Here is a 465,076-nt window from a genome sequence, read left to right on the forward strand (position 1 = left end):
TGCAGAACTTCAGGGGTGCAATTTGCTTTATCAGAGCTAAGAACAAAGAGCTCTTTTGAAGCAAAACCACACAGACACAAAAAAACCTATGCCCCACCTCTGTTTGTTATAGAGAGCACACTGTTGTTGCCTTTTAATCAGTACAGTAATAGGGCTTCCAGGTAGATGCAGTGCAAGTGAAGTGGGTAGCTTAGGTCTAAGTCAGAACAGGTTGTTGCTAATTTAAATAGCAGTCCAGCAGGTTAGCCTTTGTTGTGGGGCAGATGTTAAATTGCAACAGGTCTGCCATTCAAGGTAGACCAGACTAGGAAACCAAAGTCATGTAGGCCACGTTTTTTGTAAAGGGATAGTAACAGAATCTTGCAAGTTTGAATGTGCCTTCCCCCACCCCGTCTCTCTCCCTTTATCCTTGTGTGAGCTAGGGAGGGGCTTGTCTGAAACTTTACCTGTATTAGACTTCTGCCTTGGACTCAGGATTCTTTTATCTGACCTTTGTCTTGGCAGCAACTCCTCCTTCTGTCCCTCAAGGCCATTCTCTCTTCCCTCTACTGACACCCCAAAGTGTTTTCCAACTTCATTTGCATTTCAGCTTGATGGTTGTACATGAGCTGTATGGCTTCTTACCATTTAAAGATAGGAGACACATAAACATTGTACTGAAATAACTTTAATGTTTGGACATGGAGCAGTAGAGAGATAAACCATTCCAGTGGCTGCTAATTTGAATATTTTAAAGCTGTACATGAGTTGGTTTTTGGTCTTCCTTTTCTCATTGAGGAGTTTGCTTTCTCTGTAGCTGCCTCAGTTCTGAGAAATATACTTTGGATTAGATTAACAGAGTTGGAAGGGACCTTGTAGCTCATCTAGTCCAACCCCCCATCCAAGCAGGAGACACAACACCATTTCTGACAAACGGCAGTCCAATCTCTTCTTGAAAGCCTCCAGTGATGAAGCTCCGAAGGCAAGCTGTTCCATTGGTTGATTGCTCTCATTGTCAGAAAATTTCTCCTTATTTCTAGATTGAATCTCTCCTTGACCAATTTTCATCCATTATTCTGTGTCTGGCCTTCAGCTGTCTTCGAAAATAGCTTGACCCCTTCCTCTTTGAGGCAGCCCCTCAAATATTAGAACACTGCTATCATGTCTCCCCTGGTCCTTCTCTTCACTAGACTAGCCATGCCCAATTACTGTAACTATTCTTCATATGTTTTAGTCTCCAGTCCCCTAATCATCTTGGTTGCTCTTCTCTGCACTTTTTCTAGAGGCTCAACATCTTTTTTATAGTGTGGTGACCAAAACTGGATAAAGTATTTTAGGTGTGGTCTTACTAAGACTTTATAGAGTGGTATTAGTATCTCACTTGATCTTGTATCTTCATGCATCTAACCTCTTTGATAGCTCTTAGAAATGCTTTTGAAACACAACTTTTCAAACTAAATACTAAGTGTTGATTTTAATTATTTTAAATTCTTGCTGATTTTAATTTTGACCTTATGTCTAACTGTAAATTGCTGAAAGATCTTTCCAGTCAGTTATAAAATCAATTGAATAAACAAATAATTGAATAATAAAACACAAAAGCCCATAAAAAAAATTCCTTGTTCTTGCATCTGCCTGGACATGGGATTGACAGTGCTGATTGACGGGAAGTTCTACAGATAGATGATTCTTTATTCAAGGCCTGGATAGTTTTTTCTTCTCCTCTCTTTCCTTTTTTATGGTAAGCAATATAAGCTAAAAGAAATTTCCCAACTTGGTGCATCAGACTACAACTACCATAATTTCTACCTATCCTGATTCATAAGAGAAGAAGGAAATTGTAAGCTGATGTTGGAGGGCACCAAGCTGGGAAAGGCTGCAATAACAGTTCTTATGCTTTTTTTGCAAAATTTTTTTTTTGAAGCATTACATATTCTGTCACAAATACTCAAAGTAGCCTGAAATTATATACTATGAGGGGGGGGGGGGAACAGTTTTCTTTGCCTGCTTGGCAATATGCCAGAGAAGACACCTTGAAGTGATTCATTTCATACCTGAAGTATTTTATGATGTGAAGAATCTTCTGGGTTCTGAAAGAGATTAAAAAGTTTATTTCCCTTTAGGTGTTATACTGCATGCCTGGGAAGTGTGATTTAGATGGATGGACAGGATAAACAGTTAACAGTTAAAACTACCACCGAAAAACAGGTGGTAGTTTTAATGCATTTAATAATACAGAGGATTATATTGTCCCCATATATTCTAGTGGCAGCTGGGGAAAACTTTCTGACATTTGTAAAACAACATAGTGCTTATCAAGTTGCAATATTGCCATGTAGCAGTATTCTCATTGTATATCATCACCATCACCTGCAATTATTTCTAATTGCCTGGTGTCCCTGCCTCTTTGGATGCCAGCTACACCCCTTACATTCACTTTCTCCCTGCTAATATGGCCTTCTGATTACCCTCATTATCAGGTAAGCAAAATATTATGTAAGCGAATGTTTAGCTCCGCATGACAATTTACAAGGGGGAAAAAGTGATGTCTCCTGTGTGTGTGTAACTGTCCGTTTGGTACAATTTCCCCATCACTGGTGGTTCATTTCCATAAGGTTTGAGCTGACATCCTTAGGCTTATGACTGACATCAAAAGTAATAACTAAAAATAAGTATCGTTTCAGGATTGAGATACTTCAAATCTCTGCCCAAATCTTTGCTAGGCAACGTTCTCAATTTCAGAGAGGGAAGGAAGGAAAACCTATTATTGGATCATCCAAGTGGGCTGTCGGTTCAGATTTGATTTTTTCCTTCTTCATCATGTAAAATAAGAATACTGAGCCAATCTCAAAGGGATATCATCTGGTTGAATAAACTGGTATTCATGAGACATGCAAATCATGACCAATATCAACACTCTGCTCAACGTTTGCAGCCTTTTGATTACTAATGGAAAGAAGAAACAATGTCAGGGTTGGTAACCTGTGATCCTTAAGCTACTTGCAGCCTTTGGCCTAATTTCAAAATCCCGTTGCAAGACCTGTCTCGCTTCCCTTCAGCTTCAGAGAAGAAAGTATCAGAAAGAGAATTATTTAGGTATTTGTTTTTATATACTGTATATCACATTTAGAAACCACTCATCTCCCTCACAGAGCAACTCTCAGTTGCTTGAGAAAGAGAGGAAAAAAGATTTCAAAGTGGAGAAGCTACCACATCCAACTTTGGCTATGAACAAACATAGCCAAAAATATGTTTGATATAGATAACATATCAAAAGTTATGATATTTATGTAATTACTTACCAAGCACATCCAAATTATATTAAAGCAATCAAAATATCTTTACAATATCCCAGGCATGTCACAACCTTTGAGCACCCCTAATGTTTGGAAATTGGAAGTTGAAAAATTTGGTATTCCCTACCACTGTTGAAATATAAATAACATCAGTATGTTCAATCTAGTAAGTTTAACACATCAATTTTATTTTTTTAATGACCATCTCCCATTATTAAAAACAGACCAAAGATTTCTGGTCTCCCCTCTTCTAGATAAGCCCCATTGCAGTTGCAGTTCTCAGCAACTGAAATAATAGATTAAAGAAACCCGTCCTCCAGCCTTAAGAATGTGTGTCTATTAGATTACAAGAAATCTAAACTGCTAATGTCATTCAACTGGCTCTATGTCAGTTTATGAGGTCAATTTTGGTTACAAGGCTCAGATTTCTAAAATAATGTTGTATAAAAGAAGAGATCCAAAATAAAAGAGGTGTTTTTCCATCCGTCTGTTGACCTTGGCTACATTATTGTGTAATTTTCAAGAACTAGATAAACAGAATCCCAGACAAGCCCAGATAGGAAGTTGACTGTTAGTTGACACATTTGTCACCAACTCCCATGGGTTTATTTTAAAAAAGAACTAGCCGCCATGGCAGCCCCAGTTTAGAATGGGATTATGCAGTGCCAGAAAGTGCCTTGAACTCTGACAGATGTATGATATGCTGTCATTGAAAAGTGATTGTCTCCACACATATAGAGCTGCTCTTTGTCTGCAAAGCTGTCATTTGTTCTTGTTGAACTTATTGTTTATGTACAAAGAATTTTGGGTGGGGAAAAATTGATGGTGGGGAAGAGCCCTTTCTCCTTCAAATGGCATCTAGAGCAGGTTTCCTGTGTTTGCCTTAAAAACAAAAAAAATAAACCTGAGATTGATGATCACATAACAAATTGATTGCCCATTTCTGGTGTCGCTCAATAATAGATTACCAATTTCCAACACTAAACTCAGAATTTTCTTTGCAAGGTTGCATCTGTTGAGCATAGCTGAATTTTATACAATTAGACTAGGAATGTTTGTTATTTCCTTTTATAAAAGAATGTTCTCATTCTGTTGGTATTACATTACAATATTTCAGCCAGTAATCCTTTGAAAGCTGACTGTTTTGCTCTTGCTTGAGGTTTAATTCCCCCCCCCTTTTTTATTTATATTTTAGTACTTTTGAAAGTACTAAAAACATGTGGACAGAAATGTTAGATGTTACTACTTCGACTTTCAAAAAGCTTTTGATAAAATTCTTCCTCTCAATAAACAGTCTAAGCAAACTATCCAATCGCTGGATAAGAAGTGAGATTGATAACAGAAGCTTCCCTGATCAATTTTTTCATGCATTATTCCTTTTGGAAGCAGCACCAATGCTTTGAAGATGACAGTTAGTGGTTTTAGTTGAAATAGCCCTGGAGCAAGAGTTCTGCTTTTGCCAGCCTTATTCGTGTAAGGATAGTGTGTGGTGTGATGACCTAGTGGTGAAGATGCTTGCCTCCCATTTGGAAGGTCGAGAGTTCAATCCTAGGTAGTGGCAGATGTTCTCATTCCAGGTGCAAAGAGAAAATATTTGCTGTGAACTCCACACGGTGTCAGGAAGGGCATCTGGCCAGTAAACACTCAGCTCTGTCCAATCGTCCCCATTCTTCTCTGAATTAAGGCATTACAGGGTCATAAAAAGAGAGGTGTTTTTTTTTTTTAATTCATGTAAGGATAGTATTCACTTTTGTGAATATAAGATTCCTCCTAGTTTTAAACAAAAAATTATTGTAACCAAGGACTCATTATATGATACGTTCATTACATGGTTTCAGATTTATGAGGTTCTAATCATATATGTGAAGCATTGACATAGTATAATAAATATGTGATCTTTCAAAATGGCATACAACTATAGCAGGGTTCTGGTTTGCTCAGTATATAATATTCTGATGCAATCAAATCACAATAATATCATAACAGTGTTCTTTTTCATATTTCTTGCCTTTTAGAAGCCCTTTCCCTAATGACCTGACTATGAAGTGATTTCCCACACATGTTATAGAATTTCTGGGCCCTGGAGAAGTCCCTGGTCCTAGCAACACAACACTTTAGAGACAGTGTTGTTTAGTCTATTGACTCTCGTCTATCTTCCTGATGAATGTAGCATGTGCCTAGAATATATCCATTATAAACAGCTACTTTATAAACTCAGACATATTGCCAAGTCTTCCTACAAGGGATGTCCAGTCTCTACCCAAGGTACTTCACATTGATGCTAAAGGCTAATCTTGGAAATTGTGTGTACCTTACTGCTGAACTAAGTCTCTGACATTATTGGCATAGCTGGATATTCTTTGGGGTGAGGGAAGACAGTTTTATTTCTTCTTATTGAGCTTTGATAAATTTCCAAGTTTTTTTTTTAAACTTGTAGATAGTTCTGGTTCAACATCTAGCTAGATTTGGCTTTAGAATGATTGGTTAAATTCTTTTTTTTAAAAAAATAGGAGAAACATAAAATAAGAAAGTACAATGCCATTACATGTACAATTGTAATTTGGGTAATAATCATTATAAAGTATTCAATGAAATAATAATAAATAGAAATTTAATTAATTTAATTGAAATGCAATCCATCACACTATAGTGGGAAAAGTGAGGTGCCCTGATGGTTGGAAGCTGCCAAGGCTGAAAGCAAAGAACCTGGGTTAGACATGAACATTATCTAAACATGGTGCAGATGCCCTCACATCCAAGGCCAAGGAACAAGTGACCAAAGAAAGAAAAATACATGAGATTTAAGGCTGTTATATAGACTGGACTTAGGGACACAGTGGCTCAGTGGCTAAGACACTGAACTTGTTGATCAAAAGGTCGGCGGTTCAGCAGTTTGAATCCCTAGTGCCATGTAACAGAGGGAGCTCCTGTTACTTGTCCCAGCTTCTGCCAACCTAGCAGTTCGAAAGCACGTAAAAAATGCAAGTAGAAAAATAGGGACCACCTTTGGTGGGAAGGTAACAGTGTTCCGTTCACCTTTGGCATTTAGTCATGCCAGCCACATGACCACATGGAGACATCTTTGAACAGCACTGGCTCTTCGGCTTTGAAACGGAGAGGAGCACCGCCCCCTAGAGTCAGGAACGACTAGCACATATGTGCGAGGGGAACCTTTACCTTTATCTTTTATAAACTGGACTGGATTGCTGGAGTCTGTTGCAGTGACTCTTCTTCAAGGCTAGGGTTTGTGGTATCTGTCTGTTTTAGCCTCATCCCTGATTCTTTCACTGATAGCTTTGGAACGCTGGCTGAATTTCTAGAGAGAGATTTATTACCATGCTGTGGGTGACAGTACTGCTTATGGTCAATTCTAGTATCTCCTACTCTCAAATTTGGCCCCGACAGTCCTTCAAGTAATTAAAAAAAATTGTCTCCAGAATCCTCTCCTTTTAAGTGCACACAGTCTGCCCTTATGGATAAAGGGCTATCGAAACTACAGCTCACATCCTACTATAACTGTACCTTCTATAAGAACTGATGGACCCATCTCACAACACCTCACCCGATAAAATACCCAGGAAACATCAATCTTTTTTTATGTACAGTTGCAGTTATCAGATCAGTATGATGTAGTTCATTGGAATATAGTATAACCTTTGTTATACTGTCTGCAAAATTAGATAGATTTTGACTGCCCACTGACAATCCACCACTAATTGTAATATATTATCTTGTCTTTTTTAAAAAAAAACAACCAATTTTTTTTATTTATAATGCTGTTCTGTGAATGTAATAAACATTATTATTATTATTGTTGTTGTTGTTGTCAGTGGTGAAATCCAAATTTTTTTATTACTGGTTCTGTTGGCATGGCTTGGTGGGTGTGGTGTGGCTTGGTGGGCGTGGCTTGGTGGCCATGGCAGGGGAAGGATACTGCAAAATCTCCATTCTCACCCCACTCTGGGGCCAGCCAAAGGTGGTATTTACCAGTTTTCCGAACTACTCAAAATGTCCTCTACCAGTTCTCTGAACTGCTCAAAATTTCCACTACCAGTTTTCCAGAACCTGTTAGAACCTGCTGGATTTCACCCCTGATAAGAGTACATGGTGCACTGTGAAAGAGGACATAACATCACTGAACTGCATACCATATACCCAAGCAGTACCATACTGGTTTTGGAAAAATAATACTGAATTATTAAGGATTAGTTGATGAAGAACTCTAAGTGAAGCATGACCTCACAACTTTCAGGACAAGCAGGGGTATTTTCAGTCTATTTGGCCAACTCCCTTGTTTTTACCCTAGGGAAGGACAAACCCAGCATAATACAGTAGTAGAATAAAATGCCCCTCAGGATAGGGCAAATAGCAAACAGAAATCCATTGAGATTAATCTACTCCTGTCTCCCTGGACAGTCTTTGGTTGTTTTAAGTAACATACTGACAACATAATCCTCATGAAAGTCTCTGCCTGTCTAGGTTTGTATCTGACACTGAAAGCCAATGAATGCATAATTGTATTTCACTCTTTACAAGCAGGAAAATGAAACAAAGGACATGGGGTAAGAAGAAGAAAGACATTAAAATTGCTTCCTTAAACATACATTTCACTCTAAAAAACTGACAGCACAATGAGTTGCACTTGATTATAGTTAAATGTAGGCCTATCAGAATTGATTTGGAACTAGCATTGTTTACACTGAATTCCTGCTGATTCCAATGATGTTTTTAAATATCAGTAGACCTGTATCCACCCCAATGCCATATTTAAAGTTACATTCCAGTTAAATTGAGAAGAGCCTCGGGCCCTTGGAAATAGAACTCAAAATGCACATCCTGGACTGATAATGAAAAGAAATGTGATCCAAAGGCCAAAGTGATTTTCCTCCATCCCTGAAATTGCTGGATTTTTTTTTTTGCCATTAACAATAATGGGATTTTTGTGTGTATGTGAGCCAAGAAAAAAAAAAGAGTCCAAGAACATCTTAAGACTCAAGGAAACTGACATAACAAATACATGACATTGAGGGGAAAAAGATGTTAACAACACTTTAGTCATATAATATTGACTGTAACATTTTGAAAATGCCAGGAGATGTTCTTTTTACATTTTCTGATATAAATCAGGAATGCATACCTGCTCCAAAACTCTTCACAGTTTGGCACTACAGCTCCAGAATTTATAAAGTTATATGCGTCCTTCCTTCCTTCCTTTCTTCCTTCCTTCCTTCCTTCCTTCCTTCCTTCCTTCCTTCCTTCCTTCCTTCCTTCCTTCCTTCCTTCCTTCCTTCCTTTCTTTCTTTCTTTCTTTCTTTCTTTCTTTCTTTCTTTCTTTCTTTCTTTCTTTCTTTCTTTCTTTCTAACAGCCATGAGAGAGGGAGATGGGGAGCAATCAGAGCTGAGGCCACAGCCCATAAAGGTTGTATGGAAGATGTTAAGATTTTCCTATGTGTTGTAGTTCCCCTGCTATTTCAGTTAGCAGGGCACAGTAGAAAACATGGATTTAGAATTAAATGTTCCTTAACGATAATAATGGAGATTGGATTGGACAGATGTGCTACCCACACCATCAATAGGGAAACAGTAGTGAAAATTGAAGGAATCAAGATGCCATATGGAAATAACATCAAGAGTTCGGATGAAAAAGATCACTACAAATATGCATTCTTCAAGCTGACAAAATCAAGCACACTGAAGTCAAGAAGAAGGTTAAAAGTGAATACAGCATGAGATTGAAGATCTTACAGTCCAAACTCAGTAGAGGAAATACAATCAAGGCAATTAACAACTGAGCAATTTCATTCATTAGATACACAGCTGGAATAGTGAACTGGATTCACATGGTACTAAAAGCCCAAATAGGAAGACCAGAAAAATAATTACAATGAATCCTGCCCTCCATCCACACAGTGATGTTGACAAACCAAGAAGCATAGGAGACCCTGGAATATTATAAATACATCAGATGGCTGAAGAAGAAAAAAGAGCATTGGGAAGAATACCTGAAGGACAATGAAGAAGATATACTGTAGCTAATAAACCATGAAGGCTCACTGAATACCAGAGAGACCAAATTGTCCTACAAGAAAGGCCAAATGAAGAATAGAAAAGAGACATGGCAAGGCAAAGTATTACATGGCCGATAGATTAAAAAACTAGCAGGCAAAGCAGATAACAAGATCTGGCAATGACCAAGAACAGGAAAATTGAAAGAGACAGAGGGGCTAATTCTGGTTGTACAAGAGAAAGTGTTAAGAACAAATGCATATAAATCCAGAATTGAGAATTTCAATTGGCTATTTATATTACCGTGTGAAGCAAGAAGGAACATTGATCTGCAATTGCATTTGAAATACTTGATACTGAACTGTACTACTTCGGACTGCAGACACAAGAATAGAATAGAATAGAATAGAATAGAATAGAATAGAATAGAATAGAATAGAATAGAATAGAATAGAATAGAATAGAATAGAATAGAATTCTTTATTGGCCAAGTGTGATTGGACACACAAGGAATTTGTCTTTGGTGCATATGCTCTCAGTGTACATAAAAAGACAAGATACATTCGTCAAGAATCATAAGGTACAATACTTATTGATAGTCATAGGGTACAAACAAGCAATCAAATCATACTAGGAAACAATCAATATAAATCGTAAGGATACAAGCAACAGAGTTACACTCATGCATTCATAAGTGGGAGGAGATGGGTGATAGGAACGATGAGAAGATTAATAGTAATAGTAATGCAGATTTAGTGAATAGTTTGACACTGTTGAGGGAATTATTTGTTTAGCAGAGTGATGGTGTTTGGGGGAAAACTGTCCTTGTGTCTAGTTGTTTTGGTGTGCAGTGCTCTATAGCTTTGTTTTGAGGGTAGGAATTGAAACAATTTATGTCCAGGATGCGAGGGATCTATAAATATTTTCACAACCCTCTTTTTGACTTGTGCAGTATACAGGTCCTCAATGGAAGGCAGGTTGGTAGTATATGTGAATTAGTACTAAAGGCAAAACTATTAACAGACTCAAGTGCTGAGGTGCCTTGAATGCACTCTAGGATTTTGGATGGAGCAAAGATGATTGTATTATGTCAAAATAAATCTCAACATTCAAAATGTGTGTATAAAAAAAAATGGAACTTTGATTGCCTCGCCACACCTGCCATTTCCACAATAATGTCTCCCTGTATGGCTTCCTCTGGGCTCTAGAATAGCTGAAATAATGAATCACCTAAATGCTTTGCTTCTTAAAAATTAATATTTCACTATAGGTGTTTTTCTTAAATTATTCAATAAACTGAGCAGAGGAATAAGAATATCAAAACAAAAGTATTAAAAAGTCAGAGATGGGTAATTTAAAAAAAATCAAAATGAAAGGTAAGACAAGTAAATAAAAGGAAAAAATAGCAAGGAGAACATAATTTAGAATCTAGAAGATGCTACTGCTTGTGTGGCTGCTAAGCAGAGTAAATATTTATGACCAAGTTTTGTATAAATGGAGGAGGGAAAATATATTTTTTGAGAATGTAGCTAAGGAATGTTGCTTTCCATATAGAAATATTCATACTAGCTGCATTTACAAATTTTTGTAAGGTACACATAAAGTAATGTTTTTTCTCCCGCTTCAGCTATTTTGCACTAGACTTTGAATGAAACTACATATTACGTTTGATGTACAGCTCTTGCCAAAATCCATGGCCCTGTATCATATTTTCCTTCATCTCTGTCTTAACTTTTGGAAATAACAATTTAAGAGATAACAGTGGCCTGACTCATTGATAATACTAAGTATTAGGTGCTGCCTTTGTGATATTGAAACCATCCTAACACTTAGTATTCTCCCTAATAAGAACTTAAGCCATTGTGATTTGTTGAATCAACTACCTTTCAAAAAAGAAATCCTCATTTACCTTTCAAAGGTAAATTCAATTCATTTACCGCAACTACCATTCAAAAAAGAAATCTGTATTTATTTGTATAACAAAAGTTATACAAATAAATATAACAGGTGTCCTGTCTTTTCCTCATTCATGGCAGTTAATAGTCAAAATGGAGAGAAATGCAGCATTATTATAGCATGAATAAATATGCATATGTATTTATGGATTGGGCATGGGTTGGAATTACAAAGTTTGCACATGAACATGCTTAGATTGTCCTGAATGACCATTACTCACATCTTGGTTTCCTATTGAGTGTAAACTTTAAACTAGCAAAAGCAGTATGTCATTTGGTATAATTTAAATGAATTTCTGATTCATAATGCATTAGAAACATCAGAAAAGTTACTGACATAGACGTTGAATAAAAAGTGTTATCCACTGTTAAAACAAAAATTAAAATAGAATTAACAGAAAGCAAATCTCTGAGGAACTTAAAAATAGGGCTACAATATTTATGTTGCAAAAATCCAGTTGACCATTGGATAGGAGCAAAGAATTAGAATGTTCTCGATATAATAAATTTGTAGCTGTGATATGGTAGCCATATTAAAATGATAATTACATCCATGCATACCCAACATCCATTTTGAGTCAAGCAATGCTCTATAAAGCACAAGAAGGCGTAAAAAATAAAGGGGTGTTTGGGCTACATTTGAAGGTATTCCTTTCAAATAGATTTAATATTCAATAGGGATGTGTCAATCACTCCATATCCAATACCAAAACTTGAAATTTAAAGGTTGGACCCGAGATTCAGGATTTGATGGCAACAAGATTTGAACACATACAAAATTCAGTTTATAAAAAGTTGATATAGGCTATATTGAGGAATCATTGAAGGTGGATTGGATCAATAGGATCCATACTCTAGATCAGACTAATATAGTGAGTTTAGGAAGGTTTTGGGAATGGATGATGTGAAGAAAGAGAAGATCACACAACATGAACCAGACTAGAGCCTGTAGTACAGTGGACTAAAGCACTGTTATTAACATCTGCTGCTTGCAATTACTGCAAGTTCAAATCTCACCAGGCTCAAGGTTGACCCAGCCTTCCATCCTTTCTAAGGTAGGTAAATTGAGGACCCAGATTGTGGGGGCAATAAGCTGACTTTGTATAAATATACAAAAGTATGAAGGCTATTGCTTAACGCATTGTAAGCCGCCCTGAGTCTCCGGAGAAGGGCGGCATATAAATTAAAGCAAAAAACAAAACAAAACAAAACAATCCTAGATTAAGAAAGAGTAATGGAATAAAGCTGTATCCTTTTCTCTCCTCCTCCAAATAAATGTGACTTTTCCATTGTTTTATTAAGAAAAATAGTAAATAGGTAAGAAATCAGCTTCTTTGTAATTATTAAAATATAAAATAACTAGTTGCATTACTTTTTGCTACAAAATGAGATGGTGGGTTTTTTTTTTCTGTACTCAGCCTAACTCTGAGGGGTGTACTTTCAAGTCAGGGCACAATGACTCAGTGGTTAAAGACTCTGAGCTTGCCAGCTAGAAAGCCCAGGTTTGAGACCCAAGCAGCGCACAACAGGGTGAGTTCCTGTTCTTGCCCATCTAGCAGTTTGAAAGCATGCAAATGTGAGTAGATTAATATGTATCACTTCATTGGGAAGGTAATAGCACGTGTCTTTGGCGTATAGCCATGGTGGCCACATGACTACAGAAAATGCCTTTGGACAACGTGGCTCCCTTGGCCAAGAAAGTGAGATGAGCACCATGTCCTAGGATCAGACACAACTGGACAGGGAGACCTTTACCTTTACCTATTTTCAAGGCAGTGTTGACTCCTGATGACTTCCTGGACAAGTCTTTGCAGTTTTATTTAATTGTTATTCTTAGTTCCCTCTAATTCCCTCTAGTGTCCAATTTTTCAAATCTTATCTTGTTATATTTTTATTAATCCAAAACAAAAGCATTTTCCCTTGGGAAGTATTCTTTATAATTAATTTCAAGATCTTATTTCAAATGTATTAATTTCTAAAAGTTTTAATCATCCTTTTGTTGTTTATTCCACTCCACCCCCAATTTTTTTAAATTGTTAAACTTGTGGGATTCTTTTGTTAAGGATTTAACAAAATCTTTGACATCTGGTGCTGTCAAACCTGTCTATCCAAAGATTTCTGATAGCTGAAAAAAAATCACCCATTTCCAAAAGAGATTAGAAAAAGAAGTATGTGAACTTAGTATCCTTTCAAAGGAGCTGCCCACAGTTTCAGAAGATGGCTATTCCCTGGTTCTCTAAAGCTCTAAACCTGACGGAGACTGATATTTTAAGGGCTCCTCAAAGAGAGCAGCTGTCTGGAATACCTGTGGGTGATCTCAAGTCCTCTCCTCATCTGGAGATGAATTATCCAAGAACCCATCTACTTATTGGCTCCTCATTCTACCTTATTGTGGTTTCTGCTTTTTGCAGAACCTGGTTTGTGAGAAGAGCTATCCCTTCTTCTAGTCCATGTATGGGAACTTCTCAGGTGCATTTGTTTGGCCAATGTGTGACAGGGGATCATGCTTTTGGCATGATCCAGCAAGTTTCTGCTTCTGTTGCTATGTTCAGAAAGCTTATAAAGATAGAATTTAAAAAAGCTAAAGAGATAATAAAGGACATTTAGAAAAATAGGATCAGCTAGATGAATTTTTTTTAAAAAAAATTGACTTATATGCCACCCTTCTCCGGAGACTCAGGGCGGCTTACAATGCGCTAAGCAATAGCCTTCATACTTTCGTATATTTATACAAAGTCATCTTATTGCCCCCACAACTGGGTCCTCAATTTACCTACCTTAGAAAGGATGGAAGGCTGAGTCAACCTTGAGCCTGGTGAGATTCGAACCTGCAGTAATTGCAGGCAGTTGTAATTAACACATTTAATAAATTAAATGGTGCCTAATAATTTTGGCAACTTCCCCTCCCAAAAAATTTATAGCAACAGTTTTTTTAAAGAAATCAATAGCCTATCAGCATTCTTCTTCCACCATCATTAATATGTCAGTAGGTCAGTGTGCTAAACAGAAGTGTTAGTGATCCACTTGAGTGTTAAGACCCAGTAGAATAGATATAGCTATATTAATTTAAGCTGAGTAATTACTGATGGCAACTGCCAACATTCAGCACATGATGCAGCTGCTCATTTTGATGTCAACACGCAACCAAGCAAAACAGAAAGGAAGCACTCTGCTTGCTTTCAATCCCTGGGGACATTTGTCCTGACAATGTGACATCTGTAATGACCTTTTACAAACCAGCTTGAGGATAGGGAACTGTCACTTAAGAGAGTTCAAAGCTTGGGAGCAAAGGGCTGAAATGAAGTCTTGCTTGGATATACGACACCATTGCATAGCCATCTTCTATTGGAAAGAGGCCAGACAATTACTGTACTGCAAATAAATTAGGGAAGTCTTTGGACTTAAAATTCAACATGTCTCAAATGACTCATGGTCCCATGAGATTTTTCAGTATGAAAATCAGTGCTTTATCGGCAAAATTGATCCAGGACCTTCTTTTTTTATCAATCTATTGGGACAACAAAGGCAATAGGCCAGATTACAATAGCATGATGATAGATCCTGCAGAAAGTTGACTTGGAAGCAGTCACAATCTATTTGAAGTGGGATGGAGGTAGAGTTGGCTGAAGCGGGGTTTTGGTGGTTTTTTCCCTTCTCCTTTTTCCTTCACAAAAACTCTGAGGTAAATTATGCTGTGAATTCTCAGTGGTTTGCTATCAAAATTCAGTGACCAAATTTCTGGCACTTCAGAATAAGGAAAGAATCTAACCTATGTATCCCACTGACTGATTATTTGGCAACAACTGATCTTAATCATCGAGAGTCATAAAATAAAGTGCAAACTTGTTTAATTTTTGACTTATTGTAGTATTTTTTAGGAAGGCCAGGGGAGGAGAGGAGAGGATCTCTTCTACTAGAGAATAATTGCTGAAGTATAAGTAATCTTATACTCCCTCCAATAAAAACAGGACTAATGAGGTGAGTTCACTAGAGGATATGCTGGATGGATTGTCATGGGATTGTCCGCTTAACTGTTCTGCCCATTTCAGGTTATTAAATCTGGGAAGGAAGAACACGGCTTAGATTATTTATTTATTTTTAAAGTAAATATTTAAAATTTATTCCTGTGTGAATAGGAAGTATGATCAGTTTGTTTCCTAAAGGGAAATTTGTGCATGCAGAAATATGACAGTATATAACTGTCAGTGTGTCTTTAACACCTCAAAGAGTGTGGAAAGTGTTAATTAGGAATGCTTATGGAGTTTTTCTCCAAATTTCAAGTGTCTACTTCAGTGATATTCTTAATGAAGCTGAATTTAAAGATAATGAATTCCTGATTCTCCCTGAGGTACATTTTTGGAAGTTTACAGTATATGGATATGATATGGCATAAGATGAGTTTGAGATGCTATAAATTATCCTTTTCCATGCTAAAAGAAAGTGCACCATCTCCCAAATAACAGTAGAACTAACATTTGTTTTAAAAAGTTTTTAATTAGGATGTTCTATGCAGATTGTGCCATAAGAGGCTAAATAACAGAACCACTTCTCACAAACTGTGGAGCGCTATAGATCTGCTATCTGTGATTGTTACTAGATCTAAACTCATAATAGTCTAGAACAGTGGTTCCCAATATGGAGCCCATGGCCCACAGGGAGGCAATTTGATTTTTAATGGGGGCAATTTGAACCTTGTTTAAACCAAATTAATGGCCTTTTAGGCTTCCTCCGAATGAGTAGAGTTCACTTTTTGAGTAAAGTAAGAATTATATGTGGGGGGGGGGGGGCATCAGGATTTTAGAGATGCTTAGGTGGGGCATGGCCAAAAAAAGGTTGGGAACCACTGGTCTAGAATTAACAAGTCATTGTCTGCATCCTCTGAACCCCTTTTCTGCCAAATAATCCAATTAAATAATACAGTAGAATTTTTCATAATTTTTAGCAAGTATTTAATAAAATTCAATTTTTAAAAATGCTCCAATGATAAAAAAAAATAGAATGATTCCAGTCCCCTAGTCCTGTGGACATCATTGCATTGTCATCTCAACTTCTGTGGTCTCTGCACCACTTTTGTAAAAAAAAATATTTTTAAAATACGCGTGTATATATACACATAAAATATGTAAAATATATATATATATATGTGTTGGCCAAACAAGCCAAAGACAAGTTGGCTCAAAGAAGGTTGTTCATTTCCTTGTTAGAGCATTTGTCTTTCTCAGTCCATCTGGATAAGTGCAGTGCAATCACTTCAGTACTGTAACTATTTGTTTCTGAAAATAAGGTTTAATTTATGCTGCCTTGGGACAAAGGTCCATCCACTAGACAGCAATAACAATGATAACAAAATCCCTGTTTGGATAGCAAAACAACTCTCTTTTCAGGAAGATTTTGTCAAGGTGATAGAAATAAATGGTCAGGCTCAGAACAGCCATTCTCTGAAGTGCTATAAACACAATGACAGCTCAGAAGAGTTCAAGCACTTTAATATATGCTTTCTTCCTAAATAAATAAATAAGTCTAAGTTACCCTTGGGCTATCTTCTCAAGTTCAGGGAATGATTCACATAAGATATAAAGTGACATAGGTTTAGCAGTTGAAAGAGGAATCAAGAGTTTCTGCTTTTTTTTTTTTCCTTCCCTGGAATGACTTGATCAAAAATGTAGTCCCAATGTAGAATGTAGTCCCAATAGAGAAGCTTTCAATGCAGTGCCTTAAAGGGTTTAGCATCTTTATAGTGCCTACTCACATCAACTTTGATATAGTCATATTACAATAGGCATTTAAGAAAGTGTGAATATTGTATAGTATATCTTCTTAACTATGGTTTTTAAGAATCAGACCATTTATTATGTTCATAATATTTACATTGTCCCTAAGAACAAATTTGCTTTTCTTTATGTTTTAGGATAAAATAACACAACAGGATCCCCATTTTACATGAGAATCTTATTGTGTGTAGTGAAGGTGGTGGAAGAGGGAGGCCAATAGTTTTAATTCTTTATACTTTGATTAAAAAAAACCAATTTGATTTAGTTCTGGTCTCCAATGCCTGAATCTGTATTTTAAAAAGGGGAGTTCATTTTTATTTTCTTCACTTATCAAATTTTAAAACTGACCATCTCCTTCACAGGGGGACTCTGGGAAGTGTACAAATAAAATATTAAAAAAAAACCCATACACAAAATTTAAAAGAGACAAGCAATGTTAAAAACTAATTAAATGGCAGGGGAGGCTAACCAGCCCCATGGTTCTCTGCACCTCAAGGAAGGCCTTTCTGGTAGGCCAGGAAAGTGGGGGCCTGCCTCACCTCTGGGGAAAGTATGTTCCACAGGATGGGGGAACTGCAGAGAAAGTAAACTTCCTGGACCCCACCAATCAGAATTCTTTGGCTGATGGGCTCCTCAACATATCTTCCCTGCCTGGCTGGGTGGGATGGACTGAAGTAATGGGACAAAGATGGTTCCATAGGTAACCTGGCCTCATGCCATGTAGGTCTTTAAAGGTCTGAACCAATATCTTGAATTGAACCCAGAGGCAAACTGGCATGCAATGTAGGTGTTACATGCACCATTCTTTGAGTGTCTGAAATTGTCCATAAAGCTGCATTCTGTACCAGCTGAAGGTTCTGGATACTTTTCTAGAATAATCCCATGTAGAGTGCATTGCAATAATCCAAATGGGAGATGACCAGGGCATGAGTGCCTATCCAAGAAAGGACATAACTGGCCCACAATATGAATCTGAGCAAAGGCCCTCCTAACCACAGCTGCCACCTACTCTTTGAGCAGGAGCCATGAATCCAGGTGGATGCCCAGATTACACATAGTATATAGTGCAACCCCATCAAAGACCAAAAATGATAAACTCCTGGATACAGATGGGCCCATCCATAGCCACTCTGTCTTATCAAGATTCAGCTGAAGTCTGCTCCCCATCCAGGTTCCCACAGTCTCCAGACAGTGCAAAAGAATGTCCCCAGCATCACTTACCTCACCCAGTATGGAGATATATAACTAGGTATAATCAGCATACTTGTGATACCTCATCCCATGGTGACATTTTAGATTAGCAAAGCAAGACAAGGGCTTCTGTTCATATCCAAAATAAAGTAGATTAGCAATATTTTCTGGTGAAATCAATGCAGGACAAATCGGCATTACTCAACAAACAAGGCCTGCCCTAATTTTTTCCCTTTTTTCCTTTTTAAAATGCAAATTTTAATCTGTTCTTAATTATTGGGGTGTTTTAAATCTGTCTTTGGTCAAATTGTTTAATTCGGTTTTATTCTGCTTTTAAATTTTGTATTTATGTGTTTTATCTTGTGGCTGTTCACCCCCCTGAGTCCTTCGGGAGTAGGGCGGTATATAAATCAAATAAAACTAAAACTAAACTAAAACTAAAAGAAGATTAAATTTTCCCACTTTTTGCTTTCTTCTCTGACCGCCATAGGATTAGTCTGTACTTTCAGTTCTGTGAGATGGTAGGCTGTTGCATAAGATTCTTATTATACTGAAGAATTACAATTTCCATAAATTGTGGATTGATTAAGTAGCTTGAATTTCACTTCATGTTAATCGATTTTTGAACCTTGTGCAGAATTAGTAGACTTCCGGCACCAGATTGTAGTGATGGTTGAGTTGATGAAAATATTTAAGCAATTTATTTGTATGATTTCTAATGCATCTAAATCCAAATTTAAAAATGACTTTTAAAGGTCAGAAAATATTTGGCATATCTCCATTGAAATAATTATTTGCATATGAAATTGGTGAACTAGGCAGTTACGCTAAGTATAAATGTCATTTGTTTTAACTTTCCCCAAATGTGATTCTCATTAACAATACTTACTTTCAAGTGGATTCAGTGGTTTGCTGAATTGGAATGAAGCTAAAATTTGGAGCTATTTAACTTTGAATGTCTTTGAGAAATTATTATTCCCTCCTAAAAAATAAACACCATATGTTTTGTATCACTTTCACATTTCTGAAGTGCGAGTCACCAGGAATCACTGCAGAAGAGAAAAATAGTATAACTGAAAGTTAGAAATCTATAAGTTAAAAAAGTGTCTATTTTAGTTTTTGTTCCTATCAAATTCAGAGATAAGTATGCATTTGAGAGTGCTCTATAATGAAAGGTATGAAATATACAAATATTGTAATAATTAAATTGACTTAGTAAAATATCATGTGGTTTAAAGTTCATATGTTTACAATTTACAGCTTCTGAACTAATAATTGTAATCTTGGTATATGCTATCCTTCTGATGACTCCAACTGTGTGTTCATCAAATCAATCTGATAAAAACAGCTATCAATGCAAAAAGCTAGACTTAGCTGGAAATGGGCACAGTTACCCCTATTTTATTACAATTTTTGGGACATATTATAATTTCTATCAAATTTGGGTGAAAATTTCTGGTGAACATCCTTCATTGAATTGCTGAAATTCAGAGCAACAGTGATTAAGTGATTAAGGTATTCTTTCTCCATTAAAGCTAGGACAGTCACTACTGTTAACAGCCATAATGCAAATTGAGAATTTTACTGAAGTTAAACTATTGCCAGTATCCCAAATATTTTCAAAGGGATTTATCAGATTGATTTGATGAGCACACAGTTGGAGCCTACTTGCAGGAGAAAATCTAATGCTTGTGTGAGTCATGTCTCTCTTTCATTAGAGAACATGAGGTCCAATTATGGCTTCAGATACCTTCCTATGCCTATACTGCATATTCGGTATATTCTGTATAATCCTACAGAATACTTTATCCAATTCTGGTAACTATGATACAAAAACGATATTGAGACCCTAAAACGAGTTCGGAGAAGAGGACAAAGATGAAAAAGGATCTGGAGGCTACACCATACGATGAATGATTGTTTGGTATGTCTAGATTAATGAAGACAAGGACTAGGGGTGATATGATATGTTTCCTGATTGCTTATTTGTACCCTATGACTATCATTAAGTGTTGTACCTTATGATTCTTGATGAATGTATCTTTTCTTTTATGTACACTGAGACCGTATGCACCAAGACAAATTCCTTGTGTGTCCAATCATACTTTGCCAATAAAAAATTCTATTCTGTTCTGTTCTGTTCTGTTCTATAGCGGTTTTCTATTACTTGAAGACTTATCAAAAGAAGGGCCTGACCTATTCTCCAAAGTATCTGATGACAGTACAAGAAGTACGGTAACTAGTAGAAGATCATTGAAGAGAGATCAAACCTAGAACTACGGAGAAATTTCCTCACTGTGAAAACAATTGATTAATGGAGCAACCTACCTCTGGAAGTTGTGGGAGCTCCATTACCACAGGTTTTCAAGAACAGACTGGACAGCCATTTGCCTGAAATAGTATAAGGTCTCCTGCTTGAGCAGGGGTTAGGACTAGAAGTCCTCTATGGTACTCTTCTAACCCTATTATTCTCTGTTCTGTCACTAAGTAGGAACAGTGGGGCAAACACAGCGCACTGCATATCCAATGTGAACATTGCCCACCATGAATGGTAGCATAATTAGACATGCACAGCCTGATGCATCCATTTTTCCGTTATCTTGACATTTTTTTTCTCTAACCTTTGGATTTTAGATGGCAAGTCGGCTACAGTGGAACTATTGATAAAATGAAAGCAAGAAAAATTAAATGAGACATGCACATGCAAATCCAATTTTATTTATTTCTTTGATCCAATCTCATTGTTGGTTTTGATGCCACAAAGCAGACCCAGAGCATTGTTTTTATTCTAAGTTTAGTATGCTTCAAATATTTAAATTCTTTAGAAGAAATTGTTGAAAGAAGCCTGAGGTTACATTCAAACTCAGTGGGGCAAATTAACTCCACTAGAGTTCTAAATCACAAGCCCTTACCACATCAAACAATTGTTGACAACAGAAGATAAATCAAGAAAGGTCAGAGACTGTACCACTGGCACAACTAGCAGAGAGAGTTTTATTGCTTTGAAATTCAATGCTTATAAATTTTAGTTCCAAAACTTGTGTCTTTAAAAGATTTTTATATAGGTATTTTTTAACAACACCACATACTCCTCTACACACAAAGCAAATAAAAATGTACAAAAAATCAAAGTGCACAATGTGTTCCTAAATGAAATGTTCTGTACGGCTTTGCTGGAAAATAAAAACTTATGAAATCAATCAAAAGAACAAGCATTTGTTGAACAGGCTGGGGTTGAGTTTGGGCCCTGAGCACCATAGAGGTCAGATTAATGTCAGGGTTTGCTGCTTTTGCTTTTTTCCAATTTCTGTTCAATTTCTAAACATGTAAAAATCCAGCCTATATGTCATATCTATACATACCGTTCAACATTCTATCAGTAACCCTGCTGGATTGGGGTTATGTTATTTATCTTGATACTTTTTGTATTTTCTTCTTTTCTTGGATTGACTTGTCCCTGTTTGTCACAATCCAGTCTATATCCAATTATAGCAAGAACACCCTTGTCCTCAATCTCAAGAAGAGATTGGACAGAATGGTATAGGATCTTCTTTTCAAGCAGGGGGTTGGATTAGAAGTCCAAGATTTCTTCAGAATAACAGAAAAACAGAATTGGAAGGGACCTTGGAGGTCTTCTAGACTTACCCCCTACTCAAGCAGGAAACCCTATACCATTTCAGACAAAAGGTTGTCCAATCTTTTCTTTTAAAAAAAATCCTCCAGTGCTGGAGCACCCACAACTTCTGGAGGCAAGTCATCCCACTGATTAATTGTTCTAACTGTCAGGAAATTTGACCTTAGTTCCAGGTTGGTTCTCTCCTTAATTGTTCCCATCCATCACTTCTTGTCCTGCCTTCAGACATTTTGGAGAATAGGTCGACACCAGTGGTGGGTTTCAATTTTTTTTACTACCGGTTCTGTGGGTGAGGCTTGGTGGGCATGGCATGGCTTGGTGGGCATGGCAGGGGAAGGATACTGTAAAATCTCCATTTCCTCATGATCAGCTGGGACTTGGGAGGTAGAAAATAGAAGGGGGTGGGACCAGTCAGAATTTTTACTACTGGTTCTCTGAACTACTCAAAATTTCTGCTACTGGTTCTCCAGAACTGGTCAGAACTTGTTGAAACCCACCTCTAATTGATACCCCCTCCCTCTTCTTTGTGGCAGCCCTTCCAGCTCTGTTATTCTGTTATTCTGATTGTGAATATTCTCAGTGTACTGTTTGCCATATGAAGATGCTCTTGTTAATATAACAGTTGTTATATTATACTGTAGATAACAGATAAGTAGGTTTGGAAAGGCAATAGGTGGAAATGAAAGGAGGTGAAATCAAGTGTTTCTGGGCAAAGCTGGGTTCTGATACAATTTAAGACTTCAGGGCCAATCTATAAATGAGTACAAAGATTCTATTGGCTACATCTCTGACCTGCAAAGACAAGAAAGAGTTCTAGATCAAATGTGACTTGCCTGGGTAATACCATCTAATGACCCACGGGATGCATGGAACAATATTGATACCATACCAAATTGATTCACCGGATGCTATTCTATATACCATCTTTTTATTAATTAATTTAAATTAAGATGCTGCTATGGTATTAAAAAGAAGGTTACTAGAAGACCAAAATGTATTTGCTACATTTGCTAGAAGACCAAAATGTATTTCCAGAACCAAATGAGGTGTATAAAGTCCTGTGTGTAAAGCAAAGGAGAGCTGAAATAAGACCAACCTAGAGATTAGAATGCAGTACTGCAGGCTACTTCTGCTGACTGCCGGCTGCCTGCAATTTGGCAGTTCAAATCTCACCAGGTTCATGGTTGACTCAGCCTTCCATTCTTCTGAGGTCGATAAAACGAGGAATCCAGATTGTTGGGGGCAATATGCTGACTCTGTAAACCGCTTAGAGAGGGCTGTAAAGCACAACAAAGTGGTATATAAATCTAAGGGCTATTGCTATAAGCACAGTTATGATTTTATTTAGCAACCATTTTACATAATGACCAAGTTGCAGGTCCCAGCTGCTAAACAAGGACTTCATATTCTGATTGCAATGATTACATTTCTCTGTTTTCAATCAGCTGTTTGGGAGAATACATGAATACATAACAGCCACCATGATGGATTAGATGGTTGATGGATCAGATCAGTCAAGCTATTTCTACAAATCAGTCCATAAGGATATTCCTACAGTGGCTGATCAAAGACAGCTTGAATCAAAACCTCATTATGACCCTTCTGTATTATAACTCAGCAAGCTATATTGAGAGACCTGTGATTTCAGTTATGGGAAATAGACTTCAGATTAATTCTGGCAACACTGAATGGTTGTAGCATTGACCGTGTGTGTGTGTGTGTGTGTGTGTGTGTGTGTGTGTGTGTGTGTGTGTGTGTATTTTGCACAGATTCAGCCTGTGTATGAATTACACACATTCTTGGACTGGGAGGCATTGCTCAGTGATTCTTGCCTTAATTACTTCCTATTTGTAGCATTGTAATCCACTCTGCATGGGGCTGCCTTGAAGAGAATTTAGAACCTGCAGCTGGTCCAGAATGCATGAAAATGGGCAATTTTGATGTGTTCTTTATGCCCGTAAAACATTCCCACTCTGTGAATTGCCTTGCCTCTCAGTAGGCTTCCAGGTACAATTCAAGGTGCTGGTTATCACCGATAAAGACAGCATAGGACTAGGCTATTTGTAGGACTACCTTTCTCCAGTGGTGAAATCCTCCCCAGTTTAAATCACGCGGCACAACTGATCATCGGAAATACCAGTTCGGACGAACCGGTGCGAACCGGTAGCATTTCACCCCTGCCTTTCTCCCATTCTCTCTGCTCACCCTACCATATCGGGGTGGGTGGGGGTGGAATCATGTTTTGGGTCCCTTCCATTAAACAATGTTATCATGATGGACCCTGGAGTCATGCCTTCTCAGTGGCAGCACCTGGCATTTTCTGGAGATCCAGATGGTTCCAATCTTGTTATCTTTTTGCAAGTTGCTGAAGACCTGGCTGAACAATGTATTTATGTTTAGCCACACATGTATTTATGTAAAATATTTCCCAGTATCAAACTTCTATTAGATGACAGTTGTATGTGTATGCATACACATGCATGTACATAGAGCCTTATGTCTAATAATATGTATGTCTACAGTATATGGGTGTACACATATACACATCTAGTATTGCTAGGTTTCAATTGCCATATAGCTAAAAGTTGCACTTTCAAAGAGCACGGTTACATACAATAGGTTTTTGGTGCTGCTTCTGTATTGGTGCCACCCTCTTCTAATCTCATGTTGCGGTGAATGCTGGGCAACTGAGCTAATTTATTTCCATCTCACTGGAAGTGATTTATTCCATTTTCCTGTGGGTCAATGGAGTTTTGTAAAGCTTGGGAGTGGGGCAGTTTCTCATTATTGGAAGACCTACCTTCTGGTTCCTGAGCTTTGCTTCCTCCCTTTAAGCTTGTGTTACTAATCTTTCCATTTCACAACAATTTTTTCTTTTAATAGAAAATAGAGTACCTTGTCAATTCTTTTTTCACAGGAAGCAGTGACTTTAAAACCAAATACGTTAGTTGGAGGTCAGTGGGAATGAAGCATTGCTTCTTGTGCACTCGCCAATGGTATCAATCTCAAACTGTTAAGATGATTTTGCATTTTTAGCATTTCAAGGTTGGCTGCAGTGAGAACATTCATCAGTTGGTAGGGCTCAAAGAGTGAAAATAATGCTGCTTGAGAAGTGCTTTTTTTAGTGTCTATCTACTTTTCTTGTAAATTACTCTGGGCTTTTTTATACAGAGGAGCAGCTGTTGATTCAATTTCTGTAATCTCTTTCTAAAGCCATTCAACATAGGAGTTATCAGAAAATGTTCACTATACATAGAGAAGTACCTCCTTGTATTCTTGCTATCAATGGCTCGGGATACTAGTAGCGGGAGAGGGAGAAACTCCCTTCCAGTCCAAACATTTCTTTTTATATATTTCTCACCTTCTCTCATTTTTATCCCTAACAGAGATGAAGAACTTTCAGGGGAACAAGGCCTCTGAGTGTGAGGGAAGAAATCCAAAACTTAACTTCAACTTTAGCTTGATTAAAGCTAAATGAATGAAATACAGTTAGTATAGGAAAACTCCTAAATATTTAACCATTTCAGTTCTGACATCTATTTTTGTTTTGATTTCAGATTTTGTACACATTTGTTTTGGGCCAGTGGTGGAATTCAATTTTTTTTACTACTGGTTCTGTGGGCGTGGCTTGATGGGTGTGGCTTCGTGGGCATGTCAGGGGAAGGATACTTCACAATCTCCATTCCCACCCCACTCCAGGGGAAGGATACTGCAAAATCCCCATTCCCTCCCCACTCCTGGGGGGAGGATATTGCAAAATCTCCATTCCCACCCCACTCTGGGGCCAGCCAGAGGTGGTATTTGCCAGTTCTCTGAACTATTCAAAATTTTCGTTATCAGTTCTCCAGAACCTGTCAGAACCTGCTGAATAGCACCCCTGCTTTGGGCCATATAGAATCCCAGGAATGCAGGTTGTACATTTCTACATTGGACCAGAATTAGGAAATGTTGAGGATCGGAATGTTTGCTTGCTTGCTTTAAGAAATTCCTGAAAACGGAATGAATTCTCTGCCCAGTTTTATGCTCTTTTTTAATGTCTAAACACATGGATTTGAAAGTAAGTCTGACTCCCTATGGAACAAATTCAAATAATTGTTGGCTCAGAACCAGTGGTTGGTTTCTACTGGTTCGCCCCGGTTCAGGCAAGCTGGTAGTGGCGATGGTGAGCTGAGAGCGAACCAGTTCGCTCCGACTGTCAGCTGGGCCCTCCCATCCGCCCCTGCGCTATACCTACCTATATTCGTTCATTTTTAGCCCAGCTGATAGGCACGGCAAAATGGATTGCCGCACCTCAGCTGTTCTGAAGTGCAATGCGCTTGCGCAGAGCAAACCGATTGTAACACTGGTCGAAACCTACCACTGCTCAGAACCTGCAGTTCCCTTACTAAGTGCTGCACACATTCTTACTCAGCAAAAACACAGATTCCATGAAACTTAACTTTCTGCTAGATATGTTTAGAGCTGTAGGCATCAGAGCTGGAATTACTGCATTACAGAATGCACACAACACTGGAGCCTATGAAATACAAAATGAAGTGACACATCTCTTGCTGGAAAATTTTATAAAGATTAGTGGTGTCTAAGTCAACCAATCAGGATTCTAATAAATACATTTGTGACTCACCAAAAACAATTCCTTCACCCAGAGTGGAATTTTAGAAACAATCCTTCTGAAGGAATTCTACCCCACTTCATACTCAACAATTATACTGAGGATGTTATGGTTATATTTCTTGGCCTTAAAACTTGACCCAGACTTCATAATTGGTAAAGCTTTCAGGCAAGCTCCTCCCGTTAATTACTACTACTACTACTACTACTACTATTACTTTCTTCTTCTTCTTCTTCTTCTTCTTCTTCTTCTTCTTCTTCTTCTTCTTCTTCTTCTTCTTCTTCTTCTTCTTCTTCTTCTTCTTCTTCTTCTTCTTCTTCTTCTTCTCCTCCTCCTCCTCCTCCTCCTCCTCCTCCTCCTCCTCCTCCTCCTCCTCCTCCTTTTTGCCATATTAATTCTCATTCCCATAGGTAATCCTTCACTTTCAACAGAAGAGAATCAGTAATGCAGACCTTATGTATAAATCCATAATCAAATTGACAGGTTTCATGCATGTTTCCAAAGGAAAGTCATGTCTCTTAATTCCTCAAGGGAATATGGGTAACAGACTTAAAAGCCAGCCTCTCCGGTTTTAAAGAGATTCTGAAAAAGAGTCTATTTGTTTTCAAAATATTGGCTAATTTTCTTGAATGTCTGCCTTATGTTGGCCCAATCATTGTAATCCCCAATACTGACACAATAAGAGATATAAACCCCAGGACTCTAAATTCCCCCCCTCCCTTCTCTTGTCCCTTCTCCTTTCTTTACAACAACCATCTATTTCATGTGTGTCAAACTCACGATGTCACAGCAGTCCCACGTGATGTATTGGGACTTTTTCCCCCTTTGCTAAACTGGGCATGGGCATGGCCATTGCATGACTCATCCGGCCCATGGGCTGGGAGTTTGACACCCTTAATCTATTTTAATTAACCTAGAAATAGATTGACACAACCAGCAAACATTTGGAAAGATAGAAAGCGGCAAACATTTGGAAAGATAGATTGTTCCGCCAGGCTGGGCTATCAAGGTAAAGATTTTAATTGGTTTTTAAAAATGGGATTTTAAATTTGGGGTTTTAAATTGAGCCTATCATTTAATAATTTTAATTATTTTTAAATTTTGTCTGTCTTTGTGCTTTTAATCAGGCTGTACACCGCCGTGAGTCCTTCGGAGAAGGGCGGTATAGAAATAAAATTAATAAATAAATAATAATAATTAATAAATAATAAATAGAAGGTTATTTTCTAAAAAAATATTTACCTTTATTTATTGATACAAAGCTTGGGTAGACCAGTTGTCAAAATTACTCAAGGTGAAATACATATCACATTGGGCATTGATTCATTGATCAATTTGATAAATAAAAATAAAATATCTTGAAAAATTGGCCAGCCCTGTTTCAAACTAGAGGAGACCACAAGTAAGAGCAGTAAATGGGTCACTATATTCTCATTAAAATCCCCCCTGCTCCAAAAATAGTTTAATATATAATTTTACAAAGAGTTACAGCAGAGTTTTTCAAGCAACTTTAAGATATGTGGACGTCAACTCCCATGCATTCTGGCTAGGGAATTCTGGGAGTTGAACTCTACACATCTTAACGTTGTCAAATTCAAAGACAGTGATTTAGAGGCTCACAGGAATTTAGAAAGAAAGTTATGATCTAGAGCACATGTGGCGATGATATATGACTACTTCAAAAGCTAGGCGTTATACAGTAACAGTTTCAAAAGAATAGATTCTTCCCAGAGATTTGTATTCCTGCTCCACCTTTTCAACTTGCAGTCCAATCAAACTGTGACCTGAGGTGAGTATTGGAGGCATGTATTAAAGATGTGAGTGAATGTAGAACTGGAAAGAACGCTTGTAATATTTGCATCCTCAGTAAGAGAGGAGAGAGGGCTTAAAAGAGCTAGGCGCGGCCTGGGAGTATGGTCACATGCAAGAGAGTTATCCCAATTAATTCATCTTTATAGATTGTGGGATATATTTCTCCTTATGGGCAGTGTATTTTTAATGTTAGACTTCAGGTTTCCTCTTGTTTAGTTTTTCTGGAATGGACTGCTAATTTATTTATATAATGTATTTCGTATTATATAGCTTGTTGCTGTGATTATTGGCCAAGCTCATCTGAAATGATAGAAGTTGCTTTCTACCCCATGTGGGGACCAATGTGTTCCTGAAAGATTTATTTATTTATTTATTGTTTATTTATTGGTTCGATTTATATGCTGCCCTTCTCCGGAGACTGAGGGCGGTTTACAATGCATTAAGCAATAGCCTTCATATTTTTGTATATACCTGCTTAGTAGGGCTTTCGGGCCCCCCCTAAGTAGTGTTCTTTTTATACAAAGTCAGCTTATTGCCCCCACAACCCAGGTCCTCATTTTACCTACCTCGGAAGGATGGAAGTTTGAGTCAACCTTGAGCCTGGTGAGATTTGAACTTGTAGTAATTGCAGACAACTGGCAGCTAAGTGCTACAGCCATTTAGTCTGCTGCGCCACCAAGGCTCTTGATAACGTTAATTAGATATGCATTAAGTTCTAAAATAGTCATAGCTTTCCATCCATCTCTGAGCATGGATCAGGCTCCTTTCAAGCACATGACTCATTTTTTGGGATGTGTTGGAGCATGATAATTCCTCATCTGTACTATGTTACCTGATCTGCTCAGGAGTTGGCTCACATCTGTGGGAAGTTAGTTTCACTGTTTCAAGGCACAAAGCTTCACTTTTCCAGTATTGAGGACCTCAACTCATGTACATTCTTATACTGGTAGATTTATGACTCATCTTTCTTCAATACACTTAGTAATATATGAATAAACAAATAGTAAAGGAGTGCTCAATGGGCTTTAAAACAAGCTGGCCAAGACTAGGTTCTTGTCTTTCAAACCTTTGGGGAAACATCTAACCGATACTGGCTTTCAGTGAATTTGTTGCTGCTCTTATATTGCTGTATGGTATCATCCAGAATCTGTTTTTAGTGCAGTGTTTTATTGTTTTATGGTTTCTGTTTTGTATTTTTATTGCTCACTGCTTTGAGTATTCTTGAATAGAAAAGTGATTTATTAGACAAAGAAAAAACAGATGTGGAGAGAGAATGTATTGCCTTGTTTTTCTGAATCCATGAGTTCAAAATTTATCCAAACTATGAACTGCAAACTGGCCTCAAGGCAAAGTCCAAGAAATAGCATTATTACCTTATCATATCACAGTAAATGCAGAAACATTTCTATTCCTTCTTTTCTTACTAAGACACATAAAATAATTTTATGCTGGTCTTTGACCATAATAATGTCTGATTCATAAGAGAGCTATGTTTAATGTTTATGTTTACTCTATAAAGCCTTAGTAAGACCACACCTAAAATACTGCATCCAGTTTTGGTCACCACACTGTAAAAAAGATGTTGAGGCTCTAGAAAAAGTGCAGAGAAGAGCAACCAAGATGATTAGGAGACTGGAGACTAAAACATATGAAGAACGGTTACAGGAACTGGGCATGGCTAGTCTAGTGAAGAGAAGGACCAGGGGAGACATGATAGCAGTGTTCCAATATTTGAGGGGCTGCCTCAAAGAGGAAGGGGTCAAGCTATTTTCAAAGGCAGCTGAAGGCCAGACACGGAATAATGGATGGAAACTGGTCAAGGAGAGATTCAATCTAGAAATAAGGATAAATTTTCTGACAATGAGAACAATCAACCAATGGAACAGCTTGCCTTTGGAAGTTGTGGGAGCTTCATCACTGGAGGCTTTCAAGAAGAGATTGGACTGCCATTTGTCAGAAATGGTGTAGGGTGTCCTGCTTGGGCAGGGGAGGGGGGTTGGACTAGATGACCTACAAGGTATCTTCCAACTCTGTTAATCTGTAATCTGTTTGATTAGTGCAGAGGTCCAACATCTAATCCATAATAGCTGCCTTAGCTGCTTCTAGTTTTGGCTAAGTATGTTGAATATAAGTGATTTTAATATAAGAGAAAGTGGAGGTGAGAGGACAATCGAGGTGTGGCTAGAAGTTTAAGAAAATATGGTTTTACTCTTACATGTTTGTGGTTTCCATTTTGAAGGTATGTTTTATTGTAAACTGCAGAGATAACTGGATAGTCAGTGCTATAAATAAATCTGCTGAGTGAATACCATACTCCAGGAGAAACTCCCTTGGTTCCTAATCTATTTTGACACAGGAGTTATATGTTTGATATTAAGGAAGTACAAAAGATGGAAACCGGTGGATCTCACTGAGTAAATGTATATGTTTGTCCTTTGTTCAAGGCTGGCTCATGATATGCTCTCAAAATACATGTTTTAAAATTAGGTTTTAATTACGGGTATGCAAAATATACCATTCTGGAGAATGGAGAATTCTAATGTTCTCCAGAATTTTCCATCCACAGATCAGTATGTTTTGCACATCTCAACTCTTAACTGATTTTAATTATAGAGTTTAATTGCTTTTAATATCTCAGTTTTTAATTTTGATTTTATTTCACCATAAACCCAAGTGACCTCACTAACCTAAAGGAAATACATAAATAAATAAGTAAATAAATATTTAGGGAAAGGATATCTTCCTTCCCTATATCCCAAATAACAGCCCAGTTTAAACAAGCTCAGAGGATGCAAAATGGTGTTTGTGCTGGGGAAGGAGAAACAAGCTTGAGATGGGATGAGTGAGAGATGGAGAATGGAATGGAATATAATGAAATGGGACTAATTGGGTGGCTGGCTGCCATCTTAATGTTCCACACTGCAACATGTTATTACCAGTCCTGATTATAATTAATAGATCTAAAGTGATATTTTCTTTACCTCAGGAGTACAGTTGGCAGATATTTTGTGCTTAAGCTAGAACATTCTGGAACATTCTAAGTGCAGCAGATGACAATGCACTGGAACAATGTGGCACAAAAGCCATAGTTTTTTGATCCAGAGCTTGTGGTTTTGGCCTTGTTTGTTGTTTTAGGTTAATAGATCATAAATAATACACTGGGAAAATATATTAAGAAATAGTAGCATGTTCATAGATCATGCTATGTAGTCATGCTGTCTATGAATAAATTAAAAAGGGAGAGATTGGAACATGAATACATTTTACAGAAAAAATAAGGACTTCTGAGAAAAGGAAGCAGACATCAATTCCAATTTTGGACTTAAGTGATATATTTAAACAATCTTTGTTCTATGTATCATTTCATATAATCATATATCACAGGGCTGGAAGGCACCTTGAAGGTCCTCTAGTCCAACCCCCTGTTCAAGGCAGGAGACCTTAATCCAGTGTTTCTCAACCTTGGAAGCTTGAAGATGGGTGGATTTCAACTCCCAGAATCCCCCAGCCAGCGCTGCTGGCTGGGGGATTCTAGGAGTTGAAGTCCATCCATCTTCAAGCTTCCAAGGTTGAGAAACACTGCCTTAATCTATTCCAGACAAATGGTTGTCCAGATTATTCTTGAAAACCTCCAACGATAGAGCACCCACAACTCCAGGAGCTGTTCCACTGATTCATTGTTCTTGGCCGAAGAGGTTGCAGAAAAAAATGCTTTTAGAAGCCTCTGATGATCCCAGCTGAGCCGCGTGATCATCAGAGGCTTTTTTTTTTTACTTTAAAACATTTTTTCGGCTTTTAAAAGGAAAAAAAACTCTGATGAGGTGGGCGGGATAAGCAAGCAGCGACCGGGCCAGGTACCGGTTTGGGGCATGGCCAGCCAATATTATTACCGGTTCTCTGAACTACTACAAATTTTTACTACCAGTTCTTGCGAACTGGTGCGAACTGGGAGCAACCCACCACTGGCATGGAGGTGGCGATGGGCTGTGGCGATCCACGCAGCCTGGAACAGCTGATTGGTGGTATTCTGGGAGGCCAATCCAACTGCCAATCAGCTCCTCATGCTGAATCTGGCTGCAATAACATGCTGAAACAGATCAGGCTGTTTGCTGTTTGCTGCAAGGACACTAGCCAGATGAATACCGATGGATGCTGGTAGGCAGAGGCAGATTTTTTTTTTCTTGTTTTCCTCCCCAAAAATTAATGTGCATCTTATACTCCGAAAAATATGGTATGTCTTAGGATCTAACTATATAAAAGGCCTGCTCCTCAGGAGTGGTTCTTTAAAAATTCATTTGCTTGAGATTTGACAATCCAGTTCTCAGGAGACAGCTTATTTGGTACTGTTCCAATTCTACTAAAATTTGTGTTAAGCTCTTTTCCTGTAGAAGAGTGGCCAAGATGTATCTTCTTTTAATTATTAATTGATGTTTGCATAGTTTTTAATGTACTGTATGTCTTTGAATTTTTGAGGAGAGTTATTTGCACTTTGTATTTTATTGACTACTTGCTGCCTTCAGCGCTCAAATTGAATGGAAGTATGGGACAGAATCACATAAAATAGCAATTTTTGGACTAAGGCAGCTTTGTATATCCCCGGCCACTTATAAAAAAAAACCGGATTGAAGCAATATAAGGCAAAGATTGCCCTCAATTACACAATTTCCTTTAAACCATTTGATTGTACTGTCTCCCAGTTGCCCCACAAATGACCACAGCAATGAACATGGGTATATTGCAGCATTAAATATGCAGACATGCAAATTTGCAGAGGCAGCATTTCAGCTAACAGTTTAATGTCTAAAATGCTGCATTGCTGGCAGGAGCCATAACTTAAGCCTGTGTTATAACATCCTGGTCAAGCATGACTCTTTCAATTGGAAATGAATTCCGTTGTTTGTTTATATGGGACAGAAATGAAATAATTTCAAAAAAAGCTTCTTTCAGTTTTTCTTTTTGTTGTTGTTAGTTGTGAAGTCATGTCCGACCCATTGCGACCTCATGGACAACTTTCCTTCAGGCCTTCCTGTCCTCTACCATCCCCCCAAGACCATTTAAGCTCACGCCGACTGCTTCAATGACCCCATCCAGCCACCTCAATCTCTGTCATCCTGTTCTTCTTTTACCCTCAATCATTCCCAGCATTAGGTTCTTCTCCAGTGAGTCCTTCCTTCTCATTAGGTGGCCAAAGTATTTGAGTTTCATCTTCAGGATCTGGCCTTCTAAAGAGCAGTCAGGGTTTATCTCCTCTAGGACTGATTGGTTTGATCGCCTTGCAGTCCAAGGGACTCGCAGGAGTCTTTTCTAGCACCATAGTTCAAAGGCCTCAATTCTTTTGCACTCAGCCTTTCTTATGGTCCAACTTTCACAGCCATACATTGCAACTGGGACATCATAGCCTTGACTATACGCACTTTTGTTGGCAGGGTGATGTCTCTGCTTTCTTTCAGTTCTAAAAGCATTTTAACTCTTTTGTATTTCTAAAGCGTTTTTTTTTTTAGCGAGAGAAAATACACTTTTTTTTTTAGTACACAGTCTTTCAATCTTTGAGGTTTACTTATTGGTCACCTAAATTATATAAGATCGAAAAACAATGTGATATTTTTGGAATCAATAATATGCAGCAAAGTGATTTGATCTTGGCCTAACCCTAACCCTAACCCTAACCCTAATCCTTTTATTCAAATTTTGCTTAACCAAATCTGAAAATATGGTGGTGAAGGAACCAACACGCCCCCACCTTCCAGGAAAAAGAATAAAAAATAAAGTTTGCTCAATTCTGCATTGTACAGTATCATTGGGTTGATTTTTTTTATCTTTAACTAAATGCTTTTCATATTTTCCAGTGTGATAAATATCTGTTATGTATACATGAATTCTAGTTTACATGGTGATGTCATCTCATAGCCCAATCTAATTGACCATACAATGCTGTAGTATTACACACCTCACTGCATGATTGACTGTAATGTGAATAAATCAACAGCAGTTAAGGGAAAAGAACTGGTGCTAAAGTAATAGTAGCAACATGAAAACAATGGAACCAATTTAGATAGGAGAAAAGGTATTATCTTCAAATTCAATTACCTGAACAAAAGCTTGCACCACATGAAAATTGCTACATTATGTTTGAAAATAAATGCAAAAGATATTCAGTGAAGCTCTAACTCCATAATCTTAGGTCTTTCATCTTGTTTCTGTTATTTAGTTTGGAATTCTAGTTAATTCAAAAAAAGTGTAACCGGAGTTCTGGGTAATAATGACCTCAGACTGACTGATACTCTACCCTAATTTTGGCAGTGATAATTCAGTTCAGTTCAGAATAGAGATGGAAGGGGCCTTAGAGGTCTTCTATCTAGTCCAACCTCCTGCTCAAGCAGGAGACCCAATACCATTTCAGACAAGTGGCTGTTCAGAAGACTACAGATTACTGAGAAAACTGAAATGGGCAGATTCTCCCATTGTCAGGTCAAGACTAAGTTGCAGGAAATGGATATAGGTATGTAAAAAAAATCACAGGAGTAACACAATATGAGAAACCAAGCCAGGAGATCAAAAAGATTTTAAAAACGTCATTACTATCATTTAATTGATTTTACGTTCAAAAATGAGGCATATCTCAAACTGAAACAGAATATCTGCCCTATTCAACCTCATGGAACATCTGAACATGGTGATTTTGCCTGTCTATTGGCCATCACACTAACAAGAGCAAATAAGATTGTAATTAACTTCACTTACTTGATTCTCTTATACATTTCTACCACAGCTACTAATGTTCTAATAAGCAAAGCATAGTGTAATTGGTGGTGCAAAGCTAACTTTACTGATTTCTGTTATTCCAAGGGCTTTATGGACATTGACCTGTATGCCTAAATCCAGACAACAGACTTGTCAGACAACATCTGCTTCCTAAGGCCTTTGCTTCTCTGAAGGTTCCTAGTTAAGAAGGCAGTAACAATGTTTGAAGACTACTTAAGAAACCTTAGATAGGAGAAGGCCATTTAAGAGTCAGCAATCAGCCTATAAGCCTCTAAATCAGTGTTTCTCAACCTTGGCAACAAGCTGGGGAATTCAAGGAGCTGAAGTCCACAAATCTTGAAATTGTCAAGGTTGAGAAAGACTGCTCTAGATCTATAATAGGTTCTTTGTCAAACATGTGGATTAAATGCACTTGTTTAATTAAATTTAAGGTTTAATCTGCCAAATACTTCCAGACTCTCAGTGCTTTACAATGCCTTACAATGCTTTATACAATAGAAATATCCTCAATAAATACATTTTTAAAACGATAACCTCCCCATTTAACATAATGCAAAAACTAAGTGGATGTTAAATAATTATTATTTATAGCTATAATTATTTGTTCCTTCTCTAGAATTGATTCTAGAGTTAATCCCCCCCTTTTTTTAAAAGGTCAGTACAATATTTACAAACCTGGTTCTTCCTCATTTGTCCAGGATTTCTCAGAGACCATCACTTTATAAGTTCACTCTCTTAGGATGCAATTTATCTCCCCCTCCCCCCCAGATACAAATTTGTTCCAAGTAAAAATCACTAGTTCCTTATTATTTTTCTATCCTTCTCAAGCATCAGTTCTTCCCATTTTTTCTGCTACTCATAATTTCCTGGTGGAATATAGACTTTCTTCTTGGACAAGATTCAACCAACAAGTTCAACTATTTACTTTTTTCTTTGTTGGCCTTTTGAATGTATTTAAATAATCTTTTTGTTACTCAAGCATCCTTCACCAATGTTAGTTCATTCTGAATTGTATTATGAGTAGTGACAGATTACCTCACATCTACAAGTATTTAGATCCAAGTATTAATGATCCCAATGCCATATACTGAGTTCTCCACAGATTGACTACCCATCCCAAATGCAAATAATTCCTCATGCACTTATATATAAAAAGGTTAAAGTTTTTTCCCTGTCCAGTTGTGATCAACTCAAAGGGACAGTGCTCATCTCCAATGTTCAGCGTAGGGAGCTTGTATTATTGTCTGAGATGTTTTCATCATCATGTGGCCAGCATAAAAGTATGGAACATAGTAACCTTTTGTGCCAAAGCGGTACTTATTTATTTACTTGCATTGGCATGCTTTCAAATTGTTGGGTTGGCAGGAGCTAGGGTGAAAACCAAAGCTCACCCCATTGTTCTTCAGCTGACAAGCCCAGCATCTTTACCAATGATCCATCGTGCCACTCCTGCACTTATATATACAAAATACAATTATCCACTTTATTCACATCATTAACAGGTCCCAAATGTATTTAGCACAGTATTGAATACCCATGGAACACTTTCAGTCAATCAATATTAAATCTAAACTAGATAATAAATAAACTCTGAGAACACCAGGCAATTCTCTGCTTTAATATTACCAATTACAACTTTAATGCAGAACATTGGGAGTAAGCTAAACCCTAGTTCCTAGCTAACTACATATTTTCAAATAATAGTCAGTAAAGCAAGTGTTCTTGAAAAAACAAAGGTGAGAAGGGAACATTGTGTGACTAGTAAAGTCATAGACAAAGAGAAGGGAGAATAAGAGATAAAGAGAACGCAGGAGAAATTCCTAATTATATCTCACTATCTAGGAAGTCAGAACATTTTGAAATATGGATACTTAATGCAACTGAAGTTAAATTTCCAATACCTATTCTCATTGGCTCACACACTGATTCACAATTCCCACCATCTCTTAAATTGTTCGGTTTTGATCTCTGGGCAAAGGCTTGCTTATGATGGGCAACATTTATGTTTAATTAGTCCTTTTTCTTGAGTATTGCAGAAATATCTTCTGTGTATGTGCTTCTCCATTCAGGAAAGCTGAATACATCCCTGATTGTACTTAAATATAAGTGTTGATTTGGGGTTATCTATCCTGAAGTCCATTAACAGTTTATATTGACACACAGATTGTTGGCATGTTTTCGATGCCGATACTTAATCTGCTTCCTTGACTGATAGGGCAACACTTTCTGATTGCTAATTGTTCAACTCATTACTCCATTCCCATAGAAGAAAAGCTGCCCACTTTACGAACTTGTAATCTTGTCTGTCTTCTGCCCAGTCATTATTTATTTAACTTATCAGTTAGGAATTGGCACTGGCTGTAAGCCTGAATGTTAGGTGTGTTCTGGTTTAGAAATGCCTGTCCAGCTTTAACTGTAAATCAGACCCTCTGTTTGGTGCACTGAACTTTCTAGAAAAGACGCAGATGTCTGCAAGTCTTGTCACTCTAGCTATCTATACTAGATTTCCAAGTTCAATCATGTAATAAGGGCTTGTTGTTTTCTGTTTGATCATAAGTTTCCACTAGCATACTGGCCTCAGTAATTTCAGTCTGCCTCAAGCACTGAACAGTCAGGTGAGATCAGAGGAAATACTTTTCTAAAAAAGAAAAAAGAAAAGAAAGGGGAGAGAGACATCAATTAAGAAGAGATATCAGGCCCAAAGCCAAGAATGACACATAATAATTCTTCCATGCTGAACTTTAATGTTTCACACCTATAGACAAAATCTTACCACACTGAGCAGTCTGCTATCTGCATCTACTCCTTGTTTTCAACCAACAACCCTCCAGGCATCTTCTCTGTTGCTTTGTCTCTCCTTGGTGGCGCAGTGGACTAAAGTGCTGTTAAAGTAGCACTTAGCTGCCAGCTGCCTGCAATTACTGTGAGTTCAAATCTCACCAGGCTCAAGGTTGACTCAGCCTTCCATCCTTCCGAGGTAGGTAAAATGAGGACCCGGATTGTGGGGGCAATAAGCTGACTTTGTATAAAAAAGAACACCGCTTAGGAGGGGTCAAAAGCCCTACTAAGCAGGTATATACAAAAGTATGAATCTATTACTTAACGCATTGTAAGCTGCCCTGAGTCTCCAGAGAAGAGCAGCATATAAATCGAACCACTAAATAAATAAATAAATAAATAAATAAATAAATAAATAAATAAATAAATAAATAAATAAATAACGCTGTTTTGGAAACCAAAGAATTTCTCTGAATCAGCATAGATAGAGAGGTCATGAGCGATAAAATCCTGTTCAAAGTTGAAGCCATAATTAAATCCCCAGCAAGACTACATAACATGACTTGAGAAAAATTCCAAGACCCTCTGGAAATTACAAGGACTATCAAGTGCCTGAGTTGACTTATCTAGTACAGCTACCTTCCTAATGGATCTTGGTAATAATGGTCAGCTCCATGGCAATCAGGCAGATATTTGACCATTTGATCATGTTATTTCTCCTTCAAGATAGAAAACAGATCTAAAGTATTCCCTCCTACAAGAATTGGACCCCTGATGATCCCAGGCAAGCCCTTGTTTGTTAAGAGGACCATGAACTCACAACTCCCCATTTCCCATTTCTGCCCTAGAGGAGGCAAGTTAAAATTCCCAGTACCAGTGAGCTAGGGAAATCTGTTGTAAATCCCGAAACAGTTCTAGCAACTCATATAGCAGGTTGTTGGTAGAAGTTTCAACTTGTCTCTATAACTCAAATTCACAAACAAGGGTCACATCTATTTAATTGTGGAGCAGTGCCTCTGATTGCTTGTGAATATGGGAATAATCATTCTATATCCCCTACCCTAGTTTTTCCCTGTGCTGCATTAATGAGTGAGAAATGCCCTCCTCTTCATCTATGCTGGTCTTGGTAACACAGGCCAGGTCAGCCTCTAATCCATGTTAAGGTTAACTACCTTAACATAGTGTCAGCATTCCAGAAAACCCCAACTCCAAGTAAAGACGCAGAAGCAAGCATTTTCCAAAGTTCTCTTTACTAGAATAGATAAACTGACACATCTGGGAAAACCCGAATCTGAAAGGTCCGGGTTTTTCCTCAGTAAATCAAAAAACCCCAAACCATCCCCTCACTCCTCAGTCAATCACATGCTCCAATCAACGTCCATCCCATCTCGACTCAGCACTCCGACCACTTCTTCTCCAGATGCCGGATCACCCTGACCTTGACCAACAGGAAGAATGCTATTATGTCTACCAACAACCCCTCTACTAAATCTCCCCTCCTACTTTCCCACACATGAGAAGGTGGCAGCATGGAAGCTTCCGGCCTAATATGGCTTCCAAAGCTGACACATGGATTAGAGGCCCTAACCAGAGGCAGCCTAATTTCAGAGACTTTGAGAATTTGGCAATCTAGCTTCTGGGTTTTGATATCTAACTTCACAGTTTAGAGACTTCAAAGCACATAGCCAGTTTTTGGTCTCCGCTTATTATAAGTGGGATTGTATGCCCAAACCTGCAGATAATAGAAGAGCTTCTAAAACCACTTTTCTCCATAGCACGATTGAAGCAAATACTCTCTTTTCTCTGTACAAAAAAATAAAAAAAAAATAGGAGTGAGGCGGGGAGGCAGTACAAGATTGCAGGAAAGCTTTAGGAAGCAAAATCACATACCAATCCCCTTTAGTGCAACAATTTGAAACTGGTATGAAAAAGCAGTGGGAGATCAATTGAAAACACGATGGAAAATTACTACTAGATGATAGAAAGATGTTCTAAATGACAGCCTTCCCTTTGTGTGAGAGTCCTTCATTCTCACTCTGATTAGGAATAGCACCAGAACAGAAAGGTGAACTTCAAACTGAGCTCCCCAGCTTTTTTTTGGAGTATGCAGGAAACTTAAAAAGATAAGCTAGTATAAAGTATACATAAATGGCAAAGCATTCCAATTTATTCTTGCCATAGTTCCTAAATTTAAGGTAGGATAAAGGACAAATGGACAAATAACATGCAGACGAAATTCCAGCCAATTGTCTGAACAAAATATCTCAAACACAGACTTGATGCCAGGGTAAAATAGAACTAGTGTTCAGGGTAAATAATTGATTAAGACAAAGAACAGATTAAATTTAGGTCTAGGCACACCTCGGGGCTGTTCTAGCAGTACACTTGAGTTTGCAATCCATTGTACACTCAGTAAACAGCCGTAACAGGTCTTAGCTTTGTACTCTCCAAGTGTTCTAAGTTGTCATACATATTTCTAAAAAATGAAAAAAAATTCTTTTGTACAACATAAATGAACACTAAGTTTGAATGCAATGGTCTGAATCCAATCCTACATTTACATGGATGGCTTGAAGTAAGAGAAAATCTTTACTTCCATCCTCTCTAATATGCTATACAAACAATCTGGTTATGCTTGATTTATAGCAATTCCTGCCTCTCACAACAGCTGACCATCCCACATTGCCACCTGTTCAACAGACTTTCATCATTGCAAAGCCTTATTAATACCTTAGAATGGTTTACTGTAGTGTAGAAGTTGACTCAGATTATGACTCCAGTGTTTGATACGCCCCAGTCATTTGTATAACTAGAATATATCATCTATCTAATCCAAGCTAGATCACATAGGCAATCATAAATATAGTTCAAGGCTGAGATTCTTTTCACAGTAGTCAATCTTCAGAAGTGATTCATCTCTATCAATGAACATCAGAAATTGCTTGTTAATTCAGATGATCCTATTCCAAACATTTGTCTTGACAAGCCTTTTCAGTGGGATACAGCTTGAACACTATAAGGTATATTTTATCAGGTAGTTACAAGCATTTGGATCTGCTTGTGTTCAACAGAAACACAAGCACAAATCCAAATCAAAACAAAAATGTCAGTAACAATTTTGCTCGTTTTTCAGCTTGATGCTAACACATGCATGGTTCTTTGTTTATCTTTCCAAAGTCATGTTCTCTACAAAAACAAATAATAACCCATAGCACATATATAACATCTCAAGAGAGTTGAGCAAGATTATAGCTTCATTCACATAAGAAGCTAAAATTAAAAGTGACTGTTTTGGCTTTAATTTTGGGCAGTGTATAAATTTAGCCAATGGTGAATTATTCAATAAATCTCAGTTAATCATGACATTTTACGTATTATATGTAAAACTGGTGTTCCTTTCCATAATTCATGGATTAATGTAGCTTTTGTGATACTTTTATTTGGCTTTTGACCTAATTTAAGAAATCCCTCTGCAGATAATCAGATCAGATCTCCGGTAATAGTTATTGTCCCCATAGCCTGTTGTAAGAAATAGGATACAGGTCAGTAATGAGGACCAAATAATGAAGCAGGACTGAAAATTAATTCAGTCCGGAGCAAGTTAGAACAAGGAAGCAGCCTCAAAAAGCTATTGGGGCAGCATATTTGGAAAATGGTCAACAAAATACAAAATCTGGCAAAGTGACAGAGAAAATATGCAAAACGACTTAGAACTTCACTATCTGCAACACTATCTCTCCCAGTAAGAATTTATTTGGTTGCTTAGAGGAGAAGGAGAAGTCCTGCTGAAGATACCCTCACTTGTCAGAAGTTCCATTGTCTTCCTATATAAGGAAGGCACTTCAGTTGTGTGGCTCCCAGGCTGTAAAGGCACTCTTCATAAAATGTCCTTAGCCCCCAACTCTCCCACTGCTTTGGAAGTTAGTCAAAACATAATATTTATGTCAAGATTTCCATTAACAATTTATTTATTGTAAGGTGTAAAAGGAAAGTGGCTTTTAATGATACTAATGTATTCATTTATTGTTGTAAGATGCTTTGATTGTCAGAAAGCTACAGAAGAACATAAATAAGTAAGAAATTGGTAGGGGAGAAATTATTTAGACATTCACATTTTAGGGAACATTAGTGATACAATGCTGATTAGAGAACCTAAAAATGTTTATGTGATAGGAAGCTGGATACAAAAAAAGAAAAGAAAGAAACGTTCACGTTGGTGTTTTGTTTTTTCTTAATGAAGTTGACATGGAGATTGGATGGTAGAGACATCTGAGTGAATTTGTGAAACCCTGACATGGTCCAGATAAATACCAATTCATTTGGCCCTACAATTAAGTTTGCACAAAATAGCTTCACTCAAAAGACACACAGATGACAAATCTCTAAAGAATGCTGTCTGGTTTCATTGTAAAAAAGAAAAGAAAAGAAAAGAAAACCAGCAATATTTCCACCATCATTCTCACCCTCTTTTGGAAGAGAGGAAATCCAAATGTGAAATACTGCCTTTGCTTTGGGTCTCCATGGAGACAGTATAAACACATCTGCTTTCTTGTGAAGGTTGAAAGCACCCTGCACAGAATTTATAATTGAAAAGAATGAAAGACATTATTATTTCATGCTAAAACATTTCAGTGACAGGATAGAGAGAATTCAGCTGAATGTTGTAGGAGTTGGTCGGGGTGCAGTGTTTTGGGGCTATCCTTTCCAACAATCAAGGCTCCAAGCTACAGGTTCCAAAGCATTGCCACATCGAAAGTTGGAACGTCTGGGCACAATGCATCCAACATTAAACTGATATCATGAAAAGAAAACAGGATGCAATGTCCTTATTCTTACCGTTGAAAGTCAAAAATGGCTTCACAACAGTATTCCCTTCTTCAAGCATAATTGGCCCATCGTCTCCCTATTGAGCAGGCTATTGATGCAAACCATATTACATTAGTAGATGAATCAAACCATCCTTTCTCCCCATCATCATCATCACCACCACCACCATTATATTTTGCCAATCTAACCATATGCTTCCTTTCCTGTCCTTGAGGTGTGATTAGTGTTGCAAAACTATAATAATGTATTTTCTCATTGTTTTTAAAAGTATAGCATAAATCTCACTTTAAATTTTAAATAAATATCTATAACATTAGCAATGTTCAAAAAAGAGAAGCTGTTTAACCACATGCTCAGATATGTGTTTAAATCCAGAACCGTGCATATCATTGTTTAATCTTTTCCGTATTTTAAAGTTTCAGCCTTCTGTCCTCCTCCACTAGCAGACCTTCTAAGAACAATTGTTACTTAGTTGTATATTTATACACATCACTGCACATTCATATTTATTACAGAAATATCTTCTTTAGTAAGTAGAAATACCAAAAAGTCAGACAGATTATGGAACTAATACATCATTCAACTGTGAAGCATGATTCCTGCTTTCCTGGAACTAGCTTCCTAGGCTGTATCATCTAATTAATCTTCTTGTCCAACAAAACCAAGATAGTGATAAACAATATTGAGGCAATGGCTCTAGACAGCAATAATAGGCAGCTGAAGTAGATAGTAGTAATAAACTGCTTCTGTAGATAACTTCGACCCTGAAAAACAATGGGTGGAAAGAGCGATCACCTCAAGCTGCATTTCCATAAATTTTGAGTGATGGTCCCTCACTTTATGCCCATCAGGGAAGATAAAGTTTATACTGAGCATTGGGTAAAATAACAACTTTGGAGTTGGAAGGGGTGAATGTATATGTGATCTGAAATCAGGCCAGATTTTAAGACACAACAGTTTTATGAGGCTGTTTAAAAGAGAATTGATAATAGAGAATGGAATTTGTATCTGGGCATAAAACTTTAATCAAGGCTAGGTTAGGTGTAGATCAGTGGTGGGTTTCAAAATTTTTTACTACCGGTTCTGTGCATGTGGCTTTATGGGCGTGGCATGGCTTTGTGGGCATGGCAGGGGAAGGATTCTGTAAAGTCTCCATTCCCTCCCCAATGCAGGAAAAGGTTACTGCAAAATCCCCATTTCCTCCCGATCAGCTGGGACTCGGAAGGCAGAAAATAGATTGTGGTGGGGGCCAGTCAGAGGGGGTAGTTCGGTTCTCCGAACTACTCAAAATTTCTGCTACCGGTTCTCCAGAACTGGTCAGAACCTGCTGAAACCCACCTCTGGTATGGATAGGAAAATTAACTGGGGGATTTGAAGGGAAAAGAATAGTGGTGCACATTTCAAAACTTCTGAAAGCAACCATTGGCTATATCTTTTTGTACAATAGATATTGTAGAATAAGGCTTCTTAAACTGTGTTCCATGGAGCACACCTTTCCCCCAATCCTCTAGAAGATGTTCTGTGAGCTCCTTTAAAGGCATTGACACCTTAGTATCTATTCCTTCAACAAATCTTTATGAAAAATGACTTTTCATTAAACTAAAATCAAATATCAAAATAGACTAAATACTGTAGCAATTCTAAAATATTGTTCGAGAACTCCAGACATTGAAGAAATCATATGTATGTTCATAATCATTAATATTTGTAAAAGAAAGGCTATTGTTAGACATGTTCTATTTCAAGGATACATTTATCTTTTTTAAAAAAAATAAACAGGTGTGCATATTCCTCATTAAAAAGGTTTAGTCTTTCACGATCTTAACATAATTAACAAACAGTATTATTATAATGGGTGTACTTCTTCAATTGATTGGATTGAGCAACTTGCCTGAGGTACTTTAGTACTGAAAAATGTAATGAGAAGTTAATGGGAACGGGATGTTTAATAGTACAGATTTCATCTCTACTTATTAGTCTGGATGAAAAACAATTATTTTCAGAGATGCTAAAGAAGCTGCTTCTGCTACATTCTTCTGAGATTGATTTAAGCCCTTTTTTTATCTACAACTTGGAAACACTACATCAGAGAAGGACTTGAGACTGGGCAATAAACTGGACAAGAGGCAGCTGTATGACACATATGGTAGAAGGACTCAAGCAGCTCTGGGCTACATCAGAAGAAGCACCATATCAAAGAATCAGAAAGTGTTATTCCTTTCTATTCTGGACTAGTGAGACCACAAGTACAATATTCTGTATGATTCTGACTGCCACATTTCCAAACAGATTAGAATAGATTCAGAGAAAAAGGGGAAGATTATACAGAGACCTTAAAACAGGCTTTGTGGGGAAAGAATGAAGAAATGTTTCAAGACTTGGTGGGGAGAGACACAATACATGTGTTCAGGTAATAAGGAGAAACGACAGGGAAGACAGTTGTAAACTATTTTCCATGACCACAGGAACTAATGCCAAAAATAATGGTGGATGTTTAGAATAATGTAATTCAATTAATGTAATTTGCTCTAATCTTGATTGTAGGAAATATGACTTCTGCAATAGTGTAGTAAATGTCTGGAACACTCTACCTGATCCTATTGTTAGTCTCGCTAATCCCCATACCTTTTACCTTAAACTGTCTACCGTGGACCTTTCATGTTTCTTAAGAGGTCCCTAAGGGGGCGTGCATAAGTGCACCAGCGTGCCTACCGTCCCTGTCCTACTGTCCCCATTTATATTTATATGTAATCATTCTATGTGTTTATGGGTATGTTTTGCCTATTTATATCCTTTTATTTGTGCCAATTATTTTCATGTGTCCATGTCTATGTCTATACTATTACTTGTTTCCTTGTACTTGTTGACAAATATATATATATATATATACAGTATATGTAGGTCTTTGGTTATTTGGGTTTTCTCCCGCGTAAAATTGGAAGTATCTTGGCGACGTTTCGACGAAGTCTCATTCGTCATCTTCAGGCTGGTGTTTTCGGCTTCGTGCACGAAGCCGAAAACACCAGCCTGAAGATGACGAATGAGACTTCGTCGAAACGTCGCCAAGACACTTCCAATTTTACGCGGGAGAAAACCCAAATAACCAAAGACCTACATACAAATACCCGCAAAAACCTCAGAATATATATATTATTATATATATATATAATACTTTGGAGAAAGAAAACTTATGTCTTTATATCCCCAATTTATTACTTCCTTATTTCCAAAAACATTTTTATTAACCTTTCATTATAAGAAAGATCTCCAAATTGTTAGGGGCAATATGCTGACTCTATAAACTGCTTAGAGAAGGCTGTAAAGCACTGTGAAGCAGTATATAAGTCTAAGCGCTATTGCTAAGTACTATTATCACTATTCAGGTAAATACCAGCAAATGTCAGATTTCTATAATTAAACTATAACTTTTTTATTAATTATAAAATAACATATTAAAAACGAAGAGCTCCCTGATCCAAAAATGCACATTTCACTGATTATTATTTTTTTTTACTGAAAACAGCCAGCCATCTCTGTAACCCAAATGTTAACCATAAAAACTTGTATCCACAAGCACAGTAATGAAATAGCCTAATTATAGCATCTGTGCTTTTAATTTCTACCTTGCTAAAACAGTAGTTCACTCTACAAAAATCACAAGTAAACTCCGATCATCAGTTAGAAGTCCATTTATTTTGGGTTATTTTGGTTGCTGTTGAAGAAATGAATCTATTTCCTGATCCTACATTATGCTCCACATTTTTTTCCTAAAGTTCATTTAATTATATGCAATTGATTTCTTTCAAATAAACTGATATTAACTATGGATGTGTCGTGTTGGGCAACCGAAGCTTGTTCTAGCCAAAAAGAAAAAAAAAGACCTTGTTAATGAAGGTTAAATCTCAGTTATTGGGAAAGCAACAGCTGTGGCTGTAGATTTTCCCTTCCGCCCACAAAGGAAAGCAGGATGGCTGAGGCAGCCCTTTGTAGTTCGTGCAGCAAAATGCTCCAGAGGGCTCTACCATCTGGGATGGTATTTTATTGTTTTAATCATTTTTAATTATCTCAGTAATTTGGTAAACTACCCAGAGAACTTTGGTTATTAGCCAGATTAGAAATAAGCCAATCAATCAGCCAACTGAACATACAATGCTGGGTACCAACAGCTAAAACTCTACTTTAGGAGATGCAGTGGCCAAATCTAGAATTATAATGTTAACGGCAGAAGTTCTGAAAACAATGTTTCAGCCCTGTGTCTCAGGGGTGAAAAATTCACCCATTATTATATGGATAGTTGTTTTTATTGGGGCAGGGAGGCACAATTTGAAGCCCCAGGACTGCATTTGGCCCTGAAAGCTTTGGGTGATCCCTCTTGAGCTCCTTCAACTAAATTGCAATATTTAATATGAGGGTACGACAATATTCCATAGATGGGAAGTGTGGTTGTGAATTTTAGTAAAAGTTTATTAGAATTTAAATTAAATTGTCAACATTGTAATACTTTGAGATTTCAGTTTACATAAAATGGGTGTAGAGAACTTTTAAATAAATAGATGTAAGGAAAAGGATAGCTGCTTAACTATATGGGAACCACACTTGAGTTGCAGGTAGAAATTAGAGCTGAAACTATTTTTTTTAAAGGGGAAACTAATCATACACTCAAATCCCACTTTGAGTGTGTACAGAGCGCTTCCATCTCTGTTCCTGCTTTAGCTGGGTTGAACATAAAAGCCTATCTAAGGTCTCTCAATCAAGACCTTAAGGCAGTGTTTCTCAACTCCAACAACCTGAAGATGTGCGGATTTCAACTCCAAGCTGCCAGTGCTGAGAAACACTGCTTTAAGACAATCATACAAGAAACAATAAGGACGAATATAACATGAGTATTCCAATGTCCCTTACTGTTTTGTATTTGGCTATAACTAAGTATAATCATTTATAATAAAACTATAATAAAACTAGGTTCAAATCCCTAGTGCTGCGTAATGGGGTGAGCTCCAGTTATTTGTCCCAGCTTTTGCCAACCTAGCAGTTCAAAAGCACATAAAAAATGCAAGTAGAAAAATAGGGAGCACCTTTGGTGGGAAGGTAACAGCATTCCGTGCGCCTTTGGCGTTTAGTCATGCTAGCCACATGACCACGGAGATGTCTTCGGACAGCACTGGCTCTTCGGCTTTGAAACGGAGATGAGCACCGCCCCCTAGAGTTGGGAATGACTAGCACATATGTGCGAGGGGAACCTTTTCCTTTACCCCAGTGCATTGTGGTCATCATGAACAACCATGTGGGTGACCATAAGCATCTGGTTCATAGCATCATGATGTAAAAACAGCTATATGCATGTCACAATGTCTGATACAAATAAGTAAGCCAGATCACACAAGTTAGCAATAAGAGTTGTATTGATTGATTAGTTTTCCAATTGCAAATTGCAAGCTGGGAACAAGAATCAAATCTGGATTAGGACCCAGGACAGGTATGGTAAGCAGAGCATGGGAGGGTTTAAAATTTTGTTTTCCATTATATTATTCACATGCATGCAATTTGCCTTAGTTAAAAAAAATACCTTATTGGTACTAACAGGAAGAGTAGCATAGTAATCTCATTTTTAGATTAAATGTCTTCTACCTGCTCTTCCCTCCAGTACACAAAGTTTGAATTCAGATCAATGAGCTCTTCAGATACTTTGTTGTTATTGTTTAAAAGGTTATTACATGATTGGCATCTTATTTAGTTCACCTATCAAGGATGTGGAGCTGCAGGAAACAAGTGCCATAGAATCTCCTTTCTAGAGGGAGAATAGATGATAGATCGATAGATCGATAGATCGATAGATCGATAGATCGATAGATAGATAGATAGATAGATAGATAGATAGATAGAATCTATTCTGCTACAATTACACATCTATGTAGTTTGCAGATCAAACCATTAAAAATGTTTAAAAATATAGACATTGCAACAACTCAAAAAACGAATCAGTAAAATTTAAAATAGCCCACTGCTGAACAGATTGGAAGCACAGCAAACATGCTGCCTCCAAAACTATTTGGAAACTATGTTGTCCAAGACAGAGGAAAAGCTATATCTCAGCAGGAAGCTGAGCTACTCCAGAGGGTTGAGGCATCAATAGAACAGTATTGCTTCCTGGCAGCACTTTCATCTCCCAAATTGAAAGCACCCAGAACATGCCCTCTTGAGAGGAATGGTCAGACCTACCAGACTCCTGTAGTTGCCCTAACCTCATCCTGAAGGGCTTTATAAGTTAAAAATAGCAGTTTGAATTATACTTGGAAACCTCCTGGAAGCTAGTGCAGAATCCATAAAATAAGAGTTATGATGCTGAATTGCTTGTCCTCATAAGCAAGATTACATTTCAGTTGTACAAATGTATTTATTCCGATTTCAAAACAAACAAAAAAATCCCTCATTTTGCAAAAGTGTTTTTGCTTTTGTCTCAAATGTAAGACGCTTCAGTTGTCTGAGCAAACGAGAGCTGGGAGGAAAGAAGATAAAACCTTCTAGCACAATTTTAGAAGACTTGAGTTGCATCCAGATAGAGCCATGCATGGTTTGGTCCCAATAAAATCACATTCCGTTTGATTTCCTTTGGTCTTTTATGCACGTGCAGATCCTTAGGGGAGGAAAATCAGCCTAGTGCATTTTATGACATTTAGTTAGTATTGAGATCAGGAGGCTGAGTTTTGAAAGCTATACATTCATGTCTAGTTCTGTGATTAATGTTATGGATATTTGATCCACATTTGTTCTGTTGCAGTGCACAACCCTGTCAGTTTGGTCTAGAGGTTAAAGCACCAAGCTAGAACCAGGAGACAGTGAATTCCAGTTCTGTCTTAAGCATGAAGCGAGTTGGATGAAATGTCTCTCAGCCCAACTTATCTCACAGAGTTGTTGTGAGGAAAATAGGAGGAGGGAGGTATGTTTGCTGCCTTGAATTATTTATAACAAGAATAAAGGCAGTATACAAATAAATAAATGAAATAAAAAGAAATCCTCTCTATCTTGGGTCTGATGACACATCCTGAAATATTAGCTATCCTCATTCTACTTTGAAAAACTGTTTTGTTAGCAAATTATTGTTTCCTTTTTATTCTTCCCATCAGGACTTTCTTCCCCCACAAAATATATTAGACAAGTATAGTTAGTTACTTATAATCCTTCACTGAATGTCTTAAAAAAAGATTCTTTGAAGTACTTTGATTATGGGACTGCAACCTATTTTATTTTTGTGAGAACAAGGAAAAAAGTCCAATATTACCGCTCACACTCTTGGAGCTGATTAATATTTATGGATTTTTAAATCTAGACTTAGAAAGTAAACTGAAACCAATGCAACTGCTTCCAACTCCCTAATATGTTAGAAAACAAAAAGAAATTGTTGACTAGTTCTGATTTTAAAATGAAAATACTTTGTCTATCTTGCTATTAGCCTCACCTCACTTAAATATTATTTTTAAAAATAGAAAATACACTTAATAACCAGGGCCAGTTATAGTTCCCAGTGTCTAGTATTTATTACTTTTGGGACATATACAGTAATTCTGGGTTTTAGAGTCAAGCTAGATCAATTAAAAATTTTATATAGTTGTTGGTGAAAAACTTGTTCAGTAGAAAGCAATAATAGTCAGGCTAATGACACACATTGAAAAACCTTTTTTAGGACAAACCAAAATGACACAAAACCGTGTTCAAGTCCTCTAGATGTCATCCTCAGCACAATGCTATAACAGTTATGAAATGGGGAAAAAACAGAAATGTTCAAAAGAATTATGGCAGATTTTACAGCCATACAGCCTACAGTTCAAAGTCATTCTAATGTGAAATCTGTAGACTGACTGCATTTGTTATTGGAAGATGTGATGCTGTCTGAAAACACAAAAGCCTTCCATCTCCAATTTATCTCTTGCCTTGAGCGACATATTCAGGCTCCTTGGTCTGGAATAAAGCACATTTCTAGAATCATTATGGTCTTTGTCTGAGTAAAGCTAGAAAAATAATGATAGAAGGCTTCAGTCATCAATCAATCAATCAGATCTCTATTTTTCTCATAGGCCAGCAAAAAATACATTCAGGGAGGAAAATTACCTTATACCTAATACCGAAACTTGTAAGATTTTAATAAAAGGCAACTAAAAGCTAAGATTGCTAAAACCACACTACAATATTAAAAGAAGGCTAACATCTCTTAAGAGAGATGGAGGAAGATGTGATTGAGGGAATACTTTCAATAGCACAACGTAAGAAAATAGCACTGTTTCAGCCCCTGCAAATTCTATTAAAAAGATCAGATACAAGGTAATGAGAAATAAATTCTGTCCTTGGTCCTGGAAGCTACTGACCTTGAAATAGATTGCACTACTAATATTGGCTGATCAGATGTAAGAATATTTCTTAGATTCTAAATCAGTGTTTAGAATAGAATATAATAGAATTTTTATTGTCCAAGTGTGATTGGACACACAAGGAATTTGTCTTGGTGCATACGCTCTCAGTGTACATAAAATAAAAGATAGGTTCATCAAGAATCGTAAGGTACAACACTTAATTTACATACATACACACATACATAGGTAATTTTTATTAAAAAGTTTAAACAAGAAGAAATTAATAGAAACTAATAGAAAGAAAGAAAGAAAGAAAAAAGGAAAGAAGGAAATAAAATATGAGGAACATAAATGTTATTAGTTTGTCAACAATCTACTAAGCTGGCCATATGCACACTGCTGCTGGCAAAGGAAATATTGAATTTGATTTAAAACAAAATCAGCCTCCTAATATACTTTAAATTGGACCTTCAGATGTTGTTGAAGTACATCTCCCAGCATCCAACATGATTGGTTGTAGCTCATCCTTAAGTCCAGTTGTTAAGTCCCCTTCTTTGCCTGTTTTAAATTGATAAAATGCTCCCAGTTACTAGCTCAGGGTTTATGCCACAAGTTGGCTGCATAAATGATCCATTTCAGTCATTTTCACAGTTATGCACACATGGGAATAATTCCGAAAGCCATTACACTGTTGTAAAATGCACTATTACAACAGGTGCCAGAAATCCAGGATTTAAACATGGTCTTCTTTTGCTTTGTTCTTTTTATTTCATTTAAGCTTTTTTTTTTTTGGTGAAAATGAAGGCAGAGACTGGGGAGGGGATTTCTATATCTTTTAAAAATGTGAGCCAAGAGTGCAGATAATGAGATCCTTCTGTGTATCTTGTGTATTCTGAGACAGCCAGACAATAAGATACTCAAAAGTTTAGATATGGACAGGCAGCAAGACGTGAAGGCAGTACAGGAAAGAACTAATGAGGAGGGCCCTTCACTAAAGATAAGAAAGCCATCAAATTTGCTATTTGCCTGTTCTCAGGCATTCAGGCAGCTCTTGAAAAGAAGCCATGGGCTGAATTCTTAAGGGGAAAAAAATCTTTTTTTGAGCCATAGGCATTATCAAAAACCGACAATGATTTTTTTCACATGGCTGGGTATAGGATTTAATGTTTTTTTATCACCATGAGATAAAAAGAAAATCTTCCCTCGTCTCTTTTTTTAAATGAAATACATTTATTTTCCAAGGTCCCAAAATGAGACTTACAATGAATATATAATAGGCTTGTGTTGAACACTCATATTGTGAAAAAAAACGTTATCTACAGATATTGCTTTATTGTATTTCATTTCATTTGTAATGAGGTTGCTTCTCTGATTGGGAGGAAGCTTGGAGAAACTTTTCCCAATTTGATGGTGTTCTTCTCTTCAAGCGAAATTATTAGGGACCATAGTGAGTGGCACCAGAGAAAGCTTTGGAGAGAAATAGCCTCTTCTCTTGAACCTGAGGACAGGTTCACCCTACTTTCTGATGTTTCTGTCCCCTACATACTGAGCTGGGAGAGTTGAAGGAGAAGTGTTCTTATTTCCATTTGAATAAAGGGAAGCTTCCCTATGCATTATTAAACCTTGTAGAATTTTATTCCCATATTCAAAAGATAAGAGTGGAATTCCTTTTTTAAAAAAAAGATATCTGGGTTGATTTTAGGAGGGGAGAGGGAACAGATGAGTTTCTATCACAGCAATAACTGCTACCCACTTTCTAGTCCTCAGACATTCAGATAAATTCCTTTTTCTAACATATTTTTTAAAACAATTGAACATTTTAAGAAAGAAATATACACATGTATACATATACCTGTATATGGATTTCAGCAAGTTCTGACCAGTTCTGGAGAACCGATAGCGGAAATTTTGAGTAATTCAGAAAACCGGTAGTAAAAATTCTGACTGGCCCCACCCCCATCTATTCTCAGCCTTCCAAGTCCTGGAATTGGGGAGGGAATGGAGTTTTTATAGTATCCTTCCCCTGCGACACCCACCAAGCCACACTCACCGGTAGTAAAAATTTTTGAAACCCACCACTGACATATACATACATACACACCAGAGGTGAGATTCACTTACTGTTACTACTAGTTCGCTCAGCACCAGAAATGTGTGCATGCGCGCACACATGCTTGCTTCTCTCGCACACGCCATCCGCACATTCGTGCAACATCAAAAAGACAGCAATATAGAATGAGATTGCGCCCAGGTGGGTGGGCAGGGCAGGCCCACCCGCAAGTCGCCACTACCGATTCGCCTAAACCGGTCCAAACCAGCTGAATACCACCTCTGATACTCACACAAAAGAAAACAAAAAACAAAAAAGGAGTAAATTGGAAAACTAACAAAGAACTTACAAATGTGATAAAGTTATGATTTTTTTATCTTTGTAATGAATTAAAAGTACCTGAATATCTTCAGTCCCAAAAATCACTGTTAAAATCTATGCAGAATATGAATATCAAGAGATGCAAGTGATGCAATATGGAGAATATAATAAAATTGTGTAATTACAAATTGTGATAAATTATTTGAAAGGAAAGTTTTTTTCCTTTAAAATATTGATATTTGGAAAAAAGGGGGAAGGAAAGAGAGCGGAAAAATAAAATATAACAAAGTAAAAAAAATCTAAACAGTATTAAAAACAACTTGCTTGCCAATTATATTCTTCCCTTCCATCTGTTAATTTCAACTAATGTATTATGAAATGTCTCTAATGTCTAATTGATTCTTTTATTTTGAATTTTGCCTAGATGAAAAGATTCAGGAAGATGGAGTCTTTCTCTCTGCTATCTATTCTCCTTGTATCCTTCTCTGTATTCTTACCTTCTTCCCAATCTTGGAGTAATGCACTTGTAGAGCATCATAGAACAGCCTTCATAGTTAAACAACAGGTATTTGTAGAAATGTCAAGAATCCAAGTAAACTCTGAATTCTGGAGGGCAAAAGATATTGCCTAGAAAGTGGTTAAACAAGAGTGGGGGAACCCCTCAGAGGTTTAACAGTCACAGGAAAAAACTTAGGAAGGACCCACCCTAATTAATTGATTGGATAAAAGTGGTGGCAGTACATTTGTATCTTCAGATTTGAAGGAATCTGCTAGCGTTGCCTTACAATAAAGTAGAATATCTAGTCCTGTTTCCTGTCTGATTTACCTAGGTGCTACTATGTTCCCGATAATTTTGTCAGTACACAAGCTGTTTCTTCTTTTTTTTAAAAAATTCCCTTGTTCCTCCTTCTCATTTTTGCAGCAATTCATCTGCAATATTGCTCCAGGGCTATGGCTAGAAGGACTCTTCCCACAGTGTTGTCTTCGATCTCCAAAGAAGATCGAAGTATTGTTTCCTAAAGAAAAGCTTTCTATTTTTAACAGATTCTCCATGGAACGTCTGTTGTTTATTACATCATCTCGTCTAAACATTGTGCACTTCCTTTAAATCTTGTCATTAAAAAGAATCAGCAGAATCCATATCTATCTTAATGAGTCACTAAAGAAAGTTCTACGGGCGAACATTTTAAACATATTGCAATCCTAAATAGCTAAAGTGGGTTTGATGTTCTCTTTGATGTATGACCAAGTTGCCTCTAAAAGGGCACTTCCTCAGAGACAGAGTAGCTGATAAAAGCCAAAGTTATTAGTAATTTCACAGCTTGTTTGGTCAGTTTGTGTGGTATTTGATGACTTTCAGAGAATTTTACTGAGGAATTTCATGACAAGCAAATATGTTACATGGAAAAAGCACCATAATTAGTTTGTGTCATGGAAAGCATTCTATTTCATAACGTTAGCTTCTTTTTAAAGTATTTTAAAGTGTCAGATAATTCTTTAATTAAAAAAAAAGGCTATGATGACAATTAAACCTCTAGTCATGGGGACTATCTGAAGAATGAGAATGTGGGAGTTTATTTTCAAATTATTTTTTAGCATATAACAAATGTGGCAATTGTTAGAAAGGGAGAGAGGGAGGGAAAACCCACATTCTTTTGTTTCATAAAGTCAGCAAGAAAGAAATGCTAACTGTGGTGGAAATAAAGTTAAAAGGAAATACTTTAAATTGAGTGAATTGATTGTTGCAATTAATCAGAGCTTCCATACCATACCATTATAAGAATCAGAAAAGTATAGAGTTTGACTGAGACAGGGAACTGGAAAGCTACCAACAAACTAAGCTGCTTGCTTCAACTTCACCTTACGCTTGATGTAGCAGGCAGGTAAATAGAAAACTGTAATTTTTGTAACTGTAATTATTGTCTATTGGAAGGTTTTTCACATTTCCTGTCAGATTTCATGTTGGATTATTTACAACAGATAACTTAATGGAAGTTTGTTCTTCTGAATTGTTGAGTCTTCTTTCAACTTGCTAGGCAAGAAGCTGTAAGAGGAGACTTCCAAAGATGTGAAAACACCGATAAGATTTATTGCAGAAAAGTTGATAAAGTTGATGTGGAAAGAATTCTGTTGACTGTAGTGTACTAAATGTAAAGCCTATTCATAGCAAATGCAAGATTCAAATTTTTGCACTTCTTTGTTCTGCCCACACAATGTAACCAACGAGAAGCCACTCGCTTTGGTCGGAGGGACAGTTTTTAACTTCTCTTTTGTTTTAATCTTTTGTTTTAATCATTTAGTGACCACTTGTGAACCGGTTCTCATATAAATGTTTTCTGGCTTCATTTTAAACAAAATGGAGCAAACAGCTTAAAGTAAGGGTTATTTTCTGAGTGTGAAAAATCTGCTGATATGCTGCTTAGACTGGACATAGCAGAAAGCTCTTTGGGATTTGTGTTGTCCATTGGGAGACTTTCCTGCTTCACTGCCTTTGAGACATCAGTACATAAGTCATTGTTGTCTAGTCAGTGGTGGGTTGCCCCCAGTTTGGACCGGTTTGCAAGAACCGATAATAAAATCGGCAGGAGGCTCCGCCCACTGACCCGGACATCATCAGGAAGTCATCCGCAGAAGCTTGCACAGTCCCGTTGCAAACCGGTAGTAAAGGTAAGTAGAACCCACCCCTGTGTCTAATGTCATATGGATCTACTCTCTCACCAACTTCCTTAACCTGAAGAGGGAGAACTTGCCCTTTTCTGGTATCTTTGACTTTGGTCCAGCTTCTGTGAACCTCCTTAACTCTGTTATCTGTGTCTGTTTGTGGACTCTTGGTCACATGCAGATATATAGGACAATAATCACTGAAATATTGGTAAGACATTATTCTACTCCAGGGGTCTCCAACCTTGGCCACTTTAAGACTTGTGGACTTCAAGTCCCAGAATTCCTCAGCCAGCTTTGCTTTGAATTCTGGGAGTTGAAGTCCACAAGTCTTAAAGTGGCCAAGGTTGGAGACCCCTGTTCTAGTCTATTCCCTGCCATGATTCTTTTCTGAAAATTATCCATAGTCCATGAGAAATTCCCACTTTGCTCTGGCAATAGAGAATAAATCTCTTTCAGATGATTTTGGTCTATGAATAGATAGAACAGATAGAACTTTTAGCTATTCCTCCCCCCCCCCCCAGAAAAATCAACAATTTAAAAATTGCACAAGAATAGTCATATTGAGCAATATTAATGCTCTTTCTCAATAAATGACAAGTTTCTGAGTAAACTGGTAAGGTATGCTTATTGTATCAAATCTTACAAGATGAACACAATAAATATCAGAGTTTCAATAGCATCTGTCACACAGAAAATGAATTTTGCAAAATAAAAAAACCTTATGTTTTTATTGGGTAAAGTTTATCTAGCAGAAGCTTTTTATTTAATTTTTTTGGCAGGCTTCTAGGTTCCATATGTTTAACCAGCGTATTAAAAGTTAATTATTCAGCAATTTTCATCAACTTTTGAAAATTTCTATCCAATTCTTAATTTAAAAATGTTGAGTAAAAAATTATTTACATGAAATATTATTTAATACCTATTTTTGTACTTTGAAAATGAAAAACAGAACAGAATTATGTATGGAATATGTTAAAGTGATATGGAATAGAAATAGAATAAATCATTTGAAAATGCAAAGTAAATTAAATGTAACTAAACCGTATCTGTCCCATAAAGCAGGGGTCAGGTGGCTAATAGAAAATGATGAAGCACCAATTTTTATACAAATACTAGCGCTGTTCAAGCTAGTACAAGGATGTACAAGCATAAATAGCCAGAGAAAATCCCCTGCCAAACCAGATGATGCAGCTACTTTAATGCTTCAAGGGAAAATGTTTCCCTCATAATGGTTTGGAAAGCATCTTATACAAATGCTTTTCATATACCTAGTAAATAAATCTGGCCAGAAATATGGGCTGCCCAATACAAAGGAGCAGATTGAATGGCAATTTAATATTATGTTAAGTCTCACAACAGGAATAGACTTCACGCTTGAGGGAAGCAGCCTAGTCTAGAGAGCATAGGGCAAGCCATGTAGTAGTTCAATGAGCTTTGTAAGATTTGGCTTCCAGAATGATAGAAATTTGAAAGACCATTATATAAACAACTAGCAGCAAACTTTTTCATATCAAGCCTGTTTACCAGTTCATTGGAAGACTGTGAGGAAAAGAATCAGAAAGACTCTGCCCAAATATATAGGGATATATATTTTCTAAATTGAGACTAGTTCAGTGGCTGGAAGCCCATCCCATTCATCTCAATAAATCTTGCTAAAGAGAACTCTGTGAAAATCAGACTTGGGTGGGAAAAATACACTTTCAGTTTAAGGCAGCTGCCCAAGAGCCTGACAATGGCTAACATCCATCACCTGGCTGCCAATCTCTATTTCTCAGCCGCTGTAGTCTACAATGGCTGTTTAATAGCATCTAATAGCCAGCCAGTCCTTAGAACAATGGATATTTACTAGATCACCCATAGATACTGACACTGATACAGGAAATGCTTCTGCAGAGAAAACAATTTTGCCTTTGTCCTTCTTCAGAGATGATTTCACAGCAAGTTTCCAGATGCTGCCTGCACAAATCCTCTCCAATGCAGATTTTGAACAAGTGTGATCCATCTGGCAGGTGGCACTATAGTATGATAATTCCTTTCTTGTTAAGAGCAGAAATATAGACCTTCAGAGTAGTAACAATTTCAAAGCAACAGAGCTTTAAACATGTGTTTCACATTTAAAAGCCCAAGGATTCACCTGCTTGATGGAATTGTCAGTAGTGACAAATCTGCCATACCACAATCCATAAAGGCTCACAAGTACTTCAGAAACTAATGCAGTGAGTATCCTATTTGTTTTTGGAGGCCCACAGCCAGAGAGGGCAGGAGAACCAAACGATGTTGCTTTCCAGTGTCAGGTAATTACTCATTTTATCATTTAAAACTGTTTTTGTATGATATGTCCTTAGTGAGAATGGCCAAACAGAATTATAATTAGTAATAATTTATGCACATATTATTTCTTCATTAATAATGATCTTTCATATGTATATATTTATAATTCTTTATTTAAGCACATAAATGGAGTGGTGTGGTGACCTAGAGATGGAGCTCTCGCCTCACAATCAGGAGGCTGTGAGTTTGATCCTAGGTAGAGGCAGATATTTCTCTCTCTGGGCACACTGAGGATATATCTGCTGAACAAAAACTCCGCGTTGGCAACAGGAAAGGCATCCAGCCATTAAAACTCTCTGCTAGCTCCGTTCAGTTGCCCAGATTCCACCCCACAAGGGATTATGGGGTTGTTAAATGAAGATGATTTAAGCACATAAATATAGCTCATACTATTAACAAAGATGTATTCAACAGTCTGAAAAGAATATATATAGAAACACCAGATTTGGTTCCATTAGATCTATCAGAAAGCAATTAATAGCTGGTATAATGAACACAAAATGTGCCGTTGCAAATTGGGGATTAATGTTGCTTAAGAGGGTTATAATTCTGCTTTGAACACCTGCTTTTTTCTGTAAATTCGATTTGATGAAAAAGAACTTGCTTTTGGAAATTCTTTCAAAGGAGAAACAAATTTCGATGAGATTTGTTTGGGTAGGCAATAGCATTCTTGTGCTTGTTTAGTGATGAAGTGCTTGCTTGTCCCATCTTTCATTGTGCAGTCATCTCTCCAGCAATTTGTAGCTTCCATGGCTCTACATCTCTCCATTATATGTGATGGGAGGACATCACAACATGATGGAACAACTCCTCCAATAGAGCTTTGTCCAATTGAATAATGGAAAAGCAATTTAACCTATCTCCAGAAACATAATGAGCTGTAAAAAGACATGAAGAAATTCTAAAAAGTCCTGAGAATAAGGCAAAATGAAGATTGCATTGAGACATTGTAAAATAGATATTAGCAACATATTGTGCACACTAATTTTTTGACTGATGGATAAATGCAGAGCCAAGGGCCACATTCCAAAAAGTAATAGCTGGGACCAAAACAGTTTTAAATTTGATTTGATGAACTTTGTATTGAGTCATTTCTCTGTGACATTAAAATCCAACTTTTGTAATGCTTAAAAGGATTCATCTTTTGGGATATTGATATTACAGTGTCAGAGCATTATACCTCTGCTTTTACAGGAAGGAAAAAGCATTTGAGGCACTCGAGAGCGCTAGAAGAAAGCTGTTGATGAAACATGAATGTTTGTCATAAAGCAGTTGAAGTTTGAATTTTATAGCTTATGAAACTAGAAAAGACAATATTTTAGGTGCTAGAAGCTTCAACAGGCATTTTATGGGTAAGCAGGGCTACTGTGGCAAACACATGCAAAACATGTGTTTGTGGAGTGGGCTATGGTTTTTTTTTATTTTCTTGATTATGTGAAAAGCTGCTGCATTAAGCATATTCTCTGTGTGCATTTCCTGCTTTCAATGGAAATATTTTACTGCCTGTTTTTACTTAATCATGAGACCAATATTCAGTCTATAAGTGGAATGAGGTCCAGAGTCATAAAAAAAAAACAAAAAACTTTAAAGGCCATATCAGCTCTGTGTTTATAGGATAACTATTTCTATCCCAATTTTTCCTCTATAAATCTATAAATTTCATATCTGCATTCAGATTTGACAAGCAGCAAGTGGGTGGTGTCTAAAGAGAGCAGTAGCTTCTTATTACCCAAAAATAATATTGCACATTGCTTGGAGACTCCTTTTGGAGACAGAATATTAGACTACTTCTTGAGTTTTTTAATTTAGTAGATCTTTCCTCATCCCTCTAGTGTTCTTGTATTCTGAATATCTGTAACTCTGCAAACATGACAGATAGTATATTCAATTCTTCGATGCTTACATATTGACATAGCAAGCTTCCAAATTAGGTCATTATTATGATTTTATATGTTTCTTTTACAATTGCAGTAAAAAGAGGCTTCTTAAAATATTTGTGAAGTAACTGTTCAATAGTGTGCTATTAAGCATCATTATTTCTTGCCATGCTCTGTTGAGAATGGATTGAACCTACTCAATATTAACTAAAGAACCGAATAATAAAAGATAATTACAGAAGTTGTGATTATATACAGTAACAGTGGCCTATGGCATGAAGGGATACTCTTTGGTAAAGAAAAGCTTCTACAATTCATTTAATGGATCTTAGTTAAATTACGCTTACTCAGTAAATTGGACTTACATGTAAAAAGTGAGTGTACAGAAAAATAATGAGGGCTCAAACTCTCCTTTCAATTAAAACTGACACATGCATCATCCCACGTGGGAGGAAAACAAAGGGGGGGAAAAACTGAGAAAGAAGTTTATCGCATAGCTACATGCAATATGATAGAACAATGGATATGTAGAACATGCATGTCATGTCATCCTTTGATGATGTGATATTTAAATCAATTCATAAAGAAGTCAGCCTGGAACTAATTTATGGTGAGCCATCATGAATTCTTCAGCAGGGTAATTTGCATTTTCACCAAGAATATCTGAAGTACTGATTGGACTGATGTTTTAGAGGCAAGAAGAAAAGCCAAGGTTTTCTGAGAACAGCTCAATCTATACTAAATTACTGCTCAGGCTAGGAACCAGTCTTAATGGCTTAATAGGGTCACCTACAGCCCAAATGGCCCTTAAGCCATTTGAGTTGAGCTGAGTTAGTAGCTGCAGTACCATCTAGGTCTATTAAGAATGATGCTACTGTGGGATAATAGACAGCAAGAAAACAAGATCCATCTGGTAATTTATCAGACTAATCCAGGGTTCAAGACAGCCCTGTCATTCCCTTAAGAAAATTGGTGATTTAAAGTAATTTTTATGATTGATGTCTATCATGTTGACGGTGCTGAAATCCCTGTGACTTATTAAAGGGAGTCTACTGTATTAAAATATATCCCATCTTAAGATCCTCCATTCCTTGAAAGAGGTATGCAAAAAATAAATAATCATTAATATCATTGTCATTACCTTGCTTTCTCGTGCATATTCATACTTACCGTTCAGCTGAGTTGAAAGACAGAAATGTAACATACCTTTGCTGAACATCCAACAGGGCCAACATTGTGAAAGAGAGTTGCATTAGTTAATGGAAGCTAAAAATCAGAAGGAACCTAGTAGCCCCTTTACAGTGTAAACAGATGCATCTGATGAACTATACTGTAGTTCATGAAAACTTTTGTCTATTAATAATGTTTGTGCAACTGAAAAGATGCCATTAAACTCCTGATTTTTCAGTTGGGATCATTTTCCCCAAATGAAGGAATTTGTTTCTATTCCTACTGTGGCATAAGGATACAGACATAATTATCTCTTATTGTCCAATTTAAAGAGGAAAGATAATTCCTCTTCCATTATTCTTCCTTCCTTCTCTTCTAATGCCTTTCTTTCCCCAGTTCTGAAAAAGAATAAACCTTGGACTCAACCTATTACATGTATCATTGGAATCAACCCAATGATAGTATTTTTAACCCCACTATTTATCTTACAAAGTTCTTTCATCTTAGTTTAGTGTTTCTTAACCTGGCTGGCTGGCTGGGGGATTCTAAGAATTGAAGTTCACACGTCTTAAAAGTTGCCAGGGTTGAGAAATGCTCTCTTAGCCTGAAACCAAGGAAGGAAGAATAATGGAAGAGGAATTATCTTTCCTCTTTAAATTGGACAATAAGAGATAATTATCTCTGTATCCTTATGCCACACTAGGAATAGAAACAAATTCCTTCATTTGGGGAAAATTTCTATGTTTTTACAGAATATTATCTTCTCTCATTAGATTTTCAAAGTGTCTTCTTTGGACTTTATGGTCACTGGTGCTCCCCTTTATTTTTTTTTCCAGGGGCTTTCAAGGAGGTATTTTAAAAAGTCCATATAGCTGTCAGGATAGTTCAGTCCTTTTTTACATGTCCAGCCCCTGGTTTATGCAACATAGGTTTTAAGCTGCTAGAATGTTTCCTGTGGCTGCAATAATTTAGGTGTTGGAGGACTTGGTCCAAATGCACCATTTTATGTATTGCAATTCTTTGGTTAATTTATTCATAAACCCATTATTTTGATAGTGTGCCATCGAGTCATTGTCAGCTCTTAGCAACCACGTAGATATATTTTCTCCATGATGATCCATTCCTAACAGAGGTGGGTTTCAGAAGGTTCTGACCAGTTCTGGAGAACCGGTAGCGGAAATTTTGTGTAGTTTGGAGAACTAGTAAATACCACCTCTGAGTGGCCCTGCCCCCATCTGTTCTCTGCCTCCCAAATCCCAGCTGATTGGGAGGAAATGGGGATTTTGCAGTAACCTTCCCCTGGATTGGGGAGGGAATGGAGATTTTACAGTATCCTTCCCCTGCCCGGCCCACCAAGCCATGCACACCAAGCCATGCCATGCCCACCAAGCTACACCCACAGAACTGGTAGTAAAAAAATTTTGAAACCCACCACTGATCCCTAATCTGATCTTTCAGGTCTTCCAACAGTGCACCCATTGCTACAGTAACTGACTCCATACATCCTGCTGCTGGTCATCCTCTTCTTCTCTTTCCTTCCACCATTCCCAGCATCGGAGCTTTCTCTAAAAAGATGGGTTTTTGCATAATGTGTCTGAAATAGGATAGCCTCAGCCTAATCAGTTGTCCTTTAGTGAGAATTCTGGGTTGATTTGTTTGATGATCCATTGGTTTGTTTTCGTGACTGTCCATGTTATTCTCAGGAGTTTTCTCCAACACCAAATTTCACATGCATTAATACTGTTCCTGTTATGTTTCCTCAAAGTCCAACTTTCATTTCCATAGAGTATCAGGGAAATACCATGGCTTGCATGATTCTGATCTTTGTAGGTAGAAACACATCACAGCATTTGAATATCTTTTCCAAGATCATCTTGGATCATCTCCAAGTCCTCCAAAGGCCCCTCTTGTCCTAATCCCCCCCCCCCAAGTTATCATGAAAGCATGCATAATTTGCAAGGAATCCTTTGGATGCCAAAATTCACCTCAGAGCTGGTCCCAACTTTCCCAGTGTCCTCTTGCCAAACATTCTTAAAATAAATAAATAAAGAACCTTCATTTGCCAACTACAGTTTCCATAGCAACAATAAATCCCCTCATTGAATTTATGCTGAAAGATATATACTTACAGGTACAAAATTAACACATTTTAAATTAACCCAAGCTGAAAGTAGAGATAAATAACTGTTTTGATATGAGTGTCCCAACATTTGCACATTAAATAATATGGAAAGAATTTGAGTTTTTTTTAAAATGAAATGTGGACCAGAAGTATTGGAATAATAATGAGTATTGAAATAATAATGTTGAAAAGGGCCAGTTCCTTCTCCATAAAAATTAAAACACTCCTGTCAAATGGATACCACACCCTTTCTGAATAATTAGTTTCACTGTTGAACTATTAGGAAATATTTTTTAACATTCAGCTGGAATCTGCCATCCTGTGACTTAAATCCATTATTCCATGTTTTGCCAGTTGAGATAATAGAGAACAGATTTTGAACCTTTTCTGTGAAACATTATTTTGGTTATTTAAAAGTTGTTGTTATATCCTCCCTCAGTGTAGTCTTCTCAGGCTTATACAACCCCAGTTCCTTAAAATGTTTTTCTAGGACTGGATAGAGTACTTGAAATAGATTTTGACAATGCAGAATAAGTAGATGGATTGTTTTCTGTGTTTTAGAAACCACTTTTGTTTATGTACAATAAAATTGCATTTACCTATTTAGTGATCATAGCACATCATACAGCTGAATCATACTTGATTTTGTAATCAACTACTACTAGTTTTACAAGTATTGTTACCAATCCAGATCTGATTTTTGATGACTATGTATAATTGCATTTAATTCTGTGATTTTCAACCTCTTACTCTATTTTATCATTTTGGAACATTTTGGCTTCTAGTTCTTTTTTCTAGAACATTGTTATCCATGCAATACTAAGTTTTCTTTCAAATCATTAATAAAAGTTTTAAAAATGGTAAGATCAGAACAGGACTTTTGGTATCCTATTATGTGCCTTCCTCCACTTGACTGGGAACTCTTGATAAACACTTTTTGTATATGTTTTTCACAGAAATTTCACAGGATTCATATATTATTCCAAATTAACATATATTATTTATCATGTGGATTTCAGAGAACTACTGTTAGATTCACCATCTCTGTGTATTTATCATCCTTTAAATTCACTTCAGCTTGTCAATGATCGCTATAGTCTATGGGACCCAGAAGTATATGCAGTAGGAGTTATTGAAGCAAATATTTCCTCAATTTCTGTTACTTTGTTTTTCCGTCTCCAGATACAGAATTTTATATTCTCATTAAAGAATTAAATTCATTTTGGTCACTTTCCAAATCCATCTAGATCTGTTTGAATGTTTAGTTTCTCTTCTAAGTATCGGCCACTCCTCCTATTGTTATCTGCAAATTCGATAGTCATTCTTCAATTGCTTCATTCAAGTTGCAAATAAAAGTATTGAACATCAGAGGGCCCAGGACAGAATTTTGTATTCAATATTGCTCTCCACTCTGATGTGAGGTGTGGGAAGATTTTTCCACTATGGGGGCATCTATGGATATTTTCTGGCTACAGTCATTCAATTATGCATCCATCTGTTGTTTCCCATATTTTAACATTTCATTAATGAAGGTGTCATGTGAGATTTTGTGAGATGCTTTGCTGAGGTCAAAATACGCTAGTTTAAAAGGTTTTCCCAAGTTGGAAACTGTGAGAAGGGAGGAAAACTTAATCTGGTATTATTGTCTGTGATGAACCCATGTCGACTCTTGTTAATTACTGCATTTCTATGCAAGTACACACAAAATGCTATTTAATAATCTATTTGAGAACCTTGCCCAATATAAATGTCAAGCTTTCAGATCTGAAATTTCCTTGGTCTGCCTTTTCCCTTTTTTGAAGATGTAACATTTGCTCTCCTTCAGTTCTCTGAGACCTTAGCATTCTCCAGGGGTTCTCTAACATTAGTTAGCAGTTCTATAATCACCTCCATTAATTCTTTCAGTACCCTACAATGTAGTTCATTTCACCCTGAATTAATTTAAGTTTGCTAAGTGTTTGTTTGCCTTCTCTTTGCTTATATTATACTATAGTTCCCTCCTCCCATAACTGGTAGAATATCTAAGACTTTGCTTGCCTTCTGGGAGAAGACAGATATAAAATGTAAATTAAAACACTTTGCCGTCTCTGTCACCTGTTACCAATTCACCTCTTTTTTCTTGCAACAGAGTACAACTCATTTGCCTTTTTAAAAACATAACTTGATAACTCCATTTTGTTGTTGTTTTGTCATTTCTCCTGAAATTTGGCTCATTCTGCACTTCAGTCTTTCTAAGACAGTCTCTGGCAAGTCTTCTTCATCTTTCTTTAATTGTACAGTACAACCCCCCTTCTATTATCTAGATGTGTCTTTTTTCAATATTTTAGGAAGCTTTGTGCTTCAACCATTGTCATTCTAAATAATGCATTTTACTGGGTTTTCAGTCCTTTCTAAATATTTTTCTCCTACAGGATTTGAAATCATTAGATTGATCTACCATCCAAGTTCACCAAAATCCATTCTTTCAAAATCCAGTACACAAGTCTGCTTTTTCTCTGTTCCTACTGTCCTTGGTATCATGAAATCAAGGATAATATGGTCACTTTCTCCTAAGGCTCCAGTCATAGCTGCTTCTTCAGTCAGTTCCTTTCAATTGGTAAGAAGCAAGATAAAAGACCCTCCCCACTTATTCCTCCCTCTACCTTGATAATGAAGCTATCAGCAAAAGTTGGATCTCCAGTAGACATCAAGGTAGTTGAAATATTAGTATACTTCATCAGCTTCAGCCTTATTTTTAGCTTTCCTGACCACAAAGTTTATAATTCCATTCTATATGTATTCTTTCTCAATGACTCTTTCCATCTCCAACTGTGCAATTTTTTTTGTCTTCAGGTTTTCTTGTGCAATCATGTTGACTTCTTCAGCTTCTATCTCTGGAATTGGTTACAATTCTGTTTTTAAGAATTCCCACTGACCTTGAGCTTCTTGTCTCTGTCATACAAAATATTTATAATTAACTTGACTTTATTAAAAGCTGTTTTCTTGAGATTCCAGATGTGCCTCTGCCCATAATCAGCTTTAGTTCCCCTTAAAATCAAGAATTCCAGTACTGCTTGGTTGTATTATACAATGTTCCACTTCCTATGGTTTGGTTTGGTTTGGTTTGGTTTGGTTTGGTTTGGCTTGGCTTGGCTTGGCTTGGCTTGGCTTGGCTTGGCTTGGCTTGGCTTGGCTTGGCTTGGCTTGGCTTGGCTAGGCTAGGCTAGGCTAGGTTAGGTTAGGTTAGGTTAGGTTTCTCCTGTTGATCCATATCTAGTCAAGAATAACTGAGCTCCTGATCCCTTTGTCAGTCTCTGAAGGAGAAGGGTCCACAAAATAAGTGAAATTTTCAGAGTGAGTTTATATTCTGGTGCTATTTCTTCATACCTATTTGAAAAATCTGCAGTTTGATTCTGGAAAGCAGAACCCATATCTTTTCTTTATTGGACAAGAGACAATAGCTATCAGCAATTGTATTTTGGTGTATTTTAACACAGATATTCTCTACACTACTACCAAGTTAATTCATTTAGCGTTCCATGTGTCCATTTGTACCATGCAATACAGATTTTCCTTCCCTTTCTACTGCTTTGTCCCATTCAAGCAAACTGTATCCTTCATTTTTCACCAGTTCTCATTTATCTCTATTAAGTCATATTTTCCTTTCAGTACTGACAGTTCAAGTTAATCTTGTTTATTTCCCATACTGTATTAGTATGAACATTAGTACATAGAGAATGAAGGCCATGAACACTGAGCCAAGTTCCTTTCTTGCTGTTATTGAATGATTTACTACAGCTGCATTGCAATAATATTCTCACTTCTCAAAATCCTGAGAACATATCCCTGTATGTTGTAGATGTATTAAAAATGGAAATACTGGTAACTTTTTTCCAACTTTTTCCCTTATTTGCATCATACACAGTTTGGGGTTGTCTCATGCAAGAAATAGATATACCATATTTTTCCGTGTATAAGACGCTACTTTTTCTTTAAAATATTTACTTGAAAATGGAGGGGCGTCTTATACACAGGAGGCCAAGAGGAGAAGGCCACACATGCCGGATGAGCCTCTATCTTTATATGCAGCTATATCATTCCTCTCTATTGTACTTGTTTCCTGTATCAGATTGTCACTCTAGGTTTCATCTGTATTGTTCCTGTGATGCATTTCCTATTCTGTTGTATTACTGTTCTGTTGTATTATTCTGTTGTATTACTCAGGATGGCTTCTTCACAGCAATGGCACAGCAATGGCTTATAGTGTTCTTACTACAAGAAACTACATGAAACACGGGGGCGTCTTATACATGGGGGCGTCTTATAGACAGAAAAATATGGTAGGTATTGTATTTGGCCAACACAACTGGTTTATATGACAACCATGAGCTGGATGACTGAGAATCTCCATAGACATTCAAATGGTTAATATGTATCTTTTTATTTTCTTATAACTTGCCCAGACTCACAAATTTATTCATTCATGTACAATAACAGAAAGAATTTCAGATTTTAAAAATTCCAATGTTAGCAGAATCTGGCATTTTTGCTTTTTGTAGCTCTAACACAACTTTTCTCAAGGAAGCCTTTCTGAAGCACAAGGTCAAGGTTGCACATAAGGATCATCTATGTGTGGCTTGGATGTGTCAAAAAAAAAATCAAGATAGCAACTATGATCATGCAGTTACATATGCCATCTTGACTTTTTTTAAAAAATTCTCACCCCCACAGATGCCCCTGTTACTCACACTGAGACTAAACAGCTCATATGTAACCTCATGTTTTGGATGCTACCCCATCAAGCTCCCCTAAAAGTTGCCATCACATTTGTAATTTTAATGAGATAGATAATAGAAGAATATCAACTACATTTTGCTTAGTTCATGTAATTTGGTTTTCATTATTACAAATTAGCTAATCTGATTTGAGTCTACTTCAGGTCCTCATGCTTATGTGACATGTGCATGTATTTTTCTTGGAAGGCATACCAAGGTGGTTTTTGATCGTCGTCTTCTGGGATGTTATTTAGATTTCTTATCTCAACCTACAATATTAAACTTTCTTTGTGTCTCCCATTCAAGTACTAATCATAGTCAGCCCTATTTAGCTTTTGGGGGGTGGGTTCAACCAAAGGTGCCTTTATGCTGTTGCGTTCCATGGGATACAGTTCCTAGTCTTAGCCACATTCTTTTCCTAGCTCACCTTCTTTTCACACACCAAAATATGATCATCAGCTAAAAAAAATGCATTCCCATATGATATCATCACAGAAACTTCAGAAAACATTCATATTCATTTTTTAAAAAAACATTTGCAGGATTCAGGGAACTGTTTGAAGGCTTATTGTGAAAAAGTATTTGCATTTGTTGGAAATGGTGAGGGGGAAAAAAATCAAAAGAACATTTAGGAATTCAGGCTTTAACCTTAAATTATATGATTTCTACAGTTGTAAATTCTTCACACAGAAGACCTATAAAGCTGGTTGGCGGGGGAGAGAAAACCTTTGGGAAACAGATGGAATGGTATATAAATTAAATACAGCTTCCAAAGGGAACCAGCTGAATTACATGGAGTGCAAGCAGCATCTCCTTGACATGCTATGAAGGTTGACTCAAATTGGACATACTAAATTGGACAAATAAGAGGTTCCTTTCCAGCTGTCTTGTACTTAGATACTAAATTAATCACAATCAGTGCATAACTTTATTATAGCAGTACATTGGGATAAATTTGAACAAGGAAAAGCATGAATAGGGATCATTGAATTATGAATGGCTATAGAAGTGGAAGATTTGAATGTGGGGAAATCAAAGAAAAGCCAAGAGGACAGGTGGAGGCAGTCAGCATATTCCTAATAATGGATACCTGACTATCTCACATGCCTGTAATTAAGTTTAAATGATGCCAGTGGAAAGTATGTACTAACATATATACAAACTGATATTAGCAAAAGAGAAGAAAAGAATAGAAAAAGAGTACAACATGCAAAAAAGCAAAAAGAGTCAGAAAAAGGATATTTAAATATTCATTTCTGATATTCTGATCTTTCTGATATTCCTTGCAAAAATATGGGTAAATTAATAATTCCACATACACCCCCATGAAATCACATATGTGATTCATTTCGTTCTATAACCCATCATTTATTCACAAATCAATTTTTTTTTTGCCATTTCTGTCCAAATGTTGGCAAAATGTTGGCATTTCTGTCCATAAAGGGTTTCCAGAATTTTATAAAAGTATTTCTTATTTTAGCCCTGATCAAACAAGCCAAGTTTATATACCTCTTACGGTTCATCACACAGTGACAAATAGACATTTTTATCTACCTATCAAATCCCAAAAAAATAGGGCAAGACATAAATTACACGTACTGGCCCTGGACCAGTACCAGGTCCCAGGTCCCAGTACCAGGACCTGGGATAGGCAGATGTGGTTGTTTGATGGGATAAATAACTTTCCTTCCAGTAGTTCTGCAGCTGCTGGCCCTGGTTGCTCAGCCAATCTGAGCCCTGCAGCTCATTTTTCTCTAGATGTCTAGAAACTCTAAAACCTAGCACTGTCCATGTTGACTTGGGTGACGATGAAGCCAGTACGTGTAATTTATGTCTTGCCCTATTTTTTTTATGGAAGAGACACTCTTTGTTGGCTCCTCTTTTGAGACCTGTCCAGTATGGTTGAATCTCTGACATAGCTCTCATCTTCTTCAGAGCACATAAGCCCCACAATCACGTGAAGGTAGTGCCTCACTGATACTTATTATAATTGCATTTAAGAACTTAATCTTTAATTCATCAAGTTGCTTTTAGATTCATGCAATTGAACCTTCCATCTCAAAGATTTCTTCAACCTTAGAAACACTCTTTTGTAAATCCAAAAATATTGCCCAGGTCCTTCCGCATCTCTGGATTTGTCATTTTTATTTCTATTCTGGAAACAATCTCACTGATAAGGTTACGGAAATATAACTACTGGACTTGCTCAGTTTTAACATTTTGTTTCATTGGGTTTATTCAGCCTTTAAGTTCCTAAAATGGCTTAACATTCTGCCTTTCCCTCATATGCTCACTGAGGAATTACTATTCCTACAAAAATTTAGCTGTGCTATTTAAGATAAGTGTTAATACTTTTTTTACAGATTCCAGAACCTGACACTGAATTTAATGGGAACAGAAAAAACATCATTTAGAGTTATCAGCATGACCCGTGAACCATGGCTTAAGGCCAATATGTGACTTGAAAGAAAAAGATATCATTTTTGAGACCCCAGACCCCAATCAAGATCATAAAATTGTCACAGATCATTCAGCACTACTTACTGAAAAATGTCTGTCTTTGTAGCAAAAAATATCAGCCCCCATTTTTTGCATAAAATATCTGTATTAGCTACCCCATAGTGACTGTTCTTATAGGTTCAGATAAGCTATGCATTCATACTGAGATAGCTTTAGGGAAGAGGTAGGTTTCAGCAGGTTCTGACCAGTTCTGGAGAACCGGTAAGCGGAAATTTTGAGTAGTTTGGAGAATTGGTAAATACCACCTCTGATTGGCCCCGCCCCCATCTATTCTCTGCCTCTCGAGTCCCAGCTGATCAGGAGGAAATGGGGATTTTGCAGTAACCTTGCCCTGGAGCGGGGTAGGAATGGAGATTTTACCATATCTTTCCCCTGCCACGCCCACCAAGCCACTCCCACAGAACCAGTAGTAAAAATTTTTGAAACCCACCACTGATTTAGGGGATTAATGCACCAACTTTGTCTGCAGAGAGCCCCCATTTTAATACTTGCCATTTCTTAGTTTGGTTCAGAATATTGTCTATTTAGAATTCTAAAGAACTGCATCTAGTCTGTACAAACAAATGCTATGTTATATAGATCTGTAACCTGAGAGATGTTAAAATTACAATGTCTGGTCTCCCAATGCTCACTTTGATGTATTTGTTGGCTTTAATTGCTAGATAATTTTATTCACCAACAAAAGCAATGAAACATTGAGGGGAGGCATATTTGAAGTCCTCTTCAGATCATGTCTGAGATCCTCATACTTGGGGTGTAATATGTTCTTTGTCTCCAGATCTGGATGGCCCGAATGCTCACAGCCATACCATCTTGATAAGATTGATTCAGAGGTGGTTTCTCCCCATCCAATTTATTTCAGAGAATGTGAGAGGAATCAGGAGCATTGATCAGGAAGCTATTGCAGTAATTTGAAAGTGAAGCAGCTAAAGCATGCAGCTGTAAAGTTATAATCTCTCCTGCCAGAAAACTGGATCCTATGAATGATGAAAATTAGCAATCCACTGAAGCCACCATCCAAGGTATCTCCAAAAGACTCTAGTCTCATTGCAGAATTATCTAGCTTGGAGAAGAATGACTGAGTGGACCAAATTAAGGTAAATATTTAATGGGAGAGGAAAGGAAAAAGAAGGAAGGCCCCAAAGACCATATATTATTTGTAATTTGAAATGGCAAAATACACAAATCAACAAACATAATTTGTATGTACAAACTTCTACTTATAGATGCACATTGAGAAATATGGATTTAAATACGAGTTCACCACTTGAGGAAAGATTATGAAGAGATAATCTACATGACCATTGAATCGGTTGTTACCATATTAATTGCTTCTGGACAACATCAAGACTTCTTCTGTTCTCCTTTTATTGTTCAAGCATGTCTGGAACAGGGCATATTCAAATAGAGAAGTACCTTTAAAAGTAGGATACATGCCCACCTCTAGTAATATAGCAGAAGATGGTAAGAAGACTGGCAAACTAGAAAAAATCTTTGCCATTTCAGTTTCAGAGGGACTGCACCAAAGAGAACTGGATACAAAGAGATTTATTTCAGAATAATTACCTATTTCTGGCACTCTGCAGACTGTAAATTCAGCCATCTATTAGGAAATGTTTGACTCATTGCAAAACTTGATGACAAACTGGGAGAAATAAAAGCTTTCTCTGTTTTTCAAATGCAGATTGAGGAGAAGATTTCAACATTCATAGAGAGATACATTTCCTAATCCATTCAAGGCACAATGTTGTAGCAAGTAGATAATTTTATTCCCTTTGGGGTCTATTTGGTTTTATATCGATAAAAATAAGAGATTGTGCCACCACTGCTGTTACCTTTCAGACTGATCAGCAACATTTGTCCCCAGTGATTTTAAACAGTAATCAATTATAAAGAAAAGGTAATTCAAGTATGAATTATCGATGTGCCTTGTTCATTCACAGTACACTGTGGTATCATTTTGAAGTTGCTCAGGCTGCACTGAAGAGTCAGAGAAATAATACTGGAGTTCATCTGGTTAATGGTTTGGCTAGCCGAACCAAAGAGAACCCACGTTTTGAATAGAATGTAATCTCTTTTCTGCCTTGTTTAGCAAATGACCTTTTCTAGGGATCATGATCTTAATTAACTGTATAATGAATTAATTAGTTTAATTAATTGTATAAGGAATAATCAGTCTAATGAAGTAAATAGAGTAGAGTCCATCTGAATGCACAGTTGCATGGAAATGTAACAGCATGCAGGGTAGACTAAAGCAATGAGGATTAGGAAAATTCAGAGAATGATTTTATTCACTCAGAGAATGAATAAAAGCACCAACATGAATTCAGGTGCCACTAGACATCCTTTGGTAACTATCTAATATCTATCTCTCTGCCTACATTAGTTAAGAAAATTGTTGATTAATAATGTGTATCTCTAATTAGCTGTGTTGGAATGGAGAAATTTATTAAAAACGACAACTATTCAAATTTTGATTCAAGTTTTGATTCTATACAATTGTATTATATTGTTCTGCCCCAGCTACGGACCCCAAAGAACGCAGCACACACAAAGTCCGTTCAAACCTTAAATCAGTCTTTTTCAAATAAAGGCTGTTAATTAAGTTTCTTAGCCTAAAAGAATCCAATGAATAAATAATCGTAATCTTACTATGGTTGGCAAAAAGCCCAGAAGAAATTTGCAGGAACCTGATAAGAGAACTAAGATCAGGACGCGAAGGAGAGTGAATGAAGTTGTTCCCTGCAAATTGCCTCAGTCATCGTCCTTCCTTAAATAGGCTAAGGGAGTGGCTTAATTAGCCCCAAGCCTTACTCTCGAGGAGACCTCCTCCTCAGGAACCACTCCTGCCTTTTGACGGCTCTGCACACCCGTGCATCGAGAAGAGGCTCCTCCTCTTCTTCCTCTTCACTTATGGGAGCTTCTGGAGGTTCTGAAGGCCCTGGCTGAATCCCCGCCTCTGGCACCACATTTTCTCCAGCCTCTTCATTGTCTGACTCGAGTGCCAGCTGCACAGGCTGCTGGCGCAGAACCACACCAGCCTCCTTGCTGTCAGAATCAGCTACTAGCTGCACAGGCCACTGACGGGCCACAACATATATACTGTTGACTTCTATAATGATTGTACCCAACAGGGACAAAGATCTTGAGAGGTGATGAAGCAAGTTTTCTATACATTCCTGCTCCCAAGAATATAGGATGGGTGAATAAGAAAATTATATCAAAGTTCATAGTTTGTTGGCATGCTAAGTAGCCCATCTCTTTTTCTGAACATAATTAATTGATGGATTTCATTACATCAAGTTGTTGTTGGCTCTTAGCAATCACATAGATATGGTAGATTTTCTCCTTGGTGATCTGTCCATAACAATGGTCCCACCATCCGTTCTTCCAATGGTGCACTAATCACCCTGTAACTGATTCTACCATGTTTCCCCCAAAACAAGACCCTGTCTTATATTTTTTTGAACCCTGAAATAAGTGTTTGGTCTTATTGCCATGTGCTCAAAAGCCTGATTGGGCTTATTATCAGGGGATATCTTATTTTGGGGAAAACAGGGTATCCAGTGTTTGTGACTGGTTCTCCTTTTCTTTTTTTCTTTCAACTTTAGCCATATCCTTCTTTTCCAAAGAAACCAGATTAAGAATCTTTTACATGTTTTCTTCTTGTGTGAGGATCAGAGTTTGAAGTGATTCTCAGCATGGCAGGAAGAATTGTTTTCTTGCTTTGCTATTACAAAAAGAAAAGGTAGGAATCGTAACAGATTTCTAGTGCAAGAGGAAATACAAGAAAGAATCTCATCCCAGATTTGATATCAGCCATGATTTTGCTTGTGTCACTTGCCTGAGTTTCAGAGCACAAGCTTGTTCATTTATTTAGCATAATGCTATACTCAAATCAAGTAAATTACCCAAATGATTGTGCTTAATTACCTATTTGCACATTCAGTTAACCAATTTGAACACCAAGGTGTAGTAATTCTATGCAACTAAATGAGGTGGGCATTTATGATTGCAATCAGTATACAATTCTTTGTATCTAGCTAAATGAACAGATTACAGATTTATAAGGTGAGTAAAGGGAATAACATGCTTTTTGTCAGCAAACAGTGATCCTGATGTAGAACTAAGCTTTTCATAAGAAGGGCACCATGAAATTACAGATTAAGCCATGGTATCCACTTGTCTTCTGTTTTCCTTGTCTAAAATGTTCTGCTTGTCTAAACTGTTAGGAGAAGGAGGTGCAGTTTACTGCATCCATGGAATTTCATCTGTTGTAGCAAGCAACAGGCATCTCATGTGAACAAAGAAGGGTCTTGTTTAAAGGTTGAAGTGACAATTGACCAGTTCAGACTCTGGCATCTCCTGCTGTTGAATGTCAAGAAGTAGGACTTAGAGATGGCTTCATCTGAGATACTGTAGAGTTATTGCCAGTTTAAGGCAATATGCTAGAGTGGTTTGTCTTCCTAGCTATATTTGTACAATGTGCTTAGTTCAGTTCATCTGTTTTCTGGATTCACACAGTGCATTGAATCATAAACCAACTGAAAGGGTTGAGTTTACATTTTAGATTTGGAAAAGATCAAAATCTTACATTTACAATGTGGTAGAGGATTCACCTAAGCTAGAGATTTACATCTGTAGTTTTCCCAGACAGAAGACTGCTTCTGTTTCTTCAAGCAATGTACACACCCAGTAGTATTTCTTCACTTCTTTATTTGGATTGTCCTTTTTGGAAGAAACTTGCATGCTCATATATGCTTTTGGAACATCACAGATTACTAATAGTACCATTTGAAAACTGGTCAGAATGGACTTGTTGGGTTGTTAATCACTCCAATTCTTTTATTGGAGCATATCCAGTATTTGTTACATCAGTAGTTCCTTGTGTCATGCCTGGAAGCCATATTACCTGTGTGCCTTGAGGATCCAGGCCTGCCACAATCATACCGTGAGAAGTTGAAGGCGGGGATTGCATGAGTGAAGTAGAGATAACAAACTTCTCTAAGAGAAGTTCAAGGCCAAGGCAGCTGTGGAAAAAAAATTGGAGGATGTCTTCTATTTGGGAAAGAACTGATTGGAGCTGTGTGGACATGTGGGAGATGTGGGCAAGGTCTTGAACTTTCTTGTGGGTGAGGAAAACCCGGAAGCTTTCAGATTTGGGTTTTCCCGGATGTGCCAATATGACATCCCTAATAAAAGTTAGCTTTGAGGAACTTCAAGCCTCGGAGTTTGATTTCGTTGGGGGGTGTTACTTGGAACCCTGACACCTTGGCCAGTTTACAGTTGTAAATGATAGAGCTCTATAGAAATTCTAGATTAGTTTGTCCCAAATTGCTGTCCTTTCTATGGACTGTAACTCCCATCAGTCTCAGCTAGCAACAGGAGAATATTAGATCCGGAAACCTCTTCTTGTTTGTTTTAGTAGGATTTTTAAAGCATGGGTCGATTAAGTGCAGTCGGCTCTTCTTGTTTTATCATTTGTGTGGTTTTGTTTGTTTTATCTGCCTTTCATCTGTTATCTTTAGTTTAACTTTTTTTATTTTTATTTTATTTGTCAAGAACATATTAGGTAATAAGTATAAACATAGATTGGATACATAAAATGAATACAAATAAAGGGAACATTAGGACAGGGATGGTAGGCACTCTGGTGCTCTTATGCATGCCCCTTACAGACCTCTTAGGAATGGGGTGAGGTCAACAGTAGACAGTCTTAAGTTAAAATTTTGGGGGTTTGGGGATGAAACCACAGAGTCAGATAGTACATTCCAGGCATTGACCACTCTGTTGCTGAAGTCATATTTTCTGCAATCGAGTTTGGAGCGGTTCACTTTAAGTTCGTATCTCTTGTATGCTTGTATATTGTTGTGGTTGAAGCTGAAGTAGTCATTGACAGGTAGGACATTGTAGCAGATAATTTTATGAGCTTCGCTCATACCAAAGACAGCATAGTTCTAAGTTTTCTAAGACCAGAATTTCAAGTCTGGTGGCATAAGGTATTTTGTTGCGAGCGGAGGAGTGGAGGACTCTTCTTGTGAAATATTTCTGGATGCTATGATTCATTCAGAATCTGCAACTGGTCCAGAAGGTAGTGCTCCATTGATATTCCTTGATGATACCTCTTATTGTGACCTAGGCTTACTGAGTCATTACAAGACACAATTAGTCCCAAACAAACCTATTTTATTGTAACAGCTGAGAATTACTTTCATTCCCAGCTGAGTCCCAATTAGTAGCAAAACAAGTCCTTTGGAAGAAGTCCTTCGGGATAATCACCAACCTTTATCTTCTTTGACACCCTGCCAAAAGCCTTACTTGGCAAAGCCCCACAAAGTTCAGAAACAAACAACAGACGCCAACTGGAAACAGAGTTAGAAATGTTGCTTTCCTACAAAAGGCCCCAAGTGCCTTTGTTTCTCTTTTAAGCCTTATGAGAGGGGCTAATTATCTCCTGGCCTTACTCCCAAGTCGTACCTTTTGCTTTAGCTGCTCTTGCCTTCTGGCAGCTCTGTGCATGTGTGCACTAGGAACAGGCTCCTCCTGTTCCTCTGCCTCTCTGCTGTCCGACTCTGGGAACTCCAGAGTCCGCGCATCACTCCCAGATGGCCCTGGCCCCATCTCTGCCTCCAATGCAGAGCCCTCGTTCGGGCCTTCTTCAGACTCAAGGGCTGGCCCATATTCCTCCCCATCCTCCTCACTGTCCGACTCTGCTGCCATGTCCAAAGGCTGCTGGCGGACCACAACAGCTCTGCTCTATGATTTTCCCTGGCTCCCATTAAGCTTCTCCCAGTTGACTTCTGAGTGCAATTTAAGATGCTGTTTGCAGCATCTTAAATTTGCTGTTTAAGGTTGTTTGCAGGACTGTCTCTACTTGTTTCCATTAACCATACACATTCTGCAAAACCTAGGAATCATGCCTTTCTCTGCCTCAACAGCTGCACAATGCAACAATGCCCCCCCCCTCCAAGATTTGGATGATCCTGATCCTCCAGGCAAATTGGACAGCAAATGGGTGGCTTATAAATTTAAATACATAAGTAAATAAATTGGTATGCCACCCAAGGAAAATATGACCACTAATTCACTAATTCAACTAATTCAAAAGAGGAAGTCTTTTAATACAGTACTGAAAACTTGGGTGTTCCTTTAGCTGCCAGGACACTAAATCAGTCTGGAAGACCAATGTGCTTCTGACTTTACTGCTTGAAAATGAGATAATTTTCAGACCGTGGGCATATGAAATGATGATAATGGTGATGACAACAATGAGGACTGTTGCTTGTGATGTTTTGTTTTAGATTGATGGGGTGTTTTTGTTTTAATCCACTGTGCACTCTTGTGAGATGAGTGTCTATATAAAATGCTTAAATCAAATCAAATATTTATTACGGTCATAGACCAGCCTAGTATGCATACATGCATAAATAAATGAATGAATAAACAAAATATTCTTTTACAGGCAGACATTCACATAGAAGGGAGCATGCCAGCCAAGACATAAATGATAATGTCATTTCCTGTGTTACAGAAATAAAAGCACAAATATAAACAAGGCTTGTATAGAGATAACAGCACCTTTCTCATCTGGAATCTGTAGTGAGAAATATGATTTTGGTCAATGGTAACATATCTAAGCGATTAAAATAGCACCGGTATAATGGCTTAGTTCCTACCATGCAAAGCATGGTGCTAATTGTTAATTATACCAGTCTGGTTAGCAACAGAATATCAATATTAAGATACATTCAGTTTATCAGGTACCAGTAATGAGATACAGCATGCAGATGTTAAGAAAGGACTTGGTGCAAGTGACTTAAGCTTGAATTAAAGGAGAGACTTCTATTGCCGAATACCAGCGGGAATATTCACCCTTGAATTCCAATAAAATATGCTCACAACTTGGGAAAACTCCATCAAGCTTGAAATTTAAATTGTTAAATGTTTTTTTCTGCCATCCCAAAGTGATGACAATCTCCGCAGCTTAAACATGGAAATGAAGGTGTTTAGCTCCACATAATGGAGCAGTGGATGTCTTCCTCACTATAAATGGGCCATTACAGGACTGGATCTTTTTCTGGTAAATAATGAGTTTTTCAGCATTAATGATAGTTGCCAATGCTTTGAATCAACTCTCTTACCTGGCCATCAATTGTGGGGAAATGCTTTGTACCACTATTATTTAATTGATAGAAAAGCCTTAGCATAATGCAGATGAATGAATCCACTCCAAAAATTCATCACGCAAACCAGCTCATTCTCTCTCCGGGGCCAGCCAGCAGCCTTGATGCTTAGCAATTAGAGCCGAATTCATGTCAGCAACTCCAAGCCTTTTAAAACAAGAAGACAATAAATATATTTACAGTATAAATATTGCATGCAAATAAAGCCTAGGATGATTTTTTCTTTATAACCAAAGCCATTCTTACAGTAGAAATCTCGAGCTGCCACTCGTCCTCATTATTCTTCTGTTATTTTCCATTGTTTTGAGGCAGCAGGAGAAGCAAAATAAAACCCTTCAAATGTCAAAACTAGCAGGTCGTAAATAAACAGCTCCCCGCTTCTTCCCCTTACTCAGTGCCAAACACATTTATTCCATCCTCTGGTGTGTGTTTTTTTTAAGTTAAAAAAAAAAACATTACTCAGCGTAACATGAAGCCTAATTAAAATTTTACACAGTATGTCTTTTAATTAGATATGGCTGGAGTGGTGAAAGCTATCAATAAGTAGCAGGATAATTGTAGAAAATGGCTTTTCAAAAATGAACAGCAGGCATGAATCTACATGGCCACAGGGTGCTGGTTGAAAGTTGCAGCCTTGACAGGGGTTCAGGGCTGAGAAAAATCCAGATGATCCCTCAGGGATAGCCAAGAGATAGAGAAAGTTGTTAGCTATTTTGCTGCTCCTAGTATTATCTAGATTTTTTTTTTTTTTGCAGCAATTCTTACTTGGTAAGCTTAAATTGGGTAGGAGCATGCCCAGGACCTATGCATTATAATTCACAGTACAACACATCATATTTTATGCACTGTCAGTTCAGCTGTGACAAAGTTTTAGCTCTGGTTTGACTCTGGCCATCACATTCAAGCAACAGTAAACAATAACAATAAAATATGATGCTTGAACAATGGGAACATATGTGGACGAAAGGTTGAAAATTCACACTAAACTATCGTTTAAAAGAAAATGTTTATAAGATGATGTATCGCTGGTATTTAACATCAGATAGGTTATCTAGAATGTAGAAAGATATTTCAAATGAATGTTGGAAATGTAAAAGTAAAGAAGGGATTTTTTATCATTTATGGTGGAAATATGATAAAGTAAAGAAATTTTGGTGTAAGATTCATATTTTAACACAGAAAATTATTAAAATGAAGATAAAGATGAAACCAGAAACTTTTCATTTGGGTTTAATAGAAAAAGGCTTGGGGGAGAAATTGGAACTTTGATCTTATTTAGTTTAATGAAAAGAAGGACTAGGGGAGACTTGATAGCAGTGTTCCAATATCTCAGGAGCTATCACAAAGAAGAGGGAGTCAAGCTATTCTCCAAAGCACCTGAGGGCAGGACAAGAAGCAATGGATGGAAATTAATCAAGGAGAGAAGCAACCTAGAACTAAGGAGAAATTCCCTGACAGTTAGAACAATTAATCATTGGAACAACTTGCCTCCAGAAGTTGTGAATGCGACAACACTGGATGTTTTTAAGAAGATGTTGAATAACCATTTGTCTGAAGTGGTGTAGGGTTTCCTGCCTAAGCAGGGGGTTGGACTAGAAGACCTCCAAAATCTCTTCCAACTCTGTTATTCTGTTATATATGTTGATGGCAGCAAGACACAAAAATGGAAGGACATTTTGATTCCCCCCATGGAAGAATGGCTACAGAAGCTGATGGAGTTGGCAGAGATAACTACATTGACTGTTCTGATCAAAGAAAAGAACATAAGTACTATTGTTGCCACATGGAGACCGTTTCTGGACTTTGTGCTTGAGGTGGGGGGAATAATAATAATAATAATAATAATAATAATAATAATAATAATAATAATAATAATAATAATAATAATAATAATAATTCTATACCGCCCTTCTCCCGAAGGACTCAGGGCGGTGTACAGCCTGATTAAAAGCACAAAGACAAACAAAATTTAAAAATAATTAAAATTATTACATAATTAGCTCAATTTTAAAACCCCCAAATTTAAAATCCCACATTTAAAACCAATTAAAATCTTTATATTGATAGCCCGGCCTGGCGGAACAACAAGGTTTTGAGGGCACAACGAAATACACGGAGGTTGGAGATCTTATGCATTTCTGGGGGCAGTTCATTCCAAAGGGCAGGGGCTCCCACAGAGAAGGCCCTCCCCCTGGGTGTCGCCAGCCTACATAGTTTGGCCGATGGCACCCTGAGGAGACCCTCTCTGTGGGAGTGGACTGGCCGGTGGGAGGCTACTGGTGGCAGAAGACGGTCTCGAAGGTACCCAGGTCCAATGCCATGGAGCGCTTTCAAGGTGGTAACCAACACCTTGAATCGCACCCGGAAGACCACTGGGAGCCAGTGCAGCTCGCCTAGGAGGGGTGTCACGTGGGCACAACGAGTTGCGCTCATAACCACCCGCGCGGCCACATTCTGGACCAGTTGGAGCCTCTGGGTGCTTTTCAAGGGGAGCCCCATGTAGAGAGCATTACAGTAGTCCAGTCGAGAGGTGACAAGGGCGTGAGTGACCGTGCGCAAATGAACCTTGATTTTGGGTTTTGGGTTTGATTAAATTGATTTGTTGTTATAGAAATGGCTAGTTTATATTATTATGGAAATAATATAAATATATTATTATGGAAAAGTAAAAAGTTGAGGTTCGATATTAGTGCTTTATTCTACTGCAACAGAGGGAGCTGGAAATCCCTTTTCCCCCTCCCCTCCTCACTTGTCTTTCCACTTCTCCTCCCCCCTGTGTCCTATCATTTGCTTTTGTATTTTTATATTTTATTCTATAATCTAATGAAATGTTTTTTAAAAACTGAAAACAAACAAACAACAGCAAACAATAACAGAGTCCGTTTGGTGTAGTGGTTGAAGTGCTAGCCTAGAAACCAGAAGACTGTGAGTTCTAGTTCCGCCTTAGGCATGAAACCCAGCTGGGTGATTTGGGGACAGTCAGTCTCTCTCAGTCTAATTCACCTCATGGGGTTGTTGTTGTGGGGAAAATAGGAAGAGAAAGGAGTATTAGGTATATAGTATTCGCTGCCTTGAGTTACTTATAAAGTAATAAAGGGATAAAAATCAAAGAGGCTGCAATTTTATCTTTAAAATGTGAGGACAGTCGTAAGTTCGAGGACTGGTCAAAAGTGTGAGGATCAGTCAAAAATAACTTTTTCAGCCCTCTGAGTAGTCCATATGCACAAAAGGACTACCCAGAGGGCTGAAAAAAGTGATTTCTGACAGGTCCTCGCACTTTTGACCGGTCTTCGCACTTATGACTGGTCATCATTTATGCCCATTGTAACATTCTTAACAACCATGTCACTCATTTCACAACTGCTTCTCTTCACCATGGTGACAAGATAGGGCAAAAACGTAAAATGTGAGGACAGTCGTAAGTTCGAGGACTGGTCAAAAGTGCGAGGACCAGTCAGAAATAACTTTTTCAGCCCTCTGAGTAGTCCATATGCATAAAAGGATACAGCAATAGAGAGGGATGAAGGTAGGGAAGGGAAATTAGAGTAGGAGGGAGGGTAAGAGAGGGAGGAAGAGAGGAGGAGAATGAGAAAGGAAGAGGAAGTAGGGAGGAGAAGAAGAGGGGGAAGGAAGAGAAAGTAAGAAGGAAAGAAAAGAGAGAGGTGGTAGGTTTGAGGAGAAAGATTGCTGTACAATAAAAAAGATGAAAGGGAAGAAAACCAACCCCAAACAAATATAAAGATATTAAGATAAAAGAATGAATTGTTAAACTTTAAAGAATAAAAGAGAACAAATATGAATAAATAACAATAATTAGAAACACACATACAAACATACAATGTATTTTCTTTGAACAGAGTATTTGGCCGGTTCACAAATTTAAACAGTGTTTAGTCATTTCAATTAAATTTACAATTTCTATATTTCCTTTTTGCCATATTTATTCCTCATCTATTTTTGTAAAAAACCAATATTACCCTTCATCCTCATCTCTAATCTTAATCAAATTCAATTTTTCCCTTCTATTCTATATTATACCCCTTCCCATTGTCATCTATTTTTCTATCCATCCTCACATTGGTTAATTATGTAATATTAGTTGTTTAATATAAATTCAACATTTTAATATAAATCAATTAGTTATATAACTACCTTTTTTGTATATTAATCAAGATGAACATGAATATTCCAATTATTTCCATGCAATCCAATTTCTTACAAATCAATTAATTATATTTACCAATAATAATAAACCAAATCATTTCCCCCATATATTCCTCCAAACCACAACTTAACCATTTCTGCTTTCAGAAATATACAATTAATAGTATCTCAATTATTACAATTCCCTAGTTAAATAGAGCTTTTTTTCTTTTGTGTTTTAAAATCTTGAACTCTCCTCTTTTTCCCTAAATTTCCCATTGTTTGCACCTACCTTTTTTGGTGAGGAAAGAGAAAAGAAATCTGCCTGCCTAATTATCCAACCTTGCAGGAACAGCAAAGCAGTTTCAGTTTCGTTTTTCAGGATAGCTAGGGGAAAAAAAAATTGCTCCAGCAAGCAGCAGAGCCCTGAGCAAAACAGCTGAGACAAATCAGCTGAGACTCGGGAGCCGATCTAAGCAAGGGCTAATTAGCTTATGCTGAAGCTCCGCAGGCCAATAAAATTACAAAAAAACATCGAACCCTTTGTTAAATTGCTGGCTCCCCCGCCCCTCGCCCACCACTATTTATTGGCAATAAATAGTGGTGTGGAGGGGCGGGGCAAGCCAGCAATTTAACAAACGGTTCGGCTCCTTGAACTGGCAGAATCCCACCACTGGCTATAAGGCGGCCCTTTGAAGCCCCGCGGCAAGAATTTGAACAGTTTTTTTTCCTCTAGCCATCAGCTGGGACTCTGGAGGCAGCAATAGATTGGGAGTGGGCGGGGTAAGCAAACGGCCGGCGATCCAACAGAGCAGAGAGTGAGGGTGAGTGAAGGGATGGAAGCTACTTTCTCCATCCTGCTCTCTTGCGTCCGGAGCCGGTGGGGAACCATGTGGCAGCCCACGTGGATCCCAGGCAATGGAACTCAGGCTAGGGAAGGGGTGGGCAATTGTGGCTCTTTTACAACCTGTGGCCTTCAACTCCCAGAATTCCTGAGACAGCCAAGCTGTCTCAGGAATTCTGGAAGTTGAAGTCCACAGGTTGTAAAAGAGCCACAATTGCCTACCTCTGGCTACGGTAGGCTGGCACCGCGCGGGTGGGGGGCGAGGGGCAGGCGAGCCAGCAATTTAACAAACGGTTCGGTGTGCTGCGGGCCAATAAATTACAAAAAAACACCGAACCATTTGTTAAATTGCTGGTTCGCTCGCCCCATTTATTGGCAATAAATAGTAGTGCGGAGGGGGGGGCAAGGGGCGGGGTGAGCCAGCAATTTAACAAAGGGTTCGGCCAAACCCCCTAGAACCCCCAGAATCCCACCACGGCCTTTATTTCAAATGTTCACAATAAATACCTATTCTCTACAAATCCTTGTTATCTTGCTTGCTTCTTTCTTTCTTGAGAGAGAGTGAAAGAATAAGTTAAAACATTTTTTTAAAAAATCCTGTGTGTGTGTGTGTGTGTGTGTGTGTATAGGTCTTTGGTTATTCAGGTTTTCTCCCGCGTAAAATTGGAAGTGTCTTGGCGATGTTTCGACGAAGTCTCACCTGAAGATGACGAATGAGACTTCGTCGAAACGTCGCCAAGACACTTCCAATTTTACGCGGGAGAAAACCCGAATAACCAAAGACCTACATACAAACACCCGCAAAAACCTCAGAAAACATTTATATATATTTCTCTTTAGCCAGGTTCTACCTATGTAAACCAAGATTGGTTTACGTAGGTAGAATCTGGCTAAAGAGAAATACACATAAAACCTGGCTAAAGAGAAATACACATAAAACCTACGAAAAAGAAATATATATATATATATCTCGTTGATGAATGCAGTAAACATTAAACAAAAGATTTAGGTATGGTTGGACTGTCACAGGTACAGCACAATAGTAAGAATCTTTATGTCATCTCAAATCACTGCAAGCATCATTCTTGTCAGTGGCATCGGTTGACACATTTTGATACCACCAGTTGTCAAAGCCTGGTTCACACATGTACATTGGCCATTTGACGACTAGATACTACATCATGACACATATGTATAAAAATCTGACAGCAGAGCAGTGACTAAAATATTCTCCATGACCTTGGGCACAGAATACTTTCAATGAATCCTCTTCACACATTCAATTGCGTCTCTTTAGATACATATATCAACTGTCTCTCTGTGTTTTGTATATATAAAGCACCCTCGGAGTACAATGAATCAACTGTAGAGAACTTAACACATAGATACTTTGAACCGTTCTTCAGCTGCAAAAGGCTATCTAGTCATTAAATTAATAGTGTTTGCATATGCCAGATTTGGTCCATAAATTACACATGGTGTGCAAACAAGATGTACGTGATGTAAAAGCAGAAGGCTTTTAAGAAAAGGGCCGAGTTTGCTTTTCATAGTTCTCAATGAACTATGCAGGTTACCCAATATTATTCTGACTAAACTGCATCTTACTTTTTTAACCAGTATGATTCAGTAATTTCTTATGTCTGCTCAAATGGCATAAAATCCCTCCCCAAATATTCATAGTGATCTAAGCATCCAGGACAGACCAGAAGCTTGTATCAACAAAGAAAATGAATTGACTGTGTATCCTAGTGTTATTTCTTTCCGGAGATATTGATTAGCTTCTCCAAATACATCTGTTCCTTTTATTCCTTTTAAAAATATTTTCTTTTCCTCCTCAAGGAAATGTTTTAAATGACCCTTTGGTCACAGGAAAGGGCCAGAGTATCTAAGAAACATGTTTTTGTTCTAAAAATTGAGAAATACTTTTGAGAGTTTTAAGAAATGCCATTGGTGAAGAGAGGAAGACGCTGGGGAGATTAGTAGATCTGAAGTGAGTTGATCTTTTGAAAGGATCCTTGTGCACCCTCCCCCACTAACCTGGAAGAAGCCACTTATCTGCCTGCCGGCCTGGAATTTGCAACTTCTTCCTGGCCATAGTTTTTTTTTTTTTATATGGGAAGCCAGCAGGAAGTTGTCCTGCCTAACAACTATGGGATTCAGGTAACAATGATAACTGGGATTGCAGGGATTGCTGCCAGGAAGCGATGTGATTGCATTTTATGATTATATACACCATGATGGAAATTCCAGTCTCACTTGCCATTGTAAGTTGAGGACCACCATTCAGAACTTATTCATTTATTTATTCATTCATTCATTCACTGATACACTAAGAATTGATTCACATATCTACTGAAATGCAAGATGCAGAATGATAACAAAAACTTAAAAGTGGACTAATGTACTAAGTAAATGCATTTAAATAATTCTGTTTTCAATTGAGATATAAATATGATGGTTATTACTACTATTATTATTTTATATCCCCCACCAGGGGTGCTATTCAGCAGGTTCTGACAGGTTCTGGAGAACCGGTAGCAGAAATTATGAGTAATTTGGAGAACTGGTAAATACCACCTCCGGCTGGCCCCAGAGTTGGGTGGGAATGGAGATTTTGCAATATCCTTCCCCCAGGAGTGGGGAGGGCATGGGAATTTTGCAGTATCCTTCCCCTGGAGTGGGGAGGGAATGGAGATTTTGCAGTATCCTTCCCCCAGAAGTGGGGAGGGAATAGAGATTTTGCAGTATCCTTCCCCTGCCACGCCCACCAAGCCACACCCACAGAACTGGTAGTAAAAAATATTAAATTCCACCACTGTTCCCCACCATTTATTTATTTGATTAAATTTATATATCATCCAACTTCCAATATTGCTCGGTGGTTCACAAGTAAAATATTTTTTAAAAAAAACAAGAAAGAAATTAAATTAAAAAAATAGAACAAAGGAATAAAGAGAGCAAAGATGACAAAAAGCAGACAGAAACTAAAAAAGAAACAGACTCATACATCCCAACAGGTGCTTCAATCACCCTTGTCAAGGCCTCAGTGAAAAGCTACATCATCAAGGTCTTTTGAAACACTACCAGGGTGGAGTCCGCCCTGATCTTGGGGACAGCCTCATATCAAAAGGCAAGTACTACAACAGAGAAGGTGCGTTTCCATAGCCCCAAAGAATAACATTATTTAATAGAAGGAAACCAGAAAGTGCCAAGCTACAAGAATGATTTGTGAAGCAGATACTATGGGAAATAGATGGTCCCTCAAGTAACCAGGTCCTATGCTGTGTAAAGCTTTATGGATGACAACCAGCACCTTGAACAACCCTAGAAGCAAATTGACAACCAGTGCAGCTCACAAAGCAGAGGTGCCACATGGGTTTAATGAACCATGCCCCTCATTGACCATGCCATTGCACTCTGGACCAGTTGAAACTTCTGATGATCTTCAAGAGCAACCCCATGTGGAACACATTGCGGTAACCATGCCATGAGTAGACTGGGGTTTGAGTGACAGTCTCCCCAGTCTAGGAAAAGACATAAATTTTCTTTAGAAGCTCCAGGCATCTGACATGGCAATCACCCTATATTTTATGCCCAGAATCATCCCATGGCTGAGAATGGATTTTAATTTTGGTTTCCATAGTTGTAGTCCAATATCATATTATGCACTGCACCACATTAACTCTTGTTATAGAAGGAGGATTAATGATTGGATACAATCTTGAGTGCAAAACTTCTTTGGAGAATTATTTATTCAATTAAATGTTCAAAGAATTTTAAAAATTCAGTTGAGGAAAGCAATTCAGGGTTAACCGAACAGGAGCAGGAGGCCACAAGGAGCCAATGGATGACAACTAGCCCATTCTGTTCTGAAGCTTAAATCTGCTGTACTGGCAGGAGAACAAGGGCAACCTCATGGCATAACTCAGAGTGTGACAAGGTGTATCTTTAAAATTGGCATGTAGACTTACGTGTGTGTTTGCAGGGTTTACAAGTTCATCCAATCAGCCAACTCTAAGCAGGGTATAATACCTCTAATGCATAATTTCAGATTAAGAAACAAATCACCATATTTAAAAACAGGATGTATATTGTAGTCACAGCTAAAAAGCACAAATCACATTCAATATGATTTTTTTAAAAAAAAATAACAATCAGATTGATCATCTGGAGAAAGTTATAAAGAACTCACTCACCATGGCTTGTTGACGTAACCAGATTCTCTCTAATGTTCTAAAAATCAAAAGAGTTTGTGTTGTCTGGGGAAAGCGGTTCCAGAGGAGGGGTCAGCAGTGAATGAAAAGGCATCTATCCATGGCCCCTGAAAAGGACACTCGCTTTTTGAGGGGACAGTGTGACAGGTCAGAAAGTCATAGGGTGTTTCCAAGTAGATCTCACATCCAGGCACTAAAACTAGAATAGAATTGAGGAGAGGAGAGGAGAGGAGAGGAGAGGAGAGGAGAGGAGAGGAGAGAAGAGAAGAGAAGAGAAGAGAAGAGAAGAGAAGAGAAGAGAAGAGAAGAGAAGAGAAGAGAAGAGAAGAGAAGAGAAGAGAAGAGAAGAGTTGGAAGGGACCTTGGAGGTCTTCTAGTCCAACCATCTGCTCAGTCAGGAAACCCTATACCATTTCAGACAAATGGTTGTCCAATCTCTTCCTAAAAACTTCCAGTGTTGAAGAATTTACAACTTCTGGAGACAAGTGATTAATTGTTCCAGTGATTAATTGTTCTGACTGTCATGAAATTTCTCCTTAGTTCTAGGTTCCTTCCCTCCTTGATTAGTTTCCACCCATTGCTTCTTGTCCTGCCCTCAGGTGCTTTGGAAAATAGCTTGACTCCCTCTTCTTTGCGGCAACCCTTGAGATACTGGAACTTTCTTGACTTCCACAAAGTGTCTGAATTACCTGCCTTTATCCCATGTCCTAAGCCTCAAACTGCCTTTCAAGACTTTGGGGAAGGCAGCAAAGGAGGTGACTGACAGCTTTTCAGATCTAGCATTTTTCCCCTCACTTTTTAAAATCAATTTGTTGCTGCTGGCAATTTGCTTGGTAATAATGAATTAACCTGAAAATGTCTAAACCAGTGTTTCTCAACCTTGATAACTTTAAGATATGTAGACTTCTGAGAGTTGAAGTTTGATTCTAGCTATTTAATCTTCCTTCACTCAACAATATGATTATGTCACTTGATCTGTGCATGTGTTCTATGGGACCGGCTTACAACTGAGTTTGCTACAGATGCTTTCAGTGTTTTATTCACATCTTATTGTTCTCATTAGAATTAACCTGAGTGATAGCTGTTTGCATCAGCTTATTACAGATTCCAAATGACACACCTTCAAGTCTAACAAAGTTTCTGGTTTCTTAAAAAAAAACCTGTTGAGGTAGAAAGAAAATCTTTATGGGATGAGGCATACTAATAATAATGATCAAGCTATGTAGCTGCATCATTCATCAGGTATTAATCTTATTGTTAATAAAATTAAGTAGCAGAGAGAACAAACAAGCTTTTTCCCAGGTAGCACTTCACCCCTAAAGTAAACAGATGTGTTGTTATATTGAGTGAGCCTGTAAAAGTTATTGAAAATTAAAGAAATTATAAAACATAAATGATAGGTCTATGGAAAACATAAACTGCAAGTGGAAATATTAAAACAGAAAAACTGCCATAAAACCCAAAATTGCCCAAACCATTTCAGAGTTAGTAGTTTTCCAAAGTTGCTACTTAGATTCACAGTAGTATATGTACTGTACAGTGAAGTCTGTGGTGCTCTCTAAGGTTGGTTGTTTGCCTGCATATATTTTATTACCAAACTAGGGAACAACATCAGTGCTAATGAGTGTGGGGTTTGCTCCTTGTTTGTCTACAGTAGCCTGTCCGCCATGTTACTGTAAATGTTGAGCATTGAGTTAGATTAAGGGTATGTGGGATTGGATATGGAACATGAAAAGAGGGGAAGAAACTAATGTGAAAGTACTATTAAGCTAGTACAGAGGCCCGAATGCAGGCGGACTTGTAACTGGGTAACAGATCCCATTCTAAAAATCTGGTTGCCGTATAGAGTTACAGTATATGTTTTGCACTATTACTTCTTGGACAATTGGCAAAACATTAAGACTACTATTCACTATATGTGAATTATTACATTACCAACCATCTGAACTGCAGTATTTCCTGCCATGGCCTAAAACACCGACCCTTTTATTAAAATTCGTCTGAAAGAAGAGATATTTCATGAATATTTATGGCATACTTTAAGTCACTGGGTTGGAGAACACAAAGTAGGAAAGGAAGGATGAATCTTTTTCCTTTCTTTTATGCATAAAATCCAGAAATGGCTGAGCAAGTAGGCAGTGGCCTGTGAAAAGATGACTCTGGGCTAGACATGAAAGAATAAATAAGAAATATTAGAAAGCTAAATGCATTCACAGGAAATGCATCTGGAGTATGTATAAGGGAATTTGAGAAGATTGTGATAAAGACAGCATTATAAACCACAGAAAACCCGTGGGGAGTTTTAACTAGAGAAAAATAAGAATCTGATAATGAATAAACCCAGTGGCTATATTATTGCCCTTATCATAGTTCCTTGTGGTTATTGTTGTTGTTTGTTAAAAGAGGATCCTTAAGCTTCTTTTAAAAGATCTGTTAGGGAAAGGATGCCCTTGAAATAAGGATATGACTGGAAATTTTACAAAGACAGATTCATAAAGCAATATTCAACTTTTTCAGTAATGGTAATGGTAATATGGTAAACGTTAGTCAACACTTAGATGTCCAAAGGGACAAAATTTACCTGAATATAGAGTGTAAAACAGAGGATTCTTTCTGAATACAGTTTAATCAGTTATCATGATGCACTGTCTAGAACAGGAGTGTCAAACTCGCGTCGTCACATTGTCATCACATGACATATTGCAACTTTTCCCTCTTTGCTAAAATGGGTGGGCATGGCCAGTGTGTGACGCATCTGGCCCACGAGTTTGACACCCCGATCTAGAAAGTTTGACTACTTAATTTCCCTTTTAACACTTTGAAGTCTATCCATGATTTTCCTGAATTGACACCTTCCAATTCAGCTGCATTGAGATTACACTCCCCAAAATATCTGTTACTTTTGGAATCACATAGTTGGGGGGAAATCAGTGTTAATTAGCAATAGCATTATAAAACTTTTTCAAGAACCCCTACCCCTTCTATCTTCATTATCATCTTTAGCATCTAGTATTATTACATATAGTATGTAATAATTTAGGACTGCAAATCATATGTTCAACTATTGCTATGGATTCTATAAAATGTATACCAGAAGCAATGTGAAAACCTACTCCTGAAAGTAACACTGATGTAGTGATTAAGGCACCAGGCTAGAAACCAGGAGACTGAATTCTAGGCCAGCTTTAGACACCAACCCAACCTATGTTCTTAGGCCAAGAAAACTGCAGGAATTTCTCAAAACTGACTCAACAGGACACAGACCCAAACAATACTTTTTACTATATTTCCTTTTTCTTATCTCATGCTTTTATTTTTATTGCTATTTCTTATTCCTTGCCTGAATTTTTCATATTGTTTGTGCCAAAAGGGGATAGGCATATATATGTGCCTTGAATAGGTTGTGCCCACCCAATGTAGGAAACATTACATAAGCCTTAAAACTGATTAGTGTCTGAAGATAACATTGTCTTGCATTCCGAGCATTCTCAGTTAATTATCTGCTATATTACAGCACTTCTAACTTTTTTTTAAAATGTCCAGATGAAGTTTTCTGTTTAACAAGATAATTAGCCATCAGTACTGAAGGCTGAAGAACAGAACACATTTTGGCTTCCCATTATTAATAAAAATTTAGGCTGACATTCCCTTGCCGAGACATGCATATAAGTTAAAAACAATACTTCTGCAGTAATTATTCTCTTTATTTTAATTTATATGGCTGCCATCTTAAAAACACGTGGCTGCTGCAAATTAGACAATGCAGCACATCAACAATGTGTGTGAATCTTCAAAAGGGTGCTTCATTTCAGTGAAGGATTGAAAAAGCATCTTTTTCAAATACTTGAAGAGCTGTGATACTCCATTCATCACTAAGAAAGCAAAATTCATTTCCACTGAAATACCTTAGTGGATTGAGGCAACTAACTTCCACCTTAATGCCTTGTAGATTGAAGCAACTCACCTCTTTGAGTTGGTTTATGGTATCAAAGCAAATTGAGACCTGTCTCATTGAGCATAGAATATAGAGTCATAGGACTGGAAGGGACCTTGAAGGTCTTCTAGTCCACCCCCTGCTCAAGGCAGGAGACCTTACACCATCCCAGTCAAATGATTGTCCAGTCTATTTTTGAAAACCTCCAATGATGTAGTACCCACAATTCCAGAAGGCAAGCTATTCCATTAATTGTTCTCACTGTCAGAAAAAAAAAATCCTAAATTCCTAGGTTGAGTCTCTCTTTAACAAGCTTGCACCCATTATTTCTTGGTCTGCCCTTCTATGCTAGTACCTCACTCTCTTGGTCTGCAAATGGATGTTTTTGAACTATGGATAATTACTGGTTTTTCCACATTTAGACAGCATGGAACTAAAGAATTGCCAGGATCACAACATGATTACAAAAAACTCTTGAAGGAATCAATCCAGGGGTGGGCTACTGGGGGTTCGTAGGGGTTCAGGAGAACCTCTAGCTAAGATTCTGTGCACTTCAGAGAACCCCAAAATCCCACTCTTGGCTGGCCCCTCCCACCCTACTCCATCCCTCCCAGGAGTCCCCACATGGCCCATTTTGGATGCAGGTAAGTGCAGGGCGCGCACGGAGGCTCAGGGAGGGTGAAAAAAGGGCCTACCGGAAATTCGGGAAGGCCAAAAATGGCCTCCAGAGGGTCTCTGGAGCCTGGGGAGGCCGTTTCCTCCCTCCTGGAGGCTTCCGGGAAGCCTCCGGAGCCCCAGGAGGGCAAAAATGCCCCCTCCCACCATGGTGCTGGAGGTCGACTAGGCCACACCCTCCATGTCCATGCCCACCCACCAACCGGGCAGAGAACCCCTTGCTAAAATTTTTGAAGCCCACGCCTGAATCAATCCTGTTACACCTGAGGGGAGTAATTGTGGCCTGATTAATATTCAGCTCTCACAGCCATATGGTGATTGAACTGAAAACCAAAACATATGTAAAGCACCAGATTGGAGAGGATGTGGCTTTAAATTGCATTCACCCAACGTGCTTAACTTTGATATTGAATTAACCATTCTCTGGGTTAACACACTGTAGCAATAGTTGCGTGATATGTAAACGAGCTGGTGGAATGTGTTGTATGAACAGAGCCTTAAGTATACAGAGTACCTGTTTTCATGAGCCTCTGTACTCATGAAAAAACAAACCAACAGGCTAGTCTGAAACCAACTAAACTTTCAATGTCATCGATCGGAATCTCAACAACTCGGAGCCCTTCAAGGCTAATGACAAGAGACAGGAAGCCAGGGAGATGGGACCATTCTTTCATCAATGAGTTATCCTTTTGCCAATTTTCTTCAACAAGTGCAGGCTTGTTTTGAAATCTATGTGCCAGGAGAGACATTCAGTGTGCCTGCTATATAAAGTAGCAGGTGTTGATTCAATTGCTCCTTCCTTGTCCATACGGTGACTCAGCTGACAGTAAGTGAGATTTGCAGATGCTTATTGAATTGCGACTTACTCAACTCTGTTGGTATTCTGCTCAAATTAATTTAGCAATGTTCTCCCACCTCCTGCTCGCCTCTTTCCTGGATATTTAAACTACTGCCTTGGAGCGTTTTGTTTTTCCTATTTATTTTAGGCTCACTGAAATCTCTGTTGCAGGAACAAATCTTGTACACAAATTATCTTTGTTTCTCTTTATGAGCAATTAGCTGCTGAGACCTACATTCCAGTAGATTTAATTGTTTACTTCACGTTGCACTTTCTGACTCTCTGCCTTTCATCCTTAGATACTAAATGGTGAAGGTTGTAAGCAATCCAGTTGGGCAGCCACCCAATCTTTTTTGACTCACTAATGAATTTTGACAATATGTGAAAGCCAATGCATATTATGTGCAGTTTGCGGGGGCCCTGGAAAGCTTTTTCATTAAAGTTCCACATAATCCAGTATCTGTTTTACAAGGTTCTTAATTATTATTCTAGCCTTCAACACTCATGAAAAATTGTGCCGGCACACTTAGACTGGGCAATTTTCATGCATTCCATTATTTATATTTCTCCATTCTAAGGTTAGAATTATTTCAACAAAATTAGCAGAGATAAGTGCAGAATTCTTCTCAAAGTAGAAAAAATATTTATTAAAACGTCAAGACTTAAGTGCATACTTAAGCTGACATGCCTATATTAACCTAGGGTTACTAAATGTAGGCTGCAAAAATCTAGATGACCGCTAGATGGCAGGAAAAGAGATAGAGAAAACTCTTTTCTATGTTTAATTATCATCTTGATTTTTTGCAGCCCAACAAGATTTGGTAGTCCTATATTAACCTGATTGTGTTTATTAGATTTCTATCCTCCAATCCTGGGGTTACCAGATGTCAAGAGAAAGCAGAACATCTATTCCTTTTTGTCCTCATGTCCTCCATCTGGCAGGCAACTGTATGTTTTTTAAAGGTTTTTTTAGAACAATATCTCTCCTTGGGCTGCTTTTCTCTACTCTGCAGCATTTCCCTAATAGGTACCAACTGCTAGTTAACCAGTTCATATCTGTGATCTTAACACTGATTAGTATCCCTCCAGCAGGCTTGCATTGCTGTCTAAAGTTGACAAGACCTTAATCCAGAGGTGGGTTTCAGCAGGTTCTGACCAGTTCTGGAGAACTGGTAGCGGAAATTTTGAGTAGTTCGGAGAACTGGTAGTAAAAATTCTGACTGGCCCCACCCCCATCTATTCTCTGCCTCCCAAGTTCCAGCTGATCGGGAGGAAATGGGGATTTTGCAGGAACCTTCCCCTGGATTGGGGATGGAATGGAGATTTTACAATATCCTTCCCCTGCCATGCTCACCAAGCCATGCCACGCCCACTAAGCCCCACCCACAGAACCAGTAGTGAAAAATGTTGAAACCCACCACTGCCTTAATCAGTTATACTCTGAAGAATTTTGCCTCCTAACTAGCTCCAGCATATGCCTGAGATTGAAAAAAAAAAAACTCTTTTTAATGCTTTTTAAAAACTCTTTAATGCATACAGCTAAAACTATGAAAGATAATATAAATCACTAGTCATCAAGATGGTTATGTTTTAGCAGTAGATTGGAGATACCAGGCCTTTCAATACAAGTTGTGGGATCTATGAATAGAGCCGCTCTACGAGGGAGACGGCTTATGAAATTTGATATATAAATAAATAAATATTCTACAGGTAGTCCTCGACTTATAACAGTTCATTTAATGGCCATTCGAAGTTACAACAGCACTGGAAAAAGTGACTTATGATCATTTTTCACACTAACAACCATTGCAGCAATGTTGTTGTAATGTCGCGTGATCAAAATCACGTAATGTCATGTAATCAAAATTGAGACGCTTGGGAATTGACTCACATTTATGACAGTTGTGGTGTCCCGAGGTCATGTGATCATCTTTTGTGACCTTCTGACAATCAAAGTCAATGGGAAAGCCAGATTCACTTAACAACCGTGTTACTAATTTAACTGCAGTGATTCACTTAACAACTGTGGAAAGGAAGGCCCTAAAATGGGGCTAACAAATGTCTACAATTAGCAATCAAAATTTTGGGCTCAATTGTAGCCATAAGTCGAAGACCTCCTGTACATTCCTGTTTGGCTCCCAACTGTCTCACTGGCAAACAGAAGGCAGGATTCGAAAGCAAACTAGATTGTTCTAATCTAGTTTTGCTCATGTTAGCCTCCTATATTGCTACTTTTAACTATCACTAGGATAGTTATGACCCACGGTAGTGCAGTGGTTAGAGTGCAGTACTGCAGGCTACTTCTGCTGACTGCCAGCTGACTGCAATTTGGCAGTTCAAATCTCACCAGGCTCAAGGTTGACTCAGCCTTCCATCCTTCCATCCTTTGGGTAAAATGAGGACCCAAAGTTGTTGGGGGAAATATGCTGACTCTGTAAACTGCTTAGAGAGGGCTGTAAAGCACTGTAAAGCGGTATATACTGTAAGTCTAAGTGCTATTGCTATACAGCTAGCATTACTGGGCAGATGGGATATGACCATAAACTCTAAACTCAAATAAGATTATTCGGAGCCCTGCTATCCTCTTTCTCATCAGGATAAATTGAATAAAAACTTCACATCATTATACAGAGTCCAAGACATTCTGACTTTTATTTCCTCATAACGGAGCTTGTATATTTTATTAGCCAGTATTTTCTTCCATCACAAACTAACAAACTGTCTGCTAGTAAAATTACAGCACCCTGTCCTCTTTAACAGCTTGCTTTTTTAAAAAAATATGCTGATTGCAACAGCTTTGCTCTTGCCAAAACAAGTAAACTAAGTGCCTGGTAAAGGTAAACAGAGACATAAAAAACGGGTGGGGTTTTTTCCAAGTTTCCATTTAGAATTCATTTGTATGCACATTTAGGCATCTGTGAGGCACTGTAGGCCGCCAGACTTTACAAATAATCACACTGAATAGCCTGGTGGCAAATACATTAGTAAATACCCTAACACATATGCACTTATAAAATGAGACCCTTATGCTATGATTCCAAGCGCCCTCAGATTAATCTAGATTAAGTTCAAAGGAACAAAGCAACAAACTGGTTGATTTCTCTGCCAGGTTCCAGAAAGACCACATTTTTAAAAATTCTACCCTACATTGTGGAAGAAGTCTTTTCAGTTCTCATCTGAACCTATATATCAACACATTTTTTAAATGTGTAGTTCTCAGAATTTTGTAACACAGCTCACCACCAATAGAAAAGCATATTAGATGATCCAACATCTAACAAAATGAAATTCGGTGTTGAAAAAAGTAAGGTTCTACATGCAGGCAAGAAAAACAAAATGCACAGGTATGTGGTACCTCGCTCAATAGTAGTAACTGTGAGAGGGATCTTGGAGTCCTAGTGGACAACCATTTAAATATGAGCCAGCAGTGTGCTCCAGCTGCCAAAAAAGCCAACATAGTTCTACGCTGCATAAACAGAGGGATAGAATCAAGATCACGTGAAGTGTTAATACCACTTTATAATGCCTTGGTAAGCCCACATTTGGAATACTGCATCCAGTTTTGGTCGGCACGATGTGAAAAAGATGTGTAGACTCTAGAAAGAGTGCAGAGAAGAACAACAAAGGGGATTGGAAGCTGAAACATATAAAGAACGGTTGCTGAAACTGGGCATGTCTAGTTTAATGAAAAGAAGGACCAGGGGTGACATGATAGCAGTGTTCCAATATCTCAGGGACTGCCACAAAGAAGAGGGAGTCAAGCTATTCTCCAAAGCACCTGAGGGTAGGACAAGAAGTAATGGGTGGAAACTAATCAAGGATAGAAGCAACTTAAAATGAAGGATAAATTTCCTGACAGTTAGAACAATTAATCAGTGGAACAATTTGCCTCCAGAAGTTGTAAATGATCCAACACTGGAAGTTTTTAAGAAGATATTGGATAACCATTTGTTTGAAAGGTATAGGGTTTCCTGCCTAAGCAGGGGGTTGGACTAGAAGATCTCCAAGGTCCCTTCCAACTCTGTTATTCTAATGAACAGTATAGAGGCAACTGGATGTTCTTATTTTTCTTGGAAGATGTTTCGCTTCTCATCCAAGAAGATTCTTCAGCTCTGACTGGATGGTGGAGAATGGAAGGATTTATATTCCTTGCAGACAGCTGGTCATTTGCATTCTTTCAGAGAGTTATTTATTTATTTATTTATTTATTTATTTATTTATTTATTTATTTATTTATCATATTTCTATGCCACCCACTCTCCAAGGACTCTGAGCAGCTTACAACAATCGACAGTATACTAAATAGCATATTGCCCCCAACAATCTGGGTCCTCATTTTACCCACCTCGGAAGGATGGAAGGCTGAGTCAACCTTGAGCCGGTGAGATTTGATCCGCTGATCTGCTGAATTAGCAGTCAGCTGAAGTAGCTGCAGTACAGCACTCTAACCACTGGCTCCTTGTTGAGGGCACTTGGAGGTTTATCTGTGTCCTAAGGGTCACCTGAGTAGTGCAAATGGGTGTGGAGCCTCCTTGGAACTGCTGAAAGGACTGTGTTGTAGACTGGAGATAGATGCTGTCATATCCCTCCCCCTCTGTTGAGAGAGGACTGTTCAATTTTGACATAGATGGCCTCTTTGACCCTCTCTTTCAAACCAGTGGTTCTCTCTGTCCAAATTGAGGACTTTGCTAGCTTCAAAAGAGTGGCCTTTGTCTTTTAAATGCAGATGGACTGCTGAATCTTGTCCTAATGGGTTTGTTCTTCTATGTTGTGCCATGCATTTATGAAGTGGTTGTTTTGTTTCCCCAATGTCACAGGGGCCCCACAAAGACTTGAAGAAATATTATGATTTAAATCTTAAGTTAAGTCTTGGTAGTCCATAGCCATGGTCTATGGCCAGAAAAGGTATTTAAAGGGGATTCATGATGAAGAAAAGGTTGAGAACCACTGCAACAGAATGTAACCTTGATATTAATCTGGTATTAATATTACAAGGTCTTCTAGTAGGGATATTTCCTTTTTTTTTTTTTGCTAAAATAATTCTGATTACTGAATATCATTTGGATTGAATTTGGGATTTTAGGCATGCAAAGCCAGTGCTCCAAAACTGAGCTAATGGTCATCACAGAATAACTAGTATCATCAGCAGACCTTCAATAGCTATTAGAATTCCCAGTATAAATCAGAAATGTCTACCATTACCCTGAAGACAGAATGGTTGTGAAGTCTGACAGAGGTCAGACCTTCTGTGTGTGAAAAAAAAAAAAGTCCCATTTGCCTTATATTGGTTTTATACATTGTCACATCCTATGGATAATCTTGTGCTCTGGAAATAACATTGAAAATTTTTGGTATAAGGAAAGTTATTTACATGCTGGGTTTCTTTTTTCTTTGTGTATATGTGTGTGTATATGTACGTATTTGTATGTGTTTTCTAGGAAAGGAAATTCTATGCCAGGGACTGATTTTAAGCATATTTGATAGTTTTGGATTATAAATGGAATTAGTAAATGTGGTAAGTCCAAACTTTAAATGGGTTGAGGATTTCAATAAATGATTTTAGAACTGAGCTGGGATAGCCAGCTGATGTGCATTTCCACAATGGTTTATATAGCCTCAAACTCTTGAGGAATCTAGAATGCAGCTATTGACCCCATCTAGAAAAAAAAATATTTCTTCCAAGCCCACCTATAAATTCTTTTGTTGGAGTTTCAGATTCTTAAAAGTGTTCTCCTAAACATTTCTACTGCTTGTTCTAAGGACATTAGTGCTAAGACATATTGCTCCTACTGTCTTAAAGAACAAATATTTCCAATGTGTTATCTAAAAATGTGCTGGGATTGCAACTGGACTGCTTAAAAGGTTATCCATCCTATATGCTGATATTTGACTTTTAGAATGATCATCTAAGTAGAGCCCATTTTCTACCTGTTCTATTCCAAAATAGAAAGAACACAGAAACTCAGTCCAGAGATGAAAAAAGTGCTTGACTGAAATGCAGTTCCACAAGTTATAAAATTGAAAATGCTTCTCCCATTATCCCAAATTAACTGTTGTTGATCTCTAACTGCAGTTTCACCTGTGCGAAATAGGAATACAAAGCATTTCTTCTTGATTAAGATTTGATTTATACTGTTGTTACTATTCCTGTAATAATTGAAAGATAAAATGGCACTAATTGTATCAGAGTTGCTTTAAGCCTCTAAAGTTGTCTGCATCAGAATCAACATTAATTTCTAACTGTGAGATAAAGAGTTGAAAATGTGGGGGTTTTCTAGTGTATACTGTTTTAAAGAGCTTTGCCAAAATAAAACGGAAATCATAAGGTTGTAAGGCCCCTCCTCAAGAGGACTTCCCTGGATCCAGCAGAATTAAAGAACTTTCGTCCAGTCTCCAACCTATCCTTTGTGGGAAAGGTTGTAGAGAAAGTGGTGGCACTTCAGCTCCTGCGGTCATTGGAGGAAACGGATTATCTAGACCCTTTTCAGTCTGGCTTCAGGCCTGGCTACAGCATGGAAACTGCTTTGGTCATGCTGATGGATGGTCTCTGGCGAGCCCGAGATGGGGGTCATTCCTCCATCTTGGTGCTACTTCACCTCTCAGCGGGTTTCGATACCATTGACCATGGTATCCTTCTGGGACGACTAAGGGAGCTGGGAGTGGGAGGCACTGTGTTACAGTGGTTCTCCTTCTATCTCTCTGGTCAATCACAGTCGGTGTTGGTAGGAGGACAGAGGTCAACCCCAAGGCCCCTCATTTGTGGGATACCTCAGGGCTTGGTCTCCCTACCTATTTAACATCTACATGAAGCCGCTGGGTGAGATCATCCGACGATACAGGGTGAGGTATCAGCAATACGCTGATGATACCCAGCTGTATATCTCTACCCCGGTTCAATTCAGTGATGCGGTGGATGTGATGTGCCGGTGCCTGGAGGCTGTGAGAGTCTGGATGGGAGTCAACAGGCTCAGACTTAACCCAGAGCGAGTGGCTGTGGGTATTGCCTCCTAATGACTATGTTGATTGTCCATCCTTGGTTCTGGGGGGGGGGAGAAATTGTCCCCCTCAGAACGGGTTCACAATTTGGTCCTCCTAGACTCACAGCTAAGATTAGAGCAACATCTGACAGCTGTGGCTAGGGAGACCTTTGCACAGGTTCGCCTGGTGCACCAATTGCGACCCTACTTGGATTGGGAGGCTCTCCTCAGGGTCACTCATGCCCTTGTCACCTCACGGTTAGATTATTGCAACGCGCTCTACCCTTGAAAAGTGTTCAGAGACTACAGTTGGTCCAGAACGCAGCCGCACGAGCTGTCAAGGGTGCACCTAGGTACACCCACATTACACCAATTCTCCGTGAGCTGCACTGGCTCCCTATTGGTCTCCGGTCACAATTCAAGGTGTTGGTTATTACCTTTAAAGCCCTACATGGCTCAGGGCCAGGGTATCTTCGAGACCGCCTTCTACCACATAACTCCCAACGACCGGTAAGTTCCCACAGAGTTGGTCTCCTCTGGGTTCCGTCAGCTAAACAATGCCGGCTGGCGGGCCCACGGAGGGGGGCCTTCTCTGTGGCTGCCCCAGCTCTCTGGAACCAGTTACCTCCTGAGGTCTGGACCATCCCCACCCTATTGGCCTTCCAAAAAGCGGTGAAGACCTGGCTTTTCCGGCAGGCCTGGAGCTGTTGATCTCACTCTTGCAATCCGGCGAGATCCGGCCATGAATGGTGTGAGTTTTAATGTTTTTCATGTTTTTCATTTTTAAATGTTTTTTATAATGATTTTAAATGCATTGTGAGCCGCCCTGAGTCTTTGGAGAGGGGCGGCATACAAATTGAATTAATAAATAATAAATAAATAAATAAAGTAACAGACAAACATTAATAGATATGTTGGCTGTCAGTATCTATCGTTCCCAATCAAATAGGTCAGAATTATGAGAGTTGAAATCTACTAAACATAAAAGACATTATGTTGGGGAAAGGCTGAATTGAAACTATAAAATTTTCCAGCTGTTGGACACATCATGTCTATCCAGCAAATTGTTTCTTTCATAATGCAGAATAGAGGAGGGATTATCTGGTGTCCTACTTTTCATCTCTATTCAGCTGCTGCTTTGGACATAAAAAAAAATAATAACCTGGAATACATGTTAATGTTGCCCAAGTTGAGAAATATTGATGTACTGATAATGTAAAATATTAATATTATTTAAAATCCTCCGCTGATTTATCTCTTCTCTGTTGTTCATGGCTTTCTTTTACCTCTTTTACCTGCCTTTTCCCCCCATTTTTCCAGGGAAGAAATGTTTATGTTTTCTGATGCTTAAACATCAAGCTTTTTTATTTTTATTTTATTTTTATTTTACTTTATTTTTGCTAGTTGCCCTGAGAGACATGTTTGCTTGCTCTGAGCTAGATTTAAAGACTGACTAGGAGTGTCTGAGTAGCTATGGAATTGTCTAATAACAAATAGGAGAGAACCTTGCAATTTTCAGTGCTCTCTCTCTCTAAAGATAAGTCAATGAACATCCTCATCTTGTGATTTCTAACATTTTAGTACTGTCCTACTTCTAACATCACAACAACTATGTTTTGAAATGTACAGAATCGACACATAAAGTGTTACTTCCTTTGGAACTTACACTTGACACAGAAGTTCACAGTTAAATCACCAAATTCATTCTTTGTTTTTTTAACATCTTCACTTTATCTCTCTATACGAATATAGAGATAACTAAATTGAGGCAGTGTGTAAAATACTGTTTTATTCGCAGTTGGAATAATACCCAATTCTCCCTTTCTGTCACTTGTATGAGTTACTAATTTGTAAAGCAATTATTTCTGTGTTTGGGATCCTCTAGGACAGGGATGTCAAATTCATGTCGTCATGATGGCGTCACATGACATATCAGGACTTTCCCCCCCCTTCACTAAACCAGGTGTGGGCATGGCCAGTACATGATGCAGCCAGCCTGCAGACCGGGAGTTTGACAGCCTTGCTCTAGTTGTAAAAAGAAGTTTAAGTAGACCCTGCCTTAGCACAGGAATAACCCTAGAAAGAAGAAGAAGATGGAGTCCATTAGTATCCTCTAGTCCTCTAGGAGACCAGGCTGAGTGGCATAGTAGCCTAGTGGTGAAGATGCTCACCTCCCATTAGGAAGGTTGAGAGTTCAATCCTAGGTAGTGGCAGATACTTCTCTCTTAGGCACAAAGAAAAAAAATATCTGCTGCCAACTCCATATGGTGTCAACAAGAGCATCTGGCCAGTAAATGTTCAACTCCATCTAGTCAGCCCGACTCTACCCCAAATTAAGAGATTGGAGAGTTGTAAAAAGAAGTTTAAGTTTAAGTAGACCCTGCCTTAGCACAGGAATAACCCTAGAAAGAAGAAGAAGATGGAGTCCATTAGTATCATCTAGTCCTCTAGGAGACAACCAGGCTTGAGCCCAAGGGAGGGGTCAAATGCATCATCAGTCTCAAGTCCTTCATGCCAATGAGAGGTTTAAGTCCATCCCACTTTGAATTGTGTTGGCTCTTTTCTACCACCTATTTGCTTTGACTGTTAGTAGTTCAGATTTATGTAGAGAACTTTAGCATACAATAAACTTATATTCTTTTGAACTATCTGAATTCCTGATTACCTGTACTTGACATATCCCTTCTAGTGTTTGTCCATGCTTAAACTATCTTTGAACAACATTCTATGTAAGGCCCATGTCATCTTGGGGAGCTTTCTCCTGAATCTTCTGGGTGCAGTAGCCCAGTAACTCAATGTTACTAGCTTTGTTATCAGCTAGCTTTAGAAAATAGAATGATCATTATACAAATGAAGTTATCTTTGTATGCTAAATTTCAGCTTCATGTGGGTATAGAACAGGGATGTTAAACTCAATTTCATTGAGGACTACATCAGGGCTGTGGTTGATCTCATGGGCTGGGTGGGTGTGGACGACTGGCCAGGTATGGTCAACTGGGAGGGTGTGGCCAACTGGGTGGATATAGCCATCTTGATGCCACTCCCCAAACTGCTGGCATGTTTCCTCTTTGCATTGGGTAGACGGGGCCGAAGCTACGCTGGCCTGATCTTCCTTCTTTGTACTGGGTAGACCTGGATGGCCCCGCGAGCTGGATCTGATCATATCACGGGCCGGATCCAGCTGTGGGCCTTTAGTTTGACACCCCTGGTGTAGAATGACTGTTGGGCAATTGTCAGAAATTTTAGAATACAAGTCCCATCATTCTTATCCTTCAGTTACACACAGTATGACTGGAAGCTACTAGATTGTCTGTCTTTTATGTAGAGGCATGCTTTGTGTATCTAGCTTTGCATCCAGTAGCAGTTTATTTCCCTTGAATTAGATAAGTAGGATCACACACGGATAAATATGCACAACATTTGCACTACAGGTCATAGTTTAAGAGCCATAATAGCTGATATTATGGATTAATGTAATGCACAAAGCCAAGCCTACATGTGCTCCCAGCACATACATGAGTAAAGCTAGCATTTTTGCTTGCTTTCCAAAGATGGATTTCGCTGAATCTATCTTTCACACAAGGAAAGTCTTCATAAAATGGGCTAAATCTGGAGGGGTTTCTTTCTAATGACCTAACTGTTCAAAACTAGAGATCGTCTACTGCAGTACATCTATCATATACATTTAAACTCTATTTTTAACATCAAACATTTTCTACTATTATAGCCTTGGGTGTTCTCTCACTATGTGTAGGCTGCCAATGTATAGTAGTATGATGTCTTTAAATCTTGGTTGACAGCATAGCCTTGGTAGATAAAAAAGCAAGATATTATTCTCTTTTAAGGGGTGATTGGTTTGAGCAATGCTAATAGGTGTTTTTGGTCTCTGGCTTAACATAGTCAGCTCATAACCCACTGTGTCAGTTTGTTGTATTTCTGTCCCTTGGCAAAATAAACCACCAGGATCATCAACTCTTGGGCAACAAAACAACAGGCAACTTCACTGTTCGCTTTTTTCAAAGGCCTAGGCGTATATAGCGTATATAACAAATATCAGGATCAAATCCTTTGCAATTTTCTGCATTCTATTTTGAAAGACTACAAAATCACAGTCAAGTGCACGGACCTTTGTTGACTTCATAATATGTCCTCTCCAACTGATCCTTAGACTTCTAGTTGCTCAAATGCAATACCCATTACCCAAAATGTAAATACACTGAAATATGGATGGATGTGTTGCAATTCTCCTGTTCTTTACCACAATTACCATAAATAAGTAGAGGGAAGCTGTCTTGAATGATATTAGGAATTGGCAATTCATTTAGCAACCTTTTTATCAATATGGACTAGAGCAGTGATGGTGAACCTTTTTGCTGTTGTGTGCCAAAAGTGGGGGGAGTGCGAGGGGCTCGTGTGCGTGCGTGCCCACACCCATAATTCAATGCGCCCCACCCCCGTGCATTCGTGCATGATGCCCCCATGCTCCCCCTGCTTTTGGCACGTGATGGCCTGGTGGGCCCAGTAGGCCTGTTTTTGCCCTCCCCAGGCTCCATAGCCTTTCTAAGAACCTGGGGAGGGCAAAAATGGCCTCCCCCCTCCCCGGGGGGCCTCTGGAGGCCAGAAACAGCCTGTCTCCTGACTTCTGGTGGACCCTTTCTCTGGTGGGAACACTTTCTAAGGAAGACGATAAGAAAAAGCACCATCCAGAGATAGATCATGGGAAGAGGAAGAGTTTTAGGATAGCCACTCCCTAGAATGTCCCAGGATTTATCCAGTAGGTTAGGGTAGCATAAATTCAGTCTGGCAAGATTCTGTCTATACTATCTATGCAAATAAAGAACTGAACTTTGGTTGCATTTTTTTACATCATTCTGGGATGAAGCCTGAAATATGAGAGCATCCCACTATGCGTTAACACTTAGGACATTCAATGTTTATACTGTATTTTTAATTCATTATAAAAGAACAGTTGTGCTTTGCGTGCCTTGATACTATAACAATCCACAATTTCATTTGGCCCAATCGATCTTTTCATCAGATGCACTTCATGTAATTAAAGATAATAATCAAGAGCTATAGACATTGTGCTGAAAGATCCCACCGCTATATTGTCAGAATCAATCAGGAACTAGATAAGACTTTGTCAGTTGAAAATTACATTCAGGGTATAAAAAGCTGAAGAAAAGCTAATGGACTTTTTTTAAAAAAAAAATTGTCATGCTTATTCTGTAGACCACTGCTTCTCAAACTTGACAACTTGAAGAGATGTGGACTTCAACTCCCAGAAGTCCTAGAAGCAAAGCTGGCTGGAAAAATCTGAGAATTGAAGTCCACACTTCTGGGAATTGAAGTCCACACCCCTTCAAGTTGCCAAGGTTGAGAAATGACCACATCACTTAGCGATAGAAATTCCTGACCCAAGTGGTCATAAGGTGAGGACTATATGTAAAATGCTTTTGTGTTACTAAAAAACTTTTCTGCATTGGTAACAGAAAGTGAATATAAGTTTCATGTAAGTTAAGTAAGTAAATGTAACTAATTTAAGAATGGAGAGGTGGGGGAGATATTAACCTTATTCCATTGTCACAACAACATAATATATTGACATTATTAGCATCTGATCAGATTTATTGTTTCTATAAATCTTACTTCCTATTCCTTTTTGATACTAGAATCATCTGCATACAAGTTAATTTTAGCAAAATCTATTGACACACATGACAGTTATTATGGGACAAATGGGATGAAGTTGACCAGAAATTTAACATAACATCTAAATTATATGGGGGGGGGTTTCATTGCCAATGCCATGCTATTGATGAACTGTCAGTCTACCAAGTGGAGTTTTTATAACCTAAAATCCTTTCTCAAATGAAAACATTTAAGGGGCATTTTGAATAGAATAACTGCTTTTGCACATGTCAAAAACTGGCCTAAGTAAAAAAGAACAATGCACTCTTATCTAAAAATAAGCATGCTCTCCTAAAGCTATCCCTATTTTCTCCCCCTGCCCCCTGTCTTTTCTTTCTGGGATTTATTTTGGAGACTCTTCATACTTTGTTATTAAAAGTTGTTGCTGTGTTTCTTGAGGCAATATTTTGTGTGTTGTTCTGAAGTTTTGCTCAGTGTTTAAATAAGCTATTGATTTTATTTTCAATGTAATTTAGGGTGGTAATACAGTTCTTATTTGATAACTACCCTCTAATGGGCTCCGTGTAAACAAAAGCTATACCTCCAATTTGTTATTTTTGTCATCAAAATCGACCAAGTAGCTACTAGCATTGATGGGCGTGGATTCAAGAACTAAATGTTGTGCAAAGCAATAAGGAACATTAATAATGCAGGAAAGTGCTGGAGAAGGCTAAGTAATGGTCTGAGATAGGGCGTAGTATGCTATTGTGATAGACCTTCATAGTAACCTCTATTATACAGGTAGTCCTCAACTTACGACCATAACTGAGCCCAACATTTCTGTTGTTAAGTGAGACATTTGTTAAGTGAGTTTTGCCCAATTTTTACAACCTTTCTGGCCACAACTGTTAAGTGAATCACTGCAGTTGATAAATTAGTAACCTGGTTGTTAAGTGAATCTGGCTTCCTCATTGACTTTGCTTGTCAGAAAGTCACCAAAAGTGATACATGACCTTGGGACACTGCAGCTGTCATAAATATGAGCCACTTGCCAAGCATCTGAATTTTGATCACATGATCATGAGATGCTAGAAAGGTCGTAACTTTGAAAAACGGTCATAAATCACTTTTTTCAGTGCCGTTGTAAACTTGAATGGTCACTAAATAAACTGTTGTGAGTCGAGGACTACCTCCATCCTATTCTCAGAAGAGGAATGACATCTCTGTCCTGTTCCTTTTCTCCATTGCAGAATTCTGGGAGTTGAAGTCCACAAGTCTTAAAGTTGTCAAGGTTGGAAACCCCTGCCCTAAAGGTACATATGCTTGTTTCTGTGTTCAGTGACCAGAATTTGGGGAGTTCACATTTTTTAAAAATTCCCTGTGATTTTCAGATTTAACGTATGTCCTCGCATAAATGTTCTTTCTATTTATGGGTAGAATGGAAGCACTGGTAGGAAATCTAAGAATGGCATCAGATTAAAACTGGATCTTCACCCCCATGAGGCCTTCAGGCACATGTGATTCACTTCCTTGCTCTCCTGAATTTAAGTTTTGCTAATAGTAATAGGGTCCTGTGTGGGAAGCCAGCTTTTAATTTACCTTTCCCAAAATATTCTGAAGTAGTGGTATGTCAGACACAATCTGTTGCACTCCAGATGTTGTATACTTCAATTCCTAATAGACCCAGATAAGGTAACCAATAATCACAGGATTGTGGAAATTATTGTTCAAAGCATGTGACAGATTTCAGATTGACTATTCCTGCACTATAACATCCAGCTAGGAGAGCCATGGAATAGCACCAAAGAGACTTTCTAGAAGGTTCCGTAACAGAGCAGCTGCTACTGCCAGCCCCGTTCAAAACATAGTGAATGCAGTATATTCTACAGTTCAAAATCCTTGAGGTCAACTTCCAAGCAAGCCCAAATGCAATTTCTTTGCCCTAAATGAGTTTTTTCTTAAGGTTTTTTTTATCATAGAAACATATCCATAATAGATATGCAACTCCTTTACTTCTTTAATGAAATTTCTATATTGTAATGTGTGACCTTTCTGTTAGCATCGCTTCTACATTAAACTTTATTTTACAGTAACAGTCTCGGTAATGAAAAAAATGATGTCTAGGGTATATTTTCATTGCAAAGGCTGACAATTCCAGGAAATCCTTTCTACTTTTACAAAGCAAAGCTATCACGCTCTGTGATTAGATTCAATATGTTCTCAGGCATGCATTCTCTCAGTACATACACTTTAACAAAATACAATTCCTTCCCGGCTATAAAGGAAGCTCAGGTATGCATTGTCTGTTGACTTTTGCATGAAAATTGTAACAAGACAAATGAATGGAGATGAAAGACCTAAAATATGAGGTTTGTGGATGTTAATAAATTTCCTTTCTTTTGTTGGCAGAGTATCAAACTAATCGGTCCTGGAAGGAACTTTCCAGTAAACCTAAAAACAGTTTATCCTTAGGAGTTGTACCTCATGAGGCTCAGAGAAAGGATATAAAGCTCCTGGTTAAATTTGCTTTAACCAGGAGATTAATCAATTCACGAAGTGCCCATCCCCAGAATATCCTGTCAGAAAAGTGATTAAAAACATATTCTACAGTTGGTCTTATCCAAAAAGCCAAGAAGCATTGGGAAACCATTATTCATCTTTTGTTTTTTTAAATTTCAACAGCATAATTTTGGAGAATGAAAGCAGTGGTGGAATTTAAAAAAAATTACTATCGGTTCTGTGGGCATGGGTTGGTGGGCATGGCAGGGGAAGGATATTCCCCACTCCAGGGGAAGGATACTAGAAAATCCCCATTCCCTCCCCACTCCTGGGAGAAGGATATTGCAAAATCTCCATTCCCACCCCACTCTGGGGCCAGCCAGAGGTGGTATTTGCTGTTCTCTGAACTACTCGAAATTTCCGCTACCGGTTCTCCAGAACCTGCTGAATAGCACTCCTGATGAAAGGTCATGAAAACGAGTCATGGAGATTATAAATAGTCTGTGGACCTGGGTTGCCCAGATTCCACTCTGAACTGAAAAAAAAATGGCCTCAGTACCAGAATACCCATTTTCAGTGATACACTTCATTCTCATGTCCTATTACCACTGCTCATAAGCTTGATAACCAGGTAGGGGCAAAAGGCAAAACCAATTCCCTGTTTCCCCCAAAATAAGACATCCCCTGATAATAAGCCCAATTGGGCTTTTGAGCACATGGCAATAAGGCCAACCGCTTATTTTAGGGTTCAAAAAAATATAAGACAGGGTCTTATTTTCGGGAAAATACAGTATCAATCACTTCTCTTTTTTCTTTCTTCAAGCATAGGTAAAGAACAAGGAACTAAAGCAAGTAGAAAGAAGAAGTTAGCAATGAGCCCCCTTTGCTGGAGTGAGTATCTCTGCAAGTGCTCAATAATAAGATTTCTTGATGTGACACTGAAATTGAGCAATTTCTGCCAACTGGCCATCTTGAAGAAAGAGATTTTAATCAGTGTCCTCATCTTTATGCAAATACTATCCTACTTGGAATTCATTCTCTTCTTGATGGATTTTCTGTCATGGTAGAAACAGTCTCACCCTAAAAACTGTTATGCTTCCCAATAATTTAGCATTTATATGATGTACATTGCTTACTTCGACAGGATGGTCATGAGCTGGTGTCATATGCCCCAGCGTTAGCCATTGGAATATCTGAGTGTTTTTTTTTTTAAAGAAAAATGTTTTGTCCTAATTTGTCTGCATTTGAATTGCACTGCATACACAGTATTGCTCTGTTTGTGTCTGGGTGTTTTTTACTTATTAATAGAGTTGGAAGGGACATTGTAGGTCATCTAGTCCAACCCCCTGCCCAAGCAGGAGACCCTACACCATTTCTGACAACTGGCAGTCCAGTCTCTTCTTGAAAGCTTCCAATGATGAAGTTCCCACAACTTCTGAAGGCAAGCTGTTCCATTGGTTGATTGTTCTCACTAAGAGTGCTAATGACTGGCTGCAAAGAGTATATATAAATCCTTTCCATTCCCCACTAGTTAGTTAGAACTGAAGTAGCTTCTTGGATGAGAAATGAAATATCTTCATGAAAAATCAAGAAAGCCCAGTTGCCTTTTTCAAAAACCTTCGGTTGACCTTTGGGACAACCATGACCTGAATGACTGAGAACCTTCATAGATACTCTGTCCACACAACAACTGCAGTAGCACCCTAATCATTTTTAAATGCTTCAACCTTCACCTGTCTCTACCTCTTGTCGTTTCTTAGGAATTTCTTCACAATTTAAAATTAAACTTGCAGTAAAAGGAAGATTGCCTGAGTTTCAAGGCTACTCTTCATCACTTTTGGAGTTCAGTCCTAAGAGACAAGTATCTGAATAATTCAAATTATGCTGGACAGCAACCAGCTGAAAGTACTTTAATTTGGATTTCTGCACTGAACAAAACATTGAACTCAGTGGTCTATAGGGCCTCTTCCAGCTCTATGTTTATCTGTAGAAATATGTACTGTAAGTATCCAAAGAGAGGAGCCAAATGACAAAATCAGCATCATGCTCTTATGATGCAGACACCATCCCATTTGTACATGCATTGTGACACAATTTGCATGTACAAAAGGGTGGAATTTGCAGCAAAACAGTACAATGCTTTTTTCTTCATTTAGATAAAGGGTGGGGAACCTTTATGACCTGTGGACTTCAACTCCCAGAATTCCTGAGCCGGCATGTCCACTGGTCATAAAGGAGCCATAGTTCCCCACCCCCAATTTAGATGAAAGTGTTGGATTCTGTGGACACCTCTAAATAGACATATACCCATCTATGGGGAATAGATTTCAATTCTTTCCCGCTTCTATCTAAGGGATAAATGAGTACTTTACAATGACAGATAGGATTTTTGGAATAAGCTGGTACAAGGACAACAGCAATAAAATACCACTTTGTTTGTAACTAGCAGTTACAGAACATTCCCCTTGAAATATTTCATAAAACACATCCAAAAGCTGACATAAAATTATTTGCTTATGTGTACATTTATCCTTTTATCCTCATATCCACACCTGACACTTGCCAAGGACAATACAGGAATTTATGTGCTTGAAGACTAGGTAAATCTGTAATGCTTGAATGTTTTTTTTTCCAGGAAATAGATTTCAATCTGTTACATATTTTTTTTGTGTGTGTACTTTAGGAAGAGTGATGGTGATAAAAGTTATTTTTTTACTGATGCTGGAACAACTAAAATGCAACAATTGTTTCATTTTGTTTTTAAGAATCAACCCTTCTTTTAACTGAGAATGTAGTGAAAATTATATAAGTGTGTCTATAGATGATAGCAAGAGGCCCCTTGTCTGGTGTTAAGGGAAAGAAAACAAACAGCAAGATGGATCCTTGGTAAGCATTTCTGAAAGTGCATAAATAACTTGAAATTATCCCACTGGATGGTGGGGAATGGAAGGATGTATACAGTCAGAGCTGAAGAAGCTTCTTGGATGAGAAGTGAAACGTCTTCAAAGAAAAAACAGAAAGTCCAGTTGCCACTTGAAAAAGCACCTTTGGGACAACCATGACCTGGATGACTGAGAATCTCCATAGACAAATTGAAATTATATAATCATGACCATAATTCAAATTTTCTATCCTAGACTTCTCACCATTTAGTAATGGATATAGGCAACCCAAAATGTTTTCTTCATTGGCCCCCGTGATATGATCTCATGAAGAAAGATATTAGTTGGGTGCAGGGATATTCAAAAATGTATGATTCTGTTCAAAAGATAGACTGAAAGGAGTTATCAACCATTTCCCAAATCCCAAGGTTGAAATTTAATTATCGGAAGAGACGCCAGCTAAAATTTATTATTGGGAGGTTGATTGATTGCTTGATTATGTGTCATCAAATTGTTTATGATTCCTAGCAACCACATAGTTCACGGTGAAATCCAGCAGGTTCTGATAGGTTCTGGAGAACCAGTAGTGGAAATTTTGAGCAGTTCGGAGAACCAGCAAATACCACCTCTGGCTGGCCCCAGAGTGGGGTGGGAATGGAGATTTTGCAATATCCTTCCTCCAGGAGTGGGGAGGGAATGGGGATTTTGCAGTATCTTTCCCCTGGAGTGAGGTGGGAATGGAGATTTTGCAGTATCCTTCCCCTGCCATGCCCACCAAGCCACACCCACCAAGCCACATCACACCCACCAAGCCACGCCCACAGAACCGGTAGTAAAAAAAAAAAATTTTTTACCACTGACATAGTTTGTTTTCCTTCATGATTTATCCCTAATCTGGTCTTTCCTATCTCCCAATGGTATACCACAGGGTTGTTGTTGAAGAGAAAGGAGGAGGAGGATCAAGTATAATTGTATATTCGTCACTCTGTCTTACTCATAAAATAAAAAGGTGGAATTAAGGAAGGAAGGATGGATGGATGGATGGATGGAAGGAAGGAAGGAAGGAAGGAAGGAAGGAAGGAAGGAAGGAAGGAAGGAAGGAAGGAAGAGTCCAAAGGCAAGTTGATAGGTGATAGAAAACCTTTGGGAATGATTACATTACTGGCAGTCAGTACAAATAATCTTGATATATTTGTTATTTATTAAAAAAATATAAATCTGGCAATAAAAAAATTCAGGATCCCACTGATGCCACAAATGTACTGCAATATATACTATAGATGCATTAAAAGAATATTAGGTTGAATACATATTAATATACCATTTAAAATATTAGTGGATGGAAATGTATTTGTGCATGTACAGCTCAGGTTGATTTATTAAGAGAGCCAGAACAAATTCTGTGATTCCATTCTGCTAGATTGCAACATGGAATTACACTATCCTTCCCAGCTTGATGATTTCCAGGGAATGCAGTTATGTACTAATAATGCTCTGAAGTTCTTGTTTCAAAATTATTGCAGAACAAAGAAAGCTCTGCAATTTAGTCTCGAATGACTGCATAGAAAAGTATTAACTCAAAATTGAAAGCAAAGTCCCAATAATGACTTTGGTACAATTCAAAAAAAGCTAAGTTTGTACTCTTAACTGTCTCACTGAGCATATGTACCAAAACTCCCACCATTCATTGATAAGCAAGGTAAGTTCTGATCAGTGAATGACAGAATATAAATCTTTGAAATAAATGCATAAATGCCTGAGTTATACTGTATGTAGGCAATTAACATGCATTTCTTATAATATCAATAATTGCCGCAAAGACTCCCCAAATGATTTGGAACACATTACAGGGTCCAAGAAGGAATATCTCACTGGCACCAATTTGGCAAATGGATGGCCCTATGTTCTCTCCAGGGGTGGGCTGCTTTGGGGTTGCAGGGGTTTGGGAGAACCTCTAGCTAAGATTCTATGCAGTTCGGAGAACCCCCAAATCCCACTCCTGGCTGGCCCCACCCACCACGCCCCTCCCCTCCCAGGAGTCCCCATGCGGCCCATTTTGTATACAGGTATGTGCCGGGCACGTGAGGAGGCTTGAGGAGGGCAAAAAATGGGTCTACCAGAAGTTCGGGAAGGCCAGAAACAGGCCCGTTTCTGGCATCCAGAGGGGCCTCCAGAGCCTGGGGGTTTCCTTTCACCCTCCCAGAGACTCAAGGGAAACCTCCAGAGCCCAGGGAGGGCAAAAATGCCCCCCCGACCATGGTGCAGGAGGCCAACTAGGCCACACCTATCATGGCCATGCCCACCCACCAACCAGGCAGAGAACCCCTTGCTAAAATTTTTGAAGCCCACCCGTGGTTCTCTTTAATATTCAAACCGTAGTCAGAGAACAGGACAAAAGGTAGCTAGTTTTATAAGTCTCTTAATTTCAACAGGAAATTTTTAATGGGCATTTATTGGGAAAGAACACTGGAAAGAATATTGGACCTGAATATGTGCGTCCAGAACTTTTAATAGCTGCTCAGCTCCACTATTATTTACTTTTATTCTTCCTCAAACCATAAAATAGAAAATACATTCTAATTTCCTGCTACAAATGCAAGACAGGTTGAGTTTTAAAACACTTTCTACATTAAACAAGCTGTTTAAAGCATTCAAATTAATTGCTTGCAAGCCTATAATTTTTTTGTTTCTATGTTGTGCATTAAACTAACTCCAGAGCTAATTTGTAAACATCTTGAAAAAACAGAGCCAACAACCAGCTGCTCTTCTCTTGTATAATTCCCTTAGGGTATTCCCAAATCCATTTTCAATTTTGGTAGGAAATCAGACAGCATTTACCAAAGATAAGGCTGTATTTTTTTACTATAGGCAATATTTTCATCCCAATAATCATTAGTCCATGGAGTTGACAAAGGAGGCGGAGCGCATGTTCATTAATATCATTAAAGTTGGTGAAATACTGCTTGCTGAAGGCTAGCCCAGCAGGTCTAAATGTTGTCTTAATATATATCTGCAGCCACATTAATTAGCCAGTTTTAAATCAAGCTTTCATGATTTTTGTTTATCATCTTCTTATCTAGGCACTAATCAAAAGTCATTCATATGGGAACAGACATTTGCTCCTGAGGATGGGTGTCAATATTGAATATATAGTCCTCTTGATACTTAATTTATCTGCCTGCATCACACATTATTTAAGCACCATTGGTAATTTCTGATGCATGCAAATGCATTAAGCCTTTATTTCTCACAGGCAAGTTTAGGTTATAAATAACCAGGTCAAGCTCACAAGGGGAAAATGGAATTAATTGCTTGAAGACCTGGTGAAACATCTCTTCCAAACATAACTCTGCTAATGGATTCTTGAAGTGTATTATTTTGGATTGCATGGAATCACTGCACACTGCCTCCGAAGTTTGGCTCATGTACTTGAAGGAACAGATCTCACAAAGTCAAAACCAGAAAGCCTGAAATTAGACTAGAAGTATTGCCAAAACAAGAGGCAGGTGGAAACCATCTCTCCTGTCCAAAAGAATATCTTCAATCTTCATTACATCATAGGGATAGGGGGAAAGGATGCAAGAATTAAGTACTTAGTTTCTCTATAAATAGGACTTGCATTTCATATACAGCAACCATTGGAAATATTTCATAATAGCTTCATTATATTTTATATAATAAATATTTATGAGAGCTCTGTGTCTTTGCATGCTTGTTTCCAGTATCTTGTTGCCTTATAGAGTTGCTACTAAGGCTATCAGATTTGGACTGCAAAAATCCAGAGGACAGTTAGATGGCAGCAAAGCGATCGTTTCTTTGCATATTTTTGCTGCCATCTAATGGACATGCCATCTAATGGACATAATGGACCATAAGAAAGGCTGAGCATCAAAGAATTGAGGCCTTTGAACTATGGTGCTGGACAGAGGTGGGTTTCAGCAGGTTCTGACCAGTTCTGGAGAATCGATAGTGGAAATTTTGAGTAATTCGGAGAAGTGGTAGTAAACATTCTGACTGGCCCCACACCCATCTATTCTCTGCCTCCCAAGTCCCAGCTGACTGGGAGGAAATGGGGATTTTGCAGCAACCTTCCCCTGGAGTGGGATGGGAATGGAGATTTTACAGTATCCTTCCCCTTCCACGTTCACCAAGCCATGCCCACCAAGCCATGCCATGCCCACCAAGTCACACCCACAGAACCAGCAGTAAAAAAAATTGAAACCCACCACTGGTGCTGGAGAAGACTCCTGCGAGTCTTTTAGACTGCAAGGCGATCAAACCAGTCAGTCCTAGAGGAGACAACCCTGACTGCTCTTTAGAAGGCCAGATCCTGAAGACGAAACTCAAATACTTTGGTCACTTAATGAGAAGGAAGGACTCACTGGAGAAGAGCCTAATGGGAACAATTGAGGGCAAAAGAAGAAGAGGATGGCAGAGAATGCGGTGGCTGGATGGAGTCACTGAAGCAGTTGGCATGAGTTTAAATGGTCTCTGGGGGATGGTAGAGGACAGGAAGGCCTGGAGGCAAGTTGTCCATGGGGTCGTGATGGATCGGACATGACTTCGCAACTAACAACAACAATGGACATGCAGAAATTTTAAGGCAACCCACCGCAAGCGGGCAAATCAATTAATGTACCAACCATTCTGTGCACAAAATAGCTAGTTTTCAGGGTCTCTTACCTGAAGTGTAACAAGCACATTGGGTATACATAGAGATATAGATTTGTCACTGCGTTTTTTGTATTTACCAGATGAGCTCTTATTTTTGAACTTTCAGACTTACCGTAGCTTGCCAAGTTCTTATCTCTAAGCTAACTGCGCATGTCCACATTCCTTCACTTTCTTCTATCTTTTCTTTGTTCTCCGGCCAAGAGAGGTAGCCGGGAAAGCTTTGCCAAGATGTAACTAATTAGATCAGTAAGATGTTTTATTTTCTTTATAACAAATAAATGAGTTTTTTCTTAGAAAATATATCTTCGGGTTTATTTTCTTAAAGTATATTTCAAGGGAAGGTCACGATCCATTCTCTAATCAAGGTGCAATTACCCAAAAGCAGAATGGGATTAATTGCCACCCTGACAAGATTAAAGTGTGGTTGTTCTAAGGAAAAGTCTGGAATGTCACATATTTCTCAGTGACCTTCTGATCTATACAACCTTTACCTGGAATAAATCCTCAGGGTGCTTTCCAAATACAGCTGCTTTCCATTTCTTGTACCTTTCCAATCAGAATTCTGCCAAATATCTCCCTAGGCATGCCAAACAAATGAAATCCCATGTAGATGTGTCATTCTTGCTATCTTTTCTTTGCATAAGGGAACAATAAAAAGTGTTCTTTCAAAGGTTAATCACAGATGGAATCCTCACATCTGTTAAACAAATTGCAGATACATTCCATAAATAAGCAACTTTATATTTTAAGATACTGTATCTCTGGCAATCTTATCTATACCTGCAATCTTACCATTTTTCAACATTTTCATAAGATGTACATTTTATGCATTCATCTTATGGCAATCAAAATGAACACACGAATGTGTCGTCTTAAAGAGCATTGCTGAGCAAGAAGCAGAGTAACTGCTCTTTAGGTAGATATTTAATGGAAATTTATAGTACTATCCAGGATCAATTTTTTCCCCTTCTGGATAATTGAATTGAGTTTACATTCATGAATAAGGTACTCCCACCCCTTGAATTGGTCAAGTTTATATGGAGATTAAAGTGATTAAATTGCCATATAAAACTGTTGGTTATTTTATCCATAAAGTCATCTTGACACAACAGTTTTGATTATAAAATAAACCCGACACTAAATGAACTAGAAGTTGCAATTCCTTAAAAAGCATATAGGCTTTTCTGCTTCTTTCTGAACGGAAGAATTTAATGATTGCCTACCAATAATTTGATTTGAAAAAGAAATCTGTCCTGCTAGAATTCTATAGGCAATTTTCTTGCATTTGGTGGTCACAGTGAGAATGGAGGGAGGAAACCGAAATCATTTGGCCAATAATATTGTAATAATCAAAGGTAGACAGGACCAACATTTTCAGTGTCCTTGGGATGTTGGTGGTCAAGAACAAAATTGCCTTATGCCAGCCAATGAAAATATAAATCCAGGAAAATATGAATTTGAAGATTTTCTAGACAGGTCATAAACTTCCGTAGAGTATTTGAGAATCATGGCTCTTGAGGATGGGGGTGGCAGGAAGGTATGCAGCCAAAGAGTAATTAAGTTTTGTCCTTGAGTTCAACCATCAGCAATCTGCTAACAGAAGAAAGACCAAGGAAGAAATATAAGCATTGTCAGAATCAGGGTTCTAGAGCTAGACCCAGCCTAAATATCAGGACCTGAATGCAGGGCAAGGAGCAACAGAAATACAAATGCAGAATCAGACGGTAGCATCCAAGAGTGGGTCAAGGGCTTGGAATTTGCTTTCCTGTAGCTCCAGGTACTAGATTGCACGACAGCTCCCGCAGTACCTGGATGAAACCATCTATCTAGATCCGTTCCAGTCAGGCTTCAGGCCCGGGTACAGCACAGAAACGGCATTGGTCGCGTTGGTAGATGATTTCTGGAGGGCTCAGGACAGGGGTTGCTCCTCTGTTCGGGTCCTATTAGACCTCTCAGCGGCTTTTGATACCATCGACCATGGTATCATGCTGCGCCGGTTGGAAGGGTTGGGTGTGGGAGGCACTGTCTTATGGTGGTTCTCCTCCTATCTTTCCAACCGGTCGCAGTCCGTGATGGCTGGGGGGCAGAGGTCGACCTCAAGGCAGCTGGTTTGTGGGGTGCCACAAGGGTCGGTCCTCTCGCCTCTCCTGTTCAACATTTATGTGAAGCTGCTGGGCGAGATCATCCGTGGTTTTGGGGTGCAGTGCCATCTGTATGCTGATGACACCCAGCTGTACATCTCCACCCCAGACCACCCCAACAATGCCCTTGAAGTGATGTCCCGGTGCCTGGAGGCCGTGCGGGTCTGGATGGGGAGGAACAGGCTCCGACTCAAACCCTCCAAGACAGAGTGGCTGTGGCTGCCAGCATCCCGATATAGTCAGCTGGTGCCATCGCTGACTATTGGGGGGCGAGACATTGGCCCCCATGGAGAGGGCGCGTAACTTGGGTGTCCTCCTGGATGCACGGCTGTCTTTAGAAGAGCATATGACGGCCGTGGCCAGGGGTGCTTTCTATCAGGTTCGCCTGATACGCCAGTTGCGCCCCTTTCTGGATCGGGACTCCTTATGCACAGTCACTCATGCCCTCGTCACTTCCCGCCTGGACTACTGCAACAGTCTCTACATGGGGCTCCCCTTGAGGAGCACTTGGAGGCTCCAACTGGTGCAGAATGCGGCTGCGCGGGTACTTATGGGGGCGACATGGTGCTCCCACGTGACACCTCTCCTGCACAAGCTGCATTGGCTTCCAGTGGTCTTCCGGTGCGCTTCAAGGTATTGGTTCTCATCTTCAAAGCACTCCATGGCTTAGGGTCCGGTTATTTACGAGACCACCTTCTGCCTCCGATAACCTCCCACCGGCCAATACGCTCCCACAGAGAGGGCCTCCTCAGGGTGCCGTTAGTCAGGCAATGTCGGCTGGCGACCACCCGGGGAAGAGCCTTCTCTGTGGGGGCACCCGCCCTCTGGAATGAGCTACCCCCAGGGATACGACTGATCCCAGACCTCCGTACATTCCCCCGGGCCCTGAAGACTTTATTTCAGCAAGCCGGGCTGGGTTAAAAATCCTTTAATTGGGGAAGCCAAAGATAAATGTAATTTCATTTTAAAGTATTTTAATGTTTGTATTGTGTGTTTTTAATTTTGGCTGTTCACTGCCCCGAGTCCTTTTGGGAGAGGGGGCAGTATAAAAATTTTAAAAATAAATAAATAAATAAATAAATAGATTGGCTCAATTTAGAGCATTGTTACCTTCTCCTCCTAGAAGATACAATTCAGAGTATTGTCCATTTCAAGCACTCCTCCTAGAACAGTGGTTCTCAACCTTCCTAATGCCATGACTCTTTAATACAGTCTCTCATGTTGTGGTGACCCCCAACCATAAAATTATTCCTAAAACCATTGAAAATATGTGTTTTCCGATGGTCTTAGGCGACCCCTGTGAAAGGGTCATTCGACCCCCAAAGGGGTTGCGACCCACAGGTTGAGAACCACTGTCCTAGAAGATACAATTCATTTTTTCCACTTCAAGCATAAAGTCCGGAAGTGGTTTCCAAGTAGAAACAAAAGTAATTGTGTTATTTTTCTTTTATCAAAGCAGTCAATTTAGCCATCTCTGCTAACTCCATCAACTTTTGCAACCATTTGTCCATTGTGGGGATCAACGTGTCCTGCCATTTTTGTGCATAAAGTAATCTTGCCAATATATATAACATCAAATAGATGTCAAAATACACTGCTCAAAAAAATAAAGGGAACACAAGCAGAAGACATCCGAGATCTGAATGAATGAAATAGCCTTATTAAATACTTTGTTCGTTACATACAGTAGTTTTGTGTTCCCTTTAGTTGTTTGAGCAGTGTATATAACATCAAAGTTCCAATTTTTCCCCCATAAGTCTTTTTCCATTAAACCCAAAAGAAAAGTTTCTGGTTTATCTTTATATTCACTTGTAGAATCTTCTGTATTAGAATATGAATCCTACTCCAATATTTCTTTGCTTTATCACATGTCCACCATAAATGTTAGAAAGTCCCTTGTTTGTCTTTGCATTTCAAAAAATCATTTGAAATATCTTTGTACATTCTTGATATCTGATATATTCTTGATAACTTATCTAAATACCAATAATACATCATCTTATAAAAAGTTTCTTTTAAATTGTAATTTAATGTACATTTTAAATCTTTCGTCCACATATTATCCCATTCTTCAAGCTTTACACTATAGCCAAAGTTCCTTACTTAATAAATCATATAATGCTTTACATATTCACTTTCCAAATTCAAATTCAATAACGTTTTATAGTCTTTAGCAATAATATGTTCATCACTACCACACAGTAGGATTTCCAATTCATTTTTCACAAAGTCAAACCCATAATTCTTTTTGTCTAATTTAAATCTTTATTTCAATTGTAAGTATGTAAACAAATGGCAGACGTGTCCTTTTGATAGACAGTGGCTTCCAAGGTCAAGGGCTTTGAAGTTGCTTTTCTGTAGCTCCAGCTACTACCGGTAGCATGGCTTAATTCAGGGCATTTTATACCTTCTCCCCTAGAAGATACAGTTTATTGGCTTTGCTCTGCATTTCATACTTCCAGTGTGTTCTTGGACTAGGTGTCCTGATAGAGTTTCCGCTGTCATTGTCTGAATCAGCCTCCACCTGCTCAGAGTCAGTGTGTCTTGAAGCTTTCTCAAGGTAGCCAGCTCCCCAGGTTGATTGTCCAGCTTGTCTGCTTTTTTGTCTCTCTGATTCAGGAGATTCAAAGGAGACAATAGCAACAACAGCAATAACAATGAAAACTGAATCTGTTTTTTTAGTTATTCGGAGGGGGATTGATCTATCATAACCATAACCAGTCTTTTAAAGCCCCTTAACATCTTCCAAAAACTGAAAAAAACTAAACTTTTGACTCTGTTTTCTTGAGGAAGGCTTTGGGGGGCACAAAAAAGATGCTGTAGCCCATGTGCTACAGACAAGTTGTCTACATCTGAACCAAATCTTCTGCTCAGGATTTACTGTATTGCAAGATTCATTTAACAGCAGAAAAATCAAACCTACACAAAACTGCACTTAACAAGGTGTTTGCAAAACACAAAACCACGCCCAGTGTATAATACAAAATAGGGAGAAGCAGAGGAATTTTTTCTTCATCTTCAGGTCTTCCAAAATTCTCTTTGCATTGGCACTGGCATTATTTCTTCCAAGTTCCCGACTGCGTAGTCCACAAATGGTTGCCATATCCTCCAAAATATATTTTCTTTCAATAGTCCTTTTTTGAATTTTATATCACACGTTAAATTGCACTTTGGTCAATAAATGGTTAAAGAAGAGCTTGTGTAGCCTTGTGGTAGCTGTTTAATGTGATTTGGAGAATGGCTAAATGCTCTAACATGTGCAGCTGGCATATTTTGAACAGTCTGTTTGGTCCCTGAGGATTGTAATTTATGAAAAACAGCTCATCTCAGGAGTTATTTCCTGAATACTGAAGTTTTGCATAAAACTTTAGCTAATCCAATTTAGTTCCCCTAGTGACACTCAAGATGGAAAGGTAATCTAAGGCCTGGAGAATAACACCTTAGGAAACAAAAGGAATATCTAAAATATGGATTTCCACTGCAGGCATACTCAGTACTAAATTAGAATTGTATATAATGACACATTGTTTATGGGCTACATTTAACCGAATCTATCACTTAGCCATTGTGTATATCCCCACAATGGCATAGGATTAATGAGTTTATATCAAGAACTCTCAGGAAATACAAAGGACTCATTCTCATGTCATTGTCTCTGTGACATGAAGATGCCCTGCTAACCATTTTTAAAGAACATATCCATGGGATATTTAGTTTATGTCTCATCTCCAGCCGACAGTGGATGCAACTTGGTTGTTTTCCATCTTCTCCTGACATAAGTCTTGCCTATATATGAATTAGGATACTTCAGCAATTATGAGGTTCATGATTAGGTCAAAAGTTAGGATCTATTTACCATGTTTCCCCAAAAATAAGACCCTGTCTTATATTTTTTTAACCCCGAAATAAGTGCTCGGCCTTATTTTCGGGGAGGTCTTATTATTTTGGGGCATGTGGAACAAGATGGGGATCCTCTTGCCATCTTATCTGATTTCCAGCTATGCATTTAAATATTTTTGGGTAGGGCTTATTTTCAGGGGCAGGCTTATTTTAGCGCATGCGCTCAAAATCCTGATTGGGCTTATTATCAAGGGATGTCTTATTTTCGGGGAAAGAGGGTAGTTTATATTTTGGACATACCACCTGATTTCTGCAGAGATATTTGCCCATATAATACGACTTTCCAAAAATACTGATTAGATCCTACACAAGCTTTTTTTTTAATGCAATATATATGGATTTAGCATTCCTGTCACACAGGTTGCGTTTGAAATGGAAAAGAACCAGGTTCAATTAATTGTAGGTTGGGAGTTCTGTCATCAACTAGTATGTTAATTTTCCCTCCTATCAACATCATGGCCACACTTTTTACTGATGTTATTGCTGTAGGGTGCCATTTGATCCACTCATCTTTCAAGATCCTGAAGTGCCAGGGAACTAATAGATGACTGGAAAAGAGCTGACATAGTTCCTATCTTCAGAAAAGGGGGAAGAATGGAACCAGGAAACTACAGACATATCAGTCTGACATCAATACCTAGAAAGATTCTGGAAAAGATAATCAAACAATGAATCTGTGAACACTTAGAGGCAAACAAAGTCATAACCAGAAACCAACATGGGTCTGTCCAAAACAGGTCATGCCAGACAAATCTTATTGCATTTTTTGACAAAGTGACAAGATTAATGGACCAGCAAAATGCTGTAGATATAATTTACTTGGATTTCAGTAAGGCATTTGATAAAGTAGACCATAACCTAGTATTTGATAAGATAGAAAAATGTGGGTTAGACAGCATCACCACGAGATGGATTTGTAAGTGGCTGACCAATCGCACTCAACATGTAGTCCTTAATGGAACTACATTTACATGAAGAAAAGTATGCAGTGGGGTATCCCAAGGCTCTGTCTTAGGCCCAGTTCTCTTCAATATCTTCATCAATGATTTAGATGAGTGGATAGAAATGGGAACTCATAAAATTTGCAGACAACATCAAGCTGGCAGGAATAGCTAAAACTCCAGAAGATAGCCTCAAGATACAGAAGGATCTTTGCAGACTGAAACACTGGGCCCTAATTAACAAAACAAAATGAAATTACATTTATGCAAGAAAACCAAATGCACAGAAGAGCAGGAGGGAAGTATACTTGAAGTGACACAGAAACAGAAGAGCTTCTACCTGCTTTACTACCGCCCCTTTTCCATTCCCGTGACCTATTAAGTTAGTTTTGGACTTAACACTTTTTCAAAATAGCACTGTGCCATGCTCAGAAATTGTCTAACAGGTCATGGGTCCATCTTCACAACTTTAGCCTCTTAGCAACTTGACAGGTGGCTAAACCTTCTATTCAAAGTACGCTCCTACATTTACCTCTTTGCATCCCACTACACATCAGGACAGCAATTAGTGATTGTTTCCCATCTGGTAGTGATACATTGTGGGAAGCTGTAAGAATTAACCATTGGGGCAGGACAATTTGGGGCACCGCTCTTTTCTACCAACTCAAAAACTGGAGGCTAGCATGTTAATATGGTCATGAAAAAAAGTCTAAAACTCCCAAGCTGAGCAGCACTTTGTATCAAAATACTATTGCTGGAACAAAAACTGTTTTAAACTGCTATTGCCTTACATTGCAATATTTATATTGCAATCCAATATGGCCATACATAAACTGGGATTATGCAAGATATTTAACTGGGTCATTTAACGACTGAGTGTGTGGTGCAAGTTCAAAAACCAGGATTACTTCACAAGTAAGTAAGTTAACCATATGGGTTGCAAACATCCAGAAAAACACTGGGTGGCAGCTAAGATACACAGAAACCCAGCTCTTTGCTGCCACTTCATGGTCATATGAATATTTGCAGTTGAAATGTAACATGCCTAGAAGTAATCAAAAAAAAATAATCCTGAGTTTGTTTTTAATTATTGAATTGTAGTTACCTTTTTAGTTTCATTCTGAGAGGTTGTTAGAACTCTTGTGGTTTTTGTTTTATTCCACCATCCTGAATAATTTCTGCAAATTTAACAACTTAATTCCTCACAGGTAACACCAGGTCATTAACCAAATTATTTAAAAATGTTGATTACAACTGTAATTCTTGAAGAACACTGAATTCCTCTCCATTGTGGAAGTAGTTTAATTGTTGCTTATTTACTGCTCCATGTCCTCAGTCCATGAAAAGATCTGTTTCCTTACTGTAAGTTTTTCTCAAGAACTTTCATGAACAACCAGAATACTTTTAAAGTTCATATATACAAAATAGTTAGATTATCTTTTCTACAAAAGTTCAGAAGATTGGAGGGACAAGGGGGGATATTGATTATTTTTCAGCAAGACTTGTTTGTCTATGACCTTGATAATTTTTGTTAAATACTAATTTCTATTCATGTATCTGAAAAAGAAAAAAAATCAGCAATACAGCTTTACTAACATGGACAATAAAGTGAACAAGCTTATTAGTGATTAGTGATTGTATAATAACTAGCCGTTTGAAATCTTTGTATTTAAAATCGCATCCAGATCAGTGATTATGCTTTCATTCTTAGATTACAAACAATAAACAAAACCTCAGGAAAGATGCTTAGTAAATTGTAAATGGCTTTTATGCTATTGAGCGGAACCATTTTCCCTCACACTGGTGTACTTAAACTTTGAATCTGGTCTATTACTGCTAAATTTCCCTCAACAAATCATTCATGACTGAAAACAGCAGCCTCTCTGTTTTGCAACCTTAAAAAACCTTGATCTTGCCACAAAGTATTTTGAATTATACCCTGCCAGAGTCCATATGGATTTGAATGGCTTATAAATATTGCTAAATAAATACATAGATAAATCCACTCAATTCTAGATGGATACAAACCTGCATTCTCTAAGTTTATGAAGGTTAAAAAGTATGATGAAAATAAGAACATAGATGTAAGTATCACTCCCACCATACTTTTAAGCCTCACATATGCTGAATTCTATTAAAAGTATGCAAAAGTTCTATCTGGAAAATGTGCAGGAAGTTAATCTGTTTAACTGAATTATTCTATATCTTAGTAGATAAGTCTGCAGAAGAATGATAAAGGTGTTCCTTGTGATGAGCCTCAAAGATAGGTTCTCTGCAAATTTTTGAGAACCAGTCATCTCCTGCCAATTTTTTTTTTAATAAAGTGCTTCATCATAGTCTTCCTTAGAAACCTTATATTTCTTGTTATCCCAGAGGAAAATGAAGCAAATACATTGTGTATCACCTGACAGCCCATATATCAAACTTCATAACTGATAGCAGAGGATGCTTACTACACAATAGGAAGAGATGGGCTTTCATCAAAACTACACAATAGGAAAAGATGGGTTTTCCATATACGTTACCCAGTAATGACCAAATGTAAATGAATTTCCTGATAAAAATATGGAAAAATCACAATATATTTATTCACACAATATAAGAGGACTTATACTTTAGCCTTTCTCATTGAGTTACCCTTCGCAAAGCCCAGTCCTTACTGGAACAAGAGAAAGAGCCACCAGAATAATGAGACCTGTCCTCACTATCTTATATACCATATTTTATTGCTGCTGGATATTTTTGCAATAGGGAAAACAGAGGGCTAAGCCTGTATAAATCATTTTCTAGGAATAAAGCAAAGTCAACATCATAGGGAAGGGTAAAATTGGGATTGCAAGACCATTCTGATGGATGCTGTAAATAATTTACAATGAAAGACTCTTTGTTAGCTAATTTCTAAAGAAGTGTGGAACTGGGCTTATGTTCATAAATCTGTAATTAACATGTGTGGTTATGAGGCATAGTTATTCATGGTTAATTAAAGGCACATTATTCATATTGCATAGTATCTGTGATGTCAGTGGTGATAACTGATTTACCCTCCATGCCTGCAGCATTTTATTTATGGTCATTATATGGAATGCCCCTTTCCATTTTCAATTTTGAAACTTAGCGTTTCCTTTTCTTTTTGAAAAGTGTATTTCTCACTTTTAATATCACAGTCATACATTTTTAAAATGCTGCCCTTTAGGAATGAAAGAGGACAGTCCAAAAGCAGGCATAATAGACTAGACTTCCTCAACCTGGCGCCCTCCAGCTTTGGTGATGCTGCAGGGATTTCTGGTAGGTCAAATACATCTAGAGACTAGAAGGTTGGAGAAGAAACAGAAAAAATATAGGCAAATTATTTTCCTTCATCTTTCCTTTTCCATAAGTATGGTCCATCATATCTGCATCATTTTTAAGTTACTACAGTAATGCTGAATCGGAGTAATTGGCATAATAATTTGGGAGGGGGAGATAAGCCCTATTATTTTTAGTAAGGAATGAGACTGTACACTTGGAATATACACAGCCAGACAGAGAGAAAATATTATTTTCTTAAACATTATGAATGGAAGTATATAAGATAAAAACTGTTCAAAGACACAGGGGAAATAGCGAAAGAGCTGATATGGACGTACTCTAAACGGGTGAGAAATGATAGTGATGTTTAAATTGACATAATTTCTGTGAACTACATTCATTCAGATTCAGTACATCTACAACAGCATGAAAATGGCATGGAGTATATTTCTATGTGTCTGGAAATGTATGTCAACACTAGAATCATAGATCCTAATCTCTACCCGCCCCCCCCCCACCATTCCACCTCACCCCACCCCACCACTGCTATCATTAGTCTCCCTTCCCTTCAGACAGTCAAGAATTTGGTGGCAAGCTTACCCTACTTGTTATTTAGCCCTGTCAGTTCCTTCAACACTGTTGCTGAAAATATTAATTCAGGCATAAATACACCTGCCTATGATGTAGAATGTAGGCCATATACTGTATCTCCTGCAGTGAATAGACAGGCAAAGAAGTTATTCGGCTTCACTTACATCTCTTTATTGTCTCTTGGTCCTTTTCATTTGCTTGTCAGCCAAAGATTCAACTGCATCCCTAACTGGTTTCCTGCTTTTGTTGTCCACACTCTCAGATTTGAAACCTCCTCTGGTGGCCTTTCCCTGACTAATTAAGACATTCTTGTTTAATAAGACAGTCATTTCTCCGGCAGTGTAAATTTTATTTGTAGTATGCAGCTGCAACTGTCTGCATTGGTTAGATAGACTTTTTGTATTTTTGTACTTTTCTTTTAACGGATAATTTTTATTAGTTTTAACTTTTGTTCGCCTATCTACTGTACATTAAAGAGATGAGATATAAATTTGTATCTTAAATCAATAGATATCCAATTATTAGCAATATATTCTACTCTCCCCTTTCCCCTTTTGCATCATATTAGCTATCCAAGTAGTCCTCGACTTACAACCATTCATTTAGCAATCATTCAAAGTTACAACAGCATTGAAAAAAAGGGACTTCTGGTCCTTGCAATTACAATTGTCGCAGCGTCCCTACAGTCATGTGATCAAAATTCAGGAACTTGGAAACCAGCATAATTTATGATGGCTGCAACATTCCAGGGGTCATGTGATCACTTTTGTGACCTTCCCTGCCAATTTCTGGCAAGCAAAGTCAGTGGGGCAAGTTGGATTTGTTTCCATCTGCATAATTCACTTAATAACAACTTAGCAACCATGGCATAAAAGGTCATAAAATCAGACTTGTCTCACTTAACAACTGCCCTGTTTAGCAATAGAAATCCTGGTCCCAATGTGGTTATAAGTCAAAGAAGTATTTATTTATATTATATTATTTACATTATTATACCAGTAATCAGTACTCAGATCAGCATAGATTAACTCCACAGTTAACATCAGACCAACAATCAAGTAAGTAATACCCCAATCAAGAAATGCCCAAAGAGCCATCAGAAACAGCCCAACCAAAGAATCTCTAAGACTGCCCCCATCCACACAGACAAGCAAGACACCGGAATATAAACTGACAGCAAACAACACTCCTTACTAGCACTGATGATGTTACCTAGGTAGGGTAATGAAATGTCTGCAAGAAAACAAGAAGCTCACCAAGGACCCCTCAGGTATTTATTTGAAGCAAATTTGGATTTTTTTGAATTGTCTGCATTGGGACAAGACTTCTGTTTTTGAAGGAACTTTTCTTTCCTCAGGTAGAATTCTTGATATTGCTTGTTAGATAAGCTGGGAAGCTATTGGATTTGATTATATTTTCTTTAACTTACACTGTATGTTCTAGCTGAGTTTCTGTTATTGTGGTTTTGAATAGTTTCCAAGTGTTCTGGTAATCATTAGTCATCTTGACTTTCCTTTTCAATCTCCTTTTTGTTCTGGGGTTGTTTAATCCTCTTGACTTCCCTTTTCAACTTTCATTTTATCAAATCATAACTCAGATATCTATTCTTTCAAAGTTAAATAATTTTTGGTAAGTTTCAATTTCTGGAGAATATACACATTTGTCATGATCAAGTTATGTGTTTAGCCAGACAAAGAGGCTAAGTGAAGTCACTGTCTCCTGTAATCTTTTTTCTTTTACTTGATTCCTTAATTTCCTTTCCCATCACAAGATCAGCCCAGTTAGCATTTTTTGCTAACCCATTTTTTGCTAACCCACAGAAATTTGCTCACCCATTCTGAGTTTTCAGGTTTGTTTTATTACATGGCCTTTTTTGATGTGCAGGATGAACTTCCTATAGTATGCCCGGCCTTATTTTTCCAATCTGAATTTGGTTAGAATTCTACTGGAATTCTATTATATCCACCATATATGAGTTCTTTAACACCCAGCACTCCAATTCTCCACTGTAGCTTGGAGGCTTCCAACCTAAGCACAAAGAGAGAGGAGAACAAGAAGGGTGGAAAAAGAGAAACAGCATCCCTCTTCCAATGACCTTATGGTTATCGTGACCTGTTGCAGGAATTTGCATCTTCCATCAGCCTAAGAGCCATGTTGGGCTTTGCCTAGTGGTTATATTTCAATATACCAGGCTACAAAAGGGATCCTGGTAGGCAATGTGTGGCCCCCAAATTGCACAGTTTGCACCTTTGATTGGTATTCAAAAGTACCTTCATTCTTTATAAATAAGATTTTCCTCAAGGATAAACTTACAGTAAAATAGAGTTGGACTCCAGTTCTTATTAGCTCCAGCCAACATGGCCACTGACTGGAGCACGGGTGTCAAACTCGCAACATCATGTTGCCATCACATGATGTATCGTGAGGTTTTTTCCCTTCGCAGAGCTGGGGTGGGCGTGGACTGCACATGATGCATCTGCAGCCCCTGGGATGCCGGGTCCTTGGGGCTGTCATTTGGATAGGGACCAGGAGCCACCAGCTGGGAAGCCCAGGGGCTGCCAGTTTGACACCCCTGGACTAGAGAAATTCAGAAAAATGGAATTGGTCTAAGATGGTATAATGAAACTAATTTGTTTTCAAATACATTTGTGCCCTTTTAATAGAGAAAGAAAAGATAAAAGTTGATTCTCCTCTGGGCTTGAACAAGCATGTAGCTTCTTCAAAACAATGAAAGAGAGTTGAATAGAACATTGATTCCTGGGGGGGGGGGAACTCTGCAGTTTAATCTGTCCTACAGGTAGTCCTTGGCTTACAATCACAATTGGGACTGGAATTTCCATCACTGAGGTGATCATTAAGTGAACAGTGCCCAATTTCATAATTTTTTTTGCCACAGACATTAAGTAAATCACATTGTTGGTAAGTGAATCTGACTTCCCTCATTGGCTTTGCTTTTCAGAAACTAAACGGGAAGTCACAAACCTGGGATGTTACAACTGTTGTAAATATATAAACACATACATATTGATCATGTGACCATGGGGACTCTCTGATGGTCATAAATGTGAGGACCATTTGTCAGTCACTTTTTTCAGCACTGTTGTAACTTTGAATAGTCGCTAAATGAATGGTCATAAGTCAAAGACTACCTGTACTTAGGTAGGCTTCTTTAAAATGTCAAAACAAGGTTGTGTATTTGTGACTATGGGGACAATATGCTGACTTGGCTCTATCCAGTTTATTGTCAGAATGGAATGGAGTGGAGTAAAACAAGATATAAATCATTCTCATCATATCATCATCATCCCTGTATGGTCAAATGCAAATTCACATGGAATTGACAGCAGCAAATCAGTGGCTTTTAACTCTTAGGAATGTTCCATTTCAAGTAGCACAAAATTAAACATGAAAAGTAGGATCACAAAGTGATATGAAAGTTGCAAGTTTAAAATGGGAAAATATTGGGAAATAAATATTTCCCAATATTTTGATGAAAATGAGGGAATCTACAAAAACCAGCGCTGTCACACATCAGTTTATTTTGAGGCAAGAAGAAAAGGCTGCATTCTCTCCTCATTTTGTTAATTACTTTTGAGTCTTAAAAGATTCTTCTAATAAAGCAAAGCATTGAAAAGAGGCCAGTGGGATTTTCCTGTCACTTTTTCAAACAAAAATAAAGTGTCCATTATAAGCAAAGCTTCCTCTGACTGCATAGTCAGATTGTTAATCCACTTTCATTTTACTTCCCACATCTGACTCAGATCAAATTAAATTCAAGCAGAGTAGACTGACTCTTGTGTTCATACTTCTTCTGTGGCATAAATAACAATTCTCAGACAACCGAAAGTATCAAATATCCCCTTGTAACATATATTTAAAATATTTATTTCACTCTGTATGTTGCAGCTGAAATCTAAGAGTTAGTTCTTGACCTGTGCATCTCAAGCTTTTCACCTCTGGCTTTAATTGAGAGGAATATTGCTGGGAACATTATTTAACATTGACTAGTAGGGATTCTGGTTCAACATTTTTGATCATTTAACAGTTTCAATAACATTTGGAGTGCCCATAAGGTCCTACAATTGGTCTAATCTACATAAAGGTGGCCAAGTGTGAGAGATGCTGGAGATCTGAACTGCAACTCCCACCATTCCCAGTGGTAAAGAATGCTGCCAGCTTGTATTAATATTGAAAGAACTTTTCAAGGAATATACAAGGAGATAAAAAATATTTCCAGCTAAATTGCTTATTTGGGTATTCTGTATATTTATTACATTTTTGTATTAATGCTGATGAATCAGTTCTTTTGTGTGTAGTTTTGTGTATATTTCTTTTGTACATAGTATTTCAAGTTATTTGTTATAATTGGGATATTTTTAAATGTATATAATTTAAGCCGAGTTTTGTGCATTTTTTCAAACTGTTATAAGATAGTAATTTTGCTTTTTTTTTACAAAACAATTTCTCAAGAGATTTTGTTTTGTTTTGCAGTTTAATTTTCCTTGAGAAGGGGAAACATCTTTTTGAAACAAATGTTTGAGGGAAAGAGGTTGAGGCACCCATTTTTAATTGTTCCAGTGGTTTTACTTTTGTGACTTTTTATATAAATAGTGAAGATATATATGGAAGAACTTGACAAACCTTGTCTGGGATTCAGAAGCAAAGTTGGTTTGGTTCTGGTTAGGACTTGGGTGGGATTGCATTAGGTAATTCCAGGATGGCAACTTAAACTGAAAAGTCAAAAACCATTCCAGAAGAAGCAAATAAAAACCACTCTGACATTACCAAGAAAACTGCATAGTTTCATTCATATAGTAAGAACATTTTGCCCCTTGCTTGAAGGCTGTTTACTTTAATGGACATTCAAGAGATACACAATGGTTTTACTCAGAGGTGGGTTTCAGCAGGTTCTGACCAGTTCTGGAGAACCAGTAGTGGAAATTTTGAGTAGTTCAGAGAACCAGTAAATACCACCTCTGACTGGCCCCACTCCCATCTATTCTCTGTCTCCCGAATCCCAGCTGATTGGGAGGAAATGGGGATTTTGCAATAATCTTCCCCTGGAGTGGGGAGGGAATGGGGATTTTACAGTATCCTTCTCCTGGAGTGGGTTGGGAATGGAGATTTTACAGTATCCTTCCCCTGTCATACCTACCAAACCACACCCACCAAGCCATACCACACCCACCAAGCCACACACACAGAACTGGTAGTAAAAAATTTTGAAATCATCACTGGTTTTACTTTCAGCATCCATGTTATTCACATGAAAAGAATGGCCAAATAAAATTATTTCACCCAAACAAATGTGTAATTCTCATAGGAACTGATTCTCTATGGAAGTGGTGACCTTACCTTCACTGTAACTAAGGTTCAGCCAAACTGCTCACCAGATTATCGGGGTGGGGGGTGTGGAATCACAAACTCCTTTTAGAAGCCCTCAAGATCCATAATTCCCTTGGGATGGACCAATCTACCATAATAAACTATATCTCCCCATGGGGACGAGTGACTCCAGCAAGTTAAAAAGCAATCAGAGAATGCTGCATAGCCAATGACAGAAGTTCTGCCTAGAAATGTCAAGTTGCCTTTATAAAGTACCTGACAGTTGTGAAGTTTATTTTTTTCTGGAACAGAGATATTTTATTGTTATAGTAAAATGAAAGGCAAAGGGCAAGAGCAGTTAATGAAAATTTATCCCAGAAAAGAAAGGGAGGGAGAAGATGACATAGCAACAAGTCAAGAAGAGCTCCAGTGATTTTGCTGACAAGATGGGGAGGGATGGGGGGGCGGCGGCAGAGAGAGATAGAATAATAATTTAGAGAATCAGCAGAGATAGAACAGGTCCTCCTCAAACAGCTGGAAGCTTCTAGTCACATAAAAAAAGATTTTAACACACTTAACACTATGAACGTAATTATAATCTTATTTCCTGGAGGGTAAGCTGTACAACATTGTTATTTCTGAATAAACATGCATATTGCAGAGAATATTTATGGATCTATAAACAGCTTATTTTGACCATCTGATCCGCTCCAGGCATGCCAAGCTACCAAAAACATCTGGCATGCTCTTTTTAGGCTCCAATAGTTTTATTCTACCTAGGTCATTCAAAGCATTCCAATCATCTGTTTGATGCCACCTACTCACTTTATTTATCCTCTTTCCCTTGTTTTACCTCCTTCCAAGCATTAGCTCACATCAAATCTCCAAAGTATCTAAAGTTCTACTTGCTGAGCTATGCGTCAGTTTTATTTGGTCCAGGATTGACTGATTCTTGCAGCTGATGAAACACTTAGAGACCATCTACAAATAATTTGATATCTTACATTTTCTAAAAGTTCTGCTGTAACACTGACTCATTACCACTGGCAAAATCACTGTTTTGTTATGATACAAATAGCTTCACCTTCTGCTTCACGATGTTAGAGAACAACAAAAGTGTGATGTAGGCACAAAGCAAGATAATACAATTTGGTTGCCTTATGGTAGGTGGAAATGGTGAACACATTCGGTTATAGGAGTTGACCTGACTAGATAGCGCCTAATGAAGTAACCTAGACACTTAAATAGTTTTCACTATTTCAAATCAAGATGGTTTGAAATATAAGAGTTAGATTATCAACTGATTGCAATTGTTGATTTAGAAACGGTTCCACGCTGCCTTTCTTATATTGTTTTCAAGTTTTAAAAAATTATCAGGTAATCCATTTGTGGATTAGCTACTTCACAACTTCAATCCTTTGAATGTCATTCCCTCTATGTTTTCTTGTTTTAAATTGTTACAAAGCACTAATCAGAACTGGTAGGGACTCTGGCAAAAACATTGTTTTACCACCAAATATTGAATTAGTTTGCCCCAAGAAATTATTCCAAAACAAGTTATTGTTATTTTAAGGGGGAAAAAATCCTATGTAGTCTTTTCTACTTGCCTTAGAGAAAATCTCTTCTTGCATAGAGAGGCGCAGGACATTAAAATATTTACAAGAAGGAACTAGCATATGGACATGAAATGTTGGCATGTCAGTTTACAAAATTCATGCTTTGGAAAAAAAAGATGAAGAGTTAAGAATTTCTCGCCACAGAATTATGATCTGTAACTGAAAATACAGCTTATTATATTTGATAAAGGCCTGCTGTTCTTAGTACTTGTTGAGGAGATATGATTCATACTTCAAATGGACAAAAGAGATTTGTGAGACGAAAGGAATTGAATTAAGCTGAAGCCTAGCTTTTAGAAAGCAAACATCTCCATATTTATTCCACTGAATTCAGTGAGGCTTGCTTCACAAGAAACTTGAATAGGATGTCAAAAGAGCCAAGTCAAAAGAACTGGGCAGGGCACAGTTCTAAATACATTTGCTTTGGAATCAGTTCTATTAACTGCAATTAATCTCCCTCTTGTAAACTCCTCTGGATTTCAGCCATAATTTTCTGATGCATAAAACTCAAGGCCCTTTTATTAGCCATATTGACACTTAACTTTATACAGTAAGACTATATTATTCCAGTTGGGGAATGTAGATTTATTCTAATGCCAGACAAACTCCTCACCTTACAGCTACTCTCACTGAGGCAGGACAGATTTATATCATCCCAGTAAAGTTGACCCTCAAACTAGCATAGTGTTATTAGCACAATGATCAAGAGCACTTGCACAGTTAACATCAGAAGTTTTGATTAAATGTCAAGGTACCTTTACAAAGTACCTGACAGTTGTGAGGTCTGTTTTGTTTGTTTGTCTAGAAAAGAGATGTTTTATTGTTATCATAAAATAAAAAGCAAATGGCAAGGCCAATTAATGAAAATTTGTCCCAGAAAAAGGGTCAGGAGATGTTGTAGCAACAAGCCCGGAGAAGCTCTACAATAATTTGGGGAATGTGTGCAAAGTCATGATAAGTATAGAAAAGGAGCATGTTCTGCACCGGGAGGGTACAGTGTTACTTTCATCATTCTGATTTCCTCTCCCCTTTGTCTGGGTATGATGCAGGGGTGAAATCGAGCAGGTTCTGACAGGTTCTGGAGAACCGGTAGCGGAAATTTTGAGTAGTTCGGAGAACTGGCAAATACCACCTCTGACTGGCCCCAGAATGGGATGGGAATGGAGATTTTGCAATATCCTTTCCCCAGGAGTGGGGAGGGAATGAGGATTTTGCAATATCCTTCCCCTGCTATGCCCACCAAACCATACCATGCCCACCAAGCCATGCCCATAGAACCGGAGTAAAAAAAAATAGATTTCCCCACTGGTATGATGCTACTGGTTGAACTGATGCTAGACTGGAGTTCTTCCATCAAATTGTTTGCTTTTTCAGCCAGTGAGGATAAAATAATTCAGTGAATAATGCGTAAAGTGTCTCCCATGCAATTAGCTTGCCAGAGAATTGGGCAGAAAACATGGTATAAAGAGAATCCAAGAGTCAACCAAAGTTCCTTTCCAAAACTCTTTCTTTCCTAGATCTTTCTAGAGAATTGTATTGTTGAACAATAAATTTGAGATCTTGTGCATGCAAGATATGTGGCATGGTATTTTCTTACTAAGTTGTTATGTAGTAGCAAAAACATAGACCTACATGGAGATCTTAGTCATGTTGAGAGTTCTGGGGGCTTTAAATCTAGCATATTTGTAGGCTACCAGGCTAAAGAAGATGCTATATAAGGGCAAGGAGTTGTCTGCAAAGATGTTAAGCATTTCAAGCTCAGCAGTGAAACACTAAATTGTTGGGTTTTTACATAAGATCAGAACTTTGTAATATCTGCACATCTAGAGCTACTTTAAAAATTCAATCTCCTCCTCCTCCTCTACCAGTTTCTTTCATTTTCTTTCTTCCTCAATATTTATACTGTTATTTTAAAACAAAACCAGAAATACTGTTTGGAAGACAGTGGAAGATCGGATCACTTGTCTTTCCCGATTCCTAAAAAAAGTCATATCTGTGATAGCAATTCCTTTGAACATAACCATTTCCTTGTTCTTTGTATCTAATATCTTTTCAGTTACATTATTTTTCTCTAGGGTACCACTCAAGTGTCATTTCATAATTCAAACTCAATGTCAGTAGGTATTGATAGGTTGCCCAGTATAATGAAATAGAAGTGGATCTTTTAATATAAATTCTAAGAGAGTTTACTGCTGCATGACATTGCGCATGATTTTTTTTTATCCAGACATTTAAGTGCCCAACCAATATAATTTATATCCAAACCTGTCTTTTATATTGCAAAATATGCTTAATGCTTATCGTTGCACTGGTATGAGCTATCTATTTTGCATTTTGCAATTATTTTCAGAGCCCTAAAGTTTGAACTGCTGAGTCACTGGAAAAGAAATAGTAGCAGTTCCATTAAGATTTTAGTATTAAGTCTTGAAATTGGTATTTTTAAAAATACGTTTCTTGAAGCTATTTCAAAAAACCTCATCCATTTAAGAAATATGAATTCCACTTTTGCACCAAATCCATTAAATGTTTGTCTATGTGTGTATGTGTATATCTCTGTATTTTATTTATATGTTATTAACTGAGTTATATCCTTTGGTATATACTGTAGATATATCAAAATATTTACAGAGGTTTCTTCAAATATTGATAGATGGGAGTCACTAAACCTTGTCCTTTGGGAAAATGTGAATACTCTCAATATTATTCCCAGATTAATTTACAGTAATAAAGGAAGAAATTTCAGCTTATAAATCTAGAAAATATTTTCATTAAATAAAATCCTTGTTTGAAATATTTCCATTGTGTTCTAGCAGTATCTTTAAAGAAAATGCAATTACCAATTATGAAGGACGATTCAGTTTTCCAAATCTGGAAATATATATATGAGATTTACATATTCTCAAATATTAATACAGGATACAAATACAAATAAATAGAGGAAGCCAACAATTAGTGTTAATTTTTCAAATTGGGTAACCTTGGAATATACACATATAGATTTTTGGTAGGGTGGAAAGTATTAGCATTTAAATAAACTAAAAATTTGGTATCTTTGGAAACTGTTATATCAATAAGAAAGTTATAGGGAGGAGGAGGAGAAGGAGGAGGAGGAGGAGAAGGAGAAGGAAAAGGAAAAGGAAAAGGAAAAGGAGAAGATTTGGCCTGTTTTCCAATGTCAAATTGTTGTTATGGGGAAATCCAACATTAAAATTGTGATATGGAAATGTTGAATGGGCAGGGGTATTAAGTTTGGACCAGCTGAAAGATGATGAAGATGAATTTTTGGTATACTCTGTCTTAAGAGATAAATATTATATATCAGATATAACCCAATGGCAATATTTACAATTACAATATTTGTTAATAATGATATTTGGCCCAGCAGCATTTTCAGCTCTTTTATGTGTATATTTATGATGTTTTATCAATAGGAATAAAATATAAAACAGAAAAAACATACATCCAACAATAACAACAACAAAATGTTTACATAAAAGAAAAAAAAAGAAAAAATATGACCCAAACATCCAACATTAAACATATAAAAAATATCCACCTTGGCTGGATGCCTTACATAATGAGTCTTACGTAACTACATAAATATAAACTTTCTCATCTTTATTTAACAAGAAAAATATAGTAAATAAACAAATATTTCAGATGAAGTCTCTATCTAATAATCGAATCAGCCCAACATCTCATATACATTAAAAATTTTTTAAAAAAAAACAGTCAACAGGTTAGCCCAAATATTGCCCTAGTATTCAAATCCCTCAGTTAACCATCTTTTATTGTATATAACATGCAGAAAGTCCACAAATGGCATTTTCAGCTTTTGAGACACTCAAGATACTAAAACCAGTTGTTAATTCGTTAAAAAAAATCCTATTAGTTTTTATAGATATTTGCTATCAATAAATCAATTTGATATACAGATATTAAGAAATGAGTAGAATAAAGAGTTAGAAGTTCTAGAAAGGGGAGAGTGTCTCAACTTCTACAGGAGGAGTGTCAATGGACTTCAAATTACGATTTATACAACAAAAAAAATATTTAAAATTTATTGGACTTGATTACATTTGTACAGAAAAGGACTGTCAAAAACAGCATTTTGTTGGAGATGTGTTAAGGATCATGATATATATATATATATATATATATATATATATATATATATATATATATAAAGAATTGTCCTAAAGATGCGAGTTCCAGGTATAGTTGTAGAAGCGATAGACATCACGATCTCCAGAACGTTTAAAAGTTTAAAAAAAATTTATTTGAAAACTTGTGCTAAGCTTTCGTTGGCCCCTACCGGGTGCCGGTAACAGGGTGTGGGCCTGTTACACGCGCAATGACTAAATTGATCAGCATTACATAAAAGCAAGCAGCTCTTCAATGGTGATTTTATACTCTGGCGAAGTCGGTAGGGGCCGACGAAAGCTTAGCACAAGTTTTAAAATAATTTTTTTTTAAACTTTTAAACGTTCCAGAGATCGTGATGTCTATCGCTTCTTATATATATATATATATATATATAATGTGTGTGTGTGTGTGTGTTTTTCTTCTAGCCAGGTTTATATATATATATATATATAAATAAATAAAAAATTATACTATGCATTATATTATGTTCCTACTATGTTCTAATCAAATTTTGGGACAAAGTATTTGTTTATATAAATACGATTTCGCAACAAAAGCTAAAATTCTTTGAGGATAATATTCTTTTGAACTACATACCTAGTACTTGGAATTTGACAACCAAACAACATAAATGGATTCTCCATGCCCTTACTGTGGCCCAAAGATTAAATGTATTGCTCTATTCACTCAATGGATTGAGAACATAATTGTATTTGCTATCTATGAATGGATGCCCACTTTGTATTGTTTCATTATTTCAAATTGTTTCAAAGCATTATTGCCGGTGCACAACATATGTACAATGAGATTGGTTGAACTCCCTCAGTGCACCCCCCCCCAACACAATACAACTCACAGTGAAGACAGAAAATCCCTAACCCAATAAATCATATTAACAACCCCCAGTCCTATTGCACCAGCGTGAACATGTTACATGTTGTGCCGGCCTTGCAAGTCCATCGTTCTACGTAGTTATAATGTTATTTCGCATTCAGGAGTCTTGACAGCCCACAGATAAAATATGGACAAATGTAATGAAATGTGGCATTCATTTTCACAAAACACAGTAGGTTAAAAAAAAAAAAGCCCATGGTAGATATATAAATGTATTAGAAACATATATGTACGTGAATAATAATTGCATTTGATAAAAGGGCAAACCTTGGTTGATTTCACTATTCACATCCAGCACTAAAAGGAAAATAAAAATGCATTCCCAATGCTGGTCTTTGGAAGTGAATTGGTTAGAAAGGCCTTTTCTATGGTAAGGATGCCATCTCTGATTTATGGTTCTTTTATAGAATCATCAATTGATTTTGAACTTATTTGAAGTAGTGATTAAAGGCACCAGGCAGTTTCTAGTCCTTTATTAGGCATAAAGCTAACTGAGTGATGTTAGATGGATCTCTCTCTGTCAATCCCAGGAAGAATAGAATAGAATAGAATAGAATAGAATAGAATAGAATAGAATAGAATAGAATAGAATAGAATAGAATAGAATAGAATAGAATAGAATAGAAGTGGAAGAGACCTTGGAGGTCTTCTATTCCAGCCCCCTGCTCAAGCAGGAGATCCTATATCATAGTTACTCCACTTATTTCTTCAACAAGTGGCAGCCATGGCTAGTCTAGAAAGCTAATCAGGATCAGTCCAGTTAGGATATAAGGTTTAAATCTATAGATTAATCTGGAAAAAGGCAGTGGTAAACTATTCCTGTATTATGCCAATAAAACTGTGGGGATGTGTCCGTGATGTTCCCACTATTACTGTTCTACTACTATAGTGAATTGATCTTACTACCATAAAATTAGCAAGAGCAATGCAGAAATCAATTCTTGTCCATAGAAGTACAATCCAGGGGTGAAATTAAAAAATTTCCCCTACCAGTTCTTTGGCTGTGGCTTGTTGAGGGGAGGTCATGTGACTGGGTGGGTGTGGCCAACTCAACATCACTCACATTGAGGGGCTCCTCACCAGCCCCTCCCCTCCCAACCACTCCTTGTTGCGAATGGCAGGAAAATGGGGAGGGGAATATTCCTGCCTACCATCCTTCCCTCAGTCTGTGCTGAGATTTAGGAATGGATGACAGGCAAATCCCCTTCCCCATTTTCCTGCCTTTCACAAAAATGGCTCCATTCCAGCTGCTCCCCCCCGTCCCCCTCCCTCCTGGGGACTACCTTAAAAGGGACAGGCTGCAGCAGCTCTGTTCTAAATGGAGGGAGAAAAACACTCTCTCTGCTGCATTTAACATTGAATTCTGTGGAATATCGAGTGGCTGGAAGAGGTGAGTGGTGACCGGCCGGCATGGGTGGGGCCAAGGAGGGGTAATTACTACTAGTTTGGCGAACTGATGCCCAAAATCCCTAGCGGTTCGCCCGAACTGGTCCGAACTGATAGGATTTCACCCCTGGTACAATCCAGTAATCACAGATAAAGATAACTCAGATAGAGGTGAAAAGCAATTTCTATAATCCCCATTTCCCCATTTCTATAGGAATTCTGGGAATATAGCCTAATGATTATTCTTTTTTATCATCACCTATCTATTCCTAACATAAAAGCATACTGCCATTTTTATTCAAATATGTCATCGTTGTGATTTTTGTGGATCCCTTATTAAAAGTAGCTCAAAATATCAGATAAATTGGAAATGATCTGTGGAGTTAATTTGCACAGTCTGACTGCATATTTCCTTGGCATCATATAAAGAAGTGAATAACAGAATGCAAATGATGTCTAAACATTCATATATTCCTTCTGCCTGGGCAGATTATGCTATTATTTGTATGATGGTCCAACTTTGCTTTTTATTTTGAAGCATTATTTCAGTTGGAAAATAAATTTGCATTTGCAGATATGTGTGCCCTGCAATATGGGTACAAAGATATCACCATACCAGACACATATTAACTCTCTTGTTTATGCATTGCTATGGTTTATAGCATTTATGAATTTTAATTTTTCTTGTCCTTCAATAACATAACCACAACAGTTAAATTGTTAAAGGTAATAAAATATGAAGTAAATACAGTATAATATTATATTCAACTTATTTTAATAGATTTTTGTTAGTATCACTTTCAGTAAATCAAATATGAACATTAATAATTAAGATTCCATATGAAGAAACAATGCCTAGTGTTTCTTTCCATCCTATTTTATGCTGCAATCCTATGTACCTGGAAGGTATTCCTTTTGTTGCTTTTCAAATTTGCAGATAACGTGAACATAGGAAGGATGACCAATGGCAGAAAAGAACAATTCAGCATTCAAAACATTCTGATGCAGATTCAGTAGAGATAAATTTATAATCTTAAATTAAAGTACAAATGCACATATATTTACATAAATCTATATTAAAATAAATATAAAAATGAGGCAATTGGAAAAAAGTATTTGGAAAAGTATGTTGAAAAAGAATACAGCATCTTCATATTCCAACAAATGGAATATGGAGTAAAAGAATGGTACAATTTCTAAAAGGTGAAGAACATAGTGTCCATGTTACACAAAGTAATAATACAATTACCATACAGAATCATTAAATTGGAAGGAAAGAAGTTTCCTGAACGTGGCTGCAAAACTGGTAGACAATTGGATACCCAATGTCTTTGTTGAATTATATAGCTGGAAGAGACTGTAGAAGTCAACTAATGCAACCTCTTGTTCAGCATCTATAAGCATCTCTAACAGATGACCATTAACCCTCTATTCAAAGACCTTCAACCAAATTCATGTCACAACCTGTACCATTGGCTGGCAGTTTGCGCACTCAAAAAATTCTTCCAACATTTGATCAGAACTTCCTTCCCTGTTATTTTAACCCATTGCTTCTACTTGTGCCCTCTGGGGGAATAGAGAATAAATCCACTCAATCTTCTGTGACACAATCCTTCAGGTCTCTGAAGACTGCTTTTATATGTCTGAGTCATCTTTTTTATAAGTCAAACATACCCAGATCTTTAACTGCTTCTCATAGGGCTTTCCAGTCTCTTTCATCATCTTGGTAGCTTTTCTTCTGATCTTGTTCCAGTTTCTCACTGTCCTTTTTTAATCGTGATGCCTAGAAATGGGGTCTGACCAAGGAAGAGGTGAATTAATTCTGTTCATTTCACTATATCCTACCCAACTGAACAGCTGGTTGATGCTGTAGCATTGCAAATCTAGCTCTGAGCTGAATGTGAGTCCAGTTCAGTGATGGCTAACATTTTTGCCATTGCATGCCAAAAGTGGGGGGGACTGCGGAGGGGTGTCACATGCGTGCGTGCCCACACCCATAATTCAATGCGCCCCACCCTGTGCATGTGTGCACAACCCCTCTGCGCTCCCTCTGCTTTTGGCACATGATGGCACGGTGGTAGACTTGTTTTTTTGCCCTCCCCAGGCTCCCCAGGCTTTCTTGGAGCTTGGGGAGGGCGAAAACAGCCTTCCCCACCCCCGTGGAGGCCCTCCAGAGGTCAGAAGCAGCCTATAGGTTCGCCATCACGGGTCTAGTTGATCTCTATGGTACCTTCAAATTCTATGTATGTGTTATATGTTTAATATAAACATATAGTACATGGAAATATAAGATAGATATTAATTTAGAATTTTAATAGTTTTCTTTTTCCATTTGTCAGTAAACAGTTCTGCAAAAGCAATATAAAATGCTTCCAGCTGGGTAATTGTAAAGAATAATACTCTCTATATAAAGACCTGACAATGACAAAATGTGCCATATAGTTTTCTCTCTAGGATTACTTGACTTTGAAGTAGTTTAATCAAAAAGATGGTTATTTGGTTTAAATTAGAGTAATAAAATTTTTAATAGATTGGGACATTTTTAGCAAGTGCCTCATATCTACAGATACGTTTTTAACTCGGAAGACAGTTCAAAGGAGGGTGGGGGAGTAAAATACTGCAAAGAAAGAAATAATTGCAAATTGAGGAAGATATCATCTAGTTTTGCTAATGCTTTATTTCATGATTCCAGCAGTTCTCGATTGTTTTATTAAAATCTGATTTTCTATGCAACTGAAAATAACGTACAAATACATTTCTTAAGAATTTGATTCCAGGCAAGGACTATTCAAGATAATGAAGAAAATATACAGTTTAGAGACAGCACTTAAATTCTTCTGCCATAACCTGTATCCTTCCACTCTATCCTTCCACCTCTTCCTTCACATTGAAGCTCTGTTCTGAATGCTAATATGACAAGAATGGCAGGGTGTGTGGGGGGGGGGGGTCTTTTTTTTTTTCCAGTCCCAAGGTTCAACTAGAATTTTTTTTTAAAGATTCTAGACAATAAGTATTCCCTAGCGTGGTCTAAAGTGGGATAACAAGAACATTGATACTTAGGAAGTGCCTTGCTGGATCAAAACAAAACCCTTCTAATTAGGTATTTTATTTCCAGAGTGCACAACCATATACCAAGGGAAAGCTCAGCAATAAAGCATATTTTCTAGGAACTGATACCTAAAAGCCTCTTTCAGATTGAGTTCTTATGTTGCACTCAGCCATATATTGCATCCAGTCATATAGTAGCTTTTATGATGTTTTTCATGACCTAGATGAGAACGCATGCACTCCTAGTTCTGGGGACTCTGCAGCAGTGGTGAAATCCAAATTTTTTAACTACCGGTTCTGTGGGCATGGCTTGGTGGGCATGGTGTGGCTTTGTGGGCATGGCATTCCCACCCCACTCTGGGACCAGCCAGAGGTGATATTTGCCGATTTTCCGAACTACTCAAAATTTCTGCTACCGGTTCTCCAGAACTTGTCAGAATCTGCTGGATTTCACCCCTGTTTGCAGCCTTGAGTACCAATGACTAAGGCATTCTTCTGTATTACCTGCCCATGGGGTGGAGGCTCTTTTACATTAAACAAATGTTTTGGTGCCCTGCAAACTTCATCTTGAGGGGCTTCAATGTGCCATGGCATATACAGGTGCCATTCTTGGTTTATAGAATGGTCCCCAAAATACTTGGCCGAATTACTTGTGAATCAGATAACTTAAGGAGACAAAAGGAAGGCAAGAGGTGAAGCATTCCAGTTAATGACAGATTGCTCATAAGAAGAGATGAGAAGGCACAGAGGGTTTTTCCTGTAGGCATATGTCGTGCTAGCCTGCCTGGTTACAAGGAAGATGCGTTGGCTGCCAGACAGATGCTGGTGAGAGGGAGGATTGCACCAAAGAGAACAAGAGGTACCCACTGCATGACAGCTATTTGAGCCAGCGAAGAAAATGTGTGAGGGGGAATTAAACAAAACCACTGTCAGTGATAGTGAAAACTTTTCCAAGGTTCCAAGATTTTGCAAGGCAATTCTGACCAAACAGAAAGCAGGAGAATTCAACTTTGTGAATATGTCTGCGCTTGTTTCTCCTTTCAAAAGCCTTTTCTGAGTTCAATACAGCAGCCACTATTGTTTAAAGTTAATGTTGTACGTATTGTCTTTAGATCTAGTATTGCTTATATGCAAATGGTAAAATAGTTGTTCTTAACCTTAGTTCCGAATGAAGTAGCAAAGCAAACCTGTTTGTTTATAATTATAAGAGTATCTTGGGTCTCTTACTGGATTTGTGAAAGAGGAAACTCCTTAAAACCCTTTGATGGTTGGAAACTTGGCAGCATTTGATATACCTATACAACAACTTGATAGGGGCCATACTTTGGAAGATTCCCGTGGGGACAATTTCTGAAATGTAGGAATACCTATTATGTGAAAAATAGTTTCTCAAAGAGCTATAATACTGGGGGGTGGGGGGGGGAAACAAGTTATAAAAAAGATATGCAATGTAATACACATAGCACAACATAACACTCTGAAATTATCTACCTATACTGAACTTGAAGCTTCTGGTAAAATAACTTCTACAGAAACCTAAAGAATTGATAATTAGGTTTAAATCTTTATATCAGATTTAAAAAGCTTAAGATTGGTTGTATAAAGAAATATAGCACTGTAACTCAGTGATTCTCTTTTGAATTCATAATATTTCCACTGCCGGCTTTGAATGAGGTTTTCCTCTATGCCAGTGATGGCTAACCTTTTTGCCATTGTGTGCCAGAAGCGGGGGAGGAGGGGGGAATGTCACATGCATGCGTGCCCACACCCATAATTCTATGCACCCTGCCCCCGCGCATGTGCACATGACCCCCCCCCCCGCTCCTGGCACATGATGGCACTGTGGGCCCAGTAGGCCCTTTTTTTGCTCTTCCCCAGGCTCCAAAGCCTTTCTAGGAGCTTGGGGAGGGCAAAAACAGCCTTCCCCACACCCCTGGAGGCCCTCTGGAGGCCCTCTGGAGGCCGTAAACAGCCAATTTGCCGACTTCCAGTCCCACTGGAAGTTGGCAAATGGGCTGTTTCCAGCCTCCAGAGGGCCTCCAGTGGGGTGGGGAAGGCCATTTTCACCCTCCCCAAGCTCCTAGAAAGGCTCTGGAGATTGGGGAGAGAGAAAAATGGGCCTTCCCCACCCTCCCAAGACCCTCTGGAGGGAGGAAACAGCCTGTTTCCCTACTTCCAGTGGGCCCAGAAGGCCTGAAAATTAGCTGGCGGAGCTGAGCTCACGTGCCCAACCATATGGCTACGCGTACCACCTGTGGCACGTGTGCCATAGGCTCGCCATCATGGCTCTATGCCGTTGTAACTTTATCTCTAAAATTAAATTCAGAATTTTACAGTTGGAAGAAATCATGAAGGTCAACTAATCCAACCTTTATTCAACACAAGAATCATGTAATTACATTATCATGACTGTACTGTATACCCAGCATCTGCTTAAATATAAACTTTTGATCTCTGATGATCTGTTTTTCATGGAGTATGAAACTTAATTCATTGCCAGCTTCTTGCACTCTGTATGGGGCATGTGATCATTTCACTGATTTGGACAAAGCATTTCATGACTCCTGTGACTTTAAATGCAACACTTCTTTGCTGATTTACATTTTATTGCTTCTGATTGTGGGTTTAAGATGAATAGACTATTAATTTCTCAACTCTCAAATTGCCTCTCTGATAGGTTCCAGAGTCAGTTTCGGTTCTGTGGAAGGAAGTGCAGTGAACAGTACAGTACTTAAAGTATTTATCTTATTTTCTTTTCTATAATTTAAACTGAAGAAGGCTTCAGTAATTAAATTCTGCTTCTCTCTTCTCAGTAGGAAAAAAAGTCAACAATAAGGCAGTGAAATGCTGGAACAAGAAACTATTAAAAATGTATATTTAACGATTACTAGAAACCTGGGAGACAAATCAGCCTGCACCTACAAACTATACAATTTTAATTGCAGTTGCAGACATTTTATGCTAAATATGACCTTTCCACACAGTCTATATAAACATTAGGTAAGAATCTTAGTGATGGAAAAGGGCACTATATAGGACCTCCATTATAATTCTCCTTGAGGCTTGTTGGAGAAAATCAATCTCTCAACAGCATTAAAAGGCTTTGTGCAGGAACAACTCAAGTTTCATACATTGGTTTCAGTTTTCATTCAGAAAAGAAAGTGAGTGAATTTCTACAAAATATTTGAGTTTCAAACTATGTGCGGTTCTAGAGCATACCAAGATTTTCTCAAAGCAAAAAGAATCTTGCTGGTGTAAAGTGCAGAAAATTGACCTCAGTTGCAGGGTGGGCATTTATAGGGCATAGATGCTAATGTATGAATGTTAGACATAACGGAACATAGCTGGCTCATATTTGTTCATGGATAATACAACAGTCCACGCACCTGTGAAAGTATGGCAAAGTGCTCAATATAATTGGGGCAAATGATGGTATGTTGTTAACACTGGTAACATTTAGCATTAAAATATTTAATTAGTTGATGGAATGAAGTAAATTGATTAATATACTCATATGGAATTGGCAGGTACCTGTATTAGTACTTTATGTCGTCTAACAGTAGTCAGTGCATGTACTTGGAATAAAGAAGGGAACTTTTTCCCATGTTTGCTTTCCCATATTTTGCACAGAAGGCCAAAAAGGTTTTCTCAATGAACAGAAATGCAAATTGGAATTTATTTATTTATTTATTTATTTCCAAAAATTTATATGCCACCCTTCTCCCTAAGGACTCAGGGCAGCGAATTCAGGTTAAAACATATAATAATAAAAGGTAACGTAATTAAAACCCAGTTAAAACAACGACAATAAAATAATAAAACCCAAGGATCAAGGTCAACCCATTTGTTGAAACAGCCAAGTCTTTAAGTCCCGATGGAAGGAGAGGAGATCAGGCACCGTCCGAAGCTTGGTCGGTAACTCATTCCAGAGGACAGGAGCGCCTATAGAGAATGCTCTACCCCTGGACGTCGCCAGCCGACATTGTCTGGCTGACGATACCGAGGAGGGCAGGGAATTTCCTGAAATATGTCTCCTTTCTTTTCTTTATCCAGGCTCTCTTTTTCATTCCCTTACCAGAAGTCTCCAAAGCAAAAAATTGACCCCTTCTTTTAAGAATGTTTTAGCTCAAAGTTTCCTGTATGAGCAGATCTTGGTCTCCATCAGCAGTGGGCAACTTATAGCTTCAGATTTGCATAAGCTCCAGACTCTCTCCTATCAATATGACTTCTGAAAATTTAAAAGTGTCATTTTATTGCCATTATAAGTTGGAAAAGACATGAAAATAAAAACGTGTGCCTATTTTAGAGCTTAGTCTGCATTTTTTAAAAATGCAAAGAATCCAACCCCTCTACATGTATGAAATGTGATCTCATTTACTTTCAGCTATTCAAGGTTTCTTAAAGCTTTATAATTCTATGACATTCATCACAAGTTACCTGTTGTTTTCTTGCAAGTTAAACATTTCTGAGAACACTGCTAGGTGGGGATGTACACTTTGTTGAAGTATTCATTCATTCATCAGGGCAGTACTAGGCTATTTTATTTTATTTTTTCAAAAATGCACTTTGGAACATGAATGTAATATTTGCATGCAATTTTCTTTTAAAGCCATGTATCTTTTCCTAGGATCATGTACGAATGGCAGACAGCAGCCCTGCAATTTTAGGGAAAAATAAAGTTACCTAAAAAGCTGCAGAAAGAGGCTGTATTTGTTCTTCCGTAAACTGCAAAGCACCTTTCTAATTTCTTAATTTTATTTGTTTGTTTGTTTATATTTCACCTTTATTATTTTTTTACAAACAACTCAAGGGGGCGAATACTTATTATTTAAGCAGATGACAGCAGTACAGCACCTATCAAATCTTAACTGAACTTCAAAAAAAGCTAAACACGATTAGATTTGTTACTGCCGTGGTGGCGCAGTGGTTAGAATGCAGTATTGCAGGCTAATTTTGCTGACTGCCAGCAGTTCAATTCTGATCAGGTCAAGGTTGACTCAGCCTTCCATCTTTCTGAGGCTGGTAAACTAAGGACCCAGATTGCTGGGGGCAATATGCTGACTCTGTAAACTGCTTAGAGAAGGCTATAAAGCACTGTGAAGCAGTATGTAAGTCTAAGAGCTATTGCTACTTGGGCAAGATCTCTAGAAGAGCCCAGGGTTGTAGGCAAAGTTGGGAAACCTAAGCAACCTTTGGAAAAACAAACATCATATAGTACGGTGAACAAGAAAACTACATTATTATGTCATCAGGAGTTAGAACTAACTCAAAGGATACAAACTCATTTTTGTATCATGAGTGAAGCAAGGTAGAACTGTGCTGAGATTCTTAATAATTCTAATTGGAGACCAATCGTTATGCCTCATTTTCCTCTTCCTCCCACAGTGTGAACTGGGAAAATAAACAATTTTTGAGAGGCTAATACAGCCTCCACTTCTACAAATTTTACCCAGAGAGAAAACTCTATTAACTTTTCATTATCCAGAATAAGAATAATAGATTTCAGTGAATATTTTAAGAAAATATTCCTTAAAACAAGAAGTACTCACTTAATATTGTATATCTGTGCTCAAAACTGGCACTGAAGTCTATGCACGTGTCAATTTACAAAATCAGAGACCTAATATTACTGAATTATAGGAATTTGAGTTTTATTTCCCCTTTTAAAAGAACTTTAAAAATAAATAACCTACCTTGGACACTAATCTAATGGAAAATTGGGATACAAATCTTGATCACTGATTTATTTACTTACTTAAACCTCTTGCAAATTATAGGGTATTAGGCTACAAGGCACTGAGAATGCAATCCTAAGCATCTTATTTTCCAGACTAAGTCCCACTGTGCTCAATGGGGCTTATTCTATCCTTGCAAAGTGTTTTTAGGATTATACTGCTTTAATAGACTTTATTAAGGGGCTTGTATTACATTTTGGTTTAGACTTTTAATGCATTTTTTCTCCCTCATCTTTAATTAAAACAATGCATTGAAACTGAGCAAGCTGTTGACTGATTAGTCAATTAACTATTCTGTTTATTAGCTGATTGATTAATCAGTTAATTAGCTAAAGCAAAGACTGGCTGCCACTTTGCTTGCCATGCAGGAAAGTTAGGATAGCTGTTTCCTAATCTATTTACTGTCCTCTTTTCTGTATTCTACTGCTCTTCAGTACGACTGGGGCTATTTCTTCAAAATGTACGTAAAGTTTCGAAGGTACAAGAAAAGGTAAAAGGAGGAGAAAAATACAAAGAAACTTATGATTAAAAAGGTAAAGCTTCCCTCAAACTGACTGGGTTGGATTTGATGGAATACCAAGACCAAGGTCATTCTATATTCTTGTGTTTACTTTACAGGTAAACCCTTACGTACAACTTGTCATTTAACAACAGTTCAAAGTTACAACTCACTTATCTAGGAGGACTTGTGACCTGGTTCTAAAGTTCTGAGGGCTGCCCCTAGTAACATGACCACATTTTGAGCCCTTGGCAACCAGGCTGCATTTATGGCCATTCGCAGTGTCCTTCAGTCATTGAGCATATTTTATGGTAATTTTGCTGAAAAATAGCATTTCCTTTCTGTTTTCAGCAAAAACAGCCCATAATGAACCATCGTTTTGCTTAATGACTGTGATGTTCGCTTAACGACCACTGCAAAAAATGTCATAAAATCAGGTCAATCACATGGGTGACCTGATTTATAACCATCACAACTTACAACTACGTTGGGCAAGTTCTATTGCAGTTGTAAGTCAAGGATTATCGGTACCTGAATTTCCTGCTTTTCATGCCAAAGAAAGAATAGTTAGGCTACTGCTGCTTTCTGCCTATGTGTGGTAGGAAAATAACTTAATCACTCCATGAATTGTGTCCCATTCCCTACTAGCAATTAACATTGATGAGTTAAAGATTTATTTAATCATGATTTACTAAACAAACCATTGTTGAGTTCAATTTATGCATTAAGCCAGAAATCATGATTTATAAATCACAAGGGCTGGATTCAGATAACACACTCTGCTAAAAGCAGGTCATGTAACTACTTTTTATCCAATTTCAGATTCCCTGCAGTAGACAAATAATTCAGCAAATAATCACACAAATTGAAAACGTGGTGTGTCACACATATGCATGTACTGCAGCAATATTCTCTGGCAGGAAGAGTGAAACAGCAAAGGATTCTTGTGCTAATCCCCTAACATATCTGGGACAAGGTGTAAGTATATCTGCTGTCTGGCAGCATCTGTCATCTAGAAGCAACAATAGATTCATCATTTCAGAAGTAGCTCAGTTTCAAGGCAAAGTTTATACTTCTGCTGAGATCATGAATGTTCAGATTCTGATATCTGTGTCCTATAATATAACAATTCCCAGGGGTGACATCCATTGGCCATAGGATTGTGCTGCAAATCTATTTCAGCTCTTATTTTTACCATTTAATTTTATGCAACACATACACACGCATACATACAGACACACAGGTGTATTATTTTGTTTTAATGCTTGTAAACTTTAAAAACTTGGGGATTCGAGGTCAGCAAATGTGGCACAATGTGAGGTTATTTTTTTTAAAGAGAAACTTTAAAGCAAAGCCTATTTTTGTACCTATTAAGGAGCCATCAACTTACAATCACAATTGGGACTTTTCTTGTTACCGTTCTTAAGCACACCATCCCAGTCGTTAAGTGAATCACACAGGCATTGAGCAAATCTAGCTTTCTCCATTTGACTTTGCTTGTCAGAAGTTGGCTGAGAAGGTTGCAAATGGCAATCACATGACCCAGGGGCGCTGCAACCATTGTAAATACTCACTGGTTGCCAAGCACCCGTATTCTGATCCAATGACTGTGGGGATATTGTGATGGTTGGAAGTGTGAGGCCCAGTTGTAAGTAATTTTTTTTCAGTACCATTGTACTGTAACTTCAGTGACTAAACAAATGGTTGTAAATCAAGGACTATCTGTATTTGATACAAACAGCAATAGAAGTCCATCTAGACATTTTCTTTTGAGCAATCACCTTTCACTCACATATTTTTATCAGAGGACCAGGAAATATCATGCTATACACACATGCACATTCAGATGCTTGCTTTCAGTGTAAGCATGTCATGTGGACCTCTGAAAAGAGGCAAGAAATAATAAGCATAAGAAATTAAAGGCATGAGGGGGAAAGGAAGAAAATATAGCTAATCTTTTTTTTCCCTCTCACTCTTCTACTACTGTTAGCACTGACGATGTTACCTAGTTTTGGTAATGAAATGTCTTCAAGAAAACAGTCAAGCTCAGAGAACACCAAGGACCCCTCATTTCAACTGCAAATATTCTCCTTTATTGGATTCACTCTTCTCTGTATATTTGTTTTGCAATTCAATCTTCATTCTCTCTTCTCAAACCACCTCAGTGCTATAGTGGTCAGTCAATTTTTGTAGTCAGTACTCATGCATTCATCACTCATAGATTATTCCTGTTTGCTAAGAAAGGGACAATGTATTGGGCCATGCAAATACAAGGTTGTTTGTGGCATGCAAATACAATGCAATTGTGGCATGCTATACAAATAGCTTTCCAATTTTTTATGACTAGCTCCTTTGCAATTTAAAAGGTAACAACAGGGGGTGGGGAAAGTTTTGCTAATGAAAAATATAAGAGAAATGAACCAATTCAATGCATAATTTAATCTCTCTGCAGACAAAATAACATTACTTCTAAAATAATATATGTATACTTCAATATATGAACACTTTAAAAAACATAAACATTGCCAGGTTGCCAATAGCAATGTAATTATCTACCTACCTACGTACCTATCATCTATCTCTATCTATCTGTCTGTGTCTGTCTATCTATCCATCCATCCATCTACCCATCATCCATCTATCTATCTATCTATCTATCTATCTATCTATCTATCTATCTATCATCTATCTATCTATCTATCTATCTATGTAGGTCTTTGGTTATTCGGGTCTTCTCCCATGTAAAATTGGAAGTGTCTTGGCGACGTTTCGACGAAGTCTCATTCGTCATCTTCAGGCTGGTGTTCTCGGCTTCGTGCTTCCAGGAGCAATTTATCTATCTATCTATCTATCTATCTATCTATCTATCTATCTATCTATCTATCTATCTATCTATCTATCTATGTTCTAGCTATCATCTATCATAATCATCAATATTGTAAAATGTGTGTACAGTATGTGTGTGTGTGTAGTGTACATTTACATGAGAGCAAATCCTATTGAACTTGTTGAGACTTATATCAAGTAACATGCACAAGATCAAGCTGTCGAGTTTTGTCAGTTTACAATATGGCTGCCAATGAGAGCATAAAACCTGTTCACTGAAAAGCAAATTAATGAGGATGTTTCACCATAGAAACTTTCTTTTTTTTTTCCTGTGAGGGGGACACACTTCCAGTAAAGCACAAGACTACATCTATCCCAGTTTTACTTTATACTGTAAATATGCCTAAAATACCAGCGTTTGTTAAATTTATATCCATATTTTTTCCAGGAATTCAAGGTAGCTCACATAGGGGTTTCTCCTTGTTTAATTTCCACTACAAGATTCCTGTGACGAAGACTGCATTGAGAGACACTGATTGAACCAAAATCACCCGGTGAGCTTTGATGGCTGAGGGGGAACCCATGTCTTACCAAATCTAACCCGATAGCTAACCCAACAGCTTAGCTTTTATACCATGCTGAACAGTAATGGGTTCCACTTACCTTTGCTACAGGTTTGGAACTGTGAGCACACATTTGCACGCGCTCGCTTTGCTCATGGCACTTCTGCATATGCGCAGAGCGTCTGTGATGATGTCCGGGTGAGTGGGCAGAGCCTCCTGCCACTGCCACTACCGGTTCGCCCAAACTGGGGCGAACCAGTAGAAACCCACCGACGCTGAATCAATATGGATCCAAGAGACATTCCATAAAAAAAGGCTGATATAAAAAGTTGATGTTTTAGTTTGAAGGATACCAGTTTCCAATTCATTTTCATTAACATGATCTTTTAAAGATTACAAAGTGCAGATGAGTAGGGAGCCTCGCAGCATATTATCTGCAAAGCACATTAAGGGCCTCTATAATTTTTTTTAATCAAGTGATGTAATGTATTGCCATAACTTTGAAGACTATGATTAGATCTGAATATCCTACATTCAGTTCTCATGACTACCATTATAATTTTAGACCAAATGACATGTTTCTGATTGATTCTGATTCTGATGCATTGGAAGCAAATTAGTGGGAGCTTTCCTATAATTGGCACATTGTGTTCAGTATTAAAATGAACACATGTAACGATACATAGCAATCAAATTAGATCGAGGTCTGAAATATGCAATGAACACATATGCTGGAGAATTTAGCTAACAGAAGACCATCTAACCTTATAGTCTATGCATGGCTAAACTTTTATAACTTCTTACTAACACCTAGCATAAGATAGATTGTAGCATTTCACTGTATTAAAATGCTGCTTTTGCAATTTTTATTTGAAGGCTGAATTTTGCTTTGATAAAATGCAAATAGAAAAAAAACCAGTATTTGGGCTAAACATTCTATCTAATTCTTTCTTTCTTTTTCTTTCTTTCCTTCCTTCCTTCCTTCTTTCTTTCTTTCCTTCTTTCTTCTTAATTGCATTTTAGCTTTCAAAAACTAATTTTGGAAAAATGAAATTGTCTATTCCATGTATGTGCAACAGTGCAGAGATTTGTTATTCCACTCGAGATGTTTACAACCTATTTTATATTATTTTCAATCAGATTTGTTTTATTCTCTCTACTAATCCTGCATATGAGAGTCTTGTGAATTTTTCCTGGTGATGCTCATTTCAATGATAATTAGGAAGTCTGTCATTTTTATGTAATACTTGTATAAAGTGAATATGGTACTTAAAAAAGAAATTATTCATGTGGCTGCTAGAAATCCTTCATGACTCTGGTGAAATTGCAAGGTATTAGTTGAGATAACAGAGATGAAGGAATGCTGGTAGGTTTTATACAAATCTTCTGAGGGTCATTTGTGCTGTAATTGTCCTTCTATTGGAAAGATTGCAGGAATTCATTGGACAGTAATGTAGAGAGTATTGAGGCCTGCCTTTTCTCCTACTTTTCTCTTACTGACTGAAATGCCAGGCGGTGAGTTTCTCTTCCTCTTTTTGGCTGGCAGCCAATATTTTCCCACTAAATAACACTATACTATAGATTAAGGCTGAACACCAAAATAAGCAAAGGAAGCAGCAAAAGATTTGGAACATACTGAAATCCTTGCTTACAATATTCTTCCCCATAGAAGTTCTGATGAAAACATGAAAACAAAAGCATGAAAACAAAAAGTCCATCACAATTTTTTTTTTAGTAACAATGCTTATTAGAATCAGAAGCCAAATACCAACAATATGCACACTTTTGTTATCACTGCTATAATACAGTGCAATATTTGTACTATACAGAATAACAGAGTTGGAAGGGACCTAGTCCAGGGGTGTCAAACATACAGCCCCCAGGCAGAATGTGTCACATGCTTCCCCCGCCCGGTTCAGCGAAGGGGGAAAATGTCCTGATAACTCATGTGACGCCACCTTGACGCCACGAGTTTGAAACCCCTGTTCTAGTCCAACCCTCTGCTCAGGCAAGAAACCCTATCTTACAATGAATTCTTCCCAATTTCTTTACTAGAAACTTTAGTAGTAGAAGGCATTTTTATTTTCTTCTGCTAACAAACTAATGTGATATGTGCGTGTTTATGCTATTTTTTTTTAATATTCTGTAAGTGTGTATGCGTACACTGGGAAGCAGTCCAGGCTGCCTAAGATCTATTCTGAGTCACGTGACCAGAAGGGAGACAAGAGAGGGACTTAAAATGGAGCAGGCAGAGGCATTTTGAATACCACCCAACTGCTTACAGAGGGTTTCATGAAGAGGCGGGGAAAAACAATTTTTGCAGATTTGATACATTTTTCAATTGTGTGGAGGTTTTTTGGTTGTTTTGGGGGTTTTCCCCCAGCTCCTCATTCTAAGTTTAGATTCATTTTATTTTCTGAAAATTATTTTGCTGACAGGCAGATGGAGAGAATGAGACCAAGACTTTTTATATAATTTCTAACATTTCATTGAGTTGGAAAGCAAAAAGAAATATGAAATGAACTAAGAAATCTAAATATCTGTTGGTGAGCCAAAACCAAATCGGGGAGATATTTTTTTCACATTTTTTTTTATTAGTGACTTTAGTAACAGGAAACATTTTTATAGATTTTTTTTAACAAATGGAAAGAATAGAATGGAAGATAATAAAATGGACGCAGATTCCCATTGTCTTCCATCGATACATTTTATGTACCATATTTCCAATCTAGCCTACAGTCCTGAGATTTCCTGTTGCCCCTCATCAGTTACTCACCAGGCCTAACCTACTTTCCTTTTCAAGATTATCCAACTAATCTAATTAATCATCTAATGCTGCCATCTAGCTGGTGTTAAACACCTGCTTCTCTTTCTTCCTCACGAAAAGTGACAGGAAATCTAGCGGTTAGTAAACTACAGATATCAAAAAAGCCCTTGAAGGCCACATATAGCTGAAGTGTGAGCAATTTATTAAGATTGAAAATTCACATTACCTAAAAGGTGATATTGGAAATGAATATGATTTTAAATAATAAAATGAAGGAGTCTTATTAATGGTTTGTCCCATTAGAATGACTTTTTTGCATACTATTTTATCAGTGAATTCTTGTGAATGGAACTAAAGGTCTGAGTTTGAGAATATTTTATGCATATTCTTCTTCCTCCTCCTCCTCCTCCTTTAGTTTCCACATATCCAAAGAATGGAACATGTTTAAAAGAAAGTTATAGTGCTAGCAATAGAGCTAATTTTTCTTGGGGTGTGTGGATGGGAACTAAGCATTTATTTGGCTTTTCTGTTTTAAAAAAACTTTCTAATAGAAGATCTTATAAAAATTCGCAAAAAAAATACACGATATGAGAAAATTAAATTGAATTGCCCTCCTCCATCTCGCTTGCCAATATAATTATAATTACCCAGTTAAATTGATTGGCAGTTCTTTAGAGACAAAGGACCTACCTGTTCACATCATGGGTTTTTAATTTAAAACTTTAAAAAAATTGGATGGTTTCAAAGTACTGTCAGGTACATTCAAGGGAGATCAATCTTTCAATGGCTATTATCTGTGACAGCTCAATCAAAAATCTAGGTGAAGCGGTAGCATGTATAATGTTCTGGACTAGTAAATGGAGAGAAAAACAATGACCAATAAAGTCAAGTATTATTATTATTATTATTTTTGAATTTGATTTATATGCCGCCCTTCTCCAGAGACTCAGGGTGGCTTACAATGCGTTAAGCAATAGCTTATTCATTGCAGGAATACATCTGATGGCCCAAATGATAAAAAGTATACTAGGACTTTCTGTTTTCCCTGATATCCAGATATTTTAAACAATTCCAAACAATCTCATGTGGCATGGCCACTATTATGGAGTTTTAGTTCAAAATAACAGGGCATACCCATGCTGGGAAAATCAGGTAGATACATTTTTGTTCTATCTGGCAGAGCTCATTTTGTCCCAAAGTCTAATTTTTGTTTGCACATGATCTGTATGTTTGGATTGCAATCCCTGATGCACAGTGCTTTCAGAGTACTTTGTAGTAAAGAAACATAATTTCTGGTGATCATTATGTTGTAGGCAGTAATCTTATACTCACTCATGCAAGTATATCCTATTGAACACAATGGATTTATTTCAATGCAATTTATAGGACAGTTTGGTTTGTCGATACCTATGAGGTTAAAATCATATATTTGCAAAAGGATGTTGCAGTCACAGAGATAATTACTAACTAATATTTATTGCACTTGTCTATGTAAATTTATCTTTGGCAAGCAAACAGTACCATGGTCTAAAAAGACATTTAATTTCAAAAGCAATCTGCATGAAATAATTAATCCCAGATCTGAATATATCAAATTCCTTCTTTTATGCCAGTAGGCTCTGCACGTAAATTGTGTGATATAACTTTTTCTTCCATAACCATGTATTTAGTGTTGTGGCAGTTGGAATGGAGTCAGTGTCGTATCTCGTTTTATAAATCAGCATGCTGAAAAATTCAAAGTTGCCTTTAGATTTAGAATTCAGGGCCCCTCGAAGCTAATGTCTAATTTCATTTAATGTTATAGATGCCTCGGGAAACGGTAAGTAGAAACTAGAGTACAATGAGATCAATTGATTTAAGGAAAATGGGACATTCTGTGATGACATGACCTTTACAAAACCCTGAATTATCATGCCTGATGGATATAATTAACTTTTTAAATATCTGCAAAAAAAAAAAAAAGTCATGAGCAGGCTATTTTTTAAAATGATTTATGTTGAATCCTTAACAGAATTTTTGGAATACCTCTCCCAACATTTGATTTTGCTTCATTAAAGCTCAAACTATGGATACACAATGTAGTTTATCCACTTGTATTGCATGGAGGATGCCTACATTGCCTTACGTGGATACAGGACAAAAACTGAAGTTAATTGAGTAATATTCAATAATATTCCTGTGGAACATTGTAATTGGAAAGTTGTAAGCTGCCCAGTTACCCTGCAGTAAGATGGTTGGGCAATAAATTTGATAAACAAGCAAACAAACAAACATCTTGCCCTCCCAAGGTCAGATCCATAACCATCTTTTTGCCTTTAGGCAAAAAGGCCTGGGGCCCCAATGGCTGATGGAATAGAGAACAGCCCACCTCCTCTCTGTGTGCACTTTGCTCTCCACCCTGCTTAGTTTTATTTTATTTGAATTTTTAAATTTAAGATCTTTATTATTGTTTTGATGTTTTATACTGCATTTTATTCAGTATCTGTAAACTGCCTAAAGTTGCCTTTGGCAAGATAGGTGGCATACAAGTTTGATAAATAAATAAATAAATTCTGTTAAAGAATGACTTGTTCATTCTCCATTAAATGTTTATATAATTCTGGATATTGAATGTTTTTTCCTGTATCATGTTCTACCGCTTACATATTTCTGTATTAAAGGTAAGCTTAGTCTGTGACAATATTTTGTCATGTTGACTTTGCATGCTGCTCTTTCAAGGCAAGATTGGCTCATGGAAATTATCTCTATCTTACTTTCTTGGCAACAATATGGAAGGGATTTGCTATTGTTGTTTTAACAGAATGTAAATCAATCACTTGATTAATAATACAGCTGTCCACTTTATCTTTCTATTGTAAGGTCCGGCTATACGCTTAAGCTCTCAGTGAACCAAAAAGAAAGACTTAAACGGAGGCTTGAATAAGAATCAACATTTAATCTTTGATCAAAGACAAAAGGCTGGGTAAAACCATTCCAAACACATACAAAGAGATATGTATATGGGAGGGTTCACATCTTCAGAGAAGATGTAACCACGTTTTATACCTTTAAAGCATCAGTTAGATCCCCAATTCTGGCCCCTTAATTTATGTTTGTGTATTCTTTGTTGCCCTGCAAAGGAATCTAAACTTCCAATTAGTCTTATCTTTGTTTACTTAATTGGCCACTTAGCGCCTGGCTCCTGAAGACCAAATCTTACCCAGATCAGACATAAATTAGGATTGAGTTGTAAATTACCCCTTTGTTGATGGCTGGAGTTCCAACAGATACATACCATGTTTTTAGGTGGCACAGAAAGAGATTGATATGAGCAGGTCAAATGGCAGGGACATACATTTGACAAATACCAGATACATTTCAGAGGCCTAATGACAATATGTTTGTAACAGGAGATACAAATAGAAAGGAATAATATATGTGATACAAAAGCACAATATATATGTTACAGGAACCTAATGATTACAGAATAACAAGCTTTTACTAAATCTAGTATATCAGTATTTTATATTCTATATTATTGTTTCCCTACATTTCACTCTTTTTATTTAAACGATGGAATGCTTTCCATCATGCTGTAAAAGAGGTACATATTTAGTAGGGATGGTTTTAAGGATCATGTGAGGTTCAGTTGGGGAAGAGTTTGGCTGCGGGTATAAAAGTCCCGAGGATCAAAAACATTGAGACAAGTTGTGGAACCAAAATAAAGATCAGAGCCATTGTCACCTTTTCCAAAGAATGTGCGGGGAAACCAGCAGCAACAGAGCAGAAAAACAGCAAAGACAACAAAAACAGCAAATCAAATATATTCAATGGGTGTCCAGTCTATCCAGTTCATCAGTGAACAGGTCAGCAGGCGATGCTGGGGAGCGGTGAAGTTTCAGCTTGAGTCCTTCCAGCTGTTGGACTTGCCACTGCTCAGGGGGCTCGGGGACATGCTTGACTCGTGATGCGTGGACCCATGCTTTGACGCCGTCCACTTTCACAGCCGTGGGGGTGCTCAGAAGAACCTGACGGGGTGTAGACCACTTGGGCTGAGTGCAGGTGGGAGAGTTCTTTGATCCTTACCCACTGGCCCGGTTCAGCCAATGGTGGCACGTCAGCAGCTGGAGGTAAAGCGGATTGGACCTGTTTAGAGATAGAGGACAAAACCTGCGCCAGATTATGCAAATATGAGGTGATATTTCTTTCCCCTTCACTAGAATCTGGCAGGGCAGAAGCAACAAAGGGTCTCCCATACATCATTTCAAAGGGTGACAATCCTAATTTCCCTGAAGGCAGGGCTCTAATTCTTGCTAAGACTAATGGTAGTACCTTAGGCCAGGGGAGTTGGGTTTCTTGGCATAATTTGGACAAGTGTGTTTTCAGGGTTCTGTTCAAACGTTCCACTTTCGATGAAGCCTGTGGTCTGTAAACAGAGTGGAGGTGCCAAGGGATGCCTAAAAACTTACTGACATCCTGAGTAACCTGTGAGGTGAAATGCCTGCCATTGTCAGACTCAAGACCCTTAGGGACCCCAAATCTTGGGATAATGTGATCAACTAAGGCATTCACCACCTCTCTGGCTTTTTGGGTGGAGGTAGGGATGGCTTCTGGCCATCCAGTGAATAAATCCACAAATACAAGAAGGTTAGATTTTGCTCCCCTTTTTGGGAGTTCAGTAAAGTCTACTTGCCAAGCCTCCCCTGGGTATTGGGCAGTTTGAAGACGACCGAGAGGAAGCGGACTGCCCCCTCGGGGGTTGTTCCTTTGGCAGATGTCACATTGAGAAACAACAGTCTTGCAAAGGCCACGCAAGTTTGGATTGCAATAGCGGGATGTGAGCCACTTCTGGAGTGGGCGAGGACTGCTGTGAGACATGCGATGAGCTCGTTGAACAAGTTTCCACACCATTTGTTGAGGGAGCTGGATTCTGTTCTGAACGACCCACCACCCATCACACAACTTGCCATCAGGGTGTAGCTGGTCCTAGTATCATATAGGGCAGGAAGGTGTTGCGTGGGGTCACAGGGAAGCAAAGCTGAGAGATTCCTGGGATTGACAGCAGGGCCTGATTCAGCAGCTTGGTGGGCCCAATAGTCAGCAGCCCGGTTCCCACGAGAGATTTCACTGTGGTCTGTCTGGTGTCCTCGACAATGAATGATAGCTAGCTGGGATGGCTGTCTGACAGCTGTGACAAGTTTTTCTAGCAAGGGCTTCATCTTTAGGCTTTTCCCATCTGCACCAGTAAAGCCACGAGCCTTCCATAGAGCGGCATGAGTGTGGGCAGCCAAAAATGCATAACGACTGTCAGTATAGATATTAGTGCGCAGTCCAGCTGACAGATGGCATGCCTCGATCAGGGCTAAAAGCTCGGCTGCTTGAGCGGACTAGTGAGAGGGGAGTTGTCGTAGGAGGAGGGGGCCATCTCTGCAAACTACAGCCAGTCCTGTGTATCTTTTCCCATTTTTTACAAAAGAAGAGCCATCAGTCCAGAGTTGGGACTCAGGATTGTCAAAAGGTTCAGTCCTAAGATCTGCACGAATACCTACCACAGATTCCAAGACGGCTAAACAGTCATGCTGTGGACCATCCTCGGGGGGGCAAGGCAAAAGGGTAGCTGGATTCAGCCTTTCACATCTATGAAGCTGAACAGAGTCTGATTCTAAAATCTGGCTTGCATACTTAGAAATCCGGCATGAGGTGGCCCATGCTGGGAGTTTTTGTTCGAGGAGAGCTTGAACTGAATGAGGCGTATAAACGTTAAGGGGAGCCCAGTTTTCAGAAAAAGTTCAATCTGTGCTTTAATGCCAAGCCGGGCTTCCCGTTTGATAGGGTATTGGCGAATAGAGATAGGTTGGGCACCTGGGAGGAGCTGAGCCATGTGGGGTGTAGCAAATTTTGCAAACCCAGGGATTCTTTGATACCAAACTTGGGGATTTATTTTATTTGAATCAGGTCCTCTAAGGATTGTTTCTTTCTCTAGGAAGCAAAGATAAGCTCTTTCTGGGGGAATTTCAAGGGAAACTCCCTGCTGGGAGCATTGTATAACTGCCCCCAATTTTCCTAGCAGATCCCTCCCCAAAAGATTGATAGGACATTGTGGCAATATTAGAAAGGAATGCTGGAGTGATGGTCCCTTGGTTGGTTCAACCTCCATTGGGTGACTGATCAGGGCATTCTCTTCTATCCCGGTTGCTCCAACAATGGGGGTGGTTTTAGAAGAGAGGCAAGGGATGGATTTATCCTTCAGGACACTAAAGGTAGCTCCTGTATCAATCAAAAAGGAATAAGATTTGTTCCCCACTTTGAGCTCCATCAGAGGGTCTGGGGAAGCAATTGGCCCTCCAGAGCCCCTTCAGTAGGTTTCTGGATAAAACTCAGGAGCCTGAGCTGACATGAGGGGGGCTTGCGGGGGATCAGGTCTGTATCCTCCCCTTCCCCTCATTTGTCCACGTCCCCTATTGGGCCGTTGTGGTTCGTTGGGGCATTCTCTCCACCAATGGCCAGTTTGATGACACCGTGCACATTGATTTTTCGGGAGGGGTCTCCCCCTGCCTTTACTTTGGGGGCTCAAAGCCGCTGCTAAAAAAGCAGCTTGCTTTCTCATTTTCCTATCTTCTTTCTTTTCTTCCTCTTCCTCCCTTTGGGAATAGACAGTGAAAGCTGTCTGAATGAGGGCCTCTAAGTCCTTAGCAGTAGGGGTCTCTAGTTTTTGCAATTTCCTTCTTATATTGGGAACACTTTGTCCCACAAAGGTCATTTTCAGCAAAACATCATTAGCTGGGCTATCAGGGTCGAGGTCAGTAAACCTCCAAAATCCATCTTTCAAACGGTTCAAAAAATCAGTGGGGGATTCCTTTGGATTTTGAAGGATCTGATGAACTCGGTGAAAGTTCACCGTTTTTGGAACACCGAGCCTCAGTCCTTGAAGGATAGCATCCCTGGCTCTCTGGAGGATGAGGGCACCCTGATCTGTGTTGGGATCAACCTCATAGCTGGGGCTAAAAAGAACCAGGGGTTCAGGCCATAAAGCTGGGGCATCGTTATTAGTTTGAATGCCATGTTCTCTAGCAGCTTTGTAGTGTGCTGTGGTGGCTTTAAGAACTTGTTGTTTTTCCTCAGTAGACAGGAGTGCTGATAAGAGAGTAAAAATATCAGGCACATTAGGTCTATGAGTGGCCATCACACGTTGAACGAGTTCAACATAACTTTGGGGGGATTCCCTGTAAGAGGGAAGTCCTGCTTTCCAATTGAAAAGATCATTGGTAGTAAAAGGTGTGTGAACAAACACCAATTCATCTTTCATAGGAACTTGTCGAAGGGGGGCTAGGACTGAGGGACCCGGTTGATCAGCAGGTGCGTAAGTCTGTCCCGTCCTAGTGTGAGGAGGACTTAAAGCCGTCAGATCTGGATACAAGCTTGGGCTGCTTGGGATGTTGAACTTTGTGGATTAGCCTGGGATGGCTGTGATGTTGTTGGGAGCACCTGAGCTTGTGGATTAATCTGAGGGGCAGTTGGACGCACCTGATCCTGCACAGCGGATTGTGCTGTTGCCTGAGGTGCCTGAGCCATTAAAGGCACAGCATTTACATCAGGGGAAGGGGGAGCAACATAATATGGTGGGGGAAACTCCTCTTCTTCTTCAGTCACTTTGGATTGCTTTTTCTTTTTTTCAAAAGTGACAATGGGGCAAATTTTAGAAGAGGGTGTTGGAGTGAGCCCACATGCTTTCTGGATGTCTGGGCGACAAAGGAGATTGGAGAAGAAGCTAATGTAAAGCTCCTCTTCAGTTCGTCCTATGGCAGCCAGAAATTCAGCAAATTTGTTGACAAAATCTAAATCAAGGCTGCCTTCTGGAGGCCAGGTTCCTATGTTAGGACCAATTAAGTAGGTTGGCCAGATGGATGTGCAGAGGGCTTTCAGCTTATTCTTTTTTAGAACAATCTTTTTTTCTGCAATAGGTTTTACTGTGTCCCAATGGGCTAACACGCAGTCCAAAGGGGAACACGGCTCTGTTTTTCTTACAAAGTTACTCATTCCGAATGGACTACCACATGGTTGCCCATTTTCCAGGGGATTCCTTTCTGTCAGCTCAAAGCCTGACTAGACTTTCTCTGTCTCCTGAGGAGATTTCCCACACCTTTCCGTCGGTGCGAAGCCTAACCAAACCCTCTCTTTTTCCCTAAGAGATTTCCCAGACCTCCCCTGTGGGTCCGAAGTTTGGTCAGAGCCCTCTCCTGCACTACAGATTCTTATTCCAACAATCACACTCCTTTCAAAGCGATCGTCTCTGGCTGATCTCCTCTCGGATAATCAGAAACGCAGATTGGATCTCCGCACGTCGCTTCGAGGGCAAACCTCTGAGGAATTTCCCTCATCTCATTCACACACTCACAAAGCAACACTCCCCTCCCCACCCAAAAGAAAAAGTCTCTACTCACCTAGCAGAGGACAATCTTCCCCAATACCCAATTCAAGCCTCAATTAGGGCGTTCAGGTCCGGCTGGAAACAGAATCTGCCGACGGCCGACCAGGTCGAAGTCACCGGTTTAAACTTGCCGGGAGCGCTCTTGACGTCATCTCTGGTCCTCGCCGGTTTCTTCCGTACGCCGTTGGTGAAGGCCGCCAAACCACAAGGGGGTTGGCTGTATGGGGGGGGCCAAATGTGGCAACCTTGAAGGAAAACTTTGCCTTCAAGCCCCACGTTCGTTGGGCGCCAGAAATGTAAGGTCCGGCTATACGCTTAAGCTCTCAGTGAACCAAAAAGAAAGACTTAAACGGAGGCTTGAATAAGAATCAACATTTAATCTTTGATCAAAGACAAAAGGCTGGGTAAAACCATTCCAAACACATACAAAGAGATATGTATATGGGAGGGTTCACATCTTCAGAGAAGTTGTAACCACGTTTTATACCTTTAAAGCATCAGTTAGATCCCCAATTCTGGCCCCTTAATTTATGTTTGTGTATTCTTTGTTGCCCTGCAAAGGAATCTAAACTTCCAATTAGTCTTATCTTTGTTTACTTAATTGGCCACTTAGCGCCTGGCTCCTGAAGACCAGATCTTACCCAGATCAGACATAAATTAGGATTGAGTTGTAAATTACCCCTTTGTTGATGGCTGGAGTTCCAACAGATACATACCATGTTTTTAGGTGGCACAGAAAGAGATTGATATGAGCAGGTCAAATGGCAGGGACATACGTTTGACAAATACCAGATACATTTCAGAGGCCTAATGACAATATGTTTGTAACAGGAGATACAAATAGAAAGGAATAATATATGTGATACAAAAGCACAATATATATGTTACAGGAACCTAATGATTACAGAATAACAAGCTTTTACTAAATCTAGTATATCAGTATTTTATATTCTATATTATTGTTTCCCTACACTATCCTAAATGTTTCCATTTAGACATGCCTTTCAGTTCTGAGAATTTAAAGTTATTTTTTCTATTTATTTTAGACACACAGCATATCTAAAGAAAATGTAGAGATCTTGGCATTTGCTGAGCTTGGTATAATCATATGCATGTTTACTTAGAAATATGTCACAGTATATTTTATGGAGTTTCCTCCCGTGCAGCATGCATACAACTGCAGCATTAAGTACCCTTAAACAAATAGTGTGTCAAGAATCTACTGCTTAGCATGAACCGAGAAATAATATAGTAATTACTACCTTTAGCTGTGATTAGTGCCAGAGAAGAGGGGTTTTAGTATATATACTATATGACTTTAAACAAATTATCTCCAGTCCTGTCACCTGTCATTTAAGCATAACTTGTCTAATTTTCTTAGATAGATATATTTAAAGGAGTCAAAATAAATGAGATCTTGAATAAGTATTTTCTTTACATAATGTATGCTTTCTGAATCTGTGTGTTGTGCTTGGGTCAGCAGAGTAACCAAGGTGATGTTTTTATTCTGTTATTAAATTTGTAGTCAACTCCCTCCAGAAGACTCACAGCAGATTACCACATATTGTTTGGGGGGGGGGTGCTCAAGTACAAATGGAAGCAATATCAAAGAATATGTAGTATCTGGAGTAGCTGTTCCATTGAAACATGAGGTTGGATGAATTGTTCTTATTAAGGTATGAATTTAACTGTTCATGTTGTGATGATAGTCATACATGACTTTAAAAAACGATTAGGTAATATCTTAAAAGTTCTATGGCCCAATCACCATGTTTATAGTTTAATTAATCCAAAACTTGCTTGTCTATTTTCCAAGGGCCTTATCAATTTTAAGGACTCATCAATTTTAATGATGGCAACATTTTGTTGGATGGTCTAAACATAATCCCAGGCATGGGAGGGAATGAATAAATCTGTCTGTTATGTTCTCTATTTTATTTAATATTTTAAACATTTCAAATTCTTTGGATACAGAAACATTTCTGTGTGTCAGAAACAATAAATTATGTGAGAAATGTTATCTCTGGGCATAAGACCCGTTTAGTAGTGGCATCCTAGTTATTACAGAGATTAATGGACCCTGTACAAAACTGGCTGAATTTCCAGTGAGGTCTCTTTTTTCCTACAACAGTGTTTTTCAAACCTACAGTAACAACTTTTAAGATGTGTGAACTCCAAGAATTAGTTCTGGGAGTTAAAGTCCACACATCTTAAAGTTGTCAAGATCGAAAAACACTGCCCTACATGCTTATTTTATAAATCTACTGACAAAATTGACAGATTTTTTTTCTGAGACCAGAGAGTTGGACATCCTCTTTTAAATATATGGCAATGGGTTTTGTACCTTAAAAAAATCTGCATGGTTAGCTTTCTACAGATCAAATATAGGCCACTGAGCATTTCTTGAGAGCAAAACATCACAATGTTGTCCCCTACGAGCACCCAGCCCACTGGAAAGGCAACCTCCACCCATTTTTTCTGCCAGGCATCAAAAGTACTTATTGTACATTTGGGCCAGCTTAAGCAGTGTTGTTTTATTCTATACTGCACTATTTCATTGTAGTTAAATATATTCACTCCAATTGGCTTTTATTCAGTGGCAGGAACACCCACCTCTGCCTCCAGTCACTGCCATTCCAAGATCTTTTCAAGTTCATAAGATACAATGAACTTGAAATAAAGGAAGGAACAGGGATCTGTCCAGGGGTGAAATCCAGCAGGTTCTGGAGAACTAGTAGCGGAAATTTTGAGTAGTTTGGAGAACCGGCAAATACCACCTCTGGCTGGCCCCAGGAGTGGGGAGGGAATGGAGATTTTGCAGTATCCTTCCCTTGCCACACCTACCAAGCCACACCCACAGAACCGGTAGTAAAAAAAAATTGGATTTCACCCCTGGATCTGTCTTTTTTTATGTGAAATTGACAGGATTTTTGTTATTTTCCCTTTATAGAAAAAATGGTAAAACTGGTGCTTTCTCTCACACATGACCATTCTGTTAATGAAAAATGTCATATTGCTAGGAACGAGCGGGACATTTTCAGAAGTTGGAAGAAGGTGGCCACTTTCTACATTAAAATAAATAATCCATTCTTTTCTTTCTACCAAATATTATTTATGGGGGAAAGGCTTCATGTCTCCGGCCAGTGCCCTAGTCATGCACCTAGAATGGACTAAATTTGCTCACAACAGAATCCATAGTAGAATTAATGAAACATGGACAATAAGCTGGTGGTGACAATATGGAATTACACCTACTATCTGAAGAAAAATCCACTGTAACCCTTCATACTATAGGAATAAACATACAGCAGGAAGGAAGGGATGCTAGAATACCTTTTAAAATTTGTTTTATATTTTTGTTATTAGAAACCACTATGATAAGAAGCAGGTGGCTGAAAAATGGTTAGTTAAGATTGTTGTTTCAGCCACAAGTTATAGGGATGGATGGAGTTATTTTACTGACAACTATACATAATCTTTTTCCAATGGTTTATCTTGCAACATACAGGTAGTCCTCGAATTATGACACCAATTGAGCCCAACATTTCTGTTGTTAAGTGAGACATTTCTTAAATGAGCTTTGCCCATTTTACAATATTTCTTGCCACAGTTGTTAAGTAAATCACTTCAATTGTTAGGTTAGTAACATGGCTGTTAAGAGAATCTGGCTGTCCCATTGATTTTGCTTGTCAGGAGGTTGCAAAAGGGGATTACATGACCCCAGGGCACTGCAACTGTCATAAATATGAAGTAAATTTTGATCACATGACCATGGGGATGCTGCAAAGGTTGTAACTGTGAAAAGTGGTCATAAGTTACTTTTTTTCAGTGCTGTTGTAACTTTGAACGGTCATTAAATGAGCTGTTGTAAGTCAATGACTACCTGTATAGTATTTGTCTTCCGTTACGAAATGTCTCTTGTGTTGAGCTAAGGGCAGGGGTGGGTTCTACTTACCTTTACTACCGGTTTGTAACAAGAGCGCGCGCATACGCAGAAGCTTCTGCACATGCGCATATCATCCATGATGACATCCGGGCGGGTGGGCAGAGCCTCCTGATGCTTTTACTACCGATTCACAAGAACCGGACTAAACTGGGAGCAACCCACCACTGGCTAAGGGAATGTTTCTCAAAACCTGGGTGCTTTTTCCTTCTGGGAGCTAAAATCCACATTTCTTGAAGTTGCCAAGTTTGATGAATAGTGAGCTAACAGAAAAAGTTGATTGCTAACAACTTCATGATGGTGCCCATGTAGTTTTCTTGGCAACAGTCTGGAAGCAGTTTGCCATTACTTCCTCCAAGATGATTTTCCCCCCTGAATTTCTAGTGTAGCCTACCAGCTATGGGATTTCCTGACCTTCAACCCAAGAAGTATTTCAGGATCCTGCTTAGCTTTCAGCCAAAGTTAATAACTTGTACCAATCTAAAAAAAGAAAAAGAAAAATCAGGAATGGATAATTTTGAAAGTGCAACCAATGAAAACTACTTAATAGGAGCTAAATAGGTCAGTAAATTGAGGACCCAGATTGTTGGGGGTAATATGCTGACTCTGTAAACCACTTAGGAGAGGGCTGTAAAGCAGTATATAAGTTTAAGTGCTATTGCTATATTGGATCAGGCATTAAAGGAATGGCAGCTTCAGTGACAGAGCCGTTTCTTTACATGCAAAAGTTCCAACTTTTGATGCCAGTGTCTCCAACCATAGAGTGCCACTTAAAATTGAGCTAGCTCAGTATTGTGCATGCTAATTGTCTGATTTGGCTGGATTCTAACGCCATGCTAAGCCTAAACTTTCAACTGCCTACATTCACCAACCACACCTAAGACAAAGACACAATGGCAGAGGGCAAACAACAGGTTGAGCCAAAGTAGTTGCTGCTGCTGCTGCACGGACAGAAGAAGTGCGGGCCTTTTCCAACCTCTTCAAACAATCAAGGTATTTCTCTTGGCGAGTAACCAGGAACGAGCAGGTGGACGCAGAAAGTTAGGAAGAGGGCGAGGGACGTCCAAGACAAGAGGATGGCGAGAGCGAAGGGCGACTTGATTGTGCCTCCAGCTGGGCCTTCCGGCAGATAACCTTCCCGTCCTGCATCTCCCCTTCCCCAACCAACCACACACACACACACACACACAAAACACATACAGAAACGAGGCTGAGGTAGAGAAAAACGCGCTGCCTCTTCCACAACCCCCAAGCCAAAGCGGGCGCTTTGCAACAGATGGTTCGAGGCATCTCTCCCCACCACCCACCACCACCCCCGCCTTCCTCCTCCTCTCGGCTCGGTCCTGCCCTTGCTCGCCGGCTGTTCCGTCGGGAGCCCCTCGCGCGGCGCACCGAGGGAGGGCGGGACCCAGGCCAAGCAGCGGCTGTGTGGTCTTTTGCAGGGCGCGCGCGCGCCGCTTTTCCTTTCCATTGCACGGGCTTGGCTGGCGGACCTGCCGCGGCTACAGCCGCCGCCGCCGCTGCTTTCGGGGGGTCGCAACTCGCTCCCTGTTGCCCTGCTCCGCCTCCGCCGCCCCCTGCGGGGGGTCCGGTAAATTCGGCGAGCCGAGAGCGGTGCCGCCTCGGTCCTTGAGCGCGCGCGCGCGCGCGCTGGAAAGAAGCGCGTTTGCCTTACAGCCGAAAGGCTGCCTGGGGTAAGTTCTATTGGCCGGGGGCGCGAGAGGAGAGGGGCAAGCAACCCCCTCCCCCCCCGCTTCTCTCCCACCGACCCACCTCCCTTTTTCCCGTTGCAGCTTTGGAATCTTGACCTTGTTTCTTGCATCTGAGGCACCCGCGGCAAGACGGAGTCGCTGGGGGTGCCCCTTTAGAAGTACGGGGATGGGAAAAGGCGGACCCCGCTGCTTGCTGCTGCCGCTGCTTGGCAGACCCCGGCGGCGCTGTGTTTGTTTTCTAGCGGGGGGGGGGGTTGAGAGAGAGAGAGAGAGAGAGAGAGAGGGAGAGAAATCTGCCCTTTAACTTTGCGTGCGGTCTTGTGGGTATCTTTTCTCCAGAAGTCCCGTAAGAGCCATTTGCTTTCAGGGGGACAACAAGGGAGGGGAGAGTAGGCTGAGTCTGTCTCCAGGGACTTTCAGCTGACGCTTGGAACAGTTTTCAGGGCATTTTGAACGCTGGGGAGACCAGGTGAAGCAGAGAGGTTTGGGGGGGGGTGGGAACGACGTCTGGAGTGAGTGCAGAATAATTAGTGCTTCTTTAACGTTGAGCCTCCAGTCCTGCGCCACCCTTGTTAAAACTTGAAGCAGCTGCATGAAACGTGCTTTTTTTTTTAAAGGTAGATCCGCTGAAACATTTTGACTGGCGATGCTTTCCCTACCATGTAGAAAAGTCAACTGAACTGACAGGGCTGATGGGCTGCTGCTGAGCTCCACCATATCTTGACCACAAGGTAGTACAAGGCAGGCCACGTGACACAACAGCTCTGCCTCTTTAACACCACGCTTCTCCAGGCGCCTTATTTTTTAGACAATGATAGGGCTCTGCCCCGTTCACACTTCCTTTGTTTTGGTAGATTGGAATGCCGTTCTTTGGTGTGAGCTTGCATGTGGACTGCATGCTTCTGGGTAGTAACAGGTGTGGACAATCAATCACATTCCAGTTGACGTTAGTTACTGAGTGTTTGGCTGAAGTAAATCTGAGAGAGAGAGAGTGAAGTGACATTCAGTCAGAAGAAACTGATTAATTTTGATCCAGGAATTTGATTTCATAATCCCCCAAGGTTTCCTTAATGGATCTGTCCCTATAATATGGTCTTTTCAACCTGCAGCGATTAAGGATTCTTTCATAGATCTACTTGAAAGCAACTACTGCTAATGATAAACTTAAAAGAGTTGCAGCTGGAATGAGTTCATTAAGCTAAAACTGTCCTGTTATTTCATTATGTCATTTGGGCTAAATGCAGAGTTCCCCAACTCAGTGCCTTCCACATGCATTGTCGTCAAATCTCCTAATTTGTAGTCAGTGTGGCCAAGGGAGATGAACTTAAAAATACACAATTGGCACCTAAACTGGAACAAATCAAGGTTCTTGCTGTCTTGCTTTTTGTACTTGCTATATTCATGTTGCTTCCAAAGGATTCATCTAAATGATTCATTCAGCCTGTTCTAACATTCATGTTGGTTTACACATAATATCATTGGTTGTCTGGTTGCTTACTTTATTAAGATTAATGAAGCAGGAAGAAGCCATACCAATAAAATGCTGAAGAAGAAGTTTTCCTCGTCACTCTTTAAATGAAATTTCTTTTGAATTGATTCATTTCAGTTAACAATTATTGCTTATAACCAAAAACACAAATAATGGTTATAATGTTTTATTATACTGTATAGATTATTGTATAATGGAGAATTAATAGCAACTATTGTGATATTGATAAGTAAAAGTATGAAAGAAAATCATAAGAACCAAAAACTACACAAAGATCTTGGTTTCACCTTGATAGTATAAATCCCGTAGAAGTAAAAATCTCTGTTTTGAACACTTGAAAATCTTATTAAAGTATATTTGTGAACATGCAGTCATCCTAAAATACCGGTAATTGTTTGCAATGCAATCAGTTTGAGAGAGGGTGAATTAAGGTTTACTTCAGGATTCATGCCATACGGTTAATATTTTTAAAAACGTAGCATTCAATCATTACAAAAAACTGAACAACTCTTCAATTTTGCTTGGGTGTACTCTTCAGGCAATTCTTGATGAAATACTACCAAGGGCAAAGAAGTATGAATTATACTGGCATTGGATCGCTTCTGCAATTTTTTTCAGCTTCTTAGAATTAACTATTATATAAGGGATATGCCACTATAGGATCTAAGTATAATCCATGGTAAGAATTGGAAACTTCATTTTAATGCTTCTGATATTTGTAAGGAAAGCAAACTTGGAATTTGAAACAAAAGTACAATAGGTTAGATCTCAGTCACAACTCAGACAGGTATTGCATTTCAAGGTAATTAAAATTGATACCACAAATGATCAAGAGTTTTAGCAAACGTAGCCCAAGAATGTGTATAAATGTACTGCATCCCTTCACACTCTGATGACTTTTAGATATTTTGAGCTATACATTTCAACTTGGTTTGCATTTTAGCAGTGCTGGAGGTGCTTATGGGAAAGGTGGTTCAAAACATTCTAATGGAGCTATGGTAAGACTACAACTTGATAAAAGCAGTGTATAAATAAGCCCATGAAATAGGTACCAGCGATTCAAATATTGGGATATTGAACACATTGTGAATGTTTGATTTTTTAAAAAAATACAAATTATAAAAAATATAAAATTAATAATTCCATTTGCTTTTAAAAGTGTAGTGAAGTAGATATATACTTACAGATTTTTTTTTAATAGTAAAAAGAATGGAAGCAATGCAGAAGCCTGAAAATCAGCTCTAAGTCTTAAATATGCAAATAGTAGCGGAATACTTATAAACCAGTAAGCAATTAGCAATCAATGCAGAATTTCATTACAACATAATGTAATTCCAGTACCTTACACCTATTAATAGTGTAGCTATAGTTTATACCAATTACAGGTTCAAGATACTTTTCCAAGAAATCAACCTCTATAAACCATGTTGCAATAGTATAATAGATGTCCCTGGCAATGATCACATTATTTCTACCTGGCACTGCTCTTTTAAACACTAGTTCAAAGAAATGAAGACAACCTAGGACTAGGACTGCAGAGTCAAATCCATAGTCCTTGTGAAAACACTGTGTTCCTTGGATGTTAGGAGTTTTATGTCATCTCTTTACATGTACAATGAAGCACAAGCAAATTGGCAAGCAAGTTGAATTGTCAATCCTAATCCTCAATCTCTCTGAGCAGGCGGTTTCCACTTTCTCAGTTCACTAATACCTGCAGGTAATGCCATGTTCCAGAATACAGTAGCTCTTTGTACAGTTGTTGGAATTAAACCCCGGTAAATGGGGATGTGTGAAATTTAAATTGCAGGAGGTGAGTGGATAAAGATTAATGTCTACTGAAATTCTGTTCTTAACTCAAGAAGAAATACTACATTTTGTTCCACATTGTTTTGAATCTTCCAGTATCTAGGAATTACCTTTTTATTTTTAAAGAATCTCTAAAAGCCATCTGATTGGCTTTTCTTGTTGCAATCCCCGTGATTCTGCTTACTTTCCTCCCTGTTTTTAACAGAATGAAAGGGGAAAACAGATGAAATAAGTGTGGCAGTGGCTAAAGCTTTAGGTATCTACATTACTCCTAAAACACTGACATTTTCTTTTATGAGTGGGATTGTTGTTTAGTCTCTACAGAACAGGGAACCCCACAAACAGAGAACGAAATAATCCAGATATTTCAGCCATGCCTCCTCTGCTGATTGATCATAGATAATTCTAGCTCCAAAGTGTAGTCTAGATCTTTGATAAGAATGTTAGTAGTATATTGATAGCCACCTCTGCTCTAGAAATGGCACAGGATGAAACCCACCATAGATATTGTCTTCTGGTTTTCAGTTGAAGATAAAACAAAATAAGCATATCCTAGACACTTCATATTTAATTTCTGATTTTGTACAGGTAGTCCTCGACTTACTTCAAGTTTGCCCCATTTTATAACCATTCTTGCCATATTTGTTAAGTGAACTTGGTAACACAGTTATTAAGCGAATCTGGCTTCCCCATTGACTTGACTTGTCAGAAGGTCGCCAAAGGTCACATGACCCGGGGACACTGTAGCCGTCATAAATATGAGTCAGTTGCCAAGCATTTGAATTTTGATCAGGTGACCATGGGGATGCTGCAAGGATCATGTGTAAAACAGCCATAAGTCACTTTTTTCAGGGCTGTTGTAACTTTGAATAGTCACTAAATGAACTGTTGTAAGTCGAGAACTACCTATATAAAGCAATCTTCAATGTTTTTGAGTGTCTGAGATGAAAATCAGTGGTTGCTATTCCTTCAGAACTAAAGTAATGTTGGCTTACAAAGTGGGAGATCATGAGTATTATAGTTTTTATAATGTAATATGTTTACTTTCTAACTCTAACAATCCAGCCTCCTGTTTCGAAGTTTGAAATATTTATGCCTGGTCTTCTCAATGCACCAGCCCTGCAGTTCAGTTCCCAGTACTAATCGGTTCAATCCCCGAATTTTTGTACTGTATTGGCCATTATTTTTTTCTAACATTTCACTTTCAGTACAATAATTTTTATTGTGGTTTCATTATTTTTATTGTAAATCTCTTCGGGATTACTTTTCATGGGAAGCAGTATAGAGATTTGTTTTTAAAATAATTGCTCCCTGTTGAAATACAAATAGTAAAGAATAGAACAAATGTGTGAGCCAAATCTGCAGCAAAGACCTTGAGTTGAGTCTATAATAAGAGGTTCTTTATTGGTAGTCCTTTCAGGGACAAATGAGATATTGACCAAAATGTTTTTCAGGTAGCAAACGGTAACGCACGCAGGTACATGCTTGTTTCTAATCATTGTTCTGTTCTGGTACAGCATGGAATTGATGGTGTCTTGGATGCATGCCTAAAAAACCTTTCTGGGAATAAGCAACAAGGTTTGTGATTGGTTTCAAGAGGGTACTTGTACAATTAGAATTGAAACAGGAACTCAAGTTCCAGGAGCAGCTTAAAGATAGGATTCTTTTGACACAAAAAGAGTGTCCTTTAATCAGCATCTTTACAGAAATTGCCTTTTTTATGTGCACAAAAGCCTTGCTGTAATATTTTAAAATGTGTGACGGCGGAGGTAGAATGAATCCCTTGGCCTTTGCCCATCCAGTTAACATCCTTCAGTTTGGTGCTGATAATGTACATCCACTATGATTGGTTCTGCCTGTGTGATTGTAGTCTTTTAAATCCTGTAACAATGCCCTGGTATTAGTAAATGGTAATTTACAATGGTAAAGCTGCTCTCATTCTATTGCTATCTTATCTACAGATCACTCAGAGTGTGAGCTAAATTGAAGCGTACCTGGTGTAAAGCTTATTTACTAACTAAGCCTCTTTATTCCATGAAGAACAAAATTTTTAGGAAACAACTTTTTGGTTTGGAGCATTGTATGGCAAAACTACTGTAGCCTTGTGCTCCTGCTTGAGGCCTTTCTCATGTCACCAGTTCAGGTGATCCTTGACTTACAACCGTTCATTTAGTGACCATTTGAAGTTACAATGGCACTGAAAAAAGTGACTTATGGCCGTTTTTCACACCTACAACTATTGCAACATCCGTATGGTCATGTGATCAAAACTCAAGGTGTTTGCCACCTGGCTCATATTTATGACAGTTGCAGCATCCTGGGTCATGTGATCACCTCTTGTAACTTTCTGACAAGCAGAGTCAATAGGAAAGCCATATTCACTTCACAGCTGTTTTACTAATTTAACAACTACATTGATTCACTTAACAACTATGCCAAGAAAAGTTGTAAAATAGGGCAAATTCACTTATCTCCCTTAGCAATGAAAATTTTGGGCTCAATTGTAGTCATAATTCAATGATTACTTCTATGAGTCCTGAAGAGTCCTTCATTCTGATGCTTATGAGCCATGGTGGCACAGTGGTTAGAGTGCAGTACTGCAGGCTACTTCTGCTGACTGCTGGCTGCCTGTAATTTGGCAGTTCAAATCTCACCAGGCTCAAGGTTGACTTAGCCTTCCATCCTTCCGAGGTGAGTAAAATGAAGACCCAAATTGTTGGGGTCAATATGCTGACTCTGTAAACCGCTTAGAGAGGGCTGTAAAGCACTATAAAGTGGTATATAAGTCTAAGTGCTATTGCTATTCATTAGGGTGGTTAGAGACTGTCCAGTTGTTGGGAGTCACTGGTCCTTCAGCTTAGGTCTGTCACTAAATCTGTTCAACTTTTAACTGGATTTTAGCAGTTTATGCTTTCATGATACTTTCTGAGCTTGCACCTACATTGTTCCCAAGTCAAAATTCAGTGTGGCAGTAGTTGAAAAGGTAGCATCATGCCAGTTCCAGGAATCACTAGGAATACATGGTACTGATTTAATATCCTTCATACGTTTATATCAATCCTCGAAACCATAGGATGTCTTTAAGATTTCCTTGAATTTAATATTTAATATAAATAATGTTTTCAAAATACGTGACGAAGAATGTTCATAGATGACTTAAAAACTTTAAACATCACATGGGAACATGCTGAAGTACTCGCCCAAAATTGAAAATACTGGAGATCCCTTGCTGCATGACATGGGAGAATCTAATGTTAATTTTACTTAATAATGTTTAAGCACTTTAATCATTTTACAGGAAATTATTGATCCCCCATCTTATTTAATACTATTTACTATAGTCTATTAAGTATAGACATCAATGCTACACTAAAAGAGCATACATATGACTTCTGTGTCCAGTGGGTTTGATGCTGTCTTGTATAGAAGTTTTTTTAAAAAGGAAACAGATCAGGACTTGCAATGAATAGTTAGGAGGTGGAGAAAAGGGTCAAATTTCATCTTAGCAATACAAATTAATCCAAGGTGGTATGGTAAAGATTTTGTTAAATCACTTAGTCCAAAGTGGAAAAAGGAGAAGCTTCATTGGAAAAGATGCTGAAGAGGAGATGCATAAGCACAGACTGTTCTTTGTTGCTTTTTTTGCAGAAGTTCCTTGTCCTGCTTGCAGTTTTTGGGGTTCTGCCTTATAAATTGAGAACTTCAGTAGTTCTCAAGAAGAACTAATGTCCTCCTTGTAATTAGGAGCAAAAAATGAAGATTTTTAAGGTTACAACTTTAAAACTTGGAATCTAGATTAAATAATTATAGCTCACACATTTTAAACTTTTGGTAATCATTTCAAAGCCTGACATGCATATAGAAACATATGCTGATATTACAATTACATAGATGAATATTATGCATTACAGTACTATGATATTTCAGCCTTTTGACCCAAGTAAACTTGTATGAGGAAAATACTTAAGTTTCACAATACTGTAGTTTAAGTTTTGCAATGATAATGTATACCTTTTCTTCAAGCATGGATACCCAAATAATTGTATGCTTTGAATGACACCTCATAATGTTTAGTAATTAGCATTGGACATGGAATAATTTAAAATTTGAATAAGTAGACAAAGAAAAATTAAGTTCACATACTCTGTGTTTTTAAATGAATAGCTTCTGAAAATAAGGAATTCATTACATCAATTCATTTAGAAAATGTATTGACAGTTGAGTCCAAAAATTATTATGCTAAGTGAGACCTTTGTTAAGTGAGTTTTGCTCCATTTTACGACCTTGTCACAATTGTTAAGTGAACCTAATTTACCCATTGACTTTTCTGATCAGAAGGTCACAAATGGGGATCACACGACCCCAGGACATTGCAGCTGTCCTACATATGAACCCATTGTTAAGTATCTGTTGATCACATGACCGTGGGGACGCTGCAATCGTCGTAAGTGTGAAAAACGGCCATAAGTCACTTTTTTCAGTGAGGTTGTAACTATGAAGAGTCACTAAATGAACTGTTGTAACTCGAGGACTACCTGTAATAGGTCTGACTCAGCACAACTAGCTCCTAGGCAGACTTTAGGAAGAGTGCCAAATCCTAAATCACACCACCAGTTAAAGAGGCTCCTTAGGGAAATGGGCATTAACTCTAATTAAGTGCAGTCAGCTACTGTGGCTATTTAAAACTAGGCTCCAGATCTTCTTCTCTTGTTGCACCCATTCTTATTTGCAGACCTGTCTTCCTTTAATGCTCTGCTCTAGATACTTTTTGCTTCTTGCCTTGCAATCACATTTTCAACTTTCGTATCAGCTTTCAGAAAATTTTCTGGTGCCTCAGCCTAGGGGTTGCCTTGAACAATTATCTCAGTATTCTTGCCTCTGAACTCTCCTAGTTTGCTGCAGTAGATGTAATTACAAGGCAAGCAACTTCTCCTGCTTCATTCTCACTGACTAAATAGCCAGCCCTTCTCCCTGCCTCAAGATTTACAACTTGTCCAATAAAAGCTCTCCAACTTGAAATTGCTCTGCTTGCTGTTTCTATCAGCATAAGGCTTGCATTGAACATTGCTTATTTTAGTTGCTGTTTGGTTTAGAGCAGTGATGGTGAACGTGTCAAAAATTTGCTGGTGTGTTACACGCATTCTCCCCCCGCCCCAACAAGACAAACAAATCTTTATCTACAGGTAGTCCTTGACTTACAGCAGTTCATTTATTGACCTTCTGAAGTTACAGTGGCACTGAAAAAAAGTGATTTATCACTGTTTTTCACATGGCTTTTGCAGCATCCCCATGGTCACATGATCAAAATTCAGATGCTTCGCAATTGACTTATATTTATGACTGTTGCAATATCATGGGGTCATGTGGATCACTTTTTGTGACCTTCTGACAAGCTAAAGTCAATGGGTAGCCAGAGTCACTTAACAACCGTGTTACTAACTTAACAACTTCAGTGATTGAACAACTGTGGCAAGATACGTAAAATGAACCAAAAATCAAATTTTGGGCTCAATTGTGGTTGTAAATTGAGACTACCTGTATTCATTTGTTTTTTAAAAAATACAGACAAATTGAGACAGCTTCAGGTCACCTGAGACCTTTGTTCTTGAAGCATTTTCAGAGAATACTTTTCCACAGTCTCTGCACTCTCCAAAACCATGTGAAAGTCCACCCCGTTTTTGCATGATTTGCAGAAGCTCTGGAAGCTGCCTGAAAGGACTGTCCTGTCGCACGACTTCCAGTGTGTTCAGAAGCTGCATAAGAACATATCCCATCCTTCTTGTGTGGCCTCCATAGACTCTGAAAATCTCAAGGCACGCTTTTGGGAATAGTTGTGCCAGCTGTTGGTGAACATTGATGTGTCATCCAAAATGTCATGGCGCATCACATTTGACATGCATGTCATAGGTTCGCCATCACTAGTTTTGAATGTCCAACCCCACCAAGTTGGAAATGCCTCTTCATATTAATGGGAAGCGTTGCACTATTTGCTAGGTAATATGGATTCAGCTTATTGAGCTGTTCAGTAACTTCGAAACAATGCACATTTTCTAGCCTTGTTTCCTCCTCCAGCATTCCTCTTTATTTTGCCCTAGGATTATTTTTTTCTTTTAACCAGGGAATAAAGATTTTGATGTCTTCTCTCTTCCCTTCCCCTTTTTGTTTTTCCTCTTTGCCTTGCCCTAGCTGCTGAGAAGCTAGCTAGCCTGTAAGAAATACCTATACTTACTTTACATGTGCCAGAATATAGGTTAGTGTTTCTGTCCTGCATGCCTTTTCAAAGTATGCTAGTTACTTTGCTATACTCTGTCACAGTCACATCCAATTTAGTATGAATATGAATTATTTTATCTGCAAATAATCTACATGTGTGATTGTAACCTATTGAAGAATAATTTCTCACATTGTTCACAAAAGATACAGGTAACCCTGAACAGGTTTCCTGGTCAAGAATCTGTAGATTCAGTAACAGCAGAGAAGTATTCATGTTTTACTGCTCTTGTTGATAATGATATATTGCCAAATGTCATCATGCAACCATGTTCAGTCATATTTATGCTTCATTTTCCACCACTGTCATTTGTGTTACTTCATTTCCTGGACTTCCAGAAGTTCATCAGAAGCAATCTCATCCTTGTTGCCTACACATTCCAGACATTACCAGTAATTGTTTCTATGCCGCTTATCCAATTTAGGCATTGTAGTTGCTAAAGCATATAAAATCCAGGAGGGCAAATCTTGGACAGCACTACATTCTTTTCCTCATCCAACCGTTTTCTATATTGTATGCTTGGTCTATATGCTTGTCTATCACAAAATATTGGAAAGATATTGACTTGTACATGATTCTGGCATTGATCAATAGCAGAATGAATCCAAGGTGACTTGTGATCTGGCCACCCAGTTCCTGGGAAGAAGGTGATCAGCTAGAACTGAGGACTGACATTATTGTTGGTTCATCCCAATCTCACAAGGCCTTCCCATCCCATATGATTTGTCTGTATTAGAAACTTGATATTGCAATTAAAATGGAGATTACCTCATCATGATGGTTTACATTGCTTTGTAGCCTTGGTTGGCAATTCCTTGTGTGTATTTTGCATATGGAAACAGTCTTCTACATGGGAAGAACATTCTTTGTGTGTGTGTTTTTGTTTGTAGCTAGGCTAAATGAAAACCATAATAAACTTGATGTAGAAACCTAGCTTTCTTCTTTTTCTTCACTAATAATTATGCAGATTTTAGGAATAGATAATGTTTTGATGGTAGAAATCCTAAATTTTGGACGGTGGAGATAGGAGTTTGGCATTTTTTATTTTGAATTCTATTAAGGCATTTTAGGGTTTACAGTACAGATATTTCCTTCAAATGGCTTCTGTTTGTTTCCATTTGAAGTTCAAAGATACTTTTGGCAATGTAAATATTTGGAAGCTGGAGCTTGCTTATCCTATTTATTTTTATATTTTACACTGATTGTTTTTTATATTTATTTTTATATATTATTACATTACATTATACAATATAACTTTCAGTCTATACAAACATTTTTTCTGTTTGCATTTATTCCATAATAAATAACTAAAATAGGAATACTACAGTATAATACTAAATCTTGCAAAAATAAAATATGGAATATGTTTTTTTAAAGAGAAATTTAAAGGGACATCATCATCATTGCCATTGTCTATCCACTGCAGGATGAAGGCCTCAAAGTCTAGAAATTATGAAGCCCATGGAATGCTTACAATTTTTAAAAGAGCTTTTACTACTCATTATGGCTCAAGAGTAGAGAGGATTCTAAATTTATATAGTAATAGAAATTAGAGACAGTTCACTTTATATATAGTTTGCTTAATCATGGCTAATTGAATATGTCACAGTTGGCAAGAAGCAAACAAATATTAATTAAGAAATTAGTACTAATGATGGTACCTAGTTTGGGTAATGAAACGTCTTAAAGAAAACAAGCAGAGAACACCCAGGACCCCTCATACAGATATTGAGTTATGAAACAATTTATGTACACAATGGCTGGTTTTCTGAAATACATTAAGCTAAAACAAAAGAATCAATTTGAAATTGAATGTTTTGCATAAACTCAGTTGTACCTTTTTATTCATTCTGATATTCTTATTAGGGCAGTGTATCAATCAATAATTTATTTTAAAATTTGTTCTAGTGCTGAACAAATAGCAGCTTTCTTCAGTTTCCAGATATATTGAATAGAATTCTAAGCCAACATAGTAATTGGAGTTATAGAAATTGAAGTGTCATTATATTGAGACGGCACAAAGCAAGCAACGTTTGATTTACAAAGTAAACGCTTCTTTCTGTAATTTTAAGACACTCAAAATGCAGATATGTAATTTCTGCACTATGTAAATAAGCAGGTTATGGCATCTCTATGTCACACTGTGCTAGGTATGCAGCATTTGATTTTGAAGTTCATATTCTTTAATTGATTCAAGAACCTTATTACAATGAAGAAAAAGTAAAACACTCTTTTCTGCAAGCTAAGTGGGTATCCAGTGGAGTTGTTGTGGCTAGACTGTCAGTGTTTGTTGTTTCAAAAACCTATTCAAGATGATTTCTTGAAAGCTTGTTAGTTGGTTAGATTATAGATCTGTCCAAGAAATCTCCTTTCTGGGCCTATATGCAGTAGCAAAGTACAATCCAGCTGCCAAAAATCATATCTCCATTATTTGAGGTTGAATATAGCTTTGTATATAGCTCAAACTCAACACTTAATTCCATATAACTTGTTTTGGGGAAGTAAAAATATGGCAAGAATGAATAGGGAATTTGTTCAGCAGAAATCTGGAGTAATTGCGTTCTACATATTACAAGAATAGCAAAGTATGTTTGTTTGGGTCCATCTTTGAGTGAGTTGGGTGGGAGGGGCCTCCTTCTCAATCCATTGCTAGACTGGTGCTATACAACTTTAATCCAGCCTTGAAACTTTCCTTTTTACGGAAGGTTCTTGAGAAGACAGTTGGATTGCAGCTTCAGAGGACCTTGCTGGAAGCTGTGGACCCTTCTCCATTAGATTTCAGGCCAAGACATAGCACAGAGACAGCATTGATCAAGTTGACTGATGACCTGTGGCAGAGGATAATACCTCTGGATAGTGGTATTTCTCCTGTGGATTCTTGATGCCCTTCAAAACCATTGATCATGGTATTCTTGAGTATGTGTATAATGTGTGTATTGGTATGTAGGAATGATTTTGGGAGATGGATGTTATCTCAGTCCACAAATAGAGGGGACATGGAAAGAATTTCAGAAAGGACCTTTACCTAGTTTTCTGGAGAGTAAAAGGAAAGGAGGGGATATTCTGATAATGTAATTTTACAGTGAAGATAAATAAACATAACATTGTTATGTTTCTTGTCTGGACTGTCTCGAAGGGCTAACATCAATTTTATAAATCTGAAAGTATTTCTCCGTCCTTTCTTTTTACTTCTTTTACTCAAGGTACACCTCTCTGCCAGCCCCTCTGGTTACCAAGTACAATTCAGGGTATTAGTTGTAACCTTCATTGTATAGGATCTGGCAGTTTCTATCCATTCAGTAAGATCTGACAGATTGGGCATTTTCCAATTCCTGTCTTTAAAACAATATTATCTATGCCCTCTGGAATAGTATATCCCAAAAAGTTGGTTTGATTTATGAATCAATATGTTTATTTGTGCTCACTGTCACGCTGAATAATTTCAACCATTTTGTCAGTCTGTATAAAACAAGTGTAGTCATTTGTCAAAATTCTAAAGAATGTGATCAGCTTCAGTTTGTACCTCATCTTTATTATGTTCCTGGTCCTGAATATGTGCATGTGTTAATTTATATTGCCTTTCTGGTCAGAATTCATTCATGCATAATTTCTTTCTCTTTGTTCTGCCATCTGTCAAATATAAGATATTGACTGCTTCTGTGCATCTCTAACCACTGTTTATGCTCCCAAAAATGTTTTGGAATGGAAGCCACTTAAATGGCTGTTGAAGTCATTTGCACATCCCAAGACATCTTGCAAATGCTTTCTGTGGTTCATTTAGCTTGTTTAAATGGAACTGGCAGAGGATTGTGTACTAGTACACTTGTTCATTCATGGGAAGCCAGAATTCTCAATGATGTGCAAGTGTTCTTAATGGGTTTTGTTTCTGGGGAGGATTGAAAAAAGCTAACCCACTTGGGAGCAGCCATCATTTCAAGGTACCTGGAGCTTTTCTTGAAAAAAACAATTTCCCCTTCCCTGTTGCAAATATAAAATTGGTTTGAGTTTATATCATCAATCACAGATGAGTGGATTAACCCTGGTTGCTTAGCCTTGGTCCACCATTGCTGGTAGAGAATGACTCTAGAAGCGATCATGCCACAAAATAATTGCCTCTCCTAATACATATGTGTATTAAAAATTAGTTTTGACTCCCAGCAGCTGCCTGGACAAATAATGCAATTTTCTTGGCAGTATTTTTGGAAATGTCTTGCCATCATCTTAATCCTAGGGCTGAGGGGCAGAGGCTGTCCCACAATCACTCTGCTGTTTTCTGGGACTAAGGTAAGACTAGAACTTTCCCAGTTTCTTACATGATGCCTTTAATCACTGCACCAAATTGGTTCTCTCAATATATAAAATTACTCTGTTGTATTCACGAAAGCTTTCAGTTGCTTGCAATTTAGGAGCTTGTTTCTGAAAAGGACCAGGAAGAAAAATGTGATTCTCAAACATCACCTCTTCTGTTCAGAGGCAAAATAGTACAAGACTCTGGGGATTTTAGGGAGACAGATATGATGAGAACAATAGGAAAAGTATACATCTGGTGAGTTTGATACAAGCTTAATTCATGCATTGCAAAACCATTTTTCATTTTTGTGTGAGTGTTGAAGATGACAAGAATATTGCTGAAGGTGACTCTGTAAAGTGTTCTTGTTACCATTTAGCTTTCTCTCAGATTTGAACAAAGCTGTTAAAATATTCTGTGAAGAATAAATGCATACTCTCAAACTACATCCAGTCAGTTTTCTTTTAGGTGAAGAATGGCAAAATCCTTTTGTCTTCTCTACTCTTAGTAAAATCCCCAGATTATTTGATCGCAAGAGATTTGATAGTAGAAATGTAAAGCAGTGGTAGGGAAGGTAAAGACACATACTTACTGTGGCCAATTGTGTGTCCTACCTCTTTCTCCTTAGTTAAAATGACTTGCAATATTGTATACAGGATATCTGAGACTTACACAAACTAAAACAACAATGCATTTTTGACTATTGGCTGCTGTTGTAGACTTGTGCCACTTGTACAAAATTCAGGTTAACAAACAATATCAAGATATAATTCAAATGATTGGATAGTTAACAAAAAGATTGTTCAACAAATAGAGTAAGTTCTGTTATGTCCTTATAAGGATATCCGTCGGGGATTGGCTAATCCACCAGCGGGAAAAAATGAACTGCTGTCACTGGGCGGCTCAGCCTGCCGGAGCGCTATAAGAGAGAGCTCCGGCAGCACAGCCGGCAGTCTAGTCCTGAGCTGAAATAAAGTGCTGAATGGACCATCGCTGGTCGCGTCTTCTTTACCTGTGCCTGATCTTATACTGGCGACGAAGGACACAAAGAACCACAGCGACGAACCTCGTGGCACATCGCCAGCCAACCAACAGAGCTAGTCACAGGATCCGAAGCCACCGGAATCATGGCAACTCCGCAGGCCCCGCTAGTCTCACTAGCCAAAAAAATGGAGATCGTACATGATCCGATTTCGCCAGTTCCTTAGGGGCAACAACTTCCAAGACTTAAACGATGACCGAAAAAGAGCCCTGTTCCTGGCCCACTGCGGTTCCGAAGTCCTAGAAATGGCCATTGACCTCATGGTCCCGAGGGACATCGAAGAAATGTCATGGGACGACCTCCAAGAAGTGCTACAAGAACACTATGCCCCAACGGGAACTCCGATCGCTAACCGTTTCACCTTCCAGCAGAGGAATCAGCTGGAAGGAGAGTCGATCAAGGACTTCGTGGCAGCCCTGCGCCAAATCACAGCCAACTGCGAATTTGACAACATGGACAATGCCCTCAGAGACCGCATTGTCTTTGGCATGAGGGATATGATGCTCCAAAAGAAATTCTTGAGCAGAAAGAAGATAGCACTCAAGGAAGTTGTCGAAGAAGCCACGGCCGCGGAAACTTCGGAGAAAGCAGCGGCTGCAATGTTGAAAGCCAAAGCGGTTCACCAGATCCAAAGGGCCCCCCAACTTTCCACCGACAAATCCACCGCTGGATCTGAGTCAGAGGAGGAAATGGCCATCCACAAGGTCTCCAGACCCCCAAGGCGGGAAACGGCTCAAAATGGCGATCGGGGGGAACGCTGCAGCAGCTGCAGAGGGGACCACACAGGGGCCAAATGCCGGTGGAAAGATGCGACCTGCAGACATTGTCTGAAGAGGGGTCACATTGCAGAAGCCTGCAGAGCAGAGGATCCAGCCTCAGAACCGTCCAAGCACCGGTTTCGCGAAAATCTCAATGACAACCAGAGATCATCTAGACGGTCCTCCTACCAACCAAGACGGGGGGAGGACGAATTCACCAGGAGCGGAGCAGTCCATCAGACCACCATCGCCCATACCGACGACAACAGCGCCACCAAGTTCCACGTGACAGTGCACATGGAAGGGATACCATGCTCCATGGAAGTAGATTCGGGCTCGATCTACTCCATTATGGACTGGCATCAGCTGAAGCGTTTACCGTGCTGTAGTAAGAAGGATCTGAAACCCCTACGGTCAAGGCTGGTCGATTTTGGAGGTAATCCCATTGGAGTCCTGGGAAGAACCTCACTCCAGGTGACCTACCACAACTTCCATGGCGACCTCCCCATCACCATCGTCGAGCACAGCCGCCCGAACCTCTTGGGAGTGGAGTGGTTCAAGCCTTTAGGGCTCTCAATTGGAGGGCCTCCACCACCTCGGCAGGAGAGGTCTGCACCGATGGATGTGCAGAAGGCAGAGGAGAGGAGAGCATTGGAAATCTGTGGGCTGATCTTGGAATGGAAGAGCCACCATTGCTAGTGAAGCCCACCCTTGCTCTGGGGATAAAAGGCAGGGGGAGGATATGAATACTTGTGGCAGACAACTATTCATCTCCCTGCCAGACAGACTTGTTAGACTGTGATGAGAGAGAAACTTTTTTCCAGGGCTGCTGGCGCTGCTAATAAAGGAATCATTGATTTAAATACAGAGCGTTTGTTGTGTTTGGGGAGCTGGATCAGAACATTGACTAGCTACATTTGATTTGAAAGTACAGAGCAATAGAATACTCTTGCAATACTGTTAAGGACAAATCCAGGCTGAGCAAATTCTTTGCATTAGCCTTGATCTGCAGTTGGATCCTTTGACCAAGAGAATCAGTAAATCAAACCAAATTCAATATAACAAAGTTTATTCTCTCTGGCACAAAAGAAAATGTTGTTTCATAAAATAGGAAGATAGAAAAATACGAGCAATATATAATGCATTAACCAAAAGTAAAGAAAGTTTAAGACATCATATTTATTTATTTGTATCCACTACTTAATTATTTTTACAAATAATTCAAGGTAGCAAACACCTTCTTCCTCCAAGCTATCAACCCTATGAGGTGCGTTAGGCTGAGAGAGAACGACTGGCCCAAAGTCACCCAAGCTGGCTTTCATGGCTAAAGTGGGAATTGAACTCACAGTCTCCCACTTTCAAGCCTGGTGCCTTTAACCACTAGACCAAACTGGCTAACACTAACTAATGCTAAATAATGTGCTGTATTTGGTCAAAAGGTTATATCTGCTAACATAATCTTATCTTTTTTATCATGTTCTTAGCTTCATCTAAACTATAAATTTACTGACTAAGTGTAATGTTTTTTCATAGGGGAAATCTTCCTTTTGAACATTTTATTTGCTGTATAGTACTCTTTTGGAGTTTACTATAATTGTACATTATATTCTAGATGTTCTCAGATTTAAAGTTTAATAAAAACATGATATAGTTTCCTAATAATCCGAAGCATACATTCAAACTTTTAAATGTATATATTTGAGACAAATCATTCTGCAATTGCTAATTTTTAATCTTTTGGCAACTGTACAAAGAGTTTTTCATCACAGATTCAAGATCCTTATTCTGACCAGTTATTATCATCTTGTATCCCAAATTGTATGTGAAATTAGGACTTTTTGCAGTAAAATATATTGTAATACTTGCTTATATTTAAGTGGATTGGTCATATTAAATCCTATTCCTAACTTTGGACAATCCTTTTATTTTTACATCTTAAAAAGTGGGTCAGGAGCAGACTTGGCCATTCTTAATTTCAAATCTTTCTTCAGCAAGTCTTTAAGTTACTATTAGGAAAGCACCTCATTTCAGAAACACAGTGTGATATTAAATAGATTTAATGTAACAGCATCATCAATATTAACTAATTTCTTCATTTGCATTTAAGACATTTGTTTGGTAAAAGGATCATTAAGCATATGCCAGCACTGCATACACTACATGTTCTTGAGATCCTAACAAATGATGAATGGAAAAAATAGGAGTTGCAGCAAAATATATTCTGTATTCTTTGTGAACTTGTATTCTGAAAAGAATAAAATATTCTTGCTTTAGGCAATAGAGAGCCACAAAACATTCATTATAGTTTTTTCACATCAGTAAGAAATGCCTGAAACTATTTTACCTACTTGATTTGTCCCCTTTACTTTTTCTCCCGAGCATTCTTGTTGACTTGAGATTTGTCTTGGTTTTGTTATCCACCTGTTCTGAACAGAAAAAAATACCACAATTCCAATTAATTCCTGTACCCTGGAACTGCCTCCTGTATGTATTTATGTACGTATATATGTATCTTTGAATTAACAGCCGTGAATCACTTTCCAAATGTTTGATTAAATAACTACATTACAGAATGAGACTTTGTCTTACCTTTTAAATAAAAGATGATTTTTCAAATCTAACCTTGGAATTCTGGGGTGGTTAAACAATCCATAAATTCCTGTTCCTGTTCCAGTTCATGTCAGATGCACCGCTTAAGGTACTTCTGAGTTGAAAGGATTAGCTGGTGACATCACTGTTGCCCAGGGGACGCCCGTGAGGGCTCCTTTCATGTCTCCGTTAAGGAGCTGGAGCGAATGACAGGAGCTCACCCTGCTATGCAGCAGCACTCAGGTCTTGCACATAGGCTCCCTCCAACCCTCCCTCCTAACCACATGAGTTACCATGCCCCTATCTAGTTAAATCTTAGTTCCAAAGGAAAACAGCAGATTTTTTTTTAAATTGTGCTGGCTACAGATAATAAGAACTGTCAGTCAATTATCCTTTGTTACCTGATTAAACTATGTTGCATAATTTACGGTCAGTCAATTACTGCATGCTATGTCCTCATGTTCCAGAGCCAATCAACTAATGTATACTGCTTGCAGGGGTTTTCAGGGAAGGGGGGATCTTCAAATTTTAGAAGTAAGTAACTAATACTGATAAAGCACTTATCAGTGCTTTATCAGTATATTATTTTTGTATATTATTTTTGTATATTATGTGTGTAATCAAAAAAAAACCAATGGGTAGATATGAGGACATGTCGGTACTATACCAACATTTGTAACAGATTTTAAACATTTTTTTACCAAAGTCATCTCCATGGTTTTCTAAAGGAAATATTTTTTGATCTTATATTATAGTTGTGCAATTACATAGAATCATTTCAAAAAAATCTATCCATTCATTGAATGGGCAGTATTGATCAAATGGATTTTTCTTTCCCCCCATGCAGCCTCCTGGGTTCTCCAAGATGCTTCAATAGCTGTTTAGAAGGAGAAGGAGGAGGCTTCAGAAGAAAGGAAGAAGTTTATTTGTGTGCAATTATATTTAGCCTTGTGGATAGTTTTATCTGCATAAGCTGAACATTAAATATTCTGATTTAAGATTGACTTCAGCTTTTTCTCTAGTCACATAGGCTGTTAAATCTGATTGCTATTATTCCTAGTTCTGCTGCTTAGGAGTTGACAACTGTTGGCTCTTTAGTTTGGAAATCTTTATTCTGTCCCTTATGAGCAATCATTTTCCAGTTAATGAACTGAACTCATCAGCTCAGTACTATATTGCAGGCACATAAGAATGACTAATTTATTGCATATAAGTTCCCTTTTAAGAACTATTCTAAGATACGTAAGTGAATTCAAGCAACAAGTGAAAACCTAATTACTAAAAACTTACATAGAAACATTGGAGCCTGCAAGAAATATATCATATTTACTCCAGTAATGAAATAACTTGCTAAATTACCAAACTGTTGAACAATATCAATACATTTTGGCATAGAACACATATAATTATTTTTTAAAAATGTAATGTAGCATCACCACAGAGCTGTGGTGATACAGTGGTTAGAATGCAGTATTGCAGACTAATTCTGCTGACTGCCAGTGGTTTGATCCTCACAGGCTCAAGGTTGACTTGGCCTTCCATTCTTCTGAAGTTAGTAAAATGAGGACCCAAATTGTTGGGGGCAATAAGCTGATTCTGTAAACTGCTTAGAGAGGGCTGTAAAGCACTATGAAACGATATATAATAAGTGCTATTGCTATTTAGTAATCATTTATGTTCAGCTCCAGGCACTGTTATACCTTAAAAGTCTTTCATTTGTCTAATAAGACAACCCAGTGGTTAACATAAAATTAAAAGGGCATAAAGGAATGTTTATGTAATGGCTTGATAGATGAAAAAAAAGAAAATTTAAAGCAAAAGTATAAATGAAAACTTTAACAAAATGATTCGTATTTCTGAAATCAGAGTATAGGAACTCCTATATTTGACTGTGCCAGGTCACTTTAAATCCCTTGAACAAATAGAATTTGTGATAACGGTGAATATCTGTAGCTTGGGTGTAGGATGAGGGTGGAGATTCATTCCCTGAGCTTATGGATTGGTTTCAGAATGTTTTGTTGCCAGGCTAGGTAAAATTTTTAATGGAACTTAGGCAGTGGTGGGATTCAAATAATTCAACAACCAGTTCTCTGCTCTAATGGGTGGTGTGGCCATGGTGGGCATGGCCAATGGTGTGACAGGCAGCACTCTGCCTCCTACACCCCTCTGGGAGCAAAAACGGGTCGTGGGGGGAATGCGCCATCCCCCTGTGCCCTGTTTTGCACCTAGTAGGCCTCCCTGCAGCCTCCTGGGAGCAAAAACGGGCTGCAGGAGGGGGACCTGCCCCCTTGTGGCCCATTTTGGGCCTAGGCCTCCCTGAAGCTTTCTGGGAGTAAAAATGGGCCGTAGGGGGGATGTGCTGCCCCCCCGTCCCCGTTTTGGGTCTAAGAGGACTGCCTGCACTTACCTGGGGGCCAAAATGGGGTGCGTGGGGACTCCTGGAAGGGGCAGGGCAAGAAGGGGCAGAGCCAGCCAGCAATTTAATTATCGGTTCACTGGAACCGGCCTGAACCACCTGAATCCCACCACTGAACTTAGAGGAATCTAAGTTCTGCTGAAGATGTTATCTAGCCTGGTAATGAAACATTTGGAAACGAACCCACAAGCTCGGAGAAGGAACCTCCATCTTCAAATAGAATTTAAAAGGCTACAATTCTTTTAAGTCAGTAGTAACACATGTTTCTTCAAAGCAGCTAGGTACTAAAACTTTCTCTCCAGTATCCAGAGTTAAACAAAAAAAATTATGAAAGTAGAAAAAATGATTTGATCCCTTTTTGTTTAGCTACTCTTTACTGAATAGCTTTTGCTTTTCACCTGTCTATGGAAGAAATGTAGAAAATCTAACCTTTCCTTTCATGAATTTCCACTTGCCATAACAAATTCAGAATATGGTTTTCTACTGTAGATCTCAGGAATAAAAAATGAAGACTACATTTTTGAGCTAAATAGAAACTGAAACTCACATGATATGCAGCTTCAGAGACAAGCTTTAATTTTGCTGTACTGTTAAAATTTCAAGTATAATTTTTTTTCCATGAAAGTTGCTCTGGGCTGATCTTGCTCAGTGGCATAGGGAATGTTTAGAATATCATTGTTTATTTTCAAAGCATTTACCATCTCTGTTGCAAGTTATCAGAATTTTAAGTTTGAGTACTATAATTGTTGTCCGTAAATAATTTCAGTTCTATCGATTTCATCTAAAGTAGCAAATCTCTAAATTATTAAATTTCTGAATTGGATGGCTCACTCAGGTTTTTATCTGCATAAATGCAGTCCTCCTAGAAAACCGTATATCATGGGAAGAAGCTTTTAAAGCACTGAAAAGCTCAGTTTGGTTTTCTTTTCCCTTTTGCACCTCAGGAAAATTAAATTGAAGCTATCAGGTGGTCTGCTGTCAGCTCTGCAGACTGTTTTCTGTAGGGCTGGAGGGGTTGAGGAAGATCTTGTTTTCTGTATCTTCTTAATTCCAGACCTATAATAAATCAAATGCATACCACCACTGGCCAGTACTTTAGACAGGAGAGGTTTTCAGTTTATCCATTAAGCAATAAAGCACTCAAAGGGTAAAGGAGCTTGCTACATAACTCGGGAATGAATTGAAGTCATAAGTCAGCGCACTGGTATATCATATTGAAAGTCACATATACTGCCTCAAATCTCACATACTGTCATATCAGCAAATATGTTTCATAAGAACTGCTCACAAAAATGTATGCGTATATGTGTGCCTTCTTTCGGATGTCTTTTAAATTATTACCCTGAAAGCAGGAGTAATATTTCTCAGCTGTTATGGAAACTTTCTGTTCAGAAGAGTGAGGCAAAAATTCTAATAATAATTTGCTTCCAAAACCTATCCCTACGCTTCATTTTCTGTCTCAAATATCATTCTGAATGTAAGGGAAAGATGGAGAACAAATATAAAATACTAATTAGTTAGAGCAGTACCTTTGGATTGTTTTAATAATGGTCTTTATTATATCATACTGATTACCTTTGAGTCCCAAAGGTGCTTTTTCAAAAGGCAACTGGACTTCTTGCTTTTGTTGAAGACATTTTGCTTCCCATCCATGAAGCTTTTTCAGTTCTGAATGAATGGTGGAGAATGGAAGGATTTATATTCCTTGCAGTCATCTGGTGGTTAGCACTCTTCAAGCAAAAACAAGAAGTCCAGTTGCCTTTTTAAAAAGCACCTTTGGGACAACCATGACCTGGATGACTGAGAATCTCTATAGATTTTTCAGATTTTTGTTATGAGTAGTCTTTAAGTGTTGAGGCTATAAATAGGCTACTTTGATTCCGCATCCTCAAATAACTAATTTTAAACTATTTTACAATTATAAGGAGAAACTGGATTAACAATACCCTCTTCTATTTATACTGTATTTTAGAAAACATTTTGGATTGTGCTTTGACTAAACTTGTATAGACTCAGAAGCTAAGCAAGGTTGATCTTGGTTAATATTTGGTGAAAAATTGCACGGTGTATAGGCTAGACTAGGAACTTAAAAACAATTTTGGAATAAGTTGTTGACAAATGACTTTTGTCAAGAAAACTATGCAGATATATCATCAAAGAGACCGGCGATTTGAGTTAAATTACTTGTCTTCGCTTTGACAAGTATTTAGTTCTTCAAAACTATCATAAAGCAACTTGCCTTATCCCTTTGTCTGCTTCATATAGTTTCTCCAATAGTTCCAATAGTTAAAACAGGATTCTGCACATGTGCAGTCTTTTTTTTTCCCCTGAAGGATATTTTCCTATCCAGATAGCGTGTTATAGACAACTTAGAGGAGAATTATGAGTTCCTAGTATAGTTACCAGAGTGAATGATAATCACAAAATATAAGTGACAGATGGGTCAAATTGCTGTCTTCTATCCCTTAGAGTTCTATCTCATCTTCTGTTTCATCTTTTTCTTTTTTTCCAAACAAAAAAGGGAGGAGATTCAAATAACCCATTGCCCTTATATTTTAAAGACTGCCTATGGAAGCTTTGTGTGATCTAGAGACATTCTTGCAAGTAAATATGATATTAGAGGTTGGAGTTTTGCCTTCTAAAATACCATCTCATTATTTGTGAATGTAAAAGATTGAAGTAAATTGAGGCAGAGAACGGAAATTCTATTTCTTGTAGTTCCATTTCACTTATGCAATATCTAAAAAGATTCTAAGGCTGTATCCAGTGGTGGAATTCAAGTAATTTAACAACCGGTTCTCTGCCTTAATGATTTCTTCCAACAACCAGTTTGCCAAACTGCTCAGAAAGTTAACAACTGGTTCTCCCGAAATGGTGTGAACTGGCTGAATCCCACCACTGGCTGTATCTCTTAAGCATGTTACGTAAAAAATTTGGTTTACTGCAGCCTAGCATTCTTCATATTCCTGATGAATTCTTATTTTGTGTCATATCTGTATATTCATTTTAAAGAATAAATCTCTTAAACCAATACCAGCAAAAGAAGAGAAAAGAGTAAAGTCAAGTTCTCTTTGAGATGAGCCTTACTTCTGGTGATACATCCAAATTGATTACTTGATAACAAAATGGAAGTAGTTTGCAATTGATATATTCTAGAATGTTTTTCAAATTTTCCAGTCTACCTGACTATCCTATAATTTTGTGATGATCTTTCATCCAAATATTAACCAAAACCAACCCTGCTTTGCTTTCCAAAATCAGATAAATTTAGTTAACTGCTACCACAGGAAACCAGTCTCAAAAAGTGGAAAAAAATAATACCAGAATTAAATAAGTAATAATAGAAATTAGTGTTAATAAAATTATTATCAGTATCATTAGAAGATAGAGATATATGTTAAATATTTTTTGTCTTTTTATTTTAAGGTCCTTATGTATCATATAACAGTTCTGGAAATAACAAAGGAATGATATGGCTTTTTCCTTAAAGTAAGTTATTCTTTCTTTCAGCAACCAATTTCATAAAAATATGCTGTTTTAAATTCTATGTTTAAAGTAATAACACATTTAGTTTCACTATTGGCTTTGCTTTCATTAACTGTAGACTTAGTAAAACAATGTATATTACATAATCTTTTAAAATATATTAAAACTAGTTGAGGTATAATGGAATGAGACAGCATCTTGAATAGTTTAAATTAGAATAAATTAAATTAATAAAAAATCCTTATATTGGCCTATCCTGGCGTGTGTCAGAATACTGTATGTACCTTAGAGTAGCATGAACATACTATGCTGAAAGGCAAATAGAAATTAAAAATATTTCTGGCAGGTTTTAAACCAGCAACCTTCTATATACTTGGCAAAGATTATAGCCACTCTAATTCTACTCATAGTATACTAATACATAGCCACTCTAATCATAGCCCTTAGTCACTTTGAAAGTGGATGGCAAATAAATCTAATAAATAAATGGATAAAAACATATGATTTTGATGCTTTATCCTGTTAATTAGTTGGGTAAATTTGGAAAATGATTTATGTTTGCTAAAAGGCACATGGACCAAATATAACCAACATATTATAGAGAAATGTGCTTGTTGTATGTTTGTTGAGTAGATAGGCTTCAACTAATGTTCACTTGAATATGGTCATGTATCTGCATGGGAGTAATGGGAGAGCAAATGATGGAATGCAGATGACAACATGAGCGTAGAAATGCCTTAAATATTTGTGTCAGACATCAGGATGCATGTACACGATGGCAGTATTTGTGTGATAATGAATAAAAATAAATAAATAATTTCTTATTATGATAAGAGTGTTGGCAGGGGAATTTTATTATACTTGTTATTTTGTATTACGACAACTCCATATTATTAGTTGAGAAGTCAAATAATTTAAAATGAAGATTAGATAGATTGTATAATGCAATGAAGTGTATGAATCTAAAAATTCATCAGTTAAAGACCAAGATATTTGAGTTTGTTATAAATGACCTGAAATACCATTTGTGATTATGGGAAGGTAGACAACAATTTGCACCATTGGAAGAGCAATCATTCTAAGAAAGTGAGAAACAGGAAAATGTCTAGGTTATCTAGAAATAACACCACATTCCATCAGAAAAGGGAATATGCACTTAAAGGCAAACTGTTTAACAGTAAATTCTTCTAGAGAAGAGAAGATTTACTTAGGGGCCATGTTCATGAAACTGTGCATGCTATAAAAGAAGGATGGAGTCATGAAAGTCAGACTTCTGACCCAGGTTGCTGATTTGTTGCCAAAAGTCTAACCAGTACCTGATCAGCCTGGTAGTGGGATAGTACCTAAAGGTGAATGAATGGGAATTGATCGTTGAAACTATTTAAAACATTTTTAATTATTTAAATTTTGACCCTTATGAATGAATTAGGGACAAAATTTAAGTAAACAATGAAAACATCATCAAAGCCATCAATACCTTGACCATACCTGTTGTCAGCGTTCCAGAAAAACCCCAACTCCAAGTAAAGACGGGGAAGCAAGCATATAATACACTGCTGGAATTATCGATTGGACACAAGCTGAACTGAATAGTTTGGATCAAAAAACAAAAAAATCGATGACTGTATACGTTATATCCCCATAGTAATATTGATAGATTATACCTGTCCTGCAGAAATTGTTTACTTCAAGTCAAACAAATTGTTGAAGAAGAAGAGTGCATTGGCTGATTATGTAAAAGGCAGCACTTGGAAAATTTACGCGTTGACAATATTTCTGTCAATTGCAAAAGACCACAACTTGGATTTGCGAACAGACTATGTGGATACATTACAATATCATGGGTTCTTGGGAAAAACTCAATGTGTATGAGGCCAACACAGGCTAAAGAACTCACAGCTGTAACTTCACATTGTTGTGAATAGGTAATAATAATAATATCTTACTATATTGCATTCTGATGTTCAAGCAGAAAACAAATAAAATTAACGACTTTAAATTCATTACTAGCCAACTGTGGCATCTGTTCAAATTTTCTTTGGATTCTTGCCTAGGAGCATGTCTATAATGTGTGATATATTGCTCTCCTGTGGTATAAAATCCAAACAGACCACAGAAGAAGTGAATTATTTCTCTTTTTCCAAATTTGGAGACTTCCATAAAACTCTGTATGTATATGCATGGATAGACACCTACGTACTAATAAAAATTTTTAAATTTCTTAGCTAGGGACACATCTGGCCTGAAATACATTTTTATAAAAGTTGCTTAGATATATATGACCTGTATACATAGTCCATCAAATACATTGCAGTTGGGTTCAGTGCATTACATACATTAATACATAATAGCTTTTTTAAAAAAAATCTGAAGTAAAAATATGTAATAGTAATTATTACAAGGAACATGCTTTAAATGAAACTCTTGTAAAGTTGTTGCACCTACATCTGAAACCCATTTCTCTTGACTGGCCTTTTTCAGGCCCAATCCTGAAAGTGACTTCCCTGATTTACAAATGAAGAACTCTAGCTTGGATGCTAGAGATTCATTTTCATCTCAAGCTCATTTTTGGTTGATGCATTTGTTGGCTGGGATTGTGAGTAAAAGGGGAAGAAAAGACACCACCGTTAGGGATGAATCCATTCCCTAGAGTTCTACATAAGTATTTGATCAGATTCTCTCAACAAAGGTCCCTTCAAACTGTTTCAAACCAGCATCACTCAGATAAATGGATTTCCTGTATCATCTGGTCAGAGGAGGAAGAACATAAGGGTGTTTATTGCAATTTCTCCTGTGTCACCTAGTTTGGGAACCCTTCCCTTCCTTGTCATTTGTGGTTGCAAGGAGTGTTATTAGTAGCTCATCCAGAGACACTGAGATACCTTCTTAATATAGCTGTCTGTTCTATCTATATAAGACTGTTTATTAGACAGCTAAGCTATTTGACTAAAGTCTGTTGAGGTGGAACAATACTGAAAACAGCAGTAGAAATGGCATATCAATCTTTCCAATATCTGCATAGCGTGCACAGTGATTTTGAATGTCTAATCTGAAGAACCATAATATTCCCCAAGTATTTGTAGGCCTCTACAGGTTTGAGGCTAAATATCAGATCTCTTTGAATGAAGAAGATTTGGATTTGATTGGATAGGATTTGATTTGTCAACTTTTCATTATGTGAGAAGCTGCACATAATTGAAATTTAGACCCAACCAGTTGATGGCAGCTGAACATTGTTTAGCATGTAATGCAGAGCCTTGATTTCTCAGCAACAAAGTCATTTGTATTCACAAGGATTTTCACTCTTCTTTCATGAAAATGGAAATTTTTATTCCATTAGTGGTATACTGTAGAAGGAATTCAGTTGCTAGGTTAGAGATAATGGTGCAACCTTGCCATATACTCCATGGAGTATAAGGATTCAGCAGCCTCATAAATTTAATGATAAAAGTCTGTGCAGTCTGGTAAAAAACTCTGTAACTCATACCAACTGCAAAACTAAAGATAAAAATTTAGCTCTATATAGAAATCCTTCACTGTTTTCAGAAAGATGATCAGTATTAGAAATTCATAACACCTGTTTCAAGGTCAAATATTTTCTATGTAGTCTCTGAAAGTTAGTACTTTTGTCAATAATTGAAGTCATTCAGAACCATTTTGGTTCTGCCAGACCAGATAGATTTAACCCTATGTATATTTCGCTAATTGGAATTCGTTCTCATATCTTCTCTTGAAAACCTTCTTTAAAAGACCCAGTTTGTCCTTTTAGCATTAAAATGGTTTTATTTGTGATGCCAGGATTCTGAGTAAGCATCCTATCTATTTATATCTTTCTGAAGATTATTAACATGTCCAGATGGATGAAATGCCTTGTTGTGTGTTTCCAGAATTACATCTAATATTTTAAGCAACTTGCATAATGAGGATGCATTGTTTTTTCTGAGTCTGATTCAGAATCAGATCACTGAAAACAGTGATCAGTTGAAAGTTTGTGTTTCATGCTAATGTTAGCTGCTCTTTAGAAGATATTGTCAGCTTGGATTCTGCAGTGTTACTCGGAACTAGTATTTATGAGCGTGTTTTAATCAGTATTGCCGCAAAAAATTCTTTGAAAATATCTGAATCCTCTCTTTTCTACTTTGTGGTTTGGAATTACTTCCCCTTCAGTTATTAACTAAATCACAGCACTGTAAGTTAATAGGCTAATATGTGACTGGGACTTGCCATTTTATTTTATTTTATTTTATTTTTTTAATTTGATTTATATGCCGCCCTTCTCCGGAGACTCAGTGCGGCTTACAGTGCATTAAGCAATAGCCTTCATACTTTTGTACGTTTATACAAAGTCAGCTTTTTGCCCCACAAACTGGGTCCTCAATTTACCTACCTTAGAAAGGATGGAAGGCTGAGTCAACCTTGAGCCTGGTGAGATTCGATCTTACTTTAATTGCAGACAGCTGGTGTTAAATTACAGAGCTCTGTAATTTTTGTATTCTCCAATAATTCTGCTTGTTGGAAGCCAGTTGTAAAGCGCAGGAATGGTGTTCACATGACCGCAGAATGTTGAAACAGTCATAAATGTGTAGACTGGTTTCAAACAAGACAGTAACCAACTATCTGTAGTATACTGCATATGGTGTTACTCATTCCTACTATGTAACTATTATAAATGATCTATTTCCATTTTTGCATCCTCTCATAATTAGTATAATTGGAGGGAATCACACTTTTCCCAGAATTACTTCTATTTCAGAATGGGAATTGGGCTTCTAGGTGAAGAGCTTTGATATTGAGGATGATATCATAGTTGAATGTATGTGCTGAAGGTGGATAAATTTGTCTTTCTCATTGCTGCAAATCTGTGAATCCTAGTTTGTGTCAATTCAATAAAATATTCAGTATCATTTTTAAATGCTATTAAATTTTGTATATATTCTTGTGCCACATTTCTTATACTTGACCATCTTTACTACAAGTTTGCAAGTTTTATTAAACAAATTTTAATAAAATTTGTACCATGCATTATTTTCAATAAGAAGCAAGATTTCGCTTATTAATAATTGTACAAAGCATGCACTGCAAAATTGATACAAATGTTTATTTTGAAGATTAGTGAATTTCAATTTGTATATTGATTAAAAATATGAAATAGGTTCACATCAAAATATCACTCTAAATTCATCTGAAACATTAACATTTGGTATTGATTTGTGCCATAATCTCTTCACTATGCTTTTACCTTTTGTAGCATTTTTTCCTTTTGTTTCCATTTTCCTTACAACTGTAGCAAAAATAAAAACCGGGAGAAGAAGTGTAGATAAGCAATCAACTTGCAGAATACAGGACGTCATAGCTGACATTTTACCTGTCAAAAATTGATTGTGAGAAAGCAGGTGGTACCACATTCCTTCCTTACATGTATTTGCATAGCTACAAGGGATGGAAAATTGGTAGATTTTGTTTGCAAAATTACTTACTAAAGATGAGTAGAATTATAGATACACACACACACACACACACACACACACACACACACACACACACCTTGTACTAACCTTTATTTTACCATTGTAGAAATAAGGGAACAGTTTGTAGGGTTTTTTAAAAATTTATTTAGGTCACATCACAAATATAATTAATATTACGTAGATTGATTTAATTGGCACCAGACATTCAGCAGAATATGCAGCTTGTGAACATATCAAACAGATGGAGTTTGACACTAAGGGTACAAATAACAACCTCTACACTTTATCATGTCAGCTTTTAATAAACCCTAAAGACCCATTTATTTAGGGTTCCAGCTGGAAGGTAGAGATTAGAGTTTGAGAAAGGTCTTTTGGAATGGGTTGTTTTATTAATGTCCTGTTCCTTTCACTATATGCATAACACCTTGGGGAGATTTTTGCCCTTAAATAATATTTATAACAGTTGAAATGCCTACAGATAATGATTTTGAAAATATGTTTTTATGTGGTAAAAAGTAAACAAGCTGATACTAGATCAGGCAAATATTGGGTATGTTTGCTGCCTTGAGTCATTTCTCAAAATATAGGCAGGATATAAATAAATACAATAAAATAATTAAAATAAATACGTAAATAAAGATATTTATACCGCATCTACTGCACAAAAGAGAATTTCTTTTATCCCTTCTTGTAAATTGGGTAGAAGAAAGAAGCTCAAAAAACTGAATAGTGATTGTATTGTAAGGCTTGTTTGTTTGTTTGTTTGTTTGTTTGTTTGTTTAATTGATTGATTGATTATGTTTATTTTATTATGTTTATAATGAAAATAGGCAGCAAACATAATACTCCAGTCATCATTTTCTCCTGAAAGCTCCCAGAAGTGGCCAAGGATGGGTCGATTCGTCTGTTTCCTGCTGAGACCGAGCTGTCAATTTCTTTTGGGCCACACCTCCATCTTCCTCCTCTTTGCCCCAGTTTTGGCTCAGTCTTAACCTGAAGAGACATTTCAAGTGATTCCTGGCCATTCCTAGGCATTTCAGACAGCGAGATAGTGAGTTTTTTGAAGGGCGGCTTGCTTTTAGCAGCTGCTTGTCGGCCCGTGGGAGCTCTGATTGCCAATTTCATCAGTGGGAGCGATCTAGGGCTCCTCAAATTGAGCAGCGGAGCCAAGGAAAGTGTGCACGGCCCCACCTTGCCTTGCTGGAGTGAGGAGTCCCTGCCTATGAAGTGAGTTGGGCTGAGGGAGTAGGATTGGCCCAAAATAATCCAACTAGCATTCAGGCCTAAGGCAGGACTAGAATTTGCAGCCTCCTGGTTTCGAGTCTGGTGCTCAACTAAACTGGCTGTCATACATAGCAGTCACTGGAACTTTTTCATAATGACTTCTTTATTTCTATTGTATGGAAGGCAAGTTTTATTTCACTGCTTCTAGACCAAGACCTTGCAACACTAGTGGCTTCTGATATGGTCAGGAATGCTGTGCTTAAATAATTCAGTTTCAGAAGCAGGTCATTGCCCAGACTGACCTCTTGACTCCAACTGTGAACCAACTAACACAAGACATAGAACAAATCTATGCAACAAGTCTAGCAATTGTCTGGAATTTTTGTGACTATATTGCTTTGATCCCTGGATTTACTCTCTGGGTAAATATCCAGAGAGAAATAAGATCTCAGTCATTTACCCTGAGCCAGCAGCCCCATCATATGTGGAATTTTCCAGAGCAGGTGTTCCCAAACCTTAGGCCACAGACTGTTAGGAACCGGGCTGTGCAAGCAGTTGGCAAGTGAGTGAAGCTTCATCTGTACATGCATGGGATCTAGGTTACATATGAAACCACCACCGCACCCCAGTCCGTGGAAGACAAATTTCCTTCTGAAACCAGTCTCTGGTGCCAGAAAGATTGGGAACCACTGTCGCACAGAGTAGGATTTAGATTTAAACTCTTGACTGGAGCTGGGAAGTCCACAGTATGGGCTCTCTAATGTTAACTTTATGACCAGGCTGAAAACTTCTTTTGATAATCCATCTAATCAGACAACAGAAGACTCCAAACAACTGAGGCATGCTATGGAAAGACAAAAATACTTTTTCTCATTTTTTCTTTGTCTACTCCGCAGAATCTTCAGAAAAAGATAGGCGCCAACAATATCCCATAAAAACAGTAAAGATATCCCCTGCCCAGTTGTGTCCCACTCTAGGAAGCAAGGCGTTTCCTAGCTGAGAGAGCCAGTATTGTCTGATGATGCTTCTGTGGTCATGTAACTGGCATGACTATATGCCAAGGTGCACAGGATGTTGTTTCCTTCCCACTGAAATGGTACCTATTTATCTACTGGCATTTGCATGCTTTTGAACAGCTAGATTGGCAAGAGCTGGAGTAAGAATGGGAGATCACGTGTAACATAGTATTTGGGTCTTGAACAGCCAATCTTCTGGTTGACAAGCTCAACTTCTTAACCACTAGGCCACTTTGTCCCTTCAACAATATACCATAGATAACTGCAAAAAATAATGCCATTGCTCAAAAGGTCTTCATTTGTACTTTAGGCCATTTTGTGTGAGGGTGTCTTGCTAAATGTCCTTGCTCTGAATCAACTGTGATATGCTGTATATGTAGATTGGGAAGGCGTTTTGCAAACCTACTTGTCAGGAAAAGATTCAATCCCTTCCTGGAGCTCTGAAAGGGAGGCATCCAGAACTTAAGGTTGGCTGTATAATATACTTTAAGAGCTGATGGATTTTGGAGCTACTGACAATGTTATTGTCAAGCCCTACACCATTGAGGAAATGAAAGGAAGCACAAGCTATGCAAATGTTAGTAAACTGCTCTTAATCTAGCCTGAGATAAATACAACATCTTAGAAACTGTAAAAAAAAATTCCCACCCCAATTTGCAGTAACTTAATTAAGTTCATTAACTATTTGAAAGACTTGAAATGCTTCCTCTCAGGTTTCTTGCCACCTGGGCTAAATTGCCATTTATCATATAAACTGCCAACTTTATCTCTTGGTTGTTTATGTCTATTTTCTCATTTCTTTCCCAGCTTCCCCACAATGTCTTATACTTACAGACTGTCCCCCCCCTCCCCACATTACATAGAAATAAGCCTTACTAATTCAGAAATAGATTCATGAATGATAAATCTATTGAGGGCAATTTCTTGCATTTTGGGCAATTTTTTAATGTACAGCCCTTCTTTATTTCACCTTGTTTCAGCATCAAGAAAACTGGTATCTTAGCTTTTCTTTTATGAATTCTCATAGTACAGTAGATAAATTGGCTTCAGATTGAAATTCACATATTCTTTGGGACCAAGAAAACATCTAATTTCCCTCTGAGTTACTGATTAAAGGGCCTAATGCCTTCGCTTCCCCTAGTCAGTAGAAAAATCTTCATTCTTAAATCCATTGCCCTCCTTAGGTTGGAATGGGGATGCCAACAATTGGGATTGGGCCATGGGGATTAATGCTAAATTATTGGTTAAACCCAATGGTGGGATTCAAATTTTTTTTACTACCGGTTCTGTGGGCGTGGCTTGGTTGGCATGGCAGAGGAAGGATACTGTAAAATCTCCATTCCCTCCCCACTCCAGGGGAAGGATACTGTAAAATCTCCATTCCCTCCCCACTCTAGGGGAAGGATACTGTAAAATCTTCATTCCCTCCCCACTCCAGGGGAAGATTACTGCAAAATCCCTATTTCCTCCCGATCAGATGGTACTCGGGAGTCAGAGAATAGATGGGGGCAGGCCCAGTCAGAGGTGGTATTTACTGGTTCTCCGAACTACTCAAAATTTCCGCTACCGGTTCTCCAGAACTGGTCAGAACCTGCTGAATACCACCTCTGGTTAAACCTCCATTAGTGGGACTCCTTCTAGTTATAATAGCTGATGCTTACCTCTAAATTGAAATAATCTCACTGTATAAAAATTGAAGACAATGTGGTTACCAGCAAAATACATTGGATCCTTGTGGTATGAAAGTGCCAACGATATAATCCTATAGAGACTAAATGATATTGACATTCAGATGGAGATAAATAGCTAGCCACAGAAAAATAGGACCTGGTTGACAAAAGGTACCTGAGGAGTGGCTAATTAGCTCTCTCTACTGACATTTCCAAACTAAGGAAGCTTTCTTCTGTGTTAAATATAATATACTTCCTTAAACATTATTGTACTACAGGGAAGATACTCTTAAGAACCCGTTGGAGAAATGTGTCTTTCCTTGAACAGGAGATATTGAGACAGCCCATGCTGTGGCTTTTGCAGAGGTATCTGAAAGATGTATATAGTGTTTTACTTCAGGAATAGCCTGGGCAAACTAATAATTTCTATATGACTATTATTTTGGGGATGTTAAACCTTCCTTAATTTAGATAGTAGCAAAATAACCAGCAGCAGTGAAAATGAGTTATTAATTACTGCCACAATTATAATCTAGATTATGTATTAATCACTGTAATGTTTTTATGTAATTTTGTATGATCTTGTTATTATTTGTAATTTTGGGTTACATTTTATATTTCTGGCCTTTTGCTATAACAAAAACAATTATTTTGCATTCTGTTCTGCCCCAGCTACGGACCCCAAAGAACGCAGCACACACAAAGTCCGTACAAACCTTAGTTTACTAATTAAGGACTACTATTGAGTTTTCTTAGTAGTTGTTCGAACACAAGTACAGTTTTAATCAGTCTTTTATGAACAAGGTCTGTTAATTTAACTTCATTAACAGCCGACAAGAATCCAAAGAATAATAACTCAATTCTGAAGCACAGTATTTCCAATAACCGTAATCTTACTGTGGTTGGCAGAATGCTCAGAAGCAATTTGCAGGAAAACTGACAAGAAAGGAGCAAGAGCCGATCAGATGTTTCTGGAATCAAGACGCAAAGGAATATGAACGAAGTTGTTTCCTGCAAATTGCCTCAGTCGTCATCCTTCCTTAAATAGGCTAGGGAAGTGGCCAATTAGCCCCAAGCCTTACTCTCAAGGAGACCTCCTCCTGAGGAGCCACTCCTGCCTTTTAACAGCTCTGCGCACTCGTGCATCAAGAAGAGGCTCCTCCTCTTTTTCCTCTTCACTTATGGGAGCTTCTGGAGGTTCCGAAGGCTCTGGCTGAATCCCCGCCTCTGGCACCACATCTTCTCCAGCCTCCTCATTGTCTGACTCGATGCCAGCTGCACAGGCTGCTGGTGCATCACCACACCAGCCTCTTCACTCTCGGAATCAGTTACTAGCTGCACAGGCCGCTGACAGGCCACAACACATTCTGGAACACATTTTATTTTGGTAACTAACATATGTTTTTTCATTGGAATCTTTGATACATAATAAATGAATTGTTTATTGCTACAAATAAAACAATAACTACAAAATAATTTTCCTCAGCTTAGCCTGTAATTAATCAATGTATCTCTGAAAACATAATTAAAGACAATGGGAAAACCCTAAAATTGCTCAAAGAATGTTCAGTGAAGGACATTTATTTATTTCTCGATTTATTGTATATAGCTGCCCGCTTTATTTTTACATGATGCTAGGCAACTTACAATAAAACGAATAAAAATGCAAATTACATAACATAAAACAAAAATAAAAATACATAGTAGCCAGGTTTGATTTAACCTATCATCCATGCAACCAGAAGATGGGCTCTAACTCATTGCCAGAGCCCCAGACTCGAGCACAAAGCCAGGTTTTCAACACCTTATGGACAGCTAACAAGGACAGAGCCCATCTATTTCAGGGGGAATCATGTTCCGAAGTGTGGGTGGCACAGCAGAAAAGACTCTCCTTCTGGGTCTACCAGGTGAACTCCCTAGCTGGCGGTACCTGGAGCATGCCCTTCCTGCCAGATCAGATAAGACAGAAATAACTGGGTAGAGATGCTTCTGTGTCACAAAGGGCTTTAAAGATGACAGCAAGCATCTTGAATTGCATCCAGAAGCACACTGGAAGCCAGTACATCTTGGGCAGCTGTAGTATTGTATGTGCCGAGTAACTGGCACCAGTAACTGTGCCACAATATTTTGTGCCAGTTGAATGTTCAAATATTCTTCAGCCCCACTTAAAGCATATTGCAGTAGATCAATCTCACAGCAACGCATGGAGTGAGCTCCCTGGTTAAGGACCAGTTGTACCTGACTCACTGTCCTAAGCTGGGCAAAGACTCTCCTAACTACAGCTGTTCAAACTATGGGAAGGACCCCCAAATTGTGCCCCCAGATCAATCTGGGGCAATGCCAGAATCAAAGATGGAAGATCCCCAGAACCAGGAAACTCCTTGGTCTTGCTTAGTTTGAACCAAAACCTGTTGATCCTCATCCAGGCACTGAGAAAGAATTCCCAAAGCATCATCAGGCAGCCTGGAGTATACTGCCAATATTTTACTTCAAACCATCAGATAGCCTTAACCAGTGGCTTTATATAGATGTTAAATAGGAGATGTTCTCAGTTATTATAGATTAGCATCTATAATGGCAAATATTATTTGCCTTCAGTAAAGTTCTTTTTTAAAATTATCAGTGCTTTAGAAATTTATTGATCTCATGTCCATAATAATTTCTAATTATATTTAACCAATCTGAAACAACACTATAAATATTTTGTTTTTTAAGACTATTGCCCTGACATTTGCCAATGAGATGTACAAATGATCCACCAATCATATAGGTTTTGGTCAAATGCACATAGAGTACTGAATTTAGAAGAAACAAATTCTTTTATGTTTCTAGCAAAGGTTCATTATACATGGGATTGATTAGTTGATCTCTACAGCATCTTCCATGCCCAAAGGAGCAATTCAACTTTTAAAAGGCACTTTTTGTAAATGATCCATAAACACAATTTATTAGATAAATTGAAAATGCAGTTGAAACGACACTAAGCAGACATCCTGAAATATTGGGGGAGGGGGGGAGGCAGAAAGAGAGAGCACACATGAGAGACTGAAATCAATCATGAATAATTGCATCAAGACTCCCTTTGAATGCAGTAATTCTGAAGCATGTTTTCAGTAACACTATAGAAACTCTTGAAAAATTCAGTTGAATCAGTTTATATTTTTAGCACTAGAACCATTTAAAGTATTTTAATTGTTGCATTGTTTTATTGATATTCTGTACACATCAACAAAAATATAGAATTGAAAATAGACATATATATAGATATATTTGAGACACTTGAAGTAGAGAAATATTGGGACCATATACAGGTAATCTGTGCAATACTAAGTTAATTATATAATGTTATTCCCAACAATTTTTGTTTACTAAAGAATGAGCATCCATTGCAGTTGACGTAATTTCTCTGTATGACTTCTAGATCAATTAATATACACTGTGGGGGAATCAAATAATTGGCCTGATTCGCTCTGAATCTATCTGTAAGATTTAAAAACATAGTTAGCACCACCACAGTATGCAAGAGAATCAACAGGGAAGAAGTGCTAGAGAGAGAAAAAGAATGAAAAAAAGAGAATGGTGGGAGTGGAAGGAAAGAAAGACTGTAAACTTGATGCAGGTAAGGCCATAGATGAAATAGAGACAGAGGTTGGAAGAGAGAGCAGAGAATTAATGGGAGTGAGTGGGAAAAAGAGTGAGTATCTGTGACAGGGGTGCTTAGAGAAAGGATGTGATATAGGAAAGATACAAAGTGCTGGAGATACAGTGGAGAAAACTATAGGAAATATAGGTGAGCCTATTTTTTTGGTCATGGTTACATTAAATGATTGTTCTTAGCTGCTGTGTTATTTTATATTATTTTAGGTGGTTTTATTGTTGGTTGTTTAGTATGTTTTCATTCTGATTTTAACTGTTAGCTGCCCAGAGGCATGCATATGATATTGACAGCCATACATTAAATAAATATAGCAATGGGGGAAAGGAGGAAATTGAGTTTTTATTGATATAATTCCCAGAGTATACAGTTTTCAGTGCACTGAACACTAGAAACCCCACTTACCAGGATTATGAAAAACAAAAAGTTGTTTACCTCACAAGACTACCCTTCTCCTGTCCTTTGCTTTGGCTGTTATCAGATGTACCTCCCTTTCCTGAAGGAGACTCTAGCAACATGTATCGCCTCACTGGAAGCAATTTCCTATTCCCGCTGGAGGTTTACATTTCTTTTGGTTAGCCAGACCTTCATTCTACCAAGGGCAACATTATTATTTTACAATTAGATTCCAATTTGTTTTCATAACAGCTATGTTGGGAAGAAAAAGCAACATTATGTCTGCATCTTGCCTGCCAACATCTATGTGTCTTTGCTATTAATTTGTATTACAAAACAAGGAAAGTAGAAGAAAAGCTGCAAAAAGAAATACCCTCCACTAACAAATGGTTTCCTTCCTCCCCAGGAGATAGATCAATAGCCAAGAAAAAAAAGGACAATTTAAAAAAAAATTAAAGGAAGAAGCTTAAGTCATGTAAATTAGGATGGAGGAGAATAGACAGAAAGCTTCTCATTGGCATTCAACAACTTCTTCAGAGCCCCCATGGTTCATTAGCTAATTTCTATTAAAACATAGAGCTTCAGAATAATAAAAAAAAAAGGCAGTGGTTCTTTTCTAAAGGTTTGTCACCACCGAAATAAACATCTCCCTGTTCCCAGGACACCAGAAAACAAAAAATTAACCAGAGGTTAACTGGGTCATTAGCTAAAGCACAATATAGGTCACCACAGTTTTAATTTAGTTTGCCTTCACCCAAAGAATTAAATGCAGCAACCAGTTCTCACAGCAGGGCAGCAAGTAACTTATCAGCATGTTAATGTCTCTTGGATACCGTGCATCAGATCTGTCAGGATGATACATGCCTCCTATTTTACAATTGTTTGATGCCATATCTGGAATGCACAGTAAGAAAAAAAAAGTCCTGCATGACAATTGCACAATATCGTGTTCTTCATATTTGATGTATTTTATAAATGGTAAGCCTCCTTAGTGAATTTCAGAAAATATGTTTGGCCTTTTCCCCTAAATGTAGGAAATATAGCTTTTTTAAAATGTTCAGCCTGTAAATCTGTTTCATCACATGTGGGAAGCTATGGTTATTGGACTGCAACTACCAAAGATTCAAAATCATGGAACAAGATCTTGACTTATTCTGAATTTGATAACTTAATTTCATTTGAATGAAACTGAAAGCCATGGCCGGATTGCTTGTGCTACAAAGGACAAAATAAAGGCTCCTTGGGCATGATTTCTCCTCCCCCAACTCAAAGCAGGGATTCTTTTGGACCTTGTAATGGGATTAGGTATAAAACTCCTTGCTGTACTTGTTGCTTGTAGATTATAACATTTTTTGATGAAATACATCAAAATTAGCTAGGAACATTTTTTCTTATTGATATACAACTCCACTCATCTGAAGGTCCCTAGGTTGTAGAAAGATGATTTAGGAAGTAGCTATATATAAATTCTGTCTCTGCATAATGTTTATAAATTAAAAATTACAGTGCACTGCAATCTACACATGGTTTATTAATTGCAGCCTTATATTGCATCTGTGAGATTAAAATCTCCAAGCTAAAAATAATGTTGTAATGTTTAACTCTCTTTTAATTTCCCCAGTTATCATTGTTAGAGATAGTAAACAGCCAAATCCAAGCTAATTTTACATTTTTTTAAAAAGAAAAATTATGAGTTGCAGCAGATTTTAAAATGGGAGTTCCTGGCAGTTTGTAGTCTGCAAAATCCCATTGCCTGCAGTGCAGCTAATTCTTTCCCAGCTCCTACCCCTGTTCCAGTTTATGAGCTTATTCTGTCAGGGTCTGTTAGTTTTGGTATTGTTAGAGGTTTAACAGGATTTCATACTTGATAGTGGCCCTCTTGGGTCTCCTTTCCTCTTTTCACCTCCAAATGTGTATGGAGAGGTAGGGAGTCTAACTAAGAAAACTGCAATTACAGATTGTAATTCCTTTATACATGTTTCTGGTGCTGGTTTTAGTGATGGAGAAATTGCAAATATTCAGTCCTTCTTTAGACTCATACAGAACAACCACCCTTTAGCTTTTAAAGTATATTACAACTAGTTGGTTGAATTGAAGGAGATACCTTCTTCCTACCACACATAATTTTAATGCAAAATTTGTAAAATCTTGCAAATTTTGTTTTCTTTCAAACAGAATAAGTGGTAGGATTTTACAATCTGAAGTGAGGTGTGGAGTGTTGAGCCATTATTTATTTAACCATTGTCATCATACGGATGTCTAGAAGAAATAGAAGGGTTCTATGAGGGAACAGTGAATTTAAAATTACATTATTCCCTGTTTCATGGCCAATTGAAGACAGGAATATCACTAATGGGCCTTCTGTTTGTATAAATAGGAGTTAAAATGGGATACCTTAGAGGGATTTGCACATCACACTAATCCTTTGGAAAGATCTGGTTGAGATGGAGAATATAGCCTTATTCTGTTGCATAATAGAGTAGAGGGTGTGTTTTTTTAACCAAGCTTTGTGGCAGACCTAATAAAAGAACAGGGGAGATAAATTTCAACTTAGACAATGCCCATGAAACATCAAAATTGCAATATTGTGCTTTCATAGAATGCCCATGAAACATCAAAATTGTAATATTGTGCTTTTGAATATAAATGTTGGGTTGTGTACTGTACATTGCCAGTTCTAGTGGGATCAAGACCAGAATGCCAATAAAATTATGGCAAGTTTTAGTAGGAGGAGAAGTAGTTCCTATGGAATAAATGTTGCCTTCCTGATACACTATGTAGATTTCCAGAGAAGTAATCATGTTAAATATTTGCATAAAAAGATAGAATTTTTGTGGTATATATTAGTCTTTAAAGTAGCCCAAAACTATTTTGTCTATTTGTATAAATGTATGTTGCCTGCAAAATTAGTGACTACCATGACTACAAATCTCTTAAAATACTCCAAGTGCCAAAATATAGTCACATCAACATTATCTGGGTTAAACATTCCAGTCATAGAGTCAATTCATTAGAAGTTGGATTTTTGCTTAATCAGATTGCTGCCCCGGCAAATGCAAAGTTTGTATTTTGGAAAAACACACAGTTGGCAATTTTACTAATGAAGCAGCAAAGGTGAGTCACAACTAACATTGCAGTGTGCATACCTAGTAATTTTTTTCCTCTTTGTAGGGGAGGATTGTCATATTATTTGAAGCGATATTATATTTATGCAGAAGGCAGATATAATTATATACGTGACTGCTAAGAAAAATACCTCATCCTTAAAAGAAATCCAGTTTAATCCAGCCTCTGTTTTATTGTACTTTTTATGCTTGCTTTCTTCTTGGGTATAGTAAGAGGAAAGCTATAATGTTCTCAATATGTGTCATAAAACATTTTTTTTTTGTATTTGTTAGATTTTGTAGTCATTACAGATTTCATAGTCCTATATCTGCCTATAAGAGGGCCTGGTGGCTCAGCAAACTAAAAGCATTGTGATTAACACCAGCTGTCTGCAATTACTGTAAGTTCGAATCTCACCGGCTCAAGGTTGACTCAGCCTTCCATCCTTTCTAAAGTAGGCAAAATGAGGACCCAGTTTGTGGGGGCAATAAGCTGACTTTGTATAAATATACAAAAGTATGAAGATTATTGCTTAACGCATTGTAAGCCGCCCTGAGTCTCCGGAGAAGGGCGGCATATAAATCAAATAATTAAAAAAAATCTATTAGCTAATTTAGCAGTATTTTAATATTTGGATACTTCCATAAATATATCATTTACATTCCAATATCTTTCTTACATGCTCATGCCAAGGTTGACGTACGCAAACATTATCTTGGGATACAGAACAGCATAATGAATAAATATTGTGCAGTTATGGCACAGTTGCTTCCTGTGTTTGTGTATAATTTGTACAACAGAAGTATTTTCCTTTTCTTGAAGCAAAGATTTGGGTTTTTTTGAAACTGCAGTGATACCAGAAGATGTTACTGGTAATAGCAAATATTTTTCATGAGCACTTATTTCAGATATGATCTGGCCTTACCTAATATATTAGACTAGGGAATGAAAAGATATATATATTCAGTATATTTTTATCTGTTTTCTTGTATGAATAACTCTAATACTCAAAGATAACAGATATTTGGCACAGGGATGAAAACTGCAAATCCTTTTGCAGCAACGCGGCACTCAGATTAAGTTCCTGTGAAATCTTTTCTCAGTTGCTAATTTCACACTTGATGGATGGAACTGTGAGCTGTTTACAGCACATAAATTTCATTTTGATAACTACCGGTACTTCCTTGGGCTCTGAACAGCTTTAGTATTTTCTGCCCTTTGCTTCCTTGTTTTAAAGAAAATTTCCAAAGAAGAAAGTTTTTAATTTTTAAAACAGGCAAGTACCTGCACTTCAATGCTCTTTTATTGTTCTGGATGCACATCTGAAGAACAATAAAAGGACAGGGCATAACATTTAATTCAAACATCTTTTTTTACTGTATGTTGCAATTGAGTGGGATTGGGGGAGCAACAGTTAATTGTCTGTTTCCTCAGGGAAGCTCCTTCAAGTTTCAGATAAGAAGCATTCGAGTGTCTGTTTCTAGGGGATTTTATTACAAAATACTTTGTGAAAAGTAAAGATTTTGCTGCAAAAATACGTTTTTGTAGATATCTTATTTTTTTACATATATAACTTTGTAACCTATCTTTTAAGTGCTATTTATTTTATCCCTATTATTTCATTCCTTTAATTTCTGAACCCTTATGCCTCATATTCTACCTCCCATCTTATTCTTTTCTGTTATTTGCATATCTTGTAGAAACATTATGGTTTTTATAGTTTTATTTTAAGTTAAGCTATTCTACCTTACTCTCCTAGCTCATAATCATAATAATAAGTTTTATTTGTCAAGCATATATAAGATAACAGGTAAAAGTATAAACATAATTTGAATACATGAAAAGAGTAAGTAAAAAGGAATATTAGGACAGGGACGGCAGGCACGCTGGTGCACTTATGCTCGCCCCTTATTTTATCTCTTTGTTCATATTTCTTACATTTATAAACTGTATTACTATATTGTACCATATACCTATATTCTCTTTCTATATTCTTATTTTATTTATTTGTCCAACTTGTATGCCGCCTTTCTCCGAAGACTCAAGGCAGCTATTATTTTACCCTTCTGTATTGTGCACACAGTTGTTTACCCAAAAATGCTTGCTGTAAGTTTTGTGGCTCAAACTATATTGCCAGAACTGTGCTGCTGTTCTTTATTGCTTCTTTTTTATTGCCTGCTGCTGTCCTGGTCTGGTGCCATGCTTTGGCCTGCTGTTGGTTGGAAAGAGTGATGATTGGAAGATTTAGCAGTCCCTCCTGCCAGCTAGTCTGCTGTACTAGCCTGGTATTGAGTGCTTAGATCACTTTGTTTCTCTGTCTCAGTATGCTGGGCCATCCTATTGTCGATGTCTGGGCTTCCCTAGTCTTGGCTGTCTTGGAAAGAGGGTCTAGCTTCCCCATATCTTTTCTAGGCTTTTAACCACACTGGCCCACTAATGCTGCTACCTTTGGCTCAGTGCTGCATTATGTGTTGTTGCCAAGTTCTACAGAGTTTGCCAAGTCTTTCTCAAGAGTTTGTCATCATTCCTTGGCATCTTTATCCCTTGTTATTTTGTTACTGCTGTTTCTTCTTCTTCTTCTTCTTCTTCTTCTTCTTCTTCTTCTTCTTCTTCTTCTTCTTCTTCTTCTTCTTCTTCTTCTTCTTCTTCTTCTTCTTCTTCTTCTTCTTCTTCTTCTTCTTCTTCTTCTCCTCCTCCTCCTCCTCCTCCTCCTCCTCCTCCTCCTCCTCCTCCTCCTCCTCCTCCTCCTCCATCACTCAAAGCTCATTTTAAAGAGCCAGCGTCCTACAATTTTACAGGAATTGCCCTACAAAAAAAACAAAAAAAACAAGTTGGACAGAGAGGAGTGGGCATTTTCTTGTATTGCATAATATTTATTTCATTGCCTTCTGAATTGTTCAGTTTCTGCACCAGATGTAGGATGTATTGTCCATACATTTAATTATCACAGTAATGACAGTGAGCCTCAGCACAAAATTATACTTTTGTGGAAAATAAAGTTTGTGTGCCTATAGTGAAAACTATAAATATACCATTTGCTGCAGCTTTGGACCTCAGCTTTTGACTGGCATCAATGAAGTTACAGCCATTTTGCAAATATTGGCACTTATAACAGAATAACAGAGTTGGAAGGGACCGTGGAGTATTCTAATCCAACCCCTGCACAAGCAGGAGACTCTATATCATTCTGGACAAATGGCTGTCCAATCTTTTCTTAAAAACCTCAGTAATGGAGCATTCACAGTTTTGAAGATAAGGCGTTCCAGTGGTTAATTGTTCCCACTCAGGAAATTTATCCTTAGTTTTAGGTTCGTTTTCTCCTATGTTCATTCATTCATTCATTCATTCATTCATTCATTCATTCATTCATTCATTCATTCATTCTACTTACTGTCTCTCCACTGCAGGATGAAGGCCTCTTCTGCATTTTTCCAACCATTTTTCCAGTCTTGAGCTTTCTTTTGCTAATTGGGCCCGCAATACTTGCTGATGTTATCACTCCATCTTGTCTTAGGTCTCTTTTGTGAACACTTTTTATCAAATGGAATCAATTCTATAACTGCCTTAGTCCACCTGCCATCAATTCTTCTTGCTATATGACCAGCCCATTTCCATTTCAGTTCTTTTACTCCTTTGATGTTATCAGAAGTCACATATTACTCACAATAATTATGAACATAAATCATACATGATTCTAAATGTATATCCTGAGCCTTTTTCTGTCTTGTCTTACATAAATACGCATCTTAATGAATGGGGATGGGGACATACATTAGAAATTGCATTCAGGTGTACTGACACCAAAGTGTTATGGGTAGCCTGTATCTATTTATAAGTGAATTTTGCTGGATATTTGGCACTTGGGATTCTTTGAACAGAAGAGTCTTAAGGCAAAGGAGTCCCTGTGGACTCCTTTACTCTGCTAGTCGAAAACCCCAACTATAGAGGGAAGTGCTCACCACTCTTTTAAATAAGAGTGGTATAAACATTTATATCTTGTTGGTCGATTGTTGAATGCTTTTTATTTGTGAAGCTGCATTCCCCATTGCAGCTTAAAGGCCTGACATTCACCCCTCCACCTGCATTTTGGTCAAAGATAATATACTTCACAAATTGATATTTAAATTATGTTCAGATGAGGCCAATTAAAGAGTTCATCTCTTCACATGTGAAGTAGTAAAATAAAGCATAGTGAATATGCACCTAAAATTAATCCCTCTCTGACCCAGTTCTTCTCACTCGCCGCTTTTAAAAAAGGAAGCTGCCCTGCCTAACATCTATCTCCAAGAGGAAAGAGATTACATTTATTGTTTCTTATTACTAGGTTTCAGTGATAGATTCATGCATGTGTGATAGATTCTACATCCCTTTCCATGTCTTTATGGGGAAGGTCTTTTTTCCCCAAAATAAGAATTTCTTGAATATAAAAAATATTCTTCCTTTCAGGAGAAAGTCACAATCTGCTCTTTTTCAGTTTGGTGTGCAGGAAATCCATCATAGGCTATGTCTTCCAAATAATACAATACAATTCTTTATTGGCCAAGTGTGATTGGACACACAAGGAATTTGTCTTTGGTGCATTTGCTCTCAGTGTACATAAAAAGAAAAAATACATTCGTTAAGAATCATAAGGTACAATGATAGTCATAGGGTACAAATAAGCAATCAAATTATACTAGGAAACAATATAAATCGTAAGGATATAGCAACAAGTTATAGTCATAAGTGGGAGGAGATGGGTGATAGGAATGATGAGAAAATTAATAGTAGTGAAGACTTAGTTAATAGTTTGACAGCGTTGAGGGAATTATTTGTATAGAAGAGTGATGGCATTTGGGAAAAAACTGTTCTTGTGTCTAGTTGTTCTGGTGTGCAGTGCTCTATAGCGTCATTTTGAGGGTAGGAGTTGAAACAATTTATGTCCAAGATGCGAGTGGTCTGTAAATATTTTCACAGCCCTCTTTTTGACTTGTGCAGTATACAGGTCCTCAATGGAAGGCAGGTTGGTAGTAATTGTTTTAAAATGATTTTGAGAGAGTACAAGACATTTTATGATAGAGTAGTATAGTCAAACATTTTTGGTTTACTAATTGCTCAATATGTTCAAAACAGAACTACAATCACTGAATGTTTATAAATTCACACATGGATGGGGGTTGTTGAATGTTTAGAAGGCACAAGAAAAGCATTCAATTTATTTGTAAAAGACTTACTGGCTTTATTCTGAGAATAATCAGGTGATGTCTTTCCCTTTATTTTCCTTGCAGTCTTCAGCATTTCAATCCGTTGCATTCAGGACAGTAACTGAAGAGATAAATTTTTCCCAGCCATGGTATATATAAGGGGAAGAGATGCTTCTTTCCAATTTCAGTTCTCAATGTCAAAACTATTTCCCTTTGTTAATTTTTTTTCTTTAATTCCTTCTTAGTCCTTGCTCAATCAGTTCTTCAAGTGAAACTCAAGTTGTTACCAAAATAAATTATTTATGAATTAATGTTAGCTAATTTTTTTTATTATAAAAGCCTTATAAGGGCTTTTTTTTACAAAAGATTTCTTAAAAATAAAATATAAAATGAACTGTTGGAGAAAAAAACCACAGATACAGATAGTAATTGCATCCAAGCGTGAAATAGAAATCCAAAAAGAAAAGAAATAAATCTTTACTTGATGGCAGAACTGAAGTTGTTCTATAGTTGGTGGAATTATGTTAGAATTATGTCCTAAGTAGGACTTTCCTTCAGCCATTCAGAACTTTTTATTTTTATAATAAAAGGCACTTACGAGCAGATCAGTTTTAGCTTATTTCAGGGAATAGGATCAGGAAATACGAGAGAATATAAGAAGCTGTGAACAGACAATAGTTCTTATATTTCTTTCTTCCCCCTTTAGTTATAACTAAAAGCCGTGTTTCTTAACAAGAGAAGCACTTAATGCCTATATTCACTTTTTATTGTAATGGACAAGACTGGTTTCAGGCTTTTTGCTTCTGATTTCCTGCTCTAGCCTTTATAGAAAGTAACCTACAAATTAGACTGCATAGCAGAATTCATAAAGCCATAAATCTCTGTTTTACACCTATTACCGTAAGATTTCTTCTTATGAATAATTCCTGCTCCAACTTTTGATATATTTAGTTTCCTGGGAAAATAGACCAACAAGATCTTTTCCACTAACTGGAGATCCCAAGAATTATACTAAGGCACTTCTGCAGGGAAAGCATGTAGTCTACAATTGAGTGATGGTCCCTCTTTATGAGAGATTCTCAATGCGTCATTGAGTTGGTTGGTAGCCCTCTGCCGTGGAATACATATACAACATGTTTCTGCAATAAAATGCAAATGTAGTCAACCGTGTTGTTTATTTGCTTATATAATAGTAATTTGTGAAGGATGTTAATGCTGGGATACTTCCTGGCATTGTTACTCCATGAATGAATCCCTAGTGTTGCGTAACGGGGTGAGCTTCCGTTACTTGTCCCAGCTTCTGCCAACTTAGCAGTTTGAAAGCACATAAAAAAGTGCAAATAGAAAAATAAGGATCACCTTTGGTAGGAAGCTAACAGCATTCCGTATGCCTTTGGCATTTAGTCATGCAGGCCACATGACCACGGAGACCTCTTCAGACAGCACTGGCTCTTCGGCTTTGAAACAGAATTGAGCACCGACCCCTAGAGTCGGGAAGGACTAGCTCATATGTGCGAAGGGAACCGTTACCTTTTTATCATGTAACAGATATGTATATTAATTGCAGCATTTATTGCTAGGCAGAGTATTTTATGGAATAAAAACAATAATTAAAATTAATCAAATGACATTCTCTTGATATCAGAAAAGCATCAAGCATTTAAGGCAGTCATTTAAAAAAATGTTCTGTAAGTCCCAAGATTTCTTTATGAGCCTACCTGCAAAGAACTTAATTTTGTTTCTGCAAGTAAATACAAATCCTGCCAAACATTTTTTCTTTTCAATTTTTCTTAAAGGTAATGCTAACATATATGGTTCAGGGATCACAGAATCATAGAAAAACATAGAAAATAACATTTAGACCAAGATCAATTCTCGGCTAATGTTTAAAATGTTTTATCTTGCATAAAGCTCTACAGAGTGTTACATACTTTAAATAAATGTATTGCAAGAATAACTTTTATATAAGTATCTTTATAGCAAAGAAAAATTAGATGTTTAACACATTTAATACATTACACAATTATGTACGAAAGTGCCTTGTTTTGTCTTGTTTTGTTTTAATCTTGTGTGCAGCTTTCTTTTTGGCCAGCATTAACATACAGTTATAAAATAGGACATCTTGCTTGAAGAGCCGTAGTGCTGCAATGGTTAGAATGCAGTATTGCAGGTTAACTCTGCCCATAGCCTGGGATTCGATCCTGACAGGGCTCAAGGTTGACTCAGCCTTCCATCCTTTCGAGGTTGGTAAAAGAAGGACCCAGATTGTTGGGGACAATGTGCTGACATTGTAAACCACTCAGACAGTGGTGTAAAGATCTATGGAGTAATATACAGATAGTCCTTGACTTACAACAGTTCATTTAGTCACCAAAGTTACTATGGTACATTGGTACGAAAAAGTGACTTATGGCCATTTTTCACACTTATGACCATTGCAGCATCCCTATGGTCACGTGACCAAAATTCATACATTTGGGAACTGATTCATATTTATGACAGTTGCAGTGTTCCAGGGTCAAGTGATCCTCTTTTTGACCTTCTGACAAACAAAGTCAGTGGGAAAGCCATATTCACTTATCAACCATTTTACTAACTGTTACAACTGCAGCGATTTGCCTAATAACTGTGACAAGAAAAATCATAAAATGGAGGAAAACTCACTTAACTGTCTTGCTCATCAACAGAGATTTTGGGTTCAATTGTGATTGTAAGTCACAATTACCTGTATAAGTTTGCTGTTGCTATAAAAATATATATACACATCCATTATCATATCTAATTGGCCAACTATTAGCAAGTGATGCTGTACTGTTGTGAACTGAAATGACGGGAAATTCTGCTGAAACGTATTTGGGTACATTCAAGTAGTATATGATTTTGTTAGTAGATTTTGCTTGAATTTACAACTTTAATAAAAAATATTTATTTCAAAGATAAAACTTACAAAACTAGCCTCTTATTTTCCTGATATATTTCCCTAGCTAAATAGAACAGATAATGACTACCAATTAGTTCCACTGTAGTTTATTTCTGGTTAGGGACCCCGTTGCTAGAATGTAACTACTAAAAAGGCTGTTTGTTTGAAGTCAGCTCCATAATGATGAAGTTATGTTGTTAAAACACACTATTGCGGTTCCTAAGTTTGTAGGAAACTACTGTTTCAGGGAAGGAAAATGACCCATTAGCACAAATTTCAGAACAACAAGTTCTCTTTGTGCAGTCCATTAATTTTTGACATAGAAGTCACTTACAATTTAACAAAGATCTATGGAGATTCTCAGTCATCCAGGTCATGGTTGTCCCAAAGGTGCTTTTTCAAGAGGCAACTGGACTTTCTGATTTTTCTTTGAAGACATTTTGCGTCTCACCCAAGAAGCTTCTTCAGTTCAATTTAACAAAGGCATTTTTCTTATGAAATCTAAGGATGAGTTGTTCATTGCTCTAAAAAGTTAAGGGCAAGTCACTTTCTTTTGGTATAACTACTCAAGAGCTACCTGTAGACAGGTATATAAAACCCAGGCCTTCGCAGATGATATGGTCTTTATTTTAGAAGAGCCTATAGAATCTTGTTTATATTTATTAGAGACAATTGAGGAATTTGGGGCCATAGCAGGTTTATTAATCAATAAAAAGAAAACAAATATATTAACTAAGAACATGTTAGAGGAAGCTAAGAAAGGCCTACAGGAAGTGACGGGATTAAAGGTAGTTAATAAAGTCAAACATTTGGGAATTTGGCTAACTAGTAGATGCCCGAGCATACAAGAAGATAACTAAAATAAACTACTAATTCAAATAAGAAAAGACTTAGACAAATGGGGAAAAATACAACTCTCACTTCTAGGATGAGTAATAACAGTAAAATCCTACGTGCTACCAAAATTTAACTTTTTGTTTCAAACTGCCCCAGTGAATCTATCTAAAAAATTTTTTTCATGGACTTAAACCAAATAATAATTAAATTTATCTTGCAGGGGGAAAAACCACGGATTAAAAAAAAAGGATGATGCAAGAGATAAAAGAAAGAGGAGGCCTGGGATTACCATGTTGGGAGAATTACTATGTAGCCGCTTTGTTAACCTGGGTAAAAGAATGGATTACTTTAGGTAGTAGCCATCTCCTTAAAATAGGTTTCGACCTACATCAGGGCTGGCATATGGCACTTTGGCGAGATAATACCCCACAAAGCAAATGGTTCACCCGACATTATATAAGGAATATTTTAATTCGGAATTGGGAAAAAGTTAGTAAAAAAATATTATATTAAAACACCATGCTGGATATCACCCTTAGAAGCACTGATATACCCCAAACTTTATAACTTCACGGAAAAATTACCATATAAAGATTTGCTGAATGTACAAGGAAAATTAAAATCTAAACAGGAATTGAACTCCCAAGGGTTACAAGTGGACTGGTGGACCTATCTACAGATTCAATCTAAATACAAAAAAGATACTCTCTCTCTCTCTCTCTCTTTTCTTTCTCTCACTCCTTCCTTCCTCCTTGGGTGCCCCCGAAAATGCTTGGCAGGCAAAGTATGGGATGACACCCCCTCATAACCAAGGCAGTGTTCACTGAATCCTTGCAAAAGGGCATTGTGGCTCTGCATTGTAATGGGCTCCAGGAAGAGAAGGGGACCCAGTCTCCTCCATTGTGAAGCATGCTTTCACTGTACTGCTCAAGGCACTGCGAGAGCAGGCAGACCATGGAAGGGGTATTGGGTCTTCCCCCCGCATCATGGTAAAAGGAAAGCCAGCCGGGCTTCTCCTAGAATCCCCCTACCCTCCCCCTGCTCCCTTCCCCTTCCCCTCTACTTAATCCCACTTCGGGACAGAGGAGTGCGTGCTCGAAACATGTGTTGGGGCAATGTTGGAGCACGCCTTCTGACCCTCTAGTGCTCGGCCCGCAACTCTCCGTGCTCCTCCAGGCCCGGCTTGAGGAGCGGGGGGAGCAGCCCTGATGCCTCCTCTGCCCCCCTCCATGGCCCCAGCCATGGCTGCCCGGATTCCTCAAAGGCATGGTGCATTTCAAAGACAGCAGCTCGCATTGGAGGTGCTGAACAGTGTTCCGCTGCAGGAGCTGGGCCAGGCTTCTACACCATCTGACTCACCAATGGGGGCACTTCTGGGGGCACTTCTGCTGAGCCAGCCCCCCCCCCCCGGGCTTTTGTGCTCAACGTTCGGCTGGGGGAGAGGAGTGCTTCCCCGTGCCACCCCCTTCTTTCTCTTCCCCCCACCGATGAGGGAGGAGGAAGGCCAGGCTTGGGGGATAGCCCAAGATCCACCCCACTTCTCTCCCAGCCCTCTTTGCTGGTAGGAACAGCAAATGTACCAGGCAGAATCCTGTTGCTGTGTAAAGGCAAGTACAGGGGCACTTCACTCCTGCATTAAGGCTCTGCCCATTGCCACCGCCGCAAAAGGGGCGACAGCTCTTTTATCCCTCTACTGTGACAGGTCCACAGGGAGCCTCAGCAGAGGGATGAAAGAGCCATATGCGGCTCTGGGGCGGCGGGTTGCAGTCTAGGGCAACTCATTCTGGCTGAATTGCCCAGCCATCTTGCCCCAGTCAACTCGCCCTGGCCAACTTGCCATAGCTAGCTTGCCAAGGGACAACTCATGGGATGACTCAAGAGAGGGACAAGTGAATTGCAGTGGGTCTTGTCTTACTTTAGGTCTGAAACTTCTTAAGTTAGAAATCCTCGAGGCGGGGATGAGCTGCAATTCTACTTGTCACTCTCTTGAGTTATCCAGTGGTCAATTATCTCATGGTGAGTTGGCCATGTGAAGTTGGCCATGGCAAGTTGCCCCATTTGGGCCTGAGCTAGAGATGTATAAGTAGGCATCATCAGCATATTGATGATACAAAATTCCAACAAAAATAATATTTTTTGGCTGTGTCTTAGATTTCTAATAGGAAGGTATGCAGATTCCAGGGACATTTAAATTAGATATAAACTTTTGGCATCAATGCATAGATCTAAAATTTCTGATAAAATTTCTGATTAGATTTTATTTAACTTGAATGTACCGCATGTACAAAATGGGCACTTTGGCTTGAGGGAATAGGATAATATTAGTAATCTTTTCAAACTTCTAAATACAATTCCAAAACAAAATTTGGTCTTGTGCTACACATTATATAATATATTAATGTAAAAATAAATATTCGGAACATCTTTATCAGTCAAGTGTACTTCCTAACCTATATTAAATTTAATTAAGCCTCTGCTTGTGTTTATTTCAACTGCAAGAAAATTAATGGCAGTGCTTCAGCTCTTCAAGGAAATTAATGATCTCTGTTGATCCTGTATTCTTATAATCTCCTCATTACCTTCCCTCCTAAATCCTATTATGGATGGAATGCCAGTAGTTCCATAAGTAGAATGTTTCAGTGCTTAGGGCAGGGTGTCTGTATTTTGAACATGAACCAGCTGTTTGACTTAAGCATCTCATTCCTTTTGAACGATTTATTCAGATGATGACTTTCTGAATTGCCAAAATTTTTGCAATCACTAACCATGTGAAGCAATGATTTATCAGCTGGAGACAGAGAGGAGCCATTTGTTAGATACAGGAAAGGGTAACTGGTTCATTTGCAGGACTTGACATTTTGGATCTACAGCATCATTAAAAGTAAATGCTTGGCCTCATAATCCCAGTTGGAGACAAAAAAAAGGAAGTGTAAATATTTGATCTTTTAAAGCAGTGCTGGACAGACCTTGCAGGATATTACTGATCAGTTAAGTCATTCTTAGCAAATGATACATTTCATTGGCAAAGAATTAATATTATATATATTACATATATACTACATAATATTATATATACTATATATATATATAGTAAAATATGCTACCGGTTCGGGTGAATCGGTAGTAAAAAAATGCTACTGGTTTGGGCAAACCGATATTTCTGACGATCAGCTGTGCTGTGCAAAAGCAGGAAATCTTGCTTTCTAGTGAATCTAAATCACGTGGCACAGCTGTTCCCCTCCCCTTGGTATTCTAGTTACCTTTGCAGACTCAGAAAAGGCTTCTTAATCCTACTTTTTTAGCACTGTGCGGTAGCGCCTATGGCACACATGCACGCAAAACGCATGTTTGACGCACACCGCACATGCACGTGCAAAGCGAACCAGTAGTGAAGTGAACCGGTAGCAGACTTCAGAGCATTTCATCCCTGATTTAGACACACACACACACATCAGTGTACAGTTAGTACAGAATTTGTACAAATAGACACTGTTGTTCATGTCTGTAATTCAAATCGATGTCAGAATTGCCTGATCCTTGTAAGTAATCAGTTTAGTTTATTTATTCATTGTTATTTGAAGCATCATCTGAATCGATCCATGCTTGCTGAGGAATTAACCAAGAATTTATCTACTACTGTATTCAAGGAAATGCATAAAAGGATTTAATATTAATGCCACTACTTGAACAAGAAATGCAAATATCTCTCTACATACATTGGGGATTTCCAAATGTCTTGCAATTCAAAACTGTAAGAGAAGTTAGCAAGGCGCGAAATGCACCTGACTTTTTAAAAATTAGGTTGTTTTATAATCATTGATAACAATGTGACTAATTTATAACAAATCTCATGCTTCACAGCATAAGGTGTTCATTTGCAGAGCTTGCAAGAGCTGAGAAAAGAAAGAGCCTCCTGATATAATTACTTTTTCAGTTGACTACATTCATTGTCAGAGAAGGAGTAACTTGGCCTCTGGGAAAAACAAGATAGACTGATGGTCAGGAACACTAATGCTATGGCAGCTACTTAAAAATGGTTGTTATAAGACAAACATTCATATTTTTCATCTTTAGGAACATGGGTTTTGACAGTACTTCGAGCTTATACATTAGATTACATTGCAAAATTCAGCCATATTACTGTGGTTGAATTGGCTATATTTCTAGGTACATTTCAAGGTGCTACTTATTACCTACAAAGTCCTAAATAGCTTAGGCCCAACATACCTGAGAGACCATCTTCTCTGAAGGGAAGCTATCCATTCCGTTCAATCAGCTCAGAGAGGATACTCTCGGTTCCTTCTCTTCAAAAGACTAAGCAAAGGGGACCCAGGTTTTTTTTTCCATTTTTTAATATAACAGATATGAAAAGTACCGTAATGGTAAAGCAATAAAAAATTAAAAAACTTAAAAATTAAAGAACCAATAAAGAACACAACTTCTTGAATGTACTCTTTAACATTAGTAGCATACATTTCTTCCCATCCATTCAAAAATCCCAAGTTTGATAAATCCATAAAATATCAAATTCCAAAAGAGTAAATATATATCAACTTCCCATTTTTGTTTTTACTATTGTTTCCACAGGATTATACTGGTATTAACATATGTAATGATCTCAAGATCAGTGGTTGAGATTAACTCCAGCTCCTCCTCCTACAAGTTTATTCTCACAGCCCATCACATAGCCACCATGGATCTGACCCAAATCATCTGCTATTATCCCATCCATAGAATAGCCATCCAGTAGCACTTTTTAAATGACCTGTTCTTTTAAGGCCCCAAGGAGCCTTAAAGAATATTCAAGGTATCTGGTGGATAAAGTTGCTCAGATATGCTCAGAATTGAACTCTTACTGGTCTGGTGTGATTGAACTGATATAGGCATGACAGCATAGTCATGGAATGTTCTTCATCTCTTTGAGTGAGTGAATAGTTCCACCAGCCTTGAAGGATGTTGCATGTCCCTTCTCAGGAGACCATGATTGGATCTAACCATTCTGGATCATTTTTATCGAATTCTAACTTTGCTTTTTGCCAAAGGTTGCTGAGAAGCTGATTGTAATTACGGAGGGTCTTGGAAGAAGCTGATTATCCAGACATTTTCCAGTTGAGATTCAGATTTGGTCATAGTATTAAGAAAGCATTGATTGCACTTGTTCTGTGCTGGAGTCTGGACTTACCTTTCAGCAGCTTCTAATCCCATCAATAAGGTGGCTCAGTGGCTAAGACACTGAGCTTGTCTATCAAAAGGTCGGCAGTTCAGCGGTTCGAATCCCTAGTGCCACGTAACGGGGTGAGCTTTTTTTTTTTTTTTTAATTTGATTTATATGCCGCCCTTCTCCGGAGACTCAGGGCGGCTTACAGTGCGCTAAGCAATAGCCTTCATACTTTTGTATATTTTATACAAAGTCAGCTTATTGCCCCACAAACTGGGTCCTCATTTAACCTACCTTAGAAAGGATGGAAGGCTGAGTCAACCTTGAGCCTTGGAGAGATTCGAACCAGCAGTAAATTGCAGGCAGCTGTGTTAATAACAGGGTGCTTTAAACCACTGTAGTACCAAGGCTCTGTTACTTGTCCCAGCTTCTGCCAACCTAGCAGTTCGAAAGCATGTAAAACATGCAAGTAGAAAAATAGGGACCACCTTTGGTGGGAAGGTAACAGCGTTCTGTGTGCCTTTGGCATTTAGTCATGCCGGCCACATGACCATGGAGATGTCTTCGGACAGCACTGGCTCTTCGGCTTTGAAACAGAGATGAGCACTGCCCCTAGAGTTGGGAACGACTAGCTCATATGTGCGAGGGGAACCTTTATCTTTACTTTTAATCCCATCAATCACACTATACTTCCAGATCAGTTGCAGCAACTTTGAATGGGAGATGTGGTATTATAGTGGTTATATTTGCACAGCGTACCCTTAAACTATATATAGATTTCATAACATGAGTTTTAAACAGTAGCATTCTCTCCTTTTAAAAATTTAGAATGCCTTTCTGCAGCACAGAAGGTATTGCATCGGAATTGGCCATAGAGGCAAAATCCTGCTAGATTCTGTCTTTAAAACATTTTTGCCACGTAATCATATGTAAACATAAACCATATCCCATATTGTGAAGACTTTGTCCAAATATGGCTTATAATGTCTTCTCTTTCATGTCCTGGATCAGATTATGATTGACTTTAGGGCAAGATGTTTTCAGAGGATTGTTTTTCTCATGCTGTTACAGCTCTCCATTTGTTTATAGTGGAAAGGGATAAGTGGATTTTGTTTTCTTCTATTGCTGCTTGGTTTCATGAGGCATGTGAAGAATAGACAACAAAAAATAGTAACAGAAAAGGTGGGGTTCTGGACTCCTACTGAAGCATACTGATGTCATGTCAACCTCTGATACCTTATATTGCAGGAAAAACTCTAAAAACTTTGAAAAAAGCATATATTCTCCTCCCCCAAATGAAATATGGGTTGCACATGATAGCTATTAATAGTGGATATGATTATTTTTCTCCTTTGGGCTATAATTGTCAACATCTTTTTTATAAGCAATAATCAGAGCGGTTGTGAAGAACAAAATATGAGAACCACCAATTCATGTTTAAAACTACATTTTGAAGAGAGAAAAGGGGACAGAAGTACTACACATTAATTGAAAACTGTCAAGAGGGAAACTTTTTGTTCCGAGTGTAGGTCAGAGTTATTAAGCAATTTTTCCATGCCTCACAGGGGAAATCAGTCATCATCTTTTACTGTGCTGTTCCTAATGGTAAACCACTATCAATAATAGCCTGAGGATAATAAAGTGGGTATTGTTTTAAGAATAAAACTTTCAGCGCATACTTTACTACATGGTATGAATGCTGAGTCATTGAAAGGACTATATGTAAATAGCTGCTCCTTAGAGGTGAAACAAATGACTGCAAGATGCCTCAGGTTCTGAATTGATTTTTAGGTTAAATTATTATAGTGCATAGGTGAGAATCAAATAGAAAGGCCCCTCCCTGAACTAAAAAAAAGTACACTCCTATTAATACAAAAGGGCTGGTTTTCCATGGGCATTCTTAATTAAACTAATTAAGGGCCTAACATCTGCATTCATTATAATGTGTAAATCCAAAGAATAGGTGACTTTGGTAACCAAATTAGTTGCATGAAATCAGATAAACACTGGAGTGAAGATTAGGGTAACATCTTTTTCTGTCAGTCAAATTAATGTATCATAATTTGCATACAATCATAATATTTTTGTTATTCATGTTGTTTCTAGCTCACATTAGAATATTTTTCCATTTAGCTTTTATTTTGCTTGATGCATCTCAGTAATTATCCACAATTTGGTGGATCAAATTTAGTCAGTTGTGTTTTTTAAGAGAAACAAATGTAAAAGTTCCACAAACAAAAAAGCCCTTTAGGACCCTAATTAATGGTTTTTCTTTTCTTTTCAGCTTGTAACAGAAAGATATATTGGCTAATATTACATTCCTTGCAGACATATGCTAATTAAAAGGCATAGTATATACAATTGGTCTCCATCAAAGTGATTGAAAGCATACAAAGATGCTTTCTTTTGCCTGTGGGGAGCATATGGAAGACACTATCAGTCACCATGATGTGTCTTGGGAATACTTGCTCCTTTTTTGGATACTATTTTAATGTAGAAAAAAGAATTGGAAAGTATTTCATCTTCTAATTTTATATGCCACTTTCCCAACTCATTGCCCTCCAGATGCTTGGGATTCAACTCAATTCCCAATCAACATGATGGCTGAAAGAAGAAACTTCTGAATCTGTAATTCTATAGTTTTATAGGGTAACATGAGTTTAGATTCAGTTGATATTATAATTATATTCCCACATGTAGCCTGAAATGTACCAAAGAGGGCAGATATTTCATTGCCCTTGCTTAAATTCAACATATCTGATTCTGTTGAGTTCCTGGATCTATTTATTTGGAAGCACTATATTTGGCCCTTAAATATTCTATACATAGAAAAGTGACATACAGCATTAATAACAGAATAAGTCTAAATGGCTTTTGCATTTTCTTTTATATGAATTTATATTGAAGAATGCCATAAAATGTTTATCATCACAAATATATACACAAATATATTTATAACAAATACATAAACCATATTATGGCTCAAAACAATTATTTATAACTTTTACAAACATAATGCAAAACTTACAATTTATGTAAAATATTTTATCCCAGTTTTAATTAATTTCAAGATAGTTCACTAAGCTATAATGACGTTAACATGTCAACAATGCTTTAAGTAAAGTCAGTGCATTCAACAGAATAAATTCAGTTCAGCAAATCAAAAGACTGCCAAAAATTATTGATCTTAGAGTTCCATGATTTTTTCTGTGTTGCTATCAACTGCAACTCTTTATTGACTTATTAAAAGAAAAAATATCTGCTTGGTGCAAGTTTGTATCTCTTCTGGGAAAGACTGATTAAATTAAACATGACAATTTCTCTATGAAACTCCTGGTTCTTTTGTCAATTTTGCATGAACTAACTTGAGAATTTAATGGATTGGTTAATTAATAGTTAAACTCTTATGTGTTTGAAATGTGAGGTTTTGCCTCTTAGGACATTTAATTTAACACATCTGGTATTTAAGTGCTATGGCATGCTTTGTCAGCTAATTGCTATACATAATGTTTGACTATACACACTAATTTTAAAGATAAACATGTTACTAAATTATAGGTTACTTTTATGTGCCTCTACTTTGCATGTATTCAGCTGAGGCAAAATGAATAAGTTATTATTTTTTTTTCCTTTTGGTTATCTGTTGTAAAATATCAGAGAAGTAGTGGCTGCATCATGGGAGATTTGTAGTTTAAACTTTACAGATTATTTTTTTAGAATGCTTTGTGTGAATTTGTTTATATACTGCATTCATCTATCTATATAGGTATATTGATTTACATATTTATTCTTGAATGATCTAGTATGTGCTTTTTATGGTTATGTATGGTTAACAATTTAAATTCTGAAAAGTGGCATATTCATTTAATAATGTTTGTTCTCAGGATTATTCCACAGAGCAGACAGTACTGAACAAAAAAAATTAATGCATACTATGTTTCTAGTAATCTTAGAGTAAATCATATGACCCTTGCTCTTCATTTGTCTCACATGGTTGGAGGATCCACTTATTTTTTGCCCTGTACTCATCTAGTTGTTGTAGGGAAGCATTCCGTGGAAGATTAAATGGACCACACTCACCAAGCCACACCACGCCCACCAAACCATGCCCACAGAACTGGTAGTAAAAAAACTTGAATTCCACTTATGGGCAAAACTCATTTAAATGTTTCACTTAATAACATATATTTTGGGCTCAATTGTGGTCATAACTCGAGGACTATCTGTCAATTAACAGGTACCACTTTGGTGGTAAGATAGCAGCATTCCGTACACTTCATAGTTATGCTGGCCACAGGACCATGGAAAAATCAGACAATGCTGGCTCCCTTGGCTAAGAAACAGAGATGAGCACCTCCCCCTAAGAGTCAGAAATGAGTGGAGCGGGGAAACTTTTACCTTTATACAGTAGGGCAAAAAAGTATTTAGTCAGCCACCAATTGTGCAAGTTCTCCCATTTAAAAAGATGAGAGAGGCCTGTAATTGACATCATAGGTAGACCTCAACTATGAGAGACAAATGAGAAAACAAATCCAGGCAATCACATTGTCTGATTTGGAAAGAATTTATTTGCAAATTATGGTGGAAAATAAGTATTTGGTCACCTACAAACAAGCAAGATTTCTGGCTCTCACAGACCTGTAACTTTTTCTTTAAGAGGCTTCTCTGTCCTCCACTCATTACCTGTATTAATGGCACCTGTTTGAACTTGTTATCAGTATAAAAGACACCTGTCCACAACATCAAACAGTCACACTCCAAACTCCACTATGGTGAAGACCAAAGAGCTGTCGAAGGACACCAGACCTGCACCAGGCTGGGAAGACTGAATCTGCAAAAGGCAAGCAGCTTGGTGTGAAGAAATCAACTGTGGGAGCAATAATTAGAAAATGGAAGACATACAAGACCACTGATAATCTCCCTCGATCTGGGGCTCCATGCAAGATCTCACCTCGTGGGGTCAAAATGATCACAAGAACGGTGAACAAAAATCCCAGAACCACACGGGGGGACCTACTGAATGACCTGCAGAGAGCTGGGACCAACGTAACAAAGGCTACCATCAGTAACACACTACGCTGCCAGGGACTCAGATCCTGCAGTGCCAGACGTGTCCCCCTGCTTAAGCCAGTACATGTTCGGGCCCATCTGAAGTTTGCTAGAGAGCATTTGGATGATCCAGAAGAGGATTGGGAGAATGTCATATGGTCAGATGAAACCAAAGTAGAACTGTTTGGTAGAAACACAACTCGTCGTGTTTGGAGGAGAGAGAATGCTGAGTTGCATCCAAAAAACACCATACCTACTGTGAAGCAACATCATGCTTTGGGGCTGTTTCTCTGCAAAGGACCAGGACGACTGATCCATGTACAGGAAAGAATGAATGGTGCCATGTATCGTGAGTTGTTGAGTGCAAACCTCCTTTCATCAGCAAGGGCATTGAAGATGAAACGTGGCTGGGTCTTTCAGCATGACAATCAGGGGTGGGTTCTAAATTTTTTTACTATCGTTCTGTGGGCGTGGCTTATTTTGTGGGTGTGGCTTGGAGGTCATGTGACTAGGTGGGCATGGCTAGCTGGTCAAAGTCATTTCTGGAAGGTCCTCGCACTTACGACCAGTCCTCACACTTACGACCAGTCCTCGCACTTACAACCCGACTCATTTGTTTGCTTTTAACACTGATCAGCTGTAGGACGGCCCTTTGAAGCCCCCCGGCAAGAGTTTAAACAGTTTTTTTCCCTCTAGTCATCAGCTGGGACTCAGGAGGCAGCAATAGATTGGGGGTGGGACCAAATAAAAGGTAAGAATAACGTGGGGGGGTGGGAGGGCGGGGGGTGGGAGAACCGGTTCGGTGACATCATATCATCACCGCTACCGGCTCGGCCGAACCGGGAGGAACCCACCACTGATGACAATGATCCCAAACACACCGCCCAGGCAACAAAGGAGTGGCTTCGTAAGAAGCATTTCAAGGTCCTGGAGTGGCCTAGCCAGTCTCCAGATCTCAACCCCATAGAAAACCTTTGGAGGGAGTTGAAAGTCCGTGTTGCCCAGCGACAGCCCCAAAACATCATTGCTCTAGAGGAGATCTGCATGAAGGAATGGGCCAACATACCAGCAACAGTGTGTGCCAACCTTGTGAAGACTTACAGAAAATGTTTGACCTTTGTCATTGCCAACAAAGGATATATAACAAAGTATTGAGATGAACTTTTGATATTGACCAAATACTTATTTTCCACCATAATTTGCAAATAAATTCTTTCCAAATCAGACAATGTGATTGTCTGGATTTGTTTTCTCATTTTGTCTCTCATAGTTGAGGTCTACCTATGATGTCAATTACAGGTATTTAGTCAGCCACCAATTGTGCAAGTTCTCTCACTTAAAAAGATGAGAGAACTTGCACAATTGGTGGCTGACTAAATACTTTTTTGCCCCACTGTATATTCCACAAGAACAGCTCCATGATAGAGAACTGTTGACAGCAGGTTCCAATAAAAACACAACATTGATGTTAAAGTTAGAAGTATCAAACTCTTGTCTGAAAATAAGTATGTTTAAGAGGCTTTTTTTTAATTCACAGAGGTCAGTTCGATTTAGCACGAAGTTTGTTCCAAAATCTCATTGATTACAGAAAATCTTTCTTCCATATGGCAGCTGCAAGCAAACCTTCTCAGATTACTTCAGTGAGGAGGATTAGGGAGAAAAAATTGCTCTTTGAGATAATATGGAACAAGTTGTATATGTAACATGGTCTCTTTGAATTTTTCAGAAATCAACAGCTGTTGAGGTCTCTACTAATTTAATACAGTATTAGGATTAGACACAAAGGCATAGTGCCTTAGTGTCAAATTCAGTTTAAAATGAAATCACCAAAACTTGTAGCCCTAGTTAAAATTATTTCATCATCTTTTACAGTCACAAACCAGCTCATAGTAATCATAAGGGATATAAAATCATACATCTAGAGGCCAAATCAGTAAGTTTAAAAGAAATAAGGTTCATACAACATTAGGAATAAAAAACACTATGACTAATTAAGCAAAATAAAGAATAAATTTAAAATTAAAACTAAAAAAATGGCATAGGTACCCCTGGATGAAACAGTAAAACCACCTATAAAGAATTTAAATCTCTCACAAAGTCAGCGATGATTATAATACGATACATTCCACATAAAATTTTATGGGGGGAAAATCAATCTTTGACTTAATACTGAGAATAAATCATATCTGGCCAACCAAGCTCGATCAGATTTAGGTCCTGTTAGTTACTATACATCTTATTTTATATGCAACCACACAGAACCTGATTACATTGCATTTTAGATTATTTACCATCTAGAGATAGTGAGGTGAAAACAAAAAGCTAAACCCTGAAATAATATAATCCAATCATGGAGCCTGTTAATCATTATCCATTTGTTAGTGTTTGGATTCAGTTGAAATAGGCTTTCATTTCAATTGCTACAAAGATATCCATCTTGAAACCTAATCAAAACTCCTTTGTACTTTTTTACAAAATGTATTGGGCTGATAACAGTTTTAAAAGGTTATTGCCTTAGATACTTAAGAACCCATGGTATGTAACCTAAGAAAAAATTTCTGCTCTCAAGATTGAAATGAACCAGTTCTTAACAGAAGAACATTAGCAACACTTTGGTGACATTGCCTCAAATTACTATAAATCATATTCAGAAAAAAACTTGGTAATATAAATTTGGATAAAAAGTTAATTCTACTGAGTGTTCATTTATTCAAATCAGTAAAGTTTAAGTTACTCGAAAGAACTGTATGTCTTGTTAATACTTGTGAATCTATTACGTATAGATCAAATTCATAATTTGACTGGTTACCTCTAGCACTTGGATACTTGTAATAATATCTTTTCATTGCCCCATTTTTATTGCTTTCATTTTCCCATTTTTAAAATTCTACATTTAATTTTAAAAATATACATCATTCACTAAATATACTCTATTTTATATATTTTATTATCAAACACTGGGATGAAGGACAATAGGAAGATTAGGTTACAGATAGTAGAGGAGGTGATTATAAAATTTAAAGAGCCAAAGAATCTGAGGCCCATTCTTCCTCATAATCTGCTAGTTTTATTGGGCAGATATTTCTCTAGGATTTGGAGTACCTATATAAACTTCTTTTTCAAATAAAGACTCATACAATAATTTTGTTTGCTGATAATTCAAGCTACAGCTTGTGAGGGAATGGGCTAATTGTACTACGTGATTACCTAGCTGACAGCTAGTGTACAATTATTAGTCAAAGTTACAGAAGTTATATAAATAGTGAGAGAAATGTTACTATGCCTATTAAATAGGCGGAGTCGGAAGCTAGTGCTTCTTTCTGAATAATTCTTCTGACAGGTTTCTACAATGCTGAAACCTGTGCAAAGTCATCATTGCCCCTAGCAACCATTGTCTGCCCTGACTAAATTACTGATATTGTTCCAAAGCAGTAAAGATTAGGGCAACCTATTATTTTCTTTGAAAATTTTATCCAGTAGCATTATATAGTACCCTTGGTTTTTAAGGAACCCCTTTAGAAAGAGGACATACTCTTATTTCAATCTTTGTATGCTACTATAATCCTTTTGTTGTGCTTGCAATAATTAAATCCTTCAACTTGCTATAAATTCAGATTAGTTTACAAATTTATAAAAGTTCTAAAACAGCATAGAACAGCTAGAGATTCACAAATGTCATATCAAATTTTAACCTTGTTTATTTTGAACAATTTCAAAATAAGCAATTATCTCTTGTCTCTTATATTTAAACCAAGAGTTCAATTCATTTTAAAATATAAGAGACACTCTCACTTCCTTGTAAGCCAAGCTTCCCAGCTTGATACCCTTCACTTATGTTGTGACCGCTCCTGTAAGAATTCTTAGTCATAGGGCGTAATCCCTATGTATCAAAAAGATAGCAGTTTGGGAATGCCACCTTGGTCCAAAAAATGAATAGGATCCATAGACTCTGAATAGAGAGAGTGTTGGCATGATATTAATCTCATTTATTTAATTTATACTGTTGGAGGATTCTTACATTTAGATACTATTTCCTCCACCCCCAGCAACTTTAAAACTGACAACACCAATATATGAGGTGCTAAGAATAAAATGTCTGATAGTAGGGGTTTTTGTAAAAAAATAAAATAAAATAACTCTAGTAGGTGTGATTTCTTTACAAAAAAAAATATCTCATATGGAAATCCTCAGAGTTGCCCTGGCTAGACAGAGGTGAAGATTCTATTTTAAGAACTCTGATAATTTCAGAAGCATTTTTGTAACTTCATTTGGACAAAGAGTGTGCTGTGCACTCATTTGAGACTTTCTTGATTTAAATGATCTCTAAGAAATTATTTCATCTCACATTGAATGCATGGATGTTTTGCTGACAGTGACCAAAATGCAAAAAAATAAGTTCTAGTTCTAGTAGCCTAGAAAACAATTTTCTGTGAATTTGTGGATACTTCAGAGTAAGTCCTTTGGATATAAACATCCTCTTGACACTTTTGTGGGAGATTATCTGAGTGGCATTTTAATGATGGGCCCTAAAAGAGGGAAATAAATGATCAGATTCCTCTTGGAATGGGGAAGGGATGTAGAGAAGGAAGTGTGGGGCATCATTGTTAAGAGAGAAAAAAGAATGGTTCTCAATTTGTTGCTGATTTTCTTAACTCTGGAGTCTGGGATATTATATTAATTTGGGGAGACCTTTCATCTGTGATAAACCTTATTTGTTTATAAGTTGATGCTAAATGAAAGGATCTATCTGGCTTTTGTGTTCTCTCTGGTTTCAATACCAAAGTAAGGGAGGTAGGGTGCTGATGATCTTTAGAGATAACTTGCTGTGACTAAGAGTTCTGTTCCTAAATTGATGGGATGATAACGCTGGTATATAAAGTAAATTTATTTATTTATTGAATTTATATGCCACCCATCTCATAGTTCGAGGCAACTCTGGGCAGCATAGTAAAGCCCTAGAGACATGTTGAGACATGTGCACTCCAGTGGTAGGTTGCCCCCGGTTCGGACCGATTCGCAAGAACTGGTATTAAAATCGGTAGGAGGCTCCGCCCACTGACTCAGACGTCATCATAGGTAATCTGCGCATGCGCAGAATGCACGGGCACGATGCGAACCGGTAGTAAAGGTAAGTAGAACCCACTCCTGGGGCACTCTCTATCATGCTGGTTAGCAATATTTCTTCCTGAATTTTTGAACTTGTCACTGAAATAGTATTGGAATTCTCCTAGGGAACCATTTTCATGCTTTGGGGCAAGACTCAGGATTCCATTGTCTTCATGGGAACCATGGACTTGTCCCAAGCGGTCACAGCTTGAACTCACAGGTGGATATATTACAGACCTCATTTTTGCTTCAGAGCAATTGCTGGGAGATCTGAGATGAAGGATGTTGCTACAACGTTCTCATTATTGCTGAAGAAACCTGTCTCCATGCCACTTCATAGGAAGTTTTGAGAAAGAGAATTCTCAAAGATAATCATATCTCCTTCCTAATACAGAGAGATACATTGGTAAAAACTGTAAATAGTTCACTTGCTGAAATTCTTGAATGTCCACCCTTTTCATCTCAATAAATCTTACTTAAAGAGAAATCTTGGAAGATTCATAATTGAAAAAAAATCACTTTCAGGCAGGCTGAAAGAGCTTGAAATGCCTGATATCCCTGCTGGCAAGAAAAAACAAAAATACCTATTTGACTTCTTTGACATGATTGCATGATATTTTGTTAATAAAATCACTTGAATTCATTAGAATGTTGGGTTTTCATGGACGTAATCTGAAGTTGTTGCTGTACTGTTATACATCTTTTACTGTAATTTCATATTCATTTCAGCTTGTGCGTCTTAATGAATTGGAATGGGTTTCCCTGGTGGGAAAGGGTGGCCTCAGTCTCTGCTTTGGGTAAGCAGGTATGTATGAGTAGCTGGATTCAAGTAATATTAGCTCTTTAGTTGTCTCCAGGAAGAGCACTGGTGCCCCTTTAGTGGTTTTCTAGATCTGGCTATATCTGCTTCCAACCTCTTTTTTGAGAAACAACTATAATTCCACATACACAGGACCCTGAAAGAAGCTGGTTTTTCTAGCTCTCTCTCAGCCAGGATCCTTGTCAGAGGAATGAAATGAAATTGGTTGCTTTGGTAGATGATCTTATCTGAATATAAACTGGGAGAGTGCATCTCTTCTGATCCTACTTAATCTGTCAGCATAATTTTATATCATCAACAGCTCTGGTCTACTTCTGAGTCACTTGCAAGAGTTAGGGTTAACAAGCATTGTACTATCTAAACGATTATTCCAATTGGAAGGGATGCGGTGGCTCAGTGGCTAAGATGCTGAGCTTGTCGATCAAAAGGTCGGCAGTTCAGCAGTTTGAATCCCTAGTGCCGCTTAACAGGGTGAGCTCCCGTTACTTGTCCCAGCTTCTGCCAACCTAGCAGTTCGAAAGCACGTAAAAAATGCAAGTAAAAAAATAGGGATCACCTTTGGTTGGAAGGTAACAAGTTCCGTGTACCTTTGGCGTTTAGTCATGCCGGCCACATGACCACAAAGACATCTTCGGACAGTGCTGGCTCTTCGGCTTTGAAATGGAGATGAGCACCGCCCCCTAGAGTCGGGAACAACTAGCACATGTATGTGAGGGGAACCTTTACCTTTATTCCAATTGATTCTACAGGGTCCCATGGATATTATTTTCTAATATCCATGCTAGTTTTTGGCAAGGTGTCTCCTGGGTTGAGCTGGGAACATCTTAGAAGTCTTAATTTAGTGTTAAACTACTGGTTTAAGAACTACTGTTTGTTCAAATGTCATCAACTGTAACTGCAGATTTGTAACTTAATTATGCTCCAGTATACATAGCTACTCCTGGACGTTTAGATGGAGGCAGTGGCCAAGAGATCCATTACCCAACTTCAGCTGGTGATCCAGTTGTTGACCTTTGGAGCAGGACATCTTTGCAATTGTAACTTCTCTTCTTGGTATTCTAAGGAGCTAATCTACTGCAATGTGCTCTCCTTGGGGCTATCTTTGAAAGTAACTTGTAAACTGCAATTGGTCCACAATTGTAGCTGTCTTTGTGGTGATGGAAAGAGCTGATATAGCCATGTGACACCTATATATCAAGAGAAATTGTTTTCCAATAGGTTACAAGGCATAATTCAAAGTGTTGACTTTAACCTTTTAAGCCTTACAACGCTTGGCTCCAAGGTGACTGCAGGACTGCCACTTTGAGGTAGAACAACCCATCCAGTGTGCTCATCCCATTTGGAAATGTTGGTGTTCCCTATTCCCATAATAGTGGGGTCTGACAGCTATGTTCCTGTGGGGACTTCTGCTTTGTAATATAGCCTCTCTCTGGAGGTTGAATTGACACCACCAATTTCCCATAAAGCAGTCAAAATAGAGTTGTTCCGTAGGGCTTTTGCACGTTAATGTTGCAAAAGTGGATTGACACCATTATATGCTTTTAAGGGTCACTAGTAATAGTAACTAGTCTTAGTTACTTTTTTTGTTTACTTGTACTTTGTTTTTACTATTTTATTATTGGTAATTACCCTGAGATGCAAGATTCAGCATCACATTGTATCAGGTGCGACTTAGTTTGTGTATGATATATGTGTGACTTAATTTGTGTATGAAACACTTGTACATGTATTGATAGTAGAAATACAATCATTGTAAACATTTTTATTCAATATTTCTATCTAGAATTACATTTATTCATCCAAGGGTAATATATTAGGAAAAACATTTCAATTGCCAATACATAATTAAGAGATTTGATTAATTTCATTCTTTAAACAATAAAGAGTTTCCTTTCAAAAAAAAATTTTTTTTTAACCAAAGCAATTTGCCATATTTGTACAATAACCAACAGCAGAACCTATCATTAAATAGTTTTGGGGTTGCTTCTTTATAAAAATAAATGCACACACACACACATCTTAACAATATATGCTAGAAAAGGGACGTTGGTCTTACCGTGATACGTTCCTTCTCGTAGTGTAAAATGGGAGGTGCCAGTCTGGGTATTCCTTGCTCTAGCTCTATGTCCTGAGCTGAAAAGTTCTGAAGATCCGCCTCCCTGGTGACGTCTCTTCAGTTTTGCCAGCGAAGCGAAAGCGAATGGTACGCAGTCCAGGCCAATGTACGCAGACTGAAAGATAGAAACAACATGCTCCACCAGGGGAGCTGGTCCAGGCAGCCACAAGCAGGGTGGGGCTGGCACCTCCCATTTTACACTACGAGAAGGAACATATCACGGTAAGACCAACGTCCCTTCTCCATAGTGTAGAAATGGGAGGTGCCAGTCTGGGATATACCAAAGACTGACCAGCCCTAAGGGAGGGAGCTGTCCTGGGCCGACCCTGGATCTTCATGAACCCGCTGCAGTACCCTTCTCCCAAAGGCCGCCTCCGCCGAAGCGAAGGAGTCAAGTCTATAGTGACGGATGAAGGGAGTGGGAGAAGTCCATGTGGCCGCCCTACAAATGTCTTCCACTGACACCTGAGTAGACCAGGCCGCAGTCGTGGCAGCAGTCGTGGTGGAGTGGGCCATTATCCCTGAAGGCACCGGGAGAGCCTGAAGCTCATATGCAGATGCACGTCCTAAACCAGCGTCCCACCGTGGAAGAGGTCACCCTGTGGCCAAGAGTCGACGGCTGAAAAGAGACAAAGAGAGCCTCCGTCTTTCGGAAAGAAGAGGTTCTAAAAATGTAAATACGGAGGGCCCTCTTCACATCCAAAGTGTGCCAGCTCTGCTCCAAAGCGTGCTGAGGCCGAGGACAGAAGTCTGGCAGGATCAACTCCTGTGCTCGGTGGAACAAGAAGTTGACCTTAGGAAGGAAGGCAGGGTCCAGCCACAGAACCACCCTGTTGGGATGAAAAATACAGAGGTCTTTCCGCACCGATAAAGCTGCCAACTCTGAGATCTGTCGGGCGGACGTGACGGCCACAAGGAAAGCTACCTTACACGATAGGAGACGGAGACTAGTCTCCCTCAACGGTTCGAAAGGTGCCTTAGTCAAAGCCTGAAGAACCTTAGCGAGATCCCAAGTGGGATAACGGTGAAGAGGCGGCGGTCTTAAATTAGTTGCCCCACGCAGAAAGATCTTCACCCTCGGATGGTTAGCAAGGGAGCCCCACCTCCCAAATGTCAAGACAGTGCCTAGCGCAGCCACCTGTCGCCATAGAGTGGAAAGTCCCATGTCCAACCCATCCTGCAGGAACTCCAGCACCTCCACCACCGATGCTGAAGTCGGGCTCAACTGTCTGGAGGCACACCACCCGGCAAACCTGTTCCACGTTGCCTCATATATTCGCATGGTGGAGGGCCGCCTGGCCGCCTGCATAGTCCTGATGACCCTGGTCGGAAAGTTCTCCCGCCTCAAGAGGCCCCGCTCAACCTCCAAGCGGCTAACTGCAGTCTCTGCGGGTCCGGATGCTGAACCGGGCCCTGGCTGAGCGTGACTCTGTCCGGGGGAATCCGCCAGGGAGTGGCGACCGACAGGTCGACCAGGTTGGCGAACCAAAGGCGTCTGGGCCAATAAGGAGCCACTAAAACCAGTTCCGCCCCCTCCAGTATCAACTTCCGAATGACGGCCGGGATTAGGGGTAGGGGAGGGAATGCGTAAAGGAGGCCCCTGGGCCACAGGGTCCGCAGAGCGTCCACCCCCGCCGCTCCTGGGGCAGGAAACCGGGAGAAGAAAAGGTGGAGTTGTGCGTTCGCTGGGGAGGCGAAGAGGTCCACTACCGGGCGGCTGAACCGGTCGACTATCTCTGCCAAGAAGTTGGGATGGAGCCTCCACTCCGAGGGATCCACAATGGCTCGGCTCAGCCAGTCGGCTTCTACGTTGTCCGTCCCTGCTATGTAGTCCGCTGTCAGAGACAAAAGGTGAGTCTCTGCCCAAAGACAGAGGGTCTCCGCCTCTCGCATTAGAGGCCCGGAATGAGTTCCCCCTTGCCTGTTGATATGGGCTTTTGTCGTCGTATTGTCTGTGAGAAGGAGCACATGCTGCCCCCTCACCTGCGGTAGAAAGGTCTGAAGAGACAGACGGGCAGCCCGGAGCTCCAACCAATTGATCTGATGGAATAGATCCTGGCAGGACCAGCGGCCCTGGGCCACCTGAGACCCGCAATGGCCCCCCCAGCCCGTCAGACTGGCATCCGACGTTACTATCACCCTGCGGGATTCCCTGAAGAAGCACCCCTTCTGGATGGCCCCCGACGTCCACCAGGTCAGGGATCGTAGGACCCGTGGGGGAACCTGAACCCTCATCTTGGATGAGCTCGTTCCTGCCTTCTGAAAGGGGAGCAAGAACCACTGTAGTGGTCTCGCATGGAACCTGGCCCAGGGAACTATGTTCATACAAGAAATCATTTTCCCCAACAATTGGGATAGCTGGGCTACCTGAACTGACTGGGATCCCTGAATGGACTGAATCAGCGCCCTGATACTGTCCTGTCTGTCCGGGGACAAGAAGACCTGCCCCGCTATCGTGTCTATCAGGGCCCCCAGGTGAACTAACCTTGTAGAAGGTACGAGATGACTGCCAGATTCACCGAGAACCCGTGGTCCCTCAATACCTGTATTGTCGTGGCCAAGTCCTGTTCCGCTCGCCGCTGGGAGGACCCCTGTATGAGCAGATCGTCGAGGTAACACTGAATTCTGATGGGAAGAGACCTGAGATACGCCGCCAAGGCAGAGAGAATCTTGGTAAACGTCCGGGGGGCAGAGGCCAACCCGAACGGCAGGGCAAGATATTGAAAATGACGGCCTGAATAGCAAAACCTCAGGTATTGACGATGCTCCGGCCGAATTGGGATGTGGAGGTAGGCTTCGGTCAAATCTATGGAGGCTAGGAAGTCTCCCTCCCTGATTCCGGCTAAAATGGAATGCAGGGAGTGCATTTTGAACCTTCTGTAAACGATAAACTCGTTGAGGCCTTTCAAATTTAGAATTGCCCTCCACCCTCCCGAGTCCTTTGGGATGACAAAGAGGATGGAATACAACCCGCACCCCCACTGCCCCCGTGGAACCGGCTGAATGGCCCGGATATCCAGCAAATGCTGGATAGCTGATTCCATGAGTTCCCGCCTGAGCGGGTCTCCAGAAACGGGGCAGCGGAGGAAATGCCTTGGAGGGGGTGAAAGGAATTCGAGGGAGAGCCCTGCTCTTACTGTCTCCCTCACCCAATTGTCTGTAGTAAGGTCGTCCCAGCGGTCTGCAAACAGGCCGAGCCTGTCCCCAAGAGGATCCAGTGATGGATAGTCACTTAGATCTCCTGGCCCCTCTGCCACCGGAGCCCCTAAAGGGCTTGTTGGACGACTGTTGGCGACCCCGGGAAAAGACTGATCTATCTGCCTGATAATTAGGTCTGAAGGAGTGAAAGGGCCGTTGCTGACGGGGAAAACTTGGCCCGGCTCCCTCCTGGCAGAAGGAGGGCCGCCTATAGTAAGGGGATGAACGGAAATCCGTTCGCCTGCTCTGGGACGGGAGGACCTTCCTTTTATCCCTTGTCTCGATAAGTAGGGGATCTAAGGCTTGTCCAAAAAGAAACCCCCCTTCAAAGGGAGCGGAAGCCAACTTCCACTTGTTCTTCCCGTCCATTCGCCAATGACGTAGCCATAGCATATGTCTAGTGATGACAGACGAAGCCATGGCCCTGGCAGAGAACCTGGCAGCTACTAAGGTAGCGTCCGCCATGTATTCAGCTGCAGCCAAAATTTTAGAAAGGTCTTGGTGGGCCCGAACATCATCTGGTGCCAAATGGCCTTGAAGCTGGCGAAGCCATCTGACCGACGCTCTGGTGAGAAAGGATGCTGCCGAAGAAGCTCTTACAGCCCAGGCATCCGCCTGGTGCGCACGACGAAGTGCAGTCTCCTCTCGCCTATCTTCTGCCTTTAAGGCGTCCTCTGCATCAGGTGGTAAAACAGAAAAAGAGGTGAGAGCCGCCACCGGAGCGTCCACCTTTGGAACCTCCAGCAAGTTAAGCATGTCCGCATCCACCGTAAACAACTGGTTGTCCAGCCCTGAGGCCCTGGAGGGAAGAGCTGGGGCCGCCCACTGTCTACGGATCATGTCCAGAAATATTCCCAGGATAAGAATAGTATCTGCCTCCACCACCTGTTCTGTGAAAAGATAATCATCCTGCTCTCCAGCACCCGAGGTACCAGAGAGTGCTGGGTCAGGACCCAATCGAGCAGTGGCCCTGGCCTTAATCAGAAGTGGCTTCAAAAGGGCTGGATTAAATAAACCCTTGAAAGCGGGCCTGGGTGGTTGGATCTGATCCCCATCCGAAATCTCCCCCTCCTCCAGATAGTCTTCTGTAAAGTCAACTAGTTCAGAAGGGGAAGGAGAGATCTGTCCAAGGTAATCCTCAGAAGGGGCAGGATATCCCTGGGACTCCACCTCAGGTCTAAGGGCATACATTTGGGCAAACATCTGCGACTGAAGCTGCATCCCTTCTGCAATGCCCTGCCTAATAGCCTGCTCCACCCAAGACTTCATGGAATTCTGAACATCCCGCTCCCCTTCATCCTGGCGAAGGCCAGCCGCTGTGGGGGTAAAGGTGGCTTCAGGGCGTTTGTTGGTCCCAGAAGGCCCTGGACATTGCTGGGGCTCGGCCTGCAATTCTGGAGACCATGCCCTGGATGGCCCAGCCAAGGTAGGAGAATGGACAGTCTGAGAGACAGAATCTTCCACAGTCTGAACTGATGTCTGAAGCCCAGGCACAGTGGCTTGAGGGGGGTCAGCAGCCTTATTAATGGCAGCGGCCTTTGCAAATTCTCTGTCCAAAGCCCGGTGCCTAACTTGAGCTGTCTTTTCCTTAGCCTTGGAACGCCCGGGGCGAGCTCTAGCCTTGGCCTTAATTTTATTGGCTGCAGCAAGGCTGGCAGTTTGTGGCCTAGAGGCCCTACCCCTGTCAGGCAGAGGTGACCAGGAGCCCTCAGCAGAGAAAGATGGTTGCCTGTCAGTATCCCCCATGATGTTAAGTCAGATGGCAGTCACAGGAAACCAAATTCCAAATACTCTGCAAAAAAAAAAGAAAAAATTATTTACACTGGCTCAAAGCTCAGGAGCTAAAATCTTGCAACCATGAGCTGTGCTGAGCTGAAAAAAACTGAAGAGACGTCACCAGGGAGGCGGATCTTCAGAACTTTTCAGCTCAGGACATAGAGCTAGAGCAAGGAATACTCAGACTGGCACCTCCCATTTCTACACTATGGAGAAATGGAAATTAATACAGGTAGTCCTTGACTTACAACCATTTGTTTAGTGAATGTTAAAAGTTACAATAGTACTGAAAAAGTGACTTATGACTGTTTTTCACACTTATAACCATTGCAGCATTTCCATAGTCACGGATTAAAATTCAGATGGTTGGCTTGTATTTATGGTGGTTGTAGTGCCCAGCTCATGTGATGTCCTTTTGTGATCTTTGAAAAACACAGTCAATAAGGAAGCTAGATCACTTAACTATGTTATTTATTTAGCAACTGTAGTGCAGTGGTGGGTTTCAAATTTTTTTACTATCGGTTCTGTGGGCATGGCTTGGTGGGCATGGCGTGGCTTGGTGGGCTTGGCAGGGGAGGGTTACTGCAAAATCCCCATTTCCTCCAGATCAGCTGGGACTTGGGAGGCAGAGAGTAGATGGGGGCGGGGCCAGTCAGAATTTTTACTACTGGTTCTCCGAACTACTCAAAATTTCCGCTACTGGTTCTCCAGAACTGGTCAGAACCTGCTGAAACCCACCTCTGCTGTAGTGATACGCTTAACATATGTGCCAAGAAAGGTTATAAAATGGGGTAAAACTTGCTTCTTAGCAACGGAAAATTTAGACTCAATTGTCATTTAAGTTGAGGACTATCTCAAAACTACTAAACTTAGTTTTAGTAGAATATAATATTTCTAGGGCTAGCAGATTTTGGACTGCCAAAATCTAGAAGGTATCTTTTTTTCTAGTGGCTCTCTTGATTTTTGCAGTGCAAATGTACTAGGCATAAATATATGGTCTACATTTTTATGATCAAAGTTTCTGATAGTTTGCTGAAGTAGATTTAAAAGCATCTTCAGTACATATTACTAATTTACAGATACACTGCAGGTATTGATTGATTATGTGGCATCAAGTTGGTATTTATTCTTGGTGAATGCGTAGATAGGATCTTGTCCAGAATGATCTATCATCCACATGGCCCTTCAGATCTCCCAACAGTATACCCATTACCATAGTAATTGTGTTCATTCATCTTGCTGCTGGTTGTCTTCTTCTCTTTCTTTTCACCCTTACCAGCTTTGTGGACCTCTCAAAGGAATCGAGTATTCACTTGCATCTTAAATAGTATCAAAGTTCAAAAGCATCAATATTCTTCCTGTTTTGCTTCTTCAAAGTCTAACTTTATATAGAGTGGTCATAGCTATTACAATTGCTTGCATGATTGTAATATTTGTAAGTATAAACATCTGAAGATAGATAGACAGACAAATATTATTTTCAAAGTAAATAGTTAAAATACAAAATTAAAACTGAAAGAGGAAAAGAGGACAACAGGAAAAATTAAATATTTTTTTTCCAAAGCCTTCATGGCTGTTCTACTGACTGCTAGTCTACAATATATTGCTTGTTCCTTCAAAAATTGCCCTTCATTTTGTCCTCATTGTCAGTTCTAAGGCTGGTTGTTCTCAGTTTGATTTTCTTTATATTTAATTTCAGTTCCTTTTTTTGGCACTATAGGTTACCTGCCTAGTGTCATCAACATAATACAAATAATTGATGTTTCTTCCTCCAATTTTAAAATTATGTTCCTCTTCTTCCAATCCAGTTACCCTTAATTCATCTTACAGATTGAATAAATAAGAGACTATATAGTCTTGTCTCACTTCTTTGCCAACCTGGAACCAGTCTGTTTCTTCATGTTCTGTCCATACTGTGGCTTCCTGACCTATATATAGTTTTCTCATGAGGATTAGAGATGTTCTGCAATTCAATCAAGCACTCAATTTGAAATCCTAAAGCTGTACTGTCCATCAGAAAATACAGGACTGGGATTAATGAATCACTGATTTGAATTACTTTAATGATATTCCATATGGTTTGGATATTGCATAGTAATACTATTCATTTAAGTCAGGAGTGAAATCCAGCAAGTTCTGACAGGTTCTGGAGAACAGGTAACAGAAATTTTGAGTAGTTCAAAATACCACCTTTGGATGACCCCAGAGTAGGGTGGGAATGGAGATTTTGCAGTATCCTTCCCCTGGAGTGGGGTGGGAATGGAAATTTTGCAGTATCTTCCCCCTGCCACACCCACCAAGCCACACCACACCACGCCCACCAAGCCACGCCACAGAACCAGTAGTAAAAAAAATTTGGATTTCACCACTGATTTAAGTTGATAAAAGATTGTAAACTACCCAGAGTTGCTGTATTATGAGATGGGCGGCATAGAAATGTAATGATTTTTGTTTAAATTTTCTGAAAATTGCATCAAATACCAGACCTTGAATTTGCTTGTTTGTTCCAGAAGACAAATCAAAGAGATTACATCAATATCTTGCCCCGGTATCTGGAAGCTGGGATAAACTCTGCATGAGACAACACAGGGTGACATTGGTTCTCAGCAAGATGGAGGTCCTATTAGTTGACTTCTTTAGACTTTAGACTTCTTTATTTTGAGTACAGCATCTGAGTTGTATAGGTGTCAGTTGCAGGTAGAAATACTGATCTTCCTGCTGTTAAGTTTGATGTTTTAGTGATGACTTTCATCTTTTAAAAAACTAAAACTTGTCTAAATTACTCAGCGCTCATTTTATAATGACCTAATATAATCACTCTTATCATAATTTGGAATTGGAAGGAATGATTGAAACTGTTGCTAAAGAATTTTAGACTTGTGAAGTTGATTAAAAACTGAAGGTAATTTATTTTTAAATAAATGAACTAAACTAATGAACAGGAGCATCTTCCATAGGACAATGGCTTTTCTATTTTATTTTTTAAAAAACATCTAAAGGAAAATGTGACAAACATTTATAAAAAGGATAGACTATCTTGATAAGAATGTACTACATTTTAGTTAAAGTACTGAAGTTAATACTTTTTGTAGATTTTTCATTAAAAATAAAAATAAAAAAATAAAATAAAAATCTATCTATTTTTATTAAAAGGTGAACTGAGCTAAAGGAGGAACAATGCTGTTCAAAAGATATTATCTTTTTGTAGCCTTTAACATAGATGCACATTAAAAAAAGCTTTATCCATGGTGATTAGATCATTTCATGTCACTGTTTTGTTGCAGAAAAATATTGCCTTTAAGCATAGAGTCTAGCTATGGAGCCACTCCTTAAAATACTCCGTTGCATCTGAGCAATTTGGAGAAAGGATGAGAAATTAGATGGGCCTGTAGCCATTCCAGCACTGCCGTATATTTGTATGATCTATCTTATGCAACTTTTTTAACGTTTTGCACTTTCTATCTAGCTTGCAAATTTGTTCCGACATCTTGGAAAAATCAATTTGCTTTTTATGCTTTTCTATCCAGTATGGATCAATTTTTCCCTCAGGAATAAATTGAAGATATAGTAGAAGTTTAAATGACTTACTTGTGCTTAGTGCAGAATGGCAAGGATTGTGAATGAGGGAACGCTTGTATAAATAAGCTTTTGCCTTTTTACCAGCTAAATATTTTTTTTTTTACAAAAAGAGAGAAAAACAAAACAGCAGCCAACCAAGCAGTGCCAACAAATTTAAAATTAAAGATTTTATCTGATAAAATATTCTGTTTTCTATTTAATCGTACTTTGTTAAATATCCTAAGACATATGCTGAATTTTAAGTTTGTTTTTCAATCTATCATGCATGAAGTTATTGCAAGCTTAAAAAGCTAACTTTGATCACCCTGAGGAAATGAGCTGTTAAACAAGCCTAATTTGACTCCAGATGCATGAGCTATGTGACCTAATTTGCTCTGTGACTCAGCATTGATCCAACTGTTTCACGTTTCCCTCTGACTATTGGCTTTAAATCAAGAATGGGTGATTGTCAATTTCCACTCAGATTTTCATTTCCCTAAGTTTGTTCTGGCCTGGTTTTGCATCAGGTGGCAAATTGATTCTGTTTTTTAAAAGATGCAAATAATTTAACGTTCTGTAATATAATTTTCGCACACCATATGATGTATTACAATGCAACATAAGAGTTCTTAAAAGCGTTCTGTTTGGGGAGCTACAAATTAAATAAATGAATACAAAAATTTAGATCAACCGGTTTCTCCATCAACTCAATTAGTAACATATCTTCAGTGGCAGAGCTGAACCATTGTCTCTAATAAAAGCCATAATTAAGTTTATTTCAGCTCATAAAGACAGCTATTCCTAGCAGATTTACAAATAATTCAGGTTGTGCCTGAGGCTAACATTTACACAAAGTAGGTTATTCTAAGTGCCTCTAATATTTAGAATTTTAATACCATATTTTATATAGTCTTGCGGTATGGACGCAATCAGTTACAGAATATTTAGTTATCCATTTTTCTAGGTCCTCCTAATATTGTTTACCATTGTCCTTTCACAGGGCATACAACACACATCTAGATTACTAGCAATCATTTCTTTAAAAAAATAATCTACATACAGGGGCCATTATGGAGCCCAAAAGAATTTATTGGAAATAAAAATAATGCTGAAATGTGATACAATATGCCAACTTCCCATTTTTCAAAATTAACCTAAACATAATTGAGCACCCCAATGTAACACTTCAGAGCTGTTTGTTATTTTTTTCAGGGCATATTTTTGTTGACTGTAGTTTTCAATAGATGGTACTAGGAGATACATACACAGTATTGAAATACCATTTTACATTCATTCTCAGTCTAGCTTGAAGTTCTTCTTACCTAAATTATTCTTTATTATTGAATAAGCCTAGCAGTTTGAATAGGGCAGTGTTCTCCACTTAACTTGAAGAATAGCTTAGAAGGTTTTCAGGTAGTGTACACAATTATACCCTCCGTTACCTAAAATTTCATTTTGTATAAATGCGTGGACAACTTTGTGGGAAAGTGGAAGAAGGGAAATGAGGGAAATATTAATAAGTGTATTCCACACAGCCAAGATTAAATGATTATTGGCTTAAAATGATTGTCCTGCTAAATGAAAATAATTGTGGATTAAATAATATTCCAAATAGAAGTAGTTACACTGGTATATCTCTTTATGATCTTCCAGTTGACCAACATATGGGCTTTTTTTATTAGAACTGCAAATAATAAAGCAATTGCAGGACAGATAAACTGTCTAGAAAGGTGTTGGCACTGGTGAAACTTATTTAAAGAATCCAGTGGTATTATTTAAAAGTCCAGTGGTATTCCTAAAAGCAGTTTGATGAATTAGCCCTTGATGTTATGTATAGTTGTAGGTTTTCATTCTTGTGCCATCTGCCCACCAGAAACAAAGACAAGGAAAGAATAAAAAAGTACAAAAGATGGAAGGATTAATTTAATTTAAATTAATTAATTTAAATTAATTTATCTCCAGTTTAAAAGAATATTAAGCTTACATCTGGAAAGAACTTTTTATTCTGGTTGGATTAAATAGGACTAGGCTTGTTAGATCAATATTCTTTCAGCAAATTTCACCTGTTGTTCAAGGGGCTAAATTTGCACACTGTTTTTGGTTTGAATGAAATATATAAATGTCTGAATTAATCACAGAAGAAACTTAATAGAACAGATGAAAAAGTAGGTAGTTGATAAAGCTGCCTGTTGATAAAAGAGAAGAAGCTGCAACTTTTGTCTTGATTAAGCTGTCAAGAAAACAGTTTTGTAACCCAGTTATGTTTATGGGTTGTTATTACATAAGAAGTAGGAACATGTTTGAGGGGAGTCTGAGAAAGGTGCTTTACAGCCTGAGTTCTTTCTTTTTGGCCTCCCTGTAAGATTGCCATGATGATAAGACGGGCAGTAGTCAGTAATGAAGGATGAAAGGCAGTGCAGAACACAATATTCTAAAGAAAGTACTAGATAAAGTAGCAGAAGCAGCTACCTTCTAGTGTCCCCTGCATAGTTTGGGAACCTGTATACATTTGAATTCAGAAGTACAGTATTTTGTATTTCTAAATAGTCTAAATATTGTTCAAATTAATCTTAACTATTGGTTCTTGTAGTTAAATTCTAACCAATTATTCTACTATAGTTTGGATTGATCATATCATATCTTGAGTAGTGACATTCTGACTTTTTAGTAATAGCAATAGCACTTGGACTTACATACTGCCTTACATAGTGCTTTACAGCACTCTCTGGGCCAGGGGTTACCAACCTTTCAGACCTCAAGGACCACTAAATTCATAATTTTAAATCCTGCAGACCATTAATATGAATTTTTTAAAAAGATAAATAGTATTTAATGCAATATAAAAATGCAAATAATTTTTCTGCGGACCACCAAAATTTTCTCACGGACCACCAGTGGTCCACGGACCACCAGTTGGTGACCGCTGCTCTGGGCAGTTTACAATGTCAGCAGATTGTCCCCAACAATCTGAGTCCTCATTTTACAGATCTCAGAAGGATAAAAAGCTGAGTCAACTTTGAGCCCCATAAGGATCAAACTCCAGGCTTTGGGCAGTTTGCCTACAACACTGCATTCTATCCACTGTGCCCCCCGGCTCCTTTTAAGAAAGTTTCAGAGAAATTGAGATAAATCCAGTGAAAGACAACAAAAATGATCAGGAGGATTAGTAACTAAGTCATATAAGGAAAAAGAACGTAGGCACATTTAGCCTTGAGTAGAAACAACTTGGTAAGGATGTGGTAGCATTCTTCAAATATCTGATGACTTCACATACTATCTTTATCATCCTAGGGAACAAGACAAAGAATACTATATTTAATAGTTACACAAAGACACTTCCCAAATAATATCAGAAAAAAACCTTCCTAATAATAGGACTAGTTTAACACTGGAACTAGCTGAGGAAAAAAGAAGTTATTCCTGGTTCACAGATACAATTTCTAAAATGTTTATAGGGGATGACCGAGTATTGCTTTGCAACTTGCATGTAGACTTTGCTTCACATGTATTTAGCGGTTTATTTATAAATGTCAAGTTAATTATAAATGTCCAATACATTATTACCACAAAATAGTTGACCTTGTGAAAGTCTGCCTATCTGAAACTTCATACCGCTTTCAGTAAGTGGTGAGTGCAAAACAAAAGTGATTGACTCAGCACTGCCTCTGAAGTTTTATTAATAGAGTTGTACAGATAATCTTTACCTGAAATGATAAAAGAATGGAAACCAGAATAATCTTCAAACAGTATTGCAGTGGATTTATAATGAATAAATGTCTCACAAGGCAAGAGCAATTGGAATGAGTGTCAAATCACATAAAGTGTTTGCACAGCAGCATGTAGGCAGAAAAATAACCATTCTACACAACAGAATATGACTTTGGTTTTAGAAATTAGAGAGTTCAGAATTCATTGTATGAAAACAAAGAACTTTAAACCAGAGAGAGGCAGTGCAAAGATAAAAATGGTAATTTACTCAGGCAACCCTCCTTCACTGAACATTGTGGAATATTAAAGGAAAAGAATGGTTATTCAGAAGACTTAATTTGTTTTTCCAGAAGGTATTTAACATGTATCTTTCTGTGTCATCTCTTAAAGGCTATTACAATAGTAGCCGCTAGATTTTATAAAAAGACAACGATATAAATATATTGGCCTTAACATTCTTCTAGATTTGATTGCTGATTTGAATTGACTTGACACTTTGAATGAGTGTAATGATTCAAATTAAAGCAGAACAGCTCTACATAAATTGACCCTCTTTCAGAAGAGATCAACATTTTAATCCAGTAATTACCATTTTCAACTCCTTTACCCTGCATTTTAGGATACTGGTTAATTCTAAAATGATTTACAGATAGTAGAGATGGAATGTCATTATGCCTGTCAGGACTGTTTCATTGCCCTCTGATAAGATGTAGGTTATCCCTGTTGGAAGTAAAACCTGTGGATTTCAGTGGAATATCAGCAGGGATGGGCTTCAAAAATTTTAGCAAGGGGTTCTCTGCCCAGTTGCTGGATGGACGTGGCGTAATCAGCCTCCTGGAATACAGCAGGGGGGGGTTGCCCTCCCCGGACTTCGGAGGCTTTCCTTGAGCCTCCAAGAGGGCGAAAACAGCCTCCTCAGGCTGCGGAGGCCCTCTGGAGGCTGGAAACAGGCCCATTTCCAGCCTTCCCAAACTTCTGGTAGGCCTGTTTTTTCCCTCCCCAAGCTTCCAGGCACGCCCTGCACTTACCTGCATCCAAAACAGGCCATGTGGGGACTCCTGGGAGGGGCAGGGCGGGCGGCGCCAGCCAGGAGTGGGATTTGGGGGGTTCTCCGAACTGCACAGAAGCTTAGCTAGAGGTTCTCTCGAACCCCTGCGAACCCCCAGCAGCCCACCCCTGACTATCAGTGGTATACTATTTTTCTTTGGTTGATTTCCAATATATTGATCCTGTTCTTGAATTCAGCTAGCTTAGGGAAATTCTACTCTACTACTCAATGTCTTACTTGCTAAAAGCATTAACAAAAAAGATCCAAAACAGTTTCCCTTCTGAATAAAAAAATATTTTTGTTATCTTTTTAAAAAGAGTGTGTGCATGCCTAGTGGCACATTAAGGTCAACTCACTGCTTATCTCACAGGACCTTGTAACAAATGAAGAAAGATGGAACATTAATTAATTACACCAATTACATTAATGATGCAGTCTGAGTGTTACTACTAAATTGTCTTTCAGATTGTACTTCATCTCCTTTGATGATGTATGAAGTATGATCTCCTGTACTTCATCTCCTTTGATGAAGTATGATCTATAAAATTAGCACTCTACTCTTACTAACAAATAACCTTGTTCATTTTAGAAATCAGAAAACATTTTTAATGGAATATATTAAAGTAGGAAATACAGGTGTTACGTTATTTTTCTCTTGTTTATCCATACTATGAATAATATGGATTTGTGGTGCTTGTTTCTACTTGGTAAAGCATACTTTCATTTTCCCTCTTTGGCAGAATGATTTAGCTGACACAGAGGAGACAGTGTTAAATGCATGTTTATTTCTATTTATTTAAACTTTGTCCTTTCATGCAGCAAACTATTAATCTTCTAAGACAATGGTCCTTTTTTCTTGTCTTAAAATAACTGCAGGTCTTATAGATAAGCCAACAACGTACAAAAATCATTCCTCCATTTTTGCTTATTTGTGGTTCTATATTCATAAACATAAGAACATGCAGTGCTCTCTGAAAACAGTTTTAAGGCTATGACTTATTTCTTTTTACATCCCTCCCTTTGAATTATTGAGGAAACTATAAATTATAAATTTATATTTTCTTCTTCCAGCATTTTTAATATATATATATATATATATATATATATATATATATATATATATATATATATATATATATATATATATACATACTGTATATGCAGTGTTCCTTCTTTTCAATAATAACCAAGACTTTTCTGAAATTTGCTAATATGCCTTTATTAAAGCTTTAAGTGAACTGATGTTGGGATATTTGTTATAACAGAAAATTGCATAACATTCTGTCATTGTAATACAAAGAATTCTAATATTGATAGAATCAGGGTAATTTGCCCCAACTCTATGAAATATTTGCCATATAAGCAGGCACATTTATGGAATAAATAATTAAGGCAACGTTGCTTCAACTGTCTATTTTCCCTTCAGTGATTTCATAAATAACACTTCATTTACCATTCACATTTTTTAAAAAAGTTAACAAAATATTAAGAAAATCCTAGTCATTTTACTCTTAAGAAAATCCATTCTATGTTTAAAAATTGAAAAATTCATAATAAGGTTTTATGTAATAACTTGGTAAACAGCATGCCATGTTACATTCTATTTAATATTCCTGGACAGAGCATTTCTGTCTGAAAAAAATAAGGGGACCTATACTAACAGAGGAGAGTATGAACAGTGTGTATGTGTGTGTGAGAGAGAATGTGAATAAGGCAGAAGGTTTGTGTCTTCATAAGTCAGTAGAATTCTTGTAAAATCAAGACCTCAAGTAACCTTGTTCAGGGGTGGTAATGATTAAGACTCTGTATGGTTTAGAATCAGAATCTTTCATAAATAGTTTATGCCTTCCTGCTCAAGATTAAAAAAGACTAGGTTTCAATGGTCTTTGATTTAAGAGAAGAATTAAGGGACTTAAATATTCTCTTAAGAGAAGATTTAAAGTGCGTATGCAATCACTCATATGCCAGAAAGCATTAAAATTATAGGTTAGGTTCCTGACTTTCAGAGCCACATAAACAATACATATATTTACTATTTACTAAAACTGGCATTTTAAATTGAGAAATGTTTATTATGGAAATCTATTATTAATCTCGCATCTGGGAGATCCTAGTCTATCTTTAGTTATGGAAACTCACTCCATGCGTTTAGACTAATTGCTTTCTTTCTCTTTCTCATAGGCTGCTTATTGTGAGGAAAACAGGGATAGTGCCACTTAAGCTGCTTTCCAAATGGTAGGTCAGATATACAGTATATCTAGTAAATAAATGGATAAATACATGTATCTCTGTATAGCATTATTTTTACAATAAATTGGTTAGATATTATATGCTGGTTTGATGTTGAAAAAAAATCACATAATATTGGGAGTCCTGGCTTAATAATGGTGACTGGGATTGGCAACTCCATTACTAAACAATGAGGTCATCAAGTGGCATGTCACATGACCAGAATTGCAGCAGTTCTGGTTGCTATTCTTAAGTGAATCCTGCAGAGTCATTAAGTATGATGTCACATGATTATCCTTTGGGATCTCCAGCTGGCTTCCCCATTGACTTTTCTTGTCAGAAGCTAACACTGAAGGTTGCAAAGGGTGATCACAGGACACTGCAACTGTTTGTGAGCCATTTGCTAAGCACCTAAATCACAATCATGTGTCCATAAGACCCTACAATAGCTGTAACTATGAGGACTGGTCATAAGTCTACTTGCTCAATGCTGATGTCACTTCAGATGGTTGCTGAACAAGGAGTTGTTAAGCAAGGACTACCTGTACTGTATCATCATTTATATTTTATTCTTATACAGTGTGCATAGTTTTGGGTTTCTTTCTCAAAAAGAAATTTAAAAATAATCTCTTCCCTCCCTGTTTTTTTAATAACTAAAAATCATTCAGTAAAATTGACTGGATACAGCTCCAGATATTCACACAGTCTAATTACATTATGGATCTCACTGCATCAAGATGTACTGTAAGTTGCCAGTTGAAACTCTTAAAAGAGGAAGAGATTGGTATCAGTGGCTATTAATTACTACAGATATAGATTATGTTAGGTGTGGAATATCAGTTCTTGCCAAGAAAAATGCAATTGTTGTTTTCCTATCTTGATTGTAGGCTTCCCAAGAGGCATTTGATTAGCTATGTGACTTTGCCCATGCAAGTAGAGAATGGGAATTCATTAGTATCTTATATTTTATATCACTAAACTAAGGATGTTATATCCTGCAACACTCGAATCAAGGGAATCTGTTGACCCACATTACTCTTAAACTTACATTGAAAATGCTAAATTAGTTAGTCCATAGCTGGTCTATAATTTTTATTTTAATAAGAGAGCTGTGACAAGCAATACAATGATGCCTTTCTTCAAGGTTTGGTCATAATCTTGAAGAGGTGCTTACATTCAGTTATATTCTCAAGCTTTTCCCACTAGGGTAATAATTTTCACAAAAGTGATTTCTTTTGTTTATTTTTGTTATTATTTCTTGTCTATTTTGAGAAATATTACAGTATGGCTTATAGTGAAACCAGACAAGCTATATTTCATTGCATGCACATTTATATTTCTTTATAAAATAAAATAACACTTGATGTCCCTCCCATTTTTTCTGACAATATTTTACTGACATTCATTTCAATACAATCCAGGGCATCTGCTTTTCAAGAACTATAAAAATAATCCAACTAATGTAGCCATTCTGTTCTAATTTAGCCAATTTAGCAAGAAACTAAATGTTTCTTACTAAATTGTAACTTATTTCCTGTATTAGATTGGTAATCCTTACTGGAAAGAGAAAATACGTTTAACATTCATTTCTGGTACCCATTACCTTTTAAAAGGTTATTCTGTTAATTTTTCAGGACCAGAAAAATATAAGACTGTAAATTGGCCTGATGTGGGAAACTGAATGTATGGATATTAAAAAATCCAGAAAAAATAACCATTGCTGGACCTAGTATCCATCTAATATTTTGAAATGACATATTTGCAATATGTTGCCATTAGCTAATTTAATTACATATACCTACCATAATTATTACTTCAAAATGCTTTTGTATTTTTATGTTAATAGATTATACATTCAGACGTTAATTTCATTGTTGTCTAGTAGTACATTTATTACTAGTAGTTATGCAAGCTGTACTTTGGGGGGAACTGAACTAACAAGTCAAACTTTCTGTCGTTTTGGTACAATGGAATTTATTCTGGCCTTCCCCAGCTTATTGGCTTCTCATATGTTGATTAGTAGTTTTGATCAGTAACTCAATACATTTGGAGGATACCAGGTTGAAAGTATTGTCTATCTCTGCTATTGGCATTCCAATGTCAGTATATTGTGTCTTGCCCAATGTTTTAATACAGCACTTCTAAATGTCATTTAAGTGGCATTATTTGTTATTAGTAAATTAAAGGATCTGGAATATATATTTTACATATTTTACATTTTACATAGTTAGAAGTAATATAACATTGAATAAATAAATATTTCCAGATCTACAAGTCATGCTTCCCATCATATTTTAGGTAATGCTACTACCAACCTATGATTTTCTTAGTTTTGAAATGAAGTCTCAAAACTATAAATTAATTAATTAGTGAATGCTAATTGTTAATGAAGTCTTCAAATGTTACTTCATTTTATTTTTGACCAAAGCTGTCATACATTTCATTGAAAATTATGTTTCAATAAAATGGAATAACCAGACCTGAAGCTGGCTTCTTACTGGCCTAGAATGTTATCTAGAAGAGCAGAGATTAAAATCTGTGTTTAGAACTCCACAAAGTAATGTGTCCCTTGCTTATCTCAAAAATTGAGATCCAAAATCCATAAAGCCTGAAAAAGTATAGATATTCAAGCAGATCTAGAGATGTAGCTTGTGATAGTACATTAATAAGGACTAAATCAGAAGGGAAACTTTCTCCAAATGATTGGAGTCTGGGATAAAATTCCAGAGCTCTGGTTTTATAAACCTTAGTTGCCAATAGCCAGTGATTGAATAGCTTGAACCTATCTTTCTAATCTTTCTTGTTTTCTTTAAAATATTGAGACCATCTTTTTACCCTTGGACTAGTTTCCAATTTTGCATAAATGTTGATTTAGATTCAGATTCTGGTTTCCTTGTCTTTAGCTCCTGATTTAAATAGAAGATAATTCTGTCTTGGTACAATGATACTTATACCATTGATACATACTTACACACATGATGACATATGAGGAAAATACTTGGCAAGATCTGTGTTCAAATCAATTTGCCTTTTTCGTATTTAAAATAAGAATAAATGGTAAAAATTAGATAGCAACTCAAAATTAACAATTCTTTGAACCTTTCATTTGTTTTGCCTTTCCCATTTAAGTACACATGAGTACTGCAAACACTTTGATCAGTTTCTGCAATAGTATTATTCTTTTAAATATTGATTTTTTCATTCAACAAGACTACTGAAGAATGAAATTCCAGACTCCCCCCAGAAATTCGTAAAATCTCTGATCTCCGTGTATTTCGTGTGCCCTCAAAACCATGTTGTTCCGCCAGGCTGGGCTATCAATATAAAGATTTTAATTGGTTTTAAATGGGATTTTAAATTCGGGTTTTATAAATTGGGCCTATTATTTAATAATTTTAATTATTTTTAAATATTGTCTGTTTTTGTGTTTTTAATTAGGCTGTACACCACTCTGAGTCCTTCGGGAGAAGGGCGGTATAGAAATAAAATAAATAAATAAATAAATAAATAAATAAATAAATAAATAAATAAATAAATAAATAAATAAATAAATAATAAACTTGCTCTCTGTATTTACATAAGGACGCGGTGGCTCAGTGGCTAAGACACTGAACTTATCGATCGAAAGGTCGACAGTTCAGCGGTTCAAATCCCTAGTGCCGCATAACGGGATGAGTTCCAGTTACTTGTCCCAGCTTCTGCCAACCTAGCAGTTCAAAAGCATGTAAAAAATGCAAGCAGAAAAATAGGGACCACCTAACAACGTTCCATGCCCCTTTGGCATTTAGTCATGCCGGCCATATGACCATGGAGATGTCTTCGGACAGCGCTGGCTCTTTGGCTTTGAAACAGAGATGAGCACCGCCCCCTAGAGTCGGAACGACTAGCACATATGTGCGAGGGGAACCTTTAGCTTTACTTACCTAGAAATATCTAAAATCTATATTGAGAACCCTTTTTTTTTAATTAGGCCAATAATTTATAAGCTTTGTAACCCTTGTGCAGAGTTAGACCTGAATGCCAGCTTCATCCTCTCTTCCTTTTTCCTTTGGATTTGTAACCATTTTACCTGACAAAGTATTTTTGGAAACTTGAAAATATCAATCAACCCAAAATTGTTCAGAAACTTACAGTGCACAGATCATCCTTGATTCAGCCAAAATGACACAACCCCAATTCAGGCAAGACTAATTCTATACATAATGAGCACAGAAGGTAAGAGATCAGGAACAATTGTTCCAGCTCTGCACAGCTTTTGCCCTCCATGTATTACCATCTGCAGCAGGGGGCCTTCGTGTCAGCATAAATTCCCAGCATGATTTAGAACAATTCAGAGAAGAAAAGAGAAACTTTCAGGCAAAATGACTGTGGTTAATTTTGATATTCCGGGGCTTTTATTCAAATGAGTAGAAGAATATAGGCTTGCCAATACTCCAACTAGAGAGAGGACTGTAGGAATGGGTATTCTTGTTTCTTGCAGGCAGAATCTGAAAAAAAATGGCTAAATTCCCTTCTAAATTCTTTGAACATTTGCTAGATTTTAATTAAAAATCATTAAGGATGCCTTCTTTTCAAGCTTCATGTATGTAAGCGCTGTCAAGGAATTTAAACATTTAGACTGAAAATTTAATCTGGAATCGTAAGTGCTGTGAGCATTTGAATAATTTTAAAGGATAGTTTAAAAAAAAAGAATTAACTGCCTTAACTTTTAAAACATTTTTATATTACTTTTATATCCTAAAATTTTAAAGTAATTTACAAAAAGGAAAGATAAAAAAAACAGACTTGTGTGAGTGAGGAGACAAGTAGTTATTACCATATAGTTGTCATATACATTGCTATAAGTATATTATGCCATTTTAAAATATATTCTAAATATATGAGTCCTACTGGAAGTTAGAAGGGCCATGGAGTTCTACCTGGGTCATTGTCTCCAGTGAGGTTTGATTGATGTTCTAGCTTCACAGCAATTTGTATTTTGGATGAAAGGTGATAAGCGATGGTGACTGGATCCCTATGGAATGAGAAAACACAGGGAGTGTCAAGTGCAGGAAATCAGGAGTCCAGGCAGTTCAAATGAATATAAGTTTATTGTATGCTAATGCTCTCTACAAGAATCTGAACTACTAATGGCCAAAGCAAATTGGTAGACAAGACTCAGTGGAATTCAAGTTGGGCTGGACTTGTGGGTACAAAGGGACTTGAGACTGATGATGCGTTTGATCCCTCCCTCCCTCAGGCTCAGTCTGGTCATCTCCTACTGGGGTATTATTACATGAGCCCAGGGAGAATGGACTTTGGCTGGTATGGAATCACTTTCTGATTTACTGGATTCATAGGTTGGTAGTGATCAAGGATAAGGATGTGAAATAGGTTGATAATAAAATTTCACTCTTTCACAACCTAGGCCAATGATCGCTAACCTTTTTGCCATCACATGCCAAAAGTGGGGGGAGCGCAGGGGGTCGTGTGTGTGTGTGCCCACACCCATAATTCTATGTGCCCTGCCCTCCCGTGCTCCCCCTGCTTTTGCATGCGATGGCACAGTGGGCCCAGTAGGCCAGTTTTTTGCCCTCCCCAGGCTCCAGACGCTTTCTAGAAGCCTGGGGAGGGCGAAAACGGCCTTCCCCACCCCACCCCTCGGAGGCCCTCTGGAGGCTGGAAACAGCCTGTTTCCCGTCTTCTGGTGGGCCCAGACGGCCCAAAAATCAGCTGGCCAGCATGCGCATGCGCACCGGAGGTGAGCTCACATGCCCACCGATATGGCTCTGTGTGCCACCTGTGGCACGTGTGCCATAGGTTCGCCATCACGGACCTAGGGCATGGATGAGCAAGCAAAAACAACAACTTCCGGGTGTGATTCAAGGTGCTGGTTACCACCTTTAAAGCGTTCCATGGCTTAGGACCTGGGTATGTACGAGATCGCCTTCTGCCACCAGTAGCCTCCCACTGGCCCATACGCTCCCACAGAGAGGGACTCCTAGGTGCCGTCGGCCAAATAATGCCGACTGGCAACACCCAGGGGGAAAGCCTTCTCTGTAGGGGCACCTGTCCTCTGGAATGACCTGCCCCCGGAAGTTGTATGATCCCCAACCTTTGTACCTTTCGCCATGCCCTTAAGACCCTGTTGTTTCAACAGGCTGGGCTGGCTTAGAATATGAATTTTAAATTGGGTTGTTTGTCAATTTTTAACTTTGTGGGCCAAATTTAATATATTCATTTTAAATTGTTTTTAAATTTTGTGAGTTTATGTGTGTTTTAACATGGCTGTACACCGCCCTGAGTCCTTGGGGAGAAGGGCGGTATAGAAATGTAATAAACTAAACTAAACTAACTAACTAAACTCATAGTCCTATCTGAGATTTGCCTTCTGGAGTGTCTTCAATTTATTGTTCAATCTGTTGCTCAATCATTTTCATTCCTTTGCTCCTCAACCTTGTTGCTAGGCTGTTGTTTATATTCCATCAGCTGAGGATTTCAGTCACCATATCCTGGGGGAGGGGTGCAATTTGGTAATGCTGAGGAATTCAGGACCTCACTAGCAAGCATGAGCTTTCCTAAGAAATTCTATCCCAGTTCATAGAGACAACTATATATTACATCTCATTTTTACTTGGCACATTTTTACAAAGGATATTAGTAATAGATGGATCTCTAAATGGCTGGATCTCCTCCTGGTCCAGATGAACCTCATCACTAACTATGGTTTCTGCAGACCCTAAAGAATCTTATGGATCTGGATGGGTGTTCAGGGATTTCACGATCTGGCAAGCAATTCTGCTGAGATCCAGGTCAAAGTTAGAAATTCATGGGTGATGAAAGCACTGACGTTTATTGCTGCTTAGTGGCCTCTCAGTTTGACAATCCTAGGGAGCGTTTTAGTTTAACGAGGAACTCTGCAGACGGAATTTAAGAGATGCCTGGAGAACAATTACACTGAACATGACCAAACACAGATAGGAGCTTCTGTTTGCCAATTAGGTTATCAAGACATCAGTACCTATCTTTATTAAATTGGGTGGGCCATTGCTCAGTGGCACTGTTTATGTTGATCTGTTTCCTGTTGAGGAAGAGTATTCATGATAAAGGGTTGTTCGTGCAACCCTTTATCACTAAAATTGTAATACTCTACGTGTTATGAATCAATAGATAAAAAAGAACAGCAGTGGCACTAGAGAATTTCTGTATGACCCTCTGTTGTGAACCATCTGGCAGGCAACAGAACATGGCAGATGGGATTCATTTAACTTTATAGGTTACCAAGTATGTAGGTCTTGCTTAGTACAAAATAAATTCTCATGTGGATTCACTCTAGTGCTGAATTGTTGGCACAAAGTCAACTAAAAATCAGACTTAGTCTGTAGTTTATAATTTATTCAGGTCACATCCTGACACTGCTTCACCTGATCATGCTATTCCTTGCTAGAATATGCCCAAAGTGCTTTTAATAATCCCCATTAAGGAGCTCATTCTCCTACAACTCTATATTGTTGTTTGTCACATCCTTCCTTAGAAAGTAAAATGAATTAAAGTGAAAATAGGATGTTGAAACCTTTTCCTAGGCTTTTGGATGTGGTTCACTTTGTTACTGGAACTTTTGGAATGGGACAATTCAAATATATTTATTTGAATCTGTTGCTGGATATGTACAAAAGAAACCTTGTGTAAGCATTTACAGTTATGTTTATTTACATAAGAGACAACATGATAAAAAGTTATAAGGAAACTGATTCATTAATTTATCATCTGCCTTAACTTGTTCTTATCCAGAAACACAGTAAAAGAAAACAAGGGAAGATCTAATCTAGTCCCAGTACTTCCTGCTTTATCATGTCAGTACACCCTCAATGAACAATATCTCTCTTGAGGAACACGGATTGCAAGTTACAGCTTCATTCTAGGTATAAAATTATATTTAATTATGTTAAAATTCTTGTTCAGCTTTACAAGTTTAGTATAAAGAGTTAAGCATAATGCACAGAAGCTAATAGTAAACATTAATGTATCAGCTTGTTAAAGTTTACCATCATTTCCTGATGCAATGTTAACAGTTTTTAAAAAACAAAAAAAGCTGCTATTGAACACTGAAAAGTTGAACTGATATGGAGAGAAGCACAAGCTAAAGAAAAGTATAAACAGTTTTACCTTAAATAGTTTCTTCAAACCGTAGTGCCATAATGTCTAAAACAATTTTAACTTTTTATGATATGCAACCAAATAATAATATGTTTTGTCAGAGTCACTTCCTAAATAATTTTTGCAAATGCATATGCACAATTATATATTGAAACATATAAAAAAGAAATGTGGGGAAATGTGCTAAACTCATCCTTTTTGAAAATACAATCCACAAACTGACTGGAGTGTGACATTTAAACTCAAGTACTGTGTTTCCCCGAAAATAAAACTCTGTCTTATATTTTTTGAACCCCGAAATAAGCGCTTGGCCTTATTTTTGGGGAGGTCTTATACTTTGGGGCGCGTGAAGCAAGATGGGGCTCCTCTTGCCGACTTACCTGATTTCCAGTTCTGCGTTTAAATATTTTCGGGGAGGACTTATTTTCAGGGGGAGGCTTATTTTAGCGTATGCACGCAAAAGCCCAATTGGGCTTATTAACAGGGGATGGCTTATTTTCAGGGAAACAGGGTAGTAAGAGTAGAAATGTGGCTATGTATATTTTCTCTTTACAATCCTGTCATTAGGAGTCACTGACACAAATGAACCAGGTGAATTATTACAGCAACACTTAAAGCTCAACTCATATCTAGATCAACATATTGAAGATAAATTGTATCCTGATAGGCACACATTTCTGAACTAATTATCCTAGAGACAGCAGTCCATGAGTCAGACTGGAACCAGGTCCTCCTTTACATTGAATGTCTGCTAGTCATGAAATGAGAGATATGGCCATTGTGAATTAATCTAATGTTAATTTCAAGAGCAAAGAACTATTTTAAAGCATTTTTTTTTCTTTGGACTAAGCTGAGTTGGGTAAGTAAGGTAAGTGGGAAAAGTAGGCTGGTCTCGGTTGAGCTTCAGAATTCTTTGGAGTTACGTGTTCAGAGCTGTCTAGTCCTTCAATTCCAGCTAAGCTCAATTAACTTGATGCCAAGAATTCACTCAAACCTTGACATTTCAAATCAGGGTGCTAATATTATAAACCTTTAACGCTATGAACATCTTGTAAATGGGTTGCCTTAAGGCTCATTTTTTTCATGATATATTTCCAATAAGTTTGACCATAATTTGGGAGGGGGGGAGAGGAGGGGGAGGGAGAGAAGTCTCTTCATTGAAGGTCCCAGTGTGGTTGGTAGACACACATATTTTTTTTTCGGATTGACATAAGAAAACATTTCCTTCTTCTGTCAGTCAAAAATACACCTTAATTACAGTTATCCCCACATTAAAACTGAGTAAGAATTTCTTTATGCATTTCTTTCTGAAATATTTTAAGATGCATTATAAATTTATTATTCCATACAGAAATGCCATGTTATAGTCAGGATGACAAAATATGATTTACTCAGGAAGCATATTGGTGCGTTTCCTCCTCCTCCTTGTGTGATACTTCTGTTGACTTTAGCCCCTTGTGAATTAAACTATTTAAAAGACGAAATGGAAAAAAACCTTCCTAATCTTTCTTTTGAATGAGCCGTGAAATAGGATCTATGAACTGCCTGAAGTGTGAAGAGGATAGCATGGCTGACTTCCAAGTTCTTTCTGTGAGATGTTAGGAGATTTATTCTCAGCTGAAAAGCTAAGAAGGAAATGGTCATTATTTTTTATTAAATCATATTGTGCCTCCAAAGATATTGCACATGTTTGGAAACTGAAAGCTCTTACGCAAAACATTGCAAGTTTGCAAATGCATTATGTAAATAGTTTATATATTTAATTATAAATTACCTTTATCAGACAGAAACAAATAGCAGCTCAATTCAGTGAGTATAGTTCAAGAATTTGACTGCCTATTGTTTTTCTTTCTGCAACAAATGGTCTCTCAGTCCTAATGTGCATGTTTACGGATTCTGTATTTAGTTTTATTGAAACAAGGAAGTTTATAATTTGTTTATGTGTTTTTCCCTGACTGAAAAATTTAATCTGGTCTGCCAGTGATGATCACAAATCAACATATGTTCATAAAGAAATGAAGTTCCTTCAGTTGTCCTTGTGCTAAATTATGTAAGCCTTTTTAGGTAAGAAACAATAATTAAATTGTGTGGAAACAATATAGAAGATTGTCACTACTTGAAAACATAATATACTTACCATCTTAAAGACACAAGAATAGAATGGAATGGAATGGAATGGAATAATAGAGTTGGAAGGGACTTTGGAGGTCTTCTAGTCCAATCCTCTGCTTAGGCAGGAAACCCTACACCATTTCAGTCAAATGGTTATCCAATCTCTTCTTAAAAACTTCCAATGTTGGAGCATTTACAACTTCTAGAGGCAAGTATTTCCACTGATTAATTGTTCTAACTGTCATTTCTAGGTTCCTTCTCTCCTTGATTAGTTTCCACCCATTGCTTCTTGTCCTGCCCTCAGGTGCTTTGGAGAATAGCTTGACTCCCTCTTCTGAGACATTGGAACACTGCTATCATGTCACCCCTAGTCCTTCTTTTCATTAAATTAGATATACCCAATTCCAGCAATCATTCTTTATATGTTTTGGCCTCCAGTCCCCTAATCATCTTTGTTTGTCATCTCTGCACTGTTTCTAGAGTCTCAACATTTTTTTTTTACATTGTGGTGACCAAAACCGGATGTAGTATTCCAAATGGGGCCTTACCAAGGCATCATAAAGTGGTATTAACACTTCACGTGATCTAGATAAAAAGAAAGAGGAAAACAAGGCTACAATTTATAATCTACATAATATTTTAATGTCCCATTAAACAAGTATCTTTCCTAAATAAGGAGCTCCTCCAACACTGGTCCAGATTACAAAAATTACCTGGTGGATATTGTAAGTGTTTTTTTTAACTTATATATAATAATACCTGCAGCCTAGGTATGCTAACTCTTTTCAAACTGATTTGGTGACTATTCCCTCAAAGATGTAAACATTTCTTATAATAATAATAGTAGTGAATTTATTAGTAATAAGCAACAACCAATAGAAAGTGATGGGACTATTGATGTTAATGAACAACAGCAAGGAGAACAAGTTGAAGTTGTTAAAGCATTATCAGTTAATCAGGAACCAGTTGGGAAAATCAAGGACTGAATGAGAGCTGAAATAACACGTTTGCCAACACTGAATCAAATTAACAAGAAAACTCTGGCTAAAACAGTGAACAATATTCATGAAGCTGTTAAACTGATTCCAACTGAAATATTGGCCCAAATGAGCTAGTAGATATATGCTGCCACTTGTAACCACTGCAGAATTGGGGCTTAAAATATGAAGGAGGTTATTAAGAAAGTAAAACCTTAATGGAAAATGCAATTAGAATTGAAGATAAAGAAAATTTGCATAGATTTGAGCAATTTGAAGAATTTGAAGCAAGGAAACTTGAAAAATAAGAAAATCAAGAGTAATCTGCATGGGAAGTACAACCTAGAGAATAAAAGAATTGCAGAGGCAGTAGAATAATTGAAACAAACAGTTGTGGCTGTTGCAAGAGAAGTTCAAGCGATATGATAAACAAATAATTCAATTCTAGCAAAATTTGTACAAAACCCTTGAAAATAGGATTACAAATAATGAAAATGCTATAAAAAAAGACACCCTAAAGGTTTGTGGGAAAACCATAGAAGACAAAATATGAATGCAGAATGGATTTTCAGGCAAGTTGAAAATGTAGTGAAAGTAGTCAAATGAGCTATGGTGGCACAGTGGTTAGAATAGAGTATAGCAGACTAACTCTGCCTACAACCAGGAGTTCAATCCTGACTGGCTCAAGGTTGACTCAAGGTAGACTCAACCTTACATCTTTTGAGGTCAGTAAAATAAAGACCCAGATTGTTGGGGGCAATATGCTGACATTTGTAAACTACTCAGAGAATGCTGTAAAGAACTATGGAGTGGTATATAAGACTGTGCTATTGCTATTGCTATATGGAAGACCTTAGGGCCATTATGGCGAACCTATGGCATGCGTGCCACAGGTGGCATGCAGAGCCATATCGGTGGGCATGCAAGCATTGCCTTAGTTCAGCTCCAGCGCGCATGTGTGTGCCGGCAAGCTGATTTCCAGACCTTCCAGGCCCATTGGAAGAAGAGAAACAGGCTGTTTCCGGCCTCCAGAGGGCCTCCGGGGGGGGGAAAGGCCCATTTTTTGCTCTCCCCAGGCTCCAGAGCCTTTCTAGGAGCCTGGGGAGGGCAAAAATGGCCTTTCCCATCTCCCCCAGAGGCCCTCCTGAGGCCAGAAATGGACCTGACTTCCGGTGGAACCGGAAGGCCCGCTTTTCACTCTCCCCAGGCTCCAGAACCTTTCTAGGCGAAAACAGCCTTCCCCAATCCCCTGGAGGCCTTCCGGAGGCCAGAAACTGACCGTTTCCCGGCTTCCGGAAGTCAGCAAATGGGCCGTTTCCGGCCTCCGGAGGGCGTGCCATTGTGTGCCAAAAGCGGAGGGAGCGCGGAGGGGTTGCACGTGCATACAAGGGGGGTGGGGCACATTGAATTGTGGGTGTATGCACACACGCGACCCCCCTGCGCTCCCCCTCACTTTTGGCATGCAACAGCAAAAAGGGTTGCCATCAGTGCCTTAGGGTAATGGAGGAAATAGTATGAAAGCAATCAGATTAGATCAAAAACTGGACTGCTCCTAACAATTATTTTATGGTTAGGATCAATCTTAGGAAGGTGTTTGATTCTGTTTCACATAGCTGGATTGAGAAATGTTTTGAATATTTGGAAATATTCAAAAATATTTGGCAATTTATGAGTACATCAATGAAGTTTTGGTGAAAAAAGTTGATGACTATTAGGAAACAGATAGGAGAAGTCAAAATCAAATGTCGAATGTTCCTAGGCAGCTCATTATCACCTTTACTCTTTATATTATCAATGGCCACTGATAATAGTTTTGAACCAGTTAAACTGTGGATATGAATTGGTCAAAAAAGGAGTAAAATTATGTATTTACTTTACATGAATGGTTTAAAATTATTTGAAAAACAAAATCTGAACGAAATCCCTTATTAAAAAGCACAAAAAAATCCAATAAAGGCATTGGAATACTTTTACTAAATTTATCAAGCAATTTCAGAACATTCTGAAACGAAAACTAAATGGTGGAAATGTCATTAAAGCAATTAACACCTGGGGAGTACCTGATTTTGCTTGTCGGAAGCTGAATGGGAAGGCCATAAATAGCAATCGCATGACCCCAGGACATTGTAGTGATCATAAATATATGCTAGTTGCCAAACACATGAATTTTGATCATGTGGTTGTGGGAATGCTGCAGTGGTTATAAGTGCAAAGATTGGTTCTAAGTCACTTTTTCCAGTGCCATTGTAACTTTGAATAGTCACTACACAAATGGTTATAAGTCAAGGACTACCAGTACAAAGGAATGCTGTCACATTTTTGCCAATAAACAGGGTTAATTGCAATCTTGTTTTACTCCAGGCAGCCTAACTAATTGGAAATCTATTTATTTTAATTTAAAATCAAGGTGCAGAAGAAGTAGCATTTTCAGGCTGCAAAGCTAAGTACATTTATTTGGAAGGCAATATTACTGAATATACCGTGTAAAAAAGGCAGAGTGATACACTATCAAAAAACCTTATAAGTAATGAAATAAGATAAATCATAACACCATCCTTTTACTGTATCTTATGTATTACGATAGGAAATAGAAAATTAAATATCAGGTCCCATTCCAACTTGGTGCATGACTGAAGGCAGGGCCAAAATGAAAAATGTTTATAAATAAGATTTTGCTTAAAATCTTAATCCTCATTTCAAGGTTATCATGATTTCAGCAACAACTATAGTATCTTATATATTAATGGTGTTTTATGTCTTTTTTTGAAAGATTACAAAACATTATTTGCGACTGACATAATATTATTTTACAATGTGCAAAAATCAATTAATGCCACTGACTGTAACTGGTGTTTCATGTGTGATGAATAGGAAATATAGATAGAGTTTTGATTTATACTGCTGTCCTAATGACTTTTAAATATTTTAGGATGAATTAGTTAACAGAACCAATTCTTCATTACTTCACCAGCATTTCTGGTGAAGTCTGGTCAGATTAGGTTGAAATTCATCATAGGTTAATGTTTTAACCAGTTTAATTCTGAATGTTGCAAGAAGTTTTGATTTTTAGAAGCTATGTAAGATTATTTCTAGAATATTAAAAATATTTTTTGCATATAGTGACATTGTGCCTTGCTTGAATCTATGAAAAATGTCATTTGCTGTTTCACAAACATTCATTTTGATGAATATGCCTTTCCTACTACCGGTATTAGTACATTAAAACATTAAAAGTTGCATAATAATTTAATACATCCATTCTTCACTATAAAAGTGGCTTCCATTTAAAAATTGCAATTGCAATATGATACAATTTGAGAAGAATTAGTTGCATAGCAGTTTCAATTCTGAACTATCAATGTAGGCATTGTAATAAATAATGGTTTCCTGCCATTACCTAGCCTACTAAAATAACTTCCAAATATATGTAAATGATTATTTCTGAATATAATGAAACAGGAATAAAATCTTATCTTCTACCATAATGTTGTATGCAAAAGGATTAAGAATTCTAGTACAACAGATTTCAGGTTTTGTAGGATCTCTAGAGAATAAGATTTCCATAGACAGAATAGTAAAATAATAAAAATAACTTCCAAAAGTCTTGTTTTATCCATTCAGAAACATCACAATGGGCACAGGCATATCTAAGATAAGTATTCGTTACCAATAATATTTTCACATTTAAAAAAAAAAAAAAGCTATAGTTCCATAATGAATCCCTATGTTTTGATTACAGAAATTACTGGGTTCAATTCCTGGCATTTCTATGTAGAGTTAAAAAACATTTTCCTGAAATCCTGAAAAGTTGCTACTATTCAATATGGACAGTCCTGAGCTGACTGGATTTAAGTATTAAGTAGTTTCCTATTATCCCTCTGACTGTAGTTTCTATAAATCAACATTATTATGATACATACTTATAAGAGATGTTTCAGTTACTTTAAAATAATGCTAAATCATATTACTACTTAGCTGCAATAATTGGAACAACTATTTACTCTTGGCTGTCATTTAGTGCAGGGGTGTCAAAGTTGATTTCATTGAGAGCCACGTCAGGGTTGTGTTTGACCTTGGGAGGCCGGGGTGGGCATGGCCAGGGTGGGCATTGCCAGCTTGACATCACTTGTATTGGGGGCACCTGTGGAGGCCCGAGCATTCTGCCAGTGAAAACAGACTTCCAAGGTCCATTTTCAGCTGTGATAGCCTCCTGCAACCCTCTGCCAGTGAAAACGAAGCTTGGGAGGGCCTCATGCAGCTCTCTCGAGCTCCATTTTCACTGACACAGGCACTGCGGGCCGGTCCTGGGCTGTTTTCAGGGCAGCCCAATGGGCCAGATCTAAGTACTCCTCAGGCCGGATCCGGCCCCTGGGCCTTGAATTTGACACCCCTGATCTAGTTCAACACCAAAACAATAACCCTGAAATTATTGCTCCATCAGCAGACGTTTGGGTTATTCATATGCTTGATATGTCATTTGTATTCTGTGAAAGTTCCATCTTTATTTCTGATATCTTTGAATGTAGGTATATTTTCAACTTGTCCAGTGTTTTCTACTCCCTTTTGGTAGGTTCCAAAAGACTTATAAAGCAATAAAAACATAAAACAATTTCCCAATATTAGTGTCACTCATTAGATCAGGGATGTCAGACTCAAGGCCTGGGGGCCGGATTCAGCCCATGGGGTACTTAGATCCATCCTGCGGGGCCACCTTGGAAACAGTGAAGGACCGGCCCGCTGTGATTCTGCCAGCAAAAATGGGCTCCCGAGCTCCATTTTCAGCTGCCATGGCCTCCTGCAACTCTCTGCTGGTGAAAACAGAGCTCTGGAGAGCCGTATGCGTTTTCATTGGCAGAAGGTTGCAGGAGGCTGTGGCAGCCGAAAACGGAGCTTGGGAGCCTGTTTTCACTAGCAGAGCTCTCGGGCCACCACAGGCACCTCCGACAGGAGTGATGTCATGCTGGCCACGCCCACCCTGGCCCCCTGAAGTGAAACACAACCCTGATGTGGTCCTCAATGAAATTGAGTTTGACACCACTGCATTAGATGAATTTAAACTAAGAGTCTAATTATATAATTTACCAATAGAAGTGGTGTGGTTGCCTAGCATTTTTCTAATATATATTTTAAAGGTGGCCGGTGTAATAGAAGGCCATAATAGCTATCCTACTTTGATAGGCCTGTAGGGTGTTATAAATAGTAGGATTAACAGCTGTTATAACAGATGTTAAGCTTGCCACTAATTTTAAGAGTTAACTAAAAATATTTCCTTTCACATGATTAAATATATAAGCCTCATACCTCCTGGAAAGCAAAGAGTCTCCAGGGCATTTCTATTGAATTAAGTTTTCTACGTCCGCTACAGGTAGTCCCCGACTTACAATAGTTCATTTAATGACCGTTCAAAGTTACAATGGCACTGAAAAAGGTGACTTATGACCGTTTTTCATACTTACGACTGCTGCAGCATGCCCATGGTCATGTGATCAAAATTTGGATGCTTGGCAGCTGGTTCATATTTATGACGGTTGCTGTGTCCCTGGGTCATGTGATCACTTTTTGCAATATTTTGACAAAGAAAGTCAATTGGGGAAGCCAGATTCACTTAGCAACCGGGTTACTAACTTAACAACTGCAATGATTCACTTAACAACCAAAAAAGTCATAAAACGTGGCAAAACTCGCTTAACAAATGTCAGCAACAGAAATTTTGAGCCCAATCGTGGTCATAAGTCGAGGACTATCTGTGTTTTCCTTTCCCATGATCAAACGAACACCAGAGTATCTTCTCCTTTTGTTTTCAAATCCTTCCCTTTTTCTTTGGCTATTTCTCAGATCTTTTAACAAGCACATAGGTTTTGTTTTTTCAATTAATCTATATAGAAATGCAGTTAATTCTTAGTACCTAACAGTGTTAGATAGGAGAGAAAACAAGATGAACTATATTTCTTAAAAGCACCAGAAGTTTTCTTGAGAAAGTAGAAGTGTGGGGCAGCTACCCAACACTTAGAAGCATCTTCGCAAAAGAAGTCAAAGGTGAAACAGTTGAGAGCAAGGATGCCAAGTATCTTGTCAGTGCTTCGTATCTTCTATAGAAACTCCATAAACCCCAGCAAGCCTTGGTCATTTTATGAGAGAACCCATCACATGTATTTCAGGTTCCAAGGGTTTCCACTATTCCAAATTGGGTGGGATTTCTTTATTTAATGTGATAGGCAAGATCTATCTAGAATGAAACACAGTTCTTTCTTAGTTCCAGTTGATGAGATTGGGACTAAAGCTTGCAAATTGCTTTGCCCACTTCTAGCTCTTCACTTTCCCCAAATTTTAGGTGATTGATATTTAGTTGCATTGATTTATTAAGGCATATGCAGTCATAAACTAAAAGAATTATATTCAATTATTTGTTCAGCAGGAAACAGTTTATGTTGCACTTCTTGAAGCTTTCAGATTAGAACTGAAACATGGACATTTTTGCATGTCTTGCTACAAGAGAGCATATCAGCCAGAGCCAGTGGGCCCATCGGAATATTCACAGTGAAGATATGTGGTGGGCCATTCAATGTGACAGAGGTAAGCCACCTTTGTAACCCATCTAGGTCTTGTGTGATTAATGCTAAAAGAAATTAGGTTCCATCTAATTCCATCTCCATGGAAGATGGCTTTGTAAAATCTGTACTACTGCTACTAAAGGTTGAGTTTCACATAGAAAGGTAATGGTGGGCAATCTGACGATACCATGAAGCTCTCAAGATTTTTGTTTTATGGATCTGCAAACCCTGTTCAGGGACAGGAACCAAAAATTGGCAGCAATCCCTGCCATTTTAATAAAAATGACCTAAGCCCTAAAATAGGCTTAAAATAGCTTAAAAGGCATAGCAAAACAAATCCATATTCAAAAGAGAAATTAAATATCTGGCCTCCACTTATGCATCAGTGAAACAGATCTTGTGCACTTTGTATAATTTGCCCATCCATTGTGCCTCAACCTTCCTAAAACTCATAAATGCATTCCCCAGCCACCAAAAGCTGCTCCGTGAGGCTTCAGATAGCTCAAACCTACTCTCTATATAGGTTTTCCTCAGAAATTCAGAATAGCTCAGTTTTACCAATAAAGATTTTTGGGTGTGTGTGACATACTACCACTATAACAAAAACTCTTCTGGGATATCTAAACTGTGATTTATATCTTCTTTCCCACAACCATAGTTAAATTACAAGCTCTTTATGTACAATGCACATTTGTAAAAGAAAATGATACAGGAGTCTGTTGCCTCTGCCACTTAACATAGGATACTGCCAGCCAAATCACAGTCCTAGCATAAACAAATCCTGACAGCAACAAGGAAGTCTTTCCAAGCAAGGATAAGCTTGTCTTCTAATTTGACAAACTAGTGGTCAAATACAAAATTTCACAAAGACCACCAGTGTGCCTTTAGTATCCCACCAAACCCACTGATATAAGCTTTCCTAGGAGGAGCCAAGCTTGCCAACCATCTGTGCCAAATCTCCCACCACCCTGAAGACAAAATGATCAGAGAATCCACCAGAAGGGCAAGTGAGTGGACATTTCACATTATGGCTGTAGACATTGTTTTTAAAAATGATGCATGCCTCCAATTTTCAACTCCAAACTGAATCAGGGCAGATTTGCACAGACCTAGTTACTAACAACAACTAACAACAAGTAGACATAATAGTATGTTTACACACTGATACAGTATTTTGATCATTTTAAACTTCAGTGAGTTGTCTTTGATTTTTGCCCACCATGCTGCATGAACCCACCCATTCTGGCTTATAAAATATGATTTAGGGATTAGCATATTGGGCTAACTCAAAGTTGTGTTTACCTTATAAACTCTTCAGAAATTTGTCACGGTTTACACAGGCTGTGTGAAAACAGCTTGCTCACTATTACTGTTTTTATTCTGATTGTCATCCTGCATATTTCACTGCTTCTAATGTTCTCCTAAATCAGATAAGAAGATACTTGATAGGAAATATATAACAACTGTTTTCATCTCACTATAGTAAAGTGTGATATTGGGCTTGTTAATAGATTTTTTGGTTATAACAGTTTAAACATTTCAGAGAGACATTTGAAGAATATATCCAATAATACAATTTTCAAATAGAAGAATTTTGCATCTATTTTGTTTCTTAAATACCCAATTCTAGAAGATACAAATGGAAAGAGTAATGAAGCATTTTGAATAGGAAGAAGTTAAAAGCTGTTTTCCCATTATTGCAAAACTTTATCCTCCCAATTGTTCCTCCGTAGTTGTTAGAAAAGCAGTTCAAGAAGAATGGCCAGTAACCATTCCACTGAGTTTATTCATAATCAGTCACCTGGCAAATTGCAAATCACCACAAAGCTTGGTGACTGAAATGAAATTATTTACAGCACCAGCTGCTGCTTGTCAAAACATTGTGAATTCCTTTTTTTTAGTTCAATGACTGGACTGTTGGACAGGTACGATTTAGATCTCCTACTGTTACAGGTAGCCTTCATGCAGTGCCCAGACTAATATTTTCTTCTGTTTTTCTTTAAAAAAATTAAAATTAAAAATAAAGCCATTGTTTTCTAGATGTGTTTTCTAAACAGCATGCTAATGGGTAGTTTAATTTTTAGTTTGTTTTGAAGCATAGTTTTACAGTTTTGATATCTGCTACTGATGTCCTGATCCTTCCTGGACATCATCCTTATGCAGCACCCCCCCCTCCTTATTTGGGACCTCCTTTGATTAACAACCCACAATTCTCCCTTAATATGGCAACCAGGAGGCCAGGATTATAATCCCTAAATAATACAATCATGTGACATCTTGCTTTGCAACTCTTTGGTTTAGCAGTGGAAATTCTGTTCCAGTTGTGGCCATAAGTTGAAGACTATCTAAACTCAGTTGTTTATTATGCATAATTCTGCTTTTTCCCTCCCCAGTTAAATTACTGGATTTTTCAGTGTTAGGAAGGTGTTCTTTCTGTAAAACTTTTTACAGTTAACTGTCAGAGCTCCAATAAATGCATCTTTTTTTTTAATTTGATTTATATGCCGCCCTTCTCCGGAGACTCAGGGCGGCTTACAATGCATTAAGCAATAGCCTTCATACTTTTGTATATTTATACAAAGTCAGCTTATTGCCCCCACAAACTGGGTCCTCATTTTATCTACCTTAGAAAGGATGGAAGGCTGAGTCAACCTTGAGCCTGGTGAGATTCGAACTTACAGTAATTGAAGACAGCTGGTATTAATCACAATGCTTTTAGTCTGCTGAGCCACCTTATCTTGCTCTGCTTCCATTTCTAGCAGTGGGTTACCTTCAATACCATGACTTCTTTGCCATGGACAATAATTGATATCAATTACAGATGATGTCTATAAACTTAGAATTGGTTTGTTTACTTTCTGGGGCCTTGAGTGTATGATCCTCTGGATCTGAGCAACATGGATTACATGTGTAGTCTGAGTATTTTCAAGGGACATAACTTACAGCAATTAAAGTGAGCCAGAGGGGAGGGGAAAGGGAAAAAATGCATTATTAATTCGCCTAGTCATTAATGGCTGCAAACAGCCTACAAGAGATATAATGTCAATATCCAAGCACCCAAAGTGATGGAGTGTGTGGGATAACCTTTAATGGCATTAACAGTCTCAAATCATTAAAGATACAGGCAATGACACACAACACCGTGACTCTGCAGGTGGCGTTAAACTTGCTCCCACATAGTAACAATGTGTTCAATTGGAATTTATTTTAAAGGAACAATTATTTTTAAATGACTAATTCCAGGGAATGGGACAGCGTAATTGATGACCTATTCAGAATGTTCAGGATTAAAATATGGAACAGCACAGGTACTGCAATGGACTATGAGAATAACTTTGGGAGACAGGAGTAGGTTTTGCAAGTTAGACAATAGTCCGTCAAGAGATAGTTCAGCCCAGAGAAGGAATGGGAGTGGAAAAAGCATCTCACAAAGGACCCTCCCTAGTTTTCTGGAAAATAAAAGTAAGGGAAGAGAGAAGTGCTTTCAAACTTGTAAGAGTCTATTACTGTAACATTACGGTATAAGTAGTGTTAGTACTCATGCTTTTGGTTTTTTGGGCTACCTTGAAGGGCTGATAGATGCTTATGAAAATAACCAACCAATTGCTCTGCCAAATGCAAAGAGGAAAGGAATATTTGTCTCCACCATCTCTACAGTGGCTTAAAACACCACAGAGTTTTAATATTCCCCACAGATTGCAGAATCAATGTCATTTTTCCTATAAGGAGAAAATCTCAGTCCACCAGCTATCCAGTTTAAGTGCTTGTGCCAAATAAATTGTATATAATGATGTGCCCAGTTTTTTCTATATGAATTTCAGACCGGTAAAAATTAATACAGTATAATATGTGTCTTGCAAACGTGGGCGTAGGAGATTTGTGGGACCTGAAACTTTATGGATATTGTTCAGAAGGTAGTGGGGCGGTCAAATTGCCATAAGAGTTTTGTGAGTCTTGTTTTTGATTTCAAAGTACATTTTATCACAGAGTCCTAACTTTTCTTTTGAAACTTAACAAGAAACATGAGTAAGCTCCATTTGTACAGCAATCTTTCCTTCACATGGAAAAATGGCCAGAGATCTTGCTTTCTGTACTAAATCTCTGTGCATACCAAATTTCAAGAGTTCTTTTGTAGACTATCCTCCCTTTTTCCTCCCTTCCATAAATAACCTTCTTCAATGTATTTTGGAGATCAGAAGAGCTCTGTCAATTCAGAAATCCAATAGTATTTCTATATAGCTATTCCAGAGCTAAAATCAGGCATACGGTCTCTGTCCAGAATTCTTATTATCATTACATACTTTAATAGTGTCCCAATCTGTAACTATTTAATTGTATCCTATTACACAGTTGCAATGCAGAACAAGAAACAGCTGGTCATATTCACACATCTTCACTTTCTAAAGTATCTTATGAATGTTTTTATTCAAGATTTACAAAGCAAGATAATTTATTTCTGGCTGAAGCTAAGACCTTAGGAACAGCTTATTTAAGTCTATATTTCAGTATTGATAGTTAACCTTCTGTACTGAATTATTAAACCTTCTTTACTGAATAATTATTAAATTATTATGAAACATACTCCATGATTGCTATTTAAATGATCTCCAATTTCTGTAGCTGTTCTAAAGTTAAAAGAAGTAGTTGCAATTCACAATCTCATATAAAGAATCCTTTGGTGTTTCTGTAACTCATGGTAGCAAAACATGCTTAGAATTGTATTAGGGAAAAAATAAACCATGAAAATTGAAAACTCTGAACAAAAAAAATCTTCCTTTTTGTTAGTTGCTTCTCAAGTTCTTCTATGATATCCATTGCATCAATATATTTATTGTTAAGGAATAGCAATAGCACTTAGACTTACATACTGCTTCACAGTGCTTTCCAACCCTCTCAGTTTACAGAGTCAGCATATTGCCCCCAACAATCTGGGTCCACAACCGCGGAAGGATGAGTCAACTTTAAGCCAGTGAGACCCGAACTGCCAAACTGCTGGCAGCCAGCGATCAGCAGAAGTAGCCTGCAGTCCTGCATTCTAACCACTGCGCAACCGCAGCTCTTCTAGAATTCTCCTTCTAGCTTCCTGGTATTTCAGCCTACCAATGGAAAGTAAAACAAACAAAATGAGTGTTAACTGTCAGTTATATTTTGATAAGAATAGGTTTGAGAATATGATGCATAAAGAGTGAATTCTGAGAGTTGGAATTATGAAGATTTTCTGCAGTCTTCTGGCATTTGATATAGTGCCACTTTTGCCTGTGGTGCAATATCCCACTAGGCTTTATCGACAGAAAGAATAAATAAAATGCAGAACAATAAGACAAAAAGACTAATCTACCTAGCACCTGTAATTCAGTTCTATTTGAATAGGGATCCCTATAACCTATGTGAAATTTTTGATCTTCTAGGTTATTGCCAGATTTCTTTGCAGCACAGCAATAAATCTCGACTCTCTAGACACTTTATTTTGTTTTTAGGAACTTCTGTACAGCACAAGCTCAGAGATACAACATGGCTAGATAAATTGTTTGATAACAAAATGTATACTATAAACAGATTTTAGTTTTCCTTTCATTAGGAGAAATACTATGAAAGAACAGAAAATATAGGCATCTAGAAGAAGCCAGGATTATGTCATTTGCCAAAATTATGTACTTGCAACAGTTGTGGCATGATACCAATTACAAGCATTATTTGTACTATTTGTCCAATGATATAATTTGCCTCATTGTCCCTTGGCTCTCCTGAGGACATGCATAATGGAAAATGTTAAGAAAATGCAATCTTCAAACAAAAGAATCTACTGTAAAATGGAAAACTGATAATCAAGAATAGATACAGATGTTAAGAGTGTGCAAACGGTGTCCAATTTAAAACCACAAATCGATTCAGAAAATCAATTATTTTTATCCAGTTCAGTCCATATGATCAAACTGATTTGGATCAAAACTCTGAATCTGTCATTATTTGGTTAGATTTTAAGTATTGAAATGCACATATGCAGAGAGCACTTGAAACAGAATATTTCAACATGCCTAATATTTGATGACATATAAAGCTTGAGTCATAGCTGTAACTTAAAAATGAGAAATTCTTCCTGTTGATTACAAAATGCATAGCTAATTCTGTTTCTGGGAAGTCATGTTTCCAGTATCTCTTCTGCCTCCAGATTTTCCAGAGTTCCTGGTATTTGTTGTTTCTGTCAAGAATTCAGCTCTAGTAGCAAAGATCCTTTCCAGTTTTCCCTCTATTCCATCCTACTTCCCCCTTAAGTATAGTTATGTGGATGTGGGACAAATTAATTTCATATCATTAATCCTAGCTCATTAATTAATTATTATGTGTAACTTAGTTATTTGTAACACCAACTAGTCAAACAAGCCAATTTTATAAACTGTAGCTTTGTATTAATTTGTTTTCTCTAAACTTTGTTAAGATTAAGCACAATTTATGCAAGATGAATTAACAGAGAAAATATATGGATATACATTCTGTTCTCTTGAACAGTAGCAAAGAAATTCCAAAGTTCCTTATACTGTAGCTATAACAAAAAGTAGGTAATTCCTTATGCATATTTTCCAATGATACATTGGAATTCTTTTATATTTTAAAAAATATTGCTTTAAAAACTTTTTAATTTTTTTTAAACAGAAGAAATAGACAAGTAGAACAATAGAAAATAATACAAAAAGCAAATACAAGATTGATCAGAAAGTAAATAAATGTTGGCTAGTGATCCTATGTCAGATTAGGTCTCTTTACACAGCTGCAGGGTTGTTAATTCCAGAATAGTCCAAAGTCTATGAAGGGGAGAACTTTTCAACCTGAAATAACAGCTGGGCCCATCTTTAGGGGAAATTTACCCAACACATATGGCGATTAACGGGTCAGAGTGGTGGAAGATGAAAGGTTTTAACAGCCAGAGCAAAAATGCAGCTGCTAGCCTGACTGACAGAGAGAGAAAAGAAATGCCCCCATCTTTGTAAGGCCTTCCTTCATTCTAAAATTAGGAAGAAGTAGGGCTAGAAGTAGAGTACCACAAATATAATTAGGGGCATGCATGTATGTACGTGTGTGTGTGTGTGTGTGTGTGTGTGTGTGTGTATACAAACACACACACACAGAGTACATATATATACATACATACATGCATGCTTAGATGTCTTAGACTGCTTTATCTTGTATTAGGAAGAGGGAGAAACATACCTCGCCTTTCAGTTTAAGTATATATAAAGTTAAGCTTGGGAGGAATAATTTGCAGTGGAATTCAGTTCAATTTATAGTTCTCATTTAATAAGCTTTGATGTACTTCTAAGTAGAACAATTTTGTAAAACCCAAAAGAGCTCTTTGTACTGAGACTCTCATCAAATCCCATGAACCCATAGACCACCTCTGTTCCCAATAGTATTCACTTATGTGACCTTGATTTCTTTTTCGAGCACCCTATTTACAATCCTATGAATATTAAACCAAAATGGTATCACCATGGAATAGGTCCAAAACATATAAGACAAAATGTCTTTTGATGTATTATACCTTAATACACAGAGGTTGAAAATCTACATCTTCTGGGGTATCCAGTGTACTTGAAAAATAATTTCATTTTAAGATAACAGAATACTAATTTAACATTTTTTAAGGTTCCAACCCATTGATTTATTAAAACAAGACATTATGGCTCATTATTCTAAATTACCTGCAAATTAACCATTATCTATCTTAATACAACTTTTCAACTGCAAATAAAAATTAACTGTAGATTTAAAACTTCAAAGACTTAAAAATATGAATAATTTCACAGGCAGCTAATGAATCAACTCAACTATACATTCAGGAAATGTAATTGATTAAGAATGGGATGATTTAAAGTATAATTGTCCTTTTGCCCATTAACTAAAAAAATGTTTGCCATTATATTGATCCTCAAATGTTGCAGCTGAAAGTAATGGATCTGTCATGTCAAAGAGTACATTTTAGTCTGTTTTGAATCTGCTACCAAATTATTAATTTTGTTTACCTGATATAGGATTTGGGTAAAAATGTTCTTTTCTCCCATTTTTATTACAACTTAGTATTTTTATCCTAGTTAATCTTTTAGCCAACTACTAAATCATAATTTAAAATCTTCATATTAACTTCATATTAAATCAAAGTGTGTGTTTGAAAGATACTATAGTCTGCTACCACTGATTAGGTTGGTTCACTCACGCCTACTCATGTGTCATGTACTAAACAGTTTTTAAATTTCCAGATTTAAATTTATGACATCTGGAGTACTACCCTTCTAGGTAAGGACAGTTTTTCCACTGACCACATTGAAATTGGTAAATTTGATATTCCTGATAGGCTGGTAGCTGTTAGGTTCCATCTAAATTTGAAAGTATGACATTCCTAGCAGAGTGATACATGTATGTACTGTTATGTAAATATGTATGATGTACTCATGTAATATGTTTATGGCAGAGTTTGAGTCTCAGGGATTCAGGGCTTATTGCATTACAAACATCAGAAAAAACTACAATTCAAAATGATAAAAAACATAAGACAATTATAATAAAACATAAAAGTTAGATAAAATCAAAATTGTAAAAATAACAAGGATTATTATGATCATGCTTAATAAAATTATTAAGAATCCAAACTTGCAAATAAGTTTTGTAGTCCAGTTCGAAATAAGAAGACTGGTGAAAGTAGTAAACTAGGAGTGGAGAGCTCCAGGTCCTCGTCTCCTGTCTTCCTCCATTAGATTCGGAAGCCAGCTTATTTACTTTTGATTTCTCTCAGCCTAACTTGCTTCAGGCTCTGCAACACACTGGGTGAAAAACAAAAGCATTTGTTGCTTCATGCTTTGACAGTTTCACTGTGAAAACCAGGCAAATTCTGTGCAAAAAAAAAAAATGGATTATCTAATGAAGCAGCAGAAATGCTAAGAACAACTGCACTAAGAGATAAGTGCATACAAAACAATGCTGCTGTACTATAGAATATAGCATATACTTACTACATTATAGTTGTATATAGTATACCACTATAAGTTTTAAGATAACACTTTGCTTTTGGTTAAAATAGAGGATATACTTTAATTAGTATCAGGTTATTAATATTATTATTTGGTTGAGAAATGGCATTGAAGGAAATATTTCAAAGCCATTACACAAGGGGAGGGGTGGATTTCTTGAGCCCTGGAAAAGGAGATTGGGTGTGGGGGGGGAGACTAGCTGGATCCTCTTGACTTCCTGGGGTATAAGAGGGAGAAGGAGGAAAAATTTGCAAGGTTCTGTTACCATTTCAATAAAATTTAGTTCTAGTCTTCTTGTTGAGTATGTTTTCCGATTTGGATATCCTTGAAATCTTAAAAATTACATAATAAGAAAAAAAAAGAAGGGGTTTTTGTAATCATAAGATTACAAAATAAGAGTTAGATATAATTTTGTAAACATACTTAACATTTGCTGCAAAGGACATCAAAAGCTTCTTTCTATTTACCTTTTCTTTCAGTACTTTTTGTCTCTCTCTTTCTCTTTGTTTTCTTTATTCTGTATTAGTTTGTGTTTTAATGTTCTCTTTGAAATTTTTAATAAAATTTATTTAAAAATAGACATTTCTAAATTTGCAAAGTTGAAATATAATTTCACAAAATGTGCAGAGTGGTAGTACCTTCAGTTAATTCCTTTTAACTGTAGCCCTAAGTCCAAAATTATTGTTGTGAATCAGTTGGACATCTGTGTATCTATTTAGGAATATAATGGTGACTTAGCTTAGAATCATTGAATCTAAAAGGTAAGGGGCCTTTTAAGCACAGTGCAGTAATCCAAATCAAAGTATTCCAAACAGATAGTATCAAGTATTTAATAGTAACCAAAAGTGATTATTTTCCAAACTCTAATAGAGTTCTCTTTATCAAGATTTATTAAGCTGAAATGAATAACGGTATAAAAATTCTAGCAAGCGAACTATTTTCAGTTTAGATCTAATATTTGGTATACAAGGCAGACTCTTGCTGACCCTTTTCTCACAGCCTTTTTTGTTGTAAACCACTCAAGTAACTTAGGTGACACGGGCAGTGTAGAAATGTGATGAATGAATGTATGAGAAAAGACTGAGTTCATTACATAATGATTGACTGAAAAACAACTTTCTCTTCAGCCTCAGACCCTATATTTTTTTCTTTACCCCTTTTGGGAAAACCTCTTGTTGAACATAAATCTCCCATTCCCATAGAACAGATTTTGAATTGTATCCAAAATCTATTGATGACTAATGTGGAATCTGCAACAGAGATGATAATTTGTCGAAGTTTCTCTCATTTATCAGTAGGCAGGCTGCCAGTTTTGACACCAATTATAGTATTTAAGTAGTTTTCAGAGGCAGCTGCATCTATAGCACATGGCAGTATTTCAAGTGTGAATTGATAAAGGCATGCAGAAAATACGACTTCAGCAACAGAATGGTCAACGCCTGCAATGCTCTACCCAACTCTGTTGTTACATTCTTAAACCCTCACAGCTTCAACCTTAAACTGTCTACCGTAGACCTCACCCCATTCCTAAGAGGTCCGTAAAGGGGGCGTGCATAAGCGCACCCGCGTGCCTACCATCCTTGTCCTACTGTCCCCATTTATTTGTATTCATTTCCTTCGTTCGTGTCCAGGTTCATATTTATACCTGCTATCTTGTACATGTTTGACAAACCAATAAATAAAAGAGTGACTTCAGCCAAGGAATCCTACCTTATCTGACACACCCAGCTACAGCTGAACAAAGGCTGTCCTGGTTATGACCTCTACCTGCTGCCAAGCAGAAGTTGAAAATACAGAAGAAACCTCAGATCATGCAAGTGCTCCTTCAGAGGACATGACACCTTGCCTGGGCTAGTTAGAGTTAACATGGAGCATGGTAGTTTCTGGCTAAACTACCACTTCATCTTGCGGGATTCAGCTTGACCACACTTTGGTTCTTAGTTCTAACAACTGGTATCAGGTGCAACATCCATAGTTTCTTCGCTTCAGCCTGGACAAATACTTGTGTCTTGATATCATCAACCTGTTGCTACTTCACTGTTCTTTTGGCATGCTTTGGGATCCCATTCAGGAGCAGTGAGCTGTTTGACCTCTCCTCACCCATTTACTGATTGGTACTGCCACTACTCGAGTTTCCAAAATCTTCTTAAAATATGGGACACAGAATATGACAAAGCATTTGAAGTACAGTCTGACTAAAATAGATAAAACAAAAGTTGCATTACTAGAAATCTGTAAATCACATTTGTCTTAATGTCAGTCTTATATTTTAATTGTAGTTTGCAGTCATTTCACATTACTGATTTCATACTCGGGTTGCAATCAACTATTATACAAGTACTTTTTCACAAATAAGACTAAAGTTAGGTATCCCCGATATAACTGAGTGCTTGGTTTTTGTTTCCTAAATGAAGAATAACAAAATAAAGTTTGAAGGGACCTTGGAGGTCTTCTAGTCCAACCCCCTGCTTAGACAGGAAACCCTATACCATTTCAGACAAATGGTTGCCCAATTTCTTCTTATAAACCTCCAGTGTTGGAGCACCCACATCTTCTGGAGGCAAGTCATTCCACTGATTAATTGTTTTAACTGTCAGGAAATTTCTCCTTAGTTCTAGGTTGGTTGTCTCCTTGACTTTTAAAATTTTGTCCTTGTTTCTCTTAAGTATAATTCTGTTACTTTCAACTGATTTATTTTATCAAGAACATTTTTAATTTCATATCTGTATTTTAGATAATCAGATATCCCACCAAATTTTGTGTCATCTGGAATTTGATCTGCATTCTCTCTACTTCTACAAGTTATTATTAAAAAATAGTGACGAATAGAAGAATCAGAATTGAACTGTGTAGAGCTCCAGCCAGTACACTCTCCATATGTTGGAGATACGTTCAAAATGCAATTTTGGTTACTGTCATATGATAATGTTCTATTGTCTCTTTTTTTATAAAAAATGTAGAAATTAATTTTTAATTAATTAATCTATAATGAATATGAATTGCATATGAATATGTAACACTAATTTAGTCTTTGAAGTAGTCTCTTTTGCATTTAAAAATAAATTTTAAATCAATTTATCATTAACTAGCCTTGCCCTTAGTACTTTTTTTTTTTTTGGTTTGATTTATGTGCCACGCTTCTCCAGAGACTCAGGGCGGCTTACAATGCGTTAAGCAATAGCCTTCATACTTTTGTATATTTATACAAAGTCAGCTTATTGCCCCCACAATCCGGGTCCTCATTTTACCTACCTTAGAAAGGATGGAAGGCTGAGTCAACCTTGAGCCTGGTGAGATTTGAACTTGCAGTAATTGCAGGCAGCTGATATTAATAACAGTGCTTTAGTCTGCTGTGCCACCAGGTTCTTACTTATTAGCTATGTGAGAGAATATATCCCCATTAGGAGCACAGAATTTTACTGTGCAAGAAAAAATGTTAGCCCATTAGTCCTAAATGAATTGGCACAGAAGAATTCTATTCTTTTAACTTGTATTCTTCACTAGTGGATGGAATTCGGAAGCACAGCATTATGGTGCCTTTCTTGTGAAATTGGTGGACATTAACACATCTCCCCAATTCTATTAACTATCATTATTGGTGGCTTAATATGAAGAATCATGACATTTCTCTTTTCTATCTGTTACTTCTAAGACTGATGTGGAAATTCTGAACATGTGTACAAAGTCAATGTTAGAATAGGGATGGGCAACCAGTGGATAAGAGCTCCTCATTATTTGCTGGATAACTGAACCTATGAAAATTCAGTTCAGGCATAGTTTTGAGTACATTTTCAATTCTGATATTTCATGTTCCGAACCAGGACCAGGGTCCAATCTTAACAACTTTAATAATTGTGTAATTCAATTCCCAGAATTTCCCAGCCAGCGTGGGAGTAAGTCCACAAGCCTTAAAGTTGCTAAGGTTGGACACCCCTATTCTAAACTGTTTAAAATCAGGTTTTGTGAACTAATACATGCAAACAAGGTTAAGACCTCAGGACACCTCTTGCTGCCCAGAAACAAGGGCCATCAGAATAGTGGGCACAACACAGAGTCATTTTTAATAGTAACTCTGCTTCTGGTTTCTTCTGAAAAGTAAAACATGGTCAAGAGATGCCTTTAAATAGAATCATTAAAGCTTTTGTGTCTTGGTTTTTGCTTTGTTGGGGTGTTATTTGCTGGGCTTTATAAACTGTTGTTGTTGTCAGTTTGGAGTTTTAATTCAGTTTGTGTTTTATCGGTAATGTTTCTATGTATGAAATTTCATTTTTCTAAAGTGCTGCAAGAAGACTTTGGAGTCTCTGATGTTTGTAAGATTAAGAAAAGTGTTTTTAAAAGATGCCTTTCAATTTCAGCCTGAAATGGCATTGCCCATCTGTCCTGGGGATTTTGTCATTTCCATCAGGTGGCTGTATCATATCTAAGTCATATTATTGTTGCAGATTTGTAATACATTAGCAGAAATGCTTTCTGTATAAATATGAATTGACATGTTGAGTGTTTATTATCTTGTTGCTCAGTAACCTAAAAAATCTTCTGAACAGCATTATTTCCTAAGCACTTTTATCTTATTATAGAGCCAAATTTTCACTCTCACAGAGGCTGACATACCTTCTTCTACTTACTTTGCTCTTGAATATGGGAATCGTGTCAAAAATATTTTCTTCTGCTATATAATTTGCAGGTGGATTCTGCCAAAATGTCTGACTTTAATCTCTAGAAGGAGACATCAGGGTAGGCCAGGGCAAATAACATGAATTTCCTCCTTTAGACTAGTTCTGGCATAAACAACCATTTGACAGGTGATTACTTTGGGCTATGAGCACCTGATTGTTAACAGCATCAGTGAAGGCTTATTACCTCAATCCTTTTTTCACTTTGCTCTATCTGGTGTAATTTTTCTACTGCGGCTTTTTTTTTGTTTGTTTTTTTTTTTGTCTTTTTTGCCAGTGTACTTTAAGCTTAAAAGATCTGTAGAAGATCGGGTGAAATTTCTGCCTGTAAAATTAAAGCTTGTCTAAAGGATTTTACAATATAACTATAGGAATTGCAATAGTGCATATATGTATTATTAGCTAAAATATATTTATTTATTTATCTATCGGGTATATTTATATGGCCACCTGTCTTTTTTTCTGAAAATGGAGTTTATATTCAGGATGCTCAGATTTTCAGGGGAAAAAATCACAATCAATAATATCAAATGAAAAATAACTTTCTATAACATCTTACAACAGTTCATTTAGTGACCGTTCAAAGTTACAACGGCACTGAAAAAAAGTGACCATTTTTCACAGTTACAACATTTGTAGCATCCCTATGATCATGTGACCAAAATGCAGATGCTTGGCAACTGGTTCATACTTACGACTGTTGCTGTGTCCCAAGGCCATGTGGTCACCTTTTGCAACCTTTTGACAAGCAAAGTGAATGGGGAAGCCAGATTCACTTCAACAACTGTGTTACTAACTTATCAACTGCAATGATTCACTTAACTGGGTCAAGAAAGGTTGTAAAATTGGGCAACAGAACTTAACAACAGAAATACTAGAAAGTTAAGTGTGTGTGTGTGTGTGTGTGTATGCCTGTACATGCACACACATAACATTGTTCTTCTGTAACTGAATCATGGTTATTCCACAAATCTTTGAAGTATTATGACTTGCTCTCAAAAATGGATTCTGTATCTTTTAAAATAATGCAAGTCAGTAATCAATACCACAATTTTGTAGTATCAAATATTATAGGATTCACAGATTTTGTGAAGAAATTCTTCCTTGTACGTGTTCTGGATTTCTTTCCAATTTGTTCCTTGAGTTTTGAGAAGGTGCATTTATTCAGTTGAACTTAATTATTAGATGATTCCAATTTTGGCCTGTTTATTTTTCTTTTAGCTGAAGATAGTAATTTACAGTATATTTTTCCTTATTCCCAGAAATATTTTTCAACTGGGCAAATCTCTTCATGTCTCATGGATGGTATCTATTTTAATTTGTAGTTTTCTATAATCATCTCTGTAGGCTCTTAATTCCATTCCATCATAACAAACTCTGTTCTTTAGCTTTCATTTTTTTCAAGGTTTGCAACATTCTTTTCTCATCCCCTTACTTCACCCATAGGATGTCACTTTTGATTAAGCAGTCATAAAGCCAGTTTTCCCAGCTTCTAAAGGGTAAAAGTCAAAAATCAATAATCTGCTGGTCCTCCCTGAGCGCAGTAGCAGTCAAAGGTAAATGAATGATTAAACATGATGAATAACGGTGTAATGGAAGACGCAAAGTAGGGAAAGTGCTCACTTTAGCCTAAACTCTGAGATTTATTGCTGAGTCCTACAAATAATGGAATCATCAATCTTCCAAGGACTAAAAAAGGCATCCACTGTAGTAACTTTTAAAAGCATTGAAAGAAATCTTACCATCTTAGCCTTGATAGTTGTCATTATCTATTGAAAAGGTATTAATTTGCTGTGAAAAGAGGATGTTCATATACAAACATGGGTTTCAGCAGGTTCTGACCAGGTCTGGAGAACCGGTAGCGGAAATTTTGAGTAGTTCAGAGAACCGGTAAATACCACCTCTGACTGACCCTGCCCCCACCTACTCTCTGCCTCCCGAGTCCCAGCTGATCAGGAGGAAATGGGGATTTTGCAGTAACCTTCCCCTACCGCGCCCACCAAGCCACGCCCACCAAGCCATGCCATGCCCACCAAGCCACACCCACAGAACCGGTAGTAAAAAATTTTGAAACCCACCACTGTATACTAACAATATTTTTCATAAATAACAGATAGCTTTAGTTAAAGTCACCACTGTTCTGAGTGCTTGTGTCTTACGACACATAAGACAAAAGTTTGATTTCTGAAAAGTGGGATTGGTTTCAGAATTGGCAGCCCTTTCCATCAGGGCGTGTTTTTCATTCCAACCGAGTGGTCCTCAGGTTGAACCCCACGTTCCTCCCTAAGCTTAATTCACCATACCACCGGGCTCAGGAACTGGTCCTTCCCAATTTCTGCCCGAATCCTACCCATCCCTTAGAGCAGGCTTGGCACACCCTGGACGTGAGGAGATCCCTTAGGATCTACCTCTGTCGGACCTCTGACTTTAGACGGACAGAGTCCCTCCTTGTATCCTTCCAGCAGTCCATGATGGGCCAGAAGGTGTCCTCAGTCACGGTGGGGCACTATAGCCACGGCATATGAGTCCCAGGCCCTACCTATTCCTCCTTGAATAACGGTTCACTCCACCCGCATTCCGGCCACATCGGCAGCCTGGGCTACCCAGGCTTCCTTGGAGGAGATTTGTCGGGCAGCAGCTTGGCCTCTCAGCCACCCCCCACCCTATGGAATGTCAGCAACAGGGAACACGGGATCGCCCAGCAGCAGGGAGGGAGAAACAGAAGGAAGCGGGTGGCTGCTAGTAGAGAGGGGAGAGTGTGAGGTTGGTGCTTCTGGGACGAGGGGAGACAGGAAGCGTCTGGGTCTGGTTCACCCGGCCTCTCTTCCTCTCGCAGCCGCATGTCCTCCAACCAGCATGGACAGCAACTATGGCCTTACTATGTGTTGTCAGTGCTTCTGCTAGTACGCTGAGGACATTGGGCATGAGAACCGGTTGTTAAATTATTTGAATCCCACCACTGGTGCACACATATAACATAAATTCTGCAGGTCTTGCACTGGTTACTGTTTGGTTTCCATGTATTATTTAAGACGCCGATATTGACCTATAAAACCTTTTATGGCTTGACATCTGGGTAACTACAAGGCCATCTGTTCCAACTACTATTGATCAGAAGTATTAGAAAGAAAGAAATTACTTATCCTACTTTTTCAAGAGTTTCAGATGCTAAGGCTAAAATATTCTCCCCCTATGCCAGTGTTCTATGAAATTCCTCTTGAATTCCATAAAATTTCTGTATGAATTCCTCTTGAAATAGACACCATAGAATGTTTGACTGTCCGGTTTATACTCCCTTAACAGGATGGGATGCTATGATTTTAGAGTATAACATAGAAAAATACATATACTGTATCTGTCTTTAAATCAGATTTAATAGTCTTTTTTGTTTTATTTTTTTAACACATCATGAATATAAGATATGGAAGACTGGTGAGAGGGAGAAGTACATTTAAATTAGCAGTTTTTTCACAACTATAGCAGTGCCACATGGCTCTCCATATCTCCCATCTCTACAGAATAATATGTCCAGTATCTAAAATTACCTAGTTGCAACACTGAGTAAATATATGTGAACAGTCTGTTCCACACCTGTTGGAAGACAAGATTGTATTTTTTTTTTGTTCTACTGAAGATACATAAGGCAAAGACTATTAAAATAAATATTAGCCTAACATCTGATAAATGAAAAATTCACTTAATGATAGAAATTTTGCTTATTGGTACTACATTTTTAATTCTTTGGCTGATCACTTATGAAGGAATCTAAAAACTCAGAATTAATTAAAAGGGGGAGGTTGCCATTTAAAGGACAGTGTCAAGAAGTAAAGAAGACATGAAACTATGTTGTAATTCTCTGTGTGTATGCGTGTGTGCATATATGTAGAGATAGAAAGCGCAATGAAGGTCTCAATTTCTTCTGATCTTAAGTAATAAAAACCATTTGTTTGTTCATTCATTCACTCATTCACTCATTCATTGTATGCTTGTCATGATCAAAGAAGCTCTTGGTGGCTTATAATACAGTAAATCTATAAACAGTATAATAAAATTCCCACAATATACTAAACAAAAATCATAGATAAAAATCATAAATAAAAATCAAAGCAGTGTTATAAAATACCGATAATGCACAGATAAAAATGAATGAATTACAAGTAGTCAGTCATTAACTTATAAATAATTACAGAAAAATTATAAAGTTAATGGCAATATGTCATATCAAAAGCACTCTGAAATAATTCCATTTATAAATGCCAACAATATGGAAATTGGTAAATTTCCATGAGGGAAGGAGGGAGGGAGGAAGACGAATGATAGGAATTTTCAAAAAATGGTTATCAAGAAGATTTTCTTGGTCATTGGCCTCTTGGCAAGCCAGGAGGTGATCAGAGCTTTCTGGATTTTAGATCCTATAATGGCTGCAATGTTGAGGTCAGGGAAGGGAAGTGGCAATGATCTTGAGAGTCATCTTAGTTGTGTTGGCTGTACTATAGTGCTAATGCCAGTGGGTGAAATTGGCTCTATGGACATGCGAATACCAATACTTAGAATCCCTTTCTATATTCTTAGGCTTTCTTGCTGGGCTGGTGATAGGAATGTCTCTTTCCCTCTGCTGTTGGTGCTAGGGAATTTCAGTCTTCCTGTCCTGGATTTGTGGTCTGGAACAGTTTGGGAATTCCTGTCTGTGATAACTGTGGACCAGTCACAAGTAATCTTGGGCTGAACCTATACAGATGGACTTGTGTTAGGTCTTGTCTTTGTCTCAGAGCAGTTGTCATGTAATGTGATAATTAAAGACCTTGTTCTGCCATAATCAGGTCATTGTTCTGCCATAATCAGGTCCTTTGCCATAATCAGGTCATTTTCTGGTCCGCATGATTTTTTTCACCACCAAGACCACTGCAGGATGGGTAAACTGATTAAGTTGATTGTTCCAGGACAACAGCTGTGTTGAACAATTTGGCAAGCCAGGAGGTGATCAGAGCACTTGACAAGTTTGCTCCTGTGTAACCATCTCTCTTGGCCAATCTTGACATGCTCCTTAGGTTACTGAACAAAAAATGAAGCAACAAAACTAAGACCTGGAATACTGGTGGATAAAGGTGAAAAGTAAACTTGACTAATTATTAGGTAAGAGAAGGAATATGTTTGAGCCTGTCAATAAGGACAGCAAACTTTCAGTATTTCTCCATTTATGAGGGAGTTATCTTCCAGCATTCTTCTTTAAGATAACCCATTCTTTTGTGGGAGGAATGAACAGAAAAATGCCAGCAGAATGCTATGATACATCATACGTTTTGCTGATAAAGTCAAATTGATTAGAGTCTTACCTCTTCACAGGTCAGATTTGAAGTGGTTACTGTTTTGTACTGTGGAATGGATTTATTTCAGCTTGTGAACTCTCATAAAGTGGGCAAGGCCAGGGCCGGATTTTCCTATAGGCTAACTAGGCTTCAGCCTAGGGCCTCAAGATCAAGAGGGGCCTACATTCAAATTGTTAGCAAAATTAAAATTACACTTTCACTATAGGTGAAAGGGCCTCATAAGTGGAATAGCCTAGGGCCTCTTTTCATCTAAATCTGGCCCTGGGCAAGGCACTATCTAATGTGACATTCATTATTAATTACTTAGATCCATGCCAACAGATGGATCCAGAAAAGTGGTCAGTGATTTTTTTGGAAGAGGGGAGTTATACCAGAAGTCTTTGATGAAGGAGCAGTATATCTTATTAAGAAGACTTTTTGGGTCTACCTTATAATGAAGCTTTACTACTTTATCTTATATCTTCCTTTTTGGGGAAGGCTTTTAAGAAGGTCATGGAATTTCAGTTCCAGAGTGCCATAGTGGATTATCTGGATCCCTTTCAGTTAGAGTTTAGGCCTGGGCCTCAGGTGAAAATGACATTTTTGCTTTGAGGGATGGCCTTTGTTGAGACTTCTCAATGGAAGTCATCTTTGACTTCTCAGTGGTATTGACCATGAGGAGCATTTACTCGGGTGTTGCTCTTTCTTGTGAGACCAATACGTATATCATTAAAATTGTGGGATGAGGTACTCAGTAATCACCAGCAAGTAAACATTCATTGATTGACAATTGTCTATTGAAAGGGTAAAACCTCATTGGCTGATGTTTCTCTGAGGCTTCTATAGCCTTGGAAATATGTAAGTGTTTCTATGTTCATAGTATCCTGATGCCCAATTGGTCTGAAAATAGGCGTAGCCATCTGACTATATCTCAGTTGTTTTAAACTGAATTCAGAAGGGCTGGAATGACTAATCATATCATCATATTAAATCCCTGTAATGTAGTTACTTCATTGACAAGTAGTACTGCTGGAAGAAAAAATGAACAAATTAGTTTCTTACAGTAATGTTCCTATAAATGCATTGTGACACAATACTAAAGAACAATAATATTGATGCTGTCACAGACTGTGCTATGGAAATGCATGCCTTTTAGCTGAAATCTTCTGGCTCGATTTTGTCTACGAACCATCTGTTGTTACTAGCTAGTTTCCATGCTGTTCCGACATTTTCTTTTTTAAAAAAAATGCATTAAGACCACGTATATTTAATTTTTTACATACCTCATAGTTAAAAATGGAAAATTTCACATGCATATTTTATAACAAAATGCTTTGTCACAAAAAATTACTCTTAATTCTTTTTAATCTTACCATTCTTTATTTTCCTAACAACTGAAACTACTTAGAGCTCTCTCCTTCATTTCTAAGATGATAAGAGTGAATGCTTCTTCCAGAGTCTAGAAAAAAGTCCATTATTTATTTGCATGTATTTATTTAAGTTATGCACATTTGAATAGCCCACTGAGAAGCATTAACACTTGAGCTAAAGAAAACTGGTTAGTCAGGTGGTAATATAGCATAACTACAGCGTGTATTTTTAAAAAGCATTAAGAAGTAAGTGCTTTCCTTCTCCCTGAAGCCAGAATGTACAAGAATTTTGAGAACATGCCAAACTGTGTTTTCATATTCTTGTTATGCATCATTTACTGAACCACTTGTGAAGCTGCTTCCTCAAATAATCCCAGCTTCCAGGAATTATCTTTTACAGTTGATACTCTTTTTCCTTTCTTCCCTTTTCTTAAAAAAATCTGCTGTGTGAGAAAAGGGAGAAAAAAAAGTGCCCAATTAACTCTCACGCTAACTTCTTCTCTTTTCTTTATCATTGTACTAGAGCCGTGATGGCGAACCTATGGCATGTGTGCCAGAGGTGGCATGCAGCGCCCTCTCTGACGGCACGCGAGCCGTCGCCCCAGTTCAGTTCCGCTGCACATTCATGCTCACCTCCCGCTAGCTAGCTGGTCTTCAAGTCTCTGCCGTACATGCACAGTGGAGTGGAAGTGTGGGGGGGGCATGCATGCATGCGGGGGAGCATACGGGGTGCACACGCATGCGCAGATGGCGGGAGTGTGCGTGTATGTGTGGGGCAGGGGGCATGCAGGGGGTGGGGCGCGCATTGCATTTTGGGATTTTGTGTGCATTCATGCATGCGCGTATGCTTTGGGCACTTGGTCCGGAAAAGGTTAGCCATCCCTGTACTAGAGGAAGAATTGGGATCTTGAGGCAACACATTAAGAAAGACTTCTATATCATGTAAACTTACAAAAGACATGCAACCTCTTTATTACAAAATACTGTGGCAGTTCTTAAGAACCTCTCATTAGATTTTGTAATAAACCTATGAATTTTGAATTTTAACTTTGGCATGGATTGCGGGGGGGAGTCCTTATGTAAACAGCATGATAGAGGCTTGGGTTCAACCAGGCACCACCTCTGTGTGTAATAAGATCAATTTGCATGTCGGTAGTCTGCACCTTGATTCTAACTACAATCATAACGCATGTACAGCTTGAGCACTGGTTATGTTGAAAAATATTCAGAGATGTAGTACTTTATATAGAAAGAAAAGATAGATGCTTAGGTAGCTGTAAGTGTTGATAAATGCAATATTATCTTGGCTTCTTTTCACATTTTTCTTGAAGGGATTATGGTAATAATAATGATTAGCTCGAATTCTGAGCCAGTGAATATTTCACGCTTTAATTCATCCTGTATATCACTTTTTAAAAAACTTCTAAAGGCTTAAATAATTAAAGAAAAAATCATTTTAAAGCATGGCATTTGACTGTCCTGCTAAACTACCAGATGTCATGAAATAAATAAATCATTAAAGCTCTCTGATACTTCATAGCAAAGCACATGTTTTGATGGACAGGCCATGCATGAGTCAGTTCAATTAGGATAGCTGCAAGCTATCTTTGGCTTGACAGTGTTGTATAAAAATTCAACCTTGATACGGAATGAAATTGGCAGAAATGAACAACTGGGGTTTTTTTCAAAGGCTGTTTGATGTGGGCAGTCCCCTTGCTCACACAACAGGTACCTATGCTGAGAGGGTATTGAGAGGGAGATCTGCATATGACTGAATATTTTAATCCCGTTGATTATTATTTTTATTGAAAAGTAATATAAGTGAAAGGGCAGTGCTTTCAACACCTGAGACACAGCCAAATATAAACATATTAATCTACTTCAGTGTGTGCACATGTATGGATGTATGTTATATCCACGACAGAGGGAGGGAGGAAGAGAGAGAAAGAGACTGAGACTCTGATCCAACCTAACTTAGTGAGTCTCTGTGTCTGAGGGACGTCTAACAGCTGGGTCTCCTCTGTGCACATACACATAAATCAATGATTCAACACATAAATCAATGATAATTAGAATCAATGCAGTATATTATGGTGTAACATATTTGTGTTTTGTTATATTTATCAGATATAGCCTGACAGCATCTGAAACTTCATTCTTAATTCTCTGTACAGCAAGTATCTCACTCTCACTCTGTCCTAATTCTAATTTATTTCTCTGATTGACAAGCCCAAATACATAAAATTACAGACTATGTTGCTTTTACAATTAGCTTTGTACAAAATCTCAGCAAATTCAGTTCTGCTCAAAAGAGAGAGAGAGAGGGAGGGAGGAGGGAGGGAGGGGGAGAGAGAGAGAGAGAGAGAGAGAGAGAGAGATTCAATTGTTCAATTTAACAATTAAGTGCAGTGGTGCACTTAACACACTGTGAAAGGGTTGTAAAATGGGGCAAAATTCACTTAAAACTGTCTCACTTAGCAACAGAAAGTTTGAATTGTGGTCATAAATCGAGGACTACCTGTATTGGAAAACTAACTACAGTAACGGCCCAAATTGTGGAAACCTTTTGGGAAAAGTGTATTTTTGAGGTTTGATGGCTAATAACACCACTTTTTTTCTGAAGTTTCAGGATAGCCATATTCCACTGCTGTAATGGCCTGGGAATAGCCCAGACCTTAACCCAATTGAAAATCTATGGAGCTGACTCAAGAAACTTGTTAGTCAGAAGCGACCCAGCAATAAAACCCAGTTAATAGAAGCAATCATTCAATCTTGGTTTTACATTATAACAGCTGCAGAACTAAAAGACTTGGTTCACTCCATGGGAAGACGTAAGGCCGTAATTCATGCTAAAGATTACCCAACTAAGTATTAACTGACATGGTGATGATTTTTGTATATCTCGTTTTTTCTATGGTGATAATTTTAGCGTATCTCATTTTTTCTACGTGTTTCACGTTTCTTCTTTATACTGTAACTACTATTCTAACAGCAAATCCTTCATAAAAGTTATTGCATTACATTCTTGATTAAATTATCTTTCCATTGATATATAATTTTATGGTACTACTACAAAAAAAAAGTAGTGATATTAGCTAGTTTTAGAAAATACACTTTTCCCAAAAGGTTTCCATAATTTTTCGCCACTACTGTATAATTGGCTTCTGAAAAAAAAAATAAGTAATGTGACTGCAGCTTTTTAACTCCATTAAGAAAGTGTTGTAGAAATTCATAACTACTAGTATTAGGAGTGAAATCGAGCTTTTGGGCAAGTTTTAGAAAATACACTTTTCCTAAAAGGTTTTCACAATTTTGGCCACTACTGTATAAATTGGCTTCTGAAAAAAAATAAGTAATGTGACTGAAGCTTTTTAACTCCATTAAGAAAGTGTTGTAGAAATTCATAACTACTAGTATTAGGAGTGAAATCGAGCTTGTCCAAAAACATGCAGTAAGATGATTTTGTACATGGATTTGACTGCCACAGCACATGTACAAAAGGCTCTCAATTTATATGTAAGGCCTTTTGCTCCTCCCTTGCCCTCTCCATCACTGAATGTGGGAAATGTTAAGATTTAGAGAATACGTTATGGGATAAGAAACTACTGGAGATGGAGAATCTCAGAGTCTGCATCAGAACTTTCAACCTTCTACATCCAATGAATGTGAGGAAGCTTCATTCCAAGTGAATAATGCCCCTTTCGCAGTTATGTGGCAGCTTTGTGACTTGAGTGGCAAAGTAGGGCAAAATTGTTAGGTTGATCTCCAATAGGATAATATGCTTCCTATGATCAGCACCAGGGAAAATTGGTATAAATACAGACAATCCTCATTTAGGAACTGCCTCAGACAGGAACCATCTGCAGCTATAATGGTGATAAAAAAGTAACTTGGTGGCTAGGCTTCATATTTACAACCTTTGAAGGTCTATAAAGCAAAGGAGAGCTGAATAAGATTGTCATCACAGTCATAGTTTCACTTAGTGACCACTTCAGTTGCTGGTTATAATTATGGTCATTAAACAAGGACTGCCTGTAGATAATTTGATTCACCAGACAATTAATTGGAATTAGTACTTTAAGCCACCTAGCTAGTCATCCAATGCCTAAAAGTTCCAAATTACTTTAAATCTCTAGATTTCTGTGACCCACCGGGTTACCATGTTTCTTGATATTTGTCCTACAAACCTGGAACATACTATAGTATAAGCTACAACTCTTGGATCAGTTATTCTCTTGCTTAACTCAGTTCTAAATTCAGTCATCAAAAGATGGAAGAAGAAGTATTGAACTGGATCATATAAAACCTCCCCCATTTCTAATCAAGGTTTGTACTTTGCAAGCTTTCGGGAAGTATTTTCCTTTCACAAATCAATATACTACCCGTGAAATACAGCAGACTTGAAAGCATGTGCATGTGATTGATCTCCATATGAAGTTTTCCAAGGTTAATTTTTTTAAAAAAAACCCTGTAAAGCCATGATAATCTATCTCTTATCTATCAATGAGGTAAATATAAAACAGATCGTGATTGCTCTAAAATCAGTGGCAAGCATGTACTGTATATGGATAAGCTAGAATGAATATGAAGCTTTGAAAATATTTCAAAGTGAAAACTCATTTGGTGCTATTCATAATTCAAATGGTTCTTTTCATTACGGTGGTTAAATAAATAATAAGAGTTTAGCAGCTATTATAAGTAACTTAACCATACACATCCTTGATGGTTATACTTTTTGTGCTAATATTGGTAATTTGCATTCCTGGATGATTCCATTGTAGCTGACTTTGTTTGCTTTTGGGAAGCATAAGTTTTATACGGCATCGGACCACTCACACACGTGCACAAACTTTTTAACATATTTATTAAGCTTGGTACAACATATTTCTTTTGAAATTCAAAATGGGCCTGTAGATGCTATATTTCATTCTGACAGTGCAGAATAGGGTGACATTTGTTTACAAAAAACTGTGGCGCAGTGCAAATGTCAGATAACTTTCTAAAGCCTACCCTTCTCCTCCCTCCAATGAGCCCTGATATTTGCCATATGTGTTGTAATGCAAATTTGCTTTAAAATAAATAAGTTACTTAATATTCCAGGTAGGTTGCTTTATTAGTCTTTTGCAGCAATCACACCAAGGAATCTTGTAATCTATTAAATAGATCACAAGGTTGATTATATCAACCTTGATTATATATCAAGGGTCTACAGACTGGTATCCATTTCATCCTCTGACACTTTTAATTTTATAGATATAAGATCATAATTTGTGAAAAGAATAACTGATCCTTTGAAAAAATAAGATTAATTGGACTGAGACCTGAGTAGAAGCTGCATCAGTCGTATCCTACTGTGAACCACTGCAGTTATTAAGTTAGTGACACAGTTGTTAAGTGAATATGGCTTCCCTATTGACTTTGCATGTCAGAAGTCACAAAAAGATGATTACATAACCCCGGGACACTGCAACTGTCATAAATATGAGTCAGTTGTCGAGCATCTGAATTTTGATTATCTGATCATGAGGTAATGCAGTGGTTGTAAGTGAAAAATGTTCATAAATCACTTTTTTCAGTGCCATTGTAACTTTGAACAGTATTAAATGAACTGTTGTAAGTTGAGGACTACCTGTATAGGCTGTTGGTGAACAGCACAGGTAACAATACTTAACTGCTTTTGGTTAACCCCAAAGGAATTTGAATAGGACCTTGTAAAGACTTGGATATGAACAATTCCAAGAATGTGGTCTAAACTAGGAAAATAGAAAAGATAGCCTGAAAAAAGGCAGTAGCAAGCCACTTCTGTATTGTTAAGAAAAGTACATGATTGTCCAGATAAACACCAGCAGTCAAAGGTGTCTGTTTTTAAAAGTAATCCTTGACTTTTGACTGCAATTGAGCCTGCAATTTTGATCATAAGTTGTTACAGTTGTAACCACAGTCAATTTTATGACATTTTCTGTGGCGGTCATTAAATACCATAAAGTAGTAAAGTAACCTAAGTAAATGCTGGTTTGCAGCAAAAAACATAAATTGTGGTCATGTGATTGTGGGATACTGCAAATGGCCATAAATATGGGCCAATTGCCAAGTGTCAAAAATCCAGTCACATGACCATGGGTGGTGCAGACATTGGAACTTCATAAGTAGCTTTTGGTAGTCCATCATAACTGTCATGCTGGAACATCGACGGTAACTAAAGAAAGGGAAGTAAAGGCATTGGTATGAATGGGTTGGGTAAATTGATGGGGTATATTGCACTTGGATATTAGCAGCAGACGTAGAGAAAAAGAAGATTGGAGAATAGAGGGATTGGTATGAAGTTACTACACTGACAAAGAGATTGGTGTTGGATTCCTATTTTGAAGTCTTGGTATGTTTTATACCCAACATATGAATGCAGAAAAACAATCTGCTTTATGTTGCTTATAACTTAAAAGAAGCAAGTCATTTTTAAATGTAGATTCCAACTTCCCCTCCATCTATTACACAGATAGAGATGCTGATTTTAGTTACTAGACTGTTAGATGGAGTCTACTAAAGTCCATTATACTAAGATTAGAACTATTAGTAGTGTTTACATTAGAATTGCAACATGAATAATAGCAATCACAGTAACAATCATTATATTGATGAGAGTCTGGTTTCTTTCCCTACCTTTATGGCTCTTCAGTGGTTGCGTGAAATATCCTAGTTCAGATCAACAGATTGATAATTTATGATGATATTTTAGTACTTAAAAATAAAATACTAATTATAGCCATAGAACACACAATATAGAGCACAATATGCTTTGTGCTAAAATGTTTTGTCTTGCTTTATATTCTTCCTAAAGATAGGCATTTCATTTATATATACACACTTTTTTCTACTTGTGGAAACAATAGAAAAAGATTCAGGGAAATAATGATTATGAATTAGGGAAAGTGGCTGGTATTTGAATAACTGACAAAAACTATTTTGTGTTGTAGAAAGAGCTGTTTCATAAAACGAAGGAATGGTTGCAAGCAGTAATTTTAAATTCTGAAAATGCACATTCCCATGGCAACCTAATATTTGTATAAGCAAAACAATTAAAAAGTTAGCTTTTCTAAACTTAAACTATTATTTTATATTTTACTAATTCAATCCTAACTACAAATTAGTAGAATATAAAATAATAGTTTAAGTTTAGAGAAGCTAACTTTTTCATCGTTTTGCTTATATAGATATTATATTGTATTGTCAGAGTTTGTTGCAGCACACACAATCAGACAATTCAGCAGGATTCAAAACTTCTTTATATACATAATAACACATAAGGCAAATATACAATACCCTTGTAGGTTTTTCCACGTTGTAGAGAAGAGAAATAGTAAGTACAATCACAGCACAAAATGGAGGCCAGCAAAAGGAGGCAAGCAAATGGAGGAGGCAAAATGGAAGAGGGAGAAGCTAGTGCCCTCAAGCTTATATACAGAACAGTTAAGCCATGCCGAGACTCCAAACTGTCTTTTATGGCCCCATACAACAAATACTATGTTTCAGTTACCAAACAGTCCCCCATTGGCTGACCTGTTGTTATGCCTATTCCAGTTCATGAATATATTTACATTGACAGTACTATATGATGAGGCACTTCAATTTAAGCAAGTTGTCCAACAAATTATTTTTTTAGTGGTGCCATCTACTTTGTTCATCTCTCTATTAGTTATTTAGATTTCCTAATTGGGTTTGCCCCTCTCCATTCAGTTAGTGCAGCAACTATTTGGGTTAATTGGCAGCAGATACAAAAAAAACAGGGGATTCAAGCTATAGTAGTGAAATTAATCTTATTAGTTAATGAATGGAAGAGAAGGAAGGAAGATCTGAAAAAATAAAAGAAGGAGGTAGAAGAATCCTTTCTCTACTACTGAGGTAACTACAGCATGTTAAGGAAGTGTTAGGGTTTGCAGGTGAATTGCATTGTTAGAGAAAGGATGCTTCAGTGTTTTTGTGGTACCCTGTCTTGGCAGGGGAGTCCAATTCGGAAGCATGGCAGGCACGGCTGTGAATTTGAATGTGTGACATCACAGAACATCCTAAAGAGGTGGAGCTTGCATTGCAACTCTCCGTCTGGCAATTTTGACATGTATCTGGATGCCATGGGTAATGTAGTAGTTCTGTTGTTGCTGTTTCTGCATTTATCTTCTTTTTTTCCTTTGAAAGCTTAAGGCAAGTTTAAGTAGGATTTGAACATCAATCTTCCTGGTCTACTTAGTTCAAAGCCACTACATTGCACTGCTTTTGTTATCTAATTTTCTTGCCTTAGTCACATAATTTTATCAAGAGTCCAGACATCAGTAATCCTATCTAAGAATCCCATTTTGTTGCAGCCATTTCATTTTTCTTTCCATAATGAATCAGTTAAGAAGGAAAAACTAAAATAATTGCACATGACCTTGTGGTTGGTTGTATCCAGATTCCCTGTTCTGTAGCAGAACATAAATAAGTGTGTGTGTGTGTGTGAGAGAGAGAGAGAGAGAGAGATCTGGGGAGGGGGAATATGCCTGCTGGATAAAAAGCATTTCATGGGGGATAATTTGTTGGCAAAAAACCTGATTGTTAATAAGAATATTGTGTGGAAGCAGAAAATCTGTGTGTATAGAAGTAGTTTTGCCTTTTAGGGTTTCTCTCATATTTTTGGAATTCTTACAAAATTGGAAGCTTTTGTAGCTATGGAATATTTCTGCAAATCTGAACATTGCTTTGATGTCTGAAATACATATACATTTCAACTAATTGGATGCATTTTACAGGTAGTCATCGATTAACAAACTATTCGTTCAGTGACCATTCAAAGTTACATTGGTACTGAACAAGCGATGGTTGCGATTGGTCCTTGAAGTACCAGCCATCCCAACTCACACTTACAATAGTTGCAGCATCCCATGGTTGCAATTTGTCGCCTTCCTGCCAACTTTCGGCAAGTAAAGTTGAGAGAAAGCCAGCAGGGAAAGTCACAAATTGCTCAGGTAAGTCTTGCCCATTCATGCACCCAGCCGCTCTGGGCTCACATTGTGCCTCACCAGCCAACTGTACACATGCACTGAGACTTGCTGTGCTTGGACTGCATCTCCTTAGTCACTTGCATATCCTCCTCAGCCACTCATGCACTTTCCCCCACCTGACAGCAACTACCCCAAACCAATAATAATAGGCATAAGTTGCAGCTACCCAGATTTTATTTAAATATATGGGAAAATGCCCTACTGCTAAAATCTATACAAGTAGAACAGTCTAAACTTGGATGTTTTTAATGGACATGTTAAATGTTTTTTCAGCACATTGCAGAGGATTAGATTAGACTTTATCTTCATAAACTTGAAAATTTACAGGACTGATGAGTAAAGCCATGAAATAAGCAACATCTGCTAACCAGGAGATAGGCTGTGAGGGATTTAAACAAAATATTTATGTTCAAAGAGAAATTACATTGACAACAAAAGTATATATTGTCAAGAACATAGTTTTCCCATCTGTGAAAACTGAAACATTAGAAAAGCTGAAGGAAGAAGAAATGTGGTGTTGAAAAACTTTCCTGAGAATACATTGCCCTACTGCAGAGAACAAGGAAAATAACTTGGACAGAGATAGAGCAAATTAGTTCCCAAAGTGACACGAGGAAAACTTGGTTTTAAGTTCAAAAGAAGAAGAATGCATATGCAAGCAATTCAAGCACTTCCCTAATTCACATGGATATAACCAGTGGGGTAGGGAGTGTGGGGGTAAGGGACAGTGAGGAGTAAAGTACAGTCAGGTTTGCAAAATTCTTATCACTATTTTATACTACATATATAAGTAATTTTGTCTTCTGTGGAGTTCATCTCTTAGTTTGGGGCTGTGAGGCTGAAAATCATTTGATGTCAGCCTTGTGAGGTAGTCCAGAGAAGCACATCCAGATGTATTAATGGATGTATTACAATACACCCAGTTCTAACTTTATTGTAAAATATTTCATTAACAATATCTTGCAAGTCTGAAAGTATATTTCTCGCTCCTCACCTTTATAGTGTAAGAAACTAGGGAGGGTCCCTTCTGGGATGTTTGCCACATTCCTTCCGTGTACTCAGACTGAAGCTCTTCCATCAGTTTTCCAAGGTCATTATTGCAAACCATTATAGATTATTTCCTTGTAATTGGAATACAAACTTGAAACTGAAACTGCTTATCATGTGGGTTTTTACATTTGCTTCATTCAAAAACCTTCTTCCAGCGTTGTGAGATTTATGGCATCAGAGTCTAGAAGTATATTCTGTGTTTATCAAGGCAAGTGGCATTTCTTGAATAGAAAGCAAAATAGCTAATATAATTTTTCCACATCTGCCTCCACAGGCAGTCCACTGAAGCAGTCACTTTTTAGTAAAGTAAACAGGCAGCTAAGAGAAAGGGATTAAATTCTCATCTATTTTTTCCCATGACCACCACTGGGTCAGGTAGGTTGACCTGAGAGACCAGGAGCGGGTTCTACTTACCTTTATTACCGGTTCGCAATGGGGCCGCGCACTCTTCTGCTCATGCACAGAAGCATTCTGATGACATGGGGTCGGTGGGCGGAGCTTCTCACTGGTTTTACTATCGGTTCTATAGAACCGATGCAAACCGGGAGCAACCCACCACTGTGAGAGACAGCAGCTACCCCAAAGTCATTCAGTGGGTGGTAAGAATTTGGGATTTCTCACTCCTGGTCCAACAATTTAATGCTATACCACATTGCTTCTCTATAAATAAAAATTATATTTATATTTTCCTTCTATGGACCTGATACAGAATATCGTTGTGTCAAATAAAATAAATGTTGAGAAGTATCTCAGTACTCATCCTTAATTGGTTCCGGGAGTCACGATGAGTACCAGAAATGAGTACCAAACAAATTTTTCCCATAAAGAATAATGTAGTGAGTCAACAAGGCAGCTGACACCAACTAGTTCTAACTTGTGCATTGAGTACCAAACAAATGATGAATACAGGGACAAAATTTCATGTCAAAATGTATTGAGTGAGTTTCAAAGCAGTTAAGTACCATGGTACCACTGTAAGGGAAAAGACCTGGTAAACTACTACACCTTGATTGAAATAGTTAATACAAAGCATTATTTCTACTCTCGAAGATGCTGGGAGTAAAATATGTATTTTTTATAATTTAATAAGTTATTTTTATTGATATCCTTCATGATATAAATTAATTAAATCAGCTGTAAATTAGGAAGAAATTATTTTTATATGATAAAGCTCTTCCCGTGATTATTGAAACTGTCATTCTAATGGCACCTTTGTCTCTTCAAAAAATAATAAGACGCTATTAAAATTATGAAAGCAGAAGAAGCTCCTGGTCTTGATTGCTATCCAAATTAAGGGTATAAAATAGATTGTAGTCTAGGTTTACCTTAGTGAAGTTTGTAGTGACCCTTGTTGAGGTTTATATTAGATTTTGAAAACTAATAAAGATTCTGCTGACTGCAAGCCACTATCTCATTTCCTTGTTCAATATTCATGTTTAAAAAATTGACAACTCTGTCATGTAGATTACAAATTATACTGCCAATGATTATCCATCCCACATAATCTGATTTTATAAAAGGTCAACAAACATTTTTATTAGATTATTAACTGATTTGTTTTGCTACCCATTCAGAAATGATAAATTCTTTGGGTGCAGAAAAGACCCTCAATATAGCATAGACTTGTCTTATTTTAAAAATTGATTTGGTTAAAATGTGGTACGCAAATCCTTTTGCTAGCTTTGTTACAAATGGAATTACTTATTTATTGAGGTGTCTTGTGAAACTCATCACAAGATGTCCTATTTTATCATGTATCTAGAAGCTATTTTGGATTAACATTAGCTGTGTTTGAATACAAATTATGATTTTTAGACAAGTGATATAATATTTCTTAGTGATAACCATGAACACATATTATTGATATTCTGATTATCTAAAATAATTACTGGTAAAAACCAATGTGCGGTTAATTTATACACATGAAATAAACACAGGCATTCAATATTTGGATCCTTGAACATTAGCATTAAGGATTTCAATTGAAGGATCAGGGAATTTAATTGTTAAAAAGACAAACTATTGGCTGAATCTTTGCTGGGTAATATGTTCTACTGAGCTTAATGGGAACTTTCCTATATAAATACATACACATACATACCAGTAGTGGGTTTTAATTTAGTTTGCTACTGGTTTGCTTGTGTGCGCGCTCGCGCTCGCACGCATGATGCTTCTACGCATGCGCAGAAGCGTCCAGGCGAGTGGGCAGAGGCTCCCACCGCCACCACTACCGATTTGCCCGATTCGGGCGAACTGGTAGCAACCCACCACTGATACATACACATATTACACATATTAATATTTCTATATAAACACACACAGTTGTATACAAGCTTCATCTTTTAGGGCATTGCTTTACTTTAGAAAAAAATACTTAGCTTTCTATGTGGATGATTTATTATTGCTGTTATCCATTGAACAAGACCATCCACTGGCAACAGAGTCATTCCATTTATAGCATTAGATGAGGATAGAGGTTGCTCATTATCATTACTTCTACCTTCATCTTGCACCCATCCTCTGCACCTGAGACTGATCATCATACAGGAGGGTAAATGTTTAGAAATAGTTTGTCTAAGGGGACATAGGTGTTGAAGAAGGGCTGTGCTTCAGCTTTCCCATTTCACCCCATGCTTGCCCCATGCTACCTGTTAGGCAGCTTGACAGGTGGGCATTCTAAGTATTCAGCTCATTCAATATGGCCCCACTCCCTATTAGAAAAACATTTTCTTTAATTTGACTTGCAACAGGTGCTTATTGACTATTACAGTCTTATAGCTATGGAATAGGAATCAGTGATGGGGATGTATATTTTTTATACCAATTCAAGAGCCGATAAATAGAACAAATAGTCCTCAACATATGACCAAAATTGGGACCAGAATTGACCAATTTTATAACCTTTTTTGTCATGGTGATTAAGTGAATCACTATAATTGTTAAATTAATCTGGCTTTCCCTATTGACCTTGTTTTATGGAAGCCATCTGGCAAGATTGAAAATTACATCCCGGGATGCTGCAGTCATTGAAAATACTTGCCAATTGCCAAGCCATCAAATTGTGATCACATGACCATGTGGACATTGCAATGGTTGCAAGTGCAAGGAACTTATAAGTCATCTGTTTCACCACTGTCGTAACTTCAAACAGTTGTTAAATGTGTGGTCTTAACCCAAGCACTACCTGTACTTTAACATGGAAGAGTTCTAAGTCAAGTCAATGTATTTGTGTGGAGTGGGTGGGTGGGGGGTGCGTGTGTGTGTGTGTGTGTGTGTGAATATTTTTACAGATGTATGAACTGATGCTTAAATAATACAAATCACACAAAATTATCACATTTTATTAGCCTTCAGATTATTTGATGAAGATAATAATTCACAGATTCAAGCAGTATCATCCAGCATTTAGCAAACATACCTTCTTTTTCCTCTTTGGTTCTTCTAGTTCTCATTTACAGTACATATAGTTTAAACTCATTACTGGGGATGCTGCTTGTAATCCCATAAAATTCTGAGAAATTGCTTTAAATACATTGATTAAACAAATCCTTGGAAATGTTTCAACCCAAAATAACATCTTCGAACAAACCTCATCCAGCTTTTCCTGAATAGATGTTAACTACATACTTGACCTTTCATCTCTTGATAAGAACATTCCCTTGTGTACAATTAAGCTGAAGGCGATAAAACGAAACATTAATAAGGCTGCAGATATCAAAGGTGTTACGCAAGCTTTTAAAGATGCTTTACAATAGATTTATTAAGTCGTTAAGGAGGCAGCACTTTGCACTACATGCACAGAGCAGTCCTTGGAGGAGGAGAATAACGGATGTTCATCCTTATGATACATACATTTTGCTTTTGAAACATGCCATTTAACAATAGAAGCAGAGAAGGCATAAGGCAGGGGTGTCAAACTCGCATTGTTACAGCGTCATCATGTGATGTATTGTGACTTTTTTCCCCTTGACTAAACCAGGCGTGGCCAGTGTATGAGGCATCCGGCCCGTGGGTTGCAAGCTTGACACCCCTGGCCAGCATAAAGTAATACAAAAGAGAGCACTCCTGAGGCATTACTAGTTTTATTCTGAATGGATCTGGTAGGAGCCATTTTGGTCTAGTGATTAAGGTGTCAGGCTAGAAAGCAGGAGGCCATGAGATAAAGTCCCACCTGAGCCATTGAAAGCCAGCTGGGTGACCTTGAGCCAGTCAATGTCTCTCAGCCCAACTCACCTCACATAGTGGTTGTGCTGGGAAAATTGGAGGAAGGAGATTTATTGGATATGTTTGCCATCTCGAATTATTTATAAAAATAATAAAGGCAGGATACAAATAGATAAATGAATAAATAAAATGATGCACTATCAGCTGCATTCTGCAAGTGAGCTTTTTGTTGTTCATTTGTTTCACTGTTTTACAACAATAGTTGTAACTTGAGTAATTATGAGTGCATCTCAGTTTGCCCATATCAGCCTTTTAGCTGCACTGGCTAAAAATACTGTTGGTTAAAGCCCTTCAGGACTTAACTATTTGTGGGACTCACTATTCACAGTAGGAATTATGCGTAGTGTTCCATTACTTATTTTCAATGGAACAGCATCTACTCAGAAATCTGAGTGGTTCCTACCATAGGGGTTTTCTGAAAAGTCATTAAGACCTGGCTATTTCCACAGACTTTAGGGCTTGTATCGTAATACTTTACTCCTTATCACTGGATTTTGTCTTTTAGTATATTAAGTGATGCTCTCGGTCTTCATTTATGTTGTCAAGTAGATATGTGTTGATATATTTTGGGTTTTATTTGTTACATTTATCTGTTTAATATGATTTGCTCATTTGCACAGTTACAGATTTACACATTGCTTAGAATTAGTAATTGGAGTGATCTATAAACCCAGTAAATAAATAAATTGACTAGAATATGTAGCAGTAGTGTTCTACATGAAACTTTAAAACTTTTCTGAAAACTGGGACGTGGCCCTTAAATATCTTTAAAGATTTTACTAAATCTTAATTGTAAGCAGAGGTTATTTAGAGAGTACTAGCTAAATTTAATTTTAATTAAATATAAATGCAATTACTTTTTTTAAATACAACCTCTGGCTCAGAAGACATTGAGTACAGCAACCTTCTTATTTAAATTAACAGGTGCAATCAGGGCCACGACTTTGCAGAAGTTTCAGTTGATCTTTGGCATCCAGTGGATCACAAACAATGATCTTTTTACTATTTTACTTGTGAACCTTTCTCCATCTCCAAACTTTTAGATAATTATCTGAGCCATTTACTATTTGTTTTTACAGCAGAAACCCAGCAAAATGATTGCTGGTATCTCCACTATTACAACAAAACAGCATAATGGTTCATCATATCTACTCACCATCAGTTTCCTATGCAGCTAATGTTATGCTCCTAGAAATAGCTGCCCAAGTCATAATCCGTACACTTTATGATAATGTCTGGGGGTAAGTGCCAAATATTTCAGCGGTTATAGTACAGAAGTAACCAATGTCTTGCAAGCACAGATGTAGTGGAGTGACCCATTTTAAAGCAGCAATACATTTCAAGTTGTAAAAACTACTGAGCCTAGTTATTCTTATCTTAACTTTTATTACATCTCTAAACATAACCCAGGGTTTCATGAGCACAACTGCAGAGGCATGTATGTGGAATTTATGCAGCATTCTGTGTGATATTGTAACTTTGTTAGGGGGGAGGAACAGCAAAGTTCCTATGTCTGAGGAATGTTAAATAAAGGTACTGCTACAGAAGTCAGTGTTCATGATATTCAGAAAATGAAAATTGGGGATATTTTATATGCATGAATAGAAACATTTGTAGTGAAAAATGCAATTTTTATTTAGTGTAATTAAGTCTGCCACAGCTGCCTTATAGGCAGTGTTTCTCCACTGTAACTTCAGTTTAAGAAACCCCAGGAAACTCACTTTCTTAATTCACCTTAATTTATCTCAACTGGGATCTTCCTCTTGGGAATTAAATAGATCATAAGTTTATACTGGAAGATACCATAGGGTTTAATTAACCACTTCAGCGAGTTTGTGGAATTAATTCAGAGCACAATACCCTGTCCAGAAGACTGATCTCCAACTGTGTGTTTCTGTGTTTTAAATAATCTTAGCAGAAGGAGAGATGAAGTAGAGAATGAAAATCTTTCTGCTAGCATTATCCCTGTTAGCAGAATGACTACTTCACTACAGGAGAGAATGGAACAAAGTCTGCTCTGTTTAGATACTTTAGCTTTATATTTCTTGCCTTAGTTGACTTGAATCTTTTCAGATTGTAAAGGCAGGATATTAGAGAATGCAATTAATAAATTAATTTTGACTTGCTAAACATTGTAAGTGAACATCTTGGTTAAAAAAAAACCTATGCTATATTCCCTACAGTATTCCACATCACTACATTTCTATTTGATTTCAGATTGTTTGATTATTATATTAACAAATTAAAATATTCAGAATGGGTTCAGTGCAGAGCAAGAATTAAGAATCGTGCCCCTTAAAGTATTACTTAAAAATAGATTTTAAAAAAATGTATTTCTATCAAGCTACTATATATTTGATAAGGTTTTCTCAGTGAGCTGATCTGATCCTATAATTTACACAGTGCTTGATTTTAGTTTGTGTCAGTTCTATTACCAGCTCCCTGTTGCAAATATAGGTAGTCGTAAAAAAGGAAGTTGTTATTTACATGTGTCCTATCCTCCAAAGCTCAAGGTGACATTTCTTCCACAGCAACATGTACTTTTTGTGCCCAAGCAATTCCCTGAGATCAGTTAATCTAATATAGAAGTGCTGCAGCTATAATAAACTGTGGCTTATTGTGATTCCTATCAAGCCACAGCAAGCTTCGAATAGGCATAGTAGTTTCAACCACATCGTCTAGTATGTCTCAGAAAGGAAGCTTGAATGCTTTTACCCATTTTTAACTAAAGTCAGTTTACCATTTTTTTTAAAATATAAACCTAGGTTCCCCTTAATCTTCACTAGGTTTATTGTAAAAACAAAACTCACAAATCATGGTTTGTAATTGGCTCTATTTTTTATAGATGAAATTTATGTGCTGCCTTTGTTTCCACTTCGGGGAGGGGGAGGGAATGTTATTGGGATTTTTGAGAACTGTAGTCCCAACATCCCTGGACGATGCAGTTTGTACAATAAGAATACAAGACCATGTAAGAGTTTGAATCATAACAAACCAATTTGCCATGTTATTATCTTGGATTCTGATCAATAGTGTATGGAAAAATCTCCCATCTTTTTTCTACCCTTCTAATTCAATTTCATGGAAGAGATTTTGATCTTCAAATGTCTTTCAAAGAAAAATGTTAGTGAAAAGGTTATAGGTTATATTCTTCGACCTTGGGTAAGACGTACCCAAGATTTATGTGTATGTAATTATTGTGTCTTTCATTGTACAATCACTTGTCCAGCAATTTGCAGCCTCTCACTATTTTAGTAAAACTTAGTGGGAGACATAAAAAAGAAACTTCCTATTGGGAAGGGTGGATAACCAAGTAAATTTTAGAAGGCCTGTCAGCCACAATAATAAAGTGAGCTCAAAAACATAGCCAATGATAAATTGAAAGGATGTCTCAAGCGATTTAAGGATAAAATAGAATCCCCTACTTCAGCCTTATTTCAGATATTTATTCATTCATTCCTTGATTCATTCATTCATTCAGTTTATATCCTCTTTTGCTGCAAAAGCTCATATGGTTTTCACTGTTTATGTGTTTGAAGATATGTATGTGTTCGCTTTAATGTAAATTTTCCCTATGCATCAAAAATATAAATTCATTTTTAAAAATATTTTTCCATTTCATCCTGCATTAAAAACTTTCACACTTCATAGAAGTGCTGAAATGGTTTTAATATTTATGTCTGAAACATTCTCATAAGCATATGGATTCACTACAGGGGAGAATTAAATCATAGATACAAGGAATATGAAAGAGAAACGTAACTGGGCAAATACCCCCCAAACTGCAGAATCAGTGACATGGAAATTTTGCTTGCATATTCCCTTTACATGAGATATATTAGCAATTTTAGGAAAGCTGCTTAAAGTTTTGGATATGAGGGAATCTCTCTTTAAGGGAGAAACCCCAGTATTTGTCTACAGAGAGATGATTTAATTATAAAAATAAAATTAATTCTTGATTAAACTGACATTTTGAAAGACCTTAGGGGTCACAGTAAAGTGTAGATTTTACTTCATAATTTAGCACATTTCTAACTTGATAGCAGAATTTTACTACCATCCGTTTTCATTTGTGGGCGTAGTATTAACCAAAATAAGCTTTCATTTTTTTAGATACAACCTGCCAAAGGATATAGTTATGTACTACAGAAGTAGAATTTATGACAGACCCTGGTATCTGTTACAGATTATGGCATAGGGAGTGTAATTCTTCATAGCATTCCAAAGTTACCAATTTATCTTTTTATCTAGTTTTCCTTCTTTTGATCTTTGCCTTTGAAGTGGTTCCTGGATGGTAAAACATGAATAATGTTGGCACATCATTCATTTAAATGTAGAAGTTAATTTGTAGTTTCTACCTATCCATCCCAGAATCCATAGGGAGATTTTGTGATTGCACATTGAGATCTGAAGAATTTTGTTGAATCATCCAGTATTTGAATCTTAACAATCCTAGACGTTTAGTTCCAGACTGTCTGGAGGATTAACAATTTGTTATAAATGTAATAAGTGCAGTTCCAAAATATCATTGCTACATCATTTTAATCTGGTGGTTGGATGCAAAACAGGGCTAATGCTAAACTGACATCACTATCTTAGATGAGTTAACAGTCCTCCAGTAAGAGCCTTGCATTAAATTACTCTTAAAGGCATTTTGCTTTTAATGTACCTGGCATTAGTCATGAAAGAATTCAAGCAGCTACATGTATAGTTGTGTCAACTCTTATAAAATTCTCTTTGCATAATCTGCATATTTAATGACACAATACACACATTCACACATGCATAAGGATAACATTCTGAATGTAAAACCCACTGTTTTGTAATAACATGCATATCAATAATCATAAACTTCGGTCCCTTAATGTAGGGTTCCCCAAAATAGCACCTGGGCCCCTACAAAAATCAACATAGGCCTTTGTAGGCTCCCCACCCAGCTGACTTAATTATTATGGTTTTAATTAATAAATAAATGGAAAGCTGGCATGCTATAAAGCAAGGTGGCAAACCTCCAGCATCATATTTATTTCCAAGAATGCTTCCAGGTTCCAAATGAGTTCTATGAGTGTTTGCAACCTATTACAATGTGGCCACTTGCCCAGAAGTAAGGAAGGGGTAAGTAGAAGTAGTAGGAAGAGTTCAGAGTTAGGTAAGCAGAAAGATTATAAATAAACAGTCTGCAAAAATCAATCTTTGGTGTCTTCCTCTCAATGGTATAGTTTGAAAGAGCAAACCTTCTTTGCATCCATTTTACGTGAGTGCCTATAATACTTTGTCAAAATTCCAAATATACCTACCAAGCCAAGACAATTAAGGTTACTTGGCATAATATATATGATAAAGTCTAATACAAACTTTTCTTCACCATGGATCTCCTTTAAATACCTTTTGTGGCCACAGAGCCCCAAGACTTAAATCATAACATTTCTTCAAGCCTTCTTCAAGCCTTCAAGCCACAGAACCCCCTGTGATGACATCGTGGATCCTCAGGTTGAGAACCACTGATCTAATAGAGGCAGAGAATGTATGTCATTGTATCCTAGCGAATTATTTTTTGATATAGAGCTATTCTTTGCATAGTACCTTGTTAACAGTTTATTAACAAACCTACAGTATAGTATGGTACAATATTTCATCATCATACAGATAATAAAATTATGCCATTTTTGTACACTTTGTGAAATAATGCCTTTTAGAGTGAGTTTAATTTTCACATTCAAGCTTCATTATTTCCTCTGAAAATCAAATTAACAGGAGATTAAGCTACACATTCTAAGCATGGGTCTATAATTGCCCATAGTATCTGGTTCCAGAAAATAGGACGAAAGAATAAATCTGGAGATTACTTAGTTCTTCAGGTATGATAATAAATTCTCACCCGGATTCAGCCCGCAGGGTGCTTAGATCTGGCCCACGGCACGGCCCTGGAAACAGCGAAGGACCAGCCCGTTATGCCTCTGCCAACAAAAATGAAACTTGGGAGGGCCACAGGCGTCCCTTCTGAGCTCCATTTTTGCTGGCAGACGGTTGCAGGAGGCTGTTGTAGCCAAAAACGGAGCTTGGGAGCCCTTTTTCGCTGGAAGAGCGTTCGGGCCACCACAGGCACCCCAACATGAGTGATGTTGAGCTGGTCATACCCACCCTGGCCAGGCCCACCCCGGCCCCCTGAAGTCAAACACAACCCTGATGCACCCCTCAATAAAATCGGGTTTGACACCCCTGAGATAGAGATATAGTTGTGGGGGGGGGAGATATGGATATATTCCAGGGTGTGTATGTATGCGTTGTGTGTGTGTGTAAATACATATACATATACATATACATATACATATACATATACATATACATATACACATACACATACACATACACACACACACACACACACATATATATATATATATATATATATATATATATAGAGAGAGAGAGAGAGAGAGAGAGAGAGAGAGAATATATAAATATATAGAGAGAGAATATATAGAGAAAATAAAATAAAATAGTAAGCTGACATGCTGCAAAGCAAAGATAGGTTTGAGCAGCATCTTTGTTAAAGAATATCTCAATGTCCCAAATGGGACTGCAAGAAAAATGTTAAAAGTAGATAGATACTTGTATTTCAGTGTTCTGTTTAGCAACATGAGCATCTCCTCAGGGAAACAAAATGGCAATAGGCAATATCAAGCTAGTACTTCAAATATCATCATAGAACTGGAAGAGCCATTTAGCCCATCAAGTCTAATGAATACATGCAGTGAAAGAAAGCTTTACCAGCTTTGGGGGCATTTGGTTCCACTGTTGAATTACTCTAATATTTGGGGATTTTCTTCTAATTTTCAATTGCAATCTGCCTTCTTCTAACATAAATCCATCAATCTGGGTTCCACTTTCTTGCTAGAGAACAGATTATGAGATTGTGTAATTAGACGGGCTAGAAGAGAAGGCAGATAACAGTTGCTAAATTTGTGTTTTATGGCCGATTTTGTCCTCTGTGATAGCCATTCTGTGATTGGCCTAATCCTTCACTATCAGCCATTTTGTAAGAATACCACAACATGTACTCCAAATACCAACAGTATCCAGCAGCCGCAAAATGTTGGGGATCCTTATCTATTAATTCTACAGTAGAAGATTAAAAGAGATGGAAGTGAAATACAGGTTTAGCTTATTATGGTTCCTTGTATTTCTTTTTATACCTTGGGCTCCCAGTAAAGCTTGTGTACAAACATGTGGCAAGAAGGGGAAAGGGAAGGGGAAGGGAATCATTTGCTGGATCAGTAGGTGAAGCACTTCAGAGATTGTCATCATGTTTTTTTTTCATTCTGAAATCTTTTAATTGGATTTTCATTGGATTAGGTAGGTATACTGTTACACCCATCAATTCATGTCTCAGTCAGCACAAACTGCAGAGGTATGAGGTTACCTAAGACTGTGTTTTCCTTGGAATAAGGCCTCTTAGGGCTTTGACATTTTTGGCTCATTTTAAAAGTGTAAATTGGTCAGAGATAGGAATTCAGAGCTTTAACACTCCCATAAAAACGCTCTTTTCCTTCATTTCTGGAATATCCTTTGAACCAGCGGTAAAATCCGGCTGGATCTATCCAGCTTGCGTGAACCGGTAGTGCTGGTGGTGGGAGTCATTACATCCAGTTTTTGAACCTCTGCACATGCACAGAAGGCTTTGTGCATGTGCAGAAGAGGCATGCGCGTGCTATGCACGCATGCGCTCCCACACACTCTTGTTCCCGAACTGGTAGTGAAGATAAGTGGATTTCACCGCTGCTTTGAACCATAATGCTTGTAGATAGCATCCTCATTAACCTTTTGTCTTGTGATCATTGAACTAGAATGAATGTATGAATGGAAAATTTAAATGTGCAATAACATTAAAAGTTCCAATCAGTCTTAATCTGTTTTTACTTAATATAGTTGCTCAGTCTCATTAATTCTTTTTTAAATGGTAAATAAAAAGGACTGGCGAAGCATAAGAAAGTGTTACTCTACCTTGTCAAATGAGGAGAGAAATTAAAACATCTAATAATTCTATGGCTATGTTGAATAATGAAAAGGACTCAGCTGGGAGTCTATAGTGCAGTTCACATTAATAAAATCAAGTAAAATCAAAATTAGCCAAATGGGTAATATTGCAAGCATTTGAATCTAAAATAATTAATTATTTCAATAGCCCCCCCCCAATACTAGTGAAGTCAGATTACAAAATAATTTTCTCTAACTGCTATCAAACATGAAAGAGTTGTAAAGAAAAAAAAACATAAATGCCAGCACGTACATAAAGTGGTTGAAAGCTTACTCTGTTTTGAATCTATTTGAACTGTAAATACTTGATCGTAACACAGTAAAGGCAAAAAAAAAATATTGGGAGAGAGCATTATTCTGAATTCTACTTGTGATGCAGGAGCCATAGAAACTACGACCTTTGTCCTTCTTTTCTTCCCATTCTACAGAACATCTCATCACCCCTTTCTTATCCACATCTCCATGGCATGGTACTATGTTTTATTTACCCTACATGCTAGATAACAAAGATAATTTTATTTTGCTAATAATGTACAGTTTGATTGTATTTAATTTCTGAAAAAGTTTGTGAACAAACTGAGAATGGAAATATTAAAAGTGTTTTCTTGAGGAATGTAAAAAAATTCCAATATGGCTTGTGCTTTAATCTGAAGGCTGATTTAACAGGAGTATTAAGAATGGAAGTTAGAAAATCCTGAATTCAAATCCTAACTTAGTCCTGAATTCAAAAGGTGATTTTGAAAAAGGTGTGGCAGATCCTTATGATACTCATTCTCTACCATATAAAGAGGGAGTTAATGTGAGGATTTCTTTCTTTCTTTAATCTGACATTTTATTATTATTATTTATTGAATTTATATGCCGCCCTCTCTCCAAAGGACTCAGGGCGGCTCACATCAAACGAAACAATCCCAATAAATACAAATTAAAACAGACTAAAACAGACTAAAAACCAATTTTAAACAGTAGACCCCATCAGTCCTGGCTAGGACGTTTAAATAGCCAGGTCTTAAGCTCACAGCAGAAGGTACGAAGGTCGGGGTCAGCCGAAGACCCACGGGAAGTTGATTCCAAAGGGTGGGCGCAGCCACAGAGAAGGCTCTACCCCTGGGGGTCGCCAGCCAACATTGTCTAGCTGACGGCACCCTGAGTAGGCCCTCTCTGTGGGAACGCACCAGGCGATGGGAAGTCGATGCTGGTTACAGGTGGTCCGACAGATATCCTGGGCCTAAGCCATGAAGGGCTTTATAGGTTAACACCAGCACCTTGAATCTCACCCGGAGGGCAACCGGCAACCAATGCAAGTCGCGCAGGAGAGGTGTAACATGGGAATATTGGGATCCTCCCATCATAACCCACGCAGTTGCATTCTGCACCAGCTGAAGCCTCTGAGTGGTCTTCAAGGGCAGCCCCAGGTAGAGAGCATTGCAGTAGTCAATCCGGGAGGTGACTAACGCATGAGTGGCTGTGCATAGAGCATCACGGTCCAAATATGAGCGCAACTGGTGCACCACGCGAACCTGGGCAAACGCCCCCCTGGTCACGGCTGTTATATGCTCCTCCAAACCCAGCCGTGAATCCAGAAGGACACCCAAGTTGCACGCCCTGTCTACAGGGGGCAACACCTCACCCCCTATAGTCAGAGATGGAACCTCTCGTTCAGTCCGCGATGCCGGTATCCACAGCCAATCGATCTTGGTCGGGTTGAGCCAAAGCCTATTCCTCCCCATCCAGACCCGTACTGCTTCCAGGCACCGGGCCATCACGTCGAGGGCATCACTGGGCTGGTTTGGGGTGGATATAAAAAGTTGGGTATCATCAGTGTACTTATGATACCCCACCCCAAAACCACAGATGATCTCTCCTAGCGGCTTCATGTAAATGATGAACAGAAGAGGCGAGAGGACCGACCCCTGAGACACCCCACAAGTGAGAGGCCTCAAGGCCGACCTCTGCCCTCCCTCCAACACCACTTGCATACGACCCGAGAGGTAGGAGGTGAACCACTGTAAAACAGTACCTCCCCCTCCTAACCCCTCGAGGCGTCGAAGCAAGATACCATGGTTGATGGTATCAAAGGCCGCCAAAAGATCTAATAGGACCAGAACAGAGAAATAACCTCTGTCCCGAGCCCTCCAGAGATCATCCACCAGTGCAACCAATGCCGTCTCTGTGCTGTATCCGGGCCTGAAACCCGATTGGTACGGATCTAGATAATCCGCTTCATCCAGGGCCACTGTGAGCTGACGTGCCACCACGCTCTCAACAATCTTCGCCACAAAGCGGAGGTTGGAGACTGGACGAAAGTTGCCTAAAATGGTCGGATCCAAGGCTGATAGGGATCCTGTATTTAGACTTCATATATGAAATTCCCCTTTGAAGAAGTCATGATACATTCATTACAAAGGACTAAAATGTTTAGTTGTGCAGATTTAAATCCCTTCTACTTGGTAGCATACAGTTTCTATTTCGGGGCAGTGATGAAATCCAATTTTTTTTACTACCGGTTCTGTGGGCATGGTGTGGCTTGGTGGGCGTGGTGTGGCTTGGTGGGCGTGGCTTGGTGGGCATGGCAAGGGAAGGATACTGCAAAATCTCCATTCCCACCCCACTCCAGGGGAAGGATACTGCAAAATCCCCATTCCCTCCCCACTCCTGGGGGAAGGATATTGCAAAATATCCATTCCCACCCCACTCTGGGGCCAGCCAGAGGTGGTATTTGCCAGTTCTCTGAACTACTCAAAATTTCCACTGCCGGTTTTCCGAACTGCTCAAAATTTCCGCTATCGGTTCTCCAGAACCTGTTAGAACCTGCTGGATTTCACCCCTGCTTCGCGGTAAGAATTAACCTGAATCCACTGCTCAGTTAATACGTACAAAAGCTATGATTATATGGACCTCCCAGTGCCGAAAAAGTACAGACTACCCACCTTTGCTATTAAAACTTTATTTCCTGCTAAATATTTGAGGTCCAGGAGACGATTTTAACTGGTTTTTAGTGGATTTTTGCAGTGGCTACTTCAGGGAATCAGATATAGATTTATCATTACAGTTATTATAATTAACCTATTATGCTAATTATTATCTTTTTATTGTATGTTATTTGTGGTTTATGGGTTTGTTAAGGAGAGCATTAGAGGATATGGAAATTAATTTATAGGAATATATAAATATGTATTTTTGTTCCTGAAGTAACTTTTAAGCCTATTAAGAACATTCCCTTCCCCTTGCAGTAATTTATGATGAGAAGTGTATGAAGAAGAAATGCATAAGAAAGAGGTGGAAAGATTGTGCAGTTTTTTGTATAGTGGTCCTGAAGTAAAAGAACTTTCTAAGTTTTGGAAAGCAACCATCCCAGTTGGGAGGAGGGGGGTAAAGTGAGGAATCAGCATGAACTAGACTGGTGAAAAAATAAATGCTTAATTCTAGTGTAGTCTAGCAGCTAAGATGTTGGGGCAAGATTTACATACACACTCACATCTTCACTGAGCCATGAAAACTCACTGTTGATTTTGGGTCTGTCACTGTATGCATGAGCTCAAGCCTATTTCACTTCAAACCTACCTTGTGAGTCTAAAGCTACCTCAACAAGTTGCTGTTGGGCAGATAAAATGGAAGGAGATTGCCATGTAAGCAGCCTTGAGCTCTTGGATACAAATAAATAAATTAATAGAAATATTGCCAATGTAGAATATATGCTGTAATAATATAAGTACTTCGTCATTAAAAGCAAAATGAATGAAATACTTCAAGAATGTAGCAATCTATAAAACTGATTGAACCCTTGCTGCCGCTCCCAGAATGAATGAAAAATAATCTCAGGACTAATGTAGACAGAACTGGTCTTTTCTGAAAGGTTGCTAGTACAGATTTGGCAGCAGCATAGCTATTATTGTACAGGATACTTAATAAAAACTAATGAGAAAGAAATGAATTGGTTATATAAGGTAATAAAAAACAGCCTGATTTTAAATAGCTTTTTGAGTACTTTTCAAGTGGACAGTAAAATAAATGTAAAAAAGATTAAAAGTACAATGTTTGAGATTAAAAGCAAAAAAGAATCTTTAAATATTAATAAACTTTTTGCAGCATAGGTTTTCCAGTTGGGTGCAATATAGTAAAGCATCTTAAGCCCAAATAGTTGAAGTAAATATTTATCCTTACCTTGTTTGCCTAGTATTCATTTTTTTCTCCTTTTCTTTATTATCTCCACTGTCAGATTTAATACTGTAATCGTCTTTTCCAGCTTGATGCCCTCCAGATGTTTTAGGATTGCAAATCTCAGGAATCAGCTAGAGTTAAGTTAATCACACTAAGATTTCAGCACCCATTTTTTTTAACAGTATGTACCAGTCATAAACTCTATCATATGTGTGCCCATTGTCTTAATTTAACAGAAAAATACAGAACATGCTTTCATTAGGGTATGAAAATAAGAATTGGATAGAATAGAGTAGGACAGAAAAGAATAGTATAGTTCAGGGGTGAAATTCAAAATTTTTCCCTACCGGTTCTGTGGGCATGGCTTGGTGAGTGTGGCGGGGAAGGATATTGCAAAATCTCCATTCCCACCCCACTCTGGGGCCAGCCAGAGGTGGTATTTGCCGGTTCTCCGAACTATTCAAAATTTCCACTACTGGTTCTCCAAACAGCTCAAAATTTCCACTACTGGTTCTCCAGAACCTGTCAGAACCTGCTGGATTTCCTACCCCTGGTATAGTTTATTTGGCCAAGTGTGATTAGACACAAGGAATTTGTGTCTTGTGCATAAACTCTCAGTGTACATACGAAACAACAGAATAATAATACATAATAATGATACCAATAAGAGAAGGTAGTAGAAAAAATGAGAAGAATAATAGTAATATCAAATTCGATTGAAATTGAAATTCAAATCTTTATTGTCAGTGCACAACATATGTACAATTAGATTGGTTGCGCTCCCTCAGTGCACACACACACCCAACACAATACAACTCACAATGAAGATAAAAAATCCCTAACTCAATAAATCAGGGGTCTCCAACCTTGGCAACTTTAAGCAAGCTGGCTGGGGAATTCTGGGAGTTGAAGTCCGCTAGGCTTAAAGTTGCCAAGATTGGAGACCCCTGCAATAAATCATATTAACTATAGCTATACTACATGGGTAAATATACTTAGACATAAGACAGTGCTGTGGGAATTAGGATAGAGAAAGTATACGATATTAATGGAATTCTATTGGGGCAGCAGATTGAAGAATGTCAAATAACTCTGATTTATTTATTTATTTTATTTAAAACGTTTATATATATATATGCCCATCTTGTACCAAAGTCTGGGCAACTCTAAGTAACCAAGAGTTACTTAGTTACTTTAGTTACTTATAGTACACTAAAGCTATATTTAATTATGTGCACTGTTGCCACAAAAATCCTGGGAAGGGCTTTTGATTGCTCTGACTAACTACAATACATGATGTGTACAACAGATTGTCAAAATTGCTAAGGCAAGTGGTGGAACTAGGAATAATTATCTAATTATCATGATTGTGGATACAGTTTGGGTAAAAATACATAGTAACATAATATTTATTTAGCTATTCATACTTGTGGTTTTAAATGCTGTTGTTTTCCTGACTTTTCCCCCTTAGGATGATTAACAAGATAAGTATTAAAATGAACATGAAGGAGTTTGTTTTGTGATCATACAATCCAAAACTTTGAACGGGCTAAGTAGGCCCCATGCAAGAAGCTATGGTAGAAGTTATCCGTCCTGTCTTTCAGGACCCACCATCTACTTGGAAATCTAGTTGTAAAAAGTTAAGGTGAGTTAGGGTTAGAGTTCTTTACTATGTTTTCAAAGGACTTACTTTCCAGTCTCCTGAATACCTCTTGATCCGCATCAAGAATTGAACTCAAATTGAATTCAAGGTATAGTCCAATTAGTGCAGCATAAAATGACCTATTAGTCCCCAAGATTTAGAAACAGTATAGACAACCAATTTGGTTTAGTGGTTAAAGCATCAGGCTAGAAACCGGGAGGCCATGAGTTCTAGTCCTGCATTTGGTATGAAGCCAGTTGGATGACCTTGGACCAATCACTCCCTCTCGGCTCTAGGAAGGAAGCAGTGGCAAACCATTTTGAAATCTTGCCAGAGAAACTTCAAGGACTTTTTCAGACAGCCACTGCAAGCCAAAACTGGGTGAAAGACACCTGTGCATCCAGAAACTATACCTTGGATATGTATCAATATGGCACATTCACCTCCAAGCTGGTAGTATTCAGACAGCAGAATATTAGCTGGCAAGGTAATCTCCTGGCAAGGTAATTTCTCGGCTACCTCTCCATTCACAGAACTCATAAAATAAAAGATCATATTTAGGGATAAAATTAAGTTTGGCCTGTATTTGTGATAATGTCCTTACCATTAACACAGAATGCTGCATGTGAGAGAGATATTAGTTAAGTCAGTAGCCTGCTCTATACCATCTCTAGTTTACGTAAAGGTGTGGTTAAGATGTTGTCCTAGAAATAGAATAGAATAACAGAGTTGGAAGGGACCTTGGAGGTCTTCTAGTCCAACCCCCTGCTTAGGCAAGAAACCTTACACCACTTCAGACACATAAATGGGAGACTCAGATTCAGACTAACCATATCCACAAAAGTTCACTGGATAATCTTTGACCAGTCAATCTCTGTCATCCTAAGCTATCTCACAGGATTGCTTTTGTGAGGAAAAGTAGGCCTTACATTATAGCTATCAGTGTATATCAAATAAATATACTGCACTATACTATTACTATACGTGAAAGTATAGAAAAAAATGACAGGACCATCTTGAGAGCCAATAATGAACGAGAACAGTGACAGATGAGCATCTGCTTAGGAAAGGTCTTTTGCAAATAAGGGGTTTAATTACATTTACTGGTGTGTGTGTGTGTGTGTGTGTGTGTGTTTGTGTGTGTGTGTGTGTGTGTGTAGGTCTTTGGTTATTCGGGTTTTCTCCCACGTTAAATTGGAAGTGTCTTGGCGATGTTTCGATGAAGTCTCATTCGTCATCTTCAGGCTGGTGTTTTCAGCTTCATGCTTCTAGGAGCAATGTGTGATTGCAGCTGTTTCTTCCTTTTAACTGCCAGTGGGGGTGTGAACTGATTGGGTGGGAGCTTGGCTGTGTTCTGATTGGGTGGAGGCGTGTTCTGATTGGTTGGGGGTTTGGCTGTGCTCTGATTGGATGGGGGGGGTTGGCTGTGCTCTGATTGGATGGGGGTGTGTTCTGTTTAGGTGGGGGCTTGGTTGTGCTCGGGTTAGTCTGAGCTGCAGGGGGATTTGGGCTGGTGAGCTGCATTGCTGTTGTTTGGCTTCGCGTTCGTGGTCGTGCCACATCTTCATGGTGGGTGTCAGTTTGCTTCATGTATGGATTGGAGGGGTTTAAAATGGCTAATGATGCAGCTGTGGCCTGGCTTCTGGTTTGTGGTCATGCCTCATCGGTGTGGGTTTGCTTTTTGCGTGGATGTGTGGTGGTGACATCCTGTCTGGTTTTCGTGAGTGTAGGTCTGGTGTCATTCTTTGTGCTAGGGACTCGTTTGTCAATGAGGGCGGGTTTCCAAATGGCTGGTAGGCGGGAGGTATCATCTCGTTTATTCATGCTGTGTGGGTGTTTTTCTATCTCGATGGCTTCTCTGATTATTCTGTTGTTAAAGTTTTCAGTTTTGGCGATAGTTCTGGTCTTTTTAAAGTCAATATCATGTCCTGTGGCTTTAAGGTGTTGGACCAGGGAAGAAGTTGGTTCCTCTTTTCTGACTGAGTTCTTGTGTTCTTCAATGCGTGCACTTATTCTTCTGTTGGTTTGTCCGATGTATGTGGTGGGGCAGGCGGTGCATGGGATTTCATATACTCCTTGATTTTCTAACTCAATTTTGCCTTTGGGGTTTTTTAGGATGGTGGATATTTTTCAGTTTGTGCAGAATGCTGTATTGATGTTGTGTTTGTGGAGGATCTTGCTGATTCTGTCTGTGGTGCCTTTTATGTATGGGAGGAGGGCTTTGCTGTTTTCTTGTTCTCTGTCTTGGATTTTAGTGGGGGTTTCTTTTTGGATTAGGTTGGTAATCTTATTTCTTTGGAATCCATTGGATGTTAGTACGTTAGTGAGAGTGTGTAGTTCGGTTTTTAGGTGTTGTTCGTCAGCTAAGCGTTTTGTTCTGGAGATGAGTGTCTTGGCTACAGAGTTGATCTGTGCTGGGTGGTGGTGTGAGAGTGCGTGCAGATAGCGGTTTGTGTGTGTTTTCTTCTGGTAGATGGTGTGTCCTGGGGAGCCATTGGATTTCTTGTAGACTAAGACATCCAGGAAGGGAAGTTGGTTGTTAGCTTCTGTTTCCCTGGTGAACTGTATTTTGGGGTGTAGGCTGTTGAGGTGTGTGAGGAAGTTTTTCTTTCCCGTGTGGCCAGATTATGAAGGTGTTGTCTACGTACCTGAGCCAGAGTTTGGGTTTGTGATCAGATTTTTCTAGAGCTTGGGTTTCAAAGAGTCCTATTTTGGAGAAGGGCGGTATAGAAATTTAAATAATAAATAAAATAAATAAAAGTGTTCCATGTAGAGGTTTGCAATGACAGATGAGAGGGGTGATCCCATGGGTGCTCCTTCTTTTTGTTTGTATTTTTGTCCATTATAGATGAAGTATGTGTTGCATAGGCAGTGGTTGGTCAGATCTGCTTGGGGGGGTTATATTTGTTTTGGATAGCTGTCAATGCTTCTTTGATTGGCACTTGGGTGAAGAGGGATATGACATCGAAGCTCACGAGTAGGTCGCTGGGCTGTAAGTTTTGTTTTTTTATCATCTCTATGAACTGGAATGAGTTTTTTACGTGTGAGCTGATGGATTCTGCATAGGGCTGTAGTTGTTTGGCAAGAAATTTGGCTAGGTTTTGTGGAGGTGAGCCTATGGAGCTGACTATGGGTCTAAGTGGGGTTCCTTCTTTGTGTATCTTGGGGAGACCATAAAGCTTAGGGCATCTGGATGATTTCTCTCTGGGAATGATTCTTTGCTGGATCTCTTCGCTGATGGGGGAGGCTTTTATTTTGGATCTAGTGGTTTTTTCCAGGTAGGTGGTGGGGTCTGTGTTTAGGGGTTTGTATGTGGAGTCTTGGAGTAGGTTGGTTTTATTTATTTATTTATTTATTTATTAGATTTCTATACCGCCCTACTCCCGAAGGACTCAGGGCGGTGCACAGCCAAACAATAAAAACACATACAATACAAAATTTAAAAAATAGAATAAAATCAAATTAAATAATTTTGGCCCCGACAAATTTAAAACCCCAAACTTTTAAAACCAATTTAAAATTGAATATATAAATACTAAAAAATATTTAAAATTTTAAAAATCTTTTATAAAAGAGGGGGAAAATTAGGCCAGGCCGGCCTGGTGAAATAGTAAGGTCTTTAAGGCGCGGCGGAAGGTGCGCAGATCCGGGATCCTCCGTATCTCTGGGGGGAGCTCGTTCCAGATAGTAGGTGCCCCCACAGAGAAGGCTCTCCCCCTGGGGGCCGCCAGTCGGCATTGTTTGGCTGACGGCACCCGGAGGAGCCCCTCTCTATGGGAGCGTACCGGCCGGTGGGAGGCTATTGGTGGTAGTAGGCGGTCCCGCAAGTACCCGGGTCCTAAGCCATGGAGCGCTTTAAAGGTGGTAACCAAAACCTTGAAGCGCACCCGGAAGACCACCGGGAGCCAGTGCAGCTCGCGCAGGAGAGGTGTTACATGGGAACGCCATGTCGCTCCCATTACCACCCGCGCGGCCGCACTCTGCGCCAGTTGGAGCCTCCGGGTGCTCCTCAAGGGGAGCCCCATGTAGAGAGCGTTGCAATAGTTAATTTGGTTTGGTAGTCAGATGTGTTCATAACCACCATGGTGTTGCCCTTGTCTGCTGGTAGGATTATTATGCTGGTGTCTTCTTTCAGGTTAAGTAGTGCTGTCTGTTCTTCTTTGGGTAAGTTGCTTTTGGGTGGCTTGCTGGTGCAGAGGATGTTGGTGATTTTGAGTCTGATTCTGTTAGCGTTGTCGGGGTTGATTTTGGTCAGGCTGGTTTCAACTCCGCATATAATGGTTTCAGTGGGGATGTGTTTGGGAGCGACTGCAAAGTTGAATCCTTTGGAAAGAACATTGGTTTCGGCTTTGGTGAGGATCCTGAGAAACCTCAGAAAAGAAGTGTGTGTGTGTGTGTGTGTGTGTGTGTAAGGAATTATGAAAAGTATGATTAATATGGCTGTTTATAATGGATGATTAAGAGTAGTAGTGAAGGTTACAAAAGCAATGAGATATTCTGAATATGGGACAGACTATTATTTGGCAGTGTTAATATGACACTTGGATGAAAAATGGTAGTGGAAAATAGAAATCAAAGAGAATACAAGTAGAATGACTGAAGGAAGAAAAAGAACTTGTCCTAAATGAAAACACAGGCGAAGATAGATTACTTCCTCAACAGAATGACTGAAAATTGGTAAAGGAAAGAAGATATGGAAGCTGCTTGGAACAGAGTGAAAAGAATTATATTCCAAGGCGCCACAGAAGTGCAGAGAATGTGAAAAGAGGATGCTTGGTGGAATGAAGAAATGAAACAGGTGGTGGGTGAAAAAAGATATAATGTGTAGAGTGAGAAAAGGATAATTGCAGAGAATATTGTCAAACAGAGCAAGAAACAATTAAAACAGGGAGAGAAATTACAAAGCAGTTTTGATGGAAATAAAAAATTGTTTTGGAAACGGATGAAAACTGCTAAACAAGGTTCCTCCCAAGAGTGAATGGAGTTAAAAATAAGAAGGATGGAATAGTTTGGGATGAAATTTTAATGAGGGAGTGCTGGAAGGAGTATTTTATGATGATAATGGGAATATTAAGATGAAGGGTGGTAGGGAAGCAAATGTTATAAATGTTAATGTCTGAGAAAGAAAGTGATGACAAGTAAACCATAAATTCTGTAAGAATGTTCAAAATGGTAAGGCGGGTAGTGTAACTGGAGAAATGTTAAAATAGGATTATGGTTTCCTCATGGACTCTCTGTGCAAGTTCTTTAATGTATACGTGAAGAAAGCTTCTCTCCTGGTGATTGTAAGAAGGAAAATGGAAGAGTTCTCCAATACTCAGTAAAATACTAAGGACCTGCTGAGGCTCTATAGAATCAAACCCTTGAAATTATGGATAAATAGTATCAGTTATGCTTGTGTGGAGACTGAGAGAATCTGGGGGAATTGAAGAGCCTGATAGATTACCAGTATTTTTTATTTTGCTAACTTGACATTTTGTTATCCAGAATCTGTGACCCCCCCCCCCCCATTTGCCTTCATAATGCTTTGTCCTTCTGTGTTTTTGTGACCTGGATTAGAACAATTTGAGAATGAATTTGAATTGAATTACTTTATATTTAAAGAACAGATTTGGTTTCCAGCATGGCTGATTTATCACATGTCAGGTTTAGCAGGTCAGGAACAGGTATCAATGATCACTTCTAAAAATCACCTTGTAGTTTTTTGGGTACTTAGAGATCAACTGATAGTGGTAGACTGATTGACCTGTACTTTCTATAGGATCTTCCTTTCCCCTCAATTTGAAGATGAGGATAACATTTGCCTTCCATCAGTCCCTTGGTACTTTAACTATTCTTCATGATTTCTCACACAAAGCATACAGGTTAGGCCAGATTATCATCAAGTCCTTTCATTGCCCTCAAATGAAATTCATTTGACCCTTAAGATTTAAACTCATTTAAAATAGTAAGTATTCCCTGTGACCACGTTTTTTAAAATTTCAAGCTTCTCCCTCATCCTATTCTTCACAGTTTCCTGGTTTGTAGAGTAAACTGAATCAGCCTTTTGGGAAATCATGAAGCAAAGGTATAAAATAGGTGTACCAAGGCATGCCCATAATTGTTTATGCTACTATATTCTGGACCAGTTGCAGCTTCTTTCTTTACATTCTTTACAATGTATAAAGATTTTGCCATCCTCATTGGACATCTGCATTTTTCCTTTTCCTTATATGCTGTATGTATCTGAATAAGATTTTGTTGCTGTTGTCGTTGTTGTCCTTAGCATCTTTAATAAACCTCAGCCCATTCTGACCTAGGTCAGAACACAGGTAGTTCTTTTTTTTTTTTATTGCAAAAGTTTTACAATTACATTTTCACCCCTTTCCCCCCCCCCGCCTCCCCCCCAGACTTCCCAACCTCCCTAACCCTCCCTAACCCTCCCCTCCCCCCAGACTTCCCTATAATATACTCATACTCATAAAAAACCCTTAATATAACACTTATATATAAACTTGAACCCCTCCCTCCCCTGTATAATTTTTCTCTTTACCTCATTACATTAAAATATTTCCAATACATTATTTTCAAATAAAAGCTATTTGATACTTTCTAGTTTGATATTTGTTCTGAACATATTCTATCCACCTTTTCCATTCCCATTCATAAGTCTCTTGTGAACAATCTTTTAAATATGCTGAAATCTTCGCCATCTCTGCAAAACTGGCCATCTTCAAAGTCCATTCCTCGATAGTGGGCAAAGCTTCATTCTTCCAGTATTTACCTATCAACAATCTTGCTGCTGTTATCATATACAATATCAATTTTGTTTCACCCAATGTAAAACCCTTAACTATACCCAATAAAAACAATTGTGGAGAAAATTGAATTTTTTTCTTCAAAACATTCTGCATGACCCACCAAATTTTTATCCAAAAAGCCTTAACTTTCCTACAGGTCCACCAAACATGATAATACGTAGCATCCAAACATTCACATCTCCAACATTTTGGCTGAACATTAGGGTACATACATGACAACTTTTTGGGATCTAAATGCCATCTATAAAACATTTTATAGAAATTTTCCCTCAGGTTCTGCGACTGTGTAAATTTAACATTCTGAACCCAAATTTTTTCCCATGTTTCCAACATCACTGGTTCTTCAAAATTTTGTGCCCACTTAATCATACAATCTTTAACTAATTCAGTTTCTGAGTCCCTTTCTAGCAAAACATTATAAAGCCTTTTGATATGCATTGGACCTTTCTCTCTTATATGTCTAACCAATTCTTCCTCATGCAACATAATACCAGTTTTTTGGTCCTCTTTCCATCTCAATTGTAATTGATTATATTGTAACCAAGTTAAATTAATCCCTTCGTCCAACAGTGTCTGCAATGTCTTCAGCTGCCATCTGCCCGCATCTGTAAAAAGAACCTCTTTGTATAAAAACCCCCCGAGTGACATTATATTTGTATTCCACAAAGTATGACCAAGATCCAGCCATAGCGGTATTTTATAATCCCATTTGAGTCGATGCTTCTTCCAAACTCTCATCAAAGAGTCTCTAAGTATATGACTTTTAAATACTTTATCAACTTTGTCATCATAAAATAAGTAAGCATGCCATCCAAATTCAAGATCAAAACTTTCTGCATTCAATATTCCAGCCTTTTTACTTCCAAACCAATCACTTGTTAAAGTTAAAGCTGCTGCATCATAATATAGCTGTAGGTTTGGAAGTTTAAGACCTCCTCTTTCTGGAACATCTTGCATAATTTTCAATTTCACTCTCGGCTTCTTCTCGTTCCAGACGAACTTATTCACTCCAGATTGCCAAACTTTCAATTGTTTATCACTTTTAAGCACCGGAATCATTTGAAACAAAAAAAGAAATCTTGGCAAAATATTCATCTTAACTGCTGCTATTCTTCCAAGTAGAGACAGCTGCAGTTTTTTCCAAGTCTCCATATCTTTCTGCACCTCTCGCCACAACACCTCATAGTTATTTTGAAACAATTTCATATTTGATTCTGCAACCTGAACTCCTAGATATTTTACCTTAGGTACAGTCTCAAAACCTGCCCTCCTTTCAAGCTCATGTTTACGATCTTGTGTCATGTTTTTAACTATCATTTTAGTCTTTTTTGGATTCAATCTAAAACCTGAAACTTTACCATAGTCTTGTATAATGTCCTTCATCAAGATTATTGATTCCATTGGTTGTGATAGGGTAACAACCAGATCATCTGCAAATGCCTTTATTCTGTAATCCTCTTGCCTAATCTTTATACCTTTCAAGATATTAGAGTCCCGTATTGTATTTAGCAAGACTTCTAGTGTTAAAATAAATAAAAGTGGGGACAACGGACATCCCTGTCTTGTTCCTTTTTCAATTTTAAACTCTGTTGTCAGACTTCCATTAATGATGATCTGTGCCTTTTGCTCTTGATAAATTGCCGAAATCGCCTGTATAAATTGATCCCCAAAGTCCATCTTTTTCAAAGTCTTTAATAGAAAATTCCAATCCACTCTATCAAAGGCCTTCTCTGCATCCAAAAAGACCAGCACTGCAGGGATCTGTTTATTCTTCTCAAGATATTCCAATAAATCTATTACTTGCCTTACATTGTCCTTCATATATCTGCCCTCGATAAATCCCGCTTGATCATCATGAATCACCTTTTGAATTACTGGCATCAACCTGTTGGCTAGTACTTTCGCAAAAATTTTATAATCTGTATTCAAAAGAGATATTGGTCTATAGTTCTCTGGTTTTTTAGGACCGATTTGTTCTTTTGGTATCAAAGATATGTAAGCTGTTGTCCATGATGGGGGTATTTTACCCCCTTGCTGAATATTGCAAAATAAATCTCTAAGTTGTTCCACCATTTCAGCTTGCAAAGTTTTGTAATACACTGCAGTCAAGCCATCCGTGCCAGGAGCTTTGGCTGTTTTTAACTGTTTAATTGCTACTATTATCTCCTCCTCTGTTATAGGATAATTCATTCTTTCCTTTTGTTGATCAGTAATTTTTGTAACTCTTTTATCGTTTAAATATTTTTCTATAAGTCCATTCTGCACCTCCTCTTTAGCATATAATTTAGTATAATAGTCCACAAAAGCTTCTTTAATTAATTTTTGTTGAAAGATTTCTTTCCCTCCAATATCAATACTATCAATAGTCCGTATACTTTGTTTTTTCCTCAATGTGTAAGCCAACCATCTGCCCGGTTTATTAGCGTTACAAAATGTATTATGCTTTGCATATTGTAAATTTGTTGCAACTTGTTCCGCCATAAGCATTTGAAATTGGTCTTTCAAAAGTTTTATAGCACTACGTATTCTTTCATCTGTTGGATTTTTAATAAATAACTGTTCTTTATTCTTTATTTCTATTTCCAGTTCAGATCTTTTCTTTTGTCGGAACAGTCTATGTTTAGAGTTCATGTAGATAAGTACCCCTCTCATATAAGCTTTACTTGCATCCCACACAATTTCAATTGGGGTACCTTTATTCAAATTTATTTCAAAAAATTCTTTCAAATGCTTTTTAAGTTCTGTTGTATTTTTTTCATATCTAAACAAATTCTCATTTAATCTCCAAGAACGTCTCTCAACCTTGTCCATCTCAATTTCTATCCATACTGGGCTATGGTCAGTCAAAGTTCTTGGAAAAATCTTTGTTCTTTTTGTCTTAACAAGTAAATCATCTGTCAACAAAATAAAGTCAATCCTAGAGAAGGATCTGTGTCTGTCAGAAAAAAAAGTATAGTCCAATTCTTTTGGATTATGTATTCTCCAAACATCTTTTAGTTCCATATCTTCTTTCATGTCAAAAAAGGTCTGTGGTAATCTGATTCTAGACTTTGCCAAACTCTTTTTATCTAATCTAGAGTCGATTACTCCATTCCAGTCTCCCATAATTAAAATAGATCTGTAATCCCATTACAATATTTTAGTATGTAACATCTTATAGAAATAGTCCTGTTGTTGATTGGGAGCATAAATCCCAATCAGAAGAATTTGGCCATTTGCTGTAGACAATTCAATTGCTACAAACCTACCATCTTCATCTGTTTCTATAACTTTAGCTGTTAACTTTTTATTTACATAAATTACCACACCATTCTTTTTTTGCGAAGTTGAAGATATAAAATGTGTTCCTAGTTTGGAGTTTATCAAATATTTTTGATCTTGAGTTGTAATATGCGTTTCTTGTAAACAAATTATATCATTATTAAATTGTTTCAAATATGTAAATAATTTCTTCCTTTTCTGTGCTGAATTCAACCCATTAACATTCCAGGATAAACACTTAAACATCATCAGCCTCTTTCTGGAGCAAAGAGCAAAATAATTGAAGATCATCCGAAAGCTTCGATCTCGCTCCTCCCATAGCTCCAGTCTCTTGTGCAGTACTCTTATCTGCCTCCTTGTCTTGTCTTTCCTGTTGTTGTTGTTGCTTTTGTTTAAGTAACTTAGCTTGAGCTCAAGTTATACGTTGATCCTTAACTTCAATCATCCGAACCGGGTCCAAGATTGGAGAAGATTCCAGCAAGGGCTCATCCAGAAAACCTCCTTCTGCACCTTGCACTTCTTCTAATTCCTGCTTAGACTGTTCTTGCAGTTCTCGTTGAGGTTGCTTCTCTTCACTCTCTTTAATCTCCAAAACTGTAGATGTACGTGGAGATGGTGTTCTTTCCTTAAGAATAGTAGTATAGAAGTGCTGTGCCTTCTCCACGGTATTCAAACGGTATCTTTCTCCCTTGTATCTGAAAATTATGCCAACTGGTGCGTCCCACCGGAAAGGTATCTGTAAATTTTGCAATTCCTTAACAAGAAAGCCAAATTCTTTTCTAGCTTTCAGCATTTTAGGAGGCAATTCTTTATAAATTCCAATTCGTGAGCCCCCCACTTGTACAGAAGTGTAAAAGGATTTTTGCAGGATATCGTTTCTTATTTCTCTATCTGTAAAATATATGACCACATCTCTAGGTAATTGTCTTTGTCTGGCCACCCAAGAGTTCACTCTGTAAATTTTGTCTATTTTGTGAAAAACCACATCTGGATTAACTTGTAAAATCTTAGCCAGGGCCTCAGAACAAACTTGTCTCAAATCCTGTCTTTCCTCCTCTCGAATTCCTCGAAGCCGTATAGCAAACTCCATTGCCCTGAATTGTATCATGACAATCTCGTTTTCAACTCTTTGCATTTTATTGTCCACATCAGCAATTTTATAATCATTGTCTTTCATCTTAACATTAACTTCTGATTTAAATTCTTCAACTTTAAAATCAACTAAAATCTTTAAAATCAATAAATTCTGCCAGGCCAGATGCCACTTCTGATATATTTTTGGTCACCTTGTTTTGATTCTGTTTCACCATATCTTTAACTTCATTAATTTCCTGCATAAACTCCTGTTGAGATTTTTGAAATTTGTCATCCAAAGTTCTAGAAATAAATTCTTTTAAATCTCCCACATCAATTTCTTTTTTCTGAGTCTGTAGCTGTTGAGCAGGGGGAAGCTGCGTTTCATGTTTGTGTGTGGGGGATCCCCCCCCCCCTGTTGCCTTCCCTTCCTGCTTCTTTGAAGCCATCCTGCCACGTGATCTAGTTTTTCTAAAGAGGGAAGTTCCTTTTCCTTTCCCTCCTGCACAAAGACTTCTAAAAAAGTCCCCCAGATTTGATCAAATAAAGATTGAAGTAAAGCAAAGTCAAGTATTAAAAAGGGAGAAATTTTCCACTTGTTTCTCTTATTACAAGCAAGGCAACTTTGTAGCAACTTGGAAACTTTGTAACAAAACAAGATAACTTCACCAATCCACACTCGCTGGCTCGTTAACTCTAGGGCTGAGCGCCATGTTTTTTCAAAGCACTTTCACTCATTCGCATTTTTCTCAGTTTAAAAAGTCAACAAAGCGCTAATACTTGCGTTTCCAAGTTTCAGGATTCAGGTAATTTCGCTGTTTATTAAAGCTGGTTCTTTTCGCTTTGAGTTTCCTGCAGCCGGCTTGTTCTGCGAAAGCAGAATCGTCCCACGTCGCCCGAAGTTTCAGCAGGTTGGGAGGGAGCCACGCCTGTTCTCTCCCCCAGAAACTTCCCTGGGGGGTTGCAGGGGCTCGACCTGTGCCCTGCGATCTCTTCTTCCTCAATCCTACGGATTTGGAAGTTTTCGAGCCGCTTCTTCGTCTCGAAGCGGCTCTACGGGCGGCGGGGCTGGCGGAGCTTCAAAAGGCGCCGCCGTCGCCGAAGACAGGGAAACCGGAAGTCCTGAACACAGGTAGTTCTTGATGTATGACCATTCATTCAATGACCATTCAAAGTTATTGTGGCACTGAATGAAGGGACTTGCAACATGTCCCCAAAGTTACCATCCTTGCAGCATTCTCATGTACATAAAATTTAGGTGATTGGCAGCCTGTCCATACATAAGATCACAGGGGCACTTCAATTCTCACCTATCTTCTTCCTATCTCTGCCCTTTTGGATGTCCTGCACGCCACCACATATCTCCGTGCCTTCTGCTACTATCCCCAGTTAACCTATGCCATCTTCCCACTATTGGCAACCAGGCACTGAGAAAGAATACATCCCTGGGAGGTATGTGAAGAGCATGGCAGAGCAACAGAACCTCATCTGCCAAAGGGACCTTGCTAGACTCGCCTGGGTAGGAAAGCATGGGATGGATGAGATGTGTCATTCTACAATGCCAGGCAAGGCGAGAGAGCCAGCAAAGTGCCCCAGGCAAAGGTGGAGGGTGTGTAGGAAGTGCTGTTTGGGGTAGCAGCAGAACTGGAGAAAATGGAAGGATGCAGGCTCCCTGGAGGTACAGTGAGCACTCTGCAGCTCTGTTGGAAGTGCTTCTAAAAATCTGTGGGCTTTAGCAACGGATGGAGACAAGCCCAGCATTGACAGAACCTACCCACATGCCCTCTGCTCAGTCTTAACCTATCCTTCCTCCTGCAAAGCCTCACAAACGTCCAGCAGCTTCCAGTGTGAGCAGAAGAGCACGCACTGGGAGTGAGTGCCCTGGAGAACCATTCTGCAGGCTTCAGCACATTAGAAGCTGTTCAGTCTGTCTTGGCTACAGCATCATCTCTGCTCCTTTAGATATGTCCATTTTGACTGCATTTTATTGTTCAGAATAAAGTAGAAAACAATACTTTAATCAAGGAACCACCAAGGAGGAAATTATACATCCCTACCAAATTGTCAGGGCAAGCTACTGCATGTAAATAAGCAGCAAAACCCACTCTTACTTGCACTGATGATGTTACCAAGTTGGGTATTAAAACATCTGCAATCAAATCAGCCAAGCTCAGAGAGTACCAGGAACTCCATAGTTCAACCCTGGGCTACATAACATTCTCTTCTATTGGATTTACCTTTCACTAAGAATTCAAGCTTATACAGACAATGAAGGGTAATCAATTTTCTAATTTTTATTCAGTTGCTTAATCATTCTCAGTAAGGTAGCACTTCAGTCCCACAATGCACAAACTTTTATACATGATCCATACCGCAGATTTTTTTTTTTTTTTGGTCTTGAATCTCCCACAGGCTTCAGGTGAAAGCCCATCTAATCAAATTCAGTCAAACAATGTCTTTGAACTACAATACATTTAACCAGTGTTTCATTATCCCAATAACTCAGAACACAGTCCAAGAAACCAAATCTCTGTTGCTGCCAGCTGCCAACCAGGGTTTTTTTTTCTTTCAATCCATTCCCATGAACTGGAAAGCTAAATGAAACACCACAGAAAGGGCTACCTATAGTCAACATGTGTTTGAACAAAAAGGGATAATCATCAGTGAGGTTGATATACTTGGGAAGTTGTTCTGAAACATCCTTAATCTGTACTCCTGACAGATGGCATACTTCCTGGGCCATTGGATTCAGTTTATGCACATTTGTTTTGCTTCCCCATTGTAGACACAACTATCTTATTTTTGTTGCCTTGCAGCGTGTAGCTGCAATTTCTCTGCTCAAACACTCTCCTGTCCTCTCTTCCCTCTATTTAATACAAGCTCTTTTTCTTCCTTAGGGACTGTTTCTTCTGAAAGGACCTCAGATTTTTCTGAATCCCAGCACTGTAGAATATATTCTACATTCCTTGTTTCTAGTTGCCACTGTTGTGCACTGTACTTGTTTCTTTATTTGATTCTGTTCCTTATGGAAAGCTAATTTCTCTCTTGGTTGCAGGGCTTTTTTTGTTTGCTCTGATAAATCATTTCCCATTTTTTAAAGAAGCTGAAGCGTGGCCACTTACTGCTTTAATCCTTTGACTTTTTCTTCAAGGACTACTACAAGCTTACACATGCTGCATATATTTGCCAAATTGTTTTTATGCTGGAACATGCCATAAACATTGCAAAGGAGAACTGTCAGGTCTCTTCTTTAAGGCACTATCCCTGGTGGGACTTTTTATTTATTGTACTTCCCTTCCTTAAGGGCTGCCAGATTATCTGAATGCCCATAACAGCCTAGAGGGGAAATTAGAAAGGGACTTCCATACAGAGTCATGGTCTTTCTTTTCTAAGCAATAGGCACCAAACTTGCTTGTTTTGACAAAATTTAGGTTTCATAAGAGTAGCCAGTATAACATCTTGAAGGCTAACATATTTGTGTTATATAAAACTGTATATCAGTCTTCCTCAACCCACAGTTCCCTAAACTAGAACTTCTGGGAGTTATAGACCAATATGTCTAGACAACACCAGACTAAGGGATTGGTGGGGGGGGGTGATTCACTGGAGAAAACTGAAAAGGAGATTAATATGTGGACTGGAAAAACACATCTCAGGGAAATGTATGAAAAATGGAGTAAATGTAAATATTCTGGAAAACCTATGCTGGAAAATAAGAGGTTGTCAGAAAATAATAAATGCATCTTAGGTGCTACTTGTGTGACATGCTTTAATTTTCTCAGTGGAATTGTAGCAAACAAAAGAAAAATTAACTTAATCTGAGCAAAAGCTTACCACATTTGTTTTCTGAAACACAATTGAATTGTCAGAGAGCCATACTGGAAGATATACACTTACGAGGACAATGCAGGGAGTGCTTTTTTCTATGCATTGGGTAAGCCAAATCAAGGTGCAGAGATTTTTTTAAAATTACATCTTTTTTTCAGTCTAAACTTGTGCAAGATCTGCTGTGTTGGTCTAACCCACCACCATCCATCCCCAATATGTGTTTCTTCAGAAATTTGGTATTGGATAGGAACTGGAAATAATGCTTGTATGGCAACTATAGGCTAACAACAAAACCTAATATGAAAGCACCATCATAAGAGATAATGGCTGCATTTTAAAGTATTTGACTATGTACAATTCAGAAAACAACTTCCACTGGCAGTTTTCCTGATTCTTCCCAAAATGTCTATTTAGCTGTTAGAATACAGTTTTGAATTTTTTCCCCAGGTATATCTTTGGAAACTACAACAAAACAAAGTGCTGTTGTACAAGATATTAATAAGATGAATGATAATGTAATCAAATAATTTTAAAAATCACAAAAAGTATTTTATACACATACAGAGACACATTCACCTAGGCATATATGTATGTACATATATAGAAGCATGCATACATACATACATATATATATATATATATATCTTTATCAGTGAAATATAAATTTGATATAAAATGGTTTGTCATGAATGCGACTGTTTGAGGGCTCCTGGATTGGAGCTGAAAGGCAAAAGGGATGCAGTAGGCTCCCTCCCACATGCTGGGGTAGACCAGGTGTTTCAATAGAAAAACACTTAATCTCTCCCCTGGCTCAAATTGATGAAGGGAGGAGAACTTGTGGCTCAGAGGTTAATACAACTGCCTAACATGCAGGCAGCCCAAGTTTGAATCCAAATAAGGGTATGGCTAGCTGATGAGAGCTAAATAGCTTGAAATAGTCTCCCTTTATTTCTTTATCAGCTAAATGTAAATATAAATGTGTACACACACACATACATATATATGTATATGTATATAAGCATATATATTCAATATTATATATACTAAAATAAACTAATCTCCATGCTTCTTATCTGATTCTGTTGGTCCTACAGAAAATATTGTCTTGTGCCATCTAGTGACTAAATAAAATATTGCAAATGAATTGTTTTGCTGCTTTTTGTAGTCATTAAGATCTTAATCTAAGGCTACAGCAGCAATCTTCCTTCCGTGTTCCTTCCATCTTCTCTTAGTTTCAATATATACCTGCTCTGTTTTGTATTCTATCCTGTCCAAAATAAGTCCTGTCCAAAATACCTCTACACAAAATAAATACATCGCAAACCAAGGGAGATGACAAGCTAAGGTCCTTGGTAGTTTCTAGCTGATCTGGTTAAAAAATGTATAGCCTGCCTCCCAGAAAACATATATTTCAGCCAATTTCACTCATTTGAGAGGACTCAGTAGAACAAATAGGTCAGACTACAGTTTTTCATTTGAATGCTTGAAATTCCTCAATGTAAGACTATTCAGCCAATTATTCTTAAAACTCTTGGCCTGCAATTTTCAAGTAACAAGCCTTGGATGAGGACAATGTCCTTTCTTAATGTCTGCCCAGACAAAACAATAAATTTGGGAAAGAAACAAACATCTCTTCAGTGAACGTGGCAGTTTATTAAGAGCAAATTATTCCTGATCGGATTAAGAAGTGAAGCCTGTATTGGTGCTTCCTAATAGAACTTGTTCAACAGAAATCTTCAAGAGGAACTTGTATCTGCATGAAATTCAACATTGCTTGCTAAATACTGACAATACAGTCTTTGGGAAGAAGAGTCAGTCCTATTATTGCTAGATACTACTGGGAAGAAATGCAGACACTACCTGCTTTTTCTGAAATTCATCCTTGGAATTCGTTGTTTTTTTTTAAAAAAAACTCATTTTTAGCTTTTTTAAAAAATATGTCTTAAATGCATGGTGAAGAATACACAAGGAAAAATGAATTTTTAAATGAATTTTTGTTTATTTTTCTCTTTATTAGTACTGGTATTGTTTTATCAGTTGTTTTCATAGATTACTATAAAGGAGCCAGATGATCTGTAGTGTAATTTCCATATCATTTTATCTATATTTTTGATATGTTGAAGATAAATAAAATGTAAGACAAAGCTTGGAATCTCTGTTTTAGAAGCTTTAAAATTAGTTGTACAGAAACAATATAATTGGTATTAGGACTTTTTCAATACAACAGCAATTCCCATTCTCCAAACTTTTCTAATAATCTTCAAATAGATGATGTCCATCTTCTCTCTCAGCTCCTCAAAATGCCACTAGCATTCTCTCCAATGGACTAATGAGGGGACCCAAAAACTAGCATTCAGCCAGGGGTGAAATCCAACCGGTTCAGACCGGTTCGGGTGAACCGCTAGGGATTATTGGCATTGGTTCACCAAACCGGTAGTAATCACCCCTCGTTGGCCCCACCCACCCACACCCGGTCGGTCGCCACTCACCTCTTCCGGCTGCTTGATATTCCACAGAATTCAATGTTAAATGAGAGAAAGAGAGAAATGCATTCAGAACGGAGCTGCTGCAGCCAGTCCCTTTAAGATAGTCCCCAGGAAGAAAGGGGCCGGGAGGGACCTATAAAGGGAGCAGCAGCTCCATTCTGAATGGAGAAAGAAAAGTTAGCATTCTCTCTGCCACAGAATTCAATGTTAATTGCAGCAGAGAGAATGCTAACTTTTCTCCCTCCATTCAGAACGGAGCTGCTGCAGCCTGTCCCTTTAAGGTAGTCCACAGGAAGGAGGGGGACGGGGGGAGCACCTGGAATGGAGCTGTTTTCATGAAAGGCAGGAAAACGGGGAAGGGGATTTCCTGCCTGTCATCCATTCCTCAGCACAGACCGAGCACAATCTCAGCACAGATGTAGGGAAGGATGGTAGGCAGGAATATTCCCCTCCCCATTTTCCTGCCATTCGCGACAAGGAGTGGCTGGGAGGGGAGAGGCCAATGAGGAGCCCCTCAATGTGAGTGATGTCAAGTTGGCCACACCCACCTAGTCATATGACCTCCCCCCCCCAACAAGCCACACGCACAGAACCGGTAGGGGAAATTTTTTAATTTCACCACTGCATTCAACCTGTAGTAGGGGGCAGTATGATACCTTGAAACCTTAACCTATATGACAAGGGATTGGGATGTAGGATGAGATAGGAGTTGCTGACAACGGGATGTGGCCTTCCAGTGGCATCAGCATTTCTGCTGCAAAGCTGTACTTTTATGACTAACACAGGCAACGAAAATTAATTTCCTAACGTTTGTGTTCATTTTCACTCAAGGCTGTTTGTGAAATGCTGTTTGAAAAGTTAGAATTAAAGTTTTGATCCTTTGCAAACAACATGATCCTCTCATTCAAAAAGCAAATATATAACCAGCATATTTATATGAAAAATGAAAAGGTTAATTTATGTGTATAGATGCCACTTAGAAAGAACTACTGTATAGAGAGACAATGTAATATATCATGGAGTGTTACTATGAGATAACCTTTATGCACGCTCAGTCTGCTGTCCAAGAACCAACTGATTAATGGACGAATAGATGATTTAAAGTCCTTCCTGCCCTCCCATCCCACAAACTGCATAGACTTCCAAAAAAAAAAAAGGATTCTCTCTGTCTCATCATATTGGCAAACCATTTGGCAAAAAAATCCAATTTTAATTCAATGGTATTTCCAAGTAAAGATACACTGTGTCCACTTTTAATTTGCTTTGTTGTTGGAATTATAATTTCTCTATTTAAGGTACAGTATGTGTAAAGGTACCTTCTGATAAATATAAAAGTAAAGGAATAAGAACTACCTTAGAAATTCCTTCTTTGGATACATTCTTCTTTGTCCATTTTTGCATTTTCTACATTGATTTTCATTTGTTCCTTCTGAGCCGTATGAATTATTTTCATATTTAATTGTGTTTCTTAATTCAGTTTGTGTACTTTCATTTCATTGCAGTAATGATGTATTTATATGTTGATATTGGCAGGAGGAGCTGACTGGACATTATAGGAGCACAGATTTAATACCCAGTTTTGCTATAATCCAAATTCATCATCTTCAGTATTTAATTACTGCAAGTCCATCATGCATGCTTAAAGAAAATATGCACATTACACTAAATTATTATTGACAAATGTATAAAATCAGACTTCTCCTACTGTGGAACCTAATGCATAGAATCATAGGTCTGGAAAGGACCTCAGCGATCTTCTAGTCCAACCACCTGCTCAAAAACAAGAGCCTTACACCATCCTAGTCAAATGGTTGTCCAGTCTATATTTGAAAACTTCCAATGATGGATCACACACAACTCCAGGAGGCAAACTATTCCATTGATCAACTGCTCTTACTGCCAGAAAATTTCTCCTTATTTGTCTCTGCTTGACAAGCTTCCATTACTACTTGTTCTGCTCTCTAGTGACCTAGAGAATAAGTCAATCCCATCTTCTTTGTGACAGCCCCTCAAGTAGTTGAAGGTAGCTATCATGTCCCTTGATTCTTCTCTTTGATAGGCTCCTCAACCGTTCGTCATACAATTTAGCATCCAGATCCTTTATCATCATTGTTGTTCTCCTTTGCACACTTTTCAACTTCTTTTTTGTATTGTGATGTCCAGAACTATATGCAGTGTGGTCTCAACAGCACAGTGTAAAGCGGTACTGTCATTCCTGTTGTCTTGCTATCCTTCTGTTGATGCATCCTAGGACTACATTGGTCTTTTTGGCAGTTGCAGCACATTGCTGGATCATACTTAAGGGATAGTCTACTAGGATACCTAGATCCCTCTTATAGTTACTACTGTTGAACCAACTATTCTATACCTATACATTTGGTTTTTTTCTACCTAAATGTAGGACCTTACATTTCTCACCACTGAACTGCATCTTGTTGGATTGGGCCCAATGCTTGAGTCTGTCAAGCATTTTATGCAGTTCTAAAGAAATGTTGAAACTGGTATATTCTATAAAGGTAAAGTAAATGTAAAGGTTCCCCTCATAAATATGTGTTAGTCATTCCCGACTCTAGGGGGCAGTGCTCATCTCCCTTTCAAAGCCGAAGAGCCAGCGCTGTCCAAAGACATCTCCGTGGTTATGTGGCTGGCATGATTAAACATCAAAGGTGTACAAAACGCTGTTACCTTCCCATTAAAGGTGGTCCCTATTTTTCTACTTGCATTTTTTACGTGCTTTTGAACTGCTAGGTTGGCAGAAGCTGGGACACGTAACAGGAGCTCACCCCGTTATGCGGCACTAGGGATTTGAACCGCTGAACTGCCAACCTTTCGATTGACAAGCTCAGCGTCTTATCAACTGAGCCACTGCGTCCCTATATATTCTATAGATAAGTATAAATGAATAGGATTGCACCTATGGTGTTAGCAGATGGTTAAATGCTATTACTTCATGTATATGCGCTTAAGCAAATATTTTGCTGTACATTTTATTCTATTGTCTCATCTTTACATTTATGACAAATGCATTAGTGTGTGTGCATGGCAACTTCTTTTAATTATAGGTCATATTTTATTTGTTTATTATTTTGTTTTTGATGGTGAAAATATTGTGTATAAATCTAATAGATTAACAAATGTCACCTTATAGTTTTTATTTTATATTGTGTTATATATTATACAGCAATGTCTTTGAATATTAGTAGCTCGAGTTGGCAGTTATATTGTTGGTTTGAGCTCTGAGCTTGGTGATTTGGTTGCAGACGTTTCGTCGCCATTTGAGGAGACATCTGCAGTGCGCTTTGGATTGGTCTGATTTTGGGTTATGTGATTGGCTGGCTATAGTTGCTGAGTCATAGTCCTTGGTTTTAAGTCAGATCAGGACTCAGAAAGGTATTTAAAGGCCAGTGCTCCCCCAGATAAGCAGAATCCAAAGCGCACTGAAGATGTCTCCTTGAATGGGGACGAAACGTTTGCAACCAAATACCAAGCTCGGAGCTCAAACCAACAACACTATATTAATCTATATTGTGATTTTGCTCATTTTCTAGTCTTCAATCTAAATCTTTAGTCTATCTGAACTTCTTCACCACCTGTGTAAAATGAGAACTTCAGCAGTAGCACAACATGTAGGTCTAATCTTGACTTATTAAGATGATAATGTGGATTTAATGGAGGTATTCTGTCTTTCTTTTTACTAGGGCTCCCTCCCAAACTACAGACTGAGTAGTAGGTTTTTTTTTTATTTAGAATATAATGATATTACATTTTGTAATATTTTGACCACAACATTCATAACTCAGTCTGTATATGCTGTCACAAATGCCTACTCATTTTACAATTTGAGACTTTCGTTTTGTTAAAACCTGGAATTGGATCTGAAGTGCTCAGCAGTGAAATAAAGAAAGGTGGGGCTCTAAAGAGAAATAGATTACATGCTTGAAAGAGAAACAGGCTACAGGTGGTCCTCGATTTACAACCATTTGTTTAACAACTGTTTGAAGTTACAGTAGCACTGAAAAAGGTGACTTACAAGTACAAGTACAATTTATTTTTACAGTCTTAGACCAGAACAAATAAAAGCACTCAGTATATATACACTTAAGAATTCTAGTATAAAATAATAAATAACAACTAAAATCTATAATAAAATCCAGTGTCAATTATACATGGTCTAACTATACGATAGTCGCAGTCTATCTGCAGAGATTCTGTGCAGCAGCACTGGGGATTCGTCGCAAATATGTGTCTTCTCTACCATAGCAATGTATATAATAATTGTGGCTAACCCTTTGCACTGCTTAGTCATTTCCCTTTTAGCATAGAACCCACAACAGGCCACACAGTTTAGGGACTTACAACCAGTCTTCATACTTGCAGCTGTTGCAGCATCTCCACGGTTACATGATCCAAATCTGGGCATGTATTTAGGATAATGCAGAATCCCAGGATCATATGATCGCTATTTGTAACCTTCCCAATTGGCTCCAGCAAACAAAGGCAGTGGAGAAAACCAGATTCACTTAACATCCGGATGGCTCACTTAACAACTCGGTGATTTGTTTAGGAACCATGGCAAAAAGGGTCATAAAATTGAGTTGACTCACTTAACAATCATCTTGCTTAGCAATGGAAATTATGGTCCCTGTTGCAGTCATAGGTCAAAGACTTCTTGTATTGGCAAAATTAGTAGAAATAGTACAAATTACAAGAAAGGTTACAGAAGGGTGGTCATACATCCAATTTACAGAAGACATTTCTTTCATAGGGGGGCATATTCCGTTAGAAGGATTGCCCAATTAAATCTAGTTTAAAGAGAAAAATAACTTGAATTCTGAAAAAGGAGGAGAGATCCTGACAAATATTATAAGCTATGACCATATTGGCTAGAAGAAAATAGGAGTTGTAGTTTAATACCTAAGTAATAGCTAAAGCTGGGCTCTTTTATGACTGGAATATAAATTGCTAACGGTTTCTAGCAATCACTAGGAGTGCATACTTTGCATATGAATTTTGATATTCAGAAGTAATATGACGTATTAACTTACATTTTCTTTCTATATATTTCATAAGACATTTGTTTTCTCTAAACCCATTTCCAATTCACTAGAGAAGCAAACTAACTTCATTGCTTTTTTGACACAATGCCAACCAGCCTATTTACTTTGCAAGCTTGTTACCAACCAGAGGATATGTTATTCTTTCCATGCACTTTTATAATTTTCACCAACCTTGGCTGGAATTTTTATGTATGTGCTCATACAATGTAAACATTGTGTGAAATGGAACTTCCCTTGTGACAAATTTTTAATGACATTATTGGTTGATTGATTATGTTCCATCAGATTGTTGTTGACTCTTAGCAGCTTCATAGATTTGCCTCATGAAGGTCATCTACCTTGTTTCTTGTAGTCTTCGTCTTCTTTTTGTTCTATCTTTTCGACCACTAGAACCTTCTCCAGAAAGCTGGGTCTTTGTATAATGTGATCATTTGAGCTTGGTCATTTGTGTCTCAAGTGAGAACTTTGGGTTGAAGTATATTTGGGAGGAGTAAACAATTAAAAAATATAATCCCATTGAAAAGCATGAGCACTTCTACACACCTTTCAGTACATCTTTTCCTCCTTTTAGAAATATATTTTGAAGGTACTTGTATAATACAGATAGTCTTTGGTTAGTGACTTTTCAGAGCAATGATACTGATGAAAAGCAACTTTCCTTGCATTTATGATCTTCACAAATCTGTAAAGCAAAGGAAAGCTGATACAAAATCATAAGCACAGTCTCCGTTTCACTTAGTGACCACTTAAAACTTAGAATAACGGAGTGGGAAGAGATCTGGAGGTCTTCTAGTCCAATCTTCTGCTCGAACAGGAGACCTATGCCATTCTGGACAGATGAATGTCCCATCTCTTCTTAAAAACCTCTTGTGATATAGCACCCACAACATCTGGAGCTTCACTTAACCAAGTTGCCAGTCCCAATTGTGGTCACTAAACAAGGACTATATCTAGATAAAGTACAACATAGATTTTCTATCTTCAGATTATTATGATTTAAAATCTATTTGTTGGAGTATTCTTTTAAACATTAAAAAAAGTATTTCACTATCCCTTTGTGGGCCATTTTTTTAAAAAAGCTTATTGTACAAGTAATTTGATTATAAAATCCTATATCATCAAGAATGTATCCAATTTAAAATTTTATTGCTTCATTTTGTCCTGCTCCAATAGCATATGGAACAGTCACTTCAATTCACTGATTTCATTTCTTCTTTCTATATATTCACAACTGAAACGAGACCTTTATGAGGTATTAATTAAAAAGGTTTCCATTTATCCATGAACTATTCAATAAGGGTTGCGAGGAGGAGGAGAAATAGGATAATAAGTATATAATTGCTTTATTCAAAAGTATTGATGAAATAAATGTTATACATATAACAGTTCCTGAAATAATACCTTACCTTTAAAATAATTTTAGGAGAATTTATATTAGTATTATCTAACCATTGCAAGTAACACCTATCATCCAACATGGACATTCCAATTAAATACAGATAATTCTTAGCTTAAGACAGCAATTGGGACTGGAATTGCCATTGCTAAGTGAAGTGATCATAAATGACCACATTGCTTAGTGTTGGCAATCCTGGCTAGTCCCAGTTGATGTAACCTACGTGTAGTGCGATGTGGATTAGGGTTGCCCACAGGGGAATGCTGGGAAGGGCTGGCACAGATTACGCAGGACTTAAGAGCTGGCACAGTTACGCAGGGAGGGCTAGCTCATGCTGTGTGCAAATCATGGGAGGCTGGGGAGAGGACCAACACAAGCCATGCATGAGTCACTTACCAAAGTAACTTCCCTGCCAGCTTCCCCACTGACTTTGTTTATGGGAAGGTGGCTGGGAAAGTTACAAATGGTTATCACATGACCACAACTCCCTGCAATACTGTAATAGTGAGCTGGGCACTTAAACACCCAGATTGTAGTCACATGTTTTTCAATACTACCAGAATAACACTAATATAACATAATAACAATAATAACATAATAACATAGAACGACTGTGGCAAAAAAGTAAAGATAGTATCAGTAGTAATAGGCACCTTGGGAGTACACAACTGGAGTACCACTTGAACATCATAGGTATTGCTGAAATCACCATCGGTCAATTGCAAAAGTCAGCTTTTATTCGGAACAGCTTACATCCTGCAACAATATCTTTAACATCAACAAACAACATCTCCTATCCCAGATCCTTGGGAAGCACTCGACAGGTGGATAAAAATGCCAAGTCCAGTCTGAACATCTGGTGGATTGTTAGCCAGATGTTCAGTCTGCATAATAATAATAATGCAGCCATTTTTACAATCTGTGATGGAAAATATTTGATTTGACCATGTAATAAAAAAGTATTGGCTAGATCCTGCCCCTGACATATTTGCTGATGATTTGAAAAAGATACTGTGTGCCATTTAGATTTTCAGCTTCATATCCCATGTTTTATGTTCTGGATCCAATCTGATGCTTTGCTATATATTTATTTTACAAAGATCCAGAAGTTCCTGTCAAAATCAGGCACAATCTTGCATTTGTGTGTTGTTATCACATATTATTTACAGTTTCCTAAAGAAACTGATTTTTTTTTCTCAACAACTCTCCTTAAACATAGATTTTCTTCTGTAACCACTGCAACCACCAATATGAAATACCCAATATATTTGTTCAAAGTTGTCTACGAAGGGTGCTTTCCACAGGGAAGCCTTGAAGAAGATCAATCAGTGTAGGGGAAAAAAAATTCAGGGGGAAAAAAAGTAGGTCCCTCATCTCTTGCCTTGGGTTCAGATGCTCTTTCTCTTTTGATATATTCTCAGGGGAGATTTACTCCTTAGTTAACCATAATGGACTGAATTAGCTTCCTCGGCTTGTAAAACACCCTACATCATAAAGCAAGCACAGCGCCCCAGTTTACACCATCCACTTGACTCAGTGAGGCTGGTTAGTTTTGGGGTTCATAGACACAAAGAAAAATTTGACTTTTCTGGCAATGGGAGAAATTGGTGTGGTGTGTTGTGGGGAGGAGGAGGAGGAAGAGACGGGGCAGAAAGAAATGTCGTCTTTGGCTAAAGTTTGAGGGCCGGAGTGTTTTTTGTTTTTGCATGCGGGGTGAAGTTTACCCGCCCAGCCATGCCTGAGGTAAGAGGGAAAGGGGCTGATCGCGACAGATTTCCTCGGCCTTTGGACAAATGCCGCCGGCGAGGGAACAGGTTTCCACCCCCTCTGAGCCGCCTGGGGATTGCGTCAAGATTGGAGAGGAGGATCCTCCTAGAAATAAATTAACCAAAAAAAAAAGCCGTCCCACACTCTCCCCGCTCCTCCCTCCCGCTCTGTTTTGAAATGGGATCTGGCCGCTGCCTTTGATCGGGACATAATCGTCTCCTCCCGTGCTTGGATCCGCACCGGCGGGAGCAATAGGAGAAGCGCGTCGCTCCTCGCCCGGGCGCGGATGAGCCTGGCTGGCATTTTGCGTTTCAATCGCGCCGCGTGAGACAACCGGCAGAGCCCCAGGAGGGTTTTTTTTTGGGGGGGGGGGACTAAAGCCGAAAGGGAAGAACGGACCGGGGCTGAAGGACTCGAGCAAGCCAAGAGAGCCGTGGCGGGGAGGGAGCAAGCAAGGGGGCGAAAGTAGCAGGAGAGGAGAGATGCGATCCCGGGGCGTCCTCCAGGGCTCGGCGACGGCTGCAGCCACGGCAGCGGCGCGAAAGGCGAAGCGCTGCTGAAAGGCAGGGCGGAGGGCCATGGAGTCGTTCCCAGGTGAGTGGGAGGACCGGGGGTGGGGAACAGCTGGACTCCGTCCGGGAGCCTCTTCTCCCCGCGGCGGCTGAACCCGAAGGCTTGGCGGGCCCGGCTGACCCCCGCGCGTGGGGCGATGTGAGTGGCCCACCCGGGCGAGGAGAGGAAGGTTTCCATTTGGTCGAGAGAGGCGGCTCGCCGGAGAATTTCAAAGTCCAACTTCGCGGGTGGGTGTTTTTTTTGGGGGGGGGGCGGGGAGCAAGACACCGAAGCTGGGTGGGTGGGTGAAGCCGGCGGGGAGCCGGTGCCTCGGCGCTGCCCTCCGCAGGCTCAGCGAGTCGGCCATGTGCGCCCCCCTCCCAGAACAACCCGCTGCTTCATTTGCCTTTCTGGCTTTTCTACTTCTGGCAGCACTTTTTGTCCGATGGACACGTGTATGTCTGCTTTTTTTTTTTTTTTAATTACTTGAGGACTGGCGGCTTGGTGAGAGGTAATGAATCGTGGATTGAATATACTTCGATATAATATGTATGGATTGGCGTCTCGGTGCTAATAGGCTCATTCACAGATGTAGGTTCCCCGACAGCTACTCAAGAAGTATCCCTCCTCCCCCATCCACCCCACCCCCAAGACAAGTGTTGAGTCTCCATCTAGGGCGCTTCGCTAGCCTCAAAGCAAGTGGTTTCATGTATTTTCTTTTGCAAATAGCATTTCTTTGACGTAGGACCGTTCTTGGGGAATGAATGGTCCTACAAAATGAAACAACTAACGTGCAATTGTGTTCACTATCCCTAAAGACCGTTAATTCATTGGCATCATAGGAACAGTCTGTTCTCCCCCCCCACCCCCAAATCTCCAATCTTACAACTTCAGCTTTGGTGAGTAACCCCCATTTTCTAAGAAGCGAAAGAAACTGAATAGACGTCTCTTTATATATAAGAATACTGTGTAGCCTTTTGTTAGACTAGCTTGAACACAAGAGTGGAAAATTGTGTTTTTTAGGCTGAACAAAAATACTTAAGATGCACCCTTAAGATGCAGTAAGAATTACCCAAATGTCTTTTTAAAAGTTTGATATTTATGTTTGAAATAGCATCCTGTCTTAAGGGACTAGATAGTCCTGTCAATTTAGGACTATCTAGTCCCTTAAGATACAGTGATCCTATAGGCACAGCTGTTAGGCATCCTGGATTATCTTGGAAGCTTCAAATCTGTTAATTGTTTGGGGGCTTATTCTTAGCAGGAAAATTACTTGGTGTAACTTCTGAAAGCTCTATTGAAAAAAACTTCTTGTTTGTTACTTCTGAAGTCTTTGGACTAAGAATCAGAAAAAGGGTGAAGCTGTCTAGAAGGACTAGCTTTTCCTGCTCTATAATAATGTAGTTTACTTGTAAAGTCAATTGTAGTCATTCCATACAGGTACTTGGAAGCATCTCCCATTTGTTTTAGTGAAAAGTTTGTTATCAAATTTTTATAGTCACCCATCTCATCAAAAGCAGTTACTTTAAGATAGAGATACATAAGATTTCAATGTTCCTTATCTGTTACTTTAATTCAATGTAAGTAGAGAACATGCTTGAGTAAATGCTAAATGATGTATGTAGGAGAATATTTATAAGGAAAGTGTATGTTTTTGTGTATAAGAGCAATTGTAGGAAGTCTGACTATGTTGCCATTGTTTGTAGGCTTCAGTGGGAGAAATCATTTGAAACCACTTGTTACATAATTTTTTGTTTAAAAAAGTGCCTGGAAGGGTTTCTTATTTTTTGATGAAAAGTTAGACATGTGAACAAAAGGTATAATTTTCCAAATAGCTCAACTATGTAAATTAGTTCTATTAGAGGAACTTCTAGCTGTCATAGTCATGATTTCAGCTTTAATTCTCTTTCATAATTTAGTATTAGACTTTTCTAGAAGGGCAAAAAAAAAAAACTTTTGTAGTCTCTCTCTCTCTCTCTCTCTCCCTCCCTCCCTCCCTCTGTGTGTGTGTGTGTTTGTATGTGTGTAAACTGTAGAAATATTATTTATAATACATATATTATGTTCCAACAGGAATATTGTATGAAACAGGTAATGAATGACATTTTACATTAGTGAGATAGAAAGGAAGCAGTCTTGGTAGGAAATGTTGACCTCAGTGACAATCTAGTACCCCCTAAAATTACAATTGGTTTTATGGAGTTTTAGTATACTCTGAAAATCTCAAATTCAAAATGGTCTATACCAGAGCAAAATTATGAAAATGAAGAGAATGGAAAGAGAAATACTTGTGCACAAATAATATATACATCTCAAATAAAAGGGAGGATTGATGATATAATTATCGTACCTGTTTTATTGGGTAATTCCTAAAGAGTGAAATCATGAGGATTTTTTTAATGATAGGAAATATAAAATGCATTATGCAATTTCATCCACTTAAAAACTCATTGGCATAATTTATCAATTATATTGTATCACTGGCAGGTGCAAGCTACTGCTAGTACTATGTATTTCCAAATTTACTATTGCCGTCAGTGTTACTTGCCATTTTATTTCTGTATTTCAGCTACTGATTTAATTAACATTTCTCTTCCATTCCAATTATAAATACATTTACTTGAAATCAGCCCTCTAGAATTACACAACACTTGCTTTCAGTTAAGTTCATAGAATTGCAGATCCTGGTGTTTTGCTATTTTTTAGCTTTGTATATTATTATAATTTTTGCAATTGATTTTTAAAATAAAAGGGGAATTCAAGGGAGAACTTAAGTTTTATGTTCTTTTCTAATGAAAAAAACCCACTAAGCATCCACATGGTATTTCATGGATATGATATTTCTTAATGTTTGAATTTGTATTTATATAACTACTCTGATTAATGGATGAATGTTCCATAATGTTCTATTATATTCCTTTTTTACTTTGTGGCTCTGAAAAAAAAAACTATTTCAGTAGATCTTTCAGCCCAGTCTTTATTTTGCTATAATTCACTTTTTGACAGTAGCCCAAATAATGATTTATTTTACTCATACATTCAACTTACCTACCTAGGCTTTATTCCTGCTATCCAGTTCACTTTGCCAAATGATCAGTATCAGTCTTAAATTACAAGACTATGTCACATCATCTACTTTCTCAAGAGATGAACATAAACCTCCTAAAATAAAGGCTCTTAGGAAATGTCTACATGTTGCAGCAGTTCAGAAACTGTTCCAAATTTTTATGTACTCACAAAATCAGTTGGTTTAGAGAGTAGGTTGACTTATGTCAGTTTGGAAGAAATCTGGATCTTACCCTTTGTAGTATTGAACCTTTATCTTGCTTGTAAAATGGTAATTTCCCAATTTACTGGAGCTCTTGCCTCACTAAAGATTCTGGTTACTGGGCTTAGGACAATAATTACTTTCATTTTTCCCCTTCCAATTTCTAATGTCTGTCTCTCAATGTTGTTAGGATGTATTTTCCCATATCAAGTCATTGCAGCATTGTGCAACCCTTATTAGAGCTAATAGGAAAAAAGCATGCTTACAAAAAATGCAAGCATGCTATGATTTCACAATTATAGTTTACCAGAGACTTTTAAACGCAAGAAGAATGTTAACTCTCCAGCTTCCCATAACAATTGCCCAGATATATTTTGCAAAGGATCAGAAAAATATACACAATATAGGGTGCTAAGTATTTGTGATCATAAAATTCTGGACTTGAAAGGAGGCTATTGAAATCCTGACACCCAATCCACTGTTCTTTCTAAGAATCCAAATTTAAACATGTACCACATATGGTTGCTTATCTTCTGCTTGAAAATGTTCAGTAAAGGGGAGCCCATCATCATCTTGGGAGAATGGTTCCACTATCAAACTGCTCTTATTGTTAACAAGATTCTTTTATTCTGTAACTTAAATTTACACTTAAATTTAAATTTAAATTCTATGTCTGCCCCATATGATATTATGATATTACACCCGGGGTGAAATCCAGCAGGTTCTGACAGGTTCTGGAGAACCGGCAGTGGAAATTTTGAGCAGTTTGGAGAACCGGTGGCGGACATTTTGAGTAGTTCGGAGAAACGGCAAATACCACCTCTGGCTGGCCCCAGAGTGGGATGGGAATGGAGATTTTGCAATATCCTTCCTCTGCCACACCCACCAAGCCACATCACACCCAAGCCACACCCACAGAACCAGTAGTAAAAAAATTTGGATTTCACCACTGGTCTGCCCTATCATCACCTATGCAATATCTTTACAGGTAGTTGAAAAAACAGGTAGCTATGATTTCTCTTGTCTTTCTTCCTTTTTAAAGTTGTGCATTTCCAGTTATTTGTCTATGAACGTTGTTCCACTTAGTTTCACATTCCACAATCATCCTTCTTGCCTTTCTCTAAACTGTCATCTTTGTCTGAAACCTTTTTTAAAGTATGGTGCTCAAAACTAGTCTCGAGATAGGGTCTATCCAATATGCAGTTCAGTTGAACAGTTATTCTCCTTGATTTGGAAATGATATTTCTATTCGTGCCTCCAATTGCATCTGCTGCTGATTCAGTTTTCAATTAATTACTATTAATTAATCATGAGTAGTATTCTCCAGGCAGATGTTCCCCATTATATATTGGTTCATTGGCTTCTATTTTACAGAGAAAGTTATTTCTAGCCATCTCTCTAGTCTCTTAGAGTGTTTTTATTTTTGCTTTATAAGCTAATAGTTAGATCACTCAGTTTTATCTCATCTGCAAATTTAATAAACATTTCTTCTATTCATCTAAGTTATTTATAAACTTCTTGAGGAGCACAGAGCCCAGGAGTGAACTTTGTGGCACCTCATTCAATGTCTGCATTGAATGTGTTGAAGCAATATTGAGGATCAGTAATTTCAGAGTATGGTTTTCAAGCCAGGTATCTATTATGTTGTTAATTTGTTAACAACTAGCCTCCTAAACATACTATGATGGAGAGAGTAGGTTTTCTTGACACAATCATTTAGGACTTAAATGCCCAAGTTCTCAAGGTTACCTATAGTTTTTAATCTTGGATGTGATCATCAGGGTCATCTAAAAGTTGCTACCAAATTGTAGCACTTAACTATGACAGTGTAGAGCAGAGGTCTTCAAACTTGGCAGCTTTAAGACTTGTGGACTTCAACTCCCAGAATTGAAGTTGGAGAATTGGCTGGAGAATTCTGGGAGTTGAAGTCCACAAGTCTTAAAGCTGCCAAGTTTGAGGACCCCTGGTGTAGAGAATAAAGAAGATGGGGATAACCATAGACTGTTACCTAGGCAAAATGTCCTGTCTCCATGAACACACAGAGAGGTGATTGCAAACTCCGCTGAGAAGTTTATGGAGCAAATGAACAAGCAGCAAAGGAAATGTGAATGCAAACATACGGATGCACACATTTATTTTGGGGGAACTAAATTCCCCAAAGTCCAACAAGCTTGGCTTGAAACAGTTTCAAATCCAAAACAGCAAGCATAGCAGTGGTCAAGCAAAATCCAAGGAAGGGTCCAAATATTGTAGAAGGATTGTCAGCCAATCCTGGTCCAAGTCAAAATCACAAGATTTCAAGTCCAGAATCAAGGCATATTGAGTCTGAGTAGATGGTGGTTGTTGCCAATGGAGAGACCTGACCTCACTGCTCTTCTTAAATAGAAGCAATCCTGATATGTGTTGCTCATTTGGAAGAGCATGACCCTTCCACTAGAAAGAAGCTGAACAAATCAGATCTATATGAGAGGTATGCCAGGAAGAAACATTTGCTATACAGAAAACAAAACAAAAGGAAAAGACTAAAGTTTGCCCATGAACGTCCTAGATAAAGATCAAGACTTTGGGGGAAAATGTGCTCCAGATGGATGAGGCAAAGGTAGAGTTATTTGGCCACAGCACCAGAACCAAATACAGCATTTCATCGGAAGAGCCTGATACCAACTGTAAAACATAGTGGTGGAAATGTTATATTTTAGGATTGCATTGCTGCATCAGGGCCTGAGCAACTCATCGTCATGAATTGCTATGATGATGAATTTTCTATGAACTTTTCATTATACCATTATACTGAAGATAACATGAGACCATGTCAGAAAATTGAAATTCAACCAAAAGTGGACATTGCAACATTACATTGACCCTAACTATTCCAGTAAATCCACCAAGGAATGGATGAAGAAAAGAAATGGAAAGTGCTGGAATGTCCAAATCAAAGTCCAGATGTATATCCTATTGAGATGCTTTGGGGTAATCTGAATACATGCCCCTCAAACATTGCATAGCTGAAGAAATTTTTCAGGGAGAAGGGAGGAAAAATTCCTTCCAGCCTAATTTGAGATTGTTTCTTGCAAAGGGGGCAGACAATATCAGATGGCAGAGCCAAGGTGTCCTTACTTTTTTCGCAGAAGGAAATGCCATATTTTGTTGAATAAAATTATTGCAAAGTCAACTTTTCATAATTTTTATGTTTAATGCCTTTACTTTTATTCTTTATATATGGTTTGGATGAAGATAAAATATATAGTATGTCCCAGTGTTTGAAAAAAGAAAACTGTATTTCTGTCTACTTTTGGCATGTCATGCAGAATTTGATACAAATCAGTTATATTCATGGTGGATGCTGTTGAAAGCCTCTGAGAAACCAAGGAGCATCAAAACGGATGTATCATTTCATCACAGCTGTGTTATCAGTAAGAACAACTAGTGCTATTTCCATCCTGAACACCAACTGAAATGGGACAAGATAATCTTCCCTCCAGAATCACATACAGATATGTTTCTCGATTTAATATTAGCTAGCTGAACAGCATTTGTTACTGGCTAAAGTTTTTAGTTCTTAATCTTCATTGTTTGCTCATATTTCTGTCTCCCCTTGAATGGGCAGTAGGTTCAAACTCATTATGTTTTCAAAACAAAAAATGAAATTATATTCCATTATATCATCTCACTTTTGAGATCATTTTCCTTTGACCAACTTTTTCATTCATCTTCCATTTCTGTTGCATTTTAAATTATTTTGTAATCTTACTGAGACAGCTCATTCTTTTGATAGAGTCACATAGAGCAAGGATTCCCAGCCCCCGTTCCATGGACCAACACTGATCTGTGGCATGCCAGCAACCAGTCCGCATAAACAAGCAAAGCCCCATCTGCGGGATGCAGGCAGCCCATCCGGTCTGTGGAAAAACCTTTCTCCACAGAACTGGTCCTTGGTACCCAAAGGTTGGGGACCTCTGATGTAGACCTTAAACACAGGCCATCTCAAAGGCACAACTTTAATCATCTGGGAGAGATCTGGAACTAACAATCAAGTTGCCAGACTTTCACATGACTCAGGGATGTTTTAGACAATTTACATCATTTTTGTGGAAGTACTTAAGTATATATTTAGATGTTCATTGGAACATCACATTTCCATATTCAGTAGGGAAGATGTAAATTTAATAAAATAAATTCATGCATCAGACAGATGTGATAAAATTTCCTATTAACAAGCAATATTATTGCAGAAAATATATGTTAATTATCCCTTTTTCTTGAAGGTTTACTAGTTGAATGATTATTTTAGGAATACAGATATGTTTCTCAGTTTAATATTAGCTAGTTGAACAGCATTTGTTACTGCTAAAGTTTTAAGTTCTTAATCTTCATTGTTTGCTCATGTTTCTGTCTTCCCTTGAATGGACAGTAGGTTCAAACTCATGTTTTCAAAACAAAAAATGAAATTATATTCCATTGTATCATCTCACATTTGAGATCATTTTCCTTTGACCAACTTACCGTATTTTTTCCCAAAAAAGAGGGTGAAAATCTGGGTGCGTCTTATACTCCGAATGTAGCCCGGCCCAGCCTCGCAAACAGAGATTTCAGAGGCTGAGAAAAACTTTGGAAAGAAGCTTCAGAAAAAAAGCCTCAGAAATGAAGCTTCAGAAAAAAATCCTCCAGAGCTTCAGAAAAAAAGCCTTTTTTTCTGAAGCTCTGTTTCAGAGGCTTTCAGAGGCAGAAAAAAAAAGTTTTTTTCTGAAATAGAGTTTCAGAAGTTTTAGAGGCAGAAAAAAAAGCAAGGCACAGAGCTCACAACCAATGAACATGTTGCTAAAATTCACCTCTGGGAACAGCTGATTGAGGTATTCCAGGAGGCTGATGCACCCACCAATCAGCTTTTTTTTTATTTTCCTCCCCAAAAACTAAGGTGTGTCTTATACTCCAGTGCGTCTTATACTCCGAAAAATACGGTAGTCTTATTCATTCATCTTCCATTTCTGTTGCATTTTAAATTATATTGTAATCTTATTGAGACAGAGCTCATACTTTTGATAAAGTAGAATTTCTTATTCAAGTCCTGTTGAATACAAAAAAATACTCAAATGGTTTCTTGTATATTTGTATAGCTATAAAATGGTTTCTTGTATATTTGTATAGCTATTTTTTGTGAGCATAAAGCAGCATGTTTGTTTTCAAACATTCTTTGCCAAAATAATTATTTTACAGCTTACCTTACTACATAGATGTTTAAACTATTTTCACACATTACATCTATCTCATTATCAAAATAGCTACTCTTCATAAGTATTCTCTATAGCTGTCTGAAAGCCTGCAATCAGAATGTATTTGTCACATAATAACTCGGTAAAAAAATTGAAGATTTTTTAAAAATTACTATGTGTTCTGGAAATGTGTATAAGTATTATAGAGACAGGTTCTCTATAGGCTTTCACATTTGCTGAAAAAGTTATTTAACACCTTCCTATAATTCATAAAAATGGCATTGAATCTCAGATTCAGTATGAATAGGATGATATCATAAAATTCAAAAGTCCGGGGTTTTTCCCAATTGTTACCAAAGTTAGCAAATGCTGCACCATATCCGATCAAAATACCAAGTGCTTAGCCATGCAACTAAATGCCATTGAGAGAATGTGATGGGAATAAATCAGTTCTGAGCTTGGCAAGTACTAAAATGGTCACATGATAGTTTCCCCTCGTGTTCAATTTATTGTTCAATTCACATTCATGCTAGCTTTGCTCAGCCCACTTTCTAAAACATTATTTTCATTGGCATCATAGGAATGGTAACTACTGCTATCATCTGTGTCAAGCTGGATATGGTAAGTGCAAGAGTGTATTGTAAACAAATGTAGTAAAAATTTAAGAACCCTTTAAAAAAACTAATTCATTTTATGCATGTCATAGCCCTGGAATCAATAGCAAATAACATATGGAGCTGATAAATACTACTTGCTATTCAATTCTGAAAGAAAAATAATGCAGAAGACAGCTATCAGTATAAGAGTAGGTAACAGATTGGATGTAAATATTTAAACGGCTACCCAAAGAAGAACTTATTTTACATCCTCAGAAAGAGACAAGAAGCAGTGGTTTTAAATTTGAGGGAAAGAGACTGAGATTTTTGTATTCAACCTATACAAAAACAAAGAAAGCAATTCAGTCTGAACATTTATTTAATTCTTCACAGGATGCCTGAAGTTTATACTACTGCTTTATAACTGCTGCTTTTGGAACAGACAATTGGTCAGATTAGAACTTCCTATTAAATGCCTGTCAAACCAATTTACTTACTAAGGAGCTTCTGTATAATATAGATTCACATAACATGTTAAACAAGTCAAAAGTTAGAGAGTTTGTGATTCAGGAAGTTATGGAAACCTAGCTATTCTCTTAGTATACTAAACGGATCAGCCAATATTATTCATTTCTTTGGGTATAACGTATGTATATCCAGTTGTATTTTATATTGTGTTTTATCAATCTGGTTTAGTACGGTATATGAACCCTGCCAGTGTGAGATGTAAACTAGCTTATTGCCTTTGCAAACACAGAGAATAACAATTTTTTCCTTTAAAGGAAAAGGAAAAGCACAAGGTCAGAAAACCTTGATTTCAGACTATCCAACACAGAACACAGTTGATAAAGTAGACATAACAGGAACATTGGGGGAAAGGGCCAATATGGTGGTATGCTTAGAGCCTAAGAGTGATTCACATGCTAGCCACCTGGACATTCTTCTCTTAGTAGTTAATGGAACAGCCTCCTCACCAGTTCACACAGATGCTATTAGTGGGGGGAAAATCCCACATTTACTAGCTGAGAGATAAATTGACGTAAAAGCATTCCATTTTCTGTAACTTTATCTTATTCTTTTTCGGTAATTCATGTCAAAAGAAACTCCAGGAAAAAATTACTTTCTATTGAAGTGGGCTGCCAAAAACTTCAGACTTCCACAACAACAAGGACTCAGCAGTAAATCTCGGCTCTTAGCTTTACACTGTTAAACTGATCTCCTTGGTTAGGACTTGAGAAAAGTCTTATGGAGATATCTCAGTAAATGAATCCAAATAAATAAATGATTGATCACTGCCAAAGTAAAAGTGTATTTTCTGTGACTTATGCTAGTTCAAATCAGTAACTTTTTTCTTTCCTATCCTTAGCAGGAAAGAAAGAATTAACAGACTTTTTATAAGGGACATGATACCGTGTTTCCCCAAAATTAAGGCCCTGTCTTATATTTTTTTGAACCCCGAAATAAGTGCTTGGCCTTATTTTCGGGGATGTCTTATTATTTTGGGGAGCGTGGAACAGGACGGGGCTCCTCTTGCCATCTTACCTGATTTCCAGCTCTAACCTAACCAGAGGAAATGGCGGGAACTGGCTGTGCATGCATTTAAATATTTTCAGGGCGGGCTTATTTTTAGGGGGGACTTATTTTAGCGCATGCGCTCAAAAGTCCGATTGGGCTTATTATCAGGGGATGTCTTATTTTAAGGGAAACGGTAGCTTTGAAGCTGTGTGCTTTGCTAACTATCAACTCTGGATCAAGAACTGTTGAGTATCAGCATATCTTTTTTCAATTAATTTTATTTAAAGTTTTGAATAAAACAATGAAAGATAATACAGATTAGAAGAAAAAAATACAAAAAAAGATAAATGTATTAAGGAAAGAAACCCTCAAAACAACTCACGTCAGGTATAAACAATTCCCTAATCTCAACACCTCATCCTTGGTGACAGATTCAAATTCTTCATCCCATTTCTTCATTATAAGCAAATCAAGTAAGTAACATCTTCAATCCAGTTACCAGCCAAAGATCCAAAGAAAGCTATCAGTTTGTCTTTCAAAGAAAGGAACTGTAAGAGTTACAGGTAGTCCTTGACTTACAACCACAATTGATCCCAAAACCTCTGTTGCTAAGAGAGACAGGTGTTAATTGAGTTTTGCCTTTCTTGCCACAGTTAAGTGGCAATGTTACAACCTTTCTTGCCATAGTTAAATGGATCACTGCCGTTTTAAGTTAGGAAAATATTTTTTAATTGAATCTGGCTCTCCCCCCACCCCCCATTGACTTTGCTTGTCAGAAGGTCACAGAAAGTGATCACATGACCCTGGCACACTGCAACCATTATAAATATGAACCAGTTACCAAGCATTCAAATTTTGATCACATGACTGTGGGGATGCTACAATAAGTCATAAGCATGAAAAACAGCCATAAATCAGTGCCGTTGTAACCTTGGTCATTAAATGAATGGTTGTAAAATGAGGATTACCTGTAGTTCTCACATTTGTTAGAGATATGAGAATGTTACATATACAACCAGCTGTAAATATGCCTGTTATCAGTTAAGAGATTTGCCTGCACTGATTTACAGGAAAGATGTTCAAAATAAAACCTGAAAGCCTCTTCCATGATATACAAAGAATTCCATCTGCTGCAATAATTTTTACTAAAGAGGACTCTGAGATTGACATTTAGAAAACAATTACTTTCAGTTTAGGCAAGAGCCCAACACTGACCACATAATCCTGGATTATTTAAAGTTAAGGAACACTAAAGATAAATATAATGGAACATATATTTTGGAGTGTTAAGTGTTCTTTTTTAAATAAAACCAGAGAAATGATTCCATGACAGAAGTAACTAAATATAAAAAATAGAGCTCAAGCTGTATGGCAATTCCTGAAAAAGAAAGCAGAATTGCAAGGAGGAGAAAGAAAGAAATGACACAAAAGCTATAGCTGCACAAAAACCTATGAAAAAAATAAGAATCAGGGAAGCAAACAAAACCTCATTAGGAGGTGGAAGATATCACTAAGAAAAAGACTGTTCTTAATTACAAAAATGAGATTTGAGCAGCTAAAGGTCAGAATGAACTGAGGCTGATGAAACATTTTAAGATAAAAAAAATAGGGCTTATTCAGATATGTTCAAAGAAAAAAGAATTAGTACAGCAAGTACATAATTAAAATTGCAAATATTAACACTTAACAATAGCAAGAGAAGATAGAACTCCTCAAATCCTATTTTGCTTTGTCTTTTCCAACAGGGGGATATAAATTTAATTAGGCCATTGTGAAGGGCAGGATTAAATTTAAAATTCATGGTCAGGGAATATCTGTCTGAATGAGTTGAATTCTGAATGAATTTCATCCCAGAGTACTGAAGGATTTAGCTGATATACTGTGTTGACTTTGTGAAATCCTAGAGAACAAAAGTATCAGATAAGTGAAGAACAAATTGTTATTGTCATCCTAAAGACCAGCAAAAAAAATCCAGCAAACCTCCTTAATTAGGTCAGGATTTTAGTAAGCATAAATTACTGTGATTTCTGCAAAGCATTTGCCAAATTATCTAATGACATTCTAATTAGCAACCTAGTTAAATTTGAGGTGGATTACTTGACAACTAGGACCTGAACAGGTTGGGAAAAAATGCTTTAGCAGCAGTTGAACAATACATTGTTACGATGCATCAACAGAAGCATAGTTTCTAATTATTTATTTTTTTTAGTAGTCAGGTGGCATCTTGAGGATTTTGTCCAGTTTTAAGCCTTATACTTTTAAAAGGGCCCGGTCAAAATCAGATTCAGAGAAGATCTGGGACTACAAACTTTTAAGTATTGGTGAAAGAAAAGAGAAATTCTTGGAAGGTTGCCTTGATATATCTGAAAAAAATTGAACAAAAGGCTATATCATTTTTTTATCATCCTAGGATATACAATAATAAATGTTAAGTCATAGGAATAAGAGTTGGTGAAATGCTAACAGTAATTTTATAAGATAAAAACAGTTTATCAATGGAACTAATTACTGAAAAATGTAGTAGGTTTAGAAGGAGAGGTGGACAGCTGTCTATCAAAGTTTAATTTGGATTCTTGCACAGAATAGGCAGCTAGCCTCAATGGCATCTTCCAGTTTGATGTCTCTAGTAACTGCATTTGAGGATTATTTTTCTTATACCAACACTTATATGCGCAGGTTCTCCTGTTTTTTCTGTCTTTATGTGTAGCCAAAACCTGATATTTTTCTTTCAGGCCTGTAGTTTGCCACAGCTTAAGAACTTTTTAAGTTAAGGTTTATCTGAGCAACGTGAATTTTCGCACAAATGTATAGATATACCGTGTTTCCCCGAAAATAAGACAGGGGTCTTATTTTCTTTTGCCCCCCCAAATAAGGGCTTGGCCTTATTATCGGGGGGTCTTACTATTTTGGGGGTGCAGGAGGCAGCGAGCGTGAGACTGGATATCCAGTTGCTGCTGTCGCCTCCCCTCCCTGTCCTTTGTGCCGGCCGAACACATCCCACCCCATCCCAATGGCAACAGCTGCTTCCCTTCCCCGCCGTCTCTTTATCGAGAGGGATGGCAGGTGGGGCGGGGGAGAAGAGAGACGTGTGGAGCAAGAAGTGGCTCCCCTTGCCATCTCTTCTCCCCCCCTTGTCGGGCATGAGAGGGCTCCTGCCCCTCGCTTAGCCACCCGCCCCCTTTAGGAATGCAATTTGGGGATGGCAGGCAGGGCGGGTGAGAAGCGGGACATGCTTTCCAGCTCCGTCATGTTCTTCACCATTGTGTCCATGGAAACATGCTGTAAAAGAAAACCTTCTCCCCCGCCCCAGCTGCCACCCTTCTCGATAAAGAGATGGTGGGGAAAGGAAGCAGCTGTTGCCATTGGGGTGGGGTGGGACGTGTTGGGCTGTGAGATGTGGGTCATACCTTTCAAGCTCCGTCACTTTCCTCGCTGTTGTGTCCAGAGAAATACACTATAAAGAAAACCTTAACGGGAGTTTGAGAAGTTTGATTGAATTTGCGAGAAAGGTTTTTTTTACAGCATGTTGGACACAATGGCAAGAAAAGCGACAGAGCTTGAAAGGTAAGACCTGCGTCCTGCTTCTTGCCCGCCCCCACCTGCCACCCCCAAATTGCATCCCTAAAGAGGGCAGATGGCTAAGCAAGGGGCAGGAGCCCTGCCATGCCCGGCAAGGGGTGGGGAGAAGAGACGGCAAGGGGAGCCACATCTCGCTCCACGCCTCTTGCTTCTCTCCCACCCCACCTGTTACCCCACTTGATAAAGAGATGGCGGGGAAGGGAAGCAGCCAGGCTGCTGTTGCCATTGGAGTGGGTGGAATGTATTGAGCTGTTCGGCCTCACCTCCTCTCCTCAACTCATTTTGGTTGCGCGACAAGCAATCAGGGGAAATGGCGGGACCGGCTGCGCATGCGTGTAAGTAGTTGGTGGGGGGGCTTATTTTGCAAGGGTGGCTTATATTATCGCATGCGCTGAAAAGCCTGATTGGGCTTATTATCCGGACATGTCTTATTTTCAGGGAAACACCATATTTATTGTGGGATTTTTACTGGGAAAAATCCACACCTTTATGAGAAAAGAAAAGTGTGTGTGAGAGAAAGGGAGAGAGTGCTTTTGAGTTGCGATACCAAATTGTAACAGCTTTCTTTGGATATTAGATTATAAGCGACTGTGACAGCCTTCCAGATAGCATTAAAAGATGAATTATTCCAGAAGTCCTTCAAAGCTTTAATACTGTTGCTCTCTTGTCATCATAATCTGTGGGATATGGAATAACAATCATGGGGTTTCAATAGGATTATTGTTTTGTGACAGAAAAGTGCTGCAATGGATGTTTTGGTGTATTGTTTTAAAAGGGTATATAGTTAAATGTGAACATTTTAAAGCTTTATATTTATTATAAATATTTAATTGTAGTGTTATATGTACTGTGGATACTTTAATAATTGTAAGATGCCATGAATCAAATGAAATTGGTAGCACAGAGGTTTGATCAACAGGGTTGTAATAAAGTTGCATAATATGACATGAAATTTGGGTTTATTTATTTATTATTAATTCAATTTGTATGCTGCCCCTCTCCGAAGACTCAGGGCGACTCACAATGCATTTAAAATCATTATAAAAAACATTTAAGAATTAAAAACATTAAAACTCATTCACACCATTCATGGCCGGATCGCAAGAGCGAGATCAACGGCCCCAGGCCTGCTGGAAAAGCCAGGTCTTCACCGCTTTTCGGAAGGCCAATAGGGTGGCGATGGTCTGGACCTCAGGAGGCAACTGGTTCCAGAGAGCTGCGGCAGCCACAGAGAAGGCCCTCCCCCGCGGGCCCGCCAGCTGGCATTGTTTAGCTGACGGGACCCGGAGGAGACCAACTCTGTGGGATCTTACTGGTCATTGGAAGTTATGCGGTAGAAGGCGGTCTTGAAGATACCCTGGCCCTGAGCCATGTAGGGCTTTAAAAGTAATAACCAACACCTTAAATTGTGACTGGAGACCAATAAAGAGCCAGTGCAGCTCGCGGAGAATTGGTGTAATGTGGGTGTACCTAGGTGCACCCACGACAGCTTGCGCAGCTGCATTCTGGACCAGCTGTAGTCTCCGAACACTTTTCAAGGGTAGAGCGTGTTGCAATAATCTAACCATGAGGTGACAAGGGCATGAGTGACCGTGAGGAGAGCCTCCTGATCCAAGTAGGGTCGCAATTGGTGCACCAGGCGAACCTGTGCAAAGGTCTCCCTAGCCACAGCTGTCAGATGTTGCTCTAAACTTAGCTGTGAGTCTAGCAGGACACCCAAATTGCGAACCCGTTCTGAGGGGGACAATTTCTCCCCCCCCCCCCCAGAACCAAGGATGGACAGTCAACATAGTCTTTAGGAGGTAATACCCACAGCCACTCGGTCTTGTCTGAGTTAAGTCTGAGACTGTTGACTCCCATCCAGACCCTCACAGCCTCCAGGCACCGGCCCATTACATCACTGAATTGACGTGTAGTAGAGATATACAGCTAGGTATCATCAGCGTATTGCTGATACCTCACTTCATATCGTTGGATGATCTCACCCAGCGGCTTCATGTAGATGTTAAATAGGAGGGGAGAGAGGACCGATCCCTGAGGCACCCCGCAAATGAGGGGCCTAGGGGTCGACCTCTGTCCTCCTACCAACACCGACTGTGATCTACCAGAGAGATAGGAGGAGAACCACAGTAACACGGTGCCTCCCACTCCCTTATAAAAATTACTATAAATTTCTAGTCCAGTGCTTTACTAGTGAAGGTGATTTTTAATAAAATATGAAAAGGTGCTTAGAGAACTTTGAACTGTGCACTTCTGCAAATTATATTTCTTGGGTATACTAAATTCAGTGAATAACCAAATAAGAATATGACAGTTTTCTGGAGAAGAAAAGATGTCGACAGTTGATTTATGCCAAGTAAATAAAATTATGTCAAGTAAATAAAAAAGTATGGCAGCTTATGATTTGTTTAAAGAATGGGTTCTCTGTTTTCCCTTTTTAAAACAAGTTCAGCAACCTGCTTGTTTTTCTACTTTCTAAAACACTCGCTGACTTAAAATAACGACCCAATCTTGTTGACATAACACCGAATATCTCTACCCACACAGCCAAAAAGTTTATAAAGTTCAGAATTAATTATAGCACTCTTCTAAATTAATCCTGCATGTGTCAGACACATGGAAAGAAATTCAATTGTGGTGTCAGTAAGCATGCATTTTTTTCATTGCTTTGAGGGAATTACTGCAATTAAATTTTTGAGGAAAGTTAGCATTTCCATTACTTTTATAGAATTAATTTAAGTTTATTGCTACCTTGCCCTAAAATGTTAATTCTATAGTTAGTTTCTGTATATTGCCTTAGTATAATAAAAAGGGTTGTTAAGGAAAAAAACAGAAAGATGGACTTGACACTTCTTTACTTTTACCTATAAACCCCACTCAACAGATTGTTTCTCTATTTAATGACTATAAATGTTAAAAAATCTATTCTGGAGTGTCCTTTTCTGATCTTAATACCAATGCCAATTCTGTTTGTGGGTTTTCATTTCGTTTTGTTTTGTAGTTAAGGTAAGTTATGAAAAGAGAGCCAGTTTGGTGTAGTTGTTAAGGAACTAAACCAGAAACAAAAGACCTTGAGTCCTAGTCTTGCCTTAAGCACAAAGTCACCGTGTTGACCTTGGGCCAGTCCTTCTTTCTTAGCCCTAGGAAGAAAATGGCAGGGCAAACCACTTCTGAAAATCTTGCCAAGAAAATGGCAGGAACTTCTCCAGGCAGTTAATAGAGATAACAATGACTCGAAGTCTGCCTGCCTGCCTGCCTATCTACCTACCTATCTACTCCAACTGTTGTAAATAATAAGTTAAAACTGAAGTGATTTAGTGGAAATATGTTGTAAATGAAGGTTGTCGATGACTATTTTGTATATGTTCATTCAGATTTTATAGGCATGCACGTCTTTTGCTACTTGCTATGATTGCCATGTAATGTACTTTCACAATCCTTGTGAAGTACTCAGCTTCAGAAAGATGCCTCAAAGTATGCAGTATTGCAAATGTGTTTTGCACCCATTTAAAGTAGCCACATCTTTTCTTGGGATCATAGGGTCCCAAGATTAAGGAGGACAGCTGCCCAAAAAATGCAGCTTTTTGTAGAGCTGCAGATAAGTGCTATTTGTATATACTGCTGTACTTAAAATGCTGTTTTGGAATTGAATTGGAAGGACTGCATAGTCAAGTTTTTTCATAGTCAAAGGAAAATATTTTTTTTTTGAAAAAAAATGTATTTAAATGGTTTATAAAATACGTCTATATTTTTATTGCATACTTTTTATGTTTTTATTTATTTTATTTTTTTGCTCCCTCTTAGATCAGCGTTTGAGGAAGAACCAGAAAATACTCCCTCAAATTTGCTTGAAGAGCATGCAAAATAAGAACAATATGGCACACCGTAATATTGTCATGGGATTATTCATAATGACTCTCTTATCCTTGCTGGATGACAGTTCAGCCTTCCTGTTGAATCAGCGTCTGAAGGGAAGATTTCAAAGGGATCGGCGGAATATCCGCCCAAACATCATTCTTGTTCTTACTGATGACCAGGATGTAGAACTTGGTAAGAATTAAAGGGATCATATGGTACTAGTTGATAAATATGGCATACTTTTCACTGGTCCTGGAATTTACTTTAGCTAGTTTTTGGTGGTACATAAATTTTTCTAGATCAGAGATGGGCAAGCCATATTCTGTCATCCATGTCAGTATTTCTCAACCTTGGCAAATGTTAAAATGTATGGAATCCAGAATTCCCCAGCCAACAATGGGAGTTGAAGTGGATACATCTTAAAATTGCTAAGGTTCTGTAAGAGTCCCAGAGTGCTCCATTTGAAACCACCATGCATTGCTATATCTAAAAGATTACATCATTAAAATTTGGAAGCAAAACAGCCAAATTCTCTATTTTAATTTTTGAAGCATTCTGAGTGGTTTGAAGGGATGGTAATAAGAATGGTTTGCCTCTTCAAAGCTTCCTACACTTTCCTCTTTTATCCCTCTCAGAACATGAATAAAGAGCCCTCCCCATTACAGACCAATTTCTTCCAGTGCATCATACCATTTCTGGATGATCTTCTGCAGACCTTCAGAAGGGCAAGATGGAGCCTTGACCTTTGAAACTTCATTCATCCAGGTCAAAATTCATGTGTAAACTAAAACAATCTGAGTAGAAACCATTGCATTGGCAAGGAGAAAACAATTTGATGTCTGAATGTTTCTAAATGAAATATATTCTGTGCTACACAAATTAATTTAATTAATACAGTGTGTTCTAGCTCTCCTAACATTTAGCAGATTTAAAGGTGCAATCTATGCTGTATATAATTCTACATTTTTAGGAAGCAAAACCATTTGTTCAAATCATTTGTTTAAATATTTGGTATTGAGAAGGCATTCTAGATTTTAATCATAAAATAAGCTGTTGTATGTTTGATTTCAGATTTCTAGGAAATGAAGCAGACTTTGAGAAAGGAATTAGAGCTTTGCAGTATTAGGTCAAGCTGGCAAATGCTCTAGTTTTGCCTTCATTGCACTTCATAAGTATACTAAACAGGGCTGTGTTTGTTGCCACTCAGACATACCCACAAATAAATATTCAAAGGATAACTTGGAAATAGCAGTAAGACAAGAAAATACACAATTCATATAATTAAAGCTGGAAGAAGATTTGGTTAGTTTTGTTGCTGAAAAAGTCATTTTTCTTTTGTGTACCCAATATTTTACTTGTCTAGAAGAATTAATGTCAGGATGCTATCTTGTTTCTGACGAAGATGGATCATTTCACTAATTGAGGATTTAGTTGTTGAGGAACAAGTTTAAATAACTATGTTTTCCTTACAGTAACAATTTGAAGAAATGATTATACCAATCTTTGCAAAGTTGTTTAAGTATTGGAAATTAGTTACGATAATATCAGAGTATTTTTGTTAGATTTATGCCATATGTCTAATTTGGTGGTGTCAAATTTTGCCCCCAGAATTGCATGTAGCTTCTAAAAGCCTCTACAAAACCCAGAAACCAACCCCCCAAATAATTCCAATACTAATATATCTCCAATTTCCAAATCAGCATTCTTTGAAATTCATTGCATTCATATTTAATTCTGTAAAGAGTAAAAGAGATGCTGTACAAGTTACTCAAAATGTTGTACCATGCTGTACATTTTAAAACTGGCAGTTCTGAACTTTGAAAGGTGAATAGCTTAGAAATGGTTATTTTTCTCATAATTTTAATAGCCTCATATAAAAAAACCCAGGGTATTAATCGTTGTGGGCTGTCCTAAGGAGCATTACAATAAAACTACTTATTTTTGTGCAATAGAAATTCAAAATACTTACATTAAAACTACAAGAAGAGGCATAGTTATTCATATGTATCTTATTAATTTTGCTGGTGTTCCTTTTTTAACATGATTTAAAATCATAAAAATTATTTGCATTTCCTTTTAAATTCTTAAATCGCAGAATATATCTACTGCATCAAGGAAGGGAATTTTTAGTTTAATGAAGCATTTTTGGGTGGTTATGTGTCTTATGTGTCTCAGAGCTAGACAGACCTGTTTTAATAATGCATATTCCAAAAAGCTTTGCACATTATCTCACAGTCTCATGTGACTAAAATTCAGAGGGTGGTCCTTAAAAATTTATCATGATCTGTTTTATGCCTGCCTGCTTGTCTCTGATGCAACTGGCAAAGTTCTCTGAGCAGTATAGTTCCTTTCTCTAATAATCTGTTGTAATTCTGCTGATTTCAAGCACAATGGCTTGTGTGTCCAAACAAATTAAAATCTGCTGGATGAAATGCATTTGACGAAGCCATCTGTGAGATCATATAGTGCTTCAGAATAAGAATTGTACTTAAATTGGCTTTAAGCTATTGTGTCTAATTTCATTTGTCAGAATGGATATATACATTTTGATGGATACAAGTCCCTACTGCAGTTTGGATCTCTTTCAAATAGAAGTAAATCAATTAGAGAAGATAATTATGATAAATTAACAAAACAAATTAAGAAAGACTTAGAAATTTGGAAAAAGTTACAGCTATCTCTTTTGGGAAGGATCGCCTCCATTAAAATGAATGTGTTGCCTCGAATACTATTCTTGTTTCAAGTGATTCCAATAAAACCGGGAAAGAACTTCTTCAAGGACTTTAATAAACTAATTGCAGACTGCACATGGCAAGGGAAGAAGGCAAGAATTAAACTAAAACACCTACAGGACTCAAGAGAGAGAGGAGGATTGTCATTGCCCGATTGGGAAATATATTACAAAGCATCAGCATTAATTTGGATCAAGGAGTGGATGGAACTCAAAAACCATAGACTATTGAATTTGGAAGGATTGGATCTTCGGCGAGGATGGCATGCCTTCTTATGGGAGGGCACAGACAAAAGGCATGAATATTTTCAGAGACATACAATCAGACACGCATTATACCAAACATGGCAGAGTATTAAAAAGACACGTTATTACAAAATCCCGTAGTGGTTGTCAACGATGGAAGCCCAGATCTATCCAAATGCCATGGACTATAACAAAACGAAAACTTATAAAGATCTGTTAAACAATCAGGGGGAACTAAGAACGAGGCAAGAACTAAAAGAGATGGGTACAGACATTGACTGGTGGCCGTATATACAAATAAAATCAAGATACAATAAAGATTTGGCTCAATTTGAATTTCAAAAAGGTCAAACAGAATTAGATAAAATTTTGCAAGGGACACAGGACAAACTGATCAAAAAAATTTACAATTACTTACGAGGATATAAATTAGAAGAAGAGGTAGTGAAAGAAAATATGATAACCTGGACAAAAAATTTCGGTTATAGTATTCAATTAGACAAATGGGAAAAACTATGGAAAATAAATTATAAATTGACAATGTCTGTACTCTATAAAGAAAATCTCTATAAAATGTTTTATAGGTGGCACTTCCCACCAGCCAGATTGGCAAGAATGTTCCCCGGCACGCCATCAACATGTTGGAAATGCAACCACCACAAAGGCACCTATTACCATATGTGGTGAACCTGCCCAATGGCGAAACAATATTGGCAAAGGATAAAAATACAAATAGAGGAAAAACACACCAAAAGATAGAACTAAGACCAGAAAGCTTCTTATTAGGCATAGTGAATGGATACTATGAAAAAGAAACAACCTATTTAATTATACATATGATAACAGCAGCACGCGCAACATTGGAAGAGTAGTGATATACCAACACCAGATAAAGTAATCAATAAAATTATGGAATGTGCGGAATTAGATAGACTCAAAAGGAATTACAAAATAGGGAAGAACATGACTTTTACTTAGTATGGGAAAAGTGGTATAGTTGGTTGAAAGATAGGAAAGAGATGAAGCAATAGGAAGTAAATAAAATGACCAAATATAATATGATGGAAACAAAGAACAGACGCAGGTCAACAAAGATCAATATTAGATAGACAAAAGGGAATGACCAAATAAGGAAGAGTCAAAATACAAAGAGAAATGTATATTATAGTTGCGACAAACTGGACATGTATTGAAATGGATGTTTATATGTTTTTATGTTTTGTACGTTTCATTGTTCTGTTTAGTTTGTACTTATAAATAAAAATTGGAGAAAAAAAAAGAAGAAGTAAACTAACAGTTCTGAAACCCCATTTTGGGGTTTTGCTGCAGGGGTGGAATTGAGAAGACTATTGATCAGAGAAGTATTACATGGAAAGGCAGAATAAGTCATCTGTTGTTTTAGTTGAAACCCCAACTTTTAAACAATATATTGGGTAATGCTGAGAAACTTAGTGGAACTTACTTCTGAGGATACATTCTTCAAGGTTGCAGGTATAACATTGTAATTCACAGATTTCTATGAAGATGAAGTATCAATAGAATACTATATCAGTAGATCAGTTCACTACAGTTAGCATCTTGCAGTTAAATACTTAACAAATAAAATCAAGTTAAACAGCAAATAATGATACAAAGAATACCTACTTTTCAATAGTAACGGTGCACAACTTGTATTTAATGTTTTTAACTATAGGTAGTCCTTGACTTACAACCACAATTGAACCCAATGTTTCTGTTGTTAAGTGAGACATTTGTTAAGTGGGTTTTGCCCCATTTTACATCCTTTCTTGTCACAGTTGTTAACTGAATCACTACAGTTGATAAGTTAGTAACCTGTTTGTTAAATGAATCTGGTATCCCCATTGACTTTGCTTGTCAGAAGGTTGCAAAGGGGGATCACATGACCCTGGGACACAGCAATGGTCATAAATACGAACCAGTTGCCAAACACCTGAACTTTGATCACATGATCTTGGGGATGCTTCAAAGGTCGTGTGAAAAACAGTCATAAGTCACATTTTTCAGTGCCGTTATAACTTTGAACCAGGGGTGAAATGCTCCCGATTGGGACCAGATCACCCAATCGGGTAGCGATGGAGGCGGGTGGTTCAGAGAACCAGTAGCAAAAATCCCTGCCCACCCCCCATGCCCAGCTGAGCCGCACAATCATCAGAGGCTTTTTTTTTTATTTTTAAAAGCATTTTTTCTACAACCTCTTCGGCCAAAAAATGCTTTTAAAAGTAAAAAAAAAGCCTCTGATGATCGTGCAGCTCAGCTGGGATCGTCAAAGGCTTTTAAAAGCATTTTTTCTACAACCTCTTCGGCCAAAAAATGCTTTTAAAATTAAAAAAAAAGCCTCTGATGATCGTGCGGATCAGCTGGGATCATCAAAGGCTTTTAAAAGGAAAAAACCCTTTTTGTAGAAAAAATGGTTTTAAAAGTAAAAAAAAAAATTGGCCATGCCCACCCAGTCACATAACCCCCCCCCCACCAAGCCACGCCCACAGAATTGATAGTAACAAATTTTAGATTTCACCACTGCTTTGAACAATCAATAAACGAACTGTTGTAAGTTGAGGACTAGGTGTTCTGTTTAATTCCCCAGCCCTTCTGAAATCAGTGATACATGTTTTTTTTTTTAATTATATCTGGAATAATTTTATACTGCTCTACAAGTTTAATGAGGTTGAAGTAAGGAGCAAAAATTGGGATAGGAGGTAATATCTTAGCTTTTACTCTAAAGGCAAACAGACTCCATGTAAATAACCAAATATATTTTTAACAAGGTATGTTCACCCAAGATATGTAGATGGCAAATATGTAGCAATTGTACATATTTATGTATAATCACAATTTAACTACCAGTAAATCTTACCATGGCATTCAGCAAAGCAAATTAACCAGCTTTAGGTAGCATGAGAGAAAAGAGGTAAAGTAGTAAGTACAGAAAGCTTTGGATAGCTACTTCCCTTTCCAATATAATATTTTCAAACTCAGAGTCATTTCTGGTTGAACATTCTGCTAGGCACCAGAGATTGGCAACAATGCTGCCACTGTATTACTAATAGGAAAAATAAGTATAAATGAGTAAGAAAGTACACTGCAGACTAGATTGGTAACTCCAAATCATAAACCCAAATCTCAGTAAAAAAATAATTCGCTATCACAAATTATACACTTAAATGATCTTATTGGTCTTTATGAAATGGCATATCATCACATTCATCCCAAGTCTTTGCAAGACACAGCTACTATATTGCTTAGTTGCAATGTTCCAGTATCTTACATTAAAAATGAATAAGGACTATATTTATATCCATTAAAAATGAATATGGATTATATATATATTAGCCTTGCCCCACAGAAGCCTATCCTATCCCGCTTCTCTGCCTCAGTTTTGCCCCACAGAAGCCTCCCCTATCCTATCCCCTTCTCTCCCTCAGGCTTGCCTCATAGAAGCCTCCCCTATCCTATCCCCTACTTGCTGCTGTGAAAGTAAAACTGAAACTCCTCTCCTCTGCTTGTGTTTTGCATTTGGAACAGATTTCTTTTCAGGTGGGGAGGGGGAATAAAACTCCTTGGCATCAGACCGTGTTAATAATAATATAGGAAATACTAAAGGTCTGATGGTCAATTCGAAAAATCTTTTCTTAGTCAGTACCTAGAAGCCAAGAGGAACATATGTGGTAAATTTCAAGTTTGTAGGCTTTACGGTTCCGGAGATTTTGTGATGATGTGTGAGTGTATTTCGCTTTTATATATATAGACGTATGTATGTATGTATACATGTAAATGTATGTATGTAAATATATATATAATGTATTTTACATATATACATTGCAAAGCACTGAATATTTTTAAAACGTTAAAGTCATCTGCTAGTTTCTATTCTCCAGAATTCATTCATTCAATTCAGAGTCTTCAAGAGTTGGTGTTAATGGTGTGATTTCTGCTAATAAAATACAACCTAGTGAAAAATGTAGCTCTATAGAGGTCAATAATTAGTATTATACGTGTCACATATCCATTAAATCTGTGCTGCACAAAAGGTTTTCTTTTTTCTTTTTGTAATGTATGAAATGCTTTCCATAAGTTAGAAATCATACCAATTAAATATGCTCATATTCCACTGTGAAAAGTGGGACTGAGAAAATTTGAGAATTTCATATCCTGGGGGCTATGTGAGCCTCTTAATGATCTCATGCTAATTTTCTGTCTCCCAAACCAAATCCAGACGTTTTCAGACTATGCTGGTTCAGAAATTTGATAAGTTCCTATTATGTTTGTCTAGAGAAATACAGAGTTTCTACAATTAATTGCTAAGTTGCAAAATATATCTTTCATAGTGAAAGTTTTTCTTTTATTAAATTTGTACTTACTACAAACTATAACAGTTGGAATTGGATTAAACTAAACCAATCCAAGTTTCTTTATTTCTGTTTGAGTTTGCAAGCTAAAAGTGGTGAAAAACAAAATGGGCAGAAGGGTGACCACTGTAAATATTCTGCTCTGTATCTCAACTTCTAGATTTTTTTCCTTTCCTTCTAAGCCAAGTTTCTTCTTATTAATTAAGACTACATGAATATATGGCAAATGCCTCCTAAGATCCTAAAATAGTCTGACAGGGCTCTACAGAAGTTTACAGAATTAAGTAGTAGATAGAGAATAACTGAATAACTGAATAACTGAATAACTCTTATCTTTCTTTGAGACCTGCAATGTAATTATAAATTATGCAGATTTGTATAACAGACATATGTACTATGTTTTCACTTGATGCAGAATTTGCATTGTAGTACTGGGTGAGAATATGTATATGTATACATATACATATTCACGTTTCAAATATCATATTTTTGGACTATAAAACACACTTTTTTGTCTCCCAAAAGGGAGTGAAAATGTCTGTGCATCTCATAGACCGAATATTGCTGAAGCCCTGCCCGCCTGCCGGCCATTTTTTTTGTGCCTCCGCATGTCCCATTTTCGGGCCTTTTTTCTACCCATTTTCAGGGCTTTTTTCGGCCCATTTTTGAGGCTTTTTGGGCCTGTTTTTGAGGCTTTTGTTTTTTAGCCTGTTTTCAAGGCTTTTTGGCCCATTTTCAAGGCTTTTTTGGGGCCAATTTTTTGGGAAAAAACGGCCTGTAAAAAAGCCTCAGAAATGGGCCAAAAGCCTCAGAAACGGGCTGAATAAAGCCTTAAAAATGGGCAAAAAAAAAAAAAACAGGCTGAAAAAAGCCTAGAAAATGGGCAGAAAAAAGGCTGGAAAAGGGCTGAAAATGGGGTGTGCGGAGCCCAAAAAACTTTTTTTTGTTGATTTCCTCTTCGAAATTTAGGTACATCTTATAGTCCGAAAAATACTTTATATGTGTGTGTGTTTGAAAACAACATTGATGTAGAAACTTTTCATGTACTTAAAGCATTAACCTCTTTATAGAACATTTTTGTTCTTCTACTTTACAGAACAAAAAGCTAGATCTCCATATTATTTAGTATAATATATTATAGTGAATTAAAAGACGCAGGCATCAGCCCTTGCATTCCATTCCAGTGCGTTCCAATGCATTAAAAACATTTTAAAGACAACCTTGAAATTTCCATTTGGGCCAACCTCAAAATAATGAAAACAAAGAAAATTGAACTCCTTTCCACCCAAGTTTCCAATGTTTTTCTGAAATAAGAAAAAATACCTCTTGCCTAGCTCTCTACTCTGCAAAAGGAAAATAAAATTAATTGGATGCACATGCCTACTCATTCATATGTTGTGTGCATTTGTTGTCATACACAAAGAAATTCAGAGATTCCTATGATGGAAAGCTGAAACGAATCAAGCAATCTTTCTTCTTGAAAGACCAGGAGGTTGGGACCACAAGGAGTGATAAGGCAGGTTATTTAAGGTTAAGAAACAAAATACGTTACAATTCAGTGAAAATATGCTCAGATCTCAAACACAACCAATTTGATGTAATTACACATCACATCACAGAGGCCTGAAGCAGCTTTTAATCTTGTACAGAATCCCATACCACCATTGATTTATCCAAATGCCTGAATAAATATTTCAGAAGATCCTGGCATATTTAGAATATCTGGGTCAATTAAATGCCATTAATCTTATGTGATGCCATTTTTGCATGACATACAAAAATAAATGTGGGTTAAATACAACATTGCTACTAAACATTGCAACATAACAGTTAGACTGTCTGGAATAGTTCTTCTCCTTTAGAGACAAATATTTTGCTTAGTTTAGTATGTTCAATTAACAGATAAGTAATGACGTTCCACAAAAGGAATGAATCAACTGTTTGGAAGATTTTATTTCCTATTGCATCACTTGTCTTGGGAGACAGGATAAAGGAAGGAAGTTTTGGTTGGATGAGTTGCCATTGTTTTAAAATATTTAGAGCCAGTCTATTTAATATTGTAACAAAAGAGAATGTTTACCTTTCACTAATCTGCCCCTCTGGATTAGCTCTCAAACTAGAAAGAGATTATAGGTTTCTGTACTAAAGACTGTTGATCTACAGGATCTTGTCATTATAGTGGTTTTATTAAAAGAAGTTAGTGTCCCTAAGGGGAGCCATAACACGTACTATTATTTCAATAAAAATGCCTTTGTCATTTAAAACATTATTAAAAATTATCTTTTAATAACAGAATGACAAAAGATTGATGAAACCTGGGTTATTTAAAGAGGAAGGAGGCAAAGCTAGTAAGATTATGAGATCTACCTTTTAATAGTTTAATTAATTATAAAATTTCACCTAAAATGTCTTCTGCATTTTTAAAAGAGAGGATAGAATAACAGAAAATATGTATATAAGTACGTGAACACTTTTACTATGTTTTTATGCTATAAACCACTGGGAAAAATTGTATTGAATCTGGCAGTATCTAAACACAACAAATCAATAAAAGAATGACATGGACTTGATATATTTTCATTTCAGAAATTACTTTCTATTGTATGATTAATTTGATCATAAGTACTCCCCCCCCCCAAGAAGGCATAGTAAATAAGTTAATAACATTAGTATCTAATAAGAAGAGCAGAAAAACCAAGAGCCTTGGTACTACAGTGGTTTAAAGCACCCTGTTATTAACACAGCTGCCTGCAATTTACTGCTGGTTCGAATCTCTCCAAGGCTCAAGGTTGACTCAGCCTTCCATCCTTTCTAAAGATAGGTTAAATGAGGACCCAGTTTGTGGGGGCAATAAGCTGACTTTGTATAAATATACAAAAGTATGAAGGCTATTGCTTAACGCACTGTAAGCCGCCCTGAGTCTCCGGAGAAGGGCGGCATATAAATCAAATTAAAAAAAAAAAAAAAACCTGTTCAGCTCTTACCTCCATTGCAAATTCTTCACATGAACTTTTCTGGGTCCTATCATTATAACTAATGGTCCCTCTTCCAATTTCCAGTTTGGCAATAATTGTGTAGAGCAGGTGGGACGCATCTTATATCTGGAATATATTGGTTTATACCCAGTGGTGGGCTGCTGCCGTTCTATTTAGCCACGTTTTTTAAACCGTGTGCATGTGTGCACACTCACATTTTCGGTGCTGGGTAGACTGGTTGTTAATTCACGTGCTGCCCACCTCTGTTTATACCTATTGTCTGTTTTCAATGTCTGGGGCTGCTGAGAGATCATTTGGAAATTCCAAATCTTATAACTTTCCATTTTGCAATCTATTTTGAGTTTGAAAAAAAAAAAGCTTAGGCAAATGAAATTCAAAATATGTATGTGCATGAATTCTTTTTCAGTCTGGATATTTTGTACAATATATAAAGATGAACAACCAGTTGAGAAATAGTCCTTCACTGCCATTGCAAATGTATTCTTTTGGAAATGAATTCTACCTTTTACCAGTAATTTGTACACTATACTGAAGATGGAAACTCTAATTGACCACATGCATTTGTGAAGATCTTTAGAAGGACAAAATAAATTTTGAAGTAGAATAGCTGCAAATCAAACACTCCTGGCCTAGAAATCATAGCAAGGAGTATCAGTAAATAGTCAATGGTGAACATTTTTATAGATGATTAATTATTTTTAGTTTATAATTTAAGAGTTTGATAGTATAGTCATTCCCCATGAACTCAATGGTGCTTAATTAAGGTAGAAGCATGGGTTTGAATTGTATCATTTTTGACTATAGTATATATTTTGTACACTACACTACAGTAAGAGCTGGAAATGGGGATAGAATGACCTTTCCTCTTGCCCAATAGTTGACCTTTGTTGAGTAGAAAAATCTGAGGGGCATTTTCCTTGCATGTGCTTGAATGTGAGCAAACATTTATCATGATTTATCAGGAAGTGAATATCTGAAGGACCAGATGGGAGACAAATCATCTTAGAGAAGATTTATTTATATAGTCACTAGCAGATGACAGTGACTTGATAATGAATCTTATCTATCAAGTCACATTTCAGGAAACAGAATAGCCCTATCTGTTGAGATTGTCCTGCTCAATTGTTTTGCTTTGATTCTTTAGGTTTTTGTTCTTTGTGTCTGATATGCTTCTTTAGATTTAAAGCTTAAAGCTTAACTTGCTGACAATTTGGAACAATCTGATATGGCTGTTGTGCTATTTCTGTAGCATAGTGTTAGCTTGAATATTAATATTGGATTGTTTGGGTTTGTTTGTTAAACCTTCAAAGAGTTTAAAACATCAAAGCTTTTACTAAATGCATACTTTTGCAGGGATAAATAACAGATGTGTCACCAATTTTCCCTTGCTTAAATGACTATCATGATTGGCTCCTTCGACTTGATACTTAGGATGAAGCTTCTGCATCTGATAAAACTTGTCTTTTTCTACATGATATTGTTTTTCTTTCCTCAGGTTCAATGCAAGTGATGAATAAAACAAGGCGGATTATGGAACAGGGAGGTGCACACTTCATCAATGCATTTGTGACGACACCCATGTGCTGTCCATCCCGCTCTTCTATTCTTACAGGGAAATATGTCCACAATCACAACACCTACACCAACAATGAAAACTGCTCATCGCCATCCTGGCAAGCCCAGCATGAAATTCGCACATTTGCAGTATACCTCAATAACACAGGGTATAGGACAGGTAAGATCAGTGCAAAAATCTGACTTCTTTATTCAGAACCATGCTTTAGTGCTGAGGTTGAAAATGTATGTATTACGCTTGCCATATAATGCACATATAATTTCACATATGTTAAAAAATACCAAACTATTGCCCTACCAATGTTTTATATACCCATTTCCCACAGAAAAGAAAAGACCGGGAGCCACAAAACCTTTCCCGTGCCTAACTATTTCTTGAGCAGCCACAAAACTCGAAATAAATTTTAATAAATAAATTTTTTCGAATAAAAATTCGAAATAAATAAATAAATAAAACTATCATATGCAGTTGAATTAAACATTCTGTTTTCTTCTGAAACTTTTCTTTTCTTGGGTTTATCCATGGTTGGCCTACCGGGGGTTCCAAAGCTCAGTAAATCACGTGCCAGTGGGTGTCACACATTGGCAGTTGTGATGCATATTTTGAGTGACGGAGCTGCAGCAGAGGGGTGAAAGAGCCACTTGTAACTCCAGAACCACAGGTTGCTGATCCCTGGTCTAGAATAAGAGGGACCAAGGTTTATGTCTACTGTTAATCACCAAACTTAAGGTGACTGTGAACAGTTCATCCTTTCTCAACTCAATTCACCTCAAAGGTTTTCATTGTGGGAGAAATTTGGAAGAGGAAGTAAATCACAATACGGATAAGAAAAGATAATGGAAAATGTCCTTAGTGTGAAATAAAAAGAAGCGGGTGTTGGGCACAATTAAAGGATTTGACTGGAAGACAGATCTACTCAAACCACCAGGAAGTTTTTCTGTTGAAATGAATGAAAATTATGCAAGGATACAGTTGCACAACTTCCATTAATTTTATATTTGTGACTGGGAAGGGCAAATTCCCAGGGTATTGCATCTCATTTTTGTCCATAAGTGTAGAAAAGGGTGGCATTTGAATTCTGGCATGGAAACCAAACATGCAAGGGACAGCCTTGTAGAATAAGAGCATTCAATGCAAAAAAATAAAATAAAATTATAATAAAATGCCTAAGTCACAGCTATCCAAGAGCTTCATCCAATATATTTCACTAAAATTTGATTTTGATAGTAAAGGTGAACAACGTTTAGACTTTGAACAGTCATATATTTCGTGTTTCTTTTAGCTCTTTGCCCTTGTTCTTTCAGCAGCAGGCCTGCAATCATCAGTGTTGAACTTTTGGTCTTGCAACTCCAGGTTCCCAATCTTTTAAGCCTATTTCCTGCAGCAACTTGATTGCTCTCCAAATAGAGCTTGATTTTTTTAAAGCCAAGATAGCTATCCATATCCACCCTGCCAGGCTTTTGTTCCTTCTTTGTTATGGTCTATTTATTGACTGCAGTGTACCACTTACTCCACTTTTATCTTTGACAAATTTTATATTAGTCATGTACTTTGACTTCTGTATTGCTGACCTATTGCTACTATTCCTGCTGCATACATCATCAGAGATTTGATAATTCAGCCTTTTTGCTGGAGGGTGGTGGGGAGAGGAGAGAGAGTTGATCCAGAAAAGGAAGTTAAAAGGACAAGCAGGCTTCTCTTCTTTTGCTACCTACTTTACTGCATGTTACTTTAACTATATAATATGTGGCTATCCTGTTATTAATTCTTAAAGATAAAGTACAGTATGCTGATTGGATATTATTCCTGATTCGCAAAGATGTCCAGTTGCATCTTGCATGGCTCTTAATGTTAAATCACTTTAACATTAACTGTACAGCATGTCATTGAACTTTTTGTCTTGTTTTGTTTAGCTTTTCCTTAAAGATAGGTCCTCAGGAACCCAATCCAGTTTGTGATCATTATAAGTAGCCAGAATAATGTTAATTTTACTTCACTTCAGCCACTTCTTCTGAAATAAACATCACAACTATCCATGCATTGATTTTAAAGTTTTTTTTAAATCTATTTAAACTCTAAGAGACAAGGACATAGAGAAAGTCTGAGCACCTAGGCTATAAACAGGCATCTTTATCTTTAAGAATTAATAAGAGGATAGCCACGTATTATATAGTTAAAGTAGTATGCAGGTCTATAGTAAGTTGCCAAGAAAAGAGCTGGCAGAGAGATTAGCATTGCTACACTTCTACACTTCTTTGTAGCACTGCTACAAAGCAGGCATAAGCATTTAGTTCTCTTGAATGCTGTTAGGCAGAGGAAAGGCCAGGTGAGAGATGCTAAAATAGGTGGCCCTTTTCCTAGCATTGTAAATGCTAGGATCAACATATCCCAGATGCCAAAAAACTGAATATCTATTAGGCAGCACCAAAAATTGAGATTTTGTTTGTGGGCGTGTGTCACTTTGCTGCCATCTAGTTTTTGCCTGGATTTTTGCACACCAGGTACTGTATTAAGAAATCTCAATTTAGTTCATTTTTGTCTGGGAATTTAAGGGCTGCAAATCCAGCACAGTTTCTGACGGTTGATGGTTTTTTACTATTCAGACTATAGGAATTTACCTTAAAATAAAATATTAAACTAGCGAATTCAGATTAAAAGGAAAGACAGTTAAATTAAACATTGCAAATATTTGGAGAATAGTAAGAGATATTTAACAATGGAACAAATGTCCCAAAGGTGCTTTTTTGGGAGGCAACTGGACTTTCTTGTTTGTTTGTTTTTTGAAGAGGTTTAGCTTTTCATCCAAGAAGTCTCTTCAACTCTGACAGGATAGTGGGGAATGGAAAGATTTATATTCCTTGCAGACAGATGGTAATTTGCATCCTTTTAGAGGGTCCTTGAAGCACTTGGACGTTTATCTGTGTCCTCAGGGTCACATGAGTAGTGCTCCTGGTTCCTGTAGTCTGCAATTTTTTCCTCAGGAAATCCATTCCTACTCCCACACTATTCAAAGGGTGTTCATCCTAAATTGTATAGCTAAAAGTCTTTAGAGATTCTCAATCATCTGGGTCATGGTTGTCTCAAAGGTGCTTTTTTTTTTTAAACAAGTTTTATTGGTTTTTCTCCTCTCCCACATTCACCCACATCTTTTTTTTTTAACAGAGTGTTTGTTGACCGTTTCTTATCTTATACAATTAATCAAATTCAAATACATTTTACTCAATTACAATTTTTGCCAAAATCGTTTTGCCCCCTTTTCTTTTCTTTTCTTTTATTTAAACATATCTCAATATTTCTATACTTGCATACATAAACACCATCTTCATTTGTCCCTAGATTCTAACTTTACTATTTATTCATATTTATTCTCTTTTATTCTTAAACAGTTCATTCTTTATCTTAATATATTTATATTTGTTTGTTCAGAGTTGCCTTTCTTCTACTTCATCTTTTTTATTGCACAGCAATCTTTCTCCTCAAACCTACCCTCTCCCTCTTCCCTATCTCTTCCTACTTTCCTTCCCCACCTTCTTCTTTTCTTCTCTACTTCCCCTTCCCTTCTCCTTCTCCTCCTCTCTTCCCCCCGTTTACCTTTTCTTCTACTCTGATTTCCCTTCCCTTCCTTCCTCCCTACTCTTCCATCCCTCTCTCTCCTTCCTCCCCCCCTCCAATTCTCTTCCCCTCCTTCATCTCTCTCTATTGCTGTATTCATTTTCAATTTAATATTTTCCACTGTGGAGTCCAGGCAGCCCCGATCCTCAAAGATGCTTTTTCAGGAGGCAACTGGACTTTCTTGTTTTTTCTTTTTTCTTTTCTTTTTTTTTAAAGACGTTTCGCTTCTCATCTTATCCTAATATCATGGATGAGAAGCGAAAGATCTTCAAAAAGAAAAAGGAAAAACAATAAAGTCCAGTTGCCTCCTGAAAAAGCATCTTTGGGACAACCATGACCTGGATGACTGAGAATCTCTACAGAATGGAACAGATAGTTTTAGAAAGTCATGGATCCCCTTCATTTGAGGGTAGTAACAGACCGGATGGGTGCTGTATCGAGGCTGCTGCAGTTATTCGTTCTAGCATCCAGAAGGACACAGATCAAGATGTGATTGCTTTTGTTACTTTGCTCTTTTGGTGCACATAACTATGTTCAATGCCAGTTGATTATAAAAGGATAAGTTGTTAGCAAGAGAATTATTGAAGCATTATTTCAAACAACAGTGATATACTTCTTGTTTCTTTTTCTTCAGCACATGATCACTTTTCATATTTTGGTCTTAAAGATTATTAACTGTGATCCTGCATCTGTCTTACTATGACGTTCTGTACATCAAAGACACATAATGTATATACCTTTCCCACTTTTGTCTCCATTTATTTCAAATATCTGCAAAAGTCTCTTGATCAATGAAACAAAAGCAATGTTTAGATCCCCATAGCAAGCAAATTATAAATCTATCACTGGAAATTGCTTTAAGGACAATTATCTTTTATTTAAACTAATAATTAAATAATTATTAATTATAATTAGTTATAATTATATATTATTATATTATAATTATATTAACAGTGTTAATATTAATATATTAACTATAATTAATTATAATTAAGAAATAAGTAACTAATGATTAAAATGACTTTCAAATTTTGTTCTTTTCAAAAATTACCCTCAGTCTATTTCTTATTACAATTCAATTCTACACTTTTTTCAAGGAGCTAAAGAGTTCCTATGTGTAAAGCCATTTTATTCTAACAAGTACCTGGTTATAAAGATTGTACTTTGTGTTAGATACTTTTGATATTTATTTTACGCTATCTTTAATCTGTAATTTTAATTTTTTCTATTCCTGTTCAGAATTTTGTTGCCTTCAGTGATCACTGAAACAGAAAGGCAGGGTATAAATCATGAAAATAAAATTATTTATTTAGTTCTTTCAAGTCAGTCTCAACTCTTGGTGACTTCATGGACAGGTCCGTGCAGTTTCCTTGGCAACATTTTTGGAAGTAGTTGGCCTTTGCTTACTAACAGGATGTTTTTTGACTTCCCAGTCTAAGGCCACAAAAGCTGGGGCAAAATCACCCAGCCGGTTTCTTGTCTAGTGGAGGACAAGAACTTAGATTTTCCATCTCTCAGGAAGATGGGTAGCATATAAATTTAATACATACATAAAATAATTAATTACTACACCACATTAGCTCTTTATTGCTAATTAGTGGCTGAAGGCTTGAAAATGAATCATAGGCCTCAGTGGTTCAACCTAGTTTTTCTTTTCTGTTTTGATAGATCTCTGACCAGTATTTTAAAATACCCATTCGGATCAACTTTTGCATAAACTGTTGCTTTAAACAGTATTTGTTTTTATTTTTCTGCATCTGATTTTGTGACTACATCCTACTAATAAGGAAGGGTTTGTCTTGTCTTGTATCATCTCACAGATTTCGCCACTCTGCTTTTCATCTTGTTCCACTTGTCTAAGTCTAATAGATGTTGGCAATTTTTCTCTACTTTAAAATATCATCTTAAAGAGTTACGCTATTTGTCCTGTAAAATTACTTTCTTGGCAGCCATGAGACCAAAAGGGATATAAAAATATCCTAATGGATGCAACTCCAGATGAATTTGTTACAAATGTGTAAAGTAAAAAGTATGGATTTGAAAAGTAAAAGGTGATTTAGAATGTATGTCTTCATGTAGCACATAGAGAAAACTTCTTTAAAAATCTGTGATTTTTCCTGAGCCCATATGATCTAGCCACTATGAGATATTTTCAGCAGATACTGCATGCTCAACCATGTGCATGCTAAATCATCTCTTTCCATTTGTATCTGGATTACTGCAGAATCCTAGATTTTATTTTGCTAATATGAGCCACGGTTGCTCAGTGGTTAGAGTGCAGTACTGTAGGCTACTTCTGCTGACTGCCGGCTGACTGCAACTTGGCAGTTCAAATTTCACCATCCTCAAGGTTGACTCAGCTTTCCATCTTTCCGAGGTGGGTAAAATGAAGACCCAAATTGTTGGGGGCAATATGCTGACTCTGTAAACTGCTTAGAGAGGGCTGTAAAGCACTGTAAAGCGGTATGTAAGTCTAAATGCTATTGCTATTACTAATAATCCACCAACATTAGAAACTTGGTATTCTGTAAGTAAGCAGTCATATTCTATGCAGAATAAATGAATGTCATATTATCAACATTTCATTATCCAGTATTGTCTATATGTTTATGAGACAAACTCTGAACTCTGTGTACGAAGATCCAGATTTGAAATATAAAATATGAGCCTTCATATATGTGAATACATGGATAGTGCCTGTCAGGAACACTTGAACTTTTCCCAAGCTGTATGTCAGTTGAAAAGTGCAACTGCACAAGCCCCAGGAGAAGATGCAGATGATTTAAGATATTTCTAGCAAGTGGTATAATATGCACACTTTGAGTCATAGCTCCCATGTTTACCTTTGTATTCCATTATTATATACAAAGATAAAATGTCTACCTCTTTATTGTTTGCATACAAAGCAAAATTTGCCACTCACTCTGTATTGGCTATGATTGTTCAGGACAAATCTTGAAAGTGTTCTGTTGGGCAAATATCAGCTAATAGTTTTCCGTAGAATATCTGGTCTAAATGTTTTTCCATTAGTAGATGTAGGAATCCATATACACTTTCCACAAAGCTTGTTTTTTCATGAAGAATATGATTATTGTGTGGAAATGTCAGTGTTGAGGTAACAAGATATTAAGTCTGCATTGTTATATACACATCTATTCCACAAAAGACAGAGGTAGGCCTTGTAAGCCTAACACCTCTATTCTTAACGGGAGTTTCCTATCTTTGCTTTTATTACACCCAGTGGGAAGTTAGGCAGGAAGACATTATATGTAAACATGTCATGTTAGTTGAAGGATTAATCTGAGGAAGTTCTCCCACTCTGGCTGAATCACCTCTACAAAAAAGAATGGCCAGTCATACTCTTGAATCAAAAGCATATAAAAATAATAATTGAGCAACAAACAAAGGATTCTTACAGTGGTGGTTTCTTGGTATCAGAAACCAAGGAAAGATTCTTGTATAAACAATTACAAAACAAATGTTCCCTCTTCTGCTTTTTCATATTTGGGTGCCACTTCCTTCCAAGAGGAGCATTTAAAATGATGAATGTGGTTATAGAAGACAAACATGAGGGAGTGGTGCTTGATTTCTCAAATCCCTCTAAGAAATGCTGTTTTTTAAATTCATTTTGATTGGGGAAAAAATGAGCCTCAGCCCCTCACCCCCTCTTTAAGTTTGCAGCTCCATTTGCAGGCTTATGGGTGCACTACTTATAATCATTTTCTTGTAAAGATCATCAGTCCTTTTTTTGTAAAGGACTGATGTCTTCCTTCCTTCCTTTGTTGACCTACATGCGTGTTTAATCGTCTATACTTCTTCATTCTCAGACAAGAATCAAGGGACAGCATTACTTTTGGAAATTTCTTACCAATTTCATTTCAAGCCAAATCAGAGTAAAGGTAGAATTTCAGAGGGAACGTTTACTGGAGGGGGGGAGGGGAGGTAAAATGGAGAAGAGAAGCAGAAAAAAAATTTCAAAAGAAAATAAATAAGGATGAACCAAGAGTGGATAAAAGAGGGAGTGGCGGCAGACAACCTTGGATAGGAGGAATTTAATTCATAATTTTGAATCTTTCAAAGTTTAATCATGAAAAGCTATTGTGAGAACATTCGTTGCAGATTTATTTTTGATTAATCAGCATGATAGAATTTTTAAATTTTTATTTTATAGTTGTGAATATAATTGGCAAAGAAGAAACTGTATTTTATATAACAGTTTGAAAGAACTAAATATATACTAGAATTTAGTATATATTGAACAGGAAATAACATTGAAGTAAATCTACTGTTTTGAAAAGTTTTTAGTAGCTTCAAAAAAGTATCCCTTCATTTTATTGGAAAATATTTTCCCTTATTTTGCATTGCCAGATACTTCAGCCAAACGGAACTGACTACTAAGATAGAAAATGTCAGATAAATGGCATTCATTATATAATACCTGGTGCTTGGGATTGGCATGTGTCAAATCCTGGAGACATTGTCTTCAATCTCACTCAGCTTTACAACTTAACAAAACAATGCAAAATTGTTACATAATTCTGTTGACTAGGGTTTTACAGATCTCCATGAAGCTAATGAACTAATGAGCAAGAAAAAGATCTAGACAGTGCTGTAATAAATGAAAACAAAAGGCCAAGTAATCAGTTATTGCAAAGCTGTATTCAAAACCATATTCTGCATATAGTGGTAAATGATTTGCTTGCTCTAACTTGTATCAGCAAAGAGTCAACATTATCATGACTTTTCTATGGATTCCAGACACTGAAAATCAAAACTGACAATTCATAACTGAAAGCTTGCTTACATCAAGTGTGTGTGTGTGTGTGTGTGTGTGTGTGTGTGTGTGTGTGTGTGTGTGTATGGCAAATTACTATACAAAGTGACTAATATATTATGCCTACATTAAAACAACTCTCCAGAGTACCAATATTTTGAAGTGCATTTGTTAATTGTGCCTGACAAAAATAGGTAATAATTGTAAAATTTTATTGCAATCTAAATTATTGCATAGGGAGGAATATTGCTCAAAAGCAAACAGATGAAAAGTACAGACAGCAGAACTGTGTTCTCCAACGTTGGAGAATAAGTCACAGCCAAGCATAGGGACGTTGCTCTCTGAATCACAGTTCTGTCTGCTGACTCCTAACCACTGAAACCAGATTGCTTCCCACCAAGATTTCTCAGTTTATATTGAATATATTATTGCAAAGAAAAGACCCGTATTCTATGCTAAATTAAAAAAAGGATTATTCTGTACAAGATACTCCTAGGATGACATTGAATAATACCTTAGTGGTTTTATAAAGATGCAGTTTCTGAAACATCAGAGATATGGTTAAAGATGCATAAGAAATCTGATTGAGAGGTAATCATTGGCCCAAGGTCATTCAGTGAACTTTATGACTAGGGGGAGATTTGCATTTATATCTTCAGGACTTTATTCCTGTTCTCTATTAAAAACACCTTGCCACCCTTGTTATATTATTAAAACAATTATATTTTGTCTCATGCTCCCCATGCTGTGCATAGAACTCCCAGGTGGAATATCATCTAGGTAACTATGGACAAGATTTAAGCTTTTTTAACCTTACGAATGAAGGCAAATATAGGTGTCCCAGAATAATGCCGCAGGAATAATGCTGCAATATGGGTCGGTGACCAGGACCAGAGGTTTTGTCTTCCAAGCTTTTGCTGGAGCCCATCTTCAGGGAACTTCTCTCTAGCAGACTGTGTGCTGTTCTGTGTATGGTATTTATATGGTGACTGTTGTATGTGGCTTTTTAGATCCTGATTGGGGTGTGTTTATAGCTGTCATTTGCTTGTGCTGCCCAGCCCTCACCTTCTACGTATTTGATAAGCTGGTGGTAGATCAGCACACCTGTTGACTGACAAGGAACTGTTTCCCAGGTTTCAATCACTTCCCTGGCTGTTTTTGTGCCTGCTTGTCCAACAATCTTAGTAGCTGCAAAGTAGAATGTGTGTCCTTGTTCATTGCAGTGTGAGACTACCTTAATTTTTTTACCTTAGTTTCAGCAAAGTTTTATATGATGTTTTACAAAATTCCCTGACATTATTCAAGATATATGTGTTTATTTACATTCACATTCTTGTTTCATCCTCCTTTCCCCATATGGACTTAGAAAAAAGGATATTATTGAAGAACTTCAAAGAAATAATTCTACTCTTGCTCTGCCTAGTATCATGTATATGGATACCATAGAAATACCACAGAAATAGTCGCACTGAGACTATCGGACAGGTTTCTTTCTTCCCAGCCAAAATGCATCCATAGCTATAAAATGTAGTTGAAGAATCGATACAAACATTTAATGCTCCCCTGTGTTTTCCTAAAACCATTATATGTCTGCTTTCCCTCTCTTTATTTTTAACAAAATATACCTCTGTTTGGAGTATTTTTAAATTGTCTATTGTCTAAAAGGCTCTTCCTTTTTTTCTCCCTTGCTAATGTACTGTTCTGAGGGGATGCCAGCACCTGCATTTAAAAAGTAATGTTCTCTTGTATTGATTTGTCATTTCAGCCAAGAAATAATACCTAGTTTGAGTTTTGCTTTGAAAAAAAATCAACTTGAAGTCTTCAAAACAAGAACTTAGGTGGACAATTTATCAAAGGCTTTCTACAATCCATGATAAATTTCAATCCTATAAATACCACATCAGTATAAAAAAGTTTATCAGATTATTGAACTTGAGCCTATAAAAAAGAACCATATATATCTCTAAAAAGAATATGAGCAACTAAAAATGTGCTAAAAATTCTCCATCTGCTATAAGTTACACATTCCCAGTTCTGCTCTTATTTGGGTATTAGGAGCCAAACTGTACAGGACAGATAGGTTTAAGCACTTGATTAGTTTTTTTGGGAACATTTATTAAATGCAATCATTGGCGGGGAAAGTGTTTTTCCCCTCCTTTTCAGATTTTTCTATAGATAAATCCTTCCTTCAAATTGATCCTTTGGAAAGAAGCACAAAGACATGCTTTTCCCCTACCAACCTTCAGCTGATAGTAGCAGTTTTTGAAAAATATTCCACAGAAAAAATACCACAAAGAAAAATAGTATATCCCTTTAAATGATTTTTTATCTTAAACTACCATCACTGTAGGGAAATGTTATCTTTCAGAATAAAAGGTCACAATCAATACACAGACTATATAATTGCGCTCTCGCCACCTTGGACCTTACCAGGTCTGTATGTGAATCAACCTGATTGACACTTTAAAAAAAAATCAAATTTCAGAAATAGATTGCAACAGACTTAGGAACGTCCATGTGAGCAATGCAACAAGCAGTGATGAAAAATATATTCAGGGTAGTTTACAAAACATGAAGCTAACAATCAAAATAACAATTTACCACCAAGGAAAACAGCAAAGCCTAGCAGTACAACTGTGCTATATTAGCTGTAAAGTAAAATAGTTTTGGAAAAATAAATTTTGAGATGAAAGTCTCCATGATAAATTAAAAGCTTTTAAAAACTTAAACTTAAAAAAGAAACAATTTAAAATGAATTTTCTTTCTTTAAATATTGTTGGAACTATTAGTTTAGGCCTTTCATGTCAAACAAGACTTTGACCTGAGGAAGGGATCAAAAATGTCAAGAAGATAGGTGTGATCATGTGATCAAAATCCCACCCCTTTTTATGTGCATCATATATGTTGAGATAATGTTGACTGTGCAATCCCAGCTGCCATCCTGTTTTAGCTACCCTGAAGACACCCTTGCTTTGGCCTCGCCCTATAGTAAACAAGCTGAAGTTATATCTGTGACCAGTCCTTGAACCCAGTAAAATGGACTGGAACAATTGGCAGTGGATTCAGGTTCAGGTTTCAAAACTCAGAGATTTGTTACGTAATAAAGCAAATAAATCCTACAAATTCTAACAGAATACATAGAGCATCTTGCCAAGCAATGAAAACTAGTTACAATCTGAAAAAAACCCATACAAAGGGAGAAATGGACAGAGATAAAAGAAAAAAGAAAATGCAAGCATTAATTCTTAATTTGTTCAGCTTCTTATACAGCAATAACCAGCAGAGACATAGCTTTAATACTATATAGGCTTTGATGACACCAGATGTTGTGGGAGTTCTTCTCACAGCTCATCCACATCTTAAGTGGAGCTTTCATAAAGCAAACTCATTTAAGGTAGTTAGGTTTGTTGATGCCAAAGTGTTGGAAAATAAAAGACAGCAAAATAAAAATGGGATTGCAGAGAGCTGAGAAGTCTTACCTCTTACATGAGTAGGAGTTAGACTACCAAATAAAGTTCAATATGAGCAAGACAAGACAAGCTATATTGGTGCAAATGCCCAATGGTCAGATATACATGAATAGGATGTGTGCTGATGGCGATTGATCAAGGCTCTTGAGACATGGTAGATGAAAAGGCACAAGTCACAGCTGCTGTAAAATAAAACCATGTTAGGGAAAGCATGCAGATCATGGCTTATGGCATTCTTGCCAAACTGTTTACCAGGATTGGCCACAGGAGACATCTGTAGTTTCTTCTATTTAATAAAGTGATGTCCTATATTTGTGTGTATTTCTACTTGTATGAGCAAGTACTCATGAGCACCTCCATGTACATTGGAAAGCACAAGGCAGACTGGAAGCAAAGCATATTCAATATTTTTTCTAAAAAATATTTTTCCATGATTGAATTTGATCATTTTTTACTCCATCTTTCTTTGGCTGATTTCTCCCTTTACACTAAAGTTGATTCTGTTCTGTTTTGTATTTAGAGATTTCCTATCGGACAGATTTTTTTTTTTAATTTGATTTATATGCACCCTTCTCCAGAGACTCAGGGTGGCTTACAATGCGTTAAGCAATAGCCTTCATACTTTTGTATATTTTATACAAAGTCAGCTTATTGCCCCCTCAAACTGGGTCCTCATTTAACCTACCTTAGAAAGGATGGAAGGCTGAGTCAACCTTGAGCCTGGTGAGATTCAAATTTACAGTAATTGCAGACAGCTGGTGTTAATCACAATGCTTTTAGTCTGCAGAGCCACCAGGCCCCTTGTCAACGTTGTTCACAGACAATGTCCTAGGCCTTCCCAACACTTTTTTGGTTTTGAAAGAATGACCAATCAAACACACACACACACACAAATCTATGTATATATACCCACCATATCTGGAAAGTGGATATTTTAGAACTGGAAAAGATGTATAAAAGGGAAAAATGATTTGGGGAAGCTACAGCAATTCCCCTCATGAGGGATGTCTGAATGTTTACCTTGGAGCTAAGGCAAATAATAGGAGATATTGCACAGGTATTGTATATAAGATTAGACATTGTATAAAAATATGGAGGGGGAAGCCGCTTCCTCTCTCTCAAAATGTTAGAACTTATTAAAGCTAAATTGTGAGGGGCCTTCGGGACCAAAGACAGGAAATACTTTTATACACTAAACATAATCAAACCTTGGGATTCATTGCTTCTGGCTATTCCAAAAGGGAGAACAAATTAATGGAGGATGAAGTGTAGCGGAATCTCCAGCTAGAAAGGTGAGGAGGGGTGAAAAGACTGGAAAGCTTGGAGTCCTTACAGGTAAGGAAGCAACAGAGGCCAAACACCCCCCACCCCACCCCTAGAATTCCTGAAGCCTTTATCTGGCTTTTCCCAAAAGAAGGTAGTCAGTCTGGTGAGATTCTTGTAAATAGGTAGGCAACAATAAAGAAGCAACTCTGATCAGTTCACAGTGTCATTCTGATTCCTTATGCCTGACATCCCAGTATCAGGGCCTACTAATATTGATAGTAATTTACTACCTCTGGAATGGCAAGCAACATTCCTAAATACCAGCTAATAGGAGCAACAGTAAAAGTCTTTTTCTTTTCCACCATGTTTATGATGGAGAATTTCTTAAAGGAATCTGTTGGTCACCTTATAATTCACTCACTTTTTTTTTTTTTAACAAATCTTGAAGGTTATATTTCTCAAACAGAAATGTCAACCAGCATTTTTAACAGAACAGATTTTCCTTCCTTTCAAAACTTTCTCAAGAAAGACACTACTTTAAAATGTCACAGTTGAATCTGAAAACAACTTCTGGGAGAATAGCATGTTTGTGGTTAGAAAAGTCAGACTTTTAATGGATGGAAGGTTTCTCTTAATTAGATTATCAAGAGTCCATACTAATTTTCTTCATGTGTTTATTTACAAATCAAGTTTTTCTGAATTCTTTATGCAAATTTATTGCTAAACCAAACAAGACAGAGTTATTTTTTTACAACTGTAACTAAGCCTGGAATTATGGTTCAAAGTAGTGCCAGTCATTAAGCAGGTCATCATGTGACTGACATGATTTTACAATATTTTTTGGAGCAGTTGTTAAGCAAACACCACAGTTGTTAAGTGAAGCCATTTCCTGCAATGGGTGGTTTTTTTTTTTAAATCACAGTCACATGACCATGGGATGCTAAAAATGACCATAAGTGCAGATTGGATGCCAATCATCCAGACTGTGACCACATGAGCACAAAGGGTGGGTAGATCAACAGAAGTTCAAATCAAGGGCATAAGTACTCTTTTTTTGATGTCTGTTATAACTTTCAATAGTTGCTAAACAACTGGTCATGTCAAGAATTACCTGTGTTAGTTAAGTATACTTTTACATCGCAGAAGAGAGTCTAGTAGCCAAATGCAATAGTAAGACTACCAGCTCTGGAGCACATCAGCAGTTTAGGAAGAATTGGATACCACTTTTTGTTATGCTGGAGTCACACTATTATATGTGAGGAAATAGAGAAACATGATTTGAACTTGTTCTATATTCACTCCATTTTATTTTAATATGTGCTGTAATGTTTTGGAAAGAGTAATAATGTGTAAAGATGTTAATGTGATATTGAATTATATACAAAAAGCTTGGATTTATTTTTTGATGTATGACTACAGTTCTGTGTAGATCTAGGCATCTGCAATTAGCAACAATGATGCCAACATGACAAAATTGATGGGATATGACACAAGATTGGCCTTTTGCAATTAATTGCGACATCACAATTTCACAAGACACATATTTGCATCCAAAGCTGCAAAGCATATTTTGTTATTTGCCTCTTAATAGCTACCCATGAATATTTAAAAACTGAGTAACTTTCACATACCTATTGTTTTTCTTTTTTTTGCTGTAAATTATATTGGTATAAATGAATGGGATGAGTGGGATAGGATAAGATGGAATAGCATAGGATAGGATCCTGTTTTGTAAAAGTCCAAATGAACATTTCTTTGGGGGGAAAAAAACTTAGTTCTGGCACATATAATGGTTGTCTCTTAGATCTCATGGCAATAAGAAAACATAAGTAAATTCATAATACATATTTCAACAATATCCAGTGGACAACATAAGGGAGAGTTTTTTTTTCTAATGAAAAACATTGCATACTGCACATTGCTTGCATTTGGCAATCAAAAAGCTCAAGGGTGTAACAAAAATATGTATACTGTTCATGCACAATGCATATTTTGCATTTGGCAAACTGCCTGAAAAAGAAATCACAACAGACACAAAACCCTTAGAAACAACAATTGCATTTAAAAAGTAGAATTGAAAATGTTCTCAAATTACATATTGTAAAGTCTCAAACCTAGTTTTGCACACACACCTTGTGTGACTACCATCTACTGGTCCCAGCAACTCACACAGTTATTGAGAGAAGAAGACAGTGAGAGAGAACTGTGTCATGACATATAAAGCTAGACTTTGGACTCATCAAGTATATATCAAGTCATAAAATATTCTTAAAACAAACAGTTATTCTGGGTAAGTAACAAAAATAGTTGAGGAAAGAAGAAACATCCCTTTCCGTGAAAATGAGGTTAGTCATCAGAGTAGAGATTCTTATCTTGTACTAATCACTAGACATTGTGAACTAGAGATTTTATGTAAGTCATAAAAGAAAACAAAGTCTCTAGAGCAAAATAAATGTCTTCAAACAAACTTGCAGGATTCTGTTAATGTAATCTTACAGTAAAGCAGAATTAGTTCATCTGGTCATGTTTCCTGTCTGGGGTACTGGGACGGTTGAGATCAGCCTTAGAAATCTGATAGTACAAATATCCCACCATCTGTCTCAAAGGTGCTTTTCAAAAGGCAACTGGACTGTTGAGGAAGAAGAAGACATTTTGCTTCTTGTCCATGAACCTTCATTGGTTCTGGCAGTATGGTGGGGGCGATGGAGGGATTAGTTCTGACAGAATGGGGGGGCGCGGGTTTGGAAGCTCTTGAGGCTACTTGAGGGTTTATCTTCTCAAGAGCTCTCAGAGAAAGTGCTAAGACCAGATGACTGGAAAAAATATGATCCTTCCAATTCCCCCCTCCCCCGGTCAGAACCAATCCCTCCATAGCCCCCACTATACTGCTAGAACTGATGAAGCTTCTTGGATGAGAAGCAAAACTTCATCTTTTTCCTCTGCAAGGAAAAAAACAGTCCAGTTGCCTTTTAAAAAAGCACCTTTGAGATAACTATGACCTGGATTGACTGAGAATCTCCACAGACTTCTCCCATTGTCTCTTTTACAGCCTGAGAAGTTAGGGAAGTTCCAGTCAAAGTTTCTTTCCTTGCCCATTATGCAGTTGTGGACTATTTTATCTTATTGTTCTTTGGCAGCATCTCTTCCTCCCACCACCAGCTCCCAAGGTCATCCCCATATACCATTACACATAATGACAAGGCACAAAAACCTTTAGATGTTTGTATACCTTCTTCTCTGGATAAGAATCAGTATCTTAATCCATTATCCCCTAGATTTCAGGCCAGGAGAAGTGCTTCATTGTTCACTTACCCACACATTATTGTAAATTACATTTTGCTCTCTAAATATGAAAAGTGCCCAGAAAGCAATCTATCTTGGGAGACCATCTCAAGTTACACAGCCCTTTCTTGAGTTCAGTTATTTGTGTCTCTGCTTTAATCACAGTTGTTTAATTTTGTTGTTGTTATTTTGCAAGGACTGTGGAGAGGACCTAATTAAAGGAAGTCTGACATTAATGGTTAAATTGATGGAACTGGAATGTATTAATATATCTCTGACTCTGCATGAATTAGAAGTCAACTATGTAAAATCTTTATACTATGCAAGATGACCCAAAATCACAACTGCCCTTTCATTAGACAAAGTGTGTGCATGTAGAAGCCACAATATGTAACTCCACCTTCTCACGGTCACACCACACCACCCTCTTGTAAATCCCAAGAACCAGTGAGATCTTTCTTATTAGGAACAGCACACTTTCAATGATAAAATCTGGAAGTCGTTTACAAAAGAGGCCAGCTTTCTGAAATCAGTAAAAATATTCTGCTTTTTCTCTTTCTTTTTTTTTAATCAAAAGGCCTATATCAAAAGGTTGTTTAAATATTTTTATAATTTCTGTAGTATTCTTTTCTACTAATTTATTTTTATATTTTATAAATGATAGCCAGCTAAACCACTGTCGAAAATTGGCAGGTTAAAAGCATTTAAAGTTATTAATAATATATTAGTGACTTTGCAAATAATAATTTGCATTGAAGTTTTTAATAGACATAGCAAAAACAAATACAAACGAAACAAAAAAAAAGGAAAGTGTGAAAGAAGTTTCAAAAGTGCAAAAGAAAAAAGAGAGAATAAAAGAAAAAGGGAAAAGAAACAAAGGCTTCCGGCCTTTATCATACTGAGCGTAACCTAATATAACTTCCCCCTCAACAATAGATTAGTGACTGTCGCAAACATTATTATATACAGTATTATTGTGGCAAGATCAATGTGTATTTCATATTTAGTTTTATCCCTATAGAAAATACATATTAACACACACCTTTTTCATATTTCTGGGTTGTATGAAATCTGTTGCAAAAAAACCTTGCAGATGATGTGTGAGACATGTTTATGTATTGCCGTCTCTTTACCTATCTTGTCATTCTCTGCTTCCAGCTTTCTTTGGGAAGTATCTAAATGAATATAATGGTTCCTATGTGCCTCCTGGCTGGAAAGAATGGGTTGGATTACTTAAGAACTCTCGTTTTTACAACTACACGCTCTGTAGAAATGGAGTAAAGGAAAAGCACGGATCTGACTACACTAGGGTAGGTCCTATTGATTTATTTTAATTTGTCCCCCTTGATCCTAACTGTGAGATTAGCCCAGATACGTTATGGATTTAGTCTAATTAAAGTATTTGTTTTATAGCTGAGAGCCACTGCTGGTAATATAAACTGTAATCCATAAACCCGCTCTTTAGGCTGTACATTATCATTTTACTTCTGGAGGGATATATGATTTAAAATTTATTTAGTGACAGCAGGCAATTCCTGAGATGGTAAACATTCCAATATGCTTACCAGCTGAGAAATAGATTTGATTGTAGCTTGACTCATACTGTTTTGGCTGGTGTTCTCTACTTTAATTAACATACAGGGTTATATTCTGTACTGCTGTATGCCTGTAATTCTTTTATTGCAAAATCATTGCTTCCATGGTTGTGAGATGCTGCTGTTGGTCAATTCTAAATCTGTCACTAATCCCTAAATTCAATATTTAGTTGCAGGGCTATGAAAATGAGATCAAGAGTACATTTGTGATATAATCTCTTAATTACAATGAACTATTAAAAGTAAAGCTATTTGGAATGTAACATTCATGTAGCATTGCATTCTTTTATTGTTCATTGAGAGTAGCAAAACAGGAATGGGTATGTTCTTGTATGCATATTCAGATTTAATAGAGTGAACGAATCTAAGTTTTAACCAAGAATGTTAAATTAATAAAGGAGTGCTTTAAAAAAAAACTGTTTCTCTATCACATAGAGACCTTTTTTCTTTTAATAGCAACTCTCTTGGGTGCATCACCAGCTATTTTTAAACTATCTCTAGTTTCAAAAGAAAATAAGAATCTGCCTACCTATTTAAAAATCCATCTCCTAATGCAACTCTCTTGTTTCCTAATGTACTACTGAGCTCAATTTAAAATGCCAATTTTAATATTTAAAAACCTAAATGGTTTGAGATGAGGTTACCTTTTCTTCTGTGTTTGTTTTTGATATTTAAAATCTTCAGAATCTCTGCTTCATTATTTAGAGCCAATCAAATGAACCAAGGTAGGTTATTACCAGATAGAAGAACATTTTTGGATACAGAACAGTTTCCTTTGAGTGATTTACTTGGCAGTATTCTTGAAGTCTTTTCAGTTCCAAGGCCTTTTATGCATTGCATATAATCTCAGACTCAATTTAAAAAAAAAAAAAGTATGGCTGTAAATTTACGCTTTTTGTTTTAAGAGCCTATGTTTGATTTACCTTATTGTTATACAATCACATTTAGATTGTATTATTTTGCATTCAAATAGTGTTATAATGCTTTCCAGACAGTTTTATATTATGGATCAGTAAATAAATGTTATTAATAAATCTCCTCCGCCTGGTGCCATTTAGATGTATTTGATTAGAGAGAGAATTATTAGAATTGTGGCCCACCATATCTAGACAGTACTGTAAAGGGTGTTAAAAGCTGATCAGTGTTGCTCGGTAATAGCTGGTCCAAAATTTCAGGAAGGTTTCTTTTCCAAACAACCATGAGGTACCACAATATGATTTGCAGTTTCTTAAATTTAAAAATGGATTTCAAATTGAACTGTGATGCTTCTCAATTTTTATATTTTTACAGTACAACATTAAATTTTAAACTTCTTTTCACTGGATTAGATTTATCCATTCCTGCAATTGTTCTTCATGTTTTAGCTTCTAGTCCCCTAATCTTTATTGCTCTTTTCTGTATTCTTTCCATGATCTTAATATCTTTTTTATATTGTGGTGACCAAAACAGGATGCAGTATTCCAAGTATGGCTGTACTTAAGTCTTTGTAAATCAGTACTAATACTTCACATGATCTTGATTCTATTCCTCTAGTAATGCAGCCCAGATTAATGCATTAATCTGTTGGCCTATATTTAAATGATTGTCCACTTGGATTCCAAGAGCCCTCTCAGTTACTACAAGCCAAGTTTGACCTAGTCATAATAACATCTAAGCAGGAATCAAGTTTTATATTAATATCTATCTTATGGAATGCATTGTTTTGCTGCAAATTTAAGCACACCTATAATTTTACGCCACAGTTTTATATCTGTTATGTATTGATACTTTTAAGCGGGAGTTTCAAACCTGCCTATGTTTCTGATTGGCTGACAGTCCCTCCAGGATTGTATATAAAGAGGGCTGCAGCCTCTGAGTTTTTGCTGAAGTCTCACTGTAAATTAAAGAGCTGTTGTCACTTGCTTGGTTGTGCCTCTCGTTATTCCTGAACCACTTCATTGGCGACGAAGGTGGGATAGAGGTCACAAGAAGCGAACCAGTGAGACCACGAGCTTCAGCTAGGTGACGAGGCGAACTACAGGAGGCATACCGAACATGTCTGCCTACGTTCCGCCCAAGCCTTTTGATCCGACCCGCGAAAAATGGGTCTCGTACCTGACGAGGTTCGAATGCTCGCTCGAAGCCAGCGACATGCAAGGGCTCTCCGCTAATCGGAAGAGGGCCCTCTTCCTAAGCCACTGTGGACCGGACGTGTTCGAGATGGCAGAGTCACTGTGCGAGCCAACGCCGGTCCAGACCGTCTCCTGGAACACCCTGATTGCCACGCTCCGGGCTCACTATGCTCCCGTGCCCTCCAAGTTCGTGCAACGATACCAACTCAGACAGCGTGTGCAGCGAGAGGGAGAACCGGTCAGCGCATACATGGCCAGCCTGAGAAAAGCTGCAACCCATTGCGACTATAGAGACTTGGACGATGCATTGCTTGAGCAACTTATCTGTGGTGTCCGGGACATTAGGCTGCAACGGCACCTGCTCGCCAAGCCTGATTTGACGCTTGCTGGAGCCCTAGACGAGGCTAGGGCTCATGAAGCCTCCACAAAAGCCGCAGAAACGCTGCAGCGTCCTCTGACCAGCAAAGACAACACCAAGTCTGCCCCAGTGCACAGAGAAGACGCCGGATCCAGCTCGGAGTCCGAGTCGGATGAGGACGTCTTCCGAACGGAGCACCAGAGAAAGGACACAGGCAGCCCGCGGCGAAGCTGTTCCAGCTGTGGAGGGCACCATGATAGACTGTCCTGCAAATGCAGGGAGGCTATCTGCAGGCGTTGCGAGAAAAAAGGGCACTTGGCGCGAGTCTGTAGAGCCATTCTGCCCAGAAAACACCAACCACGTGAGCGCCGCAGCCAACCAGAATCAGCGCGCCAGAAACAACCAACGAGAGAAGGCGCGAAAAAACGGCGCGAATTTGAACCTCGAGATGGCCGCAGCATTCACATCGACCAGGCCAGCGCGGAAATCGAGGACAAAGTCAGCACGGTGGCCGAAATCAACGGCAAGCCATGCTCGATGGAGATCGACACTGGATCAGCTCTCTCCATAATGTCATGGGCGACCCTAAAGACCCTCCTGCCGTCGTTCCGGAAGGACCAGCTCTCCAAACAGAGACTGCGCATCCTAGACTACCAGGGGAACCGAGTCCCCCTCGAGGGCGTGGGCACGTTCCGAGTCACCTACGGAGACTACGAAAGAGACCTGCCACTGACCATCGTCATGAAGCAGCTTCCCAGCCTTCTCGTCATGGGGTGGTTCCGAGCCCTCGGCATGGGCTTCACCGGCGTCCACCAGATGCTCAAGTCATCGTTAAAAGTCTCCTGACCGAGTTCCAGGACGTTTTCGGGGACACGTTGGGCAAGTATGTGGGGACCCCCATCTCTCTTAATCTAGACCCCAACGTAGCCCAAATAAGACTCAAGGCGAGACGGGTGCCCTTTGCATTGAAACCAAAGATCGATGCGGAACTAGACAAATTAATTAAACAAGGGATCTTGGTTCCCGTTGACCACGCAAAATGGGAAACCCCCATAGTGACCCCAGTTAAGTCGGATGGCTCAATTAGAATTTGCGCCGACTACAAGTGCACGATCAACAAGGCTTTGCAACCGAGCGCCTATCCGGTGCCGATCGTGCATCATCTACTACACTCCCTGGGGCCAGGAAAATTTTTTGCTAAATTAGACCTGGCCCAGGCATATCAACAACTTCCTGTCGACGATGCCATGGCTGAGGCACAGACAATAGTAACCCATAGGGGTGCATTTAAATGCACCAGGCTCCAGTTCGGGGTGAGCGTAGCACCCGGCCTATTTCAAAGCACCATGGAGCGCCTGTTGCAAGGGCTTCCCGGGGTGGTGCCATATTTCGATGACGTCCTAGTCAGCGCTCAGGACGAACAACAACTTGGGGACAGAGTTAGAAATGTCCTGTTCAGATTCAGGGAAGCGGGACTCAAATTAAAAAAAAACAAGTGTATGATAGCAGTCCCCTCCGTTGAATTTTTGGGGTACAGGGTGGACGGCACAGGCATCCACCCTACCGAAAGCAAGGTGAGAGCTATTAAGAGCGCACCTGCCCCCAAGACCAAAGCTGAGCTCCAAGCCTTCCTTGGACTGCTCAATTTTTACTCAATGTTCCTGAAAGACAAGGCTACCGTCGCAGATCCCCTACACAAGCTATTGGGGAAGAATGTACCATGGGTCTGGGGGAAACCACAAGCAGCCGCATTCGAGGCTGTAAAGAGACTTCTATCGGCAGACAGTTTCCTAATCCAATACAACGCAGCGCTACCGCTTGTATTGGTTTGTGACGCCTCCCCCGTAGGAGTTGGTGCCGTCCTAGGCCATAGACTGCCGAACGGCCTAGAGGCGCCCATTGCATTTTACTCTCGCACTCTGTCAAGCGCAGAGCGGAACTATAGTCAATTGGACAGAGAGGCTCTGGCTGCAATTGCGGGGGTTAAAAAGTTCCACGAATACCTTTATGGCCGGCAATTCGAACTTGTGACTGATCACCGGCCCTTGCTAGGACTCTTGGCAGGCGACAGGCCCACCCCCGCTGCTCTTTCCCCATGTTTGACTAGATGGGCTATTTTTCTTTCGGCCTATTCATATCAGCTTGTACACCGACCCGGACAGACCCTGGGTGATGCGGATGCCCTCAGCCGCTGCCCCCTACCTGACTTACTGACCAATCCAACACCAGAGGCCTCCGTCCTTCTACTGGACACATTAACTTTGGGACCTATTTCCTCTGCCGAAGTGGCAAAAGCCTCAGCCAGGGACCCGATCATTCGCACTGTGATGGGGTGGGTGCTAAAAGGGTGGCCGGTCAAGGTGGACGGGGGGGACTACCAAGGTTTGTAAACAAACAAAATGAACTGTTTACGCAAGGTGGTTGTTTGTTGTGGGGTGACAGGGTGGTAGTGCCAACGAAACTACGAACAAGAGTCTTAGAATTGCTGCACGAAGGGCATCTGGGCATTGTCAGAATGAAAAGTTTAGCCCGCAGTTATGTATGGTGGCCCAACATGGACCAAGTTATCTCTGAGTGGGTGGGGAAGTGCAGACCCTGCCAGGAGTCTCGCCCCGATCCCCCAGTAGCGCCCATCCGAGAGTGGGAGAAACCAAAAGGGCCATGGGGGAGGATCCATATAGATTTCGCTGGCCCCTTCCATGGGCAAACATTTTTAATTGTAGTTGATGCCTTTTCGAAATGGCTCGAAATAATCCTAATGCCCTCTACCACAGCCGAGGCAGTCATTAAAGCCCTTTGCAAGCTATTTGCCACACATGGCCTACTGGATACTCTAGTATCTGACAACGGCCCTCAATTCACAGCAACCCTGTTCGAGGGTTACTTGGCCGGACTGGGCATCCGCCATGCCCTATCGGCCCCGTTCCACCCGGCTTCTAACGGATTGGCCGAACGTTTTGTAAGAACGGCCAAAGAGGCCCTATCGAGACTAGATAACGGGGACTGGCAGGCCAGGATAGACCAATTCCTAGTGGTCCAGCATGCCACACCATGCACAGCCACAGGGAGAAGCCCAGCAGAGCTCCTCATGGGCAGGAAGCTTCGGTGCATGTTAGATAGGCTTCATCCTAACTACTCGCACGAAAATTTCAAGGGAGAGACCTCAGGACTAAGACAGTTTCAGATTGGGTCCCCGGTGTTCGCTCGAAACTATGCCAGCGGACCTCTATGGGTTGCAGGAACCATAGTGGGCATAACGGGCCCGAAATCTTATACGGTAGACGTAGGGGTAGACAGACTCTGGAAGCGCCACATAGACCAGCTGAGAAAAAGGGTAGTCGGCGAAGCAAACATCAATTTAGACATCTCCGAGCCTAACTATAACAACTTTCCCAAAACAGCTAACTCAAGCCCGGGTTCGCGAGAATACTTAGCTGACAAGCCCTGGTTCCAGCGCTGCCCCAGCGAGTCGCCACTCCCAACCGGGGATAACCACGCCCCGGACAAAATCCAGGAGGTTCCATTGGCGGAGCCGGGAGAGACAGAAAGTCCCTCCGACCAGCTCGACGCCCTGCCAAACACTGAACTGCGCAGGTCAACTAGGACGAGAACTCGGCCTGGGCACCTGCGAGATTTTGTGTGTACTTATGTAAATATTTGAATGTTAGTGCCTTCTGGGAAGGGAGGGGTGTTATGTATTGATACTTTTAAGCGGGAGTTTCAAACCTGCCTATGTTTTTGATTGGCTGACAGTCCCTCCAGGATTGTATATAAGGAGGGCTGCAGCCTCTGAGTTTTTGCTGAAGTCTCACTGTAAATTAAAGAGCTGTTGTCACTTGCTTGGTTGTGCCTCTCGTTACCACTTCAATATCCAGCATTTATATTTAATATTTTTATGAAAGCAGTGAGTTTCCCAGCATATACCCTCCTGTTTTGGTAGGTCTTATGGGTATAACATATTCTCTGTAATTTTAAGGTGACAAGACATTTGTCTGTTTCCTTGCTGTCGTAATAGCTATGTCAAAGCTGAAAATAACATGACTATATCTTCTTTTACAGCTTTCGCCAACTGTTCTGTTTTCCACAGTCCCTCCCAAATATGGCATAATAATCCATTTTCTTAGTTTGACCCCTAGTTCGCAAGTGAGGAAGAACAGAAATGACCAAGAACCTGATGGAAGAACAGATGGTTTTCAAGCAACATAGTAGATCTTAAGAAAATACTTAAGAAAAATATTTAAGAAAATACATTTGAAATAGAGCAGTAGCATATATGTACTGTACAAGCACTGAAAATAACTCTTGGTTGTCTTCATTCTTAAACGATAATTTTATATTTTGATTTTGCTTCTCTTAAGTAGTACTTAGCCTTATATAACACTCCATAGTGCTTTATAGCACTTTCTAACTGGTTGATAGTGTCAGCATATTGTCCCCAACAATCTGGGTCATCATTTTATCAGCCTCAGAAGAATGGAAAGCTTAGTCAACCTCATGCCCTATCAGGATGGACCTCCAGACTGTGGGCAGAATTAGATTGCAATGCTACATTCTAACCATTGTTGTGCTTCTTATCTTCATCTCATCCTTTCAGGACTATCTGACTGACTTGATCACCAATGACAGTATTAGCTTTTTCCGAATATCAAAGAAGATGTATCCCCATCGGCCAGTTTTGATGGTTCTTAGTCACGCAGCTCCACATGGTCCAGAAGATTCAGCCCCTCACTATTCTCATCTCTTCCCCAATGCTTCCCAACACATGTAAGTAAACATAAATAATACACATCAATTTTATGTAATTCCAGTATAAAGTCATTATAATCTATATTTATTATAAATTAAATACATTTCTGTGAAATAATTAGCGGATTATTTGCATCTTGTCATTACTTTATCCTAAAACAGAATAGCTCAGTATATTTTCCAACTTTCAAAACTCTGCAACTATTTGCTGTTTGAGTATAATGTATCGTTCTGCAAAGTTTACCTTTTGGTGTGGCAGAAACATTGTCAAGGACCGAAAAATAATTGGGAAAAATAGATACATAGGTTAACAGTAGATGATAGGATAGGGTAGAGATTTAAACTGTAATTTTAAGTATGATTATCTAGAAGTATGGCCTATTGACCACAGACAGACTTGGTTTGAAAATACATTAACCTATAAACCAAATCAAACCTTAAAATGTGCAAATCCATCTTTAACTGGTTAGGTGTGTTGGGTGAAAACAGCCCACAGAAATTTGCCCCTGCTAATTGCATATATTGTTTTTTATTTTGTAGGTGAGGTGTTGGGATACAATATGTAAGTGTGTGTATTATTTGGAAGATAATAATGTTTTAATGAAAAGCTACAGATTCAAAATTCCAAGAAAGAATTCACTGAAAAATTGGATGGGAGGAAGGGAGGAAATGTGTGAGTGCATATTGAGAAGAGGAATGCAGTGGCTCAATGGCTAAGACGCTGAACTTGTTGATCGAAAGGTCAGCAGTTCAGCGGTTCGAATCCCTAGTGCTGCGTAACAGGGTGAGCTCCCGTTACTTCTTCCAGCTTCTGCCAACCTAGCAGTTCAAAAGCATGTAAAAATGCAAATAGAAAAAATAGGGACCACCTTCCCACCTTTGGTGGGAAGGTAACAGTGTTCTGTGCGCCTTTGGCGTTTAGTCATGCGGCCACATGACCACAGAGACGTCTTCAGACAGCGCTGGCTCTTTGGCTTTGAAACGGAGATAAGCACCACCCCCTAGAGTCAGGAATGACTAGCACATATGTACAAGGAACCTTTACCTTTACCTTATATTGAGAAGATTTCTTAAAGCATATTGAAAGGTAACTATTTTGCTGAAAGTAACCAAAGTCTGCATTGGAATATTTAGTCATAACTTTAATATAAAAATAAATCCTCATTTCAATTTCTGCATGAAGTTTTATTTAGATTATCCAGATAGTTTCTTGACTTCTTTAAAAATCTTTTTCCACCATAGTCAAATAGTTTTTATAAGACCCATAGAGCTGCACGTGTAAACTGTGTAGTTTGGCTGCTTCTCCAAGGTCAAATATAGAGAATTTGTACAGGATTTGTAGAGCAAAGGATTTCTTCCCAATCTTACCACTTCAAATTTCTGAATGGATTTGAAGTGGTTATTTTTGTTCAGATTCCAAAGTCGTTATATGTTATGTATTTGGAAATAACATGGACAAATCTTTTAAACATAAGAGGGTTGCATTTGTAGTAATCAAAGAAGATTGTAGACTTTGGATGGATTAAGCAGCAGGAGGCTTCAGATGAACCAGGAAATCACAAAGGATATAGGAAAAGGAATTTACCAAGTGTTTTAGATTCATTCAGGGCATTACATAGCAACAGTTTCCATAACCATCAGCATTTTCAAAGCAGCTCTGTCGTTATCCTGCCACAATAACATTCTAAAATCAGAGGGAACATTAGCCATGTAAGAGAATAATAAGCAATCTTTTCTCCCTGAGAAAAAAAGAAACCTCCCTTCCTTTTCTCTGAACACTATTTGAATCAGAAAACCTATATCAAAGAATTCCATTTGTTGAAACACCATTAAACAAATTCCTAAACCCATTCAGGATGCTGGAAAACCAGAGACTGATTTTAACCTGTTGTAAACATTTTGCCTATCACCCCTATTCAAACAATAAATGCATAGGATATTTGCATGTAATCCTGATATATTAGTAAAGCTCAAGGTCTCAAGATACATAAAAATAGCCTCTGGAGTCATAGCCATTACAAGTCTTGACTGCTTCTTTCCAGAAATCTGGGCTTACAAAAATTGGAAGGCCCAGCATTTATTCCTCTACGTCTTTTTCAGGCATGCCTGCACAAAGTCCTAGGGAGTTCACCAGGACTACTTAAAATATTTCTGTTTAGTCTTGAAGTCCTTGAGGCTTAGCCAGGATAGTCTCCAATATTCCACTGTGCCAAGCATCCAAGCTTGCTCTTCCAGATGCACCTGTCTTCTTCTTTCTTGCCTCTGTCATTAGGTAGGATGCAAATTTTGCTACACATTTAGGGAAAATCATTACATGGTACTTGTGCAAGCTGGAGGTAGTGGAAATTACACAGTTTAAAGGATTAAAACACAATTTACAAAACTCATTCAGGTCTGGCTCATTTTGAAATCAGAATGAGAATTTAATATGGTTTGTTTTCTTGGTAACTGCTTATGCAGTCATATTGAAATTCTGCTCAATATTCAACTACTAAATATTGTAAAAAGAGTTTGTAAATTTGACCCAGAAGCATACTGGCACCCAAGACAGTTCACACAGCAGAGGTGTCACATGCATTGTTCTGTATGTGCCCAAAATTGCCGTGTGCGGTCTCATTCTCTGAAGCTTCTAGATACTTTTCAAGGGTAGCCCTGTGTACAGCATGTTGCAGTACTCCAAACATTGGTTGGACCCTAGTTTTTCCTCCTCAAGGAGAGCAGAATTATATTCAAAAAACAGGCTTTCTGATTGACCCCTCTGTAACATAGGTAGTCATCCTGCAGGTGCATGTGGGCCTGGGTGTTGTATTCATTTCAAAACCTTTCAAAATGTGGGAACCCAGTTCAGACCATTGGTTGAAAAGAAAACAAAACATACCTGTTCATAGCTATAGAAACAAGCCTTCCAGGATAGTTTCTTCCTGACTTCCTAGAGCAGTGATAGCTAACCTTTTTGCCATGGCATTCCAAAAGTGGAGGGAGTGCGGGGGGGGGGCGCACACGTGCATGCCCATACCCATAATTCATTGTACCCCATCCCCCCAGCATGCATGCGCAACCCCCCCCCGCTCCCCACACTTTTGGCATGTGATGGCACAGTGGGCCTGGTAGGCCCATTTTTCGCTCTCTCCAGGCTCCAGAGCCTTTCTAGGAGCCTGGGGAGGGCGAAAACGGTCTCCCCCCCCCCCCCCGGAGGCCCTCCGGAGGCCAGAAACAGCCTGTTTCCCGACTTTTGGTGGGTCCAGAAGGCCCAAAAATCAGCTGGCCAGGAGTACTGATTTCATGAAAATCAGCACGCTGGAGCTGAGCTAGGGCAATGCTCGCCTGCCCACAGATATGACTCTGCGTGCCACCTGTGGCACACATGCCATAGGTTCGCCATCACAGTCCTAGAGTATCTGAAGGGACAACACAGAGTGGCAATACGTTACTATATAGCGTATTTCAATAACGTAGAGTTCTAGTGTTCTTTCCTAGGGAAAGTCTTCTGATCTGGTCTTCCTCATAAGGCTGACAATAACGGTTGCTCCTGAGAGAATAATAACAGAAAAGGGAACTAATGTCAGCAGCATGGTATTGCTACTATTCAAATTCCACTCTTTTTTGTTTTGTTTTGTTTTTTGTAAACTGCAATAATACATGCATACTGCAAAGCAAGAGAGCTTGTCTGGCAACATTGCTTTCATTATTTTGACTAAACAATTTGTCATAATAATAAGGAATTACCTGTGTGGGAGGTGGACAGCCATATAAATTTGTACAATAAATAAATAAATTTGTAAATTCTTATAAACATCACTGAAAGGAATATCAAGACAAGGGAGAGGAAATGTTAAAAGAAAAAAAAAGGAAGGATGTTTTCCCTGCTTGCCCTCACAAATTACCCTTGAGGGTAATAGAAAATTCAATAGAAAGATTGTTTCCCATCTCTGCCCAATAGCCCAAGGGTATTTTTATTTAGTTTATCTTATTTATATATAGTATTTAATTACCTCTCCCTCGCAGAGTGACTCTAGATGGTACCAAATAGAAATGAAGAGTCTCTTTAGGAATGAATATCTGGAGTTTAAAAATTTCAACTGATGCTGAATTCAATCTCCATTCTACCTCAAATATTGACGTGGTGCTTTTGCAAGCCTTTTGCAAGTCAAAATGTGTTCTCCAAAATATTAGCGTATTAGGGTCGGCGGCATATTATGTTTATTTTACTGGCGGTTAATTATTTCTGTCTCTCTAGCACACCCAGTTATAATTATGCTCCAAACCCAGACAAACACTGGATAATGAGATATACAGGCCCCATGAAGCCTATTCACATGGAATTCACCAATATGCTACAGCAGAAGCGACTTCAGACACTCATGTCTGTGGATGATTCTATGGAGGCGGTAAGATTTTACGATCTCATTCCTCAAGTTTTAGAGAAACAAATCAAGCTTTGAGAAATTAAACCAAGGTTTTCACAACTGTAGAAATTCAAGTTTCTTCTTTTGATTTATTATGTTGCATTGCTCTAGGAAGAACAAAGGTACTAAATTATAAAATAGTTACAATAGCAAATATTTCCTAGTATCCAGTATAAATGTAATCAGAGATACACGTAAAAATGGAATAAGAAAAGTAGTCTGCATTAGTGCTCTGAACTTTAATAGCTCTCAGATCAGTATTTCAGTCCTTTGAGATGAAATGGCAGGAAATAAAAGGTGTTTTGATATTGACATGTGTTGAGTAACAGTTATTCAGCAAACATCTGGAAATATCCCTAAATAAATAAAGCTGGAACCTAGACGCTTTCCCACAATTATAGTCCTAGTTGCATAGACACAAGGGAAGAGATCTAATCAGGAGAGGCTCTTCAACAGGAGAAAGGAATACTATTTCTTCTAGTTTCCTAAAATAGTTCTAGAAGGAGCCATTAAGGGGGGAAAGGCATGAATTTTCTTAACTTCCTTGCTCTGGAAAGGAAGAAAACTGGTCTTGCACCTCAAAGCCTTTAAATACTTTGTTTTCTAAACAATGTGTTTATTTATTATTTATTATTTATTTATTATTGCGATTTATATGTCGCCTTTCTCCCGAGGGACTCAAGGCGGCTTACAAAATGACAATTTCCAATACAAATCACAACAAAATAAAATTAAAATCAACAATGTGTTAACAATATGTAGAAGTTTTTTTCTGAAGCTCTGAACCATTCGTGATAGGAAGACCACAAATGTCTCAAGCAGTGTATGAATATGGATATGTACACATTCATTTGTGAGAGATCTCAGGTCCTGTTCTTGCCAGAGGGCAATTACAAAGAGTTGATACCTTCTGTGAAAATTGATAGTCTTGTTCTCAAGTTTATAAAGTTGCCAGACAAACATGGAGGAAAAATAATTTACTGCTGCCTATTTGACCTTCTTGTAATTTGTTTAAGTTTAAGCAAAACACAGGAATTCCATGACAGTAAGATTAGGATTACATTGAGGCTAATTGTGATTACATTATCACTGATTTGTGGTCTGTTCTAGGATATTATAATCTTTTTGTCAATGCTACTGTATACATTTGAGGAAATAGTAGTCTTGCAATTTATCATAGTGGCTATTCAGCCTTAAAATTGCTTAACGCATTGTAAGCCGCCCTGAGTCTCCGGAGAAGGGCGGCATATAAATCAAATTAAAAAAAAAAATAATAATCCCTAGTAAATTTGCTGACATAAAATACACACTTATAAATAAGGACGATACATTTTAAAATACTATCAGTCAGTCAGACTTAACCTTCTGCTTTCTCACAGATGGACTCCAAAAATAGTTATGCTTTGACCTGCTTTTCTGTATTAAAAAATGAAGGTATCTGGGTCATCATAAAATGCAATGGTTAGCATTCCTTGTTAGCTAAACGAACAGCCTTTTATAAAAACCAGAAACACAGTTTGAAGGAAAATGTTTCACCTAAGATAAGTTAACCAAAGCAGAATTCAGAATGGGGGTGTTACTTGGAACCCTGACAATAATTCCATAAAATGTAGTTATTGATACAATAAATCATAACAATTGGATATGTGTGTAGCCCTTCTCAGCTGGGGATAGCTGACCTTTTAAATAACCAAAACATTGTGAACTGAGAAAACCAGTAATCCATTTTGGATCTCAGTCTTATTATAGGAGTTAAGGACTAAAAGCTTAGAAAGATATAAGACAGGAGAAAAAAACTGCTATGTACTGTGATGGTTATGGGAATCATAGAGTTCTGTTCCTATTTTAATTATCTTTGGGTAAAATTAGGCATAGTAGAAAAGAGATTTCATGTTCAGTACCATGAACCTGAATCCCTTCTATTTTTTTTTTTTTTAATTTCAAGTAACAGGACACAGAACAGTTAAACTTGCCTCCCCCAAGTGTTTTTAAAGGATTTAAGAACATACTTTGGTCAAACAGAAGAGTAATCCTTGGCCTATGGATTTCATGAAGAAATTGCTTAGTGTTGGCCCCTATAATTACAATTTTATGCTGTTTCTGGTTTAGTGCATGTTCTTTTTAATTTGTTGCACCTGTTTGAAGTATTAAAAATAAATGTGCATTGTGAGGTGGGGAGAGTGATACATGGTTTGTTAAGAGACAGAGTATCCTGCAGCATGATATATTAGCATTCCATGATGTGGCATGTTCCAGAAGAGCTAGGCAATAAATCACTCCCAGTAGCACACCAAAGGTTGTCCAACAATTCCACAGATCCGGTACTTCTAGATCAGAGTTTCTCAACCTTGGGAGTTTGAAGACGTGTGGACTTCAACTCCCAGAATTCCCCAGCCAGCGTTGCTTTTGGGAGTTGAAGTCCACACGTCTTCAAACTGCCAAGGTTGAGAAAGGAACAGTTATTGCCGCTATCTTCATTCTTTGTATATAGTTTAATTTGGTTGAAAGCTTAATTGTGCGGATAGCAATGCAAGGACTTATTGCCTTGATTGTTTAATATTTTTGCTTTAAAGAGAACCTGCCAGAAAAAAAAAGGGGGGGGGAGTAAAGAATTTTTAAGAATCAAATACTTTTAATACCAATGGAATAACTTTATATATTCAGTGTTATTTACATATAACATAATAACAATTGGATTATTGTTTTTTTCAATCTAAGACATAGTGTCTCTATGAATATGTTTATTTTATTCATTAATGTGTTTATTTTATTTTTCAGATTTATAATACATTAGTTGAAACAGGTGAACTGGAAAATACCTATGTAATATACACAGCAGATCATGGCTATCATATTGGGCAATTTGGCCTGGTGAAAGGAAAATCCATGCCATATGAATTTGACATCAGAGTTCCTTTCTATATACGTGGTCCAAATGTGGAGGCTGGATCCTTGTAAGTTAATGAGCTTGGTGGCTCCAGGGGAGTAAACTGAATATCATGGCTAATTCTGCATTGAGCAATGTACTTCTGCCTGAGTGCATGGAATCAGGATAGGCACCTAAACGATTTTTGTTTTGGTTTGAATATGTTTAGGGCTTCAGGAGTCAGGAAACTCAGTAAAGAAATGAGGGATCCTGGTAAAGATCTTCATATGGAATATCCAAAGATCTATAAGGCAGTCAGACACCTAAATGTTATAAGGAAGAATTTGTACATGTGCCAACATTGCTTCCTACTTCACTTCTTCTTGGATGTAGGATATGTCTGCATAAAACTAATATTTTGCTGGCAATTAAGCAATATTCAAAACATCTGTCTTTAATATAAAAATATATTTCCTTATTTGATTCTCCTATCATAGATGACTGCTTTGTTATGTATGCCCTCTGAATTTAATCCAGTTGTGACCATTACTTCTGTTCTGTCTACTATACAGTCTTGAAGCTGCCATTCCTCTTCCCCTAGCCTACCATTTCATCAGAAAAAAAATTTGGATTTTTTTTTCCCCAAGAGTGGTAACGAGGAAAAGGAGTTGCAGCACTGTACTAAATATTCTTCAGTTGACTTTCCTAGTGCCAGTTTCCCTAAATTTTGTTATAGGTCTGTTCTTAATAAGCCAGTAGCATGTGGAAGGAATAACAGAATTGTGGATGATATATTCCCCCCCAGGTTTTAAAACCTTTACACTGCGGTATACTGTCCTTTATTAAAGGAGAATGTCTGACTGTGCAAAGCATAGCAGCCTTCCAGACTAATTTTCTTCTCCATTCACATAGGGATAAATGACTGTTTTTCATCCATTCCCTTTGCACATGTTCAGTGTCAGTTCTATTCATCAGATTTCATTTTTTTTCCAAGCACGCATTTCAATGATACACTTTTTTCTCATATTTCCAGTTAATATTTCTCATATTTCCACTTAAAATGCGTAGTTAGGCCAAGATGTTCACTGACGCTTAGGGTTTAAGTGAAGCCTGTTTTAATTGAGGTTGTACTCTCCCAACTTTTTTAAGGCAGTGTTTCTTAACCTAGGCAGTTTTTAGATTGGTGGACTTCAACTCCCAGAATTCCTCAGCCAGCATGCATTCTGGCTGGGAAATTGTAGGAGTTGAAGTCCATTCATCTGAAAGCTGTGGCAGTTGAGAAACATTGGTCTAAGGAGCCATTTCCACTATTAATTGGACCTGATTACTTAGATCCGTGATGGCGAAGCTATGGCACGCATGCCAGAAGTGGCACGCAGCGCCCTCTCTGATGGAACGTGAGCTGCTGCCCCAGTTCAGCTCTGCTGCACATGCTTCCCACCAGCCAGCTGGTCTTCGGGTCTCTGCCGCGCATGCATGGGAGGTGGGGGGTGGGGGGGCGCTTGCATGCATGGGGGGTGGGGCACACACAGGGGAGCCCTGTGCATGTGGATGCACAGGGGTGGGGTGCATGTAGGCGGCTGTATGTGCATTGCATTTTGGGGGTTCACATTCACACACACTTTGGGCACTCGATCTGGAAAAGGTTAGCAATCACTGACTTAGATCATCAGGAGAGGCCCTTTTGAAGATGCCTTTGCTTCCTAAAGCTCAGTTGCCTGGCGCACAGGAGCAGTCTTCTCCTTCATAGAGTACCCTTCCTAAGAAGGAGCATTTGGCCCCCACTCCCCTAGGTAGCAAAATGGTAAAAAAACATTTTGTTTAATTGTTTAAGAATTATTTTAAGCCTCCTTGACTGCTTATTAATAAATAATATATATCCAAATGATACCCTAAGACAGGGCTGTCAAACTGTTGAGCCTGGTTTAGCTCAACAGACAGAAGCACTGTAAAACACCAGTTGTCTGCAATTAAAGTAAGATCGAATCTCACCAGGCTCAAGGTTGACTCAGCCTTCCATCCTTTCTAAGGTAGGTAAATTGAGGACCCAGTTTGTAGGAGCAATAAGCTGACTTTGTATAAATATACAAAAGTATGAAGGCTATTGCTTAACACACTGTAAGCCGCCCTGAGTCTCCGGAAAAGGGCGTCATATAAATAATAATAATAAAAAAAAACCAACTCCCAGCCCACAGGCCAGATGCATCGCACACTGGCCATGCCTACGCCCGGTTTAGCGAAGGGGGAAAAAGTCCTGATATGCCAACTGACACCAACGTGACAACGTGGTGCCCTAAGACAATAAAATAAGGCATCGTACATTTCAAATCAATCAATAGTGAATTTGAAACACCCCATTTTGCATGATAAAATGCTGTTTTGTGTGCATAATGGACTGTCTCAAATATCTTGCAAGAGTCTAAGTTGCTTGAAATGTCCATTCAAGCTTCAAATCAAAAGTTTTCGTGCTTGAAAAGAGATGTTTTAAATTTGAAATGAAGTTTAGAAATTCCAATCCAAAACATTTTGTTGCTTGAGGTAGGAAACTTACCAAGTTTTCTCTGTAAGAGTAAAAATACAATAATCATAAATTAACATGACTTGAAACAGATGCTGCTATAAAGCTCATTCTTTGGCTTCACAAAATTTAGAATACTTTTCAAGCCAAAGAATAGTTGTGTTCTGAAAACCTATTTTGCAAAGTATTTAATCAGTTTGATTACACATGTAGGTTAAATAAAATTTTTCCGAAATTCTTTCTTTATACATCCATATATTAGGTGAAAAATAAAAGCCTAAGTTTCTAAAAACTGAAGAAATTCTGGTATTTCTGTGATGAAATTTTTAACCAACTCTTTTCATCCTTAGGGTGAAAGATAGGTTTCTAAATAAAAATACTGTAACAAGTTAGCTGTTCTAGTAGACAGGAATCATCAGAAAGTGATTATGTAAAGTAGCAGAATTATGCAATATTTCCTTTGTGTTCTGATTACAAGTAAGGTAGAGAGACAGAAAGGAGAGAATTTCACATTAATTATAGGATGTGAATCTACAAATTATTTTAGTGCTTAATTTTTGCAATGTAATAATTATTTCTACCCTAAAATTGTCTGTGTTGTATGTATATGTATATGTGTTTATGAATATGAATATATAACAGTATGCATGAATTAACACAAGTAGCACTTGTACTTTCTCTCTTTTTAATATAAAGAAAGAAAAAATTTGCTGTTGCAAAACAGCAACAGATATAAAATATCTGCATTGACTCTTCATAGATTTTTTCAATTGAAATGAATTTCATCAAGGTAAAAAACCAGATCAAGAACAAAAAATAATAGTATGCCTTTAACACAATTTAGGATTACCTAAAGCATAATAGGATGATGCTAATTTTTTCAAACTCTGATCCGATGACTCTTCTTATTGAATATCATGAAAGTTAAGTCCAATTTAAGTTAAGTAGCAGCAGATGACGAGAGATCTAAGCAAAAGATTGATCCTCGACACCCTCTGAATGGACATATGCCCCAAGCTTGCCAACTCATATCTAGGAACAGCTTTATGGCAAGAACCAACAGTCTTGAGTCTACACAAGAACAAAATTGAATTAAAAGATGGATACCTTTGAGTAAGGAATAACATTAAAGGAAGAGATGGCTGAAGGTTCTGACCTCCCTTATACTACTGAGTAGGTTGAGAGTTGGAGTGCCTAAATGTAAAACCAAAAATGTACGCTCAAGTGGACGCTCTTAGAGCATAACAATACACTATGTGAATATGGAGAGACACAGAACCCAGTCCATCTGCTTGTATGTCAACTACTAACAGAAACATGTACCGATAATGTCTTATTTTTGGCCAGCGACAAAGCCAAGAAGGTGGCTTCATTCTGGCAGTTTAAAGTTTGATCTAGACCCAGAAGAAATCGTCCAACATATCTCTAAGACAGAGATGTCAAGCTCGCGATGACATGTTGTCATCATGTGGCATATCACAAGCTTTTTCCCTTCGCTAAACCGGAGGTGGGGGTGGGCAACGCAAGACGCATCTGGCCCGTGGGACACCAGTTTGACGTCCCTGCTCTCCTTGTAGCCAATATCCGATGCTATGCATATTATGTGTAGTAAGGAACCTTATCCAGGGATTGAAACAGTATCAGCCACATTGATAAGCAATAATTGTTCAATGGGGAGAGAGCACAAGTATTTGATTGGAGTAATTTGTTGAGCTTGACCTAGTCTGTTAAAACAAGGGCTTCTGACTAAGCATTTTGTGAGATCTGCCTTCTTCAAGTCAGAGACTCAAAATATTTTTGGGCCACAATTCTCTGAATAATCAAATCTGATGAGAGTTATAGATCAAAATGTCTGAACAGCATCAGTTTAGGGAAGACAGGTGTAAGCAAACATGCCTCATTTTAAACAGTTGGTTTAGTTTTCTAGCTTCCCTAGAGCTCTTTCTTAATCAATGTGAGAAATCTTGTACACTGAATTCCAAGCCCTCTTGACTAATTCAAAATTAACCAAAACCCTATGTCAAGATAGTTCTGATTCATGCAAAGATTTTAAAGTTCATAAGTTAATGCAAAGTTCTCAGCCTTAATGACACCAAGAAACTCTGTTCCCACCCATGAAGAACAGAGATAATTACCCTGTAACTAAAATCAATGATTTTGGGTCTAGGGTAGGCAAGAAATAAGCTTCCCTGTCACCCTGGGTAATCAAATTTCAGCCTAAATCCCTCAGGAAACTTGCAACCCCCATCGAGTTTGCTTAAATTCCCCAAACAACAGTATGAAAACCCCAGCATTAAGGGATTTAAAGGTCTCAACACAACCTTTGACTGGAGGAAGGGACAGAAATTTTGTTTTCACCAATTTCCCCTGAAAGCATCAGCTTTCATGCTGCTGCCAACAATTCCCCAGTTCTTGAGATCAGCTTTTCAGAAAGCACAGGAGGAGAGAGGAAGAGTAAAGATTGCCTCTTTTATGTCTTATAAAAGACATATCGTGTGTGTGAGAGATGTTCTAGAACCAATTAAAGGAGTGTCCATTGCCATGTATTGTTAACCTTGACAGTAGTCTGATTCTTCAGGATATCCTGAGAGAGTAGCATTTTAGATTGCCTGCAATCTCTGTTGCAGAGGAGCCTTCATTTAAAAGTCTTCTTAGAATCAAAATTCATTTTTTTTGTAACGCTCACATAGATCAGTCAAAATGACCCATTTGAGTTCATCCCATTAGAGAAAATGGTAAAAAGGAAACTTGTACACACTCGACAAGGTGATTTGTCAGATACTCAATTGGTGTTCTTATTTCCATACAGAGTCCATCTACAGCGATATTTTTGCTAACGCCGGTTGTATCTACCTAAATTAATTGCTGACTGCCCCCCACTTATCATCCCTGATTTAACAGTCATTGCTGTAGTGAGGCCTCATTACCATAGGTTCATTACTTCTATCCTGAAATGTTACACTGCATTAACTGGTAATTAAAATTGAGCTGCACTTGTCAAGCAAATAAACAAATGTATTATCTTTGGTTCTTGTCCTTGTTTGTTTTCAAATCCAGTAATTTACAAATGGATTCATTCATTGTTGCAAATTAGCATATTGCTATCTTGCTGTGTTTCTAAGCTAGAAATTTGCAAAAGAGCAGAAAACTAACCATATGGCACTATCTTTGAATTGTAATTTCTCTCAGTAAATTATGGCAAGTATGTTCTTGTCTCCAAAGATCCCTGTAATCGTTTTTCCAAGGCTTAGTTTTTGGATTTGCCACTTCTTGATTGTTTCAATAAGCATCTTAGCTGGAGCTATTGTAATATAATGATTAAAAATGATCTATGAATCAATTCCTGTTGTTTTTAATCTTGCCTCTTCCGTGAACTCAACTAGGTGGCTTAGGAAAATGTGCTCTTTTTAATCTCATTTTTAACTGTCTTCCCCCCAATCTGTAATATTTTTATATCTATATCTGAATTGCCCTGAAAGGGCTAGATAATTATCTTAACGTCAATGAGTTGAAAACATGATGCATTTCATGGGTCTGAGGGACAGTATCAGTGTTGGTGGGAGAGGTCTTGGTATTTCTTTGCTTAGGCTGTTGTTTACTCTTAGCTTGTTTGTCTGAGTTGATACTTCCAACTACCAAGATCTCGCCCACCAACACTAATAGGGTAAGCCACTAGTATATTAAATGAGAACAAACCCCACTCCATTTTAGCACTGATGATATTATCTAGTTTGGTATTGAAACGTCTGCAAGAAAACAACCAGGTTTACAGAGCACCAAGGACCCCACAGTTCAACTACAAATATTCTCTTCCAAATATATTTTTGCACAAGCTTAAAACTAGCCAACTATATCTTCCTTACAAAAATGGAAGAAGTAAAACCTAGCATTTCTGGATTGCATACAATTAATAATATAAGCACAAGATTTTATCTTATGTACCGTAGTGTCATTTTATGGGCTTCACCTATCAAATAATGCTAACAAAATGGCTCTAAGGGTTACAAGCTATTGTAACTTAAGTGTGACGCTCTCAGATATAATATAAATTCTAAATTACAGGTAGTCTTCGACTTACAACAGTTCAGTTAGTGACCATTCAAAGTTACAATGGCCCTGAAAAATGGGACTTACGACCATTTTTCACAGTTATGACCTTTGCAGCATTCCAGTGATCATATGATCAAAACTCAGATGCTTAGCAACTGGTTCATATTTATAACTGTTGCTGTGTCCCAAAGTCATGTGATCACTTTTTGCGACCCTTCTGACAAGCAAAGTCAATGGGGAAGCCAGATTCACTTAACAACCGGGTTATTAATTTATCAATTGCAGTGATTCACTTATTAACATTGAGGCAAGAGAGGTTGTAAAATGGGTCAAAACTCACTTAACAATAGAAATTTTGGGCTCAATTGTGGGCGTAGGTTGAGGACTACCTGTATTACTAGAAAATGCAGGTATTTTCCCCCAAATTGATAAACATCTGGATCCTCAGAAGAGTACATGGTTTAATACTGTATCTGCTACAGATTAGGCTGGGATTATTGTTCCAGCTGTTTTGTAAAGATTGTGTATATATATTTCTTTTCAGGAATCCTCACATTGTATTGAACATCGATCTTGCTCCTACAATTCTAGATATTGCTGGCCTGGACATTCCACCTGACATGGATGGGAAATCCATACTAAAACTGCTGGATTCTGAAAGATTGGTCAATAGGTAAGGGTGGAAAACATATGCAGTACACTTACATATCCTGCAGTTATGGGAACACTGGTTTTTATTATTAAATAGATGGAACATTTGGTTCTGTTTTGTAGGTCTGCATTCGGAAAACACTCTATGAATCTTTCAGGGAAAAGTATTTCCATATATTACAGATTTCAAGTTTCCCTTGTGTATTTTTTAATATCGGTGCTATTTGTGTTACATAGAAATTGTCTGGGGAAAGGAGAGACACACATATAAGAAATTCATTCTCTTAGTATCTGTGCTGTTTTTAATCTGTCTCTCTTACCCTGATGCAGGGGGCGGTCTGGGGGCATGGGTATGAAGCAGTTTCTCTTTGTCTCAATTTCATACCACTCTAAATGGAATAACCAAGGTCAACTGAATGAGGTTTTCATCCTTTTTTTTTTTACAAACAAGCAAAGCCTATTCTTCCTATTCTGAAAATTTCTGTTCCTGCTTCACTATTCTAAAGTATTTCACTATTCTAAAGTGTCTGGATGTTTTAAAGACCTAACAAGTAGTAGGAGAGATATGAGGAATAGTAACAGCAATAGCACTTAGACTTATATACCGCTTCATAGTGCTTTTACAGCCCTCTTTAAGCGGTTTACAGAGTCAGCATATTGCCCCCAACAATCTGGGTCCTCATTTTACCCACCTCGGAAGGATGGAAGGCTGAGTCAACCTTGAGCCTGGTGAGATTCGATCTGCTGAACTGCAGATAGCAGTCAGCTGAAGTAGCCTGCAGTACTGCACTCTAATCCTATACTAAAACTAATGTCCACAATAAATATTTGGGATGGGTGGATGAATGGACGCAGTGGTGAGTTTCACTTACCTTTGCTACTGGTTCGCTCACATGCACAGAGCATATTTAATGACATCCGGGTGGGTGGGCGGAGCCTCCCACCACCACTACTACCGTCTCCTGAACTGATACGAACTGGTAGCAACCCACCACTGAATGGACGGTTGGGCAGACAATAGGCAGGCAGGCAGGCAGAAACTATTGGTAATATACAATATTCTGAAGTGATTTGTCTTAACCATCTTAATCATCAATAGGCTGATATTTGCCTAACCTGAATAGCTGTTGCTGTTATCCAAAGATTAACAATGAAACACATGTGGTTACCAAGGTACTGTTGATTTCAAAGTAGTATTCACAATGTTCACAATTACACATAATTTTTAAACAGAAATCTTGCACATTTGTCAGATTATACAAGATTTCAGTACATAAGGTTTGGACTAATCATAGTTAAATACGATTCAAACCTATGTTTCAGTTTTTCCAGATTCCATTTGAAAAAGAAAATGAAGGTTTGGAGAGATTCGTTTTTGGTGGAGCGAGGGTAAGTAGCTTTGAAATTTGCTTTGTTTTATTTTTTTTAGAGACTTCATTGCTCAAAGCACAAGCTGCTAGAATTATTGTAGTTGAAGCCAGTTGTTTGTCTTAAATTATGTAATTTCTTCAGCAATATTATGTTTTTCCTTTGGGAAGTTGCTTTAATAACAAAAATGAATTTATTAGTAGATTCATTCTTACTGGAACTGTTACACAGTAAGAACACATACAGTTGATTGTGATCAACATATTATCTCAGATAATTGTTTTTTTTTAATGTGATAGATAGTTCTCTGCCATAGTTAATGAAATCAGTCTATTGTAAAAACTAGAGACTAAATCATACTATCTAGTTGAGCGAATTGCTTCCTATTTCTACAGGATTTCCAGAGAAGGCCTAAAGGCATTCTTCCTGTATTTTAGTTCTTCAGTAGTTGCTGCCTAGAATCACATTGTCTCTAAAACTTCAGGTTACATTAATCTGTTATAGTTAATAGCACTGATAGCCAAGAAAATACATGTAGTCCTTGACTTACAACAGTTCATTTAGTGATCCTTCAAAGTTATAGAAGATCCCAGGGTCATGTGTTCAACTTTTGTAACGTTCTGATAAGCAAAGTCAATAGGGAAGCCAGATTCACTTAACAATTGTGTTACTAACTTAACAACTGCAATGCATGCTGATGATACTCAGCTGTACATCTCCACCCCAAACCATCCCAATGATGCCCTTGAAGTGATGTCCCAGTGTCTGGAGGCCGTGTGGGTCTGGATGGGGAGGAACAGGCTTCAACTCAACCCTTCCAAGACCGAGTAGCTGTGGATGCCGGCATCCCGATATAGCCAGCTGGTGCCATCGCTGGCTATTGGGGGCGAGTCACTGACACCGACAGAGGGGGCTCACAACTTGGGCGTCCTCCTGGACACACGGCTGTCTTTAGAAGAGCATATGACGGCCGTGGCCAGGAGAACTTTTTATCAGGTTCGCCTGATACGCCAATTGCACCCCTTTCTGGATCGGGATTCCTTATGCACAGTCACTCACACTCTCGTCACTTCCCGCCTGGACTACTGTAACGCTCTCTACATGGGGCTCCCCTTGAGGAGCAACCGGAGGCTCCAACTGGTCCAGAATGCAGCCGCGCGGGTGATTACGGGAGCGACATGGCGCTCCCATATAACACCTCTCCTGCACGAGCTGCACTGGCTCCCGATGGTCTTCCGGGTGCGCTTCAAAGTGTTGGTTCTCACCTTTAAAGCGCTCCATGGCTTAGGGCCAGAGTATTTACGAGACTGCCTTCTGCTACTGATAACCTCCCACTGGCCAATACGCTCTCACAGAGAGGGCCTCCTCAGGGTGCCGTTGGTCAAGCAATGTCGGTTGGCGGCCCCCAGGGGGAGAGCCTTCTCTGTGGGAGCACCCGCCCTCTGGAATGAGCTTCCTCCCGGAATACGACTGATCCCGGATCTCCGCACTTTCCGTAAGGCCCTGAAGACATTTTTATTTCAGCAAGCCGGCCTAGCCTAATTAGGTTTTATGGTTAGTTTTAATTGTATAGCTTAAATTGGGGGCCGATTGATTTAATTTATTTTAGCTATCTTAATTTTTATATTGTATGTATTTTAATTTCGGCTGTTCACCGCCCTGAGTCCCTAGGGGGAGAAGGGCGGTATATAAATTCAAATATAAATATAAATAAATAAATAAATAAAAATTCACTTAACAACTGTGGTGAGTAAAGCTCACTTAACAAACGTCTCACTTAGCAACAGAAATTTTGGCCTTAATTGTGGCCATAAGTTGTGGACTACCTGTATAGATAGATAGATAGATAGATGATAGATAGATAGATAGATAGATAGATAGATAGATAGATAGATAGATAGATAGATAGATAGATAGATAGATAACCTTGCTTTTTAGATATTCTCTAGGACAGGAATGTCAAAATCCCCTCCCCTTCGTTAAAACGGGGGTGGGCGTGGCCAATGTATGACGCATCCGGCCCACGGCCCGCGAGTTTGACACCCCTACTCTAGGAAGACTACAACTCAGAATTAGTTCCTTAAAATTGGCAAGGGACTATACAGAGATTTTTTTGATAAGTTCAAAACAAATTTGGGCTTAATTGTAGTCGTAAGTCGAGGACTGCCTTTATAACTTGATCTAATTTACACCAAATCATTCATTATATTTCTCCATAATTTTCTATGTTTGCAAATTATCCTTGCTTCCACCCTGTCCTTACACTACTTCACTCAGTTAATGACAGTAATTGGGGCTGGAATTTCCCTCACTAAGATGTCCTAAAGCACAGTATCAGACATGACTACACTAGTAGTGGGTTTCAATTTTGGTCGCTACAAGTTCGCTTATGGGTGTGCGTGTGTGTGTGTGTATGAAACGCTTCTGTGCATGCGCAGAGACGTCTGGATGGGTGGGCAGAGCCTCCTGCCGCCGCCACTACCGGTAGCAACCCACCACTGATAACGAACCGGTAGCAACCCACCACTGGACTACACTGCTTAGCAATGATGGTTCTGGCACTTCCAGTTGCCAACTTTAAGGACTGGTCATAAATCCCATTTGTTCAGCGCCATCGTCAGTTGAACAATTGCTGAACAAGTGGTTATTAACCAAGGACAATCTGTAATTGCCTTTTATTCTTTCAACTTCCACTTTTCTTTTTTGAGAATCTCAGCAGTTCCAGACAACCAACACTTTTTTGGTATTGTTTTATTTTCAAGCCATTTAATCTTCCCTTACATATTTGTTTTATGTTCAGTTTTCATCTTTCTCCTTATGTGTCCATATTACAGCAGTATGCTTTTTTTCATGTTAGTAAATCACTTTTGTATTCAGTCCAAAATCATTTATCATCTATTCACTCTTAGTGCCATGCCTTCTGATTTTATTAGATGGATTATCTAAATACCATATTTCCACTGCATTCAACTGATTATTAAATTTGTGACAGTATATCAATACCTGACAAAAGTATCAATTCCCTATGCTATTCATTCATGAAAACCATTATATAAGCGATACAGATTAGTGTGTACAAGAATAGTGATTCCATGAAAACATAGAAAAGAGGCAAAAAGTTTAATAATGAATACAGAATTCAATCCAATTCATGATTGTGATTGGTAGATTTCAGTGTTATACTTTTCTGACCAACCATTATAAATTGTATAGATTTCTTTCAAAGTTCTATATTACAAAAATTAAGAGAAGTATTCTCCATTCAAATCATGGAATTCAGCTTTATTTTATATAGTGTGCAGTGAGATCAAGAAATAAAAATATGAATAATCAAGTAGCTAATGTTGTCCAATGGCTTTATCTAGCAGAAAAATTGCATTGTCTAGTACAGTGGTTTTCAACCTTTTGTTCACCACGGATTCCCTATAAATGCCTTTTGTGGCCATGGACCCCCGAGACTTAACTCAAGATTTAAATCATAACATTTCTTCAAGCCTTCGCGGACCTCCTGTGATGACAATGCAGGCCCCTCAGGGGTCCACAGACCACTGGTTGAGAACCACTGGTATAGTAGGTACGCATTAATCCCAATGTGTGAATTAGCCTGTGTCAATTTCAGTATTTTTTCTACATATTTAAGGCACCTGTATTTCCATAAGTAAAAAAAGCATCTTTTTTTTTTCCAGTAAGCTGTTGCACAAAAGAGACAATGAAAAAATGGATGCTCAAGAAGAAAATTTTTTGCCCAAATACCAACGAGTGAAAGATCTCTGCCAACGAGCTGAATATCAAACTGCTTGTGAACAACTTGGACAGGTGAGAAACCATTTTTCAAAAGTATTCAGGTGTCTTGCATCTTGAGACTGCAGTATCATAAGGAAGGCTCAGAAATCCCTTCTTACGATTTTCCAGGTGACAGCTGGCAGTATTAACAGGGTAATTTTTCCTTCTGTTTATGTTGCAGTAGCAGGAAACGTATTTGAGAGTAGGGTGCGGAATTTGAGTGAACACTAAGAAATATTCCCCTTCTTTTTAAAATATTCTTTCAGCTAAACAAACGTTCATATAATATTTCATTTGGAAATTGTAGAGGTGGTGAAAAGTACGTATGTGAGACTATTGCTTTGTCTCTTTAAAAAAAGAATAACAGAATAATAGAGTTGGAAGGGACCATGGGGATATTCTAGTCCAGGGGTCTCCAACCTTGGCAACTTTAAGCCTGGTGGACTTCAACTCCCAGAATTCCCCAGCCAGCAAAAGAGAATTCTGGGAGTTGAAGTCCACCAGGCTTAAAGTTGCCAAGGTTGGAGACCCCTGTTCTAGTCCAACCCCCTGGTCAAGCAGGAGACTGGTCTATACCATTTCAGATAAATGATTATTCAATCCCTTCTTAAAAGCCTCCAGTGATGGAGAACCCACATCTTCTGAAAGCAAGTCATTCCCCTGGTTAATTGTTCTAACTGTCAGGAAATTTCTCCTTATTTCTCTAAAAAATGTGCAAAAGTTGTGTTGTTCATTCCTAGAATATTCCAGTTTTCTTGAGAAAGTTCTATATTTCTCTAAGACTATAGCAGTACCAATCCAACCTCCCGTCTCGACTACTGCAACACTCTCTATCTAGGGCTGCCCATGAAGACCACTCGAAGGCTTCAGCTGGTGCAGAATGCGGCCACGCGGGTTGTGATGGGAGTGTCCCGACACTCCCATGTTACACCCCTCCTGCGTGGCCTACATTGGCTACCAGTTGCCCTCTAGGTCAGGTTCAAGGTGCTGGTTATCACCTATAAAGCCCTTCATGGCTTAGGTCTGGGATATTTGTCGGACCCCCTGCAGCCAGCAACAATCTCCAATCACCCAGTGCGTTCCCACAGACAGGGCCTCCTCAGGGTGCCGTCGGCCAGACAATGTCGGCTGGCGACCCCCAGGGGGAGAGCTTTCTCTGTGGGCGCACCCACCCTTTGGAACCAACTTCCTTTGGAGCGCCAGATGGCCCCTGACCTTCACTTGTTTCACCGTGATTTGAAGACCTGGTTATTTCGTAGCCTGGACTGATGAGGTTTTTTTTTAAAATAGTTTTTAAACTGATTTTAAACTGTTAATTCGGACTTTTTAATTTTATATTGTATTAATGTTATTGTGCATTTTACTGTTGTGAGCTGCCCTGAGTCCATTGGAGATATAAATCGCATTAAACTAAACTAAACTAAAACCAGCCATTCTGGGAAAGTTCATTCTTTCCTGGGGACCACTTCTGCTTCAAAATTTTGAAAATTTTGCCAAGAAAACTGCAGGGAGATGTCTAAGGCAACCACCAGGAGTCAACACTGACTTGAAGCCCTGCCTCCTCAAAAAAAATTGTTAGATCATCTCTTTTTTTATAAATATTTCTTCAGAAATTGGGTGATACAAAAGTAATATAAAGAAATAAAAGCTGATTTAATTTTTCATTTTATGACACAACTATAATATTAAGAGGATACAAGAGCCTCACCGCTAGCTCAAAAATACCACTTTTAGAGTTCTTTTTACTCTAAACTGATGCCATTGTTTTTTATACCATCTCTCTATGTTGGTACTTTTATGGAGAAAGAAAAACATCTTGTTAGCTTTTCCCTTTCCTGCAGTTTTCTGTTGTGCAGCCAGGTCTAGAAAAAATATTTTAAAGACCATGACTAATCCTTCAGATGACTCTTTGTAAATGGTTATTTTAGCCCTGCTTTATCCCCTGATTATTACAGGCTGCTTGAAGTAAGCAGCTTTCCAAACAACAGTATACATACCTTTTGCCCTTTCTCTTTCTTGTTTTGAAAGAGGTAATAAAGTCTTTCTGCAGTGTCTACAGAAAGTGAATAGCTACCCATAAATTCCATTGGCTGTACTGCTAGTAGAGAAGAAATGATGAAATTGCTGTCGCCTGTGTGTTTGTTGTCAAGGAACCAAAGAATGGTTTGAAGCATTTCAGCATGAATTGGTTTGGGCACTGCAGCATAGGATAAAACTGAGCAACAAAGAACATAACAGAACTTGCAGGCATCGAGTTGATTAATCAGAGCACATTTCCAAATAGTCACCATTCCCATCATTCATTGAGTCACTGTCCTACACCTGTTGCTCTGTCTAGACAATCAATGTCTAGGCAGGGGAAAATGTGTCAGGAGACAAAAACTGTTTTTACAGTATATCTGTACAAGATGAGCCAAATCGGTGAGCGGTAAGTATTTTCTAATGAATGTGTGTTACTGTTCTTTCAATATATAGTGTTATCTCATGCATTGTCTTAAAAATATGTGCCAAATGCAAGCTGTTGATATGCAAAATTGTTTTCATACTAAGCTAAACTCTGAATTCCATGATCTAATGTTGTGTCTTCTCAGACTGAATTTTAAATCCTATTCTAAATCCTTTGTATACAGAACACTTGCTAATCAGGATGAGCTCCAATCTGTTCATTCATTCAGACATTTATAAATAACTCCTGTATATGCATCGGTCATGTAGTTTCTGGTGATACATTTTGTACCTAAAGCCAGTTTGGGAATGTTCATATAATTCTTTATTTTTACATGGAATAACCTTTCACAGGCATTTCAGATGGATACAAGTAAATCAGGATAGAAGTAGTTGCTACACTAAATCAACCAGGAGGTTGCATATGGCTCATGAGTTGCTCACCTATTCTCTGTAGGAATTATCTTCCATCCAGGTGCTACTTAAGTGTTTATATGTTATATTAATTACTCTGTATCTATTTTGGTCTCTTGTTTCTGTGGATACAAAGATAAATATATGATCAGGTTTGAGATCATTATAGTCCTTGACTTACGGTTACAGTTGGGACCAGAATTTCTGGTGCTAAACAAGGCAACTGATTTTACCACCTTTTTTGCCACAATTGTTAAGTGCATCGCTGCCGTTGTTAAATGAATTATGTGGCCATTAAGCAAATCCAGTTTCCTGCATTGATTTTGCTTGTCGGAAGCCCACTGGAAAGTTCACAAATGGTGATTGCATGACCCCAGGATGCTGCAGGTGTTGTAAATACATGCTGCTTGCCAACTGCCTGAATTTTGCTCATGGGACTATAGGAATGCTGGGAAAGTCATAAGGTCCAGTTGTAAATTACTCTTTTCAGTGTTGTTGTGACTTCAGTCATTAAACAAAAGGTCGTAAGGTGAGAACTACCTGTATCTCAAAAGAGAAGTCATGTTTCTGTCACTGCTGCTTCTCATCTGAAACTTGTAGACCCTGGAGCAAAAGAAAATGTGCTTCTTATGATTCTTTTTAAAACACACTGGGCCTTCGTTCTACCCGAATAGGTAGAACTTATCGTTTAGATAAGTTCTACCTATTGTGGAAGCATGACGTTAAGTCCCTTGAGTAGTAAAATTATCTGGCAATGCCATATTATAAATATATTTTAAATATATTGACCCTTTACTTTCAAAATCATTTTTTATATATTTACTTATATTTACTGGATTCAGGAGCCTAAAGATCCTGATTTATAGCCTAAAATGAAAAATTTAACAACTAAAATAATTTAAGTGACTTAAAATGTCGATGATTGAAATAGATATTATTATTTCCTAATATCCAGAAGAATTACTTTTTAATTCATGTATGAATTATATGTCTTAAAATTATTTAATAGCTCTCTTTCACAAATATCTTTGTTTTCAGTGGTGTAAAGCCTATCATACAAATATTGCAACATAATGTCTATGCCATTGCAGCATAATGTCTATGAGATACTGCATCCAGTTTTGGTCTCGATGATGTAAAAAAGATGTGGAGACTCTAGAAAGAGAAAGAGCAACAAAGATGATTAGGGGACTGGAGACTAAAACATATGAAGAATGGTTGCAAGAAATGTCTAGTTTAATGAAAAGAGGGACTAGGGGAGTCATGATAGCACTGTTCCAATATCTCAGGGGCTTCCACAAAGAAGGGGGAGTCAAGCTATTCTCCAAAGCACCTGAGGGCAGGACAAGAAGCAATGGGTGGAAACTAATCAAGGAGAGAAGCAACTTAGAACTAAGGAGAAATTTCCTGATAGTTAGAACAATTAATCAGTGGAACAACTTGCCTCCAGAAGTTGTGAATGCTCCAACACTGGAAGTTTTTAAGAAGATGTTGGAAAACCATTTGTCTGAAGCGGTGTAGGGTTTCCTGCCTAGGCAGGGGGTTGGACTAGAAGACCTCCAAGGTCCCTTCCAACTCTGTTATTCTGTTATATTCGGTCATCAAATTAGATAACTTTGTTCTTTTTTTAAAAAAAAAGGAAACCAATTTCACTAACAGTGCTACTGTGTGGCAGGTTCTTAGAAACGTGGCTAGCTGAGCATCATGTGAATTTTAAAAAGAAAACACATTTGGGAGCAGCAGACTGTGGGAGGCAATTCTAGTATTTCATTAGATTTCGGTCAGAACATTTATATAGCATTGTAATGTTTATACAGATTTGCTTGTTCAGATACATCTGTTCAGTTGAAAACTTTTAGAAGAGAATTTTGTCTGGTATATAAGAGTAATTTTGTTATTTATTTACCTAAATAATTTTTGTAGCTGCTTTATACACCAACGTAATCCTAGGTAGCATACTAAAGTTAAAGTAAACAAAACCATGTGATATCACACATTTTTAAAAAAACCATACCATTTCAGATCAAGATGTAATGAAACATTCAGCCAATGGGCCTCACTTAACTTCACAGCTCAAATGCCTGTGGGAACATCTCCGTCTTTAAAGCTTTATGAAAGGCCAGCAGAGCTAGGGCCATAAATCATGAAATACTGAAATAAGAAGAAACCACTCTCCAAAATTACATCTACTTATTCTTTCTTTCTGTTTTGTTGTTGTTCAGTCACTAAGTCGTGTCTGACTCTTCATGACCCCCATGGGCCACAGCACGCCATCCTATACTGTCTTCATAACTCCCAAATTCCTCCTTCCTTCCGCTTTTTATTCTCATAATTGTTGAAGACAAGAGTTTCATTCACAAGTTCTCCTGCAGTGACGGCTAATATTATTTTGTCTTTCTACCTTAAACCCAAATAGGAAAGATATAAATTCATGGAATTGAGACACACCTTACTATTGGCCTGTTATCATCTAGCCCCATGATGGCAAACCGATGGCATGCGTACCCTGCATGTCACCTGTCATGCACGGTGTCGCCCATTCCTCTTCTGGGTTTCTGGTGTGCATGCGTGCACAACAATCAGCTGACCTTTGTGCGTGCGGCAGTGCCGGAAACTAGAAGAGTTGGTCTTCCATTTTCCTGCGGGATCATGTGTACTGGCCAGCTGATCATTGCACGCGCATGCGCACCAGAAACCTGGAAGACTAGCTGGCTGGCGTGCCGGAAACCGGAAGTTCATTTTCAGGCGCATGCATGCACCCTTAGCAGCTCCTCTTCCAGGTTGCGACCCAGACAAGCACGCACATGGAGCACACACGCACACTCCCTTTTCAGCACTCGGTGCCAAACAGGAGGGATGAGCTACAGAATTCAACCCTCAGACCTGCTTCAATTCCCAATCCTGTCCCACTACTCGTATATATTATTTCATTGTACATAACCTCTCTTATTTTTCATAATAGTTGTCCGTGCAGTGAATCTTCCATATACCCACTCAGTAAATACCATCACTAAAAACTTCAAATGAAAATTGAAGTCAATTGACAGGTCATTCATTATAAGTAGTATAATTTTCTAGGAAATATTTAAGCAATTTCTATGGCTGTAACTTACAAGAAAAGGGTACTCCTCGTTTAGTGATCATTCGCAGTTATGATAGTGAGGAAAAAGTAACTTTGCAACCAATCCTTGTGTTTACAACCTTCACAGGTTTGCAAAGAAAAGCTAAAGTAAGATCATAAGCACAGTTGCGGTTTCACTTAGTAACTGCTTCACTTCACTGCCAGTTCCAATTGTGTTCATTAAACAAGGACTACCTCTAGATAAAATACTATTGAACATTTTTTTCTTTTCCTATGATTAGTTTTCCATTATTTAAAACCAATTTCACTTCACTTAATGACCAAGTTGCCAATCCCAATTGTGGTTGCTGACAAGGACTACTTGTACTAATGAGTGGCTGATTATAACCAATAGTTTTATCCTTTTAAGCATGAAAGGTTATTTTCAGTAAATCAAAGATTTGTTTCTGTATGAGATCAGAAGTTCCAGTAAATCCCATTGGTCCTAATAATTCCCATTCAAGGTAATAACTGAAAGTCCTGTGCTTTGATTTATCCTTCAGAAATCTCTGATGTTCACTCCAAGCTTTTTTGTAGTTTGTGGGCAGTTCTAGCTGGATTCAGTCAACTATTGACATCCTTCCCATCAACATTGTGTGTGTGTGTGTGTGTTTAACAAGCCATTAATTATGTTCTGAGAAATCTGAAGAGAGAGCATAATTTTCCAGAATAGAAAATACGGTGCATATTCCTCTTGAGAATGATTGTTTTACTCAAACTATGTCAAGCATTTTGAAGTATTTTTTCCTGCTTTTCTCCAATGAAATGTTCATTGCACTTTGGAGATTTGTCTCTTTGATTAGTTTTTAATCCCCACCCCCCCAAATTGAGTTTTGTGGCACGTTAAATGCCAGCAGATCTATTTTGATAAAAGTATTTATGTAGGACAGTTATAGCTTGTCATATCATAATATTTATTCTTAGCTAGCAAATACATGCAAGCAGTAGCTTGTGTGCACATAAGCAACACACACAGATATAACCACAAACATACAAACAGAAGAAGAAAAGTAATCATGAACCTTGAGACTAAATAGCTGTGGTGTTGTGCCCTTTTGATACAATGTTCAAATTAAGGGACCCAATTTCCCTTAATTTTGCTATGGCAATTTAATACCTCATATTAGAATATGTGTGATTAATGTTTCCAGTTATTGTTATTATAGTGATCACTATGCTTGTATCCATTTGAGCATTGTATAAACATGCTATAGATCAGACTTTTTCAACCTAATGGATCTTTGGCTTCTGTGGTTGCTATTTTTGTTCTGGGTATGCATCTATATGTGGGATAAGTTCAGTTAGAGTGACTTAACTTTTCAGAAAGTATTCATAGAATTGGCTAGAAATCTTTTTATTATATCATAACCAACATATGTTATTTTGGTGCCATTAGATCAGGCTCAATTATAGATGCTAGAAGAAACATTTATTATCCAGGCCTATCTCCATTAAAAATAGTAACAGTATAACAAGTTGGAAGAGATTTTACAGCAGGGGTGGGTTCTAAATTTTTTTACTACCGGTTCTGTGGGCGTGGCTTGTTTTGTGGGTGTGGCTTGGAGGTCATGTGACTAGGTGGGTGTGGCTAGCTGGTCAGAGTCATTTCTGGAAAGTCCTCGCACTTACGACCAGTCCTCGCACTTACGACCCGACTCATTTGTTTGCTTTTAACACTGATCAGCTGTAGGACGGCCCTTTGAAGCCCCGCGGCAAGAGTTTAAACAGTTTTTTTTCCCTCTAGTCATCAGCTGGGACTCAGGAGGCAACAATAGATTGGGGGTGGGACCAAATAAAAGGTAAGAATAACTTGGGGAGGTGGGAAGGGGGAGAACCGGTTCGGTGACGTCATATCGTCACTGCTACCGGCTCGGCTGAACCGGACCGAACCGGGAGGAACCCACCACTGCTTTACAGGTATTTCTACTCAAGCAGGAGAGCTTATGCCATTCCAGACAAAAGTTGTCCAATCTCTTCTCAAAACCTCTAGTGATTAACACCTGCAACTTCTGAAAGCAAGCCATTCCACTGATTAATTGTGCTCATTGTCAAGAAATTTCTCTTTAGTACTAGGTTGGATCTCTGTTAAGCTTCCAACCATTACTTCTTGTCCTTTGGAGAATAGATTGACCGCATCTTCTCTGTGACCTCGCCTTCTCCCTGAAATAATTGGAAGACTACTATCACGTTACTCCTCATCTTTCTCTTTGCTAGAATAGATATACCCAGTTCCAACAGCCATTCATTGCATGTTTTATTATCCAGTCCCCTAATTATCTTTGTTGTTCTTCTCTGTACTCTTTCTAGAGCCTCAACACCATTTTTGTATCCAGGTGATCAAAACTGAATACAGCAATCAAAGTGTGATCTTTTATTAAAGCAATATTAATACTTCATGTGATCTAGGTACTATCCCTTTGTTGATGCATTGGCTTTTTTTGTAACTCTTCCAAGAATTTTGAGCCAGTTTGGTCTAGTTGTTAAGGCCCCAGGCTAGAAACAAGGAGACCAGGAGTTCTCATCTCACCTTAGGCATGACAAGCAAGTTTGCTGATCTTGGACCAGTACTATCAGATTTGTTATTGTAGGGAAAATAGGCGGAAGCAAAGTATTAGATATATTTGCCACCTTGCGTTGTTTGTAAAAATGATAAAGGCAGGACAGCAATCAATAAATAAATTCCACTGATGTTCAGTTGAATCCTGTCAACCGTACATATTTATTTCTTCTGCTTCCCTCAGCCCTGTCAAATATAAAATATTTCTAATCCATTCACTGCTTGCATCACACTCTAAATTTCCTCTTTTCCATTTACTATGATAAATTTAATTTTGGAATATTTTTTGTTCAGTAGACAGTGTTGTATGGCCTATAGCTTTACACATTATTATACAATATTATCTTAAATCAGAATAGATTTCCTTTTGGAATTCAATTGTATTCTGGTTGAATTAGTCATAAATCTAGTGCAGGGTATGTGGTCAATCCATTTATATATATTATTTCCCAATTAAATTCCCCTGAATTGATTTTTAATCAGTATAATAATTGGAAGTAAATGCTTGATGATAAGCATGGGATTTCCAATTTGATATTTCTCTCCTATATGCAAAACAGAGAAAGGCATTTAAACTGTGAGCAAAATAGAATAATTTTTTATTAAATCTTTCATTACAATCCTGAGGTAATTTTTTCTTGACCAAGAAACTTGAATTTGGAATCAGTAGGAAAAAATGATCATAGGAAATCATAGGGAAATATATTACAAGAATAAAAGCTTAATAAATCCCTTTTCCCAAATTAGAATAGATTAAGATTATTGATGCTCCAATTGGAGAAAAAATGTGGGTCTGCTGTAGACAAGAACTGCTATAATTTTCTAAAGATAATGAAAAGCAACTCATTGGAATAAATGTACATGTACAAACTATAGAAATTTGAGATTTGGATTACAAGCAATTAAATTACACCAATTCTTTTTATCTCTTCTATAAGTGTAATAAAGTACTGTAATTAAATTCTCTGTTTTGCCCAGAGGATCTTACTAGATAATGTTATCTTGATTGGCCTCAATCTACCTGGAAGAAAGACTTTATGTGGCCTCATACCTAAGAGATGAATTTTCCACCCCAGTGTAAGTTCCGGTTGCACTGTTTTTCAGATAAATTCTGTTGTCAGAAGTGAGTAATCTAGTGTTTCACATATTAAAAACACGGAAACTTATAAAAGTCTTCGTGCAGATTTTTCACTGATATTTTTCTAAGGATATATCTGAGCATCAAGTGAGAAAAACAAGTGAGCTACATCCAATAATAGAAAGGTCACAGTTATTTTATTTCTGATTAGATCATGTTTCAGTCAACTTATAATTACCGTAGATATAGAAAAAGTTCAGTAAAAGTTAGCAATGTCAAATGTGTCTAGCGTAAAGAAGGTTCGACATGAACATTATCATAAAACTGTCTTAAAGAAATAAGGTAGCATAATTGTGTGTCAGCATAATGGAAGGAACTCCGTCCAATGGAGGCGGGAGTTTCTTTATTATTATTCCTTTGTATGGTTGCTCATCTTAAAGTACAACTCACATCAACAACCTGAAATCTAATGGCCACTGACACTTCTTCCCAAAGAACTTTCAAAAGTTCAAGAAGGTTTCACACCCTTTCCCACTATTCAGGTGACCCTTAGGGCACAAACAAACCTCCAAGTGGCCTCAATGATTCTCAGAAAGAGTACTAACGACGAGATGACTGCAAGGATATAAATCCTTCCATCCTCCACCATTCAGTCAGAATTGAAGAAGCTTCTTGGATGAGAAACAAAATGTCTTCAAGGAAAAGCAAAGAAAGTCTAATTGCCTTTTGAAAAAGCACCTTTGGGACATCCATGACCTGGATGACTAAGAATCTCCGTAGACGTCTTCCCAAAGTAATCTACCCTTGGAAATTTGATGATGCCTCTGCACTAAAACAGCTAGGAGTAAGGAATGGAGTAAGGATGAAAGTGAGGTCTGAGAATTGTTTTTTAAGGGTGACTAGGCATTTAAAGGTGCTTCAAAGGCATTTAACAAGTTGAGGTTATTTAGAATTTTTAAAAAACAATTTATTTTGCTACATTAGATAAAGTAACATGCATATTCACATTTTTAAAAGGGAAGTTTCTTGGGCAATATGTAATTGGAAATAAAATTTTCACTTTCTCATGCAACAGTTCCCAATTCTTGTTTGTTCCCAATTCTTGTTTGTTTTCAGCATGTAATAGCCTTCTGCTCATCTAAAATACCCCTATCTATAAGCAAATTTTGATTTTATTAATCTGATTGATAATGCTGTTGTATTATTTCCAATAATAACATGAAATTGTACAATGTATCTAAAGTCTAATATGATTGAGGTACAAAGTTTAGTCGAACATATTTGCAGAATAACATTTCTCCCCATTTCTGTGCAACTGTACTTAGCTACAATAAGTGCACTGTATATTAAAAAAAATATCTTTTTGGAATTTTGACTGTATGATTTTCAAATACTTAAAGTAAAACTCAAAGTGACATCATTAAGATTTCCCCAGAAATAGTTGGTGGAAATTCCTCCTACTTACTGATGTTTTCATATTGCTTTATTTTTTCATACAGCTGGAGAAATATTTAAATAACTTGTTACTAAAACATAGGGGAACGTTAAAACTGTACGCGTATTTACAAAAAAGCAAGGCTTCTTATAAATAGTGTAGAATATTAAAGCATTAATACAAAAATAAAGTTGAAAAAAGGAATGAAATTTTTTCTTGAATCGTTTGCAACATGAGCATGCTAACTAATACAAACCAAATTACTCCTTGCCCTTTGGGGTTGTAGTCTAAATTCACTTTGGGGGCATTTATTTGTATTTTATACTGCTCTAAAAAATATTATTTAACAGAGCTGAAAGTAGAGTTCGATTTAATCAGTGGAACAAACCAATTGACATATTCTCTATTTATGAGCTGCACCATCTGGCCTTTCTCCCTGCCCTTGTCAAGATCCAATTGACTATTTCCTTAAATTATAACCTTCTGGTTGCTGGGCCTGTTTAGCAGTACTAAATAACTATGAAGTAAATATGCTGGGTTCTGTCATTCATACTATTTATGACAGGAGTTCACTGGGCCTCTAGCACAGGAGACAGTTCTTCCAGGTTTATTTGCCTTAAATATTGCATATTAATTAAGGGAATCTAAGCTATATTGAGAGACAGCTGCCACATTTGCTCTTTACTATATTACTTTTCATAATTAAATGCCAATTAAAACAATGGAAAACCTTTTTTCTGGTTGTATTTTTAAATTTTATTGGTGGTCTGGGTAGTAACAGCTTACCCTCTTATTTAATTGAAAAGAAACTGAGAAGCCAAAAGCCATATATGTTTACCTTGGAGCAGTAAGCGCTATTATCTGAAGATGAAAGAGTGTCATCAGGCCTCTGCCTATGACTGGTGCATAAGTTGATCATCATTTTGCTTGTCCTCTGCAGAGGTGAGAGCCAATTAAGATAGTCCAAACCTGGTGCCTAATGGATCCAGATGATTTCCTGAGGGCACTTGCGGGCATTCACATAAATAGTCCCACTGCATATCTGGTTGCACTCAGGAGTTCAGAGGTGACTAGGGCATTAGATGAAATTGCCCCCAAGCAGCTTCTCCTGAATCTCAAATGATGAGGTTATCTGAATTTTCTAAAAGAATTCAGGAAATGAAACTGATGGTGGTGAAAAGCAAAGAATGAATGGAACTGAACACAGTGGGTGCATCCATGTTCAGGAGAATTCTGTGGCAGTAAAATTGATAAAATATTCTCCACTGGGAGAACACACTTGTTAAGATTATCTGGAGCAGTGGTGAAATCCAATTTTTTTTACTACCGGTTCTGTGGGCGTGGCTTGGTGGATGTGTTGTGGCTTGGTGGGCATGGCTTGGTGGGTGTGGCAGGGGAAGGATACTGCAAAATCTCCATTCCCACCCCATTCCAGGGGAAGGATACTGCAAAATCTCCATTCCCTTCCCACTCCTGGGGGAGGGATATTACAAAATCCCCATTCCCACCCCACTCTGAGGCCATCCAGAGGTGGTATTTGCCAGTTCTCTGAACTGCTCAAAATTTCCGCTGCTGGTTCTCCAGAACCTGTCAGAACCTGCTGGATTTAACCCCTGATCTGGTGTCATTTGCATATAGAGAAGCCCAATGTATCATTTTTGCAAGATGCTAAGAACAGAATCAGACGATCTGTTTTCCCTTGCAAACTCTATTCATCAGGGTGTGATTTCGAGCATGCTAAATTGATTCCTCTCAGGTGGTAATAGAAAAATATAAAGAGCTGGGTTGGATAAGACCAAAAATTATCTAGTCCACTATTGTATTTCCACATCATGCAGTGCCAAAGGATATTCCCCAACAGCCTCTAGAAAGCTTATGTAGCTATTACAATGATTAGTTGCACTATATAGCTATTGCGATTATTACTTGATGATGATGATAATAATAACTTCATCCTCCATAAACTTGTTTAATCCCTTTATAAAGATTTCCAAGTTGATAATTATCATTACAACATAAAGTTGTGGATTCTATCAGTTCTATTCTATAACCTGAGTACTGGGATAGGGTGGATGGCTGGAAGGGGAGAGATCTACTGTTTCTGAATTGTCGCTCTCTTTTGTTATTGGATCACTCAAAGTTCTGGTATCTTTCAGTAGGCGGTGCAGAATAACTACCAACATCATTTAATGCAGATCCAATCTAGAAAAATCTCTAAAAGGAAAGTTTCCATTTTTATTGTGAACTTAATTTTCTACCATTCTAAAATTATACTGTGCTTATAGCAACAGTAAGTGGGTTTTTTTTTTAAAAAAAATGCATGCTTTTCCCTTGTTTTTGTTTGATGTGATATCCATTTTGAAGAAGCATCCCACAGTTTTATTATCCTATTGTTTTGATTTTTAAAATAAGCAATTGTAAGTATTTTATAGTCCTCCTCCCCCAACTATCTTTGCTTTCTTAGCTTTTTTCATTATAAACCATGAATTGTCTCCAGGAAATTTTACAAGCTCATACTTGTTGAATAAATAACTGAATGGCATCATTGTTCTTGCCTCACAGTAGAACAACTGCAGTTGCTGATGAGTTCTACCTTAGTGATGCTTTGTTCAGTTTCTTTTATAATCATTGGCATCTTCCTTCATCAGTTGCTCCAGGCAGAGGTTGTACAATGGTTTTTTTTTTTTCCCTTTTGTTCATACTTCCAGACTTCAGTTTTTGAACCAAACTGCAAGAAAAGCCTTGGTTTGGTTGTGGTTCTTTAGTTTCATTTAGACTCTTTTTTTTTACTTTCTGATTGTTTGATTTGTGTTTGCCTTCAACATGTGTGTGTGTGTCTGCATGCATTTGTGCATGTAGACATTTTCAGCACTCGTGTACATTTTGACTCTATCAATCTTGCACTGGTTTCCATGATTGCTGGGATCAATGTTCCTGTTTTATAACACCCACCAACTGTTCCTCATGTCAGACCTGCCCAAGTCAGGTCTCTTAGGAAAGAAAAACCCTCGACTCCATTTTGATAAAATGTTAGGTTCTTTTACTAAAGGCTGCTGGCTGCAGTAAAGTCAGGCTAGAACTAAATTTCCCACGCAAAAAGTTACTCATTTTTCCCCTCATCCCAGCCCTTCCCCCATGACTAGTTCATCTTCAGTCAATGAAGAGCCACATAAGTGTTTGGAGAATGCTGAGATGTTTGGGATAGTCCCTATTCCAATCTCAGAAGCACGGCCTTGTATGCTGGCACAAACAGATTCTGTGCTTTCCTAGTCTTTGTCAAGCTGTCATTCCTCGCTTCCTATTTCCCATCACATCCCCATACATGTTCATTGACCATTTGTCCTCCTCCCCCCTTTGCCCTCTTTGCCCTCTCCCTCCTAGCCTTTGATGGCAGGATGCCAGTGGGGTGGCAAGCCAAAGATGGCAGTCCTGACACCTCTCTACTTAGAATTAGTAGATCAGACAGAGGTAAGCAAATAGGAAACCACAACTCTCTATATCTCAAACCAGGGGTGAAGTACAGCAGGTTTTGACAGGTTCTGGAGACCCAGTAGTGGAAATTTTGAGTAGTTCGGAGAACCGGCATATACCACCTCTGGGCTGGTCCCAGAATGGGGTGGGAATGGAGATTTTTCAATATCCTTCCCTTGGAGTGGGGTGGGAATGAAGATTTTGCAGTATCCTTCCCCTGAAGTGTGGTGGGAATAGAGATTTTGCAGTATCCTACCCCTGCCATGCCCACCAAGCCACACCACGCCCACCAAGCCACGCCCACAGAACCGGTAGTAAAAAAAAATTGAATTTCACCACTGTCTCAAACTATGTGATTGAACAAAAAGCACTCTCTTCTAGAAGAGTGCTTATTCTGCTCTGATATTGCTTCTAGAAAGTTGCTGCTTGAGAAAGGAACATATCCTGTTTACTACTTTTTTTGATTGGCTACAGAAAACCTCACAAGATCTGGCCCACAGGTACACAAATATAAGGAAGTTCACTTTCAAGCATGATCTTCCTCACTATCCTATGTTTCCACCTTGTTGACAATACCAACTAATTTTAAATATAAAGGTATGTGGGAGGAATATGTTTTTTGCTATTCCATTATTTCTTTTTTTTTTTTTTTTGCTTTTTTTTTTGCTTTTCCAGAAATGGCAGTGTGTGGAAGATGCCAACGGGAAGTTGAAGTTGCATAAATGCAAAGGCCTAGCTAGCCTTATGGCTCCAGACAGTAATAAAGGAATCTCCAATCTCCTGCCCAAGTATTATAGCAAGAATAACGAGGACTGCAGCTGTGATGAGAATGAATACAAGCTGAGTCCCATTGGACGACGAAAGAAATTATTCTCTAAGAAAAGTAAGTGAAATTCTTGGGGATTTCTGTGATGGCGGGAAAAATTCCAAAATAACTAAGCTATTTAAATCTATATATTTAAGAAATTAAGCAAAGTTTGTACTAAAAAAAAAAATCTCAAAGCAGCTTAAAAACGTTCCAACAATACAAAATAACTAAAACTTCGGAGAGCAATGAATAAACTATAATTCATCTTTCAAGAGTGTAGCAAATAACCCATCCACCAATCAAAAAGAAGTTTGCACAGTTATGAAAGGCTGTTAGCAGTGCATTGACCATATATTCCAAAGCCCTCACCAGACACACCTTGACAGAGGAGAAAATAGCTCACAGATTTCAATGAATGAGCAGTCTCGTATAGAAAAACTAGGTCTGCTTAGAATGATGTAGAGATCAATAACTTTGAATCATTGGACAACATCCAATGTTGCACATTTGAATGTTGACTTTTGCAGTGGATCTTCCCTGCCCTTTCTTTCTCCTCTTGCTCTCTAGAGCAGCGGTCTCCAACCTTCCTGGCTTTGCGGACCGGCGGGAGGGGGTGGGCACACATAGCTTCATTTGCACTAGCAGAAGGCGCATGCGCGCACCTGCCCCTCACACAAATGGAGCTGTATGTGCACTCCCATTCCATGTGCAAGTCAAGCTGTGTGCACTCTTGCTCATCACTTCTTCAGCCCGGTTCTGAGCAGGTCACGGCCCCGGGGGTTGGGGACCCCTGCTCTAGAGAACCTTCAAAATTCAACAGAAGACTTCATAGGGTGCTAAAAGAAGAATCTCTACTGATCTCATTTCAGAAGCCAGTCACAATTGGATTCAACCCAAAGTGTCTGTTGTAGATCTAGATAAAAGTAACATCTCATTAAAGCTGAATTTGCCTCCTAATGGCTACATAAACAATGTAAAAGTGGTCTGTCATTGCTCTCTTCCTGAAGGCACTTTTGGCTTCCAATCCCAATACACTAGGATTTCCTGATTGTCTCCAGTCTGGGTGTTAATCAGGTCTGACACTATTTAGATTTTTTTTCAAGATCAGATAAAATCTGCTCAGTGCTGCCATGTGATTGTGACTGTTAGTTAGATATTATGTACATGTTTGAAATATTTTAACCACAAGAATCTTAATAAAAACATTTCTGCATAAAAGCATGATGCAGTTTTTATGTAAAAATGCAAAAACAAATAGGATGATACATGGGATGTTTCCAACATTTTTATTTATTATTTATTTATTATTTATTTATTAATCAAATTTCTATACCGCCCTACTCCCGAAGGACTCAGGGCGGTGAACAGCCAAGATAAAATACAGATAATACAAATATTAAAAAATCCCTTAAAATTATTAAATATTTCGGCCGAAACACAGATTAAAACACCCAATTTATAAAATCATGAATTAAAAAATTTAAAAATTTAAAAGATGGGAGTTAGGCCAGGCCAGCTTGCTGAAATAGAAAAGTTTTGAGAGCACGGCGAAACGTGCGCAGGTCCGGGATCTTCCGTATCTCTGGGGGGAGCTCGTTCCAGATGGTAGGTGCCCCCACAGAGAAGGCTCTCCCCCTGGGGGCCGCCAGTCGACACTGTTTGGCCGACGACACCCTGAGGAGCCCCTCTCTATGGGAGCGTACTGGTCGGTGAGAGGCTATTGGTAGCAGAAGGCGGTCTCGTAGATACCCCGGTCCGATTCCATGGAGCGCTCTAAAGGTGGTAACCAAAACCTTGAAGCGCACCCGGAAGACCACCGGGAGCCAGTGCAGCTCGCGCAGGAGGGGGGTCACATGGGAGCGCCACGTCGCTCCCATAACCACCTGCGCGGCCGCATTCTGGACCAGTTGGAGCCTCCGGGTGCTCCTCAAGGGGAGCCCCATGTAGAGAGCATTGCAGTAGTCCAAGCGGGAAGTAACGAGAGCATGAGTGACCGTATTTAATGAGTCCCGATCCAGAAAGGGACGCAACTGGCGAATCAGGCGGACCTGATAAAAAGTCCCCCTGGCCACGTCCATCATGTGCTCTTCTAAAGACAGCCGTGAGTCCAGGAGGACACCCAAGTTGCGAACCCTCTCCGTGGGGGCCAGTGACTCGCCCCCAATAGTCAGTGATGGCACCAACTGACTATATCGGGATGTCGGAAACCACAGCCACTCGGTCTTGGATGGGTTGAGCCTGAGTCTGTTTCTCCCCATCCAGATCCGCACGGCCTCCAGGCACCAGGACATCACTTCAAGGGCATCATTGGGGTGGTCCGGGGTGGAGATGTACAGCTGAGTATCATCAGCGTACTGGTGGTACTTCACCCCGAAACTACGGATGATCTCACCCAGCGGCTTCACATAAATGTTGAACAGAAGGGGCGAGAGGACCGACCCTTGTGGCACCCCACATACAAGGGGCCTCGGGGTCGACCTCTGCCCCCCTGTCAACACAGACTGCGACCGGTCAGAGAGAAAGGAGGAGAACCACCGTAGGATGGTGCCCCCCACCCCTAACTCCTCTAGCCGGTGCAGCATGATACCATGGTCGATGGTATCAAAAGCCGCTGAGAGGTCTAATAGGACCAGGACAGAGGAACAACCCCTGTCCCGAGCCCTCCAGAGATCATCAACCAACGCGACCAATGCCGTTTCCGTGCTGTACCCAGGCCTGAAGCCCGACTGGAACGGATCCAGATACGACGATTCATCCAGGTACTGGGGGAGCTGTCGCGCTACCACACTCTCAACAACCTTCGCAACGAAGCGAAGGTTGGAGACTGGACGATAATTTGCCAACACTGCCGGGTCCAGGGAAGGTTTCTTGAGGAGAGTGAAGGAATTTAGTGAAGGAATCCAGAACTAATTAGAAGTAGATAAATGAGGACACACTTTACTATCAGCTTTGCTTGTTTCTTAGGAATAAGGAGAAATTTACTTTATGTTTAAACATACACTTCCAATTTGACAAATTCAAATTAACTGAATAATAACTAATGCTAAAATTAATTCTCAGTAAAATACCATATTCCATTTAAAAATTAATTGATCCCCTGTCTGCATAAACCAACTATTCTCTCTTTCACAGTAGGCATAAATATGCTTTCTCATCCCCCCAGCACAATCACAAAAAATGAGGGGAGGAAATCAAATGGAGAGGAAAGCTCCATTGCAATAGAAACAGAAAGGAAAAGAAAAAGAGAAAGAAAAAAATAAATGTTTATGGATTATAAAACAATTAAATTCACTAAGCAAGTAGCCCTACCCAGTCAACATTTACCTTCAAGCTAAATGGGGGTGTCAGGCCTGGAAGCCATCTTTTGCATTAGGCCTTCAGACCTGCCACGTTTACTACTGTGGGAAACTGGGAGGGGGGATTGTTTGGAGATTTGGGTTGATGTCAGGGTTCTAAGTAACACCCCCAACAAAATAAACCTCCGAGGCTTGAGTTTCCTCAAAGTTACTTAGCTTCAGTCCTCAGCCTTCTGATCGACAAGCCCGATGTGTTAATAGTTCAGCCACCATAGTTAAGAGTTATGTGTAGTAGTCAATTTTCAGTTACAGATTGTTGGACCGTAAGTTGCCCACATCTCCTCTAGTCCTCCCACTCTCAGTATCTGGTAATCTAATATAAATCTATAGGTCAGGGTTGAACTGTGGAGTTCTTGGAGCTTTCTGAGCTTGATTGTTTACTTGCAAACTTTTCATTACCAAGCTAAGTAACGTCATCGGTGAGTATGGAGTTTGCTCCCTTTTTATATATAGTAACTTGTCTGGCCAAGCTAGTCCAGCATTTATCAAGAGTGCTTAAATAAGCACCAACTAAATGGGTGATTATTTAAGCACCCTGATAAATGCTGGATTAATAGCTATTTATATGTACCTATACATCTCAAAAGTAGTCAGTGGCAATATCCATTATTCCTTTTTAGAAATTACAATAGTCCTGGTTCTGTACTTGACTAGTTCTCAGGGTATTGGAGCATTATTTATTCATAATAAGAGCACAGGTAGATGCTGCTCCCAAAGCTGTTGCTCCCATATAACGTTTTCTTTTCACATTAAAATGGAGCTGGCTCCAAAAACTGCTGATTTTCTTTGGCAAGGCTCAGGCGCTTTGTGGCATAACCTATTCTACAGGCCCTTCTTTAACTTGAGTCAGCTGAAAATCCACACACAAACGCACAGACATGCATTTGAAGTGTGCATAGTTTAATTATAGATTAAAAGAGCCCAACAGCAGCTCAGAATTATTATTCGTCTGTAAAGTTGCTTTCGTCTCGCTTCACAAGTGCAGAGCTTTAATTATTTAGCAGATTAGACTTTCTCAGTAATGACCTGGCACAAGCTTCAAACAGGGAGTTTAAATCGATTTTCTTCCTTTATATTTGCCTTGCAAGCTGATTAGTAACTACTAAGCTAATTTTTAGATGAATAAAATTACTGGTTTTCAGGTACAATCGCCAGTTACTGTAACTGCCGAGAATGCATGGCAAAACAGATAATCTTTAAATAATGCTTAAGCTTGTGGTTCAGTTAAATTGTTAACAAATTGTAACCCCAAATATAACTCATTTCAGAATTTTAGCATAACATGATACAGAAACAATGAAATTGCTGCATTACGCTGAAGATATTTGAACTCCACTTATGAAATTTAAACCAGATAAAGAACTCCTCAAAAATTTTATTAGCAACTTTTCAAATCCCTATGGCATCCCAATTAGGCTGTGTAATTATGTCTCTTAGTCTTCAGTATCAGAAACCTGAGGGCCTTTCCAAATAATCATCTGTTCACATAATAAATGCACAGTAGTTAGTTCATTTGTTGTACACGATCCAGATGTTTTTCTTCAAGGTAGTTAATATTTTGTCTGGGACAGAACAGTTTTCCAATACATAAATGTCATGTTTTGGTGCTAAAGGGGAGATTTTCTCCCTTCTCCCTTCATTATTTCTCTCACAAGCAAATAAAACTAAGAGGAGGAAGAGTGGATATTATCCACTCTGCTCTTCATGAGGAAACTGGAGAGATTCTCAGAGAATATGTCATGGTTTGAGACCAAACTGCACCTCTGACTTTAGATGCAATAAGCCGCTTTGTGCACCTCAGTAAGTGGCTTGGCTGACCAGAAATGGCTAGTGGAACTGCAGACCAGTCAGGGGGTAAGGATTTCAAACTATTCTGTATTGTATAGGCACCGAGATGAGGTTAAACTCAGAATTTAGAAGATGACAAAAGTGGAGTAAATGTCTTTGGAGCATAGGAAGCTGTTTATACTCATGAGTCATCAGTAGAAAATGTAGAGGTTTGAGTTAGACAGTATTCTCATTCTACCTAGATATATCTAGCACTGAACTTGGGATCTTCTGAGCACAAAGACTTTGTTTTGCCCTTAATGATCTTCTTCCACTGTTCCTAAGACAACATCAAATTTTCATGCGTTAGATTTCCTGTTTTTCACTTAGAAGTTGGAGATAGAAATTCCTCGCTTTCTGAAGATGACCTAAAATGCAACAGATCATATTAAATCTGCTATTATTTTCTCTCCTCTTACCTTCTAGTCTACATATTATAAATCTGTTTGTAATGCAAATTATATTTTATACTCACAATTTGGATATAATTAAGCCTAAAAGCATTAAGATTTCCCAGGGCTCCAAAATCTAATTATATGGAAATATCAAATATATTGCTGATATTCACGTACGTTTATTCTGTTATTGCATTTCTGGAGTTTCATTTCAACATAAGGTCCCATAAGCTCTTTGGAAAAGAGACAAAATTTCAAATTGTACATGGATATGTGAGTGTTTCCTCTGTATATTGCAAAAACAAACAAAAAAACCTTATGATCAATCTATGATGTTAATTGCCATTTTTTACTGTTCCATCCTGAAGTGGCAGTTTAAACATGTATATCAATTGATGCTCAATAATTTAGACTTTGATGGTAAAATAACTACAAATGAATTTACATTGACATGGTATTATATTTATTTCTATGTATGCCCTTTTCATCATCCTCCTTTTAAAAAATCCCAGCAGGACTTTTAAAGAAAGGAAAACAGGGATGGGATCCAGGCATAAAATTGGCCATAACAGAAATATTGAGGATGTATATTCTTTCAAGACATACATTAAAATACATTATGCACCATAAACTGTAGTTATTTTATAAAAGAAAGAACAAAATGCATGTATGAATTACAGCTATTTTGAGTAATAATGCATGCAAATAATAAATGAAAGTAATTTCAATATACCATGGAAGGAGAATCAAATAAAATTCAGCACATTTTATCAACCACAATCACATTTTACCCATCATGCAAATATCCTTACAGGAATGTCTTGCCAGGGTTTAATAACACGTCTGGAAACTCAGACTTACCCCAATCATGTAGCTGAACAGAATATTGGAATATATATAAGAATGATCCAGATTTATGTGTGGCCTTTAAAAATGGCTGCATTAATAGCATCATCACTTTTCTAATTTATCTGAAGGCATTAGATAATATTTCACTAAAATGCGCAGCCCAGGAAATGTAGTTTTCTAGATAATGTCTTTACCTTATAGCTTTTTTTTTCATAGACTTCATCTACTTTTAGAAGTTGAGGGACTTTGCTGCTCTATATCTGACATAATGTTTAAGCAATGTTTATTATTTTCACATTTATTTTACGCCTTGTATAAAATAGATGACAAAATAAATCAATTTTAAATTTATTTTAAGATACCATACAATCTTCTCCCTCTGTTTGAAATGTACAGGACTCCTAGGCTCACAACAATTGTGCCCTATATGTACCTAAAACCATTTTTAAAATTGTTAAGGAAGAAACAGCTCTGTTCTTCCTATTGCAGCTGGGGCACTCCTCATCTGAACCCTGTGCTTTAACAAACATTCTTGAAAGTTAGGTTCTTCACATATAACTGTGCAGTCTTCATTAAGATGCCAGCTCTATTCCCTGAAAAATCTATTATATAAGTAGCATACAAAAAGAGAGGAGCAGGTATATTTAGATCCTGATAGTTAAAAGAAGAATGGCAATATGGGACATCCACTGGAAATTGCTTAAGTGTAAAAGAATTTAGAGCTGACTTTGGAGAAAGAAAAAGAAAGAAAGAAAGAAAGAAAGAAAGAAAGAAAGAAAGAAAGAAAGAAAGAAAGAAAGAAAGAAAGAAAGATAGTTTAAAGAAGAAAAGAAGAAGCAAGCCAATAATAGGAGGCATGGAGAAGAGATTACACAGTTCAGAGATTGAAGGCAATTTGAGGAAAAAACTCAGAATAACCCAGACTTCATTTTTGTTTAGTACAAGGTAGGACAGAGAGAAAATTGGTTGAGCTTTCAAATTCCTAATAATATACCCTACAAAAATTATATTTCAGGAATCCTTGAGGTATTTTGTTTCCCTCTCACCTGAAGTAGCAGATTAAATTGGTCTGCCAGTAGTTTTGTGATTGGGATTCGACATGCCATTTGCAGTTATGGCATGTCGAATCCCAATCACAGAACTTCTGGCAGACCAATTCAGACCAAATCAGAGAACTACTGGCAGACTATTTGCAGTTATGGGTGCCTTCCAATTTCCTATCTTACCCTTACAGAAAAACCCTTAACATTACAATACATCTGCCCAAAAGGTGCTTTTTTAAAAGGTGCTTTTTTGCAAGTGGACTTTCTTTGTTGTTATTTATTTATTTATTTATTTTTAAATTTGTATACCGCCCTTCTCCCTGAGGACTCAGGGCAGTGAACAGCCAAGTAAAAGCATAAACTACAAACATTAAAATACAATTAAAACGATATATATAAATTTGGCCCCATGATTAAAAACAATAACAAACAATTAAAAACATTTTAAAAAGTGTTAGGCCAGCCCGGCTTGCTGGAAAAAGAAGGTTTTAAGGGCACGGCGGAAGGCACCGAGGTCTTGGATTCTCCTTATCTCTGGGGGCAGCTGATTCCAGAGGGTAGGTGCCCCCACAGAAAAGGCCCTCCCCCTGGGGGTTACCAGCCTACATTGTTTGGCTGATGGCAAACAATTGTTCCTTTGTTCCTCAAAGACATTTCACTTCTCATCCAAGCAGCTTCTTCAGTTCACTTCAGAACTGAAGAAGCTTCTTGAATGAGAAGTGAAACATTTTCGAGGAAAAACAAAGGAAGTCTTGTTGCCTTTTGAAAAAGCACCTTTGGGACAACCATGATCTGAGAATCTCCATAGACTTTAATGATACATCTGCTTTCAGTGGAGAGGATAGGAGAAGAATGAATAAGAATAGCCTCCATCCGCAAAGCAATCCCAGGATAGGACTGGTTTGCCCAACATGCAGTGAGATTTTTTCATATTATAGGATATTATGTCTCTACGTTAAGAACTTAGCTTTCACTTCTTAATGAGAACTAATGGGGAAAAAAAATCATCTCCACCTTTTGTTCATTAGAGGCAACCTATTTCTCCTCTGTTTTACACAAGAAGAAAAGGTTCTGGCAACAACCTGGGATAAAATATCTCTGCATTGGTTTCATTTCTCATTGTTCATGAATGATATTTCATGAGAAAAATATTATTTGTCAATGAACTCAGATATAAACACTAATTGAGCAGGTAGAAACTAGCATTCAGTTGTGAATGGTGAAAGTTTAAAAACAGATAATAACAAGTTGAATACTAGTGCACTTATGTAAGTAAAAGTTTATGGTTTATGTTAAGAAAACATTACTTCATTTCTCTGCAAATTACTGCAGTTATCCCAGATGCTGCAATGTAATATTATAACACAATACAGAATCATCCCACCTTTTCCCTATTCTGCTGCCAAACAACTGATTTGTGAGAGAGTTAATGGGCCCTTTTTTAGTTTATAGAAATGCACGCTTATCAATTTAGGGTCTAAAAAGTCATGGAAAGTTTCCAAAGATCATTTATCTTTATTTAGGTCTCTATCTCTACCATAGCTATATATAAGCTGTTTTGACCAGTACTGGGTTTCAATTTAGTTTGTTACCGGTTCGCTCATGGGCGTGCACGCAACACTTCTGTGCATGCGCAGAAGCTTCTGCGCATACATAGAGATGTCTGGGCGGGTGGGCAGAGCCTCCCCCGCTGCTACCAGTTCGCCCAATCCAGGGGGAACCGGTAGCAACCCGCCACTGGTTTTGACCTACAGTATGTGTTTAATTGGTTCTCTTTATCTACTTTTAGGAATTGTGTGGTAAACAGATGATATTTTAGGTCATACTTATGCAAGAAATATTGAAAATCCAGAAGGGTTCGCAAATCTTTGAGCACTCACAGTATCAGTCAAAATGAAAAAAAATAAAAATAAAGGCATTTGCTTCTTTGAATTTCATTGAAAAACACCTCTTCCCGTGTTGTTTGTATTAAGATCTCTTATTTGAAAGGCAAACAGTACAACAGATTCATTTTTGGTAATTGGTTGGTTGTCTTTGAACATTGTTTAGAATTTATAAATGTTATATTCTCTTCAGGTTTTACAAGGGGGTATGTTTTTTGATACCAGCAAATGGAAACACACGCCTCATAACAAAGGAAACCGATTCTTGCTGAGAAAGTCTCTTTTTAGTTTCTTCTTTTTGGGTGTAACTTCTTAGAATTTCCTCTTAGTATTAAAAGGGAAGGGAGTTTCCTCATTTTAGTCAAATGTTCCATAAATTAGAACCTACTTTTCCCCTAAAGCTATGATTCACCTGGCTGAGCCTCAGGTGGAGATTTAGAATCCCAGGTTAGTGAATAATTCTGTTGTACTCCGTGAATACTGTGAATAACCAACAGACCCATCACTTCTAAATGCTGAGCAAATTGTGACTCCTTCTTATGAATTATTAGAAATGGGACTCAAACAAAAAATAATGGACATATATATTTCTATATGAATCAATACTCTTATCCTACCCAATGCTGCCGAGCCTGAGAAGCCAGGGTAAAGCCCTCCAGTGAGATTTCCAATAAGCCATCTTTAAGTGAACTTAAAACTGCTGGCAATTTCTGGGAATTAAAGGGAGAATTTCAAATTGGAGAAGTTCCTGGGGTTTCATGACCAGAGGGAAAAGGAATTGCCATCTAGAATTTCACTCAAATGGGTAAATTGTAAAAGGGAAAGCAAGAGAAATAGAATACAACAAAGCTTGAAACTGCGGTTTAAGGAGCAGGGATTTTTCTGGTTTAATAGGAAAAAGAAAGTTGAAATAGAGAACAACTAGAGATGAGAAATATGGAGTAATAGTCTTCAATTGCTGTTTTTCAGAATTCTCTAGATGGGAAAGCAGTTTCAAAGGAAATCAAAAGCAAAAGCCACCATAAAACATTAATAAAAGTTCTGTGGCTCTTTAGATTGCATGAAACATTCACGTTGAGCATCATTTATTTTCACTTCTTTTCTAGCTTTCTGAACTTTTGCTGCCATCACATGGCAAGAATGTAGAAATAAACCATTTCATAAAAAGAAGTTCTATAAGAACATACATTAAAAGATACTTGATTACTTCCTTAAATTTAGGCCATATAAAATCTTCACTCAAGATCTTCTGTAGGACAACTCATAATCCTACAGCAATAAATATTGCAGCAGGCACGTATCAGCTCTGTAACTCTACAATGTCATAGTTAGCTGGAAGGTAATTTACACCAGGAAAAGCTAGTTCAAAGTTAATTTAGTTTTTCTAAAACCTACCAAGCTTAATAAAATAAAATTATTCTCAGCTGCCATATAAAACAAGATACATTTTTGCAGTTTCATTTCCTTTGGCTTTTATATTTATTTATCCAACCATGCATTTAGTTTAAGCTGGTTGTGGTTGGTCATTCTTAGTAAGTTACAATAAATTTTTCCCATAAATTTTCAATAAAATGTCAACAGTATATTCAAAAGTACATTGTCAAAAAATTAAAATTATAACATATAAAAAATATAAAAATATGATTAAAGCAAATGATGTGCCCCCATTATAATAAAAGGTATGTTTCCCATAAGGAATGGAAATAATATTACATTGATAATAAAATTTAATGTATATAGAAACTGATTATTTTTCATAGAATTAGATCACTGTCTGAAAAAAATAATTATTTTTGAAAATAAAGAATTCTTCCATTTCTGACCTAACCAATTTTTTCAGCAATAAATTTTCTGTCAATCCATATCTGACCTGCTAAATACACATAAATTGTGTTGTTCATTTCTCACGTAGAATACAAAACAAGCTACATTCGAAGTCGTGCAATTCGCTCAGTGTCTGTTGAGCTTGATGGGAAGGTGTATAATTTGGATTTGGAGGATGGCTATCAACCTGTTTTACCATGGAATGTCACAAAAAAGCCCAAAAACAGTCAAGAATCAGGAGGAGGAGGAGAAGTTGATGATGCTAAGGATATGGAGGAATACAGTGGCACTGGCAGTATTTTAGAGAACACAGCACCAAACTTAATAAAAGTGACACACCGGTAAGTCTTTGAAGAGATTCATTAGTAGGTTGTGGTTTTTATTATTTATATACTTGAATATATATGTGTGTGTGTGTGTGTGTGTGTGTGTGTGTAGGTCTTTGGTTATTCGGGTTTTCTCCCACGTAAAATTGGAAGTGTCTTGGCCAACACACTTCCAATTTTACGCGGGAGAAAACCCGAATAACCAAAGACCTACATACAAACACCTGCGAAAACCTCAGAAAATATATATATATTCAACATTATATGTACATACAAACATATATAGCTCTATGTATCAGGATCATTTATCTATCGGGGACATTAGTACATTGCATCATAAACAAGAAAGGAGGAAAAATTGCAAGTTACAGCTCTAGTAAAGAATATAGGTAGCTCAGGATTGAACTGTTCGGTTGTTGGTATTCTCTGAGTGTAATGGTTAGTCTAGTGAAAAGAAGGACCAGGGGAGATATAATAGCAGTGTTCCAATATTTGAGGGGCTGCCACAGAGTGGAGGGGGTCAAACTATTTTCCAATGCATCTAAAGGCCAGACAAGGAATAATGGATGGAAACTGATCAAGGAAGAGCCCTGGTGGCGTAGCAGACTAAAGCACTGTTATTAACATCAGCTGCCTGCAATTACTGCAAGTTCAAATCTCACCAGGCTCAAGGTTGACTCAGCCTTCCATCCTTTCTAAGGTAGGTAAAATGAGGACCCAGATTGTGGGGGCAATAAGCTGACTTTGTATAAAATATACAAAAGTATGAAGGCTATTGCTTAACGCATTGTAAGCCGCCCTGAGTCTCTGGAGAAGGGCGGCATATAAATCAATTTTTTTTAAAAAAAAAGGAGAGATTCAACCTAAAAATAAAGAGAAATTTTCTGACAGTGAGAACAATCAACCAATGGAATAGCTTGCCTTCAGAAGTTATGGGAGCTTCATCACTGGAAGCTTTCAAGAAGAGACTGGACTGCCATTTGTTAGAAATGGTGCAGGGTCTCCTGCTTGGGCGGGGGGTTGACTAGAAGACCTACAAGGTCCCTTCCAACTCTGTTACTCTGTTAAGTAAGAAAGATAATCAAGGAAGAACCCATACCTCAATCAAGGCTACATATAAACAACCAGGACATTCTATTCTTCGATGCATATTACCTAACCTGGTAATGAAAAAAACAAGCTTTGAAGAACACCAAGAGCCCTAGAGACGAAGGGCTCTCCTAGAGAGGAAGAGTCCATGCTTTTCTGCCTTAATATATGGGAATAAACAAGCAAAACCTCCTTCAATGATTGGGGCCTTGATTAGGCGGAGGGGCTTATATGAGTAAATGAAATTGTGGACATGTATATGTCCAGAAAGGTCTCCCAGCATGAAAGAAGCCTTTATTATGCAGTGGATAGACAATGGCTAAGATGATGATGATGATGATGATGATGATGATGATGATGATGATGATACAAGCAAAACACTAGGCTTAACCCAATGAGCTAGGTATATATTTCCTTAACTGCATTGTGTAATCTCCATAGTAAAAGGGCTTCAATATCCAACAAATAAGGTTCGCTTAAGAATTAAACATACTATAACATACACTGTATAAGCTTTAAAGTTTTCCATAAAGTTGAGACGGGAACTTCTGTTGCTAAGTAATGCAGTGAGTCATCAGGTGACCTATTTTACAACCTTTTTTGCTACGTTCATTAAGCAAATTTGGCTTCCCCCATTGACTTTGCTTATTGGAAGCTGGCTGGGAAACTCACATGGCATTTACGTGATACTGGGATGCTGCCACCGCTGTAAATGCAGACTGGTTGCCAAGCACCGGATTATAGTCAGTGACTGCAGGAATGCTGCAACGATTGTAAGTGAGAGGTTGTGAGAGGCGGTTTTTTTCAATGCCGTCGTAGCTTCAAAGTGTTACTAAACGAATGTGCGTAAGTAGAGGGCCACCTGTAGGATGGCTACAACTAAGAACAAGTTTGCCTAATATATTTTGTTAAACGTTTGTCTACGTTTAACAAAATGTATTATCGGGAATCTGACCAATCATACAGCCAATCCATACTCAAGATCATACTCAAGTCTAAGTGTTTGTGTTTATACTTAGGCTTCTCAACCATTAGTAAGCTTTTACTTCTTCTTTTTTTTTTCAAAAAAAGTTTATAGTAATTTTTTCCTCCAAGTAATTCAAGACAGCACCCTTGGTTTTTCCCTACTGACATCTCAACCTCATAACAAACTTCAGTTTCCATTGCACAGATTGTTTACTCTTGGTTGCAGTAGGGGAGTTGCCCCTGTTCCTTTCCTGGAGTCACATTAGCTAAGCTAGCTCAAAACAACAATCTTCATGAATGTAACGCTGTCTGTTTCCAACACCTTGTCATTGCCTCCAGTATAATGACCTTTCTCTCTCTCTTTTTTTTGAACAGATGCTACATTTTAGAGAATGACACTGTTCAATGTGACACAGACTTATATAAATCATTGCAAGCCTGGAAGGACCATAAGCTTCATATAGACCACGAGGTTAGTGTTTATGGCCATGTGAATCACCATTTGAATCACATTTCCAAATTCCAAGGAACCTTGAGTGGACTTTTTTGTCAGGCTTTAGTCTCAACAGGCATGATCTCAGTGTTGTCTCCTTGTCAGATCCCCCAAAAAAGATCCATGTTTAATGAAAGCAAGTTAAATAGTCTGATACCAGCTTTGGCTGATGTCTGGATCAACTTTGAAATGAGAACGTCTTAGAATAGAGTTGCTTTTTGATGATTGATTTAGCAGCCTGTGATTCAGGCAATTATGCTGACCAAACTAGGCTGCATACAATAGTTCCCTTTTATTCCTGGAAGATCTTAAAACAGAGGGGAACATCTTCTTAACACAGTTTTCCTTAATGAAGCCATAATCATCAATTCTTCCTTTTGCCACATTCTGCATTGCCCTAAAGAATCTTAATCCTCTGGATACGATTTTAGGGGTAGAAGAAGCCAGAGGACATGAAAACTATTTCTGTTTGTGGAAACCTGCATCTGAGGCTCAGTCCCAAATCCTTCTGAAAATAAAAGGACATTGTTGAAGCTAATTTAATATCCTTAATTGCATAATGCACTAAAAGGGCAGCGCAGAGAACATGTGGATAAGAAGTTTCAGAATAAGTGGACATAAAATTATGGCTTAACAGTGTGTTAAAGACACATAACTGTTTTTCCTATTTTCCTCTTTCCCTCAAAGTGCACATATAAACATACAATACCTGCAAGAGGTAGTCTTTGACAATTAAGAGATTTACAGAAATGCACATCATTTCTCCCAGATTTTTTTTATTAATTTTCCCATAGATCATTGAACTCTCATAATACATGATGCATGGGAATTACTTGTTGATCAATTAAAATAACCCCTAACTTTAAAAAAAAAATAATAAAAGAAAAAACAAGTCATCTTACAGTCTGGAAAAAACCACATTCATTCCAAAAAAATGTCAGTTTAATTGTACGTGCTAGTATAAATTGCCCTGCCTTGGCTCTATCTCATTGCCTGCCAAGGTTTTATTGTAAATAAAGAAACGTGGTGGATTTTTTTTTCTTTTTCACCTCTGCTATAATTACAGCAGTTAGGTATTCTTCCTCCAAAAGTCAAATTATGTACCTTGCTAGAAAATGTCCTTGCTGCTTATTCCAAATTTCCACCAGTGAACTGTGTAGATAACGCGATATATGGTAATTATAGTAATAATCTGTATTTCTGGCTAAAGTTTGGCATTTTAGCATAAACTCTCCTTTTAAAAAAAATTTTTTTTAAATAGAATAATTGGGATACAGAGAGGTTTTGAAGAAAGGAATTTAATGCCTAGTATCTAGACAAGTTGAATGATAGAAACTAAATCAATCAATTTTGTATCCATCCATTTGTTCTTATTTTTTTTATTATTAGATTGAAACTCTACAAAACAAAATTAAAAACCTGCGAGAGGTAAGAGGTCATCTAAAGAAGAAGCGACCGGAGGAATGTGATTGTAACAAGATAAGGTACTTTGTCTTTGGGGTCAGAAACTGCAATAAGCAGGAAGTGATTATGAATTTAGGCAGAGGGATATAAGACACAAGACTATTTAGCAAACACAGCCATCCTCTTATTAAAATCAGATACTCCAATGCCTTGATAATCCCAGTGCCTTATTGCGTCCAGTCCTGCAAGGCAGAAAAGAAAACCAGGAAACATTCACGTCTCATAACACTCTTCTATTAAAAACAAAAATAACATTTCAGACCAGTTCCTCTTACCTTGACATAGCTAACAGCTTACTGCCTTTTGGGGTTTCTTTCAAAATTTGAAATTTTCTAACCTTGGAAAGTACAAATTAAAGATGTTCAGCCTTTTTGGAATACATAGGCCCCTGGGATTTATACCTAGTGCTTTTTAAATTATCCTGAAACTGAAATTCATTATTGGAAGAGCTGGAAATACCTACAGCTGATACGTTGTTTTCTGTTACACATCTTTCAGTCACTTTGAAGCCTCCCTGGTTACTTAGATTTCCCACTGAGAAAAAGCATCTGAATGGGGATTCTTATGATCACATCCTTTGGTAACTCAGTGAAGTAATGGAAACCAGGGAACTAACTGGTTGCCTGCTGCAGAGACTATAGTACTAAGAAAAACATGATATTCAAACACTTAGCCTGTGCTTAAGTAAATAAATACAAAAACACCACCCATGAGAATTTATTCAAAATTCTCCACTCCTTTGAAAGAAATTTTAAAAGCAAATTCCCTGCTGTCAAGCTGAATTCAAACTGGCATTACACAGCCCTTGTCTGTTTCTAATTAGGGTAAGTAGAGAGCAAATGTTTAGCACAGAGTTGGCCAAAATCGCCTTCAGTCAAGATGCTCTTGTGGCCACAGCTTCCCATTCATTATCTAAACTCAGGAACTGCAGTATTCACCTCTGAAATGAGGAAGTTACTTCAAATCTCGGGTGGATGGGCTGAATTTCTCAGTGGTCCCTTGAAGAAGGTCCCTTGTGGGACCTGTTGCCTCCTCCTTAAGATCTTCTGTACTCAGATTTGTATTTTTCTACCACTGTAAAACTACTAAATAAGCAGGAAAAGTTGCAGCTTTTTAAAGAGTGAATAGGTTCACACCAGATCTAAAAATAATGTCCAAGCTCAGAGCTGACTATTTGCACATCCTTACTTGGCACCATGGCCAAAGAAGCTCCAAAACTTCCTGTTACATGCATGGAAAAAGCTGGACAAAAGAAGCATAAAAATGTGATATTTGTTCTTCCACTGCCAGACACTCTAGAAAAATAAATTATAGTGATAAGTTTTCAAGCGGAAAGCATGAGACATTGCTTCTGCTCTCAGAGTATTTCTCTTATCAGGGACATTTCCTCAGTGACTTCTGTCATTATGTTCCCTCTTTCGTCACACTTAACATCCTGGGCTGCTCTTTCAATTCATGGTAGGAGCTGTTCCTGCCAGTGAGAAAAGAAAGAATACCAGTCTCTGTTTTAGGCCCAAATAGTGCTACTATTTATCTGAAGTCATCTAGCAAGCAGGACATTGTAAACCCTCCTGGTTTGGTCCAGGAGGGACCAAATGTTTGGTCCAATGGTTTCCAGCCGGTTGTATCCTCACAGTCAGACATTGTGTTTGCTTTCTTTCCAACTCCACATACTGCATTTCAGTGCTTGTAAGTTTTAGTATGATCCTGAGATTTGTAATAGTCTACCTTTAATAAAGGTCAAAGTGGGAAATGTTGAGATTCAGCCTGCCAGCCGGAGTTATCATTCAGCTTCTCTTTCATGTCAATGTCTATGTCATTTTTTTTTCTTTAAAACCAATAAATCCCTATATAAAAAGTAGTCCTTCAAAGTAGAAAAGTAGAATCTAGTTAGCTTGCTTACTTGCCTCCTCCTCTTCCTCCTCTTTCAATTAGACAGTTACAAGGAACACTTAAACTGTAGCCTAAAGTGATGCAATATAGAGATTCTCTTTGTTTTAGAGTTTGTTGTGTATTTTTTTTTTTATTTGATTTATATGCCGCCCTTCTCCGGAGACTCGGGGAGGCTTACAATGTGTTAAGCAATAGCCTTCATACTTTTATATATTTATACAAAGTCAGCTTATTGCTCCCACAAACTGGGTCCTCAATTTATCTACCTTAGAAAGGATGGAAGGCTGAGTCAACCTTGAGCCTGGTGAGATTCGAACTTACAGTAATTGCAGACAGCTGGTGTTAATGCACAATGCTATCAGTCTGCTGAGCCACCAGGCCCTTTATTTTCTCTTTATTGCATGGAAACAAAGCCAAATAACTTATAGCAAACGAAAACAAAAGTTTTGAACAGATTATGTATCCAATTAGAGGTCTGTGTTTTATATCATTATCCTCGTTTTCTCAGTTTTATAACTGCCCCTTTCTTCAGAGTGGAGGAGCACAAATATAAAAATATAGAAGAAAATAAAATAAAGAACTGTGTTTTAGATAATTGTAGAACTGGGATATTTGTTTTTCAGCTTCCAATCAAAACACAAAGGCAAACTGAGGCACAAGGGATCTGATCTCCATCCTTTCAAGTAAGTGCAGCATCATCTTAAATGGACAACAGTTGCGAAGTAGTTCCAGTTTAGTATTTCTGTCTTACTAATCAAGAAGTCTGAGAAAATTATAAATGCAATCTGCTAAGGTGGCCATGGTTTACTATTACTTTTTTTTATAAAAAGTTTTTTTTTATTTTTTACACATACATGCACACACAAACATACAATGTATTTTGCTGAACAGAGTATTTGGCCGGTTAACAAATTTAAACAGTTTTTAGTCCTTTCAATTAAAATTACAATGTCTATACCTCCTTTTTGCCATAGTATTTATTTTCATCTATTACCCTTCATTTTCATCTCTAATTTTAACCAAATTCCATTTTCCCCTTCTATTCTATATTAAACCCCTTCTCATTGTCATCTGTTTTTGTATCCATCATCAGATTAATTAATTTTGTGATGTTACAGTTGTTCAATTCTTATAGGAATAGTAAACCCACTTATTTTATAACATACATTTCCTTAAATAATACAGTCCAACATTTTAATATAAATCAATTAATTATGTAAATATCTTTTTCATTTATATATTCAAAGAAGAAAAAAAAGAATATAAACATGGATATTCCAATTAGTTCCATTTTCATAAATCAAATAATTTTCCTCATATGTTCCTCCAAACCACATCTTAATCATTTCTACTTTCACCACAATATTCAATTAAAAATATTTCATTTATTACAATTTCCTTAGTTAAATTTAAAAATATTCTAGCTGTTATCCTCTAATCATATAGCTTTCCCCATGTATTATTCCAAATCATCACTTAATCATTTCTACACACACCACCATAAACCATTAAAAGTATTTCAATTATTACAATTTAAACTTATTCATATTTCTAAAAAAAACCCTCATCATTATCTAGATTTCAAAAATACAAATGATAATATTCCAATTATTATTCAGTTCATTTTCACCATATGGTTTACCATTATTTCTTACTACAATTCGTATTTCAGTTCTAGATATATACATCATATTCCTCTTTTATTTATTTCTCCTTTTCTCCCTTTTCATTTTCATTTTTACCTTTTTCTTTCCCCTTTTTTCCTCTGCTTTAAAATCCTGATCTTTCCTGTTTTGCCCTATATTTCCCATTGTTTCCCCTCTCTTTTCTCTTTTTTTTATTTCACCACGTTTAGCCCACTATTTACCCCAGTATTATCATTCTGTATTTCAAAGTCCTGGATTCTTCTATTTTGCCCTGTTGTTTTCCACCCTTTTTCTCTCTTTTTTATCTTTTCACTGTAAATCCCAGTGTAATCATTTAAGTTCTTTGTATTTTTTCTGTTCCACCTTTCTATCCTTATTTGTCTCTTTCCATTTTTTTCATTGTTAATCCCAATGTAATCTCTAAAAACTTCCTTTTTATTATTACTATCCATTATTACTTGAGATCCTTATAAAGAACCATGCTCCTTTGGCCATGCACATACTGAGACTTTCAGACTAACTGGTTGACTTCTTTCATCTACAAAATCAGTTTTAAAAAGACAGTATGAGATACTGGCAGAATGAGGTACTATAATTTTGAACTGAAACCACTTCAGCATTCAGAAAAAGTTTCTTGTCTTTACAGCTGCCTGCAATACAGAAATAAAAAGAAGCGGTATGATTGTATTAGCTAGCATAGCATAGATATGAACATGGAGGCTAAGCTTTAATAATGTCTATGGAGATTCTCAGTCATCCAGGTCATGATTGTCCCAAAGGTCCTCTTTCTCAAGGCAACTGGACTTTGTTTTTCCTGGAAGACCTTTTGCTTCTCATCCAAGAAGCTTCTTCAGTTCTGATTCTTTAATACTTAATGCATCAAACAAAAGTGGTGGATTCCTCTTATGGGACATCTTCAAAGCAAACGGGAAATAAACAGCCACTTGTCATATATGCTTTTGTGGAGAGTCCTGCATGAACTTGGACTTAATATGACTCTATAACTCTATTACACACATACATACTAATGTGACTTTAAAAAAAAAAAGATTTGAGAAGTACTTTTTTAAAAGGAAATATATCCAGACTAAAGTAGCAATGGATAATCAATCTCAGATTGGGGATGAGTGTTGTTATGCATGGTGTTTATTTGAAAATTTTCTCTTCATGGCCACACATTTATTAGTTCAGTAGAGTTCCACCTCAAGGATTTTGGATTATTGACTGGGAGGCTATTTTACACACATATAAGCATAATAATGGCCAGTTGACCAATTTAGTCCTGACAAACAGGAGTAAGTAAAGTTAAGAGCCCAGTTTGGTATACAATTAAGGCATCTGACTAGAAAACAGGAGATTGTGAGTTCTAGTCCCACCTTAAGCACAAAGCCATCAGGTGGCCTTGGGCCAGTCTCTCTCTCTCAGCCCTAAGAAGCAGGCAGTGGCAAACCACTTCCAAAAAATACCTAACCAAGAAAACTGCAAGGAATAGTCCAGGCACTTACCAGAATTCAAAACTCACTCGATACAAAAAAAAATAAGAAGATAAAAGTTAGCATCCCAAAATTAACTTCGCTGTTATGTAAAAACTGAATGAAATGGGAGGTGATAGCCCAGATGGTCCATGATAGCCGTCTGCCTTACTGCCAGACTTCTGGGTCTATAAAGCAGTTGGTTTTATCTATGAGGCAATTTATGAGTTATTATGAATTCTTGATCTTTGTGTTCAGGAAAACCTTTCAGGAGAAGGATAAGCTATGGCTCCTCCGAGAACAGAGGCGAAAGAAGAAACTCAGGAAGCTGCTCAAAAGAATAAAAAATAATGACACATGTAGCATGCCAGGCCTGACATGCTTCACACATGACAACCAGCATTGGCAGACTGCCCCCTTGTGGACATGTAAGATATATCTCCGTGCATGTAAAGCATTTAAAATTATTTAGAAAGTACTTTACAACGGTTGTCAAATGTTAACATTTTATTTGTAGTGGGTCCTTTCTGTGCCTGTACCAGTGCAAACAACAACACATACTGGTGTATGAGGACGATCAATGAGACACACAACTTTCTGTTCTGTGAATTTGCTACTGGCTTCCTTGAGTACTTTGATCTGAACACCGACCCTTACCAGGTAATTAAAAAAAACCCCAAAGGTTCAGAGTTTGCATATGATCAACTTTCCATGACCCATACACCAAAAAAAAAAAAAAACTGAGTCTGCCCTGGATTTACCACTTTTCATGACAATAACATCAATTGGCACACTACATTTTGCAGTTGGTCAGATATGACTGCACCAGTGTTGGCTGCAAGAAACCTTTTCATATATATCAAGCTTTCCGTATCTCATGCTCTCTTGATATCTTCAGATTGCAGGTCCCACAATTTATTCTCCATGTTGAACTTTTAGTTAGTTTGCATTGATGTTTGTGAGATGATAGGCTGCCTATAAAATGGCCAACACCTGCTGTTGCCATCCCATTAAGGCCTTTCCCTAGCCAGCACAAAGATTGGCTGTAAAAGCTGAGCTGAGAGGTTCTCCAACAGTAAGATTCACAAAGAATAATAGTTGGAGGAGCAGTAGGAAGTAAGAAAGAGTGGAGTAGAAGGTAGTTGTGTGTGTGAGAGTTGACTAGGGACCAGATTTGTCGTGTTGGCTCTCTTGTTTTGGAGCCACTAACTTGGGTACATGTAAAAAGGGCCTGTGACAATGTTATAAATTAAAGCTTATAATATTAGCCTCCTCATGAGGTGAGGATGAAGTTCAGTTCTACAGCTGCCTTCATCACTACTTCCTTTTTCTCCACCAAAATCTCATCTCTGCAGAAAAAGGAAAGGGCAGTAGAAGTCTAAGATTAGAGATCTAACATCTGAGCATTAGGAATGCAAGTGCCTGTATCCAATTTTTTGGGGAGGGGGGAGTGATCACCCCCCACTCCCCAGCATATTGACGGGGGCCCACCTTTCCCTTTGGCACAGAGTGCCGAAAAGGTCCTGCGGAAACATCCCATGGACGCGCTTGTCGAAGCCACATTCCGGAAAAGCCAAACTTTCAGGTTCTAGCGCACATGCACGCCCCATGATCAGCTGGCCAGCGTGCATGCGTAGGCCGGTTTTCGGCACTGCCGCACACACAGGCAGCTGATTGCGCATGCATGCGCACCAGAAACCCGGAAGACAAACAGGCAATGCCATGCATGCTGGGCAACATGGCTTCGTGTGCCACTTTGGGCATGCGTGCCATAGGTTCACCATCACGGTGATAGGGAAACCCCACCAGATTTTCCGTATCATTCACAAAGAACTGTTTCATTTTGCATTGCAGACTTCTAATCGTTTTCTATCAGCCTTCTATCTCAGGTTGGGGGTGGGTGGGTGAATGCTACAACTCATATGCTCTCCCCATAGAGAATAACAGACTGCCCTGAACTGCATTTATTTAAACATTCACAAGCACATTGATTGGCTAGATAGGAAGATTCCACATAAACCTTTCACATCAATTCATTTGTCTTTTTTTTTTTCCTGTACACAAAATGGTGGCATGTTATTCAGAGCTGAATGCTAGTCTTCCCCTTGATTATTCCTGCAACTCAAATACACTGGAAAAAAAAATCAATGCAATCTCTCCTCTGCTTATTGAATACCTGCTATAATTTAAAAATTGTTTCTTTGTGCAGCTAATTAATGCAGTAAACACACTGCATAGAGATGTTCTCAACCAACTTCATGTGCAGCTCATGGAATTGAGAAGTTGCAAAGGCCATAAACAGTGCAACCCAAGGACCCGAAATATGGAACTTGGTAAGTTCAGTTTTTATTTCACTTTGGTAAGAGGAGTGTGCTTAAATAATTAGAATGATACTATTTTAAGTCACTTGTATATACCTTTAAGTAGTTTAAACAGGAAATCTAAATCAGGGATAGGTTTCAATCACATATTTAAACTTCATATAGATGTTACGGGAAGCGTCTTCATTAATTCCCCCAGTTCTAATTAAGGAAGGTATGGTATGAATTTATAAATAAATTCTAGAATTTATCATAGGTCTTACACTGGTAAGATAAATAAGAATACAGACATTGGGAACTTTCAAGTGATAAAGTAGTAGTTATTAACTATATGTAGCTTTGTGGAGTAGCAGTGTAAAAAGTGCAGAATGGCTTAACTCAATGACTTTATTTAAATTCAGTATTCCATCACTTTGCCTCTGTATCAAACTGCAGTTGGTGCATAATAAATGTGAACCAGCTTTAAAGTTATTATGGGAATGTAAATTGAATGTGTAGATTCTCATTCTACATGCAGCTGGTGTGGTTTTGTTCTCTCAAACTTCTGTGTTTGGAAAAAGCCACAGTACTTAAAACAAACTTTTAATAGATTAATTTTACAATATGCTTTTCTCCCCCCTTGCTTCCATGAACTCTTGCTAATTAGTACTATTTTCTTCATTTAGGTCTTAAAGATGGAAGCTATGAACAATACAGGTACTAATACTAATTATACGTTTCCCCATGCCCAGAAGTAAATCTACATTAAATATTAAAATAATCCATAGGCAGATAGAATTATGTTGAGGACAGCAAAACATTGGGTTCCTTTTGGTATTTTAATGTTAGAAATGTTCAATTGCCTACCCAGCATGCTTGCTTGGGTTTTTGTTTTTCTTTCTTTCTTTTTTTCTTTCTTTCTTTCTTTCTTTCTTTCTTTCTTTCTTTCTTTCTTTCTCTTTCTTTCTCTTTCTTTTTTTTCCCTTCTTTCCTTTCTTTCTTTCTTTCTTTCTTTCTTTCTTTTTTTCCTTTCTTTCCTTTCTTTCTCTTCCTTCCTTCCTTCCCCCCTTCCTTCCTTTTCTTTCTTCAATAAGGTGTGTAATTAATTTTTCTGTCCTATTGTGTCTCAAAAATTAGGCAGTTTCAACGTCGAAAATGGCCAGAAATGAAAAGATCTTCATCTTCCAAGTCACTGTAAGTTGGAATTTATTCTTGTAAATCATTAGTTTTTGCTTCTTGTTATTTTTATTTATTTCTTGCACACAGTACATATTTACAACTGCATATATCCTGTTTCAGTCCATCTTAACAGAGAGAAGGTTGACAGAATGATGGACCTCATGTAATATTTGGAGTCTCTAGCAAAAGGTTTACTGGGTTCAATCCTAATATGATGGAACCTTCAAAGCTGAATTACTGTATCATGGAGGTCCAATATTTAGAAGAGGATCTTTTTTTCCCCTGAATTCTGAATGTGTCTGTTAATCAGAGTGGAATGCTGCCTTATGATGCGTATATAGAGGTAGTCTTGACCTACATTCATTCAGTGACCTTGAAAGTTAGTGGCACAGAAAAAAATGACATAACTATTTTTCACACAACTGTTGCAGCAACCCCACACTCTTCAGATCAAAGTTCAGCTGCTTAGCAACTGGCATGTATTCATAACAGTTGCATGTCCTGGGATCATGTGATCACCTATTTGCAATATTTCCAGCCGACTTCCAATAAGCAAAGTCAATGGGGGAAGATAGATTTGCTTAATGATCACAAGTCACTTAATTGCCGTGATTTGCTTAACAGTTATGGCAAAAAAGGACCATAAAATTGGGCAAAACTCAAGAGCTTCCTTGCTTAGGAACAGAAATTTGGGGCTCATGGTCATAAATCAAGAACTTACCTATGTAGAGCGCATTAGGCAAATGTGTCAGCTGCCTTCTAGCTGTGCCAATCTAAAGCAAAAACTGGAGCTCAAAACTTGAGCCCAAGCTTAAATATCAGATTATAGCTACAGGTAGTCCCTAGTTAATAATGGCAATTGGGATTGGAATTTGCATTACATTATGATGCATTTGTAAAGCAGAATATTATTGAACACACATTTTAGCAACAGCAATTCTAGCAGATCCTGGTTACTGTAGTTAAGTAAATCATTGCAGAGCATTACATGAGAACCTTGTGTGACTGTGATCTCCTTTCCTTTCCTTTCCCTACCTCCCTCAAAAGTTATTGCCCTATGACCATGATGGCAAATCTATGGCACATGTGCCAGAGGTGTCAGACAGAGCTCTCTCTGTGGGCACGTGCCCATCGCCAGCTGCTCTTTTGGTTTCTGGTGGTGGTCTTCGCGGGCACAGAGCACCGAAAAACATCTCGAACAATGGCCAAAAAACAGGCCGTTTTTCAGGCCATTTTCCAGCCTGTTTTCGGGCTGTTTTGGGGCCAAAAACAGCCCAAAAAACGGTGAAAAAACAGGCATGCGCGCGCCAGCCAGCTGGTCTTCAGGTTTCCGGCGCTCTGGCGCGCACACACACATACACAAGCGGTTCCGATTTGGGCACTCGATGCTGAAAAGGCTCGCCATCACTGTCCTATGATATACTGTCATACATACAACGTCAGTACATTGCCCCCAACAATCTAGGTCCTCATTTTACCGACCTCTGAAGGATGGAAGGCTTGAATCAACCTTGAACTGCTCAGGATCAGACTCCTGGTTGTGGACAAAGTTAGCCTGCAATGCTGAATTTTAACCACTGCGCCACCACAGCTCTTAATATAGATGTCAAATTCCTTCTAAAAATTCAGTTGCCAAGTAAGGGAGATGATGGTCTCTACTTTTATAGAAGGTTCCACATTTAGCCCCTGTGGTTCATATTCTTTTCCTCATGTGACTTTGATAAAATTAGACTTCTGTTTCATAGTCCAATCAGTTACAATGACAATGAACTAATGATGTCTTTTATTTCTATTTCACAGAGGGCAACTTTGGGAAGGCTGGGAGGGGTAATTTCCTACAACTGCTAGACCTCAGTGAGGACATAAACTGGCCGGAACTTGAATTCTTGTACAGACTTAATAAAGTATGTATGATTTCAGACTGAATCATAATCTTAGCATGGAAGACTGGATGAACTTTGATGCTAAGGTAAATAGGATATTTGCATTTTTATGCAGTCCAAAATGATGCAGTTATCTTCTGGAGACTACTGTTGTCAAGAACCTGTATCCTACTAGTTTAACTCGCATTTGCTTTGGATTATACCTCACTTGCTTCACAAGCTATTTTATTTCAGTCAATCACCCAAGATACTATTCCAAAAGAGGACAGCAGCGAAAAATTGCAACCTTTAGAATCCTGAAAGGCAAAAGCACAGAAGATCAGATTTCAATAGAAGACAATTTTATATTTTCTTTAAATGAAAACATTGGAAAGACAAATGAAGATAATAACACTTTTTTTTTCCTTTCTGGCTTGGACAAATTAAACTTTGAAGCACTGATAAAAAAAAAATCTGTTAAGGGATTCTAGGCTCTGCAAAGGATATTACTGAAAAAAGCACCAATTCACCACTGTAATATTGTCACTTGTTTGTGTACTACAAAATGCAATTTAGTTCACAGTTTTCACATCTTCCTTGAGTTGAGAGAAGAAACAGAAAATAAACCCTCACTCGGAGAAACCACCTTTCCAGCATTGTATTGTAAATACTCAGTGTTCCATTTCAAAAAAAATCCAATCCAGAAGATTTTTGTTACTGAAATATTGGCATGCTCCAATATCATTTCTGAAAATGTCACTTCACTGCATAATTAAACTTTAGAATTGATCATTTTTTAAAAAAAAAATACCACTGCAAAATTAAAAGCAGTTGATGTATGTCTTGAATTTTAACAAAGTTGGATTTGTATTAAGTCTTTGTGGTTATACTGTATGTTTAAAAAAAAACCAAAATTATTACTATAAAAAAGCACTTGTTTACTTTTATATTTGGAGCTTTTTTAAAAAGATAATTATGTGATCACTATACAAGCAACTTAATTCTAGTTTGTTGCCAAAATATGAATTTATATAACCTGTATATTAGAAGAAATACATTTCTGAAAGTTTACAAACACAACTTGTTGGATGGGAGAGAATGGGAAAGAACCTTTCCCAGTAAGACCTGACTTCTAAAAAATTGAACTGTTTCCAGATTCAGTCTCAAAGAAATTTCTCTTATTCCATTACTTGAACATATCAGTTGTTTTTCTATTACACATTTCATCTTCCACCATTGAGAACTTGTTTTGTATTTTATTTATATAATCATAGTGCTTGCCTACCAACCATTCATTGGAGTTACAGTGGTACTGAAAAAAATTGCGGCCTATTTATGACTAGTACAACCTTCTGAGGGAACGTCCCTCAATCACATGGTCACCATTACAGTCAGTATATATTGTTTTGTGGCTGACCTGTGAGGGGTTCCCCCCCCCATTGCAGAAAGATTGACTGGCAAGAAAGGGATTGCAAGAGCTGCACATTAAAAGCATTGCAATCATGCAGGAAGATCCAGACTAAGAGCCTCGGATGTGCTATGCATCACATGAATTCTCACTTAGCAACCGCTTTGCTTAGCAAAGTTCCTAGCTCCACTTAGAGCTAGGACTACCTCTCTGTTTTTGTAACACACATGCACACAACTTTCAACACAATTCGATGAAAAAGGCATAAAGCCACAGTAATAGAGAGTCATGAAGCAACCCTAACCCTTGTTTTCCCCAGAGCTTCTAAAAGGCACTTCTTCATGAGGCGCCATTCAGTAGCCAGCGACTCCAGAGAAAGGAAGACATTCTACTAGCCTCGATTTCCTAGTAAGGAGAACTCTTAGCATGCTTTCTCAGCCTGAACATTATGGCGTATACATCTGGAGTCATGAAGTTAGCATGGCTCTCATCCATAAAGAGCTTCATAGGTAACTAGTAAATAAGACCTAGAAGTCAGCCAGCACTGGTAATAGTTACATGTATCATTTATCAGTGAGCAAAGCAAGCAATGGCATTCTGCTCCAGCTCCCAAGTTGTCTTGCAGAGTAAATTCATGTTGTGAATTGTAACAATGCTACTGAGAGATAACAAGGGCACAAGTAATTATAGTTAGCACATCCAGATCTAGAGAAGAGTACAACTGGCAAATTAATGGAAGGAGGTTCTCCTGCCACAACTGGCACCTGTTGCTTTGGCAAGGTGAGATGCAAGGGTGGATTCTACTTACCTTTACTACCGGTTTGCAATGGGGCCGCGCGTGCATGCTCAGAGTGTTCTGATGACATCGGGGTCAGTGGGCAGAGCCTCCCGCCAGTTTTACTACCGGTTCTATAGAACCGGTGCGAACCGGGGACAACCCATCACTGGTGAGATGGTACTGAGATTCCAGGAGGAGCCCCCCCCCCCAAATTGTACACACACTCTTTCAGAGGAGACCTACCCTGTGTATAGCTAAGCATGGAGCTGTCCTGGTACCAGATGGCCTTTGCAGAAACAGGAACTCCTCTTAGGGGGATTCATTCTGAGCCTCTTCTGTGCCGGTCAGTTTCTCAAAAGTCAAAATTTCTACAACTCCTGTAAAGTCATGAATGGAGATACAGACTGGAGCCTTATTAGCATAGTACCAGTGCCTCACCCAAACCTGGCAGATTATCTTTCCAAGGGATACTAATTTGTAATATCAGAGCTTTCATGCATGGCACACTGAGGAAAGTAAAAGACTGAATTTTTAAAACCCAAAATAGAAATAGTGACCTTTTCTCTCCCATCAGCAATTGGAAATATCCATTTAAGAGCAAAATCTCTAACACATTGTCTCCAATCCCGAGTCCTTGTAAGTGGCCCAACTGGGTATCATAATTTAATATCATAAACTGCTATGTGATCCAGTAAGAAAAAGCGAGATGCCATAGCCTCCAAATCTCAGAAATGCAGCTTTCATATCATTTTCAAATCTGAACCCAGAATATAAGGGATCCAGATAATTGTTACCCAGAAACCCGTTTAGCTGCCACCCTACCACTTTCTCTACTTACTTTCTCAAAAAAGACAATTGGTGGCAGGAATATAGTATTCTATGATGGTTAGCTCAAGTGATGGCTTCCTAAAGAGAGTACATCACCACCTATTTCAAGATAGGTGACACTGCAAACCTTACTAAGTTGAAAGATTCAGTACAAAATTTAATCTATTTCCTACCT

The 465,076-nt window shown here is 38.0% G+C and overlaps 1 protein-coding gene and 1 long non-coding RNA gene across 19 annotated transcripts; one reads left to right on the forward strand and one right to left on the reverse strand.

Annotated features, from left to right (window-relative positions):
* The first annotated feature begins 169,483 nt into the window (after positions 1-169,483).
* On the forward strand, positions 169,484-462,834 carry SULF2 (sulfatase 2). Of its 18 annotated transcripts, none has more exons than XM_087889132.1 (24): positions 169,646-169,981; positions 194,085-194,147; positions 253,337-253,390; positions 261,155-261,285; positions 363,866-364,111; positions 375,755-375,994; positions 393,398-393,549; positions 400,898-401,067; positions 405,287-405,437; positions 408,234-408,409; positions 415,434-415,562; positions 416,864-416,929; positions 420,595-420,724; positions 435,888-436,095; positions 447,286-447,538; positions 449,954-450,050; positions 451,461-451,555; positions 454,052-454,111; positions 456,805-456,974; positions 457,064-457,206; positions 458,756-458,879; positions 459,533-459,563; positions 459,984-460,040; positions 461,826-462,834. In XM_087889132.1, exons 5-24 carry the CDS (start codon positions 363,919-363,921, stop codon positions 461,854-461,856), a joined length of 2,676 nt encoding a protein of 891 aa, XP_087745258.1. In that variant the 5' UTR covers positions 169,646-169,981; positions 194,085-194,147; positions 253,337-253,390; positions 261,155-261,285; positions 363,866-363,918; the 3' UTR covers positions 461,857-462,834. The 18 variants fall into 18 exon arrangements, with proteins under 18 accessions (XP_034269724.2, XP_087745248.1, XP_087745259.1 ...); XM_087889124.1 differs by lacking the exon at positions 261,155-261,285 and adding an exon at positions 271,022-271,182; XM_087889127.1 differs by lacking the exon at positions 261,155-261,285 and adding an exon at positions 170,617-170,730 and having other exon boundaries at positions 169,658-169,981.
* LOC117663586 (uncharacterized) lies at positions 187,772-188,352 on the reverse strand. The gene is made up of 3 exons (XR_004590752.2): positions 188,243-188,352; positions 188,002-188,079; positions 187,772-187,898 (listed from the first exon to the last, which is right to left on the reverse strand). It is a non-coding gene; the product is annotated as an uncharacterized LOC117663586 (long non-coding RNA).
* Positions 462,835-465,076: the final 2,242 nt, after the last annotated feature.

This window comes from Pantherophis guttatus, chromosome 3 (genome assembly GCF_059756535.1).
Source record: "Pantherophis guttatus breed Tessera chromosome 3, ASM5975653v1, whole genome shotgun sequence".
Taxonomy (NCBI): Eukaryota; Metazoa; Chordata; class Lepidosauria; order Squamata; family Colubridae; genus Pantherophis; species Pantherophis guttatus.

Bases quoted from the DNA above. Each gene is read 5' to 3' on its own strand.
- SULF2 (XM_087889122.1), top strand. From the start codon at position 271,074: ATGGACATTTTTGCATGTCTTGCTACAAGAGAGCATATCAGCCAGAGC. The intron at 401,068-405,286 runs GTAAGTAAACAT...CTGTCTCTCTAG, and splicing joins CCCAATGCTTCCCAACACAT to CACACCCAGTTATAATTATG. The intron at 450,051-451,460 runs GTTAGTGTTTAT...TTTTATTATTAG, and splicing joins AGCTTCATATAGACCACGAG to ATTGAAACTCTACAAAACAA.